Genomic DNA, 518,311 nt, shown 5'->3' on the forward strand with positions numbered 1-518,311 from the left:
TAAATATATGAATTGGACCAGTTCTTTGGGTTGCTTATACTTTACTTTAGAAGCTAATAATAATAATTTTAATACAGCTTTATGAGCTACTAAAAGTCTGTAAATTATGTCTCCTTGCATGTAGTCAAGTTGTCTCAAAGGAACTCAACGATGTTATATATCACACTGCCAGCCTTCTGCATTCTTAATCCAACATTCAATTCTTAACACCAATTCTTGTTACTTTATATTAAACTAATTCTAGGAAATATTACTTGTAATGGGCTGATTAAAATAATGCATTCTATATAATTGAACATTTTTCTACTGTAACAAAAATAATGTGATTAAAGCAACTGTTGCAAAGAAGGTGAAAATAGAGTTAAACATCAGCATCGCTGGTTTCACTTTAATCTATGTAACGGAATCTACTGTACTCCAGTAGCTTTCAACTGCTGTCGTAACGTAATTTTATGAGCACCAGTGATATCCACTGTACTTCAGTAGCTTGCAAGTGCTGTCGTAATGTACATAATCTTATGAGCACCGGGATGTTCACTGAGTCAACTAATACAGTTAAATATCATTACGGTAAATTAGTTTGTTGAATTTCTCAAACTTAAAAAAATTGCTGAATTGTGATTTAAGTAACTTAAAGTGCCTTGAACTATTTTTTGCTCATCAGTTTTCCATATACGTATATCTCATGAAGGGTGTTCTTCACTGAGAAATTAATTTACTGCGCACAGATAGAGCTTGAAGTGTGTGTCCAAGGTGTCAAATCAAGGCAACTACAATTATAGGCTTTACAATTAAAAAGTAAGTGTAAAGCCTATCATGTCTTGAAATCGTAAAAGGATGTCCTCATTCTGTAAAGTGTTTTGTAACAATAACACATCCGCTAAGCATCTACCTAATAAAATATTAATCACCTTTGCACTTAAATTGTATGTTGTCAGAAAACCTAAGGGTTACATCTGCATTTGTTTTATGAACGCTTTCATAGAAAATCACTAGAATAGAGATGCCTCCCACTAGCTACAGATCTTTGTTATACGGAAGAGGGATAAGATACTTGTACCGATATTGCACATAGAGTTGTACAGGGACACTCATAGGAAACTGGTAAAAATATAATAACCTAAACATCACTTAACGATGTTGCTTTTGATGTTTCAACATTAGTTCTAATCTACACTGATACTAATTTACCATGTGATGATCTATAAATCATAAAACTTGTCAGAGGATAAACTTAGATGATGGGCGCCTAGTGAGATTCTACATTTTTGTATATAAGAATATTCTTACAAAGCTTTTACGATTTGTCATGAATAAGCTATATTTTATAGTTAATAACTCGGTTAGAGTGACAGAAATATCTCACATTCTTTCACAGCTAGACATGACACAGCAATTAGAGTGCACGACTACACAAAAGCGTCCTATTAAATATTTAAATTAAATTTGTAAACTTTTAGTTGTTTTAAAATGTATTTAATATCACAACGTCGATATATAAGGAAGCCTTGCTAAAAATAACCAAATTTTATGGTATAGTGTTAAAAGTTTTCTCAAATCACAACCTAGACAGAGCCAAAAATAACCGGTATCTTGAAATAAAGAAATGTGTGTTCTGAAGATCAGTGACTGTACCATTTGATATTTCAAATCATCGGTGTGATGTAAAACACCAAGTTAAGTTTCATAGATCCTCTTGCTAATCCTGATTCACATTGCTGTTACGCCTAATAACTCATAATCCTGCTAGGACGACAAATGTTTAATATTCAGTCCTACTCTTGCACCAGATGTAACAACAGCTACCACAAATTGTAAGTACTTTATCAGAATACTGTTAAGTAGAAAGATGTATATTCTGATTGGGCAGCTACAGCCCGGGTTCATTCTCTGTAACAGGTTCTAGGATAAGTGTTTGCATATTTGCATAAACATACTGCGTATCACTACCTACCTGCATATTCATAGAAAAATATTTAGGTAAGCTGATTTTCAGGTCTTTGAAGAGCAGCTTGCTTTTCTACTTTTTATAGAGAGAGAATTTAACGTTGTTGTTGAAAGTCATTACAAAACCTTTGTATTAGTCTGGGTTAATCTAGTATAAAATAAGCTTAAAGAGTGTCATTTTCTAAGTAAAGCAAATGACAGCAAAGGCTCATTGGATTATCCAATAATTTTTTTCATATTAATTTGCATAGAAGTTAGAAATTATCTCATAGAAGAGGAATTTACATTAGTCCTTTATGCAAAGCATAGCGCATATACTGCGACATTTGTAGGTTCTACCAATACATTTATTTCAACACATTTAGTGTAAGTTTAATTTGGTGTTATAATTAGGGGATGTTGGGTATACAAATGTTGAGAGTCATATAATGTTGGACCTCAATACGATCCTATTATTGAACTTTATTTCAAGCACATAAATTAATCCTTCAATTGTTTTAGTTAAAAAATGTGGGTCTTTTTTAAAAAGCACGCACCTACATGTATATAATTATGTTGTTGATATGAAAATGCCATACATAAGTTAAAGCTACTAGATGCTATAACCCAAAACATATTTACTCATACTAACTGATAGATTAGGTACATAAATATTGGTAAAACCTGTTCATCTGTTAATTCCAAATTGATTATGAATTAAAAAAATAAGTTTCTACACAGTTACCAAAAGATGAAACCTAGAAATTTACTATGGTTCCCTTTTAAAACTTGCTACAATTTTTTAAAAAGGTCTATAGCAGAGGTCAGCAACCCATCGCTCCAGAGCCGCATGCGGCTCTTTCATCCCCTCGCTGCGGCTCCCTCTGACATTGGACTTTTTTACCATATGCCAAGTAATTCATCAAAATATAAAAATTTTATCACTAGATTTTGTAATATAAATTAAAAAATGGTAATTATGATGATAAATCAAACATTGTCAATTGTTATGCGTCATTATTTATGCGCCTATAAACTGCCAAAATGACACAAGCCGACACGAAACTTCTTGATTTTTTTACCCCAGGTAGGCAAACTTAGGTGAATACTAAGAAAATAAAACAGAGAGAGAAAAATAGAACATTTAATTCTACATGGGCTGATTCGTTTGCTTTCACTGCTGATGAGACTGGCTCACCAGTTTGCTTAATATATAATGCGAAGTTTGCAAACAACAAAAAGTCAAATATTGCAAGACATTTTCAGAAGAAACACACAGCCTTTGCTTGAAAACTTCCAGAGGGAGATGAGAGAAAAAAGGCCATTTCGGAACTGATGCGTAAGGTAAATTTGACCAAAATTCATATTGTGAAGTAGGTGAAGTTCGCAAATTCAACTACATATGCTAGTTTTGTGGCTGCTCAAGAAATAGTAAGGCGTGGAAAGCCGTTCACCGACGGAGAATATTTAAAAGAATCATTCGTTAAGATTTCTGAGCATCTGTTCGCGGACGTTAAAAATAAGATTAAAATTGTGTAGAAAATCAGAAATATGCCCCTGTCTGCAAAGACGGTCAAAGACAGAATCATACGAATGACAGAAAAATCCCCAGACAGTAAATAAAAGACATCAATAAAAGAGAAGTGAATGTTTTTTGAAGCAATCTTACAAACAGCGTAATATTTTACATTACGTTCAAGTTATTATTAGCTATTTTATTGTTCTTTGCAAAGGTGTAATTTTGTTTTCTCAGCAGTTAAATCATTATAGGGCCTACATGCCATACCTTTTCGTTTTATGGTGTAAAAATGGTATAAAAGCATCAAAAGCTAAACAAAAACGCTCCATGTAGTATTTATTTTTTTAATTCAAAGTATCAAAGGGGGTTTGCGGCTCCTACTGCGCTTTTTCCTGTAGAAAACGAGTCCAATTGGCTCTTTGAGTGGAAAAGGTTGCAGACCCCTGGTCTATAAGATTAAACATCATTTACTAGCCGTTAACATACCCTGTCAAGATACATATAGTGAGAGACAAGTCGCTATGATAAAACAGTCACTTGTTCATGTCTGTCATGTTATTTTATAGATGACTTTCATATCACCACTACAGCTACACACAGAAGAGCTCAAGTTGAAAACACAGGTGTATGCTAAACTGTTCTGTAATGCAGTGTTACAAAATTTCAATGATATTCTAAAAACTTTCTTATTTATGATTGCAAATTAAAAATAATTGGGTAAGTTCTTTGAATGTATAAATTGTTATTATTAGCATATTTATGACAAAGAGAGTCTACTGAGAGGATTGGCTTCTGTAAGTGATATCACATTAATATGTTAATTGAAATTAGAGAACATTGTTAGAAGGTACCATCGTAGTTGTAAAACATTGTATGAAATTTATATTGTAAGTACATACGATTTTTGTAATGATTAATTTTGAAAGTTATTTAAAAACTGTTCTACATGTACCATGAAACTTTGCAACTAAACGAAAAACAGAGAATATACATAAAAATGCCTTTCACAAAACATTTTTGATTTAAGTTTGTTATATTATTTGTCTGTCAGGGTCATAAGCTTATACATTTATATTTGGTGTTTCTCAAGTTACCAGCATATTTAGATTGTTAAAGCAAGTAGATATCTTCGGGTATCATTCATTCATCTGATCCTGCTAGGTAATCCCATCAAGAGCGGAACCATGCATGTAATATTGACTGGTTAAGGCTACACTCTATCCAAGTAACAGTTTTGATCACAGAGCTAATATTCTCGGGGTAAGTCACCAAGCACTGTATCAATGTAATAGCTAAATGGTAGAACCATAGGAGTGCCACCTTCATCTCAGATCGCATATAATCCTCACCAAGCTGCTGAGTCATGTTGGTGAGGATTTCTAGCTCCATCATGCATTACGGAGCATTTACCAGTGCCGAGTAAAAATGATTGGCAAATTGCACTGTCACAGATCGAATACGTACGGTTCAGCCGATCAGGCAGAACGAAGGATATAAATATATCAGGTACAATCCTTCTGCGCAAATCAAAATAAAACAAACCAAAGAAAAGAACGGTTTATAATGATTTCAATACTGTTATATGTGGTTCTTACAGTTGGTGAGCATATTGGTTTTTCTTTAATTCACTTAAAATCTTCTGCTAGAGTTGTTCACTAACTTTCATTGTCAATTGGTGTTTTATAATATATTTTCTTGCCAGTTTCTCTATCTGTGACTGGTGTCGCTACAGGGGTTGTATTCTCTGTGGAGGGAGAATACTATGGGAAGTTCTTACACTCCGGGTGGGGAGAAGGTGCAGTACATGCACTGATTGGAGATATCTATGCATCAGATGCACAAACATTGCAAATCATTGGTTTTACCTTTGATGGGAATGCTCCAGGTAGGCTGATCTTGACATTCAAAATATATTATATATACATATGTAAATGATGTTGTTTGTGTAGAGTTTCTAAAAACATGGTATATTTCTAATTAGTATATTATCGTAACCTGGATAAGGTGCCTTCAAATAAATAAGAAACGTTTCAACAGAATAAAGTTTAAAAATTGCAAAAACATTTTGATATAATAAAATTTTAAATTCATTTAATTTAACAAAATTTATTTTACTGCAAATTGTTTCAGTTTTTAATATAATTTGCTTTATATTTTATATTTAAAAGCGTTTTTTGTCATGAAACATAAAAATTCGGATTTTCAAAGTAATTTCTAGTATTCACAAGCAAAGAGCAGTGTTCATTGGCTTTTAGCTTCCTGTATAATAAAATGTTTGAGGTTTTGCTTATAACAAAGCTGTATAATAAAAACGCCTGCATCAATTCTAATTTTTGACGTACTTGTTGTGATATATTTAAACATTTAATCACATTAAATCAGTTATATTATAATGGTATTAAATTGCTGAACTATTAGTTAATACTTTTTCTGATAAGAAATATTGCTTTCAGTGAATACAAATCTGTTTCATATTTAATTATTTATGGGTTTTGAAACACTTAAAAGTCATAACTAAGCGTAACGGTGCAAGTTTAAATTCATTTGTATAAATACAGTATTAAAAACTAAGTTGAAATAATACTATAATCCTCTCATTGACTTCATTTGCAGGTGCGGTGTTTTTATTGGGTACAGATAAATCATACAGTCAAGTACAGGGTGGTGGTAATGGTGACCCGACTGCAGTTGCCGTCCAAAACCCTGAAGGAACCTTGTAAGTAGATGCAGCAAACCAATCTGTGATCAGATTAGCTTTCTATTGTAACAGTTTAGCCATAGCTTGACGCCAATAGCTGTAAAATAATCACAATATCCATTGCTTCAAAGAAGTGGTAATATCAATTATGGTACCATATTAAAAGCAAAAATCTAATCTATCGGTATATAGATAAATCTCAGTGTTTGTTTGTCTGCCTGTCGTCTGTCATGTGTGCGTCCAGTTATAGCAATTGAAATCTAGCAACAAAATACCTGCTTCGCACTGGAATTGAACTCAGAAACACCTGTTCTGCAGATCAGACAGGCTGCGCTACGCTGTCCTTGCCATACTCTGGAATAATTGTGTACCTACCTATTACACCGGTTAAAATACTCAGGTTTGCAAAAAATAGTATTGGTTACTACTAGCACGCTCGAATATTACACGAAGTTTCATGGTTGCGTGAGAGATCATGAAGTGTAACATAACAACTAAAAGCACACTTATAAACACAAGCCGGCCTCAGACGGACGAACACAGCTCTTATTATAGTAATGATTAAGTCTAGCTTAGAATACTAACTCAAGTTATTCAAATTCGTCGGGTAATCATTTCATTACGCGTGCAATGCGACATTCACCTAGTATTACATATTTATAACATTGTTGAAGAACAGAATGTTTCGAAATCATTCAGTAGAACTGTGCTTACTATTGACTGCAGCGAGGGATTGCCTGTCTATGAAAATGAGAATCTGCTGCTGAGTTTACCTGAAGGAACCGTGTTGAGTGATTACAGCTACATCTCTGTATGGTGTCGCAATTTCAGTGTAAGTAATAGTAACAAATGTAAAGTAAATTGGGAATGCATATCAGAATGGTTTGTCTCCTTGAATGCTTGTTACATACAGTGCTCAATTTATATAAATATGTATATTTCTCAAAGTTTGTGTGTAGGTATGTGGGTATGTGTGTAGTTCCAGGGATAGCTATTAAAATCTTGGAATAAAGAATTCGTATCACAGAAGATTTGATCTCGCGCTCTTTGGTTCACCGAACCAACACCTTACCATTTCTGCCACACTAGCTTGATGGATTCATTGTGCGATATATGTCGTTATATGGGAGCAAATAAGCTACAGCTCTCTGTCACGTCGCAAAGTCATGAGAATGGGTAGCTCTTATTAGTAAGCTTACCCAAATTATTCATTGGCAATGTGCCAGGCTAATAGTAAGTGGCAGGCAACTCTCATTACTTCACATTGTTTATAAGCTGATTTTTAATACCCGAGCAACGCCAGGTAGCACAGCTAGTACATAGATATGAACTTTATTATCGCCAGTCAATGATGTTTAAAGCAATTTAGACCAAAATCAAATAAAGGATAATAGAGCAAAATTATGCAAATTGGAAGAAAAAGTTCTTTCTGCATAACTCTGTTCTATAATGTGGATTTGTAAGATGTTGGTGTTTGGTATAGAGTGTAGTGGATTTTCTGAAATAAAGTTTTGTATTATGAAATACAATGTGTTAGGAGGTGCAATATTGCTTTAGGTATATTTTGGAGGGTTTGACATCCCAGAAGGGTTTGATTATCCACAACCTCAAATGATTGGTCAGTTTTCACAACTGGCGCATCAAGTCTCATCTGGTCAGGTGACCATATTGGATGAAAAAACAATTAAGATAGAACAGTTCACATATGATGGCCAAGGTCCAGGTATGATCTCTCTCAGTACATTACTGTTGTGATATTCAGCTTTGACTCATAGATGTAACTGCTCACTGACTAAAATGGTTCCATCAAACATTTTAGATGCATTCTTTTATGTCGGAGTTGGAGATGCTGTTGGAGACGAAGCTGCACCATATGGTAAAATACCAGATGAAAATGATAGCCTGTAAGTATTGCCATTAAAACCAAACTTTAAAAAAATGTGTAAGAAAAAAATTAAATAAGCTATAGTGATATATCTCTTGGGAAGTTGCTCAAGACTTAAACAAAGATAGTCGATATCACCAATATAAAGGAGTTGTCTCGATATGTTCAACCAAGGCCATTACATAAGAGCCCAACTCCTTTCCTATATCACCAATATAAAGGAGTTGAGTAAATATGTTCAACTAAGGCCATTACATAAGAACACAACTCCTCTCTGAATGTGGAGTCCTATGAATTTAACTTGAAAACTTTTTGTCTGGCATACACATATCACATACCTTGTATCACTCTATATTGTTATTATTAAAGAGAGGTGTTGGGAAGATATTCTGGAAAAGACATAGTTCTCACCCTGCCAGAAAATCTCTCTTTTCGCAACATCAAGTGGATCAGTGTTTGGTGCATTGCATTTGCTATGGATTTTGGAAATGTCTTCCTCACCGATGTTCAAAATATTCCACCAAGCCGTAAGTGTATAAACCCTTCTTACATGCTTTAAGAAACAAAATTTACATACATGTATGAGCAATTCTGTGTAAATTGTATTCACTCTGGCAGAAGTTATGATAAATTTTTGTTTCCCAGCGCAGCCAAATTTCTTCACTGTACATAAAAAGTATGAATTTGAGGGTAGTGGCTTTCATACCTGCTTCTCATTTTAATGTAGGTTCTGATTTTAATATATAAGTTTGATATGTTGTTAAATAATTTATAAAAACAAACTATTTGAGAGAGCTAATTGGTATATTTTTATAAAAAGGTAATGAAATTGTGAATTCCAAATGTCACATTTTAAAATTTTTGTAAGTTGTGACTATAAAAATGTACAAAGCGTAAGATATGCCTGTAGACTGACTCTCTGTAAGAGTAAAACAGTAACATGTCTGGCTATCTGTTTGCTAGTCAATGAAAAGGAAAAGATGAATTGTGAACCTCTGAGTGACAACCTGCAAGTTTCATGGCTTATTGATGGGCAAGACATCAAATTTGAGCTAGCTGGAAACATTGGTGAGCTGCCACATATAACCATACATCACTTCTGCCTAAACGTGTTGGCAAGACTAACTCAAGCTGCAGGAACTGCTGCAGCTTGAGTTAGTGAGAACTGCAGGAACATTGGGACTTGTTGATGTGTCCAGCGCTTTACAGTTTAGAAAGATATTTCAACATAAATATTTTCTGAGCAGGCTAGTTACAACCATAATCTCAAATAACATAGTCCACACGCCACTTATGCTGGTCTTACGCAATATATAGCGGTATATTGTTTATGTGAGACAGAGGTAGACAACTCTTAAATTTGGCTAACATTCTTTCTATTGATTTGATAATTCATACATTATATGAACTTAAGCATGTGTATAGAATATCATTTTTTGTGAAATAGACAGGGAGACAGATTACATGGCATTTGGTCTGAGTGGAAATGAGGAATCCTTCGCTATGATTGGTTCTGATGTGACAGTGGTTGATTATAAAACTAATGAAAGCCCAAGGGCCATAGACTATCACATAACTGCCTACTCACAGGTTAGTAGTGATTGCTCTACAGGTTATTCTGGTCTTTTTAGAGTTATCAGTTTTCAGGTATATTTACCTAATGTTTCTACAGTGCATGTTTGGCCTTTGATCCCTTTCAGTGTTCAACTAATGGAGGTACTTGCCGCGATACTAGCGCCAGCAATGGAGGTACGGATAACGCTAACATGCCTGAAGGAGAGATAACAAATGGAATAGTGAGAGTGCGTTATTCTCGTCCACTCATTACAGGTAACTAGTAATTCTATCTCTCACTCTGTGGAATGAAACCTATTGAGATTTGAGATGAGCAAACCAAATGAAATCAGGTGCATCACTGCAAAATTTAGAAATTGTCTTACCTATCTAATGGTTGAATTTTCTTGTCAGTCTTCAAGTAAATTTTTTTACGCATCTACCGGTCGGCTGATCTCACTACCGGAGAGTCAATTTTTTTCTAGCTCACTGGATTATCTTTTTAACTTCATTTCCTGCTGCCTTTAAATACTTTTTATATACCTCCTATTATTATCATCATAGCATGCTGTTAATATGACAATGTTCTATTTTTGGTCTAGAATAACATATCCAGAATGTTCTATTTCTTGTCGACCATTGCCATTGGTCACAGTCTAGTGTCTATATTCTTATTGGTTTAAAACGCCTGCCTGCAAAACAACAGGTTTGAGTTAAAATCCCAAAAAATGCTAACCTTAAATTGCTCCCCAACTGGGCATGTCTCCAGTCATTGAGGTTCTCTTGCCACTAAACCCAGACATGTCCAGCCAAGATTACAGAGCCATTCCTAAAAAATCACTCACAATCTCTGCTTACAGAGAGCTAAGCAGACATCATACTTGATCTTTGATTGATTGCTCCCACCACATTTACCAAATTAAGTAAATATCTATTTACTCGCAACTTAATAGACTTAACTGTTAGTCTTCCTTTCAACATAAATACTTCAATTTAGAAACTTGATAGTACTTCGTAAAGTAATGTCAAATTACCGATGGTGTGTTTGTTTCGTTTATAGCTGACTCTCAAAATGACAAAGAATACAAAACAGATGGTACAGCCCAACAAATCGTATGGGCTATTGGACCTCTCAACACCAATGGAGACACTGCTAAGCACTACACTGGAGGACGCATCTCGAGTACGTCTGCTCATTTTGCCAAAACTTCCTTCAGAAGATACTTCATCACAATTGTTTTGACATCGTCGTTGTTAAAATACTGTATAGCAGTCAACATTGCTTGTGTCATATAATCTTTTGTCACTGCAGGCCCTAAAGCTATAAACTTTGGACGAACAGTGGCGGACAACTGCCCAAGACTAGTGAATGAAGTAAAAGAAAAAGCACCAGCATTTAAGCCTCATCACCTATATGGAAGGGAAGGAGCCATATTTACTGCGGAGATTGGGCAGGCAGCATCAGAGCAAGGCTACAAAGCACTTACAGGTCAGAGGTGGCAGACTTAAAATTATTAGTTGAACACTAAACGGTTGAAGTTGTTGCCCATAATTGTCTTTAAACCTGAAAATCAATAATATATGGCTTATCATGTTGCTAAAAGCAGCAAAATACACTTAAAACAAGACTTCTATTAAAAAATTGTTGTAACTTTTATGATTTATAGAATATCTCGCTGTATTTTATAGGTCGTCCATCTTGGGGAATAGCTTGGTATGTGAATGGAATACTCATCCCGGAGTTGCATTTACAGAGGGGCGTATCCTACACATTCCGAGTAGCTGGTGGAACTGACCCTAATCTTGGCGCAATGTATCACCCATTCTACTTTACTAACGATGTTGAAGGAGGACTTCAGCAAACTCAGGTAAAAGACGTATATATTTCAAATAGATTCTCTTTGTACGACGTAAGTGTTGACGATTAGCTACAGATAGTAGACAAGACTGTCATTTCTAAATACCATCAGCATAATGCCAGTCTTCAATTTGTTACAGAACCCTTCAGAAATCATATACCCTGGAACGATCGATGGCGAATCTGCTGAATTTGCAGGTTAGTTTAAAAACTGTGGTATTTTAGTGTCTTGTTACAACACTAAGCTATATAGATCCATCTTAACAATAATCAAATTTGTTACGCTCTCTCAGTATTTATCAATTATCCTTCAGTATATGTCAATTATTGCTAGCATTCATGTTACTTATTGCAGGCATATTGCTACCTCCCTACCTATTATCACCTGACAAGGACAAAAAAACTGTATTTATATTTAATAGATTATATGATGTTTAACTTTGCAAGATATAAACTGAGATTTATTTGAATGAGGAAGTACACCAATAGCTTTGGAAAACATGTATTTCTTGTAATGCGTGATTTTGGAGCTCACAGAGTTTCTGGAATGCCTAAAGCTAGTTGAAATAATTTCAAGTTTCGTTTAATTTCAACAATTATTGTTCTAAACTCAATTTTAGCTAAATTTACCTTTGCAGAACATTTGAACACATCATTTTTGGGTTTTCTTATATGCATACACATATTTTTTCATAAAGGATCTGGTACAATCAATCGCAGATATTCTATAAACCTAAGCGCAAATATTATAAAGGTTGCTTCATGTAAAATAAATTTATAGCTACTTCTATGAGTATCGATAACTTTGCTAATTATGTTTTTATCCTCTGAGACTCACTAATGGCCGATATTCTATAATCCGATGATTTATCAATCAAAACTTGGGAGGTTTTCTTTGTCACAAGTGAGCAATTTTAGCAGAGTTTTTTATAGGGATCTTCTCGAAATCTGATCGCTCATTTGTCTATGTTGACAGTCGGTGAATATTGTGAGTGGATACTAACAGACGAGGCTATCAGAGCTGCCGAAGATGGAAAGCAATATCAGTGCTTTGAAGAATTTAAGCAAGACTTGGTTTTGTCGTGTAACAACAACCCAAATCAGTACTCTGAATTTATTTGGACCCCTGATGCCGACACTCCTGACCTACTATATTACCAGGTACTTCTAAACTTATCACTTAGCAAGTGCTCAGGTGGTGCTCATTTCAAGAAAAAAAATGTCAAAAATTGGGAAACAGAATGGCTAGAATGCATTGCTTGCTATTGTCATAAGTATGTACAGGTAGGCGTTTATCCAGTAAGTTTCTAACTTATATTATAACTGGGATGATGGTAGTCCCGTGCACCGTGAGAGATCGTTATATGAAATAATTATATGTCCAATTATTCTTAGTTGTTGAAAGCTGGTCGAGTGGTGCAGATGGTAGCACGCTTGTCTAAGAATAGTAATTTCCGGGTTCGATTCCTGTGTGGAGAAACCTTTTTTCCTAACGCACTTAGCATGGCTTTGAACGGACATGGGTCTTGTTATAGTAAAGATTGCGGGCAACTCCAACAGCAGTAAAGTCAACTTGTCCTTGTTAGATTTACTGTACGCAACTGTGACACATTCAAAAGATAAATATGATGAATTCTCACTTTCTTAATAAAATTTAAATTTCATTGAATGAGATTTAAATCTGACTTCATGTAAATTTAATATAATTGCTTATCAGAAAAAAAGACATAAAATAAATTGTTAATCCAAGAGAGATATCTTGACTTATACTAAGCTGTGATGTATAAATGTTGCAGTGCTACACACACAAGAGCCTCGGCTGGAAAGTGCATGTATATGATGAATTACCTGAGACGGAAATTGCTACAGAAACCTGTGGACAAGGGACAGAGGCTGGTCTCTCTACTGGCCACCCTTCTTCATCCTCTATGATTTTAATTTTTATCTCTTTGTGCTGTTTAATTTTTAGATAAGCTTATAGACATCTACATTCTTCTACATTTTGTTTATTGTCATATGACTAATGATTCTATCAAGAATTAAACCTTATTTATGTCAAACATGAACAAATGAAATATTGCATCATGGGCTTTAAAAGCTGTGCTATGACTGACACGCTATCTTAATTTGATACAATTTTATTAATAATTTGAATTGCTCTCTATTTTATAATACATGAACATTTCTTTGTATACAGTTTAATTAATCGCTTAGTATTACAATTAAATGAAAGCAATTCAATTTACTCATTATCTAAAATAACTGAGTGGTAAGGTAAAAACTGATAACTTGTTTTTAAAGTGACCGTCAATTTAGTGTAAGTTGTTTTATGTCCATATATAGAGACAGTTCAGTCCTGAAGCATTAAAAATCCTTTTAAAAGGAGCCAAAGGGGTGGTTGATGAATTATGAGCACAATTTACGAGCCAGTGTACCATATGCAATCACAATTAAACAAGTTATTTGTTGCAGTATGCACATTATGATACATGTATTATGTATACCAGACTAGCATCTGAATATTTGCTATATGGTTTTTGAGATTTACTCTTTTATTACTACGCAGCACTCACATTATTTGACTTAACATGTATTACAATTTAAGAGGATACTTTTGACAAAAGAACACCGATTATTCATTAGATTTCCAAAGAAATGGTTACCATTCTATACATAGTAAGAAATCTCTTTTGGTGAGAAAAAATATTTTATTGGCTAAAAGATTTTCTTTTGGTGAGAAAAGTGGCCATTTTATTATTGTAAAATGAATCTTATCTTCGTCTTGCAGACTTTCACCTCGTGCCTACATGATTCACAAGGTTTTTGCGATGTAAATGAGAATGCTTATTTGTGTGTAGCAGCTACATTGTCTTACCATTAGGAAGTTACCAAACCAGTATATAAATATTTTTAACTAACACAGAGAAAGCTACTGTCTGCTGACTTCACCTAATTATGAGTTCACAAAAGTTCTATAGTCAGCTCATTTCAGTTAACTGCTGCCTGCAAAGCTAAGCTTTGTATAGGTTTTAAATGGTAAACATTCACATTACCAGTAACTTAGCTGTTGCACACATCAATGATATACAGCCCCATGGGGGGCTGTATATCATTGCACACATGAAACTAATAAAAGCCGGTGAACATACCTGCCAACTCTCACGCTTTAGGCGTGAGACTCACGCAATCACCCCAAAGAAAATATGAAAATGCGTGAGAAATGCGTAAGATTTTTGCCCCAATTTCCAGAATTTTATATATACTATCATTGATACATCAATTGCCTCAAAACCAAATCTCACGCATTGCCCCACTCTTGGGTTGGCAGGTCTGCCGGTGAAGATTCACCCAAACATATAGACCTGTTAACTATACTGTATAGTTAATAGGTATACATACATACATAGATGTATTAACTGTATAGTTAATAGGTCTATGCCCAAACATTGGGACATTGTAGACGAGAGAACCTTACGTAAAAAGAAACTACTGTACTTTAGTCAGCCTGTAGAACAGTCATTCGAACAAACTGTACTTTCATCTGAGGAACCGAGTTCAAGTTCACGTTCATTTATATAGGCGGCTTGTGCCGAACTTTCGTTTAGTTTTCCGGACTTACTGTAGACGAGTTGTCGTGAAGACAACTACACATAAAACCGCTTTGTCAGAAGTCAACTTTCCTTACGGAAAGGCTTACAAGTAGAATTACACTTTTATCTTACGCACATCTCACTCTGGACCTATACATGATTTTACCATAGTTTAAACAATATATGTCCTGCAGAAATAAAACTTAAAGTTGTACAATCGTCGTTGGAATGCTGACTAACAAACCGATAGTCTAATTTTATAAGCGAATCTTCGGCATTTAGTCTATAGAACTGTTTTTATTAACAAAACAACGGTTGCTTGCCATAAATAAACCTAAAAAGCAACATGTCTGAAGCTGCTTTAGACCGGCAACAATCTATTCCAGCACTGTAAGTCTGCCGTACTACTATATGCTAGCTTAGTTCATTATACAGTATGTTTGAATATTTAAAAAAGGAAGTATGTTCACTTATTTCAGTCGTAGTTTTATAGCTACTTGTCAGTTTATAAACTTTTTTAAAAACTTACTATTTTGTAATACCTAAATCGTTACAATCATGTATTTTTCATTTCAGACAACTTTTATTGTTTTTTGAGCTTGGCGATGACTTTCAACGATCTTTTATTATCTATTTAGTTTCATCTTTTAGGCGAACCTGTTGGGTATGTTTTGGCACAGATGAAGATGTGCAGCTCGACTGGTTGACTCCTTGTAAGTGTAAGGGCACTGCAAAATGGGTACACATCAGATGTCTTCAAAGATGGATCGATGAAAAGCACAAACATAACCCTGCTTCAGAAGTACATTGCCCTCAGTGCAATCACCTCTATAAAATTGTTTATCCTCGTATGGGTATGTATTAATTTCTTATGTATTTAGGGTTCTTAGAAGTTGGTATTTGTTTTTAAAATGAGACTCTGCTTAATTCTTTACAGGTTTAGGTATGACGGCATTGGATTTGCTGGAAAAATATATCCACAAACTCTGTCCATATGTTGCTGCTGGTATACTTATGGGTTCTCTCTACTGGACATCAGTTACTTATGGAGCTGTTACTGTTATGCAAGTAAGATTTGTTTCTGTTTCTTCTATTTGCCAATTGTCTGGCTTAATAGATATATTTCCATAATGAGAAAATTCAGTTATAGGATGCCTGCATCTGCAATGGGATACTGCAATCTAGATTTAAATAGTAAAGAAAAAATAGAAGTCTCTTTTATTGCTGTTCTGTAATACAAATGTATCACTAAGAGATTGAAGTTAAATGTAGCAAAGCATTTATTTCTGTTGCAGTGCAGACTAAGCAACATATCTCTTTGTAGATGTTAAAATCTGTAGAATATTGGTAGGCAGCTGAGCAAATACAAGTCTCTTTTTGATCCAATATTTTACCTACACAACAAAACTGCTTTAAGATGCTGATGAAGTTAGCACCAATAGCTATAGGTCTGTCATTGTGCCATGAAATGTCTGGTTATATGCATGTCAAACATAAATTATGGACAATTTTACTAAACACTTATGAGAATAACGTTGGCATATGTTTGGAAATCTATTATTATCATTATACTGCTTAACTGAGAGAACGGTACTCACTTTTGCATTAAAAAACAAAAGGTGTTGCACTAGCAGTTCTAACAGACTCTGATAAAAGTTTCTGCGAAGCTTTTTGTTCTGATCAACATAAAAGTATTGCTAAACTAATCAAGGTTTTTAATAAGATGGGAATGTGTAGTCAGTTTATTTCCAATCTATCCAACTAGTTACGACATACCTTTGTCCACAATTCATGGACTAAATATGTTAACCTTCTAGGTCTTGGGGCACAAGGAAGGTGTCGGCGTGATGGAGCAGGCCGATCCGATATTTCTATTCATCGGTCTGCCTGCTATTCCCTTTGGTTTGATCATAGGCAAGCTACTCAGGTGGGAGGAAGCTGTTCTGAAGGTGTGGAGAAAAGTCTCATCCATGCTTCCATTTAATAGTTCCAAAGGTCAGATAATCACTCTTCTGTATTACAGTAATTTTATTTTAGAGCCTTTTTTGGGCGTAAAGTTGGTGTTTAAGCATCTTAAAGCCCTGTTGTGAAGATAGCAGGTATATTAACGTCAGAATGATGATATCAAATAAACTGTACGGATAGATTATTACTTAGTAATAAGGCTGATAGTCAGCAATGCAAAATTTAGTTTGTGCTGCGATATAAGTTCTGACCCTTTTAGGAGATGACTAACACAGATTCTAAGAACTTTACATACGTTTCACGTTATTGCAGCCAGCTACCAAAAGTTCATGAATTCTTTGTTGTGTTTTAATAATTATTGTTAAACACTGGGTATCCGCTTATGCAAATGGCAAGTCAGTTTAGACTAAATATTAGATCAGTTTTGATTTGACTATTATTTAGTATTGAAGTAGATTAGAGCAGGACTCTCAAGTGTCAGTAGCCTGGAAAAGGGCCGAGTGGAGATGGGGTCCTGTGGGGTTGCTAAAGTCCTGCTTTCGCTTATTGGAGAAGGGAAAGGAGGCAGGCAGGTCAGTCTTAAAGGATTTGAGCAAGGTGCTAGTAGAAAGCTGCCTTGCCTTTTGCACCAGGTAGTATGAGAAATAAAATGTAGCAATGTGTCTTGAAAGGAGCGTTCAAGCTAAATAAAAAATAATTTGAAGGTTTACATGTAGCTCTTTTATTGTATCAACATCTTGCCCAACCAAAGATGGTAGGAAAAAAGGGAGTTACCCTTGTGAAACTTACGATTTTTATGACTGATATCTCAAACCACTGGTGCACAGACAGCACAAAAATAGGCTGATTGAAAATGGAAGGAGTGGCAAAAAAAACTGCAGGAAAAAATGTAGCAAGTTGTAAGATAGCAGCCCGGCTATCGAAATATGGAAACGTCTGACAAAAAAAGTACAATTACAGACAATAAGTAATTACTTAGCACGCCTATATTGCGTAGAGTTTTTAGAAGTATATATTTGTCAATATGGTCTATTTAGAGAAATCAAGAAATCTGAATATTTAATAAGATTTGTTTTTGTGTTATCTGTTTACCTCTGTATAAGCAAATTTGACAGTGTGAAAAACCATTTCTGGTTGGGCCAATCAGGATGAACAGTGTTGAAACATCCAACTTTGGTGAAACATCTATTTATGGTGAAACATCTAAATATGGTGAAACATCCAACTCTGGTGAAACATCCAACTCTGGTGAAACATCCAACTCTGGTGAAACATCTAACCCTGGTAAAACATCCAAACCTGGTGAAACATCCAACTCTGGGGAAACATCCAACTCTAGTGAAACATCTATTTATGGTGAAACATCCAACTCTGAAGAAACATCCAACTCTAGTAAAACATGCAACTATGGTGAAACATCCAACTCTAGTGAAACATGAAACTCTGGTGAATCATCCAACTCTAGTGAAACATGCAACTCTAGTGAAACATGCAACTCTAGTGAAACATGCAACTCTGGTGAAACATCCAACTTTGTTGAAACATCCAACCCCGGTGAAACATCCAACCCTGATGAAACATCCAACCCTGGTGAAACAACCAACTCTGGGGAAACATCCAACTCAGGTGAAACATCCAACCCTGGTAAAACATCTTTTGTATTACACAGATGGATAGGATGGCTTGGATTATAACGAGAGCGATATAAGATCGCTTTTCTTTAATTTTGTATTCAACCGAAAACGCATGGTAATCTCAAGACATGAATATAATGTGCTCGTTAAATGCAAGAGTTGTCTACTCCTAATGAAAACATAAACATGAGAGGATAATTCGCACTTGTACTAATATCATTACAACATCTCTTGACAAGCTCAAAAGCTCGAATATCTAGATAATGATCTACTAAAATAAACTGGCACATAAACCCTGCGACAAACACATAAGCTATCGTAAATTTGTATGGGTAAATGCAATGCAAGTAAACAATAAAAGTATTTGTCAAGAGTAAGCTGCGTAGTAATATGCAATAGTGATTGTCTAGAGTTCATGGTTTGTCGCTCAGCGATATGATGTAGCAGCATGTCGCAGTATGGTAGTTACCATACTGCTAAACTTATGCCTCATATTTATCTGGCTGTTGCCGGAGTCGCATACTCATCCTCGGGGTTGCCGTCATAGCTGATCTAACATTAACTCTGCGTCTTTCCGCATTTACAGTAGAGTCACTAACTGAGATTACTGCTGACCTGTTCCGTACCAAGGGCTGACTATTATCTCCCTCTATGATAAACTTTCGATCGCCTCTTGGCTACTATCTCTCACCATAACACGATCTCCACCACACACTGCTGGAAGATCTTTTACCTTGGGATTGATATCATGGTTCATCTTCATTCTCTCTTTGTAAAGCTCATTCTTGGCTTTAAACTTTTCATGATCGGGTAGCTTTGGCATTAGACTATCAGGATGTACTGCCACAGTTGTCTTCAGCATCCGTCCCATGAGCAATTCAGCGGGATGGTATACTCTAACTATGGTGATGCTCTAGAGCAGTGGTTCCCAACTGGTGGTCCATGGACCCCCTAGGGGTCTACAGGAGGTTTTGAGGGGGTCCACAGACTGGTGCCAGTATTGTTTTTTCTAGCTAGTTATTTACAGCTATTTCTGTCTTGTAGTGATTGGATCACTGATATAAAACCCTAAAAGGATAGGCGACGGCTATCATATGGGCGGGGTTTAATGATCGAGCTCTGTTGGGATTGTGCTAGCCTGGGTTTCAGGGCTAATGCAATTCCCGCGGGGTGGTCGTGTTGTCTTGTTAGGTTTTTGGGTGCAGACTTTTATCACCTATGTGCATAAATCACTGGATAGTACCTGATTTCCAGTTAGTAGTACAAAACACCAAAACCTCTAACCAGCAAACACGTAATTCTCTCTCCCTTTTCAATTTTAGCGGTATACTAAGATTAATGGCAAATGAAACATTTCAATTTACAATGCATTGTTATAAACGCTATATATTATGATGTTTATAAAGGGGTCCGTGACTTTTAGATAATGAGCTCAGGGGGTCCATGGCTCGAAGGTAGTTGGGAACCACTGCTCTAGAGGCAAGGAGAGCTATATATGGATCTTTCTCCTTGCTGAGCAAGGATTTTACTGTTGCAACCACTCTCTCAGCTGCACCGTTGCCGCTAGTATACTTTGGGCTACTTGTCACATAGGTGAATCCATATGCTTTTGCAAATTTCTGAAAGTCTTCAAATGAACACTACAGTCAGTTGTCAGACACTAAACAATCTGGAATACCGTGCCGGGAAAACATACTTTTCATGTGGGATATGACATTCTTTGATGTAGTATCTCTATTTAGTAAAGCTATTTCAGGGTATCTTGAATAATAATGTGTCACTATCAGGTAGTTGTTCCTCTCTAGTTGAAACAAGTCAGTACTTAACATTTGCCAAGGCCGATCAGGGGTAGCGGAAGGTCTCAGGGGTTCATATGTTATATTCGATTCTCTCTTACACACTTCACATTTAGCTATCTGTACCTCTATTGCCTTTGCCATAGACGGCCACCACAAACTGTTTCTAGCCCTTTTTTGGCATTTAGTAATGCCTAAATGTCTCTTGTGGATATTCTCAAGAACCTGACTTCTCTGGGATAGGAGAACCACCAATCTCATGCCTAGCATCAGCAGTCCTTTGTTCACAGTCAGTAGTCCTCTCCTTTCAAAGTAGGCCCTCAGGATTGTGTCCATGGATGAAAGGTAAACTGGCCAACCCTGTTCAACATAATGAATAACCTGTCTCAAAGTTTCATCTTCTCTTTGTTCCACTTTGAATTTCTCCAATCTGTCGCAGCTTCCATTCCAATGCACACTCTCCTGTACATAGCTTTCAATCACTTCTACTCGTACTATATCACTCTGTTCTGGTTCTCTAGTGTTATATCGTGATAGTGCATCTGCTGCCTTGTTGTCAGTTCCACTCACATATTTGATGTCATAGTAGAATCTCTGTAGTCGCAATTTAAAGCCTTGAATTCTGGGAGGCAGCTTATCTAGAAACTGATTACCAAACAAGGGAATGAAGGCTTTGTGATCTGTTTCAATCGTTACATCTTTCATTCCTAAGACATAAGAAAGTTTCTCCATTGCTCAGCACACTCCTAGCGCCTCCTTTTCTATCACTGCATAATGTTGCTCAGTTTCACTAAGGGATCTACTAGCAGCCGCCACTAGCTTGCGGGTGCCGTCACCTTGAACTTGTCTCAAAGTAGCTGGTTTGCTTGGTTTGCTGAACAGCTCTTTGACTTCTTGAAATGCATTCTCCTGCGCATAATCCCAGTTCCATTCAATACCTGTCTTCAGCAAAGCTCTTAGAGGGGCACTCTTTTCAGCCAGCTTTTCTAAGAAGCGTGCATATTGATTTGCAAGACCAAGGAAACTTCTTACAGCTGTCACAGAAGTGGGTGTGGGAAAGTCTTGTATTCCTTGTATTCGTGGTCCAGCGCTTATACCCTCCTTGGAGATGATATACCCAAGAAACTCCACACTTTTTTGACCAAACTTACATTTTGACTTGTTCAGTGTCATACCGGCCGTTTTGATTTGCGGCCAAGACCAGCTCCAAACTTTTGTCATGTTTCTCTTTCGTTTCTCCAAATACACACACATCATTCATATGAACTATCACTCCTTCAATCCCATTCAGTATTCTATTCATATCTGCTGAAAATATCTCCGGGGCACTACAAAGGCCTTGGGGAAGACTTTCATACCTGTATCTCCCCTTATGAGTAAAAAAAGTAGTCAACTTTTTTGACTCTTGACTGAGTGGTATCTGAAAAAATCCACTGTTAGCATCAATATTTGAAAACTTTACACCGTTTCCCAGACTAGCAAGACTGTTCTCTACTGTGGCCATTGGATGGAATTTCTCTCATCACATATTTGTTGAGTTGGGTGAAGTCTGTACAAATTCTAACTTTGCCTTGGCCATTTTTTGGTACAACGACCATTGGTGCAACCCAGGGTGTTGCTTCAGTAATTGGTCTGATGACTCCATCCTTCACTAATGTTTGCTCTGCTTGTTTCTTTAGCGGGAATGCTATTGGTCTAGGGGCGTGTATGGCAAAAGGTATGGTATCCTCTTTTAGTGTGATGGAATGTTCACTCTTCACTTGTCCTAGATCCTTAAACAGCTGCTGGTCCGCATTCACATCACTCACTTCACATCTGTCAGCATCCACCGATACTAACTGTAGTGTTTCACAGGCTTATCTGCTCAGCAATGGCATCTGTTGATTCTCAACTACATATATATCTTTTTGTGGCAAATTTACCAGATTGGATGCGGCATCTTATAACCCCTAAGCAATTTAACTGTGTTTTACCTGCCCCGTATAATCTTTTAGTTGAAGGCTCCAATCTCCCTTTTAAGTGATTTGGTCCACAAACACTTAGTGCAGCCCCAGTGTCCAATTTAAAGCTGGCTGTTTGCCCCTTCTTCAAGCTTGTGACTACTTCGACTGTAGAATGCCAAGTTCCTGTGTTGATGGATTCCATTAGATCTATTTCCCCTGAATAAACCTCCTCCTGAACCTCAGTTTCATCTTCTTTTAGAGCATTTATTTCTGCTCTGCGTCTGCTTCTGGTGAAACATTTAAACCTGGTAAAACATCCAACTCTGGTGAAACATCCAACCCTGGTGAAACATTCAACCCTGGTAAAACATCCAACTCTGGGGAAACATCCAACTCTGATGAAACATCCAACTCTGGTGAAACATGCAACTCTGGTGAAACATCTAACCCTGGTGAAACATCCAACTCTGGGGAAACATCAAACTCTGGTGAAACATCAAACCCTGGTGAAACATCTAACCCTGGTGAAACATCCAACCCTGGTGAAACATCCAATTATGGTGAAACATGCAACTATGGTAAAACATCCAACTCTGGTGAAACATCAAACTCTGGTGAAACATCTAACCCTGGTAAAACATCCAATTATGGTGAAACATTCAACTATGGTGAAACATCCAACTCTGGTGAAACATCTAAACCTGGTAAAACATCCAACTCTGGTGAAACATCCAACCCTGGTGAAACATCTAACCCTGGTAAAACATCCAAATCTGGTGAAACATCCAACTCTGGTAAAACATGCAACTCTAGTGAAACATCTAACCCTGGTGAAACATCCAACTCTGGGGAAACATCAAACTCTGGTGAAACATCAAACCCTGGTGAAACATCTAACCCTGGTGAAACATCCAACCCTGGTGAAACATCCAATTATGGTGAAACATGCAACTATGGTAAAACATCCAACTCTGGTGAAACATCAAACTCTGGTGAAACATCTAACCCTGGTAAAACATCCAATTATGGTGAAACATTCAACTATGGTGAAACATCCAACTCTGGTGAAACATCTAAACCTGGTAAAACATCCAACTCTGGTGAAACATCCAACCCTGGTGAAACATCTAACCCTGGTAAAACATCCAACTCTGGTGAAACATCCAACTCTGGTAAAACATGCAACTCTAGTGAAACATCTAACCCTGGTGAAACATCCAACTCTGGGGAAAAATCAAACCCTGGTGAAACATCTAATCTTGGTGAATTATCCAACCCTGGTGAAATATCCAATTATGGTGAAACATGCAACTATGGTAAAACATCCAACTCTGGTGAAACATCTAACCCTGGTAAAACATCCAATATTGTGAAACATCCAACTATGGTGAAACATCTAAATATGGTGAAACATCCAACTCTGGCGAAACATTTAAACTTGGTAAAACATCCAACTCTGGTGAAACATCCGACTCTGGTAAAAATCCAACTCTGAAACATCCAACTCTGGTGAAACATGCAACTCTGGTGAAACATGCAACTATGGTGAAACATCCAACTCTGGTAAAATATGCAACTCTGGTGAAACATGTATTTATAGTGAAACATTCAATTCTGGTGAAACATCCAACTCTGGTAAAACATCTAAACCTGGTGAAACATCCAACTCTGGTGAAACATCCAACCCTGGTGAAACATCCAACCCTGATGAAACATCTAACCTTGGTGAAACATCCAACTCTGGTGAAACATCCAACTCTGGTGAAACATCAAACCCTGGTGAAACATCCAACTCTGATGAAACATTTCACTTTGGTGAAACATCCAACTCTGGTAAAATATGCAACTCTGGTGAAACATCTATTTATAGTGAAACATCCAACTATGGTAAAACATCCAACTCTGATAAAACATCCAACTCTGGTAAAACATCTAAACCTGGTGAAACATCCAACTCTGGTGAAACATGCAACTCTGGTGAAACATGCAACTATGGTGAAACATCCAACTCTGGTAAAATATGCAACTCTGGTGAAACATCTATTTATAGTGAAACATTCAATTCTGGTGAAACATCCAACTCTGGTAAAACATCTAAACCTGGTGAAACATCCAACTCTGGTGAAACATCCAACCCTGGTGAAACATCCAACCCTGGTGAAACATCTAATCCTGATGAAACATCTAACCTTGGTGAAACATCCAACTCTGGTGAAACATCAAACCCAGGTGAAACATCCAACTCTGGTGAAACATCTAACCCTAGTGAAACATCCAATTCTGGTGAAACAATGATGAAACATGCAACTCTGGTAAAACATGCAACTCTGGTGAAACATCCAACCTTGGTGAAACATCCAACTCTGGTGAAGCATCCAACTCTGGGGAAACATCCAGCTCTGGTGAAACAATGGTAAAACATCCAAGTCTGGTAAAACATGCAACTATGGTGAAATATTTCGTTTCAGCGGTTTTGTCCCGGAACGAATCTTCTGTAAAATATCGGCAATTATTAAGTTTTCTATCGGCCTCACTCACTTTCAGATTGCTTACGATATTATCTGCATGTTATCTATTGTTTACATTTTTGTGAGTTTTCAAATTGCACTCCTATTCAGTAAACACTAACTGATTGATGTTTTTGATCAGCGGAATAGCAATCAGCGCAAGTAGCAAAGCAAAGACTCAACTAGACATTGTTTAAAATTTTTTTCGGGACCACAATATGTGAATATGAAAATAGATTTATCAAGCAAGCACATATTTGATGCTTCGATATGAGATTCTTAGATTTATGTGAAGAATTGAAGTGAGATTTATTGCGTTTTATTATTAATTTTATCTACCGCTTCAATGCATTTGGTTTTTCTATTTTTAAAGCATAAATATGTCCTTACTCAGCTTTCATATCAATAGTAGAGTTAATACCACAAAAGTCAATGTGTGGGACGTACTATCTTTGGAACATACTAGTCATTTGGGCTGTTATGTTGCAGAAAGTTCAACATCGTGGATCACGGGCAACGACGCTGCTGAGGATAGGCTACCTATCTCCTACACCAGGGTGCTTGTTGGTGCTTTGGTATTTCCTACCATATCCACTCTCACTGGCAAACTCTGTTTCAGATCATTCAAATCAAATTTCCAGAGATCCTTGATGGTGGGTTTTTTAACAAGTATTTGCTAATGGTTTCAGCTAATAGCATAATTGCTCATAAAATTACTATATAAATGATGGCACTGGAACTTTAAATTTAAAACTGAGGTAGCAATTCTTTTACTAGAATATGATTATTTGGAAAGAGCACCATTATCGAGTCGCGTGAATATTTTGAATTAATCTTTCAATCAATTTGAGACAATCATCCATTTTCTAATTTTGTGAGAATTCATTACTAGGAGTGAAATAGTTGAATACAAGTATAAGTAAAATTTTTAATGAAAATAACGCAAATAATTTTCACCTAAGCGAACTGGTTTCACACAATAAGAACATATTTAGGCTTTAAAACGAACTAGAAGTTCGTTTTAAATTTAAAATTTAAAGAAATTAAAAGAAGATACCATGGCATACCTTCTGTCAATTTGTGTTTTTAAAGATCGGCCATAATGACTACATCATTTATTTAAACTAACGAAGTTATGTTTTGATTGTTTTTAAAACTTTGCGTAACTGTTTGGGAAAGTAACACACACAATCCCTACTCAAATAATGCAAGTGAGCAACTACATTCTGAGTAATAATAATTGAGTATTAGCTTTTTTGAGTGTTGCTGCCTTTTTCAAGCCAAGCACCTGGTAAGCAACTACATGTATAACTGCAGTACATGTAAATCTTGATGTGATTTATACCATTGCGATATTTATTTAATAATGTCGAAACCGTCATGCATTCGGGCATATACAGTCAAACATAGATAACTCGAACTTCAAGGGACCGAGCAAAAGTGTTCGAATTATTAGAGCGTTCAAGTTATCAGAGCACTGTCACAAGTCCATGTATTTACTTATTTATTAGTAGATACATGTACATATACAAACTATAATATAAATCAAAAGCACAAATGGCTTGTTTCAAATTAAATACTTCTAATGTAAAGTTTAAAACGTTTTTATCAAAAAGTATAGAAATTTTTCTATCACTTGAGATTGGTTTGTTGTTTGAGGTGATGTTATTGCCAGGACGTTTTTTAGATTGACATTGGCAAAACTTGATCGTTGTTGAAATGCTCAAAAGAAAAGACATCTTTTTCTTTTGAGCGTTTTATCCACGATCAATTTTGCCGATTTTTCTTGAAGTTTATGCAAAGATTACCTTACTTTACCTGGGATTCGTTAAGAGCAACACTCCGAGGCAGTTCAATTAAAAGTTTTACGAGGTTTTACGGTACATTGTATATTACTCACGCTTTTTGAATGGATACTTATTGAATGTATAAACGTATTCTGTGTTTAGGTCAAACGATGAAGAGTTTTTTTTAGCTAAGACAACGTATACGTTTAATTACAACAATTTTTATGACGTTTTAAACATTCAACATTCCGACGTTGATTCAACACGGAATCAACGTCGGAAAACTATTCATCACGGGCTAGCCGGGTCACGCACTCAAAGGATTTTCGCCACGCACATACAAAACAAAAACAACATGCTGTTTTTGTTTTGTATGTGCGTGGCGAAAATCCTTGCGCGCGTGACCCGGCTAGCCCGTGCTATTCATCGTATAGCAGTATAAATCAAATTTCACCAAACCTTTAGAAAAGTCGTTGACAAAAATATTTTGCCGATGGTGGTAATAACGACGCTTATGAATTACGAAAAGATGAGGTTTACCTCTATGGCTTTGAATAAAGTGATTTTCTAAAGCGATAACAACCGTTTCGGTAGCCGTTGGGCAAAAAAACAGTTCGAATTAACAGTGTTGAGTTCGAGTTATCTATAGCAATTTATCATTACGTGGGAACAGACCAAAGAAACCGTTCGAATTAACCATGTGTTCGAGCTATCCGTGGGCGAGTTATCCATGTTTGACTGTATTCCTTTCAGCATATGCCCTATTCCATTTGGTTTGCTCATTTTCTAGTAATATTTCTAGTAAGAATATATTGCATCAAATTGAATGCATTATATAAAATTATGTGAAAATGAATGAAAAGAAGAGTAAATTACATCTAAGAAACAAAACTAATAAAGTAATGAGAAATAAGAAAGGGTATTTTGTCACTTGCCTTGTTACATTAACAACTGGGAGTTCTGAAGCACAGCCTTGGTGGTAGATGAGGCAGTGGGTCAGAACTAGTTTAACAAATGCAATGCGTAAAAGCTTGCTCGCTAAACATAATCTTTGTACCATCGCAAACGTAAACCGTTTTTATAGGCATGTACTTTGAAGCATCAAGACCGCATTAAACAAGGAAGTACTATTAGCCTGAGACAGTTGTTAATTATTTCTGTGGTGTTGCTTTCAAAGTTTTAACGAAAAACAAGCCAAAAGCTTTGGAGTGTGACAACGAGAGAATTGATTCATACTGATGTAAACAATTCATTATTAATACGATTTTGTGGACACTTTTATGCTGGTCCCTTGGTATTATGAGTTCATAAAAATCAAAGATTTTCAAATTGGTGTTCAAGTAGAGGGTAACATTTTATTCTTCATCCCTTCTCTCATAGTGGCGGTCAAATAGAGGTGGCGTTCAATTGGATATTTTTCGGTACATCAAGTTTAAATAAACACGGTTTTACTTTTCAATTTAATATTATTTGTATTTTAACTTTAACAATCATGCTCAGACTCTCCTCGTCATCACATTTCAGGCATTCTGTACTTCGCATCATTTCCTCATGATAGCTACTAGATGACTTGGATGACCTTTCTATGATTTCTTGCTTTACCTCTAAGAAAACCATTGCATCTGTTTTTTACCACTATTACCACTCTTGCTTGTCTTATTTTGATTCATGATTTCAAAAGTAAAATGGAAAATAGAATGCGCCTATAATATTCACACGCTGTAGAACCAAACTATGTAAAGAACTGCTTATAGTGTATATAAACTGACCTACAAAACTACGATGTTTTGAAAAACTCCAAATGTCATATATTGGAAATTACTTTGATGTTGAGTCAACCATTGCTGAAACTTGATGTTGTTTGTAAAAAAATTGTATGTTAAGGTAATCATGAGACTATGCGTGACTATTAGTAAATAATTGTTGACGATATACAGTAGACGCTCTTATGACGTAAACTCATATTATGTAAACTCCACATATTGTAAAGAATTTATGAAAATCTTTAGCTTCGTACTACATAAAAAATTTCATATAGCGTAAACTGTGATATCGGTTCAAGTTCTCAAATTCAATTTTAATAATGCGAATCTTGTCACACTTGAGAGAGAAAACAACTCATAAGGTTATGTTTATTATACAGTATATACAGTACTAATGCCCTAGCAGTCTATCAAGCTGTGAGGGATCGTCAGGTGTGCCGATAAAGACCAGAGAATAAGTAGTTGCAAAATTATTCAGAAATACCTGAAGGCATCCGATTTGGCGCAAGTGTGTTAAAATGTTGGTATACAAGCTGATTGTCACGAGTTGGCGTCTCGTAAAATGCAATTTTTTATTCTAATTTTTAACCCTGGCGACGGATAGATGGATAGGCAGGCACTGCTCTTATTGTAGTAAAGATATGTTCTTGTTCTACTTCATGTTAGAGGTTTAAAATATTTTTTATCATTTCTCTTTGCAGATTAGACCCTGCTTTCTAGAAAAAAAGAGAATGGATGTAAATTGGCATTGAAAGTGCTCATAACTTATCATAGAATTATCATAATTTCATTTCTCCGTTAAAATCGACATATGTTGGAGAAAATGTTTCCATAGTAATACAATCTAGTTCCTTAAACCTACAATATCTCCTTAATAACTATGACGGGTAATTATGCATAGTGGTAAAGATATAGCATTAGATATATAATGCATATTTAAAAATCTAAAGGTGAGAAACTAAAGTAACAATTGGCAACAGGTGTTTTGTAATTTTATTATAGATACATGGAACAAAATGGTAGGCTTAGCTATGCATATACTCATAGATATATATGGTAAAATCATAATATACTGTAACGTAAACTAGGTAAAATTTAAACCAACTTAGCTTACAAACGTTTTAACATTTTTATATTTTTGACGCTTTCAATTTCCAATAGCCTATTCGCTTTTGTTGAGAAAACAAGCAATGCTTTGATTAAACTTGGAACATTGTATAGGGGAAATTACTTGGTATGCAGAGTTGACTGGGTATAATAGGCGTCACATGTTAAAAAATTTATATGTTAGGGCAACAGTATGTGGAGATTTGACTGTCACGTGTTTGCAGATTTCAAAGACATCTCACTGTAGTTATCGCAACAAAACGGAAAGCGTACTATAGCTACAATGATGATAAAGAAAATCTAACCTCATGTGTTAAAACAAGCATCATCAAGTTAGACCAAATTGGAATTAAAAAATAAGTGTTGTTGAACATAATTAAGTTGCTGCTAAAATTAGCCTCCTTGGCGTGCTCTTGTTTGTATGTGCTTAGAGGTTAGTAAATAACATAAGATAAATTTAACAGTATAAAAGGGTAACGTATAAATGTAACTTTCGAATCCATAAAAAATATTTTTTATCTCCAAATGTAGAAAACTGTCCAACATTGAGTCAATTGTCTTTTCATATAAAACAGATCAATATTTTTGAAAACAATTTTTAAACATTTTCAGAGGGGGCTTACTTTATAATCAACAAACACCAATTTATATTTCTTGTTGAAAGACGTAACAATTGTCTTTATTATTCTCATTGCCGCTATAAGGTAATAGACACTGAGACAGCTTCCAATTCCATTATAAATCCAAATATAAATAATGAGAGTTGATGAAGACTCCGTCTTTCTAGTAGGTTTTGAAATTATCTCTTCTACGTATAGTAGCGGGAACACTAAGTCAATCCGTCATTTCTTAGACATTATGTCACGCAGATTTATGTTGAAATCATCAAAGATTATTTACTCGATAAAGATCAAATGAGGAAAAATGCTACATCTCTTTGCGACTGCAGTTTCATAATTTTATGACCAATTATGGTGTATTTTGTTTTTGAGTTGATTTAGTTTTTGTTGGTTCTTACAGGGTGGCATCTCGTATTTCTTAATAAAGGGCATTTTGCGTATATACTACCTGCAAATGTCTTTAAAGAGACGAACTCAACGACAAATAGAGAACTACGAAGATGAAGAGTAAAACGTAGCCATGAAATTTAATTGTCCTCAAGCTTTACCCTGCGGTTTTCCTATTAATAGTTGTATCACCCATGTTTAGTTCTTAAAAAGGTAGGTTTCTGGCCATGTTTTTATTTTCCTGCACCTTTGAGTATCAATTCAAGTTCTATAATATGAAGTGTAAACTGGTTAGAGATGTTACTTTCCAGATTTCAGTGTTTTTAATTTTCCCGATAAAATCAACTTGCATGCTATGTTATAGTATTTCACTTATTTTAAGAGCACATATTAAATTATTAAATATGCTCATTCTGTATGGAAGGGATAGTCAAAGTGTGTTGCCTATATCAAGCTTTTCTTAAATGGAAGTCATTTTAGTAAATGTGAAAGTAGCTTGAACAACTTGGCTTTAGTAAATCTTTTAATGAAAAGTGTTAGCTATATTTAACACCATGCAGGGTGTTGGTCATCTTATAAATATATATTTTTATAGTAAGAAACAAGATGTACTACGTGATCTAATATCAATAAAACTTTGCAATATACTACAGAACACAAGCGAGTCTAAGTTAACAAATCATGCAGTCTGTTTAATCGAACCTCTTACTAGTTACAAGTCAAAAAAGAAATACTCTTAAATTTACTAGGATTGATGTGACAATGCAAGGTAGCATTTAAAAATGGCTATCGCAGACATTCATTTGCAGTTGTCTTTTCTATTAAACGGGTGAAAAGGTGCATTCCTGACTACAATGAACTAACTCGAAGCGTTGCTGCACATACATTGTTTTTGCAAGCAGTTTCCATCATTACCAGTTATGCCCAGGAACTAATCAACAACTTTCAATAGTTCAAAACCATTAACGGTGGTAAAAAATGTGATCCTTAACAGATTTGTGTACTTTTAGTGTTGCAGAAAACATAGATTTGTATCTGACTTAATGGGATAACACCTCTCTAAATGCCATACTCTAAATACAAGACTATTTAATCTTTATTGTTAATCTTCGCAGCAATAGCAGATAGTTTGGTAAATTCAAATATTTTGCCTTAAAAGCATTGAGCCTAAACACCTGCCCTGGACCAAGAGTGTAATATGCAAGTACTGCACCAATTCTAAGCAATTGCAAGAATCGATGACTTGATTTAGTAAATCGCTTGTTTCCTCCCCATGCATTATGCAGATGGAGACAAGCGATTGCAGTATGGGCATGTTGGTCAGACTATTTATCATTGAAGCATTGCAACTGTGTCTGGAATTTCAGCTGGTGAACCAGCTCAGTCACAATCACTAGATTCCCATACTTTTAAGCCAGGTTTAAGTAGGCTACTGTATCAATGAAAGTTAAGCATAAGTTATAACGCACCATGAACTTTTCTGGATTGGCCCAAGGTTAGTCCAAGCCAATCACCCATATTGATTCCAATGCAACTATTCTATACCCTCAGAAAAAAATAATATTATGAACTTTTTGTCTAAATTTGTTCTTTAATTTTGATGGTTGCTAAACAAACAGAAAACATCTCAAACTGCTTTCATACTTTTGAATACAAAAATGTTTGCAAACATTACTCAATAACAGTGGAAGACAACTCTAATATTATATGTTTGCAATTTCAAACAATTGCGAAAGTTTCGTCAAACTACTGCACCAGCTTGAACCCACAACTCATCGGAACTGTTGGCATAATAACACAGCAAATCACAATGCAATCTATTACAAGTAGAAAAAAGATTAGTGTTTGACTGTCATCTTCAGGTTGCCTAAAACTACAGTTACAACAAAAATAAGTGAGGAAAGCTGGCACTGTCTTTGGAGTCAAGACTAAGCTACATTCTGGTAAAATAGCTAAAAGTACTGCTGAACACAAAGTAATTGGTGACAGAGGACGCTGATTGGCAAAAGGTAGAGTTCTGTATGCTATGCTAGTCCCCTTCTTTCACCAATTCCAGGCTGTGACATAGCAACAACAACTAGAAATTAGTTCAGCTATTGTAATATAAAAAGCATATTTGCTAGGACAAGTTTCTGGGTGGTCAGGACAGCAATGACACTGGTGTATCACTAATCATCTAAGGCACATCAAGGCATCTAAGCAAAGGCACATCAATTGTAGCTGAAGTCCAATTGACGTTTTGGAAATATGAGATAGATAATGATATTATGATTGGTCACTGCAAATGATGTTCACGGCTGCAAAGAATTGCCATGTCTGAGGAAGGTTTGTAACTGAACAGCTCATAGTCAGCCAGTAAAAAGGTGGTGGCATCCTAGAAGCTCTAACTGTAGGCAACAAACGCGTGTTATTGAGAAAACATACTAAAGTGTGGAAAAACACAATTTTGCAGTAACCAAAGTAAAATTTTGCTGACAGGTGGTGTACTCAAATAATACTTCCTATATCACCCTGTCACTAGGCTTTCCAACGATTGACAGGACCAAGCAACTGGATGTAACAAGTCCTTGTATACTCATGTTATACTTAGCAGAGACAGTATTTGCTAAAAATATTCTCTTAGGGAATGGCTATGATAGTCAACAGGAAACTATACTTTTGTAAGTCAGGTAATTGCAAGTGACCTCAGACAATTATATTTCATAGTCAATAGCTGTTTAAAAAGAGGTTTGCAGATGCACTTGGCCTAATGAATAATAACATGAAAAACCAGTGCCTAACACTTCAAGCTGATCAAGAACTGAATAAAGAAAGGTCTGACCGACTTTAAAAACACTGAAAATACCAGTTTTTATGTCAGGCATTTTTGCTATGACTATTGAGTATTGTGCAAAAAGACAGATTAGAGGCCGAAACGTGTTACTTTAACACTTTGTTTCTGTTAAGTGGCTAAGCCAAGATCGGTGTATGATTACGGAGCGATCTCTGAAGATTTTCCCCTTGACCTACCAGCTACACTAGCATCACTTTTAATTTGTTCTAATGTATGGTACATCAAAATGATAATTTAAAAAACGGCGATTAGGAGAACTTGATTGAAAACTGTCACTTCAAAGTTCAAAAACAAGTAATGAACTAGCATGCAATGCGCTATGCTGGTCAATAGGTATGATGGCAACAAATGCCATATTTTAGTCAGCTTAATTTGAATGCATTAAATTGCAACATATGCTTTTAATCATGCTATTTTCAAATGCAACTTTTCCAAGTAAACGTCAATAGTTTACTCAACGATAGTTTTTTCATATTAAAACTTGCAACTTCTCTTTGCAATAAACTAAGTTCTTGCTCCTTAGACATCATCTCTGCCGTATGTAAGACAACTACTTTAAAATCTCGGTGAGTGGTATGTATAAATGATAGCATTTGGTCGCCAAGATGAGTCAAAATCTTCATATTTGTAACAGGTAGTTATGCAGTTAGTGGCTGAGAATTTAGTACAATTTTTCTTCAGTAGGATAGAATTCAGTTTTCATACTACATAAATCATTCATGAAATGAGTAGAAATCAGTAGAAATAACTTCACAACTTTATAACATTCAACTGTGATGGTTTTAGCCAATTGAGCTTATGTTGCAGCAGTGGACACATAAATGAGCAGGCTCGTATGTAATTTTCAAATTAGATTTATTGAGCAAAGATATGAATAAGTAAAACCACAGCATTAGTATGATAATAAGTAGCTAGCTTATTTTACTGACAACTAAACGAAAAAGGGTGAATATTCAACAATTTATAATTATAATTAATACTACAGAGTTAACCATTTTTAATGGATTGTACTTAGTTGAATTCATCTTAAACAGCAACAAATATCATAACTGGTTAATTGTTGTTGCTAGATGTACAAGCATATCTGTTGATTATCTTTATATAGATTCGCAGCAGTGTTGCCTTTGATTGTGACAAATTCTTCACCGTTTGCGGATTCAAAATTTGCCATTTGCGGATGCTGTATTCTATGTAGCAATGATAACCATACAAAACAAAGAGCATAACAATTGTTATTTTGTAATTATTAAAACTCCGATTGACAGCTAATCTTATTCAGAATCAGTCAACTTGTAAACCAGACTCAATGTGTGAGTAACTCTTCAAAAATCTAATGTGATGCCTGCTTAGGTTACTGCAAGCATAGATTGTTCATTTCTTTAAGACCAACGTTGCACAAGCAATGGCTGTGATCTTGACTGAACATGTCTGAGTTCAGTGGCAAGGAAACCTTGACAAATGGAGACATGCCCAGTTGCAGAGAGCGATTAAAAGTTGGGTGCCATCTCTGTCATACCCAGTGGCTTTTTAGGAATTTAACAAAAACCTGCACTCTGCAAGTCAGCCGTTGTAGATCGGACTCACTATTGGAGGCAAATCAGCACATGATCTTCATTGTTGGTAACAAGCAGTATGCTTTTTTCCTGTAGCACCCAGAAGGTTAGCTTCTACAATTTCATAATAATAAGCTGACATATCAGAATGTACAGCTAAAGGTAACAGATAGTAAGATTTTCATCAATCCTTTTACTAACCCATTTTTGGGGATTAACGACATATTTACTGATTCCGTTGCAGAAAAACATCCAAAGCAGGTGTTATACTCTGCCACATAAAGCATGTTCCTGAAGGACAACTTACATCAATTTATTAAAACCAGTATGGACAGTCATTTATGGTCAGATAAAAGTAAAGCCCGAAGAAATAAACTGCACTAGCGAGTAATGCATAGTAAAACATGTACAGACGCTCTCCGGTTTAGGAATGATGTTCTGAACGGCCATTCTTTAAGCGAATTTGTTCGTAAGTTGTCTCAGTTCATTATTTTGTACGGAATGTATGTTTAAGGATTATACAAGTATGTTTAAGGCTTGTATAAGTAATCTATATTGGTTTGTACTGCATTTAAAGAATAAATAATAATAAAACAATATTCTCTATAAATATGTATACAACTGGAAAGAAACAATACTAAAGTAGATGCTTCTATAATGTATACCTCCGATAACGTAAGTTCAGTACTAGAAACAGTACTAATCTATCGAAACTGAGTCTGAAACTATATGGAAAGCTGTTTTTAGACGAGACAAAAGCGTATCTGCATTAGCTTCATCAGCAACTACAAGAGATATCAATACATCAATAGATAACCTGGTAGACTACCTGCACAAAGTTACAGCAGCTTTGTAGAACTTTGTGGTAGAACACGAGAAGGCAATTGCTGAACCTGGCCTAACATAGTGCTTGTTGGTTATTTGATCTATCCTTTGAGCAAGCTATTTTGGTTCGCCAAACATACAAAATAACATAGGGCTAAAACTACTTCCTGAAGTTATTAAAGCTTGGACTCATGATGGATGACTTTGCAAAATGAAAATGATGGAACTGCTATGGTTGAGAGCAGTATCAAATCAATCAGATATCAATCAAATCAAGCATTGACAGTAAACTGTGAATCACATGGCTACACTTATGAAAATAGCTAGCAAGCGGCCTGTGCTAAATGGAAGCAATTTGTGTAAACTAATTAACCTGCATCAAATCTTAATTACTTGGTAGAAATGACACACTTTCATTTTCTTAGCGTTACTGGATGACAGTATTTGAACATATTCTGGCTATCTAATTAATACATTAACCATGTTTTGACTAAAATTAGAATTTGCTTCAAGAAAGAGCTGCATTTTATTTACAAAAATAGTGTAAAGAATTTTTCAGAATCTTATAGCAGAGTCACCTATAATTATTACCGCAATCTCTATGGGGGTCATCGATTCCGGTGTATTATTATCGAAATACTGACATTGCATATGAAAGTTGAGAATGTGCTAGATAATTTCAAGTAGTATTCCATTAGTGAACAACCTTTCAAGGGATTCTCAGACAAACTAGTGGAGACAATTTCAAAGCTGGATAAATAAAATACCACGAACAAAGGATAACTCTTCATACTAATAACAAATCAAAAAATTTTCAGTGAAAATAGAAAGAATACTCGTGTTATATTTTCGGGCAGTTGTTTATCGCACCTTATAACATTTGTTATTTTTTGCACAACATTTACTCGGACACCAACTAAAGATACATTGACTGCTAATTCTGCATAAAAGATACAGCTAGATCAAGCTTTTTTTATTAAATTGACATGCATTACTGTAATAATGGGTGTCATTACTTAAATTCATGAAACTATGGCAATTGGTTATTTTAGAATTTTGTAGCCTCACCGCTAATAATTGCTATACATATTTGTCCCAATTAGTATTGTGCATGAAAACAAATATTACTCATGCTTGCTAAACTTAGATAAAGATACATGTACATAGTTTGATAGCCCAAGTTTTGCTTCATTCTAGTAAAATCTGTTAAATGTATACACTCACCTAATGTTCCACAAGGACAAGCCTCATCTGCAGTTCGTCACATGTTTATATAGTTCCGTAGCTGTCCACATGGTCGACTCCTATAGGACCACATACTTGCGATGTGACCTCTCAATACCAGACAGGCATACGTAACCGAAGTTTCTGCAATACGAATGGGCACGAGGCAGACGAACGCATATACATGTACAACATGCCCTTTCTTCTCAAGTTGGTTAAACAGGCATCACGCCAAACACAACAAACAAGCACAAAACCTGAACACACTTGAGGAAGGTATGTTGCATATAAAAGGAGTGTACCTTTTATTTGCGAATGTTGATTCGGGATGTATTGGGGCTCTTCCTTATACATAAACCGGTTTTTCTGGTTCAGAAATCTTCACCGAGGCTATCGCCGTTCATCAGGTCTTCATTAGTGACCTCACAGAAACTCATCATTACCTAAAAACCGGTACTCACATTTCAGGAGTTAGCCTCCTCCAGTATCAGTCTTTCATGGACACCACTCCTTCCTTATCGCTATCAGCTTCTTCCTCACCAGGATCTCCATCATTTACAAACTTAGCCTCACCAGAGCTCGGCTCCTTAGGCAGTACCTCCGTAGGCAAAGCCTCCGTACTCTCATTTGACTAAGAGTCCAAGTGAACTGAACTCGCGTCCAGTTCAGTCACCGGCAGTTTCAGACTGGGCCTGATCCTGCTGCACACGAAGCTCACGAGTCTCAACCTCATCGAGCCCGGATCCATGCTAGCTGGTATTCGACTCATTGGTCTCATTGATCCCACTGACGTTGCTACCAACGCCACTCTCACCAACCACTGCTAGCTGGCGCATCACGGCTTTTGCCCATGTTGCCACTTGCAAATGCCTTGCTGCCCTTAGCACATCTACCACCCATACCTTGGCAGTGGCACCTGACACCTTCTGGGTAAGCTTTTTCAAGCTATCCAGAGCCTCAGACATCTGACGATCAGCATCAAGCTGGCAAACCAGGTCGTTCTCTTCCTCTTGATGCTTGGCAAGAGTCCTGTGGTAGGCAGCTAGGGCCTCCTTCCTCCTTTTGTTGATGTCAGTTTTCCTGGCATCAACTTCCTCCTGCGAAAAAAGTCAGACTGGATATTAGCCAGGAATGACTGAACTTTGTCGACCACAGGTCACCTAACTACCTTACCATGTGCCACGGCTGCATAGCTAATGCTATGGGTAGGCATCCCAGGCTTAGGGGCCGCCTCCTTAAAGCTGGTACTGGCTCTACTCCCTTCCGATAGCTTTCTTCCCTTTCTGGAAAAAGAGGCTTCTCCTGACATCCGCTTAAACATCAGATGTCCTACTTCCTCACAGTAGCTGCACACAGGCTCCTGGCATTCCTTCGCCCAATGCCCCTTTCCACAGCACATCCTACAATAGTTGCTAGGACAACCTATTGCGTAGTGGTCTCTCTTGTATCCACAGAACCAGCAGAACAGCTTTCCATCATTGCCACAAATCTGCCTGGCCTTCCTTCTAGGCTTCTGCGCAGCCTCCTTGCCAGCTTAGCCGGTAGTCTTAGTGGTTTGTCTATCCGCTCCTTTCCTGTCGCCAGGTTGCTTCCTATTGTCAGGTCGATCCCTGCCTCCGGATCCTCTTCCACCAGAGGCAACAGACATCAGTAAATATCGTATGAGTGAAGTATCTAAAACCATAGTAATAAACAGGTGTAAGTGTTGGTAAACATAGTCAGGACTACGACTGCATCTCACTCGTCTATCACTCCTCATAACCACAACAACATCACCAACATTCTGACTAGTTGAGCCAGCTAGTGTCGAGGGAGGTGTCACATTCCCGCTTTGTTCTACCACTTTTTTAACTAGAGTTGGTAGGTCTTCTATATCATCACTCTCTATGCTCTCCCCTTCAGGATGAAATACAACGAGGTGTTTCCTATTTTTACGGATCTCACTAGGTCTAACCTGCACCCAATAACTATCAGGAGACTTATCCTCTCACAGTATAACACCTTTCGCTCCTGGGTTTGTAGGTGCCCTAACAAAGACCGACTGACCCGGGCTCAGTTTACTTGAAGGTTGACTCGCAACAAAATTCCCATTACAGTTGTTTGGTATCAAAAGATTCATCATGTCTTACTCTGCTGTGATTGTCATAAACTAGTGAGTGCTACGAGAAGTTTTATATTGAGCCTTTTATTGGCCTTTCAATTCACAAAAGAACATCACGCGTCAAAAACAATAACCAAATCGTTTGACTGCATCAGATAAATAAATTGATTCCAATCTACGGCGGTTTCGTGATGGCGGTGATTAACTGTTCGTTTTTGAGCTTTTAAGAGCTTGTAATCACATTTCCACATATTTTGCACCTACAACACAGCGGAATAAGACATGGTGAATCTTTTGATACCAAATAACTGTAATATAAACTTTGTTGCAAGTCAACCCTAACCAAAGACACTGTAATTTTTATGCCATCTATGTATTAAATTCTTCATACAATAATTCTCTAATTTCTCAAACTGACCATTACCTATATCACTCTCATATGGTACACCCAATTTTGACATTACCGCCCTACCAAACATAAGCTCACTAGGGGTGAACCCAAATGGCAATGGAGCAGTACATTAAGCTATTAATGCTGCATATCTGTCAGTAGTTTTTTTCCATAAAGACAACAGTTTTTACAGCGCTTTCTGCTATACCATTAGAACAAGGGTATCTAGGACTGCTAGTAACTAAAGCAAACCCCTGATCAGAGCTGTCAACTTTCCCTGATTTTGTTGGACCTTCTCGGAATTGAGATTACCCTCCCGCAAAAATAAAATCTTCCCGTAAACTCCCAGATTTATGTTTTGAGCTCTAGGATAAAATACCGAGCCATTTATTTATCAGTCGCTATAGCATTAACGCGATGCGCGTAATCTAATGATAATGAACGACCCGCTGTATCTCCAAAGACACGTTGTTATGGTTTCGTGCATAAAATTATCGTTCGGTAATTTTACGGCCGTTGAACTAAGAACTCGACCATTTCAGAACATTTGTTTTTTGTAGGCCTACACTCCACCTAGGTCCAAGCAAAGATTTATATGTATAGCCATTTGGGTGGGAGTTTCCTACGGCCTTGACATTTGTTTGTTTTTAGTCGTGAGATACGATCCACCATTCAGTCATTCAGGGCCATCCTCTGCATACCTCACAGTAATGTAGCAACAGAGCGCGTTTTTTATGCTTAAAAGATACATGACGAGACAAGGGCTGACTTATGTTCTGAAACAGTGAATGCTCTGATAGCCACAAAAATAAACTTTTCTACCTGCTGCTTTGGAACAGAGTTGAAAGCTGACCTACTCAAAAGTCTTAAAACCTCAGCCAAAACCTACAACTTGAAACATCAAGGAGCAGCAGCTACCTCATCTCAAATCAGTGCAGACTCAAATGTAGAGATGATATAGCACAGGTGTCCTTTAGCGGGATATTGTCCAAGCCGAGGCCGGGCCGTAGTCTACACACACACACAAAACAACAAAGGTCCACGTAGCTAAGAGCAAAAGCATCCACCCAAATATCTCACCAATCCGATGAGCAGCACACACAAAAACTAAACCAATCGACAGAGCCACCCATCATGTCAAAATATTCCAAGTTTCTAGTTATGTCTTGCACAACTCACCTTATGGTTTCTCAAAACTCGTACTGAAGTCCCTATTAATTTGAGACTGTCCGATTGCTGTTTTTTTTTAGAAATGGTCGCTGCTAGCCTAACCTGACGTCCTAATTCAACATCTCAGTAACTATCGGGGCATTGCTGAGTGCTCCCGAACTTTTTGGTTCCCTCTTTTAGCAATGCCCTGATAGTTATTGAGATGTTGAATCAGGACGTTAGGTTAGGCTAGCGGTGACCATTTCTAAAACAGCAATCGGACAGTATCAAATTAATAGGAACTCTGGTACACGTTTTGAGAAACCATAAAGTGAGTTGTGCAAGACATGACTTGAAACTTGGAATATTTTGACATGATGGGTGGCTCTGTCGATTGGTTTAGTTTTTGTGTGTGCTGCTCATCGGATCGGTGAGATATTTGGGTGGATACTTATGTTTTTGGTCATAACTACGTGGACCTTTGTTGTTTTTTTGTGTATGTAGACTACGGCCCGGCCTCGGCAATATCCCGCTAAAGGACACCTGTGTGATATAGCGTCCCTGTCTAATTACCAAACTAATTAACAGTAAACTTTTGAGAATCTTGTGTATACGTTATGTTCGTCACCTCGTCACCATGGATATGATACAATGTTTTTTGCACAACTGAAATGTAGAACATTAAGTTCGTACAAGCTGCCCGTGATTTGTTTTTATATTTTTGTAATTCACTTGAGCATAATTTTAGGGCTGAAATACGATCATACCTGCCAACTCTCACGCATTGGGCGTGAGACTCATGCAATCACCCCAAAGAAAAAATGGAAATGCGTGAGATTTTTGCCCCAATTTCCACAATTTTATATATACTATCATTGATACATCAATTGCCCCAAAACCAAATCTCACGCGTTGCCCTACTCTTGGGTTGGCAGGCCTGAATACGATGTTAACCTGCCTAGGTCCCCATTTAAAAACTTTTCTGCTAGCGCGAAAGCTTTAGAGGCTAATTTCTCCCTCATTTGCATAGCACCAGGTTGACAGGTCTGATGAATACTTACGTTTAGGTATTTTGAAAAGGCTGTACGTGTAGTAAGAAATTTGATCGCCTGCTGTAGTTGCGCGTGCGGCGCGTACAAAATAGAGCGGATTGATGTGCGCCCTAATAATTCGTTGTTTCATAAGCATATTCGAAAGTAATAACGTCTGACTAAACGTCAAGTTATCCATTCAGAAGTAAGCAGTTTTCTTTGTAAAAAAAGACAACATTGTTTCATGCAAATATTTTCCACATGAAATGAGTGAAATGTTATGCTAAGCTTCAATCGAAAGCTATTGTGTTAATGTTTTTATCGACACTAATTCAACAAGATAATCTTTTTAATATCAATTTTACTTTCAGGTGATATTTTATTATAATTGATTATTTCTCATCCAAATCTAATGAACCAATATCCAAAATATTGGTTTATTCCAAATAGCTCTTCAAACATAGTCCCTGATTTTTCAACATAAGAATGTTCACTTACTCAGACCAATCATAACGAAGCAAACATGATTTTTGACTTATTATATGTGTCAACTTAGGAAGCTTTTACTGATTAAAACGGTATAATGCCTTAATCCTTATAGCTCAACAGTCGACATTGTTAGGTAATCAATCAAGAACGGAACATCTTACCCATGTTTCAAATTAGTGTTTTTGTTATTACCTAACTGTAATTAGTAAAAATTTTATGCTTGCACTCACGCTGAAGTTGATTCAACGCATGATACGTTTGCTGTGATTTTAACGATATATTTTATTTGTGGATGCAACTTGCTCGACCTGAGTTATGTTTATGTAAAATTACGGTATTTTTTCAACGATTAGTAAAAGCAAACATGGTCTGGTTAAGCATAATATGAAATTTGCAAATGCACGTTCTTCCAAATCTAAAAAAAAACACATTCTCACCAGCAGTTTAATGGTCAGTCAATGTCAAAAGCGGCCTGAACGTTAAACTCAACCTTAGAAGCCAACCAATAAGTTGTCAAAAGAATTAGCAGATATTAAGGAGTAGATGTGATGCTTTAAACACATGTAAAGACAAAAGTTATTTTTTAACCAGTCTGTCAAATGAGTTAAAAAGCACCATGTTTTCTGTGTATGCATTTCAAATCAGTATTAATGATGGACAATGGCAAGTGGTGTTATCCTCTCTAGATTTTTATAATTTTACATCTCAATTATTTTGTTATTCATCAAAATTTAATCTTATTAGTTCATTTGTGTATTAGAGAGGTAAGTTTTTTCATATTCAGGTCAAATGCAAAGTAAAAGACTAATTCTTGGTAGCTTTGTAAGGCTCAGTTGCTGGTACAAAGTACCCTCGACGTCATTTTTGTTGTTAGTCTTCTTAGCAATAGCAGATAGTTTGGTATATTTGGATATTTTTCCGAAAGAAACTTTTGTATTGTATTCATAAAATTGCCATCACTGTTCATACGTAAGTTCATATCCAGTTTAAAATGTTGTGAGCAAATATTAAAAAGAAACTGTCAAAAGATAATTTGTGAATGTTTTTTGTTACTATATAGTGATGTTATGATAGGCAGTTAGTTCTTCCAAATTAACTACCTATATAGCATCACTATATAGGTAGTTAGTTCCGAAAGATTAACTACTTTTCTAAACTTACGGTGGTGAAACTGTGGTCTTGGAAAACTATAATACTTTGAATATAGGTCCTTTTTAAAGTCTGTTTCAAATGAGGTACAAATGACAAAAGACATGAAACTTTAGTGCTGAAAAAATAAGTGATTTGTTGAACATTCTTTCTTGTCCTGAAGTTACTGTGATATGTCTAAGGGGTTGCATCTTACCTTATGGTGCTTCAGAGGGAGTTGTATGCCTTCAGAATGGTCATGGCTTTGTAACCTTTCTGCTATTTTGTGATTGAGCTGGCAAGCCAAATATTTCCTATTTACTCTTAATTTTTTCTCTTTAAAACCATTTCACTTGGAATGTGCGCGTTCACAGCCTCTTAAAGCACATCAATTACATAATTTTTTTATCATATATTTCAATACATCAAAGTCTTGGCTTTCGAATGAGCCATTGTTTGACAGGGTGACACAGACATTGGTTGGTGTTTATAGGATTTCCCCAGAGCTTTACCGCAGAAATTTTCAATGGCATAGACTCGATAATTATGACGTCACAATTTTCATATGCGGTGTTGTGTGCTCTTACCGCTTATTTTATCGCTTACCGCTTATATTTATCAACTACGATAATGACGCTAGTGTCAGGCGAAGCTAGGACAACTCCAGAGAACCAATGAAGATGACAAAAGAATCAGTGTCATTAGTTCTCCATGTGCAGATTATTTTTATGGTAAATAACTCAGATTCCAAGCACTATACTATGTTTTTCCGATGATATTATGCACTAGCCCTCTCATTTTATTGTGATGTTTAGGGTCGCGACTGAGACTAATTAATTTCAAGCATTGCGTGATCTCGCGAAAGTGCGATTGACATGTAGTCCTAGGGCCACGCAACCACAGGTCACAATTTAATCGATGTGATTTCATTACCTTTATCAACGACAGTATATTTATTGAAGCATAATTAATTAACCCAGAACATGTGTTTGTATTGGTCGGGCGTTAGCACGATCCCCGGGCATTGTTGATTATCTAGAATCCTAGTTTATTATTAGCGCTCTTTGGGTTTAACAGCCCCGATTGTCACAAAACAGCGCAGCCTCAATGGCAGTGAAAGGGATCCACAATTTAAGGCTAAATGATAATTAGGACATCACATTGTGGGAACCGCAACCAAGTGTTTTTTTATTGCAGGACATACTTTTGACACCCTGTTTTTCATAGTTATATTATTCTTTGTGTATTGAATATAGGCTCATTCGAAAGCCAAGACTCTGATGTATTGAACTATATAATAAAAAAATTATGTAATTTATGTGCTTTAAAGATTAAAGCCAAGTACGAGATTTTATCAATATCTTCAAGTCGTGAAAATGGATAAAAAGATTTGCAATCTTTGCAAAATCGCGACGAAAACAGCTGCGACACTATTACAATGAAATCACTCATTTTTTTTAACTAGATTATTTGATTATTGTCTTTTCAAAATTCTTATTCATGACAGCAAAGCCTGCATTCATAAATTTTAAACAGATGACTTCTGAGAATAGCTAGTGTTCACAGACAATTTTTGAAATTTTATGTTTGTTTGAAAAAAGAATTTATTGCGCACTCCGCAAAATGTATGCACAAGCTGATTGGTATAATTTTATAACCACCGCTCGAAAGTTAATGCGGGTCGTATAAATTCGCTCTAGCTTTTCCGATATTTGTAAAACCTGTTTCAACTTTGCGTTAGAATTATCTACCATGTTGGGTAAACAAAAAATGTTACTATTACACCGCTACTAGATAGTGACAATGTAATAAAATGGCTGCCTCAGAAGAAGTGCTTTTGTCACGCTTTCACGCATTCGCTAATTGTCGGCATTGGCATCGTACATCATACATCTGTTTTGCAGAAAAATGACCTTGTCACAGCTTGGAGTTGGCATGGCGAGTGTTTTTGTTTCCAAAACTAGCTTTTTGTTCTTCCAACATCAAAATCATTGCTAAAATAAAATGTTACTGTATTAGGATAAATAAATTTAATTTTAAAATGCTGTCAGTTAACCTTCAAGTCTCACAATATTTCTTGTATTTGCTCCAAGGATGATTGGTTCATTTATCGTTGCTTTGAGCAAAATCTGTATCTATACCAAAAGACCGTCAATAAATAATTGAAAGCCTACCATTGCAGGTTTCTGCATTTTATCAATGGTATAAAGGGATTTTTAATGACAGTGTAAATGCTGAAATTAGCATTGCATTGAGTCTTTATTAAAAATTCTAACAAGTACATATTTAAAATTCATCAAATTAACTAATCTGTTCCTTTGTTTTAAGTTAATTGATTGAAACAAAATTGACCGGCCATGTGTGAGATCGATTTTTAGTTTAACAATACGCAAGCCCATTAATGCCCAGGCTATCTTTAATTGCCAATCAGATAGCCTGCAGGTGGATATTTAAAGAAGATGGTTCTTAGGAACCAGACTGACTTTTGAATCCAAATATTTTTAGCGACCTAGTGAAAAGCACGGAGCATAGATGTGTGTGAAGTTTGGTTGAAATCGGCCAAAAAATGTGGAACGACAAAGCACTTACACAGACAAAGTGCTATTTATTAATGGAGATATGTAGCTTGAAATATTATTAGATTCATATATTTCAATGCATAAAAAGACCAGCTTCATTTTTTGCATTTGTAAAGACACACACTTTTATTAACATCGCTATTCCTATAACTTTTTAGTATCTCCGTATTCTGAACATAGTCTGTCTCTTTTTGGTGGACGTGGCCTTGTTGTTGACCTCAAGACACTGGTACTAGCCGACAGCAAATTCTATGCACCAACTTGCTTCTATATGGATTTCCTGCTTGGAATCAAGGTACGGATTCACTGCATTTCCATGCCATGAAGGTATTGTAGGGGTTGTTATTCCTTGGAGTATGTATTGGCTGATATGTTCTCATACAGTCAATGATTTACTTGTACAGACGGATTTACTTATTAATGCTATAGGTTTGTAAAGGGGTCAATGTATTCTTTATTTTATGACACTAGTATTCTGGTGGTGTATTGTGCTGTGAGAGATCGTCAGGAGTGCCGATAAAGCACAGAGAATGAGTGTATGCACAACTATTCTGAGATACTGGAAGGCGAATAATTAGCCTAGGTGTTAGGGTGTCAGACCACTAAGTCGAGTCTCACGAGTTCGAATCCTTTGCTAAGCAATTTCTAATCCAAACCTTCAGCTTTGGTTTTGGATAGATGGACACGGCTCGTATTGTCAACCTTAGCGGTTGAAATAAAGCATGCTTGAATATAAACCGTATATCTCTAGTAGAAGCCGAGTTCATCAATGATTACTGATGCCATGTGCATCAGTAAGATGCCATGTGCAAGGATTCATCATAGAACATCAGGTCATAGAACATCAGGTCATAGAACATCAGGTCATAGAACATCAGGTCATAGAACATCAGGTCCTAGGACATCAGGTCATAGGACATCAGGACATCGGACAGCGTGATCCTCAAAAAATAGACATCGTAGGAAAAGCTTTTTTAAGATTGCAATCTTGGTATTTTTATGTGGTTTGAAAATGGCTTTACGAAGAACTCAACTTCAAAGCATAGAAACGCTGTGGTCGGTTAAGTTAAGAGTGTTGTATTTATACATTTTTGTTATCATGAATAAATCACATTAATTTTAGCGAAGGTTTCTTCAGAATCAAACAGAAATGTCAAAGTCAATGATAAGCTGATTAGAGTGACCTAAATGATTATTTGTTAAGATATAATATGGCAAACCCTCCTAAATCTTCATTAGGCCTACTAGTATATTTCTATCGTTAGGTCGAGTGATGTCTGGCCCAGCTGGCAATGGGGTGAATAGGGGTGGTCGACAGGTGCCAGCATACAGACAAACTTCGGCTCAGAGTGCACCTTCCTTCAGCCCCTCGTTCTATGGATCAGTTTCGTCAAGGACTGTTGACGTGCAGACGACAGCCAGCAGTCTACGGGATGCTTCTCAGGAGCAGGATGTCTCCGCACCTGCATCGCCACAGTGTCTGGTAGGTCACTGTTTTAAAATATATCCGACCCTATAAAGGGATTCATAGTCACAATGTATGTATTGAGTGAAAGTGTTGCTGTGTAGTTTTTTTAAATAGATGACACAAATATCAATTTTGCTGCGAGTGTGGGTAATTTTTATTGTTTTCTCGCTTGTACGGCTGAAGGCTGGTTAGCACTGTATCGCTGTATGTCAGGGTTGTCCTATCAGCAATTATTCGTTGACTATGTACACCGTGGACCGATGACATCGCTGAGGCAAGTGGATATGTTGGAAAACACGCCAGCTGTCAAACTATCCTGATAGTTCCCAGGCATCCATGACAGTCAGTGCAATGTGCTCCACGTCAGCGATGGTGTTGGCTGTCGTGGAATGCTTTTATTTATATTTCTCTAGTTGCTGCGGGACTAGTATTTCAAAGTTTGGCGACTGCATCGTGTAATGAGAACGCTGTCGCAGACTATTCACCGATGCAAACATGGATGGGTTTGTGATAGTGTGTACGATGTTATCAAAGACGATCACCGATGTGTTGTAGTATTTATACTGACATACTGCGATATGGTGTGAACCAGTCTTTAACGTTGTGGGTTCTACAGGAATGTAGAGCAGTCAAAGGTTTCCACTTGCTATTGAGTAAACTTTTATTTTTGTGTTATATGAAATCGGCCAGTTGATTATAAGGCATTTTACAACCATATAATGTACATTCTCCTCAATAGTTTCAGTAGGTGCAGGTTTTGATCATTGGAGAAGGCCATGGACGTATGTAGAATGATAATTCATGCCAGGTTTATACGTTGCGTTGGGACACCTGCGATATGTGCCAACATTTCATATATTGACTGGTGATAGGTTTTCAGTTATTTGTAAGTACGCTGTAATGCGATTATCAGACATCTGTGAGCAGAGTTTACTGCATGTATAACAACTCATCACTTGTTCATACGCCTATCAATAAAATCATACAAAATACGCCGTTGAAGTGCAGATTTGTTCTAGCCTTCAAGTGTCGGTGAACATATAGGGAGTTGTGTGTTTCCATTGATTAGCTGTTTACTCTCTACTCACTAGGCCTTCTTTCCTTTGTCATGCTAATGAAGTAGTGTGTCAACTAACTGGCCTTAGTTCTTATCCACTGACGAATGCTTTAGTCAATTTTCCCATTGTTACTGTTGTATTGTGGGTATTTCATATGTGGTATATTCCTTCATATGTTGGTCAATGCTCTTCAGCGTTTTTATTTTTTTATCAGGCCAACTGCAGAAAGTAACTGCATATAGCTTTAGTGTTACAAACAATCTCTGATCGTTTACTGCTGTTGTGTGTAACACTGATTGAAATCACTCAGTCTGCATGCAAAATTTGATAAATGGTCTGGATTCAACATGGCTGCATTTCAGCAAAGCAGCTTTACTTCACTTTCTTCAGTCCCATGAAATATCACGAAAAAAACAAGACTGTTAAGTTTTGTTAGCAATTTCCAAAATTGGAGTGGTAATGTAAGTAAAAGCCTTCGCAAGATAAAATGCTACAAATACAGCCATATAGGCTGATGCTATCGTTATCACGTACGTATGTTTTGCACGGCAAGATAATTTTTCGTTTGACCTTTGCTCATTGGTTACTATGTACCAGCTACCAGACGCAAGGTGAGTTCATATTTAGCCTATGAATATCAGCAGTTCATGCCCTTCAAATGTAGTCCACAATGTTGACTACTAATTTAAAAAGTCTTATGTCTGAGTAAATTTAATTTTAATATTTCAACTTTTTAACAGTAGCAACAGTAACTTTGGAGTAAAACAAGTATCATTATACAAAAAGCGAAGCACGTCATCAAATAGGTGAATTTTTCAACACCAGTAGTTTCTCATAAAATGGATTTGTGTAACCAGGCTGCGATTCAACATTGGCAGCTATAGCTTGTATTACTGGAAAATGTAAGAAATTGTCTTCTGTTGTTTGTCAGGATTCCCAAATCAATTTGCAGTAAATTCCATCTATGGTATAAAGCAAATTATGCCATTCGTATAGCTATTGTACCGGATAGGCCGTGTTGGGTTCATATCCTTTGTGATATTGTAGTCCTCTTCTAACATTGTTATTTGTGCTCAAAAAAGTACAATGCAACACTGATTACTTATAGACTCAGTGCTAAACTGTATCATATACTGTCACACTGAGTACTTATAGAGTCAGTACTAAACTGTATCATATACTGCCACACTGATTACTTATAGAGTCAGTACTAAACTGTATTATATACTGTCACACTCAGTACTTATAGAGTCAGTATTAAACTGTATCATATACTGTCACACTGATTACTTATAGAGTCAGTACTAAACTGTATCATATACTGTCACATTGAGTACTTATAGAATCAGTACTAAACTGTATCATATACTGTCACACTGATTACTTATAGAGTCAGTACTAAACTGTATCATATACTGTCACATTGAGTACTTATAGAGTCAGTACTAAACTGTATTATATACTGTCACACTGATTACTTATAGAGTCAGTACTAAACTGTATCATATACTGTCACATTGAGTACTTATAGAGTCAGTACTAAACTGTATTATATACTGTCACACTGATTACTTATAGAGTCAGTACTAAATTGTATCATATACAGTCACATTGAGTACTTATAGAGTCAGTACTAAACTGTATCATATACTGTCACACTGATTACTTATAGAGTCAGTACTAAACTGTATTATATACTGTCACACTGATTACTTATAGAGTCAGTACTAAACTGTATTATATACTGTCACACTCAGTACTTATAGAGTCAGTATTAAACTGTATCATATACTGTCACACTGATTACTTATAGAGTCAGTACTAAACTGTATCATATACTGTCACATTGAGTACTTATAGAGTCAGTACTAAACTGTATCATATACTGTCACACTGATTACTTATAGAGTCAGTACTAAACTGTATCATATACTGTCACATTGAGTACTTATAGAGTCAGTACTAAACTGTATTATATACTGTCACACTGATTACTTATAGAGTCAGTACTAAACTGTATCATATACTGTCACATTGAGTACTTATAGAGTCAGTACTAAACTGTATTATATACTGTCACACTGATTACTTATAGAGTCAGTACTAAATTGTATCATATACAGTCACATTGAGTACTTATAGAGTCAGTACTAAACTGTATCATATACTGTCACACTGATTACTTATAGAGTCAGTACTAAACTGTATTATATACTGTCACACTGATTACTTATAGAGTCAGTACTAAACTGTATCATATACTGTCACACTGATTACTTATAGAGTCAGTACTAAACTGTATCATATACTGTCACACTGATTACTTATAGAGTCAGTACTAAACTGTATCATATACTGTCACACTGATTACTTATAGAGTCAGTACTAAACTGTATCATATACTGTCACATTGAGTACTTATAGAGTCAGTACTAAACTGTATTATATACTGTCACACTGATTACTTATAGAGTCAGTACTAAACTGTATCATATACAGTCACATTGAGTACTTATAGAGTCAGTACTAAACTGTATCATATACTGTCACACTGATTACTTATAGAGTCAGTACTAAGCTGTATTATATACTGTCACACTGATTACTTATAGAGTCAGTACTAAACTGTATCATATACTGTCACACTGATTACTTATAGAGTCAGTACTAAACTGTATCATATACTGTCACACTGATTACTTATAGAGTCAGTACTAAACTGTATCATATACTGTCACACTGATTACTTATAGAGTCAGTACTAAACTGTATCATATACTGTCACATTGAGTACTTATAGAGTCAGTACTAAACTGTATCATATACTGTCACACTGATTACTTATAGAGTCAGTACTAAACTGTATCATATACTGTCACACTGATTACTTATAGAGTCAGTACTAAACTGTATCATATACTGTCACACTGATTACTTATAGAGTCAGTATTAAACTGTATCATATACTGTCACACTGATTACTTATAGAGTCAGTACTAAACTGTATCATATACTGTCACACTGATTACTTATAGAGTCAGTACTAAACTGTATCATATACTGTCACACTGATTACTTATAGAGTCAGTACTAAACTTTATCATATACTGTCACACTCAGTACTTATAGAGTCAGTACTAAATTGTATCATATGTACTCACATTGAGTACTTGTAAAGTTAAAGTAACTTACCATCCTTTCTTCCACTCAGGTCTGTCTTCTTTCCTATGGAGAGGTATTTGATTTGGTCTTAGTTCTATTTATTATCAGACAATAGCAATAAAAGCAAACCAGGTTGTGTGAAACAACAATAATAGCATAGAAAATTAATAGTGTTTCTTAAAGAAATTCTTGTGATATGAGGATGTTCCAAATACAGGACAGGCAAGATGTTTGTCTGTAGTGCTCAGTTGTTTTTGTTTGTTGGGTTTAGCTATGAAGTGGTCAGGTTAGTGAATAGTTGGTCAGGGATTTGGAAAGACCAAATGTTTTCTAGTCCAAGGGCCTCTTAGCCTGTCTTGACAAACTGTTGTTTTTGCGGAGTTGTCGACCGGGCGAGCAACAACAGCTTGTCACAAGACATACTGCACCTGATGCATTAGCTGCACTTATAGGGAGTTGTTCTCTTCCGTCTATGCGGCTCGGCCGCGATGTTATGTCGGTCGCTCCATTGGTAATCATAACGGATTTCACGCAAAATTTATGTAGAAAAAAAACAAGATTACAACATTTAACCAAAGACCAGTTTCTGTGATAACTTTAGTAGAACTTAAGAATAAAATAATCTTATAATAAAATCAATAAGAACAAATAAAACTTACTAATACAAAAATAGAAATAAAACTGACTGAGCGCACAAATAACGACATGTTTAGTCGCTGTTGCCTAAGTTCTTAAACTCTACCAAAGTTTACTGCAGAGACAGGTTGCTAGTTGAACGTTCTTATTTTAATTTTTCTACATAAATTTTTGCGTAAAATCCGTTATGATTACCAATGGAGCGACCGACATAACATCGCAGCCGAGCCGCGTAGACGGAAGAGAACAACTCCCTATAAGTGCAGCTGATGCATCAGGTGCAGTACGTCTTGTGACAAGCTGTTGTTGCTCGCCCGCTCGACAGGGGACAACTCCGCAAAAACAACAGTTTGTCAAGACAGGCTAAGGGCCTCCGATCAAGCATGATTAATATTTGCTAGCAAACAAAAATTATTGTCTCTGTATGGAATGAGTGATGATAATAATAATAGGCATAAATAGAAACTTGGATAACGAAGTAGATTTAAAAAAAACATTTTGTAGGCTATCTATTGCTGTTCTAATTTTTGGACATCGTTTAATTGACTGATCATTCTCGAGGGGAGATAATCACCTAGTAGTATATTATGTGGCTGTATGATATGGCTAGTGGTTACTCGGGGCTGCCTCTAGTGTCACTAGAAGGGAAATGTAGCCATGTTGTAAGCGTAGACTAACTCAGTATTAATTGAATCTCTTATCTCAAGTGCCCTGGCCTATGCTGCCGCTGTCACCCAGTCACAAGCATGGGTTGGTAACGCAGGCAGCCCTTGCCGACCGATAGCCTACACAAATTTATTCATGGCCATTTATAAAGCTTTATGCACAGTATTATCAATTCAAATACGCTATAGGCAGGTCATATTGGCGTATGCCATTTCATAAACTCCAGGCTTTGTGTGCATAGAATTCTGTCTATGGCGTAGTAAGCAATTGTTGTGTTTGAACGTTTGGCATTAGCATCTTGTTTGCTATATCATCGTAAATTCTACTCTAGGGATTTGTTATGCGCTGTCTGCGTGCCGGTAAACTTTATTCAACTTAAAAGCTATTTGAAACGAGATTGTGAATTGAAGATAGCGTACTTTGCTTCATTTGTATCGACTCACGAGTCCTGCATAGTTGCATTATAGGCTCGTGGTGCTAGGTCTACTGTTTCAACAGTTTCATCAAAGCACATTACTGCAGGTAGGAATGGTGTGAGAGGGTGTTAAAAGTTTGTCAGTATAATCCAACCAATCTCATATTGTTCATGTTTGTACACGCGGCATTTTTATTTCATTCAAGGTTACCTGAATAGGTTTTTAAGCTGTGTTTGCAATTCAGCGTTATCAAATCTTTATTCACCTATTCTGTTGTTGTTCTTGATATTAATATGCTGTTGTGTATCGCTCTGCCCGCCTATTGGCTCTGCTGAAGCTGACAATAGCGGACAGAGCCGGTGCAACTCTGTAAACCACTTACCATAATATTAGTTTGCTGATGTTTTAGTTGACGGGCTCGAGAAACGTGCAAGAATTGACGTCCCAGCAAAGGAAAATAGCCGAGTATATCGCGAGTGAGATGAAGGAACAGTACATGGAGCAAACAAGGACACTGGAAGAGATTCAACTGAAAATGAAGCAGGAGTTGTTAGCCCGTCAGGCACAGCTTATGCAACAACTACAGTGTATTGAGTCAGCGCAACCACCATCTTTGTCCAATGGAAGTTCGTTTTCTCCACCACCGCCAACAGTACCAAATGATGGTCCAGCCTCTCTCAATCCTCCCGATGCATTCAACACTCCAGTCACAGAATCTAGTGGTCCGTCAGCTTTCTCCAATGGTATGAGTAATAAGAGAGAATCGGCAGCTGATAACACACCATCCGTTAGCACGGATGAAAGCATGAGTGGCAATATTTCTCAGAGCTCTTCACATGATACTTGGGACAGCGCTAACGCTTTGGCTCACGAACGTCCTGTCTTGACTGGCAGCGAAAGGTCGACCCCGACACCAGTGCTTCTTTCGGCAGACAGCAGCAATGATCTGGAGCTGCTCAGTCAGAGCGTTCACTTACCAGTCATTGATAGCTCTACTAGGAACTCTATCGTTGGACAGCAAGCTGATCTGAAAACATCAAATGGTGGTAACAGTCCCGTCAATGGCTTTCTCAGCTCTAATGGGGTAGTGACTGCCAGTGCCGTTCAGAGCATTGTCTCTATACAGAATGCTGCCCCGAGTGTTTCGGTTATTCCTGATGCTGCTGATGTCGTTACTGTGACAGCGATTGGGAGAGCAGCGTTTAATGGAGAAGTAGAGGAACCTACTGAGCTGACTCCTCGTGGTGCTCCACCTAATGACAGCACACCACGGAATCATCAGGTAAGTAATTCTTGCTTTGCCGTTTATATAGAAGGCTATGCTTTTAAAACGTTTGTGAAGATTTCTGTAAATTTAGAAAACAGTGCAAATATCCATGTACAAGATTGACGATTTCTACAGACCTTGAAAAGCTTGTTATAAAACTATCTAGGTTGGTGTAGGATAATGAACTAGTAAGACTACTCTGTCTAGCTAGCTTATTACACAATGTAACAACGCAAAGAGTTTTTGTTTCCAATTTTTAGTAGCAGTTCTCACAGGTCCCATATGTAGCTCTAATAATAATCATCTATGTTAGTCGAAAGCTGATCTATTGTTCAAAATGGTTTTGAAAATGGACAAACTTTTCATTCCTCTAAGCTTTATCTAATCACTAAACAACAATATATTTGTGTAGGCAAGCTTGAAGCTTTCCGCACCTTCGCTTGTATATATCTTTAGAAGTTTTTTATCTAGCTTACAGGTTCATATAGCAAATAAAATGTAGCGTACATGGCATATATTAGCATATGTTAGCATCTAACCCTTTTGGTTCTTGATTTAGGTAAGTCGTAGCATTATTTACATAACACCTGTTGAAAGTTTTGTTCTGGCTGGTTACTGGCTGGCTGTCAATCATCCAAAACATTATTGGTACTCACAGTTTTCTTTGCTTATGCTTGGAAATTTTAGTTGGTTACCTGTGTCAGAGCAGCACCAAATTTGTAGAAACCGACATTGACCAAAAATATTAATATTCTACCGAATGTGATAGTCGTACATGAAGTTAACTTAAGGTTAACTTTCTGTTTAGAGAGGACGACTCATAACAGGCATGCCACACGATTAAAGTTGCTTTCAGATTTCCTCCGCATATGTACCTGGGCAGGATGCGCAATGCAATTATAAAAATGCACACCTTTCATGGAATAGGGTACAAGATAAGCAATCATTTATTCCTAAACATATACATGAACTAGGAGTTGTCGTCTACATGACTATTTTGGCAGTATGTGGGTGCCGAGGTAATTACTTTATAATTAACCTACTAACGAAAGCCGTAAAGCATTTTATTTAGCAGCCACCAAATGCATTTGCTAGAAGGCAAGCATTCATTTATCTCAGACTAGAAGCATGAAAAGTATTTAAAGACACCTCGCAGCGCATTGCCTATTCGCTGTCTGTTAATATACCCTACTCTGTTATCGCTGTCTGTTAATAGACCCTACTCTGTTATCACTGTCTGTTAATATACCCTACTTTGTTGTCACTGTCTGTTAATATACCCTACTCTGTTATCACTGTCTGTTAATAGACCCTACTTTGTTGTCACTGTCTGTTAATATACCCTACTCTGTTATCACTGTCTGTTAATAGACCCTACTTTGTTGTCATTGTCTGTTAATATACCCTACTTTGTTGTCACTGTCTGTTAATAGACCCTACTCTGTTATCATTGTCTGTTAATAGACCCTACTCTGTTATCACTGTCTGTTAATATACCCTACTCTACTGTGTTATCACTGTCTGTTAATAGACCCTACTCTGTTATCACTGTCTGTTAAGAGACCCTACTCTGTTATCACTGTCTGTTAATAGACCCTACTCTGTTATCACTGTCTGTTAATAGACCCTACTCTGTTATCACTGTCTGTTAATAGACCCTACTCTGTTATCACTGTTTGTTAATAGACCTTACTCTGTTATCACTGTCTGTTAATAGAACCTATCCTACTCTGTTATCACTGTCTCTTAATAGACCCTACTCTGTTATCACTGTCTATTAATAGACCCTACTCTGTTATCACTGTCTGTTAATTAACCCTACCCTACTCTGATATCACTGTCTGTTAATAGACCCTACCCTACTCTGATATCACTGTCTGTTAATAGACCCTACCCTACTCTGTTATCACTGTCTGTCAATAGACCTGACTCTACTTGTGTGTACCTCAATCATGTACCCTTACGCTGTCAGACACGACAGCACCATTGTATACTCTCCTTATCACTGAAGTGAGTCGTTGAACTCCTTGGAAATATTCCAGTTATAGAACTGGCGTGACAGACCAATATTCCAGTTATAGAACTGGTGTGACAGACCAATATTCCAGTTATAGAGCTGGTGTGACAGACCAATATTCCAGTTATAGAACTGGTGTGACAGACCAATATTCCAGTTATAGAGCTGGTGTGACAGACCAATATTCCAGTTATAGAGCTGGTGTGACAGACCAATCTTGTTTGTTCAGCTAGAGTAAATACTATTGTTGCAACGAACGCTTCTTGCTAAGAACCAGACTAGCACTGTCAATAAGACCGGCTGTGCCATGAATTAGGAAACTCTGATAGAGTTTAGGCTACTATTAACCCTTTGGCTGGGTAAAAGCCCGGCAAAAACAGCCGAAAGTCGTGTAGTTTATTTTTCAAAATTCAATAAAATCGATATTTTATGAACATGCATAGCTCAAATCTTAAATTTATTTCTATGAACAAAATTTTTTGTACAGAAACATTCATTTACATATCTACTACTACAAAAAAAATACAACAATGTGCAATTGTCCCTGCATGAAATGCTTGGAAGCATTTTTTTCGGTAGAGTCAAACGCTATAACGTAGCCATGCGAGCCACCATGACAATCGTTTTCTCTGTATATTCCAAGTATATTAAAAGTCCAAAAAGTTTACATCACTTCTATCATCTGAATTATTTTTATTCTGATCAGACAAAAAATCACTAACGATCGCAGGATCAAATAATCTTTTAGTTTACCGTTTTGAAAGTCGAGCCGATGTTGATTGGTTTTTCCAACTTTTATTCTTTTCCAAGTAGGCGCGATTTGTTTAGCTTTTAGCACAAAGCAACGCCTCTCAGATAATCGTTTCATATTGTAAATCATCGACTGATATCTTGTTGATGGTATTTAAAACTTACTAGTATTCATATCCTTTGTTTAACGTTACTAGGCGACAGCTTTATAAACGTCTACCGAAAGCGTCATAAATGTCGTTTCCCCACGCAACCGGTAAACGACATTTTGGTCGTTTCCCCAGCCAAAGGGTTCAATCTTAAAAGTTTAACAGCCACCAAGTTTACACATTCTAAAAATCTTCAAGGGAAGACGATTCAGTGTTAATTAAGAATAGTTTTCTCGTAAATCGTTTAAATTATCAAGCTGTATCATGGACACTAGTCGGTGACAAACATGACTTCTTGTCATTATGTAGTCGGCCATCAACTCAGAGCTAACTAAAATATGTAATGCTCATGGCAATTCCGTACCCTGCTGCTTGCCGTTGCCCAAGGCTTCTGAAGAACTTTGTTTAACATAGTCTTATATTTGTCATGAAAACAATTTTTATCATGAATTAGTATTAAACCATAACTGCCACGAACAGCTTTCATTGTTTGTTCACAGGTAAATTAGACCCGCTGATTCCGATTTTGTACTCAAAATAAAGATTGGTCCACTAACTTTCAAAGTCATTTTTGTTTTTGAAGGCTTTTTCACAGCGATTCAATATCGGTGTCGCAATCGACACAACAAGCCTCGCCCATAAATCTGTGACGCAACCTAGCAGTTTAGGGACGGAAGTTGGGGATGTTTAGTCCGATCTCGAATTATAGAGATAGGTGTCTTAAAACCATTATTCTCTAAATTCAGCCATCGAAATAATCTCAGTCTTTTCTGAAAGGTAGATAAGCTATTCAACATTGCTTGTAGCTTGTTACAGGATGTTTAATAGGCTGAACGCCAATAAAAATGAGCTCAAAAACGGGATCACAAGCTAGCGTTGTTATCGCGCTTTTTTGAGCTTTTTTTACAGCTTATACTGCTCGCTGTACATGTACACTGTACATATAACTGCAAGCACAAATCTGCCAACCTAAATCTTCTTGTAAGGGTGTTTTTAGATTCCTCTATGAGCAATCGTTGAGCCATAAATGTACCTATGAACTGAAAGTTATCCCCTCTATGCCATTTTGAGCAATAACGACCATCATGGTACACACTCTACCGATTACAGAACAATTCACCAACAAACCCAACAACAATATTTTTGCAAATGAGATTATTATGCAGGATGCAGTTGGCTTCTGTTGACCATAAACAGGATACATTGATGAAGATGTCTGGTTACATTTTTCAATTATGCTGTTGTAGAGGTCAATGCAGGCCCGATGTCAAAATAAATGAATCAAAGAGTGAAGTATAAAAGTACATTTTTGGAATTATGAAATCCAGCTCTCAACGTCGCTACAGTTATATCTTCATCAACGTGTAGAATAAGACATCTTGAAGACGATCAAATAAATTTGATCGTTTTCACGATCAAATTTATTTGAACTCATGAAGTCTCATGGACCAACTGATAAATATCACAGTTTTACCTTTTAGGGAGATCAATCTTGTTGAGGGTTGACCTGATTTTAGTGATGAACAAAGGCTATATGATATGTAAAAGTTTGTGTGTATTGTCACATCCTGTCGCCTCAGCTCGGACCAGTTCTAATTAGACTGGCTATACGCAATGCATTGCTAATTGGCACAATGGTTTTATAGATTGACAGTAAGTTGACAGCGTGGCGGTAGAGTTGCATGTCGACCTATATAGTGTAAGTCTATAGTCAGTATTAGTCAATATGCTGTTAAAGCATACCATATGTTTGTTAAGGTTTGTCTTGTAGATCAGCCTGTTTTATACCAAAATCTATGGCAGTTGTATTTTGTGTACAGTTTCCTGTTTGTGTCTTTAATGGGTAGGCACTAGTCAAATTCCTATGCTGATGTGATCTATGCTGTAATGGTGCTTAGAACTTCATTAGGTCTTTCTCCCATTTGCTGATTCGATTCTATATGTTACCACACCAGTCTGTTGCTGTATGAAAAGGCAGCAATGTTTTGAATTCCTATATCGTAAACACAACCATGTTTATCCTAGTAAACATCGTTACTATAATAAGAGCCATGTCTGTCTGGAGCCTCAGTTGGAGGTTGGGGAAAGAGATCGCGTTGTGTCAGATTCTGACCAGCAATATTCAGCCTTGTCACCCAGCGCACTACCACCTCCACCAATCATGCGCCTTCCAGGAATATAGAATAATTGTACACATACTTATTCTCTGCTTTATCTCGCCGTCCACTGGACTGCCAGGGTACCAACTAGTGTTACATAAAAAGAATAGGCAGTAACCAATCAGAATTTTCCCCACAAATGGTGGCAAACATCTAATGTATGTACTAATATTTTCTATGATTTCTATGCGCGAATAGTTTTGTTTTTCATACACATTGCATACTACACTGGTTAATCTGTTGTAAATATATGAGTGTGTTTTATCTCACTTTCTGTTTTCTTTTTGCATGTCAAGCAGGAATTCGTTGAGATGGTTTCTTTTCGTAATCAATTTGTTGCTCAGCAGTTTCTCCTACAATGTAAATGTTCAACAACATCGAGTGCATATCATTGATTGAGCTGCACTCAACAGAATCGTTGATTTTTCTCTACACCCTCTAATAGTCTAATACGTGATTACGACTTGAGGAATCTTTCTCCTTGGCACTCAAATCAATACGCCTTTATTGATATTGGCACTTTGCCAGGCGGCTCTTTCACACATCCTATGCCTAACTGGTCGATAGTGTAGTACACTGGCAGAGTGTTAAACATACCGCAGCCATGCCTTATGTTTCATAAAAGCTTGTGGTTATGATCCTATTCAGTAATCAAGGGATTCAGGGCTCAGTTTGATCTTTGGCTGATAATAGTGTACAATTGGTGATGGCTGGATACCTGTTGTCATTTATGACCTGTCCAATGAAACCGCCCTTGGATTTACACAGCCTATGAAAATGCAAAATCCGTCCTACATGCCGGCTGTTATGTCGTAGTTTTAGCATTCGCTGTGATGTTGTTACAGGCCAGTCCGACTATTCAAGAAGTAGCTGTGGTAAAGCCCGAGCTCGATGTAGGGTCAAGGCTGGATACTTCTCCGATTGAGAATGGCGATCATTTGTCGGACAGTAGCACCCCACCACCAGAGTCACCAGCGGATGACCTCAGTGCAAGGTTAGTCTCGCTCTGTCGGAATCATTGTTAAGAAGACAGTTTGTCTAATGCATTTTTCTGTTGGTTTGCTGATGGATTTACCCCATGCTGCCAGATGTACCGGTTTCAAAAATCCAGAAGGGTAAGTCAGAACTGGAGACTAATTTCCGATTCATTAGTATCGATAGATATAACCTTTATATTATCACTGGTTAATAACATTCAAAACAAATTGGACCGATAGACAAAAAAATTCCTAAGCGATGAGTCAAGAGGATCGACACAGCCTCTGTGCCATTGTCGGAAAGTATTTGATATTTTAAACGTTATCTCAAACCATTTATTTGGTCTTGTTGACTAACTGCTACTTTTTTGTTTTATAATTCCTGTATGGCATAATCTGGAAAAAAATTCTGTTTGAAATGAAATTATTGCCAATAAAGGGCGAAAAAAACCATTTAAAAAGTTCTTTTTCAAGTCCTTAAACCGTGTTTAAATGTATATTTAGTTATTAGTCATCGAGATACTGTTGCAGTTGCAACATAACTCGTAGTTATTTCTTGTAACGATGCCACAACTTGCTGCTGGCCATAGTCTTCATTAATTTTAAATTCTTTTGAAGCTTTTCACAAAACCACTCCAAAACTCGCCATAACGTTGTGATAGTCTTTATCCTTTTTAAAAGTTTGAACTTGAGTTGGACTAGTCTGCAACGTTCAAATAGGGCAGGCTTAAAATTGTTGGGAATCCATAATAGGCTCAGAGTATTTTCATAGAGTTAATAAACAGTTAAAGAGGTGTGACAGAGGCTAAGTCTATTCTGAGATATAAGTCTATGATAGAGACGAAATTAATTACAGGACTAGCAATTATATTTCAATCAGGAGTGACTTATTTGCTTAATAATTTATAATCGTGCGACAAGTATTAGTGAAGGTCAATGACAAAAAGATGATAATAAGACAGGCTAACTAGTAGATGCTATGGGTAATGTATTATTACTACGTTGTTTTCTCTAGTCAGAAGATTTTGTAGGACTCTGCAAAGATACCCTAATATTTATCACATTAACAGATCTTATTACAAATATAGTTAGGGTGAATTGTTATCACAGCTAGTCATTTGAGTATGTCTCGCTAAGGAATATAGTCTATTGTGTGCCACTGTATGAGCAGCATCGTAATGCTGTTATAAAATTTCAAAAGACTCCAAAGTTTAACATTACAGTCAAACCTCAACATACGGAGTGAATCCGTTCCAATAATTACTCCGTACAATGAAATCGTTGTATGTTTGAGCAAGTATATTTTTATAAAAAAAATACATGATATTTTGTTTAATGCGTTTCAGAACCTGTTTAATGATAAATACCTCAAGTAATATTGATAACATTAAAAGGTGTACTATATAAAACTACTAGCTAAATGCTCGGCGTTGCACGGGTAATACAAAAAGTTTGTGCACAAAAAGTTCATTATTAATCAACTTAAACGACATTTACCATTCTAACTTTCAATTGAAGGTGTTTGTTTATTTCTGTGACTGTTTAGCCAATGCCAATGCGTAAGTCAAATACCTGACAGCTCGAGGCATAACTAAAACAGATTGTTAAAAAAACATTTCTTACTTCTTATGCTACACATTCGTTCCAGATTTAAAACAGTTTATAAACAGTGACAGTTAATGTAGTTACCATCAGCTAAGTTTCTTTACCTAATGAATTGGAGTAACTTAAGCTAGTTTTATCTTTACTATAATAAAAGCAGTATTCGTCGTTCCGTCTGGGTGTTAAAAAATATTGCTCCTCACTGGAATCGAACCCGTACAGTTGGATGCGCAGATGTTAAGCCAAGTGTACTACCACTGGACCATATAGCCACCTTTACCACCAGAGGCTGGAGAATAGAAGTGTAGGCTTGTCAATGTGTAAGATTAGTAGCGGTGTGAGTAGTAGAAATGAGTGGCATAATTCACTCATACATTTGATATGCGGTAGTTCAGATCAACTTAATGTACATAACTTTAGTATTTTTAATAGTTCTTTTATAGTTCTTTAGTTCCACATATGTGGAACTTACAATACAGCAGAATAAGACATGGTGAATCTTTTGATACCAAATAACTGTAATGTAAATTTTGTTGCAAGTCAACCTTTAAAGGTTGACTTGCAACAAAATTTACATTACAGTTATTTGGTATCGAAAGATTCACCATGTCTTACTCTGTTCTATTGTAGGTGCAAAATATGTGGGAATGTGATTACAAGCTCTTAAAAGCTCAAAAACGAACAGTTAATCGCAGCCACGCGAAACCGCCGTAGTTTGGATTCTCTTTTCAAAACGGTTCAAATGTGACGTAGTTGTGGTAGATGGTTTCTGTTTACACTTTCATGCAACCTTATTCATCGAAATATTTTCACAAATATACTTCACGCATTCAATAAGACCATGTCTATTGTTCTTACGCGTCTGTTTTATCGTCATTGTAATGCTGTCACTTTTAGCGGTGATATCTTAGAACTTACCGTGAAAATTCATTTTATTTTTTAACCTTACCTCGAAGGAGTACATATCATTGTCTGATAATCATGACGAGCCTGTTGGTCACCTGTGATAATCGAAAAGTGCTGCAAAAATTATTTGCGAAGTATTGGGTCACATGATCAGATTACCACTAGACGATTAGACCAAACCGAAACAACTGTAAAGTAGCGAGCATCTAAATTTGATACAGGGTCTTCGGTAAAACCCAAAGTGTTTGTCATAAACTAGTGCTACGATAAGTTTTATATTGAGCTTTGTATTGGCCTTTCAATACACGTGAGAATGTCACGTGACAAGACATTTTTATACTATTTATCTATTTTAATTGTTGTCAGTTTTGTTACTTACGATGTTTCAAGAAGTCTGCACATCGTACGTTAAAAATTGCTTCATATGGCGAGCCAAAAATTTGTTAAAATTTCATGTGGCCCGTTGACAAATTAATATGTAGAGGTAATTTTTAGTCAAGGTATGACTGTATTTCAATTATTTGTTTGTCTTTTATCTTACTTATTTAAATATCGAAAAGCAGCACAACATCCCATTTTTACCCGTGGTTGAATTATAAAAATAGCTTCTTTGTACAACTTTCATTACACATTATTATACAAAGTATTGCATTTTATATGCAGCAATTATATGCAAAATATTTATAGTTGAAAACATTGGAATGTGCCATTGCATCTTGGGCAAACAGAGGGAAGCAAATCTAAAATTAGTTTTGAAGTACTTTAAAATATAAAAAAGTCATAATTGTATAATTTTTGTAAAATTATCAGGTTACATGTTTAAAATGAGTTTGTTTTTGTGTAGATTTCATAGGGTGGTTGACAAGGAATCTTTTATAGTCTTCAAGTAGCAATAATATTTTGGTAACAAACAAAGTACCACATACATAATCGATAGACATTCCTATCGCACAGATATATTTTCTTCTCACTCCTTGTCAAAACATCTGTAACACCAATGCAGTTTGGTCCAAATTGTCTCTTAGTGAATTTCAGCGGTTTTTCATAAGTTTTGTTGTGGTTACTATAGATTAGGAGTACTTTGGTGTTGCAGTTGTTTTATAAATACCGTACTTTTAGGACTATTAACCGCACTCCTATATAAGCCACTTCTGCTTTATTTTCAAAAAACCGATAGTAAAACAATACATAGGCCGCACCTTGGTATAGGCCGCTGAACTCAGGCCGGTGCTTTTTTACACGGCAGCAACTTTGCTGGTTAAAATGGAACAGTGCCTAACGGCACTGTTCTGTATTAACCGACGCTTTTTAACCCAGTGCCTAACGGAACAGTACCGTTAGGCATTGTTTCAGTTTTTCTTTCACCGCTAGAGGCGCACTAACCGAAGATTCTGGTTCATGCGCCCTAGCAGTGATAGAAAAAACCATCAAATCGCCGCGCCTTTATATAAGCCGCATGGCTCAAATCATCAGCAAAAGGTAGCGGCTAATAGTCCGAAAAGTACTGTACTTGTTCTCAGGTCAAAGCGTTGTTTTCAGATAAAGTTGCTCTGCTATTTGCTTCCTCTAAAGATCAACCAGTTTTATTTGCTATTCATGAGTATGTAAAGGTTGCTGCTGCAATATGCCTTCATACATTTTAGTTGTCTCGTTATATATAATATATGCTATTCATTTGAAAAAATGGTGTTTCCTTAAGTCACCAGCATCAACATTGTTGTGGTGGTAATGGCATACATTCATGTACACGACATGTTCATGTACATGACATCTGGAAGAGTCAAAATATTTCCCATTGTAGCTTTGATTGGAATACACGCAGTGATAATCTGTGAGGTTGCTAGCATACAGAGTACATCTGCACCTACATTTTCAAAATGGTGATTGGAAAGTTGGTAATTAATACAGATGCTTTACAAATTAAGATAATGGGATAATAAAACTGAATGTTACTTTCACAACAGTTTTTGCTATAGAATTACTGTATCCTGTTCTGCTGCACCAACGTTCAAGCGCGATGGTTCTTGCTGGCATCTTATTGGCTATTTTAATTAAAAATGACAACATTTTTGTTGTTTTGGAAGTTAGCAGACGTGGTAAACCTGTCATTGTAATTCAAGTCGTTGCACTTTCTGTAATTCAAGAAGTATCGTTGATAATAAATCCTTAACTTGGTTGATCAATATATGACCAGCGAAGGTGTTACTGAGAATTACTGATTCCGTATAATACGGTATCATAAAAAATTGGTAAGAATGATCGTTTAGTCCTGCCACTCAGGTGGATATTTTTTATCTTTAGTAGGAGCCTTCTGGCTCATCACAGGGAATATCGACTACCCTAGCTAACTATTAGGTCAAAGGTCGAACTATTACGTTAAAGGTAAACCGGTTTAAGATGGCTATTAACAATAATCATTACCTGGTCTGTTTTATTGCTATTGGCAGTTGTTTTGTTGGTCTCTACTTTAGTCTAGGACCTTAAAAATATAAAGCTGGACTATATCTCCGGTTGTCTGTCTGTCCGATCCACTTATAATCATGTTCATTACTCTATTGCTCTTGATTACCCGAGTACAGTTAGAAGCAGTAGATGCGGCGCGGTAGATGCGGCGCGGTAGATGCGGCGCGGTAGATGCGGCGCGGTAGATGCGGCGCGGTAGATGCGGCGCGGTAGATGCGGCGCGGTAGATGCGGCGCGGTAGATAAGGCGCGGTAGATAAGGCGCGGTAGATGCGGCGCGGTAGATGCGGCGCGGTAGATGCGGCGCGGTAGATGCGGCGCGGTAGATGCGGCGCGGTAAATGCGACGCAGTAGATAAGGCGCAGTAGATAAGGCGCAGTAGATAAGGCGCAGTAGATAAGGCGCAGTAGATAAGGCGCAGTAGATAAGGCGCAGTAGATGAGGCGTATGGCAAAGTTAGAAACTACAGATTGAAAATACACTGCTGAGTAGCGTAATCACAAGTGGTTAAAAATAGAACTGACAGCAATTGAAGAAGGCTATTATATACTCTAGCTCTTCAAACTTGTTTGTTCTTCGATTCTCTACTTTAGCATTTTATTCTAGTGGTTTACCATTGCAAGTCCTCATTTGCTTGACCACGACTCTGAGTTACGACGTCATGTTACAAATTGTGAACAAGGTAAAAAAATGTGTGTAAAGAAACTTCATGGAAATAAATTTTTTATATATTATGGATGTATAGATATTACCCGTGTACGCTAGCCATAAAACGGTTTTTATGCACATAGGTTACTGGGTGGTAGGCTAATATGCGCCGCAGCGAAGCTTTATAAAAAAGTTTTATGCTACATACAAATGCTTAATAAAAAGAGAAATGTCAAGAAAGTAAACATAAAGCATAAGTAAAAATACGTAAAATTTATCGCAATGTCCTTTACGGTAGCCTAATATTTGTTTACATGCTCGTGCACCTGCGAAAGCTAAATGAAACACAAAAGTTAAAATTTCATGTGCAGTAGAACCTCGGTTCTCGAACGCTTCGGTTCTCGACCAAAAAAATTAAGATTTGTTTGTCTCAGATCTCGAACATAAATCAGTTCTCGACCAAACCGGAGCATGCGCTTTAGAATTAAACGTTCGGAACAGCTCCGGAACAGCATGGAAACATTTGTTAACAAAGGGAGAAGCAAGTTACGCTTCATAAATTCTTTACAACAAAAGGAAGGAACCATCTGGGACGCCGTCCCTCTACTGAACAGATTTGCTAGAGAGACAACTCCTCCAGTCGAGTTACCCTAAATTGTTTTGGAGGATGATTCTCCTTCAAAGATGGGAAATAAACGTGCCATTACTGTTTATATTTTCTTTTTCACACGATTTTTGATATAACTGATCTGTTGTATTTTCCGATGTTTCGTTATCCATTTTTGGTATTATATCTTAACGTAGAATGTTTACGATGTTTTAAGAGCAAAACCTACGAAATGTTTACTTTTTGTGTTCTGCTTTCATCATCATAGATAGAAAATCTTTTATTTAAAATAAACACGATCTATATCTACCCGTTTTTATTTATAGTATGTAATATACAGTACAGTTTATGGTGTAAATTATTAAAAAAATACTTTACCGAAGTTGTTATCTTGGCTTGGAACAGATTAAAATTTACATACATTAATTCTAATGGGAATAATGGTTTCGGGTATCGAACAACTCGGTTTTCGAACAACCTTCTGGAACGGATTATGTTCGAGAACCGAGGTTCCACTGTACTTGTTAAAGTTTATGCTTGTTATTAAAAGTGCAAGTAGTAAGTAGAGAAAGAGAGAAGGTGACGAATTGCCTCGTAAGTAGCCTATATGTATGCAATGGAGGCCAAAGGGGAGGGTTCATGTAATGACAAGCAAGTACAACTTGTGCTGAAAATAAGAATTGCTGATGACGAGCTCTTTTGGATCTAAGCAAAGAGAAAGCTACGTGCACGATACGATACGCACCTGGGCTACATCTTCAATGTGTGGTCATGGCATTATAGCTATTGTAGGTCTGTGTATTGCACCCTCTGCTACTTGGTTTCATACCATCTAATCAAACTGACAATAAATTACCCACTACCAGCTAAAATAAGTATTGGCTTGGCAGTCCCCTTTTACTCTTCAAGTAGGTGTATCATTGAGTTAGTTCTTCGCGTGTTCCTGTAATTAGATGCCTATTTAGTAAATTGCTTCCATTTTCACGAATGTACATGAGAAATCATGTGCTTAAATGGGTTGCCTCGACAGATGCCTCTTTAAATTTGATCGCAAGAGCTAGGGTTCAAGAATCGGTTGCCAATATTCGAGCATGACACTGGATGACTTAAATTAAATTACATGCTTCTTTAGCTCTTCTGTCATCCTATTTTAGGAATCATCTTTGCTGCTCTAAAAGTGTTTTAAAAATTAGACGATAGGTTAATAAGTCTACATATTTATACTATATATTTATACTATATACTATTGTTTCCTTAAATGTTCTTTGTCAGCTTGTCAAATAAAATCATGGAATTTGGAAGCTTCAATAAGGTATTGGGCAGGGTTGGCGTATTGGACAGGAAAAACACTTTTTCCCCACGACAGCGGGAAAATTCAGAAATAAGTAGGAGAAAAGCAGGAAAAATGGGGGAAAGGGGTAATAAGTGGGATAAAGTAAAATAATTTGAATTATATTTAGAACTAACATTGCTGCTCGTCGTTGCCCGGCTATTAAAAATCAGCTTATAAACAATGAGATGTAATGAGAGTTGCCCGCTATTAGCTTGGCACATTGCCAATGGATAATTTGAGTAAGCTTACTAATAAGAGCTACCCCTCTCTATGGCGTTACGCCATCACACTGCGTAGTAATGGAAATTGGTAGCGTATTTGCTGTCATATAGCGACATATATCGCCTAGTGAATCCATGAATCTCGTGTGGCTGAATTGGTATAGGTGTTGGACTGGCAATATAGAGGGTCCAAGATCAAAACTTCTGTGATGTGGATTCATTATTCCAAAATTTTAATAGCTATAAATGGATGTATACTACGACGACAGATACACACAACTTTGAAAAAAATATATAGATTAGTTAAATATTTTTGATGATTGCCCACGATTTGGTTCACGCGTACAGTTTATTGCTACCAGGAATGAGGTGTTGTTGGAAAATACTTGTGGGTAAAATTTTGAGTGAAATTCTGAGTAGATTACTAAGAACTTAATTAGATTGAAGCGTAGCCTGTGAGTTCCTCTTGGGCTGAGACTTGATTAGTGAGTGAACATTCCCATGTTCCGTTCAGCTGAATACATGTACATGTAGTTATTTCAAGCCAGTGTAATAATTGTCTTGGCTCAGTTAGAAATGCTGATATGTTTTACTCCACAGTCTAGCTTAATTTCTCAGATGAAATACCATTTATCCAAGGCCAGATAAGATTAGAAATTCAGACATAGACAACTTCGTGGTTTCCATGATTTTCATTAGTGTTACACGCTACGAATTTTTGAGCTTCGAAGTTGTGGTTATGATCGTAGGAATGAGGAGGACGAATTTACATGATACGCAGACGTGGTTGCACCACTCGCAATTATTTGTAGCTGATGAGTTTACGTGCTACGAAGAAATTATTGTACAACTCTGTGTTTTCTTTATTAGTCTGTTGCGCTTTTATCTACAACGGGGCGCATAATTTATATCGCGGCTGGCGCTCCTGAAATGCGTCTAAGGTCAAACGTCAATGTCAAAGCGTGTAAGAAATTTTTCTTTAAATTTCGGAGTTAATATACTTTTATTTTGAAGATAATATTTTTCAAACACGTGCATTAAAAACAGGGATGTTGTAAGGACATCACTAATGAAAACGATGAAAATCCAACCTCCGATCACAAAGATTTGTGCAATAATACAAATATTGATGTTTACATGATATGCAGTACTTCGTTGTTGCTACGATGTTTTCAAAAATACCCCCTTGAAACGGAGGTTTGAATCGCTTCGAAGAATTAAAGATTCGACGTTTTGAACCAGTTACATGCTACGAAGATGAAAAATATAGGACAAAACTTTGTAGCATGTAACACTAGTGATAGATTGGTTAGAGAGACTATAGAATACTAGTTGTATCAATCATCATCTTTATTATAATCTCTTTATCTTACTTTTTTTCATCTGAGTCAGTTCAATATTGGAAGTTATGCGTTTCGATATTTACATTTTATTTGAAAATTAATGTTTCACCATGAGTGTACATTATACGTGATGTACATATAATAGTGTACATTATACATCATGTACATACAATAGTGTACATTATACACTATTGTAGGCCTACATGATATTAATCATAATAATTAATATTAATATTATTATTAATATTATATTATATTAATATTAATCATTTATAATTCATGTCTACACCTACATGAGTCTGATAGTCAACTGAGTTGAAGCTGATATTCAGACTATTATCCACTGTCAACAATATTCTACTTTGAACTTATTTCGAATTTTAACTTTAACCTGGTTTTTGTAAGCTTTAATCCTTACTAAATGGATAACTTACACATGTGTAATTTTTGTGCTATTTTTTGCTTGTATCCGGTACACGTTTTTTAGACTTACCATGTAAATGAGCAAATTGTCTGTTAACAACACTTTCTAAGGTGATATATATACAGTAAGGGAATAAGTGTCAAAGCTCTATCGCATCTCACATCGCATTAAAGCATAATTGTGTTAGCAATTGCTGAGGTTGCTAGGTACCCAGTTACTGTTTGTTCTCCTTTTAGCACTCTGAATCGATAAACTTGAAAAAAATAGCCTCTCTCTCTGATTATGTCAAAAATAGTAACAGAATCTCATTCACCTCGTAGTCTGAGATTCAGCCTTCGACAGAAGCACTCGAGGCATTTGGCGGATATGAAGGCCTATTATGAGCAAGAGCTGAGCGACCTCAAAGAGAAGCTTACTTCATCTCTGGCAATCAGCCAGCACAGCATCTACCAAGCGCTTGAAACAGACAACAACAAGCTGAGGGAAAGGTGCAGAGTCCTTGAGGAAGAGCTACTCCGAGCTAATAGGTGACCTAAACAAACTCCAATGTCAATATTTGTCACAAGTGAGGTCTTTTAACATTGTCATATATTGGTTTATAAGTATTGATATCATTTTGTATGAAAGCGTTGTTTCATTTACGAAGGTGTCACTGTCAAGGCCAAATGTGAAGAAAGGGCGTATCAAAAGTGCCAGTTTGTACTCTTCAATCACTGTGACAATGGTCATTCACTGTCTATTTGTGTTCCTTCTAGGTATATTAACAACGTTGACAAGCAGATGCAGGACTTGGAGTCGTCTTTCAATGCGGTGAGTTAAGCCAGTCACTTGGATATGCACTAAAACCTATAGCTTGGTCACATTGATCAAATGTATTTGCTGTACAGTGCAGGATTGTTTTAATTTGTCTGTTTCTGTCATCAGGCTTAGTTCATCAACCTTTTTTATGATATAGAAACATGATGAGGAGACAAATTTAAAGATAATCTGTCGTAAATGTAGGCATGTCTTGTAGATGCGAGCACAAGCATTCATAGCCTACGACAATTTCTGAGTTACGACAATTTCTAACTATGTTATGATATATATAAGTTGCTTATCGTGCTGATTAGGAAAAGGTTTGCCTCTCGTTAACACTTTCAAGACTGACATCGAATTATTTCGATTGGAGTTGCCCTCTCCAAGTGGCTGACATCGAAATAATTCGGCCGCGGTTATGTTAGTTCATGGTACTAATTTTTGACCTTGGATCGGCTAATATTGCCGATATTCTGATAGCAGTGAGTTTTAGCTTTGTGTACAAAAAAAAATTTTGCCACTAGCTTAAATAAAACTGGAAATATTAGCAAAAACCTCAAGCTATGTCAGAATTGTAACTTTCTCAAGTTTTTTTTAAAAGTTTGAGAAAACTGCTAGGATTTTTTCTACATCAAAGAAATAGCTGCAAATGTTGATGAGTTGGTAAATGAAAGTGATAGTGAAGTAGATGTAGATGACTGTGATGATGAGAAAGGTGAGTAAAATTGAAAAGACTTTCAGAATTACTCACTGTAGATGAAAATCACAGCTTTAGTGAGTAAAAGATGTCAGTGCAGTTTCACTTTATTTAGTGTGTCAAGAAATGACTTGACTAATGGATGATTTAGAGACACTCATTGATAGACTCCTGATGGTTGTAACTCATCTTGTTAGTCCAATCTTTGGTCACACTCACTTCTCATATGATTAGTTGCTTTGGCCAAACTATTATTAGATATGTAAGTGACTACTGGCTAATAGTAGTAGATTACTAGACTAGTTCTAAAACTGCTTCTATAGGGTATACTGCTGCAAAGTAGGATATTTTACATTCTACATGCCAATATTTCCCACCCTTTCTCTCTGTTGGGGAGAGGAAGTCTGGGGTATGGAGGGATAGGAAGAGTGGGGTGTGGGGGGATTGAAGGGGTGGGATGTGGGGGGATATTCCTCCTTTTCCAATCCACCTCTGCCCCAACCGACCGATTTTGGAAGCAAGCTGTGGGCTATTCATACATTTATAAATAATAGCTACAAAGCCATTATAATTGTATTAGATTACTGATGAAGCGGATAGGAGAATTGGTGGTTGATCCAACTCAGATATTGATATGCCTATGGATATGAATAATGATGATCACCACGAACTGGGAATAAGCGAGAGCAATTTTGAAACAGACTATTATGTGTTGACTGTTTTTTGTCTTATCATAGGCTTAATGTGAAATAATAATATGTCATGTCAGACATAAATAAAAGTAAATATAATACAATCAAAGTAGTTACTGCAATGAGCATTACCTTGTACTCTGTTTACGAAAAATATCATTTTTGCTTTGAAAAGGCATTATTTGTCTTGAAGTTACATAGATTAGATTTATCAGAATAAACTCATATTTAGTATGGTATGAAAGCTCATGTTTTCAGCTCCACAATGGTGTGCTCATACCTAGCTTTACTAGCATTATGGTTGACATATTATATAAATAGAAAACCTTAAAAGCGGCCAGCCACTGGGGGAGGATTGTACTAAAGCGGCCAGACTTGAAAGTGTTAACTGGCTTCTTTTTGAGCGGATTGACCTTTAGTATACGACAACTACAGTAGACCCTCGCTATCGATTCTAATTCATTCCAGTGTTGGCATAGTAAGGCGAAAATGTCGTATAGAGAGATATAAAAACCCATAGTAATTATCTAATGCGAACATCTCCTGATAAAGATCAACATAATTTTATGTACGTACTGTACATATTAAAAATTAGTAACAAAATAGTATGTTAACTTTTGTAACTATAGTTACCTATAGTAACTCTAGTGTGTTTCGTGGTTATGATCTGCAATAAAATATTTTATTACAAATTATCATTTGCAATACATACTGTAGGGAGTTCTTACCTTCGAGGCACATCACACACGTTGAATTTAACTTAAATGCATTTAGCATATTAAACACATACTTAAAGACTTACACATACTTACACATACTTACTCAGTTTTAGTATGTATTTTACCAAACTTCAACATTGTCATCCACTCAAATTTTTATTATTTTATTTTATAGGTTTTTGATTTCATTTCCATTATAACTAATAACGAATAACGCTAGACTGAGAGAGAGCAAGCATCATTTCTCTTTCATGCATTTTGCGTTATTCCAATGTATTTAGCACACCGACTGCCAAATTTGCATTTCAAGAGACATTTTTGTTGACATCGTATGGCGAAAAAATGTCATATGGCTAGGGTAAAAAACATCGTGTTCCACATCGTAAGGCGAAAAAATTGTATAACAGGGTCAGCATAGCCCGAGGGCGCGCTGAATGTTTATGGAACCCTGTATTTTTGTTGTGAGCGTTGGACTACAGCTGATCATGACAAGGCTTCGGCACTGCTGTTGGCCTAGCTACAAACGAGTCACATAATAGTCATTTCCTGTTAGTTACTACTAGTGTGTGTGTAGTAATTTTTGTCGTAGAGGTCTTCTGGCAACAGTTCAATAAGTGAAACCTTTTTTGGGCAGAAGCATTTTTTATCGGGAAAGGATATTGTTTTATCAAGATATTGCTTTTTTGTAGACGCTGGCCAGTTCTAGCAAGGAGACTAAAGGTCATGATGAAGTGCCTCAGGTGTCTGCTGATGAGCAAGTGTATAAAAACAAACTGGTACAAGCGGAGGAATACATAGCGCTTCTAGAATCTAAAAACAAGGATCTCTTTTCTGCAGTCTGTGATGCTTACGAGGTAAATAATGGATTGCATGCTCTTCCTTCTGAAAATTTAGCCCAAGTAATACGCCCCTCTCTTTCGAGTTGTGGCTGCTATCGGCTGCATCATGCAACCCTAGTAATGTTGATTATCTCTGTGTGAAAAACTCTAGTGACAATGTCATCCAACCATATGTGATGGACACCCGGGTGACCTGAGTGTGCTAAGAGGCTAATATCGCCAGTGCTCTATAGTTTTAGTACAATTAAATGGGTTGAAACCATGTCTGATCTTCGTATGGATAAGCTCCATGCAGGAAGCGCAACTCTATGATCCCTATTATTATTGTTAACTTTATTATTATCATTAACTTAAACAAAGTAGCTGTGCTAAGTGCTTGTCTTGAGTACTAATCACCTTTTCCTCTCAAACGCATGAAAAGTACCTATGACTGACTGCTTTGCTACTTTCAGCAGCCCATATAATGCAAGATCTAAAATCTGTTTTTTTTTTCATTATTCATTCAGCCTCTTTTTTCTCATCTTTCCTTATCTTCACGCTGCACAAATTTAACAAACTAGATGCTTTTGTAGTTGCCTCGTAGTTGCCTCGAACATATGAGTATGAATTATTAACCATAAGCCATAAAAGATGTGCAATGCAACCTAGAAAGAGAGCAACTCCAAATACTGGAGTGCTCCAAATACACGTTAAGGTTTCTGTTAATCAAATACAGTCATACTTCGACTTACGAGCTTAATGCGTTCCGAGACTGAGCTCGTATGTTAATTTGCTCGCATGTTGGTGCAATTTATTTATATATAGAACCATTAAATATACAGTCAAACATGGATAACTCGTCCACGGATAGCTCGAACACATGGTTAATTCGAACATTTCCTTTGGTCCGTTCCCACGTAATGATAAATTGCTATAGATAACTCGAACTCAACACTGTTAATTCGAACTGTTTTTTTGCCCAACGGCTACCGAAACGGTTGTTTTCGCTTTAGAAAAATCACTTTATTCAAAGCCATAGAGGTAAACTTCATCTTTTCGTAATTCATAAGCATCGTTATTACCACCATCGGCAAAATATTTTTGTCAACGACTTTTCTAAAAGTTTGGTGAAATTTGATTTATACTGCGATACGATGAATAGCACGGGCTTGCCGGGTCACGCGCGCAAGAATTTTCGCCACGCACATACAAAACAAAAATCGCATGTTGTTTTGTATGTGCGTGGCGAAAATCCTTGAGTGCGTGACCCGGCTAGCACGTGATGAATAGTTTTCCGACGTTGATTCCGTGTTGAATCAACGTCGGAATGTTGAATGTTTAAAACGTCTTAAAATTGTTGTAATACGTTGTCTGAGCTACAAAAAACTATTCATCATTTGACCTAAACACAGAATACGTGTGTACATTCAATAAGTATCTATTAAAAAAGCGTGAGTGATATAGAATGTACCGTAAAACCTCGTAAAACTTCTAATTGAACTGCCTCGGAGTGTTGCTCTTAACGAATCCCAGGTAAAGTAAGGTAATCTGCATAAACTTCAAGAAAAAACGGCAAAATTGATCGTGGGTAAAACCCCAAAAGAAAAAAATGTCTTTTCTTTTGAGCATTTCAACAACGATCAAGTTTTGCCAATGTCAATCTGAAAAACGTCCTGGCAATAACATCACCTCAAACAACAAACCAATCTCAAGTGATAGAAAAATCTCTATACTTTTTCATGAAAACGTTTTAAACTTTACATTAGAAGCATTTAATTTGAAACAAGGCATTTGTGCTTTTGATTTATATTATAGTTTGTATATGTACATGTATCTACTAATAAATAAGTAAATATATGGACTTGTGACAGTGCTCTGATAACTTGAACGCTCTGATAATTCGAACACTTTTGCTCGGTCCCTTGAAGTTCGAGTTATCCATGTTTGACTGTATATTGATTGGTTTCCATACTCTAAAAAATGCAAATAAAACACTCAAAACAAGATATTGTAACAGAAAGAACATGTTGGTTATTGTCCTAATTTACCAAATGCTTTTAAAAAGCAACAATTAAAAAATAATGCAAGGAAATGTGAGTAATTAAAATGTAAAATTAAATACATACAATAGCAGCTAACGCTAGCATTTGCCAGAAAGGGAGATATAAGTTATCCTTCATTACAACAGTTGACTTTGATAAAGTTGGATTTTATCAATGTCTTAAAAGACAAACGTAGAAGCAAACCTAAAAGCAAACTTTCATTTTTAACTTAACGTAATTAAAATTTCTTCGGTGTTCGTAGATTGAAGTTTCTCGCTGGTTAGCTAATTGTTCCTTTGTTTCGCTTTCACGACTAGCCGGCCGTTTTAAGATAATCCTATCTAAAGACGTTTGCCTTTGTCGCCCTTTCAACATGTTGCGATTAGGACGAACGCAGGTGTCGTCACAAAAAGTTAATGCACGGCCACTAGCCAACTTGTCCGAATGTCTATTTTTATAGTTGTGCTAAATAGCACCGGCCTTTTCGTCGTTTCAGTTACGCTGTCACTGGCCAATTGTTTATTCAATGCCTGAGCAGTCTCTCCATCAGCGGTCGTGAAGATCGCTGCACCGTTTAGAAACTATGGCCAGTCCTTTTGCGAACTAAATGCTCTGAATATAATCCTTCGGTTTGATAATTGTGGATGTATTTCTGTCATATTGCTGAGCTAGCTCAATCACGCATACACATTTTGCATATTTTTCAATAGTTTTTTGTTTAATATCAACTGTTATCATTCACTTTTTCTTTGCATTATCTTTCATTTTACTGGCAAACTTTCGGTCAACGCACAGTACTTTTAATTCACATAATTCTGCACTGAAAATCGCACCAACAAAACATGGTACAAAAGTATAACCTGAGCAGTTGAAAAATACAGAGTGATGCTGTTCTCATAAAACACCTCCGGCATAGTTGGCAACTGACTCACGTGCTCGTAACTCAAACATGGCTCGTATGTTAGTGCTAAAACTTGCTTAAAAGCTGGCTCGTATCTCAAGTTTCTCGTACATTGGAGCACTCGTAAGTTGAAGTATTACTGTAATGGGAGTGAGTAACAGTAGCGGGAATCAATTCAAGTACAGTATATGCTCCTATAACGTTAATTCAAAATAACGTAAAAAACTTATGTAAAGTTTTTGCTTTGTACTACGTAAAAATTTCATTCCATATAACATAAAGTGCCAAGTCGGGCAAGTTTTCAAATTTGATTTGAACATTAATCTATTTCGCTGCAGTTGCGAAAGAAAAAATGACAAGCGTATAGTGTTGTACTTACATATTGTATACGTATACATTTTTCGCAACAATCTAGTTCGTCGTGATAGATCGTCAGATGTGTCAACAAAATATAGAATAGGGTAGCTGCGCATTGTTCATCAATACAAAGGCGATCGATTAGTGCAGGTGTTACAGCGTCGGTCTACCAATCCGAATGTCACGAGTTAGAGTATCGTCGAAAGTTCTCTTTTAACTTAACCTTGACCCCTGGATACAAATAGACGACAAACAGGTAGTACCGCTTTTTTGTAAAGTGTTTTGTTGTTTTGCTTTCTTGTAGACTTATAAAATCTTTGTTGTTAGTTTTGCTTTAAAGAGTACACATTGCTGTTTAGATAAATAAGCAAATCGTTATAAATGAACGTCGAAAATGCGCGCTCCACATCAACTTATTGTAGAATTACCGCAATCATGGTCTATAAAACCAGTGAGATTGATCATAAAAAGAAGAAAAGTGGTCTGTGCAAACTGATAATGCTGCAGTTACGGTACAGTCTGATAAATTAAAAAAGTCGAGTCAAATTTTTCCTTGTTGTATGCCCAAACAGGTGAGTATAGAAAGATCTTCGAATGGATTAGGCAATTTATACGTATTTTGATGTTCATATAACGTAAAATCCCTATAACATAGATGCTCCTGGAACGGATTATTTACGTTGTAGCAGCGCCTACTGTCATAACATTGTACATCTAACCATCAGAGTACATTACCCTATGTCACCACAGTACTCAATCAAGCTCTCCTTATCATATTTTCACTGTCTTTGAACTGCAGCAGACATTTAAAGCCGGTTAGGCAGGCTCCATATTGCATTGGCAGATGAATGGTAATTCAAAGAAGCAAGACTCAAATCTGAGCTGATACTAATAGTGATGGTAGCCTGTGAGTCTAAGATTATGCATTAGCTCATTTGTCAGAGTTGTCAACTGCGTAACTTAAAGGCTGTGCCAAGGCTATTTAATATCTCATCATCCCCATTAGACTAGGGGTGGTTAGTTGGTGTATGAATGTCTGATCACTAAATATAAACACAATAAGGCTTTTATGTTCAGGATGAGGACAATTTCTAAAAGTTCTTAGATTTGAAGATGTATTGTAGGTACGAGATACCACCGCCCGTACTGCCTCGCAGAGTTCCCGTCACTACGACGAGGTTCGTATAATCTCTCAATTCATTTGTTGTTTCAATGCTTTACAGGCATGTGAAACAACACTGAGTAGTTTTGACAGGTCACTAGGAATGCTGTTATCTTTTTGCAGCTCAAGAGTAGATATGACGAATTGAAGACAAGCAATGAAATTACAGTGGTAAGTCTGAAATGTGGTCATTTTTTGCTTCTGTGGTGAATTGCCTGTACACATGTTCTAAATCACTTCCCAGTGTACTTGCTTACAGGCTAAGCTAGAGGCTACCGAGTCACATCTTGCCAGTTCGCGCAAAGATTTGGAGAGTCTGAAAGAATCGGTAAAGAGGTTGGAAGTGGACCAGCAGAAACTTGCAAAGGATAACGAAATGCTGCGACTGCTCACCTCAACTTCACACAATGACAGGTGTGCAGGAGTTGTCTTTCCTAACTCATCTGAGTAATTAATAAGACAATGCAATGGAAGGTGTCAATAGGAAAATTTCGGAGTTATGTGTCTTGCTTCATTATGCTCAGCCCATGAGGTGTCTCAGTTTTAAACAAAGGACTCCACATGTTCCTTCCAATAGTTCCTGTCTCTAACCTCACTCTTACGAGTTATCATTCAAAATTTAACTATTTCATCTCGCTGCCTTTTGTTCTGTTTTCCTTTAATAGTTTCCCCTTATCTTAGTGTCTAGTCCATGGTGCTGTAAGTCCATTGGTTTATCCGCCGATGTGCCCATGTACATGTAGTATATATTTTCACATTGTTCTCCGAAACTTCATATCCTCAAGTAATATTTAAAATTTTAATTGTATTAAAACAAATATAAGTATGAAAAGATATTCTGCTATGATATAGTATTATTGGGTGTATGGTTCAATTTACCGGAATAACTCAAATATAATTCTCCCTTTTTTGTCCCAAATTTCAGCTTCAAAGGTTAGAGAGAGAATTATACTTCACTATGTGAGAAATCCCAATTTGCAAAATCAATGGCTGTGTAAAGGAATATCAAATTACAGTAGACGCTCCTACAACATAAATAATCCATTCTGGGAATGTTTACGTTGAGGGATTTAATATTATATGTATGAACAGCAAAATACATATATATTGCCTAATCTGTTCCAAGATCATCTCAAACTCACCCCTTTGGCCCTTTGAATAGAAAAAAACTAGACTTGATTCTTTAGTTTAGGGAAATATTATGGACAGGGAATATACCTACATGTATATAGACTGATGTTCATCAACTGATGTTTGCACACCTGTAATACAACCTTTTAATAATCTGTTTACTCTGGTGCAATTTGTCTTTAAATAATATTCTACCACATGTAATTTTTAGAAAACCATGAGAAAATACTAACTTTAGTAACTGAATAAGTGTGATTATGTCATGTTTCTGTAAACATTTAAGAACTCTGTTAGCTTTCAAGTTCTAAGGGTTCCAATACCCTTCCGCTCAGATTGCCATAGTTGATTTAGACAACCATTTCTGATGTTTAAATAACATATATTTCTTACTCATAGTGTAATATCCATAATTGACAGGCGTTCGTGTAAGTTTCGCAAACAGCAATAACATGGCAGTGTTATATAAAGAGTTGTCTGCTCTTATCTTGATATAGGTAGATTGTAATTATAGAGCAAACAAATCCTAATTTCTTAGGCATTTATGGAAAACTTCATTAATGACGTTTATCATAGGAAATGCAACTTCATCTAGTCAAGAGTGATTACCTCATGCAACAGTTAACAATCAGCGTCTTTGTTAATGAGCAGTAGTACAGCTCGATGCCAAACTCAAGTTTTTGTCATTATAGTTACCTATTTAGCTGACCTTTTATTCAGCAAAATATTAAATGTAATACTCTATTCTTTGCATGATTGCTAAAAAATTACTTTTGTTCAAAATATTTTAATCATTATATTTAAGTATACTACATATTCATCACAAAAACTCCACTACAAAAGTAATTGTAATGGCATTGTCATAGGAGTCGCTGTTATCATGCATAATTTTCTTGTAAAATATCGCTGAAGAATTTAGGTCAGCTGCATTATGCTGTCTATCAATCCAAGCAATATCATATTGCAATTGCAACCGTAAGATATGTTTGATATTATTCATGCTTTTGTTTTTTATCAAATTTATTAAATACTTGTATTATAAAAACAGCACTTGTAAAATCCCATATTTCTAGCTGTTCTAAAGATATGAAAACAGTTCATTTGTAATATATATAAATGTGGTTGTATGAGGTGTTACATAGGCAGCAATAAACTGCGTATTTGGCAGCATTTCAATTGGCACCATCAAGGAGAAAGTCTGAAACTAGTTTTCACATAAATTAACATTAGTTAACAGTGTTAACAATTAACGTTAGTTAATTACTTTAAAAAGTTTTTACTGTGTAAAGTCTATAAAATCTTCATGTCACACTTCATTTACACCTTAGTCGTACCAGTTCATACACTGAAATGTGACTTTGTCTAGTCTTGGTTGGATCTCCACTGTTTCAATGGTGTCTATTCTTGCAGTTGGTCGGCAAAGTCTAATATCCAGGAGCATAGATCACCGATGTTGCAGGCTGAGAGACGTCTGCAGCAAGCCTCTACCAACACGTCTCCTAACAAACAACGGAGTCGTCATCACAACTCTGACAAATCACATCAGCATACGCGGCAACAATCAAATGGTCAGCAATCGACGAAACCTCACAGCAATGATCTCAACAAACAGTCCTCACCACAACCTCTCTCAGACGCCACCCAGTCTTCGGACAACAGCGCAAGAGAATACTCAACACGACACCGTTCTAAGCATTCGAACAAAAAGACATCGAAATGTGCATCTAGCGATCACAACGAGACATCCGTCCATCACACAGTGGGTAAGGATGACTTGATCACTGCCTATAGCCCAATCGTAGATCGACAGCGGCATAGCAGCAGTGCGAGCAGCGGAGGTCTGACCTATAAGACCTCATCCTCTCCCACTAGGCAATCTATAGACAGACCCTTCGGCTATCATCATGTGGGAGCCAGTATGTCACCCTCTAAACGCACCCAACAGTGGGCGGTCCTATCACCATTCAGCAGGCATGTCGAACCTACAAAAACCAATCGTGAAAACGGCAGTCAGACAACGAATCAGTCACCAGCCATGAAAAATCTTAATTTTTCATTCAGAGCTCCGCCCACATCGCCACAGAAATCAAAAATGTAAGTGGTTTGTAGTTATTAATTTGTAAGAATTTAACTAAAGCAGGCTCCCTACGACCAGCCTCTGAGACATTTTGCCAGCGATAAATGGTTAGGCCGGCCACACAAGTTTTGGCGGGTGCTTTGTAGGATTTTAGTGCTGCTCACTTTGTACTGGCTTTTGTTAATTGAACCTGTTGCCCTCTGATTTTTTGTCAACTTGCCCTTTTGATGAAGTTTAATCTTAATATTATTAATATTAAGATTAAACCAATAAACTAATTATTTAATATTAAAAGCCTAAATGTATGCAATATTTTGCAAAATCAAAATATAGTTTAGTTTGCACTTTGTCCTGCGTCTTGACAAAATTCAGGTTGTAATTTTCTCAGTTCAAAGAGTTAAACTTTTACTTGTAGCTTAAAATCTGTTAGGGTTGTCTAACTCTGAACTTACCTCTAAATAATGCGCTCACAACTTACATATTCCACTATTATCCTCAGATGCTCAGCCAAACAAAAATTTATTTCTTTGAATTTACATTATTTACTGTTTACTTGGAAAGTCCTATTAGAACATAAGTATTTTATTATGTTTGTTGCTATATATTCTTTTGTTACCGGTAGGGCTAACTATTGCCGAATATAGTCTCTCCATAAAGAGGTACAAGAATTGCATAGCAGCTCACAAAACAACTAGTTAATGCTATATAACATCTAAGAGTATAATATTGCTCGGGCTGTTAGATCACTATTTCTGCAATGAAGTTGACTGTAAATGTTGAGTGACACCAATTTTGCGTGTAAGTCTTGTTCTAGTTTGATTTTTTATGTTTGTTTAGATTTGCGGGAGAACATTTTTCAATATCGACTGATTGGACATCAAGGTATCATAAGCCTATAAAGCATATATATAGATATATATATATATATATATCTATCTGTATAGCACACATATATCACGGGTGGTATATATTATAGAAGGGGTGGGTGGCATATATTATGCCACTCACCCCTTTTACGTAGTAGTAAAATATCATGCCATATGGTTTGTGTTCACTTACTTTTACACGAACTACCTGGGACTAAAATCTCATGTGTAAACAGTGAATGATAGTTTGCACCAACTGCTTTTGGCAATAATCACGAGCTGCTCATCTGTGAGTTGCGGGCAGATGGCCAATAGCAAATCGCTAATAGCGTAGGTGACCAATAGCAAATCGCTAGTAGCGTAGGTGACCAATAGCAAATCGCTAGTAGCGTAGGTGACCAATAGCGAATCACTTGAGTTTTTCAAAAAATTACCCTAAATGCTTCTCATTTGTTGATACATGTAATTAATTTATAATTGGAAATGGATATGTTAGTCATTGATTATTTTATATTTTTTTATACTATTGTCCAAAATAAATTGTATTTGCCATACAAATTGCGTGATACAAATAGCACTCACGGTAACAGATAACGGACCTATCATTGCATTCATTACAATTTAATTACAAAAGTTCCATTTCTAAATTATTTATGTAAAAATGCAGTTAAAATTGTGTTGATGCGGTTGTGATTCTTGAAATGCCTCATATTTTTAGCAATGACAAAGAGGGAATTTTAGATAAAGTTCGAACAGGGAAAGTTTTTTCTGAAGATCCGGATAAGTCAACTAAAAAGTCAACAAACGTGTACCAGGACAGACTGCAGCTAATCAGAGACGCTGAGACAAGGCTGGATGAGCTACTTGTCGAAAAGCTTCAGGTAGCCTGTTGAATTCGTCGCTCACCACAAATCTGTTTAAATTTTTCAATTTCATCAGAATCTGCTGATATGCTGTTCCATTACAATTATAAAGAAGAGCAGCTCACTTAACATGATATAATTAACAGCAGGTTCATTAATCCTTCACGCAGTGTAAATATAGGGTACATACAATTGTATAGTCTGTTTCTGTAGATCGCAGGCCAGTCATTATCTTAGCCACGCTGCATACTTCTCTTGTTTTCCTCGTGTAATGCATTTAACCCTTTTACTAACATAATTAGTTTTTCAAAACAATTAGCAAATATGCAAAATATATGCCAACTCTGCATTTGGCAGCAATCTTTACTCTAATAAGATCTCTGAGGGTTGTGCGACTCGCAGCCACGTCTACAGGTTAAAAAACATTGCTTTCAATGGGATTCGAACTCATGACTGGGCTTGGTAGAATGACGCTCCACCACCATCAATCGACCATCCAATGCACTAATTGAAGGATTGTGAAGTTACTTATTACACCTGATGATTTCTCATGACGCAGCAAACAGTCGGAGCACTAGTAGTCTATAAAACATAAAATTCAGTATCTACTCGGCTCGTACAAAATAAATGTTTGACGAGCTGCAACAAGTCAACATAAGTAAATTCTTGTGTAGCAAATATTTGAGATGGACTATTGGCAGTTATAAAATATTGGCTTAACGACTTATACAACTTTCAATAAGAAGGCACGTATTTGAACTACAGAGTTGACGCTAAATATTCTTGGGATTTCCCGACTGTTTAATGCGACTGCGAATGGGACTTATATCGGTAGCTATAATCTAAATAATCCTCAGGCTGCATTTAAAGCGCGCTCATTGGCTTCTCAGTTTTGACTTAAGTGGCCATGTTACTAATTTCCGCCTATTAATGTGTTTTCATTGTGAAGACTGCGGATTTGGAATTGTGCGCTCGTTGAGTTACCATGCGATAAGTGCTTCAGCGGGTAAAGATAAGGAATTCCATGCCAGAGGTCATAGGTCATTCAGTCTCATGGAACTGCTGAAGTAGGAATGTCTGAAGTGCGGAATTGAAATAGGAACGTCTGAAGTGTGGAAATGTTGAAAATGGAATAGCTTGCTCGGCATTTCTTAGTGCATCATTCGCGAGTGCCGTTTCCATCTTTCGCAATCATGAAACATTAAATAAAAATTTGTAACAAAATTAACCTGCTTTATGAAAACCTAGTGTATGCATTGCTAAACCTGGTGTATGCATTGCTAAACCTAGTGTATGCACTGCTAAACCTCGTGTATGCATTGCTAAACCTGGTGTATGCATTGCTAAACCTAGTGTATGCATTGCTAAACCTCGTGTATGCATTGCTAAACTTGGTGTATGCATTGCTAAACCTGGTGTATGCATTGCTAAACCTCGTGTATGCATTGCTAAACCTGGTGTATGCATTGCTAAACCTAGTGTATGCATTGCTAAACCTAGTGTATGCATTGCTAAACCTGGTGTATGCATTGCTAAACCTAGTGTATGCATTGCTAAACCTAGTGTATGCATTGCTAAACCTAGTGTATGCATTGCTAAACCTAGTGTATGCATTGCTAAACCTGGTGTATGCATTGCTAAACCTGGTGTATGCATTGCTAAACCTGGTGTATGCATTGCTAAACCTGGTGTATGCATTGCTAAACCTGGTGTATGCATTGCTAAACCTGGTGTATGCATTGCTAAACCTGGTGTATGCATTGCTAGACTAATAACTTTTCATTTTGTTTCTGCATTTCTTGCACTTTTTTCAGCTGGAATCTTCTCTTACCCGAATGTCTACTACACACAACATGAAGGACAAGCTTAGACAGGTGTGTCTTATCATATTCTATGTTTGTCTGTCCATAATGATCTTCAAATAGGCATTATCAGTACAGTCTGTGTTATAAAAGGCAGGTGTGTTACCCTAGGATTGAATGATTAACTAGAAATATTTTGTCGTGGTTTCTCATGGACATTCATCAGATCATAGCTGTGTGTTCTAGAACTTGCAAGGCATTTCTTGATTTGCAAAATTCTGATTTGATTCTGGAAGTTTCTTATCCTTCGTTGTAGAAAACTTACATGGCTACCTCAAGTCTCCTATGGTCGTTTCAAGTTATTCCTTTTTCGTGTTTTTTGTAGGAGTCGCTTGAAGAACAACTTGATAAAGTGGATAAAGATCTTGGGTCTGTTAGGATGACTTTGAGGAGATATAACGCTTTATGAGCGCTTGCCACATTCATTCCATACACATTTAGTAAAGGGGAGACAACAGTCTAACTTTTGTTAAACCAGTTGTATCACACTATTTTTCTACTAACAACATTTTCTAGCGGAGAGCAGTTATTTTTAAACTTTCTCATGAAGGCTGTGTAAACCTGGAAACTAGACGTGTTTTTTCTTTTTCTTTCCGTGTATGTAGTACTGATGCAGATCAGACATTTCCTATCGGAGTTCAATAGTTGAATAATTTTATGATTTCCGTACTATGAATCACCGCTTGAAAATTTGGTTGTCTCATTTGTGCGATTTATTCTACTTTGATAAACTAGTGCAAATAATTTTTCACCAACAGCAGACCTCACAGAGAAATCGTATATTATTTTATCATTTACGTTAGAAGATTTTGTTTTAAAATATTATAGTTGATAGCTGCATACATTTGTGGCTGTTACTTCTTTTTGATCACTCATAAATGTTTTTAGAGTTGGAGGGAATCAGTCGCGCTTGCTGACTCTCTCATTAGTTGACTTCTTGTATATAGTTTATATTGTTCTACTGGATTAGAGTTTCCGCTGCCTCTATGATGGGCCATGAGCTTTTGCTCTGGTTTTCACTTTGCACAACTCATATATAAATTATTTGAAATCATTTTTGAATTAGGGATTCGCGTCTCACCAATTCAACGAATCCCATATTTTGAAATGATTGATAAATTATACATACTTGTGTGAAACTCATAAACTTTCTATATTTATGAGGTGGCTGACACCTTATCCACCTTTTTAAGAATGTGACTAATGGTATGCCACTAATTGCATAAAAACCTTTGAGTGTTTGTAGATAAATTTTGCTATGTTTGCATGTCATTGCCAATGTTCTGGCAAATTGCATTTTTAGATCTGTATGTAGCCACTCAGGATGATGCGTGTCTCTTGAGAGAGTAACATGCAGTTTTTTGCATGTGGTTTGTGGCCACTGCAACATTTTCTTATGATTTTAGAGCTTTTATTTAGTGTTAAATAAATTGAGTTCGGTTTGTATGAATTTATATATTGATGTTGTATCTCGTCCATTGTGTTCCATTTCAGGTTCGCCCATTGATAACTATTGAGGGCATGGCATAATTTTTGCTGTTAATATTTCAGTTGTTTTATCTGATGAACAGGATACTGGATACTTATGCCATGCTGAGATTATATTTAGATGAAAATAATACTCAATAGATCATGTTAGATAGCTAAAGACGCCTTATAATTTATCACTATTATGGCAAGTGGTGTATTATTAAGAAAAAAGGATTTCTGTGTACATATGAATTTTTTTTAAATGTACCTCAAACAGAAGAGCATAACTATTTGTGTAGTGCACAGATCCTTATAGATTGGCGGAGCATTCACAGATTTTTAAATGTAGTAGTCTTGTCACGATAAGCAAGTATAACCATGATGTCAGCATCATGCATTTAAACTTGTTAACCACTTAACTTGTTAATTTGTCAATATATATGTACCACCAAATCGATCTCATGTGTTCAGATTCAAATCTGGAAGGTGTCAGTTCACAAGAACAGTTTCTTATTACATACGACTAATTGAACTAAATGCATTTATACAGCATTTTATTGAAAAGTGGTCTTAATTTTTATGCTGAGCTCAAAATAAATATCAAACATGTTAGAGAATCATTGTGGCATGCTTAAATTGTACCAAGAATATAGCTACAATACACCAGAATTATATTGCTCTGTAGGGGCCTTAAGTGGCCGTTCAATGAGACCATAAGATTATTCCATCATAATTTTTTTAATTGTAATTATGGCATGTCATACGCTTGTAACTTAAGACATGTAGATGTTGTTAAGATTAATACCATGGCTCAGGATGTTGAGGTAAAATGATAGGATTTTTACCCATCTCATTGTTTGGCCCATCTACCTAAGTGAAAACTCGTAACTGCAGTTTTTAAACTAGGAAATCCAACAAAAAACCAAGTTTTGTATATTACTACGTTAGCTAGGTTTGAACACTTTAAAGTGAAGAGCTTTTAAATAATATTTTTTGCAAATATTTTTGTTATTATTGACAATATATCGTCACTGTTGCAAATAAAGTCTTTTTTGGAGTTTCAGATATCAATGAATTTTCTAAAAAAATTATATGACAAGTGGTTAATCAATCAAGAACTGTCAGAACACAACAAAGTATACTCCAAATGAAAACTTGACATTTTATAATAGAGAGCTAAAAATAAATTTATTATGTAGTACATTGAAGGTAAAAAGTGCACTAGAGACAATAATAAGTAACAGATATAAAGTGCTAAACACATTCAAGCAATAGTTCAAAATATTAAACCGCATTCCATAATCCTAATGTGAGTTGGATTAAAGTAAAAGTGAGCAAAGATTTGGCTAGTATGTGCTATATATATAACTGTTACTTGTAAAAAACTAAAATCAGTTATAAACGGATTGCAAATGATTACGGCCAGCTTCATTTTTTTTAATATTTTGGGCTAAAATGCCACCACAGCACTTTCAACGCAATGACTGCAATGTTAGAATAGAAGTAAAGTAGCTGCAACCACACAACAATACGATTCAATACTAAAATGTAATTTATCTACAGTAAACTACAGTTTACTTGTTGCAAGAGTAATGCTTGAATTTACCAGAGCATTCATATTTACATCAACCCTATTCAAGGTTCTCACCATTGCAAACTTTGATTCACAAGCCTTTCATGCCGCTTTTGTGTAATTTTTACTTGAGCAATGTTTCAAGCCAGTTTTAAACTGCTGTCTAAGTCAGTCTAAGATAGGTTTTAAGCAGTGAAACAAAGGTTGTAGTCAGCACATTAAATGTCCAGACACGCAAATTGATTAATACGAAGTTGCTTTCTCTTATTTTACATCGATGATTTGTCAATAAGCTCGTCGAACGGCTCAAAATTTACGTCGGCGACCTCACCTTGTGGCCCATAAGTTTTTTGAAACCGCAAAGTTTATACGGTATCAGCTGACTCAAAAAAGTATTATTGGTGTCATTTACTCCTATCGTTTTTTTGGTGTATCTATTTAGTGTATCACAACAAGAAAATTGATATAGTAGTGTTAAATGAACAGCATAATTATTGTAAAGGCTTTTCGCTATTATGCCCAGATGTAAGCTCAAGGTTTCTGAAATTTTATTTTTAAACGTATTATTTTAATGGATTCTTTAAACGCTTGCATTATGTTATTGCTTATCTGCCGAACTGGATCACTAGTATTGATGATTTTTGTTCTAAATAATCATCATTGAAGTTTTAACTTACTATGGTCGCTTAATACCGACTAAGTGCGTGGACTCCTTGTAGCAGCTCACTATAATTAAACACGTTGTCATCATCCTAAGATCGTCCACCATTTCACGTATTTTTGTACGTTGTTAACATTGTCATGGTTGGTTAGCAAGTGGTGCTGTTGTGTCTGATTGAGTTTAACATCGAAGATAGTTCAGTGTCTTGTCTGAAATATACGGATTTGATAATTTGATGTGTGAGTGCTGAGTAATAATTGAAAAAGTCAACTACGCCATATGTTATCATCTGACTCATCCATAAGCTGTTATGGCATGGTATCAGTGGCTGTATATACAAAGTTTTCAGATACCATGAGAAACTACCGATTTTAACGGCGGTAGAGAGTTCACAGTTTCAGTTAAAAAGCTAAGTTCATAGTGCAGCTCTAAGTTGCGCTACCTATAAGGGGAAAACTTAAACATTTTTGTCCAGACATGTCTTGATGTCATATCAGATCGTGATATGCTTAATGGAACGTTGAACGGAATTAAGAACCGTCTCAATTATCGATCAACTTTTGTTGTGACTAGCTGCGTAGCAGGATCTTACTAGATGGAGAGTCAATGGCTGCATCTTTAGCTGATTTGTTGAAGCTTAGACAAAATAATTGCTGATCTTTTAGTCATTGTCGCAGGCTTACCTAGTGACGAGGCTATGTATCTGAAATCAAGGGCAAACAGCCAGAAAATAGAATTTGCAGTGCTAGTAATCAAGGCATAATCAATGCTTGCATTTTAATTTGAAAGTGCAACATGGGGTTATGTTTGAGCAGGTCTTCATCAGTTTATGTATCAGTTGGCAAAAAATGGGTCATTTAAATGTCAAAAATGTGGTGAAGGGTCAGTGTCATGTCATAGTCAAGTAAAGAGATCTATATTGTCTATGAAACTACTGATAATTTGTCACACCACTGCTCGTAGAGTGTGTTGGTACATCAAGCCGGAAGAAGTGCTTACATGGAATATTGATTGCAAAAATAAGCTATTTTTTAGCTAAAGTCTCATTATATACATGTACTAGCTGTGCTACCCAGCGTTGCTCGGGTAATAGAAGTCTTTGGACAGAAAGTTGATTTGTGTTTAACATATAACAACATTCTAACTTTTAAACTACATATCATGAGAAAAGTGTTTTGTGTAATTGAAATACATTAAGTGAAAAATTAAAAACAACTGTAAAGGTTTTCAAACTTTGTCAAACAACTGTAACTTTCAAACATCATATCATGAGGAAATGGTTTTTGTGCAGGACAGCTAAATTAAAAGTAAATAAAACGACTGTAAAGGTTTTCAAACAACTGTAAGTTTAGAATTTCATAACTTGAAAGAAGTGTTTCGTTGAAATAAATTAGAAGGAAAAATATAAATGTAAGTGTTTAAATGTAAATGTGAACTCATTAGAGAGTAATGGCTAAATATAGTCTATTTCGCTACAATTACAATCAAAGATTTTTGGTATACATTTATATGATTTCAGCTCATTTCAGTGTCGGCATGTGAAAATATCGTAGGCTATAGACTTACATAGAGTGGTATAGAAACCCATAGTCATTATCTTATGCAATTACCTCCTGGTAAAAACCATCATCATTAAAGATAGTTACAAAATACTATGTTAACCTTAGTAACTATAGGTGCCTACAATGACTTTAGTGTTAGCTGTACTACCCGGCGTTGCCCGGGTAATAAAAAAGTTTTTGCACAGAAAATTGATTGTATTTAATATATAACACCATTTGCCATTCTAACTTCTTTCAAACTACATATCATGAGAAAATGTAATCAAGTGATAAAACTAAAAATTTGAATCAACTTGAGTAAAATCTGTTTCACCAATTTTGCCACCAGTTTTGTAACGTTATTATGCTACCCTTTTTCCATGTAGGATATACCAACACAGGATTACATATTTACGACTGCACTTAAAAGGATTACACGTCAACTGTTTCGCTGCCATGTTTGCAAATCTAGGGTTCCGTCTGTTGTTATCTCATTTTCATGAAAAAAATGCTTTGTTTCTTGTTTTTGATATGAAAGGAGCAAAAATGAGAGTTTGGTGTGTGTTTTTTACATCTATTGTAAATAGGAAGGAATACAACTAAATGTACCAGAAAATGAATTTCTTTGTTTGCAGTGCATAGACATTACTTCTGGGGAAATATCCAAATAACATCAATAAAATCTTCTCACTCAGAACCAGCTTCACTGAAACTTGAGTTAGAATCTACTAAAATATCTGCAAAGGAGTCTACTTGATGTATTCTAGTACGTCTCGTCTTAAGCATGTCATATTCAGCTACCAGGCTTAGAAATAGAAATACTGTGGATAAAAATTTGTTTCGCGATAATTATGGAAACTTATAACTTCTGTGGCTACAATTGCCCAGGATCCTCAATCTGATTTAAACATATTCGTTGGCCTTTGGTGCATTATAAGAAATTAAAACCATAATGACAAAACCATTTTCAATGTTTTCAAAAGCAATAATTATCCCACGACCAAACACGAGCAAAGTGAGTGTTTGGGAGCTTTATAATAAATGCATATGCGCACACAAGTTCCGAAAATTATTCATCAACGCCATACTCAAACCCTTGTACTGAAATCTCATCAACAAATTTAACCATTTTTGTTTGGAGTCATTTAAGTATAATAACAATACAAAACACATATAAACCTATTTAAATATGTTACAAAGTCTTTGAAAATTCTTGACAATATCCTAAAACTTACCCATCTGATCGGATAATACATAATTAGACAGATTAATGTGGCCCAAAATTGCCATTAAAACCTGACAAGCCTTTTTTAATCAAAATTAAGGACAGCCAATGAAACGCCGATAAAGCCGTGCACCAGAAAGTAGAGCCATTAAGTTGTGCGCATTTCACGGGAAAATGTGCACATTTCACCAGTTTATGGCATTGTCCAATTGCCGAAGGTTTCTGTAATTAACGTAGAAGTACTGAAAAGTAATCGTTTCTTTTTTGCCGATTTTAAAGTTAACTCTGACATTTTGGACACTTACCTATAATGAGTACTTTGGTATTCTAACTGATGTCTAAAGCAGTGAAAGTAAAGGAAATGACGATGACGATTTTTCTAACAGTTCTTATAAAATTATTACAATATTTAATTGTAAGAATAATTATTCGATTTTATAAGATTATAATAAGATTTAATTATAAGAATAATCATTCAAATTTACAAGATCAAAGTATATAGTGAACGATGGTGTGCAATATGTTACTGTTATTATTTTTCTAAAGATTTTGTTGATGATACTACGGCTGTGCCCAATATCGCGGTACTGCCAAGCCGTTTTTAATATCTTGCAAAAATATTTAATTATAAGAATAATTATTCGATTTTATAAGATTTAATTATAAGAATAATCATTCGAATTTATAAGATCAAAGTATATAGTGACTGATGGTGTGCAATATGTTACTGTTATTATTTTTCTAAAGATTTTGTTGATGATACTACGGCTGTGCCCAATATCGCGGTACTGCCAAGCCGTTTTTAATATCTTGCAAAAATATTTAATTATAAGAATAATTATTCGATTTTATAAGATTTAATTATAAGAATAATCATTCGAATTTATAAGATCAAAGTATATAGTGACTGATGGTGTGCAATATGTTACTGTTATTATTTTTCTAAAGATTTTGTTGATGATCCTACAGCTGTGCCCAATATCGCGGTACTGCCAAGCTGTTTTTAATATCTGCAGAATTAAGTAATAAGCCTACATCTTTTTGTAGATATACAGCTATTTCTATGACAACCAACTAAAATCTGTTTAGATTTTTAAATTCAGCATAATGTTTTGCATATAAATACAAAAATCTAGATAAATATCACAACTTCTTGATATTGGTTGCTATGACGTTTTGAAATGTAAACAAAATTGTGCATTGGTTTTCATTTCTCGAACTTTAACACCAGTTTTCTCAGAACTATGTTTTCGCACTAATGGTAAACATGCATTCAGTTTATTGACCATAAAATCTGCTGTAATTAGGCTGAAATCAAATTTTTTTGAAAAATAACTGAGAATTGTCTCCTTCTGCTAGTGTAGATAACTCTGAATCTCACACACTCGGCTTAACCATGGTTTCTGTGATCATGACCCATTTCTTCACTTTGGTTACAGAGCGCTGTCAAAACCATTCTACATTCAACACAACCAGCTTTCAAACTGTGTATATTACACAGCAGCTAGCCATTTTACTTCTAATATTGCATTCTCCTATTGCAGGGGAGAGATATAAACATAATCTTTTCCTTTCATTATTGCTGTTTGTTGTACATAATAACACCCAGTACATTGCAGCTACCATTGCAGTCATCCTATTGCACTGCAGTGCCATTTGACTGCTAATATTGCATTTCTCAACCAGCAGTACCCTTTCTTTTTTCCATTATCACTTTGGTCGTGGGCTGTATGACAGGGGAATTTCTAGTTTCTAGGATTTAATTACGATTTAGTTATCTGCAACGAATCACTACAGGATCAGCTAGTTGCGCACGGCAAAAAATACCTCGATAAAAATTTTTTGTGCTAATCATTTTTTTATCTTCCTATTCATCTTCGAAACTGTTTGAAAATAATTTGCGCTATCGTCGTACAGATTTTTATTGCAGTATATCAAATGTTGTGTATTATTATTAGAGTCCACGAAGAGATAATTTTTCCTATTCTGATTTATTTATTCTTATTCTGTGCCCTAACAATACACAGATACACATGCGCATTGTTAGAGCTCAGGCTCATCAAATAGTCATTAGGTCTGAATATCAGCTTCCTGAAAACCGATTGTTTATTTCTGTTTAGGAGTCGTCTGACCTTATATAGCCCATTTCTGGCTGGATACAAAGAATGCAGATTTCAATGTGTTCCAGGTGAGGACTAGGCGCTGACTGTTGTGAAAATCCTTTCAAATGTTCATGATCAAAGAAATCAGCTAATTCTTTTGGCTCCCATGCCATGTGAATATCGTATAATATAAGTTTGTAATTTTGTATGCATGGCAAACTTCTTGATAACTTTGCAGACCGGTACATGATTTGAAAACCAAGTTATCTATCAACATGCTAGTGGTTGTCTGATATTTTGGTGTTGTAGTCCTGCATGAAATCAACAATGCGGTGGATCTTTTTTGTTGTGATTATTCTATGCATCTTTGGCTTGGAGTCTAAAAAGCAAAAGCATGTTACGGAGACAACATCCACCACAGTTGCTTCTACATCCTCACCAAATGCTACGACTGAAGCTATGTAAGTAGATATTAAGCATTGTACATGGTGAGACTGCAATTGATGAATTTTGCAGTGCAGTACACGGCAAGTATCCTAGTAGGTTATCGTGGCGATAGCTTAGAGTTTCTGTGCAATTAAAATTTGGGCTTCAACTAATCGATTTTAATTTAACATATACATGCACTACCACAAAATACTGAGTTAAACCATATAACACAACAATAATTTGAATTAAGTTGTATAATATTGTAATATATTAAATTTAGAGATGCCTAAATTCAAAATACAACAGCTGATTCAAGTACTGATGTGCTCCACTAACTCTCACTAACAACCAACTCGACCCAAATGCTATCCAGATCCAAATACAATCCAAATGAACTGCACCCTATGATTGGGTAAAAACCCTGAACTGCATTCTATGATTGGGTAAAAACCCTGAGCTGCAGCCTATGATTGGGTAAAAACCCTGAACTGCACCCTATGATTGGGTAAAAACCCTGAACTGCAGCCTATGATTGGGTAACAACCCTGAACTGCAGCCTATGATTGGGTAAAAACCCTGAACTGCACCCTTTTGATTGGGTAAAAAGCTAAAACCCTAAACTGCATCCTATGATTAGTTGAAATAGATTTTAGTTCTTTGTAAATCAGAATTGTAACCTGTGCTATTCAGATCCTGGACTGCAACCAGAAAATTCTTTGTCAACTTTAACTGCTACATTGCATAGGTATGAATAAAAGTAATTTGTCAGTACCAGAGCTCAATTTATATTTGAGTGATAGACAATTGTGGTTTATAGTATTTATTGTTATGCTACTACCATAATCGATAGCTTGTTTTTGAAAAAAATTGTAAGTTGTAGATTTATTTAAAAGAAAACCAGATAATTGACTTCCCGCATTGTTGCTGATAACTGATATGGATACCAGGATAAGGGGCATTTCTAGTTGTATTAAGCTGTATAAGATCAGCTGGTAAATGTAGGTCATACATGTATTATATTACATACATGTAGTTAGGTGATGAATGTATGTCATATTATAGTACTTACATGTTGGTAGGTAGTGAATGTAGGTCATATCATATTACTGACATGTTTTTAGTTGGTGAATGTAGGTCATAGGTCAGCATACTATATTACTTACATGTTGGTAGGTGGTGAATGTAGGTCATATCATATCACTGACATATAGGTGGGTGATTATTAGGTCATGTGTGGTCATACATGTATTATGTTACTTACGTGTAGGTAGGTGGTGAATGTGGAAACTATGGTTAAATTATTTTGAAAGGTTTTTCTTTGTATGGTTTCTACTAATCCAGTAATTGGCTATAAGCTACGAGCAACATGAACCTGCTTATTATATCTCAGCAATATCAAATATGGATTGTTGGATTGTTGCACAAGGCCACCATATTTATTTTTCTACAGCATGCAAGGTTATTTTATTCACAAAGATACCTAAAATTGATGGTGGGCCTCATAAAAGGGCTCTTAGATTTTGATTTTTATTCTTTTATACCTGCGAGCGTGTATAACTATGCGTTTAAATGTTTGTCAAACTTACATGTGAGTTGAGGGTTACCTGTTTTAGTTCTGTTTTTCTTGCTGACACTTCTGAAATTAATAAAAATAGAGCAGCTTCCAGAGATTTTACTGTACGTGACTAGTGACTTTCAGTGACTAGTGTTTGAGACACAAAATATCCAGAAAGTCATTCTGAAGAATGGATAAATCCAAGAGATGGAAATAATCTCTATACCAAGATAAGACGTAACTTCTACAATGGGTCATTGACCAAAGATCTAGTGGATACATCGTCATGTTTCATGTTTGAGTACAAACTCAAAAGTTTTGCAAAGATTCAACCTTCAAAAGGCAGATGAGCCGAAAATTTTATGGGTAGGCATTATTTTGCCACGACTGCATCAGCTCGCCAGCATTTGTCACTTATGATCGCTGGTTTGAGCTGTGAAAAAGTGAAAAATGTAAACCAAATTTTAATCCAAGATGGAAGTGCTTGTTATGCATGAATAAATACAATTAATACCTTTTTTAGTGTTTATTTACACGGCATGCGATGTGAAGTAGTTATAATGCACATCAGGTTGAAAGGTCAAAATTTTGCTTCTCCGATTTCGAATCTTTTTTAGCTGCTGTTTGGACAAGGCACTAGCAAATTCCCCATATTGTTACATATGGAATATCTTCGTAATTTTGGTAGTTGCTCGCTGACTTCTCGCAAGCATGGTGGTCACTTTGATATATTTACAGTAACAGCACTGCGGCGGAACCACATACTACTGTTGAATTGTTACTCACTTCCCAGAGTGCTGCTCAGGAGGAAAAGCACAGCAGCTTCACCATATTCTTTATTCTATTGGTCCTTTGTAAGTCGCTCTTATAAACTTGTGGACATCCTATCGCATAATAAAAGCACAAACTGAAACATGTTTATAGAATTACGATGCTTACTTTTGGTTTTTCTTGATGTTTACCGTTTAAGCGCTCAGTGCTGAAAATGTTGGGAACAATTGGCTACTCACACCTGTACGCCTACGTGGCGAGGACACAGCTGATTGCCAGGCTAACATAGGTGATAATAGACAGTTTCAGGTTGTTATATGTCAAAATCACAGTCAGATGCGTGTTTATATGTTTATATTGTAGCTTTTTGTATCCTCACCACTCATCTACTTATTGTCACGAAGTTTCACTACCTTCCTGAGAGTGTCGCCATAGTCATAGTAGGTAAGCCTGTATTGATTAGCTGCTGGCATCACTCCTTTTTTTACTGGTGTCTATTTGTTCCGGCACCTGCCTGTTCTTGTCAAATGTCATGTTTTAACAGCTTCCTCATGGAATAACTGATGTTGCCTTCTACAGTATGTGATGACTTTCTGCGCATCAAGGTCAGATATATTTTGCATTACAGGAGGAATTATTGGTGGGATTCTCAAAATCCTGTCTACTTATGGTTTGGTTGACTTACATAATGAAGAAGCTTTTCCTCCTACCATCTTCTTTTTAGTCATGCTTCCTCCTATCATATTTGAGTCAGGCTACAACTTACACAAGGTAAGCAGGCTTACTTTGTGATTACTAGTACCCTAGCAGTCTAGCGTGTTGTAAAAGATCATCAGGTGTGTCGATAAAGTGCAGAGAATAACTATGCACACAATTATTCCGCAGCGCCAACACTAGGTGGATTGATGCAAGTGTTAGAGTGTCATTCTACCAAGCACAATGTTGCGTGTTCGAATCTCATATAATGTAATTTTTTTTTAAACTTCACTACCGGGTTTCGGCTGGACACACGTAGTAATATTTAATGTGTAAATACTAAATATTTTATTTAATATTGAACATAATATTAAAGATATACTATTATTATAGTAGATTATAAATATTTATAAATACATAAATTATCAATACTTTTAGACTATGGGTTCAGAAAACTTGTAAAAACCATAACCGTTGAAGTTTTGTCTGCCCTTTTCATGATATGGGCTAAAATCAAAGTGGAAACAAATCTTAATTTGGTTGGCAGTAATAAGCTATACAGTTTGTGACGCATTTGTGATCTGCTTAACAAACTGCTATCTGAATGTGTTAAAAAGGCCCCTGTTGAATGTTTGGTGAACAGTTCCTAAATTCTTTATTAGTTCCTTCCTGTCTACAATGTTTTTGTAGCTACATTGTTTTTGGAATGGGCTGGGACATGTCTGCTGTCAGTCGTCAAGGTTTTAAGATTTGGTGATACCGAACAGAAATAAGCTTGCTTGAACTCTGACAAAGTATTTTTGAGACCTCGATAAGAATGATGCGTTTTGTGTTTGTCTAGTTGTAAGGAAGGGCTGCGATGCGGTACCAGCCCTTTTTTTAGAGCTTAGTATCTACAGGTGTTTAGACAAGTTATTAAGCAACGGCTAATATGTGTCATGGGTCTGGCATAGACTCGGGTGTTCTCTACAAGTTCGCTATATACAAGTAGTTTTCTAGTACCCTTATTCAAGCCACATTTAATTACCCTCCGTCAGATCACATGCAAGTAGAATATTAGCAGCTATATCGTGTCTCAGATTATCCCACGACCTAACGAGCGGAGCAAAGTTTGAGAGTTTTTATGATAAATGCATGTGCACACAACTTACGAAAATTATTCATCAACAACATCGGAAACCCTTGTATCGAAATCTCATCAACAAATTTAACCATTTTTTTGTAGAGTCGTTAAAGTATAATAACGATACAAAACACATATAAACCTATTTAAATATGTTACCAAGTCTTTAAAAGGTTACCGCAATATCTTAAAACTAACCCATCTGATCGGATTATACATAAATAGACAGATTAATTCGGCTAAAAATCTTTATTAAAACTGGCCAAGCCTTACTTTTATCAAAATCAAGCTCAGCAAATGAAACGCCGAGCGGCAGAGAATAGAACCATTAAGTCGTGCGCATTTCACGAAAAAGTAACGTGCACATTTCACCAGTCTATAGCATTGTCGAATTGCCGAAGGTTTCTGTAATTAACGTAGAAGTACAGAAGTCGTTTCTCTTTTGCCGATTTCAAAGTAACTGACATTTTGGAAACTTTTGAGTTCTTTGGTATTCTAGCTGATGTCCAAAGCAGTGAAAGTAAAGGAAATGACGATGATATTTTTTTCTAACGATTCTTATGAGATTATTACAATATTTAATTATAAGTTTGGATGACTATTGATGTCTTATAGTCACACTAACAACATCGATGATGAGCAGTATGTTACTGTTATTATTACTTTTTCTAAATAGTTTTGTTAAATAGAGTTTCTAAAAATCTGTATAAATATCACAACTTCTTGATATTGTTAGCTATGACGTTTTGAAATGTAAACAAAATTGTGCATTGGTTTTCTATTATTACTGTATTTCTATATTAATAATATTGGTTATTCTAATAATATCAGTGCATTTCACTTCTAATATTGCATTTCTCCTATTGCAGGGGGAGAGATATAAACATATAATCTTTTCCTTTCATTATTGCTGTTTGTCATGACCAAACACTTTTTTAAATAGATTTTTGAAAAATCTATATAAATATCACAACTTCTTGATATTCTTAGCTATGACGTTTGGAATTGTAAACAAAATTGTGCATTGGTTTTTCTATTATTACTATATTAATAATATTGGTTATTCTAATAATATCAGTGTATTTTACTTGTAATATTGCATTTCTCCTATTGCAGGGGGAGAGATATAAACATATAATTATTTTCCTTTCCTTATTGCTGTTTGTTGTATATAATAACACCCACGCCCAGTACATTGCAGCTACCCTATTGCACTGCAGTGCCATTTGACTGCTAATATTGCATTTCTCAACCATCAGTACCCTTTCTTTTTTATTTCTTTCTTTGGTCGTGGGCTGTATGACAGTGGAATTTCTAGTTTATTGAGCTTTTAGATTCAACAAACTTGATCATCGAATCATTGTAATTACAGTGGGAATCCTGTGGTAGTAATTGCTAATGTCTGTATTTGTATATGTGTGTTTTAGGGCAACTTTTTTGCAAACTTTGGAACAATCCTCCTCTTTGCTATACTGGGAACAGTTTTATCAGCTTGTGTGATTGGCAGTGGAATATATTTGCTTGGAGTGGTAAGTTTCTTTACTATAACTTTGTTTGTTTCTTATTCATTGGCAATATCACACTGTAACAGTATCACACTGTAACAGTATCACACTGTAACAGTATGATACTGTAACAGTATCACACCGTAACAGTATCATACCAAAGAACAACATCACCCTGTAACAGTGTCAACCTGTAACAGTGTCACCTTGCGACAGTACCACCCTGTGACAGTGTGATACTGTCACACTGTAACAGTGTCACTCTATAACAGTGTCACCTTGTGACAGTATCTCTCAGTGACATTATTATCCTGTAACAATGACACCATATGAAAACTTTATGCTGTCTCAATGTCAGCCTCTGACAGTATCCTCATGCATTGGTGTCACTTTGCGTTACCTAATAGTACTTGTGCATATATCCTGTTTTTTCCTCTTTTTTGCGCAGGCTGATGTTGCCTATCGTCTCACACTCCTGGAAAGTTTTGCATTCGGTTCTCTAATCTCAGCTGTGGATCCTGTGGCCACTCTCGCCATCTTCCAAGCTCTTGATGTAGATGCCATTTTGTACATGCTTGTGTTTGGTGAAAGTGTGCTGAATGATGCTGTATCCATTGTGCTCACGAGGTGAGTTCCTGCTGCAGAATGGCACTGAGTGATCAGTTATCATAGTAGATTTTGAGGGCCAGAGTCATGGCGTTACAATACAGATAGCTCATGCATTATGGATAGCACAGAGTGGTTGGGTTATAAGAAAATCAGTCAGGCTTATAAGAGGCTGGAGTAATGGTCGGCAGCTTAGCTTGATGACTATAAATATGAACTCTTTGTAGCCATGACAAGATGGACATCAATTAAAGAAGATGCAACAGAGAATTATATATTATTTAGATTATCAGGAACTCCTGTGATTAAAGCCTCCTGATCCACAATTAGAAACAGTTGCAATGGCTTTTAAACTAACTGTAAACTGTTATAACCTCCTGTAGACACTCCATCACAGTTGTTTTGGATCGGATATAGTTGTAGCACCATCACATCAAGCACTTTGTGATGTATGACTCATCTACCATGTTTGTAGCACCATCATCGCAATGGGAAAACCTGAGTTCGGAGATGTCAGCGGTGCTCGGGCATTCGGTTACGGTCTTGGCAAATTCTGTGTAATGTTTTTCGCTTCTTCTGCTATTGGCATAGCCTCAGCTGTTGTAAGTGCCTGTGCTTTTAAGTTTGTTGATTTACGGAAAACTCCTTCCCTGGAAATAGCTCTCATGCTAATATTCTCATACTTGCCTTATGGCTTGGCAGAAGGTCTTGGGCTCTCAGGTGAGTGGATGGATTTCACTAAGTTTTATAATTGAGTCATTAGTGTAGTAATTGCCATGTTCATAGAAACTTCTGGAACACTCTGTTTTACCCTTAATCTTGCATATTGTTGGTATCTGGTCTGACAAATTTCCATTATTGTTTGACTGGTTTGACTGGCAGTTTATAATGTATGATAATTGGTGGGATGAATGCCACCAGTGATCAGTGAGTCCGAAATAAACGTTTGGTGTCACACGAGTTCAACTCGGACAGCGAGTTAGCGGTAGGAAAGTTGTGACTAACTTGCTAATAATTGGTTTGCAGGAATAATGGCTGTCTTATTTGCCGGCATTGTCATGTCTCACTACACTCATCGAAATCTTTCCCCAATCACTCAAATCACAGTGCAGCAGACATTCCGCACTGTCGCTTTTATGGCTGAAACCTGTGTATTCGCTTACCTTGGCATGTCCATATTTAGCATGGGTCACCACATTGAGGTCGCCTTTGTTCTATGGGCCATTGTAAGTATTTCTACTTGTCTTATGTGCATATTATAGGTAAGAGTGGGTTATTACCTTTTATATTAAATTGCTAGGAATCCTGTGCAACGGCTTGCCGTACTTGGCTTATAGTTAGCACGGGATAAGTATATCATATGTCAAACATGATTAGCAAAGGGTCAATTACATTCTTTGAGCATTTTGTAGCCCTTGTTGTTGTGACAACCTGCCTTTACCGTCTACTTTTAACATGTGTTAGGTGCTGTGTCTGGTGGGCAGAGCTCTCAATATCTACCCACTTGCATTTGTGGCTAACAAGTTTCGCAGTCATAAGATAACTCCTAAACAACAGTTCATCATGTGGTTCAGCGGTGAGTTTGAGTCTTGCTCGATGAACCTATTGATTTATCTGTCCACCTTGTCTAAAGTGTATTTTGCTCATCCCCGCTCTTGTTTCTTAGGTTTGCGAGGAGCTATAGCCTTTGCTCTTAGTTTACATTTAGATATCGGAAAGGACAAACGTCAGGTTCTGGTGACATCAACTCTCATCATAGTTCTGTTTACACTGCTGTTTTTGGGTGGTGGCACCATGCCACTCATGACTGTGAGTATTCCTTCATTCTATGATGATTTGTCTTCTCTCTCTTGACAGCAATTATAACGTACCTATAAACTTTTTACTCCAATTTATTTTAGATTCTCAATAAAAAGAAGAAGAAATCACGGAAGAGAATTGAATTGAATCTGAGCAAAACCAAAGAGATGGTAAGCTTTTTCGTTTTGTTTTGTATTTGCCATAAATATGATGAAGTTTAAAAGTATAATCTATCATACAGAAAGTTTGCTGCGTAATACTGTGATAGCTGGTACAGTCATACTTCGACTTACGAGCTTAATGCGTTTCAAGACTTAGCTCGTATGTCAATTTACTCGCATGTTGGTGCAATTTATGTATATATAGAACAATTAAATATATATTAATTGGTTTCTATACGCTAAAAAATGCAAATAAAACACTCAAAACACGATATTGTAACAGAAAAAATATTTTGGTTGTTGTCCTAACTTACGACATGCTTTCAAAAAGCAACAAATAAAAAACAATGCAAGGAAATGTGATTAATTAAAATGTAAAATTGAATACATACAGTAGCAAGTGTTATTCTTCATTACAACAGTTGAATTTGATAAATTTGGATTTTATCAAAGTCCTAAAAAACAAACTTAAAAGCAAACCTAAAAGCAAACTTTCATTTTTCGTAATTAAAATTTCTTCGGCATTCATAGTTGGAAGTTTCTTGCTAGTTAGCTCATTTTTCCTTTGTTTCGCTTTCACGACTAGCCGGCCGTTTTAAGATAAACCTATCTAAGGACGTTTGCCTTTGTCGCCCTTTCAACGTGTTGCGATTAGGACGAACACTGGTGTCGTCGCAAAGGGTTAATGCACGACCACTAGCCAACTTGTCCGAAAGTATATTTTTATAATTTTTATAGATAGCACCGGCCTTTTAACTACTGGCCTTTTCGCCTTTTAACCACCGGCCTTTTCGCCTTTATTGAAACGCCGTTTCAGTTACGCTGTCACCGGCCAATTGTATATCTTTTATCCAATGCCTGAGCAGTCTCTCCATCAGCAGTCGTGAAGAGCGCTGCGTCGTTTAGAAACTATGGTTAGTCCTTTTGCAAACTAAATGCCCTGAATATAACCCTTCGGTTTGATAATTGTAAATGTATTTTTGTCATATTGCTGAGCTAGATCAATCACGCATACACATTTCGCATATTTTACTATGATTTTTCGTTGAATATCAATTGTTATCATTTGCTTTTTCTTTCCATTATCTTTCATTTTACTGGCAAACTTTCGGTCTACGCACCGTACTTTTAATTCACATAACTCTGCACTGAAAATTGCGCACAGAACACACTGTACAAAAGTATAACCTGAGTAGTTGAAAAATACAGAGTGATGCTGTTCTCATAAAACACCTCCGGCATACTTGGCAACTGACTCACGTGCTCGTATCTCAAACATTGTTCGTATGTTAGTGCTAAAACTTGCTTAAAAGCTGGCTCGTATCTCAAGTTTCTCGTACGTTAAAGCACTCGTAAGTTGAAGTATTACTGTAACTTACTAATAAAGAAAATCAAAGTACAAGTCAGGGACTGAGTCTCGTCAGGCCATACATTGTTTCTACCAGTTGTGAGATGAAAGGTCAGGAGATGCACATCATTTAAAGCCAGTTCAAATAGGAAGCGTTGCCAACTCCTCTCTTCACCAAGTTTAGAATTAATCACTCCAAGCCTAGGCTTTTCTTCCCTAAGCGTCTTCCTATGATTGTTATCTTGTGAGCCAAAATCCCCATTCAATTTTTTTGTGTTACTTTTTATAGTTTTTCTGTCTGCAAGTGTGCTACTTATTGTTATATGATTTGGAATGTGATTTTACTTACTGCACCGAAATTTAATGTTTATATTTTTTATAGGTAAAGTCGCACCAACAGAGTTACATTTCTTAGTAGTACAGCCGGTGATATGTATCTTTGTACTCTATAACAAGTTTTTTTAAACCATTTTTGTGGTCCCAGGGTGATACAGTTGAGACAACTTCAGAACATACGGAGGCGGAGGAAGTACGAACTGTTAGCAAGCCACATATAAGCCGCTTCATGTCTCTAGATCACAAGTACTTTATCCCATGGCTCACCAGACCAATGACGGTACAAGAAGTTAGAGAAGGTTAGCCACTTATTGTTCACTCATCTTAGAGAAGTAGATTGCTAACAAAATCATGTTGATGCTGACCCTTCAGAAATAAATGTTAGTTTTTTACTTTCGTACTTTCTGTACTTTTCTAGTTGAACTCATTTCTCAAAAATGTTGTTTTGCTGAAATATTGACTGCAAGTTTATGCTATATTGATATAAAAAGATATACTGTGTATATATCCTTCTGAGATTAACCGATTGATAGAACATCACTTAGTCTTGACTAACTCTGGACTGCAGGTCAGAAGCAGATGGCTACTTTAACAGATAAGTGGTATAAAGAGGTCAGTCAGAGGTCAACAACGGAATCCTCATCTGAAGATGATTTATTTGCATCAACTGAGCGGCATCCGTTAGTTGACACTGAGAGTCTGTGATAAAAAAATTTTCCAATATATCTATTTTATCTATTTTCAGTTATATGATCTGATTACAATTAATCGCATAATTTCTCAAAGCAATCTAGCAATTAAACATGTGATTTTCTTCGGGTAATGGTCAACAGGCTTCAATTACTGAATTATAGTACTTGGATTACCAAATATTTATTTGATCAGCATCTTTCCACTAATCTTTTTCGGTATATTGGTATATTGGTTGTGTTGATGATGCCGCTTTAAAGCTCACATCTTTACTATATTAATTACAATTATCTCGTCTTTTGAAAATGAGTTTTATTGTTACTATTTATAGCAATGCATATCCTCTTTCAATTTTCTTTTGATGTATGTAACTAACTGGAGTGTAAAAGGATTCTATGGTATGCAGGTCTTCTTTTATGTATTTATTTTCCATCTAGTCATCAGAATATCGTACTGCGTATCTTCAATTCACCAAGTTGGTATGAAACGGTAAGTTTGGTGCCTAAAAACTACTTGAAAGATTATTTGTTGTTGACTGTGTGTTTGTTACCAGAGATAGCAAAATACTGTTAGCAATTGTTGATATATAGTCTTTATGGCGTATGCAGAGTAATTCATGTGTTTGAGTGGAACAGCACTGCACATGCATACAGTTATATGAATACATTTATCTAAACTAATACAAATATTAAATATGCTGTAATAATCTATCATATTAACTTACATTTTACAAATACTAACAAACTGCCCAGAACCATTTGAATAAGCATGAAATTGACTGAATGTGGAGTAGAGTTAAACTTTTCAGTAATCTTAAAAATCAAAAGTACAAAACATACTCAGCAAAAAATATCTATGGATTGGATAGCTATATCTGGAATCCATCTCTTAAAAAGTGCACCTCTGTGGTCGAAAAGAGACATTTAAGAGGTAAACTATAACAATCATTTGGTAAAAACTCATAGAACAACAAGATGAATACTTGAAAATAAAACCATATGGCTAACAAATCTCAGCTTGCTACCTAACCCGAATGTTTCACAATGGGTATGACTGGCACATGTAAATTTATATCAAGATAAGTGCATTACGCCCACATCCATCTTGCCAGCAGACTGCCTTCTCGCTGTTCAATGAGTGAACGACAAATGATTTTCTTGTCTACAGGCTTTATAAGGGATTTACAACTTCAACATAGTTGACGGGGAAGTAACCAACCTGTCCTCGGATTTTTCCTTCGAACCAGTTTTCATCAATTTGTTGAGTTAGCTCTATTATGTCATCTTCTTTAAAACCCAACTCACCATCATTTTCTGGCTCGAAGTCGTACAAGGCCTTTGCTGTTGGAGTTAGTTTGGTGACTAAAACACATGGAAAATGTTAATAATAGTGAACTTCCCATTATGTTATGAAGGTGACAAACTGTAAAGTCGAAACGAAAACTACACTGTATATTGTAACTGTAAAAAGGCAACGTCTCCAACTGGATCCTAGCCTGTCTTGACAAACTGTTGTTTTTGCGGATTTCAGCCTTTGTATGGCCGATCAACAGTACAGTTAAAGGTTGACTAGCAACAAAATGCACATTAGTTATTTGGTATCAAAAGATTCACCATGTCTTACTCTGCTGTGTTGTAGATGCAAAATATGTGGAAATGTGATTACAAGCTCTTAAAAGCTCAAACACGAACCGTTAATCGCAGCCATTACTAAAACTCCATAGTTTGGAATAGCGCATACACTATCATCACAACGCACATACAACGATCGATAGAAAATAAATAGAATACTTTGAGTAATGTTTTAGACCTGTTTTATTATCAGACTCTAAATAGAATATTGAATAATAATATAGTATTATTACTACTATTATTATTACACATTAATATTATTAATAATGTTAATGTATTAACAATGTCACGTTGTGGCGCATGCGATATTAATTACTTGTGTCGGCGTTGTATCCACAATGCTTGTGTGTTGCAAGTGCCGTGTATGTCCGTTACGCATGCGTTGTGCCGACCTAAGATGCACCGTTGCCGTAATAACTCACCCTAAACGATGATATATGAAACGACTAAACTTGACTAATTGAAACAGAGGAGAAATATATACATTTTTTGTCACTTTGAAGCCCATGAAACAAGCAACACCTTCAGCTTGGGTACATAACAAGTGTGCTGTCAATGTGATACATAAGAGATGGATGCTGCCTTTTGAAAACTAGTTTGCAAAAATAGGTTTAATAAAATCTATTACAAAATAAATTAGATTCAAGTGCTGCCTTGAAACCAACCTGGCTGATTGACAATAGGCTCCGCGTAGACAGGGGCGCTGGCAGGGGCTCCAAAACTATAGGAACCAGTTTTACCATTGCTATCAGATGCATCGTAAGGGTTGCTGTTCTTAGAGGCGGTTGAACCTATCCTCTTTGGAACGTGTGTAGCTTTTGGCTTGCCAGCCGCTTCATCACTTCTGCAATGTAAGAGCTAATCTGTTAAATGTTCACCAAAATGTTTAAATTGTTTCTATTTTCAAATAACAAAGTTTGCTTATTCAAACCCAAAATAATCTGATAATCTTGTGTAATAGCAAAGATATGCAGCAACTTTACAGGTGTATCGTTTGGGTATATGAAATACTAACTAGCAACAAGCTTCGGGTGGCAGCTAGAAATGACTTGATCATGATGAAAAAAATATATCATTAAAAATGGATTTGCACAAAATTTTAGCCGATTCTATCCGAAAGTATTGGTATTTTTCTATAATTTGCGATTGTTTTTATAATTTGAGGCAATCTGACTGAGAGGATGTTTTAAGATTAAAATAAAAAAACCTAATAAAAGGATTAAAACTCGCAGATCAAGCAAGTGTGACTGTGATGTCTATAACGGTAAAGAGATCGACAGAATAGAGATACGTAATGCTGCAACTCGAACGCAATATCCGATATCAACTAAAGCAACTGGTGATGTCATTTTTTCCATATTTTTTTCAACTGCGATCGAGTTTGTCCGATTATAATCTTAAAACACTCTTGCAGTCAGTTCACCTCAAACATCAAAAAACAATCGCAAATGATAGAAAATTATTGATACTTTTTGATAAAATCTAGGTTTGTGCAAGTTCATATTTAAAGGATTTGCCTGAGATTAGCCTGAGGTTCACAGTTCACAGTTGGGTTCACAGTTGGGTTGCATGTATCGTGGAGGTTTTCAACTCTTAAAAAGTAGCCTAAATTAAATAACCCTCACACCGAAATTTGATGACAGAGAGAATTTTAGGATGACGCAGGTTTATAAGAAAAAAAGTACTGTACTCTCTCAGGGATGCTGCATGCAAATGGCTTCAGTTTAAACCATATTCAACATGAATAGAAAGGCCAAGACAAGCATATGCTAATTATAGTGATTGAAAAGCCTCTAGCCAAAAACCCAAGCATGCACTGGAAGCAACCGTAGCATAGTAAAACCATTCAGACATTCCTAGCCAATTTATCCTGCATTTCCTTTTATTTCCTTTCTATTTACATTTTTTCTGCCGATTTCCTTTGGTCTAGTTATTTCAATAGACAGACAGAAAAGCGGAGAGCACGTGAAGCGGACAGAAGATTTAGTAACTATAAAAATTAGTAACTACTGTGGGCTTCAGGTGAACCCAATTAATCTATGAAAACCATGGTGTGTTTTCAGAAGTTATCCCATCCCGCAGCCAATATGAAAAGGACAGAGAATGCCATATGCTGCAAGAGGCAGGATTTAGTAAATCATCAGGCTGCCAAGGTGAACAGTGAACAAGCAATACTTATTCCTGTAGGACCAGCAGCACGTCTAGCACCTACCCTCTACAATTATCAATGGTCATCATGCAGACAGAGAGAGGAGCGACAAAGTGAAAGTTTTGAATGCGCTAGCAAACAACTTTTAGAGAATGTCCAAAAAAAAAACATATCGTGAACCTAAGCTCTTTGTCATAATACCCATGTTATGTAATATTTCTTTTCATAAAACTGCGAGTGTCAACTGGGATAAAAAGGGTGTGTAAATAAGTATGCATGAATGGAGAGAAACCTAATGAACAGATTCAGCAAGGAGCGATAGACATTTATAAATTAAATTAGGCACAAGTACAATATTATAATATATATTGTATGTACTTGCACATCAGCTGATATCGCTTATAAGCTCACAAATGAAAAAGTTTGTATAAACTCTCGTGTAATCTGACTCCCAAATACTATGGTGCGCTGGTTTGACTAATTACAACATATTATCAAAATTCAATACAATAGACACTCCTACAACGTAAATAATTCGTTCCAGGAACGATCATGTTATAAGGAATTTACGTTATACGACCAGTAAACTACATGTATATATAAATTGCCTAATCTGTTCCAAGATATTTCCAGACTCACCCCTTTGGCCCTTCAAATACCGTACAGGATGAAAATATCCGATGGATATAAAAATTCGCGATTTCGCGAACAGTCAACTCCGCGAATTATTAAATTCCGTGAATAATTAGTTCTATTTTTTATCACAAGGGAGAATAACTACTGCATCAATTTGAAAACTAGTCGCTAGGCTAGTTTTTAATATAACTACTAAACGTAGGTGAATTCCAAAACATTTTTAAAATCATTGCCTAGGCTTTGAGCTAACACAATTGCCAATGCATCACATTTATTTACAAAATTATTCATGGTTGTCACAAGATAGGCAGAATGGCGCCATAGCGAAAATAGCCACTAGGCAGAAGTACTAAACGTAGCCGAGTTCCAAAACTTCTTTAAAATACTCGCCGGGGTTCGAGTTTTATTGCCATTGCAGCAAACTTTACAAAATTATTCAAGGTTTTTGCAAGTAGTTCGGCATGGCTTCATCATCGCAAAAAAGCTCTCCTAGTCTTTATACATTGAAATCAACTCCATCAATCTCTAATACCGAAGTTGAGGACGATCATGATTCTGATCTGGACATTATGGTATGTATTTGATGTGCAGTGCAGATACGTTTTTCCATTATTAACTGCATTAGTTAATTCTTTTGTTTAAAACTGATCGCTTTCATTAAATACTTCAGCTATTGTTTTTGTACTTCATTGACACTTGTTAAGATTTTTTCTCTTTTGTGTTTACTGCAGATTGAGAATAAAACAACCTACTCCGATTACGAAAACTAGAGACAAGTAGTAATATTCATCAAGGCAGGAATATTGGCAGAGAAGCAACCAGTCAACCTAGACCCCTTCATTGACAACAACTCCTTGATATCGCTGCAGCAAACATGATTAAATTATATATTTTATTTCATGTATAGATATATTATAATTTATTACAAACTTGAGTGTACAAATAAAATTTTACAAACGATGAATGGAGTAAATATAAACAGTTTAGTATATATTGCGGTTGTCTAGAGCAATAAAATTAAACTGATACTCTTGATAAGTGAATACTAGCGTGTAATGGCGCTCTCTGACTAGTTATCTTGGTAATAGCAGCTCTACATCGCTGTCACCGTCTTGGTTAGATGTTAAAGGCGATTCTCTTGCTACTACATGGCTGGTAAGGAAGTTATCATCAGAACTCTCCTCGTAGCTTACTATTGCAAAGTTCTGCCGGCTGGCCAAAGATTAGTGCTCGTAAAGGCGTTTTTGCTCTTTTTTTAACATCAGATATATTCTCCTCGTAAGTAGCTGCGGTCACTTCTATCTGAATCTCCAGACTTCCCTGAATGATTCGTGATCTTCTAAAAATGACATACACCACCCTTGCAATCATTGTTCTTCCGTGTAGGATGAAAAATCTCTCTCTCTCACACTAAAACAAATAATGAATTGGTAGGGATGGAAAACATGAATATTGCGTGTTACCGAAGAACCAAAGTAAGATTCAACTACTTTAGTAAATGTGAAAAACTCATTACTTACCACAAATTGTTGGTTCATCAAAGGCCTCCAAATATGTGAATATTCGTGAAAACCTCTGAACGCAACAAAGAATTTATAGCTTAGTACGATCCACCCGTAGTTGTAAGCTAAATAGAAAACGAAACGCGCAATGCGCGCAGCCGCGCATGCGTAAGGTTAACTCTATTGCTAAACGTAATAGAGTTAACTTTTCCTAGAGAGTGGCAGTTTTCAGCCGCGAATAAATTCATCCGCGAATATGCATGAAAAGACAATTTTCGCGAAATATAACTCCGCGAATAAATTCATCCTGTACGGTAGGAAAAAACTAGACTTGACAATTTGTTGGTTGTATTGTAAGTGTAATATTATTAGTTTGTATCAACAACTTTTCTTCTTTTTCTGATCAATTTCACTGGTTTTATAGACTATAGACTATGACTGCGGTAATTTTACAATAAGTTAATGGGAACGCACATATTTGAAGTCCATTTACAATTGATTAATAACAAATATTTAATATGTCTATAATAAAACAAAACAAAAAAATTTTACTATAAAAAAGCTGTCTATCTGTTTGTCGTCTACATGTATCCAGGAGTCAAGGTTAGGATAAAAGATAACTTTCATCGATACTCCCAACTCGTGACATTCAGATTGGTTGACGGACGCAGTAACACCTGAACCGATCGATCGCCTTTTAAGTATTTACTGTATTAACAATTGAACAGCTACATATTCTCTGTTTTGTCGACACATCTGACAACCAATCCTTGACAAACTAAAATATCATGAACATTGTATATAATAGATATAACGCCATGCGTACGTCGTTTTTCCTCACAAGTGCGGTGAGATATGTTACCATTCAAATCGAATTTGAGAAGTTACCCCTCCTTGATACTTAACGTCATAAGGAATTTTTTACGTAGTACGAAGCAAAAACTTTGCATAGATTTTTTAAGTTATCTGAAATTCACGTTATAATAGGTATACGTTATAGGAGCGTCGACTGTACATAGATAAAGGTTTATTATCAACCATTAGTTTAGCAAACAATATTACTGACAAGTGTTGTGTAATGGCCTACACTGCTTTTAGCTTAAAATAAACCTAATTTAACTTTCTTTTCTTTAACGGTTAAATTTCTTGGCATTTTACTACTATGGACATAAATAAACTACAAACGAGGTTTGACTTACCAATGCGAACAAAAAAATTGTCTTATGAATAATAACCAATCACAGCGTGTTTAGAACAGGTGATTACGAAAACATGATGATCACTCCGAGAGCAAAACACAATAAACTTAATTAGACGTGATTGTGTTAAAGTTTATTTAAGGCACAGTTAGGATTGGCTCATAATTTCTAGAATCACTATATTTATTGCACAACCAATTGTCACGGGTTTAGTTATAGTTGAATGGTAAACTGATGATAGTGAGTGACATGGCAAGTGGCCTTCCGTCATTGGTTTGTGTCAGATTAGATTAAAAACTGACCTTTAAGTCCAATACATTCTTCAACTCTCAGTCAATCAACATGTGAGCGTATATACTTTAAAAATTGTTTTTTCTCCCGATATAGTCACCAAATTGAATTAGCACCCTTTCAAATAAAAAATTGTATAATACTTTTTCCATCAAGGATTAAACCGTTTTACAGAAACAAACAAACTGCCAGTTATCTAGCAGTCCAGGATACATGCTGAGTAAAAACATACATCCTTGGGTAAGAAACAGCGATTTTTTAGCATCTTCCTAGGGATTTCATTAGCATCTTTCCATAGAGAACATGAAACAGCAGGTAGTTGCAGTGAGCTAAAGCATAGACAAGCTACGTGCAATAGAGATCAGATGTTCACCTACTTTTTATCTAGGGTCTCCTTGAGCTCAGTTAAAATAGTTACAGAGCTCTCATGGTATTCGAGAAGTGCATCTACAAAACCTTTGACTTGCGAAATCTGTTCGACATCATTTGAAAGTAGGTTGAACATGGCCGTCTCAGTGAGCTCTTTTGAGTCCGCAAACTTTTCCTCTGCCTGAGACAGTTCTTCCTCAGAAACTCCTGCACGATAGCGCACACCTTATATGGCTCTAGGTTACTTCATAAACCTAAATCTTTCTATGTCGAGATTGCTCGTAGCTCTCAAATGCTGAGCTGTCAGTATGAACGACTATATATTATTTTACATCATCAAGTGACTTGAGACAGTTAGTTATAGGTATTGTGACACAAACTGTTAGTACGAGGTCAAATTAATGTCAAGGACAAGGGACGTATTACCGACACCAACCTTTTTCTTTCTTTCTTCTCTTGCAGTCATAGTCTAATCGCCTGCCGGCAGTCTTCTTACGGTGGTGCTACAAACACGAATAGCTTGAGCTGAACCGAGTTCTAACTGGTTCTAACCGGGTTCTAACTGGTTCTAACCGGGTTCTCACTGGTTCTAACCGGGTTCTCACTGGTACCATTGTGCACTTATGAACACGCCACAAAGACAGTTTACCTGTATCTCCTTTATATCTTTACTCTGCAACTGGTGCAATGGATACAAGAAGTTCTGCTTGACATTTTCTTCTAAAGAGTCTTTAGCTTCAGATAAATGTGAGAAAGCGACTCCCGTTTCCTTGCAGGCTTCACCTGTAATTATATGTTATCTAAAGAACAGTATTTTCTAGAGATATCACATCAGTAGCACAGCAGACGCTCCAGTAAACAATCCATTCCGGAAACATTAACATTATAGGGATTTTACGTTATACAAACTGTAAACGTAAGATGATATGGCGACAATTGGGCAATTTACATAACGTAAAACGATATGTAAATTGCATAATTCGTTCAAGGATCTTCTCAAACTCACCTCTTTGGTCCTTCAGAAAGGAAAAAAACTCGACATAACTTTTCAATTTAATGACTGTACCGTAAATCATTGGTTTGTGTCAATAACTTTTCATTTTTACCTTATCACTTTCACTTGGTTCACGGTCCATGATTGCGGCAAATTTACATTGAGTTAAAGGTTGAATTGCAACAAAATTCATATTACAGTTATTTAGTACCAAAAGATTCACCATGTCTTACTCTGCTGTAGGTGCAAAATATGTGGAAGTGTGATTACAAACTCTTAAAAGCCCAAAAGCGAACAGTTAATTGCAGCCATCACAAAACCGCCGTAGATTAGAATCTCTTTCCAAAACGGCTCAAATGGGACGTAGTTGAACAATATGGCTTCTGTTTACACATTCACACAACCTCATTCGTCGAAATATTTTCACAAATATACGTCACGCATTCAATAAAACCATGTTTATTGTTTTTATGCGTCTATTTTATCGTCATTGTAATGCTGTCACTTTCAATACTGATATCTTATAACCTACCGTGAAAATTCGTTTCATTTTTTAACCTTAGCTTGAAGGAGTACATATCATTGTCTGATAAACATGACGAGCCTGTTGGTTACCTGTGATAATCGAAAATTGCTGCAGAATTTATTCGCGAAGTATGGATCACATGATCAGATTACGACTAGACAATTAGACCAAGCCGAAACAAAACTGTAAAGTAGCGAGCATCTATATCTGATACGGGGTCTTCGGTAAAACCCGAGGTGTTTGTCATAAACTAGTGCTACGAGAAGTTTTATATTGAGCCTTTTATTGGCCTTTCAATTTACGTGAGAACATCACGTGACAAAACATTAACCAAATGTAATGACTACGTCGGATAAATAAACTGATTTGTATCTACGGCGGTTTTGTGATGGCTGCGATCAACTGTTCGTTTTTGAGCTTTGAAGAGCTTGTAATCACATTTCCACATATTTAGCACCTACAACACAGCAGAGTAAGACATGGTGAATCTTATGATACCAAATAACTGTAATGTGAATTTTGTTGCAGGTCAACCTTCAAGGAGAAAGCACACCGTCGCTGTCAATTTACTTCGGGTTTTTCTTGCATGCTAGACAGTAAGGTTTCTTTTGCAAAAGGAAAACCATAAAAATGATGTCTAAAATACAGTAAAGCAAAAATATAATTTCACTATAATAAGAGCGGTATTTATCTGTCCATCCGTCTATCCGTCAAAAAGGTTCAAGGTTATAATAAAAGATAGCTTTTGACGATATTCCGACTGGTGACATTCAGGTCGGTAGACCGACACTCCAACTCTTACACGGAATAATTGTGTAGCTACTTATTATCTGTGCTTTATCGACACACCTGACGACTTCTCACGGCGAACTCGGCTGGCAGAGTATTAGTATATAGAGAAATAACTCTATACGTCATTTTGTCTCTCAAGTGCGGTAAGAAGGAAAGCGATGTTTTTAAGGCTAACCACAAGACGCGCGTTATGCAAATCAAATCTGAGAATTCGCGCTGACTTCACCTTTATAGGGAATTTTTAGGGAAGTAGCATGAAGCAAAAACCCGACATGGATTCTTTACATTATCTAGAATCTACGTTATAGGAGTTATACATTATAGGAGCGTCTACTGTACTCGGGCATCCAATGTAATGTCATTGGGACTGAAGAACAAAAATATCGCCCGTGTCTCGCGTCGCCGGTGTCTCGCGTCGCCCGTGTCTGGCGTCACCCATCTTGCATCGCCCATCTCATACTACCCATCTTTGGAATTAGTGACGATGAATCATATTAAATGCTATCTACTATATAAAAAATATGTTGAAACAAAAAACATTATTGAAAGACAAAAAACACTATTTATGGGTAAAGTTTGACAATAATCCTCAAAGATTCTTTGTGGAACCAATGAAATGTACCCAGGCATTCATTTAACTACTATATTATTCCAGCACTTCACAGCCATAACAACGATAAAAACAGGATAATGCAATCAGCTGCTACTGACTGAAGACAAAAAACAGGGCACTACTTGAAGGACAACAAGGATAATTTTAGTTCCTTCAGTACCATTGCCGATCTCTTCACTAATATGGACCACAATGTCAATTGCCCTCAGACTAAAGAATGAATGCGACTGCTTGGTAAAACAGATAACACTGCGAGAATATTCAGAAGAATACAAATTCGTATGATCGGTTGCATCCATTTAAATGATACTGGAAAAAGCAGCCATTCTTGATGGCTGTCAAACCAAACAGCAAAAATATCAACTATAATTGATAGTCAAGTTTACTAAATCACATGCTTTTCTATCATATGTTTGTATATTTTAGATATTTTTCTTCTGCTGAAAACACAGCGTGACGGAGCGGACAATAGTTTGCTGCCTGAGCATTTTGGAAAAGGCACGCTTTATACCACATCAAAAGAATTGTTGATGGTTGAAAACCATGCTATAGATAAAAAAAGGAAGGGGGTCCATCATACTCTAGCAATAGGCTTCATACAATAGTGCAGACTTGCTATCCGAGATCACAATAGAGCGGGATGTCAATTATAAAGGCTAAGATATGCAGATGGAAAAATACGCTGTCATATACCAATGATGACAACTAGATAGGAAATTGTAGGCTTTGTTAAAGCGCAACCATTTAACTACTCACTTGTAATGAAGATTAATATACAAAGAAAAGATAGTTGTTAAAAAGAAACAGTTTTCCATAACCAAAACTGCAGCTTACCGAAGCCTGAAGGTGAGCCCTCACTTAGTTCGGCGCCATACTTTGACAGGGTGTCGCCGAGCGTTGACTCGGGCTGAGTGTATACCAGGTGACGCTGCTGACCTTTCATCTTAGACAGGGCTGCCTGTGTAGCGAGTTTGGCTCTAGTAGCTGAAGAAGCAAGCAACAGAACATTCAGAAAAAGGGTTAAACTATCAGTATATGGCTTATGAATGCACTATCGGTCTACGTATCGGTCTACGTATCGGTCCATGCATCGGTCTATGTATCAGTCTATGTATCAGTCTATGTAAAATGTAGGAGTAAAATACTAAGAGGAATGTAAGAAAAATTACCAAGGGAAAATCAAGGCCGACAGGCAAACTAATCATTGATGGTGTGATTCCAGCTAAGCATATCACAAAGCTTCACGATCTCGCGGAACGACTACCACTCCACTAGACTACTAGATCATTCCGTGAGAACCAGATCATTCAAGCGAGAAGGCACTCATAGAGATCGTACATTTATATTTACAGAGAATACTGAATGAATTTCATCGTAGAAACCTGAATGCCAACACACTTTAGCTTTGAAATGAGTCGGTTAAAATAGTGAGTGACAGCTTGGAAGCTTTTCAAAGGAGTGCTATGTAACTGCTCGTCCCAGATTGCCAGTGTAGACATTAGTATGTAAAATGCTGCCAGTAGACACAGCATCATCTGGATAAACCACAGCATATCAAATATAAAACAAAAAAATAACCAGATAGAACAAGGAAGTACTGTCTTGAGGCCGTGTGGTGCCTTTCAAGCGAAATAAGAAAAAAGTCAAAATGTGTCATTGCGTTACATAAAACATGTTATAACTTCAAATAACTTGTGTTATACATTTCAACATAAAAAATGAGAGGGTTTTTCTTACACCAATTAATTAAAATTTTCCTTTCACCTTTCATAAAGCTAAAAAAATCAAATGCAGGACTGCTAAAAAGTGCGTGATTGTTAGTCAAGGATTTGTATTTATGTAAAGTAGAAAGGAACAAATCTAAATCTTTGTTGCTTTATTGGTTTCTTGTTTTAACTTTTGAAAAACTTCGGCAGTCATCACAGAGTACTGAAACGTCAAATTCTGATGCCTAATGCCACAACATCGCTGCTAAACTGATTGTCACAATCAAAGCATCAACAAAACATGTTACACAGAGTCAAAGCCACAACTCGATAAATTTAGAGCAGTATCAACAACCAAGTCCTGACTATTGGCTCAAAAACAAACCATAACCCGCCGTAAGCTTACAAATGTGCTGCCTTTAGCATTTAATGATTGGAGACAGCGGCTGAACAAAAACTAACTGGTAACTACCTGGATTGGGCTGAAGAAACTCTTGAGTTTTATTAATGATTTCGGAGACCAGCTTATCCGTGACGTCAGTTTTCTAGAATAAACGATTATAGTATAAAGTTACGGCACTGCTGCCGCTTCACTAGTTTTGCATCCTTTTTAGGTCTCTCAATAATTGCTGGCTTGCATGCAAGAGCATAAAACCAACTTCATCCTAAGCTAAGCATGCATGTCTTAGTAAAGAATTATTGTAAGTGTTAATGCACTCCAATCTTCTTAACATCTTTCACAGAACAAAGAAGCTAAAAGCTTATTACCTATTGTTGTATTTAGGAGTAAGAGAAACCTTTATTTGATAGTGACCTAGATATTGTGCTTCTTGGGCCCAACCAACATTCTATATTTAGCTACCAACCTGAGTAGGCTCAGAGACATAGTAGGAGTGTTTATCAAGCACAGCGAATGTGCCAAGTAGCTATATTGAAATGAGCTACAATAAAAATTTACCGCGCAAGAAAATATATTTGCCCTATGCTATATAGTGTCTGTTTGCTATATAGTGTCTGTTTGGCAGATTTGCACAAAAGATAGATAGGCCTACATATCTCGGGGGAGTGGGAGCTTGTATTTCATGCCGCATACCACCGTACCAACAGACATACATATATAGCTACATATATAGTTTCGGGTTAAAGCGGTTGCTGCTGGCACTCATGGTGCTAGGCTAAAGAGGAAGTAAATCGATTAGTTCAATCATACAATTGCTAATACTATGACTTATGACTCTCAATCCTACCAAATATTGATTTACACTAATGGAAGGGAACCGGTCACTCAGAATTGCTACAGTCACTCTAGAGCGCCACAATCTTATTATGTCGCAATTCCACCAGTCGTGTGAAAAGCCTGTAAAAAAAAAGTTGTGGACTAAACATACGAATTGTGCTGGATTAAGCAGGAGTTTTGTAAATTAGCTTTACCAAAAATCCAAAAAAGAATAAACCCTGCCCTGCTTACCCTAAAAAATATCTAATTTGACTATTTCAAAATTGAATCACACTTCTAGGCACAGTTTTAGCCCAAATACAATGGGCAAAGAAGTTTATCAAATGAATAATGATAGTTATTAAAATCTAATAGTCACCTTAGGACACGTTAAGTAGGTGTAAGTGTAGGTGTAGTACGTTAAGTAGCCAGTGCAAATCATTAATTTCTACCATATGGTTACAATAGGCTCAACTATGGGATCACCCATGTAGTTCATCAGAATCCAACAAATAAAATTAGCAACAGTATGCATATACAGTGTATATATATGTCAGTATATAACAGCATGCATGTACTGTTGCTATATGTCGAAAAGAGAAGGGGCTGAAAGTTACTGAAGCAAATCATTGACATAGAAATGACATGTTCATTAGTTCAAAATGGTCTTAGCCAATGAGTGCCACTCGACATACCCTTTCCATTTCGAGATAGTCATCATCAAGTTCTGTTCCTTTCGCTCCTCCTATCTTTTCACTCACAAGCTAAAACCAATAGTAGAGACCGTCTGATAAAATTAACAACCATAAATGATAACCTTTGAACAAGTGGGATGTTATCTCTATGTACAAAATGAAGCGGTAACACCTGCAGCCTGCAATACTATTCTCAACTACACCAGCCTTGCATATCTATAGATGTGAATCCATGAATATCGATAAGAAATGGCTGATGAAGCCTCCTGTCTTTTCTTCATTCCAGTCTTGCCCGCTTATCAAATTTATTGCTGACTGTGACAACTCTCAAAACAGAATACAAATTAACTGCATTCTAAGCATTAGCAAATAAAAAGGAAATTTTAGTTTGATATCAGGTAATCCAGTGGCTAGTAAATACTGCCTAAAATGTTAAACAGTCAAGATATCTACAGCATCACCATGATCTCTACAGCATCACCATGATCTCTACAGCATCACCATAATATCTATGACATCACCATGACATCTACCGCATCATGATATCTACTGCATCACCAAGACATCTACCGAATCACCAAGATATCTACAGCATCACAATGACATCTACAGAATCACTCTACATATTATGGCAGCATGAGAAGTGCAGTACCCCTGTGATAATCGAAAAATGTTGCAGAAATTATTCGCGAAGTATGGGCCACATGATATAAAGTAGCGAGCATCTATATTTGATACGGGGTCTTCGGGAAAACCCAAAGAGTTTGTTATAAACTAGTACTACGAAAAGTTTTATATTGAGCCTTTTATTGGCCTTTCAATTTACTTGAGAACATCACGTGACAAAACAATAACCAAATGTAATGACTACGTCAGAGAAATAAACTGATTCCAATCTACGGCTGCGATCAACTGTTCGTTTTTGAGCTTTTAAGAGCTTGTAATCACATTTCCACATATTTTGCACCTACAACACAGCAGTGTAAGACATGGTGAATCTTTTAATACCAAATAACTGTAATGTGAAAGTTGTTGTAAGTCAACCTTTAAGGTTAAGTAAAGCCGTAAGTTTTGGCTAATATAATTCACAAATGAGGGGACATATCAAACAACATATTGTTTTCGAAGGAGCTGAAGGGCTTTCGGTCATCACTGAATGGAATGATTATGTTTATCTTTTCATCTGAAAGCTAGTTCGATGGCAAGTATTGCAGTCACTGAACCAGTTGAGTTAAAGGTACTATCATATGAAAAGCGATAGAAAACTAGCATACGATGCTCCTTTCAATAAGCAGCAACAAACAAAGGCGTTATTGCAGAGCATAGGTTTTTGTTAAAACAAGTTGATAGGTATTTGAATATACTGGTTTGCAATTGCCACATTTTAGCTTACCTTACTGATGAACAATAATTAAATTACTGTTTATTTGTAGCAAACAACAATGAGATAATCTCAGGCGCATTTAAATCAGAATCCAGTGAAACCTCTGTTTTCGAACACTTTGGTTCTCGACCAACTCGGTTTTCGACCAAATAATTTGAGATTTGTTCGTCTCGGATCTCGACCATAAATTCGGTTCTCGACCAAACCGGAGCATGCGCATTGGAATTAAACGTTCCGAACAGCTCCAGAAACAGCAAGTTTATACGTTTAATGATGTGGTTATGAGCCACTTTCGGAAATTTCTCAAACAAAATGAGAAGTTCCGCGTCATGGATTTTTTACAAATAAGAAGGAACTATCTGGGATGACGTCGCCTCTGGCGAAGAGATTTTTTAGGGAAACAACTCTCTCAGTCGAGTTACCCTAAATTGTTTTGGAGAAGGATTCTTCTTCAAAGATGGGAAGTAAACGTCCCATTGCTGTTTCTATTTTCTTTTTCACGCGACTTTTGATGTAACTGATCTGTTGCATTTTTTGCTGTTTCATTATCAATTTCTACGATTTATGGTATTGTATCGTAATCTTTAATTTTTTCGATGTTTTAAGAGCAATGCATACGAAATGTTTACTTTTTGTTTTCTTTTTTCATTATCATAGATAGAAAATCTTTAATCAAAATTAAACACGATCTATATCTACCTGTTCTTATTTATAGTATGCAGTATACAGTACAGTTTATGGTGTAAAATGTTAAAAATACTTTACCAAAGTTGTTAAATCGGCTTGGAACAGATTAAAATTTACATATATAAATTCTAATGTGAAAGATTGTTTCAGATCTCGAACAACTCGGTTTTAGACAAACTTTTTGGAACGGATTGTGTTCGACAACCGAGGCTTCACTGCATATAATCTATATGTATAAATCTAGGTTTTTGTGTGTGTGTTATTCTGTGAATCGGTGTGTCCAGTTATAGACAAGTGTAGTTTTATAGCTATTCAAATTTTGGAATGAAAAGCTTGATTTGTGCTGGATTTGAACTCACGAAGCTTGCGATCACAAGTGTTGAACCACGCATTTAACCACTGAGCTACTCGGTCCTTACAATTATGTAGCTCTTATCATATATCGTATACCCTTTTCACCGCACACGCTAAATAACGTATTAATTTCATTGATACATTGCGCCTAGGCGTTACGATGCTCCTGTTATGAAATATATTTTCACCTAACTCTATGAAACAAGATGCTTTTTCGTCCTCACTATACTAGGGTGAATTTGTTTTCTGCCATACGGTATCAACAATAATTTTTCTCGAAATCAAAATTTGATGATTGTATCTCGGTTCTGCGTCATTCGTTAAGGTAAAAACGGGTTTACAAACAGATAAGTAATAAAATTTAGTTAGCAGTTTGAAGTTTACTAAAATACATTCTAAAACTTCCTTCAAGTATGTGTTTAGTAAGCTAAATTTGTTTAAGTTAGATTCAGCGTTTATGTTACACGTCGGTCTCGAAGGCAAGAACTCTGCACATAGTACAACGTAATGTTACATTTTCTTGCAGGTCATATCCACAAAATGCACTAAAGTTATTGTAGGTAACTATAGTTATTAAGGTTAACATATTGTTTTGTTACTATTTTTAATGACGATGATTTTGATGATTTTTACCAGGAAGTGATTGCATTAGATAATTACTATGGGTTTTTATACCACTCTATACATCTATATGATATGTTCACCTTATGATGCAACACTAAAATCATATAATTCTATGCCAAATAATGTTTCATTGTAATCGTAGCAAAACAGACTATATTTAGTCATTACTTGCTAATGATTTCACATTTACATTTTAAAACCTTCACAATTTTATTTTTCATCCTAATTTATTTCAACAATACACTTATTATATGATATGAAATTTAAAAGTTACAATTGTTTGAAAAAGTTTGAAAACCTTTACAATTGTTTTATTTTTTTCTCAATTCATTTGAAGTGCACACAAAAAAAACCTTGTCTCATAATATGGAGTTTAAGTTAGAATGGTAACTGTATATGTCAAAGAAAAATGAATGTTCTGTCCAAAGACTTTTATATTACCCGGGCATTCACCTAGTATATGCATATAATGCACAAACGTGGACTACCAATATCTAATTTCTACGAGGTTTCCGTTTATTATTGATAGCTCCAGTAATAAGAAAATCTGCCATGCAGCCATTTGTATTGCATTTTAATATAACTTAAACTTTGAAAATAACAGTGATTAGTGCATTTGCGTTCGTTCGGCGTTATTTCGACTTAGTCGAACTTAATATTAAGAAATTAACGATATCAATATTAACTACCCTTCCACGCAATACAATTAGTGAAATAAAACTCTAGCTTTATGACAACAACTAGCCAATTCAAGCTATTCCTAATATTGTTGTGCAAAAAACTTAACTAAAAACAATTAATATGGTTAAGCGCTACATTAAATATAAAACAGATAAACTGTCAGCTAAAACAGTTCAAAAATATTTTGCGAATGCTTGTTTTCTGAGCACCTATGATAGAAAACCATCTTAAAAGTGGTGCATAAAACTTTATGTTTCAATAGTCTTACCTGGTTAACTTTATTATATTGTTTTTTGAAACCTGCAAAAGACATATTTGAAGTTACTCTAAATAGCACTTAGCAAAACGCTACACTGTTCAAAATTCTGACTCTAACGATCAATAAAGCAAAGCGATTACTACGGAAGTATGTGCGTTGAGATCGCGTGCATATGTAGGTGGAGTTTATATTGTAGCCAGCAAAATGATCCCTTAATGACGTCACGTCCAAAAAAGGCGAGTACTGTTGATCGTAAACTACATAGTTGCTTTATAACGGAGCAGTTAAGATAAGTAGTGACAAAATAAACAGCAAACAATTATTTTGTAACTAAAAACAATTTTTAGCTAATTAACTATTTCTACTTTGTGTTTAATTTAACGCTACATAGTGGCCCATAGTCTCTTTCGGCTCCGCCCAATTAATGGTATCGCGATATATCGCGTTTTGCGTATTTTTCTGGCTACGTATTTTATAGTGTAGGTTCTCTATGAAGCGACATTGAACTAAATTGAGGCTGTTCAAGTTTCAACTCAAATATTGTTAAATATATATTACATGAGTTGTTATTATTTAATTATGAATTATTTTTGGCCATAAATAACACGTGTTTAAAACTGCATACTGTTTTTTTTGAATTAACTGTAAAACAGAGGCTAAGGATTAGTGTCGAAACACGAGTAACGTTACATAGAGAAAATAATCCCTAAAAGGTAAAAGTTGCTCTATGCAATAGCTTCTTTTGCCAAGCTTTGTCATAGATCCGTTAAAGTGCCAACAAAGCTTTGTCAGGAAAATAATTTGTCGATGATATATCCAAGGTCATGTGACCTTGCACAAAATGGTAGATAGTTGTCCGCGGACTACAGAAAATGACATAAAAGATTGTCAGTATTACAACGAGTTAGAGGGAACCAAGCATTTGGTTAACATTATTGTCGCTACCAAAAGTGCGCTTGTTATTCGTACTAAATTCAATGGCATAATATACACCGGTGTTTTGTTGGATGCATCTAATCCAAGGTATTTAAAGGTGATGGCAGGTTGGCGCAAGTCGCTAGCGTTCACGCCGCTAGATCTATGCTTACTAACCGATATCACTTACATTTGTTTCATGTAAATTTATTATTTTTATCGTCATTTATGGAATTATGCTTGCCTTAAGGGAAAAACTGGATGTCAAAGTGGATTACTAAAGAATCGCACTTGTTTTTGCGCAAAATTGATACATTTTGGCTATTTATATTGGAGTTATAAGTAACTATAAAAACATAAGTAAAATTTTAGTCTACTGGAGAAAACTTTTTCACTAACAAAACTTTTGTGTGAAGATGAGTGTCTGTTGATGACTGTTACACTCTGCGTATCCACGTGTATGTCGGAGCGTCTCAGATTTCTGTGCTGAGACCACTGTCGTTTTTACTTTATATAAATGACCGGCTTCTGATTGCAAATAACTGTAAAAAGGTCAGTATAAGACTTTTGGTAAATAATGTAACAGAATTAGCCAATCCTTTCTTTGGTAGATAGTGACATTCCTTTACATCGGACAGGAGCTTGTAAATAGTTGCTAAAATTCATTGTAGGTAAATGCACTCATTAATGCTACAACTTACTACTACTGCATAAACATACCTGCCAACTCTCACGCATTGGGCATGAGACTCACGCAATCGCCCCAAAAGAAAAAATGAAAATGCGTGAGATTTTTGCCCCAATTTCCACAATTTTATATATACTATCATTGATACATCAATTGCCCCAAAACCAAATCTCACGCATTGCCCCACTCTTGGGTTGGCAGGTCTGTTCATAAATCAATTGGAAAGCATTTTGTTATATTATTTTTATCTATTTAGGCGTCAGTACCATTCACTATAATTTGTATCACCATCATGCCCGGATTAAAATAGAAGACAAATTTTGCATTCAATTTACGTATATGAACTTTAAGAATGTCTCCGATCTAGCAAACCAAATTTTATGCTTCAATTTAGTTTAATGCCGATAGAATACGCTTCTCTGGTCTAAATACTTGAATGAAATTTATTGGCTATATATAAAATTGATAAAAAAAACAATTAAATAGTTTTGTTGGCTTATACAAAATATGATATCATACATATGCTTTTGGAAATGCAGAGAAAAAATTATCAGGGACTCTCCTCCTAAACAAACACCGATTTAGGAACTTGGAATTGATTCTGACATTCATCGCTGCAATAAATCATAAGAGGATACATTATTTGATGTACCATAAGTTCAAATCCAAAGATCAGTATTTAAATTTTACTATAGATTCTTAATCACATGTATTAGTTTACTGCTACTATTTGCAATTCAAATTAGTACAGTGCACACACCCCCCCCCCTCCCGGATTCCGATGTCCCTATTATACAATTTTTTTGCCTTACCATATGGAACATGATGTTTTTCGTCCCTGCCATATGACATCAACAGAAGTTTCTCACGAAATTCAAATTTGGCTGTCGGTGTGCTGAATATGTCAGAATGACGAAGGTGCCAATGTGCTATTTGCCGAAGTCCCTCCTACAACGCCTGAAAGAGTTACGATGCTTGCTCTTTCTTAGCATTATTAGTTATAGGAAACTGGAAACAGGTAATAAAAATTAAGACGATGGCAAACTTAATGTTTAGCAAAATACATACAAAAACCTAGCTTAAGTGTTTGTTGAGTAAGATAAATTTATTTGAATTAAGTTCAAAGTTTATGTTATATGTCTGTCTCGAAGGTAAGAACTCCCCAAGGTACATACTGCACATAGTATGTACATACCATACAACGTCTATTTGAATGCCATCACGCTGTATTTTTCAATCTTTCTTCAATAGTGGCTGTCAAATAGAGGCTGGTGCCGTATTTTTCAAATGTCCTGTCAGGATTTTGGGAAGATAACTTTTACCCTCTTACTGGTGAAGCAAATCTCACCTATATTTTGCACTATTCTTTGGGCGGAGCGACGTTAACTCTTTTGGCTGCTATAAATCTGCTAACTTAGCTCCAACTTGACAAAGATCTCTAAATTAATATGCATTGGGAAGCCAAGAAATATCTTTACCAGTTGATATCTATTACTTGCAATTAACTTGCGATGATATTATAGCATATGCTCTGCTTTGCCATTTGTTGGAACTTAAAGTTTTTTGGTTTCATTCTAGACTTGAAGGCATCTTTTTATTTAATAACTATATTTAACAGATTTGCATAGAAGCTCATTGCACTCATTGATATGTTTGCTACAGTTTGCAGCCAAAACTGGCTTTTTATATGCAATACAAGAGAGGTTATGAGCGTCGATCCATTGTAAGCCGAGTTAAGATAACTGTAAAGATGCTATCAAATCTTATGCTATAAATCTGCAAATTTATATGTTATATAATAATTATTTATCAAAGGCTACAAATATATATTCAAGAACAAGTGACATAAACGAACTATACTTATAATACATGCAGAAACAAAAATTCACATTTTTTAAACAAAAATATTTGCATCATTTGCTCGGCCAATTACGTTCTGATTGTTACTTTTGGTAGAATGAACATCTTCTTGTTGTTTAATATCTTCACGATGATTTCTGACTTCAACTCTTCTTCTGCACTGCTGAACTAGTCGATGTTAGCGTTCAAACAATTTTTTGGCCGAGCAAAGCTTTTAGTGTTGCATTTCGCACAAATAATGATAAACTTTTAGCCGCATGCTAAGCACAACTTTCACCCTAAAACTAGTTATTCATATACCATTGTAAATGTGAACCATTTTTCACATACGTCGAAGTATCAAGACCATGTTAGACAAGGAACTACTATTAGCCTGATACAGCTATTAATAGATTTTACGGAGTTGCTTTCAAAGTTCTAACGAAAAGCAAAAAGCGTTGGAATTGGAAATTGGACTTCGATATGAACAGAAAAACGAAAGATTAGTTATTGATGTAATCGTGTCATTATTAGTCCGATTTTGTAGACACTTTCCTACTGATCATTTATTTATTAGTTATAAGTTTGTAAAAATCAAAGACTGTCAGTGGGCGGTCAAATGGAGGTGGCGGTCAAATGGAGGTGGCGTTCAATTAAAGGGTGAGGCTCTATCTGTCAACTAGTCTTCTATAATAGTGGCAGTCAAATAGAGGTGGTATTCAATTAGAGGTTTTACGGTACGTTGTTATGTTACATTTTATTGCAGATCATTACTACTAAATACACTAATTACTGGTAATAGCTATAGTTCTTAGGGTTAACATACAATTTTATTACTAATTTTTAATATATAAAGTACGTACATGGATATAAAATTTTGATGTTTTTTCACCAGGGGTTGTTTGCATTAAATAATTACTATAGGTTTATATACCCTCTATACGACATTTTTGCCTGGCGATCAGGGATCGCTAAACATATTATGGAAATGTTTACTTTTCCATTTCCATAAACATAAATATTTCCATAATTTTATGGAAATGGATATGGAAATTTTATTTTAGAAATATGGAAATGTTATGGAAATAGAAATAATTATGGAAATAATACAGAACTGAATTATGGAAATGTTATGGAAATAGAAATAATATGGAAATGTTATGGAAATGAATTATGAAAATGGACATAATATGAAAATGAATTATGGAAATGTTATGGAAATGGAAATAATATGGAAATATTATGGAAATGAGTTATGGAAATGTTATGAAAATGGAAATTATATGGGAGTCAATGATGGAAATGGAAATTGTAACATACGTGTAATCCAAGATATAAACAGAGGCAAGTTATACTGGCTAATATGTCTATATAGGTGTATATTTGAAATAAAGAATATTTAAAGTGCTAAGTGTATACATCAGGGATCGCTAAGCATATTATAGAAATGTTTACTTTTCCATATCAATTTTCATAAACATAAATACAGTCAAACATGGATAACTCGAACTTCACGGGACCGAGCGAAAGTGTTCGAATTATCAGAGCGTTCAAGTTATCAGAGCACTGTCACAAGTCCATGTATTTACTTATTTATTAGTAGATACATGTACATATACAAACTATAATATAAATCAAAAGCACAAATGGCTTGTTTCAAATTAAATGCTTCTAATGTAAAGTTTAAAACGTTTTTATCAAAAAGTATAGAGATTTCTCTATCATTTGAGATTGGTTTGTTGTTTGAGGTGACGTTATTGCCAGGACGTTTTTTAGATTGACATTGGCAAAACTTGATCGATGTTGAAATGCTCAAAAGAAAAGACATCTTTTTCTTTTGAGCGTTTTACCCACGATCAATTTTGCCGATTTTTATTGAAGTTTATGCAAAGATTACCTCACTTTACTTTGCTTCCGAAGGGCGATCGCTAATATAATATCGCTAATATAAGAGGATGTTTGGTATAAATCAAATTTCACCAAACCGTTAGAAAAGTCGTTGACAAAAATATTTTGCTGATGGTGGTAATAACGACGCTTATGAATTACAAAAAGTTGAGGTTTACCTCTATGGCTTGGAATAAAGTGATTTTCTAAAGCGATAACAACCGTTTCGGTAGCCGTTGGGAATAAAACAGTTCGAGTTAACAGTGTTGAGTTCGAGTTATCTATAGCAATTTATCATTACGTGGGAACGAACCAAAGAAACCGTTCGAATTAACCATGTGTTCGAGCTATCCGTGGGCGAGTTATCCATGTTTCACTGTATTTCCATAATTTTATGGAAATGGATATGGAAATTTTATTTTAGAAATATGGAAATGGAAATAATATGAAAATGGATTATGGAAATGTTAGGGAAATAGAAATAATATGGAAATGAAATAGGGAAATGAATAATGGAAATGTTATGGGAATGGAAAAAATATTGAAATGAATTATGGAAATGTTATGGAAATGGAAAAAATATTGAAATGAATTATGGAAATGTTATGGAAATGGAAAAAATATTGAAATTAATTATGGAAATGTTATGGAAATGGAAATTGTGACATACACGTAATGCCTGCTGGCAATGCCAACATTGAAACGTATAAATATCATATGATGGGGTCCTTGTATCAGGTTAAGAGTTCTCATGTTGTTGTCCGGTTTGACGATTTTGATGCTAATATAATGACGGCTATTTAATTTGTTTCATCTTGAAGTATTCTGTTTATCTTAATTTTGCGATTATATTTGTAATTAGATTAATGTTTTGTAGTCTCTTTAGTAAGCTAACGGTGTTGTGCTTTCACATATGCACGCACAAAGTCAGTTGGTAACATCGTTTAGCTATCTTAATAGTTCTAAATTCTATGAAAGTGTGGAAATATTTATATAGATAGGCCTGTATAGCAAATCTATATAGTTAGCTATAAATCTGTCACCAAGCCATGATTAGAATAATAACAATCATTTTTTTTACAGACTTACTGCCCCTTGAAACACCGTTTTGTTGATGTGGTCATGGTCACTATTACTTTTTGTTTGTGTCACTATCGCTATCGGTAGTCGTCACGGCATTTAAGAAACCTGCAGAATTTTCCAAAATGGAATAGTTTTTTTAGGTGTTGACCGTTTGGGTAAAAACTTTCCTGCCTTCTGTTCGCTATTGTTTGTAATGTTTAGTAGTTCATACAGTAGTGACACACCAAACAATGTATTGTAGTATTGGTCCAGCTTTGGTTAAGCTAGCATCGAGAGAGAAGACTAATCAGGAAAGCTTGAGATCAACTATAACAGTGGAACCAGTCGGTTGTGATGCTCTGACCTCTTCTCATACAGAAATACCCCCTTACGAGCAAAGGTATCATTTATGGCATTTCCTTTGAAAAGTTCTCCATGTGGGCTCAAGGGATTCTGTTTTATAATTTCAAAGCAGGATTTAGGATGCTCAGGTGTATTTAGGGTGATTTAATTATTTTGCAGTTTTTCAATTTATTCATATTTATTTAAATTTGATGTTAAAAAGACCTTTAGTTTGCTGAATGCTGTGACTGTATTGTCTTAGGTATTAGATAGTTTTTGTAGTATAAAATGGGAAGCTCTCAATAAGAGCAACAAATTTAAGACTAAAAAATACAACTGTGATCAGATTCTACAAACATTTAACGAAGTTTAAACATGTCTAAAAGGTGTTGAACACAAAATTTAAATACACTGAATGTGTAACAGACGTATTGCGATTTATTGTTTCAGTTTACCATGAAATCAATGCATTCATAAATTACATTGTTGGCGTTAAATAAAATGTCACAGCAACAAATCCCAGACATTTTGGGAGAATGGTTAAGGGAAGGACAGATGTTATTGCGATCTGGAGTAATATCCTAAAGGAATAATTTATAATCATTTGGTATACATGCATGGAGTAGTGGTGCCAGTTAATGATAATAATGAACCTTTGTGATTATAGCTTTACAGCGGTGTGAAAAATAAACGTACCGCCCTAGAATTTTGACCAATTTCAATAAATATGGTGTCGTTGTTGCTAGTCAATTCTTTAAAGTTGCACTTATTATATATCAGAATGAAGCTCTGACTCTCCCTTATTAAGATATATTATTAAAAGCTCATTTGAAGTAGTTTACCATTTAAAATGCACACTTGTGCCGCTTGCTAGCACAAAAACTGAAAATCAAAGATCAATTTTCTATTCAGCAAAACATAATGACATGGGGATCGTTTCACACAACGTCTTTGATCTGAGTAACATCACTGCTATGAGTTTGAATGCAAATAAAATACAGGTTCAACTTTAGTCAAAATGAGTAAAAATGTCAAAAATACTTGCCAAGTTTGACTCTCGCTAAAACTTATCTAGCATTGTTTAAGCTCTCTTGATCTATATTTTGTATGGGTTCTACTCAACAACAAGAGTTTAATGAGGGATGTAATCACCTCGAGTGCTGAACAATAGCAATGATAAAGTTTTGTAGGATAGTTATTTATTTAAGTCCATTTATTTTTCACACCACCATGTGGTAAACTATCAACTTGGCTAGCTGGAAAAGTTCATTCTATTAAAAATACGCGTTGCCATGGTAGGTTTTTATATTTGAGGTACAAATCCACGAAAACAAATTTTATGGCTGATGTTACGAGTGTGTGGCTATCAAGTTTTTGAAAGATACATTGTTGAGGAGTATAGGTCTATCAAATACCACTTTTTGTTATTATAAGGCATGGTGTAACAGTAACACTATAAAAATAATTCCAAAGTCAGCAGTTTATTGCTATTAAATGTAATTACTGAATTTACTTTTCATCTACCGTAACAATTTATTATAAAAACGTCAGTCTCACACACTGTTGTTTTTACAACACTTAGCCAACTTTTTAAGCCTCAAAAGATTTGATTTTTAACATACATGAGAGTTTTAGACACTTGTATTACTGATTCCGGTTCCACAATCTATTAGCTCAAACATTTTATTGGAAACATTTGCATAGCCTATCTGATGCTCTATCCTTTTACAGATTGCATACATTACACAAAGAGCTTTTTTTTACTAAAGGTTGGTTTACATGTTTTAACAACCTGTTCAATTTGATTGATTCAGATGATCATAGAACTCTTAAGCAATGTTGACATTAATCAACAAGCATTGACAAACAAGAGATCTGCATGTTCAATGACAGGAGCATTGGCAACTAGCATTCTTAACAACAAATATGTTTTTAGGAATCTGCCAAACTGTATCTTGATACAAACGACCCAACCTTTTTAAAATTATATGTATTGAACATTAAAATCTTTGTTTTTAATATTTTGAGATGGTTTTCCAGACCATTCGAAGCCATGATACCCAGAAAAACCCCATGTGAAAACACTGACAACAAAAATGCTGATTGAAATCTTTGAAAAGTTCTTGCATCAGCAGTTATAACTCTGATGAATGCTGTTCGCTACTGTTGCAGGTACTCCTACCAGACTGACTCTAAATTACATACGAAGCCACTTATCATACCAAGCCGGAGCTCTAGCTTGTCTGCATCTCTTTTGTGTAATCACAGTCGACGGCAATTGAGAGAACGTAGGAAGAACTCCAAGGGGAAGCTATTCTTGTGCTCTATGTGTAGGACCCACTGTTTCGACACGGACAACAGTGATCTTGAACATAATTTTATTGGAAAGGAGGGCATAGAACAAAAAAGGACGGTACCTCTCACGACTCCGCCCATACGCATATCATTTAAATCACCAGAGGGACCGAGTGTTATGGAGATTGAGCCAAGAGAATACAAGAAGCGCAAACATTCTGTTAAGCACAAAAGTAGAAAACATTCAAAGAAATCTAAAAAGCAAGACATTCACTTGGAAGAAAATGGGAGTCTGTCAAAAGATTTAGAATCAAAGAGTAGTGGGTGGGCGGATAGTGGGGCAGTCAATAACTGTAGCAATGACGTTTTCAGTGAGGACTCTGGCGCTGAAGGCTTATCAATTGATTTACGACCGGAGCAGGGGAAGCACCACAAAGACGCGAGTGCTGTCGCGACTAGCTCCAAACGCCGCGGCAGCGTTGAAAGTTCATCTGCCTCAGAGGTTACTAATGAATTGGCTTTTCAGGCTCAAACTAAGACTCACCAAAGAAAGCAAAAGTATGTTCCTAAATCCAACAGGAAATCTAAAGCGGCTCCTAGCGACACCACCCTCTCAGCAGACGTGTCCTTGATTTCCGAGAAGACCACACGGTTTGTGTCCACATATGAGAGTGCCGGAGGTAAACGCATCTCACTCGGTGATGTTATATGGGGCAAAATCGTTGGCTTTCCTTGGTGGCCTGGGCGAGTATGCGCCATTGCTGTGAGTGAAACAAAGGAAGGCATGGTGATGGGCCACACTGCCGATATAGATTGGTATTGCTCCCCTACCAAGTCACATCTGCCCTGTTCAGAACTATATCAATTTCTAGAGGACTTCCCAAAAAGGTATGTAGTTTTTATATTTGCTTACTACGTCAAATTATCTACGTCAATCTATGCTCTCACCTTCTTATCCAACACCGTGTTAGATAAAAACTTGAAGGCTTACTTTGATTATCTGCCCTATAAAATGAAACAGAAAATGTGAATGATCCTCAGTAAAATAATATTTCTGTAAAAATCAAATCAGCAGGAAGTCATATTCAGCTATATCATCTATGCTGGTGTGTCAAGGATATATATCATCTCATAACAATTCTCATTTTATTGGCCATTCTACCTAAATTTGCTGCATATACAGTCCTGTGCAAAAGTATAAGATCGCCTACAATAGTCTAGTATTTCTAAAATACCTTATATATTATATTATAACTAGTTGTAATTTGTCTTGAAAAAGGACAATAATACAAAAACTTAGTATCATTTTAATGCTCAGAATCTTCTCTATCTGTTTTTCATATCTACTAGTCTCTGAAAACACTTGCTGTTACGTTGCTCAGCAGTATGTAATGTAAATATTTTTACTAAATGCTGTTTTGTGAAAGGTGCTTAAACTATCAAAATTACCTGAATATATACTTCTAGGGAAGTAAAAATGACAAACATTTAAGAAAACTTCAAAGTAACTCGCAAACGATACAATAAGATCACGGAAAAATGTTTGTTTTTCAAATTGAAGGAATATATTTTTATCATATATGTTATATTAAAGTTATTGTATTTTTGTCAACTATAATGGCTTATTGAGACCTATGGTTCAGGCTTATAAAAATTATTAGGCGGTCCTATACTTCTGTACATAACTGTGGAGAAGCGATGTGTCAGAACTAGGAAGTTCCTATCTTTGTGTACATTGTTTAAACATTTTCAATGCCCTGGCTGCTTGCAATTTAATAATAGTTTATATCCGCTCACAGGTTTGATAATATTATATATCCTCCCACAGGTTTGATAAGAAAAAGAAGACCAAGAGCTATATGCAGGCGATAGACGAAGCGAAGCGGGATGCTGTCATGAATGAACAATATTTACAGACACTTGAGGAGCCAGACGATGAAGAGGTGGCTCCTACTCTACCCAATGATTCTTTATCTACGGCAGCAATTGGTTCCTCACCAGCCGTGACCGATCAGTCGGGGCATGTCCCAGACTCAGACTTACATTCTGTGCCTGACCATAGTGGAGAAGAAAATTCCTATAATTCAGGCCACGATTCACCTTCTCTTCTCATCGATGCCTTTTTAAGAACGAATGAGCAGAGTACGAATCATCTGTCTACCCAGTTTAGTGATGACTATGTCGGCTCTGGCAACCCGATTCCACAGGCTACAACTACTGATAACGATGATGAGGAGTTAGACGGATGTTTGACGATTTCGTTACCTTCTCCACAATCTCTTTTAAATAACCATTGATATATCACCCCACATAGAAATTATCTATGCATTGAAGCACCAGTAATTGGAGGTCATTGTTTCTCAAAATATCAATGTTATACATGCATGTACCTATTTACTATCTCCTTTGGTGATGCAATCTGTCTTCTGCTGTACATAAAACCTCTCTACTTGTTTACATATGTAGAAAGATCTTATTTTCTGTACATAATGTCCCTTTTAATTACATTATGATATACATATATACACATGCTGCAATATCTTGCGTTCATTTTTCATCTTTGTCTATATCATGGCATCTCATGATCCTAATAATAGTATTTGTCTGCCTTCTGTAGTTATATATTGTGTAACCAATTGGAAGTCCTTCAAGTGCAGTAGAAGTAATACTCCAATATTTAACATGAAAAGCTTAATCAAATTATATGATGAGTGTAGTAAGGTACATGTGGCATATCTTTATTAAGGAGTTATCATTCCCTCTTAAAAGGTCTGGTTAGGAATGGCCCTTTGGGGTATCCAAAACTGGAGGAAAAGGCACCAACAGGTTTAAAGTTAACGATTGGATCATTCTATCGGTAAATTTCCTTTTTCTTGAATTCAAGCAGACACGTGTCTATGAATTTTTATCTACTTGCAGCATGACCGGCAGCCAATTAATTTAATAACATTGTACATGTAGTTGCTTACTCAGCTCTATGACACGGCTCTATGACACGGCTCTATGACACGGCTCTATGACACGGCTCTATGACACGGCTCTATGACACGGCTCTATGACACGGCTCTATGACACGGCTCTATGACACGCTGTTATTCTGACAACTAGCCAACAACAGGTTTAGCATGAGACAATTTCAAAATGCCTACTTTATACAATTTACGTTCCTTGTCTAAAATAACAAATACTTAATTCATTAAGTTCAAAATAGATTGTGGAATAATTAATTACATTAGACAACTGGTGTTTTTATAGTTTTGTAAAGAAGCATTTGTTTGTTGACGACTCAGACAACTCAAGGAAAGTTAATTTTAAACAAAGGAAAGTTAAGCCGGTGTGAGAAAAGTAGAATTCGATAGAATTCATATTCGGTACAGAAGTGTCACACAGGATGAGTTGTTGTTGTTGCTGTTGTTGTTGAGTGCTAATATATTAATAAAATTTCGACATAGTGCTATAATTGTGGTATGGCTCTGTAGATGTTATGGCTCTGACTACAAAAATGTTGACGTATTTTGCTCAGTGTGGCATCACTTCTTACTCTTTTACTATAAAGCTGGTAGACCATCAGTGATACTATCCACTACACATTTTATTGATGTTGTTTTTGTATAAAATATCGCTCTTTCAAATCAATATTCACTTACCTTAGTATGAGAGTATGATGAGTATCAATACATAGTATTTAGCATGACGACATTTTAGTGTTGACATGTGCAAATATTCTATGCATTGTCTTGAAAGCAAGCAGCTTAGAACTCTGCTTGCAAAGGCATTTGATTTGTCTTAGTTTAGGCCCAATGTTAAACATATTAGTAACAATATTCAGTGCTGGCACTATTCATGGTCTAGACCAGGGATGGCCAAATGATTTTGGCCAGGATCCGTTACAGCCGAATCTGATGCATTAAAGATCCACAACGAGCTGAAGATGTGCATTTTTATTTTTTACCATTCATAAACATGAAATTACTTATGCACATCTTAAAGCGAGGCCTCAAACACGATTTGAAAACTTTTTGCTTATATAAATAATTTGACTATAAATCAGTGAATGAATGTGCTGCAATAAATATGCCTGATATCAGTGAGAAAATGATGAGTGGGGCTTTGACATCACAATACTATCAAAACGCGGTTTTTTGCTACTGCTAGCGACTCTTAAAGTTCATGAAAGTGAGTATTTGTGAGTAGTGTTCTATGATTGCTTTTTACAAAACTTATTGATGAAAACAACGAATTTACAAAAATTCTAAGAAAAGTTTACAAAAAATCTTTTAAACCAAATTTTTAAAAAATACTTCAAAAACTCTTTTTGACAGGCAACTTGAAATATCCACACAAAAACTACAAAGATCTGCATTTAAATCTAGATCTGCCATTTGACCATAGGTGGTCTAGACATACATGTAAGTTGAATAATTTGTCTTCCATATAAATGTACCAATAACAATTCATTTTGCTTAAATGTTCTTTTCAATTATTTTTGAAACTTTCCATTTACCACTGCTACACTATATAATTTTTGATTACCATTAGCATCATGCTCTCATCCATCATGATGCTAGCCTGTCTTGACAAACTGTTGTTGCAAAGTTGTACCCCCCCTTGAGCGGGCTGAGCAAAACAATAGTTTTGTTTTGCTCGCCGCTCTTACCGGGGGACAACTCCGCAGAAACAGGCTACCATCATGCACGCATTGTTAGTATTTTTCTGGACCACATTCATCCACCACTATTATAGTTTTTCATTTAACGGCAGCGAATAGTTCCACCAGATTTGGAAAACTATGATGGCTAATGATGCAGTTATCTATCGTTGTTCTCAACACAAAGCTCAACTTGATAAATTAATAAAATAGTATTTTTCAAGTGTAGACTTACTTTAAGAAAAGAAATTTGGTGAAACATTACATCAGAGAGAGATAGAAAGAGTGCAGATGAAGGGCATGAAACGAACCAATCAAAGACAGTTAGAAAGTAATTGGTCATTGTTGAATCTCTCTAACAGCTATGGCTAAACGGCAATTCTTGCTCTTTGTGTATTTTATAGATCTTTAAAGCTTGATTTTCAAATTTCGCTTTTAAATTAGTTTTCTCTCTTTGAAAATTTTTGTTAGTTAATTTTTTTCATTCAATTCAAATCTTAGTAATTCTTAGTGAACTCATACTAAAAATTATCATATTTTTTTAACGCTTTTGTAAATTGAAAGCATTATGCAACATCATTATAAAGAGCACACAATTTGAGGCAGTTGAAGATCTTTGAAATGAGTTAACAGCGATTTGATGAAACTAAGACTCGGAGGTTTAACTTCAACTGTGGGTCTCTAATTATTTGGATAATTTCAAAGCTATATATCAAACAGGTATATGTCAAACCTATACCTGTCAAGGTCTATGTCGAACTTATACTTGTCAAGGTTCATGTCAAACCTATACTTGTCAAGGTATATGTTGAACCTATACCTGTCAAGGTTCATGTCGAACCTATATCTGTCAAAGTATATGTCAAACCTATACCTGTCAAGGTCTATGTCGAACCTATACCTGTCAAGGTTCATGTCAAACCTATATCTGTCAAAGTATATGTCAAACCTATACCTGTCAAGGTCTATGTCAAACTTATACTTGTCAAGGTTCATGTCGAACCTATATCTGTCAAAGTATATGTCAAACCTATACCTGTCAAGGTATGTCTATTTGAGTTGATTGACTAAATGTTACGCCTTTTGTATAATTCTTGTATGGCATAATTTGGAAAACATTTATTATTTAGTAATTTTTTATTCATTGGCTACTGATCAATATCAGTGGTATTTATCTGTCTCCACTCTAAATTACTGTTGTCGTGCCAACTACTTCCACTAGCATTGTAATACGTGGCATACCGAGCTCGGTGTCTCACTTTCAGATTTGTTAGCTATTGGTACTGCATGGGTATTGTGGCACTTGTAAATTGTAGTAGATAAAATGCTTTCATTAAATTTCATTTATGTATCATTGTGTATAATTTTGTTTGTTTGAAGAATGTTCATCACTTACATGTACAGCATATTTCGAGTTCTTAGAAATTATTTAGAGAAGAAAAGACATTACTAGAGTTATCTTCTCTCCTTGTATTGACTGATACCATTGTTTCTCAAGCCGATGAAAAGCATGCAAGTCATATGGCCTATCATTTGTCAACCTTATAAGTTAAACTTTACTATTTAAAGAATCTTCTCTGATCAAAGAGTTGTTCATTATCAGATTTTAAACCTGTGCGAAACGTCCTTCTTGTGGTTGTCCGTTACATGGCTATTTGTAACTTTCTATTTTGGAGCACATGCTACAGCAGCTATAAGACATTTGACTCACTGCAATATATTTATGAGCAGGTTTTGGCCTAATCAACTACTCAACGAGCATCTTTGTTTAGCTACTTTTGTTTTATGATGAAGTTTTATTAAGAATCTATGTGTGTGATTCAAATTATATTTTGCAGTCTTTTGCGATGATGAAGATGGTCATTAATAGGAACAATGCTTTATAGTATTTGCCTAGGCAGGTATGTTATACAGTCTTCTCAACAAGGGGAGAACAATTATCTCTCGATGTGGTGAATTGGCAGGTTAGCACTTGATATTCGTGGGAGTTCTTACTCCGAAATAAGTTTTACAAAACAAATATAGAACTTTAAGTTTTGATGTTAGGACGTCTAGAAAGGAGAGTTTTTCTGTTGCCGCTGTTTAGACATAATGACATCAATTACAGCCTGTTGCGCCTGCAGACTATGACTACAGGTGCTATGACTATGTTTACCTGCAGCATACTATGACTATATATATATATATATTACTTTATTGGCAATAATTTCATTTAACAAATAGAAATGTTTTTCAAATTAGGTCATACAACAATAGTAAAACAAAAAACAAAAAAAAGGGAAAAAAGCAACAGTTAGCCATTAAAATTGAATAAATAGTCTGACAAATAGTGTTTAAAATGCCTTTCTCTGCTAAGAGAACGGATATTTAGTGGAAGATTGTTAAAGCAGCTGGCAATGACATTTTCAAAATGATTGGTAGTGATTGTATGCAATTTGTTCATATCACGTAAGTTGAAATGAGTTGAGAACCTGTAAATGTCATGTAAAAAACGAGGACACAAACCAAAAAAATCTTGAAACATTGAATTGAAGTAAAAACTAAAGACTACACGGGTAGTTTTAAATATAATCTTTTAAAAGGAAAGCATTTCAATTTTATAAAACAGTCAAGTTTTTCATAATATAGCTTCTTGTTTAGTGATCAAACATCCATCTGCTAGTGTGGACTTGTAATAGCTAATGGCTATAACTGTACACAGGAAAGGGCAAAAGTACATGTGAGCAAATCTGGAGAAGTATGTATCTTTGACTATGTAGATTCAGTCGAAAGACTATCAGATGACAGCTGTTGGGCACTAAATGTACAGTATGCTACTAAAATACAAGCTGAAGCAAATAATATTTATATGAATACATGTATATCAATGCTAATTTGTAGGGTAAAATATTGAGAAACTTAAGAATATTTGACAACTATCTCTGAAACCCTTGTTGGCATAGCGTCGCTGTCAGGCAGCACCGCAGTCAGCAGACCCTTCGTATAATGGCAATTAAAGAAAAGGAAATATATATCATGATATTAGCGACAGCTAAACTCCGGCCTTTGTGTGAGCTGAATGCAAGTGTATGCGTTGCTAGACCACAGATCATTGCTTGTGATGATTGCTCGTTACTAAATAATTTTATTTCGCTAGTTTCTATAGAGCTTATATAAATTTACGTGCTGGAAAGAACCCTGCACTGTTTGTTCATTGAAATAGGCATTGATTATGAGAGGATTTGTGCATTCATTCACATAGAAACGGAATGGCTAGGAATATGCGTATATAAACATCTCTCAGAGTCTCTCTAGCCACAAGCAACAGCCTCAGCAGCTCCAAAGCAACTACATGGGAGCGCAGCAGCAATTCATTGCTGATTTCTTCAGTCAAGCGTCTAGCCAACTGCCATTAGACAAATCTGAGTTGTATTTAGCTACCTAATTGCAAATTATATAACTCTCGGCCGGCTCTAAAGTTTGGGTAAGTAACTCAGTCGACTGGAGCGATGAGGAGATGACAGAGAGTAATGGTTGCGTGATGTTGCGTAGGCGTTGTGCACAGAGTAATTTTCTTCTGTGAATATCGTCTGCACAGCCTCAACGCATATCTTTGGCAGCGTATTAACTTGACAGCAAAGCCTGCTTCCTATAGGCTAAGGAGAGCATCACTTGGAAAACATTGGTAAGAACTATCTACTATATATCGCAAGCATATGCGCATTCTCGCATTGAAATATGTGTAGTTGCCAACAACTTTGGATCTAATACAATCGTATGTAAGTCAGCGCATGGCTAGCCTATCCTTATTCATATCTATGATAACTCATACAATCCAATATTCGTCTTAGCTTCCGTTTTGTTGATCGCAATATTGCCCTACTTAGGATGGAGGACTAGAAATGCTCCCATTAAAACTAACTTGGCTGTCCAGACAGACAATATCATCATGTATACAGCTGGTTGAAATTGGCTTGCCTATTTAGTATGATGTAGTATGGTTAGGATGGCTTGACTAGCATAGCTGAACAGACATGGTTACGACTGACATTGAACTTACATGACTGGATGTGGCATGACATGAACTGGTATGTTTAGACATTGATATAATATGAATACAACGTGTGGTAAATTGTCAAGGTTCATAATATTTCCTTGCAAAATCTTCATAAGAGTTACAAAACAAGAATTTGGTCACAACTTGTACATTTGACTGATTGTAATATGTGCTTGTAATAAGGGCTTGTAATATGTGATTGTAATACGGGCTTATAATATGTGATTGTAATACGGGCTTGCAATATGTGAATGTAATATGTGATTAAAATACGTGCTTGTAATATGGGTTTGTAATATGGGAATGTAATACGGGCTTGTAATGTGTTGTTGCAATACGCATTTGTAATATGCGATAGCAATATGGGCTGGCAATATGTGATCGTAACATGGGCTTGCAATATACGATTGTAATACGGGCTTGCAATATGTGATTGTAATACGGGCTTGTAACATGTGATTGTAATAAGTGCTTGTAATATGTAATAGTTGTCTTTCGATGTACTGAAACATTCAATAGACCAACTTAGAAATTTCTTATTAAGAAGTCACGCAATTTAAACCTCTTCAAATACATGAATAGCATTGTAAGCCTGATGAATATAACCACCTAATTATCCTCTTCAGCGAAGCTATGCTTGCTATTGCTGATCACTTGATAATCTGGTTCTTTGCCAGATATAACCATGCCTTCGTTCATTTGCAGCTTTTTCATATACATTTATATAGCAATTCTATGATAGAAGCTTCTAGAATCGCATAACCAAACTAGACAATGAGTGTATAATAATAGATTATATTTGTACTGCTGTCAGTACAGTTATGATAGACTAGATGTTTGAAGTCCAATAAGCTAATCAGTGTCACCAGAAAGATTGTTAAATAGTATAGAACAATATATAAATAGTATTATAGAACGAGTAGCGGCATTGATGCAAACAAATGTTGCTAGGATAGTTTACTCTTAGGTTAGTAAACTAGAGTGAAATGAGATTGGTTTGATCTAGCCAATTCTCGAGCTGTTGTATTACACACAAGAAGCTTCATTTTTGCATACCGCAAAAAGCACCAAGAGAATTCCTGTCGGCGCTTATTTACCTGATAAAATTGTCGCAACTTCTAAAAAGATGGCTTATCAAGTTTATCAACTCTCTGTTATGAGTAGGCATATATGAAAGAATCATAAACATTCTATAAACTCATTTTATGGTTAGCATTACTTTATGGTTAGTATCAATCCATGGTTAGCATCACTTTCTGGTTAGCATTAATCTATGTCTAGTATCAATCCATGGTTAGCATCAATCCATGGTTAGCATCACTTTATGGTTAGCATCACTTTATGGTTTGCATTACTCTATGGTGGTGTCACTTTATGGTTGCCATTACTCTATGGTTAGTATCACCCCATGGTCAGCATCACTCTATGGTTAGTATTACTCAATGGTCGGTGTGATTCTACGATCATCCAACAATCACATGCTTTGCACGCACCAACCCTTGATATATATAAAAATTCCACTGACACTTTATTACATAACAACTCTCTAATTTAATAGTTTATATTCTCTTTTTACAATATTCCTGAAGCTTATGAATAATAACCTGTACATGTCAAAATAATCAATATAATATAATGCACTTGAGGGTATTTTATAAAAATTACAAATATTCTGGTCATCACCAAAAATTCCTACATGTAGTAAAAATTTTTTACTTTCTCTTGTATTTTGCTGCTTTATTGCAAGACAAACACGAGAACTTTTTAGATTAATAAAACAGAGGTTCTACACAACCTAGCGTATCTCAGAGTACACGACGTAGCGTATCTCAGAGTACACAACCTAGCATATCTCAGAGTACACAACCTAGCGTATCTCAGACTACACGACCTAGCGTATCTCAGAGTACACAACCTAGCATATCTCAGAGTACACAACCTAGCGTATCTCAGACTACACAACCTAGCGTATCTCAGAGTACACAACCTAGTGTATCTCAGAGTACACAACCTAGCATATCTCAGAGTACACAACCTAGCATATCTCAGAGTACACAACCTAGCATACCTCAGAATACACAACCTAGCGTATCTCAGAGTACACAACCTAGCGTATCTCAGAGTACACGACCTAGCGTATCTCAGAGTACACAACCTAGCATATCTCAGAGTACACAACCTAGCGTATCTTAGAGTACACAACCTAGCGTATCTCAGAATACACAACCTAGCGTATCTCAGAGTACACAACCCAGCGTATCTCAGAATACACGACCTAGCGTATCTCAGAGTACACAACCTAGCATATCTCAGAGTACACAACCTAGCGTATCTCAGAATACACAACCTAGCATATCTCAGAGTACACAACCCAGCATATCTCAGAATACACAACCTAGCATATCTCAGAGTACACAACCTAGCATATCTCAGAAGACACAACCTAGCATATCTCATAGTACACAACCTAGCATATCTCAGACTACACAACCTAGCATATCTCAGAATACACAACCTAGCATATCTCAGAGTTGTGTTCTTGTGAGAACACGCGAGAAGCACGAATACAAGCGAGAAGCAATGAGTCTTGAGTGTGTGAGTCAATGATGCATCAGATTCATCTATCCTCATCTGTGATATGCAATGCAAAACTAGGACTGCTCAAAAGAACTTTATAACTTTGTAAAGCAGCCTTTAGCTTTGGAGAATCTAAGATATTATAGGAATTGCAGCTCAAAATAAGTCTGGCCATTAGAAGAGGTTATGAAGAGTCAGCAGGTGATACCAAGAGAGAGGCAGTACTTATAGATACGAGGAGTCAGCAGGTGATGCCAAGAGAGAGGCAGTACTTATAGTTACGAGGAGTCAGCAGGTGATGCCAAGAGAGAGGCAGTACTTACAGTTAGGAATAAGCAGGTGATGCAAGAGAGAGGCAGTACTCATAGTTACAACGAGGCAGCAGGTGATGCCAAGAGAGAGGCAGTACTCATAGTTACGAGGAGTCAGCAGGTGACACCAAGCGAGAGACAGTACTTATAGTTATAAGCCGGTAATGTAGTCAGCAGCTGAACGGAAGTAATCTTTATTAGCAAATACCACAAAATGTATATAATTTTTGCTACCCAAAAACTTTAGCCTAATTATATTCATTTATAATTATGAATTCCTGAAATAAACTTACAGTATAATTTTATTTGAGTTCACTTAAATATATTATTCTTTAAATGAGCTTTACATCCCATTAAAGGAATATTGATTGAGCAACAAAAGATTTTTGATAAAATCTCTAAATCTGTTGGCCATGTAGCAGCAAACATTAACAGGTGACACTGTGCAACATAATAACATGTGGATAGAACCCCAGACAACTCCGAGATATACAGTTGTACAGCTACTGTGATATCACACCATTATAAGAATGGAAAGGATTGTTAACAATTGTAATAACCAAATTTTAGCAATAAATGAAATATTTAGCCTTAGGTACAATGGACTCGTCTATAAATTGATAATTGAATTTTAGCCTGTAAACCAAAGTTACCTATTGCAAAACTTCCTTAGAACCAAAATTGTATACGCTTTGAAAAAATCACAGCTGATATACTTGTTTATAAATTTTATTACTTGAACATTGCTGGAACATCATCGCTGGAACATCATTGCTAAAATTTATCTCAATGCTAGGCATTATACAGTCAATAAATATCATCAAGTTTATAACATTTCATTTCTAAGAGAAATGGCAGAAACTAGACCCGAAAGGTAGACATAATAAAAAAGGTAATAGACAAAAAACATCATATTGGACAGCTGTTGTGAAAATATACATTCGTCAACCTATCATTTTCATATAGCATAGAAGTTGTCAGTCCTTGTTACAGGATGTCAGCGATTGACAGGCTTCAAGGAAGATTGCACCAACTGTTAGTAGCTACAGACTTGCTGATAAGGGAGCATCACGTACATTACATAACCATTAATAGCCTCAGCCTTTGATAACAGCGATGGGACGGAGTTTTATGCACTTTGTGCTTATCCCAGCCATGTGACCTAAAATGAACAAGGCCAATTACATTTGTATAGACACAACCTTTCTAGAATAGGATCTGACTAATACTAGATAACAGAATATTACGGTGGGTTCATGCTGCATCAAAATGTAGGAGTTACCTTACCTTACCTATTATTCTGTCATACATACATCTAGGTCACGGCATTACAGAATGATTGAAAATATAAACTGTATACAAGTACAGACATCAGTCTGCTAACAGATAATCCTAGGAGATGTGGATGAAAAGATCTAAAATGACCAGACCAACTGACCCATTCCTAGTACTGACCCATTCCTAGTGAACAGAAGAACAATGAAAAGTCAAAATGTACGACCAATGAAAAGATGCGTTTATTTCCTAGGTAGAACGCAGCGTCCAATCAATGACAGAAAATGAAACATAACGCTATTTGTCAAAAAGATCTTCAGAATGTTCTTAATCAATGCCAATGGTACCATCATTGGAGATCAATTGAAGAACAACAGAAAACCTCAGGAAGCAGACAGCTTTGGAATCAGGCGACTAATGGTATTGCTGCACGACTAGACAACTGAATGCACGGCAAGTCTGATTACTGCTGCCTCGCGTCTCCCTCGCTGCCTCTCATACAGGTGCCTACTCAGTCAGCTCATCAATAGAATCAAAAGACTCATTTCAATTCTTTACATACACGGGACTAAGCTGCCACAAATTTAAATAGATGTTTATATAACTGCTGCCAGTCATGACCTCTCCAACAACAGTCTCAATTAGACTGTATTCATTTGTGACTGTTGAATGAGATGAAGCCTTACTCAAACTGCGAGTACATGTAGGTATGTGTTGATACAGAAATCTAGAAATGGCTGCATGAAAATTTCAATATGCAAGAGCTTGCATTGACATATTTACCATAAGAGGACCTGAAGGAGACAAGTGCCCTTCAGTCTGAAGCCACGGTGGATGTGAGAAAAAGAATGCATCACACAGGAATTAAACTTGGACGTTCAGCTGAGTAACTAGGCACACTACCATCTGCGTCACTCAAAAAGCTTGCTGCACTTTAGAATACTTGTGCCATTACTTATTACACCTGTTGATCTCTCACGGCGCACCAGATTGTCATGATACTAGTATTAATAACAACACAAAAATATTGAACCAAGAAAAACCATCATTTAGGTTGGTCAGTGTTCCATTCAATAACTAATGTTAACACACCGTGACGGCAAGTACTGCTATTTGATATTTACATACAGACACTGAGAGAACCCGGGGTATACTAACATGTGTTGACTACATCTGTGACATTCTTGTATGACTCGGGAGCCTCCTCCATTACCAGTTTGGGAGAAGCAACTCTGATGCTTATTCCCTTCTCCTTTAACGATTCTAAGACTTCTTCAAATCCGATGTTCCTTCTCGACTTGGCACGCGACATGGCCCGACCCTGCAATGATAGAAAGCGATCAAGTCTTCCATCCGACCATCTATAATTTAGTTTGATACAATCGTACGCGGTTAAACAGCCAAAAGTCGCTAGAATACCTGACACATACATATTGCTGTTACGAGGCACTGATCTGAGCGATACAAACTAGTAGATCTATGGCTAAGCGACCAACTAGGAAAACACCGCAAGGTGGAGTCTTTAATAAGTTTTAAGCACTTATGTAAAAGACATAGGGCTATCCTTATTGTATATGTTAAGCATTGTGAGCCAATGCCCTTTCAGCGGGTTACAAATGTTGATACAGTGCACCCCGGGTTACGATTTCCCGGTTATATGGTTTTTTTCGCCTTACGATGTGAAACACGATGTTTTTTCATCTCCTCTATACAGCATTTTTTTCGCCATATGACATCAACAAAATTGTTTTCCGAAATTCAAATTTGGCGGTCAGTGTGCTGAGTACGTCAGAATAATGAAGATGTCGATAAGCTATTCACCAAAATCCCTACCACAATACTTGAAGGAGATACAATGCTTACTCTTTCTCTCTGTTCAGTATTATTCATAACAAGTTATAGCGAAAATTGAAAAGGAAACAGATGAAAAAGATTTATACGATGACAAAATTAAAGTTTAGTAAAATACATAGTAAAACTTAGCTTTATGTATGTGTTTAGTAAGCTAAATTCATTCAAGTTAAATTCAACGTTCATGTTATACGTCTGTCTTGAAGGTAAGAACTCCTTATGGTATGTACTGCACATAGTACACTGTAATGTTACATTTTATTGCAAATCATAACCACTAAACACACTAAAGTTACTGAATGTAACTATATTTACTAAGGTTAATACCCTAGGACACTTTTATTTCGCTAGTATTTAGTTTCGTGAGTAGCACACAGAGTAAAATTTTGCTGCAACTTAATTTCACGGCTCTGATGAGTGCGAAAATATAGGGATGTGAAAATAAATGCAGTGGAAAAAACAGATTACATTCCTCAGGTCTAGTTTGCTAATAAGAAACAAAATTCAATTTGGGACTAGTTCGTATTTGTAAACCGCAGGTTGAAATGTGTGGGTGAGATCGATAATTCAATTTGATCACTTGCTGCCATTTGTTTCTTGGACTATCAATGACGTCTAGGTCCTCCCGCCGTGACTTTCACACTCGAATGCCAAGAAGAAAATAGATAGGTAACTACCAACTTCACAACAAAAACTGTATAACCCTTTCGCTGCCATAAACGCATTTATGCGTTTTCTAGGGGACACAGCCATAAACGCATTTTTGGACTTTCTCAGCAATTGCGTGGTAACCTGATTTTACTATTCGTTGACCATATAACCCACGGTCTTTGAGAGTTTTATGAAATTGACTGTGTTGTCCGAAGATTTCTCTATAAAATCAGCCTATAACAACGAAGCAATTTCAAACTTTTGTTTGAGATTTTCTAATCTAAAAAGGAACATTTTTCTGTGAGTTCATTAACTACCGCGCGCGAGTCATAAAACAGGTAATTAGTTGATGATATTATAGCCAACCAATATTTAGATTTTTGTGATTATACAGATAATTAAAGTAGCAGCACTGTCTTTAATGTGTCTGTTCACAACCAAAACTTTTTAATGTGGTTGGACCTGGTGAGGGTTGATATTTTTTTTGGTTGGTAATAAAATTCATCACTACAAGAATTATTCTTCAATTTTATGATTTCACCTACCAGACTTTCATCCTCATCAGTTACAAATTCGGTGACTAAACTGATATCATCTTAATTTGCTTTGCCATGCTGCTCAGTCGATGTATTAGCTATAATGAGTTTACCAGAAATTTCCCATTGAGCCCAACCGCAGACGAAAATTGCCTGCATTTCTAATATGAAGATTTTATTGTGGATATCAATGAACAAAGCTATTTAATTTCGCGTTTTCGCTCGTTCGTTATGATAGTTTAGTTTCACTTATGAAATTTTCGTGAGAAGATGACACCGCGAAAATGCGAAAGTTAGATTACGCGAATACATAAGTGTCCTAGGGTTTACTATTTTGTTATTGATTTTTAATATGTAAAGTACGTATATAAAATTTTGATCTTTTTTACCAGAGGGTGTTTGCATTAGATAATTACTATGGGTTTCTATACCCCTCTATACAACATTTTTGCCTTATGATGCCAACACTAAAACGAGCCATATGGCACACTCAAGGACTCACACCAAACTTTTTTCTGAGTGGGTCATACATGAACACAAACAGTCAAAGAACATTGATATGCATGATACATGAACACTTGTCCGTTTCCTTAACATCTGACATAAACAGCACCAATGTGATCGTAATAATTGAACAACAAACAGCAAGAATGACTTATAGTTGTAGAAACAATGGAGTAAACAATATTTCGATTAACAAAATGTAGCAGTGATAGTGTATAGATCTTGTAGCAAGTGGTTCACACAATTACTTGAAAACTGAAAAATTTATACATATTACAATGCAAAGGGCAGTCAATGCTTATAAGCTTGCCTTAATTTTTTTCAATGGCCTAAACCACCATTAGTTTGTCATCTGACAGACAATACGGCCTGTAAGTAGCTTTGGAAATGTATTAATGTCAAATTTAGATGAGAATTGAACAACGTAAATGGTGCAGATAATCAAGATTTAGATTCCTAATTACATAAGTTTTTAACATAAAAATAGCATTTTGAGGTTTGTTTACTTCTGCTGCTTTGCAATCAATAAAACTGTTTAAACAGAGTATACTACAGTATATAGACTGAGACAGGTTTGATATGCACTGAATATAAGTTAAACCTCGCCGGAAACAGGTTATGGCAACTTGGAGGAAATGGGAGATGAGAATTTTAAAAATACTGAGCGTTAGTAACCTCTTCATATGCTGACTTATGCCGATAACAAATATTAGAGTTGTCTCCCTTGTTCTGCATCTTCCACCACGCTATATGTATTATTACTAACTGCTAGCTATACAATAGACAGTGTAAGCGGAGAGTATTAGTTATACAAATCATGTAAGCAAATGCTGACTGTATTACATAACAATTAATTATTTTAATATCTTATCTGATGTGTAAACTTAGCAAGTACCAATGACACTCAGATATAACATGGCTGAATAGAGCAGACCACGGAGTGTATCAGAGTGCCTATACCACCTGTTCATGGCTCAAAAATGGCCATGAATGGGATTTGAACTTCAAACCTTGTAACCATAAGTCCAACCCACACTTCAGCGCCAAACTAATATATAAATAGTCCTTCATCGATTTCAGTCCCTAAACCAATGTTGTCATTACCATAGAACTGTGTGTAATGGGAGTGTGTTTGCATATTGCTAGCAAAATTAAATACAGACTACTACTCCTAAACAAGCAACTGTGTACAGGAGAGTTCCAATTCAAATTTTTAATAATATTTGCTCAAGTTTTATGACAAATAAACTACAAAAGGAGCCATCTATGCCGACTTGAGAAATATTGTAACAGCAATATAATGTGGCTCATATATTACAGACGGCAGCACCGTAAAGACCTAGAGATCTTAGTAATGAGTACTTGAGAGAATTATGTTTGATAATGGAGCATCAATATTTGTATTTGGTCAAACATTGGGTGATCTTATACCAATTTATGAAAACATAGAGAGTGATAGTACCTCTACACGTCTATTACACAGAATTCTTAAAATAGAATATTACAATATTACTATAGAACAACTAGGTGAGCTGATGGCAGGACCCATTAGATTAATAATCCGTATTATACTTTGCATGCTTGATTGCTACCACAAAGATGCTGCTACAGATTGAAATCAAGTCTTATGCACCAGGACCACTTTGCGTTACACGCTCGCACCTTCCCACTTATGTACTCCTTTGACCTATGTACCCCCTTTGACCTATGTACCCCCTTTGACCTATGTACCCCCTTTGACCTATGTACCCCCTTTGACCTATGTACCCCCTTGACCTATGTACTCCTTTGACCTATGTACCCCCTTTGACCAATGTACCCCCTTTGACCTATGTACCCCCTTTGACCTATGTACCCTCTTTGACCTATGCACCCCCTTTGACCTATGCACCCCCTTTGACCTATGCACCCCCTTTGACCTTTACTATATGAGAGATAGCGCAGCCTATGAAAGGATCTCTCAATGCAACGTTCTGCTAATGCTGGCGGATAAAACACTTACGGCTCCATGGCAAGTAGACCCAAACGTCTCGTTCATACCCTGTTCTGTGCCAGTTAGCACATAGCTGCACGTTCCCATTGTGCCTCCGATGAGCACCGGCTGCCCTGTTAACTGCAAGGAAATGCACTACATTTAAACACAATATCTAAAGACGTGATACAAAATTCACACAAATAAATACGAAGACAGTTTTAAAACGGGTGAAAGTTTGTGGCATACTTGATAATCCACTGGTATAAGCGGGTGATGAGGCGGGAAGGCACGAGTGGAACCCTTCCTATGCACAAGCAGAGTCTTCTGCTTGCCATCGATGTAATGCTCTTCAACCTTGGCTATATTGTGCGATACGTCGTATATGACATGCATGTCAAGGTCATCAGGTGTTGTTTGAAACTTTTTTGCAAAAGCCTGAAATTTGGGTATAGGATGAACAGGTTAATGTAATCAATTAGTGAAGACTTTCGCACATATCCTAGTCATTGATGACAAGTACTGACAGGTTTTTCAAGTTGATGGTCATATAATGTAATCCCTCTAAATAAATACATAAAAAACTTATTAACTACACAACTAAAAACCACTACATCTTCACCGAAAACAGTACAAAATTCGATCACACACACCAATATCTACACATAATATACTTATATTATATTGCTATATTCCAACAGTTACATCTCATGCTGCCAGGTGAGAACTAATTAATGCCAACAAAGTGTATTAGATCTAGTGCTGTACAACTAGCCATGCCAAAGAACTGGAAAGGCGGACAGCAGAGGGCATGCAGAGAAAACAGCACCTGGCGAGTGAGAAAGGTCATACTCGAGCGGTTGACCCAGGCGTAGTTCGCTGCTGAAGCCATGCCCTTCAGGTAGTCTTGTCCTTCCTCAGACGAGATGCGCGCGCAGGCAAGTTGCCTATCATTCACCTCTATCTTGTCTCTTTTCATCGCCTTCTCCATGGACACCAAGGCATCTACAGAGCCCAATCACCAACTACAAGTACTTTTATAAACTTGAAAATAATTATCAGCCAAAGAAAACTGTGTTTTTAACAAATTTAGAAAAACAAAGAATATTTCTGAGATCGAATAAAACATGTTATCATAATTTACACATTTTGTGCTTCAAAGTACAAACTTCACAATATGAATAATTTCTTTGCAAGAGAATCGAGATCGCCTGAAGGATCCAAATGTTGTTGGTAAATATGGAGGTGAACAGTGGTGATCTAAAGTGAACAGGCAGCAGCACGGCAAATAAAACAACTCTCTCTACATAGGAGTGGCTAAATTACACTTCAGATAATAACATATTAGCACACTCGCTGTCATGATAATCCACGCTGAAGTGAGAAACATTAAAAGTTAATCTTTCCCTAGCTACCCATAAAGTACTCTGGGAGAGAAACACTCATAGAGTACTCTAGAGTAGTAGTAGTAATACACTTATAGAGTACTCTAGAGTAGTGGTAGTGGGACACTCATAGAGTACTCTAGAGTAATGGTAGTGATACACTTATAGAGTACTCTATAGAGTAGTGGTAGTGGGACACTCATAGAGTACTCTAGAGTAATGGTAGTGAGACACTCATAGAGTACTCTAGAGTAATGGTAGTGAGACACTCATAGAGTACCCTGGCAAGCAAACCAAAGCAGTTGAAGTTTGCAAGGAGTGGTCACACAGGAAACTGAACTCAGGCAATACCATCATTCCAGCAATTTCCTGTCTAATTTATTCAATTTGATACATTCTAAACCTAGAGTTGAATCAACCACTTTTAGAGAAAAGTAATTATTGCACTCGCTAATAATAAGTTGTTCATTTAAACACAAGCTTCAGCTGCATCTAGCTGAACTAAATCGATGAACATGACTGGAGACATTCAGTCGCAAACCTATGGACTCTAGCTGTTTCCCTCAGCGAAGGTTTCTGACATTAAACAAAAGCTTCCCGATTAATGGTGCTCGCCCACCTAAGGGATGTGAGTTGCTGTTCACAGGTGTACATCAAACAATTTTCATCTCTTCTATACATCAAAAATAATTATTGTAACACAAACCATCTTGAAAAGATTTGCGCATTTTACCTGCCCACATAGAAACACGTTTCGATAAAAAAATAGCAAAAAGCAAAAAACATTCAACGATAACAGAGTGGATAGTTTTTTACACGCTTCTGCCATGGGACAATGCTAGACTCTCTCTAAAATGACCTCCCAATAACATATTTTTGTCATACATTCCGAATGTCTGTTGGTCATTGTTTGTGAGCCTTTTTTGTTTCATTCAAAACAAGGGGTGCGAGGTGGCACTCATCGGTTGTAGGGGGTTTGAGAATGAATAGAGAAGCGCTGCATTAAATGGTTTCGTTCACCTGCCATATAGCCACCCCTGAAGAGCGGGCTGATGGAATGAAACTGAAACGCTCAGAAGGTACCCTAACAGAGTGGAAGTGAGATAATATGGCCAACAGGGTAAGGAAGCATTCATTGTGCCAACCAGCAGGCTCACACTGCTGCTGCAGAATCAACTGAAGAAAACAAAAGGTAAGGTATAAACATTTTACTAAGATTAGTTTGTCGCGGCAGCGAAGGCAATGACACGAGCGCTGTCAGTTAGCACTGTATAAGTAACCAATGGCAGCAACAGCATATAATGATGGTTGCTAGAGTATCCACTGCTGTTGCCCTAATGGCTCTTAACCCAGCACGCAGTTTCAATCATATAATAGCTATGAAAGCATGAATTAACTCATTAAATCACTGCATATTCTGCTAGAACAAAGAGGCTCTGGGGTGAGGTGAAGGAAAGCCAAAGGAGGCAGGAGGATCGCAAAGGCTTAGCTAAGATGTAGCTATGGATCAATACAGCGCTGCCATTCTTCTTGACTGCCAATAACCTTGATGCTGGCAGGCTTAGACAAGGACTCGAGGCAAAGCAAGCCCAATTAATATTATCAAGTAAATATACTAATCACTGAAATGAACATGCAGCGCTGCAGAGACTCAGGGACAGAATTATATGAAATAAACACAGAGTGCTAGCAGTGACTCAGGGACAGAATTATATGAAATAAACTAAAAGTGCTAGCAGAGACTCAGGGACAAAATTATACGAAATAAACACACAGTGCTAGCAGAGACTCAGGGACAGAATTATATGAAATAAACACACAGTGCTAGCAGAGACTCAGGGACAGAATCGTGTGAAAAAGCTTTCTCAGACAGCATGCTGCCATAGTAAATATTAATCCATACAATAAACTATGAATAAGCTAAGCTAGGTGTTTCTACAGCATTTCTTAACTGAAGGGCTCTTCAGATATTCATACTAATGAAGACAACAAGTTTAGTGAAATGATAGGGTAAGCTCTGAGAGCAACTGGCTCTGCCATGTGACAGCCTATCACATCCATTACAGGAGAGAAAGCGCATATACATCAGCATGAATACCCAGCATAGAATATTCATGGTATAATTATTAGCTGGAAAAGTGCAGCAGCAATAGAAAGCAAACATATAACTACTAACAGCAATAGACAGTAAACATACAACTTCTAACAGCAATAGACAGTAAACATACAACTACTAACAGCAATAGACAGTAAACATATAACTACTAACAGCAATAGACAGTAAACATACAACTACTAACAGCAATAAACAACAAACATACAACTATTAACAGCAATAGACAGTAAACATACAACTACTAACAGCAATAGACAGTAAACATACAACTACTAACAGCAATAGACAGTAAACATACAACTACTAACAGCAATAGACAGTAAACATACAACTACTAACAGCAATAAACAACAAACATACAACTATTAACAGCAATAGACAGCAAACATACAACTACTAACAGCAATAGACAGCAAACATACAACTACTAACAGCAATAGACAGCAAACATACAACTACTAACAGCAATAGACAGCAAACATACAACTAACAGCAATCAACAAAAAACATACAACTAACAGCAATAGACAGCAAACATACAACTACTAACAGCAATAGACAGCAAACATACAACCAACAGCAATCAACAGCAAACGTACAACTACTAACAGCAATAGACAGCAAACATACAACTAACAGCAATCAACAGCAAACATACAACTACTAACAGCAATAGACAGTAAACATACAACTACTAACAGCAATAGACAGTAAACATACAACTATTAACAGCAATAGACAGCAAACATACAACTACTAACAGCAATAGACAGCAAACATACAACTACTAACAGCAATAGACAGCAAACATACAACTACTAACAGCAATAGACAGCAAGCATACAACTACTAACAGCAATAGACAGCAAACATACAACTATTAACAGCAATAGACAGCAAACATACAACTACTAACAGCAATCAACAGCAAACATACAACTACTAACAGCAATAGACAGTAAACATACAACTACTAACAGCAATCAACAGCAAACATACAACTACTAACAGCAATAGACAGCAAACATACAACTACTAACAGCAATAGACAGCAAACATACAACTACTAACAGCAATAGACAGCAAACATACAACTACTAACTCGAAACAAAACGGTAAGAGTTAAAATTTGAATTTATTATCCCCTGGTGTTCACTTCAATTGTATTCAAATTTGACAATAACTAACAATTTTTTCCAACGAATACCGAATTAAAAATGAGTTTGAATACTTCATGTTTGACCAACCTTGCAATGAATACCTCAATATAATCACCCCACTTATAACTAATAATAATAACTCGTAAAATAATAGATTATTCTTCATGTATGTATTTCTGGAGCACAGACATGCACAAAAAATCCTACCTACCCCTACTACTGAAATGAGAAGTGAGTAGTAGGGATAGGACCAACGGATCATGTGATCTGGATCAACTGCTCCACTCTATGATGACTATTGGAAGGAGATCAAAACTAACTGCTTGCGACCTGCTTCTTGCAGCTCACTCATTTTCCAGTGTCTGTGTGAACAGCACTTGCCATCAAATAGCAGCAAATATAGACTCACCTGTGGCCACTTGGTGACCAAGACCCCTGCTGCCGCTGTGAATCATAACGCAGACCTGACCTTTGTAGTCAATACCCATCTTACTGGCAGCATGCTTGTCGTATATCTCATCTACCACCTGAATCTCGGCATAGTGATTGCCTGCCCCTACACATATGAGTTTTAATAATTGAATAAAATTGTGAATAAACTAAAATATATGAAAAGATAAATGATTGGCATCTATTACATGTAATATTTCACCTGAATGGTTGTTTGAGAAGAAGTCAAATTTTATGTCAGAAAGTTAGTAAGACTTGCCTCACTATCAAGCCATAAAAAGATGCAGAAGCAGGAAAAATCACTTAAATCATGCCAGGGCTATTTGTGAGCTTCTCATGTGCCAAATGATAAAGCATTTAAAATTAACGATATGATTACGGGTAATTCCAACAATAAAATTCAACAGTTGTCTTCACAATAATGCATGACAAATAAGCAGACAACTCCTTATACTGAAGAAGCAATGTAAGAGTTAGTAAGTTTTATTTCTTGTGTTTTACTTGGTTCGATCCTTCCTACCTCACTAAATAAATGACAAATCAGCAAGCCTTTTTTAGAGCTACTGTCTAAATGGCAGCATAATACCTAAGCTTTCAATAACTTCATTTTTTAAATTGAGTTCAAAAACTTTAAAGTACCATCGCACATGACACCTACCCAAGGTGCCAAGTTGAGGAAGTCCTCTCTTTTTTGCCCTCATGCTGACCTTCCTAGGATCAGCCTGCAACATCCTACCATATTCCTCACAGTGTTCTTTGTCTTCTGCCCATGCATAGCCTGAAGCCAAACCAAAGTCAATGCCTTGCATTACGGAAAACAGTTCTGAAGCCAAGTTAATATATTATATTCTCTAACTCCATGGTTGGCCTAACCACGGAGTTAGAGAATATAATCGTCTCTAACCTTGTTGGCCATACTTGACCCCACCAATTTCACATGCACTTTCACCAAACCATTTATATTTGAAAATTACAATATGATTTTTTCCACATTCAAGACATAGGAATGTTTTACTGGTGCACAAAATGAACTGTGCTTTAGCATCACTGCATTCAAAGAACAAAACTAATACAATGCATAAACTCACAACAAATAACATTATCGTAAAACCTGTAATTGAATGCCACCTCTATTAGAACGCCACCTCTATTTGAACGCCACCTCCCGTTGAACGCTACTTTGACAATCTTTGATCTTTAGGAATTCCTATTATCAAGGGATCAGTAGAAAAGTGTCCACAAAATCATATTAATAATGAATCGTTTACACCAATAACAAATATTTCTCTCATTATCCAACTCAAAAACTTTTAGCTTTTTTTCGTTAAAATTTTGAAATCAACAACATAGAAATAATTAATAGCTGTCTCAGGCTAATAGTAGTTTCTTGCTTAACGCGGTCTTGATACTTCAAAGTACATGTATATAAAAACGGTTTACAATGGTACAAATGCTACATTTAGCGAGCAAAACTTTTACGCTGTGCATTAGTGCTAAATGCAACGCGTAGAAATTTTGTTTTGCTAAAAAATTGTTTGGACGCTAGTATCGACTAGTTATGCAGTGCAGAAGAAAAGTTGAGGTCAAAAGACATTGTGGAAGGTACTGGACAACTAAAAGATGTTCGTTCCACCGAACGCGGCAATCAGAATGCAGCTAACTGAAAGAGCAATGCAAATAGTTTTATTTTAAAAACGTTAATTTTTATTTCTGCAAGTAATATAAGTATGATTTGTTTATGTCACTTGCTCATGAATATATCTTTGTAGCTTTTGATAGATTATCATTATATAACTTATAAATTTGCAGATTTATAGCATATTATTTGATAGGGAAAACAGTCCCAACATCGACAAGTCCGAACCTAGACAAGTCCCAATATTGACAGAGGTTGGTCCGAATCTAGACAAAGGTTGGTCTGAATATCGACAAAGTCTGGTGCAGTTTTACAATATTTTAATCCTTTATTCTGGTGCTCTCACGCACTAATCTTCAACAAATAATAAATGTCTTTAGCAGTTCTATACTCACTTCAAAAAATAAAAATCAAAGCTACTCACTGAAGTTTAGATTTCTAATAAATACATACTCCTAGCATAACAGTCAACCATATTTATTATTGTTACTTCTTTTAGCATTCGTTCTATATTTAGGTTGGGCAAAATATTGCTAGGCTTACATAAGCTGGGAAGTGCTGCATCAAATGGATCACAAGATATTTTTGCGCAAATAAATCTTTTACATATAATTCACTCATTTACTATGAAAATAGTAAATGGTAAAATAGCAAAACCGCTGTCGAGATTGGGCCAACCGTTGTCAATATACAAACTCGTCGAGCTTCAAACCAGCCGAGGTTCGAACTATAAATCTTTGGTAGCATAATTGCAGTAATCTAATCTTACAATTGATCGACGCTCGCAACTCCTCTTCTATTGTACATAAAAAGTTAGTTTTGGCTGCAAACTGTAGCAAACATATTAATGACTAATGAGTGCAACGATATTTTGTGCAACATTGGTAAATATAAATATAAATTAAAAGTATGTTTTCAAATTTAGAATGAAATAGAAATTGAAAGCTTGAATAAATTGCAAATCAGGACATAGGCTATAATATTATCGCAGGTTAATTGCAAGCAATAGATATCAACTGGTAGAGATATTTCTGGGTTTCTCAATGCATACGTATTAAGCGATCTTTGACAAGTTGAAGGTAATTTAGCAGAATTATGGCATCCAAAAGGTTTAACATCTGTCTACTGAAAAAAGAGGGCAAAATATTGGCGACATTCACTACGCCCGTAAAAGGGCTAAATTTATCTTCCCAAAATTCTGACAAGCCATTTGAAAAATACAACGCCAGCCTCTATTTGAATGCCACTTTCAACTAACCGCCACTATTAATAGAGGAAGGATTGAAAAATAGAGCGCCATGTCATTCAATTAGAGGTTTTACGGCATTTTCATAAAAACATAATAATCTAATACTGCCTTTGAGAGAACTCTATCAAACACACGAGACTGGCTCTGTGAACCCCTTGGGTTTGATCGCACAAATTTTATTGCATTAACAGAAGCAGACAACATTACAGATTGGTGTTTGAATAATGTTTTTGTATAGTTCAGACCAAATACAAGTTTAATCAACATTTTAATTTATGAAAATGGTCAGAAAAAACTCACTATCATGTCGACCGAAACAGCTGTGACACTAGATAATTATAGTGAATCACTCATGTTTAGACGAGATTATCTAAAATTTTTTTATTCAAAACCCTTAGTCAGGAAAGCAGAGCATGCGTTAACAGGTCTTAAACATGACTCCCCAGTATAGCTAATTTTTATGAACAGTCTTTTAAATTCTTTATTTGTGTGAAGAAAGAAATTCTTGCTAGCGCACTTCACAGGATGCATGCACAAACGGATTCGACGGAACCGCTCAAAAGTTAATGAGGGATATATGAATACAGCGCATACTTTTTTCAGTATTTGCAAAATCTGTTTCAATCTGGAATTATAATTATCTGCCTTGTTGGGTAACCAAAACATGTAGTGTGGCAGCTGGATAGTGAAAATGTATTAGAATGGTGGCCAACAGAAGTGTTTTTGTCATGCTTTCACTCATTGGCTAACCGTCAGTATTAACGTCGTATAACATACGTCTGTCTTGCCGAAAAAATAACCTTGCCACAGCTTGGAGTTTGCATAGTGTTTTTGTTTCTTAAGCTGGTTTCTGTCATCGCTGACAAGATCCTTGCAGAAAATAAAATATGATTACATTGGTATGAATAGATGTAATTTAAAAATGCTGTCAGTTACCACACTCGTAACCACAACAATGACATACAATCAGCTCACTAGAGTGATGAGTAAAAATTAAGCATTTTATTAGCTTTTTGCAAAGCTGCTTGGCAGTGACAACAAAAAACAAACTTCTTATATCATATATAAACTTTCCCTCATAGACATAAAACTGTCCAAAATCTGACAAAATGGATTGTAAGTGAAGCTATGACCCAGTAATAACCTTGGCCCAGAAACTACACAAGTTGGCACTGCCATCTAAAATCAGAGCCTCCTAGCGAATTTTAGCGATTCTACTCGCAATCCATTTAAATGATTCGCTAAGCAGAAACAGAGTGCATAATCCGACATAACGTATCATTAAACAGAGTGCATAATCAGACATAACGTATCATTAAACTTTGAATCACCGGAATTATACAGAAGAACAGAAAACAATCTCTCATAAGCTGGCTACACAATAATTTCTGTGTCTTCAATATCACCCGACCAATCAAGGACAAGTCCATGGTATGCATCAATGGTATGCTATGATGAATTGCTTCTGAGAGTATATTAACTGCTGACTGAATACATAAGACTCCAGCGTTTGATTCTAAAGAAAGTAAAAGTACAACACCAGCAACTAGAAAAAGAATCGATGTACTACCTTCTCTTAGTGACCAGTCCATTCCCATCTCTAATGCCTCCTCCAGGTCTCTAAAATACACCGTCTCACTTTAACTACTAGTAGATGTAATATAACTGGAGTAGTTAGCATAATGCATGGCTCTTACAGTAGGTGTACATGCTTCAAATGGGTTTGAAGTTGTTTCGACTCAAAATCATAGAAATGATAAAATCCAATGCGTTTGACGCCATTTCACTTCGCTAAATTTGTGTGAAAGCATTCTCTGTGAGAGTACTATTCGATATCATAGAAACACTCACTGCTGATGAATCCGAATTGATAATACTCGGCTAAGGTAGGTAAAAAGATTCAGCTGACAACCACGCGAGTCTCTGCTACAAAAACATTCTACAGCTATTCACTACTGTTTCTGCTCGACTTTTTGTCTTTGGATGGCAAGGATAGGTTGTATTAGGATGACATAATTACTTTCTAGATCTGGTAATTGACTACGCATGAATTGAAAAGTGACCGTGCACCGAAAGCGAGTATACTCTAATAAATTTTGTTTTGATAGATACGTCGCGAATCTTAGAAAGCCCTATAAAGTGCAACTCCGAATCTTGAAACAGCAAATTTTTCGGCAGCGAGCAACTCTGAACCCATTCGAACCATAAAAATACACTGTAAGCAAGAACCTTTCTAATACCAAGCTTGTAAAGCTCACTTGATGGGTCTATCTTGATTAGGCCGACAGTTCGAAAGTGAGTGATGACATAACTAACCATGCGTGTACTCACATGCGATGTCATCACATGTAAGTACAGGCATCGTCAATTATTAAATAACACAGGTCTTATGTACTATACTATTTTGATGCAGGTTTAAAAAGCAATCAACAGCTAGCATTAACTGAATATAAACATTTAATTAGGTAGTTGACAGAGACAGACTCAGTTGTTCTATGCTTGACAAGTTCTATACGGATTCCACAATGAGTCATGGACATGTTTGTTCACTCAACACACTGCCAGTCTACCACTCCTTTATCTATACTAGTGAGTTTAAAGGTTGACTGCAATAAAATTCACATTACAGTTATCTGGTATCAAAAAGTTCACCATGTCTTACTCTGCTGTGTTGTAAGTGCAAAATATGTGGAAATGTGATTACAAGCTCGTAAAAGCTAAAAAACAAACAGTTAATCGCAGCCATTACAAAAATGCAGTAGTTTGAAATCTCTTTATTTTGATGACGTACTCAAACATTGTGATTATTGTTTTGAGACGTGATGTTATCACGTGAACTAAATGGCCAATAAAAGGCTCAATATAAACCGTCTCGTAGCACTAGTTTATTTCAAACACTTCGGGTTCTACAGGAAAGCCCGTATCAAATATAGATGCTCGCTGCATACTTAACAGTTTCGTTTTAGCCAGGTCTAATCATCTAGTCGTAATCTGATTATGTGACCCTGATTACTTCTTGCCAAATGGCGTGAAAAATTTCAGCAGCATTTTTTGAGTATCACAGATGACCAACAGCCTTCTCATGTTTATCAGAGAATGATATGCATTCCTTCGAGCTAAGGTTGAAAAATTAAATGAATTTTTATGGTAGGTTTTGGCATATCAGTGCTCAAAGTGACAACATTATAATGCTGATGAAACAGATGAGTAAAAACAATAGACATGATTTTATTGAATGCTTGGAGAATATTTGTGAAAATATTTCGACGAATGAAGTTGCATGAAAATTTAAACAGAAGCCATATTGTACAACTACGTCCCATTTGAGCTGTTTTGGAAAGGGATTCCAATCTACGGCGGTTTCATGATGGCTGCGATTAACTGTTCGTTTTCGAACTTTTAAGAGCTTGTAACTACATTTCCACATATTTCGCACCTACAACACAGCAGAGTAAGACATGGTGAACCTTTTGATACCAAACAACTGTAATGTGAATTTTGTTGCAAGACAACCTTTTACTAAAATTGACTCAGTGCTATCTACTATAACTATCGGAAATGGCTGACCAAACTGACCTTACACCCGGTATGAGACAGTAATGTAGCCATGCAAGTCAGCACTCACCGTGCACCCATTGGTATGACTCCCTTTGAGCCAACACCTACAGGAATATGGTCAAATAGTGACTGTGTCAGCTCCTCTTTGACAGGCAACACATCTTTTTCACTAAGATTAGTACGCAGCAGACGCACCCCGCAATTTATATCAAAACCAACTCCACCCGGTGACACGATAGCTGTGGGGTCAGACATGTCGAATGCTGCCATGTTGCCTGTAAAATATAACATGCAGTTAGAGTATAATTAACAGAAATTGATTGGAAAAGTAGACTCAAGCATAGTCAGTAGAACACATGATACAGTTTCATTGTTTATACTGTAGCAGAAAGGCATCCATTCCCTATTTGACAAGACAATAAGTGCAGGACAGTACAGACAGGTGCGCAGGAAGTATGACCGTTAGAAACACTTACCAATAGCAAAACCGTATCCAGCATGCACATCAGGCAGACCAACAGACTTCTGCAAGATTGGACATTGCTTTTATATCGCAAGGCAATGCTTCACAATAACTTTCATTAGTCTCATTGAACAGTTCCCTTGGAAAGACGCTGAGGTTTACAAGTATTATAAGCAGGATAATGATGCTAAGCTTGGAAGAAGAGCAAACTGATCAAACTCACCCCGACGATGCCAGGAAGGGCAGCCACATTGGCTATCTGTTTTACACCGGGCAAAAAACCACCAAAACCTTGATGGTGACTGTGCTGCTTCAACTCATCGAACATGATCCTCTCCAACGGGTCGTTGACGTAAAATATGCCTTCCACCTAGCACATTCGGCTTGAGAATTAAATTAGCTACTGAATTCCACAAAAGAGAGAAATGGGAACAATAGCGAGAAAACCATGTTAAGGGTGCAACCCAACTTCTTACACAGCCACAAAAATTCAAATACTTTGATAATTAGCATATTAAGCACAAGAGCGCGTATCGATTGTAGACACACAAACACACTAGTGGCTGTGATATCTATTTTAGATCGTGCTTCCCATGGAGCTGTGATAGTTTGGAACAGAAAAAGTGAAAATGGTTGAATTTAGGTTGTAAAATACAGAAACAACCAATCAACGAAAACTGATAGAAATATATCATGAATAGCTCATTACAATTAAAGTATCAAGGCTAGATTATCATATATTTTATTTAGTCACAGTCTTGTATATAAATAACTCTATTAATATTTATTTATCTATGACTAACCTTAATGGTTTAATAACATATTAGGACGATGAGAAAATAATAGTTGCATCTCATCTTTTTATTGATACTAGTACACTTGACGGGCCAGTGAGAGATCGTACTGAGTAATCAGTGTCTGCAAAGAGCTGGTCTATAACCCAAAGAACCTGCGTTCAATTCCCAAACAAGGCAAATTTTTTAAATTCTCTTAGAATGGCTTTGGACAGACGGACACTGCTCTTATTACAGAACAATTTATGAGTGATTCTACATAATATATACGGAATTATCGATTATCTTGTTTATGGTTTACGGTTTGGTTGTTTACGGTCCATGATTGCGGTAAATTTACATTGAGTTAAAGGTTGACTTGCAACAAAATTCACATTACAGTTATTTTGTGTCAAAAGATTCGCTATGTCTTACTCTGCTGTGTTGTAGGTGCGAAATATGTGAAAATGTGATTACAAGCTCGTAAAAGCTCAAAAACGAACAGTTCATCGCCGCCATCACGAGACTGCCGTAGATTAGAATCTCTTTTCAAAATGGCTCAAATGGGACGTAGTTGTACAAGATGGCTTCTGTTTACACTTTCACGCAACCTCAGTCGTCAAAATATTTTCACAAGTAGCCTATACTTCACGCATTCAATAAAACCATGTCTATTGTTCTTAGGTGTCTCTTTCGTCATCATCGTAATGCTGTCACTTTGAGCACTGATATCTCAAAACCTACCGGAAAAATTCGTTTAATTTTTTAACTTTAGCTCAAAGGAGTATATATCATTGTCTGATAAACATGACGATCCTGTTGGTCACCTGTGATAATCGAAAAATGCTGCAGAAATTATTCACGAAGTATGGGTCACATGATCAGATTACGACCAGACCAAGCCGAAACAAGACTGTAAAGTAGCGAGCATCTATATTTGATACGGGGTCTTCGGTAAAACCCGAAGTGTTTGTCATAAACTAGTGCTACGAGAAGTTTTATATTGAGCCTTTTATTAGCCTTTTAATTTACGTGAGAACATCACATGACAAAACAATAACCAAATGTAATGACTGCGTCAGAGAAATAAACTGATTTCAATCTACAGCAGTTTCGTGATGGTGGCGATTAACTGTTCGTTTTTGAGCTTTTAAGAGCTTGTAATCACATTTCCACATATTTGCACCTACAACACAGCAGAGTAAGACATGGCGAATCTTTTGATACCAAACAACTGTAATGTGAATTTTGTTGCAAGTCAACCTTCAAGTGTAAAAATATGTGAACTACACAAAGCACACTAAAAATCTCGCGCCTCAACGTGCTGATGAAAAAATTGATAAATTAAGCTTCTTCGGCAACATGAGCATGTAGGATGTTTAGCAATGACATGCATGCTCTGGCTACTGTACACTAGCTTTATATGACAATGGTTTAGGTATTTGAAAAATGTGGTTTTAGCGAGGCCATCGAGTCCGACAAGGATGACACATAAATGGGAATTACGATCTATGAACTTAATTTTATTTTATTCAAAGCCTAACTACTTTAAAGAAACAATCCGATGGAAATACTATCACACAAGACCTTATAACAGTATTTAGGATAAGCCAAGTGAGCATAAATCCCAAATTTCACTAATAGCAACAATACAGAATTTTATACTCCTACTGCACTGCTTTCTACAAGCAGCCTATTAGGCCTTAGTGCGAGAATGTATTGGTGATGGTAGGAAGTATGCAGTAGAAAATGACCCAGTTGTCTCAAAGATGCCGGTAAGAAGGGGGTTCACCGGCTAACAACTTACATTCATATTAGGAACAAAACCTTTTTTGATCTTCCAAGAAACTGGAGTCAACTTTTCAATATAGGACAACTCCTCATTGTAAGTCCGAACGATCCCCATTATTTATGAAGAAGCGAGACAACCAATAACCAGTCACGTCGTGGCTGTTAATCTACAAGTAGGCATAGTCTCCCATAGCCGCGAGTACCAAAAATGATTAACAACATGAGCCAATTAATACTATAAGTAGCAAGCATATCCTAGACATTTGAAATATACAGTGTGATGTGGACTGGTACAAACAATAAACTATATATATCCTTAATTATTCTTTTTTTGTGTGCGTAATAATTATATGTGTATAGTAGGAGTAGCCATTATACAATCACGTGTTTAGGGTGGGGCCTGTTTTCACTGTAACTCTTATATAAGTAGCCATCCTCTTTACCCTCCTGAACTTCTTAATGCCCGCCTTCTAGAATATAAATACCCCTGCATGTATGTTTATATTCATTCTTGTGCTCAATACAAGACATGCTACAACCTTCTCTGAACTTTTCTGCAAGCATCAACTAGTTAGAAATCATTTGCATTGCACCAGAATTGACAGCGCACCAGCAAGTATTATCATCAACAAGTAACCAAGTTGGTAATCTCCTAAATTGCACCAGCAACACAGCGTACCAGCAAGCATCATCGCCAATAAGTGACTAGGTTGGCAATCTCCTAAATCACACCAGCAACGCAGTACACCACAGCCATCTTCAATAACCAAGCTGACAATTTCTCAAATTGCACCAGTCCCCCGTGCACCAGCAAGACAGTGGTATCTCCTTTACCATTTCCACTTTTCAGGACCCAGAGGAAGTAGTATTGTCCTTTGAAAGCAGCAGCAAGTTTGGAATTGCGATCCCTGCAAACAAAGGGTTGGGGATCGGACAACCTCCCTTTACCTGCTAACCAAAAATTCTGTCATTGGTGGCAGCAGTTGGGTCTAGGGCAAAAAGGCAGAAGACCAGGATACAAATCCCAAGAAGGGCAACAACTCGTACACCCAATAAACTACAAAAATTAAGGGAAGAAATTGAGGATAAAGGGCGGCAAGCCGAATCACCCAAGCTCTGCACCCCAATAACGCAAAGAAAAAAAGACCTTAGCCTAGTAGAGGAGCGGTTATTCCGACTAAGACAAATGAATACCAGAAAAGCTAAATTCAAGTCTCTCCAGTTCAGCCGTACCACTGATGTAGAGCTATTTATTTCACAGTTCAATGATGTAGCGAAAGCTAATTTTTTAATGACAAAGAACTACACTACACCTCCGAGTCTGGTTAGATAGACCAGCAACTGAAGCTGGAAGAGGGCAGACACCAACAGAGATTTATGACAGTTTGCAGTAAAGACTGAATTCCAACTACACCATCCAACACTTGAACCGAAACCGGAGACCAAAAGATTAAACTATGGAAGTTGTATATACGTGCACCTGCAAAATCGAAGGTAGAAAATCTGTCCACTATTTACTCGTTACCGGAGCTAGTGAAATCTTATCAAAGAGAGCTTTTGACTGTCTACTCTCCAGAATAAAAGACAGACTTGATGTAGAGAATCACAGCATTGATGGCAAACGGCAGCGGCTTCCTGCTCTACGGAACAATCACTCTACATTGCAGAAGTTTCCTTCCGAGTTGCAAACATAGTAGAAGATGCTGTTCGCGGAAGATAATTGTTCACCTCATAGGCATAAAGGCACTTGCCATGCAAAAAGCACACTCAACACTTTACTGAAATAAACAAAACATACTAATGATTGCGGTTCGCATGATACTGGTCAGGCATGGTCGGCGATGTACGTAGGATGGTAAAGAGATGCAAAATCTGTCAGACAGCAAAGAACAGCGAATACTCCAGTCAAGGTGGGAAATTTTTTTCCCAAGCAGGTTTACCTATGGCAGTAAAATCTTGGCTCCTGATTGGTTCACAGGTACACGCGTAATGAATATTCATGCTATAAGCTCTGAAGGTAGTATTGCTCGCGCGTGTGGACTTCTATAATGTTGTGCGTGCATTACTGTACGGTGAGCTAACATGTATTATGCATTGACATTTAGGGTAGTGCTGGGCACGAGCACTTCTTGGCCAACGAGTTTAGACTCGTCCCCTTCCTTTTGAGTTTTTCGAGTATCGGGTAGCTGGTAATGCTTGGCACGAGTACTTCTTGGCCAACGAGGTTTTTGGGTATCGGATTTGTTGATATGGTTTTATGTCTAAAATTTCCAAACATTAGACATATTCTAAAATTTACAATGCAACCATAATTCTATTCAATTTATCTATAGTTATTTTTACTATTTTCTAACGACCGATATTCGTGCTCTTAGCCTTTGAAGTTTGAACCCAAACTGTCGGTTTCAGGCATTGCATAGGGTGTGTCAGAATCTCTATCGTCCGGAATTCCGGCATTAACACGGCTTTGTTTACAAAAGCCGTTTCTAAGTAACAGCGTAAACCAATCAAAATAGTTTTTGCACAAGATATCAGACCAGAAATTTCACTTCCATTTGTAACAGTTTATAAAAATATCTTTACCTACATCCTTTGTTTTAATAACAGATTTTATTTGAACGATATCGCGAAAAGATTGACACGACTCGTTTGTTGGTAAGTCATAAATGATTGTGATGCAAATAAAGAATTTTATAATACTAATTATACTTTTTCAGTATATTTTGAGTCATAAAATAATGATGAACATGTGCTCAATGGATATGATGTTATTGTAAATGTTTTATGAGTTTTTTAAAATTGTTCGAACTTTTATAGTTTTAGGCCAAATAATGGTAAAGTACTGTTTTTTCTGTGTGATAACATTTGCTGTGGGTTGCCCGACTTTTTGCTAGTGTTTTACAAAATACCATTGTATTATGAGCACGTTCAGATATATATAATGAAAGTTTAAAAACGTCAGATCGTTGGACAGATTGCCCAGGGTTACTGACACGCATTGACAAAAAGTCCAGGGTTCAAAGGGTTAACAGGTGAGTTATCCAACAGTGTTTAGAGCTCAGGGCGCAATAGACCGAGTTTTTATCCACTCTACTCGACGGATCCGTGTACCAAAACCCGGGCTCGCAAGTCAAAACCCGAATCCGCAAGACCGAAATGCTCAAAATCTCTATTACCCGAATCTCGAGAGAAAATAAACTAGCGAGTTCAACGAGTTTTATTACCCGTGCCCAGCACTATTTTAGGGTGTACAAAATGTGTGTGAGTTATGCTGTGGAGTGTTCTGCCTGTGTGTGTTTAGAGATTGAGAGATACGGAGAAGGGTGTGTGTGTGTCTGTTTGTCTGCCTATCCGTGAAAGAACTTCAAGATGTGTGTATTGTAAGTGAACTCTTTGTCAATACAAATTTGAGATATATAAAATAAATATGTAAATATATCTATGCAAGAAAATATACCAACCAAAACAAGAAATTGCTACCTACAGTCCCCCTACAGTATATATGCATGTGTGTGTATGTACGTTGCACATGTGAACTGTTTGTGTATGTGTGTGTTTGTGTGAAGAGAACTTGAAACATGTGCGTACCTCTATCTCACCCTAAAAGGATGTACAATCAAATTTCCAGAATCATTAAAAATGTGGGATCATAAGGAGCTTGTTCGATAATGTGTTTTGTAAATAAGTAAAATATATTATTATTATGTTTCACTAAATTTTACATTACCATGACATGTTTTCATGATCATACCCAATTTGCGCAATTTGGTACCTTCCATGCCCTATGACCTTAAATAATTGTCAATAAGGTTGAAAAAATTACACATTTTACATAGAGGTTCGTATGTTGAGCGTATAATACAATAGTAAATACAAATATCCTACAATCCAGGGATATTAGGTTTTTCATTCTAAGAAAAATATAAATAATTTCAAGAAAACTTGTAGGTTAATACAAGATAGATTGGGAACTAGATGGGATATTAAAATAACAATAATGATTAACATCATGTGCAGATTTATTCAATAAGTTGGATGTAGCATTTACAAAATAATTATTAAAATTATTAGGGATGTTATGGTCTAGAATTGAATTATCTGCATTTAATTTCTTCTTTTTAGCCAAGTAAATTGTGTTAAACCTTCCATGTAGCAGACAATATATTACCTTTAGCATCTTTAAACTTAATTAAATAGTGATTTCCTTTTGGCTTTTAATTATTTTTGATTATCTCTCTATCTAATCACTATTTTTACAAACCTAATGAATTTTTAATAATTTTTTATGAACCTAATTAAAAATGGTTTTATTCAATGAGTTTTAAGTGAGCGCCCTCTTACGTTTTAACAGCACTTTTTGAATGATAACATAATTTTTACCACGTCATTTGGAATTTTTTGTGTACCTTTCTAATTATAACTTAATTCTTAATGTAATGATGTAGGTTTTGGATACTAAAACTCAATTTCACGAAAACTATACTCTCCTTACCAGAGCTCATCTATCATTTTAATAAAGCCCCCTTTCGGAACCGAGAAACCTTGGTTCTCGTATGTGAATAAGCGAATCGGGAGCCGAGAATTCTCGGTTCCCTTAGTGAACGAATTAAAATCGGACTGGAAATATATATAAATTTTTATAAATTTGAATATATCATGTAGTAATGAGCAAACATTTCAAAATTAACATTAAAATTAAATTCATATAACGTACAGCATTCATGAGCAACTCGCCATGAATTTAGTACATGTATGCAAACTATTTCTAATTTTCATAGCTAAAAATTATTTTCTGTGCCGTTTTATGAATTCATAGAAGAATATTGACGGGTCAACCCCATTGGAATTCATATCCTCATGTTGTTTATTTAAAAATTAGAAAAAATGTACATGTAAAGTCAAAATGGCTGCAGGTCGCAAGTCATGACATGATCGAGAGCAATTGAGAACGATACTAAAAATCAGAGCAAATTTGATCCTGTTGTGAAACTGAGATATTGAGTAGCGTCAGCAAAGTAGCGAGCGATAACAATAAACTAGAAGTAGTCACTTTTTACCAAAAACCGTAACGTTTTAAACTTTCAGTTTCCTGCGGGTTGCACCGAGCAAAATCCTTCTTTCGAACACAAAAGCCGATTTGCGGGACAGCTGGGGAAGCCGTGGTCGATATTCACGACAAGACATCTAACAGGACTGCCTAACTACCACTTTGAAGATTTACTTTGCCCAATACCTTCATTGTTTGTGACACACTGGCTGAGAGAGTGGTGAGCTTTCCTTGTTTTCTTTTTGGGAATCAACTGGCAACTGTCCACTCTCTTCCTCTATTTCGGTCCACAAACATCTTTTGACTTTTCGGCCAATGTGAAGGCATCAGCATTTCCAAAGAACGGTTTTGCGGCGACTTACAGCAGATGGCTGAGCTTTGATGGCCACTCCCTTCGACCCTGTTTTCTTTTCCTTAAAGAGACCATATCCAGGGAAGTACCTGTATATTTCCCGAAGCTCTTCAGGGCACCAACAAGAACAGCATTTGTTTTCAAAGAATTAAACTGTTTCACAAATGCTGTAACGGGTTCACCAAGTTCTTCTGGATCATGCCTGAGCATTTCAACCAGCTGATTGGCACATTTGTTGACAGCAACTTCCAAAGAGGCTAGTTTATTACAGCCATGGTTCACCTCCATCAACATTTGACTGCAACGAACCACTGCCCCTCAAATAAAACTTGTTCTGCAGCATCCTCTGACCATTCAAAGACTCCACAGCCACATTGGAGCTTGATGGAGCCGCAAATGAAGGGACTCAGATTCAACGACATCATCATCATTCAGACTTCCCATCTGGTCTTGTACCTCGTGGCAAGCCTGCAATTGGTAGAGATGTGAAACATCCTGGTCTCACATTCTCCTGACCAGTAGCCAGAAACAGCATGTGTTCCCCCAAGTGAGGGTCTCTCAGGGGCAAGAGATTGAGTGAGGTAGCAATGAAATGCCACACAACAGCATACTGGTGCTTGCAGGGAGCGCCATACTTTTCTGCAATGCATGTGCAGACATCAATTTCAGTGTCCACATTGTACTTTGTTTCCGCTTTGGTCTCGCTCATCACCTCGTAGTTATGGGCACCAATCTTGGTGATGGCGCTGACTGGAATTGTTGACCCACCACAAAGCTACTTCCTTGAAACGGTGACATCCACGCTCCCATTGGCCAAGTCTGTGAGTCTACTCTCATAGTAGCAGGGGACACATGTAACAAGAAAGTCCAACAGTTGAACGATGTTGTAGGCTCTCCCTCTTTTAATGATTTGATCCTTGAGAACCCTCATTGCCGCCTCGGCATAATTGTTGGTGTTATTACTCTAAGTGGGCAAATCGCGATGATAACAAACAGACCATGTTTGACAGCGATTATGGAGCTTCTCAACATGCGCTAAGAAGTTTTGGTAGAAGCATGCTACCTCACTATTCTGAAGCTCTTTATATGCTTCATCCAGAGAATCTTCAGACATGGTGAATGTCATCTTTTTAACAGCAAAGAGCAGCTGTGTTCTGTGCTCCTTCCTGATGTTATTCTTGCCTTCCCACAGGAATCTTCACACTGCCTACAGCAAGTGGAACAAAGGCAGAATTAGTGTAACCTTGGGAAACACTGCTGCCAGGCTCTGCCTCTCCGCCTTACTGTCATCAGACAAAAAACACGAGGGTCAAGTGTGCCACGACCAAAAAAGCATCTTCTGGTATGACTTCTAGGTACAGATTCAATGCCAGGGTAATGCACTTCCTAGACTCAGAGGCAACAATTAGGCATCCCAGGGGTAATCCGCCAGCAGCACTGTAGGTCAGCAGCATAAATACCCTGCAATCGTATCAATCCATTCCCCCGAAGAATCGATAAACACAAGTTCTCCGCTATATCCATGCTTCTGACTGCAACATTTCATGAGTGGAGTACATAGAGCGATGGCGATCTTGTTGTTGACCTGATCAATTTTGGCACAGATTTTTCCCACCTCACTGTTGTACTCTGCAATGGCAGCTTCGAGGTCTTTTAACATTTTCTCGCCACTTGCAGCATCATAGGCATTGTTGAAGATCTTCCGGTACAACCTGCAATTTAAAAGTGAAAAATGCTGTGATTAAATATGGTAAACATTTTATGATTACATCTTCCTTATAAATACAAGATATAATTCAGACATACGTGTGATACTGAGAAGACCAATACAAATTTTGCAATGATAGCTTCGCAATGGAATGCAAATTACAATGAGGAAGCTAAAAGATTGTATTGGATTATCCAAATAATACCGTGTTATATCCTAAATTAAATGTAAATATGTGCAAAGGCACAATGGAGTGGGTCAGATGGCTCAATGGGAATGGATTCTAGGGAGTACAGCCTCTGGAAGATTTTGAATTTAGGCAGTTCGGCACTCTCAAGATGGGAGATAGAGTTAGAGTATCATAATGAATTAGAGGCGACCATGTCGAGCTTCATTTTAATTTTGTTTTATAATTTTGTCTCTAGTTATTGTTATTTCTGATCTAATATTATTTTGTCTATTAATCTATTATTATTTTATTTCATTTATTTATTTGATTTTTTCCCAATTTATCTATGTTTATTTCTATTTTTGGTAGGGGGGAGGGGGCTACTAATACAGACCATCTCCTACACTTCAAATTACTATAGTTGTTAAATATTGATAAAAACATTTGGAGGAAGGGGTGCAATAGTATATATCCCCCGCCTCTCCCCATGAAACGCCCCCAGACTTCGAGGATGCTTAGAGGGTGAGCAGTCTTCAGAGAACCACGCAACACATGAAGGGACATGAAAAACAGCACTTCAATCGCAATCAAAATAATATGACAACCAGAAAACACAACGCCTCCATCTTCTTCGTTGTGAAGACATAAAAACAAGCTTAAATTCACATTCTACATCTAATCTCTCATGCTGAATTAGGTCAATGGTCAAAGCTTGAAAAAAATTCAATATAATTTTGGAAAATTTGTAAAAAATCTACAATAATCATGGGTATCTTGATGGATTTTGAAACAAAAAAGAAACAAATGTATTGGGTTGAAGGGGGAACGATATTTATAAATTTTCTTACCTCTGACAGAATTGTATGTCTGGACACTTTGCACGGTCAGCAGCTTCGTACACATAATCCTGGTCATAATGCAGTTGAAGATCCAGCCTGTGTGTGTTCACAGCGGATGCAGGTGAATGGCCTTTCGAGAACAGATCTTTGAATTTCTCAACTGTCTCCTTGCTGACGTCTCTGTGCTTCAGTGTATCGGCACTATCAATGAACTGGTTATGGGTGTGAGAGATCTTGATAACAGTTTGAAAGGCTGGCAAATGAAGATCCTTTTGTGCTCTGAAATAGACAATAGAAATTCAATTACTTTAATTTTTGAAGAACTGAAATAGGCAATCATTTAACCACTGAAATTTCTTCAAGGCAATAACTAAAGCATACAATTGAATACTGGACTGTAAAAAGGGGCCGACTCCACCATTTTGGGAATATCTGGTTAGACCCATGGCCATCACATTATTCCTATCCCAGACCCAAGGGGAGAGGGGGGAAGGAACTCGTAGGACCCATCTCTAATTTATTTATGATTTAATCAACCACTTTCATATTTGCACGTATGTGTCAAGCAGGTCAAGCTCTACAATTTGCAATCATGAACATTTTTAAAGGTCACCATAAGGACTCTAGTTACAATAACATGCCAAGTGGATTGATATGAAGGCAATTTTATATTTTCAACATAATTATATAATACATACTCTGAAAATAGATCAGGGCCCTGTAGCAGAAAAAGATAATTCATTAATTGTAAGTCATATCACGGGTTCTAGATGCGCAAATCTAAATTTTCGGTTTTTATCATTAATCGTAACTTGCGACCAATCATATCTCTTTTTGCAACAGAGTCCACGACTTTTCAGTGAAATTTGATGGGATTTAGAAACCATTATATCCATGAAATCATTGTGGAGGTGATCTGATGCAATTTTACGAAAAGTCACAGAATTTTGTGGGAGCTGGATGACAAATGTGGGCGTGGCAGTACAAAATCTGGGGGGGGGGAGGCTCATTCAGGCCCCCTTAGACTTGATAGGGCTAACCCCCAGTCTTATGTGAAATTTCTTACCTGCTCCGTTTCCCAGGAACCCTTTTAATAGGCATAGCTAGCTTCGCTGAACAATTCTTATTCTTGGATGGCAATTTCTGATTAGCTGTTCGAGACCGAGGAAGTCTTGTGTTGGCATCGGTAAAAAACTATGAAAAGATTCACCCATCCAATTTTTGGCTTTGTTGCTTCAACACGAAATGTCACACCGGTGAGCTGTTGGTACTGTTCAAGCCACAGTTTAGCATCATCTTCATTGACGATGTCAATTCTGAACTCTGCTTCGTATTTGCCGTCCCCAACCTCTTGATAATTGCAAATGTGGTAGTCATAGTCAGGTGGAAGGGATCCCTGAACAGAAGGAAGTAAGACATGTTTTGTTCTTGTTTTCGGATGTGGATGGCGAAAATAATATGAAGTGCCATGCACAAGCACAAAAGTCTGTACTCTAATATATTTCGTATAATAGGCTGTACCCACTCCGCCCCCTGTATTTTTATGTTTGAAACTATAAAATAGCAAAGCAAATAAAATGGTGAAAACCTCTGTCAAGCCCAAGCTGAGGTGACAAGCTATGACTTTTTACAAGTCTAGAAAATATACACACACACATACATTGATACACACAATTTACCACACACATACAGACAAACATGTAACCTAACCAGGCTTTGTGTGTAGCACAGAGCCTGGCATATACACTGCTTGAGATCTTGCAGGAACATGTTTGTAAATCTGCGATGAGGTGTGGTATCCCTTTAGGCAAATTATTTTTGTATTTTGTTTAGTTTTAATACACCGTGAAACCTTCGTGTTTGGGCACGCTACATAAAATTACTATGAAAAGAGTGAGAACTTATTTTAAATCGATAATTTATGTCGATTGTCCGTGTTAGAATCCAGCTTTTTTTTAATCGCTGCAATAACGAATGCCGCTGTACTCATTGCAAACTCACACACATTCAAATGCACTACATCTACAGTTAGGTAACAAGTAACACTAACAGACTAGATACTAACAATTCATAACATAGTACACTGGTGGTACTGGTCTAGTATTGAAGAAAAGAGTACAGTCATACAGGCGTACAATACAAATCGCATGCACTGCACTCTACGCACGTATTGAAGCTATTGTAGACATGTTACTGGATATTCAAGCATATTCACACACAGGAATACATAAAACTTGTCTCGACATTGTAAGATTTGTTCATTTGTAAATTCTTGAAGATTGTTACATAAAATGTGTTATGTATGACTACAGGTACCATGAATTACCAATTTGTATATAATATATTGTTTATTTTGCGCTGTTGATCAAAAACAAATTGTCGAATTACTGTTCGAGCGTGGACGTGGTACGCACGATGTTGATTAATGATCACTGAGAAACACTTTTTAACCAGAACGCTACATTGCTTACAACTTTATAAGTATAGTATTGAGAAAATTCCCCTAAGGAATGGGCCGATGTATTATTCCAAGATATAATGTACTTACATAAAGGTGTTGGTGATTCTTCAAGACGTCGATATTCCCTTCTTTAGATAAATTGCACTGAGTTGAACTTGTAGTAGTCGCCACCATTGCTCAACAACAGTACAGGTAAACATTAAGCCAATAGTCAGCGCAGCTATGCTTCGTGTGCTGTACAGTACAGATACGCACAGTACACACACAACATAATAGAAGTCCACGCGTGCGAGCAATAATACCTTCAGAGCTCATAACAGGAATATTCATTACGCGTGTACCTGTGAACCAATTAAGAGCCAAGATTTTACTGCCATAGGTAAACCTATTTGAGAAAAAAAAATTTCGCAGCCAGGGCCAGCACAGATTATTTGCTGGCCGGCCCTGGCAAGTCGTATCCATCGACCTTGTAGAACATTTTACCCTAATCCCGAGACAATAAAATGATATAGATTTTGTCCGATCATTTCACGAGATGACATCGCCATTCCATATAGAACTGCCAAAACTGTTCCACACATATCAGATCAAAAGATTTTTGCTTATTTCGGGTTTCCTAAGAGAATTGGGTAATATGGAAACTCAATTTGGGTCACAACTCATGCATGAGTTGTATAACATGTGGGAGTCAGCAAAAGCCACACCGCTAGCTATCACCCACAAGGCAATGAAATGGGTCACTGTTGCTATGGAGAGATCAAACCGATTGGGATCTGATACTACCTCAGATCATGCAATCATTATGTGCTATACCGCATTCACTCACCAATGAAACCGCCAACTTTATGATGTTTGACAAGAATTGAACTTATCAGACAATCTCATTGCTGGGCCTAGATGTCCGAAACAGTCTAAAAGTGAGTACGCCGCAAAACTTTCTGAAAGGATTAAAAATAGTTACACATTTGTTCCTTATCAGCAGCAGAACGTCAGAAAGGCTGACCTTGAAACAGAACCAAAATTTGTGAAAGGGTCAAGTATGGATGATGGCCAAGCGTTTCGGAAAAAAAATCTGTACGAAATTACAACCTAAGTATTACGGCACATATGTAATACTTGAACAATTCGACAATGGCACTTATAAAATAAAGCAACAAGGTCATCGTTGTGACTGAAGAACAACTCAAATTATATCACCCAACAACTTTTTTATGGGAATCTGCTTCTAGTTTTGAAAAACGCAATCGCCAGCCCTCAAGAGCGGGGCAGAGAGTTGAGAGACAGAAAACTGTTTGCCAAAATAAGATGATAGAGGATCAGCCGCTCCCTCAAAATATCGCAGCACTGAGGTTACTATCCCCAACACCAGAGACGTCTGCCCTGGCCCTAACGGAAACTACCAGGAATTTGGGTGAGTCAGTACCAAAACAAGTACATGAGAACGGCCCGCCCCAACAAATTCTGAATAGTGAATCAAAGGAGGCTGAACCTCAAGACAAGAATCAAACAATAGTAGAGACATCAAACTGACCTGTTCGCACAAGGAGGCCCTTGGTTAGCTTACAGATTTCGTACTAAACCAGCTCAAGTCAAGATTTAGAAATAAGAACCTCAACAAGTAAAGACATCTTCCCTTTCTCAGACACCCATTGTTTAATAATTGGATTAATGCTTTAACCCTAGGGGAGGAGAGTGACACGGACTGGTACAAAGAATAAACTACACATTTCTTTAATTATTCCTTTTTGGTGTGTGTAATCATTATCTGTGTATAATAGAAGTAGCCATTATACAATTATGTGTTTAGGGTGGGGCCTGTTTTCATTTTAACTCTTATATAACTAGCCATCCTCTTTACCCTCGTCAACTTGTTAAGGCCTGCCCTCTAAGGTATAAATACCTCTGCATACATGGTTATATTCATTATTGTGCACAATACAAGACATACTACAGCTTTCCCTGGATCTGTCTACCAAGATCCACTAGCTAGAAATCGTTCGCATTGCATCAGAATTCACAGCGTACCAGTAAGTATCATCGTCAATAAGTGACTAGGTTGCCAATCTCCTAAATCGCATCAGCAAAACAGATCACGAGCAGCCATCGTCTTCAATAAACAACTAGATTGGCAATTTCCTAATTCGCACCAGCGTCTCATTGCACCAGCAGGATAGTTGTATCTCTTAAGTCATTTTCACTAGTCAGGACCCAGAGAAAGTGGTATTTTCTTTTAAAACAGCAGAAAGTTCGGAGTTGCAATGCATGCAAACAGAGGGTCGGACTCGGACAACCTCCCTTAACTTGCTAACTAAAATCCACTCCAAGTAAAACCAGCAGAGTCATATCCTACTTTCCTTAAATTAACCAACATACAATTCCTATACCTAAAATATATTCATAATAAGTGCTGAGCAAACTGAACAACGGCAAAAATTAGCCTTCTTACTAGCAAGAAAATGTAAATACTCGTACATAAACGAAAATACATACGCTAAGCTGCGAATTTCAGAACAGCGTCTACGAAATAATGTGCTAAAGGAATAAAATAAACTAAATAAGAAAATTGTCAAAGTACCACGTTTAGAAAACTGTTTCAAACTGACAACAAACATGCTAAATATGAGCGAGTATTTATTATGTCTGCTCAAATTTATGTGCTGTTTAACTACACTGAAATTGTGTAAGTATAAATTCTTTCGTACAAGATTTATAGTGTAACGTTAAATACAACACTGAGAAATTGTAAACCATGTAAATTATACGTACTAATATGGATCGCAAGCAATAACATGCATAGCGCAGATATTCCTGCCTAAGAGTTAATCTGAAGATGGTTAACGGCTGCGATGACGTTACTCTATGTAGAATTAGCGGATCTCTTAATCACGTTTGCTACCTGGTTCTCTAAAACTTTCTATTGGCATATACCATACGGTTGAACATCGTGCGTATAATTATAGTAATGTTTACTTACTAATAGCTTTATTTTTTTTAATCTTAAAAAATCAATTTTCTTTTATTTTATGGTATACATGCGCAATCAAAATGATATGCTACCGTTTAGTCTTATTGCAAGAAATTCTAGCTGAATGCTTAGATTACTATATTGCACAGTATATTTAAAGTATGTATAATTACTATATTGCACAGTATATTTAAAGTATGTATAATTACCATATTGCACAGTATATTTAAAGTATGTATAATTACTATATTGCACAGTATATTTAAAGTATGTATAATTACTATATTGCACAGTATATTTAAAGTATGTATAATCACTATATTGCACAGTATATTTAAAATATGTATAATTACTATATTGCACAGTATATTTAAAGTATGTATAATTACCATATTGCACAGTATATCTAAAGTATGTATAATTACTGCAATAGTACATTAGTCAGACTTGGCAGTCCATTTTCTTTTAAATCTGATCTTAATATTTATCACAATTGAGGCATGATGTTATTTACAAATATTATATTTCAAAATATTCAACGCAGTCTGTGTAACATATTTCTACACTAATATATAAGATAATGCCATCTTCTCAACAACACAAAAGATAACAAAAATAATTCTATACTTCAATGAATACGATGCTAGAAAAATAATGCATTTTACATTGGCCTGATTAGTGGCTTTTCAACAATACTATTTAACTTGACTGAAATACATGGACTTTCGGTCATTCACTACAAACAGAGGCTCTCTGCAGTAGCGTACAAGATATGTTTAGACTATATGGAGCCTGCCTAGGAGCACCAAAATAATGAGCTGTAAGAAAAACATTTTGTTATTGCTACACGAAGAACAGCGCGCTTCCATAAACGTTAAATTGCACTAATAATGTGTAAGGATTTATCAAAAATTTCCTATCACAGAGCCTCTTTTATCTGTCTTTAAATTCTGTGCACTCAAACAATGAAAATAGTTTTGAATTTTACAATATGTGCAAGAGCCTGACAACAACGAATGCTACTTCAAAAATCATTATAAAAATAGAAAAGCAGGACAAATAAAGGACAAGCAAATAATGCTCATGGAAGGACAAAAATTATTCTGGAAGGATAAAAGAGATGTCGGGTACAGGCTCCCTCCAATAAGTAGAAGAACTAAACTCTGCAGCAGGGTTCTGAGTCGTCTCCCCACTTAACTCCTCGACCGGCGGGAAATAATGGTCAGTAACGTCACTCAAATGCGAATAACTGCAATATAAGTACTGTGAATGCAAAAAAGCGATGACTGATCAAGGATAGTTAATAAGCAAGTGCTTATCTAGTCGGAATTATATAGTTCTGGCAGCTTCAAATGATTAACAAGCCCATAAACACACTAGATCTGACAATCTGACCAATTAAAGCACTTCAAATAGCCCTAACCATAACAACCAAAATTGGGAAAACTTGAGAACAAAAACATTTGATCACAGAGAAGCACAAAGCCTCACATGTTACGTACAAACAGAATATTTTTAACTTAATCAACCTTTCGGTATAAAGCACAGGTCTTAACACAATCAAAAATACACCTTCTATATATTACATTCATGTAAATGTCCATATCCTTTATACGTCAAGAAGTATTTTAAGTCAAAATATTGCATTAGTATAGGTAGTAAGTACTCAGGTATAAGTCGATTCTGATATTTCAGAATATTCTAGAATGAGTATATTTGAATCTGAAGCGAATTTTGCTATTCCTGAAGAAAACAAACAACGTTTTCCAATATATATTTGTTCAATTCAAGGCTGCTGTGTTATGACTGAGCATGCGGTCGCAAAATTGTTTACTAGTAATATACACAATATTTTCACTGATAAACCTGTGGAGTAACGTAAACATTTATATGATGAACCGCTATTATTTTGAGCATTTGTTAAAGCTTTATGCCGCAATGTGTATAATTGCACGGATAACAACAGAGTTTTCTTATTGTATTTACATTCTATTCAACTCGGCAGCAACATGTCCATAAACATTACTCATGTGTAAGTCAACCCCAAAAGTTGTACCTTAAAATCATCTCCCAGAAACTCAACCTAAACCTGAGTATATAGGGTAGTTGCCATAACTAATTGAGTCGCCTAAGGCTAAAATTGGAGCCAGCTTAGCTTCATCTAAAGTTAACTCCAATCAAACTGTTGAGCTACTAACATAAACTCTTACCTGGATTGAAAAGTTTCACAAAATTCTGATTTAAGTTTCCCTGCTGGATCAATCAAGAACATTCGTGAATTGGGAATGCCTACTGCTTTGTACGCGTGAATGTCCTGCAAATACAATTAAAAAAAAATCAGCGATTGCCTCCTTAATAAATATACCAACTTTGAATAGAGTTGAACTTCGCATTAAAAAAAATAAAAACACTCCCTGCAAATTAAGACCAAATTAATGTTTTTCTGATAAAATCAAAGTCCAACAACTGCTAACTGCTATAAAACTAACTAAATTGTAGACAATGCCTCAAACTAAATAGCCAAGTCGGTCATATTGATCTGTTACAACCCCAGCATGATCCCAACCTAGTTGTAACAGCCCCTTTCTAACCAATGGTTTCAAATGCACAGGTAAAAGGTAGTATAGAATCAGCATTATGGCTACAAAAATGAAACATAATGTAAGGGAGAAGGGAGAAGGGAAAAGACAGTCAAGAGAGAGAGGGGGGCCATTAGGTTAGAAAAACAGGGCATGCGGCTAAGCAGAACAAGACATGAGGCTAGAAAGAACAGAGTGTGAAATAAAAACAACAGCACTTGAGGCTAAGCAGAACAAGTTAATAATAACTGAATAAGGAAATGAGGCTAAGAGAAACAGTGAGACTGTAGCAAAAGAGAAACAGGAAATGAGGCTAAGAGAAACAGTGAGAGTGTAGCAAAAGAGAAACAAGAAATGAGGTTAAGAGAAACAGTGAGAGTGTAGCAAAAGAGAAACAGGAAATGAGGCTAAGAGAAACAGTGAGAGTGTAGCAAAAGAGAAACAGGAAATGAGGCTAAGAGAAACAGTGAGAGTGTAGCAAAAGCAACTCACGTTGAGCCTGTTACCAAAGCCGGCATACAGAGCTGTGTCAGTTGAGAAGAGAGACTTTATGTCTGACAGACAACTGATTTTAAACTCTTCTGGTTTCTTCTCAATCACCTCCCTACAAGCAACGATACCATCCTTGTACGCCGACTGTTACTAGGTAACACCAGCTCTGCAGCAATTGTAAAAATTTCAAACACGTTTTTCAGAATGAATGTTGGAAATATTAAGAACAATTTTTTAAACTTCATATCAGGATAAAATTCTGGAGAATGGAAGTTTAGAATATAGAAATTACCCTTGTTTATCACTACAAAGTTGAGCAGTTATTGCATATCACGATATAAGGAAACTATGCGATAAGGCAAACTTGCTGGTTTTCCTATTATGTTGCAAGAAGCAGAGATAAGCGATGAGCAAGAATGAATCAGTACAACTTATCAGTTACGCCACATGACTGTTACAATCCATGACTGTTACAATCCATGACTGTTACAATCCATGACTGTGGTGACTATGCACACGCATACCCCACACAAAGCATTGCTACAGCACTCTGATGCTGAAACCCATACACCTAATAGATTGATAGCTTGAATTAGATTACTGTAAAACCACTATTTGAACGCCAGCTCTAATAACAGGCTACCCATAGAAGAAGGGTTGAGAAATACGGATCCTTTAACTGAACGCCACCTCTATTTACCCATAACTACGTATAATAGAAAGTGATCAGAAGGTCCACAAAATAGTACTAACAATGAATGGGTTACATCAATAACAATTAATTATTTCGTTGTTGCTGTAGTGATTGCCATGGTTTCAGTGACAATGTACCTGAGAAAATCAATCGTCACAATCATCAGAACTACACTACGAGTTGAAGTCACTAAGGTCTAAATCATATCCATTGTCTTCAGATTCATCCATAATGTGGTTTACAATCATACCTGAAAACTCCAAAGCATTTTGATGAACGATGAGAATACTTTTTTGAGAATACTTCTAAAGAAGTATTCTTTAAATTCTACTTTTTCTAGAGAATACTCTTAAGAAACGATGTGCGACGTAATAGCAGCCATTGCTATGGCGTATTTCAACTATGAAACATTAAAAATGTCCATTTACATTGTACAGATAGCCACTGAACATGACAGGAACTGGTATACAACAGCAAACCCAAATCTAGCTTTCTGGCCTCACCAACTGAGTTCACACGACTAAACAAATTACAGCTCGAAGACCTACTTGTGGAATGCGTTCAGTAGTGAGCTGGGATTGAGGAACACAGGCCCTGATGGAAGAGTCAAATTGCCTTGTTTGACATTTCTCAAATAATCCCTTGTCATCTGCGCCTGCCCTATCGCCCGGGCAGACAGATAAGCAAACCTGTAGCCATTTTTAGAGATCTTTGTGAAGAGGTCAGTGACTCCGCCGTGCGTCCAGTCCTTACCAACCATGGGAAGAATGTGGCCAAAAATATCTGACCTAAAAAGTAATCATTACTTCTATTACAAGATATGGTCTGACATTACATAGCTACACTTACTCATGTCAAGATTAACATCCTTGCTGCCAAATCACTCTATGATACTTGACAAATATTAGCAGGAGCTTCGCATATGATGGCCCCTTTATATATAGGATATGAGCAAACATTCCATTAGCGGTTTGATCAACCAATTGTGCAAGGCATTCAGCACGCCTACATGTAGGTCCTTTGTTTAAGTAATATCAAAGTCCACCTGCCTACACGGAAATGCTTAGCATTACACATCATGTCAACGGCTAGCTAGTGAGGAGCTTTCATTAGATCAGCCTTGTAAACGCCATGCTAAGTTATAGACTTGTCGCTCTGCATCTAATTATCTAATACTCTAACTTAATTATCTACATGTACAGTCATACTTCAACTTACGAGCTTAATGCGTTCCGAGACTTAGCTCGTATGTCAATTTACTCGCATGTTGGTGCAATTTATTTATACATAGAACCATTAAATATATATTGATTGGTTTCCATACTCTAAAAAAGCAAATAAAACACTCAAAACAAGATATTGTAACAGAAAGAACATGTTGGTTATTGTCCTTACGTACTAAATGCTTTCAAAAAGCAACAAATAAATAATGCAAGGAAATGTGATTAATTAAAATGTAAAATTAAATACATAAAATAGCAGTTAACACTCGCATTTGCCAGGGAGGGAGATATAAGTTATCCTTCGTTACAACATTTGACTTTGATAAATTTGGATCTTATCAAAGTGTTAAAAGACAAACTCAGAAGCAAACCTAAAAGCAAACTTTCATTCTCAACTAACCGTAATTAAAATTTCTTCGGCGTTCATAGTTTGAAGTTTCTCGCTGGTTAGCGAGAAATTTTTCCTTTTTTTTCGCTTTCACGACTAGCCGGTCGTTTTAAGATAAACCTATCTAAAGACGTTTGCCTTTGTCGCCCTTGCAACGTGTTGCGATTAGGACGAACACAGGTGTCGTCACAAATGGTTAATGCACGACCACTAGCCAGCTTGTCCGAATGTCTATTAAACTGTTTGGATAGATGGCGCCGGCCTTTTTACATAGCATCGTTTCAGTTACGCTGTCACCGGCCAATTGTTTGTCCATTGCCATCAGCGGTCGTGAAGATCACTGCACCGTTTAGAAACTATGGTTAGTCCTTTTGCGAACTAAATGCCCTGAATATAATCCTTCTGTTTGATAATTATGAATGTATTTCTGTCATATTGCCGAGCTAGCTCAATCACGCATACACATTTCGCATATTTTTCAATATTTTTCCGTTTAATATCAATTGTTATCATTTGCTTTTTCTTTGTATTATCTTTCATTTTACTGGCAAACTTTTGGTCTACGCACAGTACGTTCAATTCACATAATTCTGCACAGAAAATCGTGCACAGAAAAAACACGGTACAACAGTATAACCTGAGCAGTTGAAAAATACAGAGTGATGCTGTTCTCATAAAACACCTCCGGCATACTTGGCAACTGACTTGAGTGCTTGTATCTCAAGCATGGCTCGTCTGTTAGTGCTAAAACTTGCTTGAAAGCTGGCTCGTATCTCAAGTTTCTCGTACGTTGGAGCACTCGTAAGTTGAAGTATTACTGTATATATAATGTCACATTTAGAGATAAAAGCTCTTTACCTAGTCCCAGTAACTATTGCTTGTGGCAATGTTGCCATAATCAAACAATGACCTTTGACACATGATATTTTAATGACATCTAATATGCTCTTTTTTTCAAACTGGGACTTATTGACTATGTCATGTGTAGATTTGTCTTCCCATGGAGCAAAATGACGAAGTAGCTCATCAGAGTTTTTCATCTTAAATAACATTTAAATAATGAGTAGGGGAGAGCGGGGTAGGTTGGACCCCTGGGGCAGGTTGGACTTTGTAAATTTTGAGCAAAATGTGCATTTTCAGAGTTATCTTTCCACATTATATGTAGGTCAAGGTCAATTCATCACTTCCTGTCAATGACTGAACAAGACATGTGCAATTGTAAGTAAATAAGTTTCAAATCTATATTTTCTGCCTAAAAAGTAACTATAAGAAATAAAAACTTTTAGCAATTTATTCTAGATTGAATTGTTATTTTGCCCCCAAACTCTGTTTGAGGGATGTTTACCATGTATTCAGCAAAATTCAGATAAAATTTTACAGCTAAACAATATTGAATTAAAAAAAAATACAATCTTGCTAGCAAAGGTCAGAAGGGGCAGGTTGGCCTTTTGAGAAAGGGGCAAGTTGGCCTGTAGGCCAACCTGCCCCTTCAACAATGTTATAATGGAAAATGATAATAATCTTTGCCTGTTTGACTCCTACTTCAGTTTAGTGACAATTAGTACAATTAATATATGCATACTAATACCATTGTAGGCAACCATGGTTAGGAATTATAAACGCAAGACAGAGAGAGGGGCCAGCAAAGAGAACATTGATGCTGCGCTCAAGTTTTGGAGTGAAGGGGCTACTTTAGACCAAACAGTAGATACTTATAAAATTTCAGCTACCACGCTTAAAAGACATCGAAAGAATGCTGGTGAGGGCTATGTCCGTTGTAAAACAGTGAAGATGGTGTTTAGCGAAGCCATGGAACAAACATTAGCTACACATCTTAAAGACCTAGACTCGCGATTCCATGGCTTAACACCTGTTAAGTGTCGTGAGTTAGCATATGAATATGCTATCAACAACAGAACCGAAGTAAAAGTACCTGAGAGCTGGCACACAAATAAGTCAGCTGGCAAAGATTGGCTTGCTGCTTTTATGAAGAGACACAAGTTATCAATAAGAACACCAGAGGCCACTTCGTTAGCCAGACAGTCAGCATTTAATAAGCCAGCAGTTAACCTGTTCTTCGACAAGCTCAAAGAAGTAACTGCTAGGTAAGCAAAATGTAACAAATTATTATGAGCCTACAGCATATAATTAGTTTTTAGCCGCGGCAAGTTCATCAATACTAAATACTCACATTATAATACTGCAGGCCAGCTATAGATCTTGTAGACTTCTACTACAAATTATAAGTAGCCTAACATTTAGTGAATTAAATTATGATGTTTCTGGTTTTCAAATAAGAACTATTTGTTTCAGATTCCAAATATTACCACAGAATATCTACAACCTAGACGAGACTGGTGTGACCACGGTTCAGAACCCTGGAAAAGTGATAAGTGTGATGGGAAAAAAGCAAGTAGGAGCTACTGCATCTCAGGAGCGTGGTGAACTGGTTACAATGTGTTGTGCTGTAAACGCTATCGGTAATTCTCTACCACCGTTCTACATTTTCCCAAGGGTGAATATGAAACAACACTTTCTAAATGGGGCTCCTGCAAGTGCAAAGGGAGTGGCTTGTAAAACTGGGTATATGAACAGCGATATATTTACAAATGAATACTTACCATTCTTCATTAGTCATGCAAAGCCATGCAGCAGCGAACCAACTCTGCTAATTCTTGACAATCGCAGTTCACACATATCTCTTCAGTCAATCGAATTATGCAAAGAGAAGCATATCATCTTATTAACTCTCCCTCCTCACACTTCCCACAGACTTCAGCCCCTAGATCGTAGTGTATATGGTCCTCTGAAGCGTTACCTTAACTCAACTATGGATGAATGGCAGCGAAGTAATCCTGGGCGTGCTATAACCATATATGAAATGGCACAGCTATCAGGTGTAGCTTTTACAAAGAGTGTCACAAATGCTAACATTATAGCTGGGTTTCGCGCAACAGGCATATATCCCTACAATGCAGACATATTCGATGACAGTGAGTTTCTCCCTGCTGATGTGACCGACCAACCAGATCCTGAAAGACATCAACCACAACCGGATGCAGAGCCACAACCGGATGCTAGACATCAACCAGATAATGAGCCACAGTCTGATCCAGAGCCACATGTAGAGCCACAGGCTTCTACATCTACTCATCCCTCACCTTCTTTCAGTAATATACATGTAGGTGAACCAATACCATCAACATCTGCACAAACACCAATAGAGCAGAGGCGAGTATCAACCTCGCATATAACTCCAGAGCAGCTTATGCCATTGCCTAAAGCTGGCATTCGCCAAAAAAAGAACACCAAAAGAAGGAAAGTAGCATCTGCTATTCTAACTGATACACCGGAAAAAAACAGAATTGCAGAGCATGCTGCAGCAAAAGTATCCAAACAACCTGCAAAGAGGAGAAAAACGGCACCCATTCCTGAATCCTCAGATGACGATGATATCTTGCCAATAGCATTAACGGACTCGGAGTCTGGAGAAGATCCGTTCGATCCTGAACAGCAACAGGAAGATCTGGGGGAAATTACCAAAGGCTGCTATGTGCTAGTAAAATATCCTGCTGGCAGGAAGACAATATTTTATGCCGGGTCTGTATTAGATGTTAAAGAGGATGACAGATTTGAAGTTAACTTTCTACACAAGGTCAGCAGCAGTAGACAAGGTGCCTTTCAGTATCCAGATAAGGAGGACCGTGACTGCATACCTAAAGATGATATTGTGTTAAATTTGGGCGACCCAGTATCTACAGGGGGAACTTTAAGAGCAATAAGACGCATCATGTTCAACGTAGATTTGAGCAAGTTCTATGATGATCTGAGATGACTTGATTATTAGATACCAATTTTGAGTAAAATTTTATTTCTCTGTATTGGATACAAAGATTGAGCAAGATTTTATGTATTTCTGTTTTAAAAGCACTTCTTTGCTGGGACTTTTTCTGGTTCTGGTACCAACTTTATGGTATAGAACATTTTATTTCACTGTTTTAATAATTCTGTCTTCTACCATAATTCAACTTTATCTTATTCACCTTGGCTGTGTTAAATAAAACTTTCATATCACATCTTATTTTGCGCATAACCTGAGCTTAATAATGGATAGTCCAACCTGCCCCACTATGGGGTCCAACCTACCCCGCATGCGGGGCAGGTTGGACTTTTGAACTTGTTGTGCAAGAGCAAGAATAACTCTTTCAAAAAAATTCCCAGAAATTTAACAAAGGACCACAGTGGTGTCAACAAGTGAATGTAGTGTCACACAAAATTCCATGAAAATGTGATAAAAAACACAGCAGCAATAGCAAGAAACCTAAAAAGGGGTCCAACCTACCCCGCTCTCCCCTAACTGTTTTCATTATCAGTGTGAATAACTTCGATGTACCAGGTTTTAAAATAAACCCACCAAAACTCCAAGATATAATCTAAACAGGAAACTTTTTGTCAAAAATGAATAAGCTAACAAATTATCCTTTTAAAAGTAAAATACTAAGCGATTGGAATATGATGAAAATATGACATTTTATGAAAAATAAAAAACGGTAAAAAAGATATATTAGCCAAATAAAATGTTAAATCAAAAGTCATAAAACCTTATTTCTTACATTGTAGCTTGAGAAAAAGTTTTGAAAAAATGGTTAACAGGCCTTGTTGAGGTCACAAAAAAGATTGCATCACAATTCAATAATCTTTGTCTTGTATGTATGCCTGACATGTTGGTTATACATGTACATAGGCCTGTATGTAGTCATCCTCAAAATATAAGATCGCCTACAATAGTCTAGTATTTCTAAAATACAGTCAAACATGAATAACTCGCCCACGGATAGCTCGAACACATGGTTAATTCGAACGGTTTTTTGGTCCGTTCCCACGTAATGATAAATTGCTATAGATAACTCGAACTCAACACTGTTAATTCGAACTGTTTTTTTGCCCAACGGCTACCGAAACGGTTGTTATCGCTTTAGAAAATCACTTTATTCAAAGCCATAAAAGTAAACCTCATCTTTTCGTAATTCATAAGCGTCATTATTACCACCATCGGCAAAATATCTTTGTCAACGAATTTTCTAAAGGTTTGGTGAAATTGAATTTATACTGCTATACGATGAATAGCACGAGCTAACCGGGTCATGCGCGTAAGGATTTTCGCCACGCACATACAAAACAAAAACAGCATGTTGTTTTTGTTTTGTATGTGCGCGGCGAAAATCCTTGAGTGCGTGACCCGGCTAGCCCGTGATGAATAGTTTTCCGACGTTGATTCCGTGTTGAATCAACGTCGGAATGTTGAATGCTTAAAACGTCTTAAAAATTGTTGTAATTAAACGTATACGTTGTCTTAGCTAAAAAAACTATTCATCGTTTGACCTAAACACAGAATACGTGTGTACATTCAATAAGTATCCATTCAAAAAGCGTGAGTGATATACAATGTACCGTAAAACCTCGTAAAACTTCTAATTGAACTGCCTCGGAGTGTTGCTCTTAACGAATCCCAGGTAAAGTAAGGAAATCTGCATAAACTTCAAGAAAAATCGGCAAAACTGATCGTGGGTAAAACGCTCAAAAGAAAAAGATGTCTTTTCTTTTGAGCATTTCAACAACGATCAAGTTTTGTCAATGTCAATCTAAAAAACGTCCTGGCAATAACATCACCTCAAACATCAAACCAATCTCAAGTGATAGAAAAATCTCTATACTTTTTGATAAAAACGTTTTAAACTTTACATTAGAAGCATTTAATTTGAAACAAGCCATTTGTGCTTTTGATTTATATTATAGTTTGTATATGTACATGTATCTACTAATAAATAAGTAAATACATGGACTTGTGACAGTGCTCAGATAACTTGAACGCTCTGATAATTCGAACACTTTTGCTCGGTCCCGCGAAGTTCGAGTTATCCATGTTTGACTGTACCTTATATATTATAACTAGTTGTAATTAATTTTGAAAAAGGACAATAATACAGAAACTTGGTATCATTTTAATGCTCAGAATCTCCTCTATCTGTTTTTCATATCTACTAGTCTTTGGCTGTTACATCGTGAAGCAGTGTTAAATATAAATATTGTTTTACTAAATGCTCTTTTGGGAAATGAATACTTAAACTATCAAATGTGACTGAGTCTGCACTGCAAGGGAAATAAAAATGTCAAACATTCAAGAAAACATTAAAGAATTTAAGATAATAACTAGAAAAAAAAATTAACCACCTATTAACTTATGTTTCATAAATACTAAATTATTTCAAGTACGAGTATTACGTAATTAGGAGGAATAACATTTAATTCGCAAACAATACAATAACATTACAGAAAAGTGTATATTTTTAAGATTAAAACGATACAGTGAACCCCCGCCCTACGACATTACATGTAATTCATTTCGGTGTTGGCATTGTAAGGAAAAAACTTTGTATAGAGGGGTATAGAAACCCATAGTAATTATGTAATGCGAATAACCCCTTGTAAAAAACATCAAAATTTTATGTACGTACTTTAATTTACGTACATAAATTAAAAACGAGCTACAAAATAGTATGTTAACATTAGTAACCATATTCGCCTACAGTAACTTTAGTGTATTTAGTGGTTATAATCTGCAAGAAAATGTAACATTATAATGTACTATCGGCAATACGCACCGTAGGGAGTTCTTACCTTCGAGACAGACGTATAACATAAAATTTGAATTTAACTTAAATGAATTTAACTGACTACACACACACTTAGTGAGTGTTTAGTCAGTTAAATTCATACTAAAACATACCTAAAGCTATGTTTTAGTATGAATTTTACTAAACTAAACTTTAAATTTGTTATCATCTAAAATGTCATCTCCTATCTGTTTCCAGTTTCGTTTTCATTTTGACTTATAACGTTGAACTGAGAGAGAAAGCATTGTGTCTCTTTCATGTGTTGTGGGAGGGATTTCAGGGAATAGCATATTGGCATTTTCATTATTCCGACGTATTCATCACACCGACTGCTAAATTTGAATTTTGAGACTAATTTTTGTTGATGCCGAATGGTGATAAAAATGTCATATGACGCGAGTGGGAAAACATTGTGTTGCACATTGTAAGATAAAAAACCATATAACGAGGTAATCGTAACCCGGGGGTGCACTATATACGACTCTTTATTTTATTTCAGTTGACTATATTGGGTTTATTGAGACCTATAGTTGAAGTGTATGAAGATTATAAAAACTATTGGGTGGATTTATACTTTTTCGAATGACTGTATATAGCTTATAAACATCATCTAGGCAGCAGAGCGCACAAAGTAAATTGATAACACTCACAAAGTAAATTGATAACACTCACAAAGTAAATTGATAACACTCACTGCGCAAACCGTTGATAGAGTTGTTATGATGACTAACCTGATATTGCGCAACATAAACATGATGCACTTTGCTTACAATAAAAATGTCATTGCGTAAATTGAAATTTTAGAATCCTGTTCAACAACATGGTGAGCTAACCAGGAGAAAAGAGAGAGAGGTAGCTACTGCCAATAAACTCTTACTTAGTAATGGTACCATCTATGTCGGAAATGATTACTTTGTCTGTGTGCTTCCAGAGGAATATACGAGCGACGCAGCGGGTCGTACCCTGGTAGGACGTCGTCACACTAAACTCTATGTCATTCTCTCCTTCATGCAGATTCAGTCTCTCCTATAATTAAGGTAAGGAATAGATAGATGCTCCATTTAACCGTACAGCAGGCACTCATGGGCCAAGTACAAATACAGACCATGCTATACAGCAGTTCATAGAGTGAATCGAACTTCTCTAAGGTGTGGTTCTCATATTGGCAGTGAGACCCTGTGGTAATCTCCTGCAGCAAAAAACTTGTGACATAAGGCTCAACGGCCTCATGTTCACATAAAACTGCATCTCTAATTATTGCATCAAAATATCCGCTCGCCATGCTGTTCCGTAAGTGCTGACCTTCACCTGTACAGTGCATTTCGGGAAAGCTTTGCCCGCGGCTCCTTGTGAAAGTTGAATAGCGCTGAACTCTTGTGTTAACCGCCAGCACTCGATGCGTAGGTTCCCATTTCACCACCGATAGCCCTGCGATCCCGCCACTGGTGGCTTGCAGCATATATGGGAACCAGGCTTAGGTTAGCCATGCCCAAAACACAGAGTAAATGGAGAATCGATCTTCTGAATAGACCATCACTATGTTACCATGGTTACTCCACAAGTCAATAAAAACCAGCAAAAGGTCAAGCAAGTTTTGTTACTCGCAAATTTTTATTGAAAGATAAAAAAGAAAGAATGAAAGATGCTTTGAAAGATGAAACAGCATTTGCAAATGATGCGCAAGAAAACGCAGCGCTAGCTATTCCATTTTAAACATTTTCCACATTTTAGTTGTTCCTATTTTGATGTGAGGAAACAGTGGTGTGCTACTGTGACATTTGGCATAGAATTCCATCTCTTTTAACGAAGCACCATCGCTAACCCGCGAATGTCCACTGAAATACTTGTCACACGGTAACTCAATGCGCACGCAGTTCCAAACCAGCATTATCTGCGCAATGAGAACACAGTGAGTAGATAAAGTACGAGCGAGTTCTCATACCTCTGCAAGATCATACTCATCCAACATTATTTCATCTACATTAATAACAGTAAGTCACTGAATGTTGCATGAAGTGGCTCTGAACTTTGGAAAGAAAAACCTACCGGTTCATCAGAAGTTAGCCTGAGAGTTTTTACATAGTGCGTGTCTTCCTTGATGGACACGCCTTCAGATCTCTTTCCCGGTGAATCAGAATGCTGAGGTAGGAATTGGGCCTTTTCATCCTCGGCCTCCTCATCACTTTCACTAAAGCAAATACCCAATCACTTTGTCCCACAGAACAAGCACCAAATAGCTTATCACTTAACTGATTTATGAAGTCATACGGTAACAACAATCTGAGCAATGGCAATGAATGACCCAGAAATATTCAAATGTTAATTGACTACAATGTCACTAAACCAGTGCAAGTCACCTCGGAGTTCTACCAAACACCTCCAATAAACTTGCGCAAAAACGTTATGTCCAAGCGAGTCATGCACCCAACGTTCTGCAACTCAAACATTTTATATAACTACCAGTATACAGAATAACTAGTTATTTATACACATTACGTTTTATATAAATAATCTGTAAATGGATTAACATGTGTTTTCACTAGTAAATGCAATTACTGCTACAGAAAGCACCGTACAATCAGAGCGAAAATGCTTCTCTTGGCACTGCCCAAAGCAAGCGATTTAGTCGGCAATTGTGACCTCCACGCTTGATACTTGGCACAAGTAGAATAACAAATAAAGCTCAATGTACACATGAACGAAATTGTAAAAACTTGAACAACTTCACTCACTTGCTCTTCACAGGTTCGGTCAAAGGTGCTGACTTTTTTGGACTGCCATTAGGAGTTGTGTTCCCACTTCCTCGTCCAGATTCCTACAACAAGTGCCGATGATCAATCGTACTGGGTAATGAGCCTGCTGAATAGTTATGGAATCAGATGCTATCAGGTGCTTGCAACAGCTTCTCTTTCACTAGACACGCGTACTCGAACGCAAAGTGATCAGTTCATAGCAAACTGCCCACAAGGCTCTAGTAAGCTGGCAAGAGAGGCACAGATGTAGTAACTTTTTCGTTTCTTGAGCGAATATCATGTGCCTCATTGCTAAGCACAACTATTTTGCTGTTGAATACTCCGTCTAAAGTGTGTCAATTATCATGCCATGGCTGAACATGGCAGGTAAAATATGAATTTAACAAAGTAAGGGAGTATGTATATTACAACCTGCATAAGGCAGTTACGATCTCTCGTCAGTCTCCATAATTGAAAGAATTTCTTGGAATGGATTTACTGAAAATCTTTTAATAACGACAATAAACACAGTAATTTGTGTCTCAATACGCTTCCTGTCTTCTTATTTGCACCACAATAGTTTTATGAGGAAAAGCAAGAGTGAAAACCCAGAGCGCTAGTTGTTCCTATGGTTATTACAGATCATATAACGACCAGGTTTCCATGATTATAACATGCTACACCACAAACAAGTTTTTACTAGAAACGTGTTTTGAATATTAAAACATATCATATGAGAGAAAGGTTTCTAAGATCAACCATGCTATATCAGTGACAAGCCTACATGATTATAACATACCAAATCAGGGGCAGGTTTTGTACCTCTGCTCCATGGCCACCATCGACTAGGCTTTTGCTTTTTGCTCATGTGATTTTTGACTAAAGTCTGATGCATGTTTTCTGGTAGCATCTGATGAAAGCTCATCATAGACATAATCATAGGGGCAGCGACTGACCAGTTGTAATACCTACAATATATTTATGATGGATAGCTAGCTTTCTCCCCAGAGCTAGACTCAACATCGCCATTGGTTTGTTATGAAGTCTGGCACTTCCTGTCAACTATCTCTTTTTTCAATGTAGAAAATTAGTAGCGTTCGCAGCCCTTTTTTCTCATTAATTACAGACAAATAGGTTAAGTAAATAATAGTCTGAATATAGGGTAAACTCTTTCCTGTTTGCTCGTGTATTCAATTTTACATAAATCAGGCTTAATCATAACTCAGTCAAATGGAAACTCTTATTTTAAAAACTCATTGTAAAATCATATATACAGTCAAACATGGATAACTCGTCCACGGATAGCTCGAACACATGGTTAATTCGAACATTTCCTTTGGTCCGTTCCCACGTAATGATGAATTGCTATAGATAACTCGAACTCAACACTGTTAATTCGAACTGTTTTTTTGCCCAACGGCTACCGAAACGGTTGTTTTCGCTTTAGAAAAATCACTTTATTCAAAGCCATAGAGGTAAACTTCATCTTTTCGTAATTCATAAGCGTCGTTATTACCACCATCGGCAAAATATTTTTGTCAACGACTTTTCTAAAAGTTTGGTGAAATTTGATTTATACTGCGATACGATGAATAGCACGGGCTTGCCGGGTCACGCGCGCAAGAATTTTCGCCACGCACATACAAAACAAAAATCGCATGTTGTTTTGTATGTGCGTGGCGAAAATCCTTGAGTGCGTGACTCGGCTAGCCCGTGATGAATAGTTTTCCGACGTTGATTCCGTGTTGAATCAACGTCGGAATGTTGAATGTTTAAAACGTCTTAAAAAATGTTGTAATTAAACGTATACGTTGTCTGAGCTACAAAAAACTATTCATCGTTTGATCTAAACACAGAATACGTGTGTACATTCAATAAGTATCTATTAAAAAAGCGTGAGTGATATAGAATGTACCGTAAAACCTCGTAAAACTTCTAATTGAACTGCCTCGGAGTGTTGCTCTTAACGAATCCCAGGTAAAGTAAGGTAATCTGCATAAACTTCAAGAAAAAATGGCAAAATTGATCGTGGGTAAAACCCCAAAAGAAAAAAATGTCTTTTCTTTTGAGCATTTCAACAACGATCAAGTTTTGCCAATGTCAATCTGAAAAACGTCCTGGCAATAACATCACCTCAAACAACAAGCCAATCTCAAGTGATAGGAAAATCTCTATACTTTTTGATGAAAACGTTTTAAACTTTACATTAGAAGCATTTAATTTGAAACAAGCCATTTCTGCTTTTGATTTATATTATAGTTTGTATATGTACATGTATCTACTAATAAATAAGTAAATATATGGACTTGTGACAGTGCTCTGATAACTTGAATGCTCTGATAATTCGAACACTTTTGCTCGGTCCCTTGAAGTTCGAGATATCCATGTTTGACTGTATACTCAAATCCATAAATATTCATAGATATAGCATTTGTAACACGGGCTGAGGGTTTGAGCAGGTCACTCTTTTTATACGCTTGCTAATCTACTCATAGTCTCACTTACTTTCCACTAATACGAATAATGAGGTCTGGGTGATGCAATGTTTCTGTAGGTTTCTCCATATATGTAGAAAAGTTGACTAAATGCTGTTCAAAAATCTCTGCTGGCACATTGTTGTAGTTGTCGACTAGTCCCCCGCACAGTGACATGGCTACATCTCCGTATAACCTGCCAAAAAATATAAACATGAACAACTAACATATTTCATAGACGAATCAACGAATGACACCCTCATCAGCTTCCCAAAATTTACCAAACATGCATTGCCATGTTCTTTCAGTGTGATGAGGTTGTAAGCATGGAAGATAACTCGTAAAATGGTGAACAACAACCTTTTTGAGTCCACTTATTTTTAATTTTGTCCTCTGAAACAATTTACTCCTCCTAACATCCAGTGAGACATACTAACTGACTAACCCGCATTCGTGTTCTCTCATGGTGCCCGAGTCACTGCTAGGAGAAGGACCTATCTTATCTCTCTCCATCTGTGGCTCATTTACAGGGGAGCGTGGTAAGGATGTCCCTTGCCCTGACTCGGCATCATCTTCTGACATGTTGACTATGTGAGATGTGCACTCAGGATCTGGCTGTTCATGATCGCTACTAGATAAGATGACAGAAAACTTTGCTATGTTTTAAACAAACTGAGGTCGTTGACAAAAATTTTAAAACCAGTTGAGTGGAAAACAAATCGACAATGCATATCAGTTGTCTATCTGTGCTTAATATGTACAGGTTAATGTACAGGTGACAACCCTGCTACCATGAGTCAGTCACAGTTAAATCTCCAACATCACCTCAAAAGAGAAAAACTTCCTACCGTACAACTTTAATCATGATGAGTATCGTGCAACCAGAGCTCACGTTTGATTGAACAATGTTGTATTAGCGAATCCAATATTCATTTTTTCTTTAGAAATGACCGATTTATTGACGATTTCAAGCTTGAAGATAGCATTGTAGGACAAAGTGAGAAGAAATAATTAGAGGATATCAACTTATTCATTTCATTGGGCGTAGCTTGCAAACTTCAGGAAAGATGAATGCATTTTAGATGCTCTGGTTTGATCGCCATGTGGCCATCCATTACATGTACTCTTTTTTAACATGAATAAAACAGATCTGTTACTCGGCAAGCGCTGAGTGAATGATTGATGCTGCCAATACTCTAAGGTAATAGAGGGAGACCAACGCATGAATCCATAACAAAATTTTTAGCATTCGCCAAAGATATTTGCTATATATGGCAGGCAGGCGGTCGGCTCATGTAGTCTACAAGCTCTGAACATTGATGAAAATCTCAGAGCAGACTTCTGATGATGCATCATAAGAGGTATATGCGCATTGTCATAGATGTATATGCACAACGTCATAGATGTACATGCGCAGCAGATGCCATCGCCAAACTACCAAATCCTTCAACGATAGTAGGAGGAAGGGAGAGAAATAGCGACTGCACAGAATGACGCGTATTACTGAAACAGTTTGAAAATGTAATCACTGTAAGCTATACGCGATAGCCTCATAAAAAAATCCAACACTACAAAGACCTCTCCACCCCAGAATTGCTCAAGGGCAGAGACGGGTAAAATCTTACACATTTTACTTACTTCCTGGGTTTTGTTAAGTAAATGGCAGCTAGCTCAGAATCGACTTGCTCAGGAAGTTCATCTAAATAGATATCACCTTCAGTCTTGTGTTGTCCTCCCTTGATTAAAGACCAAAGACCACTTGATTGGGTGTCTACAATGACAAAAAGACTTTAAAGGAAAATCATATCAAATATTTTGAGCAAAATAGACAATGAGAACTTAACGTTACACACATGTGAGCAGCTGCAACTTTATAACAAGACGTTGATATTAAATAACTAGGCATATATGTATTTATCAATATTTGATTAAAGTTGACATATTTATTGGGTAGAACCAAGCTGTGACACTCGAACAGCCTTCCAAGATGAGGTGTATACATAATGTTCGGTAAGACAGACAACTCCACTTTTCAAAACATTCGGACATTAAAATCCCCATAAAACAGCAAGATGATATCTTATAAACTTGACTACCAATATTTGAACAGCACTATCTTACGGCAAGTCAGTGTATCAGCTATCTGCAGATCGACAACCTAACACAATAGAGCTGCCTCAACAAAGGTTTGCAGAGTGACAATAGTGGGTATATGGAGAATAAGAGCATACCGAGAACTGAACATTCATAGAATAGATTCAATAAGTTGACCATAGTCCAACCTTAACTGACCAGAAAGACTCGGAGGTCAATAGAATGCTGAGCAGTTCACCGACTTTCAGTTTTTCATTTCCAAGCTAGCAACTTTGTTGGTTTGGATTAATTAGGGCGTGATAGCGAAGTCGCTGTCATAAAGGGTAACTACGCAGATATTTTGAAGGTGAACTTACACAAAATCTTAATAGATTTTATCAGAAAATGTCAGTGCCTTTCTATCGTTTGCAATTATCTTTGATGTTTGCGGCGATCTGACTGCCGAGATGTTTCAAGATTAAAATCAACAATGCTTGATCGAGGTTAAAACGCCCAGAAGAAAACCACATGCCGAAATGACATCACTAGTTGATATCATCACTATAGTTGATCTCAGCTATTACAAATGATAGAGAAACACCGATGCTTTCTGATAAAAAAATAGAATAATAGAAGAAAAATAGAAAGATACTTTCTGATAAAGTCTACTATACTCGTGTAAGTTTATCTTTAAGAACACGCTTCTGATGTCACCAGCACTATTCAGCATGTTTTGGCTAATTAATAACAGTTTAGTACCACTCGCTTCTTATTGGCTAATTCTATTAGCGTTGAGTCAACTTTCTATTTTGAAGGTTACTAAAAACCAAGAAGCCCTTCAATTTTTTGAATTAACAAATAATAGGAATATTTTATTAAAATTAATTTTGACGATGTAATCTGATTGGCCAATATATGACTAACACAAGTATTAAAGTAAAACAGCGTACACGTATAAAACGCAATAAAAAACACCAGCAAGCATGAGCGTTTAGTATAGCTGTTTGAACATCATCAGTGCGCCCTTGATGAACATCCGCTTCAAGGCTAAACATTGAAACATTAATGTTTAGCCTGTACGCCCTAATGTCAATCACAGCCTACCTAACCCATAACAGATACTATCTTTACATGAAATGTGCCTTGTGAGACCGGAACATTTGCTGTTGTTACAAGGCACGCTGGAGACTGCATCAGCCAGCCTATACCTGGTCAAACTACTAGTTATGAAAATCTCAAGGATGGAGCTGCTAATACAATTAAAACAGTGTCTGAATGACCTATGGCTATTCTTATTATAGATGTTAGTAGTCATGGATTGATACTCTTTAGCTTGTCTTTTGTTGCAAGAACATAGCTTTTAGTCATTGCTTTTACTATCTCAGCAATCAGAAACTCAACTTCATACACAAAAAAAGCAGCAGAACTCATATCATTTCCATGTTAATAACGATGGAGCACGCCAATAACTGTATACTAGGCGAAATGTGGCTCGCTCCAAAACTACTTTTTCTGACACGGTGAACTACCAAAAACATCTCACGTGGCATGCTGAGTGGCCTCCAGTCTGATCTGGCTCCCCAAGACTCGCTCATATAGAAACCGTAATATTCTTGGTCGGCCTTGGTAAGTGCCAGTCATGAGACATTAGAAAATAGTAGTTGTTATTCTTATTTTTTGTTAATGTCTTTATGTTTTGTGTCTATAATAATGATAGAAAGAACAGGTTTCAAGTTGCTGAAGAAAGGTTGAAAAAATTACTAACTTAATGCGATAGAACCCAAACTCAAGTGCATCGACCAGCAATACCAAACCTTCCGCAGGTGGCCAACTTGAGTGGTTTGCACCATGCAAGACTTTCCTAACTAAAGGCTCAGTCCAGAGGTCTGCCAATCGGAGTGCCCTGAGCATTCTTTGTTATCATCATCTACTCAAAACAAGCACCTGCCAAGGCATGTCACTAGGCCTGAATGTACCAACATGCCTGGCAGCATGCCAACACAATATTTACAGACACTGTTAGACAAGCAGCCTTATCAGCGTCAGTGATAAATTTCAGAATAAAGCATTTGTAAACCAGGCAATTTGGAGTTTAAAACTCTGTGGTCAAGGTTGATGGGAAATGCTGATGGAATACTGTACATTGTAGAGTGCAGTTTACTGCGAATATTGGAATCAACTGATGGACATAATGAATTGACAGAATACCTGCTACCTATTCAGTATTTAATTGAGAAAACGGGCATTCAATGACACTGATACAACAAATATGTGCAATTTTGGAAACTAAAATTGTGATTGCCTATTGACCTTTGACAGCGACAAGCAACATCAAGCCAGCCGGCAGGTAGATTGTAGTAAATTATATGGAATGTAATCGCGGTGATCCCACAATTTACTGTTGACACATGTGATTTTCGTAGTAGGCAAAGATAATTCCTGCCTTCAGACAAGGCCATGACATTCTGGAAACAAGCCAAATGTGATAAGAGTTACAGAGGACAAGCGTGGAAAAAGTGAAATTACCTTGAACTCCTGAACTCTGTTCCGTTGGGTCCTGGTTTGAATCGGGTTGGTCTACTTGCGTAACGACTTTGCATGCAACTTTCTTGCTAGAAGAAGGCAACTCTCCCCACTTCCACTGCTCAAGTGATTCGGCATCTATGGCTCTTGGCTTTTTATAGCCGGGACACTCGTATTCTGTGTCACTCTTTGGTGTGGTTGGTCTTGAGTTTACAGGACTGTAAATAGTTTTATTAATTATGGCTTTAACCTGCCAGATGCTTGAGCATGGACAATTTCTTGTAAAAATATCCAAATCGTAAGGAAATCTGTTACGTATTACAATTCTAAATAATAAACTTTAATAGAGGTATGTATAGCAGTAATAGAGGTATGTATAGCAGTAATAGAGGTATGTATAGCAGTGATAGGGGTATGTATAGCAGTAATAGAGGTATGTATAGCAGTGATAGAGGTATGTATAGCAGTAATAGAGGTATGTATAACAGTAATAGAGGTATGTATAGCAGTAATAGAGGGATGTATAGCAGTAATAGAGGTATGTATAGCAGTAATAGAGGTATGTATAGCAGTAATAGAGGTATGTATAGCAGTAATAGAGGTATGTATAGCAGTAAAATCATTACGGGATAACTTTATTTTATTACGAGCAATTTGCTCATAGAACTATTTATAATCATTTTGCCTGCTTGCGCTCGAGCTGTAGCGCAGGTCAAGGACAAATATGAGTTATAACCATTATAGTTATGCAGAAGTCTATCAACTCAACTATGAGAATCAAAGCTATGGTTAATTCATTTTTACCGCATCCTTCCTTTTACCAGTAGATTTTGAAGAACTTTGTAAAGATAGTCTGATATGAAACTAAATTTTACTTACAAATATAAAGATGGATACATTGTTGTTACACCTACCTTTATAAGTCTGTAAGTCTATAATAGTGTGCTGTTGTCTATCAATATGAGCAATACTCTATCATTACTACATTATTGCTAGCATTATTATTATTATTATACTAGTACAAAAATCATCAAAACTTTATACTAGTTCTATTTAATGTTCCATAAAAATGAATGACGATAAATTGTTTGAGGAGGGAATTTATTAAAGATGTTCGTGAAGTCGTCTGCACCATAAAGATGTTCGTAAAGTACGCAGGCATTGCTGCTGTCATTGCTTCTGTCAGACCTCCTTCAGGAGCCACAGAACGTTGACTTATAGAAACAGAGTATCGAGGGAAATCTGTGGCAAGATGGAGAAGCAACCTGGCCAGGGCATAACCTAGCGTCATAGCTGCGGAATTGACAGGCCTTGGCGCAATGCCAACTGGCATTCAGCGTAGGCTATCTCGAATACATGTATGTGTAACTAGGGAGAGAACTGTATGGTTTACATTTGTATTCTCTTACAGTGGTCAGGCAAACAAAGCCAATAGACATGCAATCTTGACTACTAAACACTCCGTGACTAAAGCAGTTATTGGTCCGTAAACACGAAGCGATAGATTATATAATGCATCAACGACTTGCCCGCCAGCGCATTATCGACTTTAGCTTCACCACAAACGATGTAAATAAAAGGTAGTGAATAGAGATCAGTACGAAATGACTCGGACACTACAGGAAACAAGGAGATTCGACTATTGCTCTAGATATAGATTTTGTTACACTGCGCAAACATTTCAGAATATGTAATTGAATTCCTGAAATTGAGTCATGCCTTTCTGGACTAGCACTTTGACTCTCACGAAACTGTGTTTGTAAGTAAATATAGGCAAATGAATTAGCAAGTGACCTATATCTAATATGTCAGTACCTGGATTCCAAAGGTACCAACAACCATGCAATAAAAAGCTTTAGTCTTACCACCATCACAGTTGTTAAGATAGTCATAATAATAAATAAATCACAGCCAACCACAAAGTAAAAGCCCCATCAAAAATTCCTATATGACATAAATAACACGCTATAAGAATTGTGGTAGACCTATGGGGAAACAAACAAACTAGCGTAAGGCTCCCTGCTACAAAAGATATCAGGCCATATTGACAAACCTGACTAGTGGGGTGATGTCTGTGTCGCTGTAAGGGTGACAATGAGAGGTTTTATGGTACGAGTTTATAGCCCAGTTCTCTGTTCTGCTTAAGCTGCTCTCTTGTACTAAAGGAAGACTAACAGCCCTCGCGAGGCCACCCATCTCTATGTCAGGAACAGGGGCTTTACTATCATCAACCTAAAAAGACATAATGTTTATTCAGCACTGAGAGATCATGGAAAATAGAGATGAGAATATGTGAAAGTACAATTGCGCGTGTTGTAACAGTCATCCAGAGGTGTCTTGGATAAGAGAGCGAAAAGGAGGCATATATAATCGTTTGAAAAGCATAACTGCAGCAGTTTGTTTGTATTAGTAAGCAATTTAAGAAATACGCCTTTCAGTGTCACTAGAAAATAATTTTCTCTAAGCATGATTGAAAAACACGTATCCTACGGGCTCCAAACCTTTCATTATCTTTTTATGACGGATTTGGAATTCCGTCATAAAAAGATAATGACGGAATTCCAAATCCATGTTGTGTTACGGAGCCGAGGTATTTCAATGGTTATTCGCATGCTGCGGATTAACGCGGCCGCTCGCTAAAAAAGATAAGAAGAAATTCTACGCGAGTGTTCATAGCGGCGCACTCCTGTTTTGTCAAATCGGAAAAAGAACAAGTGAAGTGTACAAAATGTTTAAAATGGAATAGCTTGCACATCATTCGCGAGTGCCGTTTCCATCTTTCGCAAGTATAAAACATTTCATAGAAACTTGCGAGCAACCAAATTCGCTGGCTTGCAGATTTTGCATTTTGCAGATGACTTACAAATGATGCATACATCCAGATTAACAGCGTCATGGAAACAGTGACCATTTCATGGAAACATGAGGCATGTGAAGAGCAAGACCTACCTCTATTTCAAACATGCCACCAGACTCCAAGAGCTCGTCATCTTGCTGACTGATTGGAATGAAGCCAAAGGAGTTCTGTTCCTTCTTCAAGCCGCCGATACCGCTGAGATCTGAGGCGCTGGAAGACGAGCTATTGCTTATTTCTGTCTCCCTGCGTACTCTCACAGCTTTAGACTTTTTGTTATGCTTAGACTTGAGGTTAGACTCTGGCTGAGCTGCCCGCAATTTAACTTGCTCTGCGATAGGAGACGAGTCTATTGGTGAGGTCGCCAAGTATGCCGGGCCCTAGAAAAGATAACGGAGTCAACTATGGCATGCAGATGCTATAAAAGTCAGCAATTACTACAAATTGAGAAATGTTTTACGAATCGAAAGAAACTTTGTGAGACAAACAAAAGTATATTTTGGTTACCTCCCAATCTTCTTTGACACCGCGGACAAAAAATGCTTCTCCAGCGTTTCCTAGTTTCATCTGTAAATCTATGGGTTTTCCATTGATTTCAATATATACCTGTCAATAGAGCAACAAGGACGCATGGTTCAATAGCAGCAGTTTTTACAGGGCCTTTTCTTTGATTATGTTAAGTAAACTCAATGACATTCTGGCATGCCTCACTGGGGTCCCAAGCAGTCTCGACAGGCGGATGATAAAAATAGCGTGACTGAAAACGTGACCCTTTGTGAGATTATGCAAATTAGTTGGCATTGCGCCAATAGAAGCCAGTAAATCTCCAGGCATGTAAAGTATGAATGAAATACCAGCAAGGAGCCAACAATTTGCAAAGTTAGCCTTAGTATCAACTAGAATTAGATTAAAATATCTGTGAATGCTGCCTCAGAGGTGCCTACTGCATACTAACCACATCCTGCTTTGATCTGATGACTCCAAGCTTGCCAAACCTCACATGGAATGGGGTTGAGACATATGACCCATCTGGCTGTTCCACGACTACTATGTCTATGGCACCAGTCAATGTCGCTGGATTGATGTCGTTGTAGAACGACTTGACATTAGAGAACATTTTACCCACGCTGGCAAACATGTCGGCGTATACACTACAAAATGTCAATGAAACCTCTAAATACTAATCCTGCAGAATTAATGAGAGCACATCAAGCAATGATGCGAGTACTGGTCTACATACTACATATTATAAATAGCTAGGAGAGAATCTGGCAGAGAAAAACTTTAAATATCCTTAAAAACTTGACTGTGGCAGGTCAGTATTGTTAGACGGCAAACGATCACCTGTAATCGAGTTTCTGAACAAACCCCGTGAAAACCAGAATAACATTACAAAAGTTCAAACACGTATATAATGCTCCAACAAAAAAACATCAAACTCAAAAGTACTGGTATTTTCAACATTTCAATGCAGTAGGCCTAAAATGCCTTTAGCTTGGAGAAAAGAGCTTGTGTTCAAAAATAAAAAACTGATGAGTTTACCTGCTTGTTAACAACATGAGAGCATCATCTTATTCCAATACAACAAAGCATCAAACCATTTCAATAAATCCTGCTCCAAGTTATATTAGAATCGGTGGTCACTGACCGCTCATTACCAGTGCACACCCCTATCGTTCAAGCTTTCTCATAGAATGCTATATGCCTAATGATTAGGCGTTATATTGATTTTATGGAAAAATACGGCATGCCTCTGATTGGCTAAATAGAAAGGAGTGGTGCGATGTTATCTGACCTTGATTGTAGGCCTTGATCTATGATAAACAAAGGAGAGATTATTGACCTAGCCTCATATTTATAGGAGTAATGCTCCGAAGACCAGTAAGCTGCATACATTTTTTTAAAATAACGGAGATTGTATTTTGCAAAACTAAAAACAAGATGAACTCACTAAAAAATCTATGACCGTCTGCATACAGATATGCACATACCAAATTATATGCAACAATTATACAACCTTGATACCTTGAGCTATCAGCACACTGAGATGTAAAGCTTTTGAGATACAACCAGTAATTCCACTTGATTCCAAAAGGGGCTTATTTTTTGTGAAGCGTTTTAAACAACTAAGTATTTTAGACAATTTTTTATAAGATAAATCATAATGGACTGCAAGTATTGAAAAAGCACATAACTTTGTTTATTTGTTACTAATAGGAACCACGTTTGTTTTACCTCGAGATAGCTTGGGGTAGTTTTACTTTAGTATTGCAAGATTTCCAAGATATCTCACGCGTTGCCTAATATTTTGAAAATGCCAAACTACACAGGCATGTAGTAGACACATTACAGAGTGACCAAATTACACAGGCATGTAGTAGACACATCAAAGAGTAACCAAACTACACAGGCATGTAGTAGACACATTACAGAGTGACCAAACCACACAGGCATGTTAAATTTGTTCCAAAATGGAATGTGAAAATCAGTAGTGCCAGTAACTACTGTAAAATCTAGTAAAAGCGATACAAGAATTTGAACAAGCAGTATGCATAAAAGCTAATACAAATTGAAATACATGGACAACTCTCAATTTTATTGCTTTATTGCTATACTACTGTAAAAGAAAGAAGTAGCATAATACGTTGAGACAAAATATCAGCAAATATAGACAGACTTCAACGCTTTCTCTGAATTAGTAACAACAATATCAGGGGACAAGCACAACTAACTACGAGACACGATCAAACAATGTAGCGTGATTATCATGCTTATTATGAATGATTATGCTGGTTTGAAAATGCATCTATGAGTATGATTGAGTGGGTGGCATTCTAAAACAAAAACAACTATAACTTACAGCTGTGACTATACCATTTGTTATCGGGTACTGACGTTCACCAAGGACTATCGGTGACAATGATTTTGTAGTTATGTAGGCTGACCATGCATGAAGTTACAGTGATCTTAATGTTGTATATACATGTATATGCATTCTCTATGTGTATATAATGATGCTCAGGCTGACTCTATAGACCTGGTTGCCGATTAAGGTTATCAGTCAAAACTAATCCCACGACCAAACGAGCGGATGCAAAGTTTGAGAGTTTTTATGATAAATGCATGTGCACACAACCTACGAAAATTATTCATTGACAACGTCGGAAACCCTTGTATTGAAATCTCATCAACTAAATTAATCATTGTTTTGTAAAGTCATTAATGTATAATAACGATACAAAACACATATAAACCTATTCAAGTATATTACCGAGTCTTTGTAAATTGTCGAAATTATCTTAAAACTTACCCATCTGAATGGATTATACACAAATAGACAAATTAATTTGGCTGAAATTCTTCACAAAACGCTTGACAAGCTTGGTTTAATAAAAGTTAAGACCGGAAATTGAAAGGCCGAGCGACAGAGAATAGAACGATTAAGTCGTGCTCATTTCACGGAAAAATAACGTGCATATTTCACCAGTCTACAGCATTGTCGAATTGCCGAAGGTTTCTGTAACTAACGTAGGAGTACTGAAATCATTTCATGAATGTTTCATTTTTGCCGATTTCAAAGTAACTGACATTGTAGACACTCTTGAGTGCTTTGGTATTCTAACTGATGTCCAACGCAGTGTAAGTAAAGGAAATGACGATGATTTTTTTTCTCTAACGATCCTTATGAGGTTATTACAATATTTAATTATAAGTTTGGATGACTACAGAACAATGACTACGTAGTACTCATTAGTAGTGATATTTATATAGATTTTCTAAAAATCTATATAAATATCACAACTTCTTGATATTGCTAGCTATGACGTTTTGAAATGTAAACAAAATTGTGCATTGCTTTTATATTATTACTATATTAATAATATTGGTTATTCTAATAATATCAGTGCATTTTACTTCTAATATTGGCCAATATTGCATTTCTCCTATTGCAGGGGGAGAGATATAAACATATAATCTTTTCCTTTCATTATTGCTATTTGTTGTATATAATAACACCCAGTACATTACAGCTACCATTGCAGTTATCTTATTGCACTGCAGTGCCATTTGACTGCTAATATTGCATTTCTCAACCATCAGTACCCTTTCTTTTTTCCAATATCTCTTTGGTCGTGGGCTGTATGACAATTTCTAGTTTTAAAATATCCTTTTATTTTTCACTTGCTACAAAACATTGTTCTACGACAGACTTGTAATTTCCAGGAATTTTAAAAAAGAAAGTGGGCTCAACGGTAACATAATTAGCCATTTATGCCATGCCCGGTGACACGGGCAGCACAAAAAGCAAGTACAGAATACATGCATACCAAGTCTCAGCATTTGTTGGGCTTGGTGGATAAGTTTTTTGATGTTTAATATAAGTTGTTGTATCATACATCTTAGCATTGCAAATCGAAATATTGCATGACTATTGTTAAAATTTGCTTTCAACTGACCTTTCAATTTGACAATTTAATTCAACGCTGACATCAAACGATGACAAACTAGTTTTGAAAGCTTTTATGTTAATATGACACAGAATACATGAGTGACTGCATATAATGCAAAGGTGTTCTATAATCGCTTTGCTACCCTTCATCTGATACATACTGAAAATATATATTTGACCATAGCAAAACTTGATTGCTCAAACAATCATTGTTTTAAATATATTCAACTCGCAGTCTATTCAGCTGATGTAACAAGTCTTTTATATTCTAAAGCTTACATTGAAAATTTTTGTTTCACAATTGTTTTGTATTTAATGGAATAGTGCCAAAAACTGTGTTAGAATTTCTTTATAAAATAGAAAACACTTCATGAACATGGTTTGAGCTACTAAGCTACATGTGCCAAGAAGGCACAAGTATGTAGGTTACTAGCTAAAACCAAATGGTTTGCAATTGCACATAAAACTTTCACCTGCATGACTTTCACCTGCACACGGCAATAAAATATATGAGCCCGTTTTTTAAAAATATTTCGTCAATGTAATCGTGCAGCAGGCAATAAATTTATTCACGCATGACCCGCAAGCTATGTGCGTAGAGCCATATTTTGTCACACTTGGTTACATAACTCTTGAATACAGTACCAGCCAGTGATCAGCTGATTATCTGGCCTGTTTGATAATGGTGCCACCATCACCAGTTGCTATTAACTACGCCAAACAGTTTCATCAATCCAGAGATTTTGGGCTGAAATTGGTCAAAAACTAGCGTCACATATGGCCACACACTGAAGCTTAAGAGAGCTCAGCAGGTTGTCAAAAAGTCTTTTAATCTGCTATAGGCTACGTTCAAATCTTACAAGACATCCAAGCAGTACACCTATTCAGTGATGATTAGCAACCTGAAGATTTTTGCCAGCAACGATGCTGAGATCCGGTAGCTTGCTACCGGATTTACTACTACACATATTTGCTATGAAACAACAGTAATTTTTACACCATCATTAAACCATAACTGCCACGAACAACTTTTATCGTATTTACTAGGTAAATCAGACATGCTGATTCCGATTTTGTAATCAAAATAAAGATTAGGCCATTAACTTTCAGAGTAATAAAGGATTTTTTATAGCGTTTTAATATCGGTCTCGAAAACAACACGATCGGCATAACAAGCTCCGCCCCTAAATACTTGACGTAACCTAGCTTTTTAGGAACAGAAGTTACGTAGAGATGTTTAGACCGATTTAGAATAATAGAGATGGGTGTTTTAAAATCTATTAATATCTAAATCCAGCTTTAAAAATATTATCAGTCTTTTCTGAAAGGTAGATAAGCTATTTAGCATTGCATATTTAAAAAGCGCGATAACAACGCTAGCTCGTGATAAAACCGTACTTTTTGAGCTCATTTTTCTCGGCGTCCAGCCCATTTAAACGTCATGTAACAAGCTGCGAGCAATTTTAAATAGTTTATATCCCTTTCATAAAAAACTGAAATTATTTTACAGGCTGGATTTAGATAATAATGGGTTTTAAGACACCCATCTCTATTATTCTAAATCGGACTAAACTTTCCTAACTTCCGTTTCTGAAAAAGCTAGGTTTCGTCACATATTTATGGGCGGAGCTTGTAATGCCGATTGTGTTGTTTTCGAAACGGATATTGAAACGCTTTAAAAAAGCCTAAACGACTTTGAAGGTTAGTGGACTAATCTTTATTTTGAGTACAAAATCGGAATCAGCGTGTCTGATTTACCTAGTAAATACAATAAAAGTTGTTCGTGACAGTTATGGTTTAATAAATGTAAATCGCTAAATCACGGTTTCCACCAGCTTGAAAATCTACACACATAGTTATTTATGATAACACTTAACTCCCCTAGACTTTGTACTACTAAAACGTAAACATGTGACAGCAGATATAGACTAGTCTATCGAATTATTCATAATGAAGGTTACAGAAAATATATATCTAATACTTAGTTAATTATCATACGCACAGCATCTAGCCTAAATTTATTTTGTGTCTTAATAATTATTTTTAATTGAACGAGAGAAATTATAAGCAAAACTAACACGAAATAAACTACAGAAAATTAGCACAGGAAAATAAAATCGTCAGATCATTACACTGACCATCTAAAATATTCCAATCAACATAGAAAGCCGTTATAGTCGTTAGATTGCGATATTTATTTGTTACAACAAGTGTACGTTCGCGAATGCAGTCAACCTCAAATACAACATATCGTTCCCCAGAGTTGCTAGCTATAATATTTTAAATGTAACCTCTAAACAGACCTATAATGTTGCTCTCAGAAAAAGCAAAAATTATCTTAATCAATGTTATTAAAAATAAGTTAAAAAATGTCCAATACCTGTCAAGCGTGAGTAAATATGCGTCTTTCGTGACGCAGTTGCGATTCCGTCAGACCACCGCGTGAATGGTCAGCTGATATTTTCATTAGCGTCAGTGTCGTATAGTTTCACTATACGAAACTATGTGAAACTATACGGCTCTGATTAGCGTAAAAAGTTTCAATCAAAGAACGCACATGAGGGCCGATTGTGAAGGACCAATAAGAGCGGCAAAATTGTTTTCTCATCCAATCAGAATCTTGTTTCAAATAGCCTTGACATATACTCTTTGATAAAGAAAACTTAAAAAATGTTTAGGCACATTTTTTGTCCCATTACCAGAGACGGTGCGTAAAGCTTTTGGTGGTTCAAGTTGTTAGCATAATGCTGCTATTTCAAACGCTGTAGAGCAACACTGGTTTGATCCTAATACTGTATTGCTCAGTTTTGAAATGTTACAAACTAGTTGTAAAAGTATTGAGTGGCTTTTATAGTTGGTTTTTAACTGCCAATTTCCATCAAACAAACATTGCTAGATATGGTGTAGTAAAATGTTCTGTTAGTGAATGTAGAAGTTGAAATGAGTATTAATTTTTTTGAGATCATGGACTGTTTTGATCAGTTTTCTATAAATCGTAAAGGTCTCAAATATTCGGCCAAACAAAATCAGTTTGCTTAACCAACAACTTTTTGTGACATTGAATAGTTCCAGAATTCTTCCTGCTTATGACTCAACTTGTTGTGGGAATTTTATTTTTTTAGTTTGACAACTACTTTTGATGAGTTTTTTAGTGTGTTTTTTCACGTGCAGTGGTTTTGAGATTGATAAAAGACTTCTTGTTCAGTGTGAAAAATGAAAAAGTGTCTAAAGTGAGTTAAATCACAATCAATATTGCTAGAATCTCAAATTATTAGCCGGTTTAACTAAATTAAGAAATGAAAGAATTAACTGAGTTAACAAAACTTTTAATGAAATGTTGGCACCAACGAAGTGACTTGGCAACGAAATGATGCCTAGTGTAACTTAGAACAGAGCTGGCATGCTCCTTAACCGAAAGCCGTTTAGAAACGTATTTATCTTTTTTGTATAAATAGTCATGCATAATGGTAAAAACAAACTTTGTCGATAAGTATCGGCATAGGTTTTTATGTAACGATATTTCTTATTGAAATACATCCATGTGTCATCTAGCTCTGTAACTTACAAAAGGCGAAACTGCTCATTGTTAACAAGCTACATTTGTCTTCCTCACCATCTGAATTTTGTGGAACTATTTCATGGCACAACATTAGAAAAATTGACTAGTGTTAGCTTGCAAAATTTGTCGGGTAGATTACTTTTTTAAGTAGACTTAATTGAAAAAACATGGCTTATTTTGCTTTGTGTTGCAGTAACTTATGGCTATTTATTATTCGTAAAGGAAGGTTGTTACATATTTAAAAGTTTCCAATATAGGCCTTACGTTAACATTCTTTTTTAAAAGCTCATCAGGGAGCCTAGTGGTCTTTTTGCTTCACATAAGTAGTTGAAGAATGCTTTGGGAGTTACTGAAAGATATCAATTATTGGGTTACAAAAATAATTGTTTTTATCATGTGCAGAATTTGAAAACTTCATTTTAAAATAAGATTGGAATCTGTTATTATTTTTACAATTGTGGAACCATTTATTTCATGTTTTTAAAAGAATAATTTCATGGTACTGCTTGTAAATCATAATATTTTATAATACTTTGTTGCCTTGCCAACATCTTTCCTAATTGAATAAGCTCAAGATGTATTGCTTTTGATGATTGAAAATTTATATGAGATGCCCATGAGATTCATCTAGTTGATCATCGATGTATCGAAAGTATTGGCACAGATTATTATCATAGATTAGTTGAGTGTTTGGCATTGTACAGGTAGTAAAAAGATTTTTAATAGAATATTTTTAATTGATTAAGTTGCTTTACCCAATGAGTTTGTGTAACATACGTTAGTCTAAATCTTTACAATAGTAAGGAAAAAATATTTCATCATGATATTTCACGCAATCATGATCTGCAAGCGTGCCAGCTGAAGTGTGCTATTTTAACCAATCTGCATCAGATTGGCAGTTCCTATAAGTATGACCACAGTTATTTCATTGTATAGCAATAGCCTAGCTTGGCCTAGTGGATAGACTCGCTTTTCTGCAGACCGAGTGATTTGCTCGTTAGGTTTCGAGTTTAAATCTAGTGTGAACTGGATTTTTCGTTCCTGTAACTTTAACGCGACTGGACGCATGAATGACAGACAAACTTTGAGATTTAGAAATATAAATTATAATGTGGAGCCTTATGTTTGCTTTATCGTCGCTTTGGTATTGAATAGATTGATTGTGGTAGTTGGCAAGTATGCGCTCTTTTCAACAATGAAGATAAAAAAGACACCTAGCAGTGTGACCAATTTGGTCGTATTTTTCAACTCAATTCAACTCAAAATTCAACTTGACACATGTGGTTTGGCTCAATATGATTTGTTGTTATTGAAAATCTTTATTGGCACTAGAGACTAGAGATTACGACTAGATCACCCATTTTGTGGATAATTTTTCATTGGTTTTTTTGACAAGACCATATTACTATTGCTAGTAAATGTTTTTAAATGCCAGATCTATCTTTAAAACTGTAAATAACCCAAACATTAAACATCCATTCTCATTTTTGACAACACTCACTATTTATAATAGCTTGCGATTTTATTTATCTAATATAGTATTTATAATAACTTGACAACAAGTTTGAAGAAAGATATACAAAAATAAAGTGGTTAGTACGGCTGGTATAAAGTGTAATTATATTTCAATAGTTGATTGGAAGTCTGTAGTTTAAAGTATATACCGCACAATTCAAAACCGTTGTGCATCTATGGTAAGTCTTTTAATAGAAACCCACTTGTACTGTTATGTAAGTTTAACAATGCACTCATGACAACTCTTGGTTATCTATGCTTAGAAATGATCATTGACTCACAATGTTAATTCAGCTGCATTTTCTAAAGATTCAAGTATTATTAAGTATTTAGAATGGCCACTGGATTTTAGAGACAAAATACCAAGACGCTGCTAGAATACACATCTACTATTTATTATTTATGTATCGGAAAAAAAATTGTTTACAAGTAGAGATCACCAAATAGCATTGTTGATATATTATTGGGATATCCAACAAAAACTCTACATTTGGGTTAACTATTGTTGACTCTTGCTGTAATTTGTGTTTGTCTGTATGTTTTGTATGACAATATGTAAACTATGAAACAAAATATTAGGTTTGATAGACAATATTATAAAATTTAAAAGATGAGAATACTGTTTGCATTATTAAGTAAAATTCCATTCCAGATATAAAAAATTGGTGACAGTTGTATTGAATCTTTACGTAAAAAAAATGCAGTTATAAATCAGAATTTTTGCCTACACAACCTAACATATCAATGCTAAAAATAGTTCCAAGTAAGATGATATTTTTTATCCCAGGTATAATACTACTATATAACACTGTTTTTTTACGCAATGCTATTTAATAAGAAATGAAGATTCTCAGAAGTACTTTCTAATTAGTTTTGTAGTGTTTGCTGCTTTCTATATTAAAAGTTGTGTTCAAACTGTTTAATTATAATTGCAAGTAATTATGTTACTGAAATTATTTTGAGTCAAAGTGAGAATTGTTAGTGATAATAATAGTAATGCTCATTAGGTATGCAATGAAAAGTTGCGATTGAAATTTCTCTCTCCTAGATTTTTGATACTTTGTTAAATATAGTTTGGGAAGCTAAAAAATCTCCTTGTTCATTTCAGGCTTGTGCTCATTAGGGTGCATTTATTTACTGGCCATAAATGCTTTGGGAAATGCTGATTTCAAGGCACCACTGATTTTAGTATTACCAGAGTTTATAGCCACTATGCAATAAATTTAGTTCTGTTCCTATTGGACTGAGTGCTATGTCTGTGATGAATTTAAACTACTATATTAACACATTGCCAATCTAAGCTTTTGAAGTTCTTTGCTGAAAACTTTCATGATTCCCTTGTTGTTCCTCAATGTTGTTGCTGCTCTAAAAAAAACTTTTACCAAAACATGAGGCGTTTTGAATCTTATTTTAAGAGTTATTTTCTCTGATAATATGATATTAGGGGAAGCAACTCTTTGTTGAGATATTGTTGGTAATACCAGTTAAATTTTCCTAAATATATTAGTTGTACAGAGGTATTTTGTAAGGTAGATTTGCATGAGTATTTTATTTAGGTATTTAGTATTAGGTTTGATAGTTTAATAACATCAGTAATTGATTTCGTACGTGTATGTACATGCATGTCCCTCGCAATATATTTCTTAGATAGGGAACAAATCCTATAGTTCATTACGTTCTTATTTAAAAATGGTTGATAGCCTCTGTCTGATCATTAGAAATCTATCAATACAGATCATGACACCGAATCTAGTTTATCGTAGTTAAGCATATCTTAGTTGACATATTAGCTGCTGAAAAGATGTCACAGCTGCCCAAAATTCAGTAACGGCATCACCATCATTTTTAACGCTAGGGTCCAGTTTGCTGGCGACTTAAGATCAAATTACTTGCTAAAAACATCAGCAAGAATAATTGATTCCACAAATTGCTAAAGTAAGCTTACATGTTTTATTTTCCGTGCTTACATCATGAGAACGTCGTAGGGCATCATGTGATAGCGTCTTATGTAGGTTTCCTAAAGCTTCCAAATAAAGCAAAATAACAAACAAAAATTTTTTAACATTTGAAATGTGAAGCTTACTATTCAAAGATTCTCAGAAAAGTTGGAAGTAATTTGCTATTTAAAGACAGCCATGTTACAATATTTTGTGTGGTTACTGTGTGTAGGGATATTGGTTTGTTTGTTGGATATGCTGTAAAATGAAGCTAATGGTCCGAGAGCAATGCAGTAAAACCTCTATTTGAATGCCAGGGTGGGCTATTTTTCAATCCTTCCCCTATAGTGGCGGTCAGATAGAGGTAGGGGTTTAAATAAAGGTGGGGTTTAATTAGAGGTTTTACAGTATACACAAACAATCTGGAAATGCATGATATTGCTGTTGTGCTTATCTGAGTGCAGTTGTGAGTGAGTTTGTTCTATCTGGCTCAAAACATAAAATTAAAATCTACCAATTACTTCCTAGATCTGAATATGGCTGGGAATAGATGTTCAACCCGGCTAGTACTGCTAGTACTGCATGCAAAGTACTAGTACTGCATGCAAAGTACTAGTACTGCCTGCTAGTACTGCCTGCTAGTAATAGTACTGCTAGTACTGCCTACTAAGTACTAGTACTGCTAGTACTGCCTTCGAAGTACTAGTACTGCCTACGAAGTAACTATGCTGCGTGACAGGCGATATGTTCATATACCTTGTAAGATTTTTCTGTGTTGGCCATTTTGATTAAGAGAATGCGGTAATAATTAAAAACAAACTGCTTCAACTGTTTACAACAAAACTTACGAATATATTCAAATAAATTGTATGTCTGCTTGTTTCCTTTCTTTCAGTTATCTTGTCAGCTTGAGTTGAGGAATGTCTAGTAGTTGAACTTGTTTCCTCTTATCTGTTGATAAAGAGGAGGCAAGTTTTGGAATACGCCAACTATACTTCATACTCTGAGCTGCACATGGAGTCGAGATCTAGCAAACGGTATGAGAAGATCGAGTTTTTAGGTGAAGGACAGGTATGTAACCAAGTAGTTCATGTATAACCATACTATGTAACCTAGTAGTTCATATATCTTCTGTAATAAAATCGACGTTCACACTTGCAATAGCCTAGATGAGGTCCTGTGAAAGGTGTGGACCTCTTTAATAACCCTAACCATTATCACGGCGTAGTTACCCATTTTATCTGTTCATAAGGTTTACCGGCTGTCAACTTTTAGGTGATCTTGCTCTGCTTCATTGTCACTCTACATCCTGCATTATTTTTAAGCCATAGATTAAAAAAAGAATCGGCGTCATCTTCCTATGAAACTAACTTAGGTGCCATTGTTGGACTTTTCTTCAACAACATGTTAGGGTTTTTACATGTATCTGTGCAACGTACACAAAACGTTTTTAATGCCCAATTTGCAAAAAATATCGCTTGTTGCCATTCGATTGTGTGGTAATTGTAGTTATTGTATATTATTGCAGTTTGCTACAGTGTATAAGGCGAAAGATCTGCAGGATAATGACACAATTGTGGCTGTCAAAAAGGTAGATACCGACTCTCATATAGTATTTTTAGAGTTGTCAATTGTTGTGGTTGGGTCCATTCTAATCAGTATAACCTAAATAGTTTATGTATTATACTTGTGTGGCCTAAAATTTTAGCCTAAACATCTAACTATATGGTCTGATTAGCTGTACCAACCGGCGTTGCCCATGTAATAAAAAGTCTGGACAGAACATTGATTTGTATTTAATATAAAACAACATTTACTATTCTAACTTTCAAACTACATATCATTAGAGAAGTGTTTTGCGTAGTTGAAATAAATTAAGAGAAAAATGAAAATAACTGTAAAGGTTTTAAAACTTTATCAAACAACTGTAACTTTCAAGCTATTAGCCTGGCACATTGTCAATTGAAAATTGCAGTAAGCTGCTAGGCTTCTAATGACGGTACTCCATGACATTGCGTCAGCATTGTTGTCCAGCTGCAGTTATTCTAATAATAGCTATAACCGGACTGCAGACAGACATACGACACACGGACAACATACTTTGAGAAATATATATATAGATGGAACTATTTTGTCAGGTCAATAGACAGGCAACTTGTGACTTTAGGAGTGAATTCAAATGGATCTCAAAGCTTATCGTCTGTCCAGTTATAGCGATAAAGTTTTAGGAACGAAAAATGCGCTTCGTGCGGGATTTGAACTCACGAAGATTGCAACCTCAAGTTTGTAAACACGCACACCTAACCACAAGGCTAAGCCATTCTTAGTTATTCTATCTACAGTGTATTTATCGCTCAACGGGAATGTAGTTTTTTATTAATCATTATTACCTTTTGCATTTGTTATTTTTTGAAATTTTCTAAAAGCCAATTTTTTACCTTTACCGGTTTGGTTAATTTCTAATTTTCAAAGTTGCCATTTTAAATGTGTCATTACGCTTTTTTTCCAGCTTTTCTTAAGGTTCTATTGCTAAATCTGTAATGGCTAAATACTTTTCACATGGACAATTGTATTATCTCGCGTAGGAATTGCCTCTATATTTTCTCTCCGTTCAGTCAGGCGAAGTACCAGACAACGACAGTCTGATATCTCATTTTTGCGTTTGTACCAGTATCGAGAGGTACCATTTCGTCGAATTCAAAGTTTTGATGATAGCTTCTGCTGCAACAGTAACCTTTTTTATACACTCTACATTCTATGCACTAATTGGTATTATCAATTCAATATATTCATGATTTTATTTTGTTTTCTCAGTTCGTGTTAATTGTATCATTACCAAATAATTTTTCATTGTAATCATAGCAGAACACACTTTGTTCTGCCATTACTTGCTAATTATTTCACATTTACATTTAAACACCTTTATAGTTTTGCTTTTTCTATTAATTTATTTGAACTGCACAAAACACTTTTTTCATGATATAAGGTTTGAACGCTTGACTGGTAACTGTTGTTATATGTTGAATAAAAACAAACTTTCTGTGCAAAGACTTTTTATTACTCGGGCAACGCTGGCACTCAGCTACTTGTCGATAAATGAAGAAAATTTGCTGTCTAAATACACGATTATCAATTTTGAATGTAATGAAACCATACCACAAGTTGATATATAAAGTTGGCTCAATCTATAAAATTCAATTATCAAGATTTATTCCCCCTCTGCTGAGTGTCTAGCATTTTTCCGAACCAGATTTATCCTGGAACTAAATATACTGTGACCAACTGCCCAAGAGATTTAGCACAGGAGCAATTGTGCCTGGATGTCCTTCCTAACACCACCCAAGGTCCTTCTGTGATTTGAACCACTGGCCTTATGATTATATGTCAGTGTACTAACCACTGAACCACGGACTGCTTCATGGTTCAGTGGTTAGCGAATGAGGTGCTAAGGTGGCTGATATATGTTGTTTAGACTGCCATTTGCTGTTCTGTTAATAGTCAAGGAGTTGTGTCTACAACCGTCTACGAAATATATAATTTATTATTCTTTAAAAATATATCTGTTTCCTAGGCTATGCATTGCATAGTTGTCACTTAGTGAGTACTATTTTAATTATTCAACTCTGCATATTTATGTTCTTTGTGCATTGTGCAAAATTGTTAGGTACATGTACATGTAATAGTTAATGGAATGGTAGGGAGAATTATGTAGAAAAATATAGTTTTTGTTACGATGAAAATCAAACTTAATTTAAAACAGTTGATGTATGAATTTAGTAAATTGTATTGTATTTACCCTCTTTATTCTATATACACTGAAGACTCGCATAGAGTCATTGTGATGAGAATTACTTAACGTCATCACCAGAAAAAGCGTTTTTTGTCCAAAAGTGTTATATCTCAAAAAATTGTTAACTTCAATATTTGTATTAGTTTAATATCATTTCTAGTTGTTTTAAAATCACATTTTGAACCCTGATTTCCATATATGGTAGAACAGCTATCATATACATGTGTCATGGCTCCAAGTCCTTTTCCAAATGTATTCGTTGCAACTTAAAACCATCTTAAAGAATATTTCACTGTTGAAGGCAATCAGTATCAGCCCTAATCTTGGAACGAAAGGATTTGTGAAGAAAAACCCATCATCCTTGTATGTTTTGCAGTAGATGTAGATGTTTTGCAGTAGTGACCAATTAGCTTCTCTATAAAAATAGTTATTAAAACATAAGGTACTTTGAAACATGTTAGGAGTTATCTTCTCTAGAAAAATGGGTTTCAAAGGAGATAGCTACTTATTGTGGTATATAATTATAGTAACACCAGATTAATTTTATTGAATCGGTATGTTAGTTGTGTAGAGATATTTTGTACGATAGCTTTACATATTTGATTTAGGTATTTATAATTACGTTTGATAGTTATATAATATCAGTTGGTAATATTGTACACAAGCATGTCAAAGCATGTCTCGCGCAATATATTTTTTAGCTGAGGAACGGTTATTATAGTTTTCAACTCTCTCATTTAGAAGCAATTAATAGCCTCTGTTTGATCATTAGAAATCTATGAACATCTATACTGGCTCACAATTACTTGAAAACAGTGATCTAAACTTCTATTGGTCTACCATAGTTCATCATAGCAATTTTCTACCAAAAGTAAAGTTGTATCTTGATAGGAAAGTTCATATCATTTTTTCATAGAATGAAGAAAATGGCTTCTGAGACCTTGCATGCTGTGAATACTTATCTCAGCAATCAGACCAGAGTTGTCTTCACAAATGATATTAATTTTGTTGGTGGGGCAACTCTAAATATTGTATTTTTTACCCACATAATATTAAAATATAGCCACATGTTTATTAAAATCTCTGCATGTTATTAGTGAGTATAATTCATGACACTCATGGTAGTTTGCATTTGCCCATATGAGTAAGAGATAGTGACACTCCTGACTGGCACCAAGATATCTTGCAGGTGTTTTAGCTTTCAAGTTCTTCCCGATTACTCATAGAAATTTCCTTGTTAAGAGGAAACTGGTAATGATGGACTTTTCCACCAGTGATTGCTTTCTCCTAGCTTAATATAGTTGACAGGTGATGAATTAAACAATAGGTTTGTCATATAGGTCTGTCCCAGTGAGCTTAGCTCCTTCCTCTAGTTATTATATTTACCATCAGTGTTTGATATCTTGGCAGATCAAGCTGGGGAGACGAGCTGAAGCCGCTGATGGAATCAACAGAACTGCTCTTCGTGAAATAAAGCTTTTACAGGAGCTTAACCACCCTAACATCATCAGCGTACTCGCTTATGCACATGATTTGGGTTCATTGGTTTAGAGATATTGATGAATTATTACATTCTATGTCTGTACAATGTTAACTGCAGCTTGACTTTCATGATGAAAGATGATTTATTTTTGATTAATGCTAGCTTGTCTGAATATGGTTGTTGTAGCTGCGTGATGTGTTTGGTCAGAAGTCAAATGTCAGCTTGGTAATGGACTTTATGGACACTGACTTGGAGGTAAGATATTACCCAAGGGTAGAGGATCCCTAACAAGTGATTATTGAAATGTAGAAAATACCTAATTACTTCAAGTGACTGCATAGAGGTAGGGATATCTACTAGCTTTAACGTATTACCTAGTGGTATAAACCATTTAACTAGTACAAGTGACTTATTAGAGATAGGGAATATCTAACTACCTAGACATCCTAATCAGTCTTATTGATCGATCAGCAATAGAACTCATTTGCTTGTTTCCTCATCAAATTTTTTGCCGCAGAAAAAAAATTTGCGTTTTTGTTTCCAATAATATGATAGAAAAACCATTAATCATTAATCAATGCCTGATTTGTAAGGAAGCTAATTGGATTTTGATTATCTTTGATACAGTTGAATTTTAGAGAATGCTGGAGCAAGCGAGGCTTTGCGTGTCAACGACTAAATTATTTCTGTCATTCATCGCCTGATGTTTACCAAAGCGAGCTTAACCACTTCAGTTGGTTTCGCCGAATATTTTCAGAAGGTTCACAGCTTTGAAGCACTGATTGTGCAATTAAAAGACATTTTTCAGTCAGTCTCCAGTGTGAGTGTTTAGGAAAATTAGTTACAGTAATTGGCATACTCGAAGCAAAGCTGTCGCAATGCGTTTGAATACTGCGGCCCTCGATGAATTCTTCGCTCTACCTGCATAGTTTGTTTGTGAGAGTGCTTATGGTAAGCTGTGACGAGGCAAATCATTGAAGAACTTTCTTATGGTTATACCTTTCCTTCTTTTGGCTTAACAAGACAAACATGAAATATAAACACAATCTCATTGAGTTATAGTTAAGTTATTGTTAAGTTATTGTTAAGTTATTGTTAAGTTATTGTTAAGTTATTGTTAAGCTATAGGTAATTTATAGTCAAGTGGTACAAATTATTTTCTTGGTTTCTTTTCGGTCTTCTAAGATATCCTTGTGCCAAAAGTTGACAGAATCGCGTCTATGCTTTTTATGTGTCACATTTTATCAGTGCAGTCACATTCGTCGTCCTGATTCAATATGTTTATCCTTCGCACGAAAGGTCGTGAGTTCACCGGCCTGTCTAGCGGGCAGTGGTAGTTGCCAATCTACAGCATAGCTGATAAAGTTGTTATTTTATTTAACGATTTGTTTTCAGATTATTATCAAGGACAGGTCACTGATCTTAACTGCTGCCAATGTCAAGTCATACATTTTGCAAACGCTGCTAGGCTGTGAATACCTCCACAAATGTTGGATTCTGCATAGGGTGAGTGTGCCGGTTGATGTTTTTCTAACCATTCGAGGCGCATTAATCAATGGTTGCATGAAAGATACAGATATTAGTTGGTTGGATTAAACATGAAAACATGATAGTAAGGTTCCCACAACAAAAGATAAGCAAACATCTAGTTCCTGGGGCACGTGAGGTCATTCTGTGCGAACCCACAGTAAGTTAATGGTGATATGAAAAGGTCAGTTAACCACATTACCAAGTCAAACGTGATGCGTTCGTGAATGGTATTCTCGATCACCATTTGCCAAATACAAAATTTGCATATTCAAGTCATAATAGCAGGGAGTTGGCTTTCCACGTAGTAACCCTTGCCCTAAAATAGGAAAGTGTGAGACGAGTTGCCATCCGTTGACGGAGTGCACAGGTGAGGAAGTGGTGATCAGCGTGGTGTTGAATGGGCACGGGTTACATAGATCTCATGTATTATAATTATTTGATAATTTCTTTTCTCATTGCCTGTGACGAGTGATAGAAACTCTCAAGTTATGAACAGTTATTTATAGTTTACTTGCAAGATTGATGAAAGCTTTGCTTTTGATTGAAGCAAATGGGAGATTCTAATTTATCCACACTAAACTGCAATATTGGCTGCCATGTTCAGCTATTCATTAACTTTCTTATGTTGCATCATCTCACTGAACATGTCATGGGAGAAAAATTTGTTTTGGAGCGTCAGCCATCCAGTATGCACCGGAATATGTTGTATGTACTTATTAATGAGTCACTCTGTATCAAAAAAGTTCTGTGTGCGGACGTTCTTTAGTTCATAAGGCGGTTTCTGTTCATAATCATAGTCAAAAAAACAGATTTATGGTAGCCAAAGAAAAGTAAAATAAATGACATTATGTTATCGCGATAAAAACCATGGTAAGGTATATCGACCACCGATACCTAACTTTTGCAATAAGAATAGCTCTATCATTCGCACGACTTGCTTCAAATTTAACAGGGGCCCAAGTTGTGGTTGATTTTTCTAACTAGCTATTAGCAAGGTCCAAGGATTTACTAGCGTACTGCCAAAGATTTTTTAACAATATGGTAATTGTGTTTTTGTTTTTGATCTACCGGTATGTCATGTGCAGCAGTACCGTCTCAGCTCTCACAAAGTTGTTATTTGGAATGTTTCAGCAAGCTATACAGAAAACCATCGTTGTTTGTCATGTTTAGGTTCTCTCTAAGCAGAAGCATGATTCAACTGGTAAAAATTTTGTTTGTGGTGTCTTGAGTTCTACGAGCAGAGCATAGCTGGAGTTGAGAAAAGAGGAAGTAGTGTAAGTCATGCTCTAGATCGTGACTTGACTCTTCTATATGGATTGTCAGTAAGCCTCATATTCATATCATCATTAATATCAGTTATTCTGAAATCATCTCGTTCTTTTTCAGGATTTGAAGCCGAACAACCTTCTCATTAATAGAAAAGGCGTGCTAAAGCTCGGAGACTTCGGTCTCGCAAAGTTTTATGGCTCACCAGGAAAGCAGTACACTCACCAGGTTGTTACCAGGTGGTATCGGTACGTGCACTTTCTAAATGCTGACAGCTCATTTAATAGTTATTGATTGTCAACCGCGCTGATCAGAATTCGCAGCTTTGTCAGCGTTCATTAATTTTTAATATCGATATTTGCTAATAATAAAAAATGGTATTTGATGACTCGGAAGTCTGATTTTCCCTTCGATGATTGGCTCATCAAAAAATTGTAACCGAAATATTGAATTGCTTTTCCGTATTTTAAGAGCTTAAGAATGATGCATCTGTTTTTAAACATGTGATTATTTTAATTCTCTTTAATAGTACAACTGCGTTTGCATCAGAGGGCATCCCTCTCATAAATGACCTTCACAATGGCGAATGTTAACTCTTAAAATGACTACGAAGGCAGTTAAAAATATCGACCACAACTTTGCTAACCAAAAACATCTGCGCTTCTGTCATGATGATGAACAAAGTTTTCAAATATTTTATTCCTTTCAAGTTATTCGTTTAATTAGCTCTGTGTATTCTTTTTATGGTAGCCAGAGTGCATTGCAATGCGTTGCCTGATACACGCGGAATACAATATTAGACATAAGTTAGCGCCTCAGGTTTGTTGTAAACGTGTACCAAATTTTCTGCTCTACTGTTTTGATGAAAGTTGAGATCTACAGCCTGATGACTGCGTAAGCAAAAACTATATACAGTCAAACATGGATAACTCGCCCTCGGATAGCTCAAACGCATGGTTAACTCGAACGGTTTTGTTTGGTCCGTTCCCACGCAATGATAAATTGCTTCAGATAACTCGACCTCAACTTCGTTAACTCGAACAGTTTTTAGCCCAACGGCTACCGAAACGGTTGTTATCGCTTTAGAATATTACTTTATTCCAAGCCATAGAGATAAACCCCAACTTTTAGTAGTTCGTAGGCGTTATTATTACCATCATCGGCAAAATATTTTCGTCAATGACTTTTCTAAAGGTTTGGTGAAATTTGATTTTTACCAAACGTCCGCTTAGCGATGGTTCTACGAAGGCTAGGAAAAGCGAGGTAGCCTTTGCATAAATTTAAAGGAAAATCGGCAAAATTGATCTTGGTTAAAACGCTCAAAAGAAAAAGATGTCTTTCTTCAGAGCATTTCAACAGCGATCAAGTTTTGTCAATTTTAATCTGAAAACGTCCTGGCAGTCACATCACATAAAACAACAAACAAATCTCAAGTGATAGAAAAATCTCTATACTTTCTGATGAAAAATTTTTAAACTTTACATTAGAAGCATTTAATTTAAAACAAGCCATTCATGCTTTTGATTTATATTATAGTTTGTATATGTACATGTATCTACTAATAAATACATGGACTTATGACAGTGCTCTGATAACTCGAACGCTCTGATAACTCGAAAACTTTCACTCGGTCCCGTGAAGTTTGAGTTATCCATGTTTAACTGTATATATATCTAACTATATTATAGTTGTGCACGCTATAGTGATTTACACGCTGTCTACTAATTTATTCAGCCCCCATTCTATGTTGAGCACTGTGGTTTTACTTATCTACTTATGATAAATTTCAATATATAAATAATTAGTAGAGAATTAGTTATATATCTATAATATATAGAATATATACACAGTATATCTATATATAAATAGTTTAAAGAATAGTTTGTACTTGGTTTTCAGCTGCTGTCAGTTTTAAGAATGCGGTCTAGCCTCTAATTAGGCTGCATAGATTAGATCCATATTTCATATTGAGCACGCCGTATTAGCATTCCATAAATAATTATTCTTTATGTAATTATATACTACAGCAGTGTATATATATTATTTATATATATATAAATTGTTGTCTTATTCCGGTTAATCTAAATGGATGGTAATGTCTACCCAAGCTTGGGTCTCTTACCAGTGTCCCCGGAGTTTGAGCTTTCATCTCAAGATTTTAGCCTTTTCCATATACGTGTATATTTTATGTATGTATATATATATATATATATATATATATTACATATATATGCATAGAATATATATAATGTTATTATGTTTGGAGAATCTTTGGAGGGTGTCAATCAGCTCCTTATGTTTGCTGATTTTACATAGCACATTAGGAATTAACAATCAATATTGATTCTCTCAGCGGTGAACCTATCATTCTGATGGGACTTAACAATATTACCTATGAGTGTGGTAATCAGTTGTTGGTGAGAATGCCTAAAGACTATATAAAATTCCAGCAGAAGAGGCAGTGGTTAAGTTCAGCAGAATCATTGTGTAATCGGATCATTATAGTGGATACACAATATGTGATGAATTCTTGTGTAGAAGGTTATAAGGCGAGAATTGTAGTTGGGGAGACCGGGCAAGTTGAGAATCGGGGCAAGTTGAGCATCGGGGCAAGTTGAGCATCGGGGCAAGTTGAGCATCGGGGCAAGTTGAGCATCGGGGCAAGTTGAGAATCGGGGCAAGTTGAGAATCGGGGCAAGTTGAGAATCGGGGCAAGTTGAGAATCGGGGCAAGTTGAGAATCGGGGCAAGTTGAGAATCGGGGCAAGTTGAGAATCGGGGCAAGTTGAGCATCGTGGCAAGTTGAGAATTGGGGCAAGTTGAGAATCGGGGCAAGTTGAGAATTGGGGCAAGTTGAGAATCGGGGCAAGTTGAGCATCGTGGCAAGTTGAGAATCGGGGCAAGTTGAGAATCGGGGCAAGTTGAGAATCGGGGCAAGTTGAGAATCGGGGCAAGTTGAGAATCGGGGCAAGTTGAGCATCGTGGCAAGTTGAGAATTGGGGCAAGTTGAGCATCGTGGCAAGTTGAGAATCGGGGCAAGTTGAGAATCGGGGCAAGTTGAGCATCGTGGCAAGTTGAGCATCGTGGCAAGTTAAGCATCGGGGCAAGTTGAGAATCGGGGCAAGTTGAGAATCGGGGCAAGTTGAGAATCGGGGCAAGTTGAGAATCGGGGCAAGTTGAGCATCGGGGCAAGTTGAGCATCGGGGCAAGTTGAGCATCGGGGCAAGTTGAGCATCGGGGCAAGTTGAGCATCGGGGCAAGTTGAGAATCGGGGCAAGTTGAGAATCGGGGCAAGTTGAGCATCGGGGCAAGTTGAGCATCGGGGCAAGTTGAGCATCGGGGCAAGTTGAGCATCGGGGCAAGTTGAGAATCGGGGCAAGTTGAGAATCGGGGCAAGTTGAGCATCGGGGCAAGTTGAGAATCGGGGCAAGTTGAGCATCGGGGCAAGTTGAGCATCGTGGCAAGTTGAGCATCGTGGCAAGTTGAGAATCGGGGCAAGTTGAGCATCGTGGCAAGTTGAGCATCGTGGCAAGTTGAGCATCGTGGCAAGTTGAGCATCGGGGCAAGTTGAGAATCGGGGCAAGTTGAGAATCGGGGCAAGTTGAGAATCGGGGCAAGTTGAGCATCGGGGCAAGTTGAGCATCGGGGCAAGTTGAGCATCGGGGCAAGTTGAGCATCGGGGCAAGTTGAGAATCGGGGCAAGTTGAGCATCGGGGCAAGTTGAGCATCGGGGCAAGTTGAGAATCGGGGCAAGTTGAGAATCGGGGCAAGTTGAGCATCGGGGCAAGTTGAGAATCGGGGCAAGTTGAGAATCGGGGCAAGTTGAGAATCGGGGCAAGTTGAGCATCGTGGCAAGTTGAGAATTGGGGCAAGTTGAGAATCGGGGCAAGTTGAGCGTCGTGGCAAGTTGAGAATCGGGGCAAGTTGAGAATCGGGGCAAGTTGAGCATCGTGGCAAGTTGAGCATCGTGGCAAGTTGAGCATCGTGGCAAGTTGAGAATCGGGGCAAGTTGAGAATCGGGGCAAGTTGAGAATCGGGGCAAGTTGAGAATCGGGGCAAGTTGAGAATCGGGGCAAGTTGAGCATTGCCATTTCCTGCCAACCATGTGCTTCCCTTTTTACAATTCTGACATAATTTTATGGCCATGAACATTACATGCAAGTATTTACAAACTCAGGTAAAAGACAGAGAGGTCAGCCATTCATCCAGAACTTCATCATGTTTTCTGTTTTTTTGTGATTTTCCTGTACACCATACTTGTGCATAAGCCCAAATTGAGCCAGTCTGTGACCAGTACATTGTTACAACTTAGTAAAAGTTGCGTGCGAGGCAAGTTGATCATTGTTAATTTGGGTAAGTTGGGCATGCTCAACTTACCCCGGTATGTTCATGAATCCCATACTTCTGATCTCGGACAATCATAGTTCACATATCAGCATTGATGGTATAGAGAAAGCACAATGTGCAGGTTTGGTGATGCTGACCACATCTCCTCATACTTCCCATTTTATCCAGCCACTTGAGATCACAGTGTACCAAACATTTAGAGCAAATTTTAACACTGTCATTAATGATTGGATGAGGCTTAATAATGGTGAGCCTGTTCGAATTGTAAAAATTGCAGAGTTTGTTAACCAAGCTGTTCTAAATGCTCTAACACCTAAAAACATTATATCTGTATTTGAGAGGTCAGGTATATCCATCTGAATCGTGATGTGTTTTGTGAATCATACTTTGTAGCAGCTGATGTTACAGATCGTCCTATGGCAGGGTCGTTAGAAAATTCAAATTTATCTCCATTGGATGTTCCATGTTATTATGATGTGTTACTGTGATTGATGAAGATGATAAAGTAGTCTGCGTAAAACTATCTGATTCAAACAGGAGAGAGCTTTCCTACTTAAACATCCTTTCACTATCCAGACAAAGACGATGAGAGATGGTTGTACTAGAAAAATATTTTCAAGTGCTGCCAAAGCTGGTCATTGACTAGCAAGGAAGAGTTCATTTCAGTTATGCATTAAACTGTGACTATCACTTATACCAATTTATACTACTAGTTACTTGAGTTTGCTCTATTTTAGCTTTTCCTTGCCAATTTGAATCCCGAATAAAAGTTTCAGCAATAGCATACTCAGTATTCTTTATGCTCATCATGCCCTGATATTTTGTTTTGGGTTTTTAATTTTTATGAAAACTTCAATTGTTGGACTAGAAAAATAAAACTGCCCATTGAAATACTGGTGGGTCGGACCTATGCTATGAAAGTCAAGTTGATTGTATTATAAACGAAAGAGTGATAGCCAATCAAATTTTGCATGCTCAACTTGTCCCGGTCTCCCTTACCTATTGTATTTTGGTATCCATCAATTGTGCAGGTGGTATCCATCAATATCGGTTCAGTTGTTCTGATTGTTACCAATCAGAACAACTGAACCAATATATGTTTTCAGGCTGTAGATGTTGAAGATATGGAACAATTTTGTGTTTCTGGTTCCACAGAGTATTGTTCCATATGTAACAACTTTCTGTTTCTGGTTCCACAGAGTATTGTTCCATATGTAACAACTTTCTGTTTCTGGTTCCACAGAGTATTGTTCCATATGTAACAATTTTGTGTTTCTGGTTCCACAGAGTATTGTTCCATATGTAACAACTTTCTGTTTCTGGTTCCACAGAGTATTGTTCCATATGTAACAACTTTCTGTTTCTGGTTCCACAGAGATGAGTGATTGGCTGTTGCTCTACAAAAATTTATCACAGCTCTAAACATTCAGGAGATATTATTGTAGGCTGCAGCTGTGAGAACTGGTATCTGTAGCTGTATGCAGATAACAGCCGATATAGAGCAAGCTATATCTGTGGTTATTATTTTGTAATATGAAGCTCACTAAAACTAGTGGTTATCTGCGGAGCCCCTGAACTGCTATAGTGGTTATCTGCAGAGCCCCTGAACTGCTATACGGAGCCAAAATGTATGGCACTGGAGTTGACATCTGGGCTTGTGGCTGCATTCTTGCTGAACTGCTTCTGCGAAACCCATTCCTACCTGGAGACACTGACATTGAACAGCTTAGCACCATATTTAAAGCTCTAGGAACTCCAACAAGTGAAACCTGGCCCGTAAGTTTCATTCTAGGCTTGATGCCTCGAAATTGTATGCAATCCTGTTTTTTATGGAAGAAAATAATTACTAAAGTTATTTAGAGAAAAAGCCGAAATGGAACCCTGATTACGCATGCTGGTATTTGCTGTGGCTACGCGTGACGATTATAAACAATGCATCGCAGTGACACATGAAGTAACCAATAAGATTTGGCTTCAGTCGTGTAAAAACATGGACTGACCAATAAGAATTGGCTTCAGTCGTGTAAAGGCCATGTGAAGGCCAAGTCGTTCTTGCCGGATTTTCCATTACCATTATCGAAATATATTCAGCATACAAAAATACTCGGTGTTCTCGACACGAAAAAACTATAGAAAAAAACTTATTTCAATATATAATTAATTATATGGATCAGTATCTGTAAGGTTTCGCGAATAGTTCTAGTTTACATGGTGGCCTTTATTTATAATACGAGTGAGAATATCTTTGTCCATATGTAAATAGTCACACAAATCCAAATTGTCATCATCGTATGTAATCGAATCTTTGGTGAAACTAGCTTGTGCTCGAAATAGGTAAAATGGAATCAATATCGTTGCTCTCTAGAAATACCTATTTCATCCGATCACAGATGCGTCAGTATCTCTACCGATGTGGGCCGACATGTTCGAGTTGGCATGATGCATCGAAAATGTGTAATGACGTGTCGACAATGGTTACACAAAAGTGTCATTTCGTCGCTGTCAGTAGCCAGGCCTTTACACTAACTAAGGTAGAATGTATATTGGTTATTTATGGTTATTGACAAGCGATGAGTTAGTTTTTTTTTGTCTAGCTTCTTGTGTGGGATTTCTTAACAAATTAGACTTTTTGCTTAATTTCTAAGTAATTCACTAATCGGTGCTGATTGTTACGAACATTCTTAAGACATTCCTGAAATATTTATTTCACTGCAACATTGGTAAATGTACATTAAATATGTTGAAATATTAAGATGTGTGTTATTTTCAATGCAGACGTTACGGCTATTCGTGCATAGCTTGGTTTTATATTGAAAACATTCGTTTCGTTTTTTAAATGTCAGTTCAATAGCGGCAAATGCTGACGGCAGCAATTTTTAAAACACGGGTGTTTTACGCTTGACAGTGAGCTGAACTGAGAATGACTATCAAAAACAGAAAGTTCTTTGTGTCCTTATTCTTGGTATTGTTCATTATACTGATTATACTGTATATACATATACTTGTATATTAGCCTGCTTTAAAACTGAAAAGGCAATTTTATCAAACTACATTTTATGTACATAAATGTAATATTTCACAAACCATCATGTTTACACTTCTCAGACCGCACGTCAAAGTTGACTATGCCAAGCTACTACTCAATATAAAATATATGCCCCGCTCTAGCTAAGAGGGCAACAGGCTAATATAAAAAACGCGGAGTTGTGCGACAATTTCTTCGTAGCATGTAAACTCGTCAGCTACGAACAATTGGGAGTTGTGTGACCACTCCTGCGTATCACGTAAATACGTCCTCATCATTCCTACGATCAAAACCACAACTTCGAAGCTCAAAAATTCGTAGCATCTAACACTTGCGTATTCCTCAAATTGAAATGCATAATTACATCTATTAAAGGACTTTTTGCATATTCTGTGAGGCTATTTTGGTTTTACTATCACTTGATCATAACCGCTGTTATTGGTTGGTCATTCACCTGACTGCACTTACGCTCATCATGCGGAATGGTAGTAATAAAATTCAGAGACATTTAACCATGCTTTGATAATGAACCTCTATCAGTCTGTTGCATATATAATATCCTCTTAGTGTTTGCTCAAATGGTGCACCATGGTAGTTGAGGGTCTACTGAGATATGAGTCTTTTGCTGAATCTTTTCTATTCGGTTAGATCAGATTTACATTTACAAATTACATTTAATATATTCTGGTATCACACAGTTATTTGTTACAATATACTCTGGTATCACACAGTTGTTACAATATACTCTGGTATCACACAGTTATTTGATACAATACACTCTGGTATCACACAGTTATTTGCTATAATATACTCTGGTATCACACAGTTATTTGTTACAATAAACTCTGGTATCACACAGTTATTTGTTACAATATACTCTGGTATCACACAGCTATTTGCTATAATATACTCTGGTATCACACAGTTATTTGTTACAATAAACTCTGGTATCACACAGTTATTTGTTGCAATAAACTCTGGTATCACACAGTTATTTGATACAATATACTCTGGTATCACACAGTTATTTGATATAATATACTCTGGTATCACACAGTTATTTGCTACAATATACTCTGGTATCACACAGTTGTTTGCTACAATATACTCTGGTATCACACAGTTGTTTGCTACAGTATACTCTGGTATCACACAGTTATTTGATATAATATACTCTGGTATCACACAGTTATTTGCTACAATATACTCTGGTATCACACAGTTGTTTGCTACAATATACTCTGGTATCACACAGTTATTTGCTACGATAGACTCTGGTATCACACAGTTGTTTGCTACAATATACTCTGGTATCACACAGTTATTTGCTACGATATACTCTGTTGTTGCATAGTTACACACCAATAATCTGCTTTGAGTACGTAATTTATATTTCTATGATTGGCTTGAGAAATGTTTATATTACACACATTTACAAGTTTGTACCATAGGTTAGCTCTAAACATAGACTACTTCTCATTCAAGAAAGAGCGTGACTCAGCTGCTTCCAAACTAGTCAACTTTACAAAGGTTGGCCATTGCTTCCTGCAGTTGCAATTGGAATAGCCAAGGTCGTATCGGTAATTATAGGCTTAGCTCCTGTATTTAATTAGGCTAATGAAGGCTCCATTTGAGTGCAAACTTTCATGACTTGTCTCCTCCACCGATGCTATCTGCTCTATTAAATGCTAATTTACTACTTGAGCATAAGTGCTGCAGAAGAGCGTGAGTCTCAGCGGCTTCTTGGTGGTCTACAGTATCCGCGAGACTAGAGGGAACTTGCATTAGCACCTATCGTTGGTGGTCTACAGTATCTGTAAGACTAGAGGGTTTTTGCATTAGCATTTATCGTTGGTGGTGTACAGTATCTGTAAGACTAGAGGGTGCTTGCATTAGCACCTATCGTTGGTGGTCTAGAGTATCTGTAAGACTAGGGGGTATTTACATTAGCACTTTTCGTTGGTGGTCTAGAGTATCTGTAAGACTAGAGGGTACTTACATTAGCACTTATCGTTGGTGGTCTACAGTATCTGTGAGACTAGAGGGTGTTTGCATTAGCACCTATCGTTGGGGGTCTACAGTATCTGTAAGACCAGAGGGTGCTTACATTAGCACCTATCGTTGGTGGTCTACAGTATCTGTGAGACTAGAGGGTACTTACATTAGCACTTATTGTTGGTGGTCTACAGTATCTGTGAGACTAGAGGGTGCTTACATTAGCACCTATCGTTGGTGGTCTAGAGTATCTGTGAGACTAGAGGGTGCTTACATTAGCACCTATCGTTGGTGGTCTGCAGTATCTGTGAGACTAGAGGGTGCTTACATTAGCACCTATCGTTGGTGGTCTGCAGTATCTGTGAGACTAGAGGGTGCTTACATTAGCACCTATCGTCTAGTCATTCAGTTTATAAATGCATGTCTCTCTATGGGACTCGCAAGTGCCACATAGCAGCCATTTGTGTTTCTATGTTGTTGGCCTGCATCTGTAAATAAATATATCTCGAATGTCATTGATTATATGTATGCATTGACAATGAAAGCCCGATTTGTGATCAACTCATCATATGAATTGCTTAATTGAGAAAATATTTGACTCAACATCTGAAGCAATTTCCAACATACGCTATCAGAAGTTTCGCGAAAGTCGCAGCATTGTGAATCGGTGCATATGTATGCTGTTATTTTTCACTTAGCTTGGTTTTATGGTGTTTGAATAATATTAAACAGTTCTTTATATATTTTCATTTTACAGAAAATGCTTGTAAAATTATGGGTTTTAAGAAGACTGGTGCTAGTGGTGGTAGCCGTGAACGGAAGACGAAGGCAATGCTTTCTTTAGAATAAAAGCAAGGAATTATTGAATAAACATGAGCAAACATCTTTAGATCAACTCTTTAACAGTTTAAAAAACCATTTAATAGTTATCTGAGGGGAGAACATGAGAATTATGCAACAAATGGGAAGTCTAAAGCGAGTGAAAATAGAAAAGTTAGACTTGATTTATAATTCGAATTATTTGATTTTAGTCTTTAACTGTTGCCTTTTTTGGTTTTATGATTCTTGTATGGCATAATTTGTTAAAGATTACTGTTTGAAATGAAGTTATTGCCAATAAAGTAATGTGTATATATATACATTGTATGCAAAAACAAAATGTAGAAAGTGTCAAGTTTAAAAACAAAATATATAATAAAGTCATATTAATTTAGTGCTCACATGGCTAAGTTAGACCGGTTCCGTATCACCTCCATCACCTATATCTGTTCTCCGCCTGTTTCTCTGTCTCCGAGGCTACAATAAAAGACTCTTATTATTTATTTTTTGTTCAGTTCTTTACAAAGTTCAAGTTTTTTTCCGTTTAGCTATTCGGATAGTTTTACCTAAATGTTTTTGTTTTAATCTTATATGTAATTACCTAAAGTAGTTATTGATAGGATTTAGAGCTGTGCAACTGACTGACTACAATGCAGTGTGTTTTCATTAGAATACCTGCTCTAACATACAACTGTTTTGACATATAAAAAATACCCTCATAGGTTTGATTGTATATAAAAAATATGTATATTAGCCGTGACATTAATTAACTTTTGTACTTACAGTCATACCTCGACATACGAGCTTAATGCGTTTTGGAACTGAGTTCCTATGTCAGTGTGCTCATAGGTCAATGCAATATTTTCTATATGAAGTAACTAAATACAAATTAATTTGTTCTTGTACTATGAAAATAATCACCGGATGAAAACCGGATGTTACAATCAAAAAATGTGTTTTAAATTTTAGTAATTTAGTAGCTACGCTCACAAAGTGAAAGCAATCACCCTTTTAGCAGTTACGATCCGCAAAAAAATGTAACATTACTATGTACGATACTGTATGGAGTTCTTACCTCCCAGACAGACGTAGTGACTAATGGCGGTGTGAGAGAGACTTTACAGCTACGCGTTTGGTAAACTTGACTTTTTGCAATGATATGTAACACAACATAAACTTTGAATTTAGCTTACATGAATTTAGCTTATGAAACGCCGGCCCGCGCACACACCTAAAATTAAGTTTTAATATTTTACTGTCATCATACTTTGTCCTCGCCTTAATTGTTTATTGTTTTTGGTTTGACGCTTATTGCCCCGCTTTCACTGTAGCTTTTAGCCGACCTTATTGAAACTTTTTTTAAACTGATTCGACGATAAAGACTGATTCTGTACTCGGAAGCAGCCTCTCGCATACTTGACCATTTAATGGCCACCAAGAGCTGGCTCATATCTCCAAGGTTTCTCGTATCTCAAGGCAGAAATTGCTCGAAATTCTGCTTGCAACTTGATTTTCTCGTATGTCGTGACACTCGTATTTGTAGGTATATTAAACATACATCAATTTTAACACATTTTCTTATCTGTTAGAACTTTTATATGTTTATTCCCTGCCACACAAGGCATAGTTTTATTTAAAAGTCAACTTTTATTTTAGGTTGTTATTCACCAGCAACATCAAGGAGTTGTCATCTCCATTGTCAACATTGTCTCCATTTCCATAGATTAATAAATTAATGAATGATGTTGATTTAAAGTATATGTGCAATTGCTTATTGGTTATGGATTGCTACAAACATTACTTGTTCGTGTGGTATTGCTACCTTGCATTAGCCTTCAAGTCTGCCGCTATTAAGCTATACATAAAAGACATCAGACATTCGAGGGTTGGGGAACGTGGTATTTCACCTGTTTATTTATACATGCCACCGATGAATTTGGAATCTTGTATACTATAGGTGCCACATAGAAGGTATGCTCTGCACTTCGATCACGCCTGAGCGATGTGATGATAAGGTGTTACTTACATAAGGCAATTTTATAAGCGTTTTTTAATTTCATACCACCTGCTACTAAAGTTCCTGTAGATCAACAGTCACACTGAATCCAAATGCAACAAGTACTGGTAAATCATTTATACTAGGTTAAAATGAGTTGTCACAATCAACTGACCAATAGCAGATGGTCACAACCAGCTGATCAATAGCGCATGGTCACAATAAACTGACCAATAGCAGATTGTCACAACCAACTGACCAATAACAGGTTGTCACAACCAACTGACCAATAGCAGGTGGTCACAATCAACTGACCAATAGCAGGTGGTCACAATCAACTGACCAATAGCAGATGGTCCCAACCAACTGACCAATAGCAGATTGTCACAACCAACTGACCAATAGCAGGTTGTCACAACCAACTGACCAATAGCAGGTTGTCATAATAAACTGACAATTACTTTTCATTTGTTAGTAATATTGTCATATCAATTTTGTCTGTGTGTATTTCAACAAATTCATAATTCTGAAATAAAAAGAAACAATTTGCAAGACATCAAGTATTTCGTTAACTGTCCTATAATGATTTTTGACGGCCAAAAATAAAGGTTAGAAGTGGCTGATGTAACTAGGTGAATCGTGTGTCAAAACATTTTGATGTTTCTCACGCGGTTTGACTGCGAGAGTCGTATTTCCATTCCTTTAATACAAGACTGGCATATCTTGATGTCTGATTCGTGCTGCTACAGAACCCTGATGTAAAATAAAGAAGGATTGAAAGAATCAACAAGCAACAAACTGGATGAAAAAATCGGAAATGACAAATGCACCGTTCCATTCATCAAACATTGCCGTCTGTCTCTTGGTTAAGAATTGATTTGTCACACATTTTGCTCTTTCCTGTCTGGGTTTAATCTTTGTACTTCCCAAAGAAAATTGAGCGGAGCAGGTGCGCGACGGGGGTTAGTCGAGCATTTGCAAGTCAAGACAGCTTGTAAGAGCTATGAGCTGATTCCTGTATGGAGAAGCTTGTTCAGTTATTCACCGTGATGTACGTTTAATGGCTTGTTTATAATGCAACATTCCTTCTTCTTAGTCAGGTTTGTTGATCTATATCGCAGTTCAATCTGCTATGAGAAGTATTTTCCAGGGATTGCGTGTCTGGACATTGTTGAATAATCATGAGTAATGCTCAAATTTATATTGTCTTTAGGAGTTATCCGATTTCTGATTTGCTTTTGTAGGCAGTGAAATGTCTGTGGTGTGACTTTTTATTTGCATTGTTTGGATAGCAACGTATACTGGATTTACATGTTTTAGCGCTTATAAAAATAGCCTTGATTTAGTCTCCATTTTAAAAATTTAGTTTCTATAATCATCACCTTTGTTGTAATTTTATCATTCTTTTAAACAGTCACTGCTGTTCCTAGAATTGTTCAGAGACTTGACTATCGAAAATTTTAATAATTTAATAACCAAACAGATCTCATTGCAGTGTAACTAATGAAGTATTGCACAACGCTAAAAAAATCAGCATGAAAACTGAGTTTGTGTGGTGCTATCTTCAATACTTTTCAATTTCTAGTTATATATATAAAATTAATAATTGGAAAGTCTTGACGATAACATGGTGCAGTCTCAGTATATATATACACATATAAGTATATATCATGATATATATATCACGATATATATATCATGATAAATATATCAAGAGAACATCAGTTGCAAGCTGAAGGGATCAATCTATCTCATGACTGTGTATTTTATTGATGCAGTAATCAGGAAATGGATTTGAAGAGAGTGAAATTATATGATTTGATTGGCCAAGTTTTCTCTACCGCTATTGCATCACCAGGCTGCATCTTATATCTTCTGATAAAGAGTCTTATAATCTCCTATATAACCTTGCATTCCTATGAGACATACAACTCCTGTTTTTTCTTCTTGATTGTCCTGACGTGGTTTTTATTTTTTTATTTCGTTTTTTCGCTTCTTCACACTTGATTGGTTCTATTTTTAGTTATAATTTTTAAACATTTTAGATCCTTTCCAGTTACATTGAAGTTTATCATGGATACTGGACTGGCTTCGCATTTATCATATTCTATAGCTAGATATATATTATATAGATAACATTTTTGATTTTATATTTAATCAATTGCGTATTGTTTGGCCAAGAAACTTAAGGATATTAAAGTGTTAGCTGCCAATATCTAGTGTCTCTCATCTTCATAATTATAATGGTTGTTCTATTACAGACTGTCTCAGAGCTACCTGACTACCTCGAGTTCAAACCTATAATAGCAACACCCCTAGATCAAATATTCACTGCTGCAGGGTATGACCTCCTTGAGCTGCTCGGCTCCATGCTCAAATTGGACCCTATTCGTCGGTGTACAGCAACTCAGGTTGGCTAAATCCTTCCCTCTTGAGACATACTAGTAATGATTTAAAGTTACCCATTTTGATGGTCAGTTGTGAGCATTGAACATGGAATTTACTCACCAAATTGAACAGTTTTATTATTAGTTCACGCTGGTGGAGGGAGGTGTATATCTACTCTGAATCGCTGCCATGCGAATGTTGATTCTTGTCAATCAGTTCCTCAGGTTGAATAGGGTGGAACAAACGCTCGCCTATGCATAGCTGTGGGTTTCCAGCGTTATTTAGATTTTAAATAAAACTGGTTTTATTGCAGAAGGCTACCAGGTGGTATCATTATTAATTACTATGCATTTTTTACTAGTTTAATCATGGTTCTCTTAGTGGTACTCGCCTACTTCCTGCCACTCCAAAGATCGACTCTCCTAATCACCTAGCGTGATTGATTAAATTTACATATTTCAGTAAACATTAGGCTGGGAACAATCATGAATGAAAATTGTTTTTGTCTGTTTATTCGCACATACTGGGTTCGTTTAGTATATTTCGCGACGTCCTGTTATATATATTTGACTGTATATGTGGGCTCACAGATGCACCACACGAACTGCTAAAATTAACAATTTCATATTTGTTGACTCGAACCATCATCATTTTTTGTGACGGAAGAAGCTGAAGGCGAATGTTGATAAACTGGCTTATAACTGCTTATTAATTGTGTCTAAAATCTTGTGTGCCGACTGGTAAAACAATGTAAAATGTATAACTACAAAATTCCCACTCATCATTCTCTGAAGGAGAAGGCTCTCGAGCCAGGTCTGTCTGATTCATATCAAGAGAACATCAAATACAAGCTGAAGGAATGCATCTATCTCATGACTGTGTATTTTATTGGTGCAGCAATCAGGAAATGGATTTGAAGAGAGTGATATTATAAAATTTGATTGGCCAAGTGTACTCTGCTCGCTACTGCATCACCAGGCTGCAACTTCTGATAAAGATTCTTATAATCTCCTAGTTAGCCTTTCATTCCTATTAGACAAAAAACCGCTTTTTCTTCTTCTTTATTGTCTTGGTACAATTTTTTGTTTGAAACTTTATTTTCTCTTTTTTCTACACTTAATCGATTCTATTTTTAGTTACAATTTATTAAAAATTTAGATCCTTTTCTGTCATGTTGAATTTTATCGCAGATCCTGGACCAAGTTTTCATTTATCATATTCTATTGCTGGATTTATTAAATCCTGCCCACGCACTGCCATAAAGAATGACACCACCTAGGTCTTACAGCATTATCACGCTTTTGTGCAATGGTGTTTAGTCGCTACCTCCCAGATGTCACTATTATTTGTGGTTTTTACTGTCTCCAATCTTTAAAACGTCGTCATGTAATGCTGGGACCAATATTATCATTTTCGTGGGAAAAATAGTATTAGTGCATTATATTAGTGTTTTAATATCCTTTATTAAAACACTAATAAACTAGCTTCCTTAAAAAAATCTTGAAATTCCTTTCATGTGACTAACTTTATAGTTAGTATTTGTCTGAATTGGCTTGCTTTTCAAGATCTGTAAATTGTTAATTTTAAAATATAAACATAGCTTTTATTTAACAGTGTTTAGATATTATTATATCTTAGCATTGTTGCTCGATACTCCGAACAACACTCTGAAACCTTTAATCCACTTTTTATACTCAATGCTGTATTGAGGGAACCTTGAATACAAGGGAACCTTGAATACAAGTCTTAATGCTGTAATGCTGTATTGAGGGAACCTTGAATACAAGTCTTAATTCTGTAATACTGTACTAAGGGAACCTTGAATACAAGTCCTAATGCTGTAATACTGTATTGAGGGAACCTTGAGTACACGTCCTAATGCTGTAATGCTGTATTGAGGGATCCTTTAATACAAGTCTTAATGCTGTAATACTGTATTGAGGGAACCTTGAGTACACGTCTTAATGCTGTAATACTGTATTGAGGGAACCTTGAATACAAGTCTTAATACTGTAATACTGTATTGAGGGAACCTTGAGCACAAGTCTTAATACTGTAATGCTGTCTTGAGGGATCTTTGAATACAAGTCTTAATGCTGTAATACTGTATTGAGGGAACCTTGAGTACACGTCTTAATGCTGTAATACTGTATTGAGGGAACCTTGAATACAAGTTTTAATGCTGTAATGCTGTATTGAAGGCACCTTGAATACAAGTCTTAATACTGTAATACTGTATTGATGGAACCTTGAATACAAGTCTTAATGCTGTAATGCTGTATTGATGGAACCTTGAATACAAGTCTTAATACTGTAATGCTGTATTGAGGAAACCTTTAATACAAGTTTTAATACTGTAATGCTGTATTGAGGGAACTTTGAATACAAGGTTCAGATTTACATGTTAATACCTTTTTACGCTTTTGCTTCTAACTCAAAATTACATTAAATTATTTTTATAACCAACTGGTATGTTTGGCTTGTATTACGACTCCGCACAGTTGTAATACAAGCCAAATTTTAATGTTCCCGTTTTTAAGGATCTCTTCTAGAATTAATTCTTCAAAGAATATTGTTTTTTTTAAAAAGCTCGCGTTTCCATGGTTCAAATCTTCATAGCTTTTCGTGTTTCTGTTTATCTTCCATACATCGAAGATAAACAGTTGGTGCAAAGAATTAATCTTTGAAGCTTAAAAACGCTTTGAATGGAACATTGACATGATCTAGTCATTCATCTTACATTCAGTCAGTGTCTTATGCCAGTTACCTTCTGGTGGTGTCGAAAGTGTCGGTGTTTGTTATCATTCACGACTAATTTTGATGTTTGAGGTGATCTGACAGCCAGGCTGTTTCAAGGTTAAAATCGACAAAACTTGATCGCAGTTGAAACGCTCAGGAGAAAAACACTTCTCCTAAATGATGTCAGTAGTCGTGTTTCCTGTTCATTCCTCTCTTAATGACATCTGCTATTGTGTTCAAGTTGCAGTGTTACATGTTTCTATTGACATATATTTTTCTTCTGAGCGTTTTAACCGTGATCAAGTTTTGTCGATTTTCATCTTAAAACATCCTGGCCATCAGATCACCTCAAACATCAAAACCAATTGCAAATGATAGAAAAATATCGAAATTTTCAAATAAAGTCTATTAAAATGTTATGTATGTTCATCTTTCTGACTGACCATGTTTATCCATCTATGACAACTTCCACATTCGTCTTTTGATCAAACGTTTTGCAACAGGCTTTTGCTTTTGTTTTAGGCTTTGAGAATGTCATATTTTAGCAATAAGCCAGGTCCGAGTACTGGTTCGGAGTTGCCTCTCCCTAGAACATCACAAGAGGTTACCAAAGAACTTAAACAAGAACACAGAGCTAAACGACGGAAACGGAACGATATTGACGATAACGGTCAGTAGAAATAGCGAAAATTACTTTTATATTTGGGAGATATAGTCATACCTCGACATACATGCTTAATGTGTTCCAAGACTGAGTCAAGTCTAGTCAACTCGTAAGTCAGATCAATTTTTTTATATAAAATAACTAAATACAAATTAATCTGTTCCCACCCTCTGAAAAAAACTCCCTAAAACAGGATATTACAAAGGTACAACATGTTTTTAATTGCTGTAATTCGCTACCTACACTCACAAAGTAAACAAATAACTATTTAGGGATTATGATCTGCGATAAGATGTAACATTGCTATGTACAGGACTGCATGGAGTTCTCACCTTCCAGACAGAAGGGAGTGGTGTTGTTAGAGAGAGACTTGACGGCAACACATTTGTTATGTTACACTTTTGCGACGCTTCGTAACATATACTTTAAATTTAACTTATATACACTTGCTCACTAAATACACTTAGAAATGAGTTTAAATCTTACATTACATTTAATTCAGTTTACTTTTCTTCTTTTTGCTTCCCTTTTTGACTCCAAACTTGCTTTCACCTTCACTTTCAGTCAGCCCTTTTAAAACTTTTTTTAAACCAATCCGATGGAAAGGATCGAGCGAAGCTGTTCTCGAAAGAGGCCTCTTGCATACTCGGCCACCTAGTGGCCGCATTATTGACCGTGTCGTATCCTCGTGTTCATACTCTCTCATGTATATTAAGGCAAAAACTAAATCTAAATCTCTCCTATGTTGGGACACTCGTATGTCGAGATATGACTGTATTCTGTTTTACAGACTAACATAATGCTAGCTTGTCTGAGATGAACTACTGCTTCTGTTAGCTCTCTTGGAATGGTAAGGTTTTCCTCAAACAAGTTGTAAGCTTTTTTGAAAACCTGCTGAAACCTCAGTACGTAAATGACGTGAAAAATATCAGTTTCAATTGTGAAAACTTGGTATTAGGATGTTAATTCTACATAAGGTTGTGCACTTAAACAGAAAAGCTATGTTACTATTACTCATATTTTCTGGAAGGATTAGTGTAAGTGGATTCAACAGACTTATCTTCGGACAATGACACGACCTTTTCCTTGACATCCGCTTATTGCTCATTCATATTATAGTCTGTGGAAAAGATTTAAGATGGTTTATATTTCACATTCTATTTCAGTTGATGATAAGGTACACCGTAGATTACATGGAAGGATAGCTAGGTGTTTAGAAGCGTTGTCACAAAATTTTCATCGAAGTTTTAACAAGGCTTAATTAAGAAAAAAATATGGTGAAACTTTCTTTTTTCTAATAAACATTTGCTACTTGGCTAATAGATTTAGTTTATTCCATGTAAGAAAGAGAACGCAACTTCGCAAAGAAGGATTTGAGAGACCGTCAAACATTTTCATGGCTTGTTCTACAGGTTTGTGATATCATCTTGTATAAACTTGTCATTTCATTATCGAGATAACTCAGGCTAACAATAGTTGCAGATGTGTGTTTCCATCGATAACATCTGTTAAACGCATGAGTAATGATGAGATGTCAACGGGTCTGAAAATGTTATCATGTATGGTGGAGTGTTAGTTTGGCCCTCCCATTATGTCTGATCACCTGATATGATCATTATCATACAACCATCTACTAGATAGTTGCATACTTCATTGCTCTCTTATTCCATGTGCGAGAAGTTATTTGGAAAACGCTATGGTTTCTCCATTTTTGATTTTGTTCAAAAAATTTTCCATTTTTCAAGTACGTGTGTTTTTAATATTTTCTTTTAAGATTGTAGTGACTTGTAGGTTGGAACAGGGTTATAAAGATTTACTTGGGTGCGTGTATTCTATGTACCATCAGCAATATTTGTTTGTTTGGTGACACGCGGCTGCATAAAACTTCTTTGTAACAATTAGCCATATGCGGCTCTCTCGTCTCCTCCCCTATTCAGGATTCTGGCAAGCTGTTGGTCAGAGATAAACTACAGTACTATACCATTCCGTTGAATAGTTCTATGCTTTAATGTGATATAGAATTATTTTTTCAGCGTATCGACGTGAGGCGGAGCTAAATTGTCCTTTCGCTAGACATTCGGTACATTCCATTACTTACCTTAGTATTATTAATGATAAAAAGTTATGATTCATTCATTAATATTCTCAGGAAATGCAGCAAAAAAATTATGCCAATTAGGATGATGGCCGTTTCCACTCAGTCATCAAGTAATACCCCCAGCAATACCCTGCGAAATAGTTTGGCATTGCGGTGAATTGCATTGATTGATCAGCCAATTGAATCAGATTTTGCAAAAATTTCTTTTTATGTTCACTGATTAGAGTTTTATTTATTAGTATGGGCTCCTATGTTAACAACATTATGAGTTAGCATATTTTGGAATTATCCCACCTTCAGCCAACTCATCACTCTCACTTATACTAATAAGGTTTTATGACACACACCCAGCCCCTCACTGTTATCACAAGCCAAGGCTTACCAAGAGATCTATTATCTTCTAAAAGGCTGTTGTTTACATTTAATAGAAACATTTTAGCTGACATATGTAATTTGAAAATTTTATAATTTTGTGTCAATATATTTGTTTTGTTTTGTCTGGACTTAAGTAGAGTTTTGCTCAAAGGAAGTGGTTTCGAGTATCATACATCAGTCTCTTCTCTTTTCCATAATTATTCTTTAGTTCTGTATATGTCCGCTGTGTGACTTCCTGTTCGACAATAAAAGGCTGTCACGTAACCATAGCACAATCACAAAGTTAATCATTCCAACTCATTTGCTCCGCATGCTATTGTGGTTCGACTATTCATCCCAATTTCAAATAATTAGAAAATAATGAGTAGGGTAAAGCCATAATCTCTAACCGCACCGCGATCCTTAAATATCTGCCACCCAGCCTCTCTCTCAATCCTCACCCAAGAGCTAAGGCGTTCTCTCACGAATGATGAGACCACCAGCAAGACATTGAAATATGAATGTTTAATTGCTTCTGCGTCACCTTTCAGCAAGCAGACCGGACCTGGCTTCCTTTTCTTTTATAAAAATGATTTTGTATAAGTCGTAATCTCGTTCAAAAAATAATAATGGTGAGCTAGCAATAAATTGTTTTTTAAAAAGCTTTGCTTGTTCCCGCAATGCATTAGAAGCCTTTCATGCGCTAATGCGCACTACCGCATCTCCCTATTCATTAGATTAGGTCTTTTAAATGTTGATTATTCTTTTCTGCTGGATACTTCACTTTAAATGTAATGTTTTTACACTAGCTTATAAGGCAGACGAAGGTGGAAGTTGCGGGTCACTTGCCTAAATATGTCAGCCTAAACTTCAAAAAGCTGTAACAGTCAGTCCGGCCTCTCATTGGTATGAAATAATTTTTGAGTTTGTTAGGCTTGTGAATTTGTTAAAGGTTGACTTGCAATAAAATTCACATTACAGTTATTTGGTATCAAAAGATTCACCATGTCTTACTCTGTTGTGTTGTAGGTGCCAAATATGTAGAAATGTGATTACAAGCTCTTAAAAGCTGAAAAACGAAAAGCCGCCGTAGATTGGAATATCTTTATTTCGATGACGTAGCCATGAAATTTGGTTATTGTCTTGTCACGTGATGTTCTCACGTGAATTGAAAGGCCAATAAAAAGCTCAATATAAAACTTATCGTAGCACTAGTTTATGACAAACACTTCGGGTTTTACCGAAGACCCCGTATCAAATATAGATGCTCGCTACTTTACAGTTTTGTTTCGGTTTGGTCTAATCGACAAGTCGTAATCTGATCATGTGACCCAATACTTCGCAAATAATTTCTGCAGCACTTTTCGATTATCACAAGTGACCAACAGGCTCGTCATGATTATCAGACAATGATATGTACTCCTTCAAGCTAAGGCTAAAAAATTAAACGAATTTTTACGGTACGTTATAGGATATCACTGTTAAAAGTGACAGCATTACGATGACGATAAAACAGACGCGTAAGAACAATAGACGTAGTTTTATTGAATGCGTGAAGTATATTTGTGAAAATATTTCGACGAATAAGGTTGCATGAAAGTGTAAACAAAAACCATCTCTCACAGCTACGTCACATTTGAGCCGTTTTGGAAAGAGAATCCAAACTACGACGGTCTCGCGTGGCTGCGATTTTCTGTTCGTTTTTAAGCTTTTAAGAGCTTGTAATCACCTTTCTACATAATTTGCACCAACACTACAACAGAGTAAGACATGGTGAATCTTTTCATATCAAATAACTGTAATGTGAATTTTGTTGCAAGTCAACCTTTAACAAAATATGTTTGCTTGCACAGCTTCATCTTTTTTATTACGGTTCGTATCAAACTTTCAGCTTGGTCGAATTTCTCTTCATGAACTCGTTTCGCTGGTTGCTTATCGTTCCCGTGTCGCTACAGGCAGGTACATTGAACTACCGGTCATTAATCCATTCGGGAATTCGTCGTCAGAGCTAAATCCGAACGATTGTGGTGTAATCTTAATACAGTCGAGTTTTGCTAACCGCTTGTCTCCAAGTATGCGAAGAAACTTAATTTCATGATAAAAAAATGAATATTATAAGAAATTCATAAATATATGATGAAATAGTAACGGTAGTAATAGATGTGTTGTCGTGAAGTTACTCGCGCTGTTCCCGGGCTAGTCAATTGATCACTATGAGATTTATAAACAATTTTGATCATCAGAACTTTTTAATGGTTTTATTAAGTTTTTACAGGACTTTTTTGAGTTAGCGGTGTGATATGTTAGGCCATCCTAGCTGTCTTAATGTTTTCAACCCTTTGTGAGAAAGTTTTGTTAAGGAAAAAAGATCAAGAATGCGGCAGCAATTTATTTTGCTGACAGGTTGCCTAAATTGTGCACTATTCTTGAACATGTTTTGAGAGCAAGTTTTTGTTTTGGTTGCTCTCACGAACTCAGGGACACATACTTGAACAGGCTGACATCTCAGCACTCTCTCTTTCTATTTTGTTTTGATTACACGTCTTGGCTTTGATTTAGAAAACAATTACACATATCATCATCGCTATGTATACAAAAAGCTCTAGTCCGCTGACTTTGGCTGCCGCTGCATGTAAGATGACTGTATAAATGTGTGAAGAAGAGATACTAACACACGTGTACAAACACGCTATAAATATTCTGCCACAGTAGTGTATCGCTCTACCCGAATATGAAATCATGGTCCTAGTTTCCTGTAGGCATGAGTTGACCCATCTTATGCTAGAATATTCAAGTCTGAGCTGTTTTCCATATTAATAGCCCATAAAGAATTGTCACTGTTATTTGGCAGGTTAGTTTATCAATGCTTTGGCATTGGGAATAATTTATTAATTAATGAAAGCATTCCGATATCATAGGCGCTATTCAAAAAATTCTTATTATTAATATAATAAACGCGGTGAAATCAGCGTCGAACAAAGCTTAAGAACAGGTAATCTGTTCTTAGCAATTTTGATAGATTACGCATGCCGCGGCTATCTTGAAAAGATCTTTTCAATTTTTGACAGTAGTGCAAATAATTATGAATACGTTGGGAGGCATTTTGCAGTCTCAATGCGTGTTAGAATTGAGTTATTCCTTTAGTTTTGTTTGTCAATATTTGTCTTGAAAAAGTTAGACCCGCTTGCATAACTTCATTTGGGGTCATTTGTCACAGTATTTTGGGTGAATTGCTTTGTCAGTTCGATTTATGATTAGGCCTACCTCAAAATCAGTTCACTGAATAAAAATATATTTGGGTTTATTTAAAGATTTCGTAAAATCTTACAAAAGGTTGGTAATCACGCTCTACTCTGTAGAAGCGATAGCAGCAGACACCCTCCGTGCCAACATCGCTTGTCCTTGCAATGTCAGTCCACAGTATCGGTCACAAGTCTCCACAAGTCTTCTGTTTGTTAACTTGAATGCTGGAGTATGCCGTGTGAATAGGGAACAAATAATTTTCCAACAGACTCCTGCCACTCGGTGTTTGAGAAATTAAACGGTGGCATAGTCATAGGTGAAAGATTATGTTGACTGACGTTATTCTCAACTGAAAGTTGTTTTGTCTATATAACCGTGTTAGGTAGTGCAATATTTCGAGCCACCCTTATCTTGTAAAGCTTCGAGCATCAATAGCCTTAGAGAAGGCCTTTATTCACCACGAGAAATAGGAGCAGTGGAAGTGTCGATAGCTACGGCTGTGCTTATTGGCAGTATTAGTTTCGCATTAGGTATTGTTTGTTATGTTACAATGTGTTTGGTGTATTAATTTTTTAGCAGCGTATTGATGGATTTGTATATCAGACAGCAAATCATGCTGTTAAACCTCTACAAGCTGTCTTCAATTCCTTTCTGTTTCATACAGTTGAACAAAAATACCGCTGTTGAATTGATCGCTTTGTATTTTGTATGGGATTGGCCGTCGAGTTTCTGTGATTTCAGTAAAATATCTTGGAAACCATGAAGGAATAAGCAAGGTAATTTGATCTCGGCTTTTCCTAGATTTATGCATTTTTTAAAAGAATATCAAGATGTTTGGACTTTGACCTTTTTGTGAAACTGCGTTAATCCGGCACGACTGAAATATCGCGCGGTTTCTTCGCAGTATTTCAGTTATTTCAGGATGCTTGAGTTTTATGTACGCGCAATACTAAACTAAATCATTATTTTTAGCTAACCCCTTTTAAACCTGGAATCTCGCGATGTCAGATCGAGTTAGAAAAAACTCATTTATTATTAGGGATGAGTGATGTACATTTAATATTACGAAATTATGAAAGGAAATTGCTTTAAAATAGAAATGGCAACTGAGTTGGCAGTTTGGAGAATCTTATTGGTCTGCACTCACCTGGCAAGATGCAGCAAGTAAAAGGTCTCTTACTAGGGTTAACTTATACATTGCGCCACCTTTCTATGGAGTGAAAACATTTTATTGCCTGTGTACAGTTGCACTTGACAAAAATTGAATTATTGATAACCACTTTTTTGAAAAATTACTTAATGATGCGTCTGAACCTATCTTTCTTATTATCATGATAATCTTTTGGTAAAATGGTTACGAATGTATCTGTTTGTGTTTTTTGATTTCATTAAAATTTTTTAGGTTTAAATGACTTGCCGAGCTTGAGTAATTATTAGAGACACTTGGTGGGGATTTCTGTCTGTTTCAATACATATTCTATACTGTCGTGCTGCCATAGTGTCAGTGACACAAGCTGTTTCTGAAGCAGTCAAGAAATCTGTACATAAAGAAAGGGTGAGCTTGATTCATTTGTAGCTATTTACCAATAGCTGATTTGAAGCGCATGCAAGCATAATTAGGGTGGGAATATTCGCAGTTTGCTGGCTTTGATTGGTTTCATAAGTTTAGTCAGTAAGTATACTAGAGGTGCCAGAAGAGGAGCATCTAGAGAGAGGGCAAAAATGGTAGTGAATAGAAAAGGGGAAAAGAACTCTAAGATTTGGGGAGTAGGTTGGAGATGTTGAGCGGGAAAGTGAAGTGGTGAAAGATTTGGTAAAATGTGAAGTATTGAAGAGGAAACGTTGACCTGTTCAGAAGGTCTTTGTAAGGCTGATGACGCCGGAACTGTGTTCATTAGTTAGCTAGAAATAAATAAAGGCTTTTGCATTGAAGAGCTTCACGAGGGTAATTAGACTCCGGAGTGTTGCTATGTTGATGATTTGACAGGCTATTAGATGTCTGTGGTCGAGTTGAAATACAGAAATAAAAGGCAAGGGCCAGTGTAAGGAACTTTCTCACCAAAAGCGAGTGAAATGAAGCTAGTTATGCGTGTGTTTGTATGGTGTCGCGAGTCAAGTGCCTTCGCTACAGCGAAGAAGACAAGCACATCAGTAAAATCTACAAACACTCGACTGCACTCAGAAATACACACTTTTGTTGTCAGCTAACCTCACAAAACACTGTCACTTCTCTCTGTTTATGTCTCTTATGAATAAAGACAAAAGTATAGCGGTCTAGTGTATTAGCCTAATTAACACCCGTCAATAGTACAGACTTGTTTATGGTGCCATTAATATGTTCAGGCGTTTATTTGTCCATCTTTATGGGGCCTATTAGGCCTCTCAACTCACCTTTTTGTGCTTCTGAAGGAGCGAAAGCGAACTTGTAACGTTTCGCTTTTTCACCGGAAAGGTTTCACGGTTTGAAGAGCTCGCTATTACTCAGCTAATGAGTAACGAAATATATTAAATCAAATTCTGGTGGCATTATCTAATTAATTTAGATTATCAACTTATGTTTAGCCATTTATTCTTTGCAGACACTTCCATTAAAAAGCTTCTTAAATTCTGAGACGATGAGAGACGCGATGTTGGAAAACCGCACTCAAGCTTCCATAGCTGTTTGGATTTATTCTTGGCCAACGGAAATGTTTGATTGTGTTTTCATAAACTTTGTGTTAGTTGTCAAACCTTGTTGATATGTATATAAGTCATATTTTTCACTCATCTCTAAGAAATTTAGTGCAACTGTCAAGTGTCATTGGTCAGTGTTCACCCCACTTCTATGAGAGACAAATATGTCTTATCACGCTCTTGCGAAATCATTTAAGGGCTTAGAAAAATAGGCCCAGTATTTTTTGCTATCAAATGCTTATTTTTTGCGATTGGATTTGTTGTGTAGGTATCTACTTTGCACAACTAGTTTACTAACTGTGTTGTTTGTTATAATATATGATTGTTAACATGTGCCACAAGGTTTCTCTTCTATCTCTGCTCAAATAATATTGTATTTGTGAATAATTTGAGGATTAGTTCCTGGTTACCGTCACAGTTTGGTCTCACCGATAGCTAGCCGGTCATCGGTATAACTAGATATATGTATGTAGACAGAAGCAAAGCCGTGGTTGTGAGAAATAAATTAATTTTATAAAGTTGTATTATTAGTCTTATGCATAAAAAAGTGACAAGAATAAAAAGGAAATTGCTGTGAAATATAGAAAGACAATAATTCATCATGCGGTAGGTGTGAAATCATCACTCACATTGAGCATTGTCATGCGCATTTATTTCTCGCACAATCTCTAAGATTACTAGTAATTGTAGGCAAATATTTCCGTTACTCTATGATTCTACTAACCAATTACGAGCAGGAATTAGTCTTTCTCATTTCCTCTTAATAATATATAAGATTGCCCAGAAAGATTAATACAGTTGTATGTCTAGGTAGCTATGGTAGCGAGGGTGCTATATAGCCTTTTATGGCAACATTTGTTACTGACAAATACAGTTGCTATAAGCGCATGTACATTCGCAGGTATTGCAAGCTATATGTAATGGATATTAAAGAAAAATAAATAATTGTTATGACATAATCGAGGGAAAGTTAAAATCTTTGGCATTCAGCAGTATTTAAATGTTCGCTCAGTGTCCTTAAGCTGCACTGGACAAGAGCCCTTTCTTTCACACGCTGTTCAGCGTAGAGAGCGATTGGAAACCAACTTCCTGTACATAATTGTCCTCTCGAGATTCAGCAAGAGAGTGCAGTCGAGGCTATGATTGATCGAGACACTTGGGTACCATGCATTGAAACTTTCCGACGTGCTCTCGTTCCTGCAAGAGTGATTAGTACGGATTATGTACCAATACATCACTTCACACTCATTATGTCAACAAAACCTTAAAAATCATAGTATTAGACAAGATATTTGCTGGTCATAATTATATGAGCTTCTCTGATGTCCTTGATTGCCTCCGCTCATATCCTATTTTGATCAATTTCTTACATTTAACTCGAGTATCATGTTATACTTCAGGCGGCGTTGAGGCAATGAGATCAAAGAAATGCGTTGAATGGCGGAAGCCAGTTTCAAGATGCTGTTAATGGATTCACATAATGTTAAACGGTGTAAGTCAATAACGACGACTTTCTCCTAGGCACTCGGTCAGTCTGACTGTCGGCCACACAGCTAGGTGCCAAATGGTAGCGCAACTGGGATGGTAGTGCCATTGTTCGTCCTTTTCGTGGATCGATCAGATCTTGTTATAATTGTCCAAAGCTTAGTTCACTGTTTGTGTATTTAATGAGACAAAATTTGTCATTAGCGTTAAGTAACCAACTAGCTATATAATACGTGTATGTCACTGCTTAGCAATGTCATCGGTAGGAGCAAAGTTGCTCTCACGTTTTCGAGCGAAGGATTCGTGATAGCTTTTCATTTGCCACCCTTTCATAATATTTGCAATGGCCGATTCATCACACTGTAAACACAGCTCGCTGTCGTGTACTCATCATGAACCAGCAAGGTTGATTGCTGCCTGTACTGTCTTAATCATCGGCCAATTGTTTGCTGTTGCCTATACTCGGCTCTCAGCTAATCTTCGCTCTATGCATGCTAATTTCATGGCTATCTATGCTGCCTATCATCAAGCTGTCTACCAATGAAAGCCACTCAGTGGAATCTGTACAAATGTCAAAACACTGCAGGATAACTTTAATGGAATGAAGCTAGAGCGCATTGTGAACTTACCTCCACATCTTTGCAAGGAAATTTACTTCTTGTGCAGTAACTTCTTTTTATGCATTTAGCGAATCTCTTTATGCAGTTGAAATCGTCTGGAGCACAGGCTCCGCACTCTGGGTCAGGGTTTACCCAGGAACACGCTTGACAGGAAGTGTGCTGGCAAGAACCATGGCAGTCCCTTTTCATGTCCACGACATCACTGAAATGACGCATTATTATTATTCTCAAAAATAATCTGACAGCATTAATGTGCATAAAATTTGGTACACAGAATTGTTTCCGGAAAGCTCTATTTTAATCATTTTATATTTTATCTGCATTGTTCCAAAATCAATCATTATCAATTTCTTTCAAATTTTTTGACACCCTCGAAAATATGTGGCACTCGAAACAATAACTGAATGACAAGTTTTTTAATGTGTTACTACGCTTGCCAAGAAGGCTAAAGCTGTTTAATGAAATTTACATATATTCTTGAATTATTACCATAATCTATCGTATGATAATCTTTGCTTTTACCAAATGTAATTGCTGCATGAGCGACTGAGAGAAAACCTGTGGTCTGGCAACTTGAATCCATTCATAACAGAACCACTTTGGCAGGCAATTTTTCCTTTTATCTCCGATAGATAAAAGGCGAGCCTGTTTAGCATTCTATTTCCATCACTCACGTATTGTCTCATGTACACGCTAAAATTCATTGCAATCACCAAATTAGTCATATACTAATTGGATCTAGCCAAAAAAAATGCGTGCCTTTTTCATTTTAACTTTGTGAAGAAATCTGTGTGTTTATTGCACTTTTACGTTCTAATCTGAGATAGTTTAATTGTTAAAATCAATTATAACTATTTTTTGTATTTTTTTATTTTATCTCCTCTTTGATTAGCTGAAAATATATTTTTAATCTACATACCTTCTAGTCCGTATTATTAGGCGACATTAAAACCTTTTTTTAAAATATGGAATTTTTTGATTTACTGCTTGAGATTTTTTGCAATTCTTCAACGGAGTGAGAGCTATTGGGTGAACCAGTATTTCTTGATCATTCATCACCCGTCCATAATTCATAGTAATTAACTCAATACATGGCCTATTTTATCATTTTAATCTTCGTTTTAAGCAACAATTTAGATATCTTCTGTCAGAAATGTAATAATGACCTTAAACGCATTTGCCGTACGATACTTTAGAAAGCTAGCGCAATTTTCTTTCAGCCTCTATCGCTGCCTTATCAAATAACCAAAAGCAGCAAATGTGAGTTGTTTGGCAAACACTCCAGGCAAAGAAACAAACTCACGGAGGCTCTGCAGTCTTATCTACCAGAAATTATGCGACAAGCTGGCTGCCATAAGTATTTGTTCAGAACATAGCTTATTTCACACGAAGATCCCTTTTCAACTTATCGATACAAGATATTGCGATCTCGTCGTTTAATCTGACAAAAAAGCAAAATTTTTGCCTCGCCCACTTATGCTAATTGGGCAAAGTATGAAATTTTAAATTATGCATTTTGGGGTAATATCATCATTATTGATAATGAGTTATAGGTTTGTTGACAGTTTCTGGTAGTATTTGAATAAGAACGATATGGCATGTGTCAGAGAGTCATGCGATGAAGATAATATGCTCATTTGCATAGCATACTCCGCAATCCACACATTGGACATTGTTTGCAGGTGTGTCAACCTACCTACTGTTTCCCATGTGTCTCCGCTACTGAGTATGCTGTCAGACACTAACGGGTATCAGCCCTTGTTAATAATTATTATTTATTATAAAGAATATTTTTTCTTCACAAGGCAGCAAATGTTAAAATTATAATACATAGACATAAATTGTTACACTTACACGGCTGAGCAAATGGATCGCGGATTAGCGAGGCAAAACTCAGGAGAACATTTAGGTTGACATTGCTGCTGATTTTGTTGAGCGGGAGGCTTCAGGACAGAATCATCCTTTTGTATGTCTGGAGCTAGAAGAATGAAAACGCAAGTCATAATAATTGCAATGAAAAACTCAAGAATGTAGAAAACACATGTGAGATCAGACTTTTATGGCTTGTCATACAAAAGAGGGTAAGATGTCAGATAAAACACAGTTTATTCAAAGGCACGAAACACAGACTTGTTTATTCGTTCACTGTTATTTGATGGTCCAACTGCTTTCAAAATATTACCGTCCAGCATCTATAAAAACACAGCAATTGATATTTTAAACATTCAGACCTGTGATGAATGAGAGGTTCTTGTTCAGATTAAACTGCAGTAAGTCAAGACCGGCGAACACTGAATAGAATGAATGGTATGCGAAAGGCAAAGCAGAATAAACACTTTTTCTTTCAATTGCGCGATGTATTGTGCTTAGCTTATGTTAATGTTGGTAGCTATTACAAGAATGAATCTATACCTCCCTTCACACCTGGCTATACCTATATATAAATACTTATGTGTTATGTAAATACTGTCACTGTTTTTTATTTTCACTTTATTAACGAATTAACAAAAATGCAAAGAATTAAACATTGCTAATTGTGTCGAATAGCGTCTATTGTGGAATGTTGTGTTAATAAATTCTCTCTTGTTTTTATGTGTTTTACAACACGCGTATTCTGTTTGCGCTTAAATGAAATGAATAATAAAAATCAATTCGTGATCAATAGCCTATATTGAACAGATTCAATCAACTTTAGATTAGCTAATCGCAGAAGTCTGTCTCTATTTATACACTAATTGCCTCTAATACGCGCTCTGTTGAATAACAAAATATGGCAATCAGGCAGCAGGTATTGGGCCAGTGCAATGCAATTCTGAAGTCTAATTAACTTTACCAAGGACAAGTGACACCTCTCGCAAGACAAGCAGCCATTCTCCTCTATCATAATATCATACACTTTCCGATTTTAAAGGTTATTAATTATGTCTCCCTAGAGCATTCTTTGTTCCGCTATCGCGAAGGATGAGTCCGAACGTAAATGCCTTAGAGATCAGTTTTTTTTAAATAAAATGTAGTCATATAAACCACATTTTATTTTTAGCATACTATGCGATTTGTATTCGGAATATGCTACAAAAATATTTTTATATCTGATAATCTTTATTGATTGGTGATGCAGCGCTTTGTAATCGCATGGTGTTAGATGTCTTTCCATCGCCAGCTATGTATTCAGAGCTAAGCTATCATTTCATTGAAAACCTGACTAAATATATTTACAAAAATGCAGTTGTCATCAGGCAAGACTACTCGGTATACCATTTCAAGATTAGAGATCAATTAAAGGGATACAAGATAAATTGGTAGATCAGTTTATATGGAAGTTATGCGACGATTGGAGGTCTCAGAGGTGAGATATGCCTAGCAAATACTTTCTCTCAGCTTTCACTCTCCTTCAAGCACTTGCTAGGAATGTCAAGTGTCGCGCAGGACTAGCCCCCTGGCCAGCATATGCCCAAGTGCTGTCTCCAAGAATCACGTGCTGAACGAAAAATTTTGAAGTTTTTTTTGAGCGACTATATCATGGAAAAATAAGTGTTCAAATGTCTCAATCCTCAGTTGCAACGAATTCCTTTTTCACTATGGAATTATTTACACATATGGCCAGCAGTTTATAATGACTCACCCAAAACGGCGGATATTACGATCTTATATAAAATTATAATAATTTAATTCTCAAATATCTGAAATGCGGTACGCTGGTATGCACTGTGCAGCTGGGCGTGATGAAACATTAAGTAACTTGTATGGGCAAAAATCTAGGATTGGTAGGAAGATGAGATGCAGTTGCTCAGTGACAAAAGGCAGCCGAGTTGATGCAGTGATTATGCAGTTATATGACTCAAACAATGCCTAATAAGATAATAATTTATGTTTGTCTCTTTCCATTCAAGATTATTCGCTGCTCATAAGTCTCTTTTGTGTTTCTCCATTCAACAAGATAAAAAGTATGTTCCCGAGTGTTTCGCATAACTGGTCCGTGAGTAGACACGCCGATGACAGGCAGGTCATTACACCGCTGACATCGCTACTCGGTCCCGTATTACAACTAGTTTTCATTATTCATCTCTCACCGAGGAATCATTAATTTCCAAGCGACATTTCCAGATCAAAGAGACTAATGTCCAAATTTTAATAACATCGAGATCAACAAAAGATGAAATGATATATCAATGATTTTATGGATGTTTCTGTCGGACATCAATTTTACTCAATTGTTATGAGAGATCTGACTGGGTTATGCGCAGCTCGGCTCCAGGCTCGGAGAGTACAGCTGGCCATTCCACTTTTATCTCTAAAATTTTTATAACAACCAGTTGATTAACTTATGACCGGGTTAAAAACTGTCTAGCTTCTTTTCCTTACGCTAGGTCTTAGCTAATTACTCACTGGCAGAGTTTCCGGAAAGTTCTGTGTTCATGTCATACAACCCTACTAAACTTACCACAGCAATGGCCAGTTTGGGAGCAGCTATAAAAAGAGACATTTGGGCGCCAACAAATTCAGAACATGCTCTGAACGCTATTGATTTTAGCATGATCAGCTGTTCAAAATGCTTTTTTATCTAATCGGCAATTCTGTTTTCAGGAAGTGAACTTTTGCGCTTTATAAAGTATTCAGATATGAGAAGCATGTTATTACGATGGTTTTTGCCGCTATTAAAATGTTTTTGAAAACAGATTTAAATTATTTGGCAAGGATAGAATTCAGTATTATCATAAGCAAGGAAAAACATATGTAGCGCTATGAAGAAAACAACTGCACTCGTATTCAGCCTGTCTAGCGAATAAACATTGGCACATAAACCATTGCCGATCATCAGCCCCTAAAACATCAGCTCGTGTGACCCAGTGAAAGAAAGGTGTTGTCTGCAATGCTTTTAGCAAAATAACGACAGTGCTTGGCACGCCACTGCTGACCATAACATAATTATTTATAAAAATGCGGTCCTCATGAAGAGTTATTTTTATCTTGTCATCTTGTTGTAAGGGGAGGCCGAGCGCCGCTCAAGCCGAAGTCAATAAAAGCACTTCAAATCTAATGGCAGGAAAGTGTCTAATTAATACGGCCCACTAATTAAAAATGTTAGCACTGAGGGTAATATGAAGATAGTTTACACCGAGCTCTCTGTGTAAGACATTCGAGGAATGTAATCAAACACATCTCAGCTATAAGAGAACAAGGTGATTTGCAGTTGCTTTCTTACAATAATACAATCAGCTAATCCTGGATTAGCATTCTATGTTTCACTCTATAGATATAGATACATATTTATAAAAGGTATAATTGCTACGGGTCATCAGCGCTTTATGGAGATGTTTAATAAATGTACATTTATCTCCGCAACTCGAAGCTGAAACCGGCTAAATGAGTTTGAACCGAAAAGAGAATACTTACATTTCACACAAGTACCTTCCGGAATGCCTCCCATCGGTACTTCTGTTTTTATCTCTTCGCCTGTGCTAGGAGACGCGGAGCTGTGGGGCGCTTTACAATAAAGTCCGACATCGCATTTACCTAAGTAATTCCACTCTCCTCCGCATGGGTCACCAACCTGCTTCGCGCAGACGGGACAACATCCACAAATATCTGTCGTTACGCCCCCTCCATTGCACATGAGTTTACTCGCCTTCTTGACGTAACAGAAAAGTCTTTCACAGTCGGGGCATATCATCGAGTCTATTTTCGTTCCTTTAGGTTCGCTTCTTTCCCTAGCCTGATTCCTACTTTTAGTCCTTCGACTCTCAGCTGGTTTATGAAGGATTCCAGTAATTATTGCTACCATAAACAAACAGTTAAACAAATTCATTGTCGATCCAAACGCTGTCATAAAATGTAACAATGTAAGCCAACAACGTGTCGTGCACCAATATCGTTTGCTAATAATCGTACTTAACACAAAAGCTCTCGACTGATTAAGTTTGTTTAGTCGTTGATACTTCCCTTATCGACAGCTAGTCAACAGAATTTATCATTGTTCTCCAGTTGTTCTCTGAAAATATGAGATATGGCGGTGAGCTTTGTTCGTCTTATGTAGTGAGTGGCTCTCCTGTCTTAGATGAAATTTAGAGACGGTAAACGAAGACACAAGACGGACAAGAAAGTTGTTCTCGCGAGCCCACAGTCTAATCTATTAATCCTGCTTGTATTTTGTCACCATTACTTATACAGCTTTCACATTAGTCAGTATAGACTATAGCCCGGCTAACAAGCGAATTCCTAGCGATCTACTGCGGGTATTACAACCCACCTCCTAGCTTTATTGTAATGACTTCAAGAAGCCTGAGACTATATGGGGCGGAGCTTAAACACTCATTCACTTATTTGACAGTAATAGCTATAAATTGTTCTATTCTTTGTTACTAAGATAAAAAATATGCCAGTTATATGTTTTACCGTGTAGGATTTGTATTTGTAGAGGTGAGTAGTGAACACACAATGAAATGGTCAATAGAAACTCAGTTTGTATGTCTAGCGAAAGGCTAAGTGTGATAAAATACGCCCGTACGCGCTGTCAATCAATGTACATTGTCATTACTGGTCTATAACAATAATTAGCCATAATTACGGTTGTGAAATTAAGCTCGGATCAAACAAGTCTATTCAAAGCATTTTCACGCATGCTTTAGTATATTCAGAGTCGCTAGAACGTTCCCGTCTCTTTGTATGACACAATGTAACAAGTGCTTTCAGTATGACGCTATGTAACAAGTGCTTTTTCATTCAGCTTGCCAATAATAGTTAATCTGAAAGTTATGTCCAAAATATGGTGGTGGCTCTAGATTATTTCTGATTTATAGTCTAACGCTAGTCTTAGAAGACCATGAGCGTGAAATGTTCCGTCTAGACTTGGCAATCGGCACTCGGTATGTCCTGTTGAATGGCTAATACAGAATCAAATGAAGATGAGCTATTACCTGTATTGGCTGAAATTATTATGGAAAAAATAAAACTTCAAGCATGATTTTTGCTTGTGCTATTGAACAAATCTAACCAGAAGTTTTTGCTGACAGCATGTTGATGAAAAACCATTGAGGAGAATTACGTTTCGTTATCTCTCCATCTCATTTACAATTGCTGGAGACTATGTATAAATAACAATAATAATAACTCTAGCGATAGCAATAATAATAGTAATAGAAATTAATAGGAATCGTAGTACTGTAACAGTAAAACTAATAACAGTAGTAAGGACAACAACAATAGTCATAGTGACATCAATAACAATCGTAATATTTATATATGTAGTTTTTCTGTGGCAACAAAGCTAAAATGCTCCCCACGTAGGGAGTTGGAGCAACGATGAAGCCAACATTGTGTGCTAAGTATGACCAGTTCTCACCCAATACACTATTAACATATAGCCTATGCATTGCTCGACCTATAGTTTACATTTAGAGGTCAATGTTGGTAAGATGTATATTTATCTTCTATTTAACTTTTATCAGTATAACAGTTATTTATTTTCTGATAGCAGAACTAACATAGCAATGTTCCTCTACTTATCTCTCTAGACTTTGTTTGACAGTCAGGCCATTCTGTGCCAACAGCGTTCAGTACTTATCATGGACCAGCTTTTTCATTCATGAAGAAGTCTGCTTTGTTAAGATATCACCGTATCACTCAACAACTACACACCGAGATAAGGGAAGATCAAATATCGTTAAAATATATTTGCATATCAAAGTTATGATTTTTTCATTGAGCAGAAACGGAGAAAGTTGTAAAGCGTTTTTGCACACAAGATGTCAATCATCGAAATGGTTCATCTTAGTGGTTTCTGCCTTGAGTACATCATGTTACGTAAGCGGTATGTCACAGCTGGCTTTATGAGACTTCAAGTGCTAATTTCAGTTCACTCGACATTATATGGCAGCCAGTGCAGACAACTTCACCGGTTTAGGCACTACATCATAAAGTCACCTTCAAATATGATGAGTCATGAATAAACTTGTTTACTTATGACAACTAACCAAAGCGACTGCGGGAAAACTCCAACAACATCATTTTCGCTGTTTACGTCAGCGGTAGACTAACAGACAGACTATTTTAAATTTTGTACATTTAAACAAACCCAACGCTGTGTCATCTGTTGCTAGAAAAAATTTTCTTTAACACTAAAATAAAAAATGTTTTTTATTTGTTTCTGAAATTATGTTATTTTGTTGTTCTAAGTTGTAACTGTACCATGAAATCTTGCATGCTAAAAGAGGACAACTCCTAACTCTATTTTAATTGTGCAAAAATCAAAGTGCAAAGTTCTATAAAAATTTTTAGCATATGTTCATAATATTATAATATAATATAATATGCGCCAATAAAACTTTTGCCAGCTTTTCATTCAGTCAATTTTTATACTAGACAAGATTACCTGAGCTATGAATGAGCTCAACATGTCTGCAGTTATAAATAACACCAGTCACCTAATAAATACTTTGTTGATAGCAACATTGCGCAGTTTTCTAAAACATTCAACTCACAAGTATGCTTAAGCACCAACAGATGCGGTGTTGCACTTTCTCGAGGATATTAAATTGCCCTCTACGAGCTCACCCAAGTGAAACAGGAAGTGCACAGTTGGGAGTGGAGGTTGTAGCTTAATGGGAATTACTAATTGCAGTTGCAAGTACTTTGGTACTCTGGCACAGATTTGCACGATAGATTCATTCTTGTCTGAGAAAGTTAACCATCTTATCTCTAATTGTTCAGCTAGAGTTTAGTATCTGTAGGGAATTGCGGCACGTAATCACCAAAAATTATAATTCTACATCTTATCATTTACGGAAAAAGTTAGGAATATCACTATTCTTCCGCTTTATCCCTATGAGGCCGATTTCTGAACAAATACATAATTTAATGTATAATTATATTGTCACAACATACAAGAAAAAGGATTGTTATGTTTTGCATCGTCACAAGCATTTTCACATACAATTGCGACAGCGCGGAAATATGAGTATACTCGGTTCTTGAGCAGTTACTGAATGTACAACAGTGTGTGTAGTTTACCAAAAAGGTCTCTTGAAGAATAATTTTGCACAACCACAAATATTAAATGTATACTAAGTTAAAAGCACATGTTTGCTATCTTTTTAGGTTTTTGTTTATGATAACTTACTTTTGCTTACAAGTAAGTACAGGTAAGTAGGCTTTTGCTTACAGGTAAGTAGGCTAAATACTGCTATTTCAAATCAGAGAATCACAGAAAGTTGAATATAACTTGAGAAGATGGTTTTTTCATCTCTGTGCTTGTGGTCTTGCGGTCAGTTAATTGTGCAGTTAGTTTTATTTTTTCCGTATGGCAGTCATCGGCCGAGATGGAGGCTCTTCTTTGTTTTTCTCAGCTGTTGATTCTGTCCCAGTTTCCTGGACTTGGTCGTTTTCAGGTTTTTTCTCAACACCAATTTTAATGAGCAGCCATCGAACTTTGGCAACAATTTCATCTTGCATCAGTTGAAAGCACATGGACACCATAGCCATCCCCAGGATCTAATAAGAAATTGTGTCATGCATGAGAAGACAACCCAAAATATTTGGTAGGGTTATAACATAGATCGTCCATCTCTGTTGTTCAGGATGACTTGGCACTGAAGTAATAGTAGGATAATGATATGTAAAAACCTAATGGTAGTTCGCCGTGATATCTGTAATTTGCGAATGTATCTGGTCAGATCATTTTCATTACTGGAAAGTTTTCTCTCCATAATAGGTTTTCCTCGATGTCAGGGACAACAAGAGTGAGCATGGTTACTCAAATAGCCCAGAGCGATTAGGCAGCCATTTGAAAAAAGTTTCTTTTCTCACACATAAGATTATTTTAGCATATGGTTATCTATACAATCAAACATCGATATGTCTATGTATTTAGGAGTTTTCTATACTCATTCCTACATTTGTTACTCCGATATAAATAAAAGCGAAAATAAATAATTGAGGCAATGCATCCAAGTACCTGATATACGCCTGTTACGATCAGCTGAGCCTGAGATTCAGGACTGTCAAGGTTGGTAGTGCCCGGCACGATGTCTCCAAATCCGATTGTAGAGAAGGTAATGAAGCAGAAGTATAGAGCGTCTATAAATCCCCAAGATTCCCAAACATAGAAAAGAGCGGCTCCGAGGAAAATAAAAGCTACAATCACAAAAATTAACTAGTGTGTTTTCACTTGGGCATGGCCTCCGTAACTTTAACTTGGGCATTCTTCTAGAATCTCCTAAAATGATTGTACATAGTCTTTCTAGTTTTAACTTGGGTTTTTTCTAAAGTCATCTAGAAAGAAAATTTATGAAATTTACAAATCCTTGTTTTACTTCAGAGATGAACTATATAAAAGTTAGTAAAGATTAGTGTTTGCCCAACATATACATGAAAGAGTGAAGCCAGCAGTGCATCGGCAGCGCTGGCAGCTAAAGAATATGCTTGTATTGTATAATAGTGAACTACAGTAATTTGATCAAATTCAGTCATAGCGACAGACAGGGTTTTGAAGGCTGTCTTTCACCTAACCAGATCAATCTCCAGTTTATCTGAGGCGAGCTGTTTGTTGAAGTTTTACAGCAAGTCTCAGGTAGCTCTTTAACTTTCAGAACGGCCTCAAGTACAGGTACATACAGAGGGATGGACGTACATACAGGGTACGTACATCTGCTCTGATCTATATGAGAAAACTGCTCTCCAGTGGTCTGGCTCTTTGAACCAAGGACAGACTGTTCTCCAATGATCGGGCCATTAGAACCAAAGACAGACTGCTTTCTAGTGGTCTGGTCACGAAAACCAAGAACAGACTGCTCTCCAGTTGTCTGACCAACAGAAAAAAGGACAGACTGCTCTCCAGTTGTCTGGCCATTAAAATCAGAGACAGACTGCTCTCCAATAGTCTGGCCATTAAAACCAAAGACAGATTGCTCTCTAGTGGCCTGGCCATTAGAACCAAGGACAGTCTGCTCTCCAGTTGTCTGGCCAACACAAACAAGTTGAGCTAAGTTTTAACTGCTCATGCACACGACTACATGATGTAGTTATTTTTCTCTTATTCGCCTACCATCACTCAGTGACTGGTTGTACTGCAAAAAGTGATCAATTGTTAGCTTGCCTTGAAAGCATGTTGACCTAAAACATGAAATAAAGCCAATCTTGCAACATACTAGAGAATACTGCTTTTATTGGTAGCACAGGCTAATTAGATTTGTATGCTTCAATATTATATTCTGACAACAAACTGACAATGTTCAACATTTGTCATAAAACTTCTACTCCTGGATCAACAACAAATGAGTTATCACTGCTATAATGGTCCAGCAACTGCCAAACATTATATTTTGGAAATATCATTATTATCTTCTATTTCTATCATTACTAGTTGAGTGGCAGTATTTTATCATAATATTATACTCTTTTTATGTAAAACTTATTTACAGGATTCAATAGACCATAGTTCTATCAATCAGCAAGTGTCCTAGTTAATGAATTAATGAGAACGCTGTAGACTATTCACTGATGTAAACGCAGATGGGTTTGTGATAGTGTGAACAATGTTATCACAGATGATCACTGATGTATTGTAGTATTAATACTGACACACTACGATACACTGTAACAGTATCGGTGTGTACATCGTGTGCAAGCCTTAACGACCGCAAGGAATGCTTTGGATTTCACGCAAAACTTTCAACATTCTCAAAAAGACACTAAAAGCTGGTTTACACTATATTGCCGTATATCGGCGTTGATGACAATATACTTCGGTGGTCGTCAATGATAACAATGTTCCCAGTCTCACAAACACACGCTGTTGTTTGCTTTCATTTTCACATTTCTTTTTAAATTTTTCTCGAAGGAAACTCGAAGGCGCTCGAAACAAATACTACTCTTGCAACGCTTATTACCAACAGAAATATGGATAATGCTATCCGCAACAGCCAATCATCATCGTTGAAATGGTGCACATTATACAGGCTGTCGTCGATGCTCCGCTGAACTACCGGCAAAATTTGACAGCTGCAAACTTTCTTGATGTATTCGCGTTTCTTCGTCGATGCCACCTATTCACGGAGCATATAGTCATTGATGAAATCCGAAAGGACAACGACGATATAGGTGTGCAACCAGTATTAACTAGTATTAAGAGTATTAACTAAATACTTTTTTGTCCATATAAGCATGAAATTGATCCAATTACCTTAAAATGGTTGTTTTCAGACAGGTTGTTAGATTTCGCAATATCTATCAAACGTAGTCAAATAATTGGCAGTACATTAATCAGCAAATGAGATTGTAAAGCTGATATATCTACCCAATCAACCAATATAGCCTCAGGATCATAAAAATACTCACAGAAGAGAACAAGCATGCTGATTGTGAGAGGAACGGTAATGTCTCCTTCATTCTCCTCATCTTCATCATCATCCTCATCATCACTTTCATCATCATCGTCTATGATTGGTCGACCAGAGGCATCAGTTCTATAGGTTGAAACTGGAGTAAGCTCCATGTCATCTTGCTGTATCAGAAATGAGGAGTTAATCGCGTTCACTCGTCATCCGTATTTATGTGATGTACCTGTATACTGCTATGAACTATTGGTTGCCTGACTATGCATTATGGGTAATATAGCGAATTGGTATTCGCTAGACTTTGACTAACTGGTAGTGTTCACAACTAGGAAGGCTTGGATCTTTACTGATGAGTGTGCGGTACTTTATTTCACAATTTCACTGACACTAACATCACACCAATGTCACCGTGAAGTCTAAAATTACATAGCACAAATCACACTAATGTAAAATCACACATGTAAAACTTTTAAAACAACATTCAATACAAGAAAAAATGTAAACGTAAAGTTAAAATATAATAAAATGTAAAAAGACATATGCACTACTAACCTTTGCCTCCTTTACTATTAAATCTTGACTCTCAAAATGACCATACAATGGATCACACTATAAGCTAAAATATTTAGTCGAACACGTTTTCGACAGACAGCAAAATGCTTGTTGTCTAGCTGAATAGTCCAAACTGACTGAGCACGCTGAGCGGATGGTTCAACTCGGCAAGAGTTTAAAATGTGTCAGTACATCAGAAAGTCACATCCCGTTGGTCAACAAAACTGGCCCCAAGAGCCCAATCCAGTCCCAGACAAAACACACCCACGGCATGACAATAACCAGAGAAGCACTAATCCATTCAGGCAGACCACAAATAGATCCGCATTGAACAGTAGCATAATGCACACAGCTTGTTACATAACCTTTTCTACCATGACAGAAACAGAACACCAGTGCAAATGCCTGCAAATCAGAAACATTTACACTCCCACCAAATTTAATATATATTACATTTCCACAAATTAATCTTAGTTTTAGCATCTTTTTATTTAGCACACACTATAAACTAAATGAAAACAATCTATTATACTAATAATGACAAGATGAGAGTAACATAAAAATGTAACACGAAATTACTAAAGTAATGTTTACATAAAATATAAATGATTAACATGCAATTTCTAATACTACTTCTGCACAGCTCCTAAAGGAGTTTCACAAGCTTTTGCACTGGTCTTTGCAAAATTGTCGCTCATTCTATTGGCTTGATCTTGCTTTTTACATTGGATGCATGTGTTCACCTGTTCATTCTGGCACCTGAGATAATTCAGTAGCCACTCTGTCTAACTGCATTCAATATATGCGCTGCTCGTACAAGAGAGATTGTGGGGTAAACAAGGTCTCTGCATTTTTTAAAGTTGCTGTGCATCAAACACGGGCATTTCTACTAGCTACAGATATGAGAGTGTATACAGAGCAAGAGATGGTTATCATAGGAAGGTTTGCCTTGAGCGTTCTCTGCTTGCTTGTGACATTAGCCTTGGCTCTCCTGCACGTCTATCAGAAAATCAACCCAGTCAGTTATGAAGTTATTGTCCTCAGAATACAAAACGAAGACCTAGTTCGCAGGCTATTTTTAACCAAAATAGCTGTTGTGGCTCTTTTGACTTATCATTGCTTTTGAGTTGTCTTATCTTGTTCAGGAAATGTTTCTGATACGCATTGTTGCCGTCTTATCTTGAAGTTATACTCAAAATTTAAAAAGAAGTTTTATGTGAAACTATTTTAGTCATCAACAAACATTTAAAATTAAAAAAAAATCTTTTTTTTATTCTATTTTTTTCCTCTTTTTTATCTCATCCTTCTTTTTCTTTCTTCCTCCTCTTTTCCTGATATGGACTCTATGTCTTGAGCATTCTCTGCTTGCTTGTGACATTAGCCTTGGCTCTCCTGTTCATCTATCAGAAAATCAACCCAGTCAGTTATGAAGTTATTGTCCTCAGAATACAAAACGAAGACTTAGTTCGCAGGCTATTTTTAACCAAAATAGCTGTTATAGCTCTTTTGACTTATCATTGCTTTTGAGTTGTCTTATCTTGTTCAAGAAATGTTTCTGATATGCATTGTTGCCATCTTATCTTGAAGTTATACTCAAAATTTAAAAAGAAGTTTTATGTGAAACTATTTTAGTCATCAACAAACATTTAAAATTAAAAAAAAATCTTTTTTTTTATTCTATTTTTTTTCCTCTTTTTTATCTCATCCTTCTTTTTCTTTCTTCCTCCTCTTTTCCTGATATGGACTCTATGTCTTGAGCATTCTCTGCTTGCTAGTGACATTAGCCTTGGCTCTCCTGTTCGTCTATCAGAAAATCAACCCAGTCAGTTATGAAGTTATTGTCCTCAGAATACAAAACGAAGACTTAGTTCGCAGGCTATTTTTAACCAAAATAGCTGTTGTGGCTCTTTTGACTTATCATTGCTTTTGAGTTGTCTTATCTTGTTCAGGAAATGTTTCTGATACGCATTGTTGCCGTCTTATCTTGAAGTTATACTCAAAATTTAAAAAGAAGTTCTATGTGAAACTATTTTAGTCATCAACAAACATTTAAAATTAAAAAAAAATCTTTTTTTTATTCTATTTTTTTCCTCTTTTTTATCTCATCCTTCTTTTTCTTTCTTCCTCCTCTTTTCCTGATATGGACTCTATGTCTTGAGCATTCTCTGCTTGCTTGTGACATTAGCCTTGGCTCTCCTGTTCATCTATCAGAAAATCAACCCAGTCAGTTATGAAGTTATTGTCCTCAGAATACAAAACGAAGACTTAGTTCGCAGGCTATTTTTAACCAAAATAGCTGTTATAGCTCTTTTGACTTATCATTGCTTTTGAGTTGTCTTATCTTGTTCAAGAAATGTTTCTGATATGCATTGTTGCCATCTTATCTTGAAGTTATACTCAAAATTTAAAAAGAAGTTTTATGTGAAACTATTTTAGTCATCAACAAACATTTAAAATTAAAAAAAAATCTTTTTTTTTATTCTATTTTTTTTCCTCTTTTTTATCTCATCCTTCTTTTTCTTTCTTCCTCCTCTTTTCCTGATATGGACTCTATGTCTTGAGCATTCTCTGCTTGCTAGTGACATTAGCCTTGGCTCTCCTGTTCGTCTATCAGAAAATCAACCCAGTCAGTTATGAAGTTATTGTCCTCAGAATACAAAACGAAGACTTAGTTCGCAGGCTATTTTTAACCAAAATAGCTGTTGTGGCTCTTTTGACTTATCATTGCTTTTGAGTTGTCTTATCTTGTTCAGGAAATGTTTCTGATACGCATTGTTGCCGTCTTATCTTGAAGTTATACTCAAAATTTAAAAAGAAGTTCTATGTGAAACTATTTTAGTCATCAACAAACATTTAAAATTAAAAAAAAATCTTTTTTTTATTCTATTTTTTTCCTCTTTTTTATCTCATCCTTTTTCTTTCTTCCTCCTCTTTTCCTGATATGGACTCTATGTCTTGAGCATTCTCTGCTTGCTTGTGACATTAGCCTTGGCTCTCCTGTTCGTCTATCAGAAAATCAACCCAGTCAGTTATGAAGTTATTGTCCTCAGAATACAAAACGAAGACTTAGTTCGCAGGCTATTTTTAACCAAAATAGCTGTTATGGCTCTTTTGACTTATCATTGCTTTTGAGTTGTCTTATCTTGTTCAAGAACTGTTTCTGATACGCATTGTTGCCATCTTATCGTGAAGTTATACTCGAAATTTTAAAAGAAGTTTTATGTGAAACTATTTTCGTCATCGATAAACACTTGAAATTAAAAAAAATCTTCTTCTATTTATTCTATTTTTTTCCTCTTTTTTATCTCATTCTTCTTTTTCTTTCTTCCTCCTCTTTTCCTGATATGGATTCTATGCCTTGAGCGTTCTCTGCTTGCTTGTGACATTAGCTTGGCTCTCCTGTTCATCTATCAGAAAATCAACCCAGTCAGTTATGAAGTTATTGTCCTCAGAATACAAAACGAAGACTTAGTTCGCAGGCTATTTTTAACCAAAATAGCTGTTATGGCTCTTTTGACTTACCATTGCTTTTGAGTTGTCTTATCTTGTTCAGGAAATGTTTCTGATACGCATTGTTGCCGTCTTATCTTGAAGTTATACTCAAAATTTAAAAAAGTGTTATGTGAAACTATTTTAGTCATCGATAAACATTTAAAGTTAAAAAAAATCTTCTCTTTATTCTATTTTTTTCTTCTTTTTTATCGCATCCTTCTTCTTTTTCTTTCTTCCTCCCCTTTTCTTGATATGAATTCTAAAGGTTCAAATGCTTCCGGGCAGTCTGTACCAATCAACAAACCTATAGGTATGTCTAGAGATAGAGGTAAATAATGAGCATAGTTTCGTAGGTGTGGAAACTGGCGAATATTTATACAATCAGGTATTGCTTGGGCATCACATGTAATCTTGTTCCACTCAAGAGGCTTTTATAGATGTTGAGTCAGTTTTCTTATAATTTCTTATCCAGTTTCCTCGAATTATAAGATCGCTGTACAACTTTAAAGACTCGCATGAATCACCTGTGAGAGTGTCAATTGTCACATTTTTAACAGTGAATGATGGCTGAATCGTATTGGCTGTATGTTTGGTTATATAAGACGCGTTAGATGCTATCTCCAACATTGCGCAAACTAACATTTCTTTGGAAGGATTCTGTGGGGTAGATACATGAACGGGAACTACCATGCTCATTGTCGTGCTCGTAACTTTGGTTGCTTTTACTACAAGCTTTTCGGGCTCTTTGGTGTCATCTTTTTCTTTAGGTGGCTTCGCTGATTGTTTCGTTTGATTGTCCCTTTCTACTTTTTGTTGACCATTTTTGCTGGTTTTTTTTGCCAGTTTGATGGCTCCTTGTGCAAGGCAGTCGGATGACATAAGCTGCATTTCTTGCATGTGGCTCTTTTGTAGCAGCCTCTTGCCTGATGGCTTGAATCTAGGCAGCTGTAGCAAAGTCTGTTGCTTTGAACAAAAGTTTCCTTGTCAGCAGGAGAGAGTCTATCTAATAAAACACATTCTGTCATTCGATGACTTTTTTAACAATGTTTGCAAGATTCAGTTTTAGATGTAGAATTTGTAGCAAAGGTTCTAACATTTGAGTTAAGGGATACTTTTGGACTTCTAGTGCTGGCAGCAGAACTCTTATTTCCACTAATGCTTTTTATCAAAGGCTCATCCATTACCTCTGCATTGTCCACAACAAAGTAGACGTACTCATTGAAGGTAGGATAACGATATTCTGCTGATCTTTTCTCTTTTACTTTACGTGCCCAGTTTCTAATCATCTAGTCAGGGAGTTTTGCGGCTAACTTCTCATTTTCCTGGCTATCGTTGAGAGACTGCAACTCAGGAACATCTTTCATAGCAGACTTTATATGTGACAGAAAGTCTGCATAACTGCGTAATGATGTTGCGTCTTTTGCACCAACTCTTGGCCAGTCTTCTAACTTCTTTCTCAATGCTCGATTGACGCTTTTTGCTTCCAAATCACTCTCTCAGTTCTCTTCTGGTATCTAGGTAAGCTGTTTCCGTGTTGGTAATAAAATGACCACTAATAGCGTCTTTACCTTTCCCATACTTTTTCAAGTGTCCAAGTGGTTCTTTTCCGCAGAGTCCTTCTGATTTGATGTAAGCATCAACGTCTAATTCCCAGTCTTGGAAATAAATAGGGTTGCCGTCGTACACTGTGGGTTCAGGAGAAGATCGTTTCGAGGCTTTCATGACCAGTACTATATTGTCTGACAACTCTCTTACTATGCTCATGCTATCGTTCTCTCTTTGATTCTTGACAGAATGTTGAAGATATGTCGTTTTCCTCAAATCCAGTGGTTTGTATGTAGTCATACTATCTAAAGTTTTTTGACTAGTTACAGTCGGTTCTTGACGAGGTACAAATGTAGTTGCTTGTGGAAGAACAGTTGTAGAGTCTACAGATCTGTCTCTGTCTTTTGACTTGTTAAGCACCCTATCCTTTAATGCAGTGCGTTCCGCTTTCCGTTCTTCATATAATCTGTTCTGTTCTTCTAACTCTGCTTGTAGGCGCTCCATTGTTTGCTCCAATTCGCACATCTCACCTTCTTCTTGTGCCAGTGAATCTATCTTTTCTTCTAATGTTTGTTTCAACAAGTCACCTTTCATAAAATCATAAAAATGATTTTAAGTGTGTTTAGTTCAATCTTATTGTTAGATAAAACAACAAGTTCATCAAATATACCATTTGCGCGCATAGCATTTTCAGATAACTCAGCAAGTATGCTTTCTAGAGTCTCAACGGAATCAAGTGGCTCAACGTTGCTATAAACATCATCTAACACGCGTTGACTTTTAAAAATCTCTTTTGAAAGGGTTACACGTTATAGTATTGCACTATTGCTTTTAGCAATAGCAGTTAAAGTTTTAGGTCTAGATGACCTTCTGAGATTACAACTGTGACAATTGGGAGATGCACTCTCGTTAATCAATTGTTCACTAGCTTCCGGGTTATTTCTAACATGTAAGGTGTTTTCTAAAAGTACACTCTGAGTCGATTCTGACTCGCTAGCTACGCCAGACTCAATTGGGTTACTGGATTTATCTTCCATTATGCTACTAAAATAATCATGCTTTTAGATTACTCGCTTTGAGTTAACTATGCAACAAGCTGCAAGCAATGCAAAATATTGAAGTGACCTGCACGATGGACCAGCCGAACAAACCAATGCAAACACTGGCAACTGACACCCTAAGGGTGGGTCAATGAACACGAATGAAATGATCAAGAAACCAAATTCGTCAAACAACAAATACGCAACGGTGATGCAATGACAGCGCTCATCGCACTGCCGCGCCGAACCACGTACTCAGCTGCTGAGTTTACAAGTAGGGTCAACAAAATAATCTAACTGAAACTAACATAAAACTAAAAACAAAACAAATATTAAAAATTATTTTCCATAGTTGCAGTCAATACTACGAAGTAGTGATTGTTACTTTGGCTTCGCAGTGCAAGTATAACGTTCGTAACTTTTGTAGGGTTCGTTTTTGACAGGTCTAAACTAAATGTCACTTAGCTGTGAAAAGGGGGTAGAGACGACTCCGGTGTGTAGGCTGAAGTACTGATGTAAGCAGAAAACTAAGTGGCGTCAGATTGGCTCTTTGTTGATAGGTTAAGTTGAATTACAAGTTAGTTGGCCGTATAAACTTTTGATGGCTAGACAAACGTTACTGTTTGCTCTGGCTTGAGAGGAAGACTTCACTAATTTCTCCGGCTTGAGAGGAAGACTTCACTAATTTCTCCGGCTTGAGAGGAAGACTTCACTAATTTCTCCGACTTGAGAGGAAGACTTCGCTATATCGAATTGATATTTGCTAGACTTTGACTAACTAGTAAACTGTTCACAACTAAGAAGGCTTGGATCTTTACTGATGAGTGTGGGGTACTTTATTTCACTGACACTAACATCACACCAATGTCACCGTGAAGTCTAAAATTACATAGCACAAATCACACTAATGTAAAATCACACATGTAAAACTTTTAAAACAACATTCAATACAAGAAAAAATGTAAACGAGTGTTAGCAGTTAAAATATAATAAAATGTAAAAAGACATGCACTACTAACCTTTGCCTCCTTTACTATTAAATCTTGACTCTCAAAATGACCATAAAATGGATCGCACTGTAAGCTAAAATATTTAGTCGAACGCATTTTCGACAGACAGCAAAATGCTTGTTGTCTAACTGAATAGTCCAAACTGACTGAGCACCCTGAGTGGATGGTTTAAGGGGGCAAGAATTTAAAATGTGTCAGTACACCAGAAAGTCACGTTCCCATTGGTCAACAAAACTGGCCCGAAGAAATCCAATCCAATCCTATTCAAACACACATCCACGGGGTGACAATAACCAGAGAAGCACTAATCCATTCAGGCAGACCACAAATAGATCCGCACCAAACAGTTGCATAATGCACACAGCTTGTTACATAACCTTTTGTACCATGACAGAAACGGAACACCAGTGCAAATGCCTGCAAATCAGAAACATTTACAGGTAAAGTAGCGAGTGTTGGAACCACTTGATGATTTCTTAACAGTTTTTCAATAAAAATTTCTTACTTAGAACGTAGTTTTACCAATTCTCATGGCAAATTAAGGATCAGGCGAATTGTGCAAAATAGACACAGAATAACAAGTACAAAATTATACGGTAGTAGTATCTATCGACCTTTGATCTTTTTAAGTTAAAGGTAACAATGTTTATACTTTCTGACAAATCCAAAATAGTTTCTAAGTTTACCAAAAAACGTATACATACGTGTAGGTATATCTGTCTCCTTTTTGAGATTTCAAAATCGAGTGAGCTATAATTGTAATCATAAAATGTGCTTTGGTGCAGCCGAACAAGTTTATAGATCACAGATAATATACAAGTGTGTACTATTAAGGTATGTACAACCTACATAACTGTACATGTAATAAGGTGCTGAGTACCAAGTCTACACTCATCAAGATAGAATGATTCTTAATCACCGTGGGTGGCTTGCAAAGTCATTACTTTTCTTTATGTATGGTGAAATCACTCAGACTTGAGACAGTCTAGAAAGTGCAGAAATTAATGTCTTTCAAATGGCATATTGCCCTACATTACGTTGATATTAAATATTCATAAGCGCATACTGACGTCATGTAATCTCCAGTTGTTAATTACGTAGGTAGCCTTACATTAAGTACGCGATATCTGCAATACCTGCTTCTTGGGCTTGCTGCGACAGCATCCACAACAGCAGACGGTAGCGTAAGCAAACCTAAAGATGTCAGCCATTATATCACCGACATTAGCCAAGCAGATCAACATGATTGGCATTCCCAAGATAGCATATGCGATACAGACCAGACGACCCCACGGTGTCTTGGGTGCAATAACTCCATACCCTGTAAAAAGTTACATTCTGGGTTATCTAGACAAGAATGCATAAACATAGGCTAGCAATGCTGCCATGAGTTGACCATAAGATGTAAGTCTAACAGCTTATAAACACTGCTGTGAATACTCAGTGAAATTGTATGAAAATTATGCTTTCCGAGTTATCAAAGCACCGTGTTAGTGTCTATAGTCAGTAAACACTATACGAGATGATTTTAAATTTGACCTGCTCATGCAATACAATAATAAAAATATTAAGAAGTTATGGTGCCTGTACTATTTATCGTGTCAACTGAAATCTTTGTGAGTTTTGGAATAGCATGTCTTCTATGAACAGGTAAGTTTTCTGTGTAGCTTTTACCGTAGTGCTGTCTGTTTTAACCCACCAAACGATGTCAAAAGGCTACTTGCTCAGTTACACTCTAAGCCTCATTCACGCTGAAGCATCATACAAGGAAAAGGCATATTATTTCATACTTATACCAGTAAGCCTGGCGTTGACAGGGATTGATTTCATTTCTAATCAGATAGCCTGCAGGTGGGTGTATAAGAGGCGGGTTCTCAGGAACCAGACAGAGTTTTGAAACCAAATATTTTCAGCGACATGTTGGAAGGCACAGAGCATAAACATGTGAAGTTTGGATGAAATCAGCCAAAAAAATAGGGAAACGCATACTGTTTATGCATACTAACACATGCGCGCGCACGCACACACACACACACATACACACACCACACCACACACACACACGCACGTACACACACACACATGCACATACACACACGCTCACACACATACACGCATGCATGCACATACACATGCACACATAGATATACACACGCACCTTTGCAAATATACACATACACAGACACACGCACACACATACACACATGCAAACACACATATACACACACATGCACACACCCTCACACACATACACACGCATGTACACACCCTCACACGCATGTACACACCCTCACACGCATACGTACGCATACACACGCATACCCACGCATGCACACACCCACACACGCATACACACACCCTCACATGCATGTACACACCCTCACACGCATGCACACACCCTCACACGCATGTACACACCCTCACACGCATGTACACACCCTCACACGCATACGTACGCATACACACGCATACACACGCATGTACACACCCTCACACGCATGTACACACCCTCACACGCATACACACGCATGCACATGCATGCACACACCCTCACACGCATGCACACGCATGCACACACACGCAACGGCAAAACAAGATTTATTAATATAGATTATTGAAAGGAGTCTAACAGTATAGCTAGACACACCATGTGTTATGTTGTGTCATGAATTGCAAGAGCAACTGGAAGCAAATGAAAAACTTCAGTGATTGAATTCTACTAGTTATTTGTGTAATGATACCTTGTATTACTACTCGTGGTAACTTCAAGTTTCAACTAGTTCTTGCAATAGCACTAAACACTAGCGATAATATGCACTGCCTTCACTTATGACTCTTTCTACTGGCTGTAGTTTTACCACTTGTGAAACACAACTAACTTTACTAGCTACTACAGATCTACATCACAGTCAACATGAGAAAGGTCTTCAGCTCTATCCCTGGTTAGAACATTATAAGCAAAACGGAATCAATTGCTCCTGTGCAAAAGTGGAACATGCATTACAACATACTGAATGGGAGAGTTGTTTACCCCTGACATCATTGATAGTTGTAATTATGACGTATATAAATGAGAACAAAAGGAAAGACTTGAAGATTTGATATTCTATAAATGGCTGATTATCCTATAATAGTTGTGACAGTAGCTGACTGACTAACCTATGTAGTAGCGACAGTAGATGGCTTATTAACCATAGTAGTGACAGTAGCTGACTGACTAACCTATGTAGTAGTGACAGTAGATGGCTGATTAACTATAGTAGTGACAGTAGCTGACTGGCTAACTTATGTAGTAGTTACAATAGCTGACTGACTAACCTATAGTAGTAGTGACAGTAGATGGCAGACTAACCTAAAGTAGTAGTGACAGTAAATGACTGACAAACGAATAGTTGTAGTGGCAGTAGATAACTGACTAACTTAGAGTAGCTGTGATAGTAGATAACTGATTACCCTATAGTAGTAGTGAAAGTAAATGACTAACTAACATATAATAGTGGTGACAGTAAATAACAGACTAACCTATAGTAGTAGTGAAAGTAGATGACGAACATATAATAGCAGTGACAGTAGATAACAGACTAACCTATAGTAGTAGTGACAGTCATTGCAAAGACTAGTGAGCCTGACCATGACCAAGCGTACTGCGGTCCTCCAGGCATCCCTAGCTCTGAGCAGTTCTTGCTGACATTGTAGTTCACGTCAAGGACACTGAGCGAAAAGCTCTCAAGGATTTGACTGTAGTCTTTTCTAATGATTGCAGACCCTCCTTGTTTCTGCAATGCGCCATCAGCTATCCTCTTTGCCACACTTAACATTAGGGTTGTGGTCGCATTTTCCGCTCTCTCGTAATTTTCCGCCCCCGTAAAGCATGTTTGCTCTTCGTTGTACTTCTCCAAATGTGTAAAAATAGACGCTCCAATCAGTTGATATGCGAAGTTAATTAAAAAAAGGCCCGCAGTTGAAAAAATAAACTGTATCGATTTTCGACAGATTGCTTTGCATCCATCTTTAGTCTCTGTAGGACTATCCTCCTTCTAAAAATAAAGCTTAGAATGTCTATCACTTTTTCAGTATAAAGTTAATGACAAAATCTTTTTTTGTTTGCAAAAGTCCTCTTACATTGATGACAAAACACACATAACATAATTAAATCTACGTACATTGCAAATTTTTTATATTTTTATTCAGTTTTCAAAAGCTTCATTAAATATTTTATTTGAGATTAATCATAAATACTGTGTATAATGTTGTTTTCAAACCAGAAGCTTTTGTTCAAACCTGCAATAGTAGCCATATGAGCGATCAGAGAATATGACATAGTTTTAATGTATGTCAGTTTAAAAGGTCTCTTCTATGATAGCAAATAGAACAAAGGAGTGCTTTATTAAGCATTACAAAATGGTTGGCTCGCTTTAGCTCATTTTTATCAAATCAGCTTATCTGTTGATTAATAACAGCTATAAAACCAAATTGACTCGTGTGATAGAAAGAATAACATGTAAAAAAATGATTAATATACTCGTAAAAAAAACTAACATATTAGCAAAGAGACTAACATAATATTAAGGAAACCAGAATATAGCAAATAAAAAAATGCTAACAAAACCACTAATATAGCTTCAAAGTGACCAATACACTAGTAAGGTGAATAACATGCTAGTAAGGTGACTAACGTGCTAGTAAGGTGATTAACATGCTAGTAAGGTGACTAACGTGCTAGTAAGTGACCAACATGCTAGTAAAATAAATAAAATAATATGCAAACAAATCCTCACATTAACAATAAACTTGGTAATTCAAAGCAATGTTTCAAGCTAACAAGCAATGTAAAAAAATATCGTATCACCTTGCCATATTCTTTACTACAGCAAAATACTATGAACGAACTTAAAATGTTGCTTTCCATGTTGCTCTTGATTACCATAAAATCTATTCTTGTTTGCTCCTTGACACGGAGTCATAATTCACTTATCTTTTAATTAAGCAAAGCAAACAGGCAGCAGATAGGTAATTAAAAAATATACAAACAAACGTACCGCTGAAGCAGCTTCTTCTACGCTGTCTTTGGTTGCCATCTCTAACTGTTGATAGCTCAAAAGTTTGCTGACGTATTGTCGTTATTCGTTTCCAATCTACTCCGATTCATACCAAGCTCACAAATGTTATCATTCAGACACGGTCTTTCATTTGATATAATATTATACATCAACTATAATATTGATTTTTTAAAATTAAAACTGGAACTCATACATATTGCTATCAATGATAGTTTTACAACTTGCTTCTGTTTGCCGTAACATTAACCTCTAACATCAATACGCTACACTGTAGCTCTCAGAGATCAATAAAAGTATTATGAATAAAGACAATAAATTAAAGAGAAAATCAATTTTTGTAATCTACCATAACATGCAAAATAGAAACAGGAACCTGCATAAATGGTGGAACATTGACGCCAGCTGATGATTACATTATACACATGTGAGAGTGTTAATGAACATGTCAAATGCTATGATCTGTTCCAAATAAAATTTGATTAAACTTATAAAAAATACTAAATATTTTATTAATATTACTTTTTAATGCATTGATCTCTAAATTTTTTAAAGATGAGCTGTAAATAGGTATAAAACTCATATTTCGTAAGTGCATTCTTAAAATAATCTTTATATTTATTTTAAAAAACTTTAACACAGAAACACAAAGGAGGAAAAATGTATAGAAACACAAGATAACAATGACAGAGATAGATAAAATACGCTCCAGATGGACAAAATTTGCTTATGAAGGCTATAATAATGACGTTCCTCTTTTGGTGAAGTCACAAGTAAAAGTCAGGAACATTACAAAAATATTATATGTTTTACATACATTTTTAGAATATTTTAACTCAACACCACTTTCAACGCATATCATAGTCACACCACAATCATTTCTTATTTGAATATATGACTTGAACAGAGATCTATTCAATAAGTAGATTGGCTTATTCCATAAAGCAAGCTTTAACAAAAAACTTGGAATTGTCCCCTTTTCAATGTTCAACTACCTGATCACGTAAAAGACATTTCTCTCGATCATATCACAAAATTATAGATTTTATCACAGAAATTGCTTTGACAATTAGATCATTTTGAACAAATTTTATGTAACAAAAATGATAAATAAGAAAAATTATTAGACAGAGTACATGATAAAACTCCATAATTGCACAAAATAATTATAATAAATGGTAAATGAAAGGAGATCCATGTGTTATGGACGGAAATTATTTAACGACTTCCATGAATATATATCATCTTTGCTGTTGAAATTAACAAAAGAATAGAAACTCTGAAAAAATAATGTTGTGTTGTGGAAACAAACCTCAGAATCTACCACTTTTTAGATTAGTTGTATATTAATATTAATGCATGCATGTTGATCGCTAGTTCATAAGCACGCAGGATTAATATACAACTATCGCTAGTCATTAAGGTATTCAACATATGCCTCGATGCAAATATTGCAATACAGTTAGCCTGTTTAAATCTATTAAGGGATGATTTGTACCATTTTAACTGAAGCGATTCCAAGAAAATAGGAAATAAAAAGAGAATATTAAAAATTAAGTATGTGAGATATAGATCAGCTAAAGATGATGCTAAAAGGTATACGTATAAAACATAGGTCAGACAACTATTCTTTGGAGTTGCCTTCTTCAGCATCTTCAGACTCTGGTTCTTCTTCTTTCTTTTTAAAGCCGATCTTTTCACCGATCCACTTGAATTTGGCGACAATCTCGTCAGCAATAAGCTGGAAACACATGGAGATGCCAGCCATACCTGAAAGAACAATTTCAATAAAGACACCTCATCGACCAAAAATAATTGAAGCATTTAGCATGTATTTCTGAGGCAATCAGAATGGAGATTCTCTGAAATCAGTCTTTTCCTACACTGTCGCTAAACGTAAATCAACCTGCAAGCAATCTCATTTATTACAATGCAACCTGCAAGCAATGTCATTTAATACAATACAACCTGCGAGCAATGTCATTTAGTACAATACAACCTGCGAGCAATGTCATTTAGTACAATACAACCTGCAAGCGATGTCATTTAGTACAATACAACTTGCAAGCGATGTCGTTTAGTACAATATAACCTGTGAGCAATGTCATTTAGTACGATACAACCTGCAAGCAATGCCATTCAATACAATAAAACCTGTGAGCAATGTCAGGTCGTACAATAAGTTGCTTATGAATATGGTTAAACCACCCTGACTTACTGGAAGCAGCATGACTATTACTTCAGGAAGGTATTTAAAATGCAAAAAAACCATGAAGAACAACCGCTTCAGTGCCGGTTTAGCAATATTTACTACAAGTCAGTTCTAGAATAGCAGTTGTCCAACACTGATATTTACTACAAGTCAGTTCTAGAATGGCAGTTGTCCAACACTGATATTGACAAATTTGGGAACTGCGATAAACTGGCAGTAAATTAAAGGAAAAGGAAATCAGTAACAAAAGCTTTTAAGAATTAGGTTTGTTGTAATGATGTCTGACACAGTTTAGGTTTTTTGACAGCAAATTCTATTTTATTCCCGTAATAGTTTCTTATCATTTTCCTTTATCATTATAGAACACTCTCATGTTTTTTCTTCCATAGAGTTTTTCTTCCATAGAGTTATTCTTATAGAGTCATTCTCCCATAGAGTCATTCTTCCATAGAGTCATTCTTCCATAGAATTATACATATCTAACTTTTCTATTCAGATGAATATTAGCTTTATTGATTAACAGTGTTTTAAGTTGTTGCAGGAAGTAGACAGCTCAGAACAAATATAATATCTTGTAGAAATATGTTAACGACCAATACGCTTGAGTTGAATTTTCTGAAACAGTTGCAGTCCATGCCATGGCACAACAATTCCTCTCATTTCAGCCGATTACTTGCTCAATCTCAGCCAGTTGATTACTACATTCCTTGTTTAAAAGATCTTCTACCACAAATTCTCAAGTTATCTCCCTTTCAACATTATTACATGAACTAATGCTAAACGGATATGAGCTCTCGTAGGTAGACCAGATTATCAAATTGCGGTAGTTATATTTTTGATGTAAACGTCAATAAGGCACAGATTCAAAACACAGTGATAGACTGTCTTAGCCCCTAAATAAAAAAAAATCGTGTGAGTTATTACGTATTTATACATGTTCTAGTACAGAGGCAGTCCGGTGTGTCACAAGAGATTGTCAGTTGAAGTAATTAACTGCACAATTATTTCACACTACAGCTAGGTGAATGATTGATGCAGTTGGTAGACTGTTGTTCCATCAAGCCAAAAGTTCTTAGTTTGAATCCAGTTGAAAGCAATCATTTTTTATAGCTTAAGACAGACAAATGCACATGGCTCTTATTATAGTAAAGATAATATGATTAGATCTTATAAACTCTGGAGTAGGTGGTGATTGTAACTAGTGTTTAGGTGAACGTAGAAAAATACCTGATGAGCATTCCCAGAGGTGTTGAGGCAGTAAATAGTTAATTAGCTATATAAGAGCATAGGTAGACTTACTGAATGTGATGTACATGATGACAGCAGAGGCCTTGAAAACTCCTTTAGTACCAGTAAGAGTGAGATCTGGTACGACGTCACCAAAGCCTATAGTAGTGGCAGTTATGGAACAGTAGTAGAGAGAATTAATAAACGTCCAGTCTTCAAACTCCATGAACATAATCGCTCCAAATATTATGAAAGCTGCAATGAATATATAAACGATGTCTTACATAATACAGCATCACCTTTGTTGAAGATTGTCTAGCAATCCATTTGAACGGTTCTTCTTCATAATACATGCAATTCTTTGCTACTTCTAGCATTTTGTTTTCAGAAAATTTATTACGGTAAATTATTTTCCTGGTCCATTCTTCCAATTACTGTTGGACAACCCTTTCATATTTCTGACAAAGCTTTGCATAAAAAAATGAATCAAGGTCACATTAAATAATGTAACTAAAATGAATGATATTATGTGTGTGCTGTACACATCAATGTTACCTAAAACCTACAGCGGTCTAGCGCCCCAATTTGGTTGTTAACAGGAAGCCCGGCAATCATTGATAAAACTCAGACAAATAGACTGGTAAATGAAGTATTTGAAGCGAAGAATACCAGCTACTCAAATTATGACAAAACACATTTTCCCAATTTTATAGTTTTTCGTAGCTTTCAAATTTCACTGTAACTTTTATGTTTTCAAGCGGTAAATGGCAAATGGATGAAGAACATTCAAACTATAAAAAGAATATTTATGACAGGGTGAAGTAAAAGTTATAATGAGTTTGAATCAGACCTGCAAGCACTAACACCGAGACTGTGAGAGGAACTGTCAGCTCTTCTTCTTCCTCTTCTTCCTCTTCCTCCTCATCTTCCTCCTCCTCTTCTATTTCTACACATTCTGATGGTGGAATCGGCCGCCCAGATACTGGATCTAGTGTCCAGTTTTGAGCAACTTTTTGTATGTATTCCTCTTCTTTTTCCTCCTCCTCCTACATAATTATAAGTGTGAACTCCTTACAATGTTTGGTTTCCCACTAAAGCAAACAATTCCAGTCACACACGAAAGTATTTGAAAAACACAACCAGGTCACGAATCTGGGAAGCAGCTGGTTTGGTCTAGCATGGTTTAGTGATTTAGAACACATAACTAGGAAACAACGGTTTAAAGTTTATTTTTCAGAATGGTAACCAGTGGTGACAAAAAGGCGCCTAACTTTAAATCACAATCTCTGCTAAATCAAAAATACAGATCATTCTGTTGCAAATACTTCAAATTTGGCTTTTCTAGAAAAGTGACTAATATACTAGCAAAAAGATTGACATACTAGCAAAGTGACTAACACAATATTAAGGAAACGAGAAAATAGCAAAATTAAAAAATGCTAACAAAACCACTAATATAGTAGCGAAGTGACTAACATGCTAGTAAGGTGACTAACATGCTAATAAAGTGACTAAAATGTTAGTGACTAACTTGCTAGTAAAGTGACCAACACACGAGTAAGGTGACTAACATGCTAATAAGGTGACTGGCGTGCTAGTAAAGTGACTAACATGTTAGTACAGTGACTAACATGCTAGTACAGTGACTAACATGCTAGTACAGTGACTAACATGCTAGTACAGTGACTAACATGTTAGTACAGTGACTAACATACTAGTACAGTAACTAACATGCTAGTACAGTGACTAACATGCTAGTACAGTGACTAACATGCTAGTACAGTGACTAACATGCTAGTAAGCTAACTAACGGGCTAGTAAGATGAGTAACCAAGTTTTAACAGATGATAGCAGAAGCAGAGTTTAATATTTTGTATGAAGATTTACTAACCGAAGATTTTTCTTTCTCTACTTTTTTTCGACAGCATCCGCAACAACAGACTGTCGAATAGGTGATCTGGAAAAGGTTAGCTAATATGCTGCCGATGTTCGCCAAAAACATGAGGAATATAGGGATGGTGACGACAGCATAAGCGATGCAGACCAGCCGTCCCCATTTGGTCAGTGGCGCAATATGTCCGTAACCTGTGTATAGAGACATGCCATTATTATAGAGCATTATCGTGAAACATCTTCCTAAGTACCTGCCACAGCAAAGGCCTGACCACCTATTGCAGATATAGCAAGCACAAATAAGATACTAAGTAAGCTCTCGTTTAGAAATAATTGGAAGATTTTCAAAACTTTCTTCATCTGAAGTAAAATTTTACCAAAATAACACTGCTGTTTTTCATTAGAACTCATTATTTTATGCAGCAGCCATTGCCTAAAAGGCTAGAGTGTTTGCCCTGCAATCAACTGGGTGAGTTTAAAGTTTACAGTTGTAATTTTGGCGTAATATTAATATAATAATAATATTATAATTTGATATAAAATGGGCCGTGCACTGTTATGCTATTTTATTGAAATCGCTTACATGAAAAAATAGTGAATAAATGCTTCTAGATGTTTTCTTGTTTCTAAACAATTTTAAAAACGTTTAGAAGCAACATTATTTCATGATCTTTGATTATGACACATTTTTGGCAAGATAAATGTGCTGGCCGACCTTTAGCTGTTATGGAGCTACATGCTGGCATGTATATGCTGGCATGCTTGGCATGCTGTCAGTATTGTAAACACATATTTGTAAACTAAACAGAAAAGTGTCATCACATCATTTGCTTTATCGTCCAGGTTAATATTAAGTGCTAAACGTGGGTCTAAAGACACTTTAATATGAATCTAGTGAAAAGTTTTGCCGCCCCCTTTTTGTTTAAAACTTGTCTCTAATTCTTTTAAACAGAAGCAATAGTTAAAAAAAACAAGACAGCGCAAAAATATGAAAACTATAAATATCAAATAAAGATAATATAATTTTAGTAAGAAATGAGATCATCTGATCCATATTGTTTTTAAAAAAAGATTAAAAGAATTCACAAAGTGAACTATTATCTAGATTGAGTATCAAATTTAGTAAGTTTTGGCTAAAATGTATAAATATCCATTTTACTTTGTAGTAACTTGAAAACTGTTTGAAACATTTTACTCACCGATAGTAGTCGCTACTGTTATAGCAAATACAAGAGATCCTTTTACGCTCCAGTTAAATTCAGTGCCACCCTCCTCTCCCATGGTCTCACAATCTAGGCTGACATCATATCCTGTGTCGATTACTGACAGAGCAAAAGATTCCAGATAACCACGGAACTCAGCTACTACCTCGAGTAGCTCTACATCAGTCATGGCTCCGATCCCGTCCATCCGCTGCGCCATGTCCATGAGAAGAATGAGAGTCGCATTTTCCGCTTCTTTGTAGTCGTCTCTCGAGTTTCTACACCCCTGTTGTTCATTGGTTTTCTCAAGATGGCTGAACATGTAAGCTCCTCCTAGTATAAGAGCGGCATTGATGAGGAAAAGCCCGGCAGTCGAGAAGAGAAACTTGAGCACTTTGATACAGGCTTTTTTTAGCCGCCGCGATTTTCTCTTTTTCTCACGTTCTTCCCTGATAGCCTCTACAACCGCCTGTTCAGCCATGATGGTCTGTTTGGCATTCTTCCAACGAGACTTTGCCTAGTTGATTAAAGCATAATTGTCAACGAATTGTACTATCTATAATACAATAAAAGTTCAAGGTGAGACTTGCAACTAATATATATGATACTGAGAAGGCAAATTCGCCATGAATGTAAAGCAAGGAAAAAGGTTATAAAGCTTACCTCTGATGCCATTTTTAACTAAACAAACTAAATGTTGTGTAAAAAAAACTTATTAGTGACAGATGTGGTATAAAACGTGTTCACTCATATTGATGGAACAGTAGCGAGGCCAGCGATTTGTATCAGTTCATCGCTAGATATATTGATCTCCTGGCATATATGCTCGCAGCAAACAATAGATTTGTGATGCATAGAAAGAACTCCAGTAGCATTGCATAATTAATTATTCCATATTGATACGAATTCAGTTCTGTACAATATTTGCCATAGAGACATGACAACAAAGACGAAAATATGGCATACGTAATACTAGAGTTCACAATTGATTTTTTCTTCTATAGCGACGATCAGCCAAACCATACTGACAGCAGGTGATGTCCAGCTCTGACACTTCAGTCATATTTCAACAAGTTCCTTTGCTTAAGATGATTTTTCTACTTTTATAAAAAGTTGAATGCATCTTCATGCTCGACTAACACAAAGATACATAAAGAATTATTACCGAGCCATGTCATTTCAGCGAGCCATGTCATTTCAGCGTGTCGCTCTGAACATTTGATTACCGTTAAGGAGTTTTATAACTTTTAATTTCCTGAAAGGGTAATAATATCTAGGACACCAATTAGCCAATAAGTGACAGCATTTATTGCGAGAGATATCTCTATGCGCCGAGTCTTAGAAGACAAGATTAGAAGTGTCTTTATCAACTGATTAAAAAGAATCAAAACTTTAGAGTGACTGTCAGCTTACGTTTGTTGACAATGGCAAACACAGAATGTGAGAAAAAATACAGAAAACAGTAATTACGTGAATCCCAAAACAAGAGTGAAATTTCAGACTTGAAAAATTGTATAAAAATGTATAAGTAATGCCATACAAAATCTTGTACATATAATATGACATTCCTGATAGAAAATAAAACAGCGTTCAAAACCTTTCTCTAAATGTTCCAACTAGGTTTGCTATGTTAGTTGATATCTTTGTTTCATTGGAAACCGAAATGCTTTCATTTCTTATGAATATCATGCTTTTAGCTGGCTCCAAATTTTGATCCTCAGCAATTCTATTTTATACTTTAAATAAACTATTATAAGAATGACCTATTACAGTATGATATGACCACTTAAGAATTAGTTGGTCATATCATACTGTATATGAAGCCTTAAGCTGTAGGCTTTCTGTTTTACAAAAACATTTGATTTTTGCTTTAACTGCATTGAAAAAGCTGAAAATAAACTTGTTTATTTGAGGGTGTATATCTGCTGTCCAGTACAAAAGATGTTATTGACACACAATTTTATAGTCACACAAACATGCATTACGTATTAAAATAACATCACGTTTCTCAACTCAATCAAAGATGCAGTAAACACACCGATACAATACTTTGTCACACGTGAATGCAACAGCTAAAAACCGCGAGGAAACAACAAATGTAATATAATATGAAAAAATTAAAAGCGGAAAACCTTAAAAACATTCGTAATAACGTGTTTACATTGTAACAAAGACTTACAGCAAACCTTCTAGCTTCAGGCAAATTCACGAGTGAAATTCAGTGGCTGTGAGGTTACTAAGGAGTGGTTCTGTATCGATCCAACATACTTAGCAAACAACACGAGTCCATAAAGATGCAAAATTCAAAACTCAAATAAGCAATATGTGAAACTTAAGATACAAACAAAAGATGACAATTAGCCTGAACAGTTTCAAGACAGCGATCGATACTTTAGCATATCAAAGAACTGATGCCGTGCTGCCAAGGCTATCATAAAATCAAACAACATTCATTCTACTTTAAGCTGTAAATATGAAAGACGCCAAAGCATAGCTGATGATGCCCGACGATAACCATCACTCCGTATGACCAAACTCTATTTACGTTGACGATCAACCATTAAAGATTAAGGATTTGCTCTCTTCCGTAAACGAGCGGGTGTGCCGCTCCTCATAACTATCGTAGCCTTTGTCAAGGACCTCTGCAGCTTTGGAGGCTCGAGCAACTCTTCCTCATTTTCGGTCTCAGAGCTGTGGACTCCACACTTGCTTGTCAACCAATCAACTTTAGCGTATATCTCATCAACCATAAGTTGAAAGCACATGGAAATGGTGGCCATACCTGAAACAAATCAACCTTGGTCTTTAGACAATAAGCATAGCTTGGCGAATATTCTATTTTATTAATAAACTATTTGTTCATAATTTCTGATCGTCTCTTTAAGCAGTTTTTAGAAACATGATCAGAAAAAAGCAAAGCATGAACTGTGTAAAAAATTATTAAAATAATCTTCTCCCTGATAGGGAAAATAAACTAGCTCTCCAACTCCTGTTCTCCTAGCAAATCCAAACAAATGTCAGCCTGTTTTATTATGGACATCACTTGTTATAATAAAAATGAGCCAATGTTTTTTTCTGTATCACTCAACAGCTGCTTCAACGAGTTGTTGGATTTACAAGTCAGACCCAGCAATGCTCATCAACTTGCACCACAAACCGCTTCATAAAATCAAACAATGGAGTTCTCTAGTAGATATGTAAAACAATTTGCTATGTACTTTTAAATAACTATCAATAAATTTGTGTTTGGAGATGAATTTTAGTCTAAAGACCCACCTTGTTTTTATCAGAATCTAAAAAGCTAATTTGCATGAAGGGTGTTGCATAATAATATAGCGACCTTGGGCGCATACCTTAACATTGCAACTTGTCTCCCCTGTATTATTATGCAAATGGCATTGTTACAGGGTGCTTAAATTTTTACATTTTAAACATTTTTCTTACATGTATATAATATCGTAGACCCCTATTTTGTGTTGATCCCCTATAGAACTTGTTAAACAAAGGGTCAACGGCCCAACAGTTGTTAGACCAGTACAAAAAGCTCCTGAACATCTTGGAACAAACAAAGGATGCTGGGTAAAAATGTCTTTCCCACAGTAAAGCAGATGTTAGGCCACATATTAGAAAGAAACAAAGACATTTAAACCTTTTGTCCGATAAAACATCTAGAATATACAAGTGCAATACGACTGATAAATGAAGCTCAACTATGGCAGTCACTACATGATCTATATATCAGCTCCAGGCTGAGAGACTTTGCATGGAGAGTTGTCATGGACTGCTTGACAACTGGCTCAGTTCTTGCATCATGGCATGCATCTTTGCCGAGTAGATCGTTGAACTTTCAGATATGTAAGCAGAACACCCTCGAAACCCTATTATTTTAACCCTCGAAAACATCTATTATTTTATTGTGAGTCTTTAAAAGGAAAAAAGTTGCCAGACACCTTTTTGATACGTTTTTGATACGGGTCTCATAACCAATGATGATGCTAATGTGGTGGAGTCGCTGGCAGATATATTGCAACAATCAGTCTCAAAAAAGCAGCTACCAAAGCTCGCTCTGTTATCTTTTCAACTAACTGCATAAAAGGAGAATTAAAAACGATATCAGTCACGGAAACAAACAAAGGAGGTTGCTTACATCAGATATCTGGCCAGGTTGCAAAATTAATGTCCGCTTCTCCTCGAAGCCATTCGATTCATTTCTGACAATCTCCACTTGGGTTTCAAAACCCTCATGTTCGGTGCATGGCAGTATGGCTGCAGCGGAATGTCACCACTTTGTTCAGATTTATCTCCTCCCGATTAGTTTCACCAGCTTGTTTTAATGTTAAATGCTCAGTTCTCATCCATTCTACTCAACTCTTTGTTTGAAACTTGAAACTCTTATGAGTTCAAACTAGTTTGAACTCATTAGCCTGTGGCTCCCACGACAAAGTTAAGAAGGTGATCAGGGTTTGACTCCCTACTTTAAGTGGGTTACGGTAACATCATCCTGCATTAACTTAATGTTATTATTTTAATGCGAAGGGCTAAACCATAACACATGTTGTTTTTCTGTTGTGCTTTAACCTAAATAAGCCTTTTATTAAAGATTTCTGTGAAGAAGAACATTACAATGACTCTATAAACTTATTTTTGACACCCTCGTATTTGAGGGTAGCCAATCGAAATAATAAAACCAGGCGCTAAAGCTATATCGGGGTGTTAACGCTTAACTACAAGTATTTGTCTTTGTACGCAATGTAGCCTACATTAGATTTTCACATTACAAAAGCGAATTAGTAGTTTTCCATTTAAAGAAAATGCAGCTCTGATGGACGAAAAACCATAATTTGACATTATCTAACACTCATATGAAAACAAAACATAGGCATAGCCAAGACAATGAAAAGAAGTATATAATGTTAAGCCACATGCTTCTTAACAGCATAACAGTCAATGAATGTGAAAGCTTGTGTTCCCAAAGCAAGTTATCATGTATTAGTTTGTCATTATGCTAGCTCGGAAGTCTGCAAAATAACACAGGCTAAAATGATGCTAAGTACAGCATTTCGTATGAGAGTGGTTGTTGGGCTTTGCATATATCTTTCTTACTTTTCTTGCACATGCTCCGCTGTCTATATTGTTACCTAATTAGCTACATTCCAAGGTACCTGTTATGACAAGTGATTGATTTTGGGCCATCAGTGGCATCCACATTAAACCCATTCTCCTTAAAATTAAAAATTTTCTTAATATTAGAATTCAATTTTATTGACAGTTTCAGTAAGAATGTAAATGAAAGCTCAGCAGCAGTAAGGGGTGAATAGAATGTCAATAAAATAATTAAATGCAAAGAGATATTTATATGACTTACATAATCATGTTAGATACGTCCTTGTTATTGTCTACTATTATTTGTAAAGCAAATCCTAAAAAATTTTGATCTACTAAAAATGTGATCTACTATATATAAGAATATATACGGTATATAATAATGATAGAATGTATAAATACAATTGAGACCTATACAATACTTACCAATTGTTATATACAAGATCATTGTGACGAGTTTGACCTTGCCCGAGCTGGCCATCAGGTCTATGTTGGGAACGACGTCCCCAAATCCGATTGTAGAAATCGTGGTGAAAGAAAAGTAGATAGCTTCTTGAAAGTTCCACGACTCGAGAGCCATAAATATGACTGCTCCCAATACCACCATACCTTGAATAAATACAAAGCGAAGATTAACAAATTTACAAACATGTGTTAGCACTGAAAAGCAATGTTTTGAGTACTCATGTTATGGTTTATGTGTGAAGAACTCGTTACGACCCCCTGACCCCAACTCCCTGACCCCCAGTAGGGCCAGGAATAGCATTGAGATCATTATTAGTTTCTTCACTATAAAGGGAATCTTTTAAAAATCTGATCTATTTTCCGTTTCTCAAAAGCTAATGGCGGTCGACTTTTAATAAAAATTTAAGCTTGAAATACTTTTGAAACGAAGGTACATAAATGAACTCAGGCACTTTAAATAAGAAATATACTGATGCTGAACTGGTATACCGAAGAGCAGAAGGATGGTCAGAGTGAGGGGTATGGTAACATTTGAAGCATCATAGTTTTTTGCAGCGCTGTCAACTTCACCTGTTTTCTCATCATCCTCATCAGTTGATTCTTTCTTGACATGTAATTTGCCTCTTTTCTTACCGCCCTGTTTGTAAGAAGTTATCATAACTAGTACAAAGTATTCACATAAAATTAATGCATTGTCATAATAAATGACTTGTATTGCATGATTCATAGAACGTTCATTTTACAGTTCTTGGTTTTGCTAAGAATAGCGTTCAGCCATACTGGAATTTCTTACTTTCTTCCATTTCTCCAAATCGTGTCATTTAATATTTAAAAATAATACAATATCTAGAGCCAATTGCTAAAATACAGGAATTGGACTAATGCATGCTTGACTAGAAGTAACCAGTTACCTGTTCCGCTTTAGCCGCTGTGCGAGTGTCAGTCTTTGGCTTGCGGAAACCGCAGACACAGACCACCCAGTAGAATTTCTGAAAAAGCTGTGCCAGGAGATCTCCGATGGTGGCCAGTGCAACCATGTATACGGGTATTCCAACAAAAGCATAAACTATGCAGATGAGTCTGCCATATGTAGTGGCAGGGGAAATAACTCCATAGCCTATAACAACTTATCATTATTATTAACTGGTACAATGCAATGACAGAAGCAATAACTCCACAAACAAATTACGATCAAGGACTTAAAATAGCCAGCTGATATCATGGCAGGGCAACAGCTTCATAGAATAAAATAGTCTACCACAATAACAAGTTTATAGCCTAGAACTTGCAAGAACTCCATAGAAGATACCAAATTTTCCTAGTAATCAACTAAACTGTGACACATGCAATAACTCTATAGACTTCATATTATTTAATGAGCACTGTAACAGTGACTACTACTTCATAGCTAGTACTGTATCAGGGGCAATAACTCCTTAGTATCTTATATCAATTAGCCAGCTATTACCCTTTTATTTACATAAAGGTGTTGACATTTGAAGAGAACCTACATACATACACGTCTTGTTATGAGAGCATATCTGCAGCAGCCAGCTGACTTATACCTGTAGCTTTAAGCTAAATTCACTTCTTTAAGGCTACCTTCAATATACCAATAAATTGTTTGGTTTGTGCAACAGTTTGTACCTCTTTTTGTAGAGTTTGCTGAGTTTTTTGGTGTTTTTAGATGAGGCATGTCACTCAAATAAACACTCAGTGAACTCAGTTCTTTTTAATTCATCAGTAGAAGATTAAGTCACACAGTAAGTTTTATCCAATTTGGTATGAAGCTTGCTGAGTTTAAGGTTATAAGAGTTTAGACAATGACGTCATAGCTGATTAGCCGAGGGGGCAAAAACGCCACGCCTCCAATTGATAATATATTACTGGGAGTCTGGGACACTAACTTTACCTTCCAAAAACCCACTTCAAAAAGTAGCTAGGGTTACTTAACCACAACAATTCTACTTCTACATTCTTTACTTTGTTGGTGATTCTCATATATTAGAAGTTTTCCTTTCCTAAATGTTTTAAAAAAAAACTCTAAAATTGTATATTAAATAAAGGGTAAAATCCGTGTTTTGAATAATAACTAATTTTTTAATTATTATTAGAATTTAAACTTCTTTGTTAGTTTAGACTAATACAAAAGTCCTCCAGTCAATATTTACTTTTTAGCACTGGTTTTATGCTTCAAAAAGTGTAAAAAAATTCAGCTCAATGCCAGTGTATGCAAATTTTCTGAACGCTCGCCGCCACCGGAAGTGAGGCTTTATATAAACCGATGTTTACATGATTGTCTATACTCTTCTATGTTCCGCTCAGGAGGCTTGCAGAGCCTTGGTTTTATCGGCTCTTATGCTTTGAGAGCCGTTAAACATTAAATATCGCTAAGCGTGATGAAAAGGATTCCAATACTAACCAGTAATGTATGTATTTTACTCCTATGCATTTTTAGTCACAGGTTCTATAAATAAGAAAACAAATAAAACTTTGTAATGGCACAAAATCATTACAATAATAAGAGCAGTGTCCATCCGAAACCACACTAAGAGCTATAGGAAAAAATTACCTTGCACAGGAATTGAACTCGGACCCTCCATTTCACAAAACCGCAAGCTAACCACTACACTGCTTGGCTGCCTTATCACTTCGATGAATACCAGTAATCATGCAAATATTGATTACTCATGACGATCTCTCATTGTGTACAGGACTGCCAAGCATATAGTAATTACCATAAGTGGCGGATGAAAGGAGATCCATGTGTTGAAGGTGACCATTACTTTAATAACTTCCATGAATATATGTAGTATTTGCTGTTGAAACTAATGAAGGAATACAAACTCTGAGAAAATAATGTTGTTTTGTGGAAACAAACCTCAGAGTCTACCATTTTTAGATTAGGTGTATATTAATATTAATGCATGCATGTTGATCTCTAGTTCATAAGCACACAGGATTAATATACAACTATTACTAGCAATTAATGTATCCAACATACGCCTCCATGCAAATATCGCAATACAGTTAGCCTGTTTAACTCTATTAAAGAACTTGTCAAATGCATTTACACTCATCTCCTTAAACTTCTGCATCAGGCTGTATAGATCTAAAAAATACAGCTAGTGGGTGTGTAAGAGAGACATGTGAGTACTCTCGGTGTATTTAATTTATTTTATTGTTAGTTCTCGTTTTAAATATATACCTTATTGTCAAATATCGTTACATTGTCGAATAAAACTCCCTTAGAAGCGGAATAATAGCAACATGACACTTGTACCAATTATCATGCGTTAAAATACAAGAAGTTAGTGGTAAGGATAACAAGAACTGCTTACCAATGGTCGTGATTATGGTGAGAGCAAAGACTATGCTATTAGAGTTGGTCCAATCAGCATCGTTTCCGAGCATCTGACAATCGTGTGACGGATTGTAGCCAGCCTTTTGTACCTTTTGTACCTCAAGTGCAAAAGATTTTATGTAATCACTGTATGACTCTTCCAAATAAGTGACCGAGTCGGTGTCAATACCTTTGGCGTGCAGCACTTCGGCATCTAATTTCATCAGCCGGATAGTCGTGTTTAATGACGTTTCATAGTCTACTTGAGCCGCCAAACAGCTCTCGATTTCATTATACGACTCGAGCTTGAAGAACACGTAAGCGCCAAGCATGAGTACGACCATGTTGACAAGCGTCAGCAAGACAATCTTGAGAACAACCTTGACAACTCGAATAAATCGCTTAATCTTCGACTTCTTCCCATCTTTGATCTTTTGATCTACAGCTGACTCTTTGACTTCTCGCTTTGAAGGCGTGTCACTTGCGCACTGCCGACTTGATTTAGTTTTGGACTGTAAAACAAAGGCTATCAGATGTCAGATGAAAAACCTTTCAAATATTTCACTACGAACTCGATGAAGTTCTGCTGCAGTTCCAATAAATCACATTCATTTCTTATGACAAGCTAAAATCAAAATCCCAATTCAAGTTGCATGAGTAAAACACACGAGAGATTGTCTTACCTTTTTCTGGCTGTGAATTTCACGCGCTTCCTGGGTAGACATGCTGACAAGCACCGAGCGAAGAATGATGACATTGAAATACTGACAACCTTCAATAACTCTTTGTTTCTAAATTATTTACAGACAGCATGAGCTGTGCATTCGTTCCATCTTTCCCCGGGGTTTAAAAACTGATTCATGCATAGATTGGCTAGGAAATGCAAACATAGCAACAATTTATCACGAAAATCATTGGTTTTTTAATAAAATATGTATATTTTTGATATATGTGACCATTATAAAGCTAGATAGCAGTGAAGAAACATATACAAGTTCTGTCTTACAGACAATAGTATATTAGATATGCGTGCTTGTATAAGCTATCGAATATCGAGTGGTCTCTCTCTGTCCATATCTCACTCACTCTGTCATGGCCATCATATCACGCAGTTGTTGCACCAGACCTTCGATTTGTTGAGATCTGAAAATATTCAGAGAACAGAAACTTGAGATTGACAGATAGCTGATGAAAAGGATGACTATTGCACATTATGTAACATTAAAAAAGCTCACTTTTTTAAAACTTCATACAGAAATAAGATTTTTATATTTTATGTTAAAACCAGATTTAGATTTGCTTCCCTCACTCTGCTCTTTATGCAATGGTACAATCAAATGCTGCCGATTGTGTAGTTTCATTTCCATCATGACAATAAATCATATGTGCTTATATAGCAGAAATTTGGGCTGTTTTTATATTTTTAGCACAGCTAAAATAAAAGATTTTTCTCGTGCTGTTTTTTTAATACAGTAATTCAACAAGTTTGATAGATTTATACCAGCGTTACATTCATAAGTAAAATAAAATTTGACTGAATTTTGAACCATTGCGATGTTGATATAATCTTGCTCCTCTTGATAAACAGCAGCACGAAATAGACTTAGACTCTTTAGTAATACTTCAAATATTGGGCTCCATCATAACGCACCCACAATTAAATTTGTAGTGAAAGTTCTTCAAAAACCTCAAACAAAAGAAAATGATGCTAATAACAATACATTTCTTCATGAGTCTAGTAGACAATCGAACACATAACTATAATATCAATGATTTGTACTTGTCATCAAAATGCATTCTATCTTGTAAGCAGACCTGCGTCTATCTTGTACGCAGACCTGCGTCTATCTTATACGCAGACCTGCGTCTACCTTGTACGCAGACCTGCATCTATCTTACACGCAGATCTGCGTCTACCTTGTACGCAGACCTGCGTCTATCTTGTACACAGACCTGCGTCTATTTTGTACTCAGACCTGCGTCTATCTTATACGCAGACCTGCGTCTATCTTATACGCAGACCTGCGTCTATCTTGTACTCAGACCTGCGTCTATCTTGTACGCAGACCTGCGTCTATCTTGTACGCAGACCTGCGTCTATCTTATACGCAGACCTGCGTCTACCTTGTACGCAGACCTGCGTCTATTTTGTACTCAGACCTGCGTCTATCTTGTACGCAGACCTGCGTCTATCTTATACGCAGACCTGCGTCTATCTTGTAAGCAGGCCTGCCGAATGATTTTACATTGATTCATAATAAAATTACTTCTTATTAAAATAAAGTTGTCTGGCCAAAAATAATTACTTTTAGTTGTCATACTTCCCTCGAGCACTTATAACAACACAAGAAAGACTAATGAAAAGGTTACAAAGTAGGACTAAAATGGAGCTTACAGCGGACTGCAGCAGACTACAGTTTACGTACCTTGATATATTTTAATGTTATAATCAATAGCTGAGATAGTGGTTAGCAAATAACAGTCAAACAAAAGGACTAAATGTTTTCCGCTATAAAATCAATATAACTATAAAAAGTAAAATGGCGACATAAACATCAGACAAAAGTTATACAAGGGCTTCTATCATGTCAAACAAGAGCAAACAATTCCCTGTGTAAAATAAGACGATTGTAATCATGAGTTGAGATCAAAAACTTCATTTAACGCTACTAGTTGTTAACATATGATGGAATTACAAAAAAACTAAACAATCATAATTATTCTGGTTATTCTCACTATTCTGCAGCCTTGATTTCTGCTAGACTAAACTGAATTGAACCTCCACAGGAGCCACAGAAATAGCTAAGACTTTCCACAGTCGGTACAGAAATGACTAAGATCTCTCAAAGCCGGTACAGAAACGACTAAGACCTCCCACAGGCAAAACAGAAATGACTGAGACTTCTCATAGATGATACAGAAACGACTGAGACCTCCCACAGGTGATACAAAAATGGCTGAGACCTTCCAAAGGTTATACAGAAATGACTAAGATCTCCCACAGTGATACAGAAATGACTAAGACCTCCCACAGTGATACAGAAATGACTAAGACCTCCCACAGTGATACAGAAACGACTAAGACCTCCCACAGTGATACAGAAGCGACTAAGACCTTCCACAGTGATACAGAAATGAGTAAGATCTCCCACAGTAATACAGAAATGACTGAGACCTCCCACAGGTAATACAGAAACGACTAAGACCTCCCACAGTGATACAGAAACGACTAAGACTTTCCAGTGATACAGAAGCGACTAAGACCTCCTACAGTGATACAGAAATGACTAAGACCTCCCACAGTGATACAGAAACGACTAAGACCTCCCGCAGTGATACAGAAATGAACAAAACTTTTTACAGAAATTACTAAGTATCAAATGCCATCATACTCACTCATCATGAAGTATGCTGCTGACTTGCTTCTGCTGCGTGGCATTTAAACAAGGCATGTCGGATGACTTTCTGTTTAGGCTTTCTTTTTGATATTTATACTTCATTTTAATCTAAAACATTGTGAACAAGAGGATTTAAAACTGACAGGAAGTGTGATTGCATCACGGTGGTAGTTATCTCCCCATTGCTGAAGCCCTATTCAAATTCATTATTATTCAAACTAATCGGACCTAGACATATACAGAACAGTTTGTGTTAAAGTTGGTGGGCATGCTGAGCTGCAACAATACCATCTTTACATGACGAGACATTTCAAAATAAACTGACAATTGATCTCATTTAAGTTATAACTTAGTTACACGAGAAAGAAACTTTTACATGAAACGCCATCTTTATGAACTTTCATGGCTTTGTTTATATGCAAAGCACTTTTGGCTAATACTGTTAACAAGGTAAGAGTTTTATGAGTTAATCTACACTTATGCTAAGGGTGCTAGCACAGAGTAGATCCATCAATTTGTCATTGACATTACACCTTTAATATGCAGCCATGTTACTCAATGCATAAAATTAGATTGGCTGATAGATTTCCAGAAAAAACAAAAAACTGATAGAATAGAACAGAAACTCCAAATAAAACTCCTAATCAGGTATTTTAATTGGTTTAAATAAATTTATAGTCAAAGGAGAGTAGATACACCTGAAAACTGTAAGTGTGATTCATGAGTCTACCTGGTCAAGGCGATCTTGCAGTTCCGTGATCTCTCTCTTCCTGCTCTCCAGATGCCCTGATAGAGCTCGCTCTCCATCTGATAGCTCTGATATTGAAGACTGAATTTTAGATATCACATTTTCCATTCTGAAAGAAAACCAACTACCGATCAGACGACATAGCGGTACATGTAACAACTGCTTACCATTTCAGCTGACGACATAGCGGTACATGTAACGACTGCTCATTACTTCAGCTAATCAGAAACTCAGTCTACCACTTGCCATGGAAATCGAATGTCTCCATAGTTTTTGATGGATGCTTACATAAATTCATAAAATAACCAACTCTAATAAAGTACAGGCACACATACAGAGTTTTCAATAGTATATCAAATTCCCGTTTTTTGGACTCGCAACTCACTTGCATTCCAGCAGCAGGTTAAGCAGCATGTCTAGATGTACATGCTGCACTATTTCATCTTCTATATCTCGGCTAACTTCATACGTGCCAAAAATCATTAAATATGCAGATTCAAATCCAAACATTTCTTCAACTCACAAGACCAAAATAAAAATAATCTAGATGAATGTTTACCGCAAGCAAAGTAACAACATCCTATTGGCTGGTTATGCCATTCTGAGCTGGCATTAATACAATACGAGTAAGTAGTCCTTTCAAACATTGTAAAAACCATCTCCCACACGAGTAAAAATGGTTTTCAACGGAAACTATGTAACTTTTAACCTAAAAACTTTTAAAGGAGACATATTGACGCGCCGAGACTAACTACCATCAACAATGTAGCTCCTGGCTGACTGAATAGCCAGGAGTCAGCGAAGTCAGCAACTCGACAGGTTTTACACACCTAACGGATAAGAGTTCACTCTTCTCACACGTATCCTCGTATCTCTCTGCCAATTCTTCGGCAGCGTCTTTTCTAGTTTGCAGACCTTTTTCAAGACAGCGCAGATCTGAAAGCTGCTGTTCTTTGAGGTTTTCCAATGCGCTGACTCTACAGCAGAGAGTTAACATAAACAATATACTATTTTCATTTAACTCCAACTTGCAAAGTTTTTTATGATTGGCAAAATATAAACCGTGTGCTAGTTTATACATACTGTAATATAACAACATCCATGATTAATATAAACCGTGTATGCTAGTTTATACATACTGTAATATAACAACATCCATGATTAATATAAACCGTGTATGCTAGTTTATACATACTGTAATATAACAACATCCATGATTAATATAAACCGTGTATGCTAGTTTATACATACTGTAATATAACAACATCCATGATTAATATAAACCGTGTATGCTAGTTTATACATACTGTAATATAACAACATCCATGATTAATATAAACCGTGTATGCTAGTTTATACATACTGTAATATAACAACATCCATGATTAATATAAACAGTGTATGCTAGTTTATACATACTGTAATATAACAACATCCATGATTAATGTGTTAGTATGGTCACATCTGACACCGACACAAGGATTGATGGTTACATAATTTATGACATCAACACAAGGATTGATGACTCCAAGTCGCGAACATCACTCACCAAGTCATAGGCAAACAATCATTTACGTGCTAGAAATGGACAAGTAGGAGGGTCTCACCTTGTATCCAGCATTTTTCGGGCAGACAGAAGCTTGCCTATGTACTGCTCTCGTAAAATTTGAGTTCCCCTTGACAAAAGTTCACAATTCTGTTCCGCTGTCAGGGTCTGATCACTGCCTGTCCTGAGAGATAATGCATAGAAATTAAACAGGGCCGATAGTCACGATAATACCTTGATCGACTACCCATTCCTTTACTTGAGTCAACCCAAACTGCGTAATAACAAACAAAAGATTGCGGATATTTGTTTATTATATGCCTGAATTGAGCTTTACTCAAAAGCCTCCCAAGAGGTCATAATATTTATCTGTAGTATCGTTATTTTCTTATGACCATGGCTACAATAAGATCCTATGAAATACATTTTTGATTGAAAGAAATCAATCTAAATCAGTATAAATTGAAAGAAAAACGAGGAAACTAATTTCACAGAATGACAGGTTCAACTAATCAAAGATACGTGAATTTGCAAAGGTTGATATGGCATGATAAGGTTGATATGGCATGACAAGGTTGATATGGCATGCTAAGGTTGATATGGCATGACAAGGTTGATATGGCATGATAAGGTTGATATGGCATGATAAGGTTGATATGGCATAATAAGGTTGATATGGCATGCTAAGGTTGATATGGCATGATAAGGTTGATATGGCATGATATGGCATGCAATGTCTAACCACATCAATGGGTGAGAATAAAATGACAAAAGATTTGCCTTAGTTTATGGAAAAAACTTGTTTAACAACAAAAATAATTATGGCATTAGAACAGAAGTATGATACTAACAATAAACTAGACTGAACTGAATAGACTTCTGTCAGCTCATAGCAACAGTTAAATCCTCTGTATACTGAGTTTGTAACTTATTGGAAGATGGAAACTATTAAATGCTAACGTATGACTCATTCAGTGTTAAGGTTCATATCGACAGTTCAATCCTCTATATACTGACTGAGTTTGTAACTTATTGGAAGATGGAAACTATTACATGCTAACGTATGACTCATTCAGTGTTAAGGTTCATATCAACAGTTCAATCCTTTATATACTGACTGAGTTTGTAACTTATTGGAAGATAGAAAATATTACATGCTAATGGATCTCATTCCATAAGTTTAACTTACCATGAGATGTCGCGTTGACAACCTTTGCCTAAAGTTGCTCTCATTTAAAAAAAACTGTCTTTTATGATTTCAGTAAAACAACACGCACAGGATGGAATGCCTCAGGTGCACAAAAGACAGGCTTTATATAGAAAAAAACTTTTACGATGAAAAGATACTCACTTGATAAATGGATGTGTAGACTCCTTTCGCAACAGCTCATTAATGTGTGCATCAAATGACCACCGCGTAGATGCTCTCATATTACCAGGAGAGCTGAGGCTAGACAGCATAGTAGGTGGCTGGAAGAACTGCCCGTTTCTAAGCGATAACATTTAGTAGAAATGATGCTAATGTGACTGGATAAATCTTTGTATTGCAAGAATTTGATTTTTAGCAAAACATCCCTACTTGCCCCGCCACACAATTTTGCCAATCTGTTTAAAACATAAAAAATCAAACATGTCACCTAGCCACAGTAAGATGGACATCACCATAGCTGCCATTATTTAAAATTCAAGTAAGACAATATTTCAACTGGCAAATGATTTGAAATGTATCTAAAACAATAAGGACATATAAAGAGAAGATCATTTCACAAGTATTGAACCTGTTTCAACAGACGATTGTGTGATGTCTAAACATGCACAAACTGAATGACAAACATTATATGTAGTTATCCTTCCTTGTTTATATGGAAGACAATTTCTACAATTGTTTACAAACGTAGAAAATACAAACCTCATTTACAAAACATCCGCTGATCCAACATATCTCAATTTGTTCAAACACTATCATATCCAATTTTGATAGAAAAGTCTCTCCTTTTTCATGAGGAATGTGAGATCAGACAGCAAACGAGTAACACTACCAACAAGACTGCAAATGAATTTGAACATTTCAAGCTTTAATAAGCTACACAACTTAGCTCACCTTATATCCAGTTTCATACAGGAGTAATCAGAGAGCAAGCATATGAGGGAGGTGAAGTGTATATCTTGTGGAACGACTGCGAGACCTTTAATTGGAGAAGGCTTGCTATCGGCAGTTGGTTGGGTGCATATGACATGTCGACAATTGGTCTCCTCGTCCTCTACCCTACACAAACCGCCATCTCCATCTGCTGCCTCTGGGTAATCAACAGCTCTACCATTTATTATTCATCCACACTCACTCAGAATTTTTTTCTTTAAATCAAGCGTGTCATATTTGAATGATAATGTATTTTTACCTCCCACAAGTGAGTTAAATGTGACACACCCTTTCCATCAAATGCTTTCATAGCACCTAATAGGCCAAAATATATATCTTTTTAGCCTAACTGCCTCAAATTCTATAAAACTCTACAAAGACTAGCAAAACATAATCGTTGTTTGGATAACTCATTCAAAATTAGTTAACCAAAACGACCCTAAAGCAGGCTCTTGGTTCCTTATGTTGTCTTATACAAACACCCCTATGATTCATCAGGCTTTGAAGTCTTACTCACAAACGTATTGACATTTAGCCTTTAAACTATCACAAACCAGCTCCACAACCATAGAGTGATATAATTGTTATATATGTATATAAGACATAAATCCATGTTATAATTATAATACTAGTTACCAAGCAACCAATACTCCTCATATTCACTACAGCAACTAGAACTAACAGAAGTATTTTAGCCAGAGGCATGGATAAGCAAACTTTGATTCTGCAAACCTTTAGTGGAGAGCTGCTGAAGAGTGTGCAGCCAGGGGAGACGAATGCAGTGCACACCAGTAGAGTGTACACAGTAATATCGATTGTTCCAGACTGGATCTATAAAGCAGAATTCTATGTAGAAAATACATGTAGATATTAATACAACAAGCAAGCGTAGGATAAGAGGGGTTTATGGCTTATTATTGCATGAAGTAATAAAAAGTGAATTATAGATTGACTGAATTAGAAAGAGGGGAGACAATCTGACTAACAAAAGAAGACAATTACATGATTTTCTTTCATTGGTTCGATGTTAGAAGACTCACAAGCAATACGCAATCGTGCATTACAACACGCATAGGCAAATATGAATGGCAATAGATCACAGAAACGTTGCTTAATGCCAGCAGGAGAATACACAGGTAATATACAACATACACATTACATGCGTACTGCCTGCAGGGTGATATACAGTAGACGCCCCTACAACGTAAATAAACCATTCTGAGAACCTGAACCATACATTATACCGTAAGGTAAAATACATCTAAATAACCTAATCTGTTCCAAGATCTTTCTAAACTCACCCCTTTTGTCCTTCAAAATGAAAACAAACTAAACTTAACCTTTTAATATAATGACTCTACAGTAACTGTGGTATTATTGGTTTCATCAACAACTTGTTCCTTTTTCCTTACCATTTTCACTTGATCTATGAGCCATGATTATGGTAATTTTACATTAAACCAAGAGGAGCGCACACCTTCAGTGTCAATTTGAGTCGAATTTTTCACTTTTTTTTTGACAGTCAGGTTTCTGCAGCACAGAAAAATATTGTGTATGCCTGACATCATAAATATAATAGATACCCCTATACATAGTTTTCTCTCTCAAGTGAGGCAAGAAGAAAACAATATCCTCAAGACTAACTATGGGACTCTTGTTCTTCAATTCGAATTTGAGAGCTTCCACCAACTTAACACTTTACGTTATACGGAATTTATTATGTAATACAAAGCAACAACTTTACATAAATTCATTACATTCAGCAAAATTTATGTAAAAGGCGATTCGAGTGAGAGGGGGGTCTGCTGTACAGGCAATATGCATGGTGCGCATTGCAAGCAATATGCACCGTTATTGGCTAAAAAAATTTGATTTTTTGCCAAGGTACAGTGACTTATTCAAACTGATAATTCTTTGTTTTTAGGCTTTTTGTAAACACTAGCCCAGCCTAGAACTACTGCTAAACACATCACTGCACTAGATGCTGTCAGTTTTTGCTTTATCATCTACAACTATGTTAACTAAGTGTGAGTAGAACGGGATGACAAATAGTAGCGAAACAGGTCATCCACCAGCCAATGTAACCATCTGTAAAACTTTCTGTCACTACTGAAATATGTTGCTCAGCAAAATATGAGAAAATGAAGGTGGAACTTGTAGCTGGTAGCTCTAAGGTGCTGACCCTTGGACCAAAAATAGGAACATTTGAGTTCAAATAAAACACGAGCAATCCTTATTAGTATATTTCCAATATCTCCATAGTAACAAACATTATGCCACCGTTCTAATACGAGGAATGTAGCGTGTAGTGGTCTTAGTAACCGGAAGAGACAGCTGAGTATAAACAAAGTGAATCAGAATTAGTGAAGCGACTGGGTAAGCGGGTGAGCGCGGAGAAGCACGATAAACAAACGATAGTGAATAATCAATCATATTGTTTACTCGTTGTCGACTCAGATTCATGGCGCGCGATATTCGGTTTGGTTTACACATAAGATTGAGAAAACAAAAAAGCTATGAATTGATGCTATTGAATAGTTAATGATGTCTTGCCTTTCAGACAGAAAGCCAATGAATTATTGATAAAGATAATAATCGGAGAAAGTGTCATGAATTGTTATTCAATAGAGCGCTTCGTACAGACGCAGGGAGATTTGAAAATGCCCAAAGTAAAGCACAAAGACGGTTTTTGCCAAATACACCGTACAATGAGTTCCAAATGATTTAACGCCCCAGGAAAGCAATTCATAAAGCAATAGCTTGTATTTTAACTAGATTATGCCTGTTAGTACAAAGTTCCCTGTTTTGACAAATAATCTGCAGCCATAAAGTTATCTCCCCCTAGAGTGATAACTGTGCATTCAACAACACGAGCGTTTCCGGGGCCAACAAGGAGCGTTTAGGCCACGCCCCTTTTTTGTGCTAGTCAATCGTAGTGATCGACAGAACAATAGCGTTAGCCATGAGAATGATCATGAATTTCCAATTAAGACAGTAATTATTGCTCATATTAAAGAAATGATGATTATAGTTTATTGCTCTAATATATGCTTATTATTTAAAGCAATTCAATACCTACATGCATTGCAAAGGCACTGAATAGATGGTGTTAAGTAAGTGAGTTAATGCAATCAGTTACTCCAATGATATACAGCCCCCACACATGAGGGGCTGTATATCATTGGTTATTCATAGATAAGATTGATAGTCATACTGGGGTTGTATTACATTGGTGTGATGGGAAGCTAATCGACTGCCATCAACTGAAAGTATTGACATTGTATGGTGATAGAGTGATTCATTGACACCACAGTTCACAAACAGCCCTTGCATGTAATATTAGATTTCAATACATATCAATCAAATACATAGACTAGCTTGAAGCAAAGATGTCCACTAGTTAGTGGACATCTTTGCTTAATGTAAGCAAGCAAAAAGTTTGAAAGTTAGAGTGGCAAATGTTGTTATATGTTAGATAAAAATAAATTATACTTAATTATACTAAATTATAAATATTTAAAAATAAAATAGACTTTTTATTACTTTATTTATTAAATAAAGCAAGAAAAAAGTAGTTGTGAATTACTTTATGTATTAAATAAAGTAATAAAAATTAGCTATGATTACAATAATTTTTTATTGTAATCATAGCTAAACAGATTATATTTAGCACTACTTGCTAATTATTTTACATTTAAACACATTTGCAGTTTCATTTTTCTTCTTAATTCATTTTAACAAAAAACTTCTTTCATGATATGAAGTTTAAAAGTTGTAGTTGTTTGAAAAAGCTTGAAAACATTTACAGTTGTTTTTATTTTCTCTCTTCTCTTCATTTATTTCAATTACACAAAACACTTTTCATAATATGTAGTTTGAAAGTTAAAGTGGTAAATTTTGTTATATGTTAAATAAAAATAAATTATACTTAATTCTACTAACTATAATTTTATAAAAATAAAATTGACTTTTTTATTACCTTATTTATTAAATAATTTTTCATTGTAATCATAGCTAAACAGATTATATTTACCCATTACTTGCTAATTATTTTACATTTAAACACATTTACAGTTTTATTTTTTTCCTAATTTATTTCAACAAAACACTTCTTTCATGATCTGAAATTTAAAAGTTGTAGTTGTTTGAAAAAGCTTGCAAACCTTTAGAGTTGTTTTCTTTTTCCTCTTAATTCATTTAAACTGCTTAAAAATATTTTCTCATGATATGAAGTTTAAAAGTTAGAATAGTAAATGTTATATAAAAATAAATTTTCTGTCCAAATACTTTTTTATTACTCGGGCAACACTGGGTAGTACAGCTCATAGTTGATGGCAGTTGATTAGCTTCCCATCACACTAATGTAATACAACCCCAGTATGACTATCTATCTTATCTATGAGTAACTGCTTGCATTACCTTCACTTTCACTCACTATCTATTCAGTGCCTTGGCAAGTCATGTAGGTATCAGGAATTACGTGTATGTCACAATTTCCATTTTCATAATTCATTTCCATATTAATTCCATTTCCCTACTTCATTTCCATAGTATTTCCATTTCCATATTATTTCCATTTCCATAATTCATTTCCATATTATTTCCATTTCTATAAAAGTTCCGTAATTCATTTCCATATTAATTCCATTTTTATAATTCATTTCCATACTATTTCCATTTCCATATTATTTCCATTTCCATAATTCATTTCCATATTAATTCCATTTCCATAATTCATTTCCATATTATTTCCATAACATTACCCTCCTTCATTTCCATATTATTTCCATTTCCATAGCATTTCCATAATTCATTTCCATATTATTTCCATTTTCATACCATTTCCATACTTGTAAAATAAAATTTCCATATCTATTTCCCCTAAAATTATGGAAATATTTATGTTTATGGAAATGAAAAAGTAAACATTTCCATAATATGTTTAGCAATCCCTGGTAGGTATTGAATTGCTTTAAATAATAAGCACATATTAGAGTAATAAACTATAATCATCATTTCTTTAATATATGAGCATTAATTACTGTCTCAACTGGAAATTCATGATCCTTGTTTAACCCTTCTCATGGCTGATGTTATTGATCTAGTCAATCACTACGACTGACTAGCACAAAAAAGAGGCGTGGCCTAAACGCTCCTTGTTGGCACCGGAAACGCTCGTGTAGTTATCACTCTAGGGGGAGATAACTCTATGTCTGCAGCACATTGCTGCTTTTAATAACCAGCGGGTGCCTGGATGCCCTGCAGAGCATCTAATAAGCTGATAGACATAAATTCAGTAGAATACGAAATGTCACGATGTTGCATCATAAATTTTCCAAGCCCAAATTTCATACAAAAAAGATGGGCTGATGTCCTGAATTTACAATCCGTATTTGCTCCTAATGTGTACAGAAAGCGAAGCGAGGCTGTGGGAATAAACAAGGCCTTATCGCTAGCCACTTATGATGATAAACAGCAAGGTAAAGTAACTCCTCTACATAAATACCATTCTTATATGACATTCTTTGAATAGGTGCACTGCTAGTTGGCTGCTCAAAGAGAGAAAAGTGTTTGCACTGCGACTACTTGGTGAATAAGTCGGTTTCCTTGACTGAGCACTACGTTCATTCATAATCAACTCTTTTACACTGACCCTCCAGCCTGTCAGTAAACCGATTTTCGCGTTCAAAATATGCTCTCAGCAAAAACAAAAGCATAAAGCTAACCTTTAATTAGGAGAAGAGCAGTGAAAAATGAATTGTCTTCTTCCTGCCTGTCGAAGGAGTCATGGCTCCTTGGAAGTGTTAGCCTCAGCTCTAACTTTGCAATGTCGTACACATAAAGCATTGCAAGCTCATCCACTATGTTTACCGCAGTTTCTTCCTGTCATACAAACATTTATGAACTGGCAATGATAGGTATGCAGCAGCTTGCAGAGCCTCAAACACCTGGCTGTAATTATACTTGTCAGAGCCCTAATTAAGCATTACGGGTAGTATAGTCTTGTTACGCATGCGCCAAACTGGTACCTCATGTCCAAAGCCATGACGCTTGCCGACAGTGACAACCCTCACATCTGCTGACAGTGACAGCCTTCACATCTGCTGACAGTGACAGCCCTCACATCTGCTGACAGTGACAGCCCTCACATCGGCCGACAGTGACAGCCCTCACATCTGCTGACAGTGACAGCCCTCACATATGCCGACAGTGTCAGTCCTCACATCTGCCGACAGTGACAGCCCTCACATCTGCCGACAGTGACAGCCCTCACATCTGCCGACAGTGACAGCCTTCACATTTGCCGACAGTTACAGCCTTGACAGTGACAGCCCTGACACTCGACAACATCAACAGCCTTGACACTCGACAACATCAACAGCCTTGACACTTGCAGACAGTGACAGCGCTGATACTTGTAGACAGTGGCAGCTCTGACATTTGGCGCCATCAATAGCCTTGACACTTGTTAAAAATGACAGCCCTGACTCTTAGCAACAGTGATGGCATTAGTAACTGCCAACAGGAACAATTCTTGACACTCTCCGACTGTGACAGTACTTGACTCTTTACGAGAGTGACAACTTTGTCTCTTTATAACAGTTACGAGAGTAACAACTTTGTCTCTTTATAACAGTGACAGGCTTAACACTTGGTTACAGTGACAGCCCACGCACTTGTTGACAGAGACTTGACACTTTATGTCAGCGACAACTCTTGATACTTTCAAACAGTGAAACTTCTATGATTTTTGTTGGATAATTGAAAAGATGAATAAAATGTAATTGACTCGACCTTGAGTCAATTGCAGAAAAGTTAACATTCTTAATGACACCTCTTGTGGCTTGTTATAAAAAGTTACTCATGAGTCCAATTTTATTAACCTCCGCTTAAGAATGAATTATGTTTAGCAATAAAACAAGGTTCCATCTGTAGATTAGGCATTTACTGGAATGCAGAAACACTTAACACTGAAGCCAATGTCTAAAATAATAGCAATTACTTTACATTGAAATGATTGAATAATGCAAATTGCAGTAGTGTATGCAGAACATGCAGATGATGGTGATAGGAACTGAGTGAACATCAGTTTATGCACAAATTTTCATTTCGTAGTACTCTGAATATATCTACATATACTCGGCTCTGAGAGAAGATGAATGTTGTAGTATTCCATTGCTTGAATTGTCAAATAATAAAATACCTGAAACATGGTTTAACAAATCTTGGTAACATTTTCAAGTGACTGAACAGTATCTGTAGCGTTTAAATGACCCTTTTTATTATGGTGCAAGACCCATGAATGTGCCTAAATGATGCCGTTAAATGAACAACATGCTGGTACTTATGTTAATCCATTCCCCAGCTATGATGGTGGCACAGCCAATATCTCATACCTAGCATGTATTGATAGTAAACTTGAAGTTCTCACTTGAATCAAAGATGTAGTTGCATCACGTTTTAGTTGATTCTATCAGAAAGTATCGGTATTATTCTATCATTTGCTATTGTTTTTGATGTTTGAGGTGGCCTGACTGCTAAGATGTTTCAAGATTAAAATCGACAAAACTTTATCGCTGTTAAAATGCAAAGCTGTGCTCAGACTTGCCCAAAATGATGTATATAGCCGGGAGATTGCCCGTCTCTCGCTCGTATTTCATCGGATTTTCCTATCAAAGTCGAGTGCTAAACGGCTCTATTGGCATATATTTTAATTTGTATTTGATCATAGTCGCCTGAATAAAATTTCAAATCTAGCTAAATATATATTGCTATAGGTGTCTCAAACGAGGGTAATTAAAATTTGTCATACTAATTTCCTCTAAATCCTCTGCTGCTACAAATACTAGCGCTCACACATTTCCAGTCTGAAATATGCAGTTAATTTGCTTTGCTTTAAAGCTATAAAGATGTAGAGAAAAAGGGGAGTCTTTGAGTCGCATCTACTGATAGTAAAAGCATAAATAAAGTAATACTAACCTCATCAACCTCCTCGTCGGAAAGGAGAATACAGTGTATGAGTGATCCAGAGGTTGTGCCGATGACTAGGACCTCAGGAGAGCTGGCTAAGTGAAGAATATCACAAGAGTCGGTGCCATAGTTGTCCTCAGCTGGGGGACACATCTTTAACGGCCCCTCCAGTTGTGGCCTGTTATAAAAACATACGTGTAGCTATTATTACCTCGGAACACCTTTTGATACTGGTTACTATCAACTTTATTAGGTTCACTATTTAGACTTGGTTTATTACAGGAAAATCCAAGTTGATGACTTAATGTGACCATGAAAGAGAGCATTGCATGCGAAACTAGTCTTCTAAACTGACAAACTGTAAACTGTTGTCATAGCTGCCAGCTTGTATTATATAAAGTCAATGGCTATTTCAACAGCTAGTCGTTTAAAAATACTCAAATCTTTGAATTCCAATTATGGAAATAGTGAAATATGATATCTGAAACTGGTGAGTTAATGTTACACCATCACAAACTATGCTTCAAGTCTCGTCCATCCAAAATAGTGATCGTGACCAGAACAATAGCATTAGTACAAGCTACCTCTTTTATGGATATTTTGGATATGCATTACTTCATGTCTTGTATAGAACTAGCATTGCTTTGTCTAGTATAAAACTAATATTAATTCATATCTTGTATAAAACTAATATTATTTCATGTCTTGCATAAAACTAATATTACTTCATGTCTTGTATAAAACTAATTATTCCATGAGCAGCCTTAATGGCCTTATAATAGTTATTGGTGTATTCCCTATGTAGGCTGTTGAAGATAAGATGACAATGCCATTTTAGTAGCTTATTACGAGAGTCAAATGAGAAGAACGAGTTTCATTGCCCACTTTGTACTAATACGAGTGCAATATCGTTATCATTCTAATCTTAATTTTGCATAAGATGAGATCAGTATAGTACCTAATACAAATACTTCACTCATGAATGAAACTGTCTACTAATCATATAAAAGACAACAATCAGAATTCACAAGCTAGTACAACTCACAGCTGACTACTCCAGAGTTTACTGTGGATGATATATACACTGCCCATTTCATTGAGCAAGTAGAGGGGCCAAACCAAATGCTGCTCTCGGTCCCCGGGCAATGGTAGTCCGAAGGTCATACTGATGAATGATTCACCGAGAGCTGAAGCGAACATCGATGTACTACTAGCTCCGAGAGTCAGAGTCTGATGTGGACACTCCAGTTTAGCTATGTTGTAAATTCTAAAAGTTTGAAAATCAGTACTTTTATATCATGTATTACAAAGCGTGTAATTTATCTGTTAACCTAGCACACTGTCTAAAACAAAAATGTAAAAAGTTTATTAGATCATGTTCAGGTAAAACAATCTGTTAGCGCTGGGCTTTTATGTAGTCTCTTACATAAACTCACTCAATTTCAGGTCATTTTTTCATTAGTTTTTTGCAACTGAATAAAATAGACATGAATATTAGGCAACGGCTCAAAAACAATAATAGTATCGAGCATGTGATTATCGTTCAGAGCGGTTGACAAACGAATCAAAGACTTTCGAAGATTACATATAGAACAATCAAACAGAAACGGATAGCCGAATTTATCAGTTCTTCTATTAATCAAGATAAACAATTAGCGAGGCGGATAAAGGATGACCTTCCCTTGCATCTCCCGGACATTTCAACTATTATTACTTTTTAAAGAGTTTTTAAATTTCTAAAGAAGAATATTCAAGCGATCTGTGGGAGCAGTTTGTAGTTCAAAATAAATTCCTATGCTAGTTTCATCTAACATCAGCCGTACCAGCGAGAATGCGCGGCTGAAATGCTCTACACATGCTGCAAGCAAAACGTCTTTATTCTGAAAATTACAGATCTAGGTTTGGTCGAAGCATTAGGAAACCCAGACTCACATTTCATAACCAATATACAAAAAATGGCTGGTTGAGACCGCAGTTGTTTTTCAGGCTTTGGCTCAATACGCTTGTACACTTTAGACAGTTGCGAGAAAACTGGTGTTTCAAATGATTTGAAATTTGGTGATTCTACATGAAAGATCTAACAACATGCTGTTAACGTACTGTTTTAAATGATTATAGCTAAACAAAACCTTTAACAAATGCTTGCATAGAGAAAATTGAGCCAAAAACAATTGCTTATTGTAAACCTGCTGACAGCGTTGGGAAATATCTCTGTTGCTCACACGAGACAGGAAAGCGAAAAGGAGGCAAGAAAAGTGAATAGATACTGTAAAACCTCTAATTGATCGCCAACTTTATTTGAATGCCACCTCTATTTGATCGTCACTTTGACATTATTTGATCTTTATGAACCAATAATAGAAAGTGATCGGTAGAAAAGTGTCCACAAAATTATATTATTATTGACTTGGTTCATCAATAACAAGTAATTCTTTCGTTGTTTCTATTTGTATCGAAGCCTGTTTTCCAACTCCAAAGTATTTCAGTTATTTCGTGAAAACCTCTAAAGCAACAACATAAAAATTATTAACAATTGTATCAGGCTAATAGTAGTTCCTTGTTTGCCGCGGTCTTGATATTTCGGCGTATGTGAAAAACGGTTTATATTTACAATGAATGACTAGTTTTAGGCTAAAAGTTGTGCTAAATGAGCAAAACTTTTACAAGCTGCGTTTGTGTGAAATGCAACGATTGAAAGTTTTGTTCTGCTAAAAAAAAATTTGGACTCTAATATTGACTAGTTGAGCAGTGCAGAAGAAGAGTTGAAGTTAGAAGACATTGTGGAAGGTATTAAATAGCCAGAAGGACAACAAGCAACAATCAGAACCCAACTGACCGAGCAAACAGTGCAAATATTTTTGTTTCAAAACTGTTAATTTTTGTTTCTGTGTGTATTATAATATGGTTTCTGTATGTCACTCGTTTTTGAATATATACTTGTAGCATTTGTTAGATTATTATTATAAAACTTATACATTTGCAGATTTAAAGCATATTATTTGATAGCTTCCTTGTGGCTATTTTAGCTCAGCTTACAATGAATCGACGCACATAACTCCATATCTATTGCACGTAAAAAGCCAGTTTTGACTGCAAACTGTAGCAAACATATCAATGAGTGCGATGAGCCTTTTATGCAACATTGTTAAATATAGTCATAAAATAAAATTATGTTTTCAAATTCGAAAAGAAAAAAAATTGAAAACTACAACAAATTGTAAGGCGGAGCACAGGCTATAATATCATCGTAGGTTATTGCGAGCAATAGATATCAACTGGTGGAAATATTTCTTGGTTTCCCAATGCATTTATTTTGAGAGCTACGACAAGTTGGAGGTAAGTTAGCATATTTTTTGTGACTAAAAGGTTTAATGTCACTCTGCCCGAAGGAGAGTGCAAAATATAGGCGACATCGCTGCGCCCTCAGAAGGATTAAATTCATCTCCCAAAAATTCTGATGAGCGATTTGAAAAATACGTCAGCCTCTATTTGACTGCCACTACAGGGGAAAAGTTCAAAATAGAGCGCCATGACGTTCAAATTAAGGTTATACGATACCCACCGGATTGTTTTACACAAGTGGCTAAACCAGGGTATCTACCAGATGCTGTTGTCAAAAATGAAAAAGTATATATGAAAGGAGGTGAAGACCGGGATACGTACCTACAGCTGTTGTCAACAGAGAGCAGGCATTTATGAGAAGAGGAGGAAGAACTAAGGTACCCACTTGTTTCTGTTATTAAGAAGGCACATATTATTGAGAAGGCACATATGAGAGGAGGTGAGAGAATCAACAGTTGTTGTCAACAGAGCGAAGGCATATATTAGAGGAAGTTGGAAAACTAGCCACTATTGTACCTACCTGATGCTGTTGTCAACAGTGAGAAGGCATATATGAGAGGAGGTGGGAGAACCAGGGTGCCAGAGGACCTTCAAAACGCTTTTCTTACTTCGACAAGAGAAGTAACGTTCATCAACCAACAGTGACCTGTAGAGAACAGCCATTAATGTTTCAGTAGGCAATGGTCATGCCCAATTCAAACACTCCTATCATCTGATAGTAGTATACCCATATACCATCCATATATAGTGGACTCACATACCCATATCCTGTAGACTCTTATATTAATATATCGTGCACTCATGTATCGATATACCATACAGTTAGAGTTGGCAATGGCTGCTTTTGGCGCTCACACTCATATACATTATATTCATACATCCATCCACCCCACTCATATGCTTGTACCTTTAAAGGTTGACTTGCAACAAAATTCACGTTACAGTTATTTAGTTTCAAAAGGTTCACCATGTTTTACTCTGTTGTGTTGTAGGTGCAAAATATGTGGAAATGTGATTACATACTCTTAAAAGCTCAAAAACGAGCTTTTAATACACTCATATACATTATATTCATACATCCATCCACCCCACTCATATGCTTGTACCTTTAAAGGTTGACTTGCAACAAAATTCACGTTACAGTTATTTAGTTTCAAAAGGTTCACCATGTTTTACTCTGTTGTGTTGTAGGTGCAAAATATGTGGAAATGTGATTACATACTCTTAAAAGCTCAAAAACGAGCTTTTAATACACTCATATACATTATATTCATACATCCATCCACCACACTCATATGTCTACCTTAAACTAATATTCAACCTCCACTCTCCTCTGTTCAACTTATGTCACCTCCTATTCTTAAACCTCATTCAACATTCAATTACTAAACCTTACACAATTTTGCTTGACAAATGAGCAGCACATCGGAATAACACAAAAAAATCAAAAACAGTGGAACGCCACCATATGACATTAATTCGTGCTGGTGTTGGGATCGTAAAGCAAAAATGTTGTATAGAGGCGTATAAGAACCTATTGTAATTATCTAATGCAAACACCCCCAAAAATTGTATATACGTACTGCACATATTAAATATTAGTAACAAAATAGTATATTAACCTTAGTAACTATATATAGTTACTAAGGTTAATATACTATTTTGTTACTAATTTTTAATATGTAACTATATATATATATAGGTACCTATATAGTTACCTATTTACTGGTTATGATCTGCAATAAAATGTAACATTATGATGCACACGTGATTTTTGTACTTCTTCCTTTAACGTCATTATCAATCTTAGGACCCATGGCTAACGGAACTAATGTTATAAAGTTATATATAATGAAGTAAAGTTTATAGTAAATGTTGTGTTAAACACTAAAATGCCAAATAGATTTGATATCGATTTACTCATGCAAGATCAAGCCTTTACGAAGCATGAAGAATGCTGAACAGAGAGAGAGAGAGAGAGAGAGAGAGCATCGTATCTCTTTTAGGTGTTGTGTGAGAGATTTTGGTGAAAAGCATATCAGCATCTTATGCATCAACGTATGAAGCACACCGACCGCCAAATTTGAGTTTCGAAAGACATTTTTGTTGATGTCGCATGGCGAGAAAAATGCCGTAACGAGAGGCTGGAAAAACTTTGCGTTTCACATTGTGTCGCGAAGCAAAAACTTTGTGTCGTAAGGAAAAAACCGTAAGACAAGGACACCGTAGCTCAGGGGTCCATTGTACATGTCAACTCACTTGCAGAGTATGCGCGTTTTGCCCTCCAAAAAGAGATGATCTGAGCCATACTGAGTTGGCAGCTCCATGATAGCCACACCCTTGCTGCTGATGAGAGCAACATGACTCTCACTCTCATTGACCAAAACTGAGGTGATAGGAAAAAGGGGAGGATTGGAACACACCAACGTCTACAAGACAAAGCCAAGCGGTAAATGCATCCGATAGATCTGCAGAAAATAAGTAATGTCAGCTCTCGCAGATGAAAAGTTATCATAACAAGACGCTAACACTACCAAAGCAACTGTTCTGACACCGATGTGTATGCGTTTTAGTGAAACTGACAGAGCGACACGTAATTCTATTTGTGTTAACAGCTAGGTAATACATAAGACGTTTGTATATCATCATGATGACACCCAACATTGCCTTTGCAGGTTGAAGCTGTTGTGTGTCGGAACAAAATACACAGTATTTTGTTCAACTTGTTCCCAAGCTCAAAAAAGAAATGATGAGTATTTCAGTTAATGGCATATAGCACTAATACCAACCGAAATAATGTAAAAGGCTAAACTAATAAAGTACCAATCAATAAAGACAGGCTTTTAATGTTGCTTCACCATTAACCCTTTCAGGTCCTTAAGTCTGTATTAGGACTCACCATTGTTACACTAAAGGTCTTAAAAGTCTGTATTAGGACTCATCAACATGCATGTACCAAAATGGAATTTTCCATAGATCAGCCAATGAGAACTAGAATTTTTATGGGCTTGATCAAACAAACACATTCTGGTCTATCAACATGATGGAATACTTTCATATGTTCCTATGACAACTTTTGGAGTACAGTACTGCTGAATCTCATGAAGCTTCATTGTGCAAATTAGTATAGTTTAGTAATGGCAGCTAATATGATTTGTATCACAACTCATTGTTTCTGTTGCAACCAGTGATCTACTGAACTATTTCACATTGCATATATGTTACCATATTATATTATCACATCTTTCAGACCTTTATTTTGTGTTTCTGTGAATAAATAAGCAATATTTTACATGGGTAAATTCAAAGTTTTTACAAATTTTCTATTATGCCATGTTCACACAATTGTGAATCGATGAAAAATGGACACAGCTCAAATTTGAAAGTACCATCAGAACCGAAATTTTATAAGCTTCTCAAAAATTATAGCATGTATTGTAACATAATTGAGTCCTACTATGAGAATGGGCACATTTAGTGTAAATTGGTAATTTGCTTGATTGTTGCTCAGGAATGCCTGCCTAACAATTATTACATAACAGATTAGCAGACCTGAAAGGGTTACGTTATAAAGACAGGCACAGTGGTGTAACCTTGGCAATACGGGAGACAGACCGTGAGTAGATAGAGGTGACAATAAATGTACTTAGACTACATGAAATTAACATAACTTGTTTGCATATTTTCGTTGTTATATTGAAAACTTTTTACATTTCACTACTATTCACTACATCGGAGATCTACACTTCAATTGGTTTAGCCTTTTTTTTACACATCAGTTATATATTCTTCTCCATGATAAATACTAAATGGCATCATAGATTTGTTAAATAAGTAATGTGAATATTTTTGTTAAAGTTTTTTTTATGGTTTCTTCATTTAATTCTAAGAAAAGCAACTTGTCCCCTTTTCACTATTACTTCTTCTTTCACTAGTCTGATTTTAAGACTATTATAAACAAAAAAAAACTATTTAATGCTTTTTGAACACTGTATAACCAAACCATGTGAAGTGTGTACAGTTTAATTATTTACAAAACTGCAGTGTTTACAGGAACTTCAGGGATGGCAAGTAGAAGTAGAAAACTAACGCGGATATGGATTCAAATATTAGGTTGAACTTGTGTCAGAAAATTGGTATGTAAAGCTGATCATAAGTCAATGTGTGACTGATATGTAAACAAACTAACTTTAAATGAGAAACTTCAGACCAACTCAACTTGCTCAGGCGTGCTCTACAGCCTATCGGAAAGTGAAAAAACTGTGATTAACAACAAGCAGCCATAGCCACAATGTCTTCATAGTTGTACGGCAGCGGAAACATTGGTAACATCCTATGAGTGTATTTCCTGCATCTATGATTACTTTGTCAAATGAAAGTTTTTAAATCTTGTGCGCTAAAGTCTTTAAAGTTAACTTAATCTTGTGCATAAATGCTCAGGTACGATCAATTGCTTGGGCGAAACAGGAATTTTTAAGTAAACCTCATTGTTGCAATAACTATGGAGCAGAAGTTCCACGTAATATTTTACAAATTATCAACCTCTACTAATAAAACCTCTATTAATAAGGTACACGATCGAAAAATCTTATATAGTTAACTCAAAATCATTTTTGCAATGAGGTTAGTCATATTTAATTATTGAGCAAGCTGACGAAAAAGGAGTGTCACAAGCAAAATATCTAACAAGTTCACCTTAATTCTTACAAAACTAATTCTTTAATCATTAAACATCAAGTACAGATAAGTGTAAGAGTCAAAATGATAAGATTGCTCAATTCAAAAACTCACCAACTCGAAATATCCCAATTTCTTTTTCATCAGGTAAACTGAGATCTACTGACCTACCATTTGAAAAGTACAGAAACTGTAATTAATACTATCGAAATTATTTTAGCCAAACGCTTGAAACGTGAAAAAACAGTTTGTTTGCATATAACAGGCTCTCGTACTTAATTAGGACGATTCCGAATAAAAAAATACATGCAGTAGTTTTTTGTAACAGTTAACAGAAGAAAATTAAGAAATATCACCTACATCCTATAATGAAAGTTCTTCCTGTATAATGAAAACGAACCAATAAAACAACAAACGCAATAATACAATAATAGTTCATATAACAAATGATAAGCAAATGTAATGCAAAACTGCTCCTTGATATACTATACCTGCGTTTCAAAAGATTCCTTTTTTGGTGACGATTTTGTAACTTTACAAACTCTAAATACAAATTCTAAATTATCCCACACTAACATTATTCCATTGAATACAGTTAAAATGCATTCTGTAGATAATTGTTTTGTACATTGTGACTTTTTAAACTCGGCAAAGAAGTTACTGCGAAAAGAAAGATTGCTAGACATGGGGGCGGCCATGTTAACTTAGACTTTAATATTTTATTAGAAGTTTTTCGTTATGCAGTACGCCTAAAAGGATTTCACATACGCCGGTTATAAAAAAAACGTAAACACGAACACGTGAACCACGCCTATAGGCATCACGTGACACTCCACTTCTTTCCTTCAGCATTGTCTGAAAATGGCTGCGGATCTGCAGTCGCATTTTCAGTATTGGAAGTCTTTCAACTTGATAGGATTGCAGGTAAAACTTCATCGGTGTTTGATATTATAATTATGGGATATACATGTTGAAAAGTCGTTGAGGAACTTTGAATATGTTCTTTTTAACGTTATTCATAAATATCGTGCATTACTCATTCCTTCAGCGTTATGTACCGTGCCCCGATAAGTATCAACTTTTTATAACACGTTGTCAATTCAAAGGTTTGCTGTATTCTAGATTTTATGGACAATTATTTTTTTTAAGGATGTTATTAGATTCCAATTGAATTTGCATTGATTTTGTGTTTATTCATTATACAAATGAAGTGTGTTTTCACATTATCTTTGGTTTAAGACTGTTGCAAGGTACTGGAGGTGTTGAGCTATTACTATTAGGGTGAAGCAATATTTAGCGATTATCTTTGTTGAACATGATTTTTGGCAATGATTGGTATGACATATCGGCAGAAAATAAAACTTACGACTCATCAACATTTAGTTACTAGGTAATAACCTAATATCGAGCAGCTACTCACTCCCTACTCACAAACAACTCTTATACTTTTTGAGATTGAAGTCTTGATATATGATACGTACAGAGATAATTTGAAGATTTTTTTGTACTTTGCTGTACCCTCACATCAAACGTGAGAAACAGAAAAAATTCCTATCTCCTGGAGTATAGTTCACAAATGTATGTTTTACATTTGCTGGATTATAGTTTTTCTTATGCTTTGCTATTGAATACTATTGATTCATTCATTGTTTTTGCTTTCAAGTGTCTGCCTATGTAAATTCTTCAATGCATTAATCATAAAATATAGTTTTGTGGATGAAATGTATTTCATTCATACATTTAACAGTTGCTTGTATTAGTTTCTTTGTATAGTGACATCGTTGGCATTTGTTGATAGTAGCTTTTCATGATGGTAGGTTAAGCATATCATGATATATTTTTGCCAGTAGTTGAATGCCTAGGAAGTTCTGTATTTAAACTCTTGCAGTTTTATTTCAGTATAATGGTCTGTAAGCTATTGGTAATCTTTTTGAATGCGCATGACAAAATTGGATATGGTGGCATAATATCCATTAGAATTTATGGGATCATACAATTGAGTTTTTATTAAAGGCTGTAGTTTTTATTTCAGTTTTTGTGTTATCTCCTCTGTAAACTGTAATAATAATAATAGTATAGATTAGATAGTAATGATTTCATGAATATCTCACCCATTCATTGCTGACTTGATGGTATAGAGGTGTCAAGCACAAATTTCAGACTTGTTGTCTGTTTAGTAGGTTGTATATGAGATACTTGTATTGCGTATATCAACACAGTAATTTTGAAATTCTGTTGAGTACTACGTAAATTTAAATGGAATTTTAAATGATTTGATGTGTTATTTTTCCTTATCCTTGATGCATGTTATCATATGGTATGGTTGATGCATGTTATCATATGGTATGATTGATGCATGTTATCATATGGTATGATTGATGTTATCTTTTTCATTATCTTAGGAACTGGTGACAAACAGGTACTATTTATTCTTGGAAACATGCCCACGCAGTTATCGTGTGATGTTCATTTTTTTTCCACATCGATTTGAAGTTGAAATCTGAGCCAAATTACAATATACGACTGCAGTGCTTTTCACCTTATTAACTTGCTATATATAAAAGTTACTCTTCATTTGGCATCTCACACACATGTGAAAGTTATTCTTGAATGCTTCATTGTTTCGCCAGAGAGATTATCTCGCGTATTCTGTAGTCTATGTTTATTTGGTAAGGTGACACGAGTTGAGACTGTCTTATTCCACTGCAACCGAATGCTTTATCAGATATTGATTTCATGTGAACCTGCGGTTTTCTACATGGGAAGCATTCAATAAGCCCGTCAGGATGTCATTGGATGTTGTTTTGTATAATTAGCAGTAGTGGCAACAGCGGCAACGACAGAGTCGTGTAAGATGAGCTGGGGGGAGGGCCATTGTTCCAGTCAAACATAAATATTCAGCCCAATACTTCTAACCCCTCTCTAATAAATCATTCAATTAGTGCCTATCTGCTTTCATTAGCCCTGGCAGTCTCTCCTCACATCCTATTATTATTGTGAGCCAAACCACCAACTAGCCTCACTTGGCTGTCTCTGATGGCTCCAATCATCCTGTCGAATAATATTGGCATATTGGTATCAAGGCTGATGTTTGTTATTCATACAATGATTATGTCATCACTTTACTTTTGTCTCTTTCTATAGTCAGTCGTCACATGCGCCTGCCTGTTGTTTGCAGAAAGAGTTGGACGTGACAGCGAATGACTTGGCAGCGAGACAGGACGAGAGTGACAATTCGAGGAAAAGATTAGTTGAGCAAAGTAGAGAATTTAAGAAAGTCACGGCTGAGGTAGGCCACGCTTGTTTATCTCAGCTTCAGCGCTCGTCTCTAACTCCACTCGTCTCTGACTCCACTGTCCGTCCGCTAGTTAGAAGATGAACAATCAATACTGTGATTGAAATAGTGTTTGATTTGCTCCCTAGCTTCAGCAAGAAAGCCTGTTGTGCTTGTTAATTATGATTTTATAGCTTTTTATTGATCCGCTAGACGAGTATTTGTAAAATCAGCTTCGCTATAATCCATACATTTGAGCTCGTTACTGCCTCCAACCTCAGCGTCCATACTATTGATTAGCGCATTTCATCGTTTGCTTGCTTGATTACGGGCGCCTATTTTGCCCATAACATGCTCGCATCTGCCATTGCGTCTCTTTTTGCGTTGAAACTGTGCTTACATTTTTAAAAGGATGTACGGAAGCAAGTGTCTCCATTGCTGAAAAGTTTTCAAGTGGAGATAGACTCATTGTCGAAGAGAAGCAAGGCAGCGGAGGCAGCATTCCTCTCCATATATAAGCGACTAATTGACGTACCAGGTAAGGTGGCTGAAACAGATTTTGGTTATGGCTAGTTATGAATGCTCTAGGTGGCCGACATCTGTTATATATAAACACTTGATGGCGTTCAAATTGTACACTCATAGAAAATAATAGCCGTTTGTTGTGATGCTTTGTTGCACTGACTTATCAACGAGGCCTTTGTCTGACTCAACCTTTCAATCGTACAGCATTGATTGAGTCCAGAATCTATTCGTTCGTCATCAACCTTTCACCTACGCTCTCAGGCACATCTCTCAAGCTCTACTCGGCCATTGTTACCCTCTCTTTCCCAATCACGTCAATACAGCGCGCAACAATCGATGAGAATTTCTTTAGCAGATAGCAGCTGGCTTTTTCTTTCAGTCATTATCAAACCTTGAAGATAAGCTTTTGCTTTGTTTAAACGTTTGGCAGATCCGCTGCCAGCGCTTGACCAGGCCTTGACACACCAGAAATCGGCAACCAGACTCTCGGATATAGAAATAGAGAATGGGAAGCTTAGGGAAACCCTAGCCGAGTACAACAGCGAATTTGCGGAGGTGAAGAGTCAAGGTATGTACAGCCTTCCGTCCCCTAAACTAGAATTTTTGAATAGTTAACCATTGGTTATTTCACTGCGTTACTTTATATGTTGCTTGTTTCTTTCTGTAAGGCAGCTAATTTTATTCGCTGAGATATACCGTGTTTCTATTAGCTTAGATTTACCCTGTTTCCATGAGCTGGCATACACCATATTTCTATGAGCTGAGATGTACCTTTGGCTCCATGTGCTGAGTTGTACCACGTTTCCATGAGCTGACATACACCATGTTTCTATGAGCTGAGATGTACCTTTGGCTCCATGTGCTGAGTTGTACCACGTTTCCATGAGCTGACATACACCATGTTTCTATGAGCTGAGTTGTACCTTTGGCTCCATGTGCTGAGTTGTACAATGTTTCCATGAGCTGACATACACCATGTTTTTATGAGCTGAGTTGTACCTTTGGCTCCATGTGCTGAGTTGTACCACATTTCCATGAGCTGACATACACCATGTTTCTATGAGCTGGGTTGTACCTTTGGCTCCATGTGCTGAGTTCTACCAGGTTTCCATGAGCTGACATACAGCTTGTTTTCCTTAGCTGGTTTTTTAGAACTATTAAAGGTTTTCAAATATAATTCGTTCATGGAAACGCGTTTCCTTCAAATGTAACTTTTTTAAGTCGTCTGTATGTAGACAACATCTTTTGAGTGTTTTAATATAATAAAAAGTCAAAGAATTTAGTTAATATTTGAATTATCATTTGTTAGAATAACAAGGTGGTACCAACACGACCTTCAAATGCCTCGCTCAAATATGTGCTAAATGAACATTTTATGGTAGTGTAGACAATTTGACTTTGGCAAACATTCTCATATTAAGGTTTCTATAGAAACGCAAGCCGAGATTGTATATGACGAATCTGGTAGTAATACTCCAGACAGTTATTGCCTTAGTAAAAGTTGGAGACCTGATTTTGCTTTGAAGTGAGTTCATACAGTGACTGGCATTGGTAGAGAGCCAAGTCAAAACAATTGATAGCTAGATTGCTAGGTGTCATCTATCTGTTGTACAATAGATGTTGTTGATAGAGCCTGTCTATTTATTTTGTTTGCTCTCGGTGCTGGTTAATAAGGCTGCTTCAGTCGGAGCCACCGCAGCCAGCCTACAAAAACTGTGAAATTTAGTCTAACATCTCTATGGTAGGAGACAACATTGAGCTATTTTGATACTGTCACATGTATATCAAGCGTATTATCATTGATTGATTGCCTTCCAAGTCAGTTGTACTCTTTGAGTTATTTACATTGTCAATATTGTCAGCCCCCTGAACTGTTGAAGAATAATTGTTCATACTAACTAATTCAGTAAGATTCACGGTGTTTCAGAAGTTACAATAAAACAGCTAAAGGATAAAATCAAGGACTATGAAAACAAGATAGAGAATGAAGTACAGGTTGGTATTACCTACAGCCTTACTAAGCGATTGTGTGATCGATGATTATTGAATATGTTGATGCAAGCTGACAATCATATGCAGATATTAATTTTATAAAAGCTAAGGTCAAGGAATTGTTTTTAAGTTACCATCCGTGGAAATGGGACAGGTCTGGTCTGTTGAGGGTGGATGTTAACCAAGACGCCAGTCAATTGGCTGTTTGTTTATTAATCCTTCTGGAGATTGAGCAGCTATTACAGGCTTGGATTTTATCACCACTCAGGACATACCAGGATGTGTAATATTATCTCTCTGTTTATTCCCAGTCCCCCATGCAGTTAATTTGATCATAATCAAGTATTGCTAAAAGCTTACTCCTTGCTTACATATTTCACGGGCCCGCTGGGTGCCCTATTTTAGACCTGTCATTACTGTCTAGGTAGACAATAGCCGAAATGATAAACCGATCCGGTGAGAGTACGCTGATTCAATAATAAGAAGTGTAGCCAAAATATCGTCATGACAGTCAAGACAGTTGAGCGGTACGATTGAGATGTGTGAGCTGCCAAGTAATTGTATTGTTGTGATGGTTTGAATAGACGAGATCGGCTGGGCAAGAAAGAGAACTGAACAGGCAGTACCAAGAGAAGGAAAAGCAACTGCATGAGACTCAACTGAGTTTTGCTAAAAAGTTGGGACAGGCAGAACAGGAAATGAACAGTTTACGGACAGGTTGGTAGTCTCGGATCATGCTTAAAATGAAACGCTAGGAATTTGTTTCATAGATGTGTATAGTTGAGCTAGTTAGCGGCTTTATTTATCCTTTGCAGTAGAGTAGGTATGAAACATTTTTCAATGTAGTTAGTGTTTATGTATACAATTTGTCGCTGTTGTGGTCATCTTAACAGACAAGTTTTTCTGCAACTATCATCCGCGAGCCAGCGTCCATAACGTAGATTCGTTTCACAGGTGGGTGGCGCCGTCAGAAGATTTGCGAAATGCAGCCATCGGCTAATGTTGCTCCATCAGGGTTGATTAAAATAGAAATACTGAACAGAACTGTTACAATAAAATTTCAGAAATTGACCTCGTTAAAAAATTTTTGCACGTGACAGAAAATCAACTTTAAAACATTAATTCGACTTGCCAGATAGTAGCTGTAACTCGCAACAAATATATTTAGGGCTAAAATTTTAGGTAAATGGTAAAATAGAAAACGAAAAATATAAAAGCATATTTTTGAAATTTTGCCATCAATGCCACCGACATTGTTGAAACCGTCTATTAATTTGCTGTCTATCAATGCTTAGAATAAAGCATCACGAAGCTGATTAGAATAGTTGATCTTGTGATGTTCCATGGGTAGACAGACAGATATCGTACATTATACCTTCTAGCATGGCCGGTTGTTCAGAAGATTGGCCTAGTGTTGGTCACGGACACTAGATAACAAATATTCATTGTCTAGTCGAAATTCTGCTGGCTTAGATTTTAAAGTTTGGACTAATATTGTAGTCTCAAAGAGATTTTTAATGTATAACTTTGGAACTTTTCCAAAGTTATTGCAGTTTTTTAAATTGAAAATAACCATAAGAAATGAATAAGTAAAGTTAGTGTAAACTTGACCTAGTGACCTTTAAACTTGTGTAAGTTAAAGCTATGTTGTGTTTCTCTGTTACCTCCCAGGCTATGCTTCTGTTTGCTTCCCTCTTCGAGAAAGAAACGAAAACATTTTTTTTTGATTATTCGTTTATTATATTCTTATATATTATTTAATGTATTATTTACATTTCCATCTACAACTTCCTGTAAAGTATTTGTTTTATTTCTATGCATATCACCAGGATTGTGGAACAGATTGTGTGGATTACAGTGCATTATTATGGGAATATTTAATTCAACGTATGATGGTATTACATGATGAAGCCGGTCTTGCAGTGAATTATATTCATTGCTAGACTTTTGACTATGGAATGTTTACAAAGTGCAAGTATGCTTTAGGCCTACAGATCAGTAAAAAAAATGTAACAATTACCTTGCCAACTGGTCAAGGAGAACATTGCGCTATACAATCCAATGTTTTTAATTTCTATCGATATGACACTGTCTCGACGCAGAATGAAATACTCTTGTATACATGCCTGAGTGCTACCCATTAAAATTGCTGGAGTGCAAAGTGTGAATGACTCACAGGTGTAATAGGCTGATTGGTCTATCAGAGAGGATTTTTACAATAGTTTATGTTGGCAGCAGAACATTTGTTTTACTAAGAGGACTGGTAGACGGAAGAACTAAGGCTTCATGACATACAATTGCCAATTTTTGTAATTCCGCGCTTTTATGCATCGCTCACCTAGTTTAGTTTAGCAAAAACAAACGTCTTCCTCGCCATAGCTGCTTGTTATTATAACAATGTTACAAGGCTGCCTGTATGCTGTCCCGTTTTCCTAACATCAATATTTAGTGAAAATGATTATAGACCGACTGGCTATCTGTTGGCACTACCGTCTCCTGCTCAAATAATAGAGTTGCCGAGGAGAGAGCTCGTGATTGACTTGTTGGTGGATTGATTTTAGTGTACGAGTAGTTGCAATCAATAGTGACACATATTACAAGCATCACAGCCACTGCTCTTCCTTTCTGACTAGCGGCAATCAATAGCGGGCCATCATTGTTGGCAGGCTTCAATAGAACAATTAGTATAGTAAACAGAAAGATAATTGCAATTCAAATAAGGTCTACTCCGTGTATTGATGACAGTCATGTATGTTTAAGCTATTGCTCTTCAACTTCTTCCTTCCTCGGCCGCTGAGGCTTGATTTGGAGTTTTTTTGTTGAGGTCGTGCTTTACCAACTGTTTAGCAGTTGATTAAGGGTGATTGACTGCACTAGATACTGATTATAGACTGGTGAATCACACAGGGACGGCAGTATTGGGTGCAGCCCGCGTACTATAATAGACCTGTGTTTAATAACGCATATAATTGAAGTGTCGAGTGCTCCTTGTAATCAATAGGTTTGGTGTCTGTCGGTCATACGAAGCTGCCAGGCTCAAAGATGACGCTTGGCTTGTTTACACGCAATAGATGAGAAAGCCTCTCGACAATAGGGTATCAGGTCTTTTGTTTAGCGAAATGTATGTTGATCATTCGATATCCGAGGCTTGCTCTTCGTTTCTATTGTCTTTCAGTATTGGATAAAGATTTGCAGCGATAAAGCATAATAACAAACACAAGAGCATGTTGAGAGGCGTGTTGTTGTCAGGCGGGAGATATAGGGACCTCGTTTCTTGGCTAGTCGGGCCAAGGGGAGCGAGACTGACCCAATTTAAGAGAATCTTTGATGCTCGATAGACGCTAATCAGGCCTGGCTTATCATCTTTCCATTGTCTAGCTATTGTTGTTGTATTTGCTCGGCCCTCCTCGTAAGATCCTCTGCTTTGTGTAATTATTAATAACACTCCGCTGATTCTGGGAAACCTAATCTCCTCTGACGAGATATCAGTTTCAAAAATGCGCATTCCAGCAATTATTTGTGTATCTAATAGAGTTGCTTTTTATCTTTCCTCCAGCGCTGGAAACTTCTCACTCTGAGCTGTTTGAAGTCAAGTCAAAACATGAGCAGGCAGCTGCTGCCAAGTGAGTATTATTATTATTATTAATACTTACTGTTTGATTAGCTGTACACTGTATCTAGTAACAATTCTCAACTGTTGACCTAATTATTTGTTTAGCCAACTCAACTTCATACATTTTTTGCAAAACGATCAATGCTATCGCTGGCTATTTCAGAAATTTGAACCAAATCACTCATTGCGTGGAACCTCATTGATACTATGCATTCCGAATTGGACAGACAATGGTAGAATGTTTGTGTATCGATTGTTACACTTCTCCATAAGAACCTTCCTATACATTAATGTTGTGTCTCTAGGGCAGATGAGATGGAGCTGCTCATAGCTGACGTGGAGAGGGCCAATGAGGTATGCATCATTAGAATTTACCTTAAAGATATCCATGTCTGTGTATCACAAGTCACACAGGTGATTGCTGCTTTAGCATCTTACTGCTATGTTCGTTATTGAATATATTCTGGCTGACTTTTAGGCTCTACGCAAGTTCATCCAACCGATACACATAATTCGATGTTCTATAACGATTCTTGCCATGCGTCTAGGTGCCTCCGTGGCAAATATAACTCTATCGATCGTAGGAATGAAATGCCTATCTCTAATATGCATACTCTATACATCCATGAACGATTAGCTGCCCTTGTTGCTCCATTATAGCATTAGGGAAATGCGAATCAATACTATGAGTACGGCCATAATGGCGAGAGCATTAAACATCCACTTGAAGAGAGAAATCAATAACAAAGCCTATATCTATCAATAATCCGGTACGATACCTAGTCAGGGTGGCAAACAAAGAAAGCTTAGTCGAACAGACTTCGTGACATCACATTACGCTACCCTCAACACGCCTAGCAGGTGGCTGCTTTGTCAACTCTTGCATTTGTTGGAAAAATCAATCTAAATTAGGGAAAGCTATAGATGAATAACAAAGAGTCGATTGACATGAGTAGCGAGGGAAAGTGTGCGCGTTCGGAAGGATTTCTGTTATTTTCTCTGGGCAGTTGTGAACTTCTTACAGATAATATAATATTGTTTTGTCTATGTCTGTGTAGAGGGCAAACTTGGCTGAACGACAGGTTGAGAGTCTGAGGGAACAGCTGACAAAGTTACAAGCATCTCTTCAGCAAAAAGATACCAGTAATCAAGAGCTCGATATGGCTATTGACCAGATGAAGAGGTCAAATCTTGAACTGGAATTAACTGCTAAAGAGAAGGAGGTAAATTACTGAGCAGTATGATGCTTGAAAATATCCTACTGAATTGTTGGGAACAGTCATGTTTGTTTTGTCATTTCATTGGTGTTTCTGCCTGTGCCAAAAGTGAAACATGCTTATGTTAAGCTTGCTCCTACCACTTATGATTTGACTTTTCAGTTGGTGGTGCTGTCATTCGCTTGCAGACATTACAAATTATCATATTAATGTGATGGCTTGGTATTAGTCTGCTTGAAGTGCCAAAGAGCTCCACTAAATTATATAATGCCCTTTTTCTTTACTTTTTCATCGTCCTCGGGCTTCAATTTATAGATACCTGTACTTGCACACACTTGCTGGAACTTGTCTATAGATGCATGAACTATAGGCATACAACACTAAAATAGTCATACATAGGAGATGGACTTAGTCATGTCCAGTCACGGTTGCATTCAGTTGATATCTCTCAGATTTACGTAAATGCTACTATTTTGAAAACTTTTACAACATTCAAAGCTGTAAAAAGTTTACATTGAAAAGGTATAAAAATGTGTTCTTTACCTTGTGTAATAAACTCGCGTGGGTAGCTTGAGGGTAGTATGTTTTGTGCAGTCGAACAGAGAGCTTCATCTACTTGTTATCAATGTTTCGTGTCGGTATTTTCTGTTTAGTGTTGTGTAACTTGACTCCGTAACCTGATTAAATAATAATGATAATAGGTGGGTTTCTATAGATGCATCTGAACTAATCTTAGGAATAGATGAACTGTCAGCTTCTGCTGTCATAGATGTGTCAGATGTACCATTTGAGATTATATTCTAAAGAGTTGTCTTCTCTTGTGTTAAAGTTTTTTCTATAAATAGCTTTGTCTATGTGACAATATTTTGTAATTTAAAAGTCTGTTATATCGTAAAATGATGTGTTAATGCTTTAATTCTGGTCTGCTTCTAATAGGAAATGGCTAATTAAGGTATCTTCCTCGACGCACAATAGTTTGTAATGCTAAGAATAACAATTGGTAGTGATTAGTAACACGCCTTCTAGACATGTTGTTTGTGTTTTATTGAGTGACATATGAGAGCAGTTTGGGACACGGTGCTTCTCAAGAATAACAAATATAAAAAAGGAGACAAAGTATCAAAAAGCTTTCATTTTTCTTTGTAGTTGAAAAAGAGTTCTTTCAGCCTCAATCCGTGTTATATTTCTGGGTTAGCTTATCGTATTGCAGTTAGTTCATGTCCAGTAAGTTGTAACTCGCAACATTTACGTGACACTCCCACTGAATTTATATAGTGGGGCTATCAATCAGTCAGTCTGATTTTCAATGTAACCAAACCAGTAGAATGAGTGCACTCAGGAGTAGATATCGGCCATGACTCAAGAGCTCAGAATCTGATGTCATTTACACCTTTGTGATTGGGTTTCAGTTCCTGGTTCCTCTCTTGACGACGCAAATTTACTCCTGCTTTTTGAATAATCATGTTGAAGATTGACTGATGAATAAATTAAATTACATGAATCTTAAATAAATTAAGTAGTAAACAAAATATGATAAATATTATATGTTGTGTAATCATTTTAAAAATAAATTGTTTTGTGAATTACGCCACTGTGGAGACCTACAATTATAATTGGTACAAAAGAAGACATTATTAGTTGTCTCATCCATTGCACAGAGCTGTTGTCCGCTTATACTCGAGCATAGAAAATGTAATCCTTTGACTAATTTCGTACAATATATTCTTGCGTAATAAAATGTATGTTCTATTCTAATTATAAACCAATTGCTAATAGATTTTGCTAATAAATCTTTAATGTTTCATTTCTGTCACTGATATTCCTAATTGGAAGAAAGCAATCAGGAGCGATTTTTTAAATTCAGTAACACTAAAGTATTTAATAATATCTTTATACTTTGTTCTGTGTTTGCATAGACAATGCAGTCAACTTGTAACACATGGAGCATTAATACTAGGCTTGTATATTAAAAACTACATTTTTTAAACGAGCGATTTAGTGCTCAGGGTTTCTTATTCATGCGAGCGTCGGGGTAGGAGTATACTCTAGATTTGTAAGTCACCCTAAAGAACCCTTCTGATCTGTTTGAGTGCCTGATCTAATAGCATTAATAATATTCTGTAAACAATTACATTAAATATTTAACAACCATTGTAAGTTGATTTCACGTTTAGTTTTTGCTGCACTGAGACCACGCATAATGTTGCTGTAATTAGTTTAGTGCATGTACCTTTAGAATATGGGGTCATAGCAATTGTTTTCCTTTAGTTTAGGTGAAGTTATCGCTTTCGATTGATCTTATCTGTAAAGACTGTAAACTGTTGGTATTAGACCTATTAAAAACTAGTTTCTAGTTTGGATACGACAGTACTAAGGTACATTGGAGAAATACCAAGCGAATTTAGGATGAGTGGGGTTTGTCTGCCTCGATTGGCAAGTGTGTTTTTACATGAAATATGGAACATGCTGGAAGATTTGATTCGATTTATAATTTTAAAGTGAGCTGTTTTAAAGTTTAAAGTAAAAATTTCCATTGTTATATAAATGGAAAATTTTATATTTTCTCTTTTACATGATTTTCATGTGTTAATAACAAAAACATTCGGGTCACATTTTACGTCTTCGGTGTGCAGAGCAGTTGTTACAAGTCTTAAGGCTGATACTAGCATTTAGTTATGTATCAACTGGCCTTCAGAGAGCATCGAAGACATTTAGAGTTGAAACTAATAAGCTATTTTCGTACCTCCTTGGACCCTGTCTGCCGATATGCTTAAATCCTGTCCAAGGAATCTGTCTTCTTCTACATTTTAGCGGTTAGAAATATATTTTTCTGTGTCTGTGAAGTGGTTTGCGTGATTTGATTGATTGGTGATGCTAAATTGCCTCTAATGCGATGGAACACATAAACATTTGAAAATTGTGGAAGAAATAACTTCGTCGCGTAATTTCAAGAGGCTTATAAACTTTGATTTTCGTGAGATAATCGCATGTTTTAAACAGGATAATTTTTTGCTTGCTAAATATTTTTAATCTCCTGGTTAGTGAGTGCAGTCAGGCAGGGCGCTGTTACCTCTCTATCGATTGTTATTGATAACACACTGATGATACTGCTTTCCCTTTGTGAGAATTAATTGCGTCCGTTATGGGATGAGCGTCACTATTGATCTGGCATCTATTCATTGATTGGAGGGACGATGTCCAGACAATGGCTGTTTACTCCACCTGTGTTTATCTTTCTCACTCGTCCAATCGATGGTCTTTGTCACTATTTATGAGTTTTAGCGCCAGATGTGTGCTTCTTTCAGTCACAAAGGATCAGCCATATCGATCATTTCTTCCCTTTCTAGAGCTCTTAAATTTTGCTTGGAATGTGCTTTGGCATTTTATAGTCAATCGCTAACTGCTCTGCTCATCAGTTGACATACATCAATTTTACTAGGTGCGCTCGAGGCTATACCATCTAGTAGATTCATGGTTGAGAACCAGTCATTAGAAAAATCTTACAAAAGCACAAGCTTCAGATATATTTCTGGCGAGCCATCTAAAGTTTATTGAGCTTTGACCGTTGTTACTGTTCGTCATAGCTTGTCGATGTAGCTAATCTGCTGTCTATCGTAATAATTTAGTATCGATGTCTGTACTAACTTTTTCGCTACCAACTATTCAGTTTTCGGATCACAGTTGTGACTGGAAATGACAGGTGGTTGACAAATCTGTCTCACACACTAAAGAGCAGTATTGCGCACCATTTCTCTTTTCTCACATTTAGTGCCCAAAAATTTTGCTGTGCTCAGTGGTTCACTCTTGAGCTGGTCATGTATTTACAGTAATAGTTTCATCTTGGATTGGTTCTGCAACTGGGTAATAACTTATGGTTGGTCTGTCCAGGTTGCGCAGCTGGTCGAGGAGATTCAAAAGTTGCAGACTTCGGCAGCTAAACAACAAGCTGACTCTAACTCACGCATCTCAAGATTGGAAGATGAGCTGGCGAAGCGGGAGCAGAAAGTGAATTCGCTAACGAAAACCCTCTCTGATCAATCGGACTATGAAGAGTTACAGAAGGAGCTTCAGTAGGTCTATTTATATATGTCACAGGGCGTCCCCGCCGGGTCATTCCCAGCGCGACGTCGTTGGTTTTAAACCATTTTTAAATCCGATAATCTGTGCCACCGTGTGGCACCAGTTCTTCCGTGGACTTTTAAAACTTCAAATCCAATTCTTGTCATGATATTGGTTTTGAAATGAAAATAAAATATGGATTGTGGTTAAAATAATGAGCGTTTGTGATGGTATCTTAACATCATCATTGGTGTTAAGGTTGGAGACAGGATAATAATCTCACCAAACTGAGACATCTAGTCTTTCAATCAGTAGTGCTGACCTTTTTTGGTAAATTATAACATGCTATCCAATCTTTTCCGCACACCCATGTAGAACTCACAGTTTTAATTTCTCGTTGCGGGCTGTCACTCGACCTTGGCTTCAGGTCATTTGATGGTTGATACGTGGTGACAGAAAGTTGGCCTGCATAAAATACGTCTTTTGTGTGTTGAGCAGCTGGCAATATTACGATAGGAGGCATGAGATTACCCTGCAGTATGTATTCTCAAACGTTAGATTAAGCCAAGGACTTGAATTCTGTTTTTTTCATTCTAGGGCCTTTCAAGCCAAAAAATCGTTTGCTGTTTGGTTTCCTAGTTGAATAACCTGCGCCATGTTGTTGTCCGTGACAAAGAGACTTACATTGATTTGGTTTTTCAAATGTCAAAAATATTCAGCTAATATTATTGATATAAACTATGTTACATTATTAACCCAGTGCTGTGTACAGACAAACCCTAGTCAAACTGTTTTGCTATTTTTTGTGTGTTAAAACCATCAAAGGTTGGAAAAATTATAGTAAGAATGCATTATATTTTGGTCAATTCATTCCGAAGCCTCGAAACAACAATAAATACTTCAAGTAATTACATGTAACATTAATAAAACAAATGCATTATGTAAAATTATGTAAAACCATTACAACTGCATAAAAATAGTAATCGTTAAAAAGGTTTTTATTGTTATATCACCTTAGAGACAAGGGGTTGGAAGTGTAAATTTCGTCATAGAATTAGTAACAAAAACCCACAGCATAATTTAAACTATACATGTAGTTGAAATAAACTTTTTTAAATGTATTTTTATGATTTGAGTGTTTAGTTTTTATCAACTTTTTTGCTTGTTACAAATTTGAAAAGCTTTGAGAAATTTGCGGTCTTATGTTGGAAATTATTTTACGAGTGTAAACAAAAACTTTTTCAGTTTTGATGTTGTTTGCTAAAGAATTCATATGTGGAGGTATTGTATGTCAAGTTTTTGCTGTATTTTAAATTGATCAGCCATGCTGCTATTATAACAATATTATAGGTATGATACAAAATTAGTCTTTAAACAACAGTAAAAAGATTGAAGCTGAATGTAAAAGGACTTGGAATGCATATGTATTTATTTGATACCCAAAAGTCAACAAATAAATCTAAAAGGTTGCTGTGATACGCTTTTTGACAAATTTTTTATGCCATAGCTGCGGGGTGATGCTCGCATTTTGCACTTGCTCGGTGACCACCTAGCGTGGAAAATAAAATGCGATTTATTGATCATTGCTAAAAATTGTATATTTTGAGTGACTCCTCAAAATTAATTTTTACCGTTTCAAATTCCACTTTGAAATTTACAACTAACTTGTTTTGTTTGGTAACTGTTGGTTGTAGAAATAGCCACTTTTTCTGTTGCAGTTTCCACGCTGAGTGGCTGCATATTTATTGTTGCTATTGACTGGACCTTCTGATTGTAATCATCGCTTAAACTGATAATCCATGGTTTTCTCAAATATGATTGTTAACCATGTCTTTGTTGTTTGAGGGTTTTCTTATTGCATAGTACTAGTTTATTACTAATTCCAGTACATCTGTAAAACAAATTCCGTGTTACCTCTTTACTAGCATTTTACAAACACTTTGTAGATCTCCTTGTCATGGTCCAGATTTTTATTGCAGAATCCTAAAATCTCTAGAGTTCTCAAATACGGAAGCCAGAGAAGTAGAATCGGACAAGGCAAAGTCTCTTGAAACACTCCTGCTCGAGAAGAATCGAGCTTTTCAAACGGACAACACAAAACTCAAAAATGCCAACCTTGAGCTTACTGGTGAGATTTCGCTCTGACACATTGCACCTGCTAGCACTCGCTCATACTGTCATTCCTCTTCTCTGAGATACTCATCACACTACCTTCCTGTCATCAGGCGATATTTCATATTATTGCTTTTCCTACTCATGGAGACACTTATTTTTGATGCTTGATTCGTCTGCGCTGCAGCAGATTTAGAATTTTGATCCAATATCAATAGTTGAAGTAAATAATTTAATGCAGGCACTCACAGGAATATTTGTGCTCATCGTCATGACAACGGCATTTATACAGAGTTCACGAGCCCGTTGCGAGCTATCTAGATTATAAATACCCGACAAACCGAGCTGTGATCCTTCATTAGCGTGTTGATTGCTCGGGAAAGAAAATCTTAGAGCATTTGCTTGGTACATACTTTTCGTCAACCGAGCTCTGGTGTCGGAGTTGTTAAGGACATCGCGCAAGACGACATGTCTCGTGGATCGTATTACTCGTTCAACAACCCCGTCTACCCGTTACTCCGGTTTTTGGGTTTGGGTATGGTTGCTTTTATTATTCTCATGCCTTCTCTATGCATACGTGTATATATAGTTCATATGCTCTTGTCTGTTAACCTTGGGCCTAACTGGTTGCTAACTGTGTGGTTTGGGTCTCTTGCATCCTGTATCTGTTAGTTTATTCTTCGACTTTGACCCTCTCTGCCTGTGTTGGAAAGGTGTCGAAAAGTTACCGTAATTTGAGTCAATTGAAAAAACCAAACCGCACACTTGCAACCAAAATGGCCACGATGGCCTCCGAGTTTAGGGTCTGAGCTATTGATGCTGATGCTATAGTTGATTCATTAGAGTTAGTCCTTCACTTGGACACCTTTTACCATATTGCAGAGGGGGTTAAAATCGAACCGGAGGCAAATGCGGCATCGCCAGTGTCTCGAGTCAGCGAACACAGCGTCTCTAGTCAGCCACTGATAGAACCGGGCTTGATAAGGCTGCCTCAGGATAACGGTTGGTCACCCAACATGGGTTACACACCACGACCAGAGTTCTTCAAAGAGGTGAGTCAGCTTAGAATATTTGTAATAAACAAAGTCTCATATTGTTCACAATTAATTTTTTATTGAATGTTCTTTAAAATATTGTCCTTATTTTTTAGTGTTTGGATACAATGGATGTGTCAAATAAGGTCAAAGAGCTGTTAAGTGTGCACAACATCGGGCAGCGGGTCTTCGCCAAGCAAGTACTTGGGCTGTCACAGGGAACTGTCAGCGAGCTCCTATCTAAACCCAAACACTGGGATAAACTAACTGAAAAAGGTCGCGAGTCGTACAGAAAAATGTACTACTGGTTGAAAGATGTTAGAAATATCGACGCTCTGAAGAACGCATCACCTCGAAAACGTAAGTTATCTGTACTTTACTTTTAAATGATCTCGCAAAGTCGGCATCAGACATTCTCTTTCCTTATGATGGTTCCGCATGCTGCCACAAACTAAAGATTTCCTTGTCACTCCTATTATTCCTTCAAGACCGTCTATTGCAAGCTTGCTGGGAAGGAGACTCTTGTTTGTGTCGCATGACAGAAATAACAGGGTTAATGCCCATTTTCTGTCCAGTTTTTAGATTTATGAAGATAAGTGATAATAAAATAATTAATTTCACAGCGATTGGCTACGACCTGAAGTCCAAGATTTGCTGTTAGCGCATCCGATGCATGCTGAAGGGATTATTTCCCACTGCGTCAGCCTAACATTAATCTCACTTCGACCACATCCAAAGATCTTACCAAATATAAAAACTTCAATGCTAGTAATTACAGCTGTCATTATCCGCAATAAACTATTGAACCTTGATCTATAAGTTCGCAGTTTATATCGTCAAAGCAGATCTTGCAGATAATCTCACTGAGCCGATAGTAATCTGAATGATAAGTCACGCCCATTTTAATAATTAGCTCAGCGTGGTGCATCTTTGTTTTTACTGCTGATGGCTTCAGTACTCATGTGTTGTCTGCTTTCAGCTCCGGGTCTGTTCAATATGTCGAAGCAAGATTCTGCGAATGCAGAGGAGAGAATTGCTCAGATACTCAAAGATGCCCAAAATGCAATGGTGCACAAAAACCAGGAGCCAGCTTTGCACAGCAACCGTCACCATAGTAACAACGCTACTATTAGCAATCGCACATCGCCTAATGCCAATAATAACAATGTAAGATCTTAGTGTATGTGATGGCATTTTCCCAATTTTCCAGCTCGAATGTGAATGTTTGCAGATGTTTTAGTTTGGCTATTCAGACTTATGTAATGTTAATCTTTAATAGAACCTGCAGATCGCCTGCAGATCAATTAACAAGTGTAATTGCTGTGTTGTCAATATTTATAGCCTAAGTACCAAGACTCGGTGCAAGCTGGACTCGGTGAAAGGTTGGAGCAGCGGCGATGCGGCTCGGCCTCGCTGCCGTTGCAGCAGCTCCCACCACAGCTCAACTCAGCGAGTGAGTCATCACAAGCCATAGTCTCGCGCATCTATGAGGAGGAGCTCACTAAATTGGCCGAACAAGCAAAGCATTCTGGGAATCTTACAGAGTATCAACTGTATCAGGTCCGTCTGGCGAGATACTATTTTATTCTGTCGTGATCACTCATGAGCTCATCGCTTGCTCTTTTCTTCCTGGTCAGTAACATGTTAAGCGCAGCTGGTTATGTAATAAGCAAGTCACTCGTGGTTTATCCCTGTAATATTGTTTTATTGCTCCTTAGATTGGGGGTAGTTTATGATAGCAACCATGGATAATTTGATATTAATGACCTGTTAATTTGCAAATGTCGCTCTAAAATAATTCACTCTTATCTTGGATTATCGGAAATACTTGGATGCATTAAATGGAAACCATGATGGGGATAATTTTTAGATTTTTATATTTTTTGTTTCCACATGTTGTGTCTTTGTAAGTCTGAATATTTTGTAAGTTTCTTTTTTACTCATATGCTTACAGACCGAGCTACAACGAATACTTGTGAAAAAGGCTACGCATTCACCCATCTCCTCTTCCGTCACCTCATATGCAGATCCTCAGGATGAACCCCAAGATCTCTCACTAGCTCACCACTGCTCTACAAAACAAGAGCAGACGTCTCGCAGTTCCTCACCACTGCAGCAGATGCAGAACATCACAAACCAGTTTTTAAGCAATTCACAGGCACATCTTTTGCAGCAAAAACCTCTAAAACACGTCTTGCCTCCTATCTCACAGGACCAATTCGACAGATATACCGGTCTGAACACCGAAGATCTCGTAAAAAAGGTAATTTTTTGTGTATCTTGCTTCAACTTAGCTAATCACCCTCTCGAATGATCACACAATATAATGTATTGGTCACACTCGAGTTTTGATGGCCATTAGAATTGTAAAAACGTGCAATTTTAAATGGCTCTCTAAAATGAAATTGTACTATCAAGGATTTTAATTTTTCAAATGCTTCATTACTGACCGAGTAATAATTTGTAATAATTATTATAATTATTACAAAATAATTATAATAAAATAAATAAATACAAAAATACTACAAAATTAAATTTAAGAAGTTAGTTGCTACTAAAAAAGGGAAGGATTACATGCATATGTCTTCCATGGTTTGACAGCTTCCAAAATGATAGTTGTAAAACTTAAGTTACTAAACCTTATGTGTGGCAGATTCTTAAGTGAGTGGTTACTATTTTCACTCGCTCTGCATTTCTTGGTAGCAATTGTTTGTGATGTGGGCGAGCTTTACATTTTTTGTTGTATAAATTGATTGAAAAAATGCATGTGATGCTCGCTCATCTTCAGCTACTTGTATATAGGTCAAGGAGCTGCTCAGCCAGTTCTCCATCAGTCAGAGGCTGTTCGGCGAAAATGTCCTTGGCCTATCACAAGGTAGCGTCAGTGACTTGCTAGCAAGGCCGAAACCATGGTCCATGCTGACACAAAAAGGACGCGAGCCCTTTATTAGAATGAAAGTGTTTTCTGAAGACCCGGAGGCGGTGAAGAAGCTTATGTCCAACCAGTATAGAGCGAGCGTAGCTGCCGAGAGAGTAGCGGTGCCCCAGGCTGTTGATTCACCTGTGTCCTTACCAGGTGAGTCCCTTTCAGTACTATCCATGACTTGCCCAATGTGTCATTCTCGCTTGGAACGCTATTGGAATAGTATTGCGATATGTATGAAAATTACGACATTGTTTCTATCTGAAGCGTTTTGCTGTTGTAAGTCACCCTTGTTAATAAACTAATACAGAAATAAGATTGTCTCGTTAAAATAGCTTCAGGTAGTGTGATTTATGCAAGCATTTGCGAGAAAGATAGCGCAGGTTTTCATCTTTCAGTGGCACCCACCGAGACACCCGAAAGGTGTCATTCTGGAGAGGTCCAAATGGACTGGATACCGACTATGGTAGCCCATCCTGTGCACGGCAGCATGATGACTGCTCCTAGTATCATCGAGCTGGTCGCTGCCACCGGGGAACTTGATACACTTTTTGTTACTTCTCGCGTCAAAGAGATGCTGCAATTTCATAATATTGGACAGAAGTTATTTGGTGAAGCGGTGCTTGGTTTGTCGCAAGGTAAGTTATAGTTTATAGAGTTGCTTATTCTGTGTGTCATCGCTGGTCATCCTAATGCAGCTCCTACAGTTCCCACGCACAGTCTTGGATTAAAGTGCTGCTATTTTAGTTACGGATTAAGGCCTGTGATTATAGATTTACAAGAAATATGTTTTTAGAAATTGATTACCTAAAGTGAAGGAAGTTATGGAGGTAGTGTCTATATTTAGACTTGGGTGTGGAGAAAGCAATAAATCGTGCATTATATCCCCACATTGAGCTATTTTCTGGCCACTAAATTCCCTCCGTCCCTCTGTCCAACCCCGTGCCTTTGCCACAATGCGGACATCTCTCTGTAATGCTGCATGCTCTCTATATGCGAAATGTTTAGTCTATCACAATTTTTGCTTGCCAATAGATTCCACAGTGAGACAGGAGTTAGGTAAATAGCCCTCAGTTTTCTAGATATTACGGTGTGCAGTGGTCACTCCCACGCAGTGCTGTCATTGTGCACTGGCTATGTAGTCATGTCATTGTTGCACTATAATATCATTTCTGTATAAGCAACTGTCACGCGTGTTTTGCGTTAGTGCTCTTGGCATTATTTCGTATGATTTCGCTTGAACCAATTCTTTATAGTTTTGTTTTACAGTCAACGATTAGTTTAACATTAGATGTTGCACCATCTTTTGCGGTTACCAGTGTTGTCTTTTTTATTTCATTTGCTCGCTTACAGGAATTTTTCGCCTAAATCTGGGTGGTAATGATTTCTTTACAGGGGTTCTTTTTTACAGGCTCTGTAAGTGATATGCTGTCCAAGCCAAAGCCTTGGCATTTACTAAGTCTGAAAGGCCGGGAACCATTTGTTCGAATGCACATGTGGCTCACAGATCCCATGAATATTCTCAGACTCAAGTCGTATCAGGCCGAGGTGAAAGGTAAGAGCGCAGAAGATAATTTCACTCAGTGCTTTTATATCCAGTGCTGACCTGTTTGTAACCCATATGATGTTAGACGAAGGTTTGTCTGAGTCAAACCGATCAATACTATTGACAAGATTATCAAGAAAGAGCTGCGATATTGATTTTCTCTGTTACTAACAAATTTCTGCTATTGATCTTTTTTTACCGATTCCCAGTTGAGTTTAAGATGCTAACTTGCTTGGCCTTCTGTTTACCAGCGTTTCGGCGAAGATCAGGCAGCATTGGTGCAATGCATGAGGAGGACCGGGCATCACCTTTCTACTCAAAAAAACCTCGCTATTCATTTACGGAGGAACAAAAAAATATGTTAAGGGACGCATTTCGCAGCGACCCTTATCCTACATCAGCCGCCATTGAAAACCTCGCCGGAAAGATGGCCCTTAGCGCTAAGACTGTGATCAATTGGTTTCATAATCATCGAATGAGGAGCAAACAGCAAAACCGAGAGGAGGGACGGCTAGTCAATGGCGTCTACATAAAACAGGAGCCCGATTCCATCTCTCTTGATGATAATCACTTTTCATCTCAAAATTCGTACACAACAGATAGCCAGAATTCTTCTCCCGATTCCTTAGTGCCTGCAGCTAGTCCTGATAGTACCAACCCTGATTCATCCCCAAACTCTACGGATAGATCTCAGTCTACGCAACAGCAATGTGCATTGACGCCTCAAAATAACAGTAATATTAGTCGAAAAAGAAAAAGTGCAAATCCCCAGTATGTAAGTGCCGGAGCTGTACTTGACAAACACAACACAAGCGAGGATGATGACGCTATCGAAATAGACGTTACTAGTCTGTCTGAACCACAGCCTCCTCAGTCGGAAATACTCAAAACAGACACCACGGTACTCAAAGAGGTGGAACCATCTGAGCTGGCTGATTGTGAAAGTCGTTCCAAAATAGCAAAATTAGAAAAAAGGGTGAGAGAGGATGACATGAAGTGGGAGGAAGCAGACGTGGACAGACAAGACTGTCTACAGAAGTTGGAAAGCCGAGTAAACACTGAGACGAGTGGTACAGACGACTGGGAGTTTTGACCAGTCGTTATATGTATTAATGTACATAGCTTTTTTATATATGTATATATCATAATTATCAAAGCCAGTCACTTTAAGAGATTCTGGTCAACTTCCCAGTGCAATAAATTAGCTCGACGGTTCTACACTACCCACCCGCACGTTGTTTTACAAATCAATCAATTCTGGCCAAAAAGTCTGAGAGGGACTCAGCCTACCAAAACTCACTCCATCCATAATGTGGATATTATTTCTGCGACCATGAATCTGTAATACATATACCCATTGTCACGTTGTGGCATCCCTATTGATATTACCCTTCATGTTTTTTTCTTTGTAATTGAGTTGGTGTAGCAATATTTAACTCCTTTTTCCACATCTACCTTATAATCTGGTCCTTTAAATCCTCTACTTCTGCTCACTTTTGAGTCTGGTATTATGTTTCACTTTATTGTACATATGATATTGTCTCGCGTATCGTGGCCGGTAGCGTATGCGTTACCTCGAGCCCACCTATATTTTAGAATGGCAATCATGCTGCAATATTAAACAGTTGAACACATCATACTCAGTATTAGCGTAGATGAGTCTTGCCTTTGAATACCGTATTATCTGCCTTGGACCTGTCTAACATTTGAATAGCTTTACTATTTGTCCTTCTCATTTTTACTACTGTCAATTATATCCATTTTTATCTTGCCTGCTGAAACGAGGTAGTTACGCAAGGTGATGTGTATTCGCTGTATGATATCTATTAGGTGCTCTGTCTATGTCTGTATATATGATGAGTTATATTAAGGAACTCCCGAGTATATTATATGACGCAGTATTCCGTATTGGAACCATCAACGCATACTGTAAACGAATCTGATGTTCTATTACTGTTGTTTGCCACTAATTGTTGTATTCTCTGTTGTAACGCTGTTAGATTATTCTTTGTAAGTATCATGAGTGATATTGTCCTAGCTCATCATTTTCTTGGTCCAGACATGAATAATCATATTATTACCAAAATGCACTTTTGCAATGCCATTATATGATATAATTTATTTGACTCCAGCTAGTAGCTTTTAACCAGCCATATTTAATGACATAATAATAATACATCCAACCAATTACATGTACCCGTTTTCTCTTGTTGAAATTTATTCTCTGAATCTTAATACGGACAATCATCTCTTGCTTTTGAGCATCTCCCATCATTGCTGCCTCTGTCTAGATCATACTTCACTTGTCTAAGCTCTATGGAGACGCTGCTTTCATACATCACTATTACTCTTTTCCCATTATAGCAATGGCCATATGCGTTGTACGGCATCATCTTTGGGTAAGAATACCTTCGGTACGACGACCATTTTCATGAAATGTGTACTTTATTTCTCATTGCCTTTAGTGCTCAATGTCATTTGTTTAGACAAAGCAATGCTTACAGGAACAACTTAACAGTTGCGGTAAAGTTTTATGGAGACTTGGAATATTTTATATTGCTCGAGTGCCCTGGTTTGTTGAGGAGCTTAAAACTCGCTAAGACATAAACTCGAATTTTTAAAAATGGATCATATTTTTGAAGACAGTGTTTGTCAGTTTTTGACTGGAATATTTTATAATTTGATGTACGTTATTAATACTTCTGTGTGGCAAAGCATCTATGATTGTCTAACAGCGTTGGCATCACATGATAAACTGTAGGCCGGTATGACTCAGTCGTGCAGCAGTTCAATGAATCAGTTAAGATGTGTCAGGAGCAGAAGTTGCTGATTGGACAGCTGGAGGATGATCTGAGGAAAGTGAATGCCCTCTCTGTGATGTTCAGAGGCGATGCTGAGGTGGGTATAGTTCATTGCTACATAAAGTTTTTAATGTAACTCTCAATGCTGTCAATGGTGTCTAAGTAAGTTTAGCTTGCCAATATGTGGATGATTTGAGTTACTGAGCCATTTTAGAATAAAGCTGTCGACCAATCGAAAATATATTATTGCTCAAGTACTAAACGTAAAAGATAAATGAACTTTCAAGTTTACAAATCCATTTTTGGAACATAACGACTGCCATAATAACGATGGTAAAATAAGCCATGACACAGGAAAATGTCGTGAGTTATCTGCACAACGTTAAGTAGATAGCTTGAAAGTTAAAAAAGTATTAATTTTTAAACGTTTTAATGATATTGCAGATCATGGTACTTGAGTCATTTGATCTATTATTTTTATTATTATTATGCTCGAGTATTTATTCAAAGCTACAAAGGTATTCTTGTCATGCATACATGTTTTATAAATCTGCGACCGTAACGGTACAGATATAATTTCAAGTAAGGTACCTTCTACCTGACGGGAATGTTGATGTGCCTCGATTACTTTGTGTTGCACTGTTATAGGGTGAGCCATCACAAAGCACAGAGCTAGTCGCAGAGGCTGTGAAAGATTCTCAGGTTTCTGAACCTGGTAAGGTTGCAGCTGCAGACTCTCTTCTACCCATAATGCATGGCCAACGGGAGCGATACCGACAAAGAGCTCAGGAATTGGAGACGGTATGCCATGGCTTTGATTTACCTTAGTATTGCCACAGTGTAAAACAAACGAAATTGCAATGTTGAGTGACATGTGGCAGTGGCTAATTCTGACTACCACATCTTAGCTCATTCTAAGTCTATGTTAGACATTTCAACGTTACTAAGACTTGTCTTTTTATGATTTAAAGTTAACAACAGGATTACTACCAGAAAATCTTTTATCTTTCAGGATGTGACATGAGAATTTTAATGCATTTATACACTTACAGTTTCCTCATACTTATATTTATACCAAATCAATTATAGATTTATCTCACTTGATCTGCCCGTAAAGTCTAATGAGATGCTGATGATCACGTGGTATAGCGGATAGTGAAATACTGAAAAATTGTGCCGTTTTTACATTTTTATTACAGGTATAAACAAGAGATTTTGTTTGTGAAGTCTTTTGTAATATTTAAATAAATTTCATGAAATCAAACAAAAAATCCAACTGTTATCAAAAATGGTTGAATTTCATGTTGTGACAGCAGTCACATAATAATGCTAATATTGATAGACAGGGATGCGCAATAGACTGGAATTACTTAGCAGTGCATATCTGAAAAATTTGTTGCAATAACATCATACCCATGATTGTATCAGTGTTAAATACCTTTTGGCATAGATAATCTTAAATAGTTTGTCAAAAGCATTGGTCAGCAGAAAATAGTACCACAATATTGCGTTGCTCATAGTATAAATTATTTTCACTAGTTTGGTAGTCAGTCAGCCACAGGTGTATGACAACAATCATTTGTGTTTGTTATTTACATGTACCGGCATTGCTGTTCATTTGCAAGCATGCCAAACGATTATGAGCTGTTTCAAGAGGAAACAACTGTAGTTTAGTCAAAGCTGTCTGCTCCATGCCCATTTTTGCAAAGTGCATACATTGTCACTGTCATATTATCTTTAATAAACATTTTCTATTTTGTTATTGTATTTTGCTGCAGGAACTACTGGCTTCGCAGCAGAGAAATCTTCTGCAACAAAATGAGATGGATCGCATCAGAACAGACAACATCAAGCTCTACGAGAAGATCAAGTTCCTACAAAACTACTCATCCAATCGTGCTGCACCTGGACCGACTGATGAAACGGAGGCTAGATATTCAGAGCAGTATGAGCAAAAACTGGACCCCTTCACAAACTTCAACAAAAAGGTTTTTAATACTTAATCTATATATGTATGCTGTGAGTCAATACTCGTCATCAACACATGAACTGATGCAAAATTATTTCAGCCAACATTGTGATGAATATGAACTAGTGTTAGCTACATACAGTGTTCGAAATGGGGGGGTACGCAGGGGTACGGCGTACCCCTAAGAAGAATTAGTGGGGGTACTCCTAGGACGCGTACCCCCTCATATAAGGTTGCTCATATCTTATTAAATGCGGTAAAACCAGAATGAAGTGAAATATTCACACAACGTTTTTTTCCTTTTCTTCCTGAACTTATATTAGCTCGAGTTCATTACACCGAAAACAGTGCCCGTTTTCGGGACGAGAGAATTACGCTACTGATCTTTAATTTCTTCAGTCAGTTCTTTGCTATTATAGCGGATCAACTAGATTGTTTTGTTAAACACCTAAGAACCGATCAGTTTTCTATCAACCGACACAATTGACGGGACACTGTGCTGGTCGCCCTGTGGAATCCTCGAATAGCTTAAGATTAATCATTGCTTGGATTCTTCTCTTGTGTTTTGGATGGTAGTTTTGAATAAATTCTTGCTTATTATACTAGTTTCTTCGTTTCTTTCAATTCATAACGAAACAGCATGGGCCAATAGATAACTTCTTTAAAGGGGAGTAAGAATTAGTGACTGTCATGAATTTAGAGTGTATTTAAAAAATAGTGAGTGACTGAGCTTATCATATAATAATATTAATGGTGGTTTGGAGATGGGACTGTCTTGTGTCTGGGGTCTATGTGGACTGTCCATAGGGTTTTTTGACTCACTCACATCACAACCTGGAGTCTCCATAGTCATAGAGCACACAGGTTGTGCAGCTAAGCCCGCTTTTAATTTCTTACTGAACACAACACAGGGTTTTAAGTTATGGAAAACAGCATAATTTAGGGGCATTCATGCTAAAAAAATTTCCGGGGAAGTACCCCCGGACCCAACTCTACTGAGAGGGTGCAGCGCCTGTCTCAGACTCACCCTGTGAGCGGCGAGCAGGGCCATTGGCCCTGTACACTATCCTCCTGGCATGACAGAGAGTCCCCAAGAATCTCTCTCCACTTCAGACATACAGACATACAGACTTCAGGCTACATAAACTATCGGCCTTTAAAATTTTAATTTGTAAATGTGATGGCTGATAGGGAGCCATGTTTATAAAACTCATTGAATAGCTCCCCAGCCATGGTGGAGTTGATAGGAATATTATTTACAGACTAAAGAAAGTCCATCTCAATATGTTGCTGCCCAAATATTCAAATAATCAAACAATGCATGTATTTACCAAATCCGCTCATCAATCAAAACCTTAAAGGTTGACTTGCAACAAAATTCACATTACAGTTATTTGGTATTAAAAGATTCACCATGTCTTACTTTGCTGTGTTGTAGGTGCAACATATGTGGAAATGTGATTACAAGCTCTTAAAAGTTCAAAAACGAACAGTTAATCGCCACCATCACGAAAACGTCGTAGGTTGGAATCAATTTATTTCTCTGACGTACTCAAGAAATTTGGTTATTGTTCTGACACGTGATGTTATCAGGCTCAATATAAAACTTCTCGTAGCACTAGTTTATGACAAACACTTTGGGTTTTACCGAAAAGCCCGTATCAAATATAGATGCTTGCTACTTTACAGTTTCATTTCAGATTGGTCTAATCATCTAGTCGTAATCTGATCATGTGACACATACTTCCTGCCAAATAGCGCGAACAATTTTTGAAGCATTTTTCGACTATCACAGGTGATCAACAGGCTTGTTATGTTTGTCAGAGGATGATGTACAATCCTTTGAGCTAAAGTTAAAAAATTAAACGAATTTTTACAGTAGATTTTGAGATATCAGTGCTCAGAATGACAGCATTACAATGATGATGAAATAGACACATAAGGACAATAAACATGGTTTTATTAAATGCGAGAAGTATATTTGTGAAAATATTTTGACGAATGAGGTTGCATGAAAGTGTAAACAAAAGCCATTTTGTTCAGCTATGTCCCATTTGAGCCGTTTTGGAAAGGGATTCTAATCTACGGCATTTTCGTGATGGCTGCAATTAACTGTTCGCTTTTGAGCTCTTAAGAGCTTGTAATCACATTTCCACATATTTTGCACCTACAACACATCAGAGTAAGACATGGTGAATCTTTTGATATCAAATAACTGTAATGTGAATTTTGTTGCAAGTCAACCTTTAAGATTTACTCAGAGAATACTTCTGATACTGTTTAATGTGCCAATACTGTACAATACAATATATTGGTGTGTATTTAAAATAAGTATTCATTTTTAACATACAGATACCTCTTAATCAAAGCTTTGGTATAAGGATATTATTATATTATTTTTCTAAAGATTCACTTTTGCAACATAGGGTAGTCTTGTTTGTGAAAGAGGCTTGACTTTATACAACTTTTGGTATTTAGGAAAGAAACCGGAGGTATGGAAATTTGAAGCTGCATGAGAAGATAACTCTTGGAATAGTAAGTTGTTTTAATCATTATTAATATGATGTGCAATGCATGAGGTATGTTGTGCTAGTGTTTGGTCTAGTCACTCAATGTATAGTAATATTAAGTTAACATGTTATGCTGTTGTTCATTGTAGGGGCGATTCGTCATGGGAAGTGCGGCAGCAAGAACTTTTGCCTTTGTGTATGCCATGCTGCTTCACCTCCTTGTGTTTCTGGTAAGTCTTTATTATCCAAGTGATAACAGCGGACGTTTATTGGCAGCAGTGAAACAGTTACTCAACACATTCAGCTCCAAATCATTGTACATGTAGTTTAAATTTAATTAGTTTATTTCATTTGATGCCTTCAAAAGGTTATTTCTAGTATAAATGTGCAGTCACACTTTCCTGCAAATCATTAGCATCCTAGCCAAAAATGTTATCGACTGTTACTATGTCTCTGCTGTCGACCGAGTTGAAAAAAAATTGCACCGTATTTGTGGTACCAAACGTTAGTTCTATGTTGATATGTTGCACTCTGTATTACGTTTGACTGTCTGGTATGAGCTACATGTAGATTATATTGTTTACCAAAGAACTGTGCTAAGCTATCTGTCAGCAGTGCAAATTTTTCGTGCATCTAGTATGTTAGCCTAAATCAGTAAAGCGGCAGCTCACTTGCATTGTACCTGCTATGAATAGGAAGTTTAGGTTTAAATCTACTGGGAGTTTCCCCCAGTAGATTTAAAGTAATTTTTTAGTGCTATGAAAATATATCTTTTACAACAAAACTGTTCCAATCATTTGTTTACTTTTTCATTTGTTGACTTGAAAGTTTAGGTGATCACTGAGTTTAAATCTACAGCGATGCTTCAAGCCAGCATTACCATCATTATTATTATAGTGTTATTATTTCAACTTGCTTGCAATAATGAGATGATTGATGAAATGTGGCTAAATATACTGATAAATTAAAACACAAAATGTAAACATGCTGCAGCTTTAGATGTTGCTCTACTTAGCAGATTTGTCAATTGGTTCTTCTCCCTGGAAATCTTCCAGCATGTTCATACATCTATTTATCTCATGTGGTTTTAGTGTCTCTACAAGATGGCTAATATGGACACGAGTGACACCCAGCAGTGCGAGCAAAGGTAGCTTTATAAATGTCTTAATTTCTTTCCAACTATGTTAGACGGAGTTCTAATTTTCTTTTATATTTTCGTAGGTTATTTCCCGTTTTCGGCAATTGAACCTGCAACTCCCCTGTATCTACTTATATATGATGAAATTAAGCTCCTGTCTTAAGTGCTTAATTAAATGTTTAGTATTTGGTAGTAAACAGGATCAAACACTTCAAGTGAAATAATAATGTGTGAGTTTTTATTAGCAGTTCAACTGCATAAAATATTTCTGCTAAGATCCAGTATCTTTGGAACTGCCAGGCTCTAGTACTGTTACTCTCCTAAGCAGTGTCGAGGTGAAATATAATCGTAGATTTTGAATGCTGATTAACCAAACAATTTCTTAATGTGTGTCAAGGTCAGTGTTAAATGACCTCACAATATTTGTACGAAATACCACTAAATTCTGGTGAGCTTTAATGAGTGACAGATCTATGCCCATGCATTTGGTCTCAAACCTCATATTAGCCGAAACTTTACTGAATCCTTTCAAAACCTTTAAATGAATGGCTCTGCTTACTTCAGTGAGGAGGCAGTATGCTATGTAGTAAGACTTCAGTGAGGAGGGAGTATGCTATGTAGTAAGACTTCAGTGAGAAAGGAGTATGCTATGTTGTAAGATTTCAGTGAGGAGGGAGTATGCTATGTAGTAAGACTTCAGTGAGGAAGGAGTATGCTATGTAGTAAGACTTCAGTGAGGAGGCAGTAAGCTATGTAGTAAGACTTTAGTGAGAAGGCAGTAAGCTATGTAGTAAGACTTCAGTGAGGAGGGAGCATGCTATGTAGTGAGACTTCAGTGAGGAAGGAGTATGCTATGTAGTAAGACTTCAGTGAGGAGGCAGTATGCTATGTAGTAAGGCTTCAGTAAGGAGGGAGTATGCTATGTATTAAGACTTCAGTGAGGAGGGAGTATGCTATGTAGTAAGACTTCAGTGAGGAGGGAGTATGCTATGTAATAAGACTTCAGTGAAGAAGGAGTATGCTATGTAGTAAGACTTCAGTGAGGAGGGAGTATGCTATGTAGTAAGACTTCAGTGAGGAGGGAGTATGCTATGTAGTAAGACTTCAGTGAGGAGGGAGTATGCTATGTAGTAAGACTTCAGTGAGGAGGGAGTATGCTATGTAGTAAGACTTCAGTGAGGAGGGAGTATGCTATGTAGTATGACTTCAGTGAGGAGGGAGTATGCTATGTAGTAAGACTTCAGTGAGGAGGGAGTATGCTATGTAGTAAGACTTCAGTGAGGAGGGAGTATGCTATGTAGTAAGACTTCAGTGAGGAGGGAGTATGCTATGTAGTAAGACTTCAGTGAGGAGGGAGTATGCTATGTAGTATGACTTCAGTGAGGAGGGAGTATGCTATGTAGTAAGACTTCAGTGAGGAGGGAGTATGCTATGTAGTAAGACTTCAGTGAGGAGGGAGTATGCTATGTAGTAAGACTTCAGTGAGGAGGGAGTATGCTATGTAGTAAGATACAAAAATTCATTCTATAAATCCAGCAATAAATTATTTGATTTTAATGGCTGGAATAGCCCAGTTTTACTAGCTCATGGCCACATTCATGCTTTTATAATCAATTATGCCATGTTTTTGTTTTTTCAGCTTTGCTGAGCACATGCTTGCATTCCATCAAGATGGCCATAATCATAAGATATAAGCCTCAAACATGCAAGCTCGGACATGACCTCCTGAATGGCTTAACACGGCTTCAGCTCCACAGTCTTTGAACTTATTCTACATTCTGTGTGGTTGGGAAGAAACACTGCATGATAATATTCATATATTCCAGGGTTATAAATGGTGACAAGGTCTTATGAATAGTTGAGTTATAACTAATATATTACACTTAATGTTATTTACTGCATGTAACCATTAAAAAGTCTCTTAAAAAATAAAGATTCAAAAAGCATTTGTATGATGCCCATTGCAACTGTATCGGCAAATTAGACTTGAAAGAGTCTCTTCAAAGCCCAGATAGCACCGCCTTCTCCTCTAGACAACTATATGCATGTAGTCGCATACCTAAAAGGAGAGAGCATGCTTGAAACAAAATAACAATCATACTGCTGTGTACGCCATTATGCAAAGAAGATGGTGAACATTGTCACCTGGCAGTAGCAACTAACTGCAAAGATATTCCAAAATGGGACGAGGTGGTTGATTGCCACAGACGGTAAAGTATTGGCCTATCAAGCTGAAAGTCTCGAGTTCGAATCCCATTGAAAGTAAACTTTTTCCTAACTTCCAAGCATGCTTGAGATGGATAGACACAGCACTTATTATAGGAAAGATTTAGTGAACTTTCTGTCTATACCAAACAGGCCTGTTGTTGAACAGCAACTAATAACTAAAGCACCTTTGGAAAAAAATTGAAATGGATAGAAACGAATGCCACTCTGATTGGGCTCAGGCTAATTATAATAACGTTGAAATCTCAAGGATATTAAAATAATAGAGTTAAATCATCACAACTGAATCTGCTTCGCGTATGAAAACTCCTTATGTTGGGTTTAATATTCTCGTAAGAATACACTGATTAATTCCATAACCTAGACGCCTGTGATCATTCATTAATAAATACTGTAGGTAATTGAATTAATTACATATAATGACAAGACATGAGTTTAAAATCTTTTAATAACAAGAACGTAATCAATAAAAAAGGTGTTTGTCTTAGTGATTGGCGAAATTAGGTCATAGTCGATTGATGATAGAGATATATAGCATAACCTACTATAACTTGACATCAGCGAAGCTTCAACTAATTTTGCTGATATCAGCAAGCATTATTTTATTAATTTTTACCTTGAGATATTTTCTATGCTTCAAGAAACCTCAAGCATCATTTATTAAAATTTCTTTGAGTCTAGAATCAAATATTTGCCTAAATTTTTCACGCCGGAAGTGCAATAAATAAAGGTTTGACTGTATCAGATTATTATGCTCAATTTCAAAATAGAAACTGACAGTAAGAAACAACATGTTCCAGGTCAGCGCTTCCTTTTGTTTTCATCGCCGAATCCGCGAAGACTGACGGGGGCGATCTCGCACCCCCCTTGTTTTTAATTAAACAAAAAGGCTCGAAGCCTAATAAAAACAGACATACTTGGAATATATAAAAACAATATGTTATTGGAAGGTTATTCTGATTAGAGTCTAACATTTTCCCACCCCAGCTACATATAAAAATAACTCACTTTATGATTTTTGACTGTTTTCCTACCTTTGCTTTTTCTGATCAAAACTTGGCTTCTTTTGGGTGACCAAAATGTGCAGATCATTTTCAGGATTGATCGCTTTACGATATTTATTTTTGATGTATAAAAGTGATAAAAATTGATTCCTTAAACACCAGAGAACAACCGCTCGCACCCTCTAATCGAAAGTCCTGTCCCAGGTCTATGTTACGACTGCTATAAATACTCTTGTTTGAGACATCGCATGCTCTTTCACACACCCAAATATTTTCAATGCTGAATTAATGGACAAGTTACTTCAGCATTGCTGCCGAGTGCTACCTACACTCGGCAGCAATACGGAGGTCTGTCAGATGTTAACTAAATATCTGATTTCAACTCACATTACAAGTCATAAGGAGATTGTCTATTCCATACATCTGTACGGTGCTAAACACGGCTGTCTGCTCACACGCCTTCTCATGGATGTCTACAGCTCGCTCTATCGACAGCTTGACATCTTCTAGAGTCAGCGCATCCTCCTTCATATAATCCATACACGACTATGTATATCCGTCTTGTTAACTAGCCATACATTCATAGTAGTAATGCTACCAACACATAACATTTGAGATTGCTAGCTACAGTGATGTGCGAAATAAACTGAACCCCTTTATTAGAAAACTAAAATCCTCATTTATAACATGGTTACTCATTGTTAACTCAGTCAATAACCATAAATTATATGTTAACTTGATTCTCATTTTGTCCTAATTTGAAATATGTAAACCAAACAGCTGTAGAATCGTGTTTTTTAATGATTACGTAAGCTAAATTCTGAACATTTCATTTTTTTAATAGCTGAAGATAACGAAAATTTTTGTTTGCTTTTGCCAGTCATACACTTATGATATGTGGCTTTGAAAAAGTAAATAAAATGTATGTGGGGTGATCATTTCTGTACAGCTTGTTATCTTCAACCCATAAAAACAATGAAACATTCAGAATTTACCACACATGATCATTAAAAAAAATAATTTTACAACTGTTTGGTTTACATATTTAAAACAGGACAAAACAAGGATTAATTTACTATATAATTTATTGCTATTGATTAAATTCACAATGAGTAACAATGTTGTAAATGAGAATTGTAGTTTTCCAGCAAAAAGTCCAATTTATTTTGCGCGTCACTGCAAATAGTACAAAACTCTCACAAGTCTGTACAATGCTGTACTAAAAACCAATCAGACATATTATTCAAGTTTTGCATAAGTCTGTGCCATTTGACAGCCATCATACCGCAAGCATATAAAACAATAAATAAATGTTATAAGCAGGACAGAAGCCACAAAGATAGTATAATGAAATGTCAATTACACACAGTGACAACCATTAATATACCATGAGGTAAGCAGAATAAAATGACAAAATTATTATCTGCTGATGATGTCAGTGCTAGAGACCGATATATTTAGTAACATATTCTGCAAGCCACTAGTTTACAGGTCTACTTGTTGTATGATGTTATATAAGGAGTACTCATTAAACATTTTACTATAAAATATTCTCTTAATCTAAACATAAAATTTGTTTTAGTCGCTTGTCCGACTCACCTCAGTGTTGATTCGGATTCCGCACTTGCAGAAAACAACATGTTTGTTCATGAACAGCGTGAACCTGGAAGAGAGGCAGATCTTAGCTATACTACAAGCGGATTGAGAGGGCCGACTGACTAATGTGAACCTTAACATGGATCAGACTCGTCCTGAAGCTTTTAAAGAAGCAGTTAAAAATCTTTGAAACCTCTTTTAAATAGAAATGATTTTAATGCCAATTTAAAATTTAAAATTTAAAATATGGCCAATTTAAAATTAGAAAGGCTAATTTTAAATTGGCCATATAAATTTTTAAACTATAAATTTATATGTGTAGCTCATTAAATGCCTGCGTACCTGCATCATTTTAGTAGTTCAAAAAATATTTTTATTGCATTGAACTGAAATCTGAAACAAATATGTACGATATTTTACTGGCTTTCTAGAAAAAAAATTGAAACTAAAAAGAAAGGCCTTCAATATACTTGTGAACAAAAATGAACTGTCTCCTCAGCATTTACAAGGCACAAGAACTGTAGAAGTAACAACAAATGAGTCTGTATTTCATGGTATTTAAAATGAAACTTTGTGCATGTAAGACCTCGATCCAATAAAAATACGATACGATTTATGGTTGACGTAGAGTTATGCTATCTTAACTGCTCGCTGGCAGGCCTGAAAAAGCAACTCTCAAGTAAAATAATTATTATTAGTCACAAAAAGAAAATTTTTTATGCTTTTTCATAACCTCAAAGACACTCTAAATAATCCGATGTGCTGATGACGGAATAACTTTTAATCAGTTTTTATAAAATGAACAAGACTTAAACAAATAAATGGTGCATATAGTTGCTGTTCCAAATATTACGTACATCCAATGCAACCATTTTAAAGAACATCGGGCGAGGGCTAAATTGAGCAAACAGTAAATATCTAATACACAGAGCAATGGCTACATACTTTTTGCAAACAGGACATATAACTCTGTTTGAACCTAGCTGGTCAATAGAGGCGCATAGGCTAGCTTCATAGTCTTCCGTGTACATTTCTAGAAGGGATTCTTCTGTAATAAGCAGCAATATCGGAGTTGATATACCCTGATACCTATTACGGTATTCAACAGGCAGCTTCAAATAACAATCAGCATCTCAATAGGCAAACACTGACACAATATACATTGGATTAAAAAACAAAAACCGCATAAAACCGGTGACTAATTGAAATTGGATTTATATAAAACAATTTCGTGAGTTGTTAATTCATCGTTAACCATCATATTGTGAGTCACACCAACCGCATCTGGGATAATCACCCGCAACCCTTCTGCGCTAGAATAAGCCAATATCAGAACTGTTTGGCTATACTAGATTGGGACTGTCCTTTGGTCATTACACAGTCACTATTTCCAAGTGTCACTAAGTGACAACCTCCTTTGTGCGCTACTAGATGAATGCCCGACCTTGACCAGATAATAAAAATCTTTGCGCAGAAAACTTATTTGTATTTAACATATAAAACATTTACCATTCTAACTTTTGAACTTCATATAATGAGAAAAGTGTTTTTGTGCAGTTCAAATAAATCAAGAGAGCAAATAAACAATGAGTACACGGAAGTGTGTGCATAAAAGAGGTTACCGTTGCAGCATAAACTTGTTGAATTCAAAGTTTTGATAGACGATAGTGGTACAAATGTCAAAATGAAATATTGGACTTTCTTTGTCTGACCGAACGGAAAGAGAATGTAGGGATGATTCCTACACCAAATAATACAATTGTCCACGTGAAAAGCATGCATGCAGCTATTAAAATCTTAAACTGAGGAATCCATATCGCAGAAGATTTGATCTCCGAACCTCCCGTTCCCCAGACAATATGCTCAACTATTGAGCCACGCAAGATTGATGGATTCATTGGGCAATATATGTCATACGTGGGTGAAAATACACATACCGCTCTGCGTTATGGTGCAACACCATTTTATGCTTGGTCTCACAGCTCTTATTAGTGAGTTTAGCAATACTGGCTTACTCAAATTCACCATTGGCAATGTGCCAGGCTAATGGCAAGAGGCAGACAACTAGATTACCTACAACTGTTTATAAGCGGATTTTTATAACCCATTCAATGCCGACCATTCGGCTAGTTATGGTAATCTATGAGTATGAATCTCTGTAGTTCGTCTGTCCAGTTATAAAAATAGTTTTAGGAATGAAAAATTGGCTTCGCAATGGATTTGAACTCAGAACCTCCTGGTCTGCACATGGACGAGCTGAGCCAATACACTATGCTGTCCTTCCCATACTATGATATAATAAGGGCACAAACTTATCCAGCGCTTGCGAAAATACTATTGGCCAGCTTAACCTTATGCAAAGCGTCATTACATGTAACGTCAAGCTGGCTTCACAACTGTTATTATAGTAAACATTTAGACTAGCTTAAGCTACAGGCTTACCAGGTAAGTTACTCAAATTCATTGGGTATTTATTCTATTACTTGTGCAACGCCAGTAATTCACCTCGTGTATGTATTCGGTAGGGGCGACTGTTGAGTGGTGATATAACAAGGTCTAGAGAAGCAAGAAATGAGAAGTTGAATTCAAAACCATGTTTCGTAGCAAACCCAATGGCTGTTTACGTTATTAAAAGCAGCCATTAGGTTTTCAAAAGAAATAGCATAAATTTTCCCACGACCAAAGCGATTGTTTGGGAGATTTATGATAAATGCATATGTGCACACAACTCACGAAAAATTATCCGTTAACGGCCGTGACCAAACCCTTGTACTGAAATCTCTTCAACAAATTTAACCATTTTTGTGTAGAGTCGTTTAAGTATAATAATGATACAAAACACATGTAAACTTATTTAAACATGTTACCAAGTCTTTAAAAGGTTACTACAATATCTTAAAACTAACCCATCTGATCGGATTATACATAAATAGACAGATTAATTTGGCCTAAAATCGAAATAAAAACTTGCCAAGCCTATTTTAATCAAAATTAAGACCGGCCAACGAAACGCCGATAAGGCGGTGCAACAGAGAGTAGAACTATTAAGTTGTGCACATTTTACTAGTCTATCACATTGTCCAACTGCCGAAGGTTTCTGTAATTAACGTTGAAGTACTGAAAAGTAATCGTTTTTTTGCCAATTCTACTGGACTCTAACATTTTGGACACTTATAATGAATACTTTGGTATTCCAACTGATGTCCAAAGCAGTGAAAGTAAAGGAAATGGCGATATTTTTCCAACGATTATTTTCTATTTTAACGATTTATAACGATACAATATATAATTAACGTAGAAGTACTGAAAAGTAATTGTTTCTTTTTGCCGGTTCTACCAGACTCTGACACTTTGAATACTTATAATGAGTACTGTGGTATTCCAACTGATGTCCAAAGCAGTAAAAGTAAAGGAAATGATGATGATATTGTTCTAACAATTCTTATAAGATTATTACAATATTTAATTGTAAGAGTAATTATTCGATTTTATAAGATTTAGTTATAAGAATAATCATTCGAATTTACAAGATCGAAGTGTATAGTGACCGATGGCGTGCAATATGTTACTGTTATTTCTTTTCTAAAGTATTTGTTGATGGTACTACAGCTGTGCCCAATTTTGCGGTACTGCCAAATCGTTTTTAATATCTGCAAAATTAAGTAATAGGCCTACATTTTCTTATAGATACACATCTATTTCTATGACAACCAGCTAAAATCTGTTTAGATTTTTAAATTCGGCATAATTTTTTAGATATAAATACAGAAATCTAGATCAATATCACAACCTCTTGATATTGGTTGCTATGACCAATGTTATACAGTCCCTCAGCTATATATATATATATGTATGTATGTATGTATGTATGTATGTATGTATGTATATTACACAGCAGCTTGCCATTTTACTTTTAATATTGCATTTCTCCTATTGCAGAGGGAGAGATATAAACATATCATCTTTTCCTTTCATTATTGCTGTTTGTTGTACATAATAACACCCAGTACATTACAACTACCATTACAACTACCATTGCAGTTCTCCTATTGCACTGCACTGCTGTTTGACTGCTAATATTGCATTTCTCAACCAGCAGTACCCTTTCTTTTTCCATTATCACTTTAGTCATGGGCTGTATGACAGGGGAATTTCTAGTACTATGTCTGTTTATTTTTAAGTTTATCCCTTTTACTTCAGCACATTTACAGACTTTGTTATGATTTATTATATTTATCGTTATTTTTGTTTGTTCAGCATGTAAACTTGATGGGTGTCAACAAAAACAGCTGTTTTAACTAACTCCTCATGTATTTAATGTAAGCATGACATCGTACTAACTGATCTATGTATATAAATGTGAGTGTCTTTCCAGTTATAGCGATAAAGTTTTAGCAACGAAATATTCGCTTCGCAGAGGATTTAATCCTGGAACTTCCAGTTTTGGAGACCATGAGCTTATCCATCAGACTACAGCATTCAACTAAGCATAGCAATCAATAATGGTGAAGATATTCATTACATCAGTTAAAATATGCATAACGACGGATGTTGCGTCACACGTAACGTTACAGTAGTAGGTAATGTTAATGTTTATAAGCCATTTGTCATTACTCATGCAACGCAGGGCATTCATCTAGTACTACAATATAAGCCATGTTCGTACAGAGCCACGGTTGGAGGTTAAAAAAATCACTCCACACGGGATTCAAACCCACAACATCTGTGGTTGTATACATTTTGTGTGCTTTAGTTGACTGCAATTACTTAATCATAGTATCACAGATACTTGGAGTAACTGTGTCATAATACATGTACTTTCTTGTAGTGATTTCATTGTCTTAAACATTCTGTGGTTGTCTAACTGTCTTATTATATATTTGTTTATACCTTTACCTCCTCTTTGTCTATTGTTCAAGTGATTGCATAACTGTCTTATTAAATAGTGTTTATGTCTTCTCTTGTCTATTGTATACTGCATGGATCTGTAGTCAGTTGAATACAGAAGTTCAGGATTGCAAGACATACAGCTTGCTTAGAGTTAGGTAGGACAACATCCAGAGTTCTATCATTATTGTGCATGTAGCTATTCTCTGTGCTGTATTGGCACACCTGATAATCTATCATAACGTATTAGCTTGCCAGAAAACTAAATAACACTGATATGCGCTGGATATGGCGCCTTACAGTGCCTCGCGTTGCATGTTCGCAACTCAAGTTGTACAACTCGAGTTGCTGTTCAAAGAACTCGGCCTGGGTTTTTGATGAACTCAAGTTGTGTTCTAACGACTAACTCTTGTAGCAAAACTAACCCGGGTTTGTAAAAAAGCAAAGTGAGTAATTGGGGTGTCTCATTTACAGAACTGCATTTGCGCATATTATATAAAATTTAATAATTGATTAATAATAATAATTTAAATATATATTTAAATTATATATATTGGCGATATTTGCGCATATTTATATAAATATAAAGAGACAAAAACAATTGTAGAATGTAAAAAGCAAACTAAAAAACAATCTACGCTGGGGCCAGCCACTTATTTTTCAAATGGAAAAAAGAATTCTCTTTCTAGAATCTGACAAGAAACTGAATGAACACCAAAAATGAACAAACATAGAAATTATGTCAACGACGTTTAATGATGCACCAAAAAAAATTCCATATAAAAAATATAGCTAGAGAAAATGAAATGATGAGTTGTTTAGTATGGCGCCTTACAATGCTTCACGTTTCATGTTCTCAAGCCGAGTTGTTGAACTCGAGTTGTTGAACTCGAGTTGTTGAACTCGAGTTGTTGAACTCGAGTTGTTGAACTCGAGTTGTTGAACTCGAGTTGTTGAACTCGAGTTGTTGAACTCGAGTTGTTGAACTCGAGTTGTTGAACTCGAGTTGTTGAACTCGAGTTGTTGAACTCGAGTTGTTGAACTCGAGTTGTTGAACTCGAGTTGTTGAACTCGAGTTGTTGAACTCGAGTTGTTGAACTCGAGTTGCTGTTGAAAGAACTTGGCCTGCATTTTTGATGAACCCGAGTTGTGTAATTCGAGTTGTACAACTCGAGCTATATTTACAAACTCGAGTTTGTAAATATAACTTGAGTTGTACAACTCGAGTTGCAAACTTGGGACACTATAATTCGCCATTAGCTCTAGTTTTACAGTACATTCATACATAGTTTAATTTCTATTAGCTAATGGGTGCCTATTGATGTACCATTGTTAATATAACCAGATCTACGGTTATGCTACCGTAATACCAATATATTGCGCCTTACTTTTACAAACTCGCGTTTCGTGTTGTACAACTCGAGTTGTGAACACGGAGCGCGAGGCACTGTAACGCGCCATAGCTGGATGTGCCGACTAAAATACACTATTACCATTGGCTGATCAATAATTACTTCTATTGGTCAACGCCAAAAAAACAAAAACACAGCATTACAAATTGCTAATGCAAACAATTAATCATATGCCAACTTCCTTTGCAAATACCCAAATTTGGTCACTAAATCCTACTGTGAACACAGCTTAAATAATGCCTGTAATAAAAATGCAATTGCACAGATGATAGTAAAACTGACAAAAGCAAAAATTACCTTCTGTTTTGAGAGCTGCTTGTATCTCTTCCATGATAGAATTTATGTATCTAACTTCATCATCGGTTGAGAAAAGTAACTCTGTACACGTTGGAAGTTCGGAGTGATCTTTTCGCAGCCTGTTCCACTCTTCCGTCATTACATCATCTACTGTTGGTTGAGAATTTTTTGTATCTAGTGATGCAGATCTAAACTTTCTTACAAAGTTTTCTCGACTTTTTCGAAGATTTTCCAAACATCTCTACAAAATAGTAAATATTTTATTGCACATACCTACATGAAATATTAATTATGTCAGCAAGAAGTAGGTTACTGGACTAATTTTATCGTGCACATAGACTACTGATAGTTGCGTTTGAACAATTTAATCCACCAAAAATATCATCATGCCAGAAAATACGTTTGTATACACAGATGCATGAAAGGATCACACCTAGACCTGCCAACCCAAGAGTGGAGCAATGCGTGAGATTTGGTTTTGGGGCAATTGATGTATCAATGATAGTATATATAAAATTGTGGAAATTGGGGCAAAAATCTTACGCATTTCCATTTTTTCTTTGGGGTGATTGCGTGAGCCTCACGCCCAATGCGTGAGAGTTGGCAGGTATGATCACACTCTTATCAACTGTTATATTTATAATTTGCGAGACACAAACAATATCTTTTGAAGCACCGTTTATGTTGGATGAGATATATACTTTTTATATTTCCGAATCAGTCGCAACTCTGTTCCCAAGTATCCAGTCCCCTGTATACAGCAAAGCAATAATTATCAACGATTATAATTTCCTTTGAAAACCAAACATATAAGGTTTCAGTGTTAAAGACATTTTCTATCATGCCCTACATCGATGTCCATTAGGAAGAATTGTTTTTTCGCAACTCAGCACATTAAAGCAACATAAAACGATCAAATTCCTGTTATGATGAAGGTAAAATAACAGATGACAATAACGGAAAATATTGGCGTCAATAAATTTAGCTACCTACACAAATTCTATTATTCAACAAATAAATAAGCTTACCCTCTTATAAGAATCTCTCCAAGAAGGGGAAGATTTATATTGATTTTGTCTTAAAATCTTTTTTTGTTCAGGTGAAGATAACGTCTCCATTTAATGCAATACTAGCTGTTAAAGTGACTTATAAAAGAGAAAGACAAAAATTATGTAGACTTCGTTCAGAAAGGACTGGACTAAAAAGTACACGTCTCAAACCGAAACCACGTTTACTTCGCGCATCACCGCAGCTTTCTTGCCATACAAAGCAAAGAGTGTCGTAATCCGCGTATCTGCGTAAGGAGATGATAACTTCATTTTAGGTAGGAAGAAATGAACCTAGGTAATAAGTACAGTGCAAGTACGTATACTACTGGCACTACTGGTTTCTACTACTTCTAATAATTAAATAATTTTTAAAATTAAATTGACAAAGAATAAATTCTTTAGGCTAATATTCTTAAACTTTTTTATGAGAGAGTTGCAGGCTCTTTAAACTAGTCTAGGCCTTCTTCTGTACAAAGCATCAATCTGAAGCATTACCTCTGGAGTTTGAATTCAAATTAGCCCTTCAGAAGTCTACTAATATACATTATTTTGCTTCCCTTTACTCAAAAACGATACTAAAACTCACATGAGACCTGTTTAAGCAAGTCTACATGAACATAAGTAAGCAATGTCATTGTAAAGACCTTTCTAGATAACTCCAGGAATGTACGTAACTAATGTAGGTATACATACTTATTTCAGAGAAGTTCACCTCAGAGCACTGACCAAAGTGACATTACTACACACCATGATTAGACAAAAATTGACATGGACTTTCATCACAACTGTTTTCAACTCATTTTGATAGCCAGCCCCTTGTCCCTGCACCATTGAGAAACACTGGCATTTTGTGTAGACACACATATTTAGTTACAGGATGAGGAGATTGCTCAAAATCCTCACTACCTAGGATATACGTATACTAACTAAAAGCAAGTTGGCAGATACAACCTTCATCCTCAAAAGTCCTTATTCAGACATTATTTTTAAGCCAAGGTTAAGCGTGGACTATTTCTTCATTAGAGAGGGATTTCTTCTGCTTCAGCCAAAGGTCTCAACTTGATGCCAAAGATTTAGTTTATATGGCTTCTAGATTTGGTATATAAGGCAGTGACGACAGGCACAGCGCCATGATATATATACATAGACTACATGTATGTAAAACAAATCTCTATATTAATAGACCAGCAACTCAATAGTCAATACTAAATAACTCAATACTCATAATAGTCTCATATAATTTTTTGGTAATCGCAATACAAAAGAATACAGTGTATCTATAAACCTTTCAACAATTTTTCTCTTTATAAGTACTACCTGTTTATGTTGCAAATAAATAATTTTAATTGGTTATTTGTCCAATAAAGGAACATATCATTGTATGTCTGGGCATTTATATATATGGCAAGGCTTTCAGCACTTGGGAGAAGGGCGTGGGAGAATAGGTACTCGGCGTACAAATGGGTTTCCTGTGTGGTGCACAAGTTTTAGAACTCTGAACCAAAATTGTACTCACGCTATTGCTGTGCTAATAACCCCTTCAACATATACAGTCAGCATTCGTACAACTGGTTACTGAGGATACACCAATGTAAACATTTGGTATTTTTGCTCAGAGAGGCAACTTATTTCAATGCAGTTTGAATGTTATTTGTAACTAACCCATGCAACGTTGTAGTTTGTCTTTCCAATAGTAATAGTGTGACCAAAAATGAATTGATTACAATGGATAGCTTAGCTTGTTCATCGAAAAAGCCGAAAAATGTTTTTCACCAATAATAGCAGAGAGCTGATCATACAGACACCCATTAATATTAAACTGCTCAACAATTTTGCTATAATAAGAGCCTGAATAATAGCGTCTGAAGCCACACTAAGTGTGTTAGCATAATACTTGCTTATCTCAGGAATTGAACTCAGATCCTCCAACTACCTGTCCAGCAATCTAACCATTGCACCACTTGACCACCTTGTCCAGGTAAGAATGAATTACGGATGTAGTGATTACTCATTACGATCTCTCAAGGTGTGCAGGATTGCCAAGCATACTGGTGCACTATAATGGAACAACTTAACAGCCTGCTGTGTACAAATCTTTTTAGTACTTAAATACTAAATAGCTGTCGCATGCTCTTGCAACTTTAGCAACATCCATTCCTGAACATGATATCGCCACCCGAGCTGGCTGGAATACACAGTTGTGTTTAAACATTATATAAAATAAAGCAATGACAACACATAGATCTGATCGCGTTGCAAGTTTGGGTTCTGCTATCACACATGCTGTTTTTATTAAATAATGAAAGTTTTAGAACTGGATGAAAAAAATTAGATTAAATGTGATGAAAAAAGGATAAAAGATGACAGTAGTATTAGGCATTTGTGAGTAGGTAATAAAGTACATGAAGCGAAACTGAAAATCAAATGATTTGAGAGCAAAATGCGACTTGGAAAAGGCAATAACATACAACAAAACTAGAAAGCTAAAATATTATTCTTGCTAAAAAGAGTTGATGGGTGCAATTTTAGGCATTGACAATACTCTGTGTCAAGTCTGCCTGCTCCTTAGCATCTGTATATTCCTTTGTTTCGTGCAGTTCATGTGATTCATCTAGCAAAGACATGATCTTAGCATGAGCGTCTTTTAGCTTTCGCTGGCAGTCTGGTATCATCATGCGTGATTCCTCTAGGACCTCAGTCTATTATGTAACAAAAATCATACATAGCTGAATAATACAATTTCTATAAAGGTTCCTTTTAAGTTACTAAAAATGGCCAACTTTTAGTACCGACATAGATTTTGTGCATTTGACTTCATCAATGCACAACGACAAACCTGCTTCTTAATGTCATATTCATCCTTGCCATCCGCCTTCATCTTCTCTATATGAGCTGTCTGTTTAACAACTTCCTGCTCATACACAGACTTTTCCTTGGCTAGCCTAAAAGAAATAATTATATAGTAAAAATAGGAAGCAAAATGTAGGAAGTTGGAAATGGCAATGTATGATAACGTAGCTCCTACAGACAATGAACTTTCACTAGAATTAAAATAAGCATCTTTGAAAGTACTAAATTTAAACCATAACAGTTCTGCCCAATCAGAGATCACTAAAAACTATATTCTAGATCTCACATTTTTAAAGATCTTGCAATTTAGTATCTACGTAAAACCTTTATTTGAACACCATACGCTCTATTTTTCAACCCTTCCCTTAGAATGGTTCTTTATTAGTGGTGACGTTAAAATAAAGGGTGGCGTTGTATTTTTCAAACGACTCGTCAAAATATAAAGATAACTTTAACCCTTCCGTGGGTGCAACAAATGACGCCTATATTTTGCACTTTCCTTCGGGCGAAGCAACATTAACCCTTTTAGATGCAAGAATTTTGCTAACTTACCTCCAACCTATCGTGTATCTCTAAATAATGTAACTATGCACGGGGAAGCTGATATATGTCTCTAATAGTTGATATCTACTGCTTGCAATTTACCTACAATTATCTTATAGCCTGCATTGCAATTTGTTAGAGCTTTCAAGTTTTTTATTTTATTCTAAGTTTGAAAGCAAACTTTTACTTTATAGATATATTTAACAAGGTTGCATAAAAGCTCATTGCACTCATTGATATGTTTGCTAGTTTGCAGCCAAAACTGGCTTTTTAGAATGTGCTTAGAAGAAAAGTTACAAGCGTTGATCTGTTGTAAGCCGAGTTCAGATTACCACAATTATGCTATCAAATAATATGCCATAAATCTGCAAATTTATAAGTTATATAATAACAATCTATCAAGGGCTACAAATATATATTTAAGAACAAGTGACATAAACAAACCATTTTTATAATACACCCAAAAACAAAAAATTAACATTTTCAAAGCAAAGATATTAGCATCGCTTGCTCGGCCAGTTCTGTTCTGATTGCTGCTTTCATATGAAACCATTTCATATTCTTCTAGCTGTTAAATATCTTTCACAGCATCTTCTGACCTCAAATTCTCTTCTGCACAGCTGAGCTAGTCGATATTAGCGTGCCAACAATTTTTTTAGCAGAATATACACTTCTCGCGCAAATAAAGAGAAACCGCATGTAATCAAAATAGCCTCAAACTTTTTGCCTCAAAATACTTAGCACAGATTCCATCGAAAATAGAAAACCTTTTTCACTAACATCGAAGCATCAAGACCGCGTTAAACAAAGAACTACTATTAGCCTGATACAGTTACTAATTATTTCTATGATGTTGCAATCAAAGTTTTAATGAAAGAACTGTTACCGGTAAGATTTGGAGTTGGATAATGGACTTCGATACGAACAGAAACAATGAACAAACTAATTGCTGTTGATGTAATCGAGTCATTATTAGTACGGTTTTGTAGACACTTTTCTACTGATCCCTTGCTATTATAGGTTCGTAAAGATCAAGAATGTCAAATAGTGACGGTAAAATAAGGGGGGCGTTAAAATAGAAGTGACGTTCAATTAAAAGGTGGCTTTCTATTTTTCGACGTTTTTCCAAAGTGGCGCTTAAATAGAGGTAGTGTTCAATTAAAAGGTGGCTTTCTATTTTTCAACCTTTTTCCAAAGTGGCGCTCAAATAGAGGTGGCATTCAAATAAAGGTGGCGTTCAAATACAGGTTTTATGGTATGTTCAGCATAGATCTTGAGCTACATATTACACACGTGTACTCGTTGCTAGACAATGTGTATCAACAAATTTTGCTGAACCAGTTATTGCTAAACTGAGGTGTTACCAGGTCTTTTGAAAACTTTTAATAAATATTTTAAACATTTCCATCATTTAAACATCTGGTGTCATGTCATCATAGCTGGAGAAAATAAGCACTATGTAGGCTATTTGAGACTCAGTAACAATGAAGCTTAATTTGCACTGTATGGTCGATGCAGCCACAAAACAGTTTCAAGCTGGCCCACATTGCCACTGCAACATACATGATAATAAAAAAAGAAGCAAATCCTGGCATTTTCTATTGACTCGCTTGGTTTAGAAGTTGTCATCAACTTATATACAATTGAAAATATGTCTGGTGTTTATCTATTTCTGAGCACTATACTATATGTCATATATGAAAAAGTGAGATTTTATATTTTGCGATTTCATAACTAAATGAGGTGGCAGTAGAAACGTCATATTTGCGGTTCTTGCACAGCAAATTCCACACAACCAATGTCAAAGCCAGTAAACAAGCTAGCTATTTTAAATACTATGCTTGGAATGACATCTTATCCTTATCATCTTATCACAAACCAAGAGTCAGGAAGAATTAAATATGCCATCCCAGAGGCCCCATAAAATCTAAACTTCTGGCCTATACGAGTCAACTCAGACTGATACGTGAATATGCAGGGGGCTTATAAAATCCTGCTGGCAAATACACCAAAGGCATTGAACAAGTTAAGAATCAGGCAATAAATTTATTAGGATCATAAAAGATAGAAATGCCATAGCCGACGCTCTCAAAAAACCTGACCTTAATGCGCTCTAAGACAGAAAAAAATTACAGTATCTCCTAACTGATGAAAAATTTATTGAATGAAAACAAACGCTAACTCCTTTCATTTTCTTAGGATGAAAATTTTAACCTACGAAACACAACTGTTGCAACCCAAACTACAGACAAAGGTCAGCCAACATCTGTCAATACCTCCCCTAACCTTTGCTGTCACGACTTTCTGGCCCAAAAGACTTGACAAATGACTCAAACAACTCTACAATACCAAATCAGCTGCATATGTACCCTGTTCCAAAATATGAGGCACTTTCCTATGCGCTCTTGAAGCAATTTTTCCACAAGTTGTTCTATTCTGTTTGTAATAAGAATTGAGATAAGAATGCACATTATCCTGATAAAATAGACTAAGCAAAAGCTTACCATGCCCATTCTGATATCTTAGGCGCTGATGAGCAGGTAATGTAGAGTATACCAAAAACTACTTGTGATATATGCGTATTTTGAAGCAAACATTTTACATCATTGATGGCTTCCACTTCCACCCAAGGGTGATACGGAAAACGTAGTTCAACTTGAACGGATAAATGTGCACGTGTCATTAGTGTCAGTCTTGATATGCAAAAACATTGTATGCTGGTAACTGAAAATTTAAAATCAACTATCTTTTTAAAGACTGGTGTAAATCAAAATACCCAGGCTGCAAGTGTATCGCATCAAATGTGATTAATCAAACTCGTCCAATTAATATCCGCAGTGTGCCTGACGGTTTATGGTGATGTTGGTAAAATTTTACAAGCCGAAATCTACTTTAGTAGAAAAGCCATTTTTCGAATTGGAAACCTTTCGTCGAAATGTGTAGTTTTGGTCAAAGATTTCGGCTATTGGTCGAAAACTTAAGCCATTTAATGAAAAACAATGATATCATCCAAAAATATTATTAATTTAATGATAATATCTGTAGTATGTTTTTACCTGTTAGCTATACTTATATTGTAGTCAACTCCGTGTTAGTTTAGCTTTAGAATTTTAACAGCTATCTATCTATCTCTGTAAAATATTTCAAGTGGCCGCTAGGCCTGTAGAAATAAAATGGTGCATTAGGCATAAAAATAAGATCACAAATAAGCATAGACTTATTTATCTAAGTCTGAAGGATAAAAGTATAAGATCGCTTGGTCTAGTTATAAGAGAATCAGATGTTAAAATTTCATCGCACGGTTAAAAAAAGAGTGTTTCATTGCACTTGTATTGATTGTGTGTCTGATATTGGAGCCTCGAGTAAAATAGGATGAGTTCTTAATTACAAATCTATTAAAATCGACCATTAGGTCTTGGCTTAAAATTTTTTGCAGTGTGCTTTCGTCCTTGATGCGTCTTCTCTCTGCAAGTGTTTGCCATCCCATTTTCACCATTTCTGATGATATACTATCAAATTTTCTTAAATTGTTGGCCCACCTAAAAGCTTTTCGGTTAATGGATTCTAAATCTTGTATACTATAATCAAAATGTGGACTCCAGATTTCCGAAGCGTACTCTAGCAGTGGACGACACACACTATAGTATGCTGTCCTTTTGACATTAGGAGATGTTTTCTTAAGGGTCCGCATAAGCATAAAAAGAGTGCCGTTAGCCTTACGTATGATGCGATTTATGTGTTCATTAAAATTGAGGGTGCTAGAAACAAGTATACCCAAGTATAAAAAGGATTGCGAGGATATAAGAGATGTACCGCAATAGTTGTATATATGTGAAAATCTAACTGGTTCCACAGATGTAGATGTGCATTTATTAGCATTAAATCTCAACTGCCACGACTCAGCCCATGCAGCCACTCTGCACAGTTGGTCCTGTAGCAGAAGGCTGTCGGACGCACATTCTATTGGTCTAAAAAGTATGGCATCATCCGCAAATAAACGTATGGATGTCTTTGGACAGTTCAGAGACTCTGGAAGGTCATTGATATATAAAAGAAAAAGCAAGGGTCCAAGCACCGACCCCTGGGGCACACCTGATGTTACCTGGGTAGGTGGAGATGTTTTACCGTTAACTATGACACAGAATGTGCGGTCCAGGAGCCAGTGCTGTATCCAAGTCACTACATTTGCATTTAGGCCATAACTTCTAAGTTTGTGGATCAATTTGTCATGCGAAACTGTATCAAACGCTTTACTAAAATCCAAAACAAGTACATCCACTTGAGTGTTAAGATTATTAAAATTTGCCAAGTCTGATATGGTGTGTATAAGTTGAGATTCACAGCTGTGCTTTTTTCTAAAACCATGCTGTGTTTCACTTAGGATGTTATTCTGATCGAGATAATCTCTTATGTTATGAGCAATAATATGTTCTATAACCTTAGATGATACGCTAGTGAGTGATATTGGCCTATAGTTAAGTGGGGCCTTCTTGTCACCTTTCTTGAATACAGGGACTACATTGGCATGTTTCCAATCAAGTGGCACACACCCTGTGTTGAGGGAGTGTTTAAAAATCAGCGTTAAAATGGGAGCAATGTCAACAGCCAAAAACTTGAGCAAGGCAGGACTAAGGTTGTCTGGGCCCATACCCTTACGATGGTTAAGATTATTAAGAAGGGCCAAAACTCCCTCTTCACTGACAGCAATGTCCATTTGGGGTACATGTTCTGCACTAGATTGAGTGAATGATACTTGTGGGACGTGTCCATCGTCTACGGTAAATACGGACTTAAAATTGTTAGCAAAACTTATGGCCATATCGTTGTCATTCACACAGTTATGTAATTGCATAATGTTTGAACAGTTTCCCCCTTTTGAAGATTTAGATATAAGCTGGAAAAGAGGTTTGGAATCGCCATTCTTAAGGCTTTCAGTAATATGGGACTCTAAAAATTTATTATAATCTCTTTTAATAAGGCGTTTAGATAGATTACCAATGGACTTTAGTTGTTCTAAATTGTGGCTAGTAGGGTAAGCTTTATAGGTATGAAAAAACCTTCTCTTTTTTCGGCAAACTGTTTTGGCTTCCCTTGACAACCAGAATTTTTTACCTTTGGGTTTACGTACTGGGATGCATGAGTTAGCTATGTTTAAAATAGTGTACTTGAATGTGTTCCATAAAAAATCTGTCGTATTTGAAGCTTCAATAAACTGGAGATGTTTGTAAAGGTGGGCTGTCTGTTCGCTTATGTCAGACATCCGAGCCTTACCAAAGTCAAAAAGAGTTTTAGTAGTGCGAGAAACTGGGGGATCAACCTGTGGAAAAAAACTAAAAAGTTCAAAGCACAGTGCTGTGTGATCCGACATTCCAACATCAGCGTTTTTAAAAATAGGGCAGGGATCAAAATTTGTAAAAATAAGATCAAGTGTGTTGCCTTTAGAGTGGGTAGGGAAGTTTACATGCTGCGAAAAGTTATTTTTCAAAATAAAAGACAAAAAGCTCTCAGCAAGTCCACGACCCCCTGGAGAGACGGCCGGCGTGTCAAGGGTCCACTGGATTTCAGGAAAGTTAAAATCTCCAAGTAAGACAAAATTGCTGACCAGGCTGTCCTCAAAAAAATCAAAAAGTGCACTCATCTTAGCTGAGCTCGGAGGACGGTAGTAAGTTACTACACAAACACGAAACCCGTGAACAGACAAATTGATCACAAGCATCTCCTCATTAGGATCCACAAAAGAATCAAATATCTGAACCCCTTTCAATGATTTAATAGCGACTAAGATGCCTCCGCCTTTAGTGGGGCGGTCTCTGCGGAAAATTTCGTAGTTTGGTAGTTTTAGTTCATTGCTCGAAACCTGAGGGTCTAAATGGGTTTCGGTGAGAACTATAAAAATAGGATCATACTCATGTACAATGGTTTCCAGATACTGGACTTTGTTCCTAATACTGTTGCTGTTCCATAAAATCAGAGTCATGATTGTAAATCTCTGACGGCTTCCCTACTTGTCAATTTTTTGAGTATTTGGTTAAAAAAGGGGCAGTCACTATGGCTCGTTGCATCGTGACCCCTCGAGCCACAGTTACAGCACTTGGGGGGTTTACTACAATCTTTGTGGTCAGCACCTGCTGTGATATTCTCACTGCAATGTCTGCAGATTTTGCTAGCAGTGCAGTTTGATGCTACATGGCTATACCCCCAGCACTGATAGCACTGAAGGGGCCTAGGCTTTGGTGGTTTTGCTTTTTCCACATTTAGTTTTAAGCACAGTTGCTGGATGTATATGCCTTTATCAATGGCTTCAATTAGGTCATTTGGTACTTTAAAAATTAGCTTCACAGTACCAGTAGTTGTTTTATCTTTGGTCAGAAATCTGATCACCTTTTCACAGGAAGGGTACTCTTGCCTAACATATCCCAACAACTCGTCTTCGCTAATGTTTTTAGGGACCCCAAAACAAATTCCATCTGATCTTGGGGATGGCCTTTGGGGCCTTCTAACTTTGCAGTTTTCAGTGGTGGGATTCCACTTTTCCAGTAATTGGTCTACTGAAGAAGATTTTTCAAATTGTATCATGAGCTTTGGGTCGTTTTTGTCATGTTCGAATTTTTTCAAAAACATAATTATTGGCTTATTTAGTATGCTGCTGATGCTGTGTCTGATGGCTATATGATTGAGAGCCAGAGATTTGTTTTCAAAGCTATGAACTACTACACATTTATTGGGATCAAAATCCACCCGATTATTGTGGGGTTTGATTGACGGTGGTGGGTTGCCTGATAAGGTTGTTTCAGAATGAATAGGTGATTTCAATAAAGAGCTGAATGTTTTCAATTGATCAGTTTCAACCTGGGGGCCGTAGGCCTTTTGTTCAGGTATGTCCCTGTTGGTGTGTTGGCTGGACTTTTTCAACCTGTCTATGTTTTCGTTTGCTACCATTATTTGTGATCTAAGCTCGGTCAGTGAGGTGGTAAGCTTGTTCTCGAGTGTTTCTGTTATTTGTGACCTGAATTCTGATAATGATTTACTAATATTGTCCTCAAGAGTTTTCAGCCCATCCATATTCATTGTTAGAGGTGCTTGTTGGTGGGAGTCAGTAACCAACTTCTCTAGTCTAGATTCAATTGTTTTAACATTGGGGTGGTCACATTTGTGGCAGTACCAATGCACTCCGGGGATTGCCAAGAATTTAATTGCCTCTTTTTTAAACTTGCTGCATGGATAGTGAAACCATGTTGTACAAATTTCACATTCAATTCCTTCATCCAATACTAACTTCTCGCATTTCCCACATGTGTGAGCATTAACTTTATTACTGCTAGAGCCAGATCTAGATCTATCTCCCTTTTGGCTGCTAGTACTAGAATTTCTTCCTAAACTTTTTGGAGTTGACATTACAAAAGAATGTACTGGCCAGTACCAACTCAATTAACTAAAAAAGAAAAAAAAAAAAATCAGCAATACACCAGGCATCAACACACAAACAATGCAAGCACTCCAACCGAACGAACTAGCCACAGCAGCGCCTGAGGCGGCCGAGCTGCTTAAATACCTGCTGTTGTGTTATGTTAGTGTATAGAAATTAGAAATGTACAAATATAAAAGAAAGAAAGAAGAAAGGTATATAGAAAATTGGACTCTTTTGTGGATTTATCATCAAGATTTGAAGAGAGGAATTTTTTGCGCCTAGCTCATTCAAAACCGGAAACCGGAAACTAATAGCAGCTAATAGGTAACCATTTGCTGTTATAATTGCTGTACGGTAAAAATACTTCCCACACAATTTTGATATGCATACAACTTGTTCTTTTCAAATACAATTCTGCGACATACGGGTTTAATAAAACATATACATGCTCAACATATTGTGTACTTTTTGACTAAAGATTAAAGTTGCTATGCAAAATTTAATTTGGTAAAACCACAACTTTATCGATATGCACGTCTATTTGTTTTACAGGCTATGTATAATGAAACTTTTTGAGATAGCATAACTTTGATGTTATCTTACATCTTCATCTTACATCTTCTTCATAGAACGTACTAGAGCCGGTTGCGGCAAGCGGCACGCCTCATATGTTGAGCAGTTGTTAACACTAGATAATATTGTAATTTATTGCCATATTAGCAAGTAATTGTTTATTGTTGATGTGATGTACAGTTTTTAAATTCACGAACAGTCTTTGGTAAAAGACTAGATGTGTACTTTTTAAATAATTGCAGGAAAATGATAGCGTTATAGTACAAGTCTTTAGAACACTCTTCAGTTTTAAAATATCTTTCAAAAATAACCCTCACCGTTTGACAACACCAGTTTGAATTTTTAAGCTTCTGAGTCGTGGATCCGCCATTGCAAATGCGCTGTCGAAGAACTAGAGATAAAAAGTTCGAAGAAATGCGGATGTTTGATGTTAGAAGTCTCTCGTGCAATGTCTTCGCGCGCTGTGCTGTACAGTTTTTGGACGCGTCATATAGGTAGCTTGAAAATGCTGTAAAGGCGATCTATTGTCGCTCTCTGACATTTCCGAATTAAGGTGATTGGACGCTTTAGTGTTCCTTCGACGAATGCTTGCTTAGCTGTTATACGAATCGTATTTGTATTCCCACATATTTTGCACCTACAACACAACAGAGTAAGACATGGTGAATCTTTTGATACCAAATACTGTAATGTAAATTTTGTTGCAAGTCAACTTTTAAATAAAGATACGTGTATTGGAAAGTAAACGCTGGCTGTATTAAACCATTATATCGGACACGTTAATATTTAGTAGATATATATATTAACTACGATAATATAGCAAAATACTGTTCTTTTTTGTAAATATATCTGCTGAATCAATGCCGATAATAACGTGGACTTTTTCAGCTCTTTACTTATTCGCAATCTGTTTCATCCTTTTGTTGTATGCAGGGCAGTATCCACCTGTTTGAAAATTGTACTGCAGGGAAGAGTCCAAGAGAAGTGCCGAGCGCCCTCTCGGTATGGGGAGGGGTTCGGGGGTTCTCCCCCGGAAATTTTTTTTAGTATAGTTAGTCAAAATGGTGCAAATCTAGCTCACTTGGCTCCTGATGGGGCACATGTTCTAACAGCAAATTTGACATTATAACCCAGTTTTCTAATTATAAAACTGTTTATTGAGATTGTCTTTAACAACGCTTATTAAAAATATAATGTGAATGATAACTGCTAAAAGGGTTGGCCACAGCTAGCATGAGGTAGAATTATCACCGGGTACAATGCTGAATGGTGTAAGAGAGGAGTAGTCTCCTATGATATAATTCAATTAAATAATATTGTAGAGTTAAAAAGTAAAGTTAATAGAGCACCATGTTAAAAATTATGCACTTATACTATAGTCTATAATACTGAGCAAGTAGTAGTAGATTTAAGCTTGAGCTATGCATGTTACATGCATAGCTCAAACTTAAATTTATTTCTATGAACAAATTCTTTTGTACATAATTGTACATTCATTTACATATCTACTACTACAAAAAATACAACCATGTACAATTGTCTCTGTAGGAAATGCTTGGAAGCATTCCTGTCGGTAGAGTCCGACGCTATAACGTTGCCTTGCGAGCTACCATAACGATCGTTTTTCTCTGTATATTCCAAGTATAATAAAAGTCTAAAAAGTTTACATCACTTCTATCATCTGAATTATTTTTATTCTAATCACACCAAAAACCACTTACGATCGGAGGATCAAATAATATTTTATTTTACTGTTTTGAAAGTCGAGCCGATGTTGACTGGTATTTCCAGCTTTTATTCTTTTCCAAGGAGGCGCGATTTCTTTAGCACGAAGCAACGCCTTTCGGACAATCGTTTCATAATTTAATTTATCGACTAATATCTTGTTGATGATATTAAAACTTACTAGCATTCATATCCTTTGTTTAACGTTACGAGATGGCAGCTTTGTAAATGTCTACCGAAAATGACATAAGTGCCATTTTCCCACGCGACCGATGAACGACATTTTGGTCATTTCTCCAGCCAAAGTGTTAAAATCAAGCAAAAATAATGTGAATTCCGGGATTTTGAGCCTCACAAAATGGAACTTCCATGGCAGTAGCTGCAGTATAGGAGGATACGGCCCTGGTTGTATGTCTATAAAATACTTAAAACTGTGCTTTCTTGTGTGGAATAGTTGCCAAATAAGGATAAATTACATATAAATCGGCTGAAAGCAGGCCGACTGGCTTACATTTAAAGCAAACCCAAGTGACTTAGACCAACTGCAGGGTAGGATAATTTGAATCTAAGGTAGCAAACAGCTTTTAACTTGAAGAATAATAATTTTCTTCACCGTGTGCTAAGATGCCATCCTTCAAGTGCATATTTTCATGTAAAAGAACATTCATACGATATCAAAATGCTTCGTTTCTGAGTCCATAAGTAATATCTCCAGCAGTGTAACTCATCATTATGCACAGCATATTTCACGGAATTTTATAATTCTGTAAGGGACATTTGACATGGACTACAGTCCATAGTTCTGCTTAGCTTTCTGTTTAAGCTTTCTGTCAGAGTATAGCATCTATCATTTATCATTTCAAATGGGAATAAAAATTATTTCACTTTCCAATACTCATTGACTATCAGACACAACCTTAATTTTAGTGTCACCATTGACTTGCTTAACCTCTTTCTCTAATTTTAGATAAGTCTTAGTAATTCTAGGATAAGCCTTGTGTCATGAGGATTTAGAATTGCATAGATAAATATTCCTATTTAAACGTTTTTAACTTAATATGCCCCAATTTAAAATACAATGGCCAATCCAGACACCAATTTACCAAGATCTAACACTAAAATCCAACTTTTATTTTGCATGATTGGTCGCTTCTTTTATTGAAAAACATATAGATAAAATAATGAATCTATTTATTTGTTGGTGTTTGCAAAGCAAAAAGGTATCAATTAATTTTGTAGTGCTAGCAAATATAGAGATAACATGCTGCATTTCTAGCCCATAATTGACAGTAATAAAGTTCCTCATTGTAAATGAAGATTGTGACATGTATTATTTACATCTTGAGTAAAACATGAATTTTTCACTATTTCATTTTTTCAGGTTCAAGTTTGAACCAACGATATTATTACCACAGTCAATAGTGGATTTGTAAAAAGTGTCTGAAATTAAGATTTATTCAAGAGCAGATAGTAAATATTGATTCTCATACTGAACTTCATGCTGGTGTTAATATCGATAGCAAGATCGTGGTAATTATATTTCTTCTACATTAATACAGTAGACGCTCCTGTAGCATAAGCCTATTATTTAAATTTCACTAAAAGTAAAGAATCTATGTAAAGTTTTTGCATTATGTAAAACATTCCATATAATGTAAAGTGTCAAATCGGTGCAAGTTCTCAAATTCGATTCGAGTAATGGGATTCCCATAGTTAGCCTTGAAGGTATCATTTTTTTTTCGCCTTCACCATATAGGGTATCTGGGGTATTTAGTATACTGTAAAACGTCTAATTGATCACCATGTTGCTGTATTTTTCAACCCTTCCACCATAGTGGCGCTCAAACAAAAGGTGGCGCTTTATTTTGTGATTTACTGGTCAGAATTCGTGGTAAAGAATTGCTGCTAAAGCCGCCTATATTTTGCGCTTTTCTTTGGTCGACATTAATGCCGTCGGCGTCAGCATTTTTGCAAAACGGTTTTCATATAAGTCGAAGTAGCAGATCGAATTAAACAAAAAACTACTTTGAGTAAAACAATAGACTGATACAATTATTACTTATTTCGATGGTGTTTCGAAAAATGTGATTAATCACATTTTCAAAGTTTTGAAAAAAAACCGGAAAACATAGACATCGAACTTCGATACACCTTAACAATGACTGCTTTTACGTCGTACTCTTTTCCTGAAGAGTACATTTATCAAAATGTTTTTAAATCTTCGGATCAAGTTGTAAACCTTCTTATGGATGAATCTGAATACAATGAGTCGGATTGAAACCTTAATTACCATGATCATAACGAAAATTACCATAATCATAGACCCAACACCATGTCTGAATGATGAAAAAAGAGAAAGCTTGTCATTAAAAAACAATAATACCACAGTTACTCTACTGTCATTAAATTTAGAATTTTTTTTAATTTGGACATTTCAAAGGAGAAAGTTTGGGAAAATTGTTGAAAGGATTAAGCTATTTACATGTGCTTTGCGCCTCATATAATGTCAAACCCCTATAACATGAAAATTATCGGAACGGCTTATTTACAGTTGTAGGTGTGTGTCTACTGTGTGCTGCAGTTTAATGCCGAGGATGTCTCGCAGACAATGCAATGACACATAAATATAAAGGTTTAGCCAGTCTAGTTGCACAATTGCTTAATATGTGTTGATTTCTGCTCATTAAGGTGCTGCCAGTTACAATAGCTTTACTGGCTTCGCAAGTTTGGCCTTTAGAGGTGTTAGTAAAATGTGTAATAGCAAAAAGGACAGATAATTCAAGCCATTGGGAATTGTCGTTACTGATACACAGACAATCAAAAAATAAGCGTCTTGGTTTGTTACAGTTCCCACCTATGTCCTGAACAAATGTCTCTGGGATTCAAAATGAGTTTATCAAAATGTTCTAAATCAGACAAGCTAATAAAACTTAGTCACCAACACATTTTGAAATCTATCACAAGAATGACTTGCCAATACATTGATAACAAAAATTATTGTGACAAAATTTACCTTTTTTTATCCTTACAAACATTCCTCAGTCATGATACTTTTTTTTTAGAATCAAATGATTAATTTAGTGTTTGACAAATCAATAAATTTGGTGTTTGTCAGCACTAAATACATAATATTTCTCATTAAAAGTCCATCAGCTCACTCCTAGTCGTTTAATTTTGTTAGCTCCTATTTACAGCAGCCGGTCTAAATAGTCTTCTTTTATGATTTCTGTTTTGAAAATACTGGTTGTCGTATTGTCTATGACTTTTTCAACTGAATATCTCAATATCACACCTCTTTATTCCTTCAGTATACTAGTTTCCTTAAATTTTCTAAAAAGTTCTAAAACAATTATTGCAAGAATATCTTTAATGTTGCTAGATGTTGGTATATTGTGTTTAGTTTTATGCATATAATATAACAACAATGGATTTCACAACCCTTTTCATTTTAATGCAGCTGGGAATTTATATAAAATACTGGAAACGACAGCTAACTTATTGAGTGAAATCATAGAATTTGCAGTTGCACTTTAGGTTCAGAATCTTTACACGACATTGTTTAGTCAGACAGACTGATAGGCCTTAGTTTTAAGGAATCCTTTACATTGGGTTCCGTAAAACTCATTATATTTTAGATTGACACTTTTGACATCCTCGAAATCATAGAAGTTGTTTGATGGAGTACTTTACGGTATGTATGTTAATGAAATGCTTTAAGCTGTTTATAAAATGCTTTACGCTGCCACCTGTAGGCATACTGTCTGAGGTGGCTACTCCAGGTGGTGAATTGCACATTAACAAGTAGTAACTGCTGCAAATTCAGTTAGCATGAAAAATTAGCCCTGAGAGGGTCAATTTGCTGTGCGCCCACATTCATCTTTTATCCCTGTTCACATTTCGACAACGATTCCTGATTGGCTGTAAGACTGGGTGTTGTAAACCTTGATTTCAACTATTGTGAACTTGCTATACTGCCCATCTCAATTGACTCAACTATTGTCAACTTGCTATACTGCCCATCTCAATTGACTCAACTATTGTCAACTTGCTACACTGCCCATCTCAATTGACTCAACTATTGTCAACTTGCTATACTCTCCATCTCAATTGACTCAACTATTGTCAACTTGCTATACTGCCCATCTCAATTGACTCAACTATTGTCAACTTGCTATACTGCCCATCTCAATTGACTCAACTATTGTCAACTTGCTATACTGCCCATCTCAATTGACTCAACTATTGTCAACTTGCTATACTGCCCATCTCAATTGACTCAACTATTGTCAACTTGCTATACTGCCCATCTCAACTGACTCAACGATGTCTGCATACTAGTCTTGTAAACTTTGTATCAACTTCGTTTGTTCATCATGGATGATCGGACTGACAGTAATGTAGTTCATATGACTGTGTTAACAGATAACATTCTCTCACGTTGAGAACTTTGTTATCATACAATGCAATGGTTGTACAGTCAAACCTTGACTAAATTCTCTTCATCCATGTATGTCAAAACCATCCTATATTTAAGCAATTATTCATATGAAAATACGTTCTATTTTATTTTAATCATTTCACAGTTTAAAAACCTACAACAATGAATAAATACATCAGGGAAATTACCCATAGCATTGAAATGACTGCATTGTAACTGTGAAAAAACTCAACTAAATATAAAAACTAAATAATTGAATAATCGATAAAGAGGTTTTTATTGTTAATTTTTACTTGAGATAAACAGAATTGTAGGCTCAGTGATTCATGGGTTAAGTAGATAGAGCTAGTGATAAATTACACAATGGAACTTACTTCAACTTATGAAGTTGAAGTAAGTTAGCATACATGTATATATCTTACTGTTTTAGTTTTAATGTTTCAAATATCATACTTTAAAAACTTCATATGTTGAGTAAAATATTTGCTCAAAGTTCCCATAGTCTATCATAAAGTTTGTATGTTAAGATACTCCAAGTCCAAATTTGATAGTGATGACTGATGAACTATCTAGTTACGTGTACTTGAAATCAATATTCAAGTTGCTGTATAATATATGATGATCCTGTGACTGCAGGAACCTTCCAACATCTCCATGTTTGGATATTTTAGGTAGATAAAGAATTCTGGAGGGAAAGGTTCATCGAGTTGATAAAATATGCTGCTCTCAATCCTTATGAGTTTATATTCTATATAATACTGTTGCTCACCCCATTCCTTTTTGCAAGCGCTATTCTCTCCTACAAACTTGCCAAGCAGATAGAAGCCAAAGAAAAAAAGGAGCGGAAAGAAGAACGGAGAAAGAAAAACATACAGAAAGCTAAAGCTAGCAAGGCAGACTGAATGTTTACAGTAATATATATTTATATAAAGACTTACAAATTCATATATTGAAATACAATTCATATCATTTATACACTAACAATGGACGGAATGGTGGAATGATTATAAAAGGTGTCAGTTTTGAGCAATCGGTGTCATAATTAGGTTTTGCTTTTTAACAGCTATGCTGTTGTGTACATCAAGAGCGTGTTGTTTTCTCTCTTCCTGTAGCCAATACAGCATCTCTGTTCTGTCCCACTTCATTTTGTCCAGGTAGGGCCTCCCCTGTAATAGTGGTATTTACTAAAATCATTGTTATTTATTATGAATTTGTACAATATAGCATTTTTTCTAGCAACATTCAAATATTCTCACTTTGATTATATACAAGCAGAATTATCCTTATCTAACAAAAGCCTGGCCTACCTGATATGTCATGGTGTCATTGTATGTGTTGTTTACATAGCTCACTGCCTGTTCTACTCTTTGGTGGATGTTTTCCAATTTCTAAAACCACACCATAATTAATATAGAGTTTTAGGTTCCAAGAATCGTTAATATTACTGCTCGTTTGATAGCAACAAAAACCATTTGTAGCGCTCACCATTCGCAGCTGAGTTCGAATTTTAGATTCTTCTAGGCGGGCAATTGAAGATCCCCGATGACCATTCTCAAAAAATCTGTTAGGATCTGAAGCCAATCTTTCGAACGCCTCTAGCTCTGATATGATCTGTTCCCTTTGAATTATGAGGCTGGTGGCAGCCTCCCATGCACTGATCACCTGCAGGAATGATGAAAAAAGAACAATATGATGAACGATCTTCGTTGAATTGGATTAATTTTAGTGTTGAAAGATTTATAAATTGGCGGACGCATTAAAACTATTATTGGTAAACCTTAAATTAAACTAAAAATATAAATGCAACATTGTAGCTTTAAACAAGTGGTGGACAACACACCTCTTCCAGGGAGTCAACATACTGATCAGAACTGTATTTTATAGCCATGTCTAGTTTAATGCCGTCTGGTATATGTAAGGCACTCCAAACGCTCTCCATTCTTTCTTGGAAACTCGAAGTTGCCTTCGGATGGCGCTCTCCAGTTGCGCTTGCCTACAACAATACAATCATCGGCTTGTAATTACGCAGCGTTAACAATAATAACTCAGTTTAGGATTTAATGTTAGTTTGTTACTTTCATGTTGCTAGACAATAATTAAAATGACATTTAGAGCCTGCAATCCACTTTGGAGCCTTCAGTGAGCTGAAATAGTTGACGAAAAACTAGCTCAATGACAAAAAAGTATGTACATACTCAACTACACCGAGAATAGTATCGTTGCTTAAACTAAACATTTCCAGCATGAGAATAGCAATCATGATTAACTATCATCATTGCTAATAATAATATTGCCTCTGATGCATTTTGGGAAACTGCTATTGAGACGAGGGATGCAATCGGGTAGAAATTAAGGAAGGTAAAACAAAAGTGAGTTAGGAATTGAGATGGAGGTAAAACAAAAGGATAGTTATATAAAAATACTTTAATAGAATCTAATCAAACAGGTTTTAAAAGCATTTATAGAACTTAGTAAAAAAGGTCATTAGACAAACCTCACGAATGCATCTGTATACCTAAATGTCACAAATGAGTAATGTGCAGCGCAAACCAAACACTGAATGAAACTATAAATACAGTTTTATAACAGGTAATATTGCGTTTCTATGTTTATAATCTATATATATTATACTTGCACTTATGCTTGCTTGGGGTTAATAACTATCACTGTTGACTGTTACGCGCAACACCGATTGTTAAACAAGTCCAAAACGTGGGTATAGTTTTATTAAAGATCTAGCTTTCCAGGTAAGTTACTCGAATTCATTGTATAATTATTCTATTACCCCTGCACAACGCCGTGCATTCAGCTAGTTTTTACTATAATAAGAGGCGCGTCTGTCCGAAGCCCCGACTGGAGGTTAAGAAAAGATTGCATTGTGCATTATTCAAATTCTGGACTATTAGCATAGCATCCTGGCACGCGATCATCTGCTCCAATCAACCACCAATTAGCATTGCAGAATAATTATACGTCTCATTATTACACTTGATGATCTCTCACAGCACATGAGACCACCAGGGTACTAGCCTACATAAAAGCTAATGTGTAAAGATGTCGATTTGCTACATATAGAAGGTCTCTACTTGAGTTGCTATGTAAGCACCCTACTAGTGAACTAAAATACAGTAATACTTCAACTTACGAGTGCTCCAACGTACGAGAAACTTGAGATACGAGCCAGCTTTTAAGCAAGTTTTAGCACTAACATACAAGCCATGTTTGAGATATGAGTACGTGAGTCAGTTGCCAAGTATGCCGGAGGTGTTTTATGAGAACAGAATCACTCCGTATTTTTCAGCTGCACAGGTTATACTTTTGTACCGTGTTTTTTGTGCGCGATTTACAGTGCACAATTATGTGAATTAAAAGTACTGTGGGTAGACCCAAAGTTTGCTAGTAAAATGAAAGATATGCAAAGAAAAAGCAAATGATAACAATTGATATTAAACGGAAAATTATTGAAAAATATGCGAGACGTGTATGCGTGATTGAGCTAGCTCAGCAGTGTGACAGAAATACATCCACAATTATCAAACCGAAGGATTATATTCAGGGCATTTAGTTCGCAAAAGGACTAACCATAGTTTCTAAACGGCGCAGCGATCTTCACGACCACTGATGGAGAGACTGCTCAGGCATTGGATAAAAGATAAACAATTGGTCGGTGATAGCGCAACTGAAACAATGCTATGTGAAAAGGCCAGTGCTATCTATCAAAACTATAAAAAATAAACATTCGGACAAGTTGGCTAGTGATCGTGCATTAACCCTTTGTGACGACACCTGTGTTCGTCCTAATTGCAACATGTTGAAAGGGCAACAAAGGCAAACGTCCTTAGATAGGTTTATCTTAAAACGGCCGGCTAATCGTGAAAGCAAAACAAAGGAAAAATTAGCTAACCAGCGAGGAACTTGAAACTATGAACGCCGAAGAAATTTTAATTACGTTAAGTTAAAAATGAAAGTCTGCTTTTAATTTTGCTTCTAAGTTTGTTTTTTAAGACTTTGATAAAATCCAAATTTATTAAAGTCAACTGTTGTAATGGAGGATAACTTATATCTCCCTCTCTGGCAAATGTTAGCGTTAACTGCTATTGTATGTATTTAATTTTACATTTTAATTAATCACATTTCCTTGCATTATTTTTTATTTGTTGCTTTATGAAAGCATGTGGTAAGTTAGGACAATAGTAACATGTTCTTTCTGTTACAATATCTTGTTTTGAGTGTTTTATTTGCATTTTTTAGAGTATGGAAACCAATCAATATATATTTAATTGTTCTATATATAAATAAATTGCACCAACATGCGAGTAAATTGACATACGAGCTCAGTCTCGGAACACATTAAGCTGGTAAGTCGAAGTATGACTGTATGTCGGAAAAGAACTTACACCAGCTCCAGAAACGGCAGAACTAAGGCCTGATGTGAAACCTCGACTGGCTGTTCCAATCGTGCGAGGAGTCATTCCTCCATACTGGGATGCTGCAGCCATGTTAGCGCTTTTCACCCGGTCCTTGAGGACGTCTCCTAGGATCTTCTTTTTGCTCTGATTGGCAATAATCTCTTTATCAATAGCACTTTTAATTCTACCGATGTCTTCGTCATCTACAGCCAATGTGCAATAAGTCAGTAAGATTTCGTTGCATATTGGAAATCCAGCGTTACGTGAATTGAGCACTGGATTGGCATGATTATGCCACTCGGGCATGCGAATACTTGTGGTGGCAAGAAGATAACAACCACGGACACTTGATAAGGGTAACATTGTGAGACCACATTGAGCAGTGTCAACAGTCAGGTTAGTTTATACTACAGAGTGTGGAGCTGTTTAATCTAGCCCTGGTACACAATAAGGATAGTATCAAACCATAGCTGTTGTCTTCTGAGGTAAACGATAATCAAATCCAATTACCTCACTTTAATGAAAATTAAATTTACAAAATACTCTTTTCTTCCTGTTTTAATGTATCACTCAGTTAGTTCCTACTGACTCAACAGTAATTCTTCCTACTTCAAGGGTGTCTGTTCCAGAGCTACTCATGAATGAAACGGGAATTTCCACGACATAGAAACTAGTTTTTTCAAGTATAAGCCATAATTTTAACACCTCGGAACAATTAAACTGCTTTGGAAACTTTCACAATTACCATGCGTGTAAATACATGTGGTGTACTTGTACATGCGGGGTACTCGTATAATACACTATATACACAATACTGAAATCTGTGAGAGATTAAAGAAAGCTGAACAGCGAAGCATGACTCGGGTGAGAATCAACGAGCCAAAGTCGATGCTAAATATTCGTGAGCCAATCAGCGTCAGAATAGTAAAATAATGGAAATTATTGGTGATTCTCTGTAGATGAAGGAGGGATGGTCAAATTCCATTCAAAGGTTAAAAGATGGAGCACTACCAGCTCGTTGCTAGAGACTGTGTACCATATTCATGCCTGTGCGACGGGGCTGACAGACTATAATAGCTATATTGAGGCCGCCGAAAATCCATGAGGCTTTAAAAGCTGAAGTCACGAAGTAGGGGGAGTACATTATAGTCATCCCTGCCAACTGCCATTCTAGAAGGTCGAGTTTTAATAGGAATGTATACCTTCAACATTTGGATCTCTGCCAAGGCCACCAAGAAGGACAGTCTGAGCATTCCACATGCCAGACGTATACTCCTGCTTTTTCATCCTCAGCTCATTCAACTTCTTTGTTTTCTGGCTCTCCAACTCCTTGTTCAGGTCGTCCATCTTGGTAGACTTGGATTCCTCATCTTCATCTTCTTCAGCATCCGAATCATAGAAGTGATTAATCACACCCAAAAAGTCTGTCTCCTTTAAAAATATAATTTAATAAAATAAAGAATAATGTAGCACAACACTATGTATTGTAATATAACTTAATATAGTATAAAACATGATAATATACAATCAGTAACAGCTGTGTATATTGTTTGTTGATATAAATATTAGAAAAACATGAAATATTACTTGAATAAAATTTTTTTTAAACAAATATAGTCAATCGTTGATGAGTGTCTGACAGTCTTGTGACTAAAGTAAATAATGCAATCTGAAAACAATGCCAATATAAATAATTAAAACATACAAATGTAACCACAACTATGATATAAGTAATTAAAATCTGAAATCAAAATTATAGTCATGCTGTTAGTAATGTAAACATATCATATAATAATATATGAATAACGTAAAATATCAATTATTTGCTACTATATTATTCAGCAAACTATTAATAGCAATATTTTGCTGACTAATATAAAAATAAAGGCATAAACAAGATATCGGCTAACTTAAACAGATATGTAAGTGTAACCACTACTATATCTGAGCAGAAGGAAACCTGTTGAACTCACCAGTGTTGAAAGGTACTTCATGTAGTCATCGCTGTCAATTGTTCCCTTCCACCACGTCAGCCACGAGGCGTATGATCTCGCCATTCTCTCAGCTACCATGGTCGGCAGATCTGACAACATGATTCCTCCGACTCGGCCGTTCTGAGGATCGGCAGCAAACGCTATGTTTTCTGTTGATGGAATCTGAAAAACAGCACAACAAATATGCCAGAAAGGAGCTAACCAATGACAGAATAAAGATGGTTGAATAGAGTCTGGAATTGTGTGTGCCTGACAGTTAAACTATTAAATATCTAAAGCATGTGAAAGTTTTTGCGAGGAAAACGCTGAAAAGATTTTCTATCATCATCTTTGAACAAAAGTGGCGGGCGTATCTTAATTGCCTGCGTTAATAATTGCAGCCATCTCACAACCAGTCTGCATGTTATATAGAACTAGTACAGCAGTACCTACTGCTCAGCTTCTGGGCAACGATTAGTGAGATCAACATCCTCATGTTTAAATTTTTGAATAAGTTACAAATATGTTCGACCTTTCAAGAGCTCTAAAGTAAAACATGACGAAGCTGACATATACTTGAACTAAAAATTTTACCAATTTATTTATACATTATTGAGCAAAAAACAACAAAATACAAGCTTAATTTTAATAAAAACATACCAGAGGGTCAAAGTGTGCTGCTCCTTTACTATCCTTTGGTGGTACTGCCGGTCTAAAATAAGCATAACGGGAATATCACTAAAGAAAAATAACCAGTTAGCTAGCAAACGGAAAAGTGGAAAAACAAATAAATCCAGTTAGTATTGGGTGCTCAACTACCATAATATGTATTGATATATATATATAATATATAAATTAATATAAGTTATGTATTTTTATACATCCAAAATATAATATATATAAATATATACGCTCAAGACTTTTTATTAGGATTACTTAATTAATTATTAAGTAAATTATCTTTAATACATGTACATATATACAAGTATAAACGTTTTCTAATCAAAAATTCACTGAGTTCATCTTCAAATTTTGTTAATACAGTTATAAAAAACTATAATATATTTTTACTTATCAAAAATCATGTGATCTGAAGTTTGCATTCATACACAACATAAAATTTTACAGTTACAATACATATAGTGGTTTAAAATGCTAGTCTTGTACTACTAAAGTCGGTGGAAGAGAACAAGTTTCTTGAACCCGAATGTGTAAACCTACTTTGTGACAGAAAGTTGAATTTAGCTATTCTAGTGTTTTTATTCATAAAATTTAATACTTATTATTATTATAATAAAAAAACAGTACTTACACTTTTCAATTTAAAAGTGAATCAAGGAAAATATGATCTAATGCATAAAGAAATTTTGGAAATAATTTTCAAAGAAAAGAAATTTGGGGACAGCAAACATTAAATCTGGGGGCAAGACTTACCGATCACCACAATTTTTTAACATAGGATTCCCCAACATCTCGCAAATAGCTCTGTGGTGCATGCTAAAGTGAAATCATTTTTTTAATTTGTTTAATATACCTCAGGTTTAAAATGTAGAATAACAGATAGCAGGAATCTTCGATACTCGCTACTAAAAAAGATTGAAATTCGAAAAAAGGATATCAACTTTAAACGTTATAAAAATACAAATACATGCTTTGAAAAGATACAGCAACTTAAGCCCTTGACTATAACATGAACTGGTAACACGGAGACACTCTGTATCTTGGAAATCTTCATCTAGGTTGGGCCCAATAGTAACCACCACAGTCATATGTAAAATTTTGCAAGTAGAGTTAAAAAATGAAAACTCACAACAGATTTCTCATGCAGTTATATTTTAAATATATACCATGCAATTGGGTGTACTATGGAGAGTTGAAAATCTTTTGTAACAGCCAAAATAAAGGTAGTCTAAAACATTTATATGTTCCATAGCATGGTAATGTGATGGGCTGATCAATGACATTGCTGTAATTTGAGCAGACACCTGCTAAGCGATGTCACTATTGCAGATAATTCATAAGATTTTGTTAGGAAACAATAAGAGCCAAGCTAGACAGCATTGGATGTTACAAGACCAGTAATCATGCTGGAACAGGAGACGGTGTGTAGAGCAAGCGAGAGACATTTACCCGTAGTTGGCAGTGCATGACTGACATAGCATGGCAAACGCGAGTTGGCGTCGAGCCGGTACACCTGGTATCTTTTTGTAATTTCTGTGCGAGATGAGATATGATAGCATTAAAACATGGAGTCACAAACAACAACTGCTCAGGTGAAAATGAGGGGATCAGCCAGTATGCTTAATGCACTACAGCTTGAATGTTGAAATGAAAAATATAAACTATATTTGGTTTGAGTATTTTTGAAATGAGCTCAAATTTACTGAACTAGCAAACCTTTCTATATCTATTTTCTTCTTATAAGACTGTCTACGAGTCTGTGTTAGTTTAAGATATGATTAACAAGGCAAGTAGTAGTGTGATTGGTGATACAAGGTATTGTTAGTTTTATCGCAACCCTCCATGCTAATAAAATCTTAGGGAGAGTCATACACTATATTTCCATGACACGTATGATACGCAAATTTGAGCCAATCCGCAAGTTACCCGCATCATGGAAACAGCATAAATCTGCAAGCTAAGTGAGTTTTGGGATTTAAAAAACCTTATCGAATCCATCTTGTTTGCGAATAATAGAAACAGCACTTGCGAATGATGCGCATTAAAATACCGCGCCAGCTATTCAATTTAAAACATTTTCAATACTTCCGTCATCCTTCCTCGGTCGAGTTTTACGCGTTTGCGTCACTGACACGTGCATCGCTAATTATTAACTAGTAGGGTACAATTCCTCACCTTTTTTCAACAAGAAGCCAGAGTCAAGCCGCATCATGCGAATGTCCATAGAAACACTTAACTCGCGTGGTAACACAACGTGCACACAACTCCAAATCTACATGATATGCGTCATGGAAACATAGTGATGAGTGACTGCAAACAGCCTGTATTCACCTTGTTTTTATATGTATCAAAAACCTTTATCCTAATTCAATTCAAAAACACACAAAAAAAAGAATCTCATTAAAAAGATAAAAAGATCCAAATGAGACTCGAACTTACGACACACAAACTCAAAGCCAGTTACTCTAACAACTACACCACACAGCATAACGGTTAAAGTACCTCACAACTATGTAGATACAGCTATAACGGTAGCATTACGATTACCTATCCATGTGATTTTCCTAGATCTTATGTTGTTTGTCTGTCGACTAACTAATATGGCGCCATAGGAAGGTTTAGAATGTCGCTTACGTTTTAGACCAAGCTGGCTTATCCTCCTTGGCTCCCCAGGGAGCTTCGGCCTTGACCTTGAGCAGAGGGTTGACCATTCTGTCGCACACCCGACGCATAGTCAAGCTTGATGAGGCCATGAGCCCTGACAAGTCAACATTTTCGGGAGCTTTTTCGATGAGTTCATCCTGCAATGAACCAAAGATGCAGGTGATAAGACCAGCTTACATCTAGATGATGTTGTCAGGCGATGTCAACAAAAACCGATAGCGACGAAATAGATTGAATAATGTACATAACTTACAAAAATCAAAGTGAATATTTACATCTTGTTGTTTGCATTGCAAAGGATAACAACTCCTAAAATCTATAAATCTTTCATGGTTCATCAGAAAAAATGTTTGCGAGCTAGTTGTGGGCCATTGAGTAGGAAATCACAGCAAGGAATGTGTAGTTAAATCAAGGATAATATATTGAACACAACATTCCTAATTCAGATGTAGGTTCTTTTTATGCAAATCTCAGGAAAGTGCGACTAACAAAGGCATATGATCTGGTAGAGCTCAGGCAGAGTAGAATGCTATGGAGTTGGGAATCATGGTGGAGGAAAAACAAAGGTGGAATTATATAACTAATAACTTTATAGTGTAATACTATTTATTCAAGCAGAATTTATAAGCAGGTGTAGCAGCATTTGAGAGTTTAGTAATAAGAATGAATTACCATACCAACCTTACGAGAGCGTCCTTTGACCTAAAGGTCACAAATAAACAATTTCTAGTACAAACTAAGTACTGTGTGATGATAACAATTATAGCTTATATGTTGTGCTTCACGGTCCACATATACAATATTGCAATTGTTTGATATTTATGAGACAGTTTTGCTTCTGGAACTTATATGTACATCATAAGTATTACACTAGCGCCTGCTCACAACCTACAACTCCTTAACGGGAGATGTAGAGTAACTATTCGTGTTAGTTAATAGTTCTGCAACAGAACTTACTCCAGTCTCTGAAATGGCAATACTAAAGCTTACTGTAATTATTATACTTTCTACTTAGTCTATACTTATTATATTAATATTTCTTTTGCTATTCTGCGTTACTACATATACAAAAAATCTGTCAAAAATGATAAAATTTGAAACTCTGTGAAAATCACAAGCTTAACTCTCAGTGTATTTGTGACAAAGAAGGTACACATAAAGGTTCACACATAGAGATGTGCACATAAAGGTGTACACATAGAGGTTTATAACCTCTATGGCCATAAATTTTATCAATCATTTGCCATATAAATATGAATATTGAGACAACTACCTAAAAACTTCAATAATTCTAGAAGTTCATTAAAATACACACTGCGGCAAACTTTTATGTTCAATTATAGTTAAACGGTCAAGTTTTTAAATCATTGGAGCAGATGGATTCATGTGAATCTGTGGAAAATTTATTATCACATTAAGCACACCTTGATTGGTATTCTCTAAAAATAAAATATAACATATAATATAACATAAAATATAACATTTGCTAAATAAGCCACATTAGGCTGGTTTTTTCCTCAGTCTTGCAGATATGAGTTTAAATTGAAATAACCACCTACTAAAAACAATTTTTTTTAATGGTAAAGTTTTAAAAACTACATGTAAATGCATAAAAAATTAATATACAGCTATTTCTTGACACAGTATCACAAAGTTTCAAAACTGTCAAATAATTTTAACAGCTGTCATCTTGAAAGCTTTTATTTTGGCAGCACTTATCTTGACAGCTGTCATCTTGACAGCTGTAAATTTAGATTGACGGCCATTTGCAAACATTGACCATCTCAAGTATTTCTAATCTTGTTTTATAATTTGTAAATATACTCATAGCTGTTGTAATAGTTCGATTGAGGCGAGCTTAAAAATCATTGCAAGTAACTCCAACTGAAGGATAAATATAACCTTGCAGATGATATAGAGAATCTACGTACCTGCTCGCAATCGAGGTGGTCTCGTGGGACTGTCTTCATGATCTCTGTATAAACCTCTCGTATCTCTTCTCCCAAAAACAAATTAGCATCGAGATTCTTTACTGTCGTACTGTCGATCTATGGATGTGAATAAAACGGTTTCAGTTAGATGTTATTGAGTATAAAAAAGCAAAATTGAGAGATTGTAGCCCGGTAATAGACATCTATACCTGTAGCTTATATTTGAGAAATTTGAGGTAAATCTACATGTATGAGTGAAAGCTGAAAAATTTGTGGTAAGTCTATGAGTGGGAGCAGAGATTGAACCCAAGTCTTCTGCCATCAACAAAATCAGATGGAATGAGTAACAAACATATCTATTAGACAGACTCGACACCCTTATAGACATGCGTTGTCAGTACATAGCATTGGCTCACCAGTTAATGGTAGTAAACGATGATTTGCAGCTTTCTATTGGGTTTCAGTAATAGTTTGACAAGTACGAGAACGCCTGCTAAATGCTGTTATAAGATAATTTTCAAATTAAAAAAAAAAGAAAAATTAAGGCAAGAAGCATATGTCACTATTTTAAAAGGAAAGCAAAAAAGAGAGCTGCCATTCGACTACATGATAGATAATGATGTTATGATAATTATGATGATGATATCAGTGAACTACAATATGAAAGTTAAAGAAAAAGGAGAAACAGAGAACCCAAAGAGCAGATGGAAAGGCACTAGTAAGAGAGACCTTTAGCCCCGTGATCTCACCAAACAGGATGTTCAATGAAAGTTAAGGCGGAGAAGTATGTTAAAGCTTCTTTTCTGGAAAACATTAGCTACAAGAAAATAAGAAATTTGAGATTTTTCCAAAATCTTATCTTTGCATTATTAGCTTCATTAAGTTATATTTAGAGTCTGACACTAACAATAATATATTTAATCTTTTTATATGTAGTATTTAATATGTTAAACTTAGAGTCTGACACTAATAATAATATATTTAATCTTTTTATATTTAACATTTGAGATGTGATACTAAATGATTTATACAAATAGGAAAAAAAAGATTGTAAAAAAATACCACTAGTCTAAAACTGAGATATCGGTCGTGTCTACAGAAACAGAAATCAGATTTTACATACCTCGTCCAGCAGGTCATTATAGACTGTTAAATTCTTCTGAATTGTCACATTTTCCATACATAATCTTTCAGATACGCGTATGTCCGATGTTCTCACGATAGTCTGCAACAGTATATTACCAAAAGTAACTACATCTAGTACATGCTGCCACCTCAGACTAATAAGTCACAACTGACAAATAAAAACTAATTACATATAACTGGCAAGAATTTCAATATAATTAAACGTATCATAATGTCAGTGAGAACTGCCAAGGTAAATATCAAATTTCTAAATTTTATCTCATTTTATTACAGACATAGGAAATCTATCTCACCTGACAACATAACGATGTAATTACATAGCCTTAGATATATGCTTACCTTAGCCCTAGTTATACGCTTACCTTGTTGCCCATCTTTTGCGCCACGGTAGCTGGTTGGGGGTACTTTGGATCCTTGAGTGGGGCGCTACAGTAATGACATCACAGCATTAACTACTGTAGCATGACAGATCAATATCCATTTTGGAAACCAAATAACTGATAAGATAGTCGTGTCTGAGCTGGTGTTTATTAGTAAAGGTTAGACATTTTAATGTACCCTAATTTTATTCCAACTAGTTGTGTTCACTACTCAATAAGAATAACCCATAATCTTCATGATACCTGCTATGATACATGTGGCTGTTCAGTGCCACTTTTACTAGTCTATATCTCAAAGCAGTCTTTTAGCAAAACACCGGTAAGGTCAAGGTCAAATAATACCATGCGCTAGAGAGTGTGGTGTCACAACTTCAAATAGTTCAAACATTTACCTCCGCTCCTCCATTTCCCGCCGCTCTTTTTCGTCGAGTTCAGCGATAAGCTTTTTGTGCTCCTCTTCTTTCCCATCATGCTTTGAATGTCGAATGATGGCCTGAAACATAGCATTGCCTACTTGTTACACAAGAAATATAAAGACTACTAAAAGTATGACAAAAAGAGGGAGTTGTCTCATCATTATAATTAATCCTGTGATACAAATATGATGTAATATGGTAACAAGAGGTGAAAGAGCAATCTTTTTGTACATCCTGTTCTTCCACCAGAGCATTTTTAACTTTGGGTGCTTTTCAATTTTTTTTGCTGCTTGACTGTCTACTTCTGGTAAAGTATCAATAGTACGTACATCCAACAACTTGGAACAAGTAAATAGCAGCCTATGTCTCTATCAGTCAAAAATATTATTCACACAGATTAAAACAACATCTTAAGCAATACACATAATGCAAAGTTGTAGATTTATTTTTTGCTAGCAGCAAGCCTGATGATGCCAGAAATTTTTTTGATTTTCAATCCAGAAAGCTGGCAGGTGGGTGTTTATGTGGCTGGTTCTCAGGAACCGGACTGAGTTTTGAAGCCAAATATTTTTAACGACCTGGTGGGCGGTATGGAGCATATATGTGCAAAGTTTGGATGAAATCAGCTACAAAGCGTGGCAACACATAGCATCTACATTGACTAATAGACACAATGACAAAATGGGACTTATTACCATAAAGGTCAGTTTCCAGACACACAAACTTGAGTATCATGTCTAGAGTTATCCTCACCTGGAGGAGTGGAGGGAGATCCTCGTCCCCAGCTTCCAGGACCGGCTCCTTTTTGACCTCGGTTAATGTCTGCAGATCTCGGTTGATCATATCTCGAGACAGAGAAGGATCAAAGGTTCCTTTCTTTGACAATTTTGACTAAAAAGTTGCAAACAGTGTCCCTCAGGTGTCAACAAACCTTGTTAATGCTTTTACAAGAGTGCATCATTCGATCAGTTGAAGTCCGTCAGTCAGTTAAAATCCTTCGGTCACTTAAAAGATTACTGAAAATATTTATGTATTTAAATTAGATTTTTCAAATGATAAAATTGCATTTAAAATCTTTGCACCAAACAGGCAAAATATTTTCACTGGTTGGTTTATATAATATAGGATTGGATCGTTTTTGGTTCAGACAAATGTACAACTTGCTTGTCAGAAAGAAACATTGATGTTTCTGAAATTACCATAATTAAAGTCTTAAAGTATGTCTTTCAAAAACATCTTAATATCATTGATGTTGTCATACCAACAGCTGCCTTGAAGGCCACATCAATCCATTACACAAACCTACCTTGGTATCGTCTCCATCAAATAAGACTTCATAGCTTTCATGGTGTTTCTTTTTTCCATGTTTGGGTATAATCTGTGCATCAGTTGTCTTCTGCGGCACAAACTTCTTTTCTATAACAATTCCCAGCTCTTGCAGGATGTCCTCCCCTGTGTGCAGTTCTGGAGCCGAACTACTTCTCTGCAAAACACATGCGGTCAAGGTGAGTGGTGGTGAGTCAGGAGGTCAAGGTGAGTGGTGGCGAGTCCGGAGGTCAAGGTGAGTGGTTGTGAGTCCGAAGGTCAAGGTGAGTGGTGGTGAGTCAGGAGGTCAAGGTGAGTGGTGGTGAGTCAGGAGGTCAAGGTGAGTGGTGGTGAGTCCGGAGGTCAAGGTGAGTGGTGGTGAGTCAGGAGGTCAAGGTGAGTGGTGGTGAGTCCGGAGGTCAAGGTGAGTGGTGGTGAGTCCGGAGGTCAAGGTGAGTGGTGGTGAGTCAGGAGGTCAAGGTGAGTGGTGGTGAGTCCGGAGGTCAAGGTGAGTGGTGGTGAGTCAGGAGGTCAAGGTGAGTGGTGGTGAGTCCGGAGGTCAAGGTGAGTGGTGGTGAGTCAGGAGGTCAAGGTGAGTGGTGGTGAGTCAGGAGGTCAGGGTGAGTGGTGGTGAGTCTGGAGGTCAAGGTGAGTGGTGGTGAGTCAGGAGGTCAGGGTGAGTGGTGGTGAGTCCGGAGGTCAAGGTGAGTGGTGGTGAGTCCGGAGGTCAAGGTGAGTGGTGGTGAGTCAGGAGATCAAGGTGAGTGGTAGTGAGTCAGGAGGTCAAGGTGAGTCAGGAAAACAGTTCTGATAGAGAGCAATACAGGGTCTTTAAAGAGTCTGTCAAAAGCCCTTCCGACCAGCTGAACAAGTTGAAACACAAAATATCGTTTAACCTCAACATACTGACATACATGTAAATTCCGAAATTTGCTTTGTAAGTTAAAGCCGTCATTTGTATGTTGAAACAATTGTTGTTGAGCAAATATTCACTTAAGAAAACACTGTAATTCCTTTAATTAGTCCCACATTCTAAAAACCTACTAGATCTCTTCAATAAATACTGCAGATACTAAAACAACTTCATTATATCCAACTATGCAAAAACTAAATAATAATAATAAATTAATAGTAGAAGAGTTTTTATTTGTTACTTCATCTTGGAGACATGCAAGGAGAAAGAGTGTCTTGAGGATTTTTAGGTTTACAGGTAGAGATATCTGTCGTAACTTATTCCAACCTATACTAGATAAAATTTAAACTACCTTAGTTTTTTCATATATATATATATATATATATATATATATATATATATATATATATATATATATATATATATATATATATATATATATATATATATATATATATATATATATATATATATATATATATATATATATATATATATATATATATATATTACTGTAATTTATTGGCAATAATTTAATTTCAAATACAAGTGTCTTTCAAATTATGCTATATGACAATAATAAAATTATGTTTAATTAATTAATGTTTTATCATTTTTGTATCTTTTGAGTAATGTTGTTAATTTTTACTTGCAATATTAAAAATCTTTTATACGTATGTTGAAAATTGGTTAGGGTCAAATAATTTTTCAAAATTTAAATTTTGTATGTTCATGTTTGACTTCCTAGCTAGTTGGCTGCGTTCCAACATATTCAAGCAAAAAACTATAAAATTAAGCTATAACTGTGCAGCTTTTAGAAGAATTTTACATTTCACTCCACCTTTGTTCAGAAAAAAACCTGTTGTACTAAAAACACGTTTTAAACTTTTCAACTAAACTAAGATTCTACTTACCTTATGTTTGAGGGTCGCTGTTCTCATACCTCTCGCCTTTTGTTTGGAACTCAAACTTTCTTTGTTTTTCATTGTGTTAGTTTCCCTCTGAGCACTTTCAGCTACAAACATATGCATGACATATATGATGTTAACTGCAGAGCTGCCTAACATGCTAGCATTTTAATGCAATTGGTTTTTACAATAGGTGTGTATGTTAATACAATCACAAGTCCAAACAGATTTTGACCAGTCATGCACTCAGCAAATTTAATTAAGTACAGTGAAAAGATGCAGCAAAAAAAGCAGCAAATTCATGAAGAAGTCTGTTACTATATACCATATATAAATAATTACTGCTGCCAGGTTGAAAAAAACTGTTGCCGCCTATCTGAACATTTCCCAAGAATACTGTCACTGTCGACACTTTTAAGAATGGCATAGCCACTAGTATAAGAACTTTTTAAAAATGATACCCATCTTAAAATTTGCCAAGAACTTTTTTGTTGCCAATGTCAAGGTTAAAACCAATAGCATTCTATAAAATAAAGTTCCGATAAATTGCCATCTGTGTTTACCTAATTACACTTCTTTGTTACAACAAGCATACTTCACACATTCAAACACTTAAATTCAATTGAACATCTACTTGAGGCTTTTAATCTTTAGTGTAGTAGAAGCTGTGTTTTGGAAAAAAAGATCACCCAACATGACTGTTGAACCCACATATTCTTATTCAAAGCCAACAGTACTACTCGCGCGCCACTCGAACACCCTTCCATGTCTAAGAATAATTGTGCACATAATTATTACACATGACAATCTCTTACAGTGCATGGGACTTCCATTGTACTAGTCTTTACTATAATAAGAGCTGAATCCGATGCCACGCTTAGAGGTTGGGAAAAGATGTTGCCTTCAATGGGATTCAAACTCACAAAATTCAGCTTAACAGACTGACACTCTACTACCTGCGACACTTCACCATCTAGCAATATTAGAAACTAATTGTGCAGTTACACCTGAAGAGCGCTTACGGGGCATCAGACCGCCAGGGTGCTAGTCATTCTAACAAACATCACACATTCATAGAAAACAGACAAAGTCTATGTGATCAAATTCAGACTTCGCTTGTGATGTAGGAGATCATGAGCATTTTAATAGCCTCAGGATATATTACCTGAGTCGGCAGTGTACCCTGCGAAACCCTCAAGTAGTTCCTTGGGCATCTCTGAGAGCACAGACAAAAGTTTGGAAGTCTCTAGCTCTGGCATGTTGTCCTTGATCTGCAATCATGAAGTCTTCAAATCCACAACTGTGCATTGCTCAGTCACTTAATGCATAACACAAGTCCAACAAAGAACATCAGCATTCTTCAAATCATTGTTGAACTTCAAGGTATGCACACTGCTTGCTTAGCTACAAAGTTTTATTGGAACTAAGGCTAGCTTACACTTGTGAAATGTATTGAAGAGGCAGACAAGTTTTACTGAAACGAAAGCTAGTTTATAACTGTTAAATGCATTGAAGGGGCAGTCAAGTTTTACTAGAACTAGGGCTGGTATATAACTGTGGAATATATTGAAGGGGCAGTAAAGTTTTACTAGAACAAAGGCTAGTTTATAACTGTTAAATGCATTGAAGGGGCAGTAAAGTTTTACTAGAACAAAGGCTAGTTTATAACTGTTAAATTTACTGAAGAGGCAGTAAAGTTTTACTGGAATGAAGTCTAGTTTATAACTGTTCACGTTACAATAATTAGGGAATTATCTACTAATACAACTAGAAAGGACAACTCTTAATTTAAGAATGTGTACCTCTTGTATATCTTCTGATGCCGTTTGCCATCGTCGTTTTGTTTGTTCCTTCTTTGGCCGACTCTTTTTGAGCTGAAAATAACATTGCATACTATTAACGCATAACATTATTTTTTAGATGCAGCCTTATGCATTCGAAAATGATTTTACAAATGGAAATAAAAGTGGTTCATCTTCCACCTAAACTAAACACCTACAAGCATAAAAATAGGAACTCGGAGTTTAGTACAATGCAAAATGATGTCATCCAATTGTCAGCACTTACAGCTACCATTAAGCTAGTATATAACAGGTTCGGTCAGACAAAGTATTCGACAAAAATAGTTGGATATCCCATTTTTACGTTTGTACCAGTATCGAGATGTACCAGTATCATTGGTATTCAAAGATTGGATAGATAGCTTCTGCTGGAACGGTAACCTTTTTAATAGACACACACGTCTATGTAATCATTGCTATTATTAACTCAACATATTCATCATTTTTATTTTGTTTTCTCAGTTCGTAATAATTTTATCAGTGTCCAATCATTTTTCATTGTAATCATTTTAGCAAAACAGATTATCTAGCCATTACTTGCTAATTATTTCACATTTAAACACCTTTACAACTGTTTTATTTTTCTTTTAATTTGTTTTAATTGCGCAAAATACTTTTTCATGATATGAAGTTTAAAGGATAGAATGGTAAATGTTGTAAATGTTAAATAAAAATAAATTTTCCGACCAAAGACTTCTTTATTACCCGGGCAATACCGGCATTCACCTAGTCTTTACTATAATAAGAGTCGTGTCTGTCTGTCTGTCTGTCCGTCAAAGCCACAGTTAGATGTTGAGAAAAGGATTGCACTAAACAACATTCCAACTCCCAACAATCAGTTTGGTAGACTAACACTCTCACTCCTGCACCAATCAACTGCCTTGCCACATTTTGGAATAATTGTTAAAATAATTATTACAACTGACGATCTCTCAGGCTGCACTAAACTGCCTTGGACTAGTACTGGTAAAATCTTAACTCCTACAGACACGAATTTTGTCAAGTTATTGTCTGTTTTCAGTATTTTGAATAGAGAACCAAATTTGGTGAGTACACATGCTAAACAGCGTCATTTATAAAATTATTTCTCTTACAATACTAATGTTACATATAAGTCACGCTTGCATTTATGACCATTTCAGAAGTGCCAAGATACAAATAATGCTTGAACACCGTTCATAAAATGATATGTTTTTAAAAAATTAATTAAAGAATTTGCTAAAATCACAAAAAATGCAAAAAGAAAAACCTGATGCCTGTACAGCATCATCTAAGCTGAGAGTTTTATTTACAACTAATATCCTGGCAGTCTCATGTGCTGTGAGAGATCGTCAGGTGTAATAAGTATTTGCACAATTAGGCCCGATTGCGATAGGACGGTTGATTGACACAAGTGTTATGGTTTCAGTCTATTAAGCTAATAGTTGAGAGTTTGAACCCCAAATGGTGCAATGTTTTTTCTAACAACTAACTGTGGCTTCGGACAGACGGATATGGCTCTTACTATAGCAAAGATTAACATTGTATAAAAAAGACAATTCCATAGCAAAGCCATTAAAATGAGATACCTGTTTACAAGAGGTTGTTGCACTAAAGACATAGCAACCAAGAAGAGACTATTTATAGGATTTACCATTCCTTTGAAGGACATAGATGGTATGGGAGGCTTCTTAGCGGTGGGTCTCTTAGTTTGTGGATCGTCATCTAAAGACTCGAGCTCTGTCAAATCCCCCTTCATATCAGCCACTATGTAACGTCTGATTGTCAGCACATTGAAGCTATAATAAAAATGTTGTGATAATATAATACAAATCTCAAAATGATATAAGTATCTTGACTCAATAAAAAATGATGAAAAACTTTTAGCGCAACAATTAAAATGTAATATTAAACTGGTTGCTTCAATGATAGATATTGGAAAGTGAGATGAAAACTTCATAGATCATGAATACTTTGAAAGTAAGATGTATTTAAATGTATCGGTATGTGTAATCCTACAGCAAGAAAACTAGTGAAAGTCCATGATTGCATAATCTGATATCCAAGAGCAACAACCTACCTTGCTGATATAAAGATACAAATACCCCCTACAATGCTGATATAACGTTACCTTTACCACCTACATTGTTGATAAAACGTTACACTTGCCAGGCACATTGTTGATATAAAGTTACATTTGACACACACATTGTTGATATAAGGTTACACTTGACAAACACACACACGCGCACACACACACACGCACGCGCGCACACACATTGTTGATATAAGGTTACACTTACCACCCACATTATTGATGTAAGGCTACATTTACCACTTACATTGTTAATATAAGGTTACACTTACCACCTACATTATTGATATAACATTACACTTGCCACATACATTGTTGATATAAGGTTGCACTTACCACCCACATTGTTGATATAAACCACACATGTAAGTTACACTTGCCACTTTAATTGTTGATATAAAATTACACTTACCACCCACATTGTTGATATAAGGTTACACTTGCCTCATACATTATTGATATAAGATTACACTTGCCACCCACATTGTTAATATAAGGCAATACTTAACATCTATTAAGTTGATGTGAGCCAGCTTACCACCTACATTGCTGATGGATGATTACACTTACCACCTACAGACAAACATATGTACTTACTATTTGCTCGCCTCAATTCCAAGTTGCGCTTTCAGTCTGCTCATGTTTGCTGGTCCGCTGAAAACTCCTCTTTTCATCAATACTGTAACCAATCAACATACGTAAATGTTATAACTTGAGCCAATCAGCAGGTATACCTGCAGTTTTGGTATATACCTTAACCAATGGGAATATCGCCTGTAGACTTTAACCATATAAGCAAAATGAGGTCATTTTAGTAGCTCACATACATGAGTGAACTTCCTACAGTTATTTTATTTATTTCTAAAACTGGAATGTTGTATCTGCAGTATATATTAGGGTTTAGCAATATTTGAGCTTGACAGCTTGCTCACCGAAGCGTTTTCTATTTTATTTGATGCCCTGCTAAAACAAGCACTCTGATCTATACTGGTACTTTAAGCCTTCATACTTAGGAGAAATATGAATAGTAAAATAGTTAGTAGTAATATAAGTTAGAATTAGTGGTAGTAGCAATTAGTAGTAGTAGCGGTAGTAGTCCTACTAGTGATAGTTAGTAAGGGCAGTGGTAGTTAGTCGTAGTAGTGGTACTAGTGGTAGTTGGTAGTAGCAGTAGTGCTATTAGTAGACGTAGGAGTAATAGTTGTAGTAATAGTTGTACTGTGTATATCAGTTAGATCTAAAAGTAACTGTACAGATTGGTGAAAGAGGTTGGACAACCCAATCTTGAGGTCGCTCTCACTTGAGTGTACCTTCAATGGCGACTCAACTAAAGATTGGAAATTATACTCATTCTAAATTTTACTATCTGAAGAATAAGATAAACTCAAAATATTAATGTTTGAAAATAATTTTTTAATCTTATATTATGCACACCAGTATAAACAGAGTGACTATGTATTTAGAAATGTATTTCTTACACCAACAACTACAAACTATATGATGTCATAAAACTTTGTAGCTTTGCTGACATTAGGAGCTGAAGCAACAAGGAAACAAATGATTCTCTAAGACTAAAATGCAGTAACGGGACCCACTTTTAGCTTTTTTGAGGTAGTGTCTGTAGAGTTGTTCACATACGGTCACAATGTGAACTGATATTCTTCTGTTCAACTCAATGTTCTCCTGACACGACTGTAAATGCAGTTTATGGATTAATAAGGCAGCATAGATGATGTCAGAAATGTACATATGCATAACAAATAAAAATGGAGGTGAGATATGGGTAGGATCTATTGTATCATATATTTATATATATAATATAGACATTATATATATATATAAATATATAATACAATAGATTATAATATATACAATCTATTGTATTATATATATATGATACAATAGACATATATACAATGTATATATAGTATAATAGATTAATATATATATATTTATATAATATATATATATATACATATATACATACATGTATATATGTATGTATGTATATGTATACATATATATGTATGTCCCTTTCTTTGTTTGCTGTACGCTAACAAAGAAAGGGACATTGATTCGCTAATACACCTCACTCAGGTATACAGCAGGGACATCGGAATGACCTTCGGTATTGAGAAATGTGGAAGGCTAATTCTTAAGAAAAACCATTCTATGCTCACAGATGGCCTAAGAATACCAAATGGTACCATCAAAGATATAGAAGAAGGGTACAAGTACTTGGGGATTATGCAAAGCAACATCAACCACGAAGCCGAGGTACGTCACAAAGCCATTACTGAATACAAGAAACGCCTTCGACAGGTCCTACGGAGCCAGCTCAATGCCAAGAACCAAGTCATGATAATAAATACCTACGCACTGCCAGTAATAAGATATCCAGCAGGCATAATAAAGTGGACTGAGGAAGCCATCAAGGAAACAGATATAGCAACTCGTAAACTGCTGACCATGCATGGAGCACTTCACCCAAAATCTGATACTACTAGATTGTATCTCGATAGGAAAGATGGCGGTAGGGGACTCAAAAGTGTACAGCAGACAGTGAAGGAGGAAGAGCAAAGCATCAAAGCCTATGTAGCCTCCATGGCTACTTCAGATAAGTTGCTAGCTGAATTTCAATCGGCTGCTCTTACAATGGGCCTTCGCCCTGATGATGAGGAAATTGACTGGCACACGAAACCTCTTCATGGTGCTTACCACCGACAAATATCTAAGGTTGGCAATCTTCACCAGACATATATGTGGCTGAACAAAGGAAACCTAACGACCAATACAGAGTCGCTAATCATGGCAGCCCAGGAGCAAGTGCTCCCAACAAGGCAACTCCAAACAAAAATCTATCACACTAGAGACGATCCTAGATGCAGGCTGTGCAAAGATGCACCTGAGACCATCTAACACATCATCAGTGGATGCAAGCAGATAGCAGGAAATGCATACACTGAGCGGCATAATCATGTCGCAGGTGTTGTGTATAGAAGTCTATGTGACGAGTATGGCCTTAATAAACCACAACACTGGTGAGAAGCACCTGGTAAGGTCAATGAAAATGATCGCGCTAAGATCCTCTGGGACTTCTACATCCGGACTGACAAGCATGTCCTAGCAAACCAACCAGATATAGCGGTGGTGGATAAGGAGAACAAGAGAGCTACTATAATAGATATCGCAGTACCCAATGACTACAATATAGACAGCAAAGAAAAAGAAAAGGTAGAGAAATATCTCCCTCTTGGAGAAGAAATTGAAAAATGCTGGGATGTAAGAACAACTGTAATCCCAGTAGTCATTGGGCACTAGGCGCAATAACACCGGCGCATAAAATGTGGCTTGCCCAAATACCAACAGCAATCAACTCAGGTGAGTTGCAGAAAAGTGCGCTACTGGGAACAGCTAAGATCTTGAGGAGAGTGCTCAAACTTCCAGGTCTCTGGTCGGAGACCCGAGTTAAAGCAGAAACTACCACCCATACGAGTTAACCGGGGTGAGGAAACAATTTTTTTTTATATATATATATGTCGGATCACAATATGATGCATCTCCATGTAGAAAAGAGCTATAAAATAACAAACAGAAGCGTAGAGAGCAACTAACGGTAAAGCTGTTTCCAGACACGAATTACAATAGAGATTGAGTAGGTGACATGAAATGCTAGTAACTTAGTTTGTAGTGTTTGCTAATGTATGTAGTTAACAGACTCACTAGAAATGGGTCATCGATCTGTCTTTTGATCTCGGGCCAAATGTGGTAGACCTCAGCAACAAGGATCTCAGCCTACAAAAAGTTCAATATTGGAACTTTACGAGCTGAAAAAATTAGTGCAGCATTGGCATCCTAACTAAGCTACATGTATAACAATACTACCTACAGTATGTGCACCAACTACGTTGCCTACCAAGTCTGTCTGGTCCTCTAAGGACAGAAACTCCACTTTCTTGTCTGGAGCAACTCTCCTTCTCACATATTGGCTCATCTGGTCCCATTCATATGGTTGTTTTTTTATTTCCCGCTGTAAGTAAGAACAGCATCAGATGTAAGCAACGCACTCGATATGCATGGACATTAGACAACAAGCTTAAATATTATTTAGTACCGATTTAAATTTATTTTTTTGATCAACATAACATATTAAGTCTTCAAGTCAGTTTTCTTGACCAGCACATGTAATACTTATAATCTATATGCGCTTATTGCATTTCCCTGCACGGCATCTTATTATGTTCTGACACAAACCAAATGAATAGAACAAAAGGTTTCTACAGTTTATTTAAATTTAAAACCTTAGAGTATATCAGAAAGTTTCGAAAATAGAGATGATTTGATTTGGAATTTATCTCATGCTTGGAATATTTAGTGAGATACTTGAATTCCAGCTGGAGACTCACTTAACTGTATATAACAGCTGGATACTTACTTAACTGTATATTCCAGCTGGAGACTACTTAACTGTATATTTATATAATATGACTAGCTGTGCTACTCGGCGTTGCTCGGGTAATAAAAAATTCTGGACAGAAAATTGATTTGTGTTTAACATATAACAACATTTCCCATTCTAACTTTTAAACTACATATCATGAGAGAAGTGTTTTGTGTAGTTGAAATAAATTAAGAGAAAAATGAAAACGATTGTAAAGGTTTTAAAACTTTGTCAAACAACTGTAACTTTCAAGCTATTAGTCTGGCACATTGCCAATGGAAAATTGCAGTAAGCTGCTAGGCTTCTAATGATGGTACTCCATGACATTGCGTCAGCATTGTTGTCCATCTGCAGTTATTCTACTAATAGCTATAGCCGGAATGCAGGCAGACAGTCGGACATACGGACATACGACACACAGACATACTTTGAGAAATATATATATAGATTGTATAAGATTGTATAATAACCCAGTTTGCTGAGCCCTCACTAACTTCACACAACATCCTCACAATAGAGTTACTTATTACACTTTCTATTTTACCTTTCTAATAAGAACTTGTTAAATTGTAATCTATTTTTCCAACCACAGAATACATGCTTGGAAATCTATAGCCTATATCCTTGAATACCATGATTCACAAACAGTGTTTAATTTAAAATTACGGTAAAATACAGTAACAATGCAAACAGCCTTTTTCGGGAGTCTTAAAGTTGGGAGAACAACTCCTATATTAGGAGTATCTTGCTGCTACTGCTACTAACTCTCTAGAGAATTTTCTAGTTGTTAAAAATGCTTTACTTATGACGCAGTGCTGCTTTTGAACTATGAATTTTTTCCAAGACAAAAGAATAAAAAATGAATTGCTGAAGTGAAATGTTGATTGAAATTAGAATTTGAGTTTGTTCATATAAAACTGGGCTTGCTGAATATGAAAAAATGCCTTCATTACTCACCAAGTAAATTTTTCCGACTCGCAGTAACAACTTTTAAAGTTTTATAGGTTGATGGAGGAATTTTTAAAATTTTTACAAATGTAGTGCTTGAAGTAAAAAGATATTTTATTTTGTTTGAACACAAGAAATTGCAATTTCATGGCAAATTCTTTCAACATTTTTATTTCCTCTTTGCTGCCTAATGAATATTTGGATGCCAAGAATATCATTCTTATTAAAAAAGAAAACTAAGAATGCTTGCACTGTGTATCAACAGAATTCCATGTTATTAGCAAAGACAGTTGCATTTTGAGCTGTTCAAAAGCTCTTCAACATTATAGCCATTACTGTTGCTGAAACGCATGCTATGAACACATTATCAATTTAGACTCTACAAAATAATTCATGAGATATTGCCTTATTTCATGATGCACGCAAGTGAATATTCAATAATTATTTACTTATTATCGAATTGGATTAAACACTGCATAGCTTAATTTAATAAATAACTAGTAAACATCCACTGAGAATCACGATGATAAATTTGGATTAGAAAAGCCTACAGACGTTAGAGACTGGCAATAACTATATTAAAATATATAAATACTACAATAACTACAGAAGTTTATATTAAACAGAAAAATCAATGATTGCTGAAAAATAGAAGCAAACATAGTAATATGTTCAATAAAACATTCACAGAAGTATTTTTTTTAAATTGTTTTACAAGTTACCAGTGATTAACCAATACAATGAAACTAAAAAACATACGATTAAAAAAGTTCACATAAAATTCATGATGCTGTTCCTGTTTAGCCTGAATACATAGATACTTTTTAAGTACTGACAGCAGTAATAAAGCTTAGGCTACCTTTATAGATGAAACTTATACAAATGCTCAAAATAAATGACGATGGTTAAATTAACAAGCCTCACAGTGAGAACAACTTCTATACAATTTTAGCGTTGTCTTCTCTCCAAGTCTAAGAGAACAGAATAGAGGCAATGACTTACGTCGATTGGAGTTACAGGGCGCTCCATAACAATCTCATTTTCTGTGCTGGGAACCATTTCTGTTGCGTGTGGTGCAAATAGTGACAAGTCATTTTCTATTCCACGCTTCTTAGAGTGTATGTCTTTCTGTGAAAAATAAAAAAGATAGTCACTACTTTTTGCATATGATTTTATTAAGTGCCTAATCTTTGTCTCTCTCTTTAAGCACCATGGCCTGTGAAGACGTAGGCGATCATGGTTTTTCCCACTTCTTCAACCATGAATGTTCTTGACAGGTTTTAGCAGTGGTTAGCCATTGTCTGATGGCGCCTTACAGTGCCTCGAGTTTGCAACTCAAGTTGATAAGCCGAGTTATATTTACAAACTCGAGTTTGTAAAAATAAGGCGCAATATATTGGTATTACGGTAGCATAACCATAGATCTGGTTATATTAACAATGGTACATCAATAGGTATCCGTTAGCTAATAGAAATTAAACTATGTATGTATATACTGTAAAACTAGAACTAATGGCGAATTAAAGTGTCCCGAGTTTGCAACTTGAGTTATATTTACAAACTTGAGTTTGTAAATACAACTCGAGTTGTATAACTCGAGTTACTCAACTCGAGTTCATCAAAAACCCAGGCCGAGTTCTTTGAACAGCAACTCGAGTTCAACAACTCGAGTTGAGAACACAGAACACGAGGCACTATAAGGCACCATAATTGCCTTCTATGGGGTGTTTTTATTGAGACACTATCTCTAGCGAGATGGCCATTGGCTTTCAGAGAAGCTTCTCCACCCTTTGTCAGGTTTTGTTCTTAGTCTTACAGAGTTGTTAGCCACCCTCCTCATCCATGCTAGAGCGCATATGGGGAGCCGGCTTAGGTACCAATGGCCCGATTTGGTACAGGGGTAATTGTGGTTAGATGCCCTTCCTAACACCACCAATGGTCTTTGTGTGACTCGAACTACCGACTTATTGATCATAATCCAGCACTCTAACCACAGAACCACAACTGCTCCTTATAAAATTAGTGCGAAATAAACATAGATGTAAAAATACACCCAATCAGTATTGTTTTGCATCGTTATACACTTACCTGAGAAAATCCAAGTTTTTCTTCATTGTACATGCTACTCTCAGGGTCGATTTTCTGAGAGTCTTTTGGCTTAGATTTAAAGTGAGGTAGTTTGAATCGCTGTTGATTATTTGTAGTTTTAGCAGAACTCTGCCTGCTGTGGTTTGACTGCTGACTAACAAACCCTTTTATAGATGACTGTCTACCTGATTGGTTAGAGCTACTAGCTGACTTATGTCCAGACATCTTTAACCAGGTGCTCTACAAACTAAGTAAATAAGTCAATCATTTCAACAGTAACTATCAGTTTTATAGTTTTTGACACTGAGGAAACTGTTTCCTGAACAAAATAATCAGAAAAAACCTATACTGAGTTTACAAAAGATATTTTCAAAAATGAAGCACTATTAATACCTTTGGGCAACAAGTTCATACGAAGGACAAGAGAGAACTGATTAGTTATTTTAAATTTTTCGACTAATAATTGTATCCTACAATTATTTTGATAAAAAGCTATAAACTTGTATTGACAGAGTAGCTAGTATACCCAAAAACAGATTAAACTAGCATAATTTAATGTAAGATGCACTTGAATATCAAAACTGTTGATTACTTAAATGCAATAGGCTAGCTTTCTTAAATGACTAAATTAACAAAAATCTAAATTCTCAGCTTTTGCTCATTCAGCATTGTGAATACACAAATTTTAAGGTTTGATTAACTAAAACGCTGCCACATAAAATATATACGCTACACTAATATTATCAATCAGAATAAGCAACGTATAAAAATATACGAGCACTTACTAACTATAGAAATTCCGAGCACCTGCGAGCTAAATGATTGACAGTTCGCTTAGTAACAAAACCGGATATCCGATTAAAAATGGCAGCCTCAGTGGACTGCACGCCCGTATCCAACAATTTCGTACACCGAAAGATAGATGCCACACAGAGTAATGTTATATATTGTATTGTGTTCAGCGAAACCGCTTGAAGTAGTTAGTGTTTTAAGTACACTTACGGCTTTTTTCCAAAGTCTACCCTAACTAATTTTAAAATTGTGTTCTGATCTTCTAAACTATAAAAGCTAAACACAAAAATGTCGTTTTATAACTACATGTAGGCCCACATGTGTATTGTAGTTGTATTGCGAAATTATTTGTGCTCTTTTTAACGCTAATACTTTAGTTTGAACGTCTAGCACTTTTACTTGTTTAAACAATGCTAGTTGTATTGCTTTATCGCCATTCCGCATCACACATCAGTAGCAGATTCCGAAAACATAGTGAATGAGTGTCATCATGAGCGTGTGTACGGAAGTTTTATTTAGATGTAGTAAGTAACGTTGATTTATTTTGTGATTTCATGCATGTGCTTGGGAAATTGGCATAACAAGACTGAAAGGTAGACTAGTTTTTTTGGCGTTGGAAATATTGGAACTATTTAATTTTCGATATTTCTCATCGTACTTTAGCTCTGACCTCTTGCGTGGTTCAAATAACATGCAGTACTTTTGGCTGAGTACATGCAAGCCTGAAACGATTTTATCAGTTTTACTGCAGTGTTTGACTTGAGATTGCTGTTAAATAAAAGGCACTCATCTTTCAGCAAAAAGGTCATTGCAGGCTATCCTTTGTGAACTTTTGGCATTTTGCTTTAAATCATAACTTGTTTCTTGAATAGTTGTTTACTGATAATTAGCCCAAGTAGCTTTAAGGTGTATTTATTTGATTAGCACTGCCATGTTGTTTGTAGTATCACTTCTAGTGTGACCTAAAGGTGTGGACATTATCAGAGTACTTGTAAACTTTTTTAAATTTGCAATATTGACTAGAGTTCCATATAAAATGAGAATTATTATTCTTATGCTCCAACCATTTATCTTGTTGGAGTTTCATACATCAGCTACTGATCTCAATCATGATATCTTCGGTTTCTCATAACTCGAATAACTGTAATTGGTGACTACATATGATGTAGCTATATTGAAGTTTTAGTATAATCCTAAATTATACTGATTCTTTTTTGTTATAGTACGACATCTTCACCAAATGGAAGCCATGTTCCTTTTTCATATTAAATTAATATACAAAAAAATGAAAGCTGCTGGATTTTTGCTCTTCAGTAAATGCTATATGATAAAACTTCATCTTGAGCAAAAATCCTAACCTTACAGCTTGCCTAAATATGGTTACATAAAAACTATTCACCCAAGATTAATTTTGGGTGAATATAAAAATTCATGAAAGTTAAACTTCTTGAGTTTCTATTAACCATGTAAAGTCATGTTTAACTAAGTAGGCCTAATACATTTTGGCACCAAGTTTTTATTTGGCTTTCTAAATTTTTGCTGTTGTATTACTCTTTATATTACATGTCTACATGTTTTACAAATACCTTTTTTAATGTTTTTTGTTCTTGTTTTAGTCACACTGAATGAGGAACTAAATAAAAACCAAGAATTAGGTTTGCATATCATATTTGTATTGAATTTGGAACTGAAGCTGAAATAATAAGTTAGTCGATCTAGTTGTTATTGTAATTAGTAACAATTTAAATTTTAGTTGGTGTTTTAGGTGAAAATTGTTTTCAAATAGGTTTTATAACCATTTTAGTTCTTAGTAAAATCTACTCAATGTTTGCAATATTCTCCTAATCTTATTTACTTTCAATTTTGTTTTGCACATATCTAATTAGATTCATCCAAAAGATGGGTAAAGGGATAGGAAATCTTTTACTAACTGCTAGCTAAGGATGTCAACATTCTGTGATACATCTAATTGAACGCCACCTTTATTTTAACGCCACCTCTATTTGACCGCCACTATAGAGGAAGGGTTGAAAAATAAAGCGCCACCCTTTAATTGAAGGCCACCTCCTTTTGACCGCCACTTTGACATTCTTTGATCTTCTTGAATCCATAATAGCAAGTTATACTAAAATAATAAAAGTTTCTACAAAATCATACTAATAATGACTCGGTTACATCAATAATGATAAATTCTTTCGTTGTTTCTGTTTCATATCGAAGTCTGTTTTCTAACTTCAAAGGTTTTCTTTCTTTTTATTAAAACTTTCAAAGCAACAAATATTTAACAAGAAATATTTAGCATAATTACATTATTTAGCAAGAAATAATTAATAGCTGTATCAGGCTAATACATGTAGTAGTTCCTTGTTCAATGAGGTCTTGATACTTCGATGTATGTGAAAAACGGTTTACATTTACAATGGTATATGAATGACTAGTTTTAGTGTGAAAGTTGTGCTTAGCGCCTATCCGGTTAAAAGTTTATCTTTATTTGCGTGAAATGCAACGCGTAAAAATTATACTCTACTGAAAAAAATTGTTTCGACTTTAATATCGACCATTTTTGCATGTATTATAGGAATGGCTTTTTTATGTCACTTGCTCATGAATATATATTTGTAGCATGTGATAAATTATTGTTATATAACTTATAAATTTATATATTTATATTATATTATTTGATAGTATTATTGCGGTAATCTGATCTTACAATGGATCGATGTTCGTAACTCCTCTGCTATTGCACATAAAAAGCCAGTTTTGGCTGCAAACTGTAGCAAACATATCAATGAGTGCAATGAGCTTTTATGCAACATTGATAAATCAACCTAGTCGACCACTGTTTGGTCCTACAAAACCAACTTCATTGAGCGAACTGTTTTTATGGAGTGATGAGTTTAATTGGCTAAAATTGATTAAAGCTCCTATTACACTGGGCTATGGCTAAACTTCTTCCTGGCAAAATTGAGTTGATTTCTATTAATAAGTCAAGGCCACTGAACAAGAATATGGTATTTTGTTGGACCATATGGTATAGTTCATTGGATCTGATTTTCAAAATATGCATTTCACTTGTAAAGTTGTATAGTTATAAAATGAAAATATGCCTTCAAATTTAGAACAAAAGAAAAACATTAAAGCTCCAACAAATTGCAAAGCAGGACACAGGCTATAATATCATCGCAAAGCAGGGCACAGGCTATAATATCATCGCAGGTTAATTGAAAGCAATTGATTCAACTAGTAGATATGTTTTTCGGCTTCCCATTTTATTTAAATATCTTTGACATGTTCGAGGTATGTTAGCAAATTTCTTGCATCCTTCATCGCTCCGCCCGAAGGAGAGTGCAAAATATAGACAACATTCGCTTCGCTTGGAAAATGGCTAAATTTATCTTCCCAAATTCTCACGAGCTATTTAAAAATACAACACCCGCCTGTATTTTAACGCCACCTCCATTTGACTGCCACTATAAAGGAAGCGTTGAAAAATAGAGTGCAATGATGTTCAAATAGTGGTTTTACGGTAGTTGGTTGGTTTAATAGTTTGCAATACCCTAAAAAATATTTATACACTCAGATAATAAGGTAGACTAAAAAATGTTGCAAGATGGCTGACATAAAATGATGCCCTAAACCGATTGCTACCAATTGTACTTCAATGAGTACAGTATTTCCATACTTCAAAAAGCTGGAGTAAAAATTCTGCTCATTGCTATAACGACCTAGATAAATGGTTTAGAGAAACACCATGTATTTGCACATAGAGACCAACATAGACTAATGTTTATTTAAAGATGATGAACAATACTGAGCTGTTTTGCTTGTTTTTGTTAGCATTAACCTTTTTTGGTTGACTGTTCGCTCATAAGAAAGCTAGGGGATAATTTTAAATTGTCAGCATGTTTGTAGTGTTAGAAGTAGTGCTGCACGATATCTTTGCATGTACATTCGATTATTTGGTCTCAAAATATATCGAATATCGAAAAGTATCGAACATTGGAGTTGTCTTCTTTCGATTTATAGTGTTAGGCTTTAACATGAACAATATGAGAGTATATTGGTTAATATCGTTTGAAAAACAGGAGTTGCACCTCGTTACAATAAAGAGAATAGACAACTCTATTTTTGCAAAATAAAATCAGCCGATATTTCGATAAAATGTCGGCTTCGATATTCATATTGACTTGAAAACTGACCAAATATAAAATCATCCACTGAAATATATCGTCATATCGAATTATATCGTGTTATTGTGCAGCACTAGTTAGAAGCTAGTTTTACAAAAACCGAATACATATACAGTAATACTTCAACTTACGAGTGCTCCAACGTACGAGAAACTTGAGATATGAGCCAGCTTTTAAGCAAGTTTTAGCACTAACATACGAGCCATGTTTGAGATACGAGCACGTGAGTCAGTTGCCAAGTATGCCGGAGGTGTTTTATGAAAACAGCATCACTCTGTATTTTTCAACTGCTCAAGTTATACTTTTGTACCGTGTTTTTGTGTGGGCGATTTTCAGTGCAGAATTATGTGAATTAAAAGTACTCTGTGTTGACCGAAAGTTTGCCAGTAAAATGAAAGATAATGCAAAGAGAATGCGAATGATAACAGTTGATATTAAACGGAAAATTATTGAAAAATATGCAAAATGTGTATGCGTGATTGAGCTAGCTCAGCAATATGACAGAAATACATCCACAATTATCAAACCGAAGGATTATATTCAGGGCATTTAGTTCGCAAAAGGACTGGCCATAGTTTCTAAACGGCGCAGCGATCTTCACGACCGCTGATGGAGAGACTGCTCAGGCATTGGATAAACAATTGACCGGTGACAGCGTAATTGAAACGATGCTATATGAAAAGGCCGGTACTATCTAGCAAAACTATAAAAATAGACATTCGGACAAGTTGGCTAGTGGTCGTGCATTAACCTTTTGTGACAACACCTGCGTTCGTCCTAATCGCAACATGTTGAAAGCGCGACAAAGGCAAACGTCTTTAGATAGGATTATCTTAAAACGGCCGGCTAGTCTTGAAATCGAAACAAAGGAACAATTAGCTAACCAGCGAGAAACTTCAAACTACGAACGCCAAAGAAATTTTAATTACGTTAAGTTAAAAATGAAAGTTTGCTTTTAGGTTTGCTTCTACGTTTGTCTTTAGAGACATTGATAAAATCAAAATTTATCAAAGTCAACTGTTGTAATGAAGGATAGCTTATATCTCCCTCTCTGGCAAATGCTAGCGTTAGTTGCTATTGTATGTATTTAATTTTACATTTTAATTAATCACATTTCCTTGCATTATTTTTTAATTGTTGCTTTGTGAAAGCATTTGGTAAATTAGGACAATAACCAACATGTTCTTTCTGTTACAATATCTTGTTTTGAGTGTTTTATTTGCATTTTTTAGAGAATGGAAACCAATCAATATATATTTAATGGTTCTATATATAAATAAATTGCACCAACATGCGAGTAAATTAACATACGAGCTCAGTCTCGGAACGCATTAAGCTCGTAAGTCGAAGTATGACTGTAATATATTGAAGTTTAGGCTGTAACTCAAGTGTCTGTGTTTTATAGCTTTTCTATCATTTTAACAATTTGAGAACAAATAGCTTAAATTTATATAAAGTCTTAAAATTACTATTTTTTACAGATGCCAACTGTAATTTTGCTCCAATTGGCACTCTGAAGACCGTGTTTCTCCATAAGAATGGCACTCCTCGTCAGCCTGCAGTTTGCCAATCTTCTAGAGCCTCCCTTACTGTATCCAAAGCTGTATTCAACAACCCAGCTCATAGTTTACAGGGTCTGCATGAGTACTCCCATGTCTGGTGGGTCATTATTCTATATTTGCTACCTTCTACAAACTCTAGTGTTTCTCTTTCATTATTAGGCATAATAAACTCCCCTACTTGAACTTAAATGAACTATGATAATGGTAATCAATCTGTTAACACCATGATATGCAGCAAAGGTCATTAAATGTGTCGGTTTTCTTGTAACTTGATGCAATGCACATGTGTGTTGATGGCATATGTTTAAAAATGGTAGCCTGAATTCCTAGCTGCTTCAATTCATTACAATTTATTCCCAGAGCAAATAATGTAGCGAAACAAACATGAGATTTGACCTTGAATGACAAATTCTGCCCATGCATTGCAAACATATTCCGCTTTTTAAAGCCTACCAACTCATTGAAAGAATGGTATTATACGTAATAATCCAAGGAAAAGCGAGGGTTGTCCCGTATCTGTCTCTTCAATGAATTAGCATTATTCTATAGCGTAACTGAGAAATCCAACTACCAGTTTTAACATATGGGATTTGGCACACTGCCTCTTTCTTGGTCAGTTGCCATAAACGGCTATAACATCATCAGCTAACCTTTTGAGAGTACAGAATCTTCTAGGTACATTTCATTAAGGTATAATGCTAATCCATTTGGTAGCTCACCTGCTCAGTAATGACCTGTTAAGAGTTGCGTTATCTTGTGAGTTTTATTCTCTATTTGGGAGTTGTTTTCTTTTAACTGTTACTGTAAGTCAGACATTCAACGTGTTGTTTGCCTGTTTGCTCTGTGTACATCCTCATGAGTTTGCTATATTTTTTGTAAGTGCTTACCAGCCTTAACACGTGAGTGTTGTATATTTACTTGATATTTATAAACCCTCTAGGCTAATATTTGTGTTCCACCTCAACAACAACACGTGTTCTAAGGCTAAGGTAAAGCCTCCCCGGCTCAATGGAAAAAAATTAGGACTGTATGCTACTAGAAGTCCGTACAGGCCTGTACCTGTTGGTTTAACACTTGCCAAGGTGGAGTCTATAGAAGGTAAGCCCTTGTAGCTTTTATTACAGGCTATGCGTACTCACTTCTACCCTTTCTCTATTGTCTTCTAAAATAGACTTTACAAACATTTAGTTTAAAGCATGTTTAGTCTGTTATTATTTTCGTTTTGCCACTTTTTCTGTAAATGTATAAATGCGTCATTCAAACTCTTATATACTCTATATGTCTCGGAAGACAGTGTCTGGTGTGCAAGTGAAGAGCGTACGCATATATGTCGTTCTTTATTACAGGTATAGGTTTGTTGAGTAATGACATCTCGCTCTCTTACGATTTTAGATGCAACCCTTCATTTGTCTGGAGTAGATATTGTTGATGGAACTCCTGTTTTGGACATCAAGCCGTATATCCCTGAGTACGATGCGCCGATCGGCCTCAGAACTGGTATCACTGATTCACCACTGGGAGATGAATCATCAGATCACGCCTTAGTTTCTGCAGAGCTCGACTCTAGAGACCAATTCACTTCGTCTAGTGCAGAAGAGCCTGCAGTTGCAAGTATTATAAAGACAACGGATGAAATACAAACTGCAAGTTGGCTCAACGAGACTGACTCTGGTATAACTGAGGTCGTATTTGGTAGCCGAGCTACTGAACAGTTGAATGAATTTCGACCCAGGGATAGCTCTATTTATGGCTGGTCATTTTTTCATACTGTAGAGGAAGCTAAAAACGCTATTCGAGATGTACTGCTAGCCGACCCAAGATCTGCATATCGACGAAAGTCGTGTTCTGATAGGCTTTATTATTTTACAATTGACACAATGCATATCACTTGCTGGTTTGATGGTCCCATCGCTGAAATACTTAAAGTGCAGCCAGTTGCCTGCGCACAACATTTGACAGCTAATGATAACAAGCATGTAGCGGGTAGGTAAAGGATAATAATGGATCGCTGCTTAGTTTTCGTAAAACCTGACTGCAAATGAAATCTTATTGACTAATGTAGAAAAAACAGCTGTCACAGGTACTTCAGAGAAAAGGATGACCAAGGTTGAATAATAATGATAATTTCCTACTCATGGGAAATGGCGTGTGGCATATGAAGTAGCGGCAATAGCTCGCAGATACCTGTGACATAACTGGCTAGTGATTAGTGACATTCAAATAGCAGACACGTAGATGACAGATCATGGCAGGAAAATTGACACGTGGCATCAGTACAAAACTGAACAGTAATAACCAAAGACAGGTAATTATGACACTTCTGGTTGGCAGCATCAATGGAAGAAAGTGGATATGGTAATATAAAGAGATACAACAAATTATAATGTTTAGCCTTTTTCTCTCGTCTTTTGCTGTCTTTATATATTCTGATATATAAACCACTATAAAAATTTAATGTTGTGGCCTAATTTTCCTCCACTGCTGCTCAAAAGACCCTTACAACATATAGTAAGCTCATTATTATAACAAGCTTATTTTAAAACAGACGGTCTCTTTGATGGCATTGACATTCAGTCAATATAGCTTGATCCCTGCTGTGGAGGACTTTTCTGATGTTGTGGAATTATGTCTAATATAATGAGCAATGGGTTGATGGTTCGCGTAGTGTTTGTTAATCCCCCAAGCGCTGTAATACCCAAGTGAGCCACCCATCAGATCATCAACCTTCCACATTATCTCATCAAAATGTAGCGTATCAGCTGAAGATAGCCATCACATTACCGGGTATTATCTGAAGTAGTTTATTATCATCTGTCGACTACCAATAATCACCTGTGTACGCTTTGTTCCCTTGCAGTCTACGATAACAGTCATACATGGATAGTTCGACTTCATCGGGTAAGTACTTCGCAAGTAATGCACATATAATTCACTTTTTGATAAGAGCATCTATAGTGTACTTAGAAAGTCACCGAAAATTTTAATTTAAAAGTTATATTGCTGCGTTGTCAAAACATTTCAGCGTTAATAGCCTAGTGTCGATCATCAGCTATTGATAGGAATTTTGCGGTCAGCCGGTCTCAAGAGACTGCCTCAGTTTGTTTACGATGCTTAGAGCAAATGTCATCCTGCTTCATCGAAACCTAATTTCACTGAAGAATATTCGCTAATCATGCAGGCTTTGGTATCAGTGGCTGTTCTAGCATTGATTCTAGAATATTCATCAATATTTTAATCTTACTATTGTTGGGGGACATTCACATACTCATCCATTAGGATATTGTCATGGAATCGAAAGCTGTCATCCATCTATCTATCCAGAATTGATGCACTTGCCAGTATGGATCGGGCATGCCATGTGTGAGAGTGTCTAATTCCTACACTATTAACTAGCTCTGCTAACTGCAATTGTTTGGTTAATAAATGATGAGTGACCTAATCGAAGGTAGCCCTTCTGCTGCCACATCTGACTATTCACAATACCTTACCTTGGTTCATGCAGACAGTTTCGACAGAGATGGTGGAGAAACAAAAGAGCGTGTTCCCGACACGCTTGACAAAGAATCCGATTCTAGAGGTATTGTTTACTTCAATATGCTTACTTGTATTAGGATAGGCAGCATGCTATATATGTATATTATTAAGATAGGCAGCATGCTATATATGTATATTATTAGGATAGGCAGCATGCTATATATGTATATTATTAGGATAGGCAGCATGCTATATATGTATATTATTAGGATAGGCAGCATGCTATATATGTATATTATTTAGTACATGTAGATCGAGTAATTTAAATTTTATTTAGTAGGTTTGAGTAAGTTATGCTTTGCTAAGCCTACACTTCCATTTACGTGTTTACAAGGTAACAGAATATTTATTTAGTTTTTACACACAATTTAGGTTTTTATTACATCCTGTAGTCAGTAAGTTGTATTTCTAATGACTATCTACCTCATATGATAAGACTTCTTAACAAAGCATGTTTTGAAGTTCTAGTTTAATAAGTATCAATTAAAATTTAAAATGTAGTTTTCTGATTAAAGTAGGCATTGTTCAAACTTTGCTCTATGTGCTACACCATATTCACAAAATTCATGACTCTCCTAATAAAGACAACTTGAACAAAGGTTTTTTCTCGCATTATTTGACCTCTGTGATTGAGAAACGTGTTATAATTTTATTGCACTGCAGAGATAAACGCTTTAAAGTCACTACATCTTACTGCTTTCTGATAGAATGAGTTCCACATATATCGCAAAGTGTTCTATGATAAAGCTAATGTCTTTGAAGTTCTTGTCTTTAAATATACATAGTTATTGAGGATTATCTTGTCCGTGTTTTGCTAACACGTAAATGAACTTGAGTGATGTTATTGTTTCAACAATTTTAGAAGAAAAAGAAAACTGGAATAACTGTGAAAGTCCTGAGCAAGAAGCTTTAGTTACAGAACTGAATAAGGTAAGACATCAGGATAAGATATGTCATCAGAATAAGGTAAGACATCAGGATAAGGTAAGACATCAGGATAAGGTAAGATATCAGGATAAGGTAAGATATCAGGATAAAGTAAGACATTCGAATCAGGTAAGACATTCGAATCAGGTAAGACATTCGAATCAGGTAAGACATTCGATTAAGGTAAGACATTCGATTAAGGTGAGACGTCGGAATAAGGTGAGACGTCGGAATAAGGTGAGACGTCGGAATAAGGTGAGACGTCGGAATAAGGTGAGACGTCGGAATAAGGTGAGACGTCGGAATAAGGTGAGACGTCGGAATAAGGTGAGACGTCGGAATAAGGTGACACGTCGGAATAAGGTGAGACGTCGGAATAAGGTGAGACGTCGGAATAAGGTGAGACGTCGGAATAAGGTGAGACGTCGGTATAAGGTGAGACGTCGGAATAAGGTGAGACGTCGGAATAAGGTGAGACGTCGGAATAAGGTGAGACGTCGGAATAAGGTGAGACGTCGGAATAAGGTGAGACGTCGGAATAAGGTGAGACGTCGGAATAAGGTGAGACGTCGGTATAAGGTGAGACGTCGGAATAAGGTGAGACGTCGGAATAAGGTGAGACGTCGGAATAAGGTGAGACGTCGGAATAAGGTGAGACGTCGGAATAAGGTGAGACGTCGGAATAAGGTGAGACGTCGGAATAAGGTGAGACGTTCGAATAAGGTGAGACGTTCGAATAAGGTCGGACGTTCGAATTAGGTCGGACGTTCGAATAAGGTCGGACGTTCGAATAAGGTCGGACGTTCGAATAAGGTCGGACGTTCGAATAAGGTCGGACGTTCGAATAAGGTCGGACGTTCGAATAAGGTCGGACGTTCGAATAAGGTCGGACGTTCGAATAAGGTCGGACGTTCGAATAAGGTCGGACGTTCGAATAAGGTCGAACGTTCGAATAAGGTCGAACGTTCGAATAAGGTCGAACGTTCGAATAAGGTCGAACGTTCGAATAAGGTCGAACGTTCGAATATGGTGAGGCGTTCGAATATGGTGAGGCGTTCGAATATGGTGAGACGTTCGAATATGGTGTAACGTTCGAATATGGTGAGACGTTCGAATATGGTGAGACGTTCGAATATGGTGAGACGTTCGAATATGGTGAGACGTTCGAATATGGTGAGACGTTCGAATATGGTGAGACGTTCGAATATGGTGAGACGTTCGAATATGGTGAGACGTTCGAATATGGTGAGACAGTCGATTGGTGGCTAATTGGTGACTTTAGGAATTACATTGACTGCTAGCTAATCATACTTGTAGGAGTAAAATTTACATCCGTATAAATGTTACTTACTCGTGAATCTTACTTACGCCTTCAGGAAGAGTGCATGTACACTGACAAAGAATGAAACAGTTTGAAGGAATATTATTAGTATTTTTGGAGCCAAGTGGGAAAAGTAAAAAGATTATGCAGTTAAACCTTGCCTTACAATTGTCTCTACATACGAGTTTTTCTACAACTGTCGTACAGTGTAAACAAATATTTATCTCCATGTGAGAATTATTTCTACCATATTACATCCAAAATATTTTAGCAAATTGCTGTTTTATAAACAAATGAAAAATAGTTAATATTAATAATAATCAAACAAAAAGGAGTTAAAAATTTTTAAACTATATTTAGTAGAAGTTTGAGTAAGTTATGCATAGCCTACATGTCTGTTTACATGGTTCTAAGATAATTTAATATTTATTTTAATATTTCAAATTTAATTTCATAAAATAAACTTATTTAATGCTACATGTAAACATATAGAAAAATTTACCATTTTATAAAATTTGTAACAAGGTAAACAAAATACAATCTACATGTATTATTATAGAAATATTTGCTCCTTTTATATGACACTTTTGATATATGAAGCAAATACTAAATATTAAAATGAATTAATATCATAACTCAAGGTCTGACTGTCTTGGTACGGAAATATATATTACTTATATAATTACTTAGCAAACAAGACTGTCATACCATAAAGTTTAGAAACTATATTATGAGTTAGGATATTTGTAAACTGGCTTAAAGGTTGACTTGCAATAAAATTCACATTACAGTTATTTGATATGAAAAGATTCACCATGTCTTACTCTGTTGTGTTGTAGGTGCAAAATATGTGGGAATGTGATTACAAGCTCTTAAAAGATAAAAAACGAACAGTTAATCGCAGCCACGAGACCGCCGTAGTTTGGAATCACTTTCCAAAACGGCTCAAATGGGACGTACTTGTTACAGGATAGTTTCTGTTTACACTTTCATGCAATCTCATTCGTCAAAATATTTTCACAAATATACTTCACGTATTCAATAAAACCATGTCTATTGTTCTTACGCGTCTGTTTTATCGTCATTGTAATGCTGTCACTTTTAGCAATGATATCTTATAACTTACCGTAAAAAATCGTTAAACTTTTCAATCTTAGCTCGAATGAGTACATATCATTGTCTGATAATCATGACGAGCCTGTTGGTTACCTGTGATAATCGAAAAGTGCTGCAAAAATTATTTGCGAAGTATTGGGTCACATGATCAGATTAAGACTTGACGATTAGTCCAAGCCGAAAGAAAACTTTAAAGTAGCAAGCATCTATATTTGATACGGGGTCTTTGGTAAAACCCGAAGCGTTTGTCATAAACTAGTGCTACGATAAGTTTTATATTGAGCTTTTTATTGGCCTTTCAATTCACGTGATAACATCACGGGACAAGACGATAACCAAACTGTAATGAATACGTCAAATAAATAAAGAGATTCCAATCTATGGCGGCTTTTCGTTTTTGAGCGTTTATGAGCTTGTAATCACATTCCCACATATTTTGCACCTACAACACAACATAGTGAGACATGGTGATTTTTTTGATACCAAATAACTGTAACGTGAATTTTGTTGCGAGTCAACCTTTAAGTGTTAAGAGGCTTTGTGCTTGCTTCTGATTCTCCAAATATGTTTTGACAGTTCGCTTCTCTCGCATTATCTTTTCTCCTTACCATCCCATTTAATACTCTTCGAAGTTTGTATAATACAGATTTTGAAATTTGTAGATTGAATCTGAAATGCGTGCTTTGCGCGAGGTTCTGGCAAGAAAACAGAGACGAGCCAATGAGATTAGAAGTATTTTAGGAAATCCGATAGTTAACGATGTGAAGGAGAAATTGAAAAGTCTTCAAGATTCTGAGGCGTAAGTTGAGTGCCCATCAAGCGAGTGATAGATAATGAAATTTCAGGCTATTAGTAACTTGTTTAACCTTATTAAATTCCATTTTTCCTTTAAAATTATTTCACACTCCTAGCTCGCTATTTCACTCTGAATAATGACATTTAAACTGTGGCGCTATATGATTTACATGTATTGCGAAAGCATTTCGTGATGAGAAAACACTCAGCTGTTCTCTCTTATGTTTGACCAGTGGTCTCCAGTGTCATCATGCCAAGCCAAGCATTTGTGACAGCCGACTAATTTAATAACAAATCATATTGAGTTGATATTGATTACAAGTGTATAGGCACCAGCCATGAGCTCTCCTCTCTAATTACACAAATTTTCTTCTACCAGCAATTGATTTCTCTGCTGTTTGTTAGTCTGCTGCTGGTGCCACCCATGGTATCGAGCAGAAGCATGTCTTTTACATTTACTTGTCCCGAGTACTTGAATGACAAGTGTGTTTTAGTCCGGGATTAGTGGCTGTTAGGCTTGGAGGATTCATTTGTGAGGTCATGTCACAGCCCCTGGCTGAGGCAGAAAAAATGAAGGAATATAGTCAATTAATTTTGTTATCATATTCCTATTGTCAAAATATTAATAATTTATTATTGGTTTTCTGAATTACCTGTTCACCCGGAGAGTTGTCCTTTCAATGATTATCCTACTTTTACGTGTCATAGATCTGTGCAGGAAGTTTTATCTGAAAAAATGACGCCAATGGGTCACCACAAAAATCTTCCAGCTATGGCTTACCTACACTTGTGTTCCTGTCGATATCTGGACAAAATCAACAAAATATTGATTTTTGAAAATTATGTAATGAAATTTTTAAAATTGTTTTAAATTTATATTTGTCAATAAAGCTTAGCTAGCGCTGTTATTTTCAGAGTCAGTGAGTGCAAACTGAATAAAGGAACGCTTTATTGGCATGCGAACTGTTTATGAATGATGTTTAGACAAGGCCATAGACATAGATACACTATCTCTATTACAAGCTGAAACGGTGTCACGCATCAAAGCGATCAATTCAAAGTCCTTTGGAATCCTTTACTTAATGAGATTTATTATCGGCTGCACAGTTGATGAATAAACGGTTGATCTGCGATTTTATTACTGCAAATGCTTAGAATCAAAGATATACCAATCATAATTGTCCTTTTGATTATTTATAGTTTACAGAAAACTAACCAAGCATTCAAGTCAGCGGGTGAAAAGACAAGCGCTGCCTTTTCCAACATCGGTAAACGCTTCGTTGATGTCAGGTATGGTAGCCGGTATTTCAGCTCCTCTAGAAGGCATCTTCATGGCATCACCACTCGGTGTCCCGTGTTACACCGAGTGCAATTAGCTAAGTTAGCCTAGCATTGCTTTCCATTATTTCTACGATTCTTACTGGACTTTAAAAGGTTTTCGCTGTCTTATCTAGATTGCAGCATGGCTGAGTGTGTCTGCCCAAGTACTCATAATGCACTTCATTGATTAACTATGGGTCAGGTACTGTTTTCCAAATTAGCTTTGTATTTTTGCTGTGGTCACAAAGCTATATTTAGTCAGCATTCCTTTTCACTTCATACCAACATTGGCGCTGAAAAAACAATTCATACAGGTAGGTTTTGATTCCTTACTGGTTGTGTGAGCTGTCAGGCATTTGGTTTTAGAATTTGACACCTTGGCAATGGAGACGTGAGAGTGGAGACTCCTATGTGCTATGGCCTAGCTGACTACTAGTGTCAAACTTTTTTGTGATCGTTAGTCAAACTAAATTGGATGTTTAAACTCCTTATTTTTAAAAAAAGTAGTAAAATATTTTAACAACTGACTCAACCAGCTCTACCACTGACTCAACTAGTTTTACAACTGACTACTAGTTTTACAAATACTAAAAGCTGATCACTTCACTGATTACTTTGACTCACTGCTTTTAAACTTTTGAATAATCTGAAGTTTTACTCTTTTACCGGCCCAATCAAGTGTATTTGCCGATATATAAGCTCTTTGCATCCATGTTGACAGTTTGTTGAGCTACACTAAAGCTGTCATGAATGCTTTATGCGTGATAACCCAAATATTATTGCCATATTTCGAGAAGGGGTTTTGCATGGAATCTACTCATAAATCTTAAGTTTACAGCTAACATTGGAGTAATCAAAAAGTTGGATTACTCGACCCTGATAGAGTGTTTCACTGAGAGCTGCTTGCTAGGTATATCAGTGACTAGTCATTCTTTTGTACGAGTTTTAGGCACTTATTTCCAAGCGTTCAGCCTTTACTTGTGTTACACAGTATCATATCTAGTACCGCATTTTGTTTTAGAGGTTGACATGGTGACATGGAATCCATTTTAACTGACACGTTTACTCGGTGGTTACAGTTATGACCGAAATTTAGTTCAGTGTATATGTAGATGATATCTTATGCAATAAAATGTTTTAGGACCAAAATAGGTGTGAGCATCGGATCATCCCTGAACAATGTAAAGGTAAGTTGTACAACTCACTTGCGGCTTAGCGTGATGGACAACTTTTGATAAGTCGAGTGGTTGAGTGGTCTTCAAAAAGTAGGTTGTCTCATCTTTATCTATAACTATTAATGAATTTAAGAGTGGCATGAAAACCAGTACAGTTATTGTTTTATGACTTGCTTCCTGTTACCCAACTATTATCATGCTTGCTCATTAGTAATCAGTGACTGCTACTCTTGGCCTCGACATCTATTAGTTCCTGATGGCATCTAGCATGCTCTACATTCCTTAGTTGAACTAGTCTAGTAGAACTAGATTTGTCGATTTAAAGGAAGGTAGTTGCGCCAACTCTTTTTACCGGAGCTTGCATTCAAGTCTCTACGTAGGAAGTTCATTTGTTCTGATTTCAACTTTTTATGATAAAAGAGGTGCATGTTGGAGCAAATATTTCTATAGGAATATACTGCAAGTTGTATAACTTGTTCTATAGACAAAATGTATGGTACTTTTTTGATAATTACTGCAGCTAATTAGGAATAGTATTAAAGCAGGCTTATTATATAGAACTAGGCACAAAAATGGAAAGAAGATAATTAATAAAAATTAATAAAATGATTATAGAAAATGATATTTTTACTTTATTTTCAATACACATAGAAAGTATAGTTTTGGCGATGCATAGATTTAGAAATAGAAGCGATAGAGATGTACATTAACTTATACTCTGTTCTAACTTAGACTCTGTTCTAACTTAGACTCTACTCTAACTTATACTCTGTTCTAACTGAGACTCTGTTCTAACTTAGACTCTACTCTAACTTAGACTCTGTTCTAACTTAGACTCTGTTCTAACTTAGACTCTGTTTTAACTTAGACTCTGTTCTCACTTAGACTCTGTTCCAACTTAGACTCTGTTCTAACTTAGACTCTGTTCTAATTTAGACTCTGTTCTAACTTAGACTCTACTCTAACTTAGACTCTACTCCAACTTAAACTCTACTCCAACTTAGACTCTACTCCAACTTAAACTCTACTCTAACTTAGACTCTACTCTGACTTAGACTCTACTCTGACTTAGACTCTACTCTGACTTAGACTCTACTCTGACTTAGACTCTACTCTAACTTAGACTCTACTCTGACTTAGACTCTACTCTGACTTAGACTCTACTCTAACTTAAACTCTACTCTGACTTAGACTCTACTCTGACTTAGACTCTACTCTAACTTAGACTCTACTCTAACTTAGACTCTACTCTTACTTAGACTCTACTCTTACTTAGACTCTACTCTTACTTAGACTCTATCATAACCTAAACCAGGTAAAGTTTAAACTAACTTACTGTAATTTTTTCTTACATATTTGTACATTTTACTATGTGTTATTTTAGATTTTCATTTTCACCTAAAAAGCTACATGATTTTGAGAAACTTAGATGATCATATGTTTGAAATAATTTTCTGTGTAGAGTTAAGCATTTTCTCAAGTTTTATATCCTTTGCTTCTAAATTTTTCAAGTGGAGGTGATTGTAAGTAAACTTTTGACTCCCATAAAAACTTGATCACATAGAAGTTGAAGTTTGTCTCTGAAATAGCGTTGGTAACTTGAATAGCTTTACTTTGGGAAAACACCAAATCCGACTGGAGTGTTTGCCATGGCAACATCTTTGAGGGAAAGAATACAAACATACATGTGAGAGTAGATAACTCCTCAATGAAACAAAGATGAGCTCCAGTTTTAGCAGGCATGGCATCTCTTGTTGTTTTTTGTATATTTCTAATAGCTGCTGGCTCTCTCGCTTTTGGCATGTGTAGGTGTTACGGGCTGCTTGCCCATCTCCCAAAGCCGTATAGCTTGTAAGGAGAGTAGCAATGAGAAATTTGTACATGTAGGTATTTCGCTATATCTTATTTCTAGAAGTCAAAGTCGTTATTCACTCTACCTTCAGAGGTACCTGTTTGTTGTACTCATGTTGTAAATGCAAAGCTGTTTCTTAATATTCATATTATTTTATTAAGTTAATTCACATTAACATACCTAGAATGAACTCTAAGAAGTCAAAGGAATTCTGTTGAAACAATCTCAGATTTGACAATGTGAAAGAGCTGTGTGGCAAGTTTGATTACTCAAATAAGATATTTCCTAGTTCCTAAATACTTTCAATTTATTAAATACGTATATCAAAAGTAATAAATTTATATTTTTGCTTCAATAAAATTTTTGAAAGTGTCGATAGTCTTTCTATCTTTGATGATTAATAAAAGTTTGCATTACAAAAGTGTTCAAGGTCACCAAAAGTTCAACATTTCCAAGAAGTAAAGTACATTATTCAAAAAATATATATTTATTTAGCCAGTCCTCAAGGATGTGCTTTTGGTTTAAATTGTCATATATTGAAGACCGTAATCTAATCACGGTTACCTATTTGCTATATGTATAAAAACAAATCTGGTAAGAAGGTATTTTCTGCTACTTAGGTCACATTTCATAAACAATTAATAAGTTTTCATACAGTGAAAGCGTAGCAAGGCAACCCCATATGGCGCTGCAGTTTCACCATGGAAATAGCTGTGTTGCTGTCATTCCGGTGTGATTCGGTGCGATTCGGTGCCACGGTTTGGAAGCGAAACACTCATGCGATATGTCATGTTTGCGACAAACGGCATCGCACTTGTGCGTGCGCATAGGTCTCGCTTTCCTGCTGCTCCATACGCAGACATATGCCTTGACATAACGAGTTGCACAACCATGGCTCTACTATAGCACCCAATAACATAACCTGCTTGTCAGCCCAGCGTAGCACTTTGGCGCGGGTCCACCCAGGTGTCGCCACATTATTGCTTTATAGAACTTGGTAATTATTTCAACTCGGCTCCAGTTTAAATTATCCACTAGCATTTTGTGAGTAAGGAATAGTTTGTAGGAGTTGTCTACTTATATCTCATTCTCCACGACTGTTGCACTAGCTATCTAATACTTGCATTGTATGCTAAGTCATGTCCGGCTGAAGGTTACAGCGCTGTAATCCAGCGGCAATAATTTTTGAATTGAAGTCTGAGCTTGGTCAAATCAGCTCCTATAGTTTTATAGTTTACAAAGAATAGCAGATTAAACAGATCAAGCATTTCACACAATTTTCCCATGTTAGAAAATGCTAGTGAAATGAACATTTGCTAGTTTTTTATACTCAACAATTTCTGTTGACTTAGTCTGGTTCATATTGGTTGCTATTCACTGACAAAATAAGTGTGATATAAATAAACATGTTTGGTTTGATCAGACTTTCTCATCTGTGTTATGCATCTTCTGAGCATGATAGAGTTATCATTGTGAACTGGGTTTAAACCTAGTTAACAAAATAGATTGCTGGTTACTTTTTTCAGTATCCAATGTCATATTTCGGTGAATTATCTGTAGAGAGGAAATGTAGAGGACGAAGGTGTGTAAGACATTGTAACAATCCTTTGGCTGATGCTTTGCTATTTTCATTTTCTTTTGTAGTCTTCTTGGTTCTCTATTATAGCTCACAGATACCTACTGCATAACCGCGACCGCTCTTGGAGCTTTTCTGACACTCAAAGGTCAATGGCCTCAAGTGTTTAGCTGGCATTTTCTAGATATTACATTGAGTAGTGAAAAGATTTCTTCAAGACTCCATAATAAATCAGAAAGATTCGTAGTTTTTAGAAAGTAAAATAGTTGAAGTAGTTCGACCCTTGCGTACTCCGATCATAAGATCGTCTAATGGTATAAAAAACTGCTTCAAAATTTATGATTGTGGAAGACCTTAGACAAGAGCAGTGTTTTGTTATGAAACCGGGATTTCTCCATGCTTTGTTGTTCTGATATTCACTCAGGTAGACAGAAAAGTCATAGAAGTCATAGAAGTTTGCTATTGATAAAAGATCTTTACACAAAATGCCGCTAACTTGCGTGGTAGTTTTGGATAAGCTCCTGCTAACATTAATACTCACAATTTTTGTCCAAACCAACTAAAAACAAGAAAAGTCTGAGCTTTTATCTATTAGTAAACTATTTTTATTTTTAGCAAGTTCTACTTAGATTTAACATACTCATTTAATTTTCCCCGCAAAAAGCCATCAATAATTTTTTATAGTTTTTTTACATGCAATGATATTTTCCAAAAACAAAAAAGTAAGATTTTCAATGATTTTGTTATTTGAAGACCAACAAGGTAATAAACTTTGTTGGTCTTCAGCCTTTGCCTGCACACAGCTAACAGATTATATTTTGTTTTAACTTCCAAATGTGTTGTGATTTTGTTAGCCGGTATTGTTTAGTACTTTCGCTGCAGTAATTATAAACATGAGCTGATGTGAGCGATATTGTGATTGTTACAGTCATGTTAGCGGATACCTGCTCTGGCTATTTGACTAGGCTATGTATCCTAACTCTACTACAAACTTGATGAAGTTGTAGTGTTTATATATTTATCTTTACCGCAATAAAAACTTTCTCTGACTAGTGGTTTGTGAATGAAAAGACAAATGCTTTATCATTTTGTGTTTTTCAAAAAATCTGGCAAATGAGTTTCACCACCTTGAAATTTATGTTACTCTTTTTAAAATTTAGCTATAAAATTAATTTTTTTGTGTCTTTGAAAGAATATTGATGTTGAAATTATCAATTGCCTACTTGGCCTCTTTTAAAATTTAATTACATGTATTTTTATAGCAGTGAGAATCATTTCAAATAATATTTGAATTCTGAATTTTCTACGAATCTCACAGAGTCAATGTACTGCTAGCTGTATTGCCTCTATCATTTAACACATGCTGTGTCATCAAATGAAAACATTGTTTTAACACTCTTTGGATATGAGGCTTAATGGAGGTAGAATTGGCTCGATATAGTTTTTATTAAATTAGAAGCATTTCTGGGGCAGTTACAGGTAAACCAAAGTTTTACGTTAAAGTGATTTGCTTTGATTTTCTTTTAACGATAATAATGTAATTATTATTGTTATTTTCCTGTTGAAATTTGAAAAATGCAGCCAAAGTGTTAAGCGTGTACGTTGTTGTGATCCAAAAAGTTGATTATACTCAGTGCAGATTGCTGTATTACATATCGGGTTAAATTATGATCAAATTACTAACTCAGATCCAGTCAAGACAATTGATCCAGTCAAGTACCTCAGGTCAATACCTTTGACTGACAATGAAACATTGATTGTCGTCATGCAATTATGTCCAAATTGACAGACAGTTTGATTGGTAACAAGGAAATCACATTGGAGTAGTCAGCATTTACAGTTATAAGCAAAATGCTGCATTTCATTGCAAACTTACAGACAAAGTTAACTAGTTTGATGGATACCATGCTTAGTAAAAAGGAATAATCGTTACAGACGTAAATATTCCATTATCTAGAATATATAGTATCTCATTGGGGGCAGTATTTTACAGGCACGGATGAACAATGGGAGCAGATCTGATGGACTCCCCGGCAGCAATCGCAACTCATTAGTTAGGACCGACTCTCTCGTTTCATCGACTATAGATGAAGAGGTAGAACCAGGTTATTAGGTCTGCTCTCTGTCGCTGATCGTATCTACTTACAATTTTGCTGCAGATTTCTTCTATTCACATCGTAACTATTAGTTATATTCATTTGCATCATTACTGCAGATCACATCTAACTAGATTTTTGCTGCAGATTCATGTAATTTGCATTCTGGCTGTTGACTATACTCACTTATAACTTAGCTCCTCACTTATGTATCTTTTTTCTGCTGATTACACCTTTACTTTTGGCTGCTGATTATACTTCTATGATTGGCTGATTATTGCTGCTAGAATTTTCAATAATGTTGCTGAGTATACCTACACATACCTGGCTACTGATTGCACATACACCCATTTATCAGGTTTGCAATCATTTTTGCTATCTGTCAATGGATAATATAGTTTGAAATATTTAATTCGTAAGTTGATGTAAGAAATTGTTGCTTGCTTTAATATTAATTTATTGTAACTCGTTTATCTTTGAAAGGATCTCAACACCCAACAAGCCACCTTTTCTACAATACAGTCTAATCTACACACTTTTTTTGCTACACTTTAATCTGTGAATTCGATTGACTTTCGTATTATATTTATGTATTATTGATGTCTTACTATACCAATAAGTAATAAACTTGTTGTACCTGTGGAGACACACGGTATAGATTCTCAGTATCTCTATTGAAAACAGGAAATAGCAAAAATATAAGTCTGATCAATATTAGTGCCGTTTATAACATAATAAAAATGCTATAAACATTTTTGTCATCATAGAGATTATCCATGATTAATGACAATGTATTGCAGTAGTCTTAAAACTGCCTACAGTAGATAATGGAATCTAAAAGTTACTTTAAAGTGTAGCGTATGTCCTTGTAAAACAGACTTATCTAACCCTGAGTAGGTGGCCGTTGGAGTACTTTAGCCAAATCAAACAGGTATGTTAGTCATGATCAAGTCTTTAGTTTCAAATGGCTTTAACCGGAATTTGGTTAAAGATGGCTGTTTCCAATTTGCTATAACAATACTAGGCAGTCGTTCGTGTCAGCTTTGTCATTGTCATCCGTAGCTTGCCACCTTTCAGAAAATTTCTGGAACTGTCATCTTTGTTTGATTGTATTAACGAGAGTTAAAATTTACTCTTTAAAATTTAGCAAATAATGTGGTTCTCTGAAAATTTCTAGAAATAATTTTTATATTTGATTCCGCGTTCTGAAAACAGTAGGACAATTCATTGTGTAATGCAGAAAATCATTTAGGCTTTTACACTCCTATTGAGATAATATTCTCAAATCAACGCCAAATCTATCTCAAACCAAATTCTGTTCATTTTGCATTTTGATCAACTTTTTCTAGGATCTGCTTCCAGTTGATTTTCTGATGACAATGTTCCTAGGTGTTAGTCAGTTAGGAAAGATAGTACTCTCTAGCAGCCAATTCGGACACCAAACCAAGGATGCACATGTCATGTGATTGTCATGTCATGGTAGAAAACTTCGCTCAACTAAGTGGGTCTTGTTCTCAGGGATTGGTTATGAATGAGTCCTTTACGAAATTTTTAGTTTACCCGCCGTCTTCCCATTTCGCTCTAATAATCCTTGCAAGGATCTTTATGCTAGTACCATGCCAGTTTGCCTGTTTTTATTACAGGCCATATTCTACCTGATCGACTATGTTTGTAACAAAAGTAGTCTTTTCCTAATCGAGACAACTTCTGTTCTTTTATATTGTTGCTCTCTTTTCTTGGTTATATTGATGTTTGACAGCGTCTTTGTGTTAAAATAGGACATCAGTTTATATGAAGACCTGGATGAGAGTCCGTATGACTATCTGAGTTCAGAAGGGATGTGACATCAGCAGGTTCCACTAACACGACAGCGAAATAACACCAGCAAGTATGCTTATTAAAAACATATATATACATATATAATAGAGAGTAACTATTACATATAACAGCTAAGAAACATTTGGAGTTATTCCTACTTGGCTACATAGCTTCATTAGCATAAGCTCCAAAGGTTTTCATGGCCTCACTACATTCAGTGACACAAATTGGGCACTTGCATGTGCACCTCGTTTGCGCTAACAATGAAAATGTACTACTTGATGATGTAGTTACGTCCTCCGCTAGTTTCACTGTTACTACCGATGGAGCTTTGGTTGAACTTGTAGTACTTCTGCTGCTTATGTTACTAGGAGTAGCAGAATGCCTTCGAGTATGTTTTACCAATGGAACGGCAGTTACAGTGAATATAGACTTGAGTAACTCTATGCTGTTCGACTTTTCTCTGCTGGTTGCTGTCTGTTGAGTACGTTCTGTATCTACACGAGTGTACTTTTTTATCGACACTTGTCTTATGAGATGACTGCGAAACTGTTTGGACATACCAACATAAATAAAAAAGTTTGTAGGATAGCTGATCAGTACGACAAAGTTGAAGATTGTTGTCAACATTTCCTGCTGTTCTTGATTCAAATTTATTCCTTTATTCTCATTCTGGTTTTTTGTGACGGTAAGCAGCATCAGTGAGCCAATCGGAACTTCGACTATAATAAACACTGATACGACGACGACTAAAAGAAGGGTCGTACAATTAGCTTCTCGAACTTTTCTCCACTCGCTATTGCGATTTTGTAGTATGAGTCGTCTTCTTCTGCGGCTGCTGGTTTTTATCACCGCTATGAGGATGATCGTGAGGATGATAAGTCCGATAGTCGGAATAAGATGCACAGTCACGAGCCGTATCCAATAATATACCGGAAAATAAACTGTTTTGGTGTATTCAGCCCAATCCTGAAGCACCTCGACGCAAGTCTCCATCCTGTCACCATCATCGTCTGAATATATCGACACCATGACAAAACTAGAGTCAAACAACCTCGGGCTGTGGAAGAAAAAGCTGATGATAAAAACGGAAATGCTTGCGCGAACCATGCGTTTAACCGTGCAGAGGGTTTTAGCCCTCAGTGAGTGGCACAGATACATGTAACGCTGGACTGCTAGCGTGAGAGTCAGCCATACAGAAACGGTATGAAATATAGTTGGCAGAATTCCTGAACAGAGTTTTTGAACATAGCACCAGTGATAGGGCACGTAATCTGCTCTATTTCCTATTGAGTAAAAGTACATATAGTAAGGTAGAGCCGTGAGTCCAGTCATCGTATCAGAAATGGCAAGCGCTGCCAAAATAACATTTACGCTGCTTCTCATGCTAGGCTTGATCAGGATACAAAAAACACAGACATTAAGGAAGGTAGTAAGAATGATAACGCCTGGGAGAAGATAACCCATAAGAATCTGTGAATAGCCTCCATTTCTTGGTTGTATGAAGAGTGGTAGGAAGTTTGATAGATTACCTGAGACTTGTTCGTCTTCTGACAGCCATAACTCTGCGCCGTTGTTGTCCATGGTCTCATTCTCAGTTGCATATTCTGCTAGAGTTGTGAACGCTGCCATGTGGCTAAATCTAAAACCTCGGTGTGTGTTAATAAGTCATCACATGTGACAAACGAGTTATGAAAGCGTCACATGAGAAGTCATTGTTAATATTATAATTCTATTTATTAAAGACTAATGAATGAAATAAGGCAAATTTGTTTCGAACATGCTGAACAAAAGTGCGAAGTGTGATTGCTTGCAGGGTGAAAATAGCGCAACGTTAATGATAAAATATGATTAGAGCAGGGAGTCGGAGTAAAAGGTACAAAAGGAGACAAGTCTGGGCTCGTGTTGCATCATCATAAGATGAAGTGCCTGATTCGGCAATGAGACATCAAGCGTTGAAAATCAATATTACCAGGTTACAGGAGATGAGGTCCCTGAAACCTAGACTAATGAAAACATCACAGAGATATTGTAGAGACAAAGTCTACCTAGGCACGTCTGCTGATTGTACAAGCTTGTTTGACGTGTGGCATTAAGTGGCCGCTGTTCAGTCATCTTAAAACCTCTCAGTGACGAATTTAAACAAACAGACGAGCGCCAAGTGCGAAACAGCGTTGCAGCTGCTATCAGAAACTTAAGTTATGTAAAAACTGTCTACTTTTAATATACTCAACTTTTAGAGTTCGGAGTTTCATTTTTAATTTAATTAATTTAAAACAATATACATATATACAGTAAATGTATATTAGGTATAGATGTACTCATCACACAAAAGCTAACTTTGTGATTTAAAACAGTGTTAATTTACGTTTTGATAAAAATTTATGCTTATGACAAAAATTGCTTTTTAAAAAAAATGTCTCGCTTGTTCCACAGATTACACCTGAGATGATCAGTAATCTAACATGACTGATTTGAAGCAACTAGTCACCATCAATTAATAAGTTGAAGTAATGGCTTTTCTTAGAATTTCCTAAATTTATCGATTACTCCTTTTCCGTCTATCAATTTTACCACCCTAACAATTAATTTTTAAGATAATATGAATGTTAACCAATAATACTATTAGCTGTTTGACAGTAAACTATATTCAAGCCTTGAATAAGCAAGTCATGTCTTAAAAATTGTTTTTGTAAAAAACTGCATTGTTTCACAACATCATTAGTTTTTCTTAAAAGATTTGGACAAAAATAACACATGTGTAACTCAATTGAAACAGAATACGATTTATTCTTTGGTTCATTGTCTTTGATATTATTAATTTTGCTGTGATTTGTTTTTAATATAATATTTTACTAAATACGTTCAGCACTTTTTAGAAGCTATTTCAAGAGGTGAAGTGCTAACAGCCTAACAGCCCTAACACCATATACACAAATCTCAATGATAAGAAAAACTATTCTCTAGTGTATTTAAAAGGGAAACTGCTCATTGATGGAAATGAAGCCAAGCTTACTGCGTGTTTGAGTCTGTTGTAAGTGGTTTATTGAAGAAGGCTTATCATAATCAGTTTAAAATGAAACCTACCTACGGGCAAGTTTCTGGTTGCATCTTTATCAAACATTTCCTTTAACCTTTCAGCTGATGGTTTTTAACAAAAGTTGACCAATCTCTGGCAAATTTACTCGCAGCTTATGCAAAATCTTATTGCTAAAAATATTTAGTGTGGAAAGTGTTTGAAATGGCTTATTGTTTGCGATAAAATAAAATTACACTCGCAGTACTGCAGGCTTTTTTATCCTTACTAGTACCCTGGAAGTTTGGAGCACCATGTGAGATCGTCAGGCGTGCCAATAACGCCCGGAGAATGAGTATCTTCCCAATAACTATAATACCCAGAAATGGAGATGATTGGTGCGTGGTAGCATACCAGGTGGCTTTGCCGAATATCATGGGTTTGAATCCTAGATGAAGTGATATTTTTCAACCTCCCACCGTGGCTTTGGGTAGACAGACATTCTGACACCGTCCTTACTAGAGTAAATATTGCAATGAAACAATAATTGTTACATAATCAGCTTAACAGAGGACTGATTTATCAACAAGTTTCCGATCCAATATTTTTAGTTGATTGGGTGATTGAGTTTTTAACCAAATCTAGTTAGATAACCACACACAGCTTGCGTGACCTTGCTTTAAGATGCTGCTGTATACCCACTCTATAGCGAATCAACCTTCTAATACATTTCTTATATTTAAACTAGCGACAAGCATAGACATAGATATCAGTTGATAAAACCATTGTTATAAAACATCATTAGTAAAACTCGTTAACACAAGACTTGTCAACAAAATGCTGCTCTGTTGAACTTATACGAATGAATAAGTCTTTCAAAGAAAAATGAAACTTTATTATAAAAAACAAGCGGCTTAAAAGTCATACAATATTTAGAGCAAATCTTTAAGAACTTGTAAAGCTAGTGAAAAATCAGGTTCTTAAAAAATTGAAATTGTACAGCAAACCACCAAAAGCTACGCGGTGTAGAAGTACACTAATTATAAAAGCTATAGCGAAGTAAAGACTAATACAATATAGTCGAGCAGCTTAGCTCCGTATGGAAGATATGGTTGTGGGAACTAGCGGACAAGCAGCAGCGAGGTGAGAAGCATACAGGTAGTGGATAGTAAAACGTGGCCAGCTGAACTATCTGTACCATCTGTACTAGATGGAGCGACAACCGTTGTTGTCTCATCCAAATCAGGCAGCCAAATGGTTATCTTAACATCATCTTCAACAATAACCTCTTCCACTGCTATCGCCCCACTGTGAGCTTCCCCAACCTAATGCAGACAGTAAACTCAGTGTAAATTGATGCCCAGTATTGGTACAATACCATGTATAGCTGTTTTACAAAGCTGAGTCTACTATAACAAAGAATGCAAAACGTTGCAGTCTTAGCATTTGCTAGTGAGCATAGACTGGTGACCTCTATTATTAATGGGTGCCATGACTGCTGTCCTCAACTGACCAGTACCTTGGCTAAAGGAAACTATTTTTAAACTCATTTTGATGTTCATAGCACGCTATTCATCATTGCAACTTCGACTCTAGATCAAAAATATCAAAGGCCTGTTGGAAGGTTACTGTATATACAACACACTATTATCCAGATAATGGCATCTAGAGTATTGTATGAGTATACAACCCAGTATTATTCAGATAATGCCATCTATAGTAGAAGACTATATGCAACACGATATTATCCTGATAACGCCATATAGAGTACTGTATATACAACACTCTATTATCCAGATAATGGCATCTAGAGTATTGTATGAGTATACAACCCAGTATTATCCAGATAATGCCATCTATAGTAGAAGACTATATACAACACAGTATTATCCTGATAATGCCATATAGAGTACTGTATATACAACACACTATTAGACAGATAATGCCATCTAGACAACAGTATCTGAACACTGCAATTATGCTTTCATATTAGAGGTTGGTTATAAAAGTTTATAAATGAAAACCGGATATAATTTGTTATTATTATCATGTTTTATTGTTCTATAAGATTTACGGTGTGTGTGAAGGAGTTAAACAAGTACGTTATTTAGATGTTAGCTTGTCACCTGGTGTAGTCATTAGATAGGTATTCACCAAACTTACTCTTAATTGACCTACTTAAGGGTAAGGCCAGTTTAGCAGATTTTTCTTGACATCGTATCTTTTGGCTGTGAAAATAGAGTTACATAATGCTAGAAATCGTAAAGGGGCCATATTAACTTACTTGTAAGTCCTCCAGAGTGAAACAGTCATATGTACACTCTTCCCGAAGTATTTCAGGGATTTCAAGACAGGCTGCTTGGCATTCATCAAATGTTACCGTCGATCTTTTGCGACGCCTGCCTGTAAAGCATGAGAATCATTTGACCATTCTAGAACATTCTAGAACATTCTTTTACTTCTGCTGCAGGTGTAAAATCTGTTAGTATATGTTTTTTTAAGTTTGATCATGACCTATTGTAACGCCACTAATCATAACTATTACTCTCTGTTGATACTCACAATGACTCTCTACTAACCACTACTATTACTCACTGTGACTCTCTACTGGTTATAACTATTACTCTCTGTTGATATTCAGCGTGACACTCTACTGGTCATAGCTATTGCTCTCTGTTGATACTCACTGTGACTCTCTACTGGTCATAACTATTACTCTCTGTTGATACTCACTTTGACTCTCTACTGGTCATAACTATTACTCTCTGTTGATACTCACTTTGACTCTTTACTGGTCACTACTATTACTCTCTGTTGATACACACTGTGACTCTCTACTGGTCATAACTATTACTCTCTGTTGATACTCACTTTCACTCTTTACTGGTCACTACTATTACTCTCTGTTGATACTCACTGTGACTCTCTACTGGTCATAACTATTACTCTCTGTTAATACTCACAGTGACTCTCTACAGGTTATAACTATTACTCTTTGTTGATACTCAGCATGACTCTCTACTGCTTATAACTATTAATCTCTGTCGATACTCACTGTCACTTTCACTGGTTACTGCAGCATTGGCATTGAGCTCTGTGATGTCAACAGCAGAAGAACCGCACCCGGCAATCAAAAGTCCAGTTGCAGTCTCGGCATAGCTCCGTGATGTTCTCATCACCATGTTGAAAAAATCACTAAAATGCAAATGAATGAATAATAACACAAACAAATGTATTTACCTAGTGTTCTCAAACATAGCATATTAAATATATTACAAATACTGCTTGTTTCGTAATTTGAGAACAAGTACGCTGACCTATAAAGTTTGAACATTCTTGTCGATAAACTAAAAGTTAAGAGATTGAAGTGGCTCACAAGGTAAAAGAAGATTAAGTACGGACCAGACAGCTGTCTTACATGACGGTATAAACAATAGATTCTCTTGAATGCACATAAATCATCACCTTGCCTTGCCGCTGTAACAGAAGCTTACACAATGCTGCTCCGCTAGAGTTACATCGACCAGGTATATAGAGAAAGATATTTGAAAAGGTATGCCATAGTTACGCTAAGTGACAAAGAGACCGCGGCAAGCAACTATGACTTCAGTAAAAAAGAAGACAACTTCATCATATTAACAATAAACTATTGTAATAATAATAGTAATAACAATGGTGAATTAGCTTTAATCTACAAATATCTGCTTAGTTTCTGAAACTTTAATGAACTATGAACTCTGGCAGGGCAAAAGTCTGACTCTAGCTACAGCTAGAAGCTAAGGAAATAAGTACTGGCAGAATATTGACATCCAACAGCTAAAAATCCTCACAAAAACAAGTATAATATGCAAGGTAACTACGTCAATGGAAGGGTGAACCATCCAGACCTTGGTGAAAGCCAAACAGGATCGGTCATCACCAGACTAGTGGCAGAAAAGAGGCAGCTCGGCAGCGAAGAAGCTCTCGAAAGAAAATGTTAATACAATCACACTGAGCAGACGCTGCGATAGCTCAAGACTTTTCTACGATTATTGTGAGTCCATATTTTTCTTTATCTGCAAAGTTCTATGAAGTATTTAATCTTTTAGTGTCATTAATAAGATAACTAATATTGTTGCTTGTTATACTTTGAGACTATTTGTTGCAAATCCTGTGTAATAGCTTCAGTGTGCATATTATTATATAAAATGACACGAGTAAAGTTTTGTTAAATATTACAGATGCATCTATCACTATGATGCATGTTTTTATGTTTAGCTTGCACGCGCTTTGAAACGAGGCTATCACTGGTCAGGTTCTGATTACTTCATGCGTAATCCAAAAATTTTCAAAATTTTCTTTATTTAGGCACTTCTTTAATGCAGTAGACACATATAGCACAGATAGCATTACACATGACTGTAATGCAGTAGACACATATAGCACAGATAGCATTACACATGACTGTAATGCAGTAGACACATATAGCACAGATAGCATTACACATGACTGTAATGCAGTAGACACATATAGCACAGATAGCATTACACATGACTGTAATGCAGTAGACACATATAGCACAGATAGCATTACACATGACTGTAATGCAGTAGACACATATAGCACAGATAGCATTACACATGACTGTAATGCAGTAGACACATATAGCACAGATAGCATTACACATGACTGTTTGCAACATTTAGGTTTAGTCCGATTTATATAGAAACTTTTCATTATTTTGGCCTCAATATGTCTGAGTTTGAGTTATTATTTGGCGTTCAATTAGCATTCATAAAATGCATCTGTTCGAGATAAATTCCCTTACTTGAATCCCTGAATGGCAATGAATGTTCCAGAATTGACGTTTTGAATGACGACAGTCTTTCCATTGTCTCTCGTTTCTATGAAGATAGAAAACTGGCCAACAACAACATCTGTCTCTCCGCTATCAAACGCAGGTTTGATAGCTCCGTCTTTAATTGTATAGTTGAGCACAGATGCATCTGTGTAAGCCGCCCCGGGTGCCCAGACCTTGAAGTATATCTACAAAACAAGCAACAGATTGCACATTGTTGGAAAAGGCTTACATATCGCATACTTGTATTTTGGCAGGAGTTGTTTAGCCTTGTGAAGAATGGTCTACATGAGAGTACATATATACGCATATACATGCATATGCAGGTTGACAAACAATATCTTAAGAACAAAGTGCTGTCAAAGTATGAGAGCATTTTTTAAAAATCTTATTTGAAATACTAAAAATATTAAAGTCATCGAAAACCTGACAAACTTAGCTATACACCTTTAAATCATTTCTGAACTAAGATAGTTGATTGTGTTATTAACTTATTATTATTATCTCTTTTATTATTATTGCAATTATTACCTTTTACTATCATTAGCGTTATTAGTATTGTTACCATTAGCGTTATTAGTATTGTTATTATTAGTGTTATTATTATTGTTACCATTAGCGTTATTAGTATTGTTACCATTAGCGTTATTATTATTGTTACCATTAGCGTTATTAGTATTGTTACCATTAGCGTTATTAGTATTGTTATCATTAGCGTTATTACTATTGTTATCATTAGCGTTATTAGTATTGTTTTCATTAGCGTTATTAGTATTGTTATCATTAGCGTTATTAGTATTGTTTTCATTAGCGTTATTAGTATTGTTATCATTAGCGTTATTAGTATTGTTATCATTAGCGTTATTAGTACTGTTATCATTAGCGTTATTAGTATTGTTATCATTAGCGTTATTAGCATTGTTTTCATTAGCGTTATTAGTATTGTTATCATTAGCGTTATTAGTATTGTTACCATTAGCGTTATTAGTATTGTTACCATTAGCGTTATTAGTATTGTTTTCATTAGCGTTATTAGTATTGTTATGATTAGCGTTATTAGTATTGTTATCATTAGCATTATTAGTATTGTTACCATTAGCGTTATTAGTACTGTTATCATTAGCGTTATTACTATTGTTATCATTAGCGTTATTATTATTGTTATTATTAGCGTTATTAGTATTGTTATTATTAGCGTTATTAGTATTGTTACCATTAGCGTTATTAGTATTGTTACCATTAGCGTTATTAGTATTGTTACCATTAGCGTTATTAGTATTGTTACCATTAGCGTTATTAGTATTGTTACCATTAGCGTTATTAGTATTGTTACCATTAGCGTTATTAGTATTGTTACCATTAGCGTTATTAGTATTGTTACCATTAGCGTTATTAGTATTGTTATTATTAGCGTTATTATTATTGTTACCATTAGCGTTATTAGTATTGTTATTATTAGCGTTATTATTATTGTTACCATTAGCGTTATTAGTATTGTTACCATTAGCGTTATTAGTATTGTTACCATTAGCGTTATTAGTATTGTTATCATTAGCGTTATTAGTATTGTTATCATTAGCGTTATTAGTACTGTTATCATTAGCGTTATTAGTATTGTTATCATTAGCGTTATTAGTATTGTTTTCATTAGCGTTATTAGTATTGTTATTATTAGCGTTATTAGTATTGTTATTATTAGCGTTATTAGTATTGTTATCATTAGCGTTATTAGTATTGTTACCATTAGCGTTATTAGTATTGTTATCATTAGCGTTATTAGTATTGTTATCATTAGCGTTATTAGTACTGTTATCATTAGCGTTATTAGTATTGTTATCATTAGCGTTATTAGTATTGTTTTCATTAGCGTTATTAGTATTGTTATTATTAGCGTTATTAGTATTGTTATTATTAGCGTTATTAGTATTGTTATCATTAGCGTTATTAGTATTGTTATCATTAGCGTTATTAGTATTGTTATCATTAGCGTTATTAGTATTGTTATCATTAGCGTTATTAGTATTGTTTTCATTAGCGTTATTAGTATTGTTATCATTAGCATTATTATTATTGTTACCATTAGCGTTATTAGTATTGTTACCATTAGCGTTATTAGTATTGTTACCATTAGCGTTATTAGTATTGTTACCATTAGCGTTATTAGTATTGTTACCATTAGCGTTATTAGTATTGTTACCATTAGCGTTATTAGTATTGTTACCATTAGCGTTATTAGTATTGTTACCATTAGCGTTATTAGTATTGTTACCATTAGCGTTATTAGTATTGTTACCATTAGCGTTATTAGTATTGTTACCATTAGCGTTATTAGTATTGTTACCATTAGCGTTATTAGTATTGTTACCATTAGCGTTATTAGTATTGTTACCATTAGCGTTATTAGTATTGTTACCATTAGCGTTATTAGTATTGTTATCATTAGCGTTATTAGTATTGTTACCATTAGCGTTATTAGTATTGTTACCATTAGCGTTATTATTATTGTTACCATTAGCGTTATTAGTATTGTTACCATTAGCGTTATTAGTATTGTTATCATTAGCGTTATTAGTATTGTTACCATTAGCGTTATTAGTATTGTTTTTATTAGCGTTATTATTATTGTTACCATTAGCGTTATTAGTATTGTTATTATTAGCGTTATTATTATTGTTACCATTAGCGTTATTAGTATTGTTATCATTAGCGTTATTAGTATTGTTATCATTAGCGTTATTAGTACTGTTATCATTAGCGTTATTAGTATTGTTATCATTAGCGTTATTAGTATTGTTTTCATTAGTGTTATTAGTATTGTTATCATTAGCGTTATTAGTATTGTTATCATTAGCGTTATTAGTATTGTTATCATTAGCGTTATTAGTATTGTTTTCATTAGCGTTATTAGTATTGTTATCATTAGCATTATTATTATTGTTACCATTAGCGTTATTAGTATTGTTACCATTAGCGTTATTAGTATTGTTACCATTAGCGTTATTAGTATTGTTTTCATTAGCGTTATTAGTATTGTTATCATTAGCGTTATTAGTATTGTTTTCATTAGCGTTATTAGTATTGTTATCATTAGCGTTATTAGTATTGTTATCATTAGCGTTATTAGTACTGTTATCATTAGCGTTATTAGTATTGTTATCATTAGCGTTATTAGCATTGTTTTCATTAGCGTTATTAGTATTGTTATCATTAGCGTTATTAGTATTGTTACCATTAGCGTTATTAGTATTGTTACCATTAGCGTTATTAGTATTGTTTTCATTAGCGTTATTAGTATTGTTATGATTAGCGTTATTAGTATTGTTATCATTAGCATTATTAGTATTGTTATCATTAGCGTTATTATTATTGTTATTATTAGCGTTATTAGTATTGTTATTATTAGCGTTATTAGTATTGTTACCATTAGCGTTATTAGTATTGTTACCATTAGCGTTATTAGTATTGTTACCATTAGCGTTATTAGTATTGTTACCATTAGCGTTATTAGTATTGTTACCATTAGCGTTATTAGTATTGTTACCATTAGCGTTATTAGTATTGTTACCATTAGCGTTATTAGTATTGTTACCATTAGCGTTATTAGTATTGTTATTATTAGCGTTATTATTATTGTTACCATTAGCGTTATTAGTATTGTTATTATTAGCGTTATTATTATTGTTACCATTAGCGTTATTAGTATTGTTACCATTAGCGTTATTAGTATTGTTACCATTAGCGTTATTAGTATTGTTATCATTAGCGTTATTAGTATTGTTATCATTAGCGTTATTAGTACTGTTATCATTAGCGTTATTAGTATTGTTATCATTAGCGTTATTAGTATTGTTTTCATTAGCGTTATTAGTATTGTTATCATTAGCGTTATTAGTATTGTTATCATTAGCGTTATTAGTATTGTTATCATTAGCGTTATTAGTATTGTTTTCATTAGCGTTATTAGTATTGTTATCATTAGCATTATTATTATTGTTACCATTAGCGTTATTAGTATTGTTACCATTAGCGTTATTAGTATTGTTACCATTAGCGTTATTAGTATTGTTACCATTAGCGTTATTAGTATTGTTACCATTAGCGTTATTAGTATTGTTACCATTAGCGTTATTAGTATTGTTACCATTAGCGTTATTAGTATTGTTACCATTAGCGTTATTAGTATTGTTACCATTAGCGTTATTAGTATTGTTACCATTAGCGTTATTAGTATTGTTACCATTAGCGTTATTAGTATTGTTACCATTAGCGTTATTAGTATTGTTACCATTAGCGTTATTAGTATTGTTACCATTAGCGTTATTAGTATTGTTATCATTAGCGTTATTAGTATTGTTATCATTAGCGTTATTAGTACTGTTATCATTAGCGTTATTAGTATTGTTATCATTAGCGTTATTAGTATTGTTTTCATTAGTGTTATTAGTATTGTTATCATTAGCGTTATTAGTATTGTTACCATTAGCGTTATTAGTATTGTTACCATTAGCGTTATTATTATTGTTACCATTAGCGTTATTAGTATTGTTACCATTAGCGTTATTAGTATTGTTATCATTAGCGTTATTAGTATTGTTACCATTAGCGTTATTAGTATTGTTACCATTAGCGTTATTAGTATTGTTATCATTAGCGTTATTAGTATTGTTATCATTAGCGTTATTAGTACTGTTATCATTAGCGTTATTAGTATTGTTATCATTAGCGTTATTAGTATTGTTTTCATTAGTGTTATTAGTATTGTTATCATTAGCGTTATTAGTATTGTTATCATTAGCGTTATTAGTATTGTTATCATTAGCGTTATTAGTATTGTTTTCATTAGCGTTATTAGTATTGTTATCATTAGCATTATTATTATTGTTACCATTAGCGTTATTAGTATTGTTACCATTAGCGTTATTAGTATTGTTACCATTAGCGTTATTAGTATTGTTACCATTAGCGTTATTAGTATTGTTACCATTAGCGTTATTAGTATTGTTACCATTAGCGTTATTAGTATTGTTACCATTAGCGTTATTAGTATTGTTACCATTAGCGTTATTAGTATTGTTACCATTAGCGTTATTAGTATTGTTACCATTAGCGTTATTAGTATTGTTACCATTAGCGTTATTAGTATTGTTACCATTAGCGTTATTAGTATTGTTACCATTAGCGTTATTAGTATTGTTACCATTAGCGTTATTAGTATTGTTACCATTAGCGTTATTAGTATTGTTATCATTAGCGTTATTAGTATTGTTACCATTAGCGTTATTAGTATTGTTACCATTAGCGTTATTATTATTGTTACCATTAGCGTTATTAGTATTGTTACCATTAGCGTTATTAGTATTGTTATCATTAGCGTTATTAGTATTGTTACCATTAGCGTTATTAGTATTGTTACCATTAGCGTTATTATTATTGTTACCATTAGCGTTATTAGTATTGTTACCATTAGCGTTATTAGTATTGTTACCATTAGCGTTATTAGTATTGTTACCATTAGCGTTATTATTATTGTTACCATTAGCGTTATTAGTATTGTTACCATTAGCGTTATTAGTATTGTTATCATTAGCGTTATTAGTATTGTTACCATTAGCGTTATTAGTATTGTTACCATTAGCGTTATTATTATTGTTACCATTAGCGTTATTAGTATTGTTACCATTAGCGTTATTAGTATTGTTATCATTAGCGTTATTACTATTGTTATCATTAGCGTTATTAGTATTGTTATTATTAGCGTTATTAGTATTGTTATCATTAGCGTTATTAGTATTGTTATCATTAGCGTTATTAGTATTGTTATTATTAGTGTTATTAGTATTGTTATCATTAGTGTTATTAGTATTGTTATCATTAGCGTTATTAGTATTGTTATCATTAGCGTTATTAGTATTGTTATCATTAGCGTTATTAGCATTGTTATCATAAGCGTTATTAGCATTGTTATTATTAGTGTTACGGTATTAGTATTGATAGCATCACTGTTCTTAGTTTTATTATTATTGTTACTATTAATATTTGAATCTATAAAGATGAACTACTATTTGACGGAGATGCGGATATCAGTAATTGGTTGATCACTGATCAGCAGATCTGACTGCAAGTATTTCATCTACTGTGTAAACTTGCTAAATGTCTGACTCTAAATTAATGTCTGTGCTTCTAGGACAGATAGCAAATACATGTATTTTATAAGGTACGTAAAAAATAGGCCTCACTTATTGATATATATAAATCTCAAAGTTTGTCGGTAGTTCATCTGTCCAGCTATAGCAATAAAGTTTTAGCCGTAGAAAATCTCTTCCGTACTACTGAAGATTGGAACTCACGACATTGAAATCACAAGACTACTAACAAGCGCGTGCGTAACAAGGCTAAACCGTTCTTGTCACATGAATTGCTCTTATCCAATACGACATGTATATATCTTTTTTCCGATTGCACACGCTAAATTATTAATTAATACAGTGCACCATCGGCTTACGATGTCTCTGCTATGACTTTTTCATCTTACTATATGGAACACACTGCTTTTTCGTCCCATTCAAAGTCAATTTTTTTAGACTTCCTTTTCCGCCATATGATATTAACCAAAATTCTTTTCAAAATTAAAATTTGGCAATCGATGTAGTGACTACGATGAAACGACAAAAGTCTCTCTCGTAAGGCATGAAAAAGATTTTCAGCGTTATTCATTATAAGTTATAGTAAAAACAAAACCGAAAACGGCTACATGTAGGCGATAAAACTTTAGCTGATGACAAATTTTAAATTTAGTAAAATACATCCTAAAACTTAGCTAAAAGTATGTGTTTCGTAAGCTAAATTAATTTCAGTTAAATTTAAAGTTTATGTTATATATCTGTCTCGAAGGTAACTCCCTACGGTACGTACTGCACTAGTACACTGTAATGTTACATTTTATTGCAGATCATAACCACTAAATACACTAAAGTTACTGTAGGTAACTATATATTTACTAAGATTAACATATTGTTTTGTTACTAATTTTTAATATGTACAGTTCATATATAAAATTTTGATGATTTTTACTAAAGGGCATTTGCATTAGATAATTACTATGGGTTTCTATACCACTCTATACAATATTTTCGCCTTACGATGCCTACACTGAAATGTATTAAAATCATATAATTGTATACCAAATAATTTTTCATTGTAACCGTAGCAAAACAGACTTAATTTAGCTAGTTATTTCACATTTACTGTACATTTAAACAACTTAAGAGTTGTTTTATTTTTTCTCTTTATCTATTTCAACTGCACAGAACACTTTTGTCATGATAGGAAGTTTGAAAGTTTGAATGGTAACTGTTTTTATATATTTAATAAAAATAAATTTTCTGTGCAAAGACTTTTTTTTCCTAGGCAATGCCGAGCATTCAGCCCCCATTCAGCTAGTTTGTATATATAAACTAATGTGTAAACATGAACAACTGAGCTGTCTTCTAGAACATCTAGAACATTCTTATATCATAAAACCTATTTAAATACTTTTGAATTTCCATGTTATTATTTTATTTAACTTACTTTCTTTTTTCTACATGGCTTGATTTACATTTGTCGGCATTAGTCAGTGAGATACAGTAAAGATAAAACCAAACCTTTCTTTTATATCAACTTAAAACAACAAACTAGCACCATTTGAATAATATTTAACAGAAGATGAAAAGGATGTGCACCTCTTTGAGAACTGTAGCATTAGTGAACTCATTAGCAGCCACATTCTTTCCTTTTAATTCGAAGCGCGTTCCTTCTTCAGACAAGAAGTAGGTGGTAAGTCCATCAGCTTGGCAGTATGTAAATTTGGAGCCGTCCAGGATACGTATGTGGGGATCACCCACAACCCACATGCTCACTCTCTCTTTTGAGCCATAGTTCTGTGCAATAATACAGATGATATATTATAGCATACCAATATAACATAAATAGCATTCAAATACAGGTTTTACGGTGTGTATATATACATATATACGTATTTATATATATATACATCTCTATATATATATATATTTCACAAAGTTGGTATGTGCGTGTCCATCTATAGCTATTAAAATCTTGGAATTAAAATTCCACATTTTGATGGATAAGAACTCACGACAAATGCATTCGCATGTTATTTTATTCAAGCGCTCTACCACTGAGCTACATAAGGCATATTGACCAAAGAAGTTATCATATTCCGTATATCATATGCACACAATAATTATTTTAGCATTACGTCCACGCGTTACGATGCCCCTGTTAAGAAATATTTTTCGTAAGGTTCAATAACTATATCTTGGGTCAAGGCCAATTCTTTTCATGTGAACAATTATATTATCTCTGTGGGAAGAGCTTCGCCATTCTCTCACCGTTTGGTCAGGCACCACAGTACGATATCTCATTCTTACATTTGTACCAGTATCGAGAGGTATCATCGTATTCAAAGTTTTGATGGATATCTTCTGGTGGAACAGTAACCTTTATTTATACACACACACTTTTATGCAAGAATTATTATTATCAATTCAACATATTCAGAACTTATATTTCGTTTTCCCAGTTCATATTCAATGCATCATTACCAAATCATATTTTATTGTAATCATAGCAAACCCGACTTAATTAAGCTACTATACTTGCTAATTATTCCACATTTATACCTAAACCCTTCTATAGTTGTTTTATTTTTTTTTAATTTATTTGACCTGCACAAAACATTTTTCTCATGATATGAAGTCTAAAAGTTACAGTTGTTTGACAAAGTTTAAAAACCTTTACAGCTGTTTTTATTTTCTCTTTAATTATTTTAACCACACAAAACACTTTTTTCATTATATGTAGTTTGAAAGATAGAATGGAAAATGTTGTTATATGTTAAACACCAACCAATTTTCTGTCCAAAGACTTTTTTTATTACCCAGGCAACGCCGGATTATATATTTAAACGCCGAACTTTTTTTATTACCCTACCCGGTAATAAAAAAAGTTTATTACCTTTTTGCTATTACCCTACCCGGGCAACACCGGGTAGGGTAGCACAGGGTAGGGTAGGGTAGCACAGCTAGTGTATCTACGTATATATACTTTTCTCAAACTCCGACTGTCGTATGTCTGCATTCCGGTTATGACTATTAAAATCTTGATATAAAAATTCCGTGGTTTGATGGATTTGAACTCATGACGAATGCATGGACAAGTTTCTTTTCTGGCTGCTCTACCACAGAGCGAGAGTGGCATATTTCATATACCGCATACCTCATGCGCATGCTAGTTATTTTAGCCTTATGCCCACACGTTACGATATCTCTGTTAAGAAATATTTTGGGACGTAAGTTTATGCGACACGATGCTTCTTCGTTTCATTTTTCGTTAGGGCTAGTTTATTTTGCCCCACAATATCGACAATAATTTATCTCGAACTTAAAATTTGGCGATTTGTGTACTGATTCGTAGCTGAACTCGCCATGGAGAGTTATCCGTATCCGTTGTACGGTATATCAGTTATACGTTAAAATAAAAACATTTCGCGATGCAAAAATTTCTGTTAAAAGTTTAAAGTTTACTAAAATACATCTTAAAACTTCTTTCAAGTATGTGTTTAGCAAACTAAATTCATTTAAATAAGATTCAGCATTTATGTTACACGTTTGTCTCGAAGGTCAAAACTCCCCATGTAGTACATTGTAATGCTATCTTATCTTGGGCCAGCAGATCATAGCCACAAAATGCACTAAAGTCATTATAAGTACCAATAGTTACTAAGGCTAAAATAGTATTTTGGTACTATTTTTAATGATGATGATTTTTACCAGGAGGTGATTGCATTAGATGATGACTATGGGTTTCTATACCACTCTATGTACGTCTATAGCCTACGATATTAGGCTACATGCCAATTTATGCAGGCTAACACTGAAACGAACTGAAATCATATAATTGTATACCAAGTAATATTTGATTGTAATTGCAGCGAAAGAGACTATATTTAGCCATTACTTGCTAATGATTTTACATTTACATTTACATTTAAACTAGCATTTTCAAAATTTACATTATAAAAGACACTTACGACTTGTTGAGTACTGATGAAATATTCCTTATCGACATTGAGCACGCCAGCAGTCGCTCTGTTGACGTGCACAAGTATCTTGTCTATGACGGCGCTCATGTCAATGCTCGGGCATTGCTCCCCGACTACTTTAACAACGCATCGCATCGGACTCCTGGCTACCCTACAATAATATAGCACAGCAATCAGAGGGACTGGCTTGAGGTTTGCTCTATGGTACTCCTTATTGATATGTAAACCTTACAGTTCACTGACCATTGTTTTCAAGCTAACACTTTATACAAATGCCCACATTTTGAGCAAAATACAGGTTAGTCATATGCGTTAAAAATAAATCAAAACTTAGAGAATTAAACCCAAATCAAGAACAACATCACAGTGTATTCAGACACAGAATTTTTCATTTTAGTTTATGCAAAAACACAAAACTATAAATTTAGGACAGTATATAATTATATAAATTTTTATGGCACACATATGTTTATATACTTACCTGATTAGCTCCTGCACTTCAGACAATATCTCACCTCTTGTATCCTCTGCTATTGATGTCAGGCGGAAAAATATATTATCAAAGTCGCACCTGTTTAACATTTCCTACAACAAAAGTTTGTTTTAAAATTTCACTAATGGAAAGAACAAAAATACTGTGTTTCTGTTAACTCTTTGAATACCGTATTTTATTCCTAATCACGCTGAAAAGCCTGAATTTCAGGCTACTTAAAAATGAACTTGCACCATTGAATGAATGAAAATAATATTAATATAAAGCTAAAACATCAAGCTTCAATTTGATGTAGTTGTTGTCTTTGCAGACCTGCCCAGTTCAAAAATATTATAGTTTGAATGAGATCCTTTCCCTTGGAATACTCCAATTAAAGTGGAGGTACAATTTATGACGCCAATCATCACGCGCGGGTGGGGGGGGGTAAAGAGTTTATAAGTGATAAATATATGGTCTTTACCTTAGCCGATCATCACTTATATATAAGTGATGACATATGTCACATCAATGTAATAACTTATATTTCTGGCACTTGTAATTTTTCCTTACACTGAAGCATCATGTGACACGCATTTAAGCCATTTCTAAAATGACACGAGTAAGACACTACTAACACAAAACCCTCAAAATTGCGATGCTTGAAAAACCAAACCACCGGCAACAACAACAGTTGAAATGAAACACATTTTTTCGTAGTCTACTTACTGAGTACATTTTCTCAATTTTCTCCATGTTGAACTCGAAGGAATCTGTGTTTGTCAGATCAACAAAACAGGCAACTTCATCCATGAAAGCATCTCTCTCTCCAACCATTGCTATAAAAGAAAATACAACTCCATAATAGGTATTAACAAGTAGCATAAAAAAGGGGTAAGTGTAAAAACATTTTCATCAGATAACAATTTGAAGAAAATGGAAAAGCTTGTGATCTAATTAGCAAATATAGGTAGCACTATGTGACCTAGTTAGTAAATATACGGTAGCACTATGTGACCTAGTTAACAAATATATGGTAGGTAGCAGTAGTTGAACAAGATGGTAGCACCGCGAGAACAAGTTGCAAATATATTATGATTATTAGACTATTAAAAAGTTTAAAAGCAAAAATAAAAACTGTCTTTTTTTTATTTTAAACTTATATTTTACCCAGTGTGCCAAACTTACGTGAATGTAGTGTTTAAAAATCAATGATGGCGAACTTTTTGGTTATATCATAAAGCAAAAGATTTTTTATTAAAAAACTAGTCTCTGTTAAAAATTTTATGGCTCCTGTTATTTCAGAGTATCATGCTCACCAACTAAACAATGATATTCTGGCCGAAAGTATATTTGCTTTTGTTATGTCCAAATGACAGCTGTTATGCCTACCACTATAGACAGTTTGTGACACTTGGGCAGAGTCCACACCAATTCCGGTACAATACCGCATCTTCAGTGGCTCTATATACTCTGTGATGATTTCTTCATGTGTGGTGAGACAGAATTCTGGCAATTTTCTCTCCATACAGCTAACCATTGGTTCTATGAATCTTTAAAAATGTTGAGAAATTAACAGCTGTAACATATTTCGAAAAACTAAGAAATTTTTCATTGGATGTCACATGAAATATTAATTATGACGGAGATATATTTTAAACATGTGAAGATAACTGCTCATTCTGTGTGTCAAACTTACTCGCAATGTCTGGTCATGGCGTTCATAAGCAAAGAGTTTTCAAGCATAGGGCGGAATACTGAGTTGGGAAGATCCATAAACGATCTAGCGGAATTTCCAGACATGAATTCCTCAACAAGGGCTGACATCCCATATAGGATATAGGGCTCGTATGCTGCCACGTCGATAAGGATCTCAGCAATAGCTAAAATGTATAAAAGTAAACATGGTCTGGTTGATTGTAACGAACAATAATTTAAAAATGTATTTGCCACAAATCAGTGAATAGATAGAGAATATAAAGGGAAGACAACCACTAAAATGGCACACACTTTCCAAACCTTAAAACTCTAGCCATGTTAAAAGAGATTTATTATATTATTATAATTATTATATTAATTATTACTCAGTAATTAATTATAATTAATTAATTAATTATAATTAATTATTCTAATCTGATGTAGACAGGTGTTGAATAAATTCTTGTTGTGTATAAATGAATTCATGTTGAGTATAATCTTTGTTGAATAAATTTAACAAGGATTACACACCTGTAGCTGTAAGTATGAAAATCAAACATCAAGTTTATGAACTTTCTGTTACTATCACATTCAATTCACCATCTCGACTCCTCATCAATACTCATTAATAACTCGTTAAATAATTTGGGATTTCTATCTTTTCATTTTTTTGGCAACAAAAATCATGATTCTGTTGATGGTTCCTAATGCCAATAAAAAGTTACATGTAAACATACATACATACATATGTACATATGTACGTATGTTTGTATGTATGTAAATACATTTGTAAATGTATGTATGTAGGCTACACATGCGGATGTATGTATACATACATATGGTATGCATACATATGGATGTACACATATGTATGTATACATACATATGTATACATATGTATGTATACATACATATGTGTATACATACCTAACATCCATATGTATGTAGATATATATGTACATATGTCCATATGTATGAACGTATGTACGTACATATGTACATATGTCCATACATACGTACATACATACATTCATACATACATACATTTGTACATACATATGTATGTACATGTGTATGTACATACATACATTTATACAAATGCTTGTTCATAGAGACTGATACAAATACACGTACTTGCACTTGCACTGTAATTCAAACTGGGGCCAATTCCTGATGTCATGACTTCATATCCACATTCAGATCCAACGTTAATCAAAAAGCCGATTGTACTGCACGGGGCATGCACCTCTCCGTCTGCATTGATGGCCCCATTCATGGAATCTCTAAAATTTCCAACAAATGCTAGTCAAGAACATGGAAACAGAGATATCACTTTGAACTATCTTACCAACAGTAATAAGGAGTCCTTGAAAACAAAGTGATCTTTAGTAATCTTACTCCTTGCTTTGCGGCCTGAGTTCATCACCAATTGATTTCTAGCCTGAGTTCACCACTATTTGATAACAGTATTAAACACCAGGTTTAAAAGTGAATAAAAGCCATATTTATGCTTTAGACAAAGTTTCGACAAAATGCCTTTTGTTTATTTTTAGTTATACATGTATATGGCAGATTGACAGCTATTATAATATCTGTGATATGTTTCTTGGAATACTGTAAACCATTCATACACAGTTTAGCTGAGGGGAGCCTTAATTGCAAACCACAATAATGGCCATTTTAATCAAGTTATTAATAGATCTTCATTCTATGTTTAATTCTGGGGTAATAGGTAACCAATCAGATGATTCTTCCACAAAAGCTGTGTTCACACTTGTCATAGTATAATACTGTCTATGCTTGCCATTATGGATGATAGCGAGATAATCTTGTCTGTGGTTCAAAATCACAAAAGTTTTTTTGGTGAAGATATATTAAACTGTCAGAGCGGAAGCAAGTGGATGTATTCATAAAATCCCATACATATTTATGTACACCTGAACCTTTGACAAATGCACTATTAGAGAGGTTATTTAGTCTACAGAAGTCTGCATTATGACTTGTGTGTAATCTATAAATAGTATCACCTTGTTTTGTACCGTCTACATTTTTGTTTAAATGGTGGATGCTCTCTCACTGCCAGACATGCAAACTTATTTTACTAATATTGTGAGTTCAAAACACTGAGTGGTTTAACTCCTTCATACCTCTACGTATATAAATTCCAGGTCGGTATGTCCAGCTGTAACTATTAAAATTTTGGAATCAAAATTTCGCGTTTTGCTAGATTTGAACTCGCGAAAATGTCAACTGCAGGTTTACAATCCAATGCTCTCCAATCACTACGAAAGTTCTTACAATTCATAGCTCTGACTGTTTAGCGTATGCACCCTTTTCACACCCAAAAGGGCGCGTTAATTGAATTTCTATGAGCTCTCTTAACGCTACGAATCATGATTTCGTGAACTTGTGTTTCCAGTTTTTCGTAAGGTTCAATTGCTAAATCCGCGGTCAAGGCCAACTCTTTTCACGCCGACAATTGTATTATCTCAAGTAAGAAGGTAAAATCTAGTCACTGATATATTTCAATTCTCAAGTACCAGATATCCAATTAGTGATGATTCTATTTTGTTCTTACCAAAAGATGCACTCAACAATTGTGTTGCTAATTCCTCTAATCTTGTGCCAAAAGATACAAGATATACCCAAACTTTTTAGTGTCAAGTCTTGTGTAAACTTTTGCTCTTGTGTTTACGACACCGCATGGCAATACCTTTCTTTGTATTTTTTGTGGCACCATACGTAAAACTTTTTTATAGCATTGATTATTGACTGCCCAATGAAAGTATATATGTATCTATTTAGTTGGTAAGGCGAACTTCGTAAACCTTAATTGCTTCTAGTGTTCAGAGCCCCAGTCATCGTCTATGCCAGAGAAACAGCAGCAAACTTCTGTCTGTGGTTTGTTGTTCCAGACATCCTGTGCTTACAAAGGATATTCCCTCAGGTGCTGCTTCAAGTACTGTCAACTACTTACACCACTTGACAGAGCACTATACCGCACTGCATCATAAAACACCCTTTTATGGACAGCCACACTATGCAGTAGTGCGCTAGTAACTGATTTTTCGTTTAACAGGCCTATAGATTCCTTAGGTTCCCACTAACAACTTGTAGCTACAGAGGCTCATATTTGACAGCACTAATATTGGCCATAGGCTATCATGCTAATGTTTGAGTTGCCACCGCCCCTCACGGTCTCTTTACAATGTTTAGACTCACTGGTTATTTAAATTAATAATAGCAACATCCTATTGTCCAATAAGGTTAGGTAAGGCTATTTTTAAAGACCCTTTTCTAATTATAGTTATTCCCAGTGAAAACATAATTAGATCAAATTTTTTGAACAAAGATTTCTGCCAAACATGTCGCTGCCAAAAATCTGCCTGGGTGGTCTCATTATAATACTTTAATACCTGTCGTATAGAGCAGCTACTCTGTCAAATGCTTCGAATTCTCTCATCTCGTCCACCATTCCAGTCTACAAATGTCAAACATTTTTTAGTTTTAAAGTTTTTCTCATGTAAACATCATGGTATTGAGCCGAATTAAAAAGAAACACATGTTGACAGCAAGTAAAGCTAACCGGCGTACCTGCTGTGCGAGGCAGTCTAAAACACAGGGGTCACGCATAGTTGTCAAACTCTCACACAGTGTTTTACATTGGTCTGAGCCAAGTGCAGCAGCTGCAACTAAAATAAAGATAATAATATATTTAGTGTCATTAATAAATGACACAACATGAACTAAGTGTGTCTTGCGACAGAAATTACCAAGTGCACACCAATGAGTAGGAACAAACAAGTTAGTCTATGTAGATTATTATAGGCCATAGCCAAATGGTGGCCGATATCAGTCCAATAAGCATACAACTATGAAATTATTACGCATTTTCAGTGAATGCTAAAAATTTGTTTTATGAGCATGATCATCTTTAAATTGCCCTTTAATGATCATGTCAGATGCATATTTGGAAATTGCAGAGAGGATAACTCCATGTTATGTGTAAGTCTCAAGGTATACACCATTTATTTTACACCTATGCCTTCGCCATAGGAATAGAGAAGCTAAGGAATGTATCTGAATTTTGCAGAACTTAGGCTAACAATGTTATATATAAGAATTGACAGCACCAAAGCTTCAATTTGTAGATCTGTTGACGTACTGACATAATTCTTTACTGTGTCATCCTCTTCTCCGCAGCCTTTCTCAAGTGCACCAAATCCTAGATCATGTGCTCCACGTCCTGCGCGTACGTAAACCACCCAGTTGGAACTGTGAACATCAAGAATGCTTAGTCATGTCAAAGCTTGTTAGGAGTAGTAATGGAATACTACCTAGTAATGTCTAACTGAAAGGGCTTATAACTTTTACTCACAAATTTTCGTTTGTACTAACTTTATATGCACAGTTGTTACGGCAAATGTCATTTTTTACTTTTTAGAAATTAAAAAAATATAATAGAACATGCAAAATCTAAATTTAAGCTAAGCATAATCAAAGTGAAAGCTAGCATGAATATGCCACAGAGCCGTAAAACTTGATTAACAATTATCATTAAGGTTCTAAGGCTTTTAAACATTTATATTTTTAAGCATAATAGCCTTCGATCCTAAATATTAGGTAAAGCAACTTTTTAAGACAGTGAACCATCTTGTCACTGTGAAAAATTTGGAATGAGTCAAATCGTACTCAACTTCAATACTCGCAATAAGTAAAATCACATATGGTAACTTACCCAGATGGGTTCTCGATAGAAACAATCACACCCACAGTTGGATAGAAAAAGGAGAAAAAGTCCTCATAGTTGCTCTCTTCAAGTTCCTATATGAAAAACAAAACTTGGCTTGTTAAGGCAATATAGAGTATCAGCTCGATTAGTAAATAGAATGTTCTAGACTAGCTATTTATATTTCATATCAACTATAACACGAAGGTCATTAGAAACATGCCTGAAGAGCGATCGAGACAATATATTCGTGTTGAATAATGATAAGGTGAATAAATAAGGAAACTGTGAGACAGTGTTTAATACTCACTCGCAGTAAGGTGTATGAATAAGGAAACTGTGAGACAGTGTTTAATACTCACTCGTAGTAAGGTGTATGAATAAGGAAACTGTGAGACAGTGTTTAATACTCACTCGTAGTAAGGTGTATAAATAAGGAAACTGTGAGACAGTGTTTAATACTCACTTTTAGTAATGTGTATGAATACCAGTTCTCATGTAAATCTTTTGTTATGCGGGCCACCTGCGGCCAGTAATTATTGTCCACATAATAAAGGAAGGCTCCTGAACAGACCAAAAGCAGTTACAGCAATTAGAAATGACCTGGTCTATTTAGTGTCCACGAGTCATAAACCATGAGGTTTGTTGTTAAAATTTAAATTCGGATGCTAAATGAAACTTATGAAATTAATGCTTTTAAAAACGAACTCACAGTCTCACATTGTTTTAGTTAAAACTGCACTTGGTGCTTTATATATATTATATATAGTGGTATGTATATATAATATATTATATATTAATATATCTAGATATCTGTACATTATAGATATATTACATCTATAATATCTATTATAGATGTAATATATCTATAATATATTATAGATATATTACATCTATAATATCTATTATAGATGTAATATATCTATAATAACTATATCATATGATATATATAAGATATTATATTACACCTATAATATAATATCTATTATAGATGTAATATATCTATAGATGTATTACATCTATATATCTATAGTTATATAATTATATTATATAACTATAGATATATCTATAGTTATATAATATTATATAACTATAGTCTATAATTATAGTTATAATATATCTATAGATATATTATAACTATAATATCTATATATATATTTCTCAAAGTTGGTCATAAGTATGTGTATGTACATCCAGCTATAGCTATTAAAATTGTGTAATTAATATTTTCCGCGTTCTGATGTATTGGAACTCACGGTGATTGCTACTGCAAGTTTAAAATCCAAACACTTTACCACTGAGCCATAGAAGATTTAAGAATCTGTGCCGTTTTCATCTATCATATATCTATATCGTATGGAGGCGATGACTATTTTAGCACTGCGCCCACGTGTTACGATGCCCGTATTAAGAAATATTTTTCATAAGGTTCAATTAATATATCTGGGGTCAAGGCCAATTATTTTCAAATTCTTTTCATTTCTTCCAAGCTTATATAATCTCCGTGGGAAGTGCCTCGATATTCCCTCTCTGTTCGGTCAGAAAACGCCAGTACGATATCTCATTTTTACATTTGTATCGGTATTGAGGAGTACCAGTATCGTCGTATTCAAAGTTTTGATGAATAGATTCTGCTGGAACAGTAACCTTTGTTTATACACACTTCTATGCATGAATTGTTATTATAAATTCAACATACTCAGGATTTTTATTTTGTTTTCTCAGTTCGTATTAATTGTATCATTACTAAATCATCTTTTATTGTAAGCATAACAAAACCGACTTAATTTAGCAATTACTTGCTAATTATTTCACATTTACATCTAAACCTCTTTTATAGTTGTTTTATTTTTTCAATTTATTTGACTTGCACAAAACATTTTCCTCATGATATGAAGTTTGAAAGTTACAGTTGTTTGACAAAGTTTAAAAACCTTTATAGTTGTTTTTATTTTTTCTTAAATTATTTCAACTAGACAAAACACTTTTCTGGTGATATGTAGTTTGAAAGCTAGAATGGCAAATGTTGTTATATATTAAATACAAATCAATTTTCTGTGCAGACTTTTTTATTACCCACGCAACGCCGGGTAGTACAGCTAGTATATATATATATATATATATATACATATATATATATACATATATATATATGTATATAATAAATAAAAGCTTATAAACATTACATAACTTACATTATCTTGCCTACTACATTACAGTTACACTACATTACTTGCAACTGTTTATAAGCTGTTTTTACTACCCGTGCAACACCAAGCACTCAGCCCTGAGGCCAGCTGGTAATCTTTACTCCTTACAGATAAAACAATGCCATTCTGCGTATTTTAAATGATGTAATGAATATCTTCATTATTATTGATCCCTATGCTCAGTTGGATGCGTAGTCTTATGACAAAGTTTGCTGCCTCCAGAACTGAATAACTCGCCCTCGGATAAAATGTGAAATTTTATCTCGAACACATGGTTATGTGTTTTTAAAACGGATTTGTTTGGTATGTTCCCACACAATGATAAATTGCTTTAGATAACTCAACACAACATCATTAACTCAAACAGTTATTTGCCCAATAGCTATGGGAACGGTTGTTATCGCTGTAGAATATCACTTTATTCCAAGCCTAAAGATAAACATCAACTTTTAGTAGTTCTTAGGCGTTATTATTATCATAATCAGCAAAATATTCTTGTTAAACTTATAAAGGTTTGCAAAAGGTCAAGTTTTACTAAACATCCGCTTGGCAATGGCCCATCGAAAGCGTGGAAATCTTAGGATGAACTTAAAATAAAATCGGCAAAATTGATCTTTGTAGAAACACTCAAAAAAGATCTCTTTTGGGAGCATTTTAACTGTGGCCGAGTTTAGCCTATTTTAATCTGAAAATGTCCTGGCTGTCACATCACCTAAAACAAACAAATCTCAAATAATAGAAAAATATTTATACTTTCTGATACATTTTTTTAAAACTTTACATGAGAGGCCCGGTTGAGGTTCTACATGAAAGAAACCTGTTGGGGCTTAGAAGGGACCTAAAACCCCCCTTTCCAAACTCCCAGATGTTCATAACTAGTCGCCTAACATTTGCCGCTCCAACTTGCAACCAGGGAATACAAGCCTGAACAACAGTTTTGAATAAGAACACGTCCACTTTAAATATGCAAAACATTTAAAGACAGAACCATAGATATAGTAAACCCTAGATTGGCGAATAGCTATCATTAAAATGGAGCAAAAGTGAGGCCTATAATTGGCTGTTGTTTTCACGACGTTACGTCCTAGTGATGTGCATCACAGCATCAAGGCCTTCAATTGAGCAATAAGTTTGGTAGTGGAAGCACGCTTGGTATGCTAGTTTTCAAGTCATAAACGTAACAATAAGACCAAATTCTTAGTGAAATGTCATCAGAAGAGACCACAACACCCCAGGTATTTCCTCAATTGCCCATAACAAGACAGAACTTCAACTCAAAACAAGAAGTTCTCAACAATATCATAAGCTATCTATGCCGATTAAAGACACCAAGCTGAAAGATGCTAGTGGCAAATAATAGGAAAAACATCATCATTTCGTCATTGCTTCTGAGTCAGCACCCAAATCTGTACATGGCATTGCTCAATATCTTTTCAGCAACTACCCTTACATCAACTACTTCCTAACCTTTAAGATCAACCAGGATTACATTGAGATTCTGCTTTCCACAATACAATCTAAGGGTGGCTATAACAATAACCCGGATGTGCAATGCTTTAGATCTGCACTTTGAGCACTGTTCATAAAAACAGATATCACACGAAGTCCCAAAGTTAACTGTATTGATCTGGATGTGAGCAGGGCTGAAAAAACTGGCCAACTCCTGCTACATTCTCTGGCTAGAAAGAAAAAGAAAGAAGAGACAAAAGTTGAGGAAGGTGAAGATGAGGAGTTCGGTGATGAGGATTTTTTTCTAACTCAAATGTGATGAGTGTATCAAGTTTTTGACCGATGTAGAAGTAGTGGGAAGTAGAAATAGTGATGACATAACCCTAATCTCAGTTAAAAACAGAGGAGGATTGGTGACCAGATTGATAGGCCGGATATGTATTGCTGCAGAAAAGTGCCTACGTTCACACATGGATAACTATGGTATCACACAGAGAGCTTTTAAACAAGTAACAGACAATAACATGCATGTCTTATTACATGTACATAACCTCAAACAAGGTTTTACATGTACAGTGCATGCCAACAGTCTACTCAACACTATAGTAAATCGCTATACTAAAATCAGAATACACTATGCCGCTTCAAAGCAAGAATCTAGTTCAACCAACCTTAGACAAAAACTATCTCGTCTAGTTATTTTCAGTCATGTCTAATGGGTGTTTAATACAGTGGTCCAGCGTAACTGCTTCTAAATCTCATTTGATTCATTAGTTTGTTATTAGTTTAATTTCTATTTGGTCACTCTTTGTATTATCAATGATATAGTCATTGATAATACAAAGAGTGACCAAATAGAATCTAAATCATTGGTATTATTCATTACCATGTGTGTAAGATTCTTGCCTTTCTCATCCAAAGTCATTACAGTCATACTTCGACTTACGAGCTTAATGCGTTCAGAGACTGAGCTTATATGTCAATTTACTCGTATGTTGGTGCAATTTATTTATATATAGAACAATTAAATATATATTGATTGGTTTCCATACTCTAAAAATGCAAATAAAACACTCAAAACAATATATTGTAACAGAAAGAACATGTTGGTTATTGTCCTGACTTACCACATGCTTTCAAAAAGCAACAAATAAAAAATAATGCAAGGAAATGTGATTAATTAAAATGTAAAATTAAATACATACAATAGCAGCTAAGGCAAGCATTTGCCAGAGAGGGAGAGATAAGTTATCCTTCATTACAACAGTTGACTTTGATAAATTTGGATTTTATCCAAGTCTTAAAAGCCAAACTTGAAAGCAAACATACGAGCAAACTTTAATCTTTAACTTAACGTAATTAAAATTTCTTCAGCGTTCATAGTTTGAAGTTTCTCGCTGGTTAGCTAATTTTTCTTTTGTTTTGCTCGCACGACCAGTCGGCCGTTTTAAGAGAAACCTATCTAAGGACGTTTGCCTTTGTCGCCCTTTCAACATGTTGCGATCAGGACGAACACAGGTGTCGTCACCAAGGGTTAATGCACTACCACTAGCCAATTTGTCCGAATGTCTATTTTTATAGTCTTGATAGATAGCACCAGCCTTTTTACGTAGCATCGTTTCAGTTACGCAGTCACCGGCCAATTGTTTATCTTTTATCCAATGCCTGAGCAGTCTCTCCATCAGCGGTCGTGAAGATCGTTGCGTCGTTTAGAAACTATGGTTAGTCCTTTTGCAAATTAAATGCCTTGAATATAATCCTTGTGTTTGATAATTGTGGATGTATTTCTATCATATTGCCGAGCTAGCTCAATCACGCATACACATTTCGCATATTTTTCAATAATTTTCCGTTTAATATCAATTGTTATCATTCACTTTTTCTTTGCATTATCTATCCTTTTACTGGCAAACTTTCGGTCTACGCACGATACTTTTAATTCACATAATTCTGCACTGAAAATCGCGCACAAAAAACATGGTACAAAAGTATAATCTGAGCAGTTGAAAAATACAGAGTGATGCTGTTCTCATAAAACACCTCCGACATACTTGGCAACTGACTCATGTGCTCGTATCTCAAACATGGCTCATGTGTTAGTGCTAAAACTTGCTTAAAAGCTGGCTCATACCTCAAGTTTTTTGTATGTTAGGGCACTCGTAAGTTGAAGTATTACTGTATATAAGTTTTACATATTTTCAATAAAATATGCAGTCTCAGATGCACAAACTATGGAAAAATTGAGCAGTTTTTAGTGCTAAGTCAATAGGAGTTAATAGATCAGCTGATTCGCTTTGCACATCACCATGACGCTGCGTCATGCTAATTATAGGCCTCACTTGTTTTGATTATTGCATATCTAGGGTTTACTATATCTATGGACAGAACTATTGATTTTACTATAAACGTTTAAAGGAGCAAATGGAAGCATCAAATTAGTAATATATTTCATATACTACTAATATATCTCATATATTAGTAATATATCTCATATATTACTAATATATCTCATATATTATTAGTAATATATCTCATATATTAGTAATATATCTCATATATTATTAGTAATATATCTCATATATTATTAGTAATGTATCTCATATATTATTAGTAATGTATCTCATATATTATTAGTAATATATCTCATATATTATTAATGTATCTCATATATTATTAGTAATATATCTCATATATTAGTAATATATCTCATATATTATTAGTAATATATCTCATATATTATTAGTAATATATCTCATATATTATTAGTAATGTATCTCATATATTATTAGTAATGTATCTCATATATTATTAGTAATGTATCTCATATATTATTAGTAATATATCTCATATATTATTAGTAATGTATCTCATATATTATTAGTAATGTATCTCATATATTATTAGTAATATATCTCATATATTATTAGTAATGTATCTCATATATTATTAGTAATGTATCTCATATATTATTAGTAATATATCTCATATATTATTAGTAATATATCTCATATATTATTAGTAATATATCTCATATATTATTAGTAATGTATCTCATATATTATTAGTAATATATCTCATACATTATTAGTAATATATCTCATATATTATTAGTAATATATCTCATATATTATTAGTAATGTATCTCATATATTATTAGTAATGTATCTCATATATTATTAGTAATGTATCTCATATATTATTAGTAATATATCTCATATATTATTAGTAATATATCTCATATATTATTAGTAATGTATCTCATATATTATTAGTAATGTATCTCATATATTATTAGTAATATATCTCATATATTATTAGTAATATATCTCATATATTATTAATAATGTATCTCATATATTATTAGTAATATATCTCATATATTATTAATAATGTATGTCATATATTATTAGTAATATATCTCATATATTATTAATAATGTATCTCATATATTATTAGTAATATATCTCATATATTATTAATAATGTATCTCATATATTATTAGTAATATATCTCATATATTATTAATAATGTATCTCATATATTATTAGTAATATATCTCATATATTATTAATAATGTATCTCATATATTATTAGTAATGTATCTCATATATTATTAGTAATATATCTCATATATTATTAGTAATATATCTCATATATTATTAGTAATATATCTCATATATTATTAATAATGTATCTCATATATTATTAGTAATATATCTCATATATTATTAATAATGTATCTCATATATTATTAGTAATATATCTCATATATTATTAGTAATATATCTCATATATTATTAATAATGTATCTCATATATTATTAGTAATATATCTCATATATTATTAATAATGTATCTCATATATTATTAGTAATATATCTCATATATTATTAGTAATGTATCTCATATATTATTAGTAATATATCTCATATATTATTAGTAATGTATCTCATATATTATTAGTAATGTATCTCATATATTATTAGTAATGTATCTCATATATTATTAGTAATGTATCTCATATATTATTAGTAATATATCTCATATATTATTAGTAATGTATCTCATATATTATTAGTAATGTATCTCATATATTATTAGTAATATATCTCATATATTAGTAATATATCTCATATATTATTAGTAATATATCTCATATATTATTAGTAATGTATCTCATATATTATTAGTAATGTATCTCATATATTATTAGTAATATATCTCATATATTATTAGTAATGTATCTCATATATTATTAGTAATGTATCTCATATATTATTAGTAATATATCTCATATATTAGTAATATATCTCATATATTATTAGTAATATATCTCATATATTATTAGTAATGTATCTCATATATTATTAGTAATATATCTCATATATTATTAGTAATATATCTCATATATTATTAGTAATATATCTCATATATTATTAGTAATATATCTCATATATTATTAGTAATATATCTCATATATTATTAGTAATATATCTCATATATTATTAGTAATATATCTCATATATTATTAGTAATATATCTCATATATTATTAGTAATATATCTCATATATTATTAGTAATATATCTCATATATTATTAGTAATATATCTCATATATTATTAATAATATATCTATGTATATTTAAAGAAAAAAACTGCTGTTTAAGTAAAACTGTTTAAACCTACCTGTGCTGTTGAATAGAATTTGTTTACCATAGTAACCCCCTCCGACCAAAATCTACAAATGTTTAGCATATATTAGTTTAGTAAAAAGACCAATGAAAACAATAATAATTCATTAAGAATTAGCAACAATAACTAATTGAGAATTAACAGATTATATATATTTTTCAAAGCATAGACAAACCAATAAAAAGTATGTGACTCTTTACACAATATTTATCACCATCATCATCCTTATCAGGAAGTTTTTCCATTTTTTGAAGAATCAACCAATCAACTATTTTTTACTTTAAAAACTGTTAATGGTTATGTTACAGTTCAAACATCGTAGACATAGAAACTGCCAAACTTATCTTTTTCATCAAAGAGTGTAATAGAAGCTGTCAGGTCTGCTATGCATAGAGTTGAACTAACGAATGTGAATGAAAATTAATAGAGTTGTTGTATAATAGCATAATAACATGTACTTGTTAGAGCACACGTTGTCATTGACTGCTCCCCTTTGAGTTCAGTAACTGTTACAACTTTGTTAGTGATCTACATGACCTACATATATGCATATCTACATGATCAACATATCTACATGGCCTACATATACACGTATTTACATGACCTACATCTCTACATATACAGGTACGCAGCTGCTAAATATAAACATTACCACCAGTTGTTATGCTTGGGTAAATACATAGATATAGTAAAGTATAATACATAGATATAGAAAAGTATAATATATAGATATAGTATAGGGTTTACTATATCTATGGGTAAATATTAGCTTCAGTTTTAATATATAGTTTCTCAAAAACTAGCAAATGAAAACGTATAGAATAGAACGTTCTTAAACCAAAAAAGTGCAGATAATATATACTGTAACAAAAATTAGTAAGTTGTTAAATTAGACATGAAATTAATGCTAGCATACATAGTTCCCTAAAACATCAATGTAAAATTTTAAAATACTGTTCTGAGACTCTATGCCTTAATTGCTTCAAATGTTTATATACCGATATGTTTATATACCGTTAGTTGATTGGACAAAATAATTACTTATTATTTGTTAACTGCTCTGGTTTTAGCCTTTGTATATCCTTTTTACACCATGTACGTTTTCATGAATTGCAAAATAAAGTATAGAGAAATTTTAGAAATTTATATAATAGAACTGGAAGAATGCCAAATTGATAGACCGCTAGTAGTATATCAATGACATGTCAATTTTCACTACCACAAATATAATCATTCAAAATGACATTAATATTTTTAAAAATTACTGATGAGGAAGTATCAGTTTTATCATTTGGCAAATTAAAAACACTAAAAATAAATAACCAAGTAGCTGCTCACGTCGCCTTCTGGGGTTCTATAAATAGCTTTGGAGTCAAATGCCAGCAGCAATCTGTCATCTGATTGATACAAGCATGTAGTTATCCACTCATCCTGTTCTAGGTTATAGACATGATTATTACCCAGCACTGCTAAACTGTATCGATCCGCTGAGGCCGTGTTCTACAAGACCAATATTCACAATAAAAAGTCTCAGTAGAATATAAAATGAAGCTTTAGTGTTACATTGTTAGACTGCGCTCCATACTCACTGGCTGAGGTCTCGGTGACATAATCATATTTTTTATGACATCTTGTATTTCAGGGAGGATAGGCATCATGAATTTGATAGTGTCCATCAGCATGGTGGCTTGCTGAATGATGTCTATCGATGGACAGAGTCTCTCGGGCAATGGCATTACCTCATGAACATAACAATCAGCTGTTGGCCGAATTAAACTACAATGTGAACATTATGGATTATATGAACAACTAGCAAAATTCCCAGCGTTGCATGGGTATTAAAAATCAGCTTATAAACAATGACGGGTAATGTAGTTGCCTGCCACTTACCATTAGCCTGGCACATTGCCAATGGCTAATTTGAGTAAGCTAGTTATCTATGGCTCTTACTAATAAGAGCTGTGAGAGCAAGCATTAAATGACATTGCACCGTAACGAAGAGTGGTAGCGTAATTTCACCCACATAGCGACATTTATTGGCCAATGAATCCATCAATCTTGTGTATCTGTATCGATAAGATATTTGCATGGCAAACGGGAGGTTCTGAGATCAAATTCAGTTGGACGTGAGCTTATAATTTTAAGATTTTAATAGCTATAGCTGGACAGACTCGAAACATACAGACAAACTTTGAAATTTATATATAGATATGCAATCGACAGGTGGACAAGGCTGTATTCAAAGTTATGCATTAGATTTTGCAATTTTAGGAAGCTGCTATGACTTACACTATTTAAAAATAAAAAAATATCTACACCGTTTGCTGTATGTTATCAGGCATAATGTGCCACCATCTGGCCAAAACTTCTACCCTTATTTCAATCAATTCGCTAATCTGAAGTGTGATGAGAGAGGTACCATTTATGTGTCAGCAAAAAAGACACTTGAATATCAATTTAAATCCTGTGAACCTAACAACAGAGTTGTCTCCCTACCAATAGAGCTGTCTTCTATCAAGGAAGTTGTCTCCCATTAATGGAATTGTCTCCTAACAATAGAGCTGTTTTTTAACAATAGAGTTGTTTTCTAACAATAGAGTTGTCTCATATTAATGGAGTTGTCTCATATTAATAGAATTGTCTTCTAACAATAGAGTTGTCTTTTAAAAATAGTTGCTTATTTTGGGTTTTTTACTAGTGCAAGATTTTCTTTTAGAGTTTGCATGACTTTTCAGGAGTCAAACCTTGGAAGCTGTTTTGCAAAAGAGTATAAGTTCAATACAGATAGTTTCAAAAGTTCAAGCACCAGTTGAAAAGTGAAAAAAGTGAATTCTCTAAGACAAAAACTAGCATGACTTTTGCAAATCCTTATAAAAATAAATCATATAAACTAGTATCTTACTTATACAGTGAAAACTTTGAAGAATGTGAGAAATGTTGACCTAGTCAAATATTAACTGATTCAAGGTTGAAAATAAATTAGGTCAAGTATTGACCTTTGAATGCAGTTGTTTGCAATTTTTTTGACAGTTTACAATTTCTTTATATGTTATAGTGATTATATTTTTAACGCCTTATAGCCAAATAGATCAATACTATCTCAAAACATTTAACCTAAACTTGCTAGTGTCAGCATTTGTGTTTCAGGTTAGAAAATACTGTGTAAACTATGCCCAGTATTTTTGTATTCATCTGCGTAATAAAGAAACAATCGGTCTATTCTAAACAGATTTAGATAAGACTTACTCTAAGAATTGAGTTTGAATATCCATGTCTATGATCGTAAAGATGTTGAAGGTAGAGATGTTGAAGTTCTCGTCGAACATATCAACGAGCTCTTTGCCAGTAGGCCAGTCAACAACTGCTGGTCCAATAGCCAAACCATTGCACTGAGTTAAACAATAAACATATTTATTATCTAAACCAACTTATGTGTACGATTTGGCAAATGTTTAAAAACGTTTTTTCAAAGATGTGATGTTTAGCTAGAGTTGTCTACTCTATGATGGCAAGATTATGTGATGGGTCAGTTAGCTAATAAACTGGAGTTGTCTACTATAAGACGACACGATTAGCTAATAGGTAACTGAAGTTGCCTACTATAGCAGACAAATGTGTACCAGCATAAAATGTTTGAAATTGTAGTTTTTATGACTTGAGTATCTTCTCAATCGAGCAACTAACAATGCAATAAATCTTATTTATTCAAAAACATTTGTTTACATTGTGTGGTTTAGCTTTTAGTTTAATCTCAGTTTAACTTCTCTTTGATTAATATCGTTTCAGAAGGTTGTTTACTCAGCACCACTTGCACCCAACAAAGCGACAACTCCCATTTAGGCAGCTTAAATAATTAACTACATGCGTGATATGAGCAAAGTTTGGCTGGCTAAAATAAGTTTAATATTTTTACTATTTATATAACATGGTATCAGTAATTTTAATTTTAAAATTAGGAACAACTACTAATAATTTAAATTCATTGAAAACTAATTTACTAATATTAGTAATGTTAATAAGTTTACTAATAAATTATTATTATCAGTAATAAAATATTAAGCTATTTTATTTATTTACAAAAATAAACAAAGTCACAAAGGTTTATATAAGTAGTTGTCTGCACCTACATGCCGTAAAGTTTAGTGAATCGTTTATCTATAAAATTATGGAAAACTTATTGATTGTCCATTCATAGAACCGAACGGTCAAAACCCTATCAAAACCTATAACATTATATTAAATCACTGTGTAACATCATGCCTTTCAAGTTAATAATTGTTCATTAAAATTAGTTATGTTATATATATTATATTTGGATAGTTTGTTGCTATTTTTATTTTTCCTTTCTGTATAGTGTATGACTTTTAGGCTGAACCATTTTCAAATGCTTCATGCAAGCCATGAGACTACACTTTTGAGAGATTATACGTTTTTAAGTTGTTCATGTCTCTGAAGAAAACAACTCCGTACAAACCAACCGGCCAGCCTAGCAATATCTTTTTATTAGCGAATTGATAGACGCCAAGTTTGCGTATAGATTCCACAGATTTCAGAAATCAGATTCACAGTTCAATTCACAGATTCAATAGATTCACTGAAATCAGATTTACACCCGTAACAGAATCACTGATTCAATTATTAACTAAACTAGCACATGCATAGATGTTCTATGCATGTGAACATCTATGCATGTGAACATCTATGCATGTGCACATCTATGTATGTGCACATTTATGTATGTGCACATACATAAATGTGCACATACATAGATGTTCACATGCATAGATGTGCACATGCATAGATGTGCACATGCATAGATGTGCACTGTGGCAGTAAATTAAATGAAAAACAATCGGTAGCAGACAGGTTGGTGTTAAATAATTGTTCAAATATACAAATATACTGAGTTATAAAAATATATCACACAGCTCAACCTTAAAATATAGGGTAGAGCTGTATTATGTATTTATAGAGATTTATATTATACTATCATACTACAAACATATTGTAAATATTTTATAATACTACACATATATAATATTTAAAGTATTCTATACTTGTAGAGCCATTTATATATTTATATAAAATATATAAATGGCTCTGCCCTACTGAACTCTGAATTCTATGCTGATATTTCTTATAATAAGCAAAACTTTATATTGTTTTAAAAAGTTAACATTGCTCCTGTTTATTGATTAAACTTTTTTTCTCGTTCAAAGCCTTTTTAATGATAAAAATGCCTGCTAACCAAGAGTATACTTAACACTGCATTTCATATTAATTTTTTCTTTACCTAGTTGACTAGTTGTGATAGTGCTATGAGTAGTCTTTTTGATAAGTCACTTGACCTCATCTGACCTCACCTATTCTCACCTGACATCACCTAACCTCACCTGACCTCACCTGGCTTCACGTAACCTCACCTGGCTTCACGTAACCTCACCTGACCTTACCTATTTTCACCTGACATCACCTAACCTCACCTGACCTCACCTGACCTCACCTAACCTCACCTAGCCTGCAAACAGCAGGTTGGAAGTCAATTAAGAAAACTAGCAGTATTGACAAGAATGGCAACCAAACTTAAACTGCCTTTGGCAACTAGTCATGTCTATAGTTGACAAGGCTTCCTGGCTACTGGGCTCAAACATGTCCGACCAAGATAATAGAGACACTGTTTGTACAACAATGCTCTTGAAAACACGCACACATCATAATTGATCTTTGAGGGATTGCACACAACCTGCCATGCATGCACGCAGGCACACAGGCAAGCAAGTGCCCAGACACACGCGCGCACACTTCTACGCGTATAAAGAAAACAGATATAAAGAAACTTTGCCAAGCTAGTACTTTCAACTCAATAAGACTGCAAGCTTGTCTTAAAAGTTGAAAGTGCCAAAAGTTGTTTTCCGTATAAAAAATTTGCACTGATAATATAATTTTCTTTTGACTCTCTGTAACAGGTCTAGAATATATTTTAAAAGATTTTGCTTTGCCTATTCAAGGAAACAAAAATCTCATGCTTATAATATTTTAAAAAGTCATTCCACAAACATTTTCTTAAACGCCTATTTAAAAAATACTGCGAATTCATTCTCCTATCATGCTCATTCCTATCACGTGAATTCATTCATTCACGCTCCACTTGACTCTATAGAAAGCAAATGAATTCTTTAATCATAAAAGTATTTGTTCATTCTTTTGCTGTGTATCTGCAGAGCATCTTTGTGAATTTCTTATGCTTTAAACAACTTAAATAACAGAAAAGAATTCAAGCCCCTGGTTCATACACAATGCTACTATGGATGCTACATACGTACATTAGCAATGGCCAACACCAAATACTGTACCTTTGTAGTGATTCGCAGAATCTGCCGAATGATGGATTGGATGGTTGGGTCATTTACAAAGTCTATGAAATCCAGACGCTCTGGTGGGTGGTTAGGGTCAACCACACATGTAAATGCTGAAGTCAGCCCTTCAGAATGCTCATTCATCCCTGGTACCAAAAATAACACAGATTCAAATCGTACAGTGTAGAACTAATCTGGACCAAAATATTTTTACTAGATTTTTTTACCCTGGACTACTTGCTATTACCCTAAAGAATATTGACTAGCTGTAAGCTTGTACTTGGAACATGCAGTATCACCTGAAAGTATGGCGTGACAAAGGGTTCAAGGCAATAAATATCTTTAAAACCAGCTATTTTTCTATATATGCATATAAAATACTAGTTTAGGTTTGACAAGATGGAAGCTTATTGCAAACGAAACATGAAAGTGAAAATTTGTTAAAATGCATAAAACATGCTATCGTGGGATTTCATCCCACAACCTTACAGTGGTGGGTTGCGGGTTGTACCGTGCAGAACGTAAGCAATGTACATAATCTACCTTCAACTGCCATACATCATTGCTTAATATGACAAATAGAGAGCTACTTTGTAAGGTGAAATGAGGTTTCAATAAAAGAAGCGTTTTACATCAAATACTCGGTTGACATAAATCTTACTGATTTAATATTCGACACAAAAAACAATTGAGTTTTTATTAAATAGGAAGTTTTTCTGAAAGATACCAAATTTTGTGTGTAATATGTCATGCCAAAACAAAAATTTCAAAAAGTAATAAAAGTCAGGTTATTGTCCAGTACTAACATTTGTGTTCATAAAATAATTACAAAAAATTCAATGTTGCATTTACCTTGTCAGACTTCAAGAAAAACAAAAATCCGAAATTATGTAAAAAAGCCTCTATTAATTTGCAATTCAATAAATTATAATCTGTTATAAATACTTAATAAATAATTTATATGTTATCATTCTTTTTAACAACTCGGCTAGCAAAAACAGAGTAAGAGAATTACAGATTTTTTTGTTCAAGCGTTATCAAAGCTGAACTACACAGAGAGTTATCCTCTCTCATTGAAAATGCATTAGGCCACTTACAATCTACTGAGGTACTCTTTACATCAGTGCCATCACAGAAAACTCCTATGAAAGGGTTGATGAATAAATCAATCATTTGTATTACATCACTGCTACTGGAACACCTCGCATTCAACTCTTCTATTATGCAGGTTGACAGCTCATCCAGGATTCTGAATCACAGAATATGACTGGGTAACATCACATCATCACAATACCTTGGGAAAAAAGGAGAAATAGAAGGAAGAGGGATGTGGGCTGACTAAAAAAGCTTACAGGCAACATGTTCCAGGGATGATGAAGATAGGATAACTCCTTACCATTTTTTCTATTTATTGGAACATGCTCTCAGGGAAAATCAGAAAACATTTATTAAAAAACTGTTAAACAATTTTCCTTGGCATAGACTATGGACCAAATTTACTCCCAATTTAAACAAACCTATTTACTTGAATGTTAGTAGTTATTTTACTATTTTGCATAATATTTTAGACATAAAGCTATGGTAACCTGACCATTCAGCAACGTTAATTAAGGTGAGTGAAGCTGCCATTGGCTGCCTCACAAAATAATGTAATCTTTATTATTAGCATAATCCACTAAATAAATTTGTTGTTTTCACATACAGTAATTATATTGACTGGCCAAATACCCACTCACTTTGGTATCTGATCAGCCTCATAGATGACCAGTAAGGAATTATTTAGTTTTTGCTTGAAAATATCTGAATACTTCTATAGTAACACTAGACTATTTATTCAAGCTCCTCTAGTTATACATATACATAATTATTTGTATTTATATTATTCAGAATATAAGTGTATGAATAACTTTATTTATATAATATTATAACATAATATATAAATAAATATTATTCAGAATAAAAGTTTCATCATAAGCAATAATTAATATCAAATTATTGTGTTTTAATGGAATCTGACGGAATGTAGTGCAATATAAAACAATGTGTAGTGTATTACAAGTGTTGTGCCATGTAGTGATATGTAATACAAAGCAATGCCCGGTAATGAGATCTCCTGTAACATAATGCAATGAAAGGAAATGCAATGAAATGTACAGTTACTTGTACGTATATTTTGACTGAGGCAGAAAATATGAGACAGACAGGAACCAAACTCAATTCTCTGATGTCACAGTTGTGCCTGGGTTTTATCTCCACTATAAACATCACTTGAGATCTCCATACAGCCTATTAATGCTAATGCGCTGCCAATGTATTGATTCCATATGGTGGGTAAATTGTCACTCTTTAATGTACTGTACTGGGTATGACTGTGTTCTATTGATTGACATCCAGTAGGTAAAGGTGAAAGCAGAAATAAGTACTTTAGCATAATGAGTGCGTCTCTCTGTACATGTGTAATAGATGCACAAGAATATCCATAATAGAGATATACCGGTCCTGAAAAACCTGCAATACATGGATTTCTATGCTGTAAGGATTATAATAGATGTATTTCTATGCTGTAAGGATTATAATACATGTATTTCTATGCTGTAAGGATTATAATACCGGTAGATGTACCTCTATGCTGTAAGGATCATAATAGATGTATCTCTATGCTATAAGAATTATAATAGATGTATGTATCTCTATGCTGTAAGGATTATAATAGATGTATTTCTATGTTGTAAAGATTAAATAGGTCTTATAGGGATTACAACGGTCTCATACCATCATTTAATTGTCTCATACCATCATTTAGTGGTCTCATACCATCATTTAGTGGTCTCATACCATCATTTAGTAGCCTCACGCCATCATCTAGTGGTCTCATACCATCATTTAGTGGTCTCATACCATCATTTAGTGGTCTCATACCTCCATTTAGTGGTCCCATACCATCATTTAGTGGTCTCATACCATCATTTAGTGGTCCCATACCATAATTTAGTGGTCCCATACCATAATTTAGTAGTCTCATACCATCATTTAGTGGTCTCATACCATCATTTAGTAGTCTCATACCACCATTTAGTAGTCTCATACCATCATTTAGTGGTCCCATACCATCATTTAGTGGTCTCATACCATCATTTAGTGGTCTCATACCATCATTTAGTAGTCTCATACCATCATTTAGTGGTCCCATACCATCATTTAGTGGTCTCATACCATCATTTAGTAGTCTCATACCACCATTTAGTAGTCTCATACCATCATTTAGTGGTCCCATACCATCATTTAGTGGTCTCATACCACCATTTAGTGGTCTCATACCATCATTTAGTGGTCTCATACCATCATTTAGTGGTCTCATACCATCATTTAGTAGTCTCATACCATCATTTAGTGGTCCCATACCATCATTTAGTGGTCTCATACCATCATTTAGTAGTCTCATACCATCATTTAGTAGTCTCATACCATCATTTAGTGGTCTCATACCATCATTTAGTGGTCTCATACCATCATTTAGTAGTCTCATACCATCATCTAGTGGTCTCATACCATCATTTAGTAGTCTCATACCATCATTTAGTAGTCTCATACCATCATTTAGTGGTCCCATATCATCATCTAGTGGTCTCATACCATCATTTAGTAGTCTCATACCATCATTTAGTGGTCTCATACCATCATTTAGTGGTCTCATACCATCATTTAGTGGTCTCATACCATCATTTAGTAGTCTCATACCATCATTTAGTGGTCCCATACCATCATTTAGTGGTCTCATACCATCATTTAGTAGTCTCATACCACCATTTAGTAGTCTCATACCATCATTTAGTGGTCCCATACCATCATTTAGTGGTCTCATACCACCATTTAGTGGTCTCATACCATCATTTAGTGGTCTCATACCATCATTTAGTGGTCTCATACCATCATTTAGTAGTCTCATACCATCATTTAGTGGTCCCATACCATCATTTAGTGGTCTCATACCATCATTTAGTAGTCTCATACCACCATTTAGTAGTCTCATACCATCATTTAGTGGTCCCATACCATCATTTAGTGGTCTCATACCATCATTTAGTGGTCCCATATCATCATCTAGTGGTCTCATACCATCATTTAGTGGTCTCATACCATCATTTAGTGGTCTCATACCATCATTTAGTGGTCCCATATCATCATCTAGTGGTCTCATACCATCATTTAGTAGTCTCATACCATCATTTAGTGGTCTCATACCATCATTTAGTGGTCTCATACCATCATTTAGTGGTCTCATACCATCATTTAGTAGTCTCATACCATCATTTAGTGGTCCCATACCATCATTTAGTGGTCTCATACCATCATTTAGTAGTCTCATACCACCATTTAGTAGTCTCATACCATCATTTAGTGGTCCCATACCATCATTTAGTGGTCTCATACCACCATTTAGTGGTCTCATACCATCATTTAGTGGTCTCATACCATCATTTAGTGGTCTCATACCATCATTTAGTAGTCTCATACCATCATTTAGTGGTCCCATACCATCATTTAGTGGTCTCATACCATCATTTAGTAGTCTCATACCATCATTTAGTAGTCTCATACCATCATTTAGTGGTCTCATACCATCATTTAGTGGTCTCATACCATCATTTAGTAGTCTCATACCATCATCTAGTGGTCTCATACCATCATTTAGTAGTCTCATACCATCATTTAGTAGTCTCATACCATCATTTAGTGGTCCCATATCATCATCTAGTGGTCTCATACCATCATTTAGTGGTCTCATACCATCATTTAGTGGTCTCATACCATCATTTAGTGGTCTCATACCATCATTTAGTGGTCCCATACCATAGTTTAGTGGTCCCATACCATAATTTAGTGGTCTCATACCATCATTTAGTGGTCTCATACCATCATTTAGTAGTCTCATACCATCATTTAGTGGTCCCATACCATAATTTAGTAGTCTCATATCATCATTTAGTGGTCTCATACCCTCATTTAGTAGCCTCATACCATCATTTAGTAGTCTCATACCATCATTTAGTGGTCTCATACCACCATTTAGTAGTCTCATACCATCATTTAGTGGTCCCATACCATAGTTTAGTGGTCCCATACCATAATTTAGTGGTCCCATACCATAATTTAGTAGTCTCATACCATCATTTAGTGGTCTCATACCCTCATTTAGTGGTCTCCTACCATCATTTAGTAGTCTCATACCATCATTTAGTAGTCTCATACCATCATTTAGTAGTCTCATACCATCATTTAGTAGTCTCATACCATCATTTAGAGGTCTCATATCATCATGTAATGGCCTCTTACTATCATGTAGTAGTCTCATACCATCATTTAACGCCTACCGACAGTGAGAGCTGAGTGATTCAGTAAGGAGAGCAGCCATATTTGACATGTCACCAAACATTGGACGGATGAATTGTTCATCAGTCAAGTCTTTCAGATGCTCATCATAGAAGCTTGATGCTAGCCATATAAGGGCTGGTTCCAACTCGCCGAAGACCTTTATGAAAAAAGAGTTGATATATATGTTTAATTCTGAATGCTGCAAGGCGAATTTTTGGAACACAAGCTAATGTCTCTGAAGCTTGATTCAAGAAAATAATTAAAAAGGTGACTTCAAATCAGTCTGCGCACAGCAACTTCACATGTATAATTAACTAATAATTGTTCATTATTATTATTATTATTATTAAAATTATACAATAATTAGAATTTTATGTAGAGTTGATAGATTTTCAATCTATATCATGGTATGTACGTATAGCTTTTTATTGGTATTAGTAATTATCTACAAAATTTTGTTTTTCATTACATTTCATGAAAAAATGAAAAAAATTAAAAGACAGAAATCAGTAACTGTTGAGTGAGATGAATAAAAGTGTTTTAAAAGTTGGTAATTTAATAGTATTGCGGAGGAGTCGGGATAGTGAATTAAAGGCGGTATGTATCAACAGAAATGTCATAAAGCTGAAACATATGATGGTGAATGTAGTATGTTGGTGTCACAAAATAGAAAATGATGCTTGTCATATGTGTGGAAGGATAAATACACATATTCTGGGCATATTTCAAATATATATACAAATTTAGCATCTTTCCAATGATCTCAACAATATATACATGTTGGTTGTTACTAAACGCGCAGTTAAGACATTCTAGCTGTTTGCATATTTCCTGCCTTTTATTCTAAAGCATGTAGAGCACATCATACCTGATCGTGTTGTGTTACCTCAACTTACAAGTGTACGACCTATTTTACTGGTTATACATACCTCTATGTGAATTCACTATAGCAACATCACCCCAGTATATATGATAATCGCGATTTGATCTATTTGTTAAAATCTCTGTTAGCATATACTCAGTGGAAAGTAATTAGTCACCTGATACTTTCACAGAATCATATTGACTAGCTAAATACCAACTCGCTTTTGATATCTGATCAGCCTCATAGATGACTAGTAAGGAATTATTTAGTTCCTGCTAGAAGAGAATTGAGTTCTTCCACAGTAACACTGGACCAGCCGTTCTTAACCTGGGTACAATCAAGCCCTAGTGATTTGATGAGTCACTCTCAGGAGTTCGGTAGAGGTGGAGGTCTCTCAAAGGCAACAGCAGAGGATGCACCGACTTACAAGCTCACTTCTTTATGAAAAGATATGCAATTTATTTGCAAGGCCACGCCTTTATTTGTAGCGAGTTCATGCATTGTATTGGTTTTGTTCTTCGAACACAGCGATGTTAATGCACAGTTCATTTTGTGCACGTGTAAAACATATACCTAGGTCTTAAATGCGAAAAAGTTATATTTTATTTTTTAATAAAGAGGGTTTCGGTAAAACTGGTGAGGTTCAGTACATCCAACAAGGTTAAGAACCATTGCACCAAACTATTTATGCAGGCTTCTCTAGTTATTTATATACATTTATATAGATATTTCTCAAATTTGGGCGCATGTCAGTAGTTCCAGCTATAGCTGTTAAAATCTTGGAATAAAGAATCTGTATCGCAGAAGATTTAATTTCTGACCATCCGGTTTGCCAGTCCGACGCCTCATCAATTCAGCCATACGAGCTTGATGCATTCATTAGGCGATATATGTCTCCATATGGGAGCAAATATGTTACTGCTTTTCGTCCAGACGTAATGTGATGGCGTAACATCATGAGAGGTGGTAGCTCTTACTAGTAAGCTTACTCAAATTATCATTGGCAATGTGCCAGGCTAATAGCAAGTGGCAGGCAACTCTCATTACCTCTCATTGTTTATAAGCTGATTTTTAACATCCCGGACAATGCCAGGTAGCACAGCTCGTGTATTTATATTATTCAGAATTAAAACTTTACCATACGAAATAGGCTAGTTAATATAAAATAGTTGTGTTGTAATGGAATGTAATGCAATATAAATGTAAAGTAATGCAGTGCAACATAGTATAATGTAGTGAGAGAAACTACAAAATAATACTTTGTAAGGTAATCTTACGCAATGTAATGCAACGAAAGGGAATCCAATGAAATGTACATTGCTCTGTATGTTTTGACTGCTGTAGAAAAACACGACAGGTACCGTGACAGCCACTAGCACAGATGGGTATCACAATAAACACTGATAAGTATTTTAGTAGACACAAACAGCTATTAATGACTGAGACATGCATGATTGGCACTGGCAGGTATCCTGACCAGTGCTGAGAGTTGTTATTATTGGGTCAGAGAAATATCATGACAGGTGTTGACAGGTATCTTGGCTGATGCAGATGCAAATAAGAAACATGCCATGCAACATATTGCCTCAATTGGTTAATAACAAAAAAGTTTAAAGGTCCTTTTAGTAGACCGGAACTGTATTAATACTTTTATACAAAGCATTAATGGCGGCTGAAATTCCAGTTTTGCGCATGATTGAGCTGCCAAATTAGTTGCACGTTTTGTTTCATTGAATGTCGTAATGCTGAAAAGTGCCTGATGCACACCAATAACAAAGTCTTCATTTACACACATTGAAGATCCAACAATGAAACTAGGCCAATAAAACAATAAAGTCTTTCATTAATGTTTATCAATTACCAAGCAACCATGTATTGATAGGTGTATTGAAATTTACCATTAAGTAAATATTGCAGATTCTTACACTGCGCAATAACAATAGACTTTTAATAATGCCTTCATTGATAATCGTAACTTTATAACAATATGTATAACCGTATAATGATATGCATAACCGTATAATGACATGTATAACTGTATAATGAGATTTATAACCGTATAATGATATATATAACCGTATAATGATATGTATAATCGTATTAATGTATCCATTTAGATTAAAGAAAATACTCATGAAGTTATATCATTTCATAACATTCACAAAACAGAATGTGGCTGCATTTTTTCCTTGAAACAAATGAAACTATTATAAGCATATCGATTGATCAGTGAAACCGCCTACAGCAAAAGGTGAGGAGTCTTTTTTCACCTGTATCATGGATCAGCTGTTAGCAGCTGAAATTCACCACGTAGCACTGGCTTCCAAAACTACTGTTACAGCTGACAGCTACCCTATGCCTCAGAGTCTCATTGTGTAAATACTCTTTACTTTGAATACAAACAACTTTAGATCAAACCACAGGCCTCTTGCATCACTTATTTTATTCTGAAGAGTTCAGTGAATTCTTGTATAACAACTGACAGCAACAGTCAGTCTACACTTACCTATCACGCAGCTATGTGGTATAAAAACTATTATGGCACTCACCGTGAGCATTTCAGCGAATGTGTGGTCATTGAAGAATTCTTCGATGGTCTCTGCCTCTATAACAATAAAAATAAATGTCTAAAAAACCTATATTACCACAGCAAGCAGTAGCAGGCAAACTCATTTAACGAAACAGCACTTGTAGTACCTACAGTAAATGATACTGCCCATGAGAACATGTTTTAAATGTTGTTAGTGATGTACAGACTGTATAACTCTCAGTTTCACTGTTTTAATAAACTGCAAAGTCTTTTTCAAATATTTTTGGTTTTCAGTGCTTCATTTTATATATCTTTTGAGATTTTGCAAATTTTTCAACAAATCTGTAGTTCCAAATACAGAAATTCTCTTTATTTGTCCAAGGTTCTTTCAAAGCTAGATGATTTGACAGCCTCAAATGCAAGAATATGTGAGATACACTGGCAGCCGTTTGTTTCTAACGTCAGCGCACGATGAATATTTGCAGATGAATCTTAGCAATGCATTCATTCTCATTACCACCACCTTAGAATAGTGTGAAACTGTTCTCCTCATGTGCTAGTTTGTGTAACTGTTATGTACATTGAGCTATTGATATTTAGTAAACATCAAGTAGACGAGGTGGTGAACTTGTAAACTTTGTCTGACATACCCTCATGTGATTGAAGTTTTAAATTTCTTTAAAGAGCTTTTTACATATTAAATAAAATGCATAAGTTATATATATAATTTATATATAAAATATAAATCTTATAAAAGATCTATAACTCTATATATTTCACTGCTAAACCAGCAGATTATTGTGTATTCTGACAATAACATAATAATAACTATTGCAAGCAATTGCGCGTTCACAGCTATATATTATAATTTAGTTATTTGGTACATCTACTGCCAACACATACGCATGTCATTCTGATTATTTTCAAATATTCAACGACTCATCATGAATATGCATTTGAATTGTTATCAATTTATTAATGTTTATGGAAATATTCATATTGGTTAGCTATGATAATAGTCATGGTTTATTAGTATAGAGTGCCGAATAAGGTCAGTGGTAATGACAGACAACTCCTAACTGGATAGATTTATAATCTTTACTATAATAAGAGCTTTGTTCGTCCGTCTGTCCAAAACCAGTTGGAGGTTGAAAAAACAAATACATCATACAGGTTTTGAGCCCACTACATGCGGCTTTGCCACCCAGCACACTAGCACTTGTGCCTATCAGTTACCTTTCATGGCTGCAGAATTATTGTGTGTATAGTTAATCTCTGTACTTTATTGAAACGCTTGACAATCTCTCACAGCACACCGGACGGCCAGGATACTAATATACTAATATACTAATATTTAAATATATAGAGATTATAATAGATGAATAGTTTTTACCATAACCGTCAGTGGCGAGAACATCAATATAGCTGATGTATTTGGTGAGGTTGAATTCACCATCAGTGTTGAACCCGCAGGTCATACCACTATTCATAATTGCTTCTAGTTCACATCCGAGTGATGCTGAAATACATAGAACACAATTAATAGATGTAACAAATAACTATGAATATCAATTAAATCTCATATTCAAAAACAGTATCTATGTATGTAAAACGAGTATGTATCTAAAAACACTTACCTTTTGCTCCAAGTAATACCAACATTAGGTAAGCGAGTCTCCCACCCATCTTGCCAAGAGTAGAGCGCTAAGTACAATGAAATAGCTATTGAAAAACATCTAGATGCATAGAAATGCAAATAAAAAATCAATTCACGATTCTAAAAAGTCAAACAAAAGGTGAATGTAAAATTACTTGTACACGTATGCTCGCTAGAGAGGCCATTATGTTTGTTCTAAACTGAGGAATTTTCTCACATGAATATAGAGTTTCACAAAAAGAGCCGTGTTTTATGTACATATTTGTTCATATCACACACCTTTGTCTGGTGCCTGACAACCAGCCTCCAACAATCGCCATCAATAAGCGTATTCATGTTGTCACAAAAGTAGTGTTTCGATTTCTGATGAAAATCTACACCCATGCTGCAGGTGAGCTGTGCTAGTAATCAATAAAATCAGAATATAGTAGTTAATGCTTCTTTGATTAGGAAACTAGAGTTAAAAATTAGGATCTTGGCGCCGCTCACAAGATTGTGATAAACAATACTTATCAACTGCTGAAAAACTTGTCTTATGGTTTTTTGTATGGCTTGCTATATTTTAACATAATCGCCATAATCAGTACATGTTGTATCAGGTGTTATTAAAACTAGTAGCCTGGCATCCGTGAGTGGGGCGGGTGATCGTTAGGTGTACCAATAAAGCGCAGAGAGTAAGTATGTGCACAATAATTCCAAACTTCTGTAAGGTGAATGATTGGTGCAGGTGGTACTGGGCTGGGTGCTCAATGCCGAAGTTGTGGGTTCGTATGATCTTTGAAAATGATCTTTGTTCCTAACCTCTGAACTTGACTTTGGAAAGACAAACATAAGGATACGGCTCTTATTATAGTAAAAACTAGGATGTACACTGGCAGTTCGCTGCACGGTGAAAACTCTTCGTGTGCTACCTGTACAATTATTCTGCGATTCAGTTATGTGGTCGAGTGTTCTGAGTAGCCCACTTGACTGAGAAGGTATAGTCAGGTGTGCCAATAAAGCACAGAGAATAAATATTGTCATAATAAGCCTAAAATGTGGTGGTTGAAGGATTGGCTCAGGGGTTAAAGTGGTGTTCATGGAGCCCAAAGGTGAGAGTTCGAATCCCTCAAAGGGGCACTTTAATAGGCACTTGAGTAACAGCATTCCATTGTCACAGTTTAAACATATCCAACAGGTATTTTATCAGGTAAAATGTATAGCAGCTTATTAACATAATTTGTTGACAAAATTCAAAATAAAATTTAAATATTTTTTCCTCTTTCCGCAAACTAGTCAAGAAAACTTTAATTTTTTCGAATGTTACAAGCTTTAGCTGACAATCAGACCATTTCACCAATTCCAGTTTGCAATTTTGATTATTTGTATAGACCTAGACTTTTGGTTTTAGTTGCATACCTGATACAGTAGTTATACGCATTTAAAAAAAGTTGATGTAAAGGAACCTTACTAAGTTAGTACTTGCACTAGACAATGTAGCTATGTATAGACTCTTTATAACTCTAAGTTGAAGATAAATAAAGTTGCTCTTGCCAAAAATATGAGATAAAATTAAAGAATGAGTTGGAAGTCTTCACACCTCTGGTAATAGATCCATCAAAACTTGAAACGCTCAAGCTCAAAATTTAGTGTACAGGTTTTCCAATGCAGGTTTACAAATACAGGTATGTATGTACAGGTGTACGTATACTGATAAACTATTGCAGGTATACACGCACAGGAATACATGAATGTGTGTGCAGGTGCACATGTACAGGTGTGCGTAAACAAATGTACATGTATAGGTATACACATGAATGTGTACAGGTGCAGGTATATATATGCATATGTACATATACAAATGCAGATACACATATACAGGTATATGTATACATGTGTATATGTAAACATGCACATAAACAGATGTACATATACAGATGTACACATACAGATGTACATTTGCAGATGTACATGTATAGATGTACATAATAACCTCAAACTTATGAATAACTTTTTATTGGCATTAATAATCGTCTACAAAATATGTTTTTTGTTACATGCCAAAAAACTGAAAAGAAAGAAATCTGGAATTATTGAGTGAGTCTCATATTCTACATGCTCTAGAATATGTTCTTAAAAGGTTTTGCTTTGTCTTCACAAGGAAACCAAAATTTCATGCTTTTAATTTAAAAATAAAGTTATTCAGTATGAGAAACAGTTTTATTAATTGAATAACTGCTTCCAGTGTTCTCGCTGCCCAATAAGATGCAAATAAAAATCAGATTAAACCATCACGTTTGCACTATCAACTAGCAAGTAGACGTATTACTCTGTAAAGATAAATTGCGGAGAAAAAATTACTGAAATATTTGTTTCAACGAACGTAAATTTTCAGTTCATGATTATGCTCTGGTCTCTTATGATTCCGCTCATATTAAGCTCTCAGTCGAAGTACATAAGACTGTGATGTTTCAATTAATCATTTGCCACTTGAACAGCCAGGGTAGCCATACCAGTAGCCGTACCAGTAGCCGTACTAGGAGCCATACCAGTAGCCTTACCAGTAGCCGTACCAGTAGCCATACCACTAGCCATACCACTAGCCATACCAGTGGCCATACTAGTAGCCATACCAGTGGCCATACCAGTAGCCATACCAGTAGCCATACCAGTAGCCATACCAGTAGCCATACCAGTAGCCATACCAGTAGCCATACCAGTAGCCATACCAGTAGCCATACCAGTAGCCATACCACTAGCCATACCAGTAGCCATACCAGTAGCCATACCAGTAGCCATACCAGTAGCCATACCTGTAGCCATACCAGTAGCCATACCGGTAGCCATACCAGTTCAATTAGGTATTACAACAAAATATAGTAAACAATCGGCAGCTTCAACACAGTGATTTTATGGCTGACATTAAAATGTGAAACCTATTTCTTTTGTGGCACTTGATATGCTACACAAATATTTTTAAAAGCTCTGCAAATTTCCCCTTTGCAATCAATCTTTTGGGTTTCTCTCTACCTAATCAATACTCTGCACTGAGAGGGTGTTGGATCAATCGACCGCCATCACCAGGAAGTATGTTACTGGCTTGTCGCTATGATAGCGAGTGAATGATGAATTGAGTTACATCAATAAATAATCTTTGTGGTAGTCTATGTGAGTTGAAGATACTCGTTTGTAATAGCACAGAGTATTGACATTTTCATTTTCAATTTGTTTATGCAAACAGTCATGTGATTACTCCAATATGATAGTGCTATGGTCTAATTGATCTATTCAGGGCTATGTCCCGACTTTGAGGGCATAGTAGACTCATGAACGTTGCTATGTAGTTACGTACCATTGTTCACTGGTCTCATACCATCATTTAGTAGTCTCATACCATCATTTAGTGGTCCCATATCATCATTTAGTAGTCTCATACCATCATTTAGTAGTCTCATACCATCATTTAGTGGTCTCATACCATCATTTAGTGGTCCCATATCATCATTTATTAGCCTCATACCATCATTTAGTAGTCTCATACCATCATCTAGTGGTCTCATACCATCATTTAGTGGTCCCATATCATCATTTAGTAGCCTCATACCATCATTTAGTAGTCTCATACCATCATTTAGTGGTCTCATACCATCATTTAGTGGTCCCATATCATCATTTATTAGCCTCATACCATCATTTAGTGGTCCCATATCATCATTTAGTGGTCCCATACCATCATTTAGTAGTCTCATACCATCATTTAGTAGTCTCATACCATCATTTAGTGGTCTCATACCATCATTTAATGGTCCCATATCATCATTTAGTGGTCCCATACCATCATTTAGTAGTCTCATACCATCATTTAGTGGTCTCATACCATCATTTAGTGGTCTCATACCATCATTTAGTGGTCTCATACCATCATTTAGTGGTCCCATATCATCATTTATTAGCCTCATACCATCATTTAGTAGTCTCATACCATCATCTAGTGGTCTCATACCATCATTTAGTGGTCCCATATCATCATTTAGTAGCCTCATACCATCATTTAGTAGTCTCATACCATCATTTAGTGGTCTCATACCATCATTTAGTGGTCTCATACCATCATTTAGTGGTCTCATACCATCATTTAGTGGTCCCATACCATCATTTAGTGGTCCCATATCATCATTTAGTAGCCTCATACCATCATTTAGTAGTCTCATACCATCATTTAGTAGTCTCATACCATCATCTAGTGGTCTCATACCATCATTTAGTGGTCCCATATCATCATTTAGTAGCCTCATACCATCATTTAGTAGTCTCATACCATCATTTAGTGGTCTCATACCATCATTTAGTGGTCCCATATCATCATTTATTAGCCTCATACCATCATTTAGTGGTCCCATATCATCATTTAGTGGTCCCATATCATCATTTAGTAGCCTCATACCATCATTTAGTAGTCTCATACCATCATTTAGTAGTCTCATACCATCATCTAGTGGTCTCATACCATCATTTAGTGGTCTCATATCATCATTTAGTAGTCTCATACCATCATCTAGTGGTCTCATACCATCATTTAGTGGTCCCATATCATCATTTAGTAGCCTCATACCATCATTTAGTGGTCCCATATCATCATTTAGTAGCCTCATACCATCATTTAGTAGTCTCATACCATCATTTAGTGGTCTCATACCATCATTTAGTGGTCCCATATCATCATTTATTAGCCTCATACCATCATTTAGTGGTCCCATATCATCATTTAGTGGTCCCATATCATCATTTAGTAGCCTCATACCATCATTTAGTAGTCTCATACCATCATTTAGTAGTCTCATACCATCATCTAGTGGTCTCATACCATCATTTAGTGGTCTCATATCATCATTTAGTAGTCTCATACCATCATCTAGTGGTCTCATACCATCATTTAGTGGTCCCATATCATCATTTAGTAGCCTCATACCATCATTTAGTGGTCCCATATCATCATTTAGTAGCCTCATACCATCATTTAGTAGTCTCATACCATCATTTAGTGGTCTCATACCATCATTTAGTGGTCCCATACCATCATTTAGTGGTCCCATATCATCATTTAGTAGCCTCATACCATCATTTAGTAGTCTCATACCATCATTTAGGGGTCTCATACCATCATTTAGTGGTCTCATATCATCATTTAGTAGCCTCATACCATCATTTAGTGGTCCCATATCATCATTTAGTGGTCCCATATCATCATTTAGTAGCCTCATACCATCATTTAGTAGTCTCATACCATCATTTAGTAGTCTCATACCATCATCTAGTAGTCTCATACCATCATTTAGTGGTCTCATACCATCATTTAGTGGTCTCATATCATCATTTAGTGGTCTCATACCTCCATTTGGTAGTCTTATACTTCCTTTTAGTACTTTTATGAATGATTTAAGCAAAACTGTTTTGAAAATTCATACAAGTTTTGAGATATTGCGTGGCGGTGCGGTTGTGTCATGGTGGTATACAACTACTGACTATATCAGCAGTTAACTGTGTACCAGACAACGCCAACAAATAAAAAACATTATAAACTAGTGACCTTTGCATCACTTGCTAAAGTTATCAAAAAAAATCTAACAGTTAAAATAACCTAAAGGTCTTGTTACTGATTTTGGTCATTTATAAATAACAAATGCAACCAAGCTAGCAATATGACACGGCACGCTTGGTTTGTTAAGCACAGTTACGGTTGCCATAACCAAGTAGCATAGAGGCTACAGTTCTCTAGCACAATTATGCAAATGCTTAGAATGTGCTTGCAGTTGAATTTTTTAGGTCGCTATCACATACAATATTCTATACGCATTGCAGGAATAAAACAAAAGAGAGTGTGTTAGCAATTGAGGATATCATAATTTATTTGTGTAGCGCTGCAGTTCTTTCATCATAACAGAGCTTTCATCGCAATGCCGCTCCCTTCAAACTTTGCCCAATAGCGATGCATCACGCAGTTTCCTACCTGTTTTCAGAAAGCAGCAAAATTAAACTTCAGGCATTAAATTTAAACAAACAAACTTTCTGTTGATCTATGTACTTGTACTTGATGTCATAGTCCTGTTGTGCAAACGCCTAGGCTTATTTCTCATTTTGACAGCTGAGTACTGTGTTTAACGTTGGAATACTTGTGTCCAACTGCTATAGTAAAACAGTGTGTGAACCAAATTGCTTATTTTAGACCGGCTTGCATTACTATTTTCAGCATAAAACAATGTATTCTGTTTGCATATTCCACTTTCCATATTGCTTGTTACAATTATAGGATATTGTCATTCGAGTTAGTAATTGTAATAATTTCAATGTTAAAAGGAGAGTGCTCAACCTCCTTTCAAACAGCGAGAAAATTTTTATCATTGTTATAGTGGCATCATTAATCAACAAGCAAAAAATATGAATTGATTGCAACCTTGCATTTGAGTGTTCTGTTTTGGTATATAGTGTACTGAGGTTGCTATCACAGTAATTAGAAAAGGATGGGCAAATCAAAAAGTATTCTAAAGATATAAATACATAAACCAATAAAATGAATAACATAGAAATAAATAAAAAAAACATTTGAAGAAGTTTACCAACTACTTTATATAAAAACTGATGTTATTTAGGTAAATAACATTTATGTCAGGACGAAACTACTAGAATGCTAACATGCTCCATTCAACTGTAAGAAAAGACAACATTGTCAGATAATATTACCATATCATCATATTACCATATTATCATGTTATTGTATCATCATATTATTATTATACTATCCTATCATTATATTGTCAAAGCATCATATTATCATATCATTATAATGTCAAAGCAACATATTAACATATCATTATATTGTCAAAGTATCATATTATTTTACTGCCCATAAATGACAAATCACTATATTGGCCAAAAATTTCAAAACCTATATTTTTGCATTTTCTAAATGTTAGGACTGATGACTATGATATGGCAAAATTTTATTTTTCTCCCTCTTCTGGAAAGTACATTTCCAGCGCTGCAAAAACACTGCATTGGCACATTCGAAATAGTAAATAAATGACAAAACAATGCATTGCACAAATTCCATACAGCTTAGTTGATTACATTCAATGAATGGCATTCTGCTTTTACCTCTTTGGTGCAACATCAAACAAAAACACTCCTATCTCAGTCAGATGAAATATTTTAAATAATACTTAATCCAATTCTTCACTCACACAAAACCTAATCCTATGCCTTAGTCACTTATGAGTCAAAATTCCTTCTTTGATCTTAATCCCGCTTCTCCCTCCTTATGAGACGAAATTACTCCTTTTAAGTGAGCAGTCGGGCTTAATTGCTTTATTTTAATTTCAAATATCATACTTCATTCTTAATCTGTAAGTTACTTGTGACGGTTGTCTCATTTCGATATCATGGCTTACTCATCTGTCACTGCAACTCGGAAACCAAGGAGGCGTTTAATAGAAGATGATAGCGTGAATTTAAACTCTGAGCTTCCACCAAATTCTCTGAGAAATGGTAAGTTTAATAACATTAGTTTAAGATTTTATCATCTCTATATTTTGTCTTGTTTCATAGAAGTACGTTGTGGATATCACTAACTTTATCATTATATACTTTTCCTTGTTTAATAAGAGCACATCAATGATAACACTGAATTTTTCCACTCATTGGCCTTTCATTTTCTTCCAGACAATTTTTTGTTGCAGACGATCAAAGCCTGACCATTGCTAACGTAGCTGCTGACAGCACTATCCCTAAAAAGAGACGAACTGCAGCCGACAAGAGCAAACATGACATAGAGAAGCATCCTCTGAGACCTCCAAGCCAGTGTCTAAAACGATGTATCAACCAAGTAGGACAACTGCGTCGCATACAGGTTTGGCAAGATTATTGGAAATTACACTACAATTACAGGAAGCAATGCATGTGGAATCTGATAATTCGTAAGCCAACAGCAAAAGCAACGACGTCATCTCGATCATGGGATATAAGCTACATGTATTATCTTCCTCTTGACAGCGGAAACAAGGTTGAAGTGTGTAAAATATTTTTCCTCGCTACATTGGGCTATCCAAAGACCAGCTTCATAATTCAGGAACTTCTCAAGATACCTGCATCGAGCCTAACACCACCAGCTGACAAACGAGGCAAAGCGACACCCTCCCATGCATTAACATCTGAGACAGTAAAATTAATTCAAGATCATATAAAATCCTTCAATCCCTGTATCTCACACTATCGACGCGAGCATGCACCCAAGAGACTGTATCTGCCTAGTGAACTGACCGAGAAGGTCATGCATTCCGATTACATCCAGACACACCCAAACAATGCCTGTTGTTACATGACATACACAAAACATGTATCACAACTTAACATCGGGTTTGTAAAGCTTGACGAGGAAGAATGTGAACTTGGCATGCAACTTGCTAAGGCAATTCACGACATCGATGAGAATTGTGAGTGCAAGGAAGATTGTGCGATTTGCTTACAAAAGCACAATCATATAGCTGATTATACGAAAGCAAGACAATCTTACCTGGATGACTCAAGCGAAATTGTGTTAGACAAGATTGTCCGGAGCGTTGACTTGCAGAAAGTCATAATGTTGCCGCGGTTGCCAGGAGTGAAGTCCGTTTGCTTCACTAAATGTATCATTGCCTTCCATCTAACATTTTCTCCAGTGAAGGCATATGCTAAGGATATGAAAACAACATCTATGGTGTGGCATGAAGGACTGGCCGGTCGCAAGTGTGAGGAAATAGCATCCATGTACAATAAGGCTCTCTTAGTTGATCGAGATGACAACAACATCACATATTACACGGATAATTGTTCATCGCAGAACAATAATTGGGGACTAATCACTACCATGATCCAAATTGTGAACTCAGGACGTATCAATGCTTCAGAAATAACATTTAAATTTCTAGAAGCTGGACATACTTTCATGTCCGCCGATTCCGTTCACGCTTCGGTCAAAAGTCAAATGAAAGCCATGAAAGATGTATTTGACTTTGGAGATTTCTGTAAATGCATAGAGCAGACTGGAGCAAAGGTAGTCGTTCCACACTGTGAAGACTTCAAAAACTACCAAGGCCAACAGAGTAGTGTAAAAATAAACAAGGCAGGACGCACACATCTTTCTAAGATGAAGTCGCTTCAATTCAGAAGAGGGAGCACGTAATATAATATTATGGTGCTCAGGTAATATGATAGATATGACGACATAATTTGATAATATGATGATTGATGAGATGGTAATACGGTAACATAATAATATGATAACATGATGATATACAATATCAACATATCATTAGTATCATAATATGATACACCAAACGAAGGAACACAGTCTCTCGTAAAACAAAAACAACGAATAAGCTTACTCCGATAAACTCATTTTTATAAATCCACACAATCCTTGCGAAATTTTAAAAATTATCATCACTGATTGTGGACAGCACTCACATGATCTATCAATTGTCAGAGTCATGGAGTTGTTTCAATAATTTTATCTGCTCAATATAAGCTACATACAACCAGCGCTGGTGGCTGATGGACAGCTTCTGTCACACACAATTTTCTACCGATTCAAACAAAAGCGAGAAACTAATTTAAAGGCTAATCTATTTTTCTGCACCTAATAGATTATTGAACTGACAGCTCTAGTCTACAGGTAGTCTCAACTAATAACCTCATCAAGTTACCACATTTCTCAATGCTAATTCAAGCAACTCTTTTTGTGGCGTATTTTGAAGCAACACATCAAAATAATAAATATAGAAAGGTTCCATATCAATTGAACTGAATACCTGAATAGCTTTGTCTTAATAGCTCGCCAAGAGCATGCAATTTTACATGATAGTCGCCATTCAAAATACACTGTACAAGACAACATGGCTGTTTGGAATAGCATGTTGCACAGCTTTTTGATGATTCGCATTTACAATACATCCTACACATTTACAATACATTCTACACATTTACAATACATTCTACACATTTACAATACATTCTACACATTTACAATACATTCTGCACATTCACAATACATTCTACACATTTACAATACATTCTGCACATTCACAATACATTCTACACATTTACAATACATCCTACACATTTACAATACATTCTACACATTCACAATACATTCTACACATTTACAATACATTCTACACACTTACAACACATTCTACACATTTACAATACATTCTATACATTTACAACACATTCTCCATATTTACAACACATTCTATACATTTACAACACATTCTCCATATTTACAACACATTCTACACATTTACAACACATTCTCCACATTTACAATACATTCTACACATTTACAATACATTCTACACATTTACAACACATTCTGCACTTTCAAAGATAGATAAGTCATTAGTGCATATAGTCACTAATATTTAGAAATGTTTTGCTGCTAAACCTTTTTTTCTAGCGTGGGTGAGCAGTGCCTTGTTTTTGTAAAGGGTTTTTATGAGAAGAGCAGAACAAAATGTTGACTGAAATATTTGAATTTAACCAGTTCAACTTATAGCAAACGCTATTACATCATTCTTGAAATTCGCTTCACAGAGCTTTCGGTTCAAGTAGCTTAAATCGATGATGATGTTGATGAATGTAGATCGTTGGAGCAGGCGTTTAACACAAGATCTTTATCAACTCAAGATAGATTTACTTTCTCTTACATCATCGTAAGTCAGTATGATTCAGATTCATTCAGCACCATTTATTGAAATTGACGAAGTTCAGCATAAAACATAAAACAACTGATGGTTAATGTAAAATACAAAAGAAAACGCACCGACATTGTAAATTCATTTCATAAACACAGGCCTGGCAGCATTTATGTACATGAAGACACTTGTAAACCATGAATTTAAGACAATTCAGAGCTGACTAACAATGTGCAGATATAATACACTGTTAGGACATTCCTCAGACACCCTGCTTCTTCAGAAACAGACTGACAGTTGCACTGTTCTTGCATTCTTCTTCACCTAGACGCTCGCTCTGCAAAAAGACACCATTTCAGCTAGCTATTACACCAATTCTTATTGATATTGTGCTCACCTGTGGTTAGCACTCTCTACAGGCTTGTCTTAAGTTTTTTAAGCTAAAAGCAATATTTTAGAATATACGAGGAAGGAGATGAACCAGAAAGACTCGGCTTGTAGCAATGCACCCAATTGTGATTGAATGACCACTTTAGGAAGGTCAGGGTTTATACAGATTACATGTAAAAAGAAACAACTCTGTAGTTAAACAATGCACCATAACACTTGTGTTTAGATGTGTTTAAAGTGCGTCACTTTCAAATAGAAACTACAGTATATTTGCTCAGAATATCAAGCAGTAGTGGATTTTTAAATCTGATTGGACAATAACACAGTAGAGTTGAGCGTGCATGACTTGCAATAAACAACAACTCAATTTTTTACCAACTTATTATCATAAGGGAAGACAACTCTATAATGCATAAATTACGCTGTTTTCTCCTTTAAAATGACCATATACAGTATGCCATAAAATACAAACGATCCAGAGTGCTTAGCTAAATATTCTGTTTCCAATGCTTATACGTATATCGGAAAGTATGATCAAGGAATGTTTATCATCCTGCTAAGTTATATGGAATATGGAGTATTACCGAACTGAACCGACAGTTCTGTTAGTGATGATACAGCTTTAATCTGTGGGAGGGCGATACTCCCTAATATACTTTTCACATTAGATTAATCCTGAAAACCATCCTGAAAAGCAAACAAATTCGGCTACAAATTGCAACAAAAATGTATTTTATATCCAGTGGCATTGTATATGTTTCTAGAAGCTGTTGGTTGTTCAAGAAAGTGTTAAAATGATTTATAGAATTTAACTCGGAGCTGCTAAGCGTGTATATTAAAATCAAGTCTAATAATTGCAAACAAACAGCTAATTCAATTTATGACACCTGTCATGTCTGGCATGCTGACACAAATGCACTTGATAATAGTCCTAACATACAAATGATATGAGATGAGAGAAGCAGAAGGATTAGACAGGCGGCAGGTTCAGCTGAAAGTTGACTTGTAAGGATACCATTCCTTGATTAGTGTATAGCATATGCCTACCTGGCCCCATCTCATGAGTGTAGGTAAGCATTTCACACCATAATCGGACTTCAGTTTGTTTCCTGAAACTTCTTTCCAGCTGCAAACAAACATAACTTCACAGAGAAATGTTGCTTCGCAAACAGATAAAATTGAAACAGAATCTTTGCTGTGATCGAGATAAATAATCTACACTAAGTTTATTAAACTCTGTTTGTATAAGTGATAACATCTCCGATATGAAGACATGAATTTAAACAGGCCTATGAGTGACCATTGTAAGATGAGCTGCAATAAAGGGATTAGATAGTAAAGGAAAGTGATGACCTCATATTTGGTAGCGGCTGTGGCCTAGATAGCACTCCTCCAGCAGGATGCATACAAGTAGTTCTTAACATCAAACACTCAAACTACTTTTGTGTGAAAACCACAAGTCTTTACAAACGTAATTACATGTCTTTAGCAGTCTATGCTGCTGTTACACCATTGAACAAGGACTTACTTATGCTAGATTAAAGGCTACACTTAGAAGCTGACTCATCTAAGATGGAAGAGGATACTTTCAAAGTGACATAATCACCAGTGAATTTTCTGAGAACTGCTTCCCAACCTGTAGAGCACAGGCTAAATCCTCCAGACCGCTATGCCAATGATTACTTTGCCTTACAACTAGTCAAAGAAAATAACTTATATGAGTTGCCTTATCTTAGCTGTTAGAGTTGTGGCCACATGGGCAATAACTACTTGGTACTTACTAAGGTCGTTCTACACGAACTCTGATGAACTGAACTGCATCATTTAGCTCTCCAACAACAGACTCCACCACAGGATCAGCTATTAACATTAAAAAGGCTGGAATAGACTGAGAAGGCTAAATATTCACGTATATATTTTCTTCTGAAGCAACTCTGTAATTAGTATCTGCGCATAAATTTATACTTACAGTTCATGAAACTATATCAATTCTTGGCTAATAGAAAGCAGTCATCAATTACGTTGGAGAGTAAACCAAACCTGTTATAACACATGCCAGTAACAAAAATAAAGCTGCTGATAGCTGTGAAAAGGAACTTGTTTATCATGACAATACTTGGTGCCATCTCACACAGTACTCACATCCTTAACACAAGATCAACTATATTGCTGTAGGATTATCCTATGAAAGAATGGCATGCAAGTAATTTAGAAAAATAGAAAACTGAACAGCTTTTCTTGAAGCGAACTACTACAGTACTTTCTTGAATATTCACTTAAATAGCTTCTCACCAATCCCTTAGAGACCAATCATTCCATAACTGCTTGATTAGTCAAAAACCACCCAGTATATTACTCACCAATCACTCTAGAGACCACCCAGTATATTGATCACCAATCACTCTAGAGACCACCCAGTATATTACTCACTAATCACTCTAAGGACTACCCAGTATATTGATCACAATTCACGCTAGAGACCACGGAGTATATTACTCACCAATCACTCTAGAGACCACCTAGTATATTACTCACCAATCATGCTAGAGACCACCTAGTATATTACTCACCAATGACTCTAGAGACCACCTAGTATATTACTCACCAAACACTCTAGAGACCGCCTAGTATATTACTCACCAATCACTCTAGAGACCACCCAGTATATTACTCACTAATCACTCTAGAGACCACCTAGTATATTACTCAACAATCAATCTAGAGACCACCTAGCATATTACTCACCAATCACGCTAGAGACTACCTAGTATATTGATCACCAATGACTCTAGAGACCACCTAGTATATTGATCACAATTCACTCTAGAAACCACCTAGTATATTACTCACCAATCACTCTAGAGACCACCTAGTATATTGATCACCAATTGCTTAAAGCTCAGCCATTATGGTACTCATCAAATTTTCATCATACATACACTACAGTACTTGTCAATCACTCATAGCATACCCACTACATTACCCACTAACACTCAAAACTCATCCACTGAAGTTATCATCAATCACTCGAAGTCTACCATCTAAATGTGTCAATAATCACTTGTTACTAGTCAAATCAGTATTCAGGAGTCTCTCTGCAACCTTTCACTCATTACTCACCGTCTCTACAGTCTGGACACCACGGTTCACCAGTTTCCTTTATAGTAGCAGAAAAAAAGATCACAGGTTTGTCCTGACATACTTTATCAATGATATCAAGAAATCCTTGTATTCCACAGATTTCTTTGATCCGTCTGGACATTGTAGCAAACTTCAACACAATTGGAAATATCATCGATATTGTATGAATCACTCAGGTAGTCTCATCACTAAAAAGCCAACTAAAGAATAACTAAAAATGGGTTTATAGATTCACCTTCCCTTTCCAAAAGCATCTAGTAAAAATAAATCTTGATTTCAATGTTCTTATATTGTTGTAGTACAACTAGTGTGGATAAAGGGTTTACTCTCAACACCTGTTGTAACTAAGCAAGCTGCTATATGACCTAGTTTATAAGGTAGCTAGATTTTTCAGTTAAAATGTGAGTATAATGCAGATCTTGCAATGAAACTGATGTGGGGCTAACAGTAACTGAGAACACTGAGAAACAAAAGCTTTTATGATTTATGTATACAAACTAAAGAAGTTACTGAATTTGCCCAACATTATTGGAGACACGCTAATATAAACCTAGGTTCCAGCCTAACTTTGCTAGAATTTTTGTGCAGGTTAGAATATGAATGAGAGTGTTTGCATTTACAAAATTCCAACTTACTCCTTAATCTTTTTGCAAGGATAATATTTAGATCATTTTCTAGTTTATTTAATATATAGTGGCTATGGAACTAGTAGAAATTTTTTTCTATAAGAGATTATTTGACTGAATTGCTATGAGGTGTAGCCATATTTAATCTATTACTGCAGCATTCTAAACTTTAACCACTAAACGGACTACTACTTTTTTATTCATTAAGGATATAAATTCCAATAGAAAAAATTATTTACGTTACAATCTTTACATGAGCATTTAACAACTACAGTGACGAAATCCTGGGTTAGATTGCAATGCAATTAATGTCAACATTTATGTAAATGAGAACACAGACAGTATGTATACAAGAACAAGAAAATAAAGAAGAATAGAGTGAAACTACAATTAATGTACATTTTATACTTGACACTTTTAAATACAATGCTTATAGTCTGTTACTAAGGTAAGTATGTTAATGCTTGTTGTTATCAAATAGACTATAGTTAATGGGCCACAGAAAAAACACTACAAATATTTGCCTTTTTATAAAATTGAAACAGTATGATAAATAGGTAAAATCTAATAAACCTACCTATGTTTCTTAGCTACATAACATAGAGGGGAGGTTAGCACATGGGGGAGGGGAGAGTCAAAACATAGCAGTAAAAAAAATTAGTATATTAGCTACTTTTCTTTGCAAACACCACATTAGCGCAAAGAAAATTGTGAAATACAAACAAACTCTCTTAAAAAAAGGAAGCTTTTGAGAAAAGTCATTATGAATAAGCCTGAAAGTTAATATCATTTAATGTCTATATCCATTGCATTGACAGCAGCTATTCGCACAAAGAGCCCCAGAGAGCACTGAAACATCTACCACTATGGTTACATGAACAGATGCGAATGCAAGACCAAGAAAAACAAAAATCACCTACATGCAATAGAAACATTTCACAGCAATGATGCTTTGTTTAGTTGGACAGCAGTCGAGTACTTGCGCAAAATATGCTATTATCAGATTATTATCAATACACTAGTACTATTCATCAATAATGTAGACTTGTTCAAGAACTTGAGAAAAATAGGCAGAAGATCTGACATAATGGAGCTTCTTGTTAGAAAATTGTTGTTATGGCTCTCACTGAGAGAACAAGATGTATTGCAAGTCTTGAACACAAAACAACATGAGAAATTTAAAGTTCGTAGGAAAGTGACTATAAAAAATGAAGTTGTTAGCTAGGTTTTAGGGTATACAAAAATTATTTTATTAAGCTAAGGAATTGATAAACAGACTAATGCTCAACTAAAGTGAATAAGCATATTTTTATATCAGTACTGAACTGTGCAAACCCTCTGATGGCGATAGCTTTGCATTTCATTTTTGCCTACTAAACAAAACATGTTAACCCAATCATGTTGTAATTGTGTGCTGCTGTTCCCACCGTCAATGCTGTGAAATTAAATACTGCTAATTGTTATTTGTTCTCCAACTAGCAAAAAGTTTTGAAGTTCAAACAAATAATATATTCAATTAGCATTTGTTTGACAAATTAATGTTGTTAAAGCTTCAAGACAAAAACTTATACAGCCAAAACATAAGAACCAATGATTGGGTGAATGACAGAGCTTGTTTAAAGGAAACCCGTTGCCTAAACATATAAAACAAAAAACCTTTATTGTGCATGTATGAAATTCAGTAGTATTTTAACGATCAAATATTACACCTTGGGGAAGTACTATTGACAGACCTGTCAACCCAAGAGTGGGGCAATGCGTGAGATTTGGTTTTGGGGCAATTGATGTATCAATGATAGTATATATGAAATTGTGGAAATTAGGGCAAAAATCTCACGCATTTCCATTTTTTCTTTGGGGTGATTGCGTGAGTCTCACGCCCGATGCGTGAGAGTTGGCAGGTATGACCATTGATTACTTCAAATCTACGTGTTCTAATAAAGAATACTAGTATCTTAAAGTACAAGAGAAAATGATTTAGCATTGATAATTTGTATGTTGTATCGACACTGTATAATCGTAAGTATACAAGAAAATTGAGTCAGCGTAAGCTCCGAAGCGTTGAACAGAGAATGTTGCAATATAGCAAAACCTGGGTAACCACACTTTTGGGCACGGTCATGATTGGTATACACCTGACATAAAACAGCTGTCTTACCTCGTTACCTCGTTACCTCGTAGGATTCTTCACGCTAAACCACCTAGGGATGTAAGGGGCGTGCCTCAATTAGACCCAAATGGATTTTTGCTTTGTAAAACAATGTTCCAGTAATTGGTTTCATAATTAGAATCTATGAATTAATGTTACATAGAGGTCTGCAATTTAAGGTCTTGTATTGTCTTTGGTAAAAAGCTATTGTGGAAAAGTGACCTGTTTGTTTGTAGAGTGATTGGAACTCCGTGTCTTTGAGATCTAGTTTGTATAAAGTTTGTTGGTATGGTAATGAGCTTGTCATAAGATTCTGTGAGTGCAGGATGTATATCTTCTTTGCTTAGTACTCTCATAAGTAGCCTCATTCTTTGTTGTTGTCTTCTTTGTTGTAGTGGGATCACTCCTAGCTTGTCCATAGCCTCGCTTATGCCTCTTGTACCTTTCAGATTTGCAATAAACCTGATAGCTTGGTTCTGTACAAGCTCTAAGTCTTTGATCTCACCTTTATTGCTAGGGTCCCAAGCTGCAGCTGCATATTCTAGATGGGGTAGACATAATGACCTATAAGCTAAGAGTTTGGCCTTTTGCGGAGCCCGGAAGAGAGCACGTTTGACCATACCAAGCTGCTTTTTAGCAGCGGTAATTTTTGTCTCTATATGTTTGTTAAACCTTAGGTCATCTTGCAGTGTTACTCCTAGGTAACGGGAGTTGGATACTTGTTCTAAAGCTATTTTGTTCAGCGTATATGTTGGTGTGGGTTCGTTATTTGTGTTGTTGAATATGAGAATCTTGCTTTTGTTGACATTGAATTCCATTCCCCATCTGGTAGCCCATCTTCCAAGTGCATCTAGGTTTTGTTGGAAGTTATCGATATCTCCGGTAGTTGATATTTCTTGGTAGAGCAGTGTGTCATCTGCAAAAAGTGAAACTGAGCAAGTTACACACTCAGGAAAGTCGTTAACGAAGAGCAGAAACAACACTGGGCCAAGTACCGACCCCTGTGGTACTCCCGACGTTACTGGAAAGAAGTTGGACTCTTTGCCATCAAGTACTACGCACTGAGATCTATGAAGTAGAAAGTTATGTATCCAACTTATTATGTAGTCATCTATATCTGTTTTTGACAGTTTTTCCATTAAGAGTGCATGCGGTACCCGATCAAAGGCTTTTGCAAAGTCAAGGACTGCTGCGTGGACGCTTTTTTGTTGATCAACAGAGGTGAGAATGTCATTAAGGGTTGCACACAGTTGTGTCTCGCATGACAGTCCTTGCCGGAACCCATGTTGTCGATTGTGAAGAATCTTGTCTACCTTGGCTAGTAAGTTTCTCAGCACTATGTGTTCAAGGATTTTGCATGGGATACTGGTAAGCGATATTGGTCTGTAGTTGCTAACTGTTTCAGTTGTACCTGATTTATGGATTGGTGTTACATTGGCAATTTTCCACTCTTCTGGGAGTATTCCTAGTTCGAAAGATTTATTAAATATGGTAGCAAGACAGTCGGATGTTTGCTCTATGTCAATCATCAAGTCTTCTTTACGTATTCCGTCTCGACCAAGTGCTTTACCCCCCTTCAAGTCCTTGACAAGCTTGATTATTCCACAGATATCTATCTTTGGTGGTGTGAATGCGTTGACAGTACAGTTTTCTGCGAGAGAGTGGTTTTTATTGAATTGACTGTGGAAGTATGTGTTAAGCATTATCGCACACTTACATGGGTCATCTGTTTGAAAGTTACTTTCATCTCTTAACATAATTTGATTCTTTGTGTTTTTTATTCCTTTTAGGTGTCTATAGAACGGTTTGCAGTTGCCTTCTGATAGTGGTTTACAGATTCGGTTTGTGACGTAATCTCTTTTTATCTTTCTAATTGCTGCTTTAGTATCTTTGCGTGCTTTAGTGTATTGTTTTTGGTCAAATGGGTCACCACTGCAACGGAAACGATTGTATAGTTGCCTTTGTTTGGTGACTAGTTTACGACTCTCTTTGGTGAACCAAACTGGTTCAGTTTTTGGACGGTCCTCGACAGTTTTCTTTGGTACAAAATCATTGATAGCATGTTTAAGGGTTCTTGAGAAAAATGTCCACATTTTGTTGACATCATCCATCTCTTTTAGTCTATGTTTGGTATCATTCATAACTAACTCAAACCTGTCAAGATCCACTTTACTATAAAGCTTGATGACTTTTGTTGGAAATTGTTTTACTGGTAATGCAGTTTTGATCTCGGCCTTTATAATAAAGTGATCACTAAGACCAGGTGTACTGGTTTTTGTCTTGGTCTACCAGTGTACCTAATAGCGACCTGATCAGGTCGGCTTACATTAAGCTTGCCGTGCCTATAACTGTATGTGATTATAGAAGACCACGTCAACCCTAAGGTCCGTTGTCTGATTAGCTTAGATCGACCTCTCTGGTCGAGCTTAGGTCGACCCAGTCAGGGCACCTTTAGCTGCTGACCCCCGTAGTCAACCAGCTGACCGATGATGCCTATACTGGTCGACTATCCGGCATTAATTCTTGCTGACCGCTCAAGCGAGAAATGAAGAGAGAGTGTGTGTGTGTGTGTATAATTGTATTGACTAGATTACAAAACAACTCCCTCCACTGCGGCTATGCCTTCCTTTATATAGGTTGCAGCTCGCCCATATAAGGGCATAATGACTATATATGGTAATAATGACCATATACGGGTTAATGACGCGGGGTTGACTAATAATGTAAGTAAGCATGCACTTGAAATGAGCTGTATAATACGAGGAGTAACAAATCTGCCACATACGCCGCCCCTATAGACGGCTATCCGTCTATATAGACATATATAGAAATAATACTAAAAATAAAAAAGAATAGTAATGAGGTGATAAAATAGAGAAGGAAATGAGTCTAAACCGCTTGTTACTATCACAGTTACGGGCTGGCCTCTCGCTGGTCGGCCAGCTTTTCTAAGTATGCGGCCGTCCTACGCAATTGCTGAGCCTCTAACCTCAACCGGTCAGCGGCTGACATTGACTTCCTTGACATCGAGATTTCCAACCTCTCTGGACGTACACTCACAGTCCAAACGGAAATCTGAGGCTGGTGTTGACTGAATGATTGGGGCATGGCAGCACATTTTAAACTAGCCGCTGCCGATGATGTAATCGCTCCCGAATTGTTTAATTGGATACTGTTCAACTCATACTCCCGCAGGTGCGGAGGCAAATTCCTACTCCTCTGAGGCCTGCTAACATTGTCTGGCTGTCGGTGGACAGCTGGCTCTCTTGCCTCCGCACTTGCTGGAGTGCAGTTTTCTGTATCTCGGCATTGTCCACTGGAAGGCTGGCTCTCTGGGTTGTCAAAAGCTTCCTTAGGAGTTGTCCCACCGCCACCTTCGGAGTTGTCCTTCCTATTTGCTTTTTCTGCATTTTCAGCTTCTAAGACGGGCTCTGCCTGAGTTTTTCCATTGTTTTTCCTTACTCCACGCATGTTAGGCCTTCTACTAGGCTCAAGCAAGACTGGGGCTTTTCCATGATAATTGCTGCAGGGTTCGTAAGCTCTCAACCGGTGTTCAGACTGTACAGAACGCTGTCCCCGGCGTTCGATTGTGTACGTGTGATTTGGAAAGCTTTGGATTACCCGGTAAGGCCCAACTCTCTTGGCCGACAACTTGGAGTTCTCCCCCTTCCGTCGGCGTCTGCGGGTCATCCAGACCAGGTCGCCAGCCTTAAACAGTGGTGGTTCAGTGGTGTCTTCCGCCACGATTTCTAACTGCCTGTGCCTGAGAAGCTCATGGGCTTGTAAGAGCCGATCTTGGATTGCAATAGCGTACTCATTCGTACTCTGAAAAGATTCCACTGAACTCCCATGTTGGAGTTGGTCAGGGAGGCGCAACTCCCAACCGAGCATCATGTAATTTGGAGTTTCTTTGGTGGCTGAATGGGGAATCCCCCTCAGTGTTCTCATTAAATGTGGTAACACGAGATCCCACTCCTCCTGTCCTCTTCCAGTAAGGAGGGCTCGCAGGGAGTCTCCGAGTATCCTGTTATTTCGTTCGACTATACCGTTACCTTCAGGCCGGTATGGAGTCGTCCTTGACTTCTCGACTCCCCAAAGTCGACACAGCTCCTGGAATAGGTCGGATTCGAACTGGGCCCCCTGATCAGTATGGATTATTTCTGGCAATCCGAAATAACTGAAAACCCTTTCCTCCAGCGTACTGGCCACGGTAGGCGCGGTGGCATCTGGGATTGCGATAGCGTCCGACCACCTAGTGAAGTGGTCGGTCATCACAAGAGCCCAGATGTTTCCTCGGGTGGTTAAGGGTAGGGGGCCGACCAGGTCTACAGCCAATCTCTGCCACGGTCGACCAGCATAGAGCCTCTGTCTATTGAAGGTTGTTGCACCAGTGCCATGTTTGGCCTGTTGGCATACTTCACAGGACATTTCCGTCCGACGTACGTCACTGGTCATTCCTGGCCAATACCAGTCCAACTGGACCCTTTTTAGTGTCCGATCTACGCCACTGTGGGCTTGTCTATGTGTCTCCCAGATTAGGTCTTGCCGCACAGGTAAAGGGCAGACGGCGACTGCTTTGCTTCTACCATTTCCTGGGATTGTCGCTGTCAAGACCCCGTCGGGATCGATCCGTAGCTGTGAAAACATGTTAGCTAGCCTCTTCAACTCTGGGTCGCCTAGTTGTAAAACTTGGGCATCTATGGGTCTACCAGCCAACACTGCCTGGTAAATTTTCCCGATTGCTGTCTCTGCTCTCTTTTGTAGCGCAACAATTTCGTCAGCTTTCGTCTGTGCGGAGGGCCGTTTTTCCATAATAGGGGGGGGGCTAGCCTAAGCCTTGGTCGACCTTCTTGTTTACACTAAGGTTGCCCTCCTGGATTGGCCTGGGGCCGGCCTCCTTGTCCCTCCGAGGCCCGCTGTTGGGTCCGACCTGGTCAATCTCCACATCTGCCGGGACGCCCACTGCTTGGTTCCTCCATCTCTGGGGTTGTTGGGGCAGAAGTGGCCACTCAATCTCATCCAGATTTCCCGTGGGAACTCGACTTGATGGAATCATCCCCTCCTGTAATTCCTTACAGATCTCCGAGCGGGGAGGCCCACCATCTCGTCTATCTATTGAGGCACATTGCTTGCAGTCTTCACACTGTTGCCTACTCAGGCCATCAGCATTTCCATGCTTCTCTCCCTTTCGGTGCACAATCTTGTATCTGTGTTCCGACAAGCTTTCCAACCACCGGGTTATCTGACAGGAAGGTTCCTTCCTCCGGTGCAGCCAGACTAGGGAAGCATGGTCGGTCCTGATGACAAACTCTCGACCGTACAAATAGGGCCGGAAATGTTTCACGGCTAACACCACCGCCAGGAGTTCTCGCCTCGTGACACAGTAGTTCCTCTTCGCAGGGGAGAGCGTCTTGCTGTGATAGGCGATAACTCGCTCCTGTCCTTGTTGGACCTGGGACAATACGGCCCCAGTTTCGACGTTGCTGGCATCTGTGTCAAGGGTGTACTCTAAGGTCAGATCTAGGTAGCCTAGTACAGGGGCATGCGTCAAGAGCCACTTGAGGTGACTGAAAGCTTCTTGTTCAGGTTGACCCCACTTCCAGGTGGACCCTTCTGCCGTGAGTAGTGTCAAGGGCTTGGCAACCGAAGCGTAGTCGGGCACATATCGGTGGTAGTAACCGGTAGTGTCGAGAAAAGCCCTCAGCTGAGTCACATCGGTTGGCTCCGACCACCTGTGGATCGCTTCCACTTTTTCCGGATCCGTGGCTACCCCAGTTGAACTCACCACATGTCCGAGGTACTTCACTTTCGTCTGCATGAGGGTACATTTAGATGGTTTTAGTTTCAAGCCGGCTTGTCGAAGCCTGTCTAGTACTTCTGACAGCCTAGACAGGTGACTCTGGAGGTCGGCTGACATGACTATGATGTCGTCCAGATACAGCAAGAGCGTCTTCCAGTGGAGCCCTTGCAGCACTCGCTCCATAAGCCTCTGGAACGTGGCAGGGGCCGACGTCAGCCCGAAAGGCAGCACTTTCCATCTCCAAAGCCCACTTCTCGAGATGAAGGCTGATTTCTCCTGCGCTCCCGGCGACAAGGGTACCTGCCAATAGCCGCTCATCAAATCGAGAGTGCTGAACAACTTGCTGCCTGACAGAGCATCCAGACTGTCATCGATTCGAGGAAGTGGATATGCGTCCTGTTTAGTGACCGCATTCAACTTCCGATAGTCAATGCACAGTCTCCAGGTTTCATCCTTTTTCCTGACCAGGACCACAGGAGAGCTTCAAGCTCCATATGCCTGCTCTATCATTCCTTGTTTGGCCAGCTCGGAGACCTGCCGATCTATTTCCGCTTCCTTCTCACGGCCAACCCTGTATGGGGTCTGCCGAATGGGTTGAGCATCCGTTATCGTGGGTATCTCATGTTGGACCAAGGTAGTCCGACCCACAATTCCATCCCCTTTACTGAAGACATCGGCATACTGATCAAGGAGCCTAACTACCTGTTGTCTGTCGTAATCACCCCTACAGTGCACTATAGCTTGGCTATACAGCTCTTTCACGTGAGGAGCCACCTTTGGGTCAGGCCGGGTATCCTGGCTTGGTCTCGCTTCCCTTGGCCCTCCCCTCTGTCCAGGGCTGGCCAATTTCAGTTTCATCGACTCCTGTGTAGCTGCCAATCACAGTTCCTGACGCTACCTGTACAGGGGAATCTGTCGGGTTCAAACAACGCAGGGCCACTCTTCCCTTCTCATCAGGTAGGTGGAGGCTGGCAGCCACCATGTACCGATCTCCTGATCCCTCTACCATTCCTAAGGGTTGGGAGGTGTGGGTCGTGAGGCGGCATGTAACCACCATCTCCGACCGAGGTTGAAGTGTCATGGTACGGACAACCTGCACCTTGCTCACCAAGGATCGTCCGTCCCGATCTGTGCAGATCAGCTTCTGACCATTCACTACCAACGTGGATTCTTGGAAATTCATCTCACAGCATTGGTCTGTCAAGAATGGCATCCCGATGATGGCATCTTCTTTTAGGGGGCATACAAGAAGTGATACAGTCACTTGTACACTTCTGACTCGGATGGGTACGGTCAACATGCCATGAAAGTTTAGGCGAGACCCGTCAGCCATCGTACCATAGTCTGTTCTCTCTACCAACTGAGCCTTCAACCCCGCGGGAAGCCGGTCAAAGACATGACGGCTGAGTAGGTTGGAGGTGCATCCACTGTCTATCAGGAAATGAGCAGGTCGGCCCATAATCTTCCCAGGTAAGAAATAGCTACTACTGTACGGTTTCCAAAGGGTGTCCGCAGCCACTCTCTCAGGACCGACCTGCTAAGTCGTCCGACCGGTGTGCTGCCACCTCTTACGCCGTCTCCTTGTCTGGGGCTTTTCTGTAACCACTGGGTTTGGGATTTGGATTTCCTCTGTTTGCTGCTCAGTTAGTGAGTCAAAGGAGTTTTGTAGTAGGACTGAGGTCGACCCATGGGGGGTCTGAGGTCGACCTGTCCGACGTGGGGTTTGCCAAGGTGGCTTTCTCTGGTTTGAGGGTCCACAGTCAGTATGTCCCCCTACTGCTGTGGACGATGTCCGTTTCCCTGCTGCTGGTTTCTTGCTGGCTGGGTAGCTGCCATCCGAGGACACTGTCGTCTGACATGTCCAACTATTCCACATTCCCAACAGCTGGTCGCCCTTCTGATCTGCTGCGGCTCTGGAGTAGTCCGACCTTGGCTTCTGGGTCGGCTACCATTGACCGCCAGTCCCGTCGTCAAGGTGGTCAGCTCCTTTAGGGCTACAAGGATATCTTCCAACGTAGCCGATTTTGTAGCTTGTGGGAGGTCGACCTGGGCTGCCTTGGGGTCATCCTCTTCCTCCCCTTCTATAGCCATGATGGTTGACCTTTGGGTCAACCGAGGATTAAATGGCTGAATTTGCAGAAAGTCATTTCCAGCCTGCACTGCCTCTCCCAAAGTCCGTGCTCCCACCGCTAACAGATGCCTCTGTAGATAGGTGTTGCCCAATGTCAAGGAGAAAGCATCTAATGCCATATTTGCACGATGGTGCTCAGGGAGATCAGCATAAGCTATATTGGCTAGTCTTTCTATTTCCACAGCATGATCTTGCAAGCTAACCTTGACTTCCTTCTTGAGGTTTAATCGACTCCTGGCCTTTCTAACTGTCAGACCAAATTTAGTTCTCAGGGCTGCAAAGATGGCATCCGTAGTTTCTCCCCTGCTACAGCTTTTAGCACCGTCCTTCAGCACCTCTCTGAGGTGCAGACGTGCTGACCCTGCAGACCATTGATTAGCTTCAGCTACTTCCTGAAACTGACTGATGAACAGTTCAACATCATCACTGCCATCAAACTTAGGGGGCTTGAAGTCCCTCTCTGGTCGAGATTGCCGTAAAGCCTCAGTTATGGCGTCAGCCATCCGCCCATACTGATCAGCTTGATGGAGGTCAGCCTCAGCTGCCTTTCTCCTAGTTGACCGCCTTCCAGGCATGGTCAGACGATCCCACTGCTGCCACCAGTGTACTGGTTTTTGTCTTGGTCTACCAGTGTACCTAATGGCGACCTGATCAGGTCGGCTTACATTAAGCTTGCCGTGCCTATAACTGTATGTGATTATAGAAGACCACGTCAACCCTAAGGTCCGTTGTCTGATTAGCTTAGATCGACCTCTCTGGTCGAGCTTAGGTCGACCCAGTCAGGGCACCTTTAGCTGCTGACCCCCGTAGTCAACCAGCTGACCGATGATGCCTATACTGGTCGACTATCCGGCATTAATTCTTGCTGACCGCTCAAGCGAGAAATGAAGAGAGAGTGTGTGTGTGTGTATAATTGTATTGACTAGATTACAAAACAACTCCCTCCACTGCGGCTATGCCTTCCTTTATATAGGTTGCAGCTCGCCCATATAAGGGCATAATGACTATATATGGTAATAATGACCATATACGGGTTAATGGCGCGGGGTTGACTAATCATGTAAGTAAGCATGCACTTGAAATGAGCTGTATAATACGAGGAGTAACAAATCTGCCACACAGGATATATGACTTCATGTGACTGGATCATCTCAGGTTGGTTTGTACAGATCAGGTCAAGCGTATTACCATGTATGTGTGTGGGTTGAGTGATGAGCTGGTGAAGATTGTGCTGAGCTAGTAAGTCTGTGAATTCTCTGCTCATAACACGGTCTTGTGACTGTGGCTTTATAGTGATATTTAGCCAATCAATACCAGGAAGGTTCATATCGCCAGTTAATATAATGTGGTCATTAGGAAATCTTTGTGAGAGGTCTTCTATTATGTTATTTTACATAGAAGATAGTCTTCACAGGATTGTAGTTTTCATATGTAAGACTACTTTGGAAATCTTACATTAGTAAAATTAAACTTTGCAGCCAAAGTAGAATTTTTATTTTTAAAATAAAATTTCGGCTCGAATTTACAAAGGTAAAAAATAAAGTCCAAGTTGCAGTTAAAAAAACAATATTTTATGTATACATGTACTTTAACGAACTAAAGCCAAACTATACGCGTAATTAGTAGTTTGGAAAATCATGCAAAATATAAGTAAGGTCAGCGAGTCGTTTTGAAAGCAGGAGCCAACAAATCAAGCTTGTTAAGAAATCTGGTCAAAACAAACTACGTAGTTTGTCACCCTCACTCTATTAATAAACATTTACAATTAATTTTTTTCTGTAAATGATTTCAATAAACAGCTATAATTCGTTTTAAATTCAATAAATGAAGCAGGAAATACAATATACAAATGATAGCACGGTAGACATTCTAAATGTCGTTTGTAACCAATTGAATTTTATTTGCTAAATACTGACTGCATTTGCGGGGCGTTACGTTAAACTAAACTTTTAATGAAATCGCTATGTTGCAAGTCGCCAATCACGCTCCATAACAGGTATTCTTGGTGACTGTTGCTATGTATTACAAACATCGATTTCCTGTGTAATAGCGTAGTTGAACAAAATTAGGTTTCAGCATCTGTAGTGTACTCTAACGAACGGTCACTTAAGAAACAAAAAAAGGTAAGTTCGTAGCTGTCATAAGATAATATATATGTATGCATATACAATTTGCTTAGAAAATATTTTTCTGTTAAACTCGTCTGTGCGTCTATCAGCAACTATGATCTGACTAGGAATTACTTAGTAGAAGCAAACCTTTAGCAACTACTTTTGACTCTTAATTACTGTAAGTAATATTTTGTAGAAAAACTAGATTACTATTATCAAAAACTTAGCATGTCACTTTTAATCATTCATCAATGAAAGAGAGAAAGTTGTTTAGTTGTTTAAACTTTGTTTTGATGTTTTAAGTTAGATGTGGGGAATAATATTGGTTTCTTTTCTACAACTCTCATCCCATTAAATAATTTCATTAAAACTCTTTTGACATTAACACAAACTGAGTTGTTTTTTAGAAATGGCAAGTGTACTTAAAGCCCCTCAACGCTTTTCGCATCCTGAGTGGACCCACTCAAACAAAACCAAATTTAAGAATGCGGAAAAGGAAAGGGCAGCGTCTGAGCGGCTGGTAGAGGAGTCTAAGCGCTTAGTAAATGAAACACAAGATCGTGCTGACAAGTCACAGGCTGATGTCAACATGAAGCTAGGTAAGAAAAAAGTAAACAAACTTTCAAAAGGATACGAACAAGCTTTGCAAAAACTTTTCATCATTATGTAATATAGCGCGAGTGAGAACCATTAGGCATAGTTTTGCTTGTTTAGAACAACGACTGGATGACATTAAGTACTGGAAAGCAGAACTAGAAAAGAAACTCGATGATCTCAAAGTTGAACTTGACGCATTACTAGCTTTCAAAAACCGAGTTGCTCAAGCCCTGGAATCGACAGCTGATCCTCTACACATAGCCCAGCAATGCCTAGCTAATAGGTAACTTTTGATAATTAAGTCTTGAAGCTTGTTATTTTTGCATAGATATATGTAGATATGTATTAGAAATCATAATTTTAGCATAACATTCATAACTGCTGAGTTGAAACAAATAACGCTTTTGCAGAGAGAAGAGAATCAAGATCGATCTGGTCCATGATGATGTTCAGAAAAACTTAATCAAAGAAATTGAAACAATTCAAGGAGTGCAGCAAATGCTTCAAAAAACCCTTGATCAGGCAACTGAGCAAGTCAGGTGAGTTATTCAGCCAAACCACCCTACTTCTAGGAAATGTATACGTATGTTCATTGTGCACTGTTTTTACCAAATCCAATATCTCTGATCTAGTGAAGTCAAGTCATTAGCTTGGCTTTTGTAGGCTGAACAGAAAAGCTATTTACAACTTGGAAAAGGATTTGAAGGATAAGTTTTCAGCGGAAGGTCTCGATGACAAGTGCTCTCAGATGAAAAACCACATGCAGTCGCTTCACTTGAACCCAAATGCAGCAAAGGTAGAAGCCAAGTAAGTGTGATCCTTTGCCTAAATTGATATAAAGCATTACACCATTACTGAAGAATGTAAGAAAGCGCACTGTATTGCTATAATAATTGGCAATCAATACTATTGATTGTGGTTTTTCATTTATAGAATAAGTTTATTTGTTATATCACAATACTCCTGCATATATAGCGATCTTTTAGTTCTGTGACACCTGAAGAATGGGAGGACTACTCCAACGTCAACATAAACAAAGCTGAACAGGAACGAATGAGCAGCAAGCAGCTGCGTTCTATAACTGATGGCATTCTTCAACAGGCGGCCAATGACATGAATAAACAGAAAGCAGAAACTGATCTATGCTTTGACAAACGCATCAGAGAAACCAAAGAAACCAAGGCTAAGCTAGAGGAGCATTTGTCTAGGGTAAGTATTGCGGTATGCATAAGCTTGTTTATGCATAAATGAAATTAAAATAGATACCGAAAGCACAAAATAAATCTTATATACAGGTGATCAAGCAGATTCAAGACATTGAGGAGAACATTGCCAGATTAGAGAAAGCAATAGATGATAAGGAGCCTAATATGAAAGTGGCACACACAAGGCTGGACACCAGAAAGGATCGACCTAATGTTGAGCTCTGCAGAGACCCAGTTCAATATCGTCTCATCGCGGAGGTAAGGTTACACCCATTAACTGTGCAAAATTATTAATCACTGGCACTTATCAAACTCAAAGCTTTCATCCACAAAACTTAGCTCCATGTAGTTCACTCCCAGTGCAATTTTGAACAGCTGTGCATTTAACGGTTTACATCTACAGGTAAATGAGCTGAATGAATCCGTAGCTAGGCTAAAGGAAAGGCTAGTAGATGCAGAAACCTCTCTCAAAGGACTGATCAGAAACCAGCTAGACTTGGAGGAGGACATAGAAACTAAAGCTACTACACTCTTTGTGGACGAAGTGGAGTGCATGGGAATGAGGAAGAGTATCCACATTCAGGCCTACTAAATAGAAGAGGCCTTCTAGATGGCCAGGTCTCATCGATCCACGACGCTAGTGTAAATAGTTTATACAAGAACACGCCAATCAAGGTTGCAGATGTAACAGCACGGACTGTCGATACTTTTTGTTCACCCAACAAGAGGTAAAGATTTTTGCGACTCACACTGTGATACAATATCGTATGTAAAACTCACACTGTGATACTGTATCATATGAATAACATACACTGTGATACGATATCATATGGATAACTCACACTGTGATACTAAATCGTATGGATAACATACACTGTGATACGATGCTATATGGATAACTGGTTTTAATATTTTTATTGTCATTCACAAGCATCCATTTCTGTTAGAATCCATAGATTGCCTTCATTGTAAGACATGCTCATATCATAATATAATATATTATTCAAATACTAGATTGCCAATCTTGCTATGAAAATTTAACCATTGGAAAGATTCTATGGGAGCTAAAGTCAAACTTTACTGAGCGCGGAACATTCTTCTGCAGACTGTCCACCAGAATTTTAGCCACAACCATATTGTTCTTGGCGATGCTGAGCAGCACACCAGCCTCGGAGTTGCCTTTCATCGTGTCCATTTCAAGGATATTTCGGGCAGTTTCAAAGTTTCTATATGACTGACCGAAGAAGTCGATGATTACGGCTGGTTCTGCTGTTTCTTTTTGGCCGACAGCACCGAGGTAGGACTCGTACAGCACAAGCTGGGGGAAGTTTATCGCTGCAAATGGGCTGAAGCGGTGCGTATAACGAACCTGAAGAAAAACGCATACTTCAATTATGTTATAATTCTCATTCATAGTGAAGCATTTAATATTATATCCTGGGGCTAACAATGAGGCTAGCTGGCAACCCAAGAGGTTAGCGATCAACCGCCTCATGATGCGAGAGACAAAACTAACCAGATAATAAACTGGTGTACAGTGTGATCAAGCATCAACTACAGCAATACAATGTACAGTTCACCAACAAATATAAACCATTTTACCCATTTTTTCCTACAAGCCCTATTTTTAGATAATATTGCATTGTTAATGACAATTGTTAACATGGCAAAAAAACTCAAGCTGACTGCATAGCCTTGGTCAAAAACTTTAAGAATGAAGGTAAAATTTTATCAACATCCGCGCATGATCTTTTGTAAAAAATATGATAGGCTGAACAGTCGTATGATGCATAGTGAGACAGCGTGTTCAACTACAATACCTTGGTGAACTTTCCTGCAAACGACAACCCGATACATTTGATGCAATGGCTTAGAAGTTATATAAAAATCAGATGTTATAAACAATAGTACAAAAATACTGAAATGTACACATTAAAAACACATTGTATCTCTAGCGTATCATGCAGGTACCCATTCACTGACCTTTTCATTGTCATACGTGTAATCCCCAGTTGTAGGAAGCATTTTGCCTGACTTTAGGGATAGCAATAACTTGTAGAGACCGCTGGCAATGTGCTGCTTGCACCGGGCACTCAACAGCTCTTCTTGGTGAACTCCAGCCGTCTTACTCGTCTTCTTCTGCTTGTTCTTCTTCTTTGCTCCGCCTCCAGCTAGCAAAGTGTCAACAGTGTGTTAGGGGCTAGTAGCAAACACCGCTAACTAGTTTACTGTTAGTAAACACTGTTAACTAGTTTACTGTTGGAGTAAAAACAGAGTACAAAGTCTGTCAAACCCAGAAATGGCTTTAATCTAAACGCAGAACATGACGATACATGTGAGTTTGCACACAAAAAGGGCAACCTACCAATAACTCTTGGTCTAATTATGTCTAATTTTATCTGAAAATAATATGAATTTCCAAAATTGAAAGAGCTCTGTGTTTAACTATAAACTTGGCAACCAAATATTATAAAGTGGGCATCAACAATAAAACCTGTATTCTGCAAACAAAATCGAACTGACTTAAGAATCAATAAGCGTGTCTTTGCCTGACATGGTCCTGAAACGCTGCCAAGTTCACATAAAGCAGCTTTTCAAATGAGTATGCCATTGGCAGGCTAACGCTCTATTGTTTATACGAGATAATTTCCCCAACACCTAGCACTGGTTAACCAAACTCACATTTGTGCACTTATCAATACATCTCCAAAGTAAAAGTTGTGGGCTAGATTAAAATGGATGATGGTATGATAGTTACCATTTTCAAGTCCAGCCTCACAACAATCACTATGTTTCCATGGTGCGCAGTACTGCGAAGCAGTCCCCTCCGAAGTCGAGGGGATTGTACGTTTCCATGCTGCGCAGTGGTTTTCAGCAAATACCGCAAATTAGCCAGAGAAGAGAAATTGTATAAATCGAATCGCCTGATGGAGAAATAGAATCGATCACGGATACCGAACGTCATAAACGGTCTTTTTATGATTCTGTCGTCATTATACTTTTATTTACAATACACATTCACAAGGTTTTACAAACCTTGTGATACTATTCAACACTTTTTACATAGTAATATATTTTTAATAAGTATTTTTAAGTAATATATTATTTAAACGTTAATTTAGGACTTGCCACCTATTTTTTGAAGTGTTGGCATCGATAACAAAGTCCAGGAAAGTAATCACCTCATCATCCTCGTGAATGCAGACCATAATTAAATTTAGGTGAAAGAAGATCAGAAGAATAGTAAAAAAACAAGATTAGCAGGACAACCTTTGTACTAGTTTATGGCCCTCGAAGAATCCGTCTCCACGGCATGAGAGCTATGCGCAGCCACTGCGCAGTCGCTGTTTCCTTGCTGCGAATTTGCACTGGCTTCGCACTGATCAGTGCGCAGTGATTTCAGTGCGAAGACGCCGTTTCCATGATTCGGAGATAGCGCAACTCCGAAGCACTGCGCATCATGGAAACATAGTGATTATGCCCTGAACTAATGTAAGCAAAACACCTGTCGATCCGTACAGCTTTGTGATATTTGATATATGATACCAGTACAAAGATGCATAACTCCATATTACATGATACCAGTACAAGGATGCATAACTCTACATTACATGATACCAGTACAAGGATGCATAACTCCATATATTGTCATTATAATGTGAACAAACTAAGATCACATTTCAAAACATTTGACAACTCTTTGAATAGTCAAACGTTAGACTGATCAATTCATCAGCTGTCTGTTGATGTGCTAAATGTTTCTACCCCCCTGCATGCACGTGGATAGAGTGCAAGGGCGCGTAGTTCAGATTAATATCATAATTTCATTATTCCAACAATGTAACAAATATTTACATGTATACTAAAAATCGCACTTCATCATTGTGAGTGTGGGTGCTAGTATGCATAAACGCCACACGTTTACACATTTTTTTGGCTGATTTCATCCAAACTTCACATGTCTATGCACTGTGCCTTCTACCAGATCGCTAAAAATAGTTCATTTAAAACTTCGCCTGGTTCATGAGAACTCGCCTCTTAAACACTCACCCGCGGGATCCGACTGCTAATGAAACAAATCCGGAACATGGATGGACTTACTGCTAGATAATCTACTACTGTTTTAAACAATTTAGCTAACTTTTCATCGGTAAGACAATAAAATTATCCGACATCTTACAATCTCGTTCCCGAAATTAAACTGCTGCCAGTTTCACTAGCCAAATATCAACTTTAAACAAAAACCTTTTAATAAGTATGTGTATGCAGAACATGGTGCTGAATGATGAACAGAAGCTCTTGCAGTAAACTTGTTGACAACAATAAATCCATAGCAGCAATACCTTTAGACTCGAGGAAGGACGGCTCGGTAAGAGATTTCTCAGCTCTGAAGAGGGAAGAAGTATTCCATAGTAGGACTACCTCTGACATGTACCAGAAGAAGTAGCAGTATTCTCTGACATCAAACAGTTGCAGCTCCATGCCCAGCGTCAGGTATTTGAGCATTGTCTTGGTGGTTAAAAACAGAACCCAGGTGCCTAGGGAGCAAATAATAGTATTATAATACGCAAAATAAATGCATTGCCTTGCACGAACAAATATATTGTAGTACAACAGGGTCTTAGAACTGCTGTACTACAACACAGGAAGCTTGTAGAAAAACACGCTACAACATCACACAGCGTCTAGAGAAATGAGTACAAAATGGAAAGATACTCGAGGAGGAGTAAACCGAGTGGTTAACTATGCATTCCATTATAATTAGCACCTGAGCAGAATGCACCGCTCTAAACCAATTTTACGCAGAAAAACACCGCAGGACATTGTGGGTCCAAGAGAGAACCTGTCTACAACTCCATTGCTGACCAACCGAGAGCACCGCTGTTAAAGCCCTTCTGTCAACAAGAGGTACTTCAATAGAAATTGAGCCCCTACCTTTGTTTGCAGGTCTGGTGCTGTAAGCCACTAGGTGAAAACGATTGCTATTATCACAATTGATCTAAGAACTATGATAGTAGCCATCCTAGTCACCTAAAGCTTAAAGCACCAAACCTGCACACGAAGGTTGGGTTCAAGTCCCGTTAAAGCACCTCTTATTAACCTTAAATTGCTCTCTCGGTCAGCAATGAAGTTAGAGGCCATCTCCGAGGCACTTGAACTGATCACTGATTACCCAGGTAGCTGTTCTTACACAGGTGTATTCTCTCGGAGAACGCTCATAGACCTGGAGCTCTTCGACATAAAGTCAGCTCCAGAGATAAAAGCGGTTGACCAATGGAAGAACCAATGTCATGGCAGTGTGCTAACTGAATATCTTCAGCACTGTTTGCAATGATAAATACTTTGACGAAACTATATTAATAAGCACCATGTGACTTGAAGGATTCTTAGTTACCTAAGGAAACATTAATTAAATAACAAACACCTGACTTATAGTGTCACTACTAACAATAGACTTAGCATATTACCAGCATGTGGTTAAAAATTCTAGTCAAACCGCAAGGTTACATACACTCCATTGGTATTGCGGATATTTGAAAAAGATAATACCGTTGTTTTCTTTTTCACATGTTCAACGTGTATACTAAATAAGCCAGACAATTGTAATGATACCGATAGACGATGCTTGATGACCGACTGCTCTCTCTCCAAGTTTTTCTCTAATCACGCCATCCACCACAGAATCGACTCTTTCCGCATCCGACTGAAGTAGCCCTAGTTCCTCTAGCAATACGGCAAGTCTTTCCCTCTGACGCGCACGAGTGTTGCACTTGGCAACAAACAAATTGTCAAGAACATGCGCAGAACTGCCGAGAAATGCATTGAGCACCAACTGCACCGGTTCAACAACCATCAGAGTAGATTTGTAAGCGGGGTTAAAAGAGGGTGGGGCATTGAACGCCCGCAACTCCTCAACAATGAGATCTGTAAGCTTATATTTGTTGAAGACTTTGCCTGAGCCTGTAGGCATGTAGTGGTAAAGCAGGAGAGATCTAATGAGAATGCTAAGTTGATCATAGCTGAGGTTATCAAAGAAGTCCATAGTCTCGAGGAGACCCATCTTCTTAGGCATGCTGTTGATTGTCTGAAGATGAGTGCATGTGCTAGAGAGCAGCTCAAGAGTACCAACTATTGTCATGAGCTGTACAGTTCGTGGGAAGCTCGGAGGGAGTAACCGAGAAGTGGCTGAAATATCGAACATGGGCAAAGACAGTGGATCTACTGATGGCTTTCCTTCGACCTCCTTAGCAACAATATCTATAGCTTCCTGCAGTTTGTCAAGTCCCTTCTTCACTGTCTCCTCTGTCACAGGATTTCCTGTGACACAATATAGCACAAACAGTGAGCCCATGATTCAATGATCTACAGATTTCTATGTACGCTTTCATGTTACCTAAAAACCAGACTTAATGTTGAACGTGAGTTCAGTAGGAATGCATGAGAGATATTAAACAAAAAAGGGCCATTAGATAAACTATGACAAGAGAGAAGTCTAAATTATTAGCAGAATGTAAATAAAATAACATCTATATCTTAGTATGGGCCATTGATATCATATGAACATTAATTATGCACAAAACTCTGGAGGCCATTGATCCAGAATATTTGGTAAAATAATTTTTTCTTTCTATTTAGATGAATACAACAATATGATTCGTAGTAGTACCGCTACTAGCAGGCTGTATTACACACACGTATATGATTATATACAATAGTGTGTAAAATACACTGGACCCCTTCGTTAGAAAACTAAACTTCTCATTTACAACATCGTTACTAAGTGAATTTGCCAATAGCCATAAATTATATATTAAATTAATCCTTATTTTGTCCTCATTTCAAATATGCAAACTAAACACCTGTAAAATTATTTCTGAATGATTGTGTAGGCTGAATTCTGAACGTTTTTTTTACTAGTTCAAGATAACAATCAGAACAGATATGATCATACATATCATCATAGACCACATACATTTTTATTTGCTTAAATTTTAAGTCATAGGCTATGTGTGTATTTTTACTATTTATTTATTTTAATTGGCACAGAGTACGTCAGCAATCGGCACAAAGTAGGTCAGAAGTTGGCAAAGAGTGCGTCAGCAGTTGGTACCGAGTAGATCAGCAGTCGTACCTACCAGAGTATTTCAGTGCGAGAATAGCAGAGATGAATTGTTTAATGATGCGAAGTCGTGCGATTAGACCGTTAAGATTGATAAGCTCTTCATTAATAGCTGTTCCACTTTTATCTTCCACCTTCTCTTGCAGCTTTGATTTCATGCTGCGAACTCTTTTAGACAACTCATCTTCTGCCTCTTTTAGCATGCCTAAAATCATGAACTCACTCAGTCTATATTATGACATTTACAATATCGCAATGCATCAGAGAAATATACCCAACTACATGCATAAAGTTTTAGCCTCTTCATATTATGGGGTTAACATAAACAAATTCCCACAGGTTTTGCAATAATTTGTTTTTTACTTAAAAAGAGGACAACTCTTAATATTCTGCATCTCGCAATGAACAGTTGAAAATTATTTGCCATAGCTAATGCTGGTTAACACTATATCGTAGTATGTTGACATTAATCCCACGGTACATCAGTAATCGTTTATGAGAACATTGCTCCCACTATCACAAACCCATCAGCGAATTGTTTGCAACATAGTGTCTTGAAACAATTCAATCGCTAAAGCGACAAAAAAACTAGTCCCACAGCAACCATTATGAAAGAAATATAACGTTAGCAATCCGCCCGCAACATCCAAGCATCATCGCCAAAGTAGTGTACATTGCACAGACTGTCGTGGATGCTAGGCAATCAAAAAAGCTTGACAGCTGCAATGTTTCCCAACATATCCACGTTGCATTGGCGATGTCATCGGTTAACCGCACATAGTAGATGAGTAATCATCGAGAGAACAACTCCGACATACAGCGATCATGCAAACCAGCCTTTAGCAAAAATTAATTACACCTAAAAAATACTCTAATGTTTTTGATCTTGCTCACTAACCACTTACTTGAATTATTATATTATATATTATACATATTATATAATATGTTATATATATTAAACCACCATGAATACATCTTTCCAACATTGGGCTACTTTAGCCCTTCCATCACAAATACATGAAAGTGTTGGTTAGACAAACATTACAGCAACAAAACTTATAAATACTAATAAAGATGGCTTGCCATTAGCCATCTATAACAGCTTATTCCCTTACCCATAATTCTGAGTTCTGTGACAGTGTCAGCCAGTTGAAAGCCGTGAGTGGATGGCTGAAAGTGCTCGTCCTCATAAACACCGGTAGATGTAATACAGTCCTTGCATATGGCAACTAATTTTAGCATGCCTAAAGACAGAGCCTTTAGTATCCTGTCTTCTATAAGCACCGGATTATGGAGATAAATGTTAGCAAATACTGTCTGAGCCATTGAACCGCCTTCCAACCAAGATGCAATGCAGCAAAGCGTACCATCCACAATACTTGTTATCTCCAAAATAGAAAAGCCACTAAGCTTCAAATCAGAAATGGCTTTGCTAGGTTGACTCGTTGGTAGCCCAATAATTCCTGAGTCCATCTTTGGATCCATCATTTCGAAGGCTGACATACCTTCAAACAGGCCAAAGTTCGCATCATGCACGAGCTCACCAACATCCAGGCCACGGCAAGCTTCTTTAAACTGCTGCGTTATATCTATCCATCCATCATTTGGTGGTTCCGCAGGTAGGGATTCCATCCTCAGTCTTGGCTATTGCGTTGAATCTAGCAATAAATTCAAATTACAAAATGCACAGACGCAATAACATTAACAACTATTAACGTAGAATGATATACATGAAAGAAATTGCAGAAATGTAACAGCAAAACAGATTCTTGTTATAAAGGTCGTTAATTTCGCAGTTACAAGCAACTATCAAATTTTTATTAGTTACAGAATGATAAATTGGGAAACTGTTACAAAATGGTAGCTTAGCTTTATATTTACAAACACATAATTATGGGTTTTTTATATTGTTTGTTTAGAAACAGCAATCACCAAATATACGTTAACTTGTCTTGTATGACTCGTGCAATTAAATAAATAATGCCGATCCTAATGTATAACAGAATTTAACAAACAGACCATTCTCTGAGCGTCACGCGCATCCTTGACATAGTACTGGCTTGATTGACTTCATTGACTCGATGAATAGCTCAATTTTTTTCTGTCGTAGATGTTGATAGAAATAACAACTCCTTTCAACTGAATCTTAGCAACAATCTTTCAACTTAGCTTAGCAAGGAGTTGCCTTCACTGCACTTTAGGCAATGGGCCGAGGCAGTTTATCTTGCATTTTCGTTGGCACCCTTTTTCAGTAGCAATTTCTGCAGTAATTTAAACTAATTTTGGTATGGAGAATTCAAAACTGAAAAGTTGCCGCAGCTGCCATTCCCACTTCTATGAGAATTTTAATAAAAGTGATATTTTAAGATTTATCTCCCCCGTAAATAAGATTCCTTCCATAGAAGCATCAGATTTGCAACTTTTATCATAACTATTCGGCAGTGATTTAGAATGTCAGTAGTAAAGTCAAAATTCAGCTTCTATCTATTTTCGAACATTCCATGTCCTACAATTGTTACACGCACATGTAAACTATATACATGTATATATGTATATGTACATGTGTATATAATTGTATGGTTTAATAGCTTAATTTTACAAAAAAATTTAAAACACTATAATTATGTTTTATAACCTGACACTGATGAATCATAGAAAATAATAAGAACGCTGCAAGCAGTGTGAACATGGTGATGATTATTAGTAGTATTATTAGTAGCTAATATCAACAGTCTGACAAAAGGAGCTGGAATATTTCAAAATGTCGCATATTCTAACTATTTGTTCAATATGTTGAGTTCTTAGTCATTATCCTCACCATCGGCATCCTCTGCTACTCTCGCTTCAGTTTTGTCTTAGTGCACGCATGTGCAAAGCTCTGTGTGAAGTAGCTTTGCCATGATACTGGCACATCAGTTCCCTCGGCACCTGGATCTTTGACACTCCCATAAAACTGCTTGTAGAATATTAGGTGTGGCAATGATTCTGGTATGACACTATACTGCATACTCATCGTTTTTCTTACCCAGTATCTGCTGAAGTAAAGAAGGAAATGGTACATTGACAAGTTATGTTGTTGCCTCTTTCTATATACATGTAGGTAGCTGCTACATAATTGACCCAATGTACATGTTTTTTCAGCGATTGAAGGGAGGGACTGACTGGCCTAGACCTAGACACAAAAAGCCTGTCTCTTAGTCAGTTGAAGTCTGTGCCATTTTTCTGGGTGCTATCTTCTTGGTCATAGAGTCTGCATGTGTAAGTTTAACAGAGAAAATAAAGTTGCCCCAAAACTTAAATGATTTTCAGTGTCGACTTCTGTTTTGATGAGTTTTTTATGACTCTTTTTCCCTTTGCCTGCATAGGATGAAACTGCATCACAGCTAGAGAAATCGTGCAAACCTATGAGGTTTTCACATTGGAAGTTGATCTCCGAGCTTAGTAACATTACTAGCTCTATTCTTGCAAAAGTTTGTGATCACAAAATCCACACAAGCAGCCTTGTACTTCTTAGTATGAGCAATAAGCACATCAAGAATGGTATCAGCATTCAGCAAGTTGACGGAATGTTAAAGGGATGGGACTGGCAGGCAGGGCTTGGATAAGCGCCATGCCATCCACAAGGATGGCCCATCTCCTCAATAGCTTGGAGTGACTGCATTTATGGTAGTTTGATCATGTCTGCTATAGATATGAACTAGTCCTCTGAGAAGGTTTCTAACTCAGTTGCCATCTGGGAATCTGGGCTGTAATATCCACAAACTGCAATTAGAGGCACAGCTCTCTGCTTGTCCCTCTATATAAAATGTTCCAAGATACCATAGGTAAGTAGTGAACAATCTTAATTGATTCTGTTGAGGCAAGATTGATCAACATTTTCACCAATTACGCAGTTGTGTATCGAGCATTACGCAGATATACCTGTCATAACACTTGGTTATGAGAGGCCATCTCTAAA

General features: G+C 36.2%; 28 protein-coding genes, 1 long non-coding RNA gene and 1 pseudogene across 33 annotated transcripts; 12 read left to right on the top strand and 18 right to left on the bottom strand.

The window, feature by feature from the left end:
* The first annotated feature begins 2,970 nt into the window (after nt 1–2,970).
* On the top strand, nt 2,971–13,852 carry LOC137385928 (protein Skeletor, isoforms B/C-like). The gene is made up of 17 exons (XM_068072551.1): nt 2,971–3,013; nt 5,148–5,330; nt 6,059–6,161; nt 6,870–6,975; nt 7,701–7,866; nt 7,963–8,047; nt 8,398–8,555; nt 8,992–9,096; nt 9,476–9,618; nt 9,729–9,858; nt 10,643–10,765; nt 10,895–11,071; nt 11,272–11,450; nt 11,581–11,638; nt 12,417–12,601; nt 13,237–13,332; nt 13,784–13,852. Exons 1-17 carry the CDS (start codon nt 2,971–2,973, stop codon nt 13,850–13,852), a joined length of 2,109 nt encoding a protein of 702 aa, XP_067928652.1.
* Nucleotides 13,853–15,121: 1,269 nt separating this feature from the next.
* On the top strand, nt 15,122–31,188 carry LOC137385651 (E3 ubiquitin-protein ligase MARCHF5-like). 2 transcript variants are annotated; one of them, XM_068072159.1, is made up of 6 exons: nt 15,122–15,420; nt 15,682–15,884; nt 15,968–16,098; nt 16,848–17,025; nt 25,365–25,528; nt 30,553–31,188. In XM_068072159.1, exons 1-6 carry the CDS (start codon nt 15,377–15,379, stop codon nt 30,661–30,663), a joined length of 831 nt encoding a protein of 276 aa, XP_067928260.1. In that variant the 5' UTR covers nt 15,122–15,376; the 3' UTR covers nt 30,664–31,188. The 2 variants fall into 2 exon arrangements, with proteins under 2 accessions (XP_067928260.1, XP_067928261.1); XM_068072160.1 differs by having other exon boundaries at nt 15,974–16,098.
* LOC137385257 (dentin sialophosphoprotein-like) lies at nt 22,133–23,982 on the top strand. Its single transcript, XM_068071692.1, has 2 exons — nt 22,133–22,147; nt 22,628–23,982. Exons 1-2 carry the CDS (start codon nt 22,133–22,135, stop codon nt 23,861–23,863), a joined length of 1,251 nt encoding a protein of 416 aa, XP_067927793.1. The 3' UTR covers nt 23,864–23,982.
* A 10,710-nt stretch (nt 31,189–41,898) lies between the features above and the next one.
* LOC137398541 (M-phase phosphoprotein 9-like) lies at nt 41,899–86,541 on the top strand. Its single transcript, XM_068084668.1, has 15 exons — nt 41,899–42,017; nt 46,001–46,137; nt 47,108–47,325; nt 53,658–54,530; nt 60,436–60,584; nt 70,434–70,640; nt 70,869–70,923; nt 73,709–73,873; nt 78,262–78,315; nt 78,423–78,470; nt 78,559–78,713; nt 80,838–81,521; nt 83,089–83,251; nt 85,048–85,107; nt 85,421–86,541. Exons 3-15 carry the CDS (start codon nt 47,116–47,118, stop codon nt 85,502–85,504), a joined length of 2,907 nt encoding a protein of 968 aa, XP_067940769.1. The 5' UTR covers nt 41,899–42,017; nt 46,001–46,137; nt 47,108–47,115; the 3' UTR covers nt 85,505–86,541.
* A 7,142-nt stretch (nt 86,542–93,683) lies between these two features.
* LOC137385691 (sodium/hydrogen exchanger 8-like) lies at nt 93,684–105,568 on the top strand. The gene is made up of 14 exons (XM_068072218.1): nt 93,684–93,753; nt 93,977–94,128; nt 96,390–96,505; nt 96,786–96,866; nt 97,051–97,193; nt 99,669–99,770; nt 100,195–100,373; nt 100,828–101,072; nt 101,379–101,578; nt 101,817–101,928; nt 102,019–102,161; nt 102,254–102,322; nt 104,146–104,296; nt 104,566–105,568. The coding sequence occupies exons 2-14, from the start codon at nt 93,983–93,985 to the stop codon at nt 104,700–104,702; spliced, it is 1,824 nt and encodes a 607-aa protein (XP_067928319.1). The 5' UTR covers nt 93,684–93,753; nt 93,977–93,982; the 3' UTR covers nt 104,703–105,568.
* On the bottom strand, nt 105,264–123,145 carry LOC137385692 (endophilin-A3-like). Its single transcript, XM_068072219.1, has 9 exons — nt 123,005–123,145; nt 119,007–119,075; nt 117,568–117,640; nt 116,224–116,373; nt 113,114–113,247; nt 112,901–112,967; nt 112,473–112,671; nt 106,984–107,162; nt 105,264–106,048 (listed from the first exon to the last, which is right to left on the bottom strand). Exons 1-9 carry the CDS (start codon nt 123,047–123,049, stop codon nt 105,858–105,860), a joined length of 1,107 nt encoding a protein of 368 aa, XP_067928320.1. The 5' UTR covers nt 123,050–123,145; the 3' UTR covers nt 105,264–105,857.
* A 691-nt stretch (nt 123,146–123,836) lies between these two features.
* On the top strand, nt 123,837–134,562 carry LOC137405678 (uncharacterized). The gene is made up of 4 exons (XM_068092021.1): nt 123,837–124,018; nt 129,649–129,786; nt 131,901–132,911; nt 133,852–134,562. Exons 1-4 carry the CDS (start codon nt 123,837–123,839, stop codon nt 134,318–134,320), a joined length of 1,800 nt encoding a protein of 599 aa, XP_067948122.1. The 3' UTR covers nt 134,321–134,562.
* A 9,746-nt stretch (nt 134,563–144,308) lies between these two features.
* Nucleotides 144,309–178,359, bottom strand: LOC137385778 (RNA-splicing ligase RtcB homolog). Of its 3 annotated transcripts, none has more exons than XM_068072332.1 (13): nt 178,308–178,359; nt 164,982–165,132; nt 162,625–162,771; nt 162,415–162,463; nt 162,006–162,213; nt 159,951–160,000; nt 156,154–156,273; nt 155,455–155,601; nt 151,214–151,389; nt 150,634–150,822; nt 150,415–150,525; nt 146,029–146,191; nt 144,309–144,757 (listed from the first exon to the last, which is right to left on the bottom strand). In XM_068072332.1, the coding sequence occupies exons 2-13, from the start codon at nt 165,078–165,080 to the stop codon at nt 144,693–144,695; spliced, it is 1,524 nt and encodes a 507-aa protein (XP_067928433.1). In that variant the 5' UTR covers nt 165,081–165,132; nt 178,308–178,359; the 3' UTR covers nt 144,309–144,692. The 3 variants fall into 3 exon arrangements, with proteins under 3 accessions (XP_067928433.1, XP_067928435.1, XP_067928434.1); XM_068072334.1 differs by lacking the exon at nt 178,308–178,359 and adding an exon at nt 170,199–170,459; XM_068072333.1 differs by lacking the exon at nt 178,308–178,359 and adding an exon at nt 165,344–165,425.
* LOC137385938 (uncharacterized) lies at nt 169,977–177,453 on the bottom strand (annotated as a pseudogene).
* A 659-nt stretch (nt 178,360–179,018) lies between the features above and the next one.
* On the bottom strand, nt 179,019–210,091 carry LOC137393389 (phosphatidate phosphatase LPIN3-like). Its single transcript, XM_068079927.1, has 17 exons — nt 210,043–210,091; nt 204,168–204,363; nt 203,720–203,818; nt 203,308–203,592; nt 202,412–202,590; nt 200,362–200,576; nt 197,401–197,533; nt 196,208–196,393; nt 195,794–195,958; nt 194,088–194,256; nt 193,289–193,371; nt 192,603–192,744; nt 191,434–191,582; nt 182,820–183,059; nt 181,578–181,689; nt 180,717–180,820; nt 179,019–179,755 (listed from the first exon to the last, which is right to left on the bottom strand). The coding sequence occupies exons 2-17, from the start codon at nt 204,348–204,350 to the stop codon at nt 179,605–179,607; spliced, it is 2,595 nt and encodes an 864-aa protein (XP_067936028.1). The 5' UTR covers nt 204,351–204,363; nt 210,043–210,091; the 3' UTR covers nt 179,019–179,604.
* Nucleotides 210,092–210,349: 258 nt separating this feature from the next.
* LOC137399228 (cyclin-dependent kinase 7-like) lies at nt 210,350–249,417 on the top strand. The gene is made up of 11 exons (XM_068085639.1): nt 210,350–210,369; nt 215,569–215,744; nt 216,202–216,264; nt 219,874–219,975; nt 220,133–220,201; nt 221,342–221,452; nt 222,863–222,990; nt 228,687–228,864; nt 237,185–237,334; nt 240,573–240,720; nt 248,989–249,417. Exons 2-11 carry the CDS (start codon nt 215,688–215,690, stop codon nt 249,018–249,020), a joined length of 1,038 nt encoding a protein of 345 aa, XP_067941740.1. The 5' UTR covers nt 210,350–210,369; nt 215,569–215,687; the 3' UTR covers nt 249,021–249,417.
* A 156-nt stretch (nt 249,418–249,573) lies between these two features.
* On the bottom strand, nt 249,574–257,307 carry LOC137400523 (uncharacterized). Its single transcript, XM_068086852.1, has 4 exons — nt 256,582–257,307; nt 253,042–253,165; nt 251,197–251,389; nt 249,574–250,279 (listed from the first exon to the last, which is right to left on the bottom strand). The coding sequence occupies exons 1-4, from the start codon at nt 257,012–257,014 to the stop codon at nt 250,220–250,222; spliced, it is 810 nt and encodes a 269-aa protein (XP_067942953.1). The 5' UTR covers nt 257,015–257,307; the 3' UTR covers nt 249,574–250,219.
* Nucleotides 257,308–260,358: 3,051 nt separating this feature from the next.
* LOC137406134 (TWiK family of potassium channels protein 18-like) lies at nt 260,359–274,884 on the bottom strand. The gene is made up of 5 exons (XM_068092669.1): nt 274,742–274,884; nt 272,292–272,476; nt 263,518–263,683; nt 261,137–261,315; nt 260,359–260,673 (listed from the first exon to the last, which is right to left on the bottom strand). The coding sequence occupies exons 1-5, from the start codon at nt 274,815–274,817 to the stop codon at nt 260,470–260,472; spliced, it is 810 nt and encodes a 269-aa protein (XP_067948770.1). The 5' UTR covers nt 274,818–274,884; the 3' UTR covers nt 260,359–260,469.
* Nucleotides 274,885–277,836: 2,952 nt separating this feature from the next.
* On the bottom strand, nt 277,837–283,421 carry LOC137385946 (TWiK family of potassium channels protein 9-like). Its single transcript, XM_068072576.1, has 6 exons — nt 283,410–283,421; nt 282,744–283,263; nt 281,543–281,736; nt 280,502–280,697; nt 279,724–279,906; nt 277,837–277,982 (listed from the first exon to the last, which is right to left on the bottom strand). The coding sequence occupies exons 1-6, from the start codon at nt 283,419–283,421 to the stop codon at nt 277,837–277,839; spliced, it is 1,251 nt and encodes a 416-aa protein (XP_067928677.1).
* A 1,892-nt stretch (nt 283,422–285,313) lies between these two features.
* LOC137385954 (TWiK family of potassium channels protein 18-like) lies at nt 285,314–292,382 on the bottom strand. The gene is made up of 6 exons (XM_068072587.1): nt 292,341–292,382; nt 291,656–292,169; nt 289,226–289,431; nt 288,804–288,951; nt 288,276–288,458; nt 285,314–285,528 (listed from the first exon to the last, which is right to left on the bottom strand). Exons 1-6 carry the CDS (start codon nt 292,380–292,382, stop codon nt 285,314–285,316), a joined length of 1,308 nt encoding a protein of 435 aa, XP_067928688.1.
* Nucleotides 292,383–292,614: 232 nt separating this feature from the next.
* On the bottom strand, nt 292,615–316,112 carry LOC137410465 (nucleoporin 88-like). The gene is made up of 14 exons (XM_068095881.1): nt 315,971–316,112; nt 313,062–313,231; nt 311,323–311,448; nt 308,506–308,727; nt 307,470–307,638; nt 305,216–305,372; nt 300,222–300,320; nt 299,451–299,646; nt 298,701–298,838; nt 297,411–297,533; nt 296,634–296,780; nt 295,786–295,912; nt 295,054–295,163; nt 292,615–292,800 (listed from the first exon to the last, which is right to left on the bottom strand). Exons 1-14 carry the CDS (start codon nt 316,055–316,057, stop codon nt 292,740–292,742), a joined length of 1,932 nt encoding a protein of 643 aa, XP_067951982.1. The 5' UTR covers nt 316,058–316,112; the 3' UTR covers nt 292,615–292,739.
* Nucleotides 316,113–316,316: 204 nt separating this feature from the next.
* LOC137385711 (homeobox protein cut-like 1) lies at nt 316,317–339,966 on the top strand. The gene is made up of 21 exons (XM_068072244.1): nt 316,317–316,403; nt 318,658–318,768; nt 319,165–319,291; nt 319,709–319,846; nt 321,206–321,273; nt 321,855–321,987; nt 324,827–324,893; nt 325,189–325,237; nt 325,942–326,106; nt 329,989–330,170; nt 332,139–332,287; nt 333,154–333,323; nt 333,422–333,665; nt 334,285–334,472; nt 334,647–334,865; nt 335,260–335,568; nt 336,108–336,381; nt 336,627–336,866; nt 337,264–337,287; nt 337,640–337,783; nt 338,026–339,966. The coding sequence occupies exons 1-21, from the start codon at nt 316,341–316,343 to the stop codon at nt 338,865–338,867; spliced, it is 3,906 nt and encodes a 1,301-aa protein (XP_067928345.1). The 5' UTR covers nt 316,317–316,340; the 3' UTR covers nt 338,868–339,966.
* Nucleotides 339,967–340,579: 613 nt separating this feature from the next.
* LOC137385963 (protein CASP-like) lies at nt 340,580–347,886 on the top strand. The gene is made up of 7 exons (XM_068072598.1): nt 340,580–340,672; nt 341,224–341,376; nt 342,354–342,563; nt 345,023–345,079; nt 345,204–345,284; nt 346,146–346,201; nt 347,832–347,886. The coding sequence occupies exons 1-7, from the start codon at nt 340,580–340,582 to the stop codon at nt 347,884–347,886; spliced, it is 705 nt and encodes a 234-aa protein (XP_067928699.1).
* Nucleotides 347,882–358,828, bottom strand: LOC137385712 (RPA-interacting protein-like). The gene is made up of 6 exons (XM_068072245.1): nt 358,643–358,828; nt 357,615–357,855; nt 351,964–352,066; nt 351,022–351,085; nt 349,810–349,947; nt 347,882–348,251 (listed from the first exon to the last, which is right to left on the bottom strand). Exons 1-6 carry the CDS (start codon nt 358,730–358,732, stop codon nt 348,222–348,224), a joined length of 666 nt encoding a protein of 221 aa, XP_067928346.1. The 5' UTR covers nt 358,733–358,828; the 3' UTR covers nt 347,882–348,221.
* Nucleotides 358,829–360,923: 2,095 nt separating this feature from the next.
* Nucleotides 360,924–370,491, bottom strand: LOC137406047 (tubulin-specific chaperone A-like). The gene is made up of 3 exons (XM_068092569.1): nt 370,355–370,491; nt 361,500–361,605; nt 360,924–361,362 (listed from the first exon to the last, which is right to left on the bottom strand). Exons 1-3 carry the CDS (start codon nt 370,405–370,407, stop codon nt 361,189–361,191), a joined length of 333 nt encoding a protein of 110 aa, XP_067948670.1. The 5' UTR covers nt 370,408–370,491; the 3' UTR covers nt 360,924–361,188.
* A 6,580-nt stretch (nt 370,492–377,071) lies between these two features.
* LOC137397996 (coiled-coil domain-containing protein 87-like) lies at nt 377,072–404,406 on the bottom strand. The gene is made up of 19 exons (XM_068084099.1): nt 404,319–404,406; nt 403,233–403,358; nt 400,758–400,871; nt 400,565–400,636; nt 391,107–391,283; nt 390,554–390,676; nt 389,777–389,877; nt 389,367–389,430; nt 388,982–389,083; nt 387,859–387,975; nt 385,898–386,064; nt 383,243–383,294; nt 382,583–382,765; nt 381,812–382,040; nt 380,598–380,812; nt 378,041–378,193; nt 377,686–377,862; nt 377,508–377,588; nt 377,072–377,366 (listed from the first exon to the last, which is right to left on the bottom strand). The coding sequence occupies exons 1-19, from the start codon at nt 404,349–404,351 to the stop codon at nt 377,217–377,219; spliced, it is 2,436 nt and encodes an 811-aa protein (XP_067940200.1). The 5' UTR covers nt 404,352–404,406; the 3' UTR covers nt 377,072–377,216.
* A 776-nt stretch (nt 404,407–405,182) lies between these two features.
* LOC137385972 (tRNA (adenine(37)-N6)-methyltransferase-like) lies at nt 405,183–413,350 on the top strand. The gene is made up of 4 exons (XM_068072609.1): nt 405,183–405,252; nt 410,782–410,959; nt 411,803–411,960; nt 412,255–413,350. The coding sequence occupies exons 1-4, from the start codon at nt 405,183–405,185 to the stop codon at nt 412,851–412,853; spliced, it is 1,005 nt and encodes a 334-aa protein (XP_067928710.1). The 3' UTR covers nt 412,854–413,350.
* A 222-nt stretch (nt 413,351–413,572) lies between these two features.
* Nucleotides 413,573–427,212, top strand: LOC137409577 (tumor protein D53 homolog). Of its 2 annotated transcripts, XM_068095574.1 has the most exons (9): nt 413,573–413,760; nt 414,365–414,439; nt 415,259–415,326; nt 418,423–418,559; nt 419,756–419,845; nt 421,017–421,062; nt 422,963–422,995; nt 424,463–424,484; nt 426,472–427,212. In XM_068095574.1, the coding sequence occupies exons 1-9, from the start codon at nt 413,739–413,741 to the stop codon at nt 426,498–426,500; spliced, it is 522 nt and encodes a 173-aa protein (XP_067951675.1). In that variant the 5' UTR covers nt 413,573–413,738; the 3' UTR covers nt 426,501–427,212. The 2 variants fall into 2 exon arrangements, with proteins under 2 accessions (XP_067951675.1, XP_067951674.1); XM_068095573.1 differs by lacking the exons at nt 422,963–422,995; nt 424,463–424,484.
* A 1,342-nt stretch (nt 427,213–428,554) lies between these two features.
* On the bottom strand, nt 428,555–430,024 carry LOC137385981 (sex peptide receptor-like). Its single transcript, XM_068072622.1, has one exon. It carries the CDS (start codon nt 430,022–430,024, stop codon nt 428,555–428,557), a length of 1,470 nt encoding a protein of 489 aa, XP_067928723.1.
* Nucleotides 430,025–432,374: 2,350 nt separating this feature from the next.
* LOC137385310 (uncharacterized) lies at nt 432,375–448,623 on the bottom strand. The gene is made up of 10 exons (XM_068071747.1): nt 448,519–448,623; nt 448,212–448,372; nt 447,549–447,658; nt 446,832–446,935; nt 446,339–446,501; nt 443,967–444,164; nt 436,216–436,433; nt 434,464–434,603; nt 433,693–433,811; nt 432,375–432,733 (listed from the first exon to the last, which is right to left on the bottom strand). The coding sequence occupies exons 1-10, from the start codon at nt 448,620–448,622 to the stop codon at nt 432,530–432,532; spliced, it is 1,521 nt and encodes a 506-aa protein (XP_067927848.1). The 5' UTR covers nt 448,623; the 3' UTR covers nt 432,375–432,529.
* A 4,632-nt stretch (nt 448,624–453,255) lies between these two features.
* LOC137407271 (uncharacterized) lies at nt 453,256–463,060 on the bottom strand. Its single transcript, XR_010979945.1, has 4 exons — nt 462,935–463,060; nt 461,591–461,642; nt 453,713–453,810; nt 453,256–453,341 (listed from the first exon to the last, which is right to left on the bottom strand). It is a non-coding gene; the product is annotated as an uncharacterized lncRNA (long non-coding RNA).
* An 18,640-nt stretch (nt 463,061–481,700) lies between these two features.
* On the bottom strand, nt 481,701–483,743 carry LOC137385988 (uncharacterized protein YhgE-like). Its single transcript, XM_068072634.1, has one exon. It carries the CDS (start codon nt 483,741–483,743, stop codon nt 481,701–481,703), a length of 2,043 nt encoding a protein of 680 aa, XP_067928735.1.
* Nucleotides 483,744–489,115: 5,372 nt separating this feature from the next.
* Nucleotides 489,116–492,745, bottom strand: LOC137385332 (thioredoxin domain-containing protein 17-like). Its single transcript, XM_068071783.1, has 4 exons — nt 492,594–492,745; nt 491,255–491,333; nt 490,521–490,599; nt 489,116–489,420 (listed from the first exon to the last, which is right to left on the bottom strand). Exons 1-4 carry the CDS (start codon nt 492,733–492,735, stop codon nt 489,346–489,348), a joined length of 375 nt encoding a protein of 124 aa, XP_067927884.1. The 5' UTR covers nt 492,736–492,745; the 3' UTR covers nt 489,116–489,345.
* Nucleotides 492,746–505,840: 13,095 nt separating this feature from the next.
* Nucleotides 505,841–507,910, top strand: LOC137385832 (tektin-1-like). Its single transcript, XM_068072405.1, has 7 exons — nt 505,841–506,030; nt 506,146–506,311; nt 506,439–506,567; nt 506,692–506,835; nt 507,015–507,237; nt 507,324–507,491; nt 507,637–507,910. Exons 1-7 carry the CDS (start codon nt 505,841–505,843, stop codon nt 507,823–507,825), a joined length of 1,209 nt encoding a protein of 402 aa, XP_067928506.1. The 3' UTR covers nt 507,826–507,910.
* A 50-nt stretch (nt 507,911–507,960) lies between these two features.
* LOC137385831 (N-alpha-acetyltransferase 35, NatC auxiliary subunit-like) lies at nt 507,961–516,006 on the bottom strand. Its single transcript, XM_068072404.1, has 6 exons — nt 515,469–516,006; nt 514,370–514,558; nt 512,847–513,551; nt 511,577–511,771; nt 509,217–509,404; nt 507,961–508,602 (listed from the first exon to the last, which is right to left on the bottom strand). The coding sequence occupies exons 1-6, from the start codon at nt 515,983–515,985 to the stop codon at nt 508,261–508,263; spliced, it is 2,136 nt and encodes a 711-aa protein (XP_067928505.1). The 5' UTR covers nt 515,986–516,006; the 3' UTR covers nt 507,961–508,260.
* Between the last annotated feature and the right edge of the window lie 2,305 nt (nt 516,007–518,311).

The sequence above is a fragment of the Watersipora subatra genome, chromosome 1 (genome assembly GCF_963576615.1).
Source record: "Watersipora subatra chromosome 1, tzWatSuba1.1, whole genome shotgun sequence".
Classification (NCBI taxonomy): domain Eukaryota; kingdom Metazoa; phylum Bryozoa; class Gymnolaemata; order Cheilostomatida; family Watersiporidae; genus Watersipora; species Watersipora subatra.

Bases quoted from the DNA above. Each gene is read 5' to 3' on its own strand.
- LOC137385946 (XM_068072576.1), bottom strand. The intron at 279,907-280,501 runs GTCTGATTCAAA...TATTCATTGCAG, and splicing joins CTCGGTGTTAGTGCTTGCAG to CTTTCATAATATTTGGAGCG. The intron at 277,983-279,723 runs GTAAGTCTACCT...TTGTTCTTTCAG, and splicing joins CATCATGTACATCACATTCA to GTATGGCTGGCATCTCCATG.
- LOC137385310 (XM_068071747.1), bottom strand. From the start codon at position 448,622: ATGTCTGGAAATTCCGCTAGATCGTTTATGGATCTTCCCAACTCAGTA. The intron at 434,604-436,215 runs GTAAGGGAATTT...TTTGCATTTTAG, and splicing joins ATTGCCATTCAGGGATTCAA to TGATTTTTTCAACATGGTGA. The intron at 432,734-433,692 runs GTAAGTTAATAT...TGTCTGCATTAG, and splicing joins TCACTCTGGAGGACTTACAA to GTTGGGGAAGCTCACAGTGG.
- LOC137409577 (XM_068095573.1), top strand. From the start codon at position 413,739: ATGGATAGTTCGACTTCATCGG. The intron at 413,761-414,364 runs GTAAGTACTTCG...TGGTTCATGCAG, and splicing joins GGATAGTTCGACTTCATCGG to ACAGTTTCGACAGAGATGGT. The intron at 415,327-418,422 runs GTAAGACATCAG...TGAAATTTGTAG, and splicing joins TAGTTACAGAACTGAATAAG to ATTGAATCTGAAATGCGTGC.
- LOC137385332 (XM_068071783.1), bottom strand. From the start codon at position 492,735: ATGTCCAGACGGATCAAAGAAATCTGTGGAATACAAGGATTTCTTGAT. The intron at 491,334-492,593 runs GTGAGTAATGAG...TAATGTTAATAG, and splicing joins GTGTCCAGACTGTAGAGACG to CTGATCCTGTGGTGGAGTCT. The intron at 489,421-490,520 runs GTAGGCATATGC...GTCTTTTTGCAG, and splicing joins CACTCATGAGATGGGGCCAG to AGCGAGCGTCTAGGTGAAGA.
- LOC137385981 (XM_068072622.1), bottom strand. From the start codon at position 430,024: ATGGCAGCGTTCACAACTCTAGCAGAATATGCAACTGAGAATGAGACC.
- LOC137385651 (XM_068072159.1), top strand. From the start codon at position 15,377: ATGTCTGAAGCTGCTTTAGACCGGCAACAATCTATTCCAGCACT. The intron at 16,099-16,847 runs GTAAGATTTGTT...TTAACCTTCTAG, and splicing joins GAGCTGTTACTGTTATGCAA to GTCTTGGGGCACAAGGAAGG. The intron at 25,529-30,552 runs GTGGGTTTTTTA...TGGTTCTTACAG, and splicing joins ATTTCCAGAGATCCTTGATG to GGTGGCATCTCGTATTTCTT.
- LOC137397996 (XM_068084099.1), bottom strand. From the start codon at position 404,351: ATGTACAATGAAGAAAAACTTGGATTTTCTCAG. The intron at 391,284-400,564 runs GTGAGTCTGTTA...TGTGTTTTGCAG, and splicing joins AGATCGATGACCCATTTCTA to AGAAGTAGTTCGGCTCCAGA. The intron at 387,976-388,981 runs GTATGTAAAATC...TCACATCCATAG, and splicing joins ATAATGACCTGCTGGACGAG to ATCGACAGTACGACAGTAAA.
- LOC137385972 (XM_068072609.1), top strand. From the start codon at position 405,183: ATGGCAGCCTCAGTGGACTGCACGCCCGTATCCAACAATTTCGTACAC. The intron at 405,253-410,781 runs GTAATGTTATAT...TATTTTTTACAG, and splicing joins AAAGATAGATGCCACACAGA to ATGCCAACTGTAATTTTGCT. The intron at 410,960-411,802 runs GTGGGTCATTAT...TAAACCCTCTAG, and splicing joins CATGAGTACTCCCATGTCTG to GCTAATATTTGTGTTCCACC.
- LOC137393389 (XM_068079927.1), bottom strand. From the start codon at position 204,350: ATGTTTGCCAGCGTGGGTAAAATGTTCTCTAATGTCAAGTCGTTCTAC. The intron at 197,534-200,361 runs GTAATTTCACTT...TTGTCATTGTAG, and splicing joins ACAGAGTTCAGGAGTTCAAG to ACACCCAATCAAGTGGTCTT. The intron at 191,583-192,602 runs GTAGGTTTTTCT...CCTTAATTATAG, and splicing joins GGCTAACTTCTGATGAACCG to GAGAGACTGAATCTGCATGA.
- LOC137385691 (XM_068072218.1), top strand. From the start codon at position 93,983: ATGAAATCAACAATGCGGTGGATCTTTTTTGTTGTGATTATTCTATGC. The intron at 100,374-100,827 runs GTGAGTTCCTGC...CCATGTTTGTAG, and splicing joins GTATCCATTGTGCTCACGAG to CACCATCATCGCAATGGGAA. The intron at 101,073-101,378 runs GTGAGTGGATGG...ATTGGTTTGCAG, and splicing joins AGAAGGTCTTGGGCTCTCAG to GAATAATGGCTGTCTTATTT.
- LOC137385711 (XM_068072244.1), top strand. From the start codon at position 316,341: ATGGCTGCGGATCTGCAGTCGCATTTTCAGTATTGGAAGTCTTTCAAC. The intron at 319,292-319,708 runs GTAAGGTGGCTG...AACGTTTGGCAG, and splicing joins GCGACTAATTGACGTACCAG to ATCCGCTGCCAGCGCTTGAC. The intron at 321,274-321,854 runs GTTGGTATTACC...TGGTTTGAATAG, and splicing joins AGATAGAGAATGAAGTACAG to ACGAGATCGGCTGGGCAAGA.
- LOC137385831 (XM_068072404.1), bottom strand. From the start codon at position 515,985: ATGGAATCCCTACCTGCGGAACCACCAAATGATGGATGGATAGATATA. The intron at 514,559-515,468 runs GTAAGGGAATAA...TCATGATTTTAG, and splicing joins CACAGAACTCAGAATTATGG to GCATGCTAAAAGAGGCAGAA. The intron at 511,772-512,846 runs GTATCATTACAA...TTTGCTCCCTAG, and splicing joins TCATCAAGCATCGTCTATCG to GCACCTGGGTTCTGTTTTTA.
- LOC137385954 (XM_068072587.1), bottom strand. From the start codon at position 292,382: ATGTCTACCCAGGAAGCGCGTGAAATTCACAGCCAGAAAAAG. The intron at 288,952-289,225 runs GTAACTGGTTAC...TCTTACAAACAG, and splicing joins CAGCGGCTAAAGCGGAACAG to GGCGGTAAGAAAAGAGGCAA. The intron at 285,529-288,275 runs GTAAGTATTGTA...GATTTGTTTCAG, and splicing joins GATCTTGTATATAACAATTG to GTATGGCCACCATTTCCATG.
- LOC137406134 (XM_068092669.1), bottom strand. From the start codon at position 274,817: ATGCCTGGAGGACCGCAGTACGCTTGGTCATGGTCAGGCTCACTAGTC. The intron at 272,477-274,741 runs GTTAGTCTGTTA...AACTTTTTACAG, and splicing joins GACTGTCACTACTACTATAG to GGTATGGAGTTATTGCACCC. The intron at 263,684-272,291 runs GTATTGCAGATA...TTTCTGATACAG, and splicing joins GCAGCAAGCCCAAGAAGCAG to CAAGATGACATGGAGCTTAC.
- LOC137385988 (XM_068072634.1), bottom strand. From the start codon at position 483,743: ATGAGACCACTAAATGATGATATGAGACCACTAAATGATGGTATGAGA.
- LOC137385832 (XM_068072405.1), top strand. From the start codon at position 505,841: ATGGCAAGTGTACTTAAAGCCCCTCAACGCTTTTCGCATCCTGAGTGG. The intron at 506,031-506,145 runs GTAAGAAAAAAG...TTGCTTGTTTAG, and splicing joins TGATGTCAACATGAAGCTAG to AACAACGACTGGATGACATT. The intron at 506,836-507,014 runs GTAAGTGTGATC...GCGATCTTTTAG, and splicing joins GCAGCAAAGGTAGAAGCCAA to TTCTGTGACACCTGAAGAAT.
- LOC137399228 (XM_068085639.1), top strand. From the start codon at position 215,688: ATGGAGTCGAGATCTAGCAAACGGTATGAGAAGATCGAGTTTTTAGGT. The intron at 219,976-220,132 runs GTACTCGCTTAT...TGGTTGTTGTAG, and splicing joins ACCACCCTAACATCATCAGC to CTGCGTGATGTGTTTGGTCA. The intron at 220,202-221,341 runs GTAAGATATTAC...ATTTGTTTTCAG, and splicing joins TTATGGACACTGACTTGGAG to ATTATTATCAAGGACAGGTC.
- LOC137385928 (XM_068072551.1), top strand. From the start codon at position 2,971: ATGACACAAGCCGACACGAAACTTCTTGATTTTTTTACCCCAG. The intron at 9,097-9,475 runs GTGAGCTGCCAC...TTTGTGAAATAG, and splicing joins TGAGCTAGCTGGAAACATTG to ACAGGGAGACAGATTACATG. The intron at 13,333-13,783 runs GCTGGTCTCTCT...GTCCATATATAG, and splicing joins CCTGTGGACAAGGGACAGAG to AGACAGTTCAGTCCTGAAGC.
- LOC137385778 (XM_068072332.1), bottom strand. From the start codon at position 165,080: ATGGGGATCGTTCGGACTTACAATGAGGAGTTGTCCTATATTGAAAAG. The intron at 162,464-162,624 runs GTGAGTTTGATC...CCAATCTTGCAG, and splicing joins CCCTTCCTGGCATCGTCGGG to AAGTCTGTTGGTCTGCCTGA. The intron at 155,602-156,153 runs GTAGGTGTCATG...TCATATGTGTAG, and splicing joins TCCTCAACTTGGCACCTTGG to GGGCAGGCAATCACTATGCC.
- LOC137385712 (XM_068072245.1), bottom strand. From the start codon at position 358,732: ATGGAGACGTTATCTTCACCTGAACAAAAAAAGATTTTAAGACAAAAT. The intron at 349,948-351,021 runs GTGAGTCGGACA...GATTATATGAAG, and splicing joins GAATCCGAATCAACACTGAG to GAGGATGCGCTGACTCTAGA. The intron at 348,252-349,809 runs GTGAGTTGAAAT...CTCTCCTTTTAG, and splicing joins ATCTCCTTATGACTTGTAAT to GTATGCGACTACATGCATAT.
- LOC137385692 (XM_068072219.1), bottom strand. From the start codon at position 123,049: ATGTCTTTTGCAGGTTTCAAAAAACAATATAATAAAGTTAACCAG. The intron at 117,641-119,006 runs GTATGTCGAGTG...CGTTTATTCTAG, and splicing joins ACTATCTCGAAATGGAAAGG to AAAACTGACGTCACGGATAA. The intron at 112,968-113,113 runs GTAAACTGTCTT...TCGTGTTTGTAG, and splicing joins AAGATATAAAGGAGATACAG to CACCACCGTAAGAAGACTGC.
- LOC137406047 (XM_068092569.1), bottom strand. From the start codon at position 370,407: ATGGCGGATCCACGACTCAGAAGCTTAAAAATTCAAACTGGTGTTGTC. The intron at 361,606-370,354 runs GTGAGGGTTATT...TATTTCTTTTAG, and splicing joins CAAACTGGTGTTGTCAAACG to GCTAGCCAAGGAAAAGTCTG. The intron at 361,363-361,499 runs GTTTGTCGTTGT...GTTACATAATAG, and splicing joins AATATGACATTAAGAAGCAG to ACTGAGGTCCTAGAGGAATC.
- LOC137405678 (XM_068092021.1), top strand. From the start codon at position 123,837: ATGGTAGATAGTTGTCCGCGGACTACAGAAAATGACATAAAAGATTGT. The intron at 124,019-129,648 runs GTATTTAAAGGT...AATGTATTGTAG, and splicing joins TTGGATGCATCTAATCCAAG to TATTGGTCCAGCTTTGGTTA. The intron at 132,912-133,851 runs GTATGTAGTTTT...ATCCTCCCACAG, and splicing joins CTAGAGGACTTCCCAAAAAG to GTTTGATAAGAAAAAGAAGA.
- LOC137400523 (XM_068086852.1), bottom strand. From the start codon at position 257,014: ATGACAGCGTTTGGATCGACAATGAATTTGTTTAACTGTTTGTTTATG. The intron at 251,390-253,041 runs GTAAGTGTAACA...GCGTCATTTCAG, and splicing joins CGATCCATTTGCTCAGCCGT to TGATGTCGTGGACATGAAAA. The intron at 250,280-251,196 runs GTAAGTTCACAA...TCACTCTTGCAG, and splicing joins TTCCTTGCAAAGATGTGGAG to GAACGAGAGCACGTCGGAAA.
- LOC137398541 (XM_068084668.1), top strand. From the start codon at position 47,116: ATGTCTGGCCCAGCTGGCAATGGGGTGAATAGGGGTGGTCGACAGGTG. The intron at 70,924-73,708 runs GTGAGTTAAGCC...GCTTTTTTGTAG, and splicing joins TGGAGTCGTCTTTCAATGCG to ACGCTGGCCAGTTCTAGCAA. The intron at 78,316-78,422 runs GTTCGTATAATC...ATCTTTTTGCAG, and splicing joins GTTCCCGTCACTACGACGAG to CTCAAGAGTAGATATGACGA.
- LOC137410465 (XM_068095881.1), bottom strand. From the start codon at position 316,057: ATGTTAGTGTGGGATAATTTAGAATTTGTATTTAGAGTTTGTAAAGTT. The intron at 313,232-315,970 runs GTATAGTATATC...TTTGTCTTGTAG, and splicing joins AGGAATCTTTTGAAACGCAG to ACGTTGGTGTGTTCCAATCC. The intron at 295,164-295,785 runs GTAGACTCATGA...ACAATGTTTTAG, and splicing joins TGCAAGATCGCCTTGACCAG to ATTAAAATGAAGTATAAATA.
- LOC137385963 (XM_068072598.1), top strand. From the start codon at position 340,580: ATGTGTCAGGAGCAGAAGTTGCTGATTGGACAGCTGGAGGATGATCTG. The intron at 345,080-345,203 runs GTAAGTTGTTTT...TGTTCATTGTAG, and splicing joins AGAAGATAACTCTTGGAATA to GGGCGATTCGTCATGGGAAG. The intron at 345,285-346,145 runs GTAAGTCTTTAT...ATGTGGTTTTAG, and splicing joins TTCACCTCCTTGTGTTTCTG to TGTCTCTACAAGATGGCTAA.